This window comes from Gambusia affinis, linkage group LG19 (assembly GCF_019740435.1).
Source record: "Gambusia affinis linkage group LG19, SWU_Gaff_1.0, whole genome shotgun sequence".
Classification (NCBI taxonomy): domain Eukaryota; kingdom Metazoa; phylum Chordata; class Actinopteri; order Cyprinodontiformes; family Poeciliidae; genus Gambusia; species Gambusia affinis.
The window spans coordinates 16,254,257-16,830,972 of NC_057886.1; the positions used below are offsets into that span (position 1 = coordinate 16,254,257).

The window sequence follows — 576,716 nt, forward strand, 5'->3', positions numbered from 1 at the left end:
TCTTTCTTATATATTTTTTAGAAGCAAATTTGAAATACTTTTCTACAATAATGACAAAATAAGCAATAGTCTTTAGCAGCGAGCCATTATTATTTTTATATTTAATGCTAAAGGAAAACAAAATTAGTTTTTAATTCAGTTTATTTTGAATGCATGAGTTTTTTCAGTGTGGCTATTTTTACAGGCCTCATCTCAGACATTTCTGGAAAAAGATAACATGGTCATTTAATCTTTTCAGAATTTAATTAAATGATTGTTTAAACTATACTTACATAAAAACAAAAACATACTAAGTATGATACAGAAGTTGCCATTTCCCTCTGACAGTAGGTGCAAGCAGGCAAAACATTCCAGTGATGTTAGGTGCATGACAAAAAAAACAGCCTAAGATAAAAAAAATTTATAACTTTTAATGCAGATTTTATCTGCTTAATCATCAGAATAATAAATCAAGTAATCAATTACTAAAATAATCATTAGCTGTAGCCACATCTGTAACATTTGCAGCTCTATGGGATTTTTTATTTGGCTGTTCTGAGAGCAAAATGTCTCTTTAGGTAGTGAAGTTTCAAATCCTTCATATAGAATATTTTATGCTTTGCAAAATTAAATTCACAACTCACAAAAAGCTTCAGATTCATATTTTATGGGGGAATAATTCTAACTGAAATAAATCTATTAGAAAATGGAAGGAGTTGCTCTGATCAGATGATAAAAAATGTAGTCCTTGGGCCTACATGCAAATTGCAAAAAGATTGTTTTAAGGGGATTGAAAGCTGTGATGAGGCACAAACAGGAGTCTGAGAAAAAAAAAGACATTTTATTGAATCTGCAGAATCATAAGTACAATTTGAAGTGCTGTAACAGGGCAACAGGAGATGATATCAGGTCCTTAATCTGAGTATTTTGACTTTTCAATACACACGTGTATGACAATATGCATGAGATATCCTCTGTTTTTCCATTTAATATCAAAATCATACCAAAAACAAAAACAAGTTTAATATGGAATGCACAAAACTTGTCCAGGGTGCTAAACCTGCAACTGTGAATAAACATAATTTCACTCTGAGAAGTCTACAGTATATAACCAGTATGATAGACGAAGGCTGAAGGAAAGAGGCTCTGCAGCAGGAAAGGAGGAAAAAGAAAAAGTGGGAGGAGCGGCGTACGGATCAGTAGTGAAGTCAGGGTGCAGGAGAGGCATTTAGCTCAACTTGCCCTGCGCAACAAGCTGGGAGGAAGAGCGCGTCTGTCCCCCGTCAAAACCCCCAATGCTTCCATCATAACAACACTTTGCAAATTCAGCCTGAGCCACATTCAAACAACCCCGTCATCTAAACCGACAGTCGCATCCTGGGGACAAAACAAGCTGGACTCGATGTAATCAGCAAAGAAATGGAGAAATAACTGAGCAACTATTAGGCCTGAAATCATGTCCTCCATTTTTTCTTCAGTTGAGGAAAATTTGAGTTCAATCACATGATCTATAAACACGGTGAAGATGTTTTTATCTGATCCAGTGCTCGTTTTTCAGCAGACACGTCATGTCGCAGATTTGTGAAATCTCGAGGATGTTCGTCACTAACTAACTTTTCCATGAGTCGACTTTTAAAATCAAATTACTGCCTCACATTTGCAAAAAATATATATATAAACCATCTTCTCCTGCAGGCAAGCCACTTCCCAGAGCACTTTATGATGCATATACATTTATACAATGTCATCTAGCTACATAATGAAGTCGTTGATGTCAACAAAGCTGAACAAGTTTGACCCCTGACCCCTTCGCACCTGCCCCACTCTGATCGCTCGAATCTGTGATGCTCACAGTGCATCATGGGAGAGAAAAGGGGAAGCCAGACGCAAGCAAACATCTTTCTGTTAAAAGTTTGAGTGTGAAAGGCTCAAAATTGAGCTCATAAACAGAAAACCTTAATTATTTCATTCGTAGGCAGAAGATTTAAAAATAACATTTAAATAAAGTTTAGGATCGACCCGCAAGACAGAGCTGAAAAAGAACATTTAATCAAAAATATCACAACTCCAACACCTGATCCAATATCATGATAAACTCCATTGTTTTGGGTCCCAAAACCAATTCTTTACTTTATTTAAACACACCGACCGTTTCAATTAAAAAAACAAAACAAAAAATAAGACGAGCAAAAGAAGAACAGCAATGAGATAAACAACATTTAACACAGCAAAGGATTTTTCTCACATTAAATAGAAATAAATGACTGGAATGTTTTACATAAACGGAGAAAAATTAATTTAAGAGAATCACAATACAAAGTTGTGCTTGGCCCTCACTTTTATAAATTCATTTCTTTATTAGTGATTTTTCTAATATCGGGGGAAGTTTTCCTTCTTCTCTTAATAAACAGATAAATATGTGGAGCTCCAAAAACAGGAATAAGGGCAAATGCACAGTATAATCGCACTACGTTGAGGTGGATTTGAGAGGTTTTGTTCCCTAACTTGTCCCTGATCCCTCCTGTGTGTGAGCGGCAGGAGTGGCTCTTCAGTTGGAACCAATGTTCCAGTTTCACAGCAAACCTGATACGTTTAGGACCCAGCTACGTTAAAACCTCACTGTTCTGTGAGGCTGATTGGTGCCACAGAGCTTGAAGTTAAAGGAATGTACACAAGTCAAAAAAAAAAATAAAATAAAAGGAAAAAATATTCAAGCTTATAAACGAAAGACTGAGATAAAATACTGTTTCCAGTCTGGCAAAGATTGAGCTCTATAATTAAGACGAAAACATTTGTTTTTACAGGATATTTGAAGTTTGACTGACTGCTGGGAACTTTATTTTGCATTTTGTTCTGTATTTAAGCGCGTCAGGATTGGCAAGTGATGTGACCTGATGTTTTTTCTGTAAGTGACGAGTTTATCTCAATGTGAGCGGACAGAGAGGAAGCAGAGACTTCGGTACAGAGGGACAGACGTGAAGCAGGCTGGCGGACAGTGGGAGCAGAGCAGGGATGCAGAGCGGAGGAGGGTAAAGGTCGCAGGACAGGTTTTTTTTTTTTTTTTTTTTTTTAAGGAACCATTGTAAAATTAAGATAAAGCGGTGTTAAGATGAGATGGCACTGGGCTTTTCCTTTCCTTCTTTCCCTCCCTCCTTTTCTTTCTTTCTTTCTCTCCTCTCTTTTACTTTACTTCTTCCTCCCTGGTCATTCAACATTGATCCACGTAGTTGGAGGGCAGCATGCCCTGCTGGCCGGTGCGCTCCACGCGGCCGTACATCCAGCCTTCGTCTATCTGCTGCACATCTACGATTATGTCTCCGTCCAAGAAAGACACCTCGTCGTCATCGGCAGCATTGTAGTCGTACACTGCTCTGTATCGCTTCTGCAGGCAAAAAAAAATTAAATAAAAGTCAGTTTGCCGGAGAAGAAAATGTTCTTCATACGAAATTTGCAAATATGCCCGCAGCAATCTTTCACAAGAGAAATATGAAATGCTCACTTCCTGGTTCTAAGGGTTAACAGACTTGCAAATGTTTAAATAGAAATTAATAAAGGGGGGAAAAAACAGCTTTAACAAGCTAGTTGTGCAAGAAGGACGAATAACAACCAGAACTCTGCAGCATCAGTTAACGTAAAGGATGACACAAACGGAGCTCTCATATTTCACGCCAATCTCTAGCAAATAAAAAAGCAATACTTCCACTGTCTACACAATATGTAGACCAACTTTCTTAACTGAAAACTAACAGATAAAACATTTCAAATAAAAAAATAAAGCTGATTATTTTTAAAACTTGTACAGTAGTTCAGGCTGAGCCAGAGACTCCTTTCACATCTCAACAGGATTCACAAAAGATTTATTTTACTTAATCTATAAAGAACTGAAGTAGAGCTAAAAATGATTAATCAATAGTTAATTAGTTGAAATAATTCTCAACCAATTTAGTAATTGATTAACTGTTAACTGCAATACGCAGACATTAAAAAAAGACAATTTTTGACAATGACAACTTACTCAGGGCTGTAATCTGTAAAAAAAAACCTTCATCTATAAATATTTTCTACCAAGAACTCTTTTAGTTGCAGTTTTAGCTTCAACTGGTTCATGTTTTAAAAGAAATATCAAAAAAATCTCTTATTAAGCCCCTTTTGCTATCCAATTAATCAGAAAATAATCACCAGATCAGCCCCACACAGAGCATTGATGCTAGGTCAACCACTCAGCGTTTCACATATTGATGTTAAAAGTATTTTTTAGCTGCAGATGCATCCTTTGCTACAAATAATCATTAAAAGAATGCTTATTTCATTTTAAGCAATAACATTTTAGTTTTCTTTAAAAAAAGGTGTTTAGTTATTTGTTTACTTTCATCTTTTAATGTACTTCTACTTTTGCATAAAAAGGCTTAAATGGTAAAACGAAAAAAATCAGCAGAAAAAGCCAATTTGTATACAATTAATTGTCAGGATAACCGATAGATTAATTGATTAAAATAATCAGCTGCAGACCAAAGCAGAAATAAAACATTTTTAAATGAAATGTGTTAACTCTCTCACCCCAGAACTGGGAGGAGGAGCAGCAGCTGCCGCCTGGCGCACTGGTTCAGGAGTAGGCTCATAGTGGTGGTAGTTCTGGGAGGCTGCAGGCTGCTGGTAAGATCCTGATAAAAAGAAGAAGAAAGGTGAAGGAGGGCACATTAATGAGTTGTGAGCTAATTCCTGAGAGCTAAATCTGAAGCACAGCACCTGCTGGGAGCTGTGCAGGAATCTGCTGCGGTAGGAGGCTATAAATGTGCACATTCAAAGAAAAATACCTTCTAAATGTCTTTCAGTTTGGATGTACTGCTTCTTTTAGAGAACGATGGATCGAAAAAAAATAAAAAGACAGCAAGTCAAGGCAACCTGTTAACCTCCCTGTTGCTCACACAATACATCTCTGTTTGAATTTGCAAATCAAGCATGTAAAATAAACCAGCCGTCTGACTCATCGTGCTGGATCTTTTCCACTAAGCTGCTGCGGCTGCATTTTTTCTTTGGCGTTCTCCTGCAGTAAATTAGCAAATGCAGCCTGGTCTGTTTAGTATACAGCCATAGCGATAACAAATGCCAATTTAAAATTACACAGATGTTCACCTTTAAAAAGCCTCTGAAAATGCGTATTTACATTCTTAAGTCTTTGGTGCAGAAACTGGTTGAAAATCTATCTATTAAATTTGGGTTCTTGTTTGTTTGTGTAAAATGGAGATGAGATTGTGCATGAAAACGGACCTTCATTAACCATTTAGACTACCAACATGAAAAAGACACAATCAAAACTGTTTTCCCTCTTACAGACAAATTCTGTTTATGCCTGAAACATGACTGACCTGTTTTGCTTTTTGCACATAAGTTTGTGGCGCATTTGAAGATCTGACACTTCAGATATATCACAAATATAAATGTACACAGAAAAACTTTACAAAAATCTTATATTGCAGCAGAAAGACTTTTGGTATTCAAGTCGCTGCATGATTGAATGAGTACATTATTGTGTGGGAAATACAAAAATTTAACAGAGAAGAAACGTTGATTTTCTGCCAGATCCCTTAGGGGCTCCACAAATGAGTGATTGTGTCAGTATTTCTCATGTTTATTACCCCAGAGTTTCTAACTGAACACTTGCGCAATAAGAGTAAATGTTTAAACAATTTGAAGCGGTACTATGATTGCCGCCCGGACTGTGAAACGACTGCAGCAATGCAGTTATTTATAGCTGGGTGATGAACAAGTTACAACAAAAACCCCTGAGAGGGGAGAAGTGAGTGAATCCATCAAAAAAAAAAAAAAAAAAAAAAAAAAAAAAAAAAGCAGTAAATTACTCTCAAGCTATACTTCTGACTACTTGTCTGATTATTTATGTGTCAAGCTGCAGAATAAATACCTTGGTTGGGGGTGCTAGGCTGATATGGAGCATCTGCTCCAGTCTTCATCTTCTCAAAATCCTCATGGTATTTGATCTGAAATACACAAACGGTGAGTCAGCTCACATCAGGCATGGAATATGCACCGTCAAATTCCATCTTGCATGGAGTTTTTCCCCCTGCACAGCCTGTCAGTTCATTTTCCAGCCACCAGAGGGCTCCCACTTCCTGTGTTTTAGTTTCTCCCTCTGCTGATAGGTGGGGTGCTGCCACGGCTGGGGAAGCAGCTTGAGGCTTAGAGGAAATGACATCTCCACAGCCGGAAGTATTGTGAGGTCAGAGTTGCACGACAACCCACACACATCATGAAACAAAAGCACGCCAAAGAAAAAAAAAAGGTAGAAACTCAAAAATTCAGGGTGAGAAAATAAGGTTAAGTATGGGAAAATTAAAGATACACAAAGAACACGTCATTACATGTGCAGTGTCATGTAGCGGCTTACAAAACTCACAAATTTCAATGGATTTGATTGCAACTATATTCAGAAAACCAACATCTAGTGGAGCATGAGAGTAAAATGCAAGAATGAAGAGTTTTCATCCTTACGTCTTCTTCACAGATAAGACTTAATGTGGCAGGCAGCTTTGCACACCTGGGATGATTTTTAGGTAGATTGATCACATTTCAAGACTCATTTGGATTCTTTAATCAAACAAGGGGTTTTCAAAGGGCAGCCTGGGGGCCATTTGTGGCCGTTGGACTGAGCTTTTGTGTCCCAACCCCAACAAGAACAATGCACATTTGGTTATTAAACTTCTTATTTTAAATCGGGGTAAAATAATTACAGATATGGTTTTTGTGCAATGGAAAATGTGAAGTATTTGTCTTTTAATAACCAAACTTTGATAATAAGTACAACCATGTCTATCCTGAGACTTTTACTGAGAAGTCAACTTTTCTGCACCCAAATCAGCTTTAATTTAATTTATTAAACTTGGCTAACTATAGCAAGCATTATGAAAGAAAGTGGTCAAATAAATTGATCAAACTGGGCCTAAAAGAATTTTAAAATGACATCCCTCTCTTATAACACAGAAAATGTGCAACATTCTAGTCAAGTGTGGGTGTATGATATATAAAAAAATCTGTCTTATTTGTTGGATCTTATCTGTTTTTTATTTTCTTGGCCTGGAGGTAGTTTTCACCTGATGATTTTGGCCCAAAACGATTGGACAGTCCTGATCTAAACCAGTCTGTTTTGGAGTTTTTCCAGCTTCCATTTCGGTTTTCTTCCAGGGTTGCCTTTTTATTTATCTGTGGCTAAACTCACAACTCTCACCATATTTTATTTCCATGTGAAATAACATTTGCAAAGTCCTTGCTGTGGCTGCAAGCAGAACTTCATAGGGTTTTTATCTTACCGTTCCTCTATAAATATTAATACATGTACCATTGATTAAGCCTGTCACAATAATCAATTAATCACATGCCAAATTAAAACAAGATGGATAATTACCATTTGGATAATTGTTTTTCTTGTGTCTCTTTACCAATGATTGGATGAGAAAAGCTTTCAGTCTGGTCTCAACTAGTCCCTTTTTTAAAGAAAATTTTAGTTAATTTTTTTGAAAGGGAATTTTGTTCACAAAGCATTTTATTTGTTGTTTCTGCTGCGTTATTCATTTATTTTGAATAGTTAAAATGTCTTCCAGTGTCAGTGTTAAATTTTTGTTAAGAATTAAAGTGTATCTTTCTGATGGTGTACCTGCATTATTATGCCATTACTATGGCATAATAGTTTATTATATTAAAATGGTAACAAAACAATAATATTTATTGCAGTAAATTCTGGGAGAATTTATTGTCAGAGCTGCAGTTTCCAAGTTTCGGAGCTACTGCCTCACAGAGCAACCCTCTCTTGCAATCCCCATTCAGGTTGTTAGGCAGGAATTCACACATGATTTTATTTAATTGCTTCTGTGTAAAAGGCAGTAGAATAAAAATGCACAAGAGTAGTTTGGGGTTAAGTGTTAAAAAAAGAAAAGAAAATGCACAACTTTTTCTTGATTTATCCCTCAAAATCCCAATAAAAATGCATTGAAGTTTGTTTGCAGCGTTCTAGACTGCATTAATACTTCTACAAGTAAATAACAGATTAATATTGGCAACCTCTGCTTTGCATGATAAAAACACACTGGAGTGATGACACTGGGGCTGAATAACCCACCCCTCTTATTACCAGGCTGGTAACAGACTGACTCACAGTGTCTGGGTCAAGATTCAAACACCCACATCTCAAAGGGCCCACTGTGCTGCCGGCATGGCAGAGAGTGTATTCACAGCCTGGATGGGATGACAGTGTTTGTCCAAGAACAGTGTAGCTAGTGAGTGAGACAACACAGTCGCTGTTCTTGAGAGCAATATGCTAAGAGAGTGTGTGAGGGAGATTATTTTAGCTTATTTTGACAGAGCAGGTTGAACAGATGGCGTCTGTGTGGATTTAATGTGATAAGTAAAACTCCTCAGATATATAGTTCTCTGTTTAACAACCACTGAAGATGTGTTTCATGGAGGAAAAGAGAAAACTCCCCCGCTAAACAGCAGGAAAGTGTAACTCTTCCTTAATGATCAGCTGTAAATGACAGACTGATTACAAGCAGATGTCTGATCAGTTTTAACTAAAAGCGCTTCACTCAGAACCCCATCAGTGTTTCTGTTAAACAGATGTGGCTTGTGTGTGTACATCCATATATACATTTAATATATACGTGCATCGTTCCCACCCGTAAACACTTCCTTGATCTCAGACGAGCAGGATCTTTCATTGCATGAAAGCAGCAATTACCCATCACCCTCAACACTAATTATGTCATTAGTGAGGCCGGTGCAGAGCCGGTTGTGTGTAATGATGTGTTTTGTGTGAGAGTCTGTTTCACATGAAAATAAAAGCCTTTGTGGAGGATTTTGAGGAGAGACTGGGGAAAGGAAGTCAACATTTGATGCATTTCCTGTCCTGTTTTCACACAAAATTAGTAAATCAACAGTTTTAGGAAGAAAACAGGTGGGAGAAGGTACAACTTGTGAAAATGTCTACATTTTCATCTCTTGAAGCAGTTTTGAAAGTTCTGGAGTGCAATGGGTTCCCATCCATTTCTGGTTCAATAACTGCAGATTTTTCTGTGAAACCTGACTAAATTATTTGCAAAAAAATTGTCTTGTTGCCGTCTTTCTTTTGGAGAACATGTGTAAAATATGCTGAAATACTTGACATGATACTGGTTGGCGTTTACAAACTACCCAATTGAGGAGCATCATTTATTTTCCCTGTTGTTGATTGGCTGAGCAAAAATAAGAAACACAGTAAATATTAGCTTTTGAGGTAGTGCTAAATGGCATTTGCTATGAATGCATCTGGTGCATAAAACAAGTAAAATAAGCAAAATTAAGGATTTTTGGAGGATCTCTCAAGTATTCACTGATTTTTCAAGGGTCCACTGTAAATAAAATCTTGAAAAACAACAACAAATGTCTGCTTCTGTAGTTTCCTCTGATGACTCAAAGAAATAACACCTAACAAGCCTAATTTGACGGAAGGGCTACCCTGAGGTTAGAAAATGTAATAAAAGAAACTGGCAAGTTCATATTAGCTCAGTTTGAATGTATCAGTCATTAACCACAAATTGAATCTTCTATTTTGAATGAGAGAAACAAAATGATTCAGTTCATTGCACGTTGTCTTCAAACGAGTATAAAACCGTTTTCTCAAGTTGATAGCGATTTGTTGCTGTCAACACTTACATTGCTGATCTGGTCCTGCGTTTTCTTAATTCTCTGCAGCTCTGGCGTGTCGGCGACCACGCTGAAACCTTTGCCTTTATTCTTCTCAAAGTCCTCCTTGTAGTGAACCTGCGCGACAAGATGTCAGAAAGGAGGAAACGATTAAAAATCAGCAAGTGTGGAACATACGTTTTGGGGGGGGAATTGCTACAAATGGATGCTTGTGAGTCAACAAATACAGAGCAGATTATAATTTATGGATGCTTTGACCTAGATTCTTTTAGCATAAGAAATTTCCAACAGAAAGCAGATAGTTGGGATTAGCTTCCACCTCATAACCACTTGGTTCCAGTGTTTGTAATGGGTCAGTTCTGGGTTTTATTGTGCTAATAAAATACTTTTATAGATGTAGGAAAAATGTTCTCTGGCTGGATTTATTACAGCTTCACACCATTAGAAAACAGCAACAAGTTAAAATGTTACAAAGTGCAACACTTGGCACAATGCATAAACTAGCAGCTGTTTACAATGAACAAAGCAAACTATTCAAATTCTTAGCAGAACAAATATTACAAAATGTTTCTCCAAATTAAAACACAAAATCCTATCATCTTGGGGTTTTGTGGATGGCAGACATTTTTTAATCCCAACAGAGATTTTTCTAAGATTTCAAGTCCAGGACTTGTTCTGAAACAAAGCCTTAGTTGCCTTGGAGAGATTTCAGCTGGTGCGGTTCGCTTTCACACTGCACTGTGAGAAACAAACCAAACCCTTTGAAAAAGCCAATCCCCCTCCTAGCCTGTGGAGGCGCTGCACCATGAACCACTGTGAGAAACGACAAAAAAACTGAAGAAGAAGACATGAGCACAACTTCCTTCTTCATGAAATGGAAAATAAAATAGAGTAGATTTTTACATTTTAGCGGTTGTAGGATTTCTTTCTCGTCTTTAGTAAAACACAACAATCATTTCTCCAGCCTTTGTTTTGATTGCATTTACCCAGAATTCCCTGCGCTGTCATCCACTTCCTGCATTTGGCAGCATGTATTAATTTTAATTAATTAAACTGTCCTTGTGTAATTTCCTTAAAACACACATCCCTTAATAAATGTGAATTATGGTAATAAACCTAATTTGCAGTGGGGGTTTGAGTAATTTTAGATAAATTGAAATACTTGGATATTTACTAAACTAACACATTGATCTATGTTTTATCTTTGTCCTACATGTATCCATTTTTATGCATACTCTGTGTTTTTGTTCATTTTCTAAATGGTTGTAGATCAATACCTTTGTTTGTTAGTCTGTAATGTTTGTTTTGTATGCACTAATTGCTGTTTTAAAAAAACCAAACAAACAAAAATGCCCCACATTGTTACTATTATAGTTTGACATTAGAGTAAACGTGCTTATGACATTTCTATTAAACCAGGAAGTCGTGCTGCTCAAACAGCCACAATTTATGTTCGATATAAAACGCAGATAAGTCAGCTGTGTGTGCTTCATGTGTGCAATCAGAACAAGGTGGGTCCTGCGTGTATTGCTCAGTTTTTCTGTGATGACGTCAACTTCCTGTTTGCTTAGGAGTGTAGGCCTTCCATACAGGACATGTTGGCAACCATATATGGTCAAAACGAGAGGTAGTGAGTGACAAACGGTGTTTGAGTGAGCATTTCCAACCCCACCCTCCCGTTTCTGACCCTGAGGGCAAAGGAGGAAATGTCCAGCCAATGCAACTCAACCAGTAAGACAAACTGTTACTCCGCTCTGACTGCCTCAAAACGGAGAGCTCCAGCTGAAGATGAAACAGGAAGGCATTACCAGGTGCTATTTTTGAAGCACCCAGTCTCGGTCTAACCTCCCTGCATGAGATGGCTGCAGTTTGCAACCAGGAAACAAATACCTACCCCCCTCTCAGATGTCTAAATAATGTTTGACACAGCCTAATAGACTGCTGACCAATCCTCCTTTAATCTTTTGACGACTTGTGATGAGATGACACGGCTGTGATTCACATATAATCTGAGCGCGTACATGATTCAGCGTGATACTCCCATGCTACAGTCAGTCTTCTGTGACGTCCGGAACCACGAAAAAACACGAGGATATAACTAGAGCAGAAATTCAAACCCTGAAAAAGGGACACATTAGGTATAAAGCGGTCTTAACTCAGTCTTGTTTAATTTCCCAAATCCATCTCCTTTGTCATTTAGGGGCAACACCCCTACTCGCTCTGTGCCAATCGCATTTTTGCTTTCTTTCCCCACCCACAACTTTTCCTCTTTCATTCATTCATTCATTAATTCATATTTTAAAGCTTTAACAGCATCAGAATCTCCTCCTAGACATCAAAAGCTTTTATTTCCTCCTTCCATTTGCATTCCTCCAGCCTTCTTTTTCATGGGATTTTGCTTTTATTTCCTCCTTTGACCTTCACACCTCTTTTTTATTTTGCCTCGTTCATCGTTTCTTCGATTCATTCAGCCTGCTTTCTTCATTTCTCTCTTTCTGTGCCCTTTTTCTTTCAGTTTTTCCCCCGCAAAGTCTTGTAATGAGGTGTGACAAACCTCTACCCTGCTGCCATAGCAATAGGGTTCCTCTAGCAACACAGCACCATGAACGGCGGGGATGAGAAGCTGAATACAGTTACTGTTTTCTTCAGGTCTTTTCAACTTTCTTCCATTGATACAAAGGCAAGTTAAAATATTGTACGTAACAAACCTTTTGAATAAAAGAAAAGGGGTGTTGTTATTCTGATATTTTCATAGAAGCTCCACACCGACGAGGAAGATTTTCAAAAACAACCTTCACTTTTATTTTCAGAACAAATGTATTTTTGAAGCCTCAGCAGAAAAGGAAGTTCCTTCTTTTGAATGTTGGCACTGAAAACATTTCTAAGTACGGTATCTGTTTATGGAACACCAAACATTTAAAAACAAACAAAAAGAAAGCTTTCTTCATATAGTTGAAATCAGATTTTACATCCAATGAATAAGAACATACACACATCTTTTCTCACTGAAGTTAAATAAGAAAACTTTAAATGTAAATTTAAAAAAATATATTTTTAATTTTTGCAAATAGAAATAATTTTGGTAATTATAATTACGCTAAAACAATAAAGGTTTGGTCTGACTTAACATCAAACAATGAAAAAAATAATGTGTGCGTCTTCTTATTCAGTGTATGTAAATATCTGCTTTCAACTGTACATGCTTCCTATATGATGGGGGATGTTTAGATGTATGGCGCACATAGAAAAAACACCATCTGTCCCACAGTTTCCTAACTAACCCCCCTCTCCATATACCAATATCCCCACTCCACAGAACACCCTTCTTTCTCTCTCTCTCTCACACACACACACACACACACACACACCCCTTGTCTCATCTGTAGTGTCTGACAATGACATTTGGATTAGACCCATGCTTTGATAAGCCCTGCCCTCCTATCAGCACAACACTCTCTCTCTTCTCTGCTACACGCTGAGAAAACAAGCCTCCTTCACAGCTTCTTATACACCTTCTCCTGCTTCTCTCCATCTAGATTATTATAGCAATACTTCTTAAAGTTGAGCTTTTTTTGTCACTAGAGGAGGCATTTGTAGCTAGTTTGTGCACCTAAGTTTTCACAATCACAAACAAGTTCCTTGAATACCAAGGTTTGCAGTCAATTGCCACAGCACGAATAAGAGAAGTGAAACCCCAGATGGCAGCCTCAAAGGTTTTTGAGTGCCAAAATAGTTTGGCACCAGGTTTAATTAATTGGTTTTTAGGCACTTGAGGTGTGTCTGCTGGAGACAGACACCAATCCCCTGCAATAAAATCTGGATAATTAGCTTAAATTAGAAAGATATTTTGGTCTTTACGTTTGCTTTATTCCTCTCTAGTAGGCAGAATCCTACTACTGATAGTTTGATGCTGATGTGTTGAGAGAAAAACTTTCCTTATCTTTAACACCTATGGTTAAAGTATAACTTCACAAGATGCTCAACAGTCTTGTTTGTAATTTTTTTTTTTTTTTGCCATTTCTGGTGTTTGAATTCTAATAAAATTACAACTTTATTTACCTGTAATACTATGACTTTGTTCTAGTAAGCCTTGATGAACTGTTGGCCCTCTCATCCTCCTCTTGACAATACTCCACAGATTACATAGAAAAACCATGTAAGTAAAGCAGCAGAAATTGAAAATCATCCCAAACTGTGGAAATTTCACACTGGATTTCAAGCAATTTGGCTTGTGTTTTTCTCCACTTTTCCCCTAGAATCGGGGACTCTGATTTTCAAACCAGATTCTACTTCATCCTTTTTTTCTGGACCCAGGTAAGAATCTTTTGAAGTCTCTGGTTCGGGAGTGACTCAACACACCTTCAGATTCATTCCTAAATCTAAATTATGCTCACAATGATAGCTATTTTTGCTGTTTGTGCTTTTTCTACCACATTTTTCTTTCCACTCACTGTAAGGACGCGTAATGAATCTACAACGAAGGAAAGAACTTTTTAATCATTTTCCAATTTACTAAATTGGCAGCCCCTTTACTTGCTGACTGAATCCTTTTATAGACTTTTGAATTACTATATTTTTAGGTACCTCTCTTGATGTCAGAACAGACTGTAAAAACAGATTCTCCTTGGCCCTCTGATGTGCTACTACTAAAGCTGGGTGCAGTTGCCAAGGTGGGGGTGTGTTGAGTCTGTAAAAATGTTTATTTTGCAAGTATCAAAATAATAATAATTGTGATTCATGACAGGATAAAAGCTTTTGCAGCAGAACACAACCTTTGTACAGGAAGAGCAATGTTTATTGCGTTAACCCCTCATCATGGCTGATTTGAGTAGATAGGATAATTCCAATACGTTTGAGTAAAACACATTTATTTATTCAGTGGGAATGGATAAAAATAGACCTGATAGAGAATTTTCCCACAAGGCTTTTAGGCAATGCTAATTCATTGCAAATAGGGCACTGGGATGGAAAATTATACAGGGGGAAAAACTGCAGCAGTAAAATCAAAATTCATAAAAGCGTTGGGAAAGCGCAGAGTGATAGGTCAAACATTACGACTATGACACAGTAAAAGCAGTAATGGGTAAATCACCTCTACTTCATCCAGGTAATTCCCATGAAAATAAGCAACATTTATCTGACTGCTACTGTGTGGATGAGTCTTGATTAAAGGTAAGGCTAAACTACAACAACCAGATAAAAACCAGTGCTTTCTGCTAAGTTATTTTCAAACACTTGACACATAACATTAGCCTACAATTGTCCATGTTTTAGACTCCATAGTGTCTAAAAGCTGCAGATTTGTTCAAATGTACAGCAAGAAAAAAACTAGAAAATTCCTGAAGAAATTTAACTGGGGCCTGCCAAAGTGTGCCCGTCAGTTTGGACCCAGCGTTCTGATGCTAAGAATTAGCATCAATGCTAAAGAAAGCTGCAATGTAATCAATAGCATGTGAAGAATCACAAGAATGTTAAGTAAGCTGGACATGCAACATTCAGTATGATAAAGTAAGTGTATTAGCTAAAATGAGCAAATATGCTAATATAAGCATAAATACTGTCAGTAGCATGTGGGGTATCATTAGAATGTTTACTGTCATTTACTTACTCCATTAAGTATACTAAACATGGCTAATAAGTCTGAAAAATAGAAAATAGCTTATTTAAGCTAAAAGGCTAATGCTAATGAACTGCCTTGCGCAGCAAGGCAGTTCCCTAACCTCGGATAAACAGATAATGCACTGTCCAGAAGGGCATTTTGAGGCTTTTATTTTGAAATTTGCAGTAAGCTTCATATTAAATGCCCACACTAATCCAATGTGTAAGAGTGCTTTGGATAAACCAGTCACATAAAGCCAAAAAGAGCAATTACATGATGTAAAAATTCCCAAGGCTTTTATTTTGAAATTTTTGTTAAGCTTCATTTGAAAGGGTCAAAGTCATCCCATGTATCGCAAGTCAGTCACTGCTCTCCTTATGCATTGCTATGGGCAGGCCCCAATAAAATAAAAATCAGCCACTGTTTCTTGCTCTGTCGGGATAGAGGACTGACTCACCACGTCACGTTTGCACATCCACCGTTAATAATCACCCTACTCTTGCCAACTTTGTCGCTATATTTTGCGACAAAAAAGAAGATATATCGCCAAAATATAAAAAATAATGTCAGGCTTTGTAAAGGTTAGTGATTGGTCAGAAAACTACAAACAGTGAAGTCCTAGTTTGGATGATTTTTTTCCCCTTTGTCAAATGAATTTTTGTACCCAATATTTTAAATTTGCTTGATAATCTGAAACATTTAACTGTGACAAAAACAAAATTCAGGAAAGGGGGGCAACAATTTCTCAAAACAATGCAAGTTGTGGGATTGTTTAGCTTTTGTTTTAGAAGTTGAACATTTCCAAACTTTGTTAAGTCTCAACACTAAGACTGGGAATGAGAAATATCCAACAAAGCGTTATATCTTAGGACAGACGTGTGAAAACACCCGTGTAACTCGACCCAAACCAACCAGCAACTTGTAAATTCCTAAAAGGTGAGTGATAGGTCATTTGGTAAGTAATGAATACTTTGCTTGGCTATGTTCCAGGTTACCTGGCTCTGCATCTTGGTCTGTTGTTTGAGGCGGAGGTTCTCTGGAGTATCAGCCACACAGGTGAAGTTTGTCTTGGGGTAGTGTCTGTAAAACAAAACATGGAGGACACCAGTGAATATCAATGAAGTTAACAGCTTCCACTCTGACGCACAGCAAGGCTCAAACCTCGCCTGCTAAGAGAAAAACGGCATAAATCAAGCAGCGTGCAGACTGTGGCCCCAACGTGGAGGCATTTGTTATTCAAGGTGGTCCTGATGTTGAATTAGGAGCGCCTGTAGACAAAAAGCTTGTCAGCATTAACAATGGTTTGTCAGTGAGAGCCAAAGAAGCCTGAAAAAGCAGAAATACAAGGAAGGGGCTGAGATGGGGGGTGGAAATCTCAAGGTTTCAGAGTTTGGAGACAAGCCATAGCAGGTGTAGAAAAAGCTTTTCAGAAACACATAGTACAGGAATACACTCTCACACTTGTGGACACGGTGCTATGGGGATAACAGGAAGACAAACGGCATGCAGCAGACACAGCAACGAGGTCAAACAGACAGTGTGAATGATGCTGTGGGCCCCTCCCTTCAGTAGAGCATGAAGGAGACTTTTTTTTTTTAAACGATTTTAGATACATCTTCCTTTCATTCAGAGAAAATACTGTCTGAAACACACATGATTTAAGCAGTAGGTGCAGACTAGCTGCGTTTCCATTGACCATATAACAGTAAAATTTGACATTTCCAAAATAAATTTGCTTAATTGAAACACACCAATTAAAAAGAAACCTCTCTTCTCTCAGTATGTTTTCTTCTCTCAATGAGGTGATTTTTTTTTTGTCTGCATCAAAATTTTAAAATTTATTTCACAAAAATGCAATGGAAACACGAGTCACATGATCAACAGCAGGATGTTACTACTGGTGGAGACGATGAAGAAAAAGGAAGTAATTGGAGGAGGAGGATGGGACGGCATGTTCTTTAATGACTTATTGCCTGAACAAACGTATTCGCATGTGAATCTAATGGTGTTTCTTTTTTAATTGAAACAATTGCAAAATTGTATTTTTTTGACATTATCAGAATTTAGAAAAATATTTGCACACATTTGTAATAGTAACGCAGCTACTGACTGCTGTGGACAGAGGAAAAAATTTGGGATTTTTCCCTTAAGTTTCTTAAATAGGGAGTGGCTTGTGTTCAATGCAATTTGCCAGAGTACTTTTTATTTCCACTAGGCACATAAAGTATGTATTTACATTTAAAATAAAAAAACAATTCCAGTGAGTTGTATGTATTTACATTTAAAATAAAAAAACAATTCCAGTGAGTATAAAAAACGATTCTGTATGTTCTTTGAGTCACCATTCAGCTTTTGTTCTTCACTGGTCATAAACTGCCTGAACTCCCATTAGTATATGTGAGGCGTCAGACAGTGTTATTCTATAATGGAGGCTTTCAAGTAAGTGCAACCCTGGGTCAACAAGTAATGGTGCCTGCCAGCTCATTCAGTCCTAAAGGCAGAAAACCACACGGTGCACGTCTAGTGGGAGACGAAAACCCCCAAAAGTGGATCTAGCAGCTTCTCTGGACTTCATTTCCCAGACTGCCTCAGGATACTCGGTGTCCCTAAAAATCTTTAGATGCTACCAATGCCTCTGGGTGGCCCACTTTACCAATATGTTTATAATCTCATTGAAAATATACTCAACTAACTCAATGAGAGTTTTCTCAATGCAACAACCATATTTGATGAATTGCTAGCAAATAATTTGGGGAAAGTTTTACACAGAACTTAAGAATGAAAATACTTTAAACCCAGACATTTGAGCTTTCTCTGCACCCGTCTCTGCTCACGCTGGCCTTTTTATGGCAACCAGTTTAAATAAAGCAGCTGCTATCCGCTTAACCACTGCATCTGAATAGGTGTTCAGATGCAGTGGGTAGCAAAGCTAGTAGTTTCATTGTTCAAATATCTAATCATAGAAGCACAGACATTTTAGTACACAGTCACATCAGTATTTCACTTGATATGAAGTATTAATGTCATTTTGCAACTGTAATTGTTTGGATTATTCATTTAGATTTTTTGTGATTCCAACACAAAGCAGTGAATAACTATGAATTTGTTTTTATAATTATTTTATCCTCCACAAAAATGAAATCTGCAGAGTGACCTTGTATTCAACGTCCTTGAGTCAACCTACCCGTCATTGAAAATACAGTTTAGTTTTATAGAGCACGTCTCCAACAACTTTGTACATTTAGGGAGCCTTTATCTGTTTTTCAGTGGAGAGTGTCAACAAACTCTCTCTCTTTCTCTCTCTGAACTTTTATTTCATACCGTCAGAGTTGTGGAAACTGATACAGCTACAGGACAGCAATTGCACCAGCAACCTCAACCTCTGATCAGATCTGACAATTGTAATATCTGTTAAATTTTCTCTGAAGCTGGGTGGGTCTGATTTATGGTCAAAGGCTGCTTTTCATAAAGCGTCAGTCCCAAAAAATCCCCTTCTTGTCAGAGGTAGTGGGTGTGTAGCTGAGCTCATAATCAACATCAGTGTTTCTCCCACTTTTGATGCGTCTTTGGAGCCTCCCGTTGTACTTAGGGGCCAGTAACCTTACATCTGCAACATGCTTGGATATTAGAGTCATACCATCAGATCTTGTAGTATTTTTTCAGTGTGAACACTCATTTTTTGTTTTCACATCTGGTTAACGGTACAACCAAGTTACAAGACTACCTGCCAGGCAGGACACTGGGTTAATAAGCCGCACACAGGAAACTGGTGCGAGCACAAAGAGGAGTGATAAAAACAGAGGGGATGTGAGGATGGGGGAGGAGAAGGGGTTCATGCATGTGTAATCACAAACACAAGCGGCCTACTGTGCAGGAGGAGAGGCCTGTTTGCAGGGAGGAAACAGGAGATGATGCGGTCAGCTCGCCTCAGACCTGGAAAGGTTGTTACATGTCACTCAGCTGCAACATCTCATAACATTCAACTGGGTGGAAGAATGACGGGGAAGCAACACGGCAGAAAATGCAGAACTGGCTTTATCAGAGACACGGCTGCTACAAATTACAGGCAGGGCTGGGTGTTTTATGAACCTAAAGAGTACGCTTCATAATTCACAGACTGGACATTGACACTGAAAATGAAAAGCACCCACCAACAAAGACTTGAGAGTTGCAACAAAGTATGAGGAGCTGTTTATTAATAATTGACCACAATTGCTGTAATGTTGAGAACATAAAACCAAAAGCAATAAATCAACACATTAAACCAAAGTCTGACAAATGATTAACTGTGATTAATCGATTACTGTAATAATTGTCTACAAATTTAGTAATCAATTAATCATTAACTGAAGTAAAAAAATATATATATATTAAGAGCAGTAACTGTACAAAAAAATTACATTTATTTTGCATTTAAGATAAAAACACTATCTGTAAATATGTTCTACCCAGATCTTCTCAAATGTCTTCACTTGGTTCAGATTCACTAAGGAAATGCTGAGTTATTGCTTTTTTGGCAATAAAACTTTTATTTACTTATTTAAAAAGGAAGTAGTTTAAAAGAAAAAAATCTTTTTTCATCCAATCAATCATCAGAATAATTGATGAATCAATTACAAAAATAATTATTAGTTGAGGCCCTAAACTAAATTGATGCTCATCTTAATAGAGACTTTCAGTCATTAAGGTAATTTACAACCATCAGAGAGAATGAAGACCACGAGAATTTTTCTATCGCCTTTCTCCGTCTACCACAAGGCGACTGCATTATCTACCAAGGGAAGAAACTCTCAGGGAAGAGGGTGGGAATCCAGAAAAAAAACAAACAGCGCCTATATCAATTACCAAGGTCAAACATAATGGAGTAATGATAAAGTAGTTATCCCACAGGCGGACGGGAACAGAACCTAGCCTGCATTCCTTTCCTGGAGCTGCAGCCTCTTCAACTGATGATGTTTACTCTCACAAGGCTTATATTAAACAAACATAGGGAGGCATAATAAGCACACTCTGAAGGGCCTTGCAGACAGAGATCAGTGGAGGAAGGAGGAAAAGCAAAATGTGACAATTTCTTTTACTTTTGGATAAGTGTAGAGTAATTGACACCTGCTGGAATTTTACACTTTAATGTAAATCTTCAATTTTAAATGTCTGATTAGGCCATTATGGGTACGGCGCTGAAATTGACATATTTATGGCAACTACCTTATTAAAATATGCCAGCATAGCTTAGTTATGACTGAATTTTGTTTACCCAATTCAGTTTTATGATGTGTAAGCTCAGGATATGTGTATGCTAGACCAGTAACAGTTTCCAAGTAGAGTTTTCTCAAACGTACACCAGTTCTGACTGGGTAACATGCAAATGAAGACAAAATTAGCTCCTGGGGAAACCACAGAGTCATCTACCTTGGAAACAACTCTGGAAATTTATGGAAGGAGATTTTATTTGCTGGTTTGTTTTTAACTCTTTTTTTTCCCCCCTCTCCCTTCGACAGTATTGTTGGTGTATCTAAAAGTATGTGGTATGAAAATAGCACTTCCTGTTGTAAAAATGCAGAGCAAACTGAAGAACATCTATGTGATTCTCCAGGCAAATGGTTTACAGCCACAACTCTTTAACGTTTTTGCATACAGACGCTACATGAGTGCTACTCTGAATCGAAAGAATGCATTTTTAGAAATGGAAGTTTCTGTATTTATAAAACTCTTCAATTATCAGATAAGACACTCTTCCATTTCTTACATTTAAGACTTGCAGGCAGTTCTTCTGAAAGCTAACATTTTCTTAGGAAATATGACTCACTAATAAAAATACTACTATACAGAAGTAAGTGACTCATGAACTTGAAGTTTTTGAGTTTTACCCCGAATTAAAAAGCTTAATCAGCTTCTAAGCAGGTTCCTGAATTTAAAAGTCATCCCGTTGTGTTGTATCGACAGATCAAATTGAGCCTAAAACAGCATCTTCACACTCCTTGAACCTTTTCACATTTTGTTTCATATAGATAAACTGAATAATTACAAAACTGAAGAAAATTATACAGTTTTTAAAATGTTTTGCACATAAGAATCTGAAAATTTTGCAGAATGGATGGAGATAATCTGTAGTCATCAGATTTAAACTGTTTTGTTGCAGCTCTGACTGCATGTTTACAGTCGTTGGCCTTTTTTGGAAAGCTAAACATTAACTCTAGTTTTCATTCTTGTTTTTATCCGTGACTTCCCTGCATTTAGTGCCTTCAATCATCTGGTCTGCTATGACCAGCTTCTATGCCCTTGAGGAAGATTGCCATCCCTAAAGCACAATTTCTCTATACCATGCTTAAAGATTAATATGCAGTGTTAATCTTAAATGGGTTTTCTTTTATGGTTTCTTCTTAGCAGTGATTATCTTCCATTAAAGCCAGATTTCCAGAGCAGTGTCTGCAGCTCCTCCAGGGCCTCTTGGCTGCTTCCCTGAACAATGATCTCCTCGACCTGCCTGTTGGTAAAGGTGGGACGCCATGTTTTTGTAAACTAACCCTTTATTAGTGGAATTAAGACAATTGTTTGAAAACAAAATGCCTTATTTTCTTTTTATTTCATAATCATTTACTACTTTGTGTCACCAAAGACCACAGAAAATCATATTAAAACAATCGTCTTAATCGCAATTAATTGACTATTGAAATAATTGTCAGCTAATTTACTAATCAATAAATGATTAACTGGAGTACACAGACTCGAAAAAAGGGCAAACTCGGGGCAGTAATTAAGCCAAAACTGTTTAGAAATACATACATTCTGCATTAAGATGAAAAACTATTTTTTCTGTAAATATGTTCTACCCACAACTCATTAAGTACACTCTTCAAATTCTGGAAAAATATATTAACCTTTTCTCATTCAATTAAGCAAATTACACTATATAATGTTAAGTCAAGCAGAAAGGGTTGGGCGTTTCACATGTCGATATTAGAAGTATTTTTTTAGCTGCACATGTATCCTTTGCTAAAAATGACCAAGTGTTCACTAAAGGAGTGTTGGTTTTGCATTTTAAGCTGTACAATGTTTATATTCTTATTTAAAGATAAAATAAATATTTTCTTGCATTTATTATGTATTTTTGATATATAAAATAAAATTAAGAGTTCAAATGAAAAATCAGAAGAATGTGCCAATTAATTTATCTAATTAATCGCCAGAATAACTCAATTAATCACCAGAATGAATTGTTAGACGCAGCCCTAGAAAATACAATAAGCTTTTATGTTGTGACATGACAAAATACGAAAGAAAAAAAATAAATCGGTGGGTGCTAACAGATGTCACATGTCAAGATGTCGAACTTGCAGCTAATATTTGGTCTTGCACAAGAAGGAGAAAAAAAGCCTCAAACCTAATGTTTATCTCTGAAATTATTTATGACAGGAGAGAAGTCGCACATCCTACCACCAGCCACAAGCTAGCACCAAAACACGAATGTCTAATGGGGATCAAGCCGACAGTAAAAAGACAGCTCATTTATTCATTTCTCACTCAATAAAATGGCAGCTCAGCAAATGAGCTTGTCAGGATACGAAGCAACGCCCCTTTCCCTCGCTCCTTCTCTGAACGTGCACACACTCTCCTACTCTCACACACGAGCTCAAGAGGAGGAGGAAGTTATTATTCGCAACATGAGAGGGGAGGGGATTCCATGGATTCCTGCTGGAAACTTCAGCATGTACTGAAGCATGAGGGGACATGCTAGTTTCTAGAGTCCACCTCTGTCACTGTAGAGGAACTTTAGGAATTTCCTTTGTTGATACCCTTCTTCCCCATTGAGAAGGGGGAGGAAGGGAAGCACTTTCCCACACAGGCCTTCACTTTGAGGGGGGAGCTGGAATAGACACAGATAAATAAGGGAGGAGGAAGAGAGGGGCCGTAGTTGGGTTGCACCACTCACACAAACATTTAGTCCAATTTCTGAGCTACGTACAAATTAACTGGAGTCTTCAGGCTGAATCCCTTGAATGTAAAGCGTGTGACATTCCCCTTAACGTCCACAGAAAGATGATTTAGCTAGAAAACTTACGCATTGCAGTATGGTCTCTTGTCGAAGCCTTTGTAATTCTTCATGTTTAGAGTCATTTTGCAGGTCTCGCAGCTGAAGCATCCTTTATGCCAGTACTGTAAGAAAGACAACACAATGCGTGGAGTTTTTATTTGTAGGCAGGACTAAATTTATTACAGGCATGATTTTCTTGCAATGGAAAATGTACAACCATGTTTATCCAGAGATTTTAATTGAAAAGCCCATTTTGTAGCACCCAAATCAGCTTCTATTCAACTTATTAAACTTTACTAAATGTAGTAAGCATTTTGAAAGAAAGTGACCAAAATCCTGGTCTTATAACCAGATATAAATCTGCTCAGTTTAGTAGATGCCTTATTTTTATTATAGCAAATGTGCAAAATACATTTAATGTTATGGATCTACAATAACCAAACAACATATTTTTCTTTTGCTTTTCCTGAAAAAAAAAAAAAGTAAATGTAAATATTTTAGTTACTTTAATTTTTTTGGTCAGAGTACTTTTGACTTTTTGGCAACTTTTCCATGTGACAAGAAGTTTGGACAACCTTTTGTGAAAGGATTTAAACAGACGAGTGACTTTCTATCCCTATTTCAGAAAAATGAGCAACTTGAACTGGCATTGAAAACTTGTTAAGAAACCAACTTCCTCTTTTGTTGGCAACAAAAAGCTGGCTGCCAGTGGCGTGAGAATAGTTAAACTGTATTCGATGAGAACATATCACGATTTGCACATTAGAGTCACAACGTTCTGCATTTTTACTGTTAAAGTCTTGTGAATTATATCAAACATCTTCAATTCATCTTGATAGGAGCTTTTAACCAATATATACACTATAGAGTGTTTTCCTCATCCCCTCTTCCCACCCTCTCACCCATTTCCTGTTCTGGCATTAGCTTTATCTGTAGCCTGTGGTCTCAAAGGGAGATTGAAGGAGAGGGAATTGGACAAACTCAAAGAGGAGGAATGAGAGCATGAAAGTAAAGAGCTGGACAAAGCAAGAGGAAAGGCTGCAGCCAGCAGAGGGTGGGTGCAAGACAGGAAACGCCGGGGAGTGAAGCAATGATCTGATCCCGTTGTCATCGAAGTGAGGGAGGGAGGAGAGAAAGAATAGGGCAAAAAGAAAGGGAGTGCTTATTAACATGGCCTTAGGGCACCCTGCCATCCGTCCCATTCTTTCTCCCACTCTTTATCGCTTTCTATTGCCCACACACAAAACGAGAATCCTCCGAACAGAAAAAGGCGCAAAAAGATTAATCAAAACAGCAGAAACATGAGACTACGACAAACATTTCTGAATGTTTCTCATACGAGCCAGAGACATACCTAACATGCACAGATATTCATTTATAGTGTAGCATGTGTAAAAGGAATATAGCCAGAAAGACGACTTTTAGACTTAGGTAGACTTGAGGTATGAATCGAATCACAAACCAAGAAGAAAAGACTCAATGGGAACATTTTTGGACCACCCAGGATGGTCTCCACTGACAAATGGCAAGAGTGTGCATATGTTTGTAGCTGCAAGCAAGCAATATTGTACTGGGGCATAGAAGAGACAATGCTAACAGTGGAAACAAGGCCTTGGCTGTGATCTGGAGAGCTGTGATCCACAGCCAAACACACAGAGCCAAACCTTCAAGTCCAAACTCCTTAACCAACCACAACCCAGCTGGGCCGGAGGGAGTCGCAGATGGACTCCGTTTCTCTTTATTTGAAACAAATCGCTTTAAAAACAACAGGACGATTACATGCTGTCTGGATACAGTTGATCTGCATGGTCATTTTAATAAGCAAAACGACAAATGGGTCATTTGAGGGACAAATGCACAACCATGCTGGGTGAGCCTTTTCTCCCATGTTGGGAGAAAATGATTGAAACAGAACATTTACTGTTCTCAGGAGAGTCAAAGAGGCAGGCATGGACTTTGATATTCATGCTAGCCAGGTTAAACATTGACTTTAAGCCTAAATTAAAGCACAAATCTGAGGAAGTAAATTCTTTAGCAAACTATTTCTATGCCTTCCCTAACCTGCTAATCCACATTACAGGACAAGACTTGGCACCCTCCAACCAAGCATGACTTAGAAACAATTTTGCTCTCGGAGGACAGAAAAATGTTTCAACCTAGCCACAACTTCTGAATTAATCATTAGAGGGCATACCTGAAAAAACATGCTGTACTTGGAAGAGGCAAGGTGCTCCCATTTTCAAGTTGACAATTACAGGATTTTTTTTTTCACTTTTGGCTACAAACAATTGTAAAAAACAATGTAATGGCCCAACAAAAGGGCTATTACTTTTACTGACATAATTTTATTTACTTTAACAGTCTCCATTCCTCCTGGGACGGACTGGTTATTTTTGACTAGGAGTATCAGACAGCAATAGTAGCTTAGAGAGGATGTCTTCACATATTATCTGTAATATTATACTGTTACAACAGTGACAGATATGTAAAAAATATTCTTCAAATAAAGTTACATCATGCACCTTTAAGCTTGAGGCTCTGATTAATAGCTGTGGCTTAATCAGGGAGCCTGCTCACAGCGTTTTTTTCTAGTTTGGTTACAATTCAAAGCAGTTGGGAAAATATTCTGCATTACCTGAACGTAATCATGCTGACATGTCAGAACCCGCACAGGAATCAACATGTCAGACTATGTGAGCTCAATAAAATAAAATCCTTAGATAAGCTTCTGTCACACAGTTTGATGGAAGATGCCATTTTGCAGCAATAGTTGGTGCAGCAGAATCAAATCAAAAATATAAGATAGAAGTCCAGGACTTATTGGACAGCAGGTTGAAGGTGTTAAAGCTTTTCCAGACCCAAATTGTCAGAGTGTTTCTCACTTTTACACCAAATTTTTAATCTGAATTTATTACCCACATTTCTATAGAGGCAAGCTTCACAGAGTAGCTGGAGATTACTTTAACTACTTCACATACATTTCCAGATTCTTCCAAACTGCATAGAAATCCTGTTAGACACAGAAAAGAGAGACGATATAGCGGGAATATCAAAGTACTCATGACTGGGCAACATGGGAAGGAGTCACATTTTGGCACTGATAATTGTTGTATGTCATCTTTAGTTGTGAGAATGCTAAAATGGCAGACAAAGCATCTTGTCACATTGAATGACCACAGACTCTAGATCACAACTCATTTTCTCACGTATCATGTACAACAACAGATCTGGTCTGAGACAGCTGACCAGGTTCAGAAATTTAGGAACAATTCTCATAAAACACATAACATATTAATCCCCTGAGCTCCTATGTGAGTTAGCCACACCCCAGTAATGACTGTCTTATGAAGGGTGGAGAGATATGCTCATTTCAAGGGAGGTATGTACTGTTTAATGCTTCAACTGTTGATTGTGTATTCTATGAGTCTGTATTTTTTGTGTTTTTATGATGTAAAGCACCTTAAACTGCCTGATTGCTGAAATATGAGATACAAATAAACTTGACTTGACTTGACTTTGTAGTTTTGCAAGAAAAACATGCTGGGATGGTGTTGGATCAAGGTCCCACACAAATAATTTTTTGTCACTAATGCACATTTGATATGTTAAATGTTGTTTCAAAGCTAACTTGTGCAAAACATCCCAGTCTTCCTTAGTGATTTTTAAATGAGATATGCTTGCCTGTTTGGGTTTATACTGAACCTGCACGTTGATAATCCAAAGTGCTTCCCACTGAAACATCCAAGACGTGGATGTTTCACGCATGAACATGCGCCAATTCCAACCAATCCCCAGACACTCTGCATTATCTGTTAATGATGTGCTCATTGTGAGAGTTACACAAGAGGGGACAAACAAAGCTGTGGAAATAAATGTGTGTCAGAGGGGCCGTCCAGCTGTTAGCCTTGTCTGGTTCCCGGAAAACCTTGCTCTGTAGTGCCAAGGCAGGATCTGACAGTCAGCTGGAAAAATGAGGACACTGCAGAGATGGAGCCCTAGAAATGAAATACTCAAAAAACTGACATCTCTGTCTGCCTGCAGCTCAAGGGCAAATGTGTATGCACATAAAACATGCAATTGTACATGTGTGCAGGGCTGGATGTGGGTTAAATGTCGCAATGTGAGAGGTGCGTGTGTGTCAATGAGGGCCCTACCCTCCAGACAAAAGAAAATATTCACTCAGCATTGGTCAAGTCAAGTAGTTTAGGTGGAAGAATCTAAGATATACCAGTAAAAATAATAAAACAACACAAAGAGCTGGTTAGTGAACACCTAACTTAAAAATGGATTCAAAAGCATCGATTTCACATTATAATTTAAAAATTAGGAGTTAAATTTATGAATGTTCTCACTGTACAAACAAATCATTCTACTGTTTAGGACAGAATGTTTGGGCAAACTAATATGGCCTTTTAATCATCTTTATAACAGTTTAGGATTATATTCCAGTGGTCATAAATATAGCCAGAAGAACCATATTTTGAGAGATATGAGTGTCTTGCATGCCAAAAAAAATTTATTGCTCTCTTTTGGAAGAACAAATAGTCCAAGGTTTAGATGAGTGTCTAAACCTTGGGCACTTGGTCCAAGGTGTCCAAGCAAAAGTGCTTATTGTAGCAACTTTCCCCCTGGAAAGAACAACATACATACAGAAAGTAAAGTAAGAGAAATTTGAGATGATTAGGACTTCATTTTATTTGTCAAAAATAAATAAAATCATGGTTTTTTAAAAACTTTTGGAAACATGTACATTAAAGTCTGTATAAATAAATTAAAATTGTAGAAGGTATTATTGTGAGGCAGTTATCATGCTCTGAAAATCTCATGGAGTGACGTGTGAGGTTTCAGGCGTTAAGTGCGGCCCATCTTCTGGTGTTAACCACTTCCTGGGTCGCTGTGTGAAGCATAGTTTAATTTGAGAACCAGGCAGTGTTGTGCTGGTATGCCTAAAGCCTCACACATCTGGATACTGCTAAATAGGATAATAAAACAACTCATTACCAAATGCAAGTTAATTAAAACTCAATGCCACTTTTTTGTTTCAACCCATGGCATTGTGCCTCAGCTGCAGGCAGACAGTGATTTCCACAGATTTGCTGGAAATGAGGTGAAAATTTACTTTCCTAACTTTTCCTTCCAGATTTTAAAAGTGCAATAATGTTTGCATCCTTACACAACAGTAAAGATGTCCAAAGTATGTCCCAGCAGAAACATAAAAGAGGAACATAATTAAAGATTTTCCTTGTTATGTTGTAAATCAAGCACATAATAACCCTGCCATGGCAGCAAATATCTCTGCAATGTGAAACCATATTAGCGCTGGTATAAACTGTGCTGTAAACAAAACCCAACATGTAAAGTGGTTCCTTCTTCCTGATCATACACACCAGACCACTCAGTGAAGCCGATGCGACTGGAATTTCTGATGCGGTTGGAGACATCAGAGGAAGGTGACTGCAGGTTGCTAAAGACGCCGCACCTTTATGGCATTTAGACAACATGACTCAGCTCTCAAAATAACCCGACTAAACATAGGCTGCCATTCCTAAGACGAGGAACAAAACATTAGAGAATGCCTGATTTAGCTCTAGCATTGGCAGTTAAAACATAAATCAGATAATTTTTTTAGAGATTTTTTCATTTTTAATGCGTGCAAACATGAATAGGATGTAGGATATATTGTTTTTCAAACAGTAAAGACTGTACAAGATGAATATGCTATGACCTTTAACCCTTCCTTAGTGCAGTTTCCTGCGATTGAGCAGAAGCAACACAATAGATGCTCAAATCTTACAGGAAAATCCTACAGTAGCAACCAAACAAAGCAACCACATTGTTAAACAACCTAAAAATGGGTTAGCCATGAAATGGAAGATAGTATAGAGTATTATGTTGAGCCCTGAGCCATTTTATTGCTTCCCATATAGTAGCACTCCAGGCTCTCTGGAGGTATTTCAAGATATTAAACAACAAATATGAAAGGAGAACTAGTGTGTCCATACATTATTTCTTACTACAGAAATGCATTTTTACATAAGTCACTGTTACAAGATGATTTATGTAGATATCTCTATAAAAATAGAATAGATAACAGTCTGACTTGGATGATCTGCTGACAGTTTAAAAAAAAGATCCTCAGTGCTTATTGTAGTAAACCGCTTAGTGAGAAAATACGTTTTTCTGTCTAGCAATGCAACCTTTAGCCTGATGCAACAGAAAACAGAAACAGGTGCTGGTCATATTACTTGACTTGGACCCGTCAGGCACAGATCATTTTCTATTTCCCAAAATGATCATCTGATGCTTTAGAACAACTTTAATAAAGTATTTTTTATATATATCTACTGTTAAAAAAAATAAAAAAATCAAGATCAATTTGAGGTCAATTAGTTATTTTAGTTTGATTAGGGGTCCTAATCTCTCATACTTTTGAAGAGTGAGCTGACCCAAATGGAAATCAATTTTTTTTATATTTATTGGTATTCATGTGAAATTCAATGTTTAACAGTAACGAGGTGTGGCATAAAAACCATTTGGTTGCATTTATCCAAATAAATCATGAAAATACTTAATTACCAAGCAAACTAAAATGATATGCAACAATTAAGTACAAGAGTATGAAATTGTTTCAGGTCAGGTTTCAGGCGTTTAGAGTGCATTGTAAGAGCCAATGGGAAATCATTACCTAAAGGTTTAGAAATAAACAAACAGCATTTTAAATATTTCTTATTTGTTATATGTGTGGGGACAAAATTATAGTTTAGTTTATGTGCTGGACTGAATAACTCTGAATCAAAATAAGTAAAAAAAAAAATAAATAAAATAAAATTCTGTTTAAGTAGCAAAAAAGACATTCAAATCCAAACTTGGCTAACCTGAGGTTTTGGTTGACCATCTGACCTTGTAAAGTAGGTGATAAATAGTTGCATAAAAGCCAATCAGCAGTGCTGAAAATAAGATCTCTCAACTGTTGCAACAACTACCCAAAAGCCTAGAAACAGCAGCACACCTCTTTTGTAAGAAAATCTACATGAGGAAGGAAAGCACAAGTCAGTTTCACAAACTATTTATAGACCTTTGGAAGAGCAGCAGGTTAACCGTTCAAGAAGCGAGTAACCACCCAATGGCCTATATATCAAATTAGACTATTAATAAAACATGCAAAAAATCTGGAACAGAGTTGTGTAACCTGCAGGCCAGTTTAGGAAAATCTAAGACAATATGCAGTAACGGAATACACAGTAAGAGTGGAAGAAAAGCTTTGCACTAATGTTTTTGTTTAAAAAATATCTTTTAGTCCATTTTAGAAGTAGAAAACTGGGACACATCATTTTGCTCACACAGCAATTTCTTTGTTACACATCTCATTGGCTGGACTTCAAAGCCTTTTTGTGAAACAACGCCACAAAACTGACAGGCATGCTCTGGATAAATGAGCTAAATATGTTCTTAATAACTATGCAACAAGCTGGTATGTTAAGCCCCAAATGAAAGCAAAATGAGATGGAGAACCAGTTGTAAAGAAGAGCCCAGACTAAAGTTTACGTCCCGTCTCCCCTCCTGCTACAGAAGGTGAAAATGGTCAGAACCAAAGCACAAGTGGAAGAACATCAAGCTACTCCACATGTACACCTGAGGGGATGGAAAAATACTCAGATCAGCCTTGACTGCTTTAAAACAAAGATGGAAATGTGTGCAGTTTTGAGAAAAACTAAAAGTGGGGAGTCTTACATAGAATGGCAGAAAATGTAGACATACGGAAAGCTAGCTTGCTTTGCTGGGTTCAGAGCAGAGAGATGGCACTGCAGGCCTGGAGCGGAGCATGTTACATGGGAGTGTCTGTCTGCTGGAATGCACTCTGCTTCGGGACGGATTCCACAGCGCATTCAGGGTGCACTTGTAGCAATTTGATTTCCATCAATCCAAGCTTTGTAACAAACCAACATTACTTCTGTGGAGATGTCTGATCCGCCCTACAATATGGGATGGCTGTGGGTAAAGAGGGCTTCTGAGGTAAATCAATTCCAGTTGAAAGCACAATGGGAAAATACCATTCATGTCTGTTTTGCAGAAGAGTGATGCATCCAGTCTGGGAATGATGTTACTTTAGATAAACTGCTTTGTGAGCTTTTTCCACCACCTTTTTTTGTCTGTCAACCATGACATAAGTAGATTTCAACAGAGATTGATTTTCTCTAGACTTTGAAGCATCCATTGCACAAAATATTTATTTGGTCGACTAAAATATGCTTGCCACTTTACAGATTTCTCCTGTCTCTACTTATTTGTCACACCTAAATGCTTCTGAACAGATATTAATATCCAATTTGATTTTATCTAAAGGGGAAGTATTATGTAATAGACATTTTTTGAGCTTTAAATTTTGTTATGTTATTTTCTCATCAAAAAGACCTGGAGCGTTGCTTTAATTCAAGCCTGCTTAAGAAATACTTTTATCTCCATAGCAACCATTCAGCTGTGAAAAACATCTGGGTGGGCCAACTCCGCCTTTGAGACACAGCTCTTCACCCAAATGAGCTCCTTCAGACTAGCCAGCAGCAATTAGCAATCACCTGTTGGAACTGCAAGTCAGTTGAACTCATAAAAGCTATTTCTCAGTGCAACGTTGGAAAAAACGTTGTTAAAGGCTTAATAGCAGCACCATGTTGTGATGACTTAATGAAGGCGGAGTTTCAGAAAGAGAGGGGGTTTTTTAAAGAGAGAGACGCCCAATTTCAATGGTCTAAATTATGAAGTCAAATTTGATATATATAGCATTTTTATAACAACTGAAAGTTACAGATTCTTGATTAATTGTGCTATAAAATGATGCTAGATGCCTGGAAAAACATAATACTGTCCTTTAATAGGAGAAGTAATACTAACCAACTCTAGGTTTCTGTGAAATAATATTTTTCTTTATTTTTAAAATGAAATAATTGATTCACCACATTTTTTTAGAAAGTTCCACTTCACAAGCCAGACCCAGACATGATTACTGGGAGACATGTACAACCAGAAAATCCTTTTATTAGAAATTATGCTAAAACTAAAGAAATTCATCAACAGATGAGAAACAAAGACTTCCATCAGTCATAACTACAAATCCATTTCTAAGGTTTTTAGATCCCAGTTAACCACAATAAGACTCATCCAGAACAACCAACATCTAGAAAAGCACAGTAATCATATTGGACCACATTGGTTTTCAGAGCTTTAGTCATCATTTCAAATGTGCTTTATGTATTTATTCAGCTTACCTTTCTCCGATATTGGACTTTGTTTAATTTGAAACATTTAAGCATGAAAAAAAACACATTTTTTACAAGCAGTGAATGTGGTAAGGCTTATATTGGAAATTTTCTCAGTAATTGATAATCAGGTGAAGAGACCGAGAAACTAGTTAGTGATGTTATCAAAACCCAAAGTCAGTCCCATAAACACTAAAAAAAAAAGCAAAAAAAAAAAAAGCTGCATCATTCTATCAAGGAATCATTGACATCACTGTAATTATTATGTCCTGTTTAGCAGAATACTTGCACCAAATGTAACTTGAGTTGCGCTGATCAGGCTTTGAATGGCCAACCACGAATTACAGTTTTCCTTGAGGTCTGACCCACCGATTCAATTTCTGCTTTTAAGACTGTGACACATAGAGAAAACAAGAAGTGCTGCAAATGCTTTAACTTTTAGTTTTGAATTTAACAACAAAAAAATAATTGTTATTTTTTCTAAATCTCACTTGTTTCATAACCTGTCACGAACCTAAAATTGTGGCAATTGTTAATTTTGCATCAGTTAAGGAGCAACAATCTTAACCGACTGATGCATATCTAAATGTAACCGATGCATCTTATTTTATTTTAGGAGAAATATGTCTTTAAGACTACAAATTATATGTAATGGATAGATTCATGACAAACCACATTTTCACAATACAAGAACATATCTTGATTAAAAGAAAAGTTTAAGTCCTAATCCCCAAACCCTGTAAGAGAGATGTTGTAATTCATATTCAAAGCAAAGAGACCCCACCCAGATGAGTACAGTAGGGACTGAGTATGAGTGATTTCAGCGTCTTGTACAGTTAAATAGTTGCAAAACTCTTTAACAAACTTGAATTTTCAAGTTTTTTAGAAAAACAGTCTCTTAACTGTTTTTCTACGAGTTAAGAGAAAAAACAGGAACAAAATTTGCACCATTAACACTTCCTTTAGCTGTGCCACGACTGCCAATGACTGACCTCGACAGAGTCACGGTGGGTAAAATTGATGAGATTACCCCCTGATCTGAGATTAGCGGTGTGTTTTGCGTGAATCCGAACGAGTAAACTCATCAAATAATCCCCGATTTGAGATTAGCCTGTGAAATTGAGACAATCCACGCTAACTGGGAGGAGTTCAGGACACGGAAACAAACGTGTTCGGTCGTGGATAAAGTGCTGTATTGTTCAGAAACTGGATGGAAATATCTCCACCTGAGGGGATTTATGTGTGAGGGTAAAAACGTACAAAATAATAAATAAATACGCCCTGTTTGAAATCAGTGGTGTGTTTTGTCGTTTCGGGCCCAGACAAGGCTCGGTTGTCGGGAGCACATCGAAGCCTCCCTTGCGGGCAAATAAACACCTTAATCCAAATTAATACACAAAACCTACATAAAAGGAGAATATTTTTAACCAGGATGGGCACTATTTCCCTTTTCGACCACGTTGTGGTGCCACCGCATTCCCAGACGCTGGCTAGCTGCTAGCTTGCTAACGTCGACGTACCTGTTCCTCTGTTGGGCTCTTCAGTTCATTCACCGAAATATGTGAACGCTTTCGCTTTTAGCGAGGCAGAAACAAACCCACATAGGATCCAAAACAACTCAACCCGGTTTCTTTTATCGTCCCAAAATAAAAAAGAAGAAAATCAAAGATATTTTGAGCTCTTACCTTGTCCAGACAGTTCACTTTTTCCGTGGGGTAAACGACTTGATTACATCTGCCACACAACGGATTCATGTTGGAGGAAACGCTCTTCTCGCTAGTTAGCAGACAATCCGGCGATGATACGGGACAAAAGTGGCAGCGTGCTGTCGAGTGATCGCTTTGAAACACCAGCTATAGAAGTCGGTTGCGATCGGCGGCTGACCAAAACCAGAATCTTGTTGTATGTAGCAAAGGAGAATGTTGTTGTAGCCGCACAGCTGGCTGTCAGTCTACTAACCAGACACGGAAAGCACGCCCCCGACGCCCTCCTCTCCTTCCTTACAATGCGCGTGTCCGTGCAGAGAAGGGAGAAAAACGTACAATTTGGGCTTTTTTTCCCACCTAAATTTTCATTGGATGAGTATTTGCTCATCAGATGACTTAATGTGAAAATATATAATTTGAAAATATCCACCAACTACTGTAACAGATGTGTCAAAGTGCCGCAAATCAGTATTTAGTGATGTCTGATCGAGCTCCGTGCACCTCCTGTTTGTCCTATCCATGCTCCATCTGTTCTTGCATAGCAAACTAATGCAGTCATCTTGCAGATTTTGGGGTTCCACCAATTCAGTGCTCCTAAATCACATTTTACACATCTGCCACGTTCACTGCATGTCCTACTTCATGTCCAGGTGAAACGATTGCATAGGGCGACACCTGCTGGCAAACGCTATAATAAACAATTTCATCCATTCATCTATTTTCTATGCGCTGGACAGGCATAATCCCACGGTAAACACAGAAAAACACAATCATACCACAGGAAAATGTAGAAAAACAAACGAACCTGACGTGCCTGGTTAGTTTTTGGTCTCTACATTAGGAGTTTGGACCTATTTGTAACATTTTATTCAGCAAAACAGCATCGGTTTTTCTGTTTTAGCAAACTAAAAGGTAAACTCAATGACTCTGGGATTACATGTAATCCAAAATTGTATTTTTTTAACAGTGAGCTTTAGACTCTTTCTTACCCTTGTGTTCACATGGCTGTGAGCTAAAGGTGTAATAATTTGATGTGTTTACAATATTTATTATTACTGCAAATTCTTGCAGCAATTTTTTGATACATGAAGGATGAAACACTTCTTTCTTACTTGATTGCTATGTTCTTGTGTTTTTGCCATTTTGAAGCAGGCCTCTGTCACATAATATTGAGACCTCAGTGAAACAGGAAGTCACTGTTTATTATTTGGACATTTCCAGTCAACTTAATAAGACGAAGAAAAAATAAAAATAAAATTATCTTATTGTGAAACAGTTCTAGTAGGACAATATCAAACATCAAACAGAACAGAAGGTTAGAAAACATTTAGCAAAACCCAATTTTTTACTGTTCTTCTCTGGTCTTTTCAATTACAGTCATAAATTAAAACATATTTCATTCAGTTATTGCAGTGTATCATTTGGGAAATAATTTCCAACATTTTTCTGACCCGTCAAGAATTGTCATCGGTCTTCATGGAGTAATGTACCCTAACTAACCTTCACAGAACATCTCCTGAGATTAAATTACACACAAGAGAACTCTCTTTATTGATGTTAATGACTTGGTTTCAATAAACGTTTTATAGAGGAATCAGAATAAAATGAGGGTAATTACAAATGCACAGCACACTTCTCTCCCCTTTATCTGCAAAAACAAATAAAAACAAATCAAATTTGCACTCTACAAAATACTCAGGATTTTCTAAAAACATCCAGTTGAAAGCACAAGAAACTAAAACTTCCTTTTTTCAATTTCTTTATTGGATCAATGAAGGAGCGCTCACTTAAGTTTGTAACACTCTTTATGAGACATAGCTCTACTTGTGAACACCTTTCATGTGAAACTTAGTGTGCAAATACTGCCTAATTGTCACCAAATATAATGTAAAACTCAGCTACACTGTTCCAAAAATATTACACACGTTTATATTTTTTAGGGCAAAAAAGAAGTCGCAGTGCTTCAAAGTAAAACTTAAATTTAAAATGTAGATGGTTGCACAGATTTGCACATTTCAACATGGCCCAGCTTCAACGATGCTGTATTTTTCATGACCTTCTCCCTCCACTTCTGTGTATCCTGGCCGCTGATTTTGGAACTTCATGGATGGCCAGTAGCTTTTGCGTCTCTGTTTGGCAATATTTAATGGAAAATATGACGTGAACATAACAAGGATGTTAGAATTTATTTGAATTATATGTGTGGTGTACCTGGATGAGGTAGAGCGGTGATAAGCCGGTGGGATAGCAATGGATGCAAATGGCGACAAGTATCAAAGCCAAGAGAAAGACCAGAGCAGCTGCTATCCCCGCTATGATGCCAGTGTGAGACAGTTCTTTACTTTTGGTTGAAGACTCTGTTTTCACATCTGAAGCCAAGATAAACATCTGTGTTTTTTAATCCGAAACAATATTTTGTGAGCAATAACTTTTATTTGTGACTTACCACTGCCCATAATGAAAATCTCATCATCTGGAAGAAGTTAGTGTATTTAGCTTTTTAGTTCTGCTCCACAGTTCTGAAGTAATTGTGTTTACCAAATAAAATCATCTGGGAAAGATTACCTCTTGTACAGTCTCTTTGTTCTGGAATTAAAGGTGTTGTGTCCTCTGTTTTTGGTGCAACAGAAGTAGCCGTGAAACCATCCTCCTTCAAGTAATCATCACAAGTTGCGTCTTTGCTCTGACCACACACACAGTAATAAAACTCTGTTTCACTTAAAAAAAACTGTCAAATTAAAGCAAACATCTGTGCCCCAGTCCTACCTCCTCCGAACAAGAATAGTCCAACCATTCCTGCCTGTGACGGTCCATTCCATCTGAACACCTGAAAGACGATGTTTGAATAAAACAAAGAGTGACATTTTTATCTGAGTTGTTTAGCTGCTCACCTCTGGAGAACATTACACCAACTGCAACCAGACGTTTGGTTAGAGGAGAGGCAGCGCTCACAGCTGTCATGTAAGAGGCAAGCTGGAAAAAAAAAACAGTAAAATGAGATTTCATTGTTTTAAAGCTAATATAAAGATATGAAACATTCGTGAAAGATGAGATATTTCACTAACTGGGGAGTGGTGTGAGCTCTACAGCAGATGAATTGGTAATCTTTGTCATGTCGATTTCAACTCGATGGTACTCATAGATCGTTTGCTGAGCTCCATCTTGAAAAGGAGAAATAAAATGTAAACATAGTATTATCTAATGCTAATTACAGCATTGTTCACTTCTGTTGGTAAAAAAATAACCTTAAAGCTGGTGTATATAAGTTTTGTTACAACCCGTCTAGGGGTGGCCAGATCATAACATGAAGGATCCATCCTCTTCAGATTCCAAGCAGCCAACACACACAAAGTTGAACATTTATAATGTTATTTATTTTAAAAAGATGTATATTCGATTGAGATGTTACAAGTGGAGCATATGACTTCAGAGAGAGCTAATGCCGAAAACAACAAACAAAAGGAAACTATCTGAATATTAACCAACTTACCTAATTGAAAATAAATAAACCAAATGACAAAAAACTTACCTCCCTAACTAAGAAAACATGAGAAAACTAAGAAAACACAAACGGCAGCTCACTCCTACAAACTCCATAACTTTACATGGTGTTAAACAGTGTGGCCGGTTGGGATGAGCTGAGGATGGATGGGAGGAAGTCCGTGTCAGCAGCTTTTATATCTGTCACCTCTGGGAGGCCACCAATTGAACGTCTCCATCATTGTCTAGGAGCCAATCAGCGACAGGCACCTGTACACTCAAATTTACATAAGATGACAACGCCAGTCGTAACACTTTTAAAAATATATTTTTTTTACATATTTGTTGAAACTGTCACTATGTTGTGACAATATGTTATGAGATAAATAATCTGTGAAAAAATAGAGTTCCTTTGACTTTTCCCAGTGCTAACTAAAAGCAACCAATCAAAGCCAGGAGGAGGGTCTTAGCGTTGTTAATCACCCTCCTGCTATCCAACCTTGTTTTCTGCTTAGGAGTAGCTTCTTTCTGAGAGAAGAGACTATCGTGAATGCTCACTCTAGTTAGCATGGCCACTGATGGTGGCGGATAAACAGTTTCCCTAAAATAGTAAGCTGCAAGTAAGTAACTAAAACTTTATCACCTTTCAAGAAACAAAATAACAAATACACAAAACTAATTCAAGCAAAAGCAAATTTAAAAAGAGTTTGTCCGCCATTAGCACATTTAGAAATGAGTGCATGAGGTGATTGACAGTGCAAAGACACCTCCTCCTGCCTCTGATTGGTTGCTTTTGGTCAGGAGCAGTGAATTTCTTCAGATGGAAATAGCAGCTCATGGAAGACAAAGACAGGTAATCTTTCCAAAGATTCCACTACAAGATTCTTTTTACATGTTTTCTGAAAACCTATCTTTTTCCATTGCCATCTGTCCTAGCATGAGAGAGATCACTTTATTTCTCAAGTTGTGTATAACCTCCTTTGCTTGGTTGTTTTATGTTGGATGCTTTTATATGATGTTGGTCAGTTTTGCTTGCTATTATAAATAAAGTTGGGTTGAGTTGATGTTTTGAATTCATATCCAGCGGCAAAACCACATATCGATGTGCTTTTTAGTTTCCTGGCAGAAAACAACAGATTGTTGTACTACAAAATGTCCTGAAATTTAAACAACAGCAAAAACGCAATCTGTGATATCTAACACAGAGTTTGTGGATAAGCAACAGACCCTCAGCATCCACCTGACTTACAGTAGGCAGGATATGTTTATATATTTATCCTATTTCAACACAGACCCTCGAAATGTAACAAAAATGTTTACATTTTTCAGGGAAGGATAGAAAAAAAATAACTTCCCTAGCAAGAACTCCAAACCACCAGCTGGCATGTAGATAACAGTTGTTATGGAAACTTGCTTACCTGAAGATAGGTTTTATTTTTATTTTATTTTATTGTTTTTACATCCCTTATCACCCTCATAATTTTGCAAACTAAAATGCTAAATTTTGTTGCTCCTGTCATAGTTCAAGTTATTTTAAACCTCCAAAGAAGATGTGGGCAAGTTTAGGCAAATAGCTATTACTTGTAGACTGAACATACAGCACATCCACCTTAACTGATTGATATGTTTTCTTGTCTTTCCTATTTTGGTCAGTTTTCAATACCGATTAGCTTAAATATATATGTATTTAATGGAAACACAGCAACTGGCTCAAAACACAACTGGAGGATCATGGCTGGCATGTTTTTTAATGACTTATCATATGAAAAAACTTATTCTTTGATGATTTTAACTGCGTTCTTATTTAATGGAAACACAACAATTACCAAATTGTATTTTTGTTAAATTAGCAGAATATCAGCAGAGTTTTGCACAGATACTGTATGTAAGGAAAATGCAACTAATAACAATTGATGAGTTTATGTAGCACCCTTCACACTTATTGGCACCCCTGGTTAAAATGTGAAAACAAACAGTTTTGTTGCAGTTGCACTATTTTTTAACACCCTTATTTTTTTTTTTTATTGAATAAATATGACATCAGACATGATCCTCCAGTTGTGTTTTGTGCCAGTATTTGTGTTTTCATTACAAATGCGTGCAAAACTTTATGGACATTTTGCTAATGTCAAATAAAACACAATTTTTCAATTGTGGTGTTCCCATTAAATAAGAAATACAATAAGTTTGTTGATGCGGTAAGTCATTAAAAAAACTGTCATCCTCCTGTTGACATCTTTCTTCATCTTTTCCAAAAGCAGTAACATCCAGTGGTTGATCACATGACTCATGTGATGCAATAAAAGTGTTTCCATTGCAATTTTGGGAAATAAAGCAACTTCTATGTGGTCCAAAACCACTATGTCATCCAGCCAAAACCTTTTATCAAAACATGAGTGTTTTTTGGAAATTGGTGTGTTTCCATTAAGCAAATTCGTTTTCAAAATGTCAAATTGTGCAATTATGTGGATGAAATGCAGCTATTGACCTGGTGATTGTGACGTGGATGACATGACCATGAAGGCATCTGACAATCCGGCCTTCACTGGATGTTCGACCGATCCGATCACATCTAGTGTCAGAGGAATCTGTTCAGCAGAAAACAGAATATCAAAGCTGGTGAATTACGATTAAATATCTAGGAGTAGAGATGACAAATCCGTCTCACATCTCTGTAGCTGAAAGAGATTCTTCCTGTCTTATAAAGAGCAGCCTGAAACGTGAAGGCTCCAGCTGTCTCTTTGCCTGGAAGTCGAACCCTCTCCCACTGGACCACGAACACCTCTCCTACAGACAATAGGTTACTTTCAAACATCTGGGTGATATCTGGGTGCCAACATGTATGATGATGTCATACCATTATCCAGGTACTGAACAGTGGAGTCTTTAGAGTAGCTGGGGTCAAAATTAGCCATCAGAGGGGCGATGTACTGTGTGGTGGTAAGCATGCGGTGAATAACATCTCCAGTGAAGATGAATCCTTTATAAAAGACCAGATGGGACAATATGTTTAAAAAATCCCACTGTGAGCATATGTGGAAAGGAGGAAAGGTTACTGGAGCATCTGTAAGGCTACTGAGGTTTTACCTCCCGTTGCAATGGTAATCTGCCTCAAGAAGTGTCCGTAAAAAGGAAAGTCAAAAGACAAGGCGACTCTCTGCAAACAGAAAAGACACAAGTTGATATAATGACAAAGTAGCAGTCAGTAAGTGCAAAAACCTTCATTAATGGCAATCTCAGTTCTCAGACTTAAATATTACAGAAAACCTGCAGGATTAACCAATGTGTTTGAGAAAATGCTGCATATCTTTTTACCATGGAATAAAAACCTACTCTTGACTTAATGAATCAGAATTCATCTGCACAGAACAGAACTGTGGCACAACAGCAAAAGCAACAAATCAGTACTTTTAACATGTGGGGGTATAGCTCAGTGGTAGAGCATTTGACTGCAGATCAGGAGGTCCCCAGTTCAAATCTGGGTGCCCCCTATTTAATTTCTATCAGCAAAATTCCCAATAGATCACTGTCAGTAACAAATATGCTGAATTATCCGATTTTGTAAAATAGAGTACAATATATTCTACAAAGGCAAAACTTGATCTGCTTCAAATCCAGACTTAAAAACCTACATTATTGCCTACTAAGAAACATTTTCATGAATTTAAATTCTCAACAACCACTGTATAAATTCATAATATATTTCCCATCTTCAAACTGCGCATCACCTTGGCAAGTACAGCAGGAACGGATTTTGAAGTAATTATAGATGTAATGTTAACTAAAAAAACCAAAACCTGATTTCATACATTTGTTGACAAAATGGAAGGAATTTTGGGATTACAGACAAAACAATTACTAATTTATCAGATTTATCTAGTCATGGCAATTCTGAAAAATTCCTAATAGAGGATGCAACAATTTTCTGGATTTCAACAAATTCAAAGCTCATGTCTAAACATTTGTTGGATGCAAAATAAGATTTGCATGCATTGCAACTAGTTTTAACTCAAATTTAAGTTAAAACGTCCTGATCTGATGTAACAAATATTTTGATACCAGCCAATCAGTTCTGTTAAATTCTAAAGAACATCAAAACATTGCTGTTATTATTCTGGATACAGGGTTTTCAGATGTCAGCTTGCTAAATCTCTACAGCGTTACTTTGGAAAAAAAAAGTAATTTCAAGTATAACTAAATATTTTAAAATTAGGTTAAATAGCTTACACTTCAATATATCTATTACATATAAAAGACTAGAAGTCTGTTTAGTAAATATCTGAAGTCATCTTTATATATAACAATAAAAAGTGAACATATTGTGGGGGTATAGCTCAGTGGTAGAGCATTTGACTGCAGATCAAGAGGTCCCCAGTTCAAATCTGGGTGCCCCCTGTTACACCAAACATTTTCCTTGTTAATTCTTAATATGCAACTGTTTGTAAAAAGACAATCTGACTATGTGAAAAGTTTATTTCTGCAGACCTTGGTCTATAGAGACAGAGTAAACAGTGATTGAACTGCTTTACTCTCACTTTTAATGCTTCTTCATCTACCAGGATTTCAAATCAGTTCTAATTTAATCTATCACTATTTAATTTTGTCCAAATTATAGCTCTCCATGAACACTGCTAAAAGGATTAGAGCCAGTTTAAGATGGAATGCCACTAAACCTGAAGATTTCACCACAACTGGTGTTTGATTTAGAACAAAACCAGCAGTTTTCCACAAGGATTGTGTAAAATCTAACATTTTCAGTGAATATTTTGAAAAAGTCAAACTCTGAAAGGTCTGACCTGGCATATATGACTTCATTCCAACAATGCATTCAATGGAAGAAATTAAATATTGAGGGTAGTGCTTGTCACTGTTTTGGAAACAGACTCAATTGTGGTCTCGTCTGACCAGACCACCTCTTTTCCCATGATTGCTGTATCGCCCGCACAGCTTGGTGTGATTATGACAATTAAGTTTTACTTTGTGTTGCTGTCTCGCTTTATATCCCAACAAGACATCGAAATTAAACATTCAAAGAGTATGCATACTTTCACAAGTTATTGCAAACAAGAGTCTATTTCTAAAGAAGTTAAATAGAGAAGAATCAAACTAAGTGTTAACAGCAAAATAATGATGCAGGTGGGAGACTGGTGGAACAATTATATGGTTAGTGGGTTTATTTCTAATTTATTCAAATAAATATCAGTAAGTAAGACTCACCACAGCCTGTTTGTATGAATTTGACAGAATGTTGTGGACTCTAACTTGGCCATGTCGGACGTCTGTCATGTCAAACCACAGGTCCTGGGTTCGCTGGTCCTCAGGTCCAAACCTGCGCCACGTATAATACTTGCCAGAATCCTCCTTCAAGACAGAAACGATGTGGATCATAGGTCGCAAAAGACCACAGAAACATGTTTAAATATCATCATGTTTCATGCCGTTCCAAGCTTGTGTAGAGGAGTAAATATTTCTTTCCAAAAGAGGGCACTGTTTAACCTCAGTTAAAACAAATACATCAGGTTACAAACCTAAGTACTATTACATGCCTTAAATATTTACTGCGAGAAGAAACACTGTGGAGAAGCTCTCACCACTACATGTGTCATGTTGTTTGGCAACGTGTTGATTGTTAGTCCTCCACCCAGAACTGCCCGGCTTGTTCTCCCCAAAGAAGATCTCCGAACTCTGTAGCCAGCAGCTGACTCTTCACGCTGATGCGGGATCACACTGTACAAAACATCTGTCAGAAAGAGATAAGAAGCCATTTTATTTTTTATTTTTTATCATCTGGGTCTATATAATGCATTTAAAAAGAAAAGCAGCATTTCATCAAAAGGAAAAAAGAAAATCAGTTTTATTGCAACTCTAAAATGTGATGTTTACAGCTGTGGTTTTGTGTTCAGACAGTCAGTCTTGAGAGAAATTAAAACTTTTCCTTTGAATTTGTCTGCCTTGCCTTTGTTAGCAAACACCATTGTTGAATGACTGCAGAAACAATACAAAACAATAGAATATTTTTCTTTTGCTTTGAATGAGTTGTCAAACCATGCAATCAAATCTGACCATATCTAGTAAGCAAACTGGGGTAGGTAGGCTTTGGTTTCAACTTTGGGTGTTTTAATTGACAACTTGCCCCTATTTCAAACCACATCTTCTTGGCTTATGTTAAAAGTTTATTTTTGCAGTGTGCTGTGCTTTTCATGGCGTGTGGAAAATTCATGTTCTGCTGGTATATTTATCCTCATAATTTGATTTATACATGTAGACATTTTTGTCCTTACCCAACCTCAGCTTTATGTAGCTGTAAAAAAACGCCTCTTCAGAGGTGCAAATTGGCACTTTTGACAGGAATTATATAAAATAACCTATGGAAGGCTTTTAAGGAAGCTTTATAGGAAAAAAATAATTATGTAGAGGAAATTTAAAAAATGATAAAAAGAATCCATGTAGATTTTGATTTTGCTTCTGGGTGTTTACTTGTTCAGACTAAAAATAAAAAATAATTTTTAGCTGCTGCTGAAAGTATTTAATTCCAACCTTAAATGGGCAAAGAAACACAAGAGATTCCAGAAGGACACTATTTAATGAGAGCAAAGTTTTAGCAGCAAAAGATTTGCATAATCTCTTTCTGTGCAACATCGCTTTGTTGAGAAGTTCATTGAGGTTTGCAAGCATTCGTTTTATTCACTTTATTAACAGCTCTCTCAATGTCCTACAACATCTTGAAACCTATTGCCAATTATCCTGTAAATAATTGCCGATAAATTGAACAAGATTCAAGGTCGTGTGGCTGCAAACGGAGTCCAAATCATCACTTGTCTACTACCATGTTTGACAGTTTGCATGAGATGAGTTTTTTGCTGATATGTTGTGTTTTATTTTCTCTTAAATATCTGATTTGATCTCAACTGTCGTAAGGATTTGGCTACAGAAGTTCCAAAATTAATTGATGTGCATAAAGGAAAAGCTTTTTCCTCACAACCTTTTGAAATAATAAACACTTGTCCAGCCTTTTTCTCAGTAAATAAAATGCAGTTTTAAACAAACTAACTGCAGCTTTAGAATTTGAGATGGCGATGTGGGGGGGAGGGTACAATTTCTCAGTATTAAATTATGTAGGAAAGAAATAAAAATAAAAAAAAAGCAAATGGTGGACATATAAGTGTCACAATTGTGAAGGCTAGTCAGTGATAAAAAAATTTGCAGTCTCATTAATACTCATTTATGAGAACAGACAAACTGAGGTTGTTATAAATTCAACTGATGCTACTGGATACTGTTATACTTATATACTACATACAACATATATACAACATAGTATATACTATATATATAGTTGGTTTGAGAAGAAGTGATTATTTCTTTGACAATAATTGGTCAAAGACCATTATTGGTCTTTTAGCCCTATTATTTTTCTTTAGTAAAAAAGAAGGTTTGAGAAAAACTAAAGTTGTTTCTTTGACAACAATGCGGTTAAAAGACTAAAAACAGAGCAAGAGTATCCGTTGAATTTATAACATGAACTATTTATCCCTTCGATTTTCTCTATTCACTTTACCGGACACCGTAGTGACGTCACAAAGCAGCCTATATATGCCTATGGCAAGCGCTTAGTTTCCGCGGGGTGTCTGATCTAACCCTAAATGAGGGTCTCCTCCTGTACTAAGCGTTTGCTGTTTTCTTGTTCCTGGCTTTCAGTAGATTACAGGAGGAAGTTAGCAGGAGCGTTAACGGGGAAAAAAGCCAGGAAGTCACCCCGACGTGCTCAGCTTCCTCCCTGAAACCCCGGCAATGTTTGCCGTGGTCAGCCCGGCTGCCGCGAAGAGTTAGCCTCTGCTGCTCCGTGGGTTTTTGCTAGTGGAGGAGTTTCTGTGTCTGAGCAGATTAAAACTGAGTGAGGTGACCCTGCCGGACCTGCTGTGGTCTGGTGAGGAAACCTGTGCTCAAACATTCTTTAACAAGAGTCCGCCATTATTTGCATAAAAAAAAAAAAAAACATTTTACCGTTATCACTGCTGGCTCACAATGCTAGCTAAACGTTGCATAAAGCACGAAGGTGGGAAAATTGCCTCAAATATTTGGGTGCTGAAGTGATTGGAAACTAACGACTTAAAAAGAGATACCGAAGAAAAAAATATTTAGGAGGGCGTAAAATAATTTTTTAAGGAGTGCAGTGTCTCTCAAGATGTAGCCGGAATGCTTTAGTCAAAATAGAGAATGAAATCTAGATATAAACGGAGAAAAGTCGAACACTTGGCTTTAGAAAGCATTCTTTTACACAACAGAGTTCATTCTGATCGTGTCCAGCTTCCACAAAAATACTTGTCCAAATAATTTATGATAATCTTTTGATTTACCATGTCTCAAAAATACCATCACTAGACAAAAAAGGCATAAAAACAAAGGTGCTAAGTGGATAGCATTGCTAAAGTGTCGACTTACCCAATCAAACAATTGATTTTAGGTGTATTAATCACTTTTGTGGCCATAGTTGTGTTAAATCCGGCACCTGTGTATGCAGATTGCTTCTGCAAACATTTTTGAAAGAACTGGTTTCATGGTCAATTTTTGAAGCAAAGTGCAAGTGATTGGGAATAACAAAACCAGAATTTCTTGCAACTTTCAGATTCATCCCTGCTCCAGCACACCTAAACACCTGGTAATGAGAAATGTATTTGTTTAAGGTGTGTTAGAAAACATGACTTTTACTCTACTTTAGTACTCCTTTGTGTGCGGACACAACTCCCACACCCTCGTTTTACTTTTTAGATCAAATTATTGAGATAATTGCCTGAGAAATTCACTTACTTCAGTTTAGCTACAATCTACTTTTATCTGGAAGTAATTTAAATAAATTTCTCTAAACATGGAGCGGTAGCTTTTTGGCTGGTAAATGAAATTTTCCAGAAGGGTGCATGTCCAGACCTGATCCTCTCTTTTTGACCCCCCATCGCTATGCATGCAAACACCTTTCAACCTCACTCAGATGTACTTCTTAACTAGTTTAAGACCATATTTATTGACTTAGCTCTCTGTTAGCCTATGTTCTCCACCCTGTGTTGTGTGTCAGATCCTTTGTGGCTGCCAATTATATCACATTAAATCTAGATTTGTGATTGTTGAACAGCGGATCCACCCTGATGTGGCGTCTGTTGGGTAAAAGGAACGGTGACGTCTCATCATAATGGGGGGTAAATAAATTCTCATGGCTCATCTGTTTGAGTTACAATGCAGCTTTTGTCAAATTTAGAGGCATACATTTTAGAAACTTTGGAAAACTTTCTTTTTGTACAAGCTTTCCCAGATGAATTATTTATGGCACACGCCTTTCTTCTTGCTACAGATTGGCTTTAACACAAAATTTGAACTTTGCTATTTAGGATATTAACAACAAATTGCAACTTATTGTTAATATCTAATGCAAAGCAGATATAAAATATTTAAATAAAGTTTTTTGTGAATTAGGTGCTTGTTTTTTGGTTTTGAAAAGCTCACTTTAATGTCTACATCTCATCGACACTTAGAAAATCACAGACATTGGGATAAAACAACAAAATACCACTGTGGTGAGTCAGTGGCGAGATTCAATATGAACATCTGTTCTTCTTTTAGGGGATAGTACAGGAATTGGGTCTAATTTAGAGAACACAACTTTTTATTATTAGGCCCGAGCAGCAAAGCGCTGCGAAGGCCTATTGTTTTTTTTTTTTGTAATGGAATGAGATGAAATGGAAGATTTTAATGAACACGTTTTCAATACAGGTGATGACTTACTCATCAAAGATTATAGATATGTTCCTGGTATTTCAGGTATTAACATTATATGTATATTATTAATCAGCTGGTAACACTTGGTTATTTTCCCTGCAGTATATATTAGGTGAAGTGACTGCATATCTTGCTGATAACAGGTTTTGTGATTTCTATGTTTGTACATACCTTATGTTCCGTATCCTCTGCAAAGGATCCAACTTTATACATAATTAATTTATGTACCTAAAGGGAGTTTAGATACCTCTTCCTGGGCAAGAGCATCATATATCTTCTTGGGCCTTTGTTGATTTAATTGAACCGTTCTTGAAGGGTGGAAGCACTATAAAGCTACAGTGAAATAATTTTCCACAAATTGGCTTGCATAATTCTGAACTGATAAAAATGGTTGATTCTGTTCTGGCGAGCTTCTAGAGATGATTATGCAAAAATAATTTTTCATAAAATGAGGAACATTACGGATAAACAATGAGCATCTTCTTAATAGGATTGCTTTTATACTAACAGAGTGTCTTTAGTCAGACAGCCATCAGCACCCAACCACTCTCTGAAGAAAGTTAAATAATATGACTTACAACACCATTTAATTTTCCTTTGGAATAATTAGGTATTTTGGAACTGATTTAGAACAAATCTATCATAAATTCAAACTTGCACTCACAATTATTGTTTTTGAAAACAATTTCTACCCTGAAACATTTCACAAATATTAAAGTATTTACTCAACAATGCAATTGTAGAAAACTTGAATGTACTAAATGTTTTCAAAAATTATATCTTTTGATAAAAAACATGCAGTTGTTAAAGATAATAAGTGAGGTTTGAACTACAACATTTCTTTAAAAATGTTGAGGGTGTAGGATCACAAACTTATGGAAAAGTCCAGTGAGTTTAAAAACAGAGGGACTCATTTAAAGCAATAAAAAACCATATGCTTTGGCCTGAAAACTGACCCTTGCCTGTTCTTTTAGGAGCTAGCAAACCTCAACGTTTAGCTGCCTGTTTCTGTCCATGGTCAGAGAGGACACACCCTTCCTGAGCGGAGGCCGGAGGAGTTGGCATCAAGTCCCAAACATCCAGCCACAATAAACATTTACAGTACTTTCCAACAACTCCTGCGGAATTGCATTTCCACATTTCTTACATTGCTTTTCACCAAAATAGTTTTTACCTAAATTATGTCACTTTTTTCTGACATCTTTGGCTGCAGTTAGAGTACAGCTTTACTAAACCTTTCTACTCCAATTAAATCTTTAAGGCAGTGGTGGTGCTGCTGTCCTCTGTCTTCTGTGTAATTTTTGGACATCCTCCAATCTGCTGACACGCCACAGCAGAAATGGCCACATTTTAATGACTTTTAAGGAGACTCATTTGATAAATGACACCAAGAAATCTTGAAAAGAGCCAAATAACATTCATCACACTCTTCTTATTTAGACAAATCTTCTCAAGGAAGAAACAAGTGATATTCTCACTTATCTCTATCCAGCGCTCAGCGTGGAGAAGACAGCATATTCTGCTTTTCATTGTTCAATTAGAGAAACGAATGATTTCAGAGTGTTCAGCTCAAAACTATTTCTCAAACAAACACTGTTTCAAATTCTCTGATATATTTCACTGTTTTCACCCTTATCTCTTCCCGCCAAATCACATGTATGTTTCCCATAACAAGTCACACTGGATAAAACCAATTAAAGAAGCACAGATATTGGAATGAAAATCAATAACAATATCCTGAGTTTAGAGTTATAAAATCCCTCTATTTTTCATTACAGCCTTGTTCTAAAATGTTTGGATCCCTTTCAAACTTCTTGTTTAGCTAACTTACGAGCAGGACAAGAGACAGGAGGCCAAAAAACTGAGGTCATAACAGGGTGCACAATTTATCTTTTAGCTTGGCTCTCCTTGTTTTTACAGTCCGGTTAAGTTGGGGTCAACGACTCTCTTGGGATCCACGTTTTTACCAAGCAAAACTCTATAGAGTTGAATGGCACAGGAGATAGGGAAGAAATAAAGACAAACGTGGAATTCGATTGGGTCATTGTTGACATCTGACCTCTAATGTCACAAGGACCACCTGCAAACTCTCTATTTTCATTTCCAACAGATTTGCAGAAGAAGTGTCATGATCTCAGTCATAATTTATCTCATTGCCTTACAGCTGCAGCATGTAACTTTTGTAAACTATATTTTTTTAGATATGTTTTGAAACTGACAGTATGTCATGACAGTATGGTATGAGTCCGATAAAGTGTGAAAAAAGTCAACCTTCTCTGCCTTCTCCCAGTGCTAACTAAAAACAACCAATCAGAGCCAGAAGGGAGTTCTTAGCGCTGCCAATCAAGCCTGTGTTTGTGCCACTTGTTCTCTCCCCGTCCACAGAGTCTGTCATGAATGCTAAGTCTAGTTTTCCTGTAACAGTAAGTTGTTTCTTCACCATTAGCGTATTCATGAGGGTGATTTACAGCGCTAAGACGCTCCTCCTTGCTCTGATTGGTTGTTTCTGACCATTTCTTTACACAGCAATAGCAGCACAGGGAGGAAGTAGAGGAGCTTGACTTTTTCACAGATTATCTGTCTCATATTATAAAGTTACAACATGGTGATAGATTTAAGAAACATATAAAACATATACAGTTATTTTTAATAAAAGTTTTGTCCTACAGTTTAATTCTGTCTACAACACTTTGCCCTCATCACAGACAGCTTTTTCTTATCTGAAATCACTAATTTAATTAAAGCACAAGAGGGGGAAAAAAGGATTTATCTTCGCTCTGTTTCCTAACTTTTACACAAAACAAGACCTTTTGATCAAGATCAAGAAAAGCACCAAATGAGCTATTTTTCTCTTCTGCCAGACTGCAGCAGAGTGGCAAGAAGAAAAACAGGTCCAAATCTAATTTTAAACTTGCAACAGACTGCTTGCGGGTTGTTGCTTAGTCTCAGTTGCATGCTTGTGGGGAAGATTTTTTTTATATAGTGGCTTTTATTGTAAACTTGTTCATTCACTTTTGTGAGTAAAACAGAAAAAGTCATGGTATGCCCATTTGTTCCTTTATAAAGACTCCTACTGAAGTTCTGTGGTTTGGAGCACGTTTAAATAGAAAACACTTTCAATAGTGACGCAAACTTACACTTAAATTGAGAACTGATGAGATAAAGCTATGGTTTGCAATATTTAGAATTTCTATAATGAAACATTACATTATAAGAAGAATTGCATCTGCCTATATTGTTTTTGTTCTTATTATTTTTTCAAGTCTTTGACAAAGACCTGCAAAATTAGCCACCTGGCTATGATCTCATGTATTTACATACTAATCTGAATTAATTTGAGTTGTAAAAATTTTAGAAATAAACTAAGGGCATTAAACTAAATAGGACTTGAGTGACTAGAAGGTAAAACTATTCACAACTCACCTGTCTGCTGTTGATCCCAAACTTTGGCCAGTTCTGTTTGGGAGAGACAGAAAAACAGCATCACCCAACCGAACCACATGTTACACTCTGCAAAAACACAAAAATGCTGCCTCCACTCCTTTCTTTTCTCTACAAAAACAAATTTCAGCCTGCTTCCACCCGCTGCTGTCTCATCCGTCCCTCTGATTCTCACTCGCTTCTGACTCTACTAACTACACCCCTTTCTCTCCTCCTCAGTGATGTTTTTGGGATGTAGCAGAGAAAACAGTAATAAACCCATTCAACAAAACATAATGTTAACGTCATGAAAGGTGTTTCTTCCCTTTTTTTTTAGAATCATTTTTGCTGCCTTGGACCATTGAGATTTTCAGAGTAATAAAATTCTAAACGTGACAAGCAGCTGAATGATTCCTCACTCTTTCCAAACCAGCGGTGAATCCAGTAATAAATCTGACATCTATTGAGCATGAATGTTATGAAACCAACAAACTATGGTTTATAATAAGTGCTAAATATGACTTTGCATATTTCTTGTTATGTCAAAAAGATTGCTCAGGGTTTTTTTTTTTTTAACTCCAACTGAAAGGTCTTCTTGTTTCACTTTATTGTCTCATAAATGTGTAAAATGTTTTCTGTTCTGCTTTTAAAAGTGACTAAAAGCAAGCTTTATGACCACAGCGGCTTACCCAGACAACTAACAAGGAGTCTTTTGCATTATTTTGAAGGAATTTTGACCAGAACTTCCTTGTAGAGTTTTGTCACATTGGAGAGGTTTAAAGCACACATGGCCTGTTTAATGAGGTCATCCATGCACAGCATCTCAATCAGACTTAAGAAGGTTCATGGATCAGCATAAACAATGCTGATATTTTACAATTGATCTATCTGTCGGGTCGTAAAAAGAGAACCAAACTAAAAGCATTTTTGGATAGACTCCACAACACACATGCTATTAATGCTTTGGTGCAAAGATGCACCATGAGGAACTCAACATTACACAGGATGATATGGCTCCAGTGATGATAATATAGAACTTAAACATGTAAATTTTCATATACAAAATCAAATAACTCCATCAAAAACTAAAAATAACGTCAATATTAAACTAGATAGATATGGATTATTTGTGACACATTAAAGTAGTAGTTACAGTTTCAGCCACAAGATGTCAGTGATGGTTGTAGTCTCAGTTGAAGGACTGGTCTGCATAAAGTAGGTGGACAGCAACCAAAGTCTCAAAAAAATCTATAATGAAGAGATTATTTGGACTTGTCAGCTTCAGGCTGTTTTATTGTAATGCCAACTGATTCCCTTACTTACTGATGTCAGGCAACTTACACCTAAATGCAGTGAGGGTTTCTCCACTTTAAAGTTTAATGAGTAGGCTTCATCTGATTTCTTAGTTTTGACTGATGAAAAGCAGGTGCTTAGGTTTTACTGTGCTTTTTTAAAGCCAGCTGTAACTGTTACTTTGACTGTAATAAATTTTCTGGGTGTGGGCTTTCCTTTTGGACTTGTTAACTCTGCAACCTGCTGTTAAGTGGAAGACAATAGCTGGGTGAATGGACAAATTATATATTGCGTCTTAAAGATTCAACAGTCTAAAATAATAAAATTCACGCTGAAATTTTATTATTTTCAAACAAATCCCTTTCAAGCTGCCTTCTTCGGTGTATGCCATTAAATCTATTTACTTAAAACATATTAAAAAATCCTACACTCCGTTGAACATAACGTAGTCTATTTTTGAGAATTTTAGATTTTGAATTAAAACGGAGTAGATACAGTCCTAGTTTCTTAATGGTGGAATTGCAATTTTCTTAGCTAGCGTTTAAAGCTAGCCAGATAGCTAGCCGGGTATGTACTAGCTTAACTATTTGTTTAGCTCTCAGTTTAAAATTCCGTATCAAAATAAAATAATACATATTTACTTGCCAAGTGAACGTCGTTGTTGACATTTCACGTACAAATAAAATGATTCTGTAAACTGTAAATGTTAAAATCCCCAGCTAGCTACACGGAAGAACGGGCGGGGGTATAGCTCAGTGGTAGAGCATTTGACTGCAGATCAAGAGGTCTCCGGTTCAAATCCGGATGCCCCCTTCAGTAGCTTTTTCGTGTTGTTAAAGCACAGCGTCGTTTTTAATTGATTGTATAATCAAGCTGTAATAGAGCTTTCAAAAAGAGCAAGAAGTGTCATTTATCTGTACATGAATAACAGTACAGGAAAAGTACCTTTCTGGAGGATAGGTATTTATTATTGGGGCTATTTAAGAAAATACTAAATCTAGTACCGGTATATAGTTTAACGTGGATGCCCAACAGTAGTCCCCAAAACCCACACACAGCATTTTGAATGTTGCAATATTGTTATTTATTTAAAAAACAATTGACAAAATACAGTATTTACATTTTAAATATAACATATTCTCTTTAGCAGCCAGCTCATTTTTCCAACTAGAAAATAGTTTATTCTATAATGTACAGAATAAAACTAGAGAGCTTTGATACATATAAAAACACCTTCAGATGGAAACTGCTGGTATTAAGTGACATAAAATACAAAATTTACCTTTATAACTCAGAATTCAGATGTTTTTTTTATCAACATTGCAGAGTTACTGAGAAAGAAGAGGCCACAGGAATTCTTTATCACGTAAACATACATTAATTTCATTAGAGGCTAACTGTCATAGCAGTTAGGCATCTGCAGGCATCTGCTAAAATGTGCATGAAAAGTTGCTTTTAACATTGGAAAAGGCGAGTGCTTTATCTAGAAAAAAAAAATTAAATTCTAAAATGGAAAGAATGTAAACAACAACAAAAAAAATAACAGTCAAAGGTCAAAATGAGTTCATGATTGTCTACATTATAAATATAGACAAAAGCTGACAAATCTGATTTATTAGTTTGCTGTTCAAGTATAGATGTAAAACTTATTGGCACCAAGTTGTGAACTCTACAAAATAAATTCAGGGCAATTAGATTGCAGCTTAACAGTTAAGGCACCTCCACAATAAGCGGCTCTGCTAATAACAAAGGAGTTTTTAAAACAGTGAGCCACTTCTACCATCCTCTTGACTGGACGTGATGGTAGAATAATGTCAGGTCTAGTCACAGTTTCAGCTATTTTAAGCTTTGTGTTTAGGCAAGAAACTATTTTCTTGCAGCCATTTCCTTAATTATGATGATTGACAACCATCACCCTTACTTGAACTGGCATGTTTACTTGCTTTTCTAACTTTGCAGAGGATACAGAACTCTGTAGAGCTTCATTTGCATTTCCTTTACAGGAAATGTTGGGTGTGTCAGTAATTATAGCAAGAGACATTTTGTCTTACAGTGAGGCAAATTTTACTCACTGAATAAATATAATCAAATTGGATTTTTATGCAACTGCATTAATTAAAAATGTATTTAAAAGGCCTTTATGTACTTTTACTAGGGGCGACAAAAGAGTGCTGTTGTCTCACAACAACACTTGAGAAATTTCATGAATGCATAAAGGGATTGCATTATCACGTATCTTTCTAAGAAGATAAATAGTCATAGTTTTAGGTGGACATATTAAAATATAGCCCAATGGCAATGTCAACGTTCAACGACACAGATCTTCAATAATAACAATAAAAAACCAGCCCTGAAACCTTTTAGGTGTTTGTTCAATGTGATTCTAAAGGAATCGATACAGCTCTTTGCAGACTCCCACATGAAAACAAAGCATAAATAGCGAGTCGGCTCTGCCTCCCATGCTATTACACCGGCCCAAACACTGTAAATTATACTGACAATGCAGCCTCTGTAGCACAGGACGTTGGCTCAGTTTTTTTTCAGAGAAGCTTGATCCACCCCAGGGAGCATCATTTTGCCACAACGTGCGATTTCATCCAGTCCAGACTGGCAGGAAGACTGCAGGAGAAAGGAAAGAGGCGTTTAATAAGAGCTGCAAAACTAATCTGACTGGTATTACTAGCTTAAACTGAGATGTGTACTCACCCTTCTCCAGTCAGAGCGCAGCAGGCTTGGACATGCCAGGAGTGCGTTGTGATGGAATCGAGCGTGAGGCACTGGGATATCTCTGTTGCTGTCATCGAGCCCTTTATGTCTTGTTTATTAGCCAGAACGAGAATGGCAGCTTTTTGTAGGTCCTACATGAAAAAAACAAGAGAAGAACCAATGAGGAATGTTATCAAATTTTAACCCAAAAATATCAACGATAGCTGCATTTCAATTTACCAAAACAAAATTCGATTTTTGTGCTAGGATGGGGTGGTTTTCCAGCAGCATTGAAATAGATGTACAAAATTGCATTGGAAACACTTTTTTCACGTCACACAAGTCACATGATCAACAGTAGGATGTTACTACTGGTGAAAACAACAAAGACGATGACAGGAAGTAGTAGGACAATGGTTTGTTTTGGTTTTCTTGTATGTCTTTCGCTCTCACAGCATCACACAGTTTCTAAAAAGTTGTGTGTCAATCAAACGTGTCAAATCCAAAGCTCTTAAGGAAAATTATAGACTACAACTTCTCTGAAATGTGGCTCATGTAGACGCTCCCAAGTATATGGGGGTTTTCACTCAAACACCTGAGTAAAACGCAAACGTCTCCTCTGATGGCTGATAGATGATGGCTGAATAAAGTTACACGTGATATTCTTTATTCAGCACCATGGCTGAGTAAAGAATATCACGTGTAACTGTTTACAATACCGCATGACCAAGCTTATTCACATGTGACTTCAAATTCATTTGTTATTTAATGGGAACACCAAAATTGTGAAATTCTGTGGGGTTTTTTTTACATTGGCAAAATATTGACGAAGATTTGGACACGATTGTGGAAACGCAGCTACAGCAGCCAGCATTAAGCTGTCTCAGCGGAACATTTTAAGTCGCTGACTCAAACAGCCAAATAGGAAACTTCCTCATCACGTCGTGTCATGGGTTATCAAACTTGTTCTGTTTTCACAACACAATTACTCACTCACTGGAGGCGGGGGTGTGTTTCAAACGTGCGGCATAAACTCAAAGAATAAATAAAAGAGTTGTACGTCAAGGATTCAAGTACAAAGAAAATTTTTGATTTCTATGAAAGAAGTTATTTTAAAACACCTGCTATTAAGGCATTGTAGTGGAGCTATGTGAAGAAATAGGGCGTTATTTATTACATAGGTTTAAAGTAAAGTAATACCTCATGTGCAAGCATACGATGAAGCTCTTCTTTGGTCACAGTCAGCCTTTCACGATCAGTGCTGTCCACGACCAGAATGACAATCTGAAAAGGCAACCATTTATAGTACGTTACATCACAGATAAAAGAGCAATAAATTGTAAAGTAGGGCATCAGTCAGCTTTTGGTTTTTGTCCTATATGAGACTCAAGAGGTTAATTTTCAGCCTGTGAAACGCAGCAAAGCTGTACCTCTGTGTTGCAGTAGTACGAGTACCAGCTGGCCCTCAGACTCTCCTGCCCTCCGATGTCCCAAACCATAAAGTGAGTGTTGCGGACAAGGATCTCCTCAACGTTGCTGCCAATGGTGGGTGACGTGTGAACCGCCTCCTTCGTCAAGCTGAAATTGTAGACATTTCAAATAAGGCCCAGAAACAACTTTAAGAGCAGACTGTATCTGCACAAGCTACTGAGGTCACTTACAACTGGTAGAGGATTGTTGTTTTACCAGCATTATCCAAACCCACAATGATGACTTTGTGCTCTGTAGGAGAAAAACAAATGTAGTCAAATATGCTTCTGCAGTCTCAAACTGAATACGCTGCACAACATTTGCCAGTTCCAAGAATATATAGATCGAGATAAGATAAGGTACAGATGTGTCATATTATGTACTGTACTGGATGGTATCACAGTACAGCAGTAGTTTCAAATGTTTGGACTCACAAAATCAAACAAAATACATACACATACAAAAAACACGTACTATACCCAAAAACGTTTAATCACAACGAAATAACAAAGGGAAATTGTATCTGTTATATTATAATAGGTACGTAGATTATATGAATAGAAAAATGGAAACTGTTTTTACCTTTGTCTCCGAACACCGCCATCATCTTCGACAACAGGAACCCCATAATAGTATGTTTAGGAAGCGTATGAAGAGCTGAATACAAAACAAATTCTGAAGAAGAGCAACTTCAGTTTCAATCAACACCTGTCTGACTCACGAAGCTTTGCCTCGGCATCTTATACCGGTTTCTGCTTCGCTTTCTGCGATAGTGGGAGGCGCCTCTGAAAAACCCTCGGAGTTTCACTGAAGGGATGCATTAAATGACAGTGGGAAATATTAGTACAGAAACAGGTGAAGGACTAGATTGCTACATAAACGTGTACACAGCTCTGCCTTAAGCTTATAATATGATAAAAATGTTATTTAAATACACATGATTGATGATATGACTGGGTAGGTAACACCTAATGCAGACTTTAATTCAGTGTTGAAAAAATATGCAAGGGGCAATCTGCTTTTTCACAGCATGTTTAAGAATTTTACCTTTTTTTTCTTAAATACTTACTGTTTGAGAATGTCTAAATTTTATAAGTGACAGCCCTATAAGCTTTTAATTTCATTTAATTTACTCTAGCTATAAAGATGTAAGAAGCAGAATTGTAGATTTAAATTAACTGAAAACTTAATTTAAATCGAGATAAGTTCGAAAACTGTATGATTCAGTGACGTGCGGTGAGGTTCATAGCTGGTGAGGCACTGACGTCATCAGAATCAGATTTGCAAATAGATGCATAGATTGACAGCAGTTTACAGGTTATGTTTCACTTCTGCATCCTTACACATACAAACTGTAGCTCACAAAACACACATATTATCTCCTGCTTCGATTGAAAGTTCACTTGAGAAAACTTTTTTAGTGTTGTAATGTAGTCATCCATGTCGAAAGTCGGGATAAGCGAGAGGAAAAAAATCACTATCTCTATTATAATCTATCGCTGCACTTGACTTGCTTCCCGAATCGTTTAGCCTAGCTCGCTGTCACTTACTCGGCAGTTGAGGAGTGAACAAGACGAACGTCTGGGATCTTGAGCGCCCCCTGCCATGAGGCAAGAGAACTGCCTGCCTCACCTCGAACCTGTTCTCTGCCGTTTATAATCGCTCATTACACGAAACACGTTACACAAACACAGTTGGTGACAAACAGCACTGTACATTATATACATAAGCTAAATTATTGGAAATAAGTTCACATATTAAATTTGTTTAAACCATTTTATTGACGCCGTAAAGCAACATGCTCTCTCCGCTTAGCAGCCAGCGCAGAGCCAGGGGTTGCGCAATCCAAGGTGAGGCAGAGCTCGCTGCTGCCTCACCGGCATCGCTTCCAAGCATTTGAATGGGAAAATAAGAAAATTCAGCGATTTTGAACAAATAAAAATCGAAATTGGTGAAGCTACATGAAAAATAAATATTTTTTAGTACAAACCACCGGACGAATATAACAATTTAAATTACTTTATGATTATATATTTTCTTTCTTTTCATGATGGCTGGTGAGGCACTGCCTCACCTGCCTCCCCTGACCGCACGTCACTGGTATGATTGTGCTTGTCATTTAAATGCCTCCTCACTTTCTGAAGAAAACCTCATATGTGAGGTAGGGTTTTCAGAAAAAAACACCAAAGCATTTATAAACATCAACCTGTTATAAAAGGTTGCTGACCAACAAAGAAATATTCCCAAACAATAGTCGTTTTTAAACTTGACTAAAGTTTGCAGTTACCCACATTAAAATTTTGGTGGTCAGATGAGACAAAGATTGAAGTTCTTGACTTCAATAACAATCACTAAGTAGCTTTTTAAAATAATTTTCTTTAAAAATGTAGCTTCGAACACATCTTGATGTTTGAATTAAATAAAATTTACTAGCTTTATTGATTGTGAAATACCAAAACTAGATTTCAATACATTGTATTTGTAATTGGATTGTTTCTCTCTTGACATTTCTAAGCTAATATAATGTTTTTCAATACCAAAATAAAAGCTAACTATGCCAAAACACCCCCCAAAACACGCACTGTAACGCACCTGAACACTTTGTCGTGTAGTTAAAATATCTGAGCTTGGCCGTGGGTCTGTGGAGGCACCTTCACGTCTCTGCCGTTAAGCCGACGTAACCCATCGACGTAATGACAATTTCATCCCATATATGGAAAGTGTAAGTTTGTGAACCGTTTGTTCCCCGCCCTCCGGAGTTATTGAGGAACATTGGTAAACAGAAAGCAAAAACATATCAAAAAGAATTCCCCTAAAATTTTTGAACAGTCCTGGGATTTCCTTGAGCTTACTTACAGTTCCTTTAAGTGTTCTCCATAAAATGTTATCAAACAGATTATAAAGTTTTATTGTTTCCCACATTTACAACAAGCTAAATCAACTAAATATAAGTGTAGTTTACCTTCCTTTCTTAAAACTCCAAGGTAAAATTTCATTCCAGTCCAATTACCTGCTGTTGTATTTTTTAGGATTATGAGTGATTTCCAACAATCAAAATAAAATTAAAATGTTGTATTTATTGAATGATATGTGAAGTTTAAGATTTTTACTAACTTTTTCATGTTACCACCACAACTTTAGTGATTTTATTAGAGGGTTGTCTTAAAATTGTGATGTTAAAAGAACATGTGGCTTTCTTTTTTTTCCTTATTATTTGTTGTGGTATGCATTTACTGTATTTAATGCCTCCCGTCTTACCATAACTTTTCTGTCACTACATTAAGTAAAGTGTACCTACACACTGCCAGTAACGTTACATTTACCTTTACTTTAAAATTTCTTTGTAAGATTATTTTATTATCAAGGACCGCACAAAGGCACTTCGAGGTCCACAAATGGCCCCCAGGACACACTTTGGACATTCTTGCTCCAAGTATAACATAGCGCAACCAACAACAATAATAATACTAGTAATAATAATAGGTTGATTATTGTATTTTGTTAGAAAATTGTGTTTTATTTTGTATTTGTCCAGGTAAAAGGGAAATAAATTAGCAAATATGCAAATAATGCATTTGCTTTTCTATCTAGCACACTTTGCCATTTATAAAGAAAATAATCTTACAAATAAATATTTCCTGCTTTTTGGGGAAGAAAAGGTAATTTAAACGTGGGAGCGGGAACAAAAAGTGCATATTTCTAATTAATGTTTCATATATATATATTTTACTGTATTTCCATTTCAGAGTAATTCGGACCATAAACGTCCTCTGATTTTTAATCAAGATAAATTAAGTGCTCCCATTTGGTAAACTGGGTTAAATAAAGCAAAAATATTTTTCAAAGCATGAACAACCAATATCCCAATCTTCTTGCTAAGAATATGTATAAGCAATCCAGGCAAAAATAATAGAAAACAATCCGAATAGGATGTTGTTCAAATTTACATTTCAGGTGTATAATGATTTGCAGTTCCCTTTTCTACAGAAATCATACTTCTGTATTTTATTAGACAATAGATTTTTGTATATAGTTTTCCAGGTGAAAGGGAATTGTTTTGCAAAAAATTACTTTCAAATGATAGATTTACCACAGGTGGGGGAAAGTTGGATCTAAAAGTTGCGGGACACTGAAGCTCAAAACCTGGATTTGAAGCACCCGCTTCTAACATCCGAAGCGGGTGTTTGAAGACCTGTGCTTAAAATCTGAATAAAACACGATGGAGTTTGTTGTTGGAATGTGGTAAAAACAAAAACAACAATAAAGAAATACTTTCAATAAAGATATATAAAGAAAGAAGTTAACACCACAAAGATTCTGATTGCATTTCTGCTGTTCGGCTGCTTCGACTCAATGATGTAAAGGTAACGTTTGAATGTAAACCACAACTTTGTAATTTCCGTTCATGCTATGTAATCTGACTTCAGATGAGAAGAACACTCTACACAAACAAAAATACCACATCCTGCATTTTCTCACTCTGAATGTGCTTCTTATCTAAGTCTTGCCTGGTGTGGTGCCTAGTTTTTTTTTTTTTGGTTATTATCTCCCCTAAAAAGAAATGTGGAAATGATGATATCTGTATCCAGCAAAGCTCCATGACAAGTATGAGACCTTAGATCAGTTTGTTTTCCTTTCCAGCTTTAGTCTTTAGCTAAAACAGAGACAATACTACAAAATATGTAAAGAATCGCTGAGTTTACTTTTTTCCTCATTTTATTCACTATTACATTTATTTAACTGCCTCATACCTTCTGATTTTAGTTGGCAATGAGTTCTGCATGGAAAAGTTGATCAAGTAATATATTATGACTTTTTAAATCTGATCTTGCTAGGTAATTGTTTTATTTAATCTCCACAGTTTAGTTTTTTTGCAGCTAAATGTGAAGAAAGATGAGCATAACAAATAAAGCTTTCCTAAATATTTCCAATTTGGGTCAATAAAGGCTATTTTATTTTATTATCTTCTATCAGTTGTTTTAAATTACATTTTTAAAATGATTGAAAAGCAGATTATATTTATTTAAAAATGTATTGCATTCCTTTTCTTTCTCATCTTCCATGTAACTTTCTGACGCCCTGTTAGCGCCCCCTTGCGGCCATCAATTTGAAAAACAGTGGACTAAGACATTGTGACATTTTTAAATTAAATTTTTAATTAAAATACGAATTTATCCACAGATTAAAAATGAAAGGCAGAAAAAGCAAAATGTAGCTACAATCAGGCACCAATGATACATGTTATCTTATCATTTTAACAATTGCGATAACGCAACAATAACATTATTTACTGATCATTAATATTTATTTATTCAACCGAAGACAGAGGGGGGCTAAAGCAGCCCACCGAAGACAGTCATGGATTCTCAATTATAGATAACTCAGTAAAGACCAAAGTTGATCCTATCCCCTCCCTCCACACATCATGATACTCCTCCTACTACGTCACAGAAGCTGAAGATTTTTAAAAAACATCAAAATGTTCACAGGGAGAAAAAAAAACACTAATACAGACAGAAATCAGGAGTAAGAAGGGAGTGGAGTTTAATGTCAGACAAGGTCGCAATTTAAGTGGAAGCTGGGAGTGATTAACCTCACACGCAAAAACACTTTCTATGTGAGCAATAGCCCTGAAATGCAGACAGTGAGGCTGGTACGAACTAAACGAGATAATTGGGCTATGCTGCAGATTAGTCAGGAGACACACAGACAAAGACACGGTATGAAAACAAGAGTTACAAGAGTTAAGACATCCCACCCGCTGGTGGACATGGCTTGGCAAGACATTCCGGCACTTGTGATTGTAGGTTTCTTGAAATAAAGGTATTTTGGGGTGAGAGCGACTAAGGCAGGACACTTCATTCTCACAACTGTAAGTGTTGTTGCGCCGCAGGTGAATACTGAAAGCTGAACCAGCTCAGGGAAGAAGAAGAAGAAGTAAACATCTTTGTTGTGATCTAGCTGTCATGAGTGTAGCGACGATTTAAATTTGATTAAAATACGGCAACTCCTCTATCAGCTTTTTAAGGTCTGAGTGATAAGAAAGAGGCGGTGAAAGACTCACGACTTCTGGATCTCCAGTACGGGATAAAGTCCCGTAAGAGAAATGTTGTGAGTCGGAAAAATGTAGAGAAACCCCGACATGATACAGATGGGAACATTAGCTGCGTTTCCATTAAACACAAAATTGCGCAAAATGAAATTACGAAAATAAACACAGCAATTTCGAAAAAAACTAACGTTTTCCGATGAAAGGTTTTGGCGCTATGAGTCACGTGATCTACAGCCGGACGTTACTACTGGAGAAAACGTCAAAGAAGACGACAGAAAGGAGGTAGGAGGCATGGTTTGTTTTGTTTTCTTTTGTCGGCACACTTCATAAAAAAATTGTCATTCAAACGTGTTGAATCTCTTCTGCATATGTAATCGGAATTTGTCGCTCTAACGCCTTAATAAGACTCCAACCTCTCTTCCGTCATGGTTTTTTTATGACTTATCACTTGAATGAGCTTATTCACATGTGATTTTAATTTCATTTTTTATTTAACAGAAATGTCTCAATTGCAAATTTTTTTTTAAATTAGCAGAATATAGACAAAGATTTGCGCACATTTGTAATGGAAACGTGGCTAGTGACATTAGACCCTGTTTAAGACTGCAGAGGACAGACATGACAGACCACAGTCCTACCAGCCTTCACACTCTACAACTGAAGGAGAGATCAGGTCAGACAGATCACTTGTGCTGTCAGCATAGAAACCCATGATATTCATGCAGTATTGACAAAAGAAAATCAAAACAGATCTATACTTTTTCTTCTAAACATTAAATCAGTGGATTTGCAAGAAGAAATTTATGAGAATGGCATCCGGCAGGTGACGTATATCTTTACAGTTTACTGGGATGTAAACACAATTTTGTAAGCCTGACGGGTGTGGCCCCAAACCCACACTTCCGTTCCTTTACCACCAGAATCCTCCCCTCTCCCTCAGTCCTCAGTTTGCATCTTCCTAGCAAACACTCAGCGGATGTAAACATCCTTCCCCCAGTCGTCCTGGTTCTTGTTGCGGCTCATGTTGGACCCTGTGTCCACGGGGTCCTGGCAGTAACGCTCCCTCAGCTTGGCCCGTCCGTGCGGCTGCGTCTGGCTCGGCATCGAAGGGTGGTTGAGGTTTTCCTGATCCGGCTCGGCTCCTTCATCTTCCCAGGAGGCCTGTCGACCGTGATGCTGTGCCAGGTGAAGGCGGCTGCCTCCACCGCCTCGGTACGGGTCGGGTTCTTCGTAGGGGTCAGTCTCAATGTCCATGCAGGAGTCACCGGCCTCAGTGTAGGCTGAGTCTCGGCTGCCCTGGGTCTCCGAGTCGAAGGTGTCTTGCCGAGAAAGGCCTCTCCCGCTGACCCCTCGTAGCTGGCCGCGGGATGAGCGCAGGTAAGCCTGCTGCTGGTGCTGCTGCTGAGGCTTCGAACCCAAGTCTGTCTCGTAATCATGCAAGGTGCTGCTCCCACCGCTCTCTGTGACACCCCCTTCGCGCTTCTGCTCACCATGAACCAGGTACGGACCCTGCAGCCAGTCACACCCATGCAACCAAAAGAGGACATGCAGATGCACAAACAGCAAACCAAACTGTGAGTAGAGAACCAGCAGGGTTAGAAACATCAGCATACAAACAAAATCCTTTGTTTAGTGTCCTCACACATTTCACAATGACCTTGCAAAAATATACAAAAGGAGCCCATTAACAAAATTGACATTTTGAACTTCCATTTGGGTCTCAACTGCTTCTTAAACAGCCCAAGAGCTAAAAAACACACCCACACATTTTTGGGCAATAAGTAAATGTTTTTTTGTGTTTGGAAAAAATAAGTGTTTTGTTGTTGTCTTGCCTTCCAGAAACCACTTGCTACATTCCTGTCGGTTGTGAAGGAGGCTCTACTTCTCCTTTTCAAAGACATAAGATTCATCCTTAAGCATTTGTTTGCAGCAGCTTATTTTGATTTAAAGTGACAAGAGGCCTTTAAAACAGCTTAATCTGAAAGAATCTCAAAATAGACAAAACTGAGCAGATTAAAAATCAAAAAAATAATGTGCAAAAAATATAATGAACATGTCTAATATAGATCCGTAGATCTGTACTATCCAGTTTATGGAAGCATAGAAGAATAGTTGATGTTTTTATTAACATTTTGTCACTTTACAACCAAAACTTTGATGTATTAAATTGGAATTTAAAGTGGTAGACGAAGATAAAGTAGCCCATCTTTTTAAAGTGGAAGAAATATATTTCTCTTCCCGTTTTCATTACATAATGATGCCAGGTTGCTGAATACACCTTCTACCACACCTTTCAGATTTATAGATACATAAAAGGTTTCAACTCTTGCTTTACTTTAACTCAACATTGAGCTTTTGTAGCAAAGTGACAAATACAAATAATGCGGTATGAATACTTTTGCAAGGCACTGTCAGTTTGAAGTGCAAACATGTGTTACATTTACTCAGTTGTACATGTTAATTTTGTCCATTAGTCATGAAACTTACCTTTTTCAACCAGAACAGAATATACCAATGCATCAGTGCCACCTGCTGGCTGATTGATGTCATAGCAAAATGCCCACTAACACCTTCCTGATCTTATCCAGGCCAATTCTGCATCATCTTTATGTTCAATCTGATTTATGTAAATAAAAATATCTACTGGTAGTTTTTCTGACCTTTTCTCTCTTGTAAGTGTAGTTGTCTTATGTTCTATAAAAGAGATCTGCAAGGTGTTACATTATCATGCAGTAGCCAGGCTCCTACTCAGGCTGCAGGTTATTACGGTTAATGAGTAACCAGCAGTGATTAAAAGGAAACAAGAAAACCGATTACACAAATTACAGATCAATTGGACTGGCCAGAGCGTTAGACACGGCCTCCACCAAACCGAGCCCTTTCTATTTGAAGAGGCGGATATGACTTGCTGTTTTCAGGACCGGTACCATGGCAACACGGAGGAGGAGGACAGCAAAGTGGATTCTCCTCACAGACCAGGAGAAACGAAGCCACAGAGCTAACGGGGGGGCAAGGCTGGGGCAGCATTTATTATTTTACAATGGAAGGGGCCTCGAGGGCAGATGGATGTGGACCGGTCTTTTTCACAGTTTTGAGGAGACAACATTTTACTTCTAGGTGTTCTTAAAGGGGCAGTATTAAGTAAAATCAACGTTTTTCAGCTCTACATCATGTTATAATGTCATTCCCTCATCAAAGTGTTGCCTTGATTCATTTATGCATGTTTGAGAAATCCTTTAGTATCTATGGCAACCATTCAGCTGTGCAAAATGCTTGGGTGGACCTAGCTCCGCCTTCAAGGCAGCTCCATCTTCAAGTTTCCAAGCTTCCATTTCAAAGAACAGCCCTTCTAACAGCTCTACTGAAATCCTTCAGACTAGCTAGCAGGAATTAGCAAACACCTGGTGGAACTGCATATCTGCTGCGCTCATTATTCGAGCTACTTCTCAATGAAATGAAGTACATTGAGATACAAAGCTTGTTATGGGGTTAATAGAAGAGTGATGTTGTGATGACTTCCTGAAGGCAGAGTTTCAGAAAGAGCAAGAGTTTTTAAAGAAACAAAAGCCCAATTTCAAGGCATTAAATTGCAAAGTCCAATTTTGTTCAAGTCATATTGGATATATATATATATATATATTATTTTAAAACAACAAACAGTAACATAGTTACTTAGTTATGCTATAAAATGATGTTATATTGCTGGAAAATACATAATACTGCCTCTTTAAACTAGCTGTTTATATGTGAGAAATTTGCTCCATACGCTAACATTTGTACTTCACTTCTGTCCTGTGTTTTATGTACAGAATAAACAGGGTTTCATGGCTCTCCTCCTTCACGTTTACAGAGCTCAGGCAGGATTTGGGTCAAGTCACTGGAGTGCGCCCCTCCACAGCCCGCTCCTTGCTGCTGGACTTCAGACAGCATGCTCCTCCTCTTTCCCCTCGCCGTCCATGCCAGGCCACAAATCCATATTTCTGCGCAGAGAGGTGAGCACCTGTACCTGCAGGTTGGAGACAGGCTCAGGGGAGGAAGCTAGGGCCGCCGTGGCCATGGTGCGGTTCAGGAGAGGGTTGGGAGGGTTGCTGCTCGGCGGGTGTGTCGCCTTCCAGTAGGCCTCCAGGTAGTCTGCAAGGTGTTCACATGCGTCCTCCAGCTGGTTCTCGTCCAGGATGATGTCAAACAGCTCCTATAAAGTTGTTAATTTTAGAGAGTCAAAATCTACAGCAATCGTCACAAATTTACACAGTTTAGACGCACTGCAAATTATACACACAGGTAGCACTCATAATAGTAGTTACCAGATATAATTTTTGTTTTTGACGCTTTAGTGCTGTTGCTAACATTAGAAAAGGGTTATAGTATCTTTCTTTAAAGCTGTAGTATGTAAATGTTACTTTTTTTTTTAAAATGCTTTTTACATATTTGTTAAAATTCTCATTATGTTGGAAAAAAAAAATAAAAAAATAAAAATATATATGTGACAGCAAAATGAGAAAGTGGGAGGAACACAAAGAGGAACTCACAGGTGGACATTGAGCTAGCTTGTCAGCTGCCACCATCTGCACATTCAGATGTTTAGCCTGGGATTTCCCTCTGGATTTAATGAGCCTCTGGAGAACCTGCAGGGAATTGATAACACAGTTAAATGACGAAACAATTGCCACTTGCTCAACTTAGGTATCATGCATCAAAATTATAATAACACAGCCAAGATAAAAGGAAAGTCAACTGTGCAGCCACACGTCTCCATTTCATCTAAATGTAATAATAGTCTTGGAGATGACTTATTGTCCTTCTTGAAACAGATTAGGGAAGGCACACAGCCTAAACAAAACATGTCCATTACATCTTAGATAATGAGATTTTAGTCTGGTCAGGCCTGATTATGTTGAGCTCCTTTGCTCCAAAGCAGAACTGGAGCCACATGCACAACCAACAAGAATGCAGCAGTGGTTTCTAAATGGTAAGTTAACAACAAAACATTTGTCTTTTCTAGCAGCCATTGTAAACTGCATAAACCAGTAAAACCAGCTCATTAAATGTGCTAGAGCTTCAGTTGGGTTGGTAGGTAATGACACTACTGCAAGTAAGACACTTGTTGATCATAAACACTCCACATGATCGCTCTAATGAAAATTTAACATGAAATATAGTAAATAACATCTGCTCTTACCTTGGGTGAGGCTATTTTGATGTAAACAATAATGGGAGCCAGGGAGGTCTTGGCTAGCTGAGAGGGATGGTTGATGGTGTCTGCATCCAATGCAACAAGCTGGAGGGTTCGGGCCAACTCAAAGATACGTTCAATCTCACTCTGCACTTCAGCTGAAAGCCCAGGAAGCAAAAAAAACAACAAAAAAACAAAACAAAACAAAAAAATCATAAATAAGACAGATATGTTTTTTCTTTGAAGACAAGCATCTCTCCTTAACAAGACAGAGTTTCTCTAACTTGTGCACAAGTACATAACTGTGATGTTAGTAACTACTCATGCATGTTGAATTATTTGTGAAAAAAAAAGAAAAGAAAGAAAAACAAGCTTCCAGGCATGTAAATCGGTTTGGACCACAGTTAAAGTTCCATTTATGCCAAGCTAAATGGAGCGCTGCAGCATCCTCATTCATTTGCCCCCTTCAGATATTCTGAGGTTTTGTAAGTTGTTTTCATCATTGCTAATTCAAGGCTGCCATAGAAGGAGGCGCTTAGAAATGAGGTGCTTGAGGTGCTTTGAGGAGCTTGCAATAAGGCCACAATTTGTCACTAAAACAGAAACATGAAGAGAAAAATAAAAGCATGAAGCATAATTTTTCTAGGATGTATTCTGCCATGTGGACCATTCAAGTCTGTGGATTGCTTGTTCACGATGCTTTTATTGTTCCCCAGAGTGCTTTTGATTCGCTTTAATTGAAGTCTAGTTTGTTTGCCTACAAAGTCTGAACTCTGATGCGTACCAAAGAAAAGCTAACTTTGATCCAACTAAAAACCTAAATCTAGGTTTGTTGCGGTACAAATGCATATATGAATGCCAAGAGGCCCAGAAACCGCTCCAAAAACAGGAAGTGAACTACACTGCTGGGCATTCTGGGTAAATACAATCAAAACAAATGCATCGGTCTGGCACTAGCAGGAGAAATGGCTTGTTGTCTTTTGGTGGAAACAGAAAAGAAATCCTACAATTACTAAAATCTGATGCTACTCCATTTTTGTTTGCATTTAGTGCAGAGGTGTCAAACTCATTTTCATTCTGGGCCATATCAGAAATCTGAATGTTCTTAGTTTTTTCAAATAGTTTGGCTCTTTTGACAGTGCAGTGAGAAAGCGAAACGCACCTGCTAGAAATGTAACAAATGTGGTAATTTTGGCCCCCAAACAAACTGAGTCTATTGGAGTCTATCAGGAGTGAAAACAACCTTACAGAACTTAGCACTGCTTCTTTAATGGCCTGTTGAAGGGGAGAGATTAAAAACCGAAAACCTGAATAAACTCCTCGCCTGCTTGGTCAGAAGTCAGGGTGCTGCAAACCTAGTGGCAGAGGGAGATAACAAAGAGGCAAAGCGACGCCGCGCGCACACATTACAGTGGCTGAGTGATGGAAAACTACAGCTGGAGGCCAAACAGGGTCTCTGCATGTTGATAAGAAGTCTGAACTTTAGCTCGTATAAAGAAAGAGCAGGCAAAGCTTTCATTAACTTCAACAAAGACTGTGATTTCATACATTTGACTGCTGAGATAAACCTGCTCCCCTCCCATGAGTTAATAAAGGAAGATCCAGTGGTGTGATTGCAGACATATAAAATAGTTGTAGAATTACGGTTCAAAACTTAAGGTTAGGTGCGCCTTTTTATAGCTTTCCTCTGCTTCTGCTGGTCTCTTCCTGCTTGGGTTTTGTAATTCTTTCCCTGACTACAGGCTGTCACAAAAAAGTATGAGGAACAGAGAAACTGACAGGCAAGCAGACAGGCAGACAGGCGAAGATGAATATAAGCATATTATGAATATAGTTAGGAGAAAAAAAAGGCAGAGGGAGAGAGGCTTCATTGTTTTGTTGCGAGGGGAGCATACGTACCCAGTACGTCTGAATCAAAAAGACAGAGGAGGAGGAGGATGATGGGCGGTGGGAGAGGAGGATGGGCGAAGGGCAGAAAAGACAGGATGAAAAGAGAGAGGATGCTGGATCAGACTCAGTCAGAGCTGGAATAAAAGCTTCTAGGTCTTTAGATGACAAACAGTGATGCTTGAAGTCCATGCTCTGCTCATTTCTACCGTCTAACTGCATCTACAAACAGGAAGTTCTGGTCTGTGTCACATCAAACAGGAAGGAAAACATTCCCTGAAAAAAAATTTGCTTTTTTCGCTCACCTTGATGTTGGGTGATGAAATCTTTACAGAAGTATCAGAGCATTTCCCTCTAGTTTCTTACCCTACGCATCTCAAGAAATGTGTATTTTTTTAAGCCTCTCTTGTCCCACGGTATTCCTAAAGTGTTAATTCTATTTATTATATTCTTCTTTGTGTAAAAAATTCAATTCAAAATAGTTAAATTGTGACAACAAATACACTGATCAGGCTTTTACTAGTCTTATATTAAAGTTACACACAATAGATCTTAATCAAATTTGTTTGAAAAAATAAACAAACGCAACCAAAACCGGGTGTAAAAGATAAAATTAAAGCTTTGAAAATGTACACATTTAACAATTATCTCCATTTATGCATCCCTAATAATACAGTCCTCTTTTGCTGTATCTCTTGTGTAAAAATATTAACAATAAATGAGGTTATCATGGTTTAAAGGTTCATAAAATAGTGTTTTCATAAATGACTATTACAACAAACTAAGCTGTTGCTATTTTATAATTACTACATAATTATAACCATCATCATTATAACTTAGGTTTTAGATTATTTTGATTAACTACGATAACTGGCCACTTTATTAAATACCTCAGATTTTTATTGAATTGCTCGTTGACACAAATTAAGATTCAGCCAATCACAAGGCAGCAACTCCAATCATGTCTACATGCAGATACAAATGAGGATCATAGGTGAATGGATATAAATCAGTTTTTTTGGCAAATGTTGATCTCTCACACTAACCATAAATCCAGTGAAATTCAGCAGAAAACTTTGCACAGCATTGCACCACTCTTCTGTAGGCTGATCAAGTATGCCAGTTTGCAAACGGACGCAGGAGCCATGAAGTCTGACCGCTGAATTAAAGCTACCCTACAGTTCTAATAGCAACATCCCAGCGTATATTTCCAATAAAAACTGAAAATCAGACTGAAATTTTTCAAACGGCCTGAAGAGAATCCAGCGTGTAGCAGACAAATCACAGTGGCATAAAAAATAATTTATAACAATTAGCTGCTTATGTTTGTGCAACAGCTGCATGGTACGATCATATCAATTTACACCAAAATCTTTGAGAAATAATACATTCTTGAATCTATGCCATGATGAATTATAGCAAGGCCCAAGCAAGGTATACCTAATAAAATGGCCGAACAGAATATATGCTTCACTTCCTCATAGTTAGAGGAAATCTCTCATATGAAATAGTTATGCTAACCATTAGACAGCTAAGTCAAAATTTAAATGTTTTACCCCAGAATTATAAAATGCAGCCATCTCAAAATTATTCATACCCCTGTCAGATTTATGTTGGAGGGTTTAAGACTTTGATTACTGCAATATCAAAAAATGGAGGACAGCAAAATAATTTTCAACCTAGCATTTTTTTTTAACAACATTTAGAAAAAACTAACAGAATTTGTTTTACATTTTGGTTGAAATAAAACAATCTGTGACATGTGTGAAAGATGTTGAGCTTACCACCTTTTCTGCATTAATAAATGACGATCATAAGATAGAATCTTACTAATGCATGTAAGATATTGACTCCTTGTACTTATTTAAGAGAACCCACACTGCAGAAATCTTGAACAATCCCTTCAAAGTTCACAGTTTTCAACTAACATGCTGTTGTTCAGACCTGATCAAAGTAAAACTGGATGATTTAAAATGCTTTGTGGATAGAAATAAATTAAATCTGTTCATATTTTGAATTTTAACAAGCTCATCATCTGTGTTGTTTGAAAAGTTTAAAAAAACCAATTCACCAATACAATTTTACTTAAAGGTAATTTGGGTTTAATTTCGAATCAAAGATGGAATCCTTATCCTTTCTTAAAGAAAACATTTTCTATATAAATAAAAACACAGATGTAAACACAGATAGTGAAAGATGCCGAGCAACCAAACACAATGGATAGAAATATTCTGATATTTACTTTATGTTGTATCATTTCACCTTGAGAAAAAAATCCTACATTTTCCTAATAGTTTTTTTCCTCCTCTGATATAAAAAAGGCAGTCTTACCCAAACTGGAGCGGGTACTGGAGCGCTCGATGATGGTGTGTTTACTGGGGTTGTTGAGGACTGAGCGTTTGGCCAGAGAGATGTCCGCTGTCACACGTGTAATAGATATCCTAAAAAAAACAATACATCCTGATTTTATCTGAGTAGGGCCAACATTCGATTAATCTATCAATTATTCTCATGATTAATTGCTTAATCTGGTTAAAAAAATGGCCCAATCTGCTGATTATTCATTAAACTACTTAACTTCAACTTTATTTAGGAAGTTTCGGGTAAACTTTATTGACAAAGACGTTTGTCAGTATACTTTATTTTTAAAGTATATATAGATATTGATATATCTATATATATCTATACTTATGTACAGTTTTGGTTTAATTACCATTCTGAATATGTTTTTTTCGCCCCAACAAATAGTCTCTTTGTGAGACTATATACTTCAGTTAATGATTAACCAATTTGTAAATTAGTTGACGATTAAAAATTGGCACATTCGGGTGATTATTCTGCAGGCTTTATTACTGCTATGAACATGTTGGCCTCTTTTTGAGTCCAGTTAATGATTAATCAATTACTAAATTAGTTGGCAATAATTTTAATGATTCAATCATCACTATTAATCTGATCAATTGTTTCAGCCCTAAATAAGAGGGAGGTTTCTCATTGTTAATAATGGGTTTTGGATGTCTTACCTGCCCTCAAACTTGTGTTTCAGAAAGTCAAATAGTGCTTTCTGCATCATATCTGTCACCTAGGAAGCAAAATCAGACATGAAGAACATAGAAAAGAACTAAATTTAGGCTTAAATTAGCAGCTGTTGCTTCGTTTCCTTCCTTACCTCATAGCCTTTTAGTGAGGGTCCAACAAGGATGATGGGTCGCATGGAGGGAACCACGTCGTATGGAGGAACATGCTCCATCTTACCCAGGGAAAGAGAACATCAGAATTGGACAGAACCAAAGCTAACAGACTCACGCTCACACATAAATCTGCCCCTCCTTATGAGAGAGGTCGCAGTGATTGATGGCGAGTCTCAGACGATGGAGTCCATTTGTTTTATTAAGTGTCTGAGTGTTGAGAACTTATTGAACTCAGAGCGCTGTTCTATATTTCCTTGGCTCCATAATTAATGTGTTCATAATTAAACCAGACGCCAGTGTGAGTGTCAGGAGCTCTCGTGACCGCGCCGTGGCTCCAAACACAGACGTCAAACTTCACACTTCCCTCCTTCTGTTATAGATGGGAACAGTTGCAGCAGTCATATTACATTACTAATTGCTACTACAGTCGTGTAAAAAAATTAGGGCACCACATTAAATATTCAGCTCTCTATTAAGAAGTGTTCACACATTGATGTCTAATCTTATGTTTAATTTATCTCTGGAAAAGAAAGTTATTTAATTACTATTAAACAACAAAAAATAAGCCTTTTTTCTTACTCATTTAAGGTTGCTTATTATTCTTCCTTACATAAATTAAATTAAGGTTGGTCTATGGGCTATACAAAACATGTGTATTATATTTTTAACACAAAATAATTCTTAGACAATGCCTGTTTTGCGCTGTTTTAGGCCCCCCAACTCAACATTTACACTCACGTGAAAATGGCTGCAAACAGATGCAGAATTATGCAACTGTACAGATTTGAAAAGTAGAAGTGGAGCCTCCTGCACAACCAAAAATAATGCAGGAGATGGTTTCTGGACGTTAAATCAACAACAAAACATTTTTTTTCTCCAGCAGCGCATACAGCGGTAAAACTAGCTTCGCAAGCGTCCTGGCATTCTGCTTGGGTTGCTAGGAGACGGGCTGGGCTCGGCTCAGGTTTCTAGGTAACAATCAGGAGGTTTCTTGAAGTGGCTCATTTTCAAGACTCCAAAAGACATTAACTTATTGCCAAAAAAACATCTGAGTGTTTTTTTTCAAGTGCTTGGAATATTTTTAGAAGCAATAGAGACCCAAATGAAAGTATGAAACATGCAAAATGTGAATTTTGAATTATAAAACCAAATATCTAAATCTATATATCTTATGTATATCTATATATCCACACATTTCAATGAGATCAGAATCTGACCTTGGCTATACAAGCAGTCACAAGTGTTTTATACCTTTAATTTTTGGTAAAAGCAGACTATCTATCCTGTATTCTTTGATAACGATGAAACCGGATGAAATTTATTTCCCTTCGTGGATTTTTATTCCAAGTGTTCCCACTCCTCTGTGTGCTGCTACAACACTTCAGGCATCAGAAAGCACTAGAGCGACCTGTTCAAACATTACATTACATAAACCTGAACAACGGAAGATCGTTTCACCTCATTTCTATTCACCAGCCAAAAATACATGGTGTAAAAAAGTCCAAATGGTTCTTGCCAATAAAGAGGGCAAAGCAGGAGAGCTGAAAACATCAGCTCCACTGGTTGATCATGACTAAAGCAGGAATTTAGAGCTTTAGATCGACTGGTAGCTTACATCATACATGAATTAAAAAATAAATAAAATTTGGGAAGAAGGCCTACACCAATTCGACTCCAGTATAAAAACTTCTCATTACTCTGCTTAATTAGCTTTGTTTTTTTTTATTACAGTCCACATTCATAAATGTGTCTGGGACTTTACCCAATGACACTACTTTTGAGTTTTTCACAGCAACAAACACTCAAACAGCATTTTTTATGTTTTCTAATTATGGCCATATATTTATACAATGGATATTTTATACTCCGTTGTATAAAATATTTCAAGCTCTGGATTTTTAAAGCATTTTAGCAAATTAGATTTAATTTGAGATAATTCTTTTCCTATCATTTCCAAAGCAAACAAAAAAAATGCAACAAATTCAGAGAAAATTAAAAAATTCAAGAAAATCTGATGAGAATTTTATCAGGAGAGGGTTTGAAATCATTATTCAAACGAAACAAAATCAACTTTTATTTAATTTAACAATCATTGCCTCATTAAAAGTCTAAGTATAAAGAGCAGAAGTGTCTCTAATTTTAGCACACATGATGTAATAATGAAAAACATCCGTTATTCCTGCATCCACATCTTTACCAGGGGTGGAGGGCGCGTCGATGACAGCAAACATAAATGCAGCCCATTGCTCTCACAGCTAAAATAACCTCAGAAAAGCTTTTGATGGGCAGAAATTACACAGAGAAGCATGACTGACTGTCACGCACATCAGGTATCATAAATGGGAATGAAAGCATGTCAGGTTGCATTACAGCTGCACTCTGATTAACGAGGCCCTGCACCTGCACGCAGATGCCCGTGATACTGACTCAGGGGAAATGACAGAGGCGTCAACATGATTTAAAAGCCACTCCGTGGATTATTTTCCTCTTCTTTTTTTTGCATCAATAATTAGTTGGAAGCATAAACAGTTGAATAGCCGCTAAAGGCTTCTCCATGCAGAGGATAAATAACGACATAATTAGATGTTAGAGCAGGGGTGTCCAAACTTTTTGAGTCAAAAGTACTTGAGAGCCAAGACAATAAAAAAAGCTGAAATGAAGCAAGTTAAGTAGTCTGATTTTACTCATTTTGTAGGAAAGGGTTGTTATTCAATATAGATCCATAAATTAAATTAGATTTGCTGTATTAAAAGAAAGGCGCCTAGTTTTTACATTTTTTTGGCTCGATTGAACAAATTTATTCTCAAAATAAGAACAGGATTTGGGTTTATATCAAAACACTATGCCATATTCAGCCAAGTTTAATAAACTGAATAACAAAAATTCAATTGGGTTCTATGAAAGAACCCAATCTGCTTTTTTTTCTCACAAAAGTTTATAGTCTGAATTCTTCTTTTTCAGTGGTTCTGATCCTCTTGAGCAAAGTCGGATTTTTAGTAAAAGTCTTAATTATAATTTGTGTTGTACTTCACATTTTCCATTGCAAGAAAATTACGTAATAATTCCACCAAAGGGTCAAATTTCTATCATCCCTGCACTGCGGTTGGGAGCCTCACAAATTCAACTGAAGGGCCACAAATGGCCCCCAGTCCGCACTTTGGACACCCCCGAGTTAGATGTTAGTGTCAAGAACAAACACTCACCGACTTTTGTTTCTGTTTAGCCGGGCCACCTAGTGTCATTCCACACACAAGCAAAAAGAGACAAAAAAAAAGCACAAAAGCATGTTTAGTTAAAACAGGTTCAGATTAGAGAAACAACAGAGGAGGATAAGTTTTTATTATTAGAGAGTTTACACATTCTCAGCATACAGCCTTGAGAAGGAGCCTTTTAGGGCCAAACAGGGTCAGATTTGGGAGACAGAGTAGCAGCCGGGATGGTTAAAGTGCAAGCAGTTAGTGAAAAACAAGGAGCGGAGGTAGAGAGGTTAACTCCGGTTTCCTCTCAGAGGTCAAGTTCAGGAATGTTGGAGGAGGAAGGCAACAAGACATCCCTATCCAGTCTTCCTTAGTGTTACCTTCTTAAAGAAGGGCAGGCGGTGGGCGTTGGCCTGGGGGGAAGTTATGCTGCCAGAGATGCCCTTGGGGGAGCGAGGGTCACCCTGGGACTCAGGGGGCTCCTCGGCATCAAGGTCGAGAGGGTCAACGTCAAAGGCTGCTGTGGATGTGTCCACGGGAGCTATTGTTTGAGTGGACAGTTTGGACAGAGAAGGAGGAGAAAGCAGGATGAAGAAAAGCAAAGAAAAAGGAGAAAATAATAGAGAGACACTAGCTGTGTTTCCGTTAACCGTAGAATTGAGGAAGTTGAAATTCAGAAAATAATTAGCTTAATGGAAACATGCCAAATTTGGAAAAAAACAAACAAACATGTTTTTGATGGAAAAGGTTTTGTGCTGTGATGTGTTTTCTTTTCTCCAGCTGTATCAAAATAGATGTAGTTTGCAAAACTGGAATGAAAACAATTTTTTTGCATCACGATCCGCATGATCAACAGCCAGATGTTACAAAAAAGACGACAAGAAGTAGTAGGAGGATGATGGTCTTTTTTTTGTCTCACAGCATTGCACTATTTTTAAAGAAAGTTGTCATTCGAATCTTTTCTGTAAAATCACTGACTACAATTAGCCGCATACTTATACAGCGTTTTTTGTTTGACTGAATTATGCATATTTATCATAATCCATCATTTTTATTCACATGTGATTTTCATTCCATTTCTTATTCAATGGAAACACCACAACTTCAGAATTGTGTCTTTTCTACATTAACAGAATGTTGACAAATATTCACGCACATTTGTAATGGAAACGCAGCAAGTGAAAGGAGGAAAAAAGCATGAGAGGCATCAAGAGGGAGGCAGAAGATGACATAAGCTGTGACAGAAAAAAGGATTTTAACAAAAAAAAGAAAGAAAAAAGAACAATAGATCACCACAAAGCACGCTGCAGATGTCAGGTGTAATAGCGAGAACAGCAGAGAAGGTGAATTCAGTGTGAAAGTAGCTAAACTTGAAGTGTCGATGTGAAAGAAGTGGGAAAGAGGAGGAGCTGTGAAAGGAACTGAGAGAAAGTAAACTACAGAAGAGAAGAAATCAAGCTAAGCGATGGTGTCATGGTGGTGGGGGTTCTTGTTTTAGAGGGTCAACCTGGAATTTGGCAAGCTCTGTGAACTGAATGTTAATGTGCACCGTATTTATATAACATGCTGGAAATAAAGGAAACTGGAAATGTGAAATAATCCACTTGCTTAAGGTAGATTATGGGATGCAACAACTCTCTGTTTAGAACTTGAATAGATAACTTACAAAAATGCCAGACTTTACGTGATTTCATCATTTCAGGAGGGTTTAGTTGTTTGTTTGCATTTCAATAGTCATCCTTTCTCCAGTTTGCAATGATTATACAAAATACAAATAAGATTACTTCCCAAAAGCAACAGATTTTTTAATTTTTTGTTTGTATGTAACTCTATTTAAGATGAATATTCTATGCCACTGGTAGTTTTAAATAGCTGAGACCTGATTCTGCTTGTTGTGTTACCTTGGGTTGTGTTTAAGTTCCATGTAATTAATCTGCAGTGAATCGAGTGCATCACTGCAAAAGCATATAATTTTACCAAGTATTTTTGTTCTAGTTTCTAGTGAAAATATTTTGGTGCACTTCAAATCAGACAAAACTAACTTACAAGTAACTTTTCAGCAAGATATAGGAGTTTGTTTTAAAGTCAACAATTCCATAAATTATACTTCCATAAATTCTGTTCATACTGGAAGCCAACCAGTCTAAATTCACTCCAATTCTGCGAGGTTTAATCAAATACACTGAAAAAAGATAAATGGCTTCTACTAGTTAAGAGTGACTGAATTAAGTTTATCCAAATGAATATGTTCATTTGTCAAGTTGATTTGAATTGGAGCTGCATTCGCTAAAAAGACTAAAATCTCCTAATCTACAAGAAATTCATGCTACATGAGAAAATGTACTACAGTTTTAGAGGTATGAACCTCCATTTGACAAATACAGTTAAAGTCAACAACAATTGTTTGTGTTGATTTATTTTTGTGTCAGCTACAGAGACACAGGGACAAGCCAGACACACTTAACAGCTCTAATGAGCGTAGCTTGTTCTCGTTTCTATTTCAGTCGCATCCTGAGTGCTAATGAGTGACCTCCCAAGACCTCTTACACTTTCCTGAGGAATCCACTGAGACATGCCGTGATTCATTGTCATGCTTGAATAACTAGCCAATTATTAAAATCTTCATGTAAAGAATCAAGCAGCCGTCTCATTTGACTATTCCTTGATTCAGGATTGCAAACACAGCAGGTTGTTTGTTTGATCTTACCTGTTCCTGGCGGGGTAGGTCTGCGGGTTCCTACGGCAACATCCAGACTCGAACTTCCTCCAGATTTACTGTAAAAGTAAAAGGAAGTAAATTTAGGTGTGTTTTAAAGTTAACTATGTTTCCTTGAACAGGTTAGGATATGTCTATGGGCTATATGCAAAACGTGTTCATTGCATATTTTGCATAAAACTATTCTTAGATAATTAAAGCTTTCAGCTTTAGGGCATCTTATCACTTTAAATCCAAATAAACTGCTGCCCTACCTCAACGTTTACACTTTCAAGTGAAAATGGGTGAAAACAGATGCGTAATTATACAACTATACATCTTTGGAAAGCAGAAGTAGAGCGTTCAGAAGAACTTTCTGGATGGTAAATCAACAACAAATCACTTGCCTTTTCTAGCAAGTTTAAAACCAGCTAGCCAAGTGGCATGGAACTTGGAGCTTGGGTTGCTAGGTGACAGGCTGGGCTGGGGTTGCTAGGTGACGGGCTGGGCTTGGCTGGGGTTGCTAGGGGAGGGGCAGAGCCTTCTGATTTATGACGTTACATTCTGAAGGGTTTTGAAACATTTCAGTTTCCATACATCAAAAAGCATTAACTTACTGCCAGAAACAAGCTTGGTGGTTTTTTTTTTTTTTTTGTAAGCACTTGGCTGTTTGCAGAAGCAACATAAACCCAAATGGGAGTACAAAAATATGTAATGTGTGAGTTTTGCATGATACGTCTACTTTAAATTCATATTCTAAACAAACACAAATATTCCTAGCAAATGACGGCAACAAAAGAAGCCGGAGTGTGTGTGTGTGTACTGAAGAAGTTCAGAGTAATAAAGTGACTCACAGCTTTGCTTAGTGTCTATTTTGGTGTGTTTTACAGAACCTAGTGGATCAGGAGTGATTCATGTTTGACCCCTTTTTTGAAAAGCAGGGATGTTGTTTGCGCTGCTGGTAGTGCAGACACAGAGGACCTTTCGCCGTTACCTGGAGCTGAGCCGATTTTGTCTCATCCGCTGCTCCTGCAGCAGGCGGGTGTTCTCCAGCTTGACTGGGCTGGGAATGAAACCCACCTCACAGCCCTCCTTCACCAGGCGTCCGATCCACCAGTCGTTGTTGTATTTCTGCGCATACGGAAAACAGTGAGATATCAGCACACTATGATGGATAAAGCACAATATAGCTGTCAAAATTTAAAGGTGGCCTATTATAATTCCATGAACAGGTTAGAATATCTATGGCCTATGCAAAACATGTTAATTACATTTTTAGCACAAAATCATTCTTAGATAATAAGATTCTAGTCAGCTCACTTTTCCTATTTTGAGTTGTTTTAGGGTCTCTGTCACTTTAAATCCAGATAAGTTGCTGCTTGCCACGCCCCCTAACTCAGTGTTTACACTCCTACATAGTCCGGTCACAATAACAAATTTTGCTAGGCAATAAATTGTCCCCGAAGTTATTGTGATAAACGGTAATATTGTTGTTTTATACTAATATAACTAATGGCATAATAATGCAAGAATGCATTCTGAGAGATCAATAAACTTTAAATTCTAATGAACATTTAATACTGGAATTGGTAGATGTTTTAAATATGCAAAATACATAAACAAAACAACAGAAACAACAAATAAGATGAATTATGAAGTTTGTGTAAACAAAATTGTCCTTCAAAAAAAGCACCAGATTGAAGTCTTTTATTATCCACTTTTTGGTAAAAAGAGATTAAAAAGAAGATAAAATCGCTAAATCATGCAAATTAAAATTATTGTTTGTTGCTTGTTTTAATTCATCATGCGATTTATTGCTTATTACGACAGGCCTACTCCAATGTAAAGATGGCTGCAAACAGATGAGCAATTATATAACTATACACCTTGAAAAGCAGAAGTGGAGCCTCCTGCACAGACAAAAAGAATGCAGCAAGTGATTTCTGGATGGAAAGTCAACAACAAAATACTTATCTTTTTCAGCACAAACAGCAGTAAAAACAACTTATCAAGGGCGACTTTGTTTTCGCTTTATTTTGCTGTCATTTAATATGATCTTCAAGGTTTCTGACAACCTTCCAAAGTTGTTCTGTGAACTTTAGTTGCCTTTAGAGCATCTAAAATCCAGTCTTTTTTACTTTCCCATTTGGGAAGAATGTGATTAAATAAAAAATAAGAGAAATCTTAGTTATTGTCACTTCCACCTCTTCTTGTTTTTAACGGCGACAAAGAGTTCGTTAAACTGCTGGTGTATAGTCAGCTTTAATGTCGATTTTTTGAACTTGTTCTTCTTACAATTTCTCTTAGTCTCACTGACATACCACCACCGTCGAACTAAAATACAAAATAAATGTAAATGAGACGGTGTCAATAACGATAATAACGACATAAAAATTACATAAATACATAAAAACATACCTCGCTGGCTGACCCTTTCCTTCGAGGTAGAAATGAAATAATTCAATAAATTCTTAACTTAAATGACCCTTACAGCCACTTGTGAAAGTTACGCTTTCAGACAGCGTCTTGCTTTTCTTTGGTTTCCTAGCAACATGCTGGATTCCACTAATTTAACCTTTCAAAATAAAAGTTGTAATAACAAAAAATATAAATAATACAAATAAAACATGTTAATCAAAATAATGGCAGTAAAACTCCCACCAAATCACTAACCTATGGTGATTTACTTAAAACATATAATATTACAATTGGAATATATTTACATTTTAACATTTACTCTGCTTCCAGTAACAACACAGTTTTATGAACTGGTCTATCAAGATACACTGGCTTGACAGTCCTTTTTCCATCCTTGTCCAAGGTCGAGTCACTTAGCAACAGCTTCACCTTCCTGATCCTTCCATCTGCACTTGGATATACCTCTGTTACTCTTGCCAGTTTCCACTTGTTCCTTGGAGAACTGTCCTCTTGAAGAATAACAATGTCGTTCAGCTTTGCATTCCTTTTGTTTCTTTGCCAGATTTGTCTCTGTTGAAGATTAAGAAGATATTCTTTCTTCCACCTTGTCCAGAATTCATTGGCTAAAAACTGAACTTGGCGCCATCTCTTTCTCAGGTACAAGTCGTGACTCACAAATTCACCAGGAGGAGGTAGAATAACACTGGACTTCATCATGAGGATATGATTTGGTGTAAGAGGCTCTAAACTTGGATCACTTAGGTTTTCTACTGTTAACGGCCTGCTATTTACAATAGCCATCACCTCATACAGAAATGTTCTGAGGGAAGAACTATCAAGTCTCTTAGAAGTTTTATCCAGAATAGCAGTTAAAACGCTTCTAATGGTTCTAATCTGCCTCTCCCAAACACCTCCCATGTGGCTTGAGGATGGGGTGTTCAGAACAAACTCACATCCATATTGTTTCAACTGTTCTTTGTCACAGTCCTTCAGTGCATTCAGAAACTCTCCCTTAGCTCCAACAAAATTAGTCCCTTGGTCACACCTGATTTGTCTTACATGTCCACGAATAGAAATAAAACAACGCAATGCATTAATAAAGGCATCAGTAGTAAGGTCATCTAACATTTCAACATGTATTGCCCTGGAACACATACATGTAAACAAAAGACCATACTTTTTAAGTTCCTTTCTGCCTTCTTTTACATAAAAAGGTCCAAAACAGTCAACACCACAGTAAGAGAATGGGGGTGTTGTTTCCATTCTGTCCTCTGGTAGATCTGACATCTGTTGATCTTGGGTATGCCTCCTGTACTTTCTGCAGGTTGTGCACTTGTAGATGTGTGAAGCAACTGCACTGCTGCATCCTGTGATCCACAGTCCATTGGAACGCAGCTCGTTGACAGTAATTCCTCTTCCTTGATGCTGCACTTTTTCATGGAAGTGTTTAATCAGTAAAGATGACACATGACTTGATTTGGGGATAATGGCAGGATGTTTGATGTATGGGTGCAGGCTTGCTCTTGTTAAACGTCCTCCCACCCTGAGTACTCCTTGCTCATCAACAAATGGGTTTAAGCTATACAGCCTATGTGTTTTATCCTTGAGTTGGATATCCTTTCCTTGTGTTAAGTCCTTGATTTCTTTGCTGAAGGTGTTTTCTTGTGCAAGTTTTATTATGAACAGTTCTGCTTTTCGTCTGTCCTCTATACTTGTTTTTCCACCTTTGCTTTGTGTGTCTCCTTTAAAATCTCTCACAAATTTCCTTAGACGAGCAATAGCTTTAACAGCTCTTCTCCAGTCTGAAAATTTATTGAGACGATCAAGTATTGTTCTCCTTTCTTGTACTTCCGTTTTGAGCACATGTACTGTTTTTAGCTCTGGGTCATTCGAAATAACTTCAATAGCCTTGTCAGTTTCAATGGGTAGCTCACTTTGCCACAAAAACTCTGGTCCTTTAAACCAGTTAGATTTGAGTAGCTGTTGAACACTTAGTCCTCTTGACGCGTGGTCTGCAGGATTATTCTCAGATAGTACATGATGCCACTGTTGTGGGTCTGTCAGTGACTTTATCCTTTGAATCCTATTTGCCACAAACACATGAAATCTTTTGGCATCATTATTCACATATCCCAACACCACTTTGGAATCTGTCCAGAAATGTTCTTGAAGATTGCTGATCTCCAGTTCACTTTTTAGCATTACACTTGTTCTTGCTGCAACTACTGCAGCTGTTAACTCAAGTCTAGGGACAGTAGTGACTTTGGTTGGGGTAACACGTGCCTTCCCCATGACTAGTGCACAATGAACATCCCCTTTGGATGTGACTGTTCTTAAATAGCTACATTGTCCATAGCCTGTCATACTAGCGTCTGAAAAATGATGTAAATCACACTGAGTGATGTCTGTGTTTTCAGGTAGCATGCATCTTTGGATTCTCACCTTTGACAAGTTTTGAAGATCTAGGAGCCAAGATTCCCACTCTCTGTAGAGCTGATCAGAAAGAGGCTCGTCCCATCCGACTTTCTCTTGACATAACTGTTGCAGGATTTGTTTTCCTTTTAGGATGAAGGGTGCCACAAATCCCAGTGGATCATACACTGATGCTACTGTGCACAAGATCCCTCTTCTTGTCATTGGGTGCTCTTTGACTGTTATCCTGAATTGAAACTCATCGGAGGAAATGCACCACTGAACACCAAGTGCTCTTTCCATCAGTGGCTCTCCAAGTGCTAGATCCAAATCTTTAATACTGTCAGCACACTCTTCTCTGGGCAGCGACTTTAACACATTCTCACTGTTTGATACAAACTTGTGTAATCTTAGTTTACCTGTGTTACACAGCTCTCTTGCTTCTTTGACTAGTTTTATTGCTTCTGCTTCAGATGCAACACTTACAAGTCCATCATCTACATAAAAGTTTCTTTGAATGAACTTCACTGTGTTTGGAGAGAATCTTCCCTCTCCTTGTGTAGCTAGATGCTTTAAACCAAAATTGGCACAACCAGGTGAAGAGGCTGCACCAAACAGGTGAACCTTCATGCAGACTGAGAGGGAACACTTAGATCACCATGCTCCCACCATAGGAAGCGTAAATAATCCTGGTCTCGGGGTGTTACATGAAACTGGTGAAACATACGTTCCACGTCGCACATTACAGCCACTGAGCCCTTCCTGAACCTACAGAGTACTCCCACCAAAGTGTTTGTGAGGTCAGGCCCTGTAAGCAGGTGTTCATTTAGTGAAGTAGCTTGATATTGTGCAGAGCAGTCAAAAACTACACGGATCTTACCAGGCTTTTGAGGATGGTATACCCCATGGTGGGGAATATACCAGGCAGGGGAATTACAGAGTTCCTTCTCTGGTACTTTCTCTGCATCATTGTGTGCAATAATGTCCTCCATGAACTTTGTATAATCAGAGTAGTACTTTTGATCCCTTATGAATCTGCGTTTGAGACTGTTTAAGCGTTGCATTGCGCTTGACAGGTTGTTGGGAAGATTTGGTCTGTCATTTTTGAAAGGCAGGGGCATTTCATAGTGTCCATCCTGCTTTTGTTTGATTCCTTCTTGCAGCTTTCTTATGAAGCAGACATCTTCTTGTGAAATGCTTGTTTCTTCCACTGCTCTCTCTAAAATCTGATTCAAGTGCTTTGATTACATCTGGACCAGTTACTTCTTTTATTTGTGTCTTGCAGATGTAATGAACTTTATTCTTTAGCTTTGTGGTTGACTCAGTCTCTGGTATTACTTGCTTTACAGTGATGCGATGACTTACTCCAATTACATCACTACCTGCATCACATGAATCACAGTAACTTATGATGCTCCAGCCCAAATCTGTTTTTTGGGCATAAGGCTGGTTTTCTTCACCACATATAACTTCTCTGGGCATTAAGGCTTGTGTGCAGTTGTATCCCAACAGAAGTCCTATATCACAGTCTAATGGTGGAGCAATATGTTCAATGAGATGCTCCAAATGTGGCCATGACCTTGCTGTATCTGGAGTAGGAATATGGCTACGATTGGCAGGTATGAAATCACGTGTGTAAGCAACTGGCACAGTGAGTTTCTTTTTGGAAAACAATCCTCTTATTTGCAGAGCTTCAAGTTTTGTACATGGTACAGTTGTTTTCTTGGATGACATAAATCGATAATTTGAGTTTAACTTGGGTTTTAGCTGTGTCCAGATTGTTTGCTACTTCATTGAGAATAAAGGACGAATCACTCTGTGTGTCCAGCAGAGCATAGGTAAGTATTTCTTTGCTTGGCTCATTTTGCGTGGATACATACACAGGTACTATTGCAGATGTCTGTGTGTTTCTACTTTCATGAGTCACTCTGTTAGATGTACTTTCGTTAACTGTGTCTTGTGACTGTGTTACCTGTTGCTGGGTTTCCTTCCATTCAGCTACTTCTTGTTCTTTAGGTTGCTCTTTCTTTATCTCGTGTCTTTGTCTTTCTTCATGCAGACATGTGGGATGTTGTTTTGAGCATGTGTTGCATGTCATCCGGTTGCTGCAGTTCTTGGAGAAATGACCACTATTTAAGCAGCCGAAACATAGTTTTTCACCTTGAATGAACTTGACTCTCTCAGGAACTGGTTTCTCAGTGAACTTACGACATTTGTGTAAGCTGTGTCCTGCTCTTTTACAAAACACACAAGAAATTGTGCTTCTTTCTGCAGAGTTAGTTGTGAAGATTTTTGCTGTATCTTGCTTCTTATGAATGGGTGTAAGTTGAGGTTTTGTCTTTGGTTTGTCAAAGTCACTTTGTCTTATAGCTTGATATGATGTAATGGGATTACATGCAATACTTGCCTCCATTGACAGGAATGTTACAAAGTAACTGAAACGTGGGAACTGTCTGTGCTCTAACTGGTACTCTGTAGCCTTTCGGTTCCATCTGTTGCTCAACCAGTCTGGCAGTTTAGCAGCAAGTCTTTGATTCTCTATTCCATCATTAAGGATGTTCAGATTCTCATTGGTAATCATTGCAGATTCACAGCTTTGTAAGAAATCCACAAACTTTCTTAACTCTGCACCGTCTTTACCTTGGAGCTTTGGCCATGTGTGCAACTTGTCTCTAAAGGCCTTAGCAATGACAAAAGGCTCTCCATAACGTTCATTGAGAATATTCCATGCTGCCATATAGGAATCTTCAGAGCCAATCAGAAAATAGCCATCTAAGGCTTCTTTAACACACCCACCTACATACTTCTGTAAGAAAAATATCTTTTCTGCAATGGGTATGTTCTTTCTCTCTATTAGAGTCTGAAAAGATGCCTTCCAATGTTTAAACTTAAGTGGATCCCCACTAAATACTGAGGGCTCTGGAATCGGTAGCCTATTAGCTGACATAGCTTCTGCCAAAACCCTTACAAGCTCACCTGTGCTCTCGTGAACGACATTTAACTGTTGTGGTGGTTGCGTGGGTTGATTAACAGTGTTCTTGAACTTAGTTACCTGTATGTTTGCAGGATTTGGAGTGATGCTTTCTTGCTTTACTGAAAAGTAATCTTCTTCATAAACTTGTAATTTTGCCTTTGCTGCATTGAGTCCTTTCAGATTTTCCAGTCTTTCAATTTCCCTTTTTAAGTCCTCAACTGACCTTTTCCTTGCAGCACTTTCCTCTTGTTGTCTCTTTATCACAGCCGCCTTTTCCTTTTCTCTTTTTAACTTGCGTTCTGTTTCCTCTCTTTCCTCTTGATGGCGTTGTGACATCGCAGCAGCTTCCTGTTCTGCTGTTATGCGTTTGTCTTCTTCTTCTATGGTTTGCATTTTTTCTCTAAATTTCTCTTGTTCAGCCATTATCTTAAGCACAGCCTTTGTTGCTTCATACTCTGCTGCAGCTTCTTGTCTTTTGGCAGAAGAGCCATTAGAGTTAACTGTACTGGCTTTAAAATGACTATGAACTGAGACACTAGTTGAGCTAGAAGATGTAAATATAGAACTGGCATCAGGCCAAACAATTTCCTCCTTATTTGTTCCCTCAACATGGCATTGGATGTTTTGCAAAACTACCTTAGTCACTGATATACATTTGTCTAACTTGGAACGCATATCATGAGGTGGTCCATCTATTGCTCTGTATTGATCATAAATGTCATTAAGAGCGGCTAGTTCTATTTGCACAATGTCCAGGTGTCCTTCAAGAATGTCAACTGGATCTCCTTTAATAACAGATTTTTTAGCAACTTTAATTAATGCTTTCCATCTGTCATAAGTACTTTCAAAGTGACGTTGCAGCCCCTTTAGTTTTTCTTTATGGAATTCTCTTCCTTTTCCTGTTAGCATGCGAGGTCTTTCACTTCTACGCAGCTCTTCTTGCCCAGGTTGCACTAAAAAGGTTTCATCTACTTGATCTGCTTCGGCAGCTTGTTCTGCACCGGCAACTTCTATTCCTGTGTCATTTGTTTCTGACATTTTGTTTCACTTGAGACGTTACAGAATTCTTAACTGGTGAAATCTCCTTTTAACTTGACGTAAATCAACTCTGAGCTTTGTTACATTACTTCCCTTCTCGTTACCTTGTTGCGCTGTTGTTGTCAGGCTTCACACAGTTCCTTGTTGTTACTCCTTCCTTGTGTCACTTTCCAAACATGAACTTAAATGTCTGGTTTCTGGACGTCTTTATGAAGAAGCAACCGTTGAACGTGTGTCCGTTAACATTTGCAACCGTCGGATCTTCGGTGAAACGATGCGAGAATCATGTAGCTCCGAGTTCGACTGTCACTTCCACCTCTTCTTGTTCTTAACGGCGATAAAAAGTTTGTTAAACTGCTGGTGTATAGTCAGCTTTAATGTCGATTTTTTGAACTTGTTCTTCTTACAATTTCTCTTAGTCTCACTGACATACCACCACCGTCGAACTAAAATACAAAATAAATGTAAATGAGACGGTGTCAATAACGATAATAACGACATAAAAATTACATAAATACATAAAAACATACCTCGCTGGCTGACCCTTTCCTTCGAGGTAGAAATGAAATAATTCAATAAATTCTTAACTTAAATGACCCTTACAGCCACTTGTGAAAGTTACGCTTTCAGACAGCGTCTTGCTTTTCTTTGGTTTCCTAGCAACATGCTGGATTCCACTAATTTAACCTTTCAAAATAAAAGTTGTAATAACAAAAAATATAAATAATACAAATAAAACATGTTAATCAAAATAATGGCAGTAAAAGTTATTATATGATTGAGAACAACCATATAGGTGTTGAAATACTACATTATTTTTGTAAAATTGTGGAGGTATTTTTTTATTTAAATGAATAAATGAAAAGAACAATTATTTTATAAAGGGTTAAGTATGGAAAAAATGCTAAATTTAGGAGTCCTTTTTACTGCCTAGATGATTATTATGTCAGAGTTAAGTGACTTAGTAAATGTGAAAAAGCAACTTTTGTAAAGAAAACTTCAAAAGCCCTTCAGAAAGCATGAAGAGCTTTTCATTAAGACCACTTTAAAGTTTGAAAGTTTGGTTCCCTGGGTGGAAAATATGAAGAAAATATGACTCATTGGTAACTTGAGACTTATAAGCAGCACTATGCACCATATAAACATGAAATATGAGAATTTTGTGTAATTTTGTATTTTTTTATTTGTTTGCTCTGAACCTATTTCTTACTGCAATGCAGGCTGTGTTGCTACCAACACCCACTCATGGCCTGCCATGGTTTCAATGGAGCGTGGCTGTGCAGTGCGATGCAGCAAGCAGAAAACCTAATTGGCTTTCCACCCACCATCACTGCAAGTTGCTTTTGTGGCAGAGGAGCCTGAAGCCTTTCTGTGTGTCATCCAGGCTGCTCTGACACCACGGTTTACCTTCAGATTACAGTTGAGGACTCGGGAACAAAGACCACAGTTTTGTGGCCTTTTTGTGTTCTCTAGTGAATAGCGACTGTAGGCGATGTCCAAACCTCTTTAATGTGCAAGAAGTCTTTGGCTTCGAAGGAAATGGCCATGCCCTGCACAGGAACATCATCGTTAGGCCCTGGGTTGTAACCAACGTTTGTGCGCACAGCAAATGCCACTGGTTTGGTCTGGAATAACAACATCAGAAGCAGGTGTTAGACACTAGCATGCTGGGAGTTGTCCAGATTTCAAGGTTCACAGGTCAACCAGGGCCAAAACATCATCCTACTGTTGACTGACCTTTGCTTTCTCAAGTGTGGCAAGAGCCTGTCTGTCGGCCTCCTTCCTCAGAGCCTCGGGATCCTCCTCCAGGGACACGTCTGAGTCCGACGGCCGGCTGGTGTAGGAGTCTGCAGAGCCCTGAAATTCACAGTTAATTAAAAAATAGGTGAGAAAAACATATTTAGCAAGAAGACGATAACTGGGAATCACACCTTGTTAGCAAGAAAAACCAGACTAAGATAACATGTAAGCTTCTTTTCCTTCTATTTTCTCTTGTGATGTGCGTTTGGACTCGCTGCTTCAACATGTAATGGTGCTCCTGGTTGACATCCTTTCATTGCATTAGCATAAATCTCACATCCAAAAATACTAAGCCCACCCTTTAAATTAAAAATATTCATCGAGTGGTAAAAAATATGTATTAACATCAAGATATAACTTATATCTTGTTCCTGTTCAACACGAGTAAGAGATGAATTTGTTAAAGCGCAACACCAACACTATATTTAGCAGAAGCTAATACTAAAGCGCTAATTTTAATTCAAAATATATCTGCCCTTAAAAGATATTTATATGCTCTGTAATTTACATCTCGCTTTCTACTGTCTATGTTTTATTTATCACTGTTTATTTATGGTTTAAAGAAAAGTTAAGAGAGAGAACACAAGGAGAGGAAGTGACATAAACAGTCTTTAATCACTTCACAATAAGAGCATAAATATAAACGGCTACTTAATTCTTAATGGTTGATAACTACAACTTCAACAAAGATGTCAAACTATGTTAAACTAAAAGTTTACAAAACAACCATGTAAATTTTAGCGCTTTAGAATCAGAAAAATTAATATAGTGAAAGCTAATCAAAATTAGCAAACGCGCTAAATAAAAAAGAAACTAGCTTTACTGCTAGCGGATTAGCAGAGTTGTACCCACCACTGGGTACTTCTAACTGTGGCACTAGTGATTTTCTGAAAACAATTACTATTATTACTATGATATGAAAACAGTTGGGATGATATTAAAATATATTAAAAAATGTCCTCCAATAAATTAAACCTTAACGAAATATTCAATTTTTTCAAACGTTGCTGCTGCTTTAAAACATTTCAAGGTTTTATACCAAAAGTGCCATTAAATGCAGAAAGGACTGAAAACCTTCTTGTCCTGAACAGTAAAGCCGGCATACAGCAACACAAAGGACTCCTTCGTATTGCTTGTAAGCTGACTCTAATCAATCAGAGGTGGAAATGATGCATAACAAGTGAGTAACAGAGTACACAAGGTCTCAGACCTTCCTCCAAATGTACGAGGGATTCAATGTGTGGGTGCTTCAAGTACGGACAATACATGGACTGGGGAGTCTTTATTAGATCAGCTAGGATATAAAATTCTCATGAAGTGGCTAAAGTTTCCATCACATCTACCACTCATGCTCTGTAACTTGACTCTCTCCTGCTGACCCTGATCCAGACAAGCATGCCAGGATAAAAAGCTGCCTGGCCCCAACACACTCCTCAGCTTTTGAAGAGTTTGAGTGTTCAATTTATATAACTGTCCCACTTTTTTTTCCTTTTGTGTATTTTTTTTTTAGCTGACAGGCTGCTTGCCGCTTTGTAGGAGGTAGTGACAAGAATGCGGGACAGCTGAATGTACCAGGCAGAAGAAGTGACTCACTAGGTGTAGGCTTTTTAAAATAGTTCCGAGAATGCACATGGATGACATACGCCATATGCAATGTTGATAAAAAAAAAAAAAAAAAAAATCCTGCTCAAGTCTAGTCACACATCACACCCGTCAGGTCCAGCATCGGCTGTCGCCAGATATTCTTCTGGAGTTCGATTCAGAACAAATCCAATCTGTTTTTTGTTATTTGAAAATATTACAAAGTAATATTTGTCTTGAAAATGAAAATATTATATGATTGAAGTAAAAATATGAATTTTGCAGGCTTTGGAATGCGATCAGGAGGTGTATATGGGCAGAAATACACCTTGGATATTTTCATATCAAGAGAAAAAAAATTCTCAGGTCCTGATTAGAATAAAATGCATTTCTTTAACCTGAAATCTGGAGAAAAAATAAATAAATTCTAGAATAGTGGAACTTATTATGGAAATCTGTTATGTATGGACACTCACACTACTGCCTCAAGTGGCTCCATTCCGATTTTATTTATTTATTTTTGCCTTAGTGCGACCTGAATCTGATCTTTTATGAGAGTCTGAACAACACAGGTCAATTTTTTTTTCGAATGCGACCAAGGCCAGTTGAACGTCCGATACGTATCCGAACTTTTCAAATGTGACATGAATCCTAACGGCCAGGTCCGGAGCGTCATTGACACTCGACAAACGCCACTATTCTACGTCCTGATATGCGCAAGCGGGAAGAAAAACAACAATCATGGCGGACAATAATGAGGATTAAGTATTACTGTGCTGGCTCTGGCTCCGGTCGCACAACAACTTCAAAATGTATAAGATTCATTCCACCGTTAGCATCCATGTTTACTTCCGCAATTTCTGGCGGCTGGGAGAACTCTGAGCACCTATGTGTGACGTTATTGCGCCCTGCACTGCGCACGTGGGACACTTTCAGGCCGTTTGCAGTTCTCACTATGGAATACATAAAAATCGCATATATTTGGAAGTGTGAACGATCTCGGCAAAAAAGAAGAGAAAAAGTTGTGTTTCTGTATGATATTTAATCATGATCATATTTAAAGAGAAGCAGCAAAAGCAGTTGAGGTTGGTTAGCAGTGCTTGCCAACAACTGATAATGTAATTTAGGACATGTGACTGTGAAATATCATCTCTGCTGCCTCAAAATTGAGCTGTTAGCATGTCAGAGGCTTCTTCAGATTTGTTGCAAGACTGACAGATACTTCTTGTCTATGTCAATTTATTTGTATAGCACACAGGACCAACAGATGTTGACTAAAGTGCAGTACAATTCAATGAACTAAAGCAAGATATATTTAAAGGATAAAACCAAACAGAAAACAGAATAATAACTCATAAAAGAAACTCAAACTCTAATTAAATCAAACAGCAAAGAATAAAAGTGGAAAAGACTTAATAGGATGTTAACATGGCGACAGCCAAATACACAGAGATTCTTTGGAACAGATTTAATTTAATTTAATTGAGTTGCTCGTAACTCAGACTAGAGTGACGATCTGTCCTCCAGCTTAACAAAGACCAAAAGAACAAAACAGAGATAATGAAGGAGTTGCAATGTCATTGAGTGGCCCTTAAATTCAGTCAGACTTCTACGGAAAGTGATAGACCCCCTTAAAAAGGGTGTTCATCAAAGCTGACTCAGCTTTAGAACAAGTATGGCAAGCCATTAAAGGCATACTCATATCGGTGATTGTTGCCAAATAACTGAAACAAAGTATTTTTTAAAAATTACATATATTTTTTAATTTTGTATATAAGTTAGCTATATTATTTTAACTATTTGAAAGTGGCATCAGCTGATAAACACAAAATTTACAGTAAAATCAAGTAAACAAGTTTGATATCTTATATTTTCCCAAGAGTGGCAGCAGAAAAGTAGAAAGATATTTACTTATTATTTGTGTAACAATTATAAAAATAATATAATTTTTTTTGTTGTTTTTAAAAAGTGATTTTCAGACTGAAGCAATCTTTTCTGTTTGGACTGAAACGCTAACAGAAGAGTTGTTTATGCAAGTGTGATTTTACGTCACTGATGGCTACACAAGAAACTTGATTTCTATGCTCATATGTTTCGGATCATTGTCCAGTAGTTTACTGACAGAAGCCATCATTTTCATTTAAACACTCCTGACGTTTCAAGGAGTTCAAGCTCTTTAACAATAAAGTTACAAGCCCATAGCCTCACTAGTCCTCCACCGTACACAACAGTGAGAATTGGGTTTACATGAAACTCACTCTGAGCCTTTTTTTCTGAAAACTCAATCTTTGTCTCCTCCAGCTGTTTTTTTCTTTTATCGCTCTCTTTCTGAGATGACAAAACTTTTTGGTCTGGTACATTTGTCTCAACTTGCCCTTTTGTTGAAGGACAGTTTTGTTTACAGACTTCATAATTCATTTAATTTGTTATTTCTGTTTTTTTTTTGAATATTTAAAATGTTAAATAATTGTTAGAATTTAAATTTCACAGATCTTCGAGAATGTGTTCTTGCATTATTATTAGCATTATATTACTTGAAAATTATCTTAAAACAACAATATTATCTTTTACTGCAATAACTTCAGAGACAATTAACTGTGCAGCAAAATCTGTTATTCTGACAAGCCTATAAGTCACAAATAGTCACAGATTATCTGCCATTATATGGTAACAGTTTTAACAAATATGCATAAAACCTTTTTTATATATAAAAGTTAAATACTGCACCTTTAATGTTCCCAAATTGAATAAATAACATGATGTTTTTGTGCTTCTTTTTAAAGCAGACTTAAAGAGAATTATGTTTTTCCTAATATATGAAAGCTAGAAAACAGTACAGTTATTTGGCTGGAGTCAAATGTCTGTAAAAATAACAGTTATGGGTGCAACATCTTTGCTATGAGTCAATGTTTGCACATCTTTTTATGTGTGATTAACCTTGTCTTTGCTTCTGACGGCTGTCCATGTGTATCTGCAGGATTTGAAGTGAAATAGCAAACACTAATGTTGATTCTCACTCTGCCACCTGTTTCACTGAGGCGCTCTGTGACTTGGCAACAGCACAATGAGAGTGGGCACTCCCTGTTACCAGGGCGCTGGACGGCGGCCGCCACTTCCTGTTCCATTTATTGAAATGGTCAAAGTGGTGCGGTGGTAGCACTGTGAGTTCCAAGCAGCATCTAATGAGGACAATAACAGCAGTACCCCCACTTAGCAGGTCTGAGTCATCGTATGAGGCGTTCAGATTCATCCAAACACAAGGCAGTAATTAAGAAATACCTGATGAGGTTCCCACTGGAACATTTTAAAGAAAAAAAGAGGCAAGAGCATCATCTAACCCACCTACCGCAACAGGTTGGTGATGTAGCGAAGGCAGTAGGGGGGGAAAGCAATAAACTACGACTTTTTACATGTGGATGAGTGTCTGAGTCATCCGTTTATTTTATTAACATCACACAAAATCAAAAAGGAGAGAGAACACTCTTCATTTCCAACCCCCTTCATCACCCACTCCTCCTTTCCCGATGTCATTAGGTTGTGTCTCTAATTTAGCTGCTTGCTTCACTTCACAGACAGCTCCTGTTCAAAATAGAAACAGGCCACCTGATGGCAGAGCTGCCTTTCTATTGGCTGAGCCACGGCAGGGACCTCAGCAGTGTCATAGTAACCAGGGCGAGTCAGGGCTACACGAGCGATGAGAAGTGAGCGCCTACATGTAGGAATCGATTGTAAATAAATAAAAAAAGGTGAATAGAAAGCCAAGATGTTCCAGACGTTTCAGCTTTGGACCAACATTATAGCAGCATACATTCATTAGCAGTACACCGGTTAGTTAGTGAAACCAGAGGCATGATGACAATACCACTGAAAGGATTTGTAAGTCTCGAACTGCATCACTAAATGCCCACAAATACTTCTCGTAGATTTTACTGTGATGCTGTAGAAATAGACAAGCATGCAACTTTTGTTATAAATAGAAAGAGAAACTTTTCACTTCTTACATAATAAATCAGTCAGATAGGATTACCTAAATTATTTAGGTAATTTTAAAGTTGTTTATTTAACCCTTCCAGAGCGAACGTAGTGCTGATGATCCAGCCAAATTTGCAGTACCATCATTCTGCCACACATTGCGCTTTCTGCAAAATTCCAACGGTTCCTGAAAGGGGAGACGATACGTTTTCCAGCCAATATCAAGTTATTACGGTAATTTCACCCCTGCCGTAGCAGGAATTGAAATTAATCTGAGGGGCGCTCTTTAAATAGACTGTAGGTTGCAGAAATAACTTGCTAGATACTGAAAGTTTCAGTTGTTTTGGATAAATGGGCAAATATCTTTATTCCCAGAACATTTAATGTACTGCGAAAAATTAAAATAAGCAAAAATATCCAGGCGGAGATTTGAAACTTAGGTCAGTAAAAGGTTAACTAAGGGTTGCATGTCTTAAGGCATTTGGGAAAGCCCAGATGATACTACCATCATCATCTAATTCAGTGGGGAGGTATTTTAAGGCAACACCTCAGATGCACTGATTCCTTGTGTGAATACAAAAAAAAAGTGACCATTCAAGGGTACATTCACACCAACCCCATTTAGTCCACTTTAGCTGAACTCCAATTTGTTTGGCTGGAAACAAATTGGACCCTTCCAAACAAACTAAAAGTTTGGTTTGTTTGGGGAGTTGTGAATGTGCAATCGGACCAAAAACACAAACTCCAGTCAGTTTGGTTGAAATGAACTCTGGTGTGGTCCAAATTGTGAATGCAAGTGGACTGGGGAGACTGCTCAAAAAGCAGTAAGCGGACCGCACTGCAGGGCATTCTTGATCAATATAACCAAAACAAACAAGAGTTTAATGCTAACGCGAGAAATGGCTCAGGATAAAATCAAAATCCTACAAAAAAATGCATACTATTCCATTTATGTTTACATTTTGTGAAGAAGGAAGTTGCACTCCTGTCTTCTTCAGAGGTTTTCATGTAGTTTCCTTCAGTGGTTCTTGTTGCAGCGCCACCAGAGGCAAAGTGGGGTAAAATGTTTTTTCAAAGAGTTTAGTTTGTTTAACACAGTGCAGTGTGAAAACGAACTGAACCAGCTGAAAATGTAACAAATCTTTCAATTTTGGTTCCCAGTCTATCATGAAAATACCCTAACATATCAGGATGAGAAAATATCAAGTTGTGTAAATAGTATTCCAATATTCCAGTGCCTAGCCATCATACCATTCAAGAGGGGCACAAGTTCTGACTCCCACAACATGTTTGGTGGAAAAAGTATGTATGAAATGCAAAAAAAAAACAAAAAAAAAAAACATCCTGTGAAGATCCTGGCTGACGCTGGTTAGAGATTTCCATTATCTAAAGTGAAACAAATAATGACATGTGATGAAAGGCCACTCAGCTCAAAGAGACTGAGTTGGTTTGTTGATGTTTTGTTGCAGGAGAGACTGGTGAACTTTACAAAAGATATGGTACAATCATGAAAGAATTTGATAAGAAAACATTCAGGCAATATTCTAAAGCACCAGGAATAAAACTTGTAAAAACCAAAGTATTTCTAATGGGCAATGATCCTAAGAATAGTACTAAATTAATTACAAAGCGGCTTCAAGATGACCATATAAAAATTTTTAGGACACCATAACAAAACTAGAAAAGGATGAATAAAAAATTGCAACAAACTATTATAAGGAACTTGTGGAAGAAAATCCAAAACACTGAACCCAACTTTTATACATACATATTTTGTATTTGCAGTTATTTGAATAAGTGTGGGAGCAGCTTGTGACACAAAGCTTCAAACAAACTGAAGTCTGAAATCTTCTGATTCACAAGATGCCATAATTTGTCCAAGACATTTCTCATAACTTTGGTGTTTTCCTGAGAAAATTCAATTATCTGCTGCAAACTTTTCTCATTTGTTGCGTCATCAAGTTGCCAAACATGTTTCATTGCTGAAAATACCAAACGAAACACTAAATCAATACAGTTGGGAAAAGAGAGCAGCAGAATCGACGGGGTAATGGGAAAAGGAGAGCGGCTAAGAAAAATGACAAGTCCTGAAAAGCAGCAGCAAAAACGAAGAAGCAGATTTGTTTCTACAAGACTTTACAAATATTGACTTGGCATTAATGGTGTGATAATTTAGTAATCATTCATTCCTTTGTTTTATTTTCTTTAAAAAAAAACACACACACAGTAACTAATATTAACTGTACCGTTCTGTAATGATGCCAGAAAACAGCGCAGAGTTTAAAGATTTTAATCTGTTACTGCCACGAACAAACAGGAACATCGCAGCAGGTGTTGCAAGAATCCACAGTGGATGACTAAGAGGTGATTATCATCGGAGAGCTAACACGTACAGAGAACCCCGTACCCTGATAATTAAACAGATAAAAATATCTTCACACTTATCACACTGGATGATGTTATAATGAATAAAGGAAGAGGAAAAGTGAGAACATTAAATATCCTTTCTGGTTTATCTCTGAGGAAGACAACGTCTCCTTCCAAGGAAGGGAAACTGTAACACCAATCCTCAGCTCTGCATGCAATAAATTCATAAAGAGAGTGAGATTAGCTCCGTTTGAGGTGGAGAAAGGCAGATTAAGAGAAAAAAAACGAGTCCATGAGGACATAATCTCTAAACTGGGGGTTGTAACTGGCCTTTCTTTACATCTCTGGCTGGACTGTGTGGAAATGACCAGAAACATGAGTCACAAATGAACTCAACTGAACCGAAATACCCGCGCCTTCAGTCTAACTCAGTAAATTAATAATTTTAAAAAGGATTACATCTGTAAAAGATACCAAATGCAAGCCTGATTGGATCCTGTTTGATTTTAGATATTAATTCAGAAGCACAGTTTGCTTACAAGACTTTCACTTAAAAACACAAGGCATACTTTTTATTCTTTAGCCGGTCCAAAAAATAAAAAGCTCCGGAAAAAATTAAGAGACCACGTCAAACGACCAGTTTCTCTGATTTTACATTTTATATGTTTGAATAAAATGAACATTGTTCTTTTGTTCTATGAACTACTGACAACATGTCTCCAAAATTTCAAGCAAAAATTTTGTATATATTTTCAGAAAATGTTAAATGTTCAAAATAACGAAAAAGATGCAGCGCTCTCGGACCTCGAATAATACAAAGAAAACACATTCATTGAGAAACAACAACACTAAGGAAGAGATCAGAAATCAATAATTGGTGGAAAAACCATGAGGTTTTCAATGGGGTTCAGAGCAGTTAATGTTTTCCAGAGCTGTATATGCATTCAACTCTTACCATTTTTCAACCACATTTACAGTGCAGTGAAAAAGCATTTAACCCACGTAGATTTCTATTTCTGCGGATAACAACAAAAGGTTTGTTTTAACTCAGTGAAACTGCTGTCCGTCTGCCTGAAAAGCAACAAACTGATTCAAGAGCTGGTGAAACACAAATTTATTGACTTCATTCATTCATTTTTAAGGCTTTGAGACTCTAGAGAACCTCAGCGGGAGTCATGATCCACAAATAAAGGGAATATGAAAATGTGGCCAACCAAAATTACTACAAGACAATATCAATATCTGGTCCAGGTCGCCACGAAAACCCAGAACAAACTATAAATCAACCCAGGTCTCATTATTCGCAGTTAAAATCAGTGTTAATGATTCAACTAATCCAAACACCAATCTGATCTTAAACTTAAATTCACAATCCAAAGTCCGCACAGTGGCGCAGTTGGTAGAGCTGTTGCCTTGCAGCAAGAAGGTCCTGGGTTCGATTCCCGGCCGGGGAATCTTTCTGCATGGAGTTTGCATGTTCTCCCTGTGCATGCGTGGGTTCTCTCCGGGTTCTCCGGCTTCCTCCCACAGTCCAAAAACATGACTGTCAGGTTAATTGGTTTCTCTAAATTCTCCCTAGGTGTGAGTGTGTTGTTTGTCTTGTATGTCTTTGTGTTGCCCTGCGACAGACTGGCGACCTGTCCAGGGTGAACCCGCCTCTCGCCTGGGACGCAGCTGGAGATAGGCACCAGCAACCCTCCCAACCCCATTAGGGAAGAAGGGTGTTCAGATAATGGATGGATGGAAAGTCCACTCTGAAAAAAAAACTGTCTCAAAAAAAAAAAAAAAAAGAAAATCAAAATATTTTTGGATGGTCTAGTCAAACTCTTCACTTCAGATTGACTGAAATACAAAGTAAAAGTTTCATTTAGAGAAGCCATCAATGCTTGATGCCACTTGCTACCACCAAGAGTGGAACAGTTTTAGAGAAAATTAAATTTTCAAATGTAAACCAGTTTGGTTTGGGAAGTTTTTTTTAATTTAGCAAAACTGCATTTTGTATTCACTCATGTCTGGAAAAATGTCTGAAACTATTAATAGTATGAAACCATTAAGTGTGACAAAACCAGGTGAAAAGAGGAAAAAATCCTAAAGATAAAAAAACAATTTTTTCACAAAACTGCCAATATTGATGTCAATTTTTTCACCTTTGAACTTCAAGTGATATTAGTTTCTAACAGATTAGTCAAAAGACAACAAATATTCCATTTTGTTACATAGCAGTGGTTGATATATTAGCTAATGGATTTCCCCCTCTCTATTCCTCCCTGTTTGTATAAAGCAAAAATATCTAACTTGAGGGATGCTCACTGACTTTAGGGTTCAGAAAGAAAAAACAAAAAAGAAAGCAGGAATTGAGGGAAAATAACCAATCTGTGGACAAAACAATCCAAAAACCTAACAGCTACAGCAGCTGAAATGGCAGATAAATTTGGTTCTGATAGAAAGGTGTCAGAAAACACAATGCATCAGTGACTGTGGCATTCTGACATGTGGGAGCCCAGGCTGCCCGATCGAAGCAGATGGCCTTTTGCTTTTATGTCAGCTGGATCTTTGCTTTGTGTGTGCTGAATATGAGGAAAACACATTGGCTCAGGATGAAACATGGGAGAAACTCAAGCTGCTTAGGACAATGTAAGGTTTTTTTGGGCCTGGGAGATAAAGCGAACGATAAATAATAAACGAGTAGCACAATGACGTCATAAGATGTGCTTTTGGTTTGAATTTTTAAAACAAAAAGACAAAAAAAGAAGTTTAATAGTGATATTAGCTTTGAATCAGACAGAAAAAGACAGTATTTTGTTTGTTGAGGCATTCAAAAACCAAAGAAAAGAGTATAAATTCAGCTTTGATGCATTTGAAAACATTATTAGTATTTGATGTTTTATCAGTCACAGTATAAATATACAATTTCAAATTTGCTGGTTAGGTTGTAGATCGTAAATGATTACGAACAAAGTAAGATAAACGTGACCTAAACTGGACCGCTCAAATAAATTCACCAAATCCAACTCAAATAAAGCATCTAATGGATGTGATAAACATGCAAGTTGCACTTGAAAAAATAAAATAAAATAAATAATAATAAAAAAAAACTTCCAGTAGCCATGTTTCCACTCCAAATAGGCACAGAACTTATTCTAATGTGCAAAAAACACAATTTTGCAATTGCAGTATTTCTATTAAAGAAGAAACACAATTAAAACTACAGGTGACTAAGTTTGTTCCTGAAGTAAGTAACTTCGTAATGCTGCACCATCATCATCATCCTACCACTTCTTGTCGTCTTCTTTGTCATTTCCACCAGTAGTAACATCCAGTTGTTGGTCACATAACTTGTGTGATGCGAAAAAAGTGTTTCCATTGAAGTTACATCCAGAAAACCTCTTGGTCAACGTAAAAGCAGCCTCTGTCATCTTGGTAGCAACCCAGTCAGTATCAGGCAGTTGGTCATAATATTATAGCTAATCAACTTAATTACTCGATTTCTGCTCCGATCTCTTCAGTCAAAACAATGTGGAGAATCTTCAAGTGATTTTGTCAAGCAAACAAATATGGCAACTCTTTCTGGGAACCAGCTTCTCAGATGTGACTATTTTGGGGTTTATGGCAGTCAGAGAGAGAGCTGGAAGTCTGATCTTTAAGAGCTCAATCTTTTTAAATACATTGCTTGGAACATAAAACATATTATGAGATTGTAAAAATAAATGCATATATCTGCAATTTCTAATTTCAAGAAGTACAAAAACCCAGGCAGTTACAAGTTTACATTGAGGTTATACAGCTAGATAGACTGAACCTGGGCCTGTGGAGGAACATGGAGAAGCCCCCCTGAAACGGCGATGGTGCTGGGAAGACTGGTGCACCGACGCAGCCATTGCGACTGGAGGTCTAATTAAAAACACAGCGCCTTTTGAGCAGCTGTAACGCGGCCCAAAATGGAAACTCCTGGTTCAGTCAGAACATGGGAAGCAAAAAAAAATACAAACCAGGATGGCACAGAAAGATCCACTTAATCTGTCAAACGTCAACAGAAATATATCTGAAGTTTTAAAACTGTCCTTCCATTTCAGTCAGATGCGGCCAAACTTGTAAAGCTTTACTTCTTACCATTACGGACCTTGGAATCCGCTCAGTCCGCTCCATACCTCGTTTGCCACGCTCGCCGCACCCCGGCAAACCAAGGGGACAACGCCAGAGTCCACTCTATTCGAGTGTGTGTGTGTGTGTGTGTGTGTGTGTGAGAGAGAGACGTCTGTATGTCAATTTAACAAGTACATGAGTGTGTGTGGTGGTGTGTGATAAAGTAGACTGCCAGAAAAGTGTTTGAAACTAAGAGAGCGCACTCTTAACCTCCGGTCGCACACGCACACGCCCACCTTCACAACCCCCCGAGGAGCACGTACAGTGTCGAAGCTGGCTATAGGGGAAGCAGGGGGGGTCGGGTTGCAGGACTTGTGCTACATTTGCAATCTGGGTAAATATATTTAGCCCTGGCAGGACAGAAACAGGGACGTGAACGGACTGAGACCCAGAAGGAAGTTTGGTATGCAGTCGTCAGCCATTCAGAGGCCCAGCTGACCAGAGAGAGAGAGAGAGAGAGAGAGAAACAGAGAGAAAACTGGACAGTGGCAAGGATTTTGCACCGCCGTCCCCCCACTTCCACTTTTGTTTTCTTCTGAACTTTAGCTTCGACATCATTCTCCCCAACTTCTCACTTTGTAGATTGTCCCTTTGTGAATCTTTTGGATAGAGAGGAATCATCCGGGGGATTCGGGGAACTGAAGACATGAAGCTCAGTTTACTAGTTTACAGTGACTTACCCTACATCAGGCGTGTTGAACTCAATTTAATTTTCAGCCAAATCCAGATCATGAATGCTCTTAAAGGGCCAGTTCTGCCAGAATCTATTGCTAGAACTTATTAATGAACTGTTAAAATATGAATAAATTCTTAAAATTTAATAATTTTGAACTTCTTTTCAGTTCCTCCAGGATTTCACAATTGTTTTGGGGGGATTTTTTGCAATAAAAATCACAGTGTTTGTAGTACTAATTTTGAAATACTTGCATTTATGTATGATGGGAAATGCAACTTTTTCATTAGTTGCAGTATCATTAGGGATTACAAATCAAAATCAGCTGAGGAAGATGTTTAGCAGAAATAAGACCACCAGTCACTTGGAACCAATATTTTTCACCATTTTTGCCAAAAATCTGCAATAAATTCACAATTATGCATTTGTACAAAAAAATGCAGGGATTTGTTGATTTTGCATGAATTTCCACAAACACATGTCTCACATGATTGCAACCTTTGAAGTTTATTTTAACTGCCACAGATAAACATAGTTTTTTATTAGGGGTGCACCAATAAATTGGCCCCAATTTCCTTAATTTAGGGAAATTGGTAATCGGTCGATATTTACACGTGAAGCAGATCTTATCTGCTTCGGTAAAGATCTAAAAATCAACAACTGTCCCACCCACCAGATGTCTGGACAATTACAACGACTTTCTTCTAGGATTTCAGACAAAAAATATCAGTATCAGTAAAAATCTGAATTGGCAGATCAGGGTTTTTAAATATTGTAATCAGCCAGAAAACTGTAATCGGTGCACCTGGACTTTTATTTATACAGGTTGTCTCAAGACAGACCTGACTTAATAAAGCAAATACACAAACAAAATTACAAACACAACAACATGGCAAGCAATTAGAATTTTTTTCTATCTTAATTTATTTATTATTTCTTATCTTATCTAATTAATTTTTTTTATTAATTTCTCATTTATTTTATTAAGTACCACAATCCAATTAAATAAGTAGCTAAAATATGTATATTAAAATAAAATAAAAAACTCTAACAATTATAAAATATTGTAAATGTTTTTAATTATTTAAATGTGTCTTCTGGCCAGCCAAAACAATGCTAATGGACTTTAGAAAAAATAAAAGAGAAAAAAAAGAGGTAAGTATGCATTTATATTTTCATTTACGTCAAATTTTATTAAATGATGCATAATATTGTTTATGATTTTATTTCTTTACCGTTTTTGAAACTTGTGGTCCTCAGTATGAAGCAAGGCTTGACTCTGTCCACAAGAGGGCGACCTCTGACCCAACCAAGGTTGGTTTCTCAATGCCTAAACTCTTCCTCCCTTCCATTTGTATATAAGCAAAAAAAAAATAAAGAAATAAAAAAATCCAAAGCCTGTAGTTGTGAGTACAATGTTTTGAAATATTTAGGAGAAGCTTCCTCCATTTCTGCATTTGCGTTAATAATGAAATGCCCCGAAACCTTTAATTTTCATAACCATTTAATGAATCTGAGTTTTTTTTAAATGATTTGCTGTAAAGAGAAACATGAAATTATTATTATTATTATTATTATTATTATTATTATTATTATTATTATTATTATTATTATTATTATTATTATTATTATTATTTTCATTGACAATTTCCTCTGTCTCATTCAGAGCAGCAGGAAGCAACCGTCCAGGCAGACAGTAGTTTGCCTGTTTTTTTGAGTTTTTGTTCAACTTGTCGCACAAAACTGACGAGACGTGTGAGCGTGTAGGCCGCGCCCTCGCCTCACACCCAGAAGCAAGAAGAAGGACGCACACAGACGCACACACACACACACGCGCCCGTGCTAACACGAACCCGTCCAAACATCCTCTGCTTCATCTCCACATCCCACCGTTGCTCGCACACAGGGGGAGATTCAGCAACCCGGTTGCCATAGAAACCAGGCCGAGTGTACCAGCCGGCTCTGCCGTCGGTTGATTGTGGCTCCGGTGCGTTTATGTGTACGCGGCCGAGCGAACGTGCGCTGGCGTGGGCGTGTGTGAGACTGTAAAGCCTATACTGTGCTCTCAGTAGTTATGTGAGGCTATATTTACAAAATCCTATATGTTGCCTGAAAGGGTGTTGCTTTTTTTGTTTTGTTTTGTTTTTGTCTGGCAATTTTGAGCAAACTGAGTGTGTGTTAAAAAAAAACAAAAACGTGTCTTACATTTTGAAAATGCAAAGCGCAAATGCAATGCAGCAACATGAGAAATAGAGGATGTGCTGATTACACACATCATCTGCAGTATGTTTAATCATAGTAAGATAAATACTATCTTACTGCCGGGGTGTCGTCTTCTCTGCTCTGAGTTAATGAAGGACACGGCAGTGGGAAGGGCAGCGTGTGCAACCTTTAGAAACCACAGGAGACGTCAGCTCCCTGTGTTCACCAACAGTGATGGGATTTTTTTATTATTATTTTTTTAAACCAGTGCCAGAACCAAACAGTTAAATGTCATGCAGCACCGAGCACATCAGTTCCTCTCTGAAATGAAGAGGTCAGACAGAAAAAGAGTGGCTCGTTTAGCTATGACACCACACGGCTTTCAGAAATGTCATGTCCAGACACAGAAGGCTGCACGGGTCATGATGAGAGTGTGATGCCTTACTCCAGCCTTCCTGTGGTGGAAATCTATTACTGTTTACACATAACGCATTGATAGCAGAACCAAAACACCTGCATGCTGGGTCTGGATCAAACAGAAGGGATCATTCTGGATCAAATCCAGGATCTAATATCTAATATCTAAGTCAAAGGTGTCCAAAGAGCGGCCCAGACGCCATTTGTGGCCCTTGAAATGATTTTGGGTGACCCTTGATCAGAATTCAAGAATAGCCTAAATTTGGTTTGCCAGTTTGGACAGTGGATACAGATTTAAAACCGATGTTAGGATGCAGCCTTTTGAAAAAGACAGAAAATTTAAGATACTAAAATGAAAAATGTTTGCTTTTAATTTTATTTAATTTATTCTAAAAACAACCATTTTACTAAGATTCTACGGAAGAGGATTAGGGCCACCGAAAAAAAATAAATTCTGAGATTAAAGTCAGAATTCTTTTCTTTTTTTCTTTTCTCGGTGGCCCTAATCCTCTTCCGTAAAGATTCAGACGAGGGCATCGCTATTTAGTAAAATATTCAAAATAATGCAAGAGTGAGTCATTTACTGCTCTTGTTGCCAAAAAGACAAACAAAAAATGTAGAAAAATATGATCAACCTGAAAAAATTTGGATACCGTTTGTTTGTTTTTTATCTGGCAAACCTGCAAAGCATTTTGTTTTTTTTATACTTTGCCATCATGTTTAGTTTCATGTAAAAATAATGATTAAAAACCTGATACTTTGATAGACTCTGAACCAAAACTGCAAAATTTGTTACATTTTCAGCAGCTGTGGTTTACTACTGTCAAACTACCCAAATTATTTAAAAAAACACAACTGTTCCCCTCCTCACCTGTGGTGGCGCTGCAACAAGAACCACTCCAGGAAACAACATGAAAACCTCAGAAGGAGACACTGAACACAACTTCTTTCTTCACAAAATGTACACAAAAATGGATTTCTCTTTTGTCTTTTCTATTTCTAGTGTTTGTTTTGGTTATATTTACCCAGAATACAACCATGCAGGGACAAAACAATCAGCACATCACCCCAGTTTTAAACTTCTTACACTTCATGTAGTTCAGAGAACAGACTTTAAGATACTTCTGTTATTTTTATAATTTACTGAAGGGCTTAGCACCAAAATACATTCAAAATTTGATAAAGAACTCTTAAAACACAGCAGGAAAGACATGAAAGTTGCCCATATTTAAGTTAAATTGCTGATTTTTGGCGTTAGATGCCCCTACTTTAATTAAATTAAATTTAAGGCTTCCTAATTAAGGAGTAGTGCAGAGAGTAAGGAGATTATGTGTGAAATGTTACCTGTCGGACAAAGCTGTTAGAGGTGGTGTCAGAAGAGGTGCTCCCATCTGAGCGCTTAAATCGGCTCTTCCTCTTGGCGTACTTTCCCTGAAAAGATGGAGGAAAAAAAAAGAAAAAGTTGAGTCATCCATCAGTCTCATAATTAGCTCAACACATTTCTGAGAAACCCTCGTTTCCGGGGAGCTTGATGGCCATTAACATTTGGAAGAGCATTTGTAAAAGCCTCTGGAAACGATCAGGCAGTCAGATGGAGCCAAGAGATAAAGCGGCAAGAGTCCCAGACCACAGAGGAAGTCAACCAAAGAAAATGTGCCCACAGCCTTCATGACCGCCATCTATTACTCGCCATTTTTCATTTGATTCAAACTGAGATGCTGTAATCTGATTGGTAGACCTCTGGCAGATGGCCTTTCCGGGTTAGGCTGAGGACACACATTGCATTACGAGCCTCCCCAGCTCGCATTGTCATGGTTACACAATACAGACTAATCATATTTGTTGACAATTAGGGGGCCGCCTATTTAAGCATGAAAGGAGGACAGCTGGTGAAGAACAAACACAATGGATCAATACAACAGCATGCGCGCTTCATCCAGGTATGGCTTTATTTCCTCCCCAGTGGGCTCATGTTTCAGGGGGTATAGCTCAGTGGTAGAGCATTTGACTGCAGATCAAGAGGTCTCTGGTTCAAATCCGGATGCCCCCTGCCTTTCCAGCTCTGAGCCATAAGGTGCATTACACACAAAACAGCGTGACAGGAGTACATTTTATCTTGTTTACACAAATCTCCTGCACCTAAAATGAGTCATGCACAAATGTAATGCATTAAAATAACCAGCCTACAGTGCATTTTAACAGAAACTATTCATAACAGGGGCCTCGCATATTTTTTTCACAGGCAAATTCTTAACGTAAGCTTCGTTTGGTTTATTACTCACACCCTGAGAGGCAATTATATTCATGCACAACTGAATGCACACACTTTCTTACAGTAACCCAGTCATCCTTTCAAATCTCCTACACACATACATAACACACACAATGAGCAACTGCCTCAAAAGTCCCCTGTGCTTGACTTGCAGATTACACAGAAACAGATTAACAAGGAACCCGTAATAAGCGACCTGCGCCGGTGTTTTGTCATCACAGTCACACAGTGTCCAATGTGCATAAAGGAGGCTGTCGCAGCACCTTAAAGCAAACACACTGGGTCAGGAGGTTTTCACAGGGAGCAGATATGAGGGAAACACATTAACTGAATTCATCTCAAGCCTCCTGTTGAACTACAAATTATGTTTTTTATGTAGAAAAGATTAATCGAAAGCTGCTTATAAGGAATATCTCAGTAACTCCAACACGTTGCACACTTGTTCCAAAACCAATTTGATCGTTGCTTTTCTTTTCTCAAAAAGCTAAGTTTGGACATCTTTGTAAATAATATAAAAAATATTTTTTTTAAATACTTGAGGATGGAATTGCTGCCAAAGCAAAGGCTGTGAATACTTAAGAAAATGTGATTTTTCTAATTCCAATAAATTAGAAAAACCTCAATAACCTAGTTTAACATTCTAATAATGGGATATTTGCATGTAGGATTTTGAGGAAAGATATTCATTTAACACAATTTGGAATAAGGTGAAACATAAAATGTGGAAAAAGTGAAACGCTGTGAATATTTTCTGGATCATGATTTGGGTCAATGTGGGCTTATTGTTTTTATTCTTAAATAAAAGAATAAGCCCACTTTTGGTTAAAAATGACCAAAATAAACAAAACCTGCTGGTTTAAACCAGGGGTTTGCTTTTTCTGTCTAAGTGGATATATAAAGTGGACACACTCTTGTTAAAGTGCCAAGCTTTTGTGCAATATTCTTAAATATTATTGACCGGAAAATTTATATTTTCGAGGAATACATTAAGAAATTAAATGATTGTGCAAAGACCTAGTGGCATAAGTATTCACACTAAAACGAAAACCTTGTTGATGCACTTTTGGTTTTAATTACTACTTTCAGATATGAAAAAAGATTATAGGGTTGTGAATACTTTCTGGTAAATTTTAGGATAGACAGTATAAGATACATCGTCAAAATGCATGAGCAACTGTACTTTGTTTTGTTCAAGAGCAAAAATAGAGCATGATATCAGAGTCCACCTACACAGAGAATCTTCAACAATCCTGTTGTCCAACTTTTACAATGAATGAGAAAGTTAACGACAAGTCAATAATGGGTTTTTTTCCAGCTTTATTTTTAACCACCTGTCAGGACAGTGCATAGATTTATTGTGCAAGATGCAATCACCAAATTTCAAAACGCAGGAGCCACAAAATTCTAGGTGAGGGAAATTGTCATATTTGTTTGTAGGGAAACACTCGTGTTTTTCTTGATCTGTTGTTTTTTCATTTAAAAGAAAGTTCTTCCCTGTTTTCCCTTGCTTTTTATAAGAAAGTACCTCAATTTTTACTTTTTAGAAAATAATAAAACATATTCGATCAAGGTATAATGAAGCATATTGATTCAGAATCATTACAAAGTTAATATATATAAAATTATTATATATTATACATAATTTCTATAGCCTGTTTTGTGTTTAAAAATGTATATAGATGGTTGATTGAGGCTAAGTTGCTTATGTTATATCAAATTGATTTTTGAGAGAAGAATTAAAACATACAAGATTTTTTTCTTCCAACTACTTCTTTTCATTCAAAACTGTTATTTATGTCAAGATGTGGCAAGTAGATTTTAAACTGAACATTACATAAATCAAAAATAAAATCTATGTAAGCATTTTCATTCACCTTTGAACTTAATTGGAAAACATATCTTTACAGTGTAAGTGTACAAAAAGTACATTTTATACAGCGTAAACAGGACTGACTCAACGAGAAGTTACATTTTTAACATCATAAACGTGGATCTACTCAATTCATTTTTCTTTTAAACACTAAACAAGCTTCTATTCTCTATAAAAGTTTCATTTTTACAGCTATAGTCACGTCAGTTTCAGTCTGAACCCAACGTTCATTAAAATCAAGGCTGCAGTCGTTTTCTTAATGATTTGTTACCCATCTTTTGCCGTCCGCTAACCATCCATAAGATGTTAATAATTAAACAGATAATATTAGCTTGTGGTGGCTGACATGTTTGCTCCTGTAATTCTGCTGGAAGGGAAGATTTTACAGACTGTTTTACATCAAAACATCAAACAATGAGCATTTTTTGGTATCTTTAACAATCCTATCAAGCACATTTGAATCAGGATATTATTTTAGATTAAATTATTATTCTTTTCACCACTTTGTCATTTTTGCAACTTTTACATGTAAAACTCAGATACAAAATATTAGATTCTAGATTAATGTCTTGATATATTTTTAAAACATTACAAAGGTTTAATTCCTGCAGTCTCTAAAACGTTAGAGCAGGTTCAGTGTTGATGAAGCGCTGCTTCATCAGACACAAATGCAACAAAAGAAGACCGTAAGCTTTCGTTGCCTCCATTTTAGCTGTTGTTCAGCTTGTTAAGGGAAAAAGAAAGAGGTAGTGGGGGGTGAGTGTCACATTTCCATCAGTACCAATTACTGGAGCTGTTTAAATAACTGCAGTGGAGTCATTTAATCCTGGGCAGTGAAAGCTGCTTGTACGCTTTCACAAAAAGACAACAGTCGAATGTTTCCCCGTCTCAGTGTTTTCACTTTGAGGCTCATGTTTCCTGTGCTCCACTCTTTCCTAAATTACCTCAAACTTTTATTTTTGCTGACGCCGGTATCTCCACAGGTTTCAGTTTTGCCCTTCATTCATACCTTTCTTGATTTTTTGGCATGTAGACGTTTCAAAGTGCCGATAAGAAATAATTTTCTCCAACTGAAACCCTTTCCTGCACTTTTAGTGTAAGTGATAGGTGAAAACAAATATTCAGGTGTAAATTAAAAGTAATTTCTACAAGAGGATTCTTATTTTCCTTTTTTAATCAAAATTTTAGTTAAAGTTTGTGGTTTGTCTTGGATTTTTCCTATTTATGAAGCCTTTTCTGTCCGTTAGCCTGTGTTGTGTATTGTTGTTATACAATGTTTATTAGGAGTCTTACTAAATAACTTTCTATGATTTAATTAATGATGCAATAGATCTTAAAAGGAGATGAATGACAGAAAATCAACCTTTCCATAACATTTTATGCACTTTATGACCTTTTTTCACATTTTACAAAATAAAAATCAATAACTTCAACATATTTTATTTAGATTTAATATAATATTGCATCCAATGCTTTATTAGAAACTAAAATGTCTTACATTTGTATTCAAACCACAACTGAATGACTGTTTGTTCTAATTACAGCTGAAAAGCGAGTGTCTCTACCAGCTTTATAGAGCTCTAAAATTTAATTTCTGCATATTGTTCATAAAAAACACTCAAGGCTTTTGAAATTGGATGGAAAGTATTTGTGTACATCCATCTCCCAGTCTTGTCAAAATATCTCAGCGAGGTTTAGAGTGAGTGCATTATAATGGTAAGATTACTAAAGTAAAAAAAGGTGTAAATAAATGACAAACCTTGTAGTTTGCTCCAAATGATCAGCCACATAAATTGTCCTTTCAGATCTCATTGAAACTGCTGCTTGGCTCAGGCGCTGAATAAATAAATAACTAATCTTCAGTTCAGTTTTCACTGCTGCTTGCTTAGAAAGAGCGATAAATGCACCTCAGTTTTAAACATTTCACCAAAATTTTACATTTGCACAGTTAAAAAAGATGTTATTAGCATTGCCAAAATGAGATTTTGATTGCGTCAAGTAGAGTTGGTTGCAACGACCTATTAGTGTCTGAACGCCTGTCGAGCAGGAGATGATGCATTGCCACCAAATATATTAGCAATTAAGATGTTAGATGAAGCAATATCACAGCTGAAGGAGTCATTAGAGTTATGATCTGAGGGGGGAAAGAAGGGAGAAGCTAACTCATGCTTTGTTAGATGCTCAATATGGAGCGCAGATGATCTGTGAAAAGCTGCCGCAGCTGAACGTAGCTGTGTTCATGTCAGGAAAGGGCAGAGAAATGCCACAGGAAGTAGGGAGGGGAGGCTTCCTGTTGGTAAACATCCTCCCAGATTAGGAGTTTAATCAAGCAGGGTGTGAGAGACGGACAGGGTGGCAGGTGGTTTGGGAGCGCAACACCCGCATTGGTAAGAGTGCAGTGATAAACACAACCCGATTTTCTTAATTCTGGGAGATCAGCCGATATTTACATGTGAAACCGATCTTATTTATTAATCTTATCTACCTTGGAAAGGTCTAAAAATCAACTAGTGTGCTCTATTGTTCTGCTGTGAGAGAAGTTTGACTGACACGTCATGTCTGCATGTTTGCATTTAACAATAATCATCCCAATGTTGATTTTCTTGCTATAATGAAACAAAATTTTCAGACAAAAAAAATACTCCAAAATCAGAATCAGCAGATCATGGTTTTTAAAGATCTCTAATCGACAATCAGCCAGAAAATTGCACCCCTACTAACTGGTAAATGTCTTACAGCTGCAGTACGTAACTTTTATTTTAAAAAATATATATTTTTACATATTTATTGAAACTGTCTCTATGTTGTGATGGTATGGTATGAGAAAAAAAATCAAGCATGTGTACCTTTTCCCAAGAGCTCCCAATGCTAATTAGAAAAAAACCAATCAGAGCCAGGTGGGAGGTCTTGGAGCTGTCAATCATGCCCATGTGCGCAGTGCTCATACCCCCGTTGCTCAGACTAGTTCGAATAGCTTATAATGATGGAAGATAAACAGTTTTTTTGTCATTGTAAGTTGTTTCTTCACCAATAGAACATTTAATTACAGTAGATAAACAAGTTTCATGTAATGGTAAGTTGTTTCTCCATTAATATGAAATTTTGCAGCATGTTTATGAATTGATTGACAGCGCTAAACCTGCCTCCTGGCTCTGATTGGTTGTTTTTGACAGGGAGCAGTATATTTCTGTAGACGGCTACGGTTAGTAGTTCAGAGTGAACGTATAATCTGTCTCATATTTTACTGTCACAACATGATGAGAGGTTTAACAAATACTTAAAAAATAATTTTTAAAATAAAAGTTACATTCTCCAGCTTTATCTCTTTTATACACAATCCCTAATCCAATATTCTGCTCAGATCTACAACCGCAGATCTGCAGACACAATCTTTAATCTACGAAACCCTTCAGCTCTGAATTCGGATGAGTTCTGGACCCACAGTCCATCTCTCCAGAAGTACTGAGAAAATTCAGGATATTTCTCGTCTGCACGTCAACATGCGTTTTCCGTTTGATTGATAGGAGGAGCATACTTAAAACAACTAAAAGGACACCCTGCTGCCTGGACAAGAAGGTTGTCCATCTGTTTCTCGCCGCAGTCTCACTCCGCAGATAAGGATCAGATTTCTAAAAACAGACATGATGAGGTGAGGTGGTGATGTGATGGTGATAGTGGGACACTCGTAGGGATGAGCTGGAAGGAGCTGAGGGGGATGAGAGAGATGAGAGGGAGCTGGTAAGAGTGGGAGTAAAGTGGAGAGAGCAGGATTTGGCATGGTTTGAAGCGCTGGTTGTCTCTGATGAGGTGTTTTTTTTTTCTTCTCCTCTCTCTTCTCTAGAGAGACAATGACTGAGCTCAGCGTGGGTGTGTTTGTTCTAGATATTCTCATTTTTTCATCAATTTAAAGACTTATGACTAAACATGCCCACGTTACACACAAATCTTTAAAAACTGATATCTTGAAAAGGAAGGGAAACTAAAACAGTAGGAAATTGGATCAAGTTTTTATTCTAATAACACTGGATTTAATCTCCCTAAATTATGATTTAACAGGTTTAGAAGCTGAACATTTCTCTTTTAGTTCCCGATGCCAACATGTGTTTTCCATTTGATCAGATCAGCAGCTTGTTTGGGGTATAACAGATTAATTAAGCAAATGTGTGGTTTTCCTCAGAATCAGCCTCAAGCGTCACACCACGGTCTTACATCTCGAAGATAATTTACAAAACAAAACAGAGAAAACTCTAAAGATCTGACACCCTGTATAAAACCACCCGGATGTTATTGTTCCGTTAGTTATTTTTGATTCAATTGATGCTTAATGAGCGCGCAGGCAATTCAAGGGACCGGAGAGCGCCGAACAACCTGTTAATCTCCAGAAGTGAAACAGCTTTGTGCATTTAAAAAGCAGCTCATTCCTCGCTCCAAAATGTAAAAAAAAAAAAAAAAAAATCACAATTATTAGCTTTTTTGTCAGAAAATTGAATCATCTTTCCCCTCTCTCTTTCTGTGGTCTTACCTGCGTGTGCGCATGGTGGTCGATCATGCCCATTGGGATCTCCTGGTTTGGGGTCGAAGGCGTCCTGGACATACTACTACTTTTCTGTACCATTTGATTTCACTTTTTAAAGAATCTCTTTCAGTTGTCGTATGTTTATGATGGTGTGGACGAAGTCATCTTTCTCGATGTCCAGGGGAGGGGAGAACTCGGAGATGGATATGAGCTGGCTGGTTAAAATAATGGCAACAGCTGCCTCCCTCCAGCCTACAGCGTTACACACTGGCGCACTGAGCGCCGACACGGCTGTCAAGTGTGCGGAATGACGCACGGACGCATCCGGTTGGAGAAAAAAGAAGTTTTATATTAGCTATTTCTTTTTCTTTCTTTTTTTTTTATTAATCCACTCCAATAATAATAATAAGACCGATTATTATTATTAAGTGATTAATAATAGTTAGTGCCACGTATAGAAATAAACGAGTGGTAAATTTCCGCCCAAAATGTTTAGATCATTCTCAGAAATTTTCGAGGAAAAAAAACAAACAAAACAAAACAAAAAAAGCGTGGAAATTTCCGAGTTTTAAAATTCGAGAATTTACTAGAAGAAAATCTGAAATTTGGAAATTAATCTCATAAAACATCTAGAAAAACAAGGACATTTCTATGTTTGAATATTCGCATTTTTTCTTACAAGAACTCAGACATTTTTAGATCAATCTCAGCAGCTTTCTAGAAAAAAATAAATAAAAGTAATTTGGAAAAGTAATAAATAAATAAACAAATAAAACTCTTGTTCTGTAATGTTTGGTGTTCTGTTCACTATTCACTCCTTACAAAAAAAAAGCAACAAACAACATAATTGAACAAATAATTACAAAATAAATTCAAGCAGCCATATCCCAAATATTTTCCATGTTTAAAATAACATTTATAATGAATTCCAGATCCACTTATAATATAAATATAGAAAAATAAAGAAGTAATTTTCCATATTTTCCTAAATAAACTCTATACATTTGACGTGGATGTTTTGAACAAACTATATTAGATTAATAAAAAGCATATAGCTAAGTTAATAATATAATCTGAAAAAAATATACTGGAATACGAATTATTCAACATTGAATTAAATAGCTAAACTGGTTGCTGTAAAGAAAAAAAGTATCACAAGATTTCAGAATCATTTCTTTGTGGGAGCTTAAAACTTGTCTAACCTCCTGCAGCAACAAGCTGTGCTACACAAGTAAAGCTAGGTTATGAAATGCACTTTTTCCTGCTGCTGTTGTAATGTTTTTATTGTCTGACCACTTTAGTATGATAAGTCCTAAGGCTTTTATTTTGAAGGACGCATTCTCCAGCTACCGGCGTGTTTCTGTGTTTTTGTTCGCTTTTACATGGTTTGCGCTGCTTGTGAGAGATCAACAGACTCCAGCTGGAGGCTGTGGTCCACGCCCCGATGAAATGACTCCACCTTCACTGAGTGAATGATGAGCGAGCAGCAGAGCTCCGTGTAATGAAGGCCAGGCCACACAATTCCACAGACAAGAGGTCCTGCAGGGCTGTAATGATGCAGAAAATGTTCGTCTTCTCCTTTAGTTTTTGAAGTAGAGCAGGAAGCTATATGATCTGAGCGCATTGTTCTTTCCAGGGACACAGATGACCTGATGCTGACCTCACATGACAAAAGAAATCATTAAAGCGCTGTGAGGTGAGCATCATCTGAAAAATACTAAAACTGCTGGATTCGGTTTTTAATCATCTTCAACATATTTTCCACAAATTGTGACATCTGTCGACAAGAGTCCTACACCAGGAAGTATTTTGTGAGGTTCATTTTTGATTTCTATCAACAATTTTTATTTCCAACATGTCTGTTTTTTTGTTTCAGTTTTACTTTCTTTAAAGGATCAGCAGTATTATGTATTTTCCAAGCACATAGTACCAATAAAGTAACTATAATAGCTTCAGTTGCAAAATATGTCAAATATGATTTCAAAGAAATGTAACTATGTAATTTAATGCCTTGAAATTGGGCCTCTGTCTCTTTAAAAACTGTTGATTTTTCAGGAAGTCATTGAAACCGTGCTCTTGTATTAACCCTTTAACAACATTCAGTAGCTTGTATAATGAGAAGTGAAGTTCTACCCGGTGTTTGCTAATTGCATCTGGCTAGTCTGTAGGAGCTGAGTTGGGAAATGCTGTGGAGGCAGAAGCTAGGTCCACACAGAAATTTTGCACAGTTGAATGGTTGCCATGGAGATTCAAGGATTTCTCAAACATGCATGAAAGAATCAATGCAAGACTACATGTGTGTTTTTGACGAGAGAATAATGTTATATCAAGATGTAAAGGTTAAAAAAGTCATTTGTTCACAATATTACATTTATAAAAGCCACTTTGTGAAGAATATGCATTCTGAAATTGAGAAAAAAACTCAGAGAAATTTAATTGTAGAACCACAAAGCTGTCTAACAGTAATCAATGTGCTGCATACTCTAATAACGATGAATACTTATAAATGAGACTGTTTCTGGAGATGAATACTCTGCCCACATAACAGTATTGAAATAAAAATGTGTGCGATAGAGACACTTTTCCATCATGTAGTCGGTATCAGTGCTGATGGACCGAACACCCACAACGTTATATCTTCTGCTTGTGCAGATTGTGTGTCCGGCGAGCTGGTGGGAGGAAGCTTAAAACCAATTTTTCTCTTTTTAAAAGTATCAACAAATCCTCTTAAAGTGGTTTTGGAGGCAGATATCTCAGTGGCTTCCTGTGACTTTGCTTTCCTGCTCCTGGGGAAAGAGAAACAAAGTTCAAAGTGACATTTCTGGTAGTTTGTTGATATTCTTCTTAGAAGGTACTGTAAATTTTAATAATCCTGTTAATATTATTTATATAAATTATTACATGTCTTAAAATACCAACATTTTGGTCCATCTGATTATGTATTCTTAAATATTAAATGATTGATGTTCTGGTCAGTTACTCACTTAGTAGATTTTTTAACAAATACTTTTTTTTATTCTTGAGCAATTTCTTGTATGGTTACTTTTTACTTTTACTTGAAGTAGTGCTATACTTACTTGAGTAGAACCTTTGGGCACTCTGCCCAAAACTAGATGTAGATCTCATTATATTTCTGAACAGGAGTGCATTGAATTTTATTAATTTCAATTAAATAGGGCTCAAATTACATTTCTTGTTATTAAGCATTAAATGGATCAGTTTCTGTTAGTAGAAGTAAAATAGAAGCTGATTTTTGCTCTAATTTTGGTTGTATTATCAAAATTCAGAGAAATAAAATTCCTTCTTTTCGATGAAATGAATATTGCAAAAATGTGAATCAGTTAGCTGCATTCCACATCATTAATGGGAACTAAATGTGACCTTGAAGTGTAACTTTTCAACAACTGACTTTAAAATTGGACGCACCACAATCACTCTAAATTAAGAAAGTATTTTCAGATGCTTCCAAATATCCCAACTCAAAAAAGAGCTTTCTTCTGAACATAAAGCAGGTCATCATCACACAGTAAAGCATTTTAAAGCTTCTTGGTTCTGTTTTTCTGCTGCATTGGACATTGTTGATGAATCCTCTGTAAAGTTTAATTTGCTGCTCTCTGAGTTACATGAGGTGAAGACGTCACAGAGAGGTCCTTAAGCACCCACACTGTAAGCCTGCAGCCTCCATATGGTGACGGGATGGTGCTCCAGAAGGTTGAGGACAGAACGATAGCTAGTCAAATTGTGCTGTACCAGTTGGCTATTTTTACAAGAGTCTTCCTAAGTACCCACCCACTACACCAACACACTGTTCTCACTTCCTCCTCTTAATGGACGACACTTAAAAAATAAAATATATATTTTTTATTGCTCTCTTCAAATGCTCTGAATAGTTTAATATTTTCTGCTTATTTTAGACTTACGTGTGATTTTGGATGTCAACAATTTACTGTAATGCAATTTGCTTATTTATTCATTTTATTATAAGAATGAAAGCGTAAACTTAACAGTGCACCAGTCCAAACTCATGCATAAAGCATTATCATTTTTAAAGCCAATATGTCTGTTTTAATAACATTTCATAAATATGAAATAATAATCCAAAAGTCACAGCTTTTAAAATAATTACTCACGTCTGAACACACAGCGACAAAACATTAGAAAGTTTTATGCTTTTTTAGTCATTTAATGGTTAAAAAGTAAGAACACAAATTAAATTGTAATGTTTACCACATACTATTAGCATTTAGTCTTTTCTTTTTCCTATGATTTCAAAAATAGGACTTATAGTACATATATCCGTGTACATATACTTGTTGATTCTTGTTTCAATGGCGCCCTCTGATGTACATACAGAAGAATACATATGTGGTACAGATTGACCCATAATGCAATACGAACTCATTGGTTCGTACCAATATTTTGATGATACAGGGACGGGGGTCGCCAGTTAAACACAATTTTAACCTAGCTTTATTTTAGCTATATTTACATGTATTTGATCTTTAGATATATATAAGTTATGAGTTTTAAAATTTCCGTAGTAGTAACAGCTTGATTGTACTTTAATTAAAACGAAGTTACTTCGTGATAACAAATGGACGCTCCTCTAAAAATGGTATCTTCCGGTCTGCCTCTCAAACCTTCCTTTTTCTACTGAAGTAGCAGCCATGAGGTAGGACCGCTGCTGATAGCATGATAAAAGTCACAATTTAACTGTTTAAATACACACATAGATATCGTATTGGCAAAAATAAGAAATCCAAGTTTGTTCTTGACTCATATGTCTGTTTCAGTCATCATTCCAGGGTTATATTTGACATATTTTTGTCTTTTTCTGCAACACGATGTAGCGACAGGGAGGCCATGTTGGCAGCCTGCTAGCCACCGGGTAGTTGGAAGTTAGCTGTGTGGCTAGCATCTGGTGCTATTGTTGAATAGATAGATAAATAGACATGGAGAAATATTTGTACTGTAGTTATGATCTTCTGAATACGTGTTTTGTTTCAGCATGCTCAGGCTCCAGAAGAGGCTGGCCTCCAGCGTCCTCCGCTGCGGAAAGAAGAAAGTCTGGCTAGACCCCAACGAGACAAATGAGATCGCTAACGCCAACTCCCGTAATTTATTTTTTTATTTGTTTTTCTGCCGGATTCTTAGGAAGCAACTTTGCAGTTGCAGTAATCCTTATGTTTTTTCTTATATCTTAGTTGCAAATGGCTCAAAATGCGTGTACTGTTCCATTATCCTTAATTTGTTCCTCTAAATTTTTAATATTTGTCGTTATACTCCGCTTGAAAACTAAAGTCAAAATCCTGGTTTGTGCTCACAATAAATAAATCTTACTGCAAAGCTTTCCAGCAGCTTTTGACCTACTTGTTGAGGTTTCATGTTGAATAATGTAATTTAGTTCGCCACGGAAAAATGTAATGCTAGAATCATGGATGTCAATTTAAAAATAAGAGTGGGTTAGGTTTTTAAAAATTGAGATTCAAGTGTTATCCAAATCCAAACTTTATAAAAAATATCATGAAATTGTCATCAATGTTTTGCACTTCTCTCTTCTTACAATCAAGGTTGATTTGTTGCTGCGAATCCTGCCAGAAAGTCTGAATCATTAAGTTTGAAAACAGATCATTCTGCTTGAAATATTTTAAAGTAAAACCAGAAAGTTATGTCCAGAAATTAAATAACTGTACTTTCTTTGTTTTATTATTGTGTCTGAACTTGTCTGGGCATGTACTCGCATATCAAATCAGGTTGTCTTTAACATGGAGACAGTTAAACATTAACAACTCATTTGCTTGGTCCACTTAAAATCTGAATTTTGTTTTACCAACTCATCAGCGATAGGCCATGTGTTTGTCTTTACCAGTAATAAAAGAAATGAGCTTTTACTTTACATTAGCCTTGGAAATTGTTCAAACTACAATATTGTGAAAAAAAACTGCTTCAGAGAAGGATTAAATAAGGATCCTCTAGTTAAGCTACTGGTGATTAATTGAGTAAAATATCAGCTGCATCCAATAATTATTTTAGTAATTGAATATTCTGGTGATTAATTGAGCAATCCTTCATAGAGTCAAATTGTGAAAAAAAAAAATACTTAAAAATGTACAAAATGGAGCATTCAGGTAAACAACCCCTTGAATTAGTCTTTTTAAATAACCTTTTATTGCTTAAATCCAAACCTCCATTTCAGTTTCAACTCTGGTGTGACATGCTGATTAATTCCATCTACTATAAATAAGTAAAATATTCTCTCATAGTATCTCATTTAAGTTGAGACAAAATCACAGCAACAAATAAATGTTTAATCTCATCTGTTGGTGTGCTTTTATATTTGTTGCTCTTACAGTAAGAGCTGCATAGTTTGTTTTTTTTTCTTTTTCAAAACGTAGACTGTTACCTAATATCCTGCCAGGTGGCCACTACAATCAGTCATTACATGCAACCACAAGGTACCAGCTTGTGAATCTGCAACATGACAGATTATTACACATTTAGGTTAATGTATTATGCAAAGCGAACATGAATAATTTCCATCGGACACTGCAGACGTATGTGATGTATGCAGAGGATGTTTTCTGTTAGGGTGTTGCAACATCAGTCACACGCTTTTGTGGAAAGCTAGTTCTGCACAATGTTTGTCCTGTTTAATTTAAAATGTTTCCGCATTTTTGACTGTCATTTTCTTGGTGATTTGATTTGGTTCTTTCTGTCTCCTTCCATAGCTAAAAATAGCACCTACCATGCACATGTCAACATAGCAGGAGTTAGCGGAAGTAACACAAATTATCCAAGAAATCAATTCAGCTCTGATTGAGTTCAAATAATTTCTTGCATTTATTTAATGTAGGAGGATGTTGTGCTGTCTTTGGTATTGAGATACAAAAACTGAGGTAATTCGCAAACTTTAACCTCTGCTCAGCGTTTTTCAAAGTGGTGGCCACTAGGGGGGGCTAAAGGAGCCTCAGAATGCAGGAAGTGTGGTGTGGGGGAAAAGTAAAAACTTAATCTTATTTTTAAATATTTTAAAATCTACTCTATTTTTCAATCACTACTAAAAAAATATAAGTTAAAATAATTTATTGAAATGTTATTTACTTGTCTCACCAGGCTCATCTTTCTGATTGGCTGCCAGTCAAATTTATCAAGCTTCTTTCAAACAAGCAAGTGGGAAATGGAAAAGTTAGACAGTAAAAAAACCAAAGGAAGCATCCAGCAGCAGCTTCAAAAAACCTCTTCAAGTAAAATCAGAAGGAATGAGGCAGCATTTATGCTAAATTAATAAGTAATAACCATTGAATAGTGAATAAAAGTGAGAAAGCTATTTAAAAAATTTACTTGACATTTTGTAGTATTGGCTATAAATTTTCAAAGGGGGATTGTTGTGAATTATCTTTAATCTGATGCAATCCTAATTCACACTTCTAGTTTCCCAGTGTTCTGTTTTTGTTAAATGTTTTGTTTGTTTTCCAGGCCAGCAGATCCGCAAACTGGTCAAAGATGGTCTTATCATCAGGAAACCTGTGACGGTCCACTCCAGGGCGCGGTGCCGCAAGAACACGCTGGCACGCCGCAAGGGAAGGCACATGGGAACCGGTACGTTGAAGCTTTTTTTTTTTTTTTTTTTTTTTCCAGAAAATAGCTTAATAAAAGTTTCAAACAAAATTTTTGTGGTTAATTTTTGTAATCAGGTAAGAGAAAGGGAACAGCCAACGCCCGTATGCCGGAGAAGCTTTGCTGGATGCGTCGCATGAGGATCCTGCGTCGTCTGCTGCGTCGCTACAGGGAGGCCAAAAAAATCGACAGGCACATGTAGGTTTCCGGGACTTGGAGTCGTTTTCGCTTTTCTTCTCAAGCTGAGATATGAGCTTCTGAATTCTGATGCTTTTTATTTTTGAATTTTCTTCAGGTACCACAGCCTCTACTTGAGGGCCAAGGGAAACGTTTTCAAAAATAAGCGCATCCTAATGGAGCACATCCACAAGCTGAAGGCTGACAAGGCCCGCAAGAAGCTCCTGGCGTAAGTATTCATGCCCAAACTGGATTTACATGGAACAATATTATCATCTCTAACCAGTTTGTGGTATTTTTAAACACTTTTAATAGAAAAGAAATCAGTAAAATGATGGTGGTTCTAATCTTTGTGCAGCGATCAGGCCGAGGCTCGTCGTACCAAGACCAAGGAGGCTCGCAAGCGCAGAGAGGAGCGCCTCCAGGCCAAGAAGGAGGAGTTCATTAAGAGCCTGTCCAAGGAGGAGGAGACCAAGAAGTAGTCTGGTTCTTTTTGTTCCACCTGACTGTGCCAGCTGTCAAGTGCTGATAATAAAAGTGTACATAAAGACAGTTGCTGTTTTTTCTTCTTTATGATGCAATTGAGCAAACTGCTGGAAAGGTTGAAATTCATTAATTTAGTTGTCAAATAATCATTAATTGTGGTGATTTACTGAAAGAATTAACTAAAAGCTGTAATTAAGCAATAATTTTACGAAACATACATTTTTGCATTTTATATTGTCATTTTTTATTGCAAATATTTTATACCCCAAACTCAAATGTCAGTTTTAGCTCACGTGTGTGTTTCAAATCCTGTAAAAGTTTCCTATTAAGCATCTTTTGCTGTCCAATTATTAATCAGTTGATTGAAAAACTAGTCAACAGATCCTCTCTACACTATACTGATAGGTGAAGCAGAAAGGGCTTATTTAAGGGATTGTTTTTTCTTTAGCTGCAGATGTTTCCTGAAATGTTAACCAGAGCTGTTGTTTTTTTTTCAGCTAACGTGTTCAAAAGCAGCCCTATCTGGCAACATTAAGTGGGACCCAGAACAGATCTGTGATGTACCCCACAGGGCTGGTCAGCTGAATCAGACATTACCCCATTCAGAAAAACAGAAAGCAAGTCTGGAACTACTTTACTGTTTCAGTGTCTGAACTGAAACAGCGCTATCCATAATTACAGGAACAATAATACCTGATCTACCAGAGAATCCTGAAGTAAAATGTCCAGCCATGTTGCTGCATGTTTTCGTATTGATTCAATACCGAGTAAATACACCATCGCTGATACTGGCACATGATTTGTATCCATTTTTCCCCAAATAATAAAGTGCAAAATCAAAACAAAACCTCCAAACTTGTTTTGAGGTAGAACAGAACACTATGTAATGTGTTTTGAGGCAGTTGACCAAAATCCCGGACGATTTTGAAATTCCCCCCGGACATTTTTTTTAGGTCTGAAAAGTAGGACATGTCCGGGAAAAAGAGGACGTCTGGTCACCCTAGTTTAGAGTAAATATACATATACATCCGAGGAATCGAATGTCAATTGGAATGTAACATTCGATTCCGATCAAGTCTAACACAACATTTCTGCTTCTAATGGACATTTAGTTAAGGAAATTTTATAAACTTCAAAAGATACTGAGGCACATAAATTATTAGGTTACAACAGAAATGTGGATCTGTAAACTGCTGAATCAGAAGGGCTGAATAAAAATGTGCACCACATGTTTCAGATTTTGATCTGTCAAAGAATTAAATGCATTATTTTCTTTCCAATCCACAACTATGCCTTACTTTGTATTGGTCCTTCATAAAATCTCATTAACATACCTTGAGGTTTGGGGTTGCATAGTGACAAAATGAGATACTAACATTTGGGGTTTGTGCTTGCTTCTCTTCTCTTCACAGAAATGTAAGGTTATTTTTTTTTTTACATAAACTGTTTCATTAGAAATGCTTTTCTCAATTATTTTAAAACAATTTTTTTATGAGAAGTGGTGACGGGGTGTGGTTTAAGCTCTGTTTGAGAATGTGAGGTTCAGGGAACAGTGCCAGAAGAGAGACTGACAAACACAGCGAGGAAACTCTGTGGTATCATTCTTAAAAGCATGGAGTGGAGTAATCTGAAAAACGACCCAAACCAAAAAAAAAAAAAAAAAAAGCTTTTCACATTTTTAAAATCTTTCCAGGTCATGGTGATGTGCGAGTTTATTTTGACTGTATCATCTTTTGACTCTTGACTACAACTGATGAAAAAACACAAGATGGATTCCTTTTGTTTATTAAATAGTTTATCTTGGCGATTGATGCTTTAGCCAATTTCTTGACAAGAGGCAAATTCAATGAGAGGAACTTGGGTCATATCTTTTTTTATTGTTGTCAGTAAAAGGGAAATAAGCCCTTCTATCTGTTTGCTGGTGCTGACGCTTCCTTCCTTTGTTGATAGCAGTGTTGCTTCTATGCAGCTTTCACACAAATAGTAGACATGCAAATCATCTCAATGGCTGAAAACAAATTTTCCAAGAAAGAAGTGGCAGACCTGAAGGAACATCAGGAGACGGACATTGAATGCGCTAGAGAGGCAACAGTCTAGTGTTCCAGTATATGTGTTCATCCAAGCAATCCCAGAGGGCAGGGCGGTGGAAACATGGGAAATTACAGCAGGCGTGTCAAGAGGCAAACTTGTGAAACAGTCAGAGAAGGAGGCAGATCATGAAGGGGGCTGATGTGTGAGGTCAGTCGAAGATGGGAGGCTTGAGGGGGCAGCTATTCAGTTTGATGATCGGGCTCCTGTTTCTGGGGAGCCTGCTGACCACTTTCATGTGGTACATGCTGGACAACAAGTAAGTTGGCTTTGTATTTGCTGTGAATGGATTCTGCTTGATTTTGACAAAAGTGGCGCAAGATGCTTATAAGGATGATGCTTATCAAATCATCTTAATTTGCATACCTGATTTTTTAACCAGGTATGCATCAGATTTTCCTGATGCATACCAGGACTCAAATTGAACAGTCTCTCAAAGAAAAACATCTTATGCTATACTTTAGGCTACAGAACAAAAACTGAGTCCTGCTGTTGAAGGATAATTTGTTCTAAGTTTGCACAGTTTTTTAAAAATGTTTAAGTATTTTTCCACATTCTATCAATCTTTGTCGATTTAGCAATTTTAGCACAACTTAAACACAAAGCCTCTTACCAGAGTTAAAATGGAATTAAAAAAATACTGCATAAACCTGGAAGACATCCAAAATCACGCACAGTATAGGATGAAGTTAAAGCTGTAGTATATAACTTCTAAAAAAGTATGTTCTTTTCATTTTTGTTAAAACTGTCTCTGTGTTGTTAGTTTAATATGAGACATAATCTAAATAAATGCACTTCCCCTGGTCAAAAGTAGCCAATCAGGCCTTAGCGTTGTCAATCAATACTGCTCAATATACTAATGGTGGAGTAACAACTTACCATGTATATAAATAGCTGTTTCTGCAAGAATAACAAACAGTATCACTAAAAATGGTTGATTATTAATTAAGGTATCAATAATCAATACCTTTGTCAATTTTTGAATTTTTTTTTTAAAGTAAATTCTCAATGTTCTGACATTTAAAGCATCATGAAATCAGCTTTAAAAGGCAGCCTGGAAAAATATTAGAATGAGAAGGAGCAGAGGGGCTAAGAAAAAGAGAGGAGGGACAGCATTATTTTAAAACAGGTGATAAAAATACCACTTCATCAAGATCAAAATCAAAGATGCTGACCATTCATGGAGACAGAAATTTCAGACAGGCTTAAACTGAAGTGAATAACATTTCATTTCGACTGTGCTTTAAGGTTTGGTTTCTTCTCTAATCAGTGTTGAAACAGCCTACCTAGGAAAAACATTTGTTGAAGACTATGTTCGTCATTTGGTGTTTTTATTTTCTCTCATTGGTGTCCCAGAAATTTGAAAATTCGCCGACACCTGCCCAAAATGAAAATTGTCCCCCGGTCTACAGATTCCTGCAAAAACTGTGGGTAAGAACTGTGGGAGCCTTGTTTTGTTTTGTTCCATTCCTGCCCTATGTATACTTACGGAATCTCTTTATTCATTTGTTGCAGAGAGACTATAAAGAAAGCACTAGATATTTACTACAAAACCTGGAGAAAACAGGAGCAAAGTTTTAAAAATTTTAGGTAAAAACCTCTTTTGTTAAATTGTTTGGTTGATTTTAGATATTTCCTTTTCGTTGATTGTGAAAATAAGTTTACGAGTATGTGTGAGGTGAGGACTCAGTTATCGCTGCTGGTCTTACTCTCACTGCTTAAGCTTGTCTTTAAAAAGTATTTAGAGATATGTAGCAATGAAACAATCATTCTGCACAAAACATGTCATTTTTGAGGGCAATATATCTATTATTTTTGGAAAAAACTAATCAAAGATTTGTAATGGATCTTGGCATATTCGCGATTCAGCAGTCAGATTTTTCTGCAGAAGGTAAATCCAAAGTATCTGAATCTGAAGCTACTGACTCTCCAGTTGTCCTTAAGTAAAAGATGGGGCTGAGCAAACAACCTGTGCAGAGTGTGACTGTGGAGGAGGAAAGGAAGTTGATTTGGACATGCTGGGGACAGCTGGTTAAATAACTCCTGATCCACCAAAACAGTCTTACGCTTAGTTTACTTCTCTGACAACTTGTCAGGGTTGAGTGAAAAGCTGAGCTCTTTCCATCAATGATGCATGCAGACTATTCTTCAATATCATCCACTGCTGACCCTGATTTCTCCACGTCTTGTGAGAGCAAGCTTGATCGTTTTCTGCAGTGAGCCATCTGGACAAGGCAATGGACCAAGTGGATGACCCAAAGAGATTTCTATCTGCTTTCTGTATTTAGGTTGTGCTTTTTTTATTGTGTCATTGTGGGATGTGGGTGTTTTTAAGCCTTTTTCTAAATGTTCTCTTATGAGACTTCTCCATTCTGGTGAGCTTGTAGCAAGTCATTGCTTATAGTTGATTTAAAAAGATACATCTAAGTTTTTTTCCCCACTGTCTGAACAAGTTAATGCAAACCAAACTTTTCTTGTTTTACGTCAGTTAGAATTTTTGCTAAATTTCAGAAAACATAGCGAGAGTATTCTCTAGATATTTTTTTGTAACTTTCTCCAAATTCGAGAGTTTTCATATGAAATCATTTTATCTCTAAACATATAGTTGAAACCACACATGTGCATCCACTGAATAAAATGACCCCCATTTGCTTCAATGATGCATGCAGACTATTCTTCAGCATCATCAACTGCTGACTCTGTTTTCTCCAACTTTCTTGGTTGTTTTCTGGAGTGAGCCACCTGGACAAGGCAATGGACCTCTTGGATGACCCAAGACCTTTTTAATGTGAAGGTCTCTCATATTTAAATTATTATCATACACCCTAAGAGATTTCTATCTGCTTTCAAGACGGCAGTCCTGTTTTCTGCCTGTGTCTTAACATTTTGCTTATTCATTGTGCTATGAAACATGATTGTTGGTTAGCATTTTGACTCCAGTCAGGTTACTTACTTGATAATTGAAACCAGACATTTACATGCATACATGGAATAAAAAACACACATCTTTTTTGTTTAAGTCAGACCAAACCTCTCTTGTTTTAAGTTAGAATTAGCAAAATTATTTCTATTTGCCAAGTGCTAGAAAACACAGTGAGAACATTCTTTTTTGGAGATATTTTTTTGTAACGTTCCTTGAATTTAAATGTATACATTTGATCAGTATCAGGTATAATTGTCTTTTAAACTTTATGACTTGTGGAACTGGTGCAACTAATTCTGTTTCGTAGCTCGGCTCACTTGCACACACCAAAATGTTAACTTTGTTGTCCTTAAGTCACTTTGTAGCCACTTTGGCTGTATGCTTAGGGTTATTTTCCATTAGGAATACAAATCTCCACCCAAGTTTTAACATCCTGGCTGATGTTTTTAGATGTTGCTTCAATATTTCCACATATAGTTCTTTCTTCCAGATGGCATCTATTATATGAAGTCTATAATTTATTCTTGCAGCAAAACAGCCCTACAGCATGACGTACTTCACAGTTAGGATGGTACAAGCAACCATGTTTTTCTGCCAAACGTAAGGATGGTCATGATGACCAAACAGTTTCACTTTAGTTTCATCAGACCACAGGACATGTCTCCAAAGATTAAGATTTTCACCCAGGATCTACACAACATCTCTGGTGTCTCTGGTGTAATCTGCACATTCTGAACCAAAACACATTTTGTCTTTGGGACACAGAACCTGCCTCCTTCCTGAGCTGGCATGATGGACATTCCCATTGTGTCTATACTTGCTTATAATTGTTTGAACAGATGAATGCGACACCTTCGAGTATCTGTAAATTGTTCCCAAAGATAAACCAGACTTGTGCAGTTCTTCATCATCTCTTGGCTGATTTATTTTGACTTTCCAATCGTGTCAAGCAAGAAATCTGTGTGTTTAAAATACATCCACATGTGATTCCAATTAAATGAAATGTGACAGTCAGCCTGTCACATTTGAGGAATAAAGCCCAAAAGGTTTGACCCAACTTATACGTTTCAACTGACAATTATCCCTGATCCTTACCAAATGTAGACTGATGATGTCTGACTGATGTTGACTTAAAGTGTTTAGCTTTTCACCATAAGTTCTACAAAGGCATTGACCTCTGTCCTTCTCTGTCCTAGGCTTCTGTAGATTGTGATGTCTCACGCTTTCAGTGGACTCATTGTCTGTCATGTTCCTACGCTACCTTATGCTGAATTCTGTTTTTTTGAAGTGAGAGTATCTGGTTTTGGTTTCTCCTTATTTACACTCTTCTATTAGAATCTTGTCAGATGGATTGTGCCTTCCTAGCTAGACAGAAAACCCCGTCCTTGATTGAACAAGAGGATGATATAGCTTCAGTATATCATAAACCAAGCACCATGGAATGATGGCTCTGATTTCTGCAAGATCCATTTTCACGTGAGACATCCAGAAGGCAGAGAGGGAGCCATTGTATTCTCTGAGGTAGAGAATACACCAAATCGGCTCATGTTACGTTGTATGCTACGAAGCTTGAAGTGTGCTGCCCCCAGGGTTTCCTAAAACCTGGGCTGTGATACTTAGTCACACAGGCTGCCAATTTCTTCTGCCAAGTTCAAATAACTTACATTAACTAATAGCTATGCGACTCTAATAGAAATGATCTACTAAACTGAGTTTACTTAGTTATTTTCATCTTATTAGAATCATATCCTATAAACTAATCTGTAAATTAAATTATGATATTTGAGCACAATATCCTATTAAAATGACTAACTGCAAAAAATAAACTTATATGGAATGGTTTAAGTACATAGATCTTGTTCCTGAAAAACCCACAACTGCTTCACTTGTTCCTTTAAAAAAATTTAAAACTTCATTAAAAACATCCATCTTCCACTTGCTTTGAGCTAGCCTGCCTCCAGCAGCAGATGGAGTGGTATAGTCTGTCACTGGGCTCGTTAAAGGCAGATCAATTTACTTTACAACCAAAACAATGTGTTGTTTGACTTTACAATGTTTGATTTTCCATTCTACATGTAATAAATAAAGCCCTTGCTATTCCCCAGTCAGCAGCTGAGCAGGAAGTGCCATGGGTTAGATAAAGCCATCATTAGCCAAATGAACACTCCTCTGGGATCGAAGCTTGTTTATGATGGGGAAAAGAAGAGGACGGCTCAAATAAATGCAGAGCTCTTCAGCACCTTCCCAAAGGTGAGTTATTTCTGTTTCTTTAATGTTGTTAAAAAAACAAACAACATATATGTTGAGGAAAGCCTTCAATAGACTTTTCTAAACCAGTGTCGGCACACAGGCATTGATATATATTACTGGATTTGTCAATATACCAACAATTAATCAATAATTTAGTTTTACATAATTTCCGCTGTTAAAATTAGGGTAAGAAATTAACTTTACTATGGCTTCTATACTCTATGTATTTCATCCTATTTCATGATTGTTATGAATGTCGCTATGTTTTACAAACAAAGGAGGCAATTAGTCCAGTGTTTGTCATTTATTAAACTTTATTAAAATGACCGTCGCTCCAGTGTACCACAACAAAGGGAAAATAATGCTAATAAGCAGGTGTAAAACAACTTTAAATCACATGTATTCTGCTTTTTCTCACTCTCTTTGTCAACTTTAATCTACATGCAGCCCACAAATTAGAGATTAAATTCAAGTGCATCAAAACATCAACACCATGTTTCAGCATTTTTCACACAAAAAATACATAAAAACCCCAAACAGAACATTCAGTCTGTTACAGTTTCATATTTTACGATTATTTCAATTATATGAACAAATTTTCCCATTTTATAAGTGAAAAAAATCCTGCCAGTGGAAATAGTACTTTTTAAATTGATATTAATAAATTATTTGCTTAAAACAAACTCATATCTTGATGGAAAGTTATTTTAAAATTAGCTTTGTCTTAAAGTAAGTGTACTAAGATATTTGCACCAAAACTGGACCAGATATACTTGGTAAGATCTGGTATTTTAGCAATGTGGCTACAACAATGTACAAGTATGAATTATAAACATTCAATCAAAATTGATTTGAGTAAACAAAGAATCAGTGAAAGTACAAATATATACAAGTAAACATAGAGAAACAGAGTTTAGTTAAAACCAAGCTCAATGACAAAAACAACTAAAAATGAAAAATATCAACAAATACTTTCAACACTTCTTTCCATACAGCAATTTACATTTCCATATTATGATTTAATCTTTACATTTTGATTCCAGGTTAGTCCTTTCTCAAACAAAACAAGGGCTTCTTGTGCCGTTGTTGGGAACAGTGGCATCCTGGCAAACAGCCAATGTGGAAAAATGATTGATTCAGCTGAATTTGTCATCAGGTGAGAAAGATGTTTCAGTTGAGATGCTGTATAATTATGGTTATGCTGCATAATTTCCATTTAACAGCATCTGTGTTTATTTTACGTCTAAGGTGTAACCTACCTCCTGTGTCAGACGGATATGAGAAACATGTGGGTAGTAAGACAAACCTTGTGACAGTAAACCCGAGCATCCTCTTAGATAAGTGAGCGAGTTTATGAAATTAAGAGATCATTTATAACCCTTTTGTCATATACAACCACCTGTCTTCATATGCGTTTTATGTCTGTAGGTATGGGTCTCTGATGACACGCCGGCGTCCTTTTGTGGAGAAACTGCGTAACTATGGTGACTCCATGATGCTTCTTCCTGCCTTCTCCTTTGGTATGAACACTCCTGTGTCTCTGCGGGCTTTCTACACCATTGAGGACTTTAAAAGTCCCATCCGGCCTCTCTTCCTGAACCCACTGTACCTTGAGAGTCTGGCCGTCTTCTGGAAATCTCAGGGCGTGAAGGCGCTACGGCTCAGCAGTGGCATCATGATGATCAGCCTGGCGCTGGAAATTTGTGACAATGTGCATTTGTATGGATTCTGGCCCTTCAGTATTCACCCACACAACTTCCAAGACTTGAGTAACCATTATTATGATAATAAACTAGATAAAAAGAACATCCATGCCATGCCAACAGAGTTCAACCAACTGCTGAAACTGCACACCCAAGGTGTGTTACAACTACACTTGGGGGACTGTGAACCAGATGATTATTATTAGCCTTGGAGGAAAAAAGATCCATCTATCTAGACATATAATCCTCTTTTGAATGAAAGGTTTTTTATGATAAGATAGATGGCACACAGCCAGTGGAAATATAAGCTTTCTGTAATTTGTGTGAAAATCCACTGCCAAGACACAGTTTAGTTTCTTGAAGATTGGAAAACTCTGGATAATTTTAATATATGTAGATTCTATAATGACAAAAAAAACCCTGTCAATGTCTACTCAGGTTTGTGCCTTTAAAGGGGATGAATTATGAAAAATTTACGTTTTGCACATTTTTTGTACGTCCATATTGGTTTTTTACTGCTTTGAAAAATGTCCAAGCACTAAAAAAAATAAAAATAAATAAATCATCCCGCTGTTTTTTGGCAATAAGTTAATGTTTTTTGGTGTTTGAAACATAAGACGTTTCAAAAAACCTCCAGAATGTAAAGTAACAAATCAGCAGGAACAGTTACCTAGCAACCACTGCCCAGCCTGTTACCTAGCAACCCAAGCGGAACTCCTGCATGCTTGATCAACTGGTTTTATCTCTATATGTGCTGTTTTGTCTTTTCCAAAACACTTGGAAAAGACAAGTGTTTTGTTGTTGACTTATCATTCAGAAACCACTTGCTGTATTCTTGTTGGCTGTACATGAGGCTCTACTAATGCTTTTCAAAGATGTACAGTTGTATAACTGAGCGTCTGCTTGCATCCATTTTCATGTGAATGTGAACTTTGAGTTGGGAGATGTAGCTATTCTGAAAGGAGCTCAAAATATTTAGAACTGTCCAGACTGAAATCTCATTATCTAAAAATGACATTGTGCCAAAGAAAACATGCATTTATCATGTTTTGTGTAGTGCATAGACCTACTCTAACCTGTTTAAATGATAAACAGTTGCGGTTTCCACAAATAAAGTGCAATAATAATATTTCTATAAGTGCCTGACCTGTTTTTCCTATTATATCAAATTTTCACAGCACAGAGCTGGAGATTTAATAATTAATTTGAACAAGATATGATCACTATGAACTCAGAATCTCAGGGCAAAATTCAGAGGCGGGAATGAAGCTTTATTTTATGCAAAAGGTGCAACAAACTTTAAAAATGGTAGTTATTTTTAATCTACACCGGTAGGTGGTGCTATTTGCTGCTCAGAGAGATGGCTTGACATGGAGAGACTCAGAATATAGAAATTTAAGATTTAAGTATTAAGTAAAAAAAAAATGCTTGTAGTTTTTGATCATAAAGTTTCTCTGTTATTTATAAAACTTGTCTCAAATGTTTGTAGTCACACTTTGTGTTTAGACAAGTGTCAAAACTACACAGATCTATTTCAACAGCCGCTTTGAAGAGTCAGTGTTACGTGTGTACAATGAATTTGGGTATTTTTATACGGGTATTTTAAGCTCAGCTGACGCTCATCTTATTCATTTAAATGCTGCTAATTAACACAATGCAATTTCTCCAATATCATGGAATGATATGATATGTCTCAATTTATTAAAAAATAAACTTTGTCAAAACTTTTAAAGAATGACTCACTTACCCAAATAAGTTGCCAAAAAAAAAACAAACAAACCTAAAATGACTTCCAAACACTGTCAGGAAGAGAGGCGCTCATCGAGTCCAATCAGATATTGAGGAAATAGTTTGGAATGAGAAAAAGAAAACAAAATTCTTTATCTCATCTAATTGTTTCGTATTTAAATAATTTGGTCTTCTCATGGCTCTCAATTTTTTAAATTTAACATTAACTCTACGTAAAATGTACACCAGAGATTAAGCAATGACAATAGTTAAACATTAAACTGGAATGAAGCCTTTGTGGCTTTTTGCGTGCAGTTTTTCTGGGAGGAGGGGGAAGTTGCATGAAATTATCTGAGGTGTGACACCGCGTTCAGGAACAGCTTCAAAATTCTCCATTGCAGAAAAGCAAACGGATGGTAAGAGGACTATCTGGAAAAGTTAGCAGGAAGGAAAAGAAAGGATGAAGGGAAGAATTTTCATTTCAATCATCTTCATTGGGAGTTTGCTGATTCTGGTGTGCTACTTACAGGACATCAGGTAAGAAACTTTTAAAATTTTACAAGACAAAAACACATTTTTCTGTAATAAAAAATGCTTAGATTTTTTAACCGTATCCACACAAACAACAGTTGTTCTTTGAAGAGAAAAAAAACAAACATACTTCAAAAACATAAAAAAAAAGCAACTCTTTATTATCACTGTAATAATGCTACTGTAACGTTAACAAAATTACATTTTTTGTGGCAATTGCATAAAATTTAAAATTTTGACAGAAAATTGTTTCTGAACTACTTGAATAATGCAAACTAAATTGTTTACAAATAGGCTGTGGTGGACAAAGTACTCAGTTTCACTACTTGGATCAAAGTATTGATCCTGCTAGTCAAATATTAATCCAATAAAAGTAAAAGTACTGAATTATGAGTTTCGAAAAATACCCAAGTTTTGAAAGAGAATTGGAGAATTTTGAAGCTGTTCCTGAACGCGGTGTCACACCTCAGATAATTTCATGCAACTTCCCCCTCCTCCCAGAAAAACTGCTGTGAGAACGCAAAAAGCCACACAGGCTTCATTCCAGTTTAATGTTTAACTATTGTCATTGCTTAATTTCTGGTGTACATTTTACGTATAGTTAATGTCGTAAATCGTGAGCCATGAGAAGACCAAATTATTTAAATGTTTAGTTATTTAACAATGCATTTCACTTGAGGGTTGTTGAAAATATTTGTCTGTTAATAAATTGTCTGTTATATATTGGAAAGAATAGTACAGTAACTACAAATGTAAATAATAATAATAATAATAATAATAATAATAATAATAATCTGTAAACACTCAGACGCTTTACAATTTCATGCATTTTTTGTTCACTTCCTCACTAACAGTAAGTAGATGGAAGTGTGGTTCCAATTCTGCACCTACAATCACACCAACATATTTATTAATAAAGAAGTTAGGTTTAATGTTCTCCCTGGGACATAATTTTGGACTTGAATCAGCAGTGTTCTGGTTGCAGGATAAGTACCTAAAATGTTCCTAATCATATCTGTTTTACAAACTCAGCTACTTTCCATATAGCCTCTACTTAAAGGAAAAAAATAAGTGACTCACTCAGAAACTCTAAGTCGGGGAAGTTTGTCATGCTGAGCTTTAGTTGGTATTTGAAATTTGTGAACCAGTTCTTTTAAAAGAAAATAACATTTGCTACAGTAACCTAGACCCACTTTTGCACAAATACAATTCAACAAAGTGTACTTGGTAGAAATTCATCAATAGAATAAAGGGACTAAAGTCTTAAATGATATTAATCCATGTTAGAATCAGAAGCATTAATCAGGGAACACTTCTGTGAGTAAGTTTGTCTGCAGCAAAATGTCTTTTTATTTCAACCAATTCAAACATAGGTGGGTTGCATAAAGCTGTTTGTAATTGTGTAATGCTTTATTCAGTGAAATCTGCTAATAAAAGTAATTAGGCTATATTACCAAAAATGTTAGTACTCCAAGTCCTTAAAAGTTAGAAAACCCTCTCTGTAACTGTCAGAGCTAGTGAATGGAAAATAATATTTTTATATATATAACAGCTAAAAATCACAGAATTTCTGACAAATGAAATGTGTGTGTATGTGTTTATCATTTTGCTGATATTTTCTCTGCTTTTTCTCTTTTTGGGTATCACAGCAACGTGGAACGTAACCAAAACCAGCATAAGATGAGAGGCGCACCTAACACCATTAATTCTTGTAAAAACTGCGGGTGAGAAAAGAAACATCTGCAGCTATTTACTTTAGCAGTCTCTTTATCCATGTCAGAATCAGATCAAGATACGTTATCACCATGGAGAATAACAGCTTACTTTGTTGTTGAATGTATCTTTGTTTTCCAGAGAGAAAATTAAGCAGGCATTAGAGATATACTCTGAAACCTGGACAAAACAAGACTTCAACTGTGAAAAATTCAGGTGAGGACTTTTTCTGTCGCCTCATCATGTCATTGTAAATTAATGAACTTGGCTGTAGTTAAGAGAACGTTTAACATGGTTTTTTGTGATTTCACAGGTTGGACCTCAGAGTGAATGTCAATGGTTTTGATGAAGCCGTCATAACCCAGACGAACACTCCAGTGGGATCCAGGCTTGTTTATGACGGTGAGAGGAAGAGGATATTGAATGTGACCCAAGAGATTTACGACTTATTTCCAAAAGTAAGTTGTTTTCTTGCAACACATCAGGTCTTAAACATCATGGTTCTTTCGTTTTTCTTTAATATTCTTCCTTTATAAGAATATGGCTCTACCCAAAGAGGGTAGAGCCATCTCTACCCTCTTTGGTGACGTGGGAGAGATAACGGTTTAATGTGAATTTATTGGCACATTAAGTCTCCCAGATTTCTTGTTTTGTTGGTATGCCTTCTTCGTAATCTAGACTTAATCTACAAAGTCTAGATTGATTACAAAGTCCTAGCTTTCGCCCATATCAAAGATAAGATTTTGAGTTCAATAGTTTATAGAGCAAAAACCACACAGTCAACAAAACTATTCCTGACAAGTTCCCAGCATTCAGCAAGCTACAAGAAAAAAATTACTAACAACATGGCCGGGTCAAAGCTGTGAAAACCAAATATTTACGTCAGGTCTATTTCTCACCAGTAATACAAGATGATCCAATCACATAATCTCCCTCTAAGTTTTTTTATTTATTTATTTTTTTTAAAGATTATTTAGACAACGACAAAATAATAATTCAATCTGGATAGACTCACACAGAGAAGGAAAAGCAGTTAGCAGACTTAATGATACAGAAACTTTTGGCGCTCGAACCCAGCGGAAGACTTATGAGCTGAGGATTACCAGGCAGGTGATTGGTCCAGGTGCTCGGTGGTCTTCCCCAGGTCCGAATACTGGTGGTGGAACGGAGTCTTGAGACGAAGCAGCAGAAAGGGGCTAGGAAGATGTCCCTGGGTTGAAGATGGAGATGGGGAGGAGGCGGGTCAAAGCGCGGCTGATGAGCGAGAAGATCCGGGAAGGATTGTCCTTTGAAGGGATCCGTGAACAGCGATTGGCTGGAGCGGTGCGGCGCACCTGTCCTGATTGGCTGCGGCGGGGGCGTGATGAGCGTCTGATGTAGGACGGCTGTGTGTCGTCTCCCAGCTTGAATTTTCACTTAGGCTTCATTTTTCAGAAGAATTCTCGTAGCCTAATATTTAAGACAAACAAAAACAAAACTAAGACTAGAAACACATTATTTTGTGAGACATTTTGGCGGGGAAAAGATGGAAGGTAAAGATTAAAGTTGAGTATTTATGTTTATCTTTCACTTCAAAATACTGATACAGTTCCAGCGTGGGCAGCAGATCTAATGACTGACTTATTTGTATTTATAAGGGTCTAGTTCAATAGACTAGTCATTTCTAGTCTATTGAACTATAGACTATAAGGGTTTCTTTTATTGTAAAAGAAAAAAAGTTAATGAAAAAAATTATTTCTGGACTTAAAGTTATTGTTTATTTCGTCATACTTTGACATTTATCTTTTGTATTCAGTGTTTCTATCTGTTTACTGTTTATATTAGGTTGAGGTTTCTTTCCACCATTTTTCATTCTCTTTCTTTATCGTTCACATTCCCTCAGCTTTCATCCCTTCCCAGCTCCTCTGGTTTTCCTGTCATTTCATTAAGTCTTCATCGATATGTTTAGCTCCCTCTCTTCATTGCTCCTTGCTGGATCCTTCCTTTATCTTATCTCTACTCTTGTCTCCCACGCCCTTGTTTATTAGCACTATTTTGTTCAACATACGTTCCTTACCCATGTTTCCAAATACCATCCATATAACTGTCAATATAAAGAACGGCCTTGCCCTTAGTCTTTTCACTTGTTCCCTGCTCAAAGTCTAAGAAATAAGGTGTAAAACGTCCTACATACATTGCAGATTTAATGGAACAGTATTTTGTAAAATTAACTTTATTGAGCTTTACGTTATGTTATAATGTTATTCTCTCATTATAAATATTGTTTTTGTCACTTTATTTATGACTTCTACTTGTTTGAGTCGAGCTAATTTGTCTGTGAACGTAACACACCTGGTTGGTGGTATTTATAAAAGTTTGAAATAGCAAGCTTAGAAACCGACCCATACTTTCTCTGTTCTGAAGTGTTAATCAAATTCCCGACTTTGCTTGAATTCACACCACATGATTTATATCACTATGTCATAAACAGAGTTTGCTAACCAATTTTTTCCATACATGCTAGGCCACATGACAGTACAGCGTTGTCTCCTTATGTGTTTCTAATGGTTACATGCGTATCTACTACATAGTCGTTATGACTGACGGCTGTGGTCCATCGCCTCCTTATCTTTCCTCAATAAAAGTTATCTGTGCAGCTGACCACGCAGCACCATATCACGATTTATAAAGTGAATTCAACTAAACAGAAGCGATATTAGGTTACAGATGTAGACTACCTTTAAAGGAGAGCATTGGTTGTTTTGACGTCCATCATGGCGGAGTGGGCAGAGTTCTCGAGAGAGTTTCCAAGGTTGTCGGGCAACACTAGTATGAAAGCAATTGCTCATGTTAAGTTGTCATTAGGTGTAAGTACCTGTATGGTAGAATGCCTTTATGTGTCTCTGGTAATCGTGCGATAACTTACGTCTCATTTGCTGATCCCTGAACGCAACGTGATGTATTTTAAGATTTTCTGTTGTTAATGATTTCAGGGTCATCCTTTCTCAAATAAAAGATGGGACACATGTGCTGTTATTGGGAATGGTGGGATCGTGGCAAACAGCAGCTGTGGAAAAATGATCAATTCAGCTGATTTTGTCATCAGGTGAGAAAAATGTTGAAAAGAAAATCTGTCATATCTGAAAACTGCCATATCTAAATTCATGTTTGTTTTTCAGGTGTAACCTGCCTCCTTTGTCAGACGGATATGAGAAAGACGTTGGTACCAAGACAAACCTTGTAACGGCAAATCCAACCATTCTCTTAAAAAAGTGAGTAGATAAGCCACTAAGGTTATTTGTCATCTTAAAAACATCACTGATTGTTTTTTTTCACATCATATTTATATTTGTAGGTTTGAGTCTCTAGTAGGACGTCGAAGTCCACTAATGAAAAAGCTGAGTAGCTATGGCAACTCGATGCTGCTCCTTCCTGCCTTCTCCTTCGGTATGAATACAGCTGTTTGCATGCGAACTCTTTACACCATTCAGGACTTTGAATCTGCCATCCAACCTGCCTTCATCAACCCCGAATACCTCATTAAACTCTCTAAATTCTGGCGCGCACACGAGCTGAAAGAAGCACGGCTCAGCACCGGAGTCATGATGGCAAGCCTGGCATTGGAGCTCTGTGACGACGTGCATCTTTATGGATTTTGGCCATTTGGTATTCATCCATTCAACTTCAAAAACCTGACTAACCACTATTATGATGACATAAAACCAAACACTAATTTTCACTCCATGCCAGTTGAGTTCAGCATACTCCTCCAATTACACAAAAATGGTGTGCTGCGCCTACACCTTGAGGACTGTCAATAAGATGATAAGAAGTTACATGAAGGAGAACAAGTTCTTGTTTTGTAATGACAGGATGGCAATGATAGAGAGAAAGGATTGAATGTACAAAAGGTTTTTGGGAACTGTCTTCTCAGGTTATTTAAAATACAATAACACACTATCTATTCAAATAAGGTCAGCTCTGTTTATATTTATTATGGTAAATGACAAAAATGACATTGAAACAAACTGACCACTATTGAGAAAAAGGTGTCTTTTGTCATAACCTTTTGTGGAGAGTTGTCCTGCTGTGCTATTCAACCATTAGCAGCAGATAAAAATGTTGTGCTTGACAGCTATATGTATGCATGCATGAGTTATCTGGCTGGAATTTGTCTGCTGGTCAAAAATTTCAAATTTCAACAAAAGCAGACTGCACACAGATGATAATATAGATTTTTTATTTTGGTCAGAAAAGACTAAATTATGCCATTTTGTATAATAACGCATTGAAGAAAACTCTAACTTTTGCCTGAATTAAATTTTAAAGGATGTAAAAATATAATTGTACAATGTTGAGTTTCAATAAAGCATAAGTAGTGCAGTATAAAAGAAATATATATATGTTTGTTTGTTTTTTTTTGTGCTGAATACATTAGTTCATAGTTTGTTTGGTGATCCGTCACCATTCTTCTAACAAAACAACAAAAACACTTGGGGGGGTTTTCCCAGCATGGTTATTCTTGTACCAGTTGTAATTTTATTTCTTGTTTAATGAGAAACAATGAACTCTCAGTTAACATTCTCTCCAAAACTTTCCCTTTATGTCTGTGAACTCCAGGCATCTAGCATTCTAAACCATAGTACAATTTTCTGTTCGCAATTTTCAATTAAAATGTTATATCTGCAAGGTTGAATACTAGCAAAAAGCTTAAAAGGTTTGCCGCCGCCTAGTGGTTGAAGCTTGTATGAGAAAATTTTAAACTTTTTTTTTATCTGGGACGTGCATGGCGTCAATAGGTCAAACGGGCACAAGCTCCCAGGCCTCATGCTAAGCAGCTGAGGAATGCACAGGGATCAGCTGTTCCTCAGCCACATGACTCTCTTACTGCCCTCCTGAGGCTCATGTCTTCCAGCCCATCTCCTGTGAAACTATGAGAGGATTTACAAGGAAGAGTACAAGTGTGAACCCAACAGCTGCAGAATAAGAAAATATTCTGTTTGGGATCGCTAGTGTCGCTAGAGGCCTAGTAACTTCCAATGGCTGCCAATGCAGAAAAAAAGAAGCCTTTTAATTTAAAAATAACTACATATTCCCTTATTCAAATCTACTTCATTTTTTTCTTCTCATGTAAAGCTGCAGTATGTAACTTCTACATATATAAAACATTTTTTTTTTTTACATATTTCTTCTGTATGTCATGTTATGACAATATGGTATGAAACAGATAATCTGTGAAAAGATTGATCACCTCCACCTCCTTCCTGAGCTATTACTGCCATCTGAAGAAATGGCACTGCTCCCGACCAAAAACAACCAATCAGAGCGAGGAGAAAGGTCTGACAGCTGTTAATCAACCTTATTTATTCACCTTGTACAGTAAGCAGTATAACAAAATTAATAGTACAGTTCTGCATGGAAACATTGCACATTTGTCCATGATGCACCTTTTTCCGCCACATTCATAATGTACTCTAGCGAACTGAGATGTGGTGAGATTTGAGTTTTCTGACATAGTGCATTATCCACATTGAAGTCACATAAACTGTTATGTAACAGCATCAATCAAGCAGGCTGTTGTGTTAAAAAAAGGAGCACCATTTTGACAAATAAATCTTTCTCCAGACTGCCAGACCAAAAGATTGACATAGATTGTCTCCGATTGTCCAAACTTTTTGTCCTGGAGGTCAAAACTGGAAAATTGAAACTATTGGTGGGCCATAAAAAGTCACTAAATAAAAAATGAAAAGTAATGTCTATTTTGATTTTTACTTTTTTTTTTACTTTTACCTACTCAGTTATAAGATTTTTTATTGAAAACTTTATATCATTAAAAATCCAAACCATAAAAAGTGCTTCAGATTGTTGCTTTATTAAAAGCAAAACGGGCAATTTTTATATTTTTGGGGTAATCAACTGTTTTCTATTTTGTTGGCCAAAAGTTTACCATTCACAAGCCACAAACGGCCCCTGAACCACACTTTGAACACCTCTACAGTAAGCCAGTGGATTCATGCTTTCATTTAACACTATTCTCTAAACGGGGCACAGGAGCAGAACCACAGAGATATAAAAAATTACGGTGAACTAAAAATTATTGTAGACGTACATATTTTCCAAAACATATTTTCCATTTCTGCCTCTCATCTTGAAGTTTAAACTTCAGATTAAACTTAAGACTTATTTTAATGTATTTTCTGCATTTCTTTCACAACTCGCGTGCAGACAGACACTCAGACGGTGACAGGAAGATAGCAAACTGTTTCCCAACCAATTTTCAAATTCAATAATTATGTCTAAGTGTGTGACATAATTGATTTGGCTTATGTAACACCAGTGTGGCCAGGAACAAAGAAACAACAGAGTTCAGTCAGTCTGCTGGAAGGAAATGAATATTTGTCCTATTTTAAGACTCAGGAAAACTGGACAAAAAAGGACAATGAGCACCCAGTGTTTGCAACAAAAACAATGATAGAAAAAGATATTTACCCCTATACAGATTTCTTTCTGTATTTACGCTGACCTTTTCTGCCCATCTGCATAGCTAAAAAAGCTTTGTCTTGATGACACAGCAGTCTATTATTCCTTAAAACTTAGGCATCAGAGGGATTTCAACATGCAAGAGAGTTGGGCAATGCTGGGATGTCTGCTGCATTACGAGATTGTAAACATCATCATGAAAAATAGCTTCTTTGGATTTAATATTGTTAAAAAGCTAATGGGGTCATGAGATGGAAATGGCACTGTCTGGAAAACGCTAATCACTGACAGACTGTAATGAGTGGATATCAGATGTTAGATCTGGAAATTTGCATCAACAGACTGCCAATGCAGAACAAGTGTTCAGCAACTGTGGCTGTATTTGCCCAACCTTTCCATTGCATCAACATTTGCATGGCAGTTTTTTTTTCTTTTTGTTGACATTTCTGCCAGTGTTTTGTGTTACATGTCATGCAAATGTAGGTTGGCATGACCTATATTTGCATGATAGATCATGAAAATATGTGGATTTTCTTTCCACTGGCATTTCATTTTGTTCTTATACCCAATAATTTTGTTTGACTTCCACCCAGAAAGAAATAATTTTAGATCTCTGAATGTGGGATCTTGTAGTACCCAAATGCCAAAGTGAGAGGTTTTTGTTTTGCATACCCAAACAGAGTCCTAACTAAATCTGATCAGAATTAAACTTAGCCTTACTTAAACAGAACATATTTTCCTCTAGACCCATGTGCCTTTAAAGAAAACTTTCCATAGACTCCTTTGTTTTGGGTTGTGTGTGTGGTGAGACTATTTTAGCCTAGCTGTGCTTACTCAGAATGCAGGCACAAAGCATGATTCGTTTATTTCATTCAAAACAGCAAAGACGTGTGCTGTTAGAGCCAAAATCTAATGACATACAGATGCAGGGGGTCTTAGAAGTTCTGTTTTTTAGTGGGAGTTTATTGTGAAATGCAGTCCATGTGGGCGAGAGAAGAGTTAATTCCTTTTTCCAGAACAGCGAACAAAGCAACTGAAAAGTTAAAGCTTTCTCTTAATGATTTATTCGCTTAATGTTCTGCCAACATCACACCAAGTTAATTGGTAATCCACATCCTCTTCCAAAATAAAAAAAGTACTTTTTTTAAAATTCACAAAGCTGGTGCAGCTGGAGAAGCTTGCCATTTGAATAAAGGCGGCTTCTGGAAGTGTGGGTGAGATTTGGGGGGCATTAGGAGTACAAGAGGCAGACTGTGGTCTAATTCAGTACTGGGAAATCATGTTACTGCCCTACCTCCCCTTTGTGAAAATAGGAGAAGGGAGAGGGGGCTTAAGAGGAGTGGGCGGAGGACAGATGGGGCGGGAGGGGCAAGCAAAGGGAGAAGGCTGAGGCGATGGGGGCGGAGAACAGAAAAAGCTCTCCCTGTGGGACTCTGGTTGAAAGTAGGGCTGTTGGAGTTTGTCTCTGTGGGCAAATGTGGAAAGAAACAGAGACGGAAGACAAAAAACATCGACTGGACCAAAAAGAAATGAAAAGGATTAACAGATGAGGAAGATCGACAAAACAGCGCTTTCAACGAAGCTGAACTGAACCCAGGGGCGAGAGAAAGGAAAAGAAGAGCTGCAGAGACTTGTCTATACAACAGGAAGGGGGGGGGAGATGACTGAGCAGGCTTTGACTTCTACCTCCAATAGTTGAGAGGAAACAGTGATGACGATTCCCAGACAAGAAAATGAAGTGATTTGAAGAAAAGTGTTAGAAAACAGCTGAGAACTGCTGGGAAAGATTACATATGAGGCAGCAAACACAGAAAAGACAAAGAAATCTGGAATCATAGCAGCCGTGGCGGACAGCAGATAGAGTGAAGGAGAGGAGAAACAGAAGGAGAGAGGGGCTAACGGGTAAGGAAGGTATGAGGGGACAGATCTTGAAGCCCCTCCTCTCTTTGATGATCACTGTCCTCCTGCTGGCAAGCCTGCTGACCACTTTCATCTGGTACACGCTAGAGAACAAGTAAGTTCCTCTTAGACATGAAACAGAACCACATTTTGGTTAGGACATTAATCATGTGCAATGAAGGAAAAGTCACACTGCTGGGGTTTAACAATAGTAGTCAAAAAGGCTTTCAAGACAGAACAAGTAGAAGAAGTGATCCTATGGAAAGAAAAGTAACAGTTTCCAGAATACACATCTCATCATTCAATGTCTAAATCCCAAAGATAGTTTTACAGTGATATTACATAGGAACAATGTTGTTAGGTTGATCATCAGAAATATTACTAAACATTTTATTAACATGTTTTTCTGCAACAAAGAAACAAAAGAATCAGCAATTTTTACCTTCAAATTTAGAGCAGCAAAAACCAAAGTCTAGTTATGAAACATGTCACATTTACAAATACAAACTTACCTAAAACTGAAAGGTCACCATGTGGTTCAGACACACAAAACAGGAAGAGGAAGTCTTGAGAACACAAGACACTACCACAGAACGCAGGAAGTCCCCTGATGAGCTTGAATAGATGTCAATGCTGCTTGCATACGTGTTTGTAGATCGGTTGTTAACTTATAGTGTGCATGCAAAAGCATTTCATACCTCAAACTTTTCTAACCTTAAGACCACAAACTTCAGGATATTTTTATAGAAAGCGCATGTGATTAACTACACCACAGTAGTGTTGCACAGATTTGTAGTAAAAGTTGCAGAAGTAATACTTTGAAATAGTTTTTGGGGGTATTTTTACATTAGTTTGACATTTTTGCCCATACTTCAGTTCAGCCGGATTGGATGGACTTTGACTGGGCCATTTTAGCAGATAAATATGCAATGATCTAAACCCTAAAAGGTGCATCCTACCCAGTCTTGCAGATAAATAATGACACTAACCTTAATATGTAAAGTGTAATTTCTTAAATATTGACACCTGTCTTAAACATTCATAAAGACTCCACGTTCTCAACAGGTGTTACATCATGTTTATGACTTGTTTGATTGTGACGTTTGGACTCATACACATGGCAGCCAAGGTTAAATCCCAATCAAAAAGCTTCTAGACTGTCCTTCTTACACATTTCTGTTTCTTACACAAGCCTTGCTATAACTATCTTTTAACAATGGTATTCTTGTCACTCTGGATCAAAGCCAGATTTGTGGGGTGTACAACTAATAGTTGCAGTGTTGACGAATTCCCCTTCGTGAGATGTAGGTCTCCTTCAGTCTTCAAAGTTTCCTTCACCTCCTCCAGAGTCACCAGGAGCCTCTGATTACTGACCCATTGTCTAACCAGTAAATTTAGGTGGGTGTCAGGTCTGAGTAGGTTTGCAGTTGTAACATATATTTTCAAATCTCAGAGGATGAATTAAACATTGCCCTGTGAGACAATTAGAAGTTGGCATGTTGTCTTTGACCTAACTCTGCTTTTTATATCCAAGGTTATAAGGGTTAACTAACAAAATAACAAAAACTGAAATTGATATCATAATACAATACTTTGACCGTTTTGAAATCAGTACCTGAAAGCAAACTAAAGTATGAAAAAACTAAAACTAAAATTAGTAGTAAAACCTAAAGTGAAACTAATAGTCAACTAATAATAAGTAATAATAACTAGCAAACACACAATAAAAATGTATTAAAACTAATCTAATCAGACAAAAAGTCACAATGAAATAAAATTAAAAACAAATCTATCATCCTTGTTTTCTTGTCCATAACTTCAACCTTTTAGAGAACATCTGGATTTATACTGAGATTTTCTTACACACAAGTTGACTATATCTACCAATGGACAGACTTATTAAGGAAATAGCTCAAAAGGGGATTCTAGAAACAGACACCAGTGTCAGATAGTGTGCTCTTTTATTTTACTACTTTGGATGGACCTGTTATATGAAAACAATAAAAATGGTGATTGTAACAATACAACATGTAAGAATTTAAGAAGCATAAAGACTTCAGTGAGGCAGTGAATGTCTAAAGGTTTAGTCATAAAGACCTGATCACATGCAGGTCATTGTGTGATGATTGCAGCAAAAGAAACAGGAAACAAATGTGAACTTTCATTCTCATTCAAATTTATGTTTTTTTCTTCAGTAATGTGCAACCTAAGCGGTCACTTCCTCAGAAGAAAACTGCTCCTCAAACATCTGCTTTATGCAAAGACTGTAGGTGAGAACTACCTGACAAAGGTTTTCATTTACATGACTCGCCTTGTTTACACCATAATCATGTCTTGGCATGTTAAGAATACTGTGTTTAGAAATGTCATAATGCACCTGGATGTATTTATCCATTACAGAGAAAAAATAAACAAAGTCTTAGAACAGTACTCAGAAGCCTGGAAGAAACAAGAAGAGCATTACCAAAAGTTCAGGTAAGATTGAGTCCAATTAACTAAACTAAAAAATAATTTTTTTTTTAATTATTATTTTGGTATCAGCCTTTGCGAAATTTGTGAAATGTGACTTTAAAGGACGAATATCCTGTGAAATTGACTTTTGAGCTTTATGTTGTGGTCCTATAAACATTTGCTCTTCCAAATCACCACATATTTTCACAAAGCTCTTCCAGACTAGTGGCAGCAGCAGTTAGCAAACAACTGCATGTCTGCTGAGCTTATTATACTAAGTAAATGTCAGTCCAAATGCTCCTAAGAACTGTTCTAAATGGCATAATGGAGACGTTCAATTGTGATGAAATGTCAGAAAGAGCAGGAGCTTCTTAAAGAGACAGAAGCCAATTTTGAGATGTCAAATTCTTTTAAATTGTGTTTTATATATGCAGCATTTTCATAAAACTGAAAGTAACATACTTAAATGTGCAATAAAATGGCACTGTGTGCTTGGAAAAGACTTACTACTTCCCCTTTAAAGACGCAATGAGGAATAGATTTGCTTTTCATAAAAAAGAGGAACAAAAATCCCAAACCAGTGGAATTGAAGCACTTTATGAAATAGGAACTAGGGTCCATCTTCTATTTATACCCTTATAACTTCCTATAAGAGTAATTAAACAAATCATATGCATCAAGTGCTCCTGACAGCTTTATGCATTACTTTATAGAAGTGGTCCCCAACCCCCGGGCCACATACCGGTACCGGTCCGTGGACAATTGGTACCGGGCCGCACAAGAAATAATTAAATATTTCTGTTTTATGTATTACTTGAGTCTGGAGGATCTTTAATTTTGAAAATCCTTTAACCGGATTCTCTCTGTTATGTCTTGCGCGTCAACATTGAGCCCTCAAGCAGTAAAATGAGTAAGAAACATATTAGATGTCTTTGTAAAGTTTCCTTGCGAAGGGGAAAATGCCCAGAGATGAGACAGAACAATGGGTTTATCCCAGCAGGTGATTCCCACATTCCAAACTCGCTCTGCATGATATGGTGACCGGCTCGTTAATGAGGCAATGAAGCCTTCAAACTGCTTCGCTATGTAGAGACCAGGCACTCTGTGCTTAAGCAACACTTCGGGTGTCAATGTCTCTCATCACTCCCAGATGGGACCGTCTCGTTGCAGAGAAACAAGCTCAGGGCTCCCATTAATTGTTATTGTGAGTTAAAATGTTCACGAAAGTAAAATGATCGCTTTTGTGGCGCAGCTGTATCTTATTTTGAAGGGATATGTAAACGTTACCATAGCGACCAGAGTCAGCGAGCGTTAGGGCAGGGGTCAAGACAAGATGAGAGGAGTAGAGCTTGTGAGTTTTAGGTTTGGTTCACACGGCACGATTGTCGGCCGATTTTCCAAACTTTTGTGACCACAGAGCCGACAAAAGTAGGTTCGATCGGTTCGTGAGTCCAGCCACATGGCAGGAGCAACACATCACACATGAACCGATTCCACTCACGATCATCCCTATTCCAGAAGAAAATGCAGTAAAAACCCCAACATACATGAATCTAGAATGATCAAACAGTAGTGACAGTTTGTGGACTCATTTTAAGCGATTAACAAAAAGAAAAGGCGTTTGATAAAAGACGGCGGGAGCAGCCGCTCCATATGCTGCACTATAATTTGGAGGTGAGTTATTTTTTTGTAGTTAACATTTTTAACTGAATAAATGTTTATTAAGCACATGATAGTTTCCACATATCATCTCTGACTTCCACCGGACTCTCGGTTGCGCCATGTCAGCTTTTTGGGATTCCCCTCCGTGCTTACGTCACCGCGTTTTCTGATTGGCTACTTGTCATATTCAATGTTCAACAGGTTATGCTTTCGCTCCTAGTTAGGAAAGCCAGGGCAAAAAATTAAAAATTGTGCCATGTGAACTAGGCTTTAGCTTACACACCAACATACAGAAGCTTTATCTGACGATTCACCCCCCACCCCCTCGGGCCGCAGTAAAATAGCCAAGTCTTGACCGGTCCGCGGTGATAAAAAGGTTGGGGACCACTGCTTTAAAGAAATTAAAACATTTAATTATGCAGGAATCTACCAAATTTGACGCTTAGGTAAATGTTTCTGTCCAGGTGTATTTTATGTTGCACTGAGTCATCAGACTACTTGTGGCTCCCCAGATCACAGCTGAACACAAAGTGCCATGGTTTAGAGAAGGCTACAATTACCCAGTCAAACACTCCAGTGGGAACAAAGCTTGTTTATGATGGAGAGAAGAAGAGAACCCTTCAAGTGAACCCAGAGATTTTCAGCACCTTTTTTAAAGTAGGTCATTTTCAATTTACATTTGATACCAGATAATTGTTCCACCTTTTGATCTGCATCTGAATGTTGTCCTTGACTTATGAAGCTTTTTAAGAAGCTTTGTGAATCATTTCAGATAGTGAAACTCATATTAAGTAGATTAATCAGAGGAACATATTTCAGTATATATGTACTCTTGGTCAGGGCACCAGATGTAATCCTTCTGTTTTTGTTTCAGGTCCAGTAGGTTCACTTCATGACAGACACATTAAAGTTTATTATATTTATTCTAACAAAAGAGGAAATCAATGTGGTGGTTAACATCAGTCCAGCAGCTGCTGCCATACAGTGACAGGCAGAACAGAAGATAGAAAAAGGGGAGGAGCTGTCAGTTACTGGTTACTATGGTAACCACCAACTGTCAAAAGTAGTGTAACAGAACGTGAAAGTCTGGAGAAATAACCTGATGACTAAACAAAATAAATTAAAAGAATAAACAGATTTTGACAAACTTCATATCTATAATATTGAAAAAATTAAACACTGTCACATATAGATTTCACTACATTTATACTTTGGATTTAGATTCCTATAAACTTCCAAAAATTCAACAAGATTAAATGGAAACCATATGTGTTTCATAGTTTTCTGTTTCTACTCTATTCCAGGGGCATCCGTTCCCAAATAAAACCTGGCATACATGTGCTGTTGTCGGGAATGGTGGGATCCTAGCAAACAGTAGCTGTGGCAAAATGATTGATTCAGCTGAATTTGTTATCAGGTGAGAATATTTTCCAGGTTTTTCTACATTTTGAAACTCCATCCAACAATAGTTGTCCTTGTGTTACTTTGACAGGTGCAATCTGCCCCCTTTGTCAAATGGGTACGAGAAACATGTTGGCATCAAGACGGACCTGGTGACAGCAAATCCAAGCATCTTCATGGAAAAGTGAGTACTGTTCCCATTTTAAGGTGATTTTTGGAAGTAAAAATTATTGTCATCTGTTTGTAGCCTTCTGTTATACAGCTGGCTAGTACTGGAAAAGTAGTTTTAACATCAACTCAAGTCATTCCCATACGTCGATGCGAAACAACGCATTAACATTATATCCTGGAGATGTCTGTAAATTTCAGAAAAATTTCAAGCATTGGTTATCACATATGTGTACATAAATATCAGACTTTGGGGAGTAACTTATTTATTACAGAGGGTCTGGAGATAATGTGAATAGAGCTTTAAATTTTCTAACTTTGGTCTTTTTTCTTCACTGGTCACCTTGTTTCTAGGTTTGGGGCTCTAATGGGACGTCGACGTAAGTTTGTGGAAAGTCTGCGCAGCTATGGCGACTCCTTGCTGCTTCTTCCTGCCTTCTCCTTTGGCCACAACACTCCTGTATCTCTCCGAGCTTTTTACACACTTGAGGACTTTGAAAGCCCCGTTCGACCTATCTTCTTCAACCCGGGGTACCTCCATAACCTGGCCCTCTTCTGGCGCTCTCAGGGCCTGAGAACGATACGACTCAGCACCGGTATCATAATGACAAGCCTAGCTCTGGAACTCTGTGACAACGTACAGCTGTATGGATTCTGGCCCTTCGATTTTCACCCATACAGCTTTCAAACTCTGACTAACCACTATTATGATGACAGAAAAACCAAAACCAAGTTCCATGCCATGCCAGATGAGTTTAACCACTTGTTGCGGTTGCACAGTCAGGGTGTTCTCAAGTTACACCTTGGAGATTGCAAAGCAGAGCCAAATTAGACTCCTCAGGCAAAGAGCCAAGTGCCTTCTCAATTGCCTCAGGTGAACCCAACCATCAAGACTTTCTTTTAATCACAAGACTGTATGGACTGTATAGACTGACTAACTCCACAGACCAGGCCCTATCTGCATCCACAAAACTTGTACTGAGATCAAAATGCAACAAAAAGAGGACAATAACTAGTATGAATTTCATCTTGTTTCACAACTTTATCTGTTTTGTTCAGGTTGATGTCTGGAAGAGACTATGTGCCTTTGTGAGGCCATTATTGTTTAGTGCCACTGCCTTATGTTACATTGTTAGTGATGCGTTTTGAGTCAGGGTTACTATGTTTTAATGGAAATCAAATATCTCCTTTAGAAGAATATTGTAACTAAATAAAAACACCAGCAAAATGAATGTAATAGGTATTTTAATACATTTAACCACTTTGAAAGGTAATTTGTTTTAAATTAACAACATGAATGTGTTGGTACAGAACACTTTTTTCACTATGGCAGACTTAAAATGAAAGATTATGCCTGTCCTGCCTTAAACATAAAGATCATAATAGATAAAAAGAAAATGAAAATACAAATTGCACAATTCTTTACAGAAATTATAACACAGCTTAGGTGCTTTTGGATACATTTTGATCCAAAACACCTAAGTTGTTCAGTTACAAGTCTAGAAGAAATATTTCCTGCCACTTTGAGGCAGGAAAGTGTTGCAGCAGTTCAGTTGTTCTTTATCTGTTTATTGCCGATATTTCCCTATGTAGCAGCTCAACGCAGCTGCTGTAATTTCTGATTGTTCAATAAAATCAAAAACTGGACTAACTGCCCCGTTCGTTCATTGAACATCGCACAATTTTGTTCATCAAATAGAACAAAATTATTTCACAAAATATTTTTAAAAACTCTGGCTCCTACACCAGTAATTATGTAAAATGTCATTAATTGTCCAATGTCAAGATAAATGTGGCCAGACTTCTGGTAACAGACTCAAATGCACTTCTATCATTACCCTAAAATTAAACCAGATGTTACATGTTTTAGGTCAAACAAGTAATCATTACAGAGCAAAGACACATCTGACTTGAAGTTAAAAAAAATCACTGTGAGTCTGTGGTTTATTAGATATGAAATATTTAAAAAAATCACATCTTGATTTCAAACATTTCCTGGAGTAGTGTTATTCTTCTGCCGTCGTAGTTGTTCAACTTCCTTATTTTAACCACGTAATTCTGTGTACATGTATACAGAATGCAGAACGCAATTAAATATGTTTTTTCCCCTGTAATATTTGTAATACCTTTCAACAGTGGTCTATAAGTTAACATCATATCTAACCCATCCATCCATCCATTTTCTTAACATGAACCCCGCCTCCGGGCGAGAGGCTAACCCGATTATTAAAATTGCCTTTTAGCGTTAGGTCTTATGTCTTTTTTTTTTTCTTTTTTTTTTACAAGTGCAAACCTTTGGCTCTGTGTTACTGCCAGTTTTTTAATGTCGAAAATTTGTGTTGGTTTTGTTACTTTTCTTTTTAAAATCGGTCAAGTAATACGCGATTTCACTGACAAGATCTGCAAAAAAGAAAACTAAAACCGAAATATTTTTGATTTTGCCAGGGACTGTTGTAAAAGGTCATACCTTTAATTTCTGCCATTTTGTTTTGTTGCAGCTCAAGAAGAGGACTGTGATTGGTTGCAATACAGTGGAACGTGTCAAATTTGCTGGTTGTGATTGGCTGTTTTTCATCGAATTGAACGTAGTATTTGCAATGCCTGTCTGTGATTGGCTGGTAGTGTGGTTCATTTATATACAACTCACGTTGCGCAAGCGGGGACAGATCCGAAGTGAGCGGTGAGAGAGCCGTGCGAGCAAGTAGAGTCTTAGACTGAACCGACCAACCGAAAGAACAGAGAGATAGATCCGAGCGAGATGTGAAACAGTTTGCCAGTCAGAACACCACTGAGCGAGTATGTGTTTGATTTATATCCACAAGACAAATGTAAGATCAACAACAATCTTACAGATAAACAACTACAAAGTTGATCTTACAGATTGATCCCACCATAAGAGAGGGTACTAAGCAGGACGAGGTATGAAACGATCAGTTTTACGGTGTTTGCCTTCCCTCCTTTTGGTTATCCTCCTGACTACTTTTATCCACTTTAAACTTCACAATAAGTAAGTTTCTCTTTATTTATTAGCTAGTGCGGACATACTTTGTTGAGTTTTTTTTTTTTTTTGGTGTAAGGGTCGGGCTTCCTACACAGTCTTGCTACTGGAATATGAGGGGCAGTTTAATAACAGTTTTATTAAAGTAGGCTAATCAGTTATTTTTTGTATCTATTACCACACAGGGCGCCATTGCTATGCATTTAGACATGAATATCAGGGAAGAATCTGAAAAAGGGACACTGTTTTGCTATCAGTTGTCAACAGTACAAATGCTAGATAAGGGTATCACATTTAGCAAGTCAGGAAAAAGTTTTATTAAAAAGAAAATCAAGAAAGTGGGAAATAGGTCAGAGCTTGGGCTTCTGGAGCTGTTGGGTCTGCGTTTGTAGAATGAATCCGATTTTATCGCCGTCTTTTCCCCTTTGTTGTGGTGCACCGCAGCCGTTGTAATTTATAAAAGTTTAATAAACTACAAAAACTGGACCAATGTCAAGGTTTCAACTAGAAAATTTCAGAAGAAATTTCAAAGTGTCGGTTGGAACCCATGCGTTCTGATGCTATAAATTAGCATCAATGCTATAGAGTAAGCTGCAGTTTGGGGGATTTATTTTCCTATCATAATAATTGTTAATATTAGTAGTAGTAGCAAAGAGTCTGCTCCCCATTTCTGGATCTCACTCTTGCCAGACAATTGTAATATTGACTTTGTCTTCTTTTAGAACTCATTTGTTTACACAGGGGTCTCAAACTCCAGTCCTTGAGGGCCGCAGTCCTGCAGTTTTTAGATGTGCCACAGGTACAAAACACTGGAATGAAATGGCTTAATTACCTCCACCTTGTGTAGATCAGTTCTCCAGAGCCTTAATTATTCTATACAGGTGTGGTGCAGCAGAGGCACATCTAAAAGTTGCAGGACTGGGGCCTGGAGTTTGAGACCCCTGGTTACGACATCCCACTTTCTCTAATTTTATTCCATTGAGTATTGAGTATTGCACTCAGCATGTAAGGTATGTGTAGGAAAATTATCACCAAACTATGAAAAAATAAAAGATATGCAATATAAAAGGCCTATATGAGAAGTAAAGGAATTGCTGCCTACCTATCTACCCGTCTTTAAAAATTACCTTCTTTTTCTTGTTTCACAGCAAAGAGCAGTCTTTTAGCTCTTGTCAAGATGACAGGTGAGTTTAAGCTGCACCATCCCTGACTTTTGCCTTCAATTTGTTGTCATTGTCTTTGTTTTGGCCCAACAAATCAAGTCATTTATGGCATATTCCTAGATATTGCTGAGTATCTGCATGTGTTGATGTGCAACAGGGACAAAATTGATGAAATGCTGGAGACGTATTCACAACCCTGGATTAACAATGAAGAAAATTACAAAGAAATCAGGTACATTTATTATTAAAAGCCTGAAACTAGAAAATGAAACATTTAGCCTAATGTTTGTTATGTAGACATGTCTTATACTTAGATGGCTGATGGTGCCTATCTCCAGCGAAAGTTTCAGTCGAGAAGTGGGGTACACCCTGATCAAGTTGCCAGTCTGTCGCAGGGCAACACAGAGACAGACAGGACTCACAACCTTGCACGCACACACTCACACCTAAGGGGAATTGAGAGAGAGACCAATTAACCTATCAGTCATGCTTTTGGACTGTGGAAGGAAGCCGGAGTACCCAGAGAGAATCCACGCATGCACAGGGAGAACATGCATACTCCATGCAGAAAGATTCAGGGCCGGGTATCGAACCCAGGATCCTCTTGCTGTAAGGCAACATTGCTACCAACCTTTGGCCATATGCCAGCCAAGGTTAAATCCCAATCAAAAAGCTTCTAGACTGTCCTTCTTACACATTTCTGTTTCTTACAAAAGCCTTGCTATAACTATCTTTTAACAATGGTATTCTTGTCACTCTGGATCAAAGCCAGATTTGTGGGGTGTACAACTAATAGTTGCAGTGTTGACGAATTCCCCTTCGTGAGATGTAGGTCTCCTTCAGTCTTCAAAGTTTCCTTCACCTCCTCCAGAGTCACCAGGAGCCTCTGATTACTGACCCATTGTCTAACCAGTAAATTTAGGTGGGTGTCAGGTCTGAGTAGGTTTGCAGTTGTAACATATATTTTCAAATCTCAGAGGATGAATTAAACATTGCCCTGTGAGACAATTAGAAGTTGGCATGTTGTCTTTGACCTAACTCTGCTTTTTATATCCAAGGTTATAAGGGTTAACTAACAAAATAACAAAGACTGAAATTGATATACACAGTCATAATACAATACTAGCTTAGTAGTAAAAACTAAGGTGAAACTAAAAGTCAACTAATAATAAGTAAACTAATAGTCAACTAATAGTAAGTAATAATAACTAGCAAACACACAATAAAAATGTATTAAAACTAATCTAATCAGACAAAAAGTCACAATGAAATAAAATTAAAAACAAATCTATCATCCTTGTTTTCTTGTCCATAACTTCAACCTTTTAGAGAACATCTGGATTTATACTGAGATTTTCTTACACACAAGTAGACTATATCTACCAATGGACAGACTTATTAAGGAAATAGCTCAAAAGGGGATTCTAGAAACAGACACCAGTGTCAGATAGTGTGCTCTTTTATTTTACTACTTTGGATGGACCTGTTATATGAAAACAATAAAAATGGTGATTGTAACAATACAACATGTAAGAATTTACGAAGCATAAAGACTTCAGTGAGGCAGTGAATGTCTAAAGGTTTAGTCATAAAGACCTGATCACATGCAGGTCATTGTGTGATGATTGCAGCAAAAGAAACAGGAAACAAATGTGAACTTTCATTCTCATTCAAATTTATGTTTTTTTCTTCAGTAATGTGCAGCCTAAGCGGTCACTTCCTCAGAAGAAAGCTTCTCCTCAAACATCTGCTTTATGCAAAGACTGTAGGTGAGAACTACCTGACAAAGGTTTTCATTTACATGACTCGCCTTGTTTACACCATAATCATGTCTTGGCATGTTAAGAATACTGTGTTTAGAAATGTCATAATGCACCTGGATGTATTTATCCATTACAGAGAAAAAATAAACAAAGTCTTAGAACAGTACTCAGAAGCCTGGAAGAAACAAGAAGAGCATTACCAAAAGTTCAGGTAAGATTGAGTCAAATTAACTAAACTAAAATAACTTCTTTTTTAAAAATGTTGGTATCAGCCTTTAAGCAATATGTGAAATGTGACTTTAAAGGACGAATATTCTGTGAAATTGAGTTTTGAGCTTTATGTTGTGGTCCTAAACACTTGCTCTCCCAAATCACCACATATTTTCACAAAGCTCTTCCAGACTAGTGGCAGAAGCAGTTAGCAAACAACTGCATGTCTGCTAAGCTTATTATACTAAGTAGATGTCAGTCCAAATGCTCCTAAGAACTGTTTTAAATGGCATAATGGAGACGTTCAATTGTGATGAAATGTCAGAAAGAGCAGGAGCTTCTTAAAGAGACAGAAGCCAATTTTGAGATGTCAAATTCTTTTAAATTGTGTTTTATATATGCAGCATTTTTATAAAACTGAAAGTAACATACTTAAATGTGCAATAAAATGGCACTGTGTGCTTGGAAAATACTTACAACTGCCCCTTTAAAGATGCAATGAGGAATAGATTTGCTTTTTATAAAAAAGAAGAACAAAAATCCCAAACCAGTGGAATTGAAGCACTTTATGAAAGAGGAACTAGAGTCCATCATCTATTTATTATAGCTACCCTTACAACTTCCTATAAGAGTAATTAAACAAGTCATATACATCAAGTGCTCCTGACAGCTTTATGCATTACTTTAAAGAAATTAAAATTTTTAATTATGCAGGAATCTACCAAATTTGACGCCTAGGTAAATGTTTCTGTCCAGGTATACTTTATGTTGCACTGAGTCATCAGACTACTTGTGGCTCCCCAGATCCCAGCTGAACACAAAGTGCCATGGTTTAGAGAAGGCTACAATTACCCAGGCAAACACTCCAGTGGGAACAAAGCTAGTTTATGATGGAGAGAAGAAGAGTACCCTTCAAGTGAACCCAGAGATTTTCAGCACCTTCTTTAAAGTAGGTCATTTTCAATTTACATTTGATACCAGATAATTGTTCCACCTTTTGATCTGCATCTGAATGTTGTCCTTGACTTATGAAGCTTTTTAAGAAGCTTTGTGAATCATTTCAGATAGTGAAACTCATATTAAGTAGATTAGTTAGAGGAACATATTTCAGTATGTACTCTTGGTCAGGGCACCAGATGTAATCCTTCTGTTTTTGTCTCAGGTCCAGTAGGTTCACTTCATGACAGACACATTAAAGTTTATTATATTTATTCTAACAAAAGAGGAAATCAATGTGGTGGTTAACATCAGTCCAGCAGCTGCTGCCATACAGTGACAGACAGAACAGAAGATAGAAAAAGGGGAGGAGCTGTCAGTTACTGGTTACTATGGTAACCACCAACTGTCAAAAGCAGTGTAACAGAACGTGAAAGTCTGGAGAAATAACCTGATGACTAAACAAAATAAATTCAAAGAATAAACAGATTTTGACAAACTTCACATCTATAATATTGAAAAATTAAACCCTGTCACATATAGATTTTACTACATTTATACTTTGGATTTAGATTCCTATAAACTTCCAAAAATTTAACAAGATTAAATGGAAACCATATGTGTTTCAAGTTTTCTGTTTCTACTCTATTCCAGGGGCATCCTTTCCCAAATAAAACCTGGCATACATGTGCTGTTGTCGGGAATGGTGGGATCCTAGCAAACAGTAGCTGTGGCAAAATGATTGATTCAGCCGAGTTTGTTATCAGGTGAGAATATTTTCCAGGTTTTTCTACATTTTGAAACTCCATCCAACAATAGTTGTCCTTGTGTTACTTTGACAGGTGCAATCTGCCCCCTTTGTCAAATGGGTACGAGAAACATGTTGGCATCAAGACGGACCTGGTGACAGCAAATCCAAGCATCCTCATAGAAAAGTGAGTACTGTTCCCATTTTAAGGTGATTTTTGGAAGTAAAAATTACTGTCATCTGTTTGTAGCCTTCTATTATACAGCTGGCTAGTACTGGAAAAGTAGTTTTAACATCAGCTGAAGTCATTCCCATAAGTCGATGTGAAACAACGCATTAACATTATATCCTGGAGATGTCTGTAAATTTCAGCAAAATTTTAAGCATTGGTTATCACATATGTGTACATAAATATCAGACTTTGGGGAGTAACTTATTTATTACAGAGGGTCTGGAGATAATGCGAATAGAGCTATAAATATTCTAACTTTGGTCTTTTTTCTTCACTGGTCACCTTGTTTCTAGGTTTGGGGCTCTAATGGGACGTCGACGTAAGTTTGTGGAAAGTCTGCGCAGCTATGGCGACTCCTTGCTGCTTCTTCCTGCCTTCTCCTTCAGCATCAGCACTCCTGTATCTCTCCGAGCGTTTTACACACTTGAGGACTTTGAAAGCTCCGTTCGACCTATCTTCTTCAACCCGGGGTACCTCCATAACCTGGCCCTCTTCTGGGGCTCTCAGGGCCTGAGAACGATACGACTCAGCACCGGTATCATAATGACAAGCCTAGCTCTGGAACTCTGTGACAACATACAGCTGTATGGAATCTGGCCCTTCGATTTTCACCCATACAGCTTTCAAACTCTGACTAACCACTATTATGATGACAGAAAAACCCAAACCAAGTTCCATGCCATACCAGATGAGTTTAACCACTTGTTGCGGTTGCACAATCAGGGTGTTCTCAAGTTACACCTTGGAGATTGCAAAGCAGAGCCAAATTAGACTCCTCAGGCAAAGAGTGCCTTCTCAATTGCCTCAGGTGAACCCAACCATCAAGACTTTCTTTTAATCACAAGACTGTATGGACTGTATAGACTGACTAACTCCACAGACCAGGCCCTATCTGCATCCACAAAACTTGTACTGAGATCAAAATGCAACAAAAAGAGGACAATAACTAGTATGAATTTCATCTTGTTTCACAACTTTATTTATGTTTTGTTGTAATTGTCTCACTATAGTGTCTGGTACCAAAACTAACCATCAGCCAAACTCCTTTCACACGAGTCAGGATTAATTACGGTAGTTCTTCCTTTATTTCTGCGTAGAATGGAGTGAAGCTGCCAAAACACAAACAACTCAGGATGAGCTCACAGCAGCTAACACAAGTGTTTTACATACGGTTACATACATTAAAAGTACAACAATGCTACGTAACGGCCTAAAAAATCTCAACAGCCTACTAATTAGCAATGACATAACAAATAATCGAATCACCCACAGATATCTTCAGAACCAATTAAACATAAATTTAATAGACAACTGACTTAGTTTCTCATGTATTAACATAAACGCTCATTTTGAACTATAAGCTACTTACAGGCATTGCTTCGAAGAACTTGACCTGGAAAGCGGCGTTCATAACAGACTTGTCTGTTCATCTGTTCTGCTGTTGGTAAACAAAACGTACTAAATAACATAAAAGTAAAGCATTTCCCTAAAAGTCCAGCAGATGGGAGCAATGTGCCATTCAAAATAAAACACCCACAGTTTACAGCAGTGGTCCCCAACCACTGGGCCGCGGACCGATACCGGTCCGCGGACCAATTGGTACCGGGCCGCGCAAGAAATAATTGCAGAAGTTTTCATTTTGGAAATCCTAAACCGGATGCTGTCGGTTACGTTTTGCGCGCCAACATGCAGCAGAATGAGTAAGAAACAACGGCATCGGTCTCGATGAAAATCAGCACCCAGAAGAAACAACAGCAGGTTGTTGTCAGGTTGATGTCTGGGAGAGACTGTGTAACGTGTGCCTTTGTGTGGCCATCCTTGTTTAGTGCCTAGTGATGGACTTTGAGTCATTTTCCATTTTTATTCCACAAAATAATGGAAACAATGTTCCCATTATTTCGTTTTAATCGAAACCAAATACCTCCTTTAGAAGAATATTGTAACTCAATAGAAACATCAGCAAAGTGAATGTAATAGGTTTTTTAATACATTTAACCACTTTGAAAAGGTAATTTGCTTTAAATTAACAACATGAATGTGTTGGTACTGAACACTTTTTTCACTATGGCGGACTTAAAATGAAAGATTATGTCTGGCCTGCCTTAAATATAAAGATCATAATAGATTAAAAGAAAATGGAAATACAAATTGCACAATTCTTTACAGAAATTATAACACACCTTAGGTGCTTTTGGATACATTTTGATCCAAAAGCACCTAAGTTGTTCAGTTACAAGTCTAGAAGAAATATTATACTGCCACTTTGAGGCAGGAAAGTGTTGCTGCAAAGGATGAGTGAAAGAAGAATGAGTGGTTTTCAGTTGTTCTTTATCTGTTTATCGCCGATATTTCCCTATGTTGCAACTCAACGCAAGTGCTGTAATTTCTGATTGTTCAATAAAATCAAAAATTGGACTAACTGCTTCGTTTGTTCATTGAACATCACACCATCAAATAGAACAAAATTATTTCACAAAATATTTTTAAAAACTCTGGCTCCTACACCAGTAATTATGTAAAATGTCATTAATTGTCCAATGTCAAGATAAATGTGGCCAGACTTCTGGTAACAGACTCAAATGCACTTCTATCATTACCCTAAAATTAAACCAGATGTTACATGTTTTAGGTCAAACAAGTAATCATTACAGAGCAAAGACACATCTGACTTGAAGTCAAAAAACAAACAAACACTGTGAGTCTGTGGTTTATTAGATATGAAATATATTTAAAAATATCACTTTGAGATTTCAAACATTTCCTGGAGTAGTGTTATTCTTCTACCATCGTAGTTATTAACTTCCTTATTTTAATCAAGTAATTCTGTATACAGAATGCAGAACTTAATTAAATATGTTTTTTTTCCCCTGTAATATTTGTAATACCTTTCAACAGTGATCTATAACTAATAAGTTACCATCATATCTAACCCGATTATTAAAATAGCCTTTTAGTGTTATCCTTAGGTCTTTTTTTTACAAGTGCAAACCATTTTGCTCTGTTACTGCCAGTTTTATAATGTCGAAAATTTGTGTTGGTTTTGTTACTTTTCTTTTAAAATCGGTCAAGTAATACGCGATTTCACTGACAAGATCTGCAAAAAAGAAAACTAAAACCGAAATATTTTTAAGTTTGCCAGGGACTGTTGCAAAAAGTCATACCTTTAATATCTCCCATTTTTGTTTTGTTGCCGCTCAAGAAGAGGAGGACTGTGATTGGTTGCAATACAGCGGAACATGTCAAATTTGCTGGTTGTGATTGGCTGTTTTTCATCAAATTGAACGTAGTATTTGCAATGCCTGTCTGTGATTGGCTGGTAGTGTGGTTCATTTATATACGACTCACGTTGCGCAAGCGTGGGCCCTTTGTCAGTCAGAACACCACTGTGTGTGAGATTTATATCAACACAACTCTAAGATCAACAACAATTTACAAATCAACTACAAAGTTGTTGATCTTACAGGTTGATCCGGCCATAATAGAGGGTACTAAGCAGGATGAGGTATGAAACGACCGCTTTTACGGTGTTTGCCTTCCCTCCTTTTGGGTATCCTCCTGACTACTTTTATCCACTATATACTTCACAATAAGTAAGTTTATCTTTATTTATTAAGTATTGCGGACATACTTTGTTGAGTTATTTATTTATTTATTTTTAGCTTTTATTAGGTGTAAGGGTCGGTTTTCCTACACAGTCTTGCTACTGGAATATGAGAGGCAGTCAGGTAACAGTTTTTGAAAGTAGGCTAATCTGTTATTGCTATCTGTAAATCAAGAAAGTGGGAAATAGGTCAGCGCTTGGGCTTCTGGAGCTGTTGTCTGTCGTCGCTATAGCAACGGGTCTGCGTTTGTAGAATGAATCCGATTTTATCGCAGTCTTTCCCCCTTTGTTGTGGTGCACCGCAGCCGTTGTAATTTATAAAAGTTTAATAAACTATAAAAACTGGACCAATGTCAAGGTTTCAACTAGGAAATTTCAGAAGAAATTTCAAAGTGTCGGTTGGAACCCATGCGTTCTGATGCTATAAATTAACATCAATGCTTAGAGTAATCTACAGTTTGGGAGATTTATTTTACTATCATAATAATTGTTGATATTATTAGTAGTTGTAGCAACCAGTCTGTTCCCCATTTCTGGATCTCACTCTTGCCAGACATTTGTAATATTGACTTTGTCTTCTTTTAGAACTCATTTGTTTACGACATCCCACTTTCTCTAATTTTATTCCATTGAGTATTGAGTATTGCACTCAGCATGTAAGGTATGTGTAGGAAAATTATCACGAAACTATGGAAAAATAAAAGATATGCAAAATAAAAGGCCTATATGAGAAGTAAAGGAATTGCTACCTAGCTATCTACCGTTCTTTAAAAAATACCTTCTTTTTCTTGTTTCGCAGCAAAGAGCAGTCTTTTAGCTCTTGTCAAGATGACAGGTGAGTTTAAGTTGCACCATCCCTGACTTTTGCCTTCAATTTGTTGTCATTGTCTTTGTTTTGGCCCAACAAATCAAGTCACTTATGGCATATTCCTAGACATTACTGAGTATCTGCATGTATTGATGTGGAACAGGGAGAAAATTAATGAAATGCTGGTGAAGTATTCACAACCCTGGGTTAAAAACGAAGAAAAGCACAAAGAAATCAGGTAAGTTTATTATTAAAAGCCTCAAACTAGAATGAAACATTTAGCCTAATGTTTGCTATGTAGACATGTCTTATACTTAGAGATGCCATTTGTGAAAGTCTTTTGTTACTTTTACTACATCTTTAGCAACTTTTTAATGATAATATTAATCCTGTTGGCCTTTTAAAATAATGCTAATTTAATTACTATCACATATTACGTTTCAAGTTCAAATTAAAAAGGGACAGAGATACTGTGGTAAAAAGTTGTAGTAGGCAGCCATATTGCTTAATGAGACATTGAAAATAACCATGAAAATACATCGAGGAAAAATTGAAACATCCAGTAACCCTAGGAGTTTACCAATAAATTGGACCTGATTTTCTTAATTTTGGGAGATCGGTGATCGACCAATACTTACATGTGAAGCCGATCTTATCTCTCAATCTTATCTATCTAAAAATCCATTACTATCCTCTGTTGGTTGGCGGCAACATGATCTTTAAAGGTCAGCTGGCCATCAATCTTGATACCCAGATCCACAGCTATATTTTTATCAGAGCACGACAGAGCAGTTTAGATTTGGTGCAGATATTATGATGTATTTTTGCTCAACTTGGTTTATCAAGTTGTCTTTGGATTGTGTATCACTATGTCACACTTGCTCAAAAGTTGTGTTTACTGCCTTCTTGAATGCTCCCAACAATATGTTATTAACAAAATTAACATCTTTTCTAATTGAACATTGCATAAATAAAAAATATGACAGTTGATTAACCCTTTTTGTACAAACATTTACATTATGCTAACTACTGAGAGGGTGCTAATACATGATTTTGTGATTTCCCAGGACTGAGCTTAGCCTCAAGTGCAATGGTTTGGAGAATGCCATCATAACCCAGAAAAACACTCCATCCAGAACAAAGATCATCTTTGATGCAGAGAAGAAGCATAATGTCAAAGTCAACTCAGAATATTTTGCAGCATTTGTCAAAGTATGTAGTGCTTTATTTAGAATTACTGCCTGACTCTTTAAGAATGTGATTTCTGGTTGACTTTATTTCTTTGATATAATTTTTCTATCAGTATATGTTTTTTTACCTAAAGCATTTTGTGTTACACTTATACTTGGTATTGACATGTAGTTGTGAAAAGATGATCTTTCAACATTTTTACAAATTATTTGACTTTTCAACAATTAATTAATCTCTGCTGTCTCTGTGTTCATTTTCTGGTATTTGTTTTACAGCACATTTAAAAGTGTGCACAGGAGTACATTCCATGGCTACTATTAATTTATCATTATATAAATTCTCATGATAAGTTATCATTTGTAAAACAGACACTTGAATCTTCTCTAAAATCTTCTTTTAACAAACTGAAAAAAAAGTTTTATCAACCAGTGTTTCAAGAAATAAAATGTTGTTTAAAAGAAATTTTGACTTAGTTTTTGCAGGTCTATTGGAGTTTACCTATATATTTATGTAGTTATTGTAATATGTCTAATTTTTATATGTACAAAATATAGATTTTTCTTGACCATATCACCAACCTCTACTTTTATTTATAATAAACTTGATAGTGAAATCAAACATTTATTTTAAACCTTAGCTTATCTGTAGGTGTGGTGGTAAAATAACAATAGTTTGACTTTTGACCAAACCTGGTCTATTAAAAAAAAGCATACTTAGCAGACAACTCAAAGTTTCTCCTTCAAGATTTGGCAAATATTCTAGGATGAATTAAATATTATATTGTAAAATATTGTTGAATTTCCTGTTGATAATGATTGCAGAAGCATCCAGTCTTTAATAAAACATTGCATTCATGTGCTGTTGTTGGAAACGGTGGAATCCTGGCAAACAGCAAGTGTGGAAAAATGATTGATTCAGCTGAATTTGTGATCAGGTATAAACATTGTCAGGTGTAGGACATATCTTTTAAATTAAAATAAAACCAAATCAAATCAAACTGTTTATGTTACTTCATCAGGTGTAACATGGCTCCTTTGCTAAATGGATATGAAGAACATGTTGGGGTGAAAACAAACATTGTAACAGCAAACCCTAGCATTTTAGCTACAAGGTGGGGAAACAATTTAAACTGTATCACCTTAAGTTACAGTTTTTCTAACATTGTAACTCACAACTGTCTTATATTGCAGATATGGCTCACTTTTAGGACGTCGACGCAGGTTTGTGGAGAGTCTGGTCCAATATGGCAATGCCAAACTGTTGCTTCCTGCATTCTCCTATTCTGCAAACACAGCATTGTCTTTCCGGGTTTTCTACACCATTGAGGACTTTGAGTTGCCCATCCAGTCTGCCATTATAAACCCAAAGTACCTGGAGAGTCTGGAAGTGTTTTGGGGCTCTCACGGATTGAAGAAAAAATGTCACAGCTCGGGTTTTATGATGGTCAGTCTAGCGCTGGAGCTGTGTGACAACGTGGATCTGTTTGGATTTTGGCCCTTCAGTCTCCACCCAGAAAGCTTCCAAAACCTGACTCACCATTATTATGATGACATGAAAGCTAGAAACAAAATACACGTTATGTCAGATGAATTCAATTTTTTGTTGGAGTTGCACAGCCTAGGTGTGCTGAAACTGCACCTGAGGAAATGTGGACCTGATTAATAGACAACTTACCAGTAGATGCTTGAAAAATGTTTACACGTCGTGGAGTGATGGGTATTTCCACTCTTGAACATGATATTCTGCACAGCAGGGGACTGAAGACTTTCTCAGCTCTGAAAGGTAGTAGAAAAGTGAGAGCAAGCAGGCAGAAGCAACAGCAGGGAATGCAATGCAGAAGCTCACAACTTCTTTGCAACATCCAAATTGGTGATGTACATTTGATAAGTTCCTTGGGCTTTCAGTTCCTGAACCTGCATGCAGGTCACTTCATTAAGTCCAGCAAAGAATGATGTCTATTTTACTTATTATCAAGAAAAAGCCAAGAAAAAAAAAGCCAAACCAAAGAATGTTATCCTCACTATGCACCACATAACATCTAAAATTTTACTGATTTTTGCACTTTTGCAGTTTGTCACCAACTTAAGTTAGTGACAAACTGCAAAGTTAGTCAAAAATTAAAGGTAATAATATGGGTTATCTAGTCCACAAACTAAATATTTAGTTGGAAGCTAAATATTTAATTTGAAGATTAGTTTTTTTGTTTACAAACTAAATATCTAGTTTGAAGCAAAATATATAGCTAATATGCACATTAGTTAACCGATAACTGGAAGTGCACTATCATAATAAATGTTGAATCTGCAGATGTTGATGCATTTAGCTTAAAGGTAAATAAATTTTCCTTGTTAATTGAATATTGAATTTGACATTTTGCCATCTATAAATTAATAAAAAACATAATGAAAACACTACTGAAACATTATCCCTCATTTTTTTTCTATGCTGTGTTTCTGTAAGGATAGGTACAAAAATGACCTTTTATGGAGCGTGTTTATATTAAAAATTATTTGTAGTTTATTCTTTAGTTCTGAGGGTTAATGTTGGTTGCTTTTCTTTGTTTGATGGTTTGTCTTTTCTTCAAACAATAAAAAGATAAACAATCAAACATTTTGCTGGCAGAGAACTCAACCAAGTGAACAAACCAGGGTTTTTTTTTTAAATCTGTTTTCTCTTTAAGAAATGTATTTTTTGCAGAAGATATAGGACCTGTGAAAGCTTTAAAACTTTACGTTTGGACCGATCAAAGGGAGAAGATTGAGCTTTCTAATGTTCTTAGCAGAAATTAATTATTGAAACTGATTAAAAAAAAACAAAAAAACAAACAAACAAACAAAAAAAACGGTCTTACTAGCAGATATAGAACAAGCAAAATGAAGTTGAGTTGTAAAAAATCACATGAATGAGCAAAGTGTTATGCGCAGAGTAATGAACTTTGTCACAAAAAGTTTAAATAGTTTAAATAGGAAAAAAAACTTCTGTGATTTACCAATTACTAATTAAGATGTTTTTTGTTTAAGTGGAGGTTTTGGTTTGGCTAAGGATCTTATGTTGGAGACATACAAACTGTTTTTGAAAGGGAAACCAAACTAATGATTTCAACAATAGCCACATTAATTTATGCACCCGCTTCGGATGTTATCATCCCATAGAATGGCGATTATCAGTGGTTATCAGCCCCATTGAATGGCTTCAGTTGGTCCCTGCTCTGCCTGATATCAGGCTGTTATTAACCCACCCGCTTCGGATGTTGAATTTATTTCAGTTACGACAAGATAATAAGTTACATACAATTAAATGGAATGTCAATGTTACAAAGCTGATAAGTTACAAAAAATGTTGTTTTATTTTTTTGGGAGTGGCAACAGTCCCAACAGCCACTGGGAGTGGCAGCAGTTTTATTGTTTTAAGTAGTTAAAGCAATGTTTAACATGTAGAGATGTGGGTTCAGAGAGCAATCCTCGGAGCATGAGGTGGGCTCAGATTGCAGGAATTAACAACAGTGGATAATGATTGAAGGTTGTAAACAGCAAAACGTGGTAAGTGAGGTTAGCCTGAGGAGGAAAAGATGAAGGGACAGCTCTTACTGTACTTGAACCTTCTCATTTTGGGGAGCCTGATGACCATTTTCTTCTGGTATACATTCGACAACAAGTAAGTTCTGCTCGATTGATGCAAATAAGATTTAAAAATGTCTGAGTTTGTTTGGTGATAATGAAGACAAAAGCTTACCAGAGAAGAGCGGCATGATGTTGCTTTGCTGAAGTAATTGTTAATTTTTGAGATATCTGTCTTTTGCTAAACTAAAATAATAATAAAATAAAAGCACAACATTTTCCTGCAGGGTCTGCAAAAGCATTTGACACTATTTAACTTTTTTTTCTGTTGTCAATGAAAGAGAGTGAAACTGGAAATGTATTCTAGTGCTTTATTTCTTATGATTAGTCAACATTTTCTTCAATACAAACGTTGTGCGGTAGCGTTTTTTAATTTTTTTACAATTGAGTCACAAAATTATGCACAACCTGCAGCTCTTTCACAGTAAAAACTAAAGATAAAATGCTAACTTATAAAAACATCTTAGAAAGCTTTGCTGTTGGTAACTGGCACCAACAGCAAAGGCTTTCCCCCCCCACGCAGACCAAAACAAAGTTAAGATTTTCTTTTTAAAATTCAAACTCATAAAATATTTTTATAGTTTATTATAAATGTTTTTTGTTTTTACCTGCACATAAACTACATTTTAAATATGTTAATGAAACAAGCACATTTTCATTTTGGCAAGAAGGAATGAACGAATTATTGCTGTCATGTTCCGTGTTTTTCTGTGTGTTTATTTCGAGTTTTCTGTGTTTCTACGTCTCCGTGTTGTCCCGTCTCCCTTTGATTATTTCCCAGGTGTGTCTCGTCCCCTGATTACCTCATGTGTATTTAGTGTCACCTGTGTCTCTGTGTCCTTGTCGGATCCTCGTTGATTGTCGCGTCATCTCTGTCTGCCAGTTTTGTTTGCCACGCATCTTGCTACCGGTGTGAGCCCTGGCTTCCGCTCAGCAGTGCCGCCAGAATTTTGTGGACTGTTTTTGGAGCTGGAATTATTATTAAAATTGTCTTTTCATCCACTTACCTGTGTCTACGGCCTCTACCTCACCACCTACACCAAACCGTTTTATGATAATTGCAGATATAAAAAATAAAAAGGTTTCACACTTTTGCCTCAAAGAAAAATCAAAGGGTGAAGACTTTACATTTTTATTTACAGCTGGCGTTATTGGAGCTTAAAACTCCGACCACAAGTTCCTCAACTTAATAACACCGACTCATGTAAAGAATGCAGGTGGGAACAAAGTGTTAAAGGTCTTTGTTTCATGACATCTTAGTTCATTTTACAATCAGGGCCAAAATTATGTTGTTTACTTTGTGCGACAGGGAGAAAAATCACATACTAGAACTTTGCTCTGAGTCCTGGAGAAAAGAGAATCAAAGGTTACGGTAAGAAATCCCATCAAAATTTGTTTTAATAGTTTTACATTTTCTTTTCTTTCTAGAAAATGTTGTTTCAAAGCTTTTTCTCTGTCATTAGTCTGGACTGGTCAAATCTCCAACATGCTTTTCAGTTTTTACAGTGGTGCAACTAGACTTTTGTACAAGGAGAGGCCAGAAGAGGACCAACGTTTTATTAGGGGGTTCATAGCAAAGAAAAATATTCTGTTTCTCTAACCTGATACCTTTAGGAATATGCTTTCATGACATCTCTCTCACTTTACTTTGTATGGACATGTTCATCTTGTCTACTCTCAGTTATAGGCGTCCTTCTTTGCAATTTGATCCAAAATGGGCAAGAAAACTATTCTTATTTCTGGTGGTCAATTTCTTGACGTTGCAGTAGCACTTATTCAATAAATGCAGCTTTCATTTTCCTCAACTTAATTTTTTTCTTTTTAGAATTACAGCATGACAAACTAACCATAATTTGTTACTCCAAAGGCCATTTTTGTTTTTGCCTCAGGCATACTTGTGTTTTAAATTGTTCATATTTTGGCTAAACAGGCACTTGAGGCATAGCCTGTACCTTACCTTTCTTTCTCAAAATCCTTAGTTCATCTCTCAAAATTAAACGTCAAGTCCTTTTTTCATTGTGTAGGGATAAGAGATTCAAATTGATTAATTATGTTGTCACTCTAATAGTATTGTGGAGGGATATTTTGTTGTAAACCGTAGCTAAAGTTTTGATGACAAGTATTGTAAATTGTAATTGCGGCAGATTAATGGCAAAAGATTCACATTTATGCTTTTATGTAAAGGACAGGACTTCAAGCAAGGACATCAAGACTTTTTTCCTATTTTCAGAATCAGCCTTGGTCGCTCACCTTGGTTTTGCATTGCTCTCAATGAAGACATTTAAAATAGAAATAAATAAGGTAAAATATATTTCTATTGAAAAAAATAAAAAATCTACTGAAGGTAGAAGTCTAAGCACTTTGTACCCAGGATGTGTGGGGTCTGCAGATATGCTAGCCACACAGCTAACTGAGCTCAGTTAGCTTCTTAGAAGATATAAATCTTCAAAGAAGCCTGTCAAATCACTATGTCAAAACAGAAATTATTTTTCCCCTTAATGTCCACTACTACCTCCTTATCATAACATTTTAGAAAAATATGTTATAATTTCTTTCCATTGTGTTCCTAGAAATAAGTGATGCACTTCAGTAAACAACTAACAACCAACAAATTATCAGAGATTGAGTCTCGCAAATGAAGATGTCAGTCATTAAGTGCTTTCCACTTTTTTCCAAGACAGAAATGAACGTCAACAAAAGCCTAAAAATGAAGATGCTGCTGCTGCTTCCTCTGATTCATGTAAAGACTGCAGGTAAGAGTGAGCAGGTTCTTTTACGGCTCTTTGGTGCTTGTTTCTGCATTATCAAGTGAAATTTTATCAGGATTCATAAGTCTTAATGCATATTTACATGTGTTGATGTTCCACAGGGCGAAAATAAATAAATTGTTGGAGAATTACACTCAAGTTTGGAAGAAAAATGAAGACAATCATTTTGAATTCAGGTTATGATATTCTAATGAAACCTTCTTCATGTTTGTGATATATTCCATTAAATACAAAGAATTTCTACAACAATGTTGAAATATAGACGTCATAGAGGAAGACACACCTTTAATTTAAAACAGGTTATTTGCATCTGTTGCCTGTCCCTCCACCCGAGACCTGCAACAAAGGCAAACTAGGAGGAACAAATTGTCTTGAAGCAACCAACGGCAATTTGGTGTGTTAGAAACTCTCAGGCTGGAAATTGAATACAATTTTTATTCCAGAAGAATATTAAAACAACATGTAGTCCAAGATCCAGAAGGAAAAACAACTCAGAGCAAAATCCAAAGTTCATGAGGTGAAAGGGAAAGGGAACAAAGGAATACGGTAATCAAAGTAAAAAAGTCAATATGGCAAACTGTCACTACCTTAAAATCCAATAAATAACTTTCTTTAAGTGTGTCGGCACATACTCTGTCAACCTCTTATTTGAAGAACAAAACAAATAAAGTTGATAAATGAGAACCTTAGATACAGTCCTAATTATCTGGTAAGAACCCATTTCAACAACTTGCCTGAATTAATCATTCATAAGCAGGAAAAAATTAATAGTTTTTGTTTACAGTCAATGAAGTCAGAGGTTTATCTGGAGTTTATCTTTGAGTTATGTTTGTCCCAAGCAATGGTGCTTAAAACTGAAATATGTTACTTTTTTGTAATTTGTTTTTGATATTTGCTGAAACTGTCACCATGTCGTGACAATATTTTAACTAATCAGAAAATCTTTCTGTAACAAATCTTCAGTTATGGCAAACAAACCATAGGCTGTTTGTTTTCCCAGGACCCGGTTGAGCCTCATGTGCAGCGGTTTTGATAATGCAGTCATAACGCAGACAAACACTCCAGTTGGATCCAAACTTCCTTATGATGGGGAAAGAATGAGATTCCTTGAAGTTAAAGCAGAGCAGTTTAAAACATTTCTTCAAGTAAGTCAATTAAAACGTTAAAGTAGCAACAGATAATCCTTTCTTTCCTATTCTTCATTATCAGGTTTATAACCTAGATTTTCAGGGTTTTTTGTGTTCAATATGACTTTTGTTCATGAATCTGTACTGAACCTGATTCAGTATTTGTGGATTCACATTTTCACACATTTTTCTGTGAAACTTAAGCCCTAATGATTTGCAGAAAATTCCCCCATTCACTTTAAATTGATCTAAAAATATATTTTTTAAAAAACCAAATACATCTTGGGAAGTTGAAATACTATGGAGGAATTTTTCTGCCATAATTTGAGAGCACACATTTTCAGTTTGAAAGCAGGACTTCATGTCTTTCTTCTCAAAACTTGTATAAAAAGCACGAGGAGAAAGATCTGAGAAAGACTCAGCATGATAGTGTTTCCTTCATCCAGTTACTCATTTATGTTTCCTGTCTACACCTTTAATATCTTTCCAAAACCAAGTGCAGCCTCCAATCGCCTCTGCTGTCCCTTTTTGAGTCATCAAACATTTTCTGTAGCTCATAATCTCACCCTTCTTTCTGGGAAGGAGAAACTTGCAAATGGTTTACTTTTATTTTATTGTTGGATTAATAACTGCAGGGTCATCCTTTCTCAAATAAAACAAGGAAGACGTGTGCTGTTGTTGGAAACGGTGGGATTCTGACAAACAGCAGCTGTGGAAAAACGATCGATTCAGCTCAGTTTGTTATCAGGTGAGAATCTTTTCAAGCACAGAAAAGCAATAAATTAAAATAATTATGACAGAAACTGTTGATTCTGCTGTTTTAGGTGTAACTTGCCTCCTTTGTCAAACGGATATGAGAAAGATGTTGGCATGAAAACAGATGCTGTGACTGCAAACCCAAGTATATTCACACAAAAGTGAGCAAATCAATCATTCATTACCCTTAGGCAATACTTCATCAAGCAATTTTTCTCACAGATGTCCTATTATTGCAGGTATGGCTCTCTTTTAGAACACAGACGTACATTTGCAGAGAGTCTGTGCCAATATGGCAAAGCTATGCTGCTGCTTCCTGCCTTCTCCTATCGTATTAACACCGCATCTTCTCTGCGGGCGTCCTACACCATCGATGACTTTAGGATCCCCATTCAGTCTGTCTTTATCAACCCAAAGTACCTTCAAAGTCTTGCTCTTTTTTGGGGCTCTCTAGGATTGAAGGCAAGACGTCTCACCACCGGCATTATGATGGTCAGTCTGGCGCTGGAGCTGTGTGATAACGTGGATCTGTATGGATTCTGGCCTTTCGGTGTTCACCCACACAGCTTCCAATACCTGACTCACCATTATTATGATGACGGAAAAGTGAAGAAAGGTTTCCACTCCATGTCTGATGAGTTCAAGCTGTTGTTGCATTTGCACAACCAAGGTGTGCTGAAGCTGCACCTTGGGGAGTGTGAACCAGATGATTAGTAGTTACATTTGGCAACGACATTCTCAGTATACTGTAAGACATTTGAACCACATTCAGTTCTGTCTGTTATCTTCTACTGTATAAATCGAATATACTTAGCAAGTTTTAGATTTTACGTGTGTGAGGTTAGCACTTAAAAAAACTAAAGAAGAAAAGGAAAGGAGTATTTCCCAGAGCGCTTAGCAGCGTGTTTTTGTGTCCTAAAATGAAAGTGTGTTACATTGATCTGACTCTTGCGTTTTATTAAGGCAAATTTTTATTTTAATGCAACTGACAGTTTGCAAAACTTGAGGATCATGTCCTGTTCACACTAAATGCTTTTGAGCAGAATTCATTGTGATGTTTCAAAAATTGTATTTATGCAATTTGAAACAAGAACTTACATTATTCTAAATTTAAATAAGTATTTCTTTTAACTTTAACTAGGTGAGGGCAGTTTTTCTTGCATCTTCTGAAATAATTATTTGGCTTAAATTGCAGCAATATGCTAACACTCGCAAATCAAGATTAATGAACTTAAAACATAATTTTAAACTTGTCTCTTGTTAAATCAACTTTATGAAATTTAATTTTGAGTTAAAACCAAAATATTTTCTTTGTTGACTTAAATTGCAACTCCAAGTTAAACCACGTACAGATGTTTTACAGTGGAGCTTTAGCATTAAGCTTACCCAAAAGACACCTTATAGTTAAATATATGGATGGCTTTTTATATGTATTATATATGCAAAGTTTTTGGGTTGTATTTTGTTGTATATGATCGGTTCGTCACCTTTAAAATGTCAATGGGGGGACGGATCAGGGGAAAATGCTCTGCAGACATTTAGGAGAGTTTTCACAAATGATGGTCCAGTAGAATCGTTTGGTTCGCTTTCACACTGTCGAAAGAACCAAACCCTTTGAAAAACGTGTTCCCTCCAGTCGCCCGTTGGTGGCGCTGCACCAAGAAAACCACTAATGGGAGCGACACGAAACCCTCTGAAGAAGACATGAGCGAAACTTACTACTACACAAAATGTAAACAAAAATGGAGGGCTGTGAGATTTTAGCAGTTGTAGGATTTCTCTTTTTTCTGGTTTCGTTACAGTAAGAGTGTCAAAGTTAATTTTATTTCGAGGCACATCGAGAATTTAAATGTCCCTAAAGAATTTATTGATAAAACAAATTTTTTATTTTTTATTTTTATTTTTATTTTATTTTTTACATTTTTTAATATTAGAACTTTCTTTGCATTCAGTGAGGACTCCTCAGATTTTCACATTTATGTAATTTGGTAACATATCAATAAAAGCACATTTTATTTGAAAACTTAAGCTGACAACTGTTATCTTGAAGTTTCTGTTTATGTGGCCATGAAAAGTTATGATAGGCACTGAGTTCGACACATGTTTTATAGTGCCAGAGGCAAATATGTTCTTCAAAGATAATGATACAGTAGCTACCACTACATAAAAAGTATTAAATACATAAAAAATTCTAAAATAAAAGCAGCATGATTGTTGTAGCTGCAGTAATTGTCCAATTTCATACAAATAATCATGAGAATCTGACTCTTGATTTTTGGATCTGTCTCTAATGCATCTTTCAAATTAATTGTGGAGAAAGTATGCTTTTAAAGTTAGAAAACTAATAAAATTATGATTGCTTTTCTTTTTATTACAGGTGTGAGTGTCTAAGCACCATTGAAAATGGCCTAAAGTTCCGTTTGCTTTTTTCTTTAACATGTTTTAACGACTTTTAACGCATTTATTTACACTGTAAGTCGTTAAAACGACTTACAGTGGTTTTAATTACAGTGAAGCCGTGTAATTCCGTGGCTTCACTGCTTCTCACGGGTGGGATTATTTGTTATAGCATGCTCAAAAATATATATTTACTGTTGTACTGTTGGGAAATATACAAGACAATTAGTAAATTTTAGATTAGAAAATACATGTGAGATTGGCCATACTCAAATTTTTACACAACGCCTCAATAACATCTCCAATGCCAGTCTACCTAGAAAGATGGCCTTCCTGTAATCTTAATTTTACAATGTAGTTAAGTGTGAGCAATAAAAAGATGAGCAAACAAGAGATAGGCTGTAAAAGTATAAAACTCAGAAAACTGAGCAATGCAGAGGGTTAAGGGACACAAATGTTGCTGTGGTCACAAATAGTGGGTCATATAGATCTGTAATAATTAACTGTGAGGACAAATTCAAGTCATGTGCTATTTAACTTCGAAGTCATCATCTGATGCTTTTTGAAACATAAATTAATTGTTAGAGACAAAATTTGTCATACAATTATATCTACTCTTTTTTTTAAGCAGCATTCTGGCCCAGTTTGGAGAAAGAAAATGAATGACGTATTTTTAATACACATTATTGTTTTAACAACTGTACATTGTATTGACTTTACCCTGTTTTCTCTGTCTCTTTTTGTAAAAGAAAGAACCACATAAACATTGGTATTTATTTACAAGAAATACTGCAACACTTAGTCCTTGCAGATGACAATTTTTCTACCTGTAGAGGCTCCTTGCTCTGTTTTAGCAATATCTCTGAGGAATATATATATATATATATATATATATATATATATATATATATATATAAATATATATATATATATATAAATATATATATATATATATGACCCATAAGACAAGCCTTGTACCCTAGTGGTGTACAGCCCACATGGAAATATAAATAAAAGCAAAGTATCACTTTTTCTAATGACGGGGGTCTATTTAGGAGAAATTTCAAGTTGGAAAAAGATAGTTTAGAGTGTTTTTTCTACAGGTGAACATGGTAATGAGTCACTTTTGACCCGTAAGACAACACAAGGGTTAAGGTACAACACTGTGTCCAACAATAAAGAAATCTGTACCAACAGTGAATAATAATTTGTAAAAATTTTTTCTAAAATTCCTTCATGTTTTATTCCACAATAACTATGTGGACTAGACAACTCATGGAGTATGCATTTATAGTCCATAATAAGGTAGTTGGGTAGTTTTGCTTTTTATTACCCTGTTTTTTTAAAGTACATTATGGAGCTGGCCTGAAAACACAATGAGCATACGGTCAATGCATTCTGCCAATTAGGCCATTCATTAGAGGACTGTGTTTATTTTTTAAAGAATACATCCCGCCATCACGAGATGCCAGCTTAGACTCTTTTGTGCCAGTGACCTCCTCTTTGTACATCCAGCTGTAGCACTTTAGTCATTCCCGGTGGCGAGTTTCTTTGAGCTTTTACCATTTCAGAGAAACAAAAATGTCAGTTCCATTTCTATTTTTATTTTTTGTGACATACATTCTTAAGCAAGCTTAGTTGTAAGGTCACTGATGAGAAGAGATGCTGAACCAAATTGAAAACTCTGATGCGTTAATGGTTATGTTGGGTAAATTGTATTATTGGTATTATCAATTATTTGTTGTTCATGTAGCCTTATAATTATATCTTTATAATGTTTTTACTTATATGCTTTTACTTCATTTTAATCTTAGTATAAAGAATGTTTCTGTGTGTTGAATAACTTTGATTCCTTCCTGAGGCCTTCCTGGGAGAAAGCAGCGACAACCGTTTCCGTCTCCTTGACCTGTTAGATAGCAACAAAGCCGTCACCGTGAAGACATACAACTCGTTCTGCTCAACGCCGTGCCTGGAACCGAAGAATCTAGTGTGTAGATAACATATGTCTAGATAGTGATTGTCATTAGCGCTGCAACTATGTGAAGATTTGTTTTCCCCGCCCTTTGAGAGTTGTAGCGCCCAATGTGATAGGGATCCTAAATGCAATAAAAAGAGAGGAGCAGGTATATGTGATTTCAGAGCGGTAGGAGATTGTAACTGAAAGCACATCTCTGTCTGTTCTCCTCGCGAGTATTCAGAATCCATCTCTCTTGTCTTTCCTGTGTTTAATCAATTTTGTCTTTAATAGGTGTTTGAACCTGACAGGTTAAAAGAAGCTAGTTCAGTTATTAACATCAAAAAGTAATTTGACCTTGCAAAGCACTAATGTCATTTAAAGCCTTATGGATGTTAATGTTCTCGTAAAAAGTTGAAGTTTATCTGCCATTGATGTGCGAAACAACATGACATGACTGACACAAATTAAATTGGCATCACTTTGTTTTCTAAGTCAATGCTCCATTAACATGACATTAACTTCACAGAAAGGAATCTGATTGTCAAGACTCTAGCGAGTGAATGAAATTAACTGAAAAGCAAATATTTCCTTTGCTTTAAAAGATAGAAATATAGATTTTTAAAAAAGCATAATTTTGGCCCAGAAAATGCACCATTTATTAGTGGGCACAAATAAATTGCAGTGAAATTGCAGGAAAGACAAGTTGGTTTCTGCTCAGCACATCAATTAGGAAATTCTCCGTAAGTTAAACACAAAAAAGAAACAAAGAATGCCAAAATAAAAGTCATATCATATTGATATTTTGTAACAAACAAAAACTTAATATCAAAACTTCATGCAGGAGTAAAATAAGATAGACCTCATAGATGTAATCTATTTTTGTCTGTGTATCACTAAACAAATTTTAATGATACAAAAATTAATTTTCTAAATATTTTTCTGGTATGAAATAAAGTAATCCCTTGAATACGTTACTTGCATACCCAATCATTGACATTTGAAGCACACTTTAAGCAGAAAGATGATTTATTTGTGATTTCCTATTGGCTCTACAGAGTTTGGAAACACTGTTCCAAAGGACAGTGAGAAACTCATTCAGAAAGGAGGTGAGGTGAACAGTCTCTCAAAAATAAATAAAAAACAGGCTAAGCCAGATATGAACATAAATGTGCTGTGGGATTTATCCTCTGTGAGGATTTCTCTACTTCTTCATGCAAACAGAGTCTAGGCTAAAAAACCTAGAATAGTTTTGTAGATGTGGGGCTGAGCTGCCAGCCATGCAGGACTGAGCAGATGGAGTCCTTGAATGCCCTCATGGCATCCCTCCAGTTTGCCCGTTCTTCACTTTGTAAAGAGTCCTCTCCATTGACAGGAAGTTATCTTTTTCAGGGAGCAGCTGGATCAAACAGCCAAGAGTCAACAGCTGCCTTCAGTCAATGTAACCAATGTATCCTTCTTCAAACTGCAGCAAATACTTTGGCTGAAAACTTTAATGAGGGTGCATGTACCTTACAGGAAAAAGATTGTGACCTTTTAACATTGGGCCTGTGTCTGCAAATTTTTCATCAACAGGCATAAAGCTAGGGCACCCAATAGTTGCCTTTAAGGGCAATAATTCATCACTCCTGCTCAGAATCAACCTTTTCCTGTAATTCAAGCTCAAGAGAGCATCAAAACCCAGGACAGGGAGAGTCAAAGAACCGCTCTATATATGCTCCAACCTTTTGAAAAAGTAATTCAAAAACAAGTTCTATTAAAAAAAGTTTGCTGATTAACAATGATAATATTAAAAATAGAACTGTTTTCTCCTTTGAATAAGTTTAGTGAAATTAAAGTTTGGATTTTTGATTTTTCAATGAAGATAAGTATCTATTGAACAGGTCAATGTTTTTATCAGTTTTAATATTTCTAATGGACCATGGGCCAAAAATTAAGACCACAAAATGACAACCAAAGTAATCCAGGAATCAAAGGAAATTGGTCCACATGGGTGGACAAATCGGAATGATGAATTGGATAAGAATTGAGCACAATTACAGAATTTTTTTTTACATGTTTTCTTAGTATTGATAACTTCATCATGTCTTCTGTATGGAGAAACTGGTTTCATGCTCATTTGGGAATTTGGACCACTTATTCACTTCTTTCTGTGAACTCTAACCTTCAGTTTTTTTACAAAGACTTTTTACAGCGTACAAGTCAAATACAGCCATTTTCACAATTTTATTTTCTTTCTCTAAAGCTAAAGACGGCAGAGATTCTGGTTGTAATGGAATAAATTAACCCAGATATTTTATTTTGCCTTAAAAAATGTTCCTGGCCCACACATAATGATAGACTGAGATTATGAACTTTATTTTTTTTTAAATACAAACGAAAAATAAAATTCACATCACACCAAGGTAATGTTATGTAGTTCTGGTGTTTTACACTGTTGGTACAAAATCGCACCTCAGAACTTTGACCAGCTTCTCTGCTTATGCACGTGTGGGTTCTCCCTGAACCAAAAATAAAGGCTCAACAGATTTCAGGACAATGTTGAAAAAGGAGTAACACTGTTTATTAAAAGTCAGTCCAGAGGGTTGCTAAATACATGAAATACTGATACTGCACCACACAAGAAAACAAAGAACTTTTTTTCCCCTTCAGCCATTGTAGCTGACATATTATAAAAATATACTATGTCATATTTCACATTTTTACAGTTGGAAGGCAATTAAATCACAATATCCATAAATATCCACAAAGGTAATCATTGATCTTTTTTTTTCTTTTATCATACAAAAAAAGAGCTTCATTCCAAAAGCAAAATGTTTTCATACAAAACACTGGCTGTAACATTAAAATTGACTCCATTTTGGAGTTTTTCATTTCAAGTCCCAGTTCAAAAGAGCAATACACATATTGTAGTTTTAAAAAAAGGAGCTTTACAAAAAGGGTTGGTCTGACACAGAAGTAGTTCCACGGCTGGAGTAGCATGGCCAAAGTATTCCAAAGCTACAAACAACCAAGCTTCATAGCAGCCCAGTGTAAAATCTTGGCACTGACACTTGCATCACAGAGACAGTGTTTGGTCTCACTATATTAAAGTAATGGCTTTGAACTCTTTCCATTACGACGTGAAGACTTGTGCGTCCAACACTGAACATGAAGCACTGGGAAGACATAAGTGACACAAGTCTTGTCAATAGAAAAGGACCACTACAGCTGGTTAAGGTGTTGCTGGATATAGGTAGTATTTGCATCTACTTCATAGTAAGTGAAATGAGAGTAAATGCCCAGTACAAAATCACCACCAGGGGGCAGTCAGCCACAAGGCAAATGGATCAGCAGAGAAGCACTGTCTCCTCCAAAAACAGCCAAGAATACAACTAGGAACTTGAAGATTTAAGGTATAAAAGCTGAATTGCTTCTGCATCTTGTAAAAAATAAAAACAACTCTAAGGAGATGTAAGATCCACCAGCTGTACTCAGTGGCACCTGAGGAGCAGCTGGTTTAGCACTTTGATTAAAATTTCACATGAAACAAACACAGTTGGATTAAAGTGTAGAGCAAAAAACACTATGAGAAGATACTACAGAGGATGGAGGAAAAGAAGTCAAGTGACAGGACACAGCCGTTAGGTAGGTCATGTTCTCATTGTAGTAAACGGTCACTGCTTCAGGTGATGTCATATTTATGTACACTTTTATAATTTATCTTAATTATCATAACCTTAAGTCAAAGCTTTGGTTTGCTAGACATTGTACATAACAAGACATAGTGATGGTGCATAATTTTTTTGTCAGGAGGAGCCAAAATCCAGGATCAATCTCATTTCAACCTTTCAGGATCAAAGATTATATGAAGCTTGATTTCCTACAAAAAGGGCAGGGACTTTTTTCAGAACTGACTGGAACACGATATAGTTGATGTGATTCTTCAAGCTCAGGGGCGTCAAATTTATTTTCATTTTGGGCCATATCAAGATCATGAATGTCCTCAAGAGGCATATTGTGCCAGAACGGTTAGATAAAAAAAACAAAAAAAAACGGTTCAAATATTAATAAATATGTCTCTGCATTCCATAAGTACTTTTTAAACTTAAATAATATTTTATGTCTTTTCACATTGAACAGCTCTTCTATTATTTAACAATTGTTTGATTTTTTTTTCTTTTGCAATCAAAATTACAGGTTTTGTGATGCTAATTTAAAAATATCTGGAAGGAATTTTGCACCATATGATGTCAAATGTGACTTTTTCTTATTTGCCATGTCAATTTTGGACTATAACTTGATATCTAGTAAAGCTGAGGCAGCAATCTCAAAAGTAAGAAATACTGCCACCTGCAGGTGGGAGTTAGTATCACTTGAACCCAATGTTTTTGAACATTTTTGTGTAAAATTTGCAATAAACTCAGAGTTATCCATTAGCACAAACAAATGAGGGGATCTTCTGATTTTGGATACATTTTTGTGAAAAACTGGACTGATTTATGTAATTTGGAGTCAAGAAATCCACCTAAAAAGCTATGGTAGACTGGATTTGGCCTTGAGTTTTACTAAACAAATTGTCAGCTGCAACATTACACTTTTTTACCCAGATCTATAGAAAAACATTAGCCTCCAGCTTGCAGGATTCAATAAGGCATATGTGGTCTAATATCCAACACAGGTTGCAACAGCTCCCCACTCATTCAATATTATATACATGCTAACAAAAATGCCACTGTGGGTGGGCTTAAATCCATACTGAGGGCTTGCCCTCTCCTGATTTGCTGCTGCTGCTGTTGCTGCTGCTACCTCCTCCACTGCTGCCCCCCTTGCCATGCTTCACTCTGTGTTTGCGCTCTTTCTGAGGTTGAAGCTGGGGCTGCGGTTGGGCTTGGATGATGTTGCTCTGTGGCTTGTCATCCTGGTTGTCTCCTAGATGTTCCTCCGCCTGGTGCTGCTGACTGTAGGCTTGGATGGCTGCTTCCAGTTGCTCGTGAGCCTGCTGGATCATGTCTTTGTTGAGAGCCACACGGGCTTCTCCTCCAGTGGGGAAATTGTCCTCATTGCTGCCAAACTGCTGCTGTTCCTCCTGGGCAATGTTTGCCCTGTTCTGCTTGCATGCCATCTTAGCATTGCTAAGGTCCGTGTACGGCATCTGTTCTGGCTTTACAACAATGTTGTACCCCGGTGGAGCTGATGGGGTGTTCCATGAGAATGGATACCCAACATAATCTGCAGCACCATCTCCACCTACCCCACCCTCAGAACCGGCCTCGGGAGCTGTTCCTCCAACAGAGCCCTCGCCACCGCCATTAGTGCCCAGCAAGCCCAGTTGATACTCATCGTCCTGAGGTGGGCTTCGCCGGCGCCGCAGAATGTCGCAGATAGAACCGATGCCCAAATGGAGCATTTCCCAGACATTGAGAGAGAGGCAGAGGACAGTGACACCATACATGATACGGAGGAAAATGGTTTTCTCCGTAGGACGCGACACAAAGCAGTCGACACTGTGGGGGCAAGGTTTTCCCGAGCATACAAAAATCGGTTTCACACGGAAACCGTACAGCAAATACTGGCCTGCAAGGAAGCTTGCCTCCAGGACTGTTCGAGTCACCAGCTGCAAAACATAGACCCGCATCAGGCCCTCATCTCGGATGCGCTTACGCCCATCATGGCGGATTTTAGGTCTGGGTGTTGGCTGCAGTGGATCTCGAGGCCTTTTCGGTGGTTCAATCTCTGGCACCTCATAGATCATAGGATCATCCTCTTGATCTTCCTCAGTCTCCTCAATGCCTCTGTGCTGGCGGGCTCCAAAGCAAATTTTCCTAGGTTTTCTGTGGGTATAGCCCCCTCCTGCTGCTCTGATGCCTGCAGATCCAATGGTTCCTTTTGCTTCATCCAATCGTGCAATCTTATTGACAGCATACCCCATGTACATAAGAGAAGGCATTGCCACCAAAATGATCTGGAACACCCAGAAACGGACATGAGATAATGGGGCAAAGGCGTCATAGCACACATTCTCGCAGCCTGGCTGGCCCGAGTTGCACACAAACTTGCTCTGCTCGTCGTAGTAGATGGACTCTCCCCCAACGGCAGTGAGAACAATGCGGAAGACGATGAGCACGGTGAGCCACAGCTTCCCCACGAAGGTGGAGTGGTTGTGGATCTCCTCCAGCAGCCGTGTGAGGAAGCTCCAGCTCATGGTGTCACTGGACAGTGGGGCAGACAGTGTCCCTCTCTCACTTGCTCACAGACTCTGCAAAATGAGGGGACAGGGAGAGAGAAACAAGGTTATACAGGGTGAGTTCAAAGTAAAAGCAAAGATTTAGAGAAGTATCTCCAGTAAGACTTTAATCCTAGTGGAAACCGTATTAGTTTTGCAAGTTCAGCGGGAAGATGTGAAAGGGAGTGACACAATAATTACATTAATTAAAATTAACGTTTCTCTTTGAGCTCAGAAAATCAATGCATCCTTAATTGTCTCTATTGCTCCTTGCAACTCAGATACACAGACCTCTCTGTCACAAAGAGGTAGCTGTCAAGTTGGGACTTTTTAGGGAATTAGAAGCCCAAACAGACTGAAAAGAGGATATCGGTATTAAAAAATACCATCAAGCAGTACTGAGAAGGCGGAAAAATAATCCAAATAGGGAATTTGCTATCATCAAGTGCATGCGCATATATGTGCACGCCCATAGGCTTCATTTTATTTCACAGGCTATCTCTTTCAGAAGAAATAAATCCTCTTAGTGCAGCTGTCTTCTGTATGAGGTGGAGTTTTTAGGATTGCACTAACTTCTCTGAGTTGACTTGACTGGCTTGTTCTGGTTGAGACATAACTTGCATTGTTCTTACAGTGTCTATTTGTAGTTTCTGAGTAGGGGATGGGACATGTTGTCTATCTAGGTTAGTTCAGGGCTCCAGGCTGTCCATGCACACCAGCAGAATCAGCAGGTGGTACGCCACAAACCATTGGAGCGGGATTTCAAACAGCAGACCCACATTAGCTCAGGCAGTGGAGCTGAACCCAAACGCGGCTGTCCCTCAGGGCAGCTTTTGGGATGAAAATGACACCTCTAGAGAACTTTCCTCCTCCTGAAGGCGCAATAATACACGACTTATTGTCAGTTTGACTGAAAAGAAAATCCAGCCATGAATACTAGCTTAGGTCAGGGTTTAAAGGCCTTCTGGGGCTGATTTTGAGCTTTGAGCTGCAGGAAAACTGTGAAACCTCACTGAAGCAGAGAAGACACAGCTTCCAGTCCTCTGTTTTGTGTCTCCAGGGCTGAGAGGGTGGGAATGTTTTAAAGGGGGCCTACGATAAAACATGAATCGAGTAATGATCACTGTGACCATATACGGACATGCCTGAGACGCGGGAGACAGATGTCAGGAATCTTTTTAGGTATGCTCACTGGAAATGTGAGTTCAAAATAGACAAAAACAACGACTGTTTTTCCATCACAGTGTAAACTCTGAGCATCTGTGATCCAGTAAACAGTGAAAAGACCAAAGCAGAATGAGATGTCCCCCACCCGGAGTCCTTCCATTTCTGAGCTCAGTCCGTTTGACTTTCCTGCATTACATCACTGTATTTCTACACTTTCTGACTCTGCAGTAGGTCATAAATCCAGACTTACTCACAGAAACTCGCAGGCAGCTGCAAAGGTTAAACTGATTCACCATTGTCTCGGTTTTGTATTTTATATTCTTTTTCGGGTATAAAATTCAATATCCGGGATGTAATAGCTTTTTTGTTTTACTCATAATGTGGTCTTTTGACAATGACAAAACACCATGTCCTAATAAGGATTGTTCATATATGTTTCTCTTGTGATTTACTAAGCAGGGATGAATTTTTCAAATCTCAACCTTTAATATACAAATGTATATATATCGGAGGTTCAGCTATTTCTTGATAAGTAATATGACTGCTAACCATGTAATTTATTCACATTTCCTTTTAATTTTGAGTAAACGTTGAAGAAAGTTTTAATATTTAAGAAAATTTCCTTTACATAAAAACTTTGAACAGCATGGATGCACGCATTATAAGATTACTTTAAGTCATGATAAAATGTCTATCTGGTTTAAGCCATATGCTTATGTTATATGTTTGTGACATTGACAACAAAAAAGATCTTTGCCACACTTTTTTTGTTGTGCAGTGAAAAGTCACTAGTAAAAAAGCAAAAGCGAACAATATCCTGTTAGATAACCTGCAGCTGTAGAACTTTGATTCAAATGTTTGCTCATTTACAAAAGTAGGTGCTCCCCTCTTCTCAAATGTTTGGAAAATGCCCAGTTTAGGGAAATCCATTCGCATTGAGAATAATACCTTGTTAGGCTATGCAGTCTTCATCTATGATCTTTCTGTTTTTTCTGAAAACCTTTGCAAAAGTCATAAAAAAATCCTTTCTTGTTCAGTTTTGATGTGTGCAAGAAATGGTCCAGGTTCACTTTTACCATGAGAAATGATCACCCCCTGTCTCACATCTGTCCTGCATTTATTACACCTAATATTTCAACCACATTTGGCCAAGCCTTTTGCCTTCTCATCCAATTTATGTCTGCAGAACCTAGTGGAGCAGTAGGGGGCAAGAAGCTGACTCTGCGCATTAAGTTACCAGGGTGAGTCAGCCTCCTGAAGAGCCCCACACAGACACAAGAGGCAGACGTTTTATTTTTTACTTTGCTTTAAGAAACGATCTTCGAAGTGGCAGTGTGGTTGCCACAGAAAAAAACATTAAAAAACAAACCTTTAAAAACTCCTTCAGGTTTTTGTCTTTGCTAATTATCTTTGAAAGAGAGTCACATTCAATGTTACAGGCGATTTTTCTAAGTTCTCAAGGCTTATTGCCCTACTGGAACTGCATAAGGTGAAGCCAAGGGATGAAATCTACACATCAACATCTCACGCATTAATTTAAGCAGACAACACTCCAGTTACAGTCGGCAACACTTCGGGAATCCCCTCAGTTCCTGGCTCCCATCCCTCAGGACCTACGGAGATTTTCTGCCAGATGTAGTTTACAGACAGACTCCCAGATGGGCCGACACATTTACACACTCACACTCGCACGTGCAGGAGCCTCCGAAAGCATGAGGAGTAAAGTCACAGGGTCTCTGCATGTATGAGCTGAATGACTACACAGAGAGCCGCTCTGAGGTTAGTCGAGGTATTCCTTCTTCACTGTCGTGACTCAAGATGAAGACATGAGGCTGCAGACGCAGGGCCACGGGCGAACCGAGGAACACCAAAACTCAGCCAAAGGCAAGCAAAGATGGCTGGCGGGAAAGTTTGTGAAGATTAACCTCTAGAACCCGACGGACCCACCGGTGGGTCCAGCTGCCATGTGACCTCGGCTCGCTTAGGGTGTAAGAGGTTAACCTGGACTTTTGTTGTTAGTGCATGCATCATCGTGGTGGTGCTGTGCTGTAACATACAATGTGTCTGGTGGTAAATTTGTTCTGTTAAAGTTCAAAAGCACTATCAGTTTCCTCAGTGTGGGTTAATAAAATCTAGGTGGTGTGTTTAAATTATAAAGCATTACATTGTAGCAGGAGGTCCTTTGGGAAAAGTCTTAGAGATGAAGACTTGAGGCATTACTTTTTATTACTCTGCCTTCCAATGAAGAAAATATTCACATTTGTACTTATACAATTATGAATTTAGCTTTATTTTGCAGTGATATTGTGATAACAATAAAAAGTGACAGTAAGAGCTGTTTATTGCTTCTCTTTTGAGCAACTGTATGGTAGTGACCACATGACACAGCCCCAAAAACACAAATATTGGTCTTTAAAAACACACCAAAAGCAGTGTGATTTCTAAGACCAATTTTCACAGAATAACTGAGTATTCTGCTGTGTTCCCTGGTCTTCTTAATGCTGTTTGTTCTCCAGCATACTCTAACAAACCTTTTCAGTTGTTGTCAGAACAGTTGAATTCAAACAGAGATTAAATGACAAACATGTCAACTCAATTTACAAAGTAAATGCCATCTGAAGATAATTTATTGCACAGAAGTTTATCTCAGGGTATTAAAGTTGAGTGAATGAGCGATTCAAGCTATTACATTTTGACATGCTTTAAAGGTTACCTATAATGCTTCCTTGAACAGGCTAGGATTCATCTATGGGGCTATACAAAACGTGTTCATGACATGGATAATGTGCAAAATTATTCTTAAAAAAATGAGATTTTAGTCTGGTCAGTTATGACGGTTTGGTTCTCCTTTCAAAATGAGTTGTTGCTGACCACGTCCCCCAACTTAACGATTACTCTCACACATAGAAATGACTGCAAACAGAGGCACAATTATACAACTCTTCATCTTTGAAAAGCAGAGCTTCCTGCACAACAAACAAGAATGCAGCAAGTGGTTTTTGAACGGTAAGTTAATTACAAGATACTAATCTTTTCCAACAGCCATTGTACAGCCATTTGCTTAATGTTCTTTACTTTAAATTTAGACTTTAAATTTCTAATAAATTTATTCTTTTTAAATATGAAAAAGCTATATACACCTTCTCTCAAAATTTAATCGGGGGATGATTGATGAGTGATTAATGACACTAATTAATTGCTTTTAATTTCCAATCACATGATGCTCCCTACCCCCCAGGATGTCTCATGACCTCAGCATGCTTACATGGATTTAAGAAAACTTACATGATCTTACCACAATGAAGATTTAAGTAAAGAGTTCATATTCTGCTGTTTTCCAAAATCAATGTGCATAATGGTTTAATACACAGCCTTCTGCTATTTTGAAGAATTGATTTGCTGAAGACTTTATATTTCAGTTGACGAGTGGGTGATTGAACCCATGACCATGGCATTATAAGTACCCTACTCTGACCAGCTGTGCTAACCATCCACACATAATGGTGAGTTTTCATCAGTGTAAGAAAAACTTACATGATCTTGACAAAAGCAGTGAAATTCTAAAGTTTTTCAAAATCAACATGGTTCACAGTTTATTTTAAAGTCTCCAGCTATTTTGAAGAGTTCACCTTATGAAACACTTTATGTTTCCATTGGTCAATGTGGGGATTGAACCCCTGACCTTGGCATTCTTAGCACAAGGCTCTGACCAGTTGAGCTAACCAGCCATAGATAATGTTGAGTTTTCATCGATATAAGAAACACTTACATGATCTTACCACAATGAAGATTTGAGTAAAGAGCTTATATTCTAATGTTTTTCAAAATCAATGTACATAATGGTTAAATATACAGCCTCCTGCTATTTTGAAGAGTTGATTTTATATTTCAGTTGGCCAAAGGGGGATTGAACCCATGACCTTGGCATTATGAGTACCACGCTCTGACCAACTGAGCTAACCAGCCACACATAAACTTGAGTCTTTGTCAATATAAGAAAAACATACATGATCTTACTACATTGACGATTTCAAGAAATGCTGTTATGTTTTTCAAAATCAACATGCCTAAAGGTGTATTTTCCAGCAATATTTTATTTTGAAGTGTTGATTTTAATTTCCACCCTTTTTTATTTTGAAGTTTTTATTTTATTTTTCACCCTGTTTTATTTTCAAGTATTGATTTTATTTTCAACCTTTTTTATTTTGAAGTATTGATTTTATTTTCCAACCTTTTTTTATTTTTGAAGTGTTGATTTTATTTTCCAACCTTTTTTATTTTGAAGTGTTGATTTTATTTTCCACCCCTTTTTATTTTGAAGTATTGATTTTGTTTTCCAACCTTTTGTATTTTGAAGTATTGTTTGTCTGAAAGACTTTAGATTTCCATTGACCAGTATGGGGATTGAACCACTTACCTTAGAGTTATTAGCACCACACCTTGTCCAGCTGAGCTAACCCCAGCTGGACAGAGATTTCCTAAATACATGGTAACTCATAATGTTGAGTTTCCATGGATTTAAGAAAACTTACATGATCTTACCACAATGAAGATTTGAGTAAAGAGCTTATATTCTAATGTTTTTCAAAAATCAATGTGCATAATGGTTTAATATACAGCCTCCTGCTATAATGAAGAATTGTTTTCCTAAAAAATTTATATTTCAGTTGGCCAAAGGGGGGATTGAATCCATGACCTTGGCATTATGAGTACCATGCTCCAACCAACTGTGCTATCCAGCCACACATAAACATGCGTCTTCGTCAATATAAGAAAAACATACATGATCTGACTACAATGACGATTTCAAGAAATGCTGTTATTTTAAATTTTAGTTGGCCAGTGGGGGGATTGAACCCATGACCTTGGCATTATAAGCAACACACGCTGACCAGCTGAGCTACCCATCCACACAGAATGTTGAGTTTTCAGCAATGTCAGAAAAACCTAAGAATTTCAAGATCATGTAAGTTTTTCTGACATTGATAAAAACTCACCATTATGTGTGGCTGGTTAGCTCAGCTGGTCAGAGTAGGGTACTTATAAAGCCATGGTCATGGATTCAATCCCCACACCGGTCAACTGAAATATAAAGTCTTAATAAAATTAATTCTTCAAAATAGCAGAAGGCTGTGTATTAAACCATTATGCACATTGATTTTGGAAAACAGTAGAATATGAGCTCTTTACTCAAATCTTCATTGTGGTAAGATCATGTGAGTTTTCTTAAATCCATGTAAGCATGCTGAGGTCATGAGACATCCTGGGGGTCGGGGGCATCATGTGATTGGAAATTAAAAGCAATTAATTAGTGTCATTAATCACTCGTCAATCATCCCCCGATTAAATTTTGACAGAAGGGTGCCTATATAGTTTTTTAATATAATATCTAATATCTTTTGGAGCAAAGTTAATAGAAGGCACCTTGTCAAAAAATGTAATCCTGAATCTAATTCAGGCCTATGTCTATATTTAAGTTGTAACCTCATTAAACCTCTACTGTGTATCCATTATGAATTTAGTCTGGAATATCAAAATATTTTCTACATTATAAATATTTATACTTATTAATTGTTTTTTATGTCATAACTATACAAAAAGTGCCTAAAGATTAAAAATAAAGGTCATATCAGAGAGCAAGACAGATAAGTAAAGGAAAATTTAACATTATGATTTAAATATATAAAGTATAAAGTTCTGAAGTACTTTTAAAAGATAATGTAGAAGTTCATGAAACACTGATTTTGGGGTGAAATGGAATAATGTGTTAATCTTTAGATCTTTAAATAAATCCCAGATAAAAGGTGCTTATTAGCCAAACTGCAACTCATTATAGTTCATATAAACACAAACCTACTTTCCTTTGATATATTTCTGTGTAGCACATGCACAAAATGTAATTACGGCCTTATTCATAATAATACAAAGTGGAGGCCAAGGGCAATTTGAAAACTAAATGCAAGGAATGCAAAGAAATTGGCTCTAATGACAGCAGATATGGCTAATGGGTTTATTAGCCGCTGCTTTGGCTGTAATCTAGCCAACCATACTAATGTGTATATTCAGAGCTTTATTAATCAAAATTAAGTACCCCTCAACACTGTTATTGTATGCAACTCCAGGGATTATTTTTAGTGTTTTTGAAATCCTGATTATTTCCTATGATTAAAAGTAATTACATATATTTGTCTTTTTGTTTTCTCACGTTGTTCTTTTTCTCAGATAAAGTTGGAAACTATTTGCGTGAACGACTCTTTAATCTGCTTCATCATCAGGATAACGATCAGTTGGATTTATTTGTGGCAGTTATAATCACAAGATCATAAAATGGATCTGATCAGTTTCGTCTTCAGCCAATATTGATTCAGCTTCTTCAACCAACTTGCCTTTTAAAACACTTCTTCTCATTTTATCGTTCAATTTTATTTGACTGACGTCTTTTGCCGAATAGCCTTTATCGACATCTAGAAGAAGAAAGACGATTGAAATTTGTTAAAATGTCATGGACTTTTTTTGTTTTTATCAATTAATAACATTTCTGGACACATCCACTTAATAAAATAGCTTTAAATTTAGCCATTAAAGACTCATCGGGAAGACAAATAAATCTATGAAAGAAGATCCTACAAAAGTTGTCCTTTGCAGTTTAATTGAAAATTTTCTTTATCTAATCAAAACTTTTAACTATGCATTAAATAACAAACAGTCATAGAAATTTCTCTTTGAATCATTACTAAGAACTGACGTGTAGAAACTTTATTCTGCTTTAAAACTGGTACAAATTGTGGTTCTGTGAGCAAAAAAGCCAGATTAGAAAGCTCCAGTTGTGGTGGTTTATATTACCGGACCCATAAAGACAGAAAACCTTACTTATTTTTTTATTTGTTTGTTTGAAATGAGCAAATTTCATTCAAAAGGAAAAACGTAACTCTGCACTTTAAAGTAAGAGGCAGAATCGGTTGTTTTTCTCCTGTCGGTGAACAAAGTTCCTTCGTAAGAAAAAGGAAAGGCTTCATTAAAACAATAATGCTCAACAGAAATAGAGAAAAGTCAAGCTCATACTGTAGATATAAAGAAAAACAATGAATCAATTGCTCTGACGGTGTAAAATAACATTTTGAGGCTAAGTGTGGGGAATACTTTATAAGCTTACATTCCAAAACATTTCAAAAACATTTCACTTTCAACATTTACAAGAAACTATAACCTCATGCTTTCCCTTCACTGATTTAAATAAAATATAGAAGTTGAAGAAGTGAGAACTGGGGCTGTTTGAGGGTCTGTTCTGTTCTGCCGCCGGCTTCACTGATGCCTCTCTGCGCTCCCACCTTGTCCTCTGCAGACAGCACACACCAAACTAATCTGCTCACACAGGAGCTGGCCAAACATCTGTCCATTATAAGCCTCTGGATCGTCATTAGTGGGTAAAAATGGTTTTGGTGGTAAGAAACGGATGTGAGCAGATATAGCTGGTATAAAAAGCTCTTTCTTTAGACATGCAGATGAAGAGAAAAAAAATACGCAGCCCATCTAAAAATATCAGCTTTTTCTGGTTGTCTCTTTTCTTTATGAGGAGCAACTTTGTTCAGGAGAGTTCTTGAAGTGATTAAAGCCGTGCACGCCAAGAGGAGCTCTGCACCTCAAAAGGTTATCAAAGCATAACAAAGCGTGGTGCACGCAACAACATGTATAGCTAGATTTGTACATGCAAAATGTAAATAAATTCCAAAGAGCTGAGCGGACTGTGCACCCTGAGTTGGGCCTCTAACTCTTGGAACATGCTGCAGAAATCAAAAAGGAAGCAACACAAAACATTTAAAGAGTAATGGAGCGCAAATCCTAAGTAAGAACGGAAGTTTTGCTCTTGGTGATCATGTCTTTTTCTCTCTATGCATGAGGAAATAGAAAGAAAATTCCTCATTAATGGTGACCGAAGGGGAGAACTACAACTGCAAACGGGTTCCATATGTCAGAGGAAGAGTCTGAGGCAGGACTCTCTCTGTGCACATCTGTGCCTTTTTTTGTTTAAAAAAAAGTTCCTCAGAATATTCTTGGTAGGAATCAGTGCAAGGTACCCTAAAGATCACAAATTCACAATGTTTATATCCAAAAGCTGCAGTTAGATGATGAAGAAGAAGAAGTGACAAAGCAGCGTACTCACTCCTCTCCTCTCCCAGGTGCCAGATCCGCTGTCCTTCCTGAATGTGAGACCCCCCCATCTCTGTCTCCTCAGCTCTGGTCCTCTTTACATACTTGTAGCCTCAGCTGACATCTATTAGCTCTGACCTAAAACCAACATCGGCATCTCGGCGACAAAGACAAACTGGAAACAAAACGCAGAGAAGCTCAGCGGTGATTCTCTTATGGAGAGCCTCAGTGTGTGCTTATCCAAGTGTGAGCGCTTTTTTTTTTTTTCTTCCGAAAGGGAGAGAGGGAGGCAGAGCATCTTGCCTCTCTCCCTGTGGTACTCACAATGGTCCACACTTACACCCCTCATCCCCTGCAAACTGGGTCATGGTTGGGGGTGGTGATGGTGATGAAGAGGAGGTGGTGGGAGGTTTTAATACCCCCTCGGAGGGGTAAAGGGATGCGGAAGGATCCATTTTGTTTGAAGGTAAACAAAACTTAGACCTCGGGCCACCTGAGGCGAACATGAGACAAAGATTTCAGGACGGGTCAGGATGTAATTAGAAGTTTGTACTTTTAAAACACTACTTGAGCAAATCATAGATGCCAACTTAAAAGAAACGTGCCTCGAGGAATATTTTGGACTTAAAAGAAACTCAAAGAAAAGACCTTTGGTGTGTTTTTAAAGAAAGGACGTTTCTGAGAAGATTTTTAGTTGTGGTAAAAAAAACAAAAAAAAACATCATAAAGTGAGAGCTGCAGCTATGCAACCTAGTAAGTGAAAAGGGGGATAGAAAGAAGACTGGAAGTTTTGGGAGGCATTTTGGGAATGCAGCTTTAGACCTTGTGCAAAGTGAACATAGAAATAATAATTCAAACCCTTTGAAAATCATTTGATACAAATTTAAACACTATTTAAAACTGAACATGTCTTGCAAAAGATCTTGGAATAAATAGATCTTGGGCAATAAAGACGGTTGTATCTAACTTTTCTTCTAGCCAGACCAAAAGATTTTCTAATCTTGTTGATATATTTGGCTGCTCAACAGTTTTCAATCTGTCATGATTTAAGTTTCCCAGTCACACCTTTGAGTTAGAAAATGTTTTGTAAAAGGCAGTCTAGAGTCCCCAAATTCAAACATTGCAGATAAGCAGAATAAAAAAACATTTTACTCTATTAATGGATTGATCTAAACTTAATCGAGTTATTTTTGCAGAAGAAACTCAGACATCACTCCTCAGCTCATTCTGAGGCTCCAAAGTCAGACAGAAAGGGACACAAATGGTCTCCAGTGGGTTATGGGTAATTTTCCAATGTAAGATGCACCAGGAAAACCTTCAAAGAGACGCCCTGACCACCTGACTCATTTTGACACGTGTCCAGAAACTAGTTTTTTCTGACCATAGAAGGTCAGAACGTTAAAGGAGATCTTTATAAGCTACAACATATTCAATCAGTTAAAGATTTTTCCTTCTCTATTCACTTATCATATTAAAAATTTATTTTGTACTGAGGTGAAATTACACTTTCTGTGCTGGGAAAAAACCCAAAACATTGCAGAATTGTTTTATTTTTGTTTGGATAATTTTAAAGTCACTTTTAACTGGAGGGGGGTTTATTTTTCATTCTGCAGTAAAAATGATCCAATTAATTCCCAAGGTTTACATACATACTCAGTTAATTTCAATTGAAATTATTAAAACTAAAAAAATCTTGTTAAATGATGGGTTGCAAAAGTGGATAAAAACAAATTCCTAATGTTCTAATTATTTTACACTGCATTATCTCTAAATAATTGCTTAATTTTGATTTATTTATATGTTCAAAATAAAACAGAGCTGTTTCTTACTTATAATACTACTATGTTTAGTTAAAATGAAAAGGAAAGAAAATGACGTATGAAGCGCTGATAACTACCAGAAAATGTTAAGAATTTTATATAAAAGTACAAGAAACTTCAGACGTATTTAGCAGAATTTGTTTATAACAAAAGCAACATCCATGCACATGCATAATCACCCAAACAACAAAACATGTCTATCTGATATCTTTCAGCTCCTTATCTCAGCCTCCATTCTTACCTTTCTTCTTTAGGCAGAGAGAATGCTACAAGTCATCTAAACCCTTTTTAAATACGCAGCATATCACAAAGTTCGCAGATTCTTTCATCAGTGAATCCTTTAATACGCAGCAATCAAACCTTTTGACATAAAGGTGAAGCTGAAAAGTGATGAAATGTGTTTTCCACTGTGAAGAAAAGTGAAATGCTCAGATTTTATTTGATGCGCAGACATTCAAGAAATTTTCTTTAATGAAATCTGCTCTTAATGTTGGCAGCGAGGATATTAATTAGCAACCAAATCATAAGTTCGTGAACTTTGTGATTGCTGTGCAAGACTAAACTCTGCTTTATGTGACTGACATCACGCTTTATGGTATTTCCAATACTCAAACTTACTTGCAAGTAGTAAACTGTAAATCACAATAGTGGGGGAAGTCTTTGCAGACTCAGTCAGCAAAGAGGGAGAGATGATTTATTTCTTGAATCGTTTGCTGACTTAATGTGAGAGAAGCTCCTGTTATGGTCACTCTGTCTTACTGAGATGCATGTAGGTTACAGCGGCGCACTTAGCAGCAGATCAAAAGTGTCTCGGTTCAAATCTGAGCGAGCGATTTAAAAGAAGATTGTACAACATCAGCACTTGGTAGCCAGCCTTGCAGTAGAAACCTAATTTCTTTTATTGATTCATGAAAGAAACACTTTGAACCTGTAGTAGCAGTACAACTTATGAGTCCTGTGCTTTTAGTTTTCGTGGCATCCAAACATCTTTTGTTACAATCTGAAAAACCAAATAAATTATTCGGTCTGGTTTGTTGGATTAAGTGGTAGTTTTGCTTGGTGAAAGAGAGCAGTAACCTTTGCACAATGGGATGGAAACGCCTAAGCTGCAGCCAGATATTACAGGCTGAGCTGAAAACAGAGTCCTGAGCTGTTTATAATGACCTTCAGGATAACATTCATTGCTGTAAATAAGATGTGTTCATTTAATGGTTGAGGCATCTTAAAAATTTAGCAGGAATTTTTCCCCCACTTAGACCAACAATAGTGTGTTCATAAAAGTGCAAAGATATAAATATTTTTTAATTATTTATTTAGATTTTTTTAATCCCTTTTTGTCATAGCAACCCCCTATTTTATTTTTCTTAAGAGAAAAACAAAAGTATTTTCCAAAGTGTGACATTTTTTGATGAGTTTATCAAAACCTGGACTAAGTAATTCATTGGTTTATTTTGGTACAACGCATCAACTTTAGGACTCAAAACTTACTGATAGGAACCCTTTAGTAAGAACCCATACTCAACTGAAAGAACAAAATTATGCAATATTTTCTAAATGTACAATTTGATAGCAGGGTTAGTTAATCAGCCTTGATTATGTCAATAATTAATACCAGTGATTTTAATGGTATTATTTTGTTTGATGCCATTTTTTTCCAATTGCTCCACACTGTTCATGCTTAAAAATAGTCTGTGAACGTTTTTTTGTTTCTTTTAGGTTCAACACATTTATTGTTCTTTCACAAATTTCAGATTTAATCTTACATGTGGAGTTTTTTCTTTTGACATCCTGGTTATAATCTACTTTTAATGGTTTTATTCCCTTTTTTTCATTACAAGTTATGGCTTTTTTTTTTTTTGTCTATTTTGACTTTGGTAACATGAAGCCCTGTAATGTCCAGTTGTTTCATTGCTGTGCGTTTAGCGTACATTAAATGGAGAAACTCTGCTGCCCCTAGTGGTTTGGTGGGGCCATCACACCTGAAAGCTGATTTTCCTTCAATTTGTAGGTAGTTTAGATTTACTGGATATATAGAAACTAAATTATAACATGTGAGGATAACATTATATCAAATTATGTAGTTATACCAGCGTTCAGAGAGAAAATAAGCCTCCGAACTGACAGAAATAATGAAAATCAAAAAGCTAATTTTGAATAAATTAATTTATTGCTTAGTGGAAGACTAAATGTATGTTAAGACAACCATAGATTAAAGTGGTAACAACATGCAATGTCATCAATATCTTCAAAAAATAATTTCAAGATAATCTTACAAACAATCTTATCTTGAAATAGCTTACAAACAGACTAGTGGTTAACTTTTTTGTTCAGCTAATTGTGCATAAATTGTAAGCTAACAGAAACATGACATAAATGCAAACTGCGGAGACACTGTTTTTAAATATACAATTTATATGACCCCAAAGCAAAGGCGCCACAGTTTTTCCTGCTTGCTGCTGAAAGCAGCAGGGTTCCTACATTTTAAATCCTCAGCTCCTTCAGTAATCCTTCAGAAAATGTTTACTATTTATCAGTAAGCTATAAGTGACAGCAGATAGATGGACTGAGAAGATTGCAGCCACTAAACTCTCCTAATCCTTACAGGCTGCCTGGGAAATCAAACTAATTCAGTTAATTTCACAGAGCACTGTCCATGTAAACATCAAAGCACTTAAAAGGAGCCTGGAGTGATACATTTGGTCAGCTTCGTATTATTTCCCCAAAATGTTTCTGCTCAGGCCATTAAAGAAAATGCTGCAATATAGAGTTTTAGACTGACAAGTGGCTATTGATTTCTGCTAAGCCTGAGACAGCTGAGCCCTAATTTAATGGGACAAAGTGCATCTTTTAAGAAAATCATGGTGTGATGTTTTGGGCTTGTCAGCACATGAAGCCTGAATTTAAATACATTTTAAAGAAGCTGCGACTAAAAGGAACTAACAATTGTTAATCTAATATTAGACTCTGCATATAAACAAATTAATCCCAAATCAACATCCAGTGTTTTACAGTCAGACTGTCTTTGAAAACATCAGTTTCTCTTTAAAGTACCAGGACTTCATTGACTCTAAATTTCTAGATTTATAAAAAATAGAAACTTTAAATATTAGCCATGATGAAAAATAATGTAGACACTCTGCAAAATATGGAATAACAACTATGGAGGACGTTCCTTTAAGATTTTTTCCATTTTATCTTCATTTCCAGTCATCATTACATACTTTGCAGCTCTTATTTTGCTTTTATTAGAAGAAAGGTTTACTGAAAACAAAATTATTTAATCAGGAATGTATTGGTGAAATACCTTATCTCCTCTGACAGGTTTGTCACTGTAAATATGAGCAGCAAAATGTTTCATACAGAACTTCACACGCAGGTGCCTCTCGATAATTTGGAATAAATTAGAATATAACTGACAATTGAATTTAGAGTGACTATATTAAATTGCAGGAGTTGAGCTGTTTGGGAAGCTCAGATTACTTTAATAGCGGGATTTAGTTTGTCTCTCATTTCCAGCCATACAACACTCCACGGTTTCTCTATGGTGTTCAGGTCATTTCAGTTTTCTGCCCCATTAAGTACAGTAATACCATAAATATTGAAGCAAATATTGCTACTTTTGGCAGCGTAGATATGTGTTAAGTTCTTCTGAGGAATGAAATCAGCATCGGAATTGAATTACTGATACACTGGCAATAACTTTGGACGTAATAAAACCCACTGGACCATTAGCAGCAGATGACACAGCTGCCCAAATCATCACAGAGTCTGGGAATTATACTCTACGCCTCTAGCAACTTGGATTCTCACCATCTAAACTCTCTCTTCAAACTCTGGAACCTTGATTTAAAAATTAAATTTACATCTGAAAACAGGGCCGTAAGAAACTGAGCAACAACTCAATCTTTTTCTCTTTCTTTTCTGATGTTTGGGCAGCTTTTATCTTCGATACTTTTTCCTTTCACTCAATTTTCCAGAGCCGCTTAATGACTGTTTGCTGGACAACTGTTAAGTCAGCAGTTTCCTTTGTGATTGTAGGCCATAACAAATGTCTATTTTATTTCTATTTTTAGATAAACGTAGCATGTTTTTATGGTATGTGATCCAAATAATCTGTAAATTGTCTGAGGATAAATTTTGAATTTGAAATAATTGAATATTTAGTTAGTAATAACTCACATGCTTCGTTAACAGGGGCTCATTTGGTGAGAATGACCCAAATATTAAAGCAAACACTCGTGTGACTACATCCACCTAATTTCTAATTTACCTGCCTGGTTAATGTGATTGTTCTGACCACAGTTTACAAATCTGATACTTTCAACCATCTTCAGAACTGAGGAAACATTTTGGATTACATAAATTATCTTAATGAAACAGGAGAAGTCCACTTATTTTCACTTATACCTGAGATATTACATGATAGTCACTTTTATAAATAAGATTTTTAAATCTCAAGACATTTTATTATGAACATTTGAACTGATAATCTCTTGATTAGCAGTCAGCTGATCTACCATTAATACGTGCCACTCAAGTCAGGAAGTCAGGGTACCCAGAGAGAACCCGCACATGCACGCGGAGAACCTGCAACCTTGGTGTAGACAGAAACTTGGACTGGATTTAAACCCAGAATCTTCTTACTGAAAAGCACCACAGTAGCTCTGATTTATATTCCGCAAACTGAAAAAGGATCGTCATTGTTTGTATTTGAGAATTGCTTGAGGAGAGAACTGTGCTTCAGCAAGAGCAACAGGGGGCCCTTTATTTTCATATCCCTGCCAAAACAATTTTCATACTTCAGCAGTTTGATTTGAGTCCAAAGCTTCTCTGTGTTATTCACCTTTTCCCTGTATAGCAGAATTTTATTAAAAAACATTTTGTGTATGTTTTCTGCGATGGATTTTCAACCGGTGCAGGCTGAACCTCGACTCTCGGCCAATGGCTGCTGGAGATTGGCACAAGACCTTAAAAGTACTACCAATAAAAATTCAATAAGTAAATTTTACGGGAACACTCGCCAGCCATTTCATTATGTACACTTGATTAATTGCTTGCAAATTCAAATAGTAAATCAGCCAACCAGAAGGTACATTTAGGCATTTAGAAGAAGTAAAACCACATCCAGAAATTCAAAATAAGCATCAGAAATGGGAAAAAAACTGGGATTTTAAATTAAATTGACCAAGCAAAAGTATTTTTGAAAATGCAGAACTCCTGGGATTTTCTAACATCTCTGATATTTACAGAGAATAAGCCAAAAAAAGAAAAAATATATATCCATTCAATGGCGATTGTGTGGATAACTGATTTGAGATGATAGAAAAATAACAGTAGCTAAAAAAACAATCATCAGCAGAAGATGACACCGGGTGCCACTTCTGTCAGCTCAGAAAAACTGAGGCTACACATTTCACCAAAATGGGACAATAAGAGATTTGAAAATAGAAACAGTATGTTTTGGAAAGGGAACATTTCTGAGGAATGTGTCTGACTTCCTGTTAAATCTGCACCACAAATATTTAAGGCAGCTCAGATGGAAAAAAAAAGGTTTCAAGCTGGTACTAGCGAAGCATACTTGATAATAACTGATTGTTTTTATTGCAATTATTGATTGGCCCTTCTTTTGTTTTTCACAATCTCTTGAACTTTACATTCAAATCTCCTTTTGCTACATGATTACCTTTTGGAGAAAAGTAGTTGGATAAATAAATAGGGAATTGTTTGATTAATGGGTGCAGAGGGTAAAGAAAGTACTAAATATAAATAAATAAATCATAGAATATTTTCTCCAATCAGTTTATGGTCCCAAATTTGAATAGAGTCATTTATCAGGTTTAATTACAGTGGTTCTTACCCTGAAACCTATGATAATTCTGTTTGCTTAATGTTTTCTTCCTCCATTTATATATTTGCTTTGTAACTTCAATTATATGAAAAATAATTTATGCTTCTTGAAAGTCCAGTGGCTGATTAATGTATTCCCATGCCGTATGCGTGTAAATGATTAAAATCCTTTATTTCGGAAGTAACCAGAACTCGGCAGACCTTGATTATGTTTGTGTGCAACATGGAGCCGTTTAATAAACAGTGGGTAAGGGGAGACTACATGCACATGTTCATTATCATACTCAAACATGTGGCTTGGGCATGCAGTGAGCAAACATTTGGGCTGTTAAATATTTGTGGTTCAGAGGAAAGTTGCTTTCATTACTCAGGCAATCTGTTTGGGTCATATTAGAGATAAAGCTTCAGCTCACTGGTTGGGTTCTCTTTTTTTTTTTTTCTTTTTGCATCTCACATGTGATCATTATGAGTTCACACTTCCTGCCACATTTTCTCATAAAAAGGTCTCATTTAAGCTTTAGATTAGATTCTCATCTGCAATTAGTATGGAGGAGACAAGAGATGTGAGATGAATGGAAATGTGTGCAACTCTGTGTAGAGCCTGTGTCTGGATTCATAAACGGAAACACACACACACACGCACACACACCCACACGCACGCACCCCTACATGCACGTGGAAGCAATCTCCTCAGGCTGTCTCTCACCTGCAAGCTCAGACTCATTAGAGTGGGATGGAGGAGGAAGAGGAGGGTGAAGGAGCTGATGGATGAAGAGGTAAAACAACAGGAACTTTCAGCCTGAATGAAGACGAGTCCATCCGATTGATCAAATTAGCTGGAGCTACAATCCATGTCGTGTTAACCAAGCTGCTAGCATATATAACTTTATTGTTGTTCTGTAAATATATTTATATTTGCATATGTGTGTGAGTCAGGCTGAGTGACTCCCAGTTAGATGTTTCTTGTTGTTTCCTCAGGCATAGATGGAGTGTGTGTGCATGTGGGTTTGCTGTTGGTGACAGCTTTAGAGGGCTGAGGGAATATCTGGGTGCATGTGTGTGTGTGTGTGTGTGTGAAGTCCTACTGTATTTGTGTGTTTTTCTTATCCACTTATTTACGTTCTCCAGGGAAGTGGCCAGTCTTTCGTTGCAGCGCGTGTTCACTTGTTTGACGGATTCGTTCCTGAGGCGTCTGCTGCTGCTAAATATCGCACACCTGGATGAACAACGCCCGCCGCCTGTCTCGTCCGGCGTCTTCCGAGACCCCATTACCTCACTAATAATATCTAACAATTCACACAACACTTTCACCTTGATGAGTCTTCATCACAGAGCCTGGATTGAGGATGACTTCATTTACTGCAGCAAAATTTTGATGCATCAGGAGCAGAAAGATGAAGGATTACACTCCAAATATGTCATATGTTACAAGGGCGCTTTGCAAAAAATAAAAAATAAACAAAATTCCTGAGAAATGGGACATTAGATTAGATTTGTTTTGTTTTTTTCTAAGTGTATGTGTATAAATAGCAAATTAAATAATTCTGTGTGCATTTCAACAAGAATCAAAACTATTGCAAGATTAAAAAGTGCTTCCCTCTCAGACTTTTTCTGTTTTTGTTGTTTCATCACACTTAAATACTTCAGAACAAACATACTTTACTACTAGATCAAGATAACCTGCCAAATAAAAAATAATCAAAAGATTATTTAACTTATTAATGTGAAAAAAAACTTCCACTATCACCTCTCAATATTTAATCATTGAACTGTGATTGACAACATCTTTTGAAAGACGTTGAATTTTACGAGCCACATCTAGATCTCATTGTCTCCAAACCGGATTTTAGTGGACATCAACAGACTGCTATTTCACAATAGATGGAAAACAATGACCAAAGATTTAAAAGCTGTTCAGTTTTCATGACAGAGCTTAGGACAGCGGCTGCTGCTGAAACTGGAAGGTGATCAATTGTTTGGAGAGAGAAGAGTGATCTCAAGCAAACTGAATCAGAATAAAGAAGTTCATCTCCAAGTTATCCTTCAAGATTGCGATTTTTTAACAGCAGAGACATTAAACACGGGACAAAAAGCCATTTTGGCCTCAGATTCTTCGTCCGAAATTTGTGCAGCGAAACTCAGAGTCACCTCAAGTTTTGTTACAGGACTTGTACGATGTGTGTTAAACACACATAAAGTCTCTTTCCAACCAAAGAAGATGGACAGACGTGAAAATATCTAACCTATGTAATGCTTTGTGAGCATCACTCCATGTCCAGTAAAATATGTTTCAGTTTCATCCTATTATGAAGACACTAAATATCTTAATGTGAGCAGAGGACAAATTCATACTCTAATCGCAGAACAATCATGGCACAAAAGTAAACAAACGGCAAGTAAACGGAAATGCAAAACAATACAAAATAAACAAAGAAATCAGTTACCAAACAAAAAACAAGAAAGGAGGTGTTTATAATATTATGTTCTTATTAAAGCTAAAAAAAAAAATCTGCTGCTTGGAGAATTTTTAGAAATTATGTCTTTTAGTTGTAGGAAAATAAAACTATAACAAATAAAAGAAGCAACAGAATCATAAAAATTATGTAAATCTATTTTTTTATTTAGTAATGGAGAGTGACTCAATCTGCAGGTACTGAATAATTTACAGTCCTTATAAAAATGTGAAAATGTTATGCATACACAACAACTCTTATGATACTTGTAAGTGAACAACTTAGTGGAAAGTGCTTTGAAGAACCTGGACAAGGTCAAACTGCCGCATTAGGTAGGGCCCATTTCCATCTACATCACAGCTTTGCATCTTGTTAATTGCTGAGATATTCAACCACCATTAAAACCCTTTCATGGTCACATATGAACATTAACGGCAAAAGGATGCTTATCTTGGTAACATCCAAGTGATCCGCATAAATTTATGGTTTTTGTTTTAAAAATAGAGAAAGTCATCTCTTTTCTAAGTATGCTTACAATATTTTATTCATACTAATTGACGCTCAGATTTTACTTAAGAATTAAGTGTAGATTGTATTTTTCTTACAGTTAACTTAAGAAATATTCCCAGTTATTTTATCCATATTTTTCTGTTTTGATGTGGTGGTTTATGCATCTCTTCTTCTGCAGCTTTGAAACTAGTTTAGAGGCTTCATCTAACCATAATTCTATCAACAAAAAAACTGACAAAGGTTGAAATCTGCAAAGAAGCAAAGACATTATTCAAATACAAATCCTTATATGATTTGGCCCCTAAAATAGACCAAACAGTGAAAACACCATACAGGTGGATTGATGTTGTTGAGGTATGCAATAACATTCCTAACTGGAGTTCAAAAAACGTTGCCTTAAAATATGTCCTAATAAAATTTGACATTGTCCCTGCTTGCACCTAAACTCCATATGAAACGTGTTACATAAATATGTCAAAATTCCCATCTGTGTCCATTTTAAGGCAGCCATTTTCAGCAGGGACACACCATGTCATCATTCTGGAGGTGTGTGCATTTTGACATGATAATCAGCGATAACAAGGTGGAGTTCAAATTAATCTGGTTGCATGCAAAACAAAGTACAATGACAGCAGTCCTCACATGGCTGCATCCCTGACAGCTGCTTTAATTTATCTGCTATAAACAGTGATGTGAGGATACGTAAGGCTGGGTTGACATGCATAGACCCCACTGCATTTACTCTCCTCGGCTGCGTGCCAGTAAAGGACTTCGGTAGCCTGCTTATGCAGCTGGATTTGCATTGAGTGCATTGAAGCGAAAGATTTAAATGGCATCAGTCCTGCTATTAAAGCAAAGCAAAATTGTCAGACAAACAGGGAGAAGCGGCTCACTCCCTCTGTGTCTTTTTCTCTGAGTGTATAGAGGGACGCTCCATGCTGCTGCTTAGTGCGTGCAGCAGCTGCAACTTGGAGTCTCCTTTCACACTGTAGGGGCCATTCTGCTGTTTGAAAGACTGATGGATACCAAAAGCAGAATGGTGATGAGAGATGACAGAGAGGATTGCTATTTTTCAAACTCTCTTGTTCTTATTCTGTTGCACTTCTGCACTAGTGAGAAGGGTAAAACAAAAGCCATGCTTTTGGGTCAAGGATTGAAGCTTGCTTCTAAAATACAAACCCTCAAGGTCTGTTGGGGGATGAAGGGGAAACAAAGGTCTTATGAAAGTGTGCCGGAGTTTTGCAACTAGGAAAACGTCTTTTTTTTTTTATCAGCCGCAACCCGCGTCCTTCAACATAACAACATAAAACCATGGCATAAACCCAACTAAATGAACAACAAACATGATAAAACATCATCTATGGCTGCTGATAATCCACACATTAGCTGCAAAAGAAAATCTTTCAGAAATCAATCAGAACCTAAACATTTAAGGGTAAAAATACAAAGAGAGCTTTCCAATGTGGTAATATTCGAGAGTGCATGAATGGAGCTCCGTGTTTCTGCCCGTGGCACCAAGCAGAGACAAAGCACTCGTGCAACTTCCCATTCATAAACTGGGAACATGAGGGCAGAGAAATGGAGCCAGAACACAACATTACAGTGTTATAATAACTGGGAGGAGACCCCATCATTCACCATCCCCCCATCTTTCACCCTGACACTCCCTCAAATCCCCACACTCCCACTCTGTCTGCTGCCACTGTACTCATCTCCCATCCCCCTCAAGAAAACTTCTCTTTCTCTTCCCCATCATCCATGAACAACCATCAGGATTCTCTTTAATTCTGTAGCTAAACTAAACTCTGTAGTCTGTTAATTGAACAGCTAGGGAATATGCCAAGTCTAGTCTGAATCACCCCCTCGGGGTAGTCTAATATCTCGCTGTGATCTGACAAGGTGAAGCAGGGTAACACACACTCGTCACTTTTAACACAACACACTTCTTCAGCAAGAAAACCAGACAGTCTCACTATGTAGCTGTGGGCTGATTTCACTAAGGTCTGCTGACAGATTTCCTTTTTTTTTCAATTTTTTTTTCTTTTTTAAATAAACATCTAAATTTAAATGTTATCTTGCTGTTCTGCAGTACCTACTGCATCCATTTTGTTCTCAATATTTTAAACGGGTCATTAAGAAAAACCCATTAGAAGTTTAATTGTATTAAAAACTGATGACACATTGTTTTATTCACCATTAATCTGAGCAGTGGCAGTTCTGTGGATGGATGGATGGATGGATGGATGGATGGATGGATGGATGATGGATGGATGGATGGATGGATGGATGGATGGATGGATGGATGGATGGATGGATGGATGGATGGATGGATGATGGATGGATGGATGGATGGATGGATGGATGGATGGATGATGGATGGATGGATGGATGGATGGATGGATGGATGGATGGATGGATGGATGGATGGATGGATGGATGGATGATGGATGGATGATGGATGGATGGATGGATGGATGGATGGATGGATGGATGGATGGATGGATGGATGATGGATGGATGATGGATGGATGGATGGATGGATGGATGGATGGATGGATGGATGGATGGATGGATGATGGATGGATGGATGGACGGACGGACGGACGGAGGAATGGATGGATGGATGGATGGATGGATGGATGGATGGATGATGGATGGATGGATGGATGGATGATGGATGGATGATGGATGGATGATGGATGGATGGATGGACGGACGGACGGACGGAGGAATGGATGGATGGATGGATGGATGGATGGATGGATGGATGGATGGATGGATGGATGGATGGATGGATGGATGAACCTTTTAAACAAACTTCAAACAGAAATTTAACTCAGAAATATTCATTTGTTAAATATAATATTTTCATTAGCTCTTATACAACATAATAAGCAGAAATAAGGTTTGCAAACATTGTTTTGTAGGTAGATGACTATTAGCCAGATGTCAGGAGCTCAAAGTACACAGCAAATTTTATTTTTTTTAAAAGCAAAAAAAAACAGTGGTTAAAAATGTATTGGATGTATTACATTGTTTTGATGTTATCTGTCATCTGATCAGAGCCACGGACCCGATGAGAAAAATCCCTAAAAAGCTTCTGCTAAGCTTAATAGAGGAAAGGTGCAGATTTTCTTATCAAAAAAAGTTCCTGTGACTTCTAAGTTTGTTTTTTTTCAACGACATTATCAAACCAGCATCTTCTTACCTTGTGTTTTATATGGCAATATTTTCCTAACCTTACATATTTTCTTTACTATATTCCTTCATTACATATAGAATATTTGAAAATGCCATCTATCCATGGTGATAAAACCCAGAAGGAAACATGGACATCTCCTTCTGCATGATTTCGAGGTGCTTCTATTCGAGAACTGAGTCGTTCCAGTAGATTCAGTATCTGCTAAAAGGTCTCATCGTTTTGCAACATGCTCAAACCTTTAGTCCAGTCAAAATCAGAAACATACACCAGAATTTCCTCCGCTTGGTGTTTTAATTCAAAAAAGCACCATCTCTTCAACGAATAAGCCAGAAAGAAGCTGATTTAATCTGGTTTCGGTCAGCATCTCATTCTTTCAGTTATGGTGCCAAGAACATTAAAGAAGCTCAGGTTGGAACGGGACCAGTAAATTGGTCCTTCCTTTTTCAGCCCACTTCCTTCCTCCTTAAAGAGATCTAGAAGCACCAGTAATACCACTAATGAAACTCTGGCCAATTTGTTCGCATGAAGCTGCCATTCCTTGCAAGCAATGCACTGAGATCTTTGAACTCCTCTGAATTAGGTTCAAACCAACTTCAAATCCAGAAGGTACATTTAACCCACGTCTCAGGTCGGATTAAAAAGATTACAGCACCTCTCCAACAGAACAGAACTACAAAACTGCTCTTCTAAAACAAAGCAGGATCGTTCACATTCAGCTATTTTTCTTTTGTGTTTTAGCCGGTGAACTCCAGTGCAGCCCTCTCAACACAGGAATTTGTTATGCCTTCAGTGAGTCACAGTGCTGATGTGAAACAAGCCACTAACAAGCAGCAGAGGGCAGGAACAAACCCTCCACAGACCAAAAAGATTAACCGACTCCAACATGAGGGTCAGCTGCAACACGAAACGCACAATTCTTTCACATATCGATGAGGCTGATTTTCTCGCTCAGGGGAGCCTCCAAAAAGGAGCTGATTAGAGTTGGTATTTATGACGAAGCACGGATGAGAAGAGTTCAGCTGGACTGACTTTGGCAAAAAGATGAATGGTTTAAGGAGACGCGTGAGAGGAAATTAATCCAGAAGCCTTGATTCATCATAAAACCTTTAGTCTGAACAGGATTCAGCCTCGCTGCGTTGTTAGGTCTAACATTTACCACACTCTCAACAAACAGCCTGTGTGTTTGGTTTCAATAAAACATAAATCACAAACAGATCCCTGAGGATGTAATACAATGCAACACTAATGACTTATTGATTAACAGCTGCACCGTTAAAACCGCCTCCTTCTTGACACCTGATATTTCCCAATAAAATGCAGCTGGCGTGAAATTGGCACTTAGAGCATCATGATTTGTAAAGTCACAATACTTTACCTATAAAGGGCGTGACTATGAGTCAATCACTTAAAAACAGGCGTGACTTACTGCAGAAATTAATTATCACATAATAAGATGGTTTTTGTCCTGCGGCATGTTAAAACCAGTTTAAAACCAGACATGAACTTCAGAGCATTCTGATCTAAACTGGCACATTCTTAAGAATTTTTTATTCAATATCATTTAGAGATGCAAATAAACAAATAATTAAATTATGTTTTGACATAAGAAAAGAAACATTTTTGTTACATTTAATGTAATAAATTGTATTAATTTAGTAAATGCTTGAGCATTTGTAGCAAGGGATGCATCTGCTACTCTTCTGCTAACACTTCTGTTGAATCTAGAGATTGTATTTTGTAAAACAGATTAATAATTGGATAACAAAAAGTGCCTAATTATTACTTTTTTACAGAATTGGAACCAGGTGGAGCTAAAATTTTACAACTTGAGAAGTTTTGATTAAACATATTTACAGACATTTATTTTTACTTAAGTGCAAAATATATTTATTCTTTAGACAGTTTTGACTTAAAGAACAATCATTTGCTGTTCTTTCAGCAAATGAATTTACTAAATTAGTTGACAAATATTTCAATAATTGATTCATCACAATTAATCAGAATAATCTTGTCATCCTTAATGGATTTTAATGAGGAATGAGGATGAGAAGGATTCATTAAAAGGGAATAACGTGTCACAAAACGGGTGAATATGATAAAAACATGTTGGTAAAGGGGATAAGAGGTATGAAAATGAATGAGCAACTCAAATAACATAAATTATTTTGACCAAATGTTGAGCTATTATGTAAAATTTAACCATTTTAAAGATTAAAATGATGACTGATCTTTAGTTTAAGTGCGTTTTTATATGTGAAACAAAAACACAAGATCTCAGAGTTTCATGTGTCCTTCCTTTAAAAACAAAGTTGTTTGTTGCCTTGAGGAGATAATTCACCCTGGACAGAAATATCAGAGGTTAAATAACTTGCTCAAGGATATATCAAAGGATGCTTCCATTTGAGTGACTCTCAGACACAAAAACACAGAAATGTGACGGCAGACAGAGACCCTGACCCTCTTCTTCTGATAAATCCACGGGACATCGTTCATATTTATATGAGAGCCTTGACATTAACGGCACGGGACAAGGCTCTCCCAACCAATTATACTTTAATATCTGGGTAATAAATCTGTGTCAGCACAAACCATCCATCAGCGATTGTTCACTTTCATCTGACAGCACCATGGACACAATCCCTCCACTGTCGCTGATTTTGCCTTAAAGGAGCAAAGCAGAAAGACTGAACATCCTGACTGAGGGAGAGGAAAATGTTTGTCATAGTCAGTGGTCAAAGTTGAAACAGTTTGGTGTGAATAAGGGCCTCATGCGGCTTCAGTTTGCTATAAATATCTATAAATATCAAGGTTACAGCTGAGGGTGAGCATGTAAAGGCATAACAGCAGGTGGACGTAAATCAAACTTTAGTTTTTGGTCAGGTGATGACAGCCATGTTGTCAAGGACCAAAATATTTCTACAACTCCTGGATGGCTGGTAATCAAAGAAAAAAAATATACATAATTATCTCTTTTCATGTAAGCATGATGACTTTCAGTTTCTGTAAAATTAATGAGACTAGGTTTCAAAAGTTAACTACTAAAGTCCCAAATAAACCCATAAATTGGGTGGGAAATTGGAAAGCTGAACTGTTTAATGTATCTTTACAAACATCTGGTCTGACCTTTTTTTTTTTTTTTTTTGCTACTTTGAAAATATTCCAAAGTAAGGATGCCAAATTATTAATAATTGATTTAATTATGCGTTGCACTTAGCTTGAAGTTGAAATTGTGTTTGGTGAATAATTTCTTTATTGTTTTAGCCATATGTTTACGATCATTATCCTCCTAATGATCCATTTTCAATTTTACATCAAAAGCCAAAATATTTTTATTTTCAATCTCCTATTATTTCAATCCTTGCATGATGCCTGGGACTCTTTCAAATGTCCTTTAAAAAAAAGAGGAACAGGCCCACGGCATCACAGATCATCCTTTGGGCATGAGATACTTTTCTATTTTTTTTTTTTCATTGGATACAAATTTGCAATGTTTGTGACCAAAATCTGACCAAAAAACATCAGTGTCAAGTAAAATCTAAATATTTTAGCAAACTGCACATGTCCTCATTTGTGATGGTTGCTATGGAGACTTGGTGACCCCAAAATCCCAGTCTATTCATTTGCACTTTTTCCGTTTTTCTCAGAGTTTTTGGTGGTAAAATAAACTTGATTACTTATCCAACCAAATCTTTTTAAATTCTGATTTTTATTATTATTTGATGATATTTTTGTGGAACACATATCGACCTTCATTAAACTGCATGTTGTCTTATTTTTCTCATTTTAAAGAGTGGCCAAGTGAAGCCAACCTTCTGTTTCATGGATTACTAATGAAGAGTCCTAATTTACTCCAACTTTAAGTGTGAGATTATGCAGTTGTTTATATAGGATTAATCTGCAGAACCAAATGGTGTTGTAAAGAAATTCGCCACTGGTTCCAAAAGGTGTGGATGATACTTAAGAGAAATGTACATGACTGTTATTTCATCACCAGTTAATAAATATTTTCTTGAGTTTAATTCAAAAACTTGGGCATCATTTTTAGAGTTATACGTGGTTTAAACCCCAAATACGTTTGTTTTGACACTAATAACCAAAAACTACTGAATTCTTTTGACCTTTATTGAGATAACTAAACCATTTTCATACTTTTTAGAAGATACTGACTGGGTTTGATTACATTAAAAATCTGACAAACTTTTTCTGATAGTTTTGTTGACAAAACAAAACTTTTTAATGTACTTTTAACATACTTTCCACAGTCTGTTTATTACATTTAACGTTAATTTCTGTATTTTAAAATTGTATTTGCTTTATGTTTTGATACAACTAAAATAAGAACCATGCAACATAAACATAATTTTAAACTTGGGACATGCTGTGGTGACGTAGGGGACAGCGCCTTGAGTCCTCAACGCGGTCGTCGCGGGTTCGATTCCCGGACCCGACGACATTCACCGCATGTCTTTCCCCCTTTCCTGTCAGCCTTCTGTCATATAAGGGACACTAGAGCCCACAAAAGACCCCCTGGAGGGGAGAAAAAAAAACATAACTTTAAACTACCGACTATAAAATTGTCTATCATCCCCTTTAGAAAACATTACATTTAATTGATGAAAAACACAAGAAAACAGTTTCTAGTTCTGCATCATAAAACCTCGGGTTTCTTAGAGTTTCAGAAACTGAAGTAATGTATTTAAGTGTTTCAAGTGAAACATGCAGAAACAGAGAAAGTGGAAATGGAGACACAAAGTGAGAGAGAAAGAGAGCGAGCGAGAAGGCAAACGAATGCAAATCTGCCAAGTACATTAAGAATTGATTCAGAGCTGCGGCCAAATCCAGCAGATGGTGATTGAATGTAAACGGAAGCGAGCCATCAAATTTCCAACAAAACTCTTTAAGGGTGCAGGAGGGGGAGAGGCGGCTGGGTGATGGAAAGAATGTGCATGAAAAGAGCCGTAAAGCTGCAATATGTTCTTCCCTGCGGTTACGCTTGTTCCTGTGCAACTTTAATCATCCAATCAGGCTTGCCAAGTCCACTGACAGGTCTGATTGCACGGAAATATTTTCTGCTTGGACTTATGATGGATTTAAACCCCAAGATGAAAGAAACCAAAATCACTAAGTCATCATAGCAGTCTGGACTCTGCCCAACCACAACGGGCAAACAATCAAAAAGAGAAGAAACAAAAAAGAGAGAAGCGGTGATTTAGACAACTGTAGCGTCTTTGAGAGCATTTTTAGTCATAAAAAGAAATCTCAACTTTAGGGATTGGTTGAGATAAATTGTGAGTCCAAAAATACATTGTTGCCTTAAGGAGAATCTGTTGTACTGCTTCAGAGGCGAGACATCCAGTGTGCAACAACAACCTTTTGCGTTCTTCTACATCACACCAGGGACCACACAGCAGCATGTTTACATCTGCCAGCAACATGCAAACAGAGCAGAACCTCAGTTTTACACCAAACCTGAAATCTGTGACTCTCATTCAGTCAGACTAACCTAACTGTGCTAAAGCTGAAACTTTAAGGTTCTTGGTTGGACACAGCTGAGCAGCAGGACCACATTCTCTGACACTTTCTTTAAAATACGGTGGACGTTCAGCAATATATGCTGCTGGTTTTCTTCCTAATAAATTATCAAACACAAATGTATGTTTGGAGTCAGAATATTTCCTCATAACACATGCTCAACCAGCATCACGAAAACAGAAAAGAGGCTTTGTGCAGAAGAGGAAATAAATAAATAAATTTTGCTGGGAGATAATTATTCCAGTAATTATTGTGGTAAATGATAATATTGAGACCATGTTCAAGCAATAATGGCATAATAATGCAAGTTTGTCCTCTCAAAGTCCAAGAAACTTTAATTTTGTAAAGAACACTTGACATTGGAACTAGGAGGTATTTCAAGATATATCCAAAATAAAACATAATAACCAAAAAACAATAATTAAAACAAAAATAAAAAACACAAACAACCCAAACTATAAATAACATGAATTATGATGTCTTCCAAAAAAGTTGCTATTGAAAATATATTACTAATCGAAATGGAAATTTTGCATCCAATTAATTGATTTATTGTGACAGGCTTAATTCAGTGTTTGAATTTTATGCTTAGCTTTGCAAGAAAGGCAGAATAAATTAAAATAGAAGAATGAAAGTAGTGTTAAAAGCTGAACAAAATTAGATACAAAGAACATTAAAGTCTCAATTAAATAACTTAAATACAAGGTTTTAAAACTGTCATCATAAATATACAAAAAATGTTAATATGCAAATTTAAGGGATTAAGTTGAAATCAAACGAGGTGAAAATCCTGTAACAAAAGGCACCAAGATGCATATCATCATCATCATCATCATCATCATCATCATCATCATCATCATCATCATCATCTTTCTCTGAACAGACACGCTCATTCCAGTAAATCTTTACGTAAACTGTCTGTCCTTTGGCTTTGAAGGCTCAGTTCCCTCAACTCCTTGTTTGATTCAAGACAATTACGTGCGGCAGAAGCCCGAACCTAAAGCCCACAGAACAGTGGGGAAAAACAGAAACAGCACAGAGCTATTTAAAGTTAGGCCCTAAGCGCTTCTGTCAAGTGAATCTGTTCTTTTCTTTCCTATTTTTATTTCAGACGCAGAGTCTCAGAACATCAGGCTGGGAGGCTATCATCCAGGCTACACTGGAGTGCATATGTGCTCGCCTCTGGGCTTCTCCTGCCCATCGCAGCATGGCGGTCTGGGGCTCAGATCATCCTAAGGCCATGTGGTCATGGAAACCCACTCATGTATGAATGTTATTTTGCTTAAACACGACTCCAGGAGTAGAGACTGAGAGGGAAGGACAGCACAGGTCAGGGCAGTCCTGGGAGACACATCACGTGTCTGTGACGTAACAGGGAGGAAAAAGTGCACAGGACCTTTCTGTGTTTAGGTGTATAAATGTCACAGCATCCAGAGGATGCTCACAGGTTGGGGCTTTCCTCAGTCCAGTAGCAATGGCTACAGCATTGTTGTAGCATTTTTCTGTTTTTTTCTAGATATTTGGTGTATTTGTGAAGGTGTCAATGTGCAATCAAACTCTGATACAAACTCTGCTCTGCCTACAAACTCAGGTCTCAGGTCAGTTGACATAACCTTTGGTGCGGTTCGAATGCATACATGAATGCCAAGCAGATAAGACACCACTACACAAGCAAGAAGCGGACTATAATGCAGGGCATTCTGGGTAAATACAATGTAAACAAACATGCTACTCTGGCGCCAGCGGGAGAAATGACTCACCAACGACAAAAGAGAAACCCTACAACCGCTAAGATCTGATAGCCACTGTATTTTTGTATACATTTTGTGAAAAAGGAAGTTGCACTCATGTGTCTTTGAGGTTTTCATGTTGTCTCCTTCAGTGGCTCTTGGTGCAGCACCACCCCAGACAAGGAGGGGAACTGCTCTCCCAAATGGTTTGGTTTGCGAACCACACCAGCTGAAAATATAACAAATGCAGCAAATTTGGTTCCCAGTCAAAGTAATGGACTATCAGGTGTGAAAACATAAAAAAAACCCTAGTTATAATGTCAAAAAGGTAATTTAGTTCCAAGTCTGTGACTGGTTGAGTTAATCTAACAGATAGATAAATATCTTTTAGAAAACCCCTAACAATGGTTTAAGGCTAACTGTGCTAAAATGGCCAGTCTACCAGTTTTAGAGCCATAATACCCATGAATATGAAAATGTATGAAATGTAAATAAATCAAATTCAGCAAATGCATCATTTTAAAAGCCACAGCTCTTCTAAAAACAGGAAGAGATGTGGCTGACGGGTGATGACATGCAGTCTTTATGTACAGTGTTTGCTGTGCTGCAGTTGTACACAAGACACAAACTGTTTTCTTGATTAAAACAAGAAACATTGCAATGGAAATGTGTCAGATGACTGCGTGACCACTTACAGATGACACAGAGCAAAGATGCAGTGAGAACGTTATTATCTGTGCAGGGAACATGATGGAGATTAATTTCTTCCCACCCAGGAAAAACAGTCTCTCTGTTTCTTTCTCTGTTCCCCCAGGATTGTGCAGAAGCATCCCTAGAAAACGGACACTGTGGTGACCAGTTTGGGCCGGTAAACAAAAATGCAGCTGTTGTTTGTGAGCATAAAGTTTATTAGGTAGGCAATTTGCTCATTTTACTTTGGTATTAATTTTTAAATGTTTGGTGTTAAATCTACTAATCTCTGACAATCTTATGACTTTCTTCTAAACACTGGGCAAATCTTTGCTCAATGAACTCAAATTTGAGCTGAAGATTTTTCTATCATGGTTGGAGATTTTGTTAAGTCCAGCTTTATAAATCTATTATCTTCAATATTATTTGGCAACTTTTCCAACGCATCCTTGGTTGCTTTCCCCTTTTTTCTTTACCGTCGCTACATTTCAGACATGGGCATTAACAAAATTGAAGCAAATCTTATTTAAAAGGCTGAGCACACTGAAAGGTAAGTGCTGTGAACATAACATGTCTCTTAATATAACTTTGAACATGAAAGAATTGCAGAATTTTGCTCTAGTCTAAATCCAGACTCACATTCTCTTGTTTACAAAATAAACCCTGTTATCTTCATGGCTCCAGCTAAGCTGTAGGTACATGCACTCTGCAGGATGAAGTCAACTGAAGTCACCATAGGAAGCTGTGTAAACACCACTTTTGACCCTGGAGCATCTTTGTGTCTGGAGAACATGTTGTGTATAGAACAGTGGCTAAAAATAACCCCTGTTGGCTTGACTCTTCCTTGCTTTGTGGTAAAGTAAGCTCTTGCAGTTGATCACTTGGATAAAATTAATTGCTGAGGCAGTAAAAGAGCCTCCAATCTGGTTCAAAGCATTACACATTCAACAAAGTGACTCGTGCTGCGAGGAGATTCTATGTTCGAGGTGAATCATTAAATCCACCTCATGATGGGACGTTTTTGGCCACACAGCCAAGTGTTTATGGTGAGCTAAAGAAGAGACCCAGAAGTGGAGGATGAGGTGTTTGTGAGTGGAGCTGAAACAAGACATGACCTTCTAAAACAACCAAAATGAAGTAAAAAAAAAAACTTTCCCTGAAATTTATTCTGCTCCATAACCCAGCTTTCTTCACATTTCTGCACGTCACAGTATGTGTGTGTGTAGGTGTGTGTGTGCGCGTGTGTGTCTTCGCCCTTTTGTGCATAGCGGAGTGTGCCTGGCGAGGCGATGACAGGGTGTCGGCCCTAGTCTGTGAACCTGGCTGCTCCGCTCAGCTCCGCCTGTGACAGAGAGCGAGAGGGACATCACCCGGCCGTAGCCGCCCCAACTGGACCAATCAGGCGTGAGAGCTCGTGGTCATGTCGGCGCGTGCGTTCGGCCATGTGCAGCCCTGTGGCACAGATCTCCTTATGGAGACTCATCTGCTCTCGACAGCGTCTGCAGCAAATTGCAAGTCATTTGTATTTCTGCATTCAATGAAGAAAAAAGAATGCTATTTTTTTCTGGAAAGTACCTTCTGTACTTTCCAGAAAAAAATAGCATTAGTCTGAAAAAACATTGTGATGGAACCCTCAAAATTCTGCTTACTTATTAAACTTGTACAATTAAACAATTTCAAACAAAAGCTATCAAGCAGATGTAAGATGGAAAGTCAGTGTTATTGTAGCAATTATGGATTTATTGTCAATATTTACTCCATAAAACCAAGGTTATTTCTTAGGTTCCTTAAGTATTAAGATGCAATTAATTTAACCCTTTTATGTATGAATTATGATCCTTTGTGTCAGGATTTTTTTCCAATTTTTTAAAATTTTTCTCAAGGTATAAAAAAAGGTTGGAAAAATATTTTATAAAACTTGTTATTTTATTTTTATTTTTTTTTAGGTGATCAGTTGTAATTTTCTCCAAATATAAAGTTGTTATTTGAAAAATATATCAGTAGTGTTAGCCTTTAGGGGTTATCTGATGTCACAATATTTTTTTTTACCTGCAAGAGTCGTCTACAGTAGAAGGAGGGACAGAGATGGTTGGCGTGCTTTTTTGCCTGTCGGCCATATTGGATTTAACAAAAATGATTTCTTGTATTTGCAGCTGATGGTCAGCAGTTGATAGTGTATTTTATGATGCATTAGTGTCCACTTCAGTGGTCTGTGTGCATTTATAACATAAAAATCCACAAGACGCACAAGAAAATGGCTTTTAGATAACAGTCCACTGTAGTGACCACCATGAAAGGGTTAATTAAATCAAAATTTAGCTGAATGGAAATTGTGGATTAGAATCGAAATAGTTTTGCCACTCTTCCATATTCTGCAGATTTCTTTAAACACTACAAATTTATTGATGCTTTGCTTCCAAGGAGCAAAACTTTCTTTCTTTAATCGTTTAAATGATCTTAGACGATTGTTCTCCAGTTTTTCTGGAAGTACATTTATTGTCCAGCAAAGGTACCTAACTGTGAGAGTAGGTACATGAGTTTGTTTATTTGCTTGTTTGTTTGTTGTTATTTTTTTTTTCAAACATTTGGAGGATAAAATTAAAATCTGAATACTTAATAAATCCTTGGCTTCAGGAAAGGATGCTGTTATAGCTGATCAGTTTAGATGTGCATCTGAAAAACATAAAATGAAAATTCAAACCAATCTGGGAAAAATAATCAGAAAAGTAGATTAAACAAATTGAATAACAATTTATCAAGGATACTTGTCAAATGAAAGTGAGATTGATGAGCTCATTCATGTCCTACACACTGCTTCAATATGTTTTTCATTCACTGTTGCACTCTCACCCATGAAGAGTCTGCCTTATATGCAGCAGCGTCGCTAACACAGCAGAAATGTAGGAGCTGACGATTAACCTAAAAGTGATCCAGTTGGAGAAGCAGAACAAATGCAGCTCCATCTCTTCATGAACTGTGAGTGATCCCACTGATTCTTAAATTTTATCCTAATATCCATTTTAAAGCAAGAGGGGGAGGAGGGGAATCAAAATCCACACTCACTGTTTTTTACTGTAAAACAAAATAAGTTGGGATTTATAGAAATATTCACAACTTAAAACCAAGAATGATTTTGTTTCTATGTCAACAGAATATTGTCTCCAGAGCTTCTTCTATTGGCTGAACTAAAGATGCAGATGACATTAAATGAGCCGCAATCAAATAATTAGAACATGCATTTTTAAATTAGATGTAAGTTTTAAGATGACTTTGGATTTAAAATAGATTTTTATTTTGGGTATAAAAACTTTTTGGGTTTTTTGTTTTCATATTTATTTGCAGATATTTAAGTTTATTTTTTTTATCCATTCATTTTTGTTGTTTTTTTCTCTGATTAAATATGCTTTATTATTTTTGCTATATCAGATAAAGAATTACCTAATTTGATATTTAATAATAAAGCCTTGACCAAACAAATACTGATAGGCCAGCAGAAACAGAAACAAATTCCAGCAAAAACAAAAACAGTCAGCTGAACATAAAGTCAAATGTTACCTCATAACTGCTGACCCTAGTAAACTGGAGACAAGGAGGGAAAAAGCTGTGTCACCAGAGGTTGACGGTGAATGAAAGGCATCTCTCTGCCCCGATCTCTGTCACGTTGTGGCTCCGCCCCCCCACACTGACCCCGGGGCAACAGCATAAGACCTGTCACCCCAAATCAGGCCCCGGACCACGACAGCCGTGCTCGTATGTAAATGTGTCAGCACACGGAAACTCGTGAGCCTGACATATCGGTTTGAATATGCATGTGAGGCACTGGCTGCAGCGTAAACATGCCTGCGCACGCTGGCCGAGGTTCATCTGCATGTGTGTGTGTTGGCATGCATACACACACACACACACACTGCATTAGCCAGTCTGGGTGTGTAACAGTGACATTCCCGATGGGAAGGAGTCTCACGACTGCTTTCATTTGTCCGACTGTCTACATCTCTTCATGAGTAAAAGGCAGCAGAAAGAAACGTCTTATTTCAGCCGCACTCCACAGAGGAACGCCCTCTCTGCCCGCTTCTCCTCCACAGAAAGGCTTACTGCCTTCTTCTGATGATATGTTCAGCGGTGTATTAGGGCCATTGTGGATAGAAAATAAAGAAGTAAATTTCTGCCAAAGAAAACGTACAAATTTTCAGATTAATCTCAGAAATTTTCTAGAAAAAACAAGGAAATTTCTGAGTTTGAAAGGTCAGATATTTACTAGAAGAAACTCAGAAATTTTGAGATTAGTCTCAAGAATTTTGTAGAAAAAACATGAAATTTTCTGTTTCAAAGGTCTAAAATATTCAGCTTTTGAAAAGACAGAAATTTTCATGTTTGTTCTAGAAAGATTCTGAGATTTATCTCAAAATTTCTGACTTTTTCTAGCAATCTTTTTACTTTTTAAAATCAAAAATTTGCGAGTTCTTTTCTACAAAATTTCCAAAATTAATCTCAACATTCTGAGTTTTTTCTAGCAAATTTCCAACTTTTCAAACAAAGAAATTCTGAGTTTTTTGTTTTTTTTAAAAAAATGTCAGCGTTTTCTATCGGAAATTCATATCTCCTCTTTTCTATCCACAATGAGCTTAATATGACACCACATATATGCACAAGCATGTTCATATCTACAATTTTCATAGAAATGATTCAGTGGAGAAAATAGTACAAATAATCACTACAAAATGTAATGTACTATAACTAAACATTTTTATCATGGTAAATGATACATTATGGGTCTACCCCTTCAGTCAGGTGTTTATGCTTTATTTTGAAAATTTACCTGCTATCTTAAGCTAATGCAAAAGTTTTAGTTGATAATTAGCCTGAATAATTTACCCAAAGTAGTTCTTAAGTATAGAAAAAAAAAAAAGTTGGCATAAATCACTACTGCAAACACGTGTGTTGCACAACCATCGCATGCTGCAGAAATACCAGACAGATGCCATGAATCACAGGATTCCCTTTGTCAGACAAAGTCAGACTCTTCAGCCCCCTCCACATTTTTTACAGTTAAAGACCCTGAGATCTGCTGTGGCATCATGGCGACACGTGCGCCCAAATAAAATGCAACGGGCCCGTTTGTGAGGGGTCAGAGTCGACTGCAGGGCTCGTTTTCCCGGGGAGTCATCCTGAGTCACGGAAAGCACTCCTGTCATCTTCTAACATTTTTCTGCATTTGGTCTGCGCTAAAATATCAGACACTGGGTGCTCATCCAATCACCAAATTAGAGAAACATGAGAAGGTCAGAATTTTACATTTCACACTTTAAAGTTCACAAACTCAAAATTTATTACATTTTTTAATCCCCACTTTTTTCTGAAGACATTGGAGAACATCTCACTAGCCAATTAATTTTACATCAGTCATCCAGAACTAATTTTAGTATATTAATTTAATTACAATAGCAGAAAATTACCATTTGCTGACTCAAGCTCTAGTTCAGTCACATTTAAATCCATCATTTATGTCAGAGCTACTTTCAAGTGGCTCAGTCAGTGCAGCTGAAACTTTGCACAACACAAGTGGGTGCACACAAACGCGCACTGCTGCATCTCCCATTTCCAGCTGATGACCTCCAACAACCTTAATCACTTGGTAATTACATGGAAAGGGAGCAAAGCACCTTCCCTCTGCTGCTGCTGCTTCAAAGTGGCTTACAGGAACTGGCAAGTAGAAAAACGAAGAGCGGAGCGCACGGCGGCAAGCGGAGGGAATCCAGACTAGCTGATGGGGATAAATATACGGTTTTCCCTCAGAAAGCGACACACCGAGGATTAAGCCTGGCTACGCACTTCTGTCTGCTGAACAAGAAATAAGCATAACACCTTGATGTTTCACGTTAACCAGAGCCAGCTAAGACATGTTGCAGGAGCAACTGAATTGAGGATCTCAGTTCAGGTCCATGGGATTCTCACATCGCCTACATCACTGCTTTTTCTCTTTTTTTTTTTTTGCTTTTGTAAATCCGGGAGTTCTGATATATAGATTTTTTTATACATACACTGCAAAGCACCTGCTTCATTAATTTCGTTGCTAAAAGCATTCACCTCTTCCTATACGTGCTCCACCTAACACATTGTATGGAAAAAACCTGGAAAAAATTACTCCGTTTATCAGAAATTACTGCCTGCGAGCATAAAAGCGATTTAGACACATCCTGGAGACAATTTCCTCAACAAGTATAGATAATTGCAGATAACTGGGAGTGATTAACACAAAGTATTCTCATGAAAGTAAAATGGTGGATCATTGCACACCAAATGCACTCATCCTGGAGATTTTTAGAGATTAATTGTGTTTTATGGAGCTATGATTCGATGACTTTAAATTATCCCACTGAGCTATCAGGAAATAATGTTGCAGTAGGTAACACAATAAACAACATTTAGTTCAGGTAGAGGCATTATACATCTCAAGGTCATTATTCTTCTCTTTCATTCATTTTTTTACAACTTAAATTTTAATGTAACAGATAAACAAATTTGTGTCAAAATTGTAAATTAATTCAAATATTTGCATGTATCCCACTAATATTTGGGTGAATGTCTTTTAGCAAGTTGTGGCCATCAAAAAGATCCTTCTTAACAGAACAGGGAGAGATTCTTTCAATTTGCTGGTTTTGTTGCTTTTTTACATTTCGTATCAGCTTTAGTGTGTGATTTGTGTTTAGGAGCATTACTCTGATCAGAGTATCTCTCATCTACACACAACGTTAACCTCGAATGAGAGAAAATTTGCTAGACTCAACACTCAACTGACCACAGTGATGCTAGTTTTACACTAAATCTGAAGCCTTGCTGCTCAACGGACATGTACAGTTGCAGCTTGAAGTTAAATGAAACAAAGATAAAACCAATTTGGTAAAAAAACAGGAATTATAGTTGGATCATTTAAGATGAGGCTTTCAAATCTGAGAACACTGCAACAACTGCCAAGCGTGTTGGTGGCAGAATCGTGCTCTGGGGTTGATGGATGGGATACTGACGAAATGAACAGCTAGGTCAAAGGTCAAATTTATTTATAAAACATGCTTCCAACAACTCAAACTGCTGTACAAGGGAAAATAAGTCAAAAGGCGTAACAGTGAAGCGATGATGTTAGAAACTCGGACATAACTGGGTGTCCAACAGAGCAATCACCTTAAGTCACTGCTGTACAAACATTTTGCCAGAGGAATCAAAACTGATCAACCTATTTAATTTAATTTAAAAATAAAAGAATGAGTTTATTATGATTTTTCTCTTCTTTACTTTTGCCGCTTTGACAATAGACACATACAAAATCTTTAAAGATCCCAAAAATAAAAAAGGCTTCAGAGTGTTGCCTTATTAAAAGAAAAAATCATATTTAAAAATATTTCAAACATGCATTTGGCCACCAGACCTCACTTTGCACAATCTCTTTGACTTCAAATCTATTGAAAATCTATAAATTAAACTTAAACATTTCGAGCCATAAATGACGTCTCTTAATCCTGCCAAGAAAGAGAGAGAGATTGAAATGTGGGTGTATGCAAACATTTCAGCATGACTATCACAGGTGGGAATAGTATCCAAAATTTGTACTCAAGTAAGAGTAGCACTACTTTTTACTGAAGTAAACGTAAAAAAGAGTAAAAAAGTATTTCTCAAGCACTGAGTAACTGATCAAATTATTAATTGTTTAATATTTTAAAAAATACATAATCAGACAGACCCAAATAAAAAGTTATGTGAAAATTTGGACAAAATTTTAAGGACAAAATGACAATGACAGTAATAAAAAATATCAAAATTAGGCAAAATAAAATGTTTCCAAATCAGTTTCTTTCAATAATAAACTTATATAACTTTTACAAAAACTGCAAGTGAGTATCTGTGTCTGCTGAATGTTTGTTTTTCATTCAGTGGGTAAAAAATCCAGACATTTTACTCAAGTAAGAGCAGAAGTACTTTATAATCAAATTATTCTAGTAAAAGTAAAAAGCACCACATAGTAAAAATACTCCTGAAAGTATATTTAAAATAAAATTGAGTTAATGTAACTAGTACTCAACAATGTGTATACATATATTTGACCAAGCAGCTAAGATAAAAGTGATGGTGATAAGTGTTTTTCTTATCATTTCAGTTGCATCATCTGTGCACCTTGGGAAAAGAATATCTTGACAAAGTAAAAAAAAAAAACGATGGCATAAGCTCACATTCATGTCTGTGATGATTGGATGTAAACCAGAACAGTATATAGTGGTATCCACCGTGCTGCTTAGTGTTAAATTAAATTATAAAGCCCTTTATCTGATGCGCTCTTTCAAAAGTCCTTAAACGAGATCTAATGCATCTTCAGTTTAATGGACCATCACTAATCACAACCCCCACAGTGATTCCAGCTTTTAACTGCAAATTAAAAGCACAGTGCGCTAAGGCACTGTACAAAATGTATACCATTATCGATTTCCCATAGAAAACAGGTTGTTGGGATTTCAGCGTAAGGCAATTAGGGCAGAGTCAAAAGATCTGGTTGAGTTTTGCAGAGCTGGGATTTTTATCCAGTGTCTGCGTTCATAATAAAATAAAACATGAAGATTTTACTCTCTACAAAGTTGTCGTTTCTTTATGAGAAAAGCATATTTACATAATTGAAGACAGCTTTTTTATATAGTTTGTATTTTTATATATGTAAATATGTAAAGTACCTGGAGCCTAGAAAGTTATCTACGCTGCTCTCTTTTTATTTCTTTCTTAGACCGATACACGTGGTTCAATTTCTGAAGACTGCAAGTAAAAAACATATCAGTTTTTCTCTTTCACAGGAATATTGAATATAAATCAGCACAACAGACAACTAAGAGACTATGTATCATTTCTTTGGCTTTTCTAGGGCATCCTTTGATCATTTAATAAATATCCATGCACAATTTATCAGCCATATCTGCAAGGTCAGGATTTTATTTCATATTTGAGCCAAATGGAAGAGAAGATTAACCCACCAAAAAAAAACGCTGCATGGTAAATTAAAAGAGGAGCGTAGTTTGAGGTGAAGGGGTATTTCTCAGCTGCCAAACAGAATATGCTCCTCATCTCTCTCTCTGAGTGCTGCAGAGCAAAGGGGTTGACTTTTCCTCTTGTCTTCTATCACAGCGAGCGAAATAATGGTCTGTGTCACAAGTGCCGGGGATAACAAGCAGGGAGGAGAACCGGAGAAATGGACTGTCTCACTAAATACTTTCACATACTGAAAATGTTAATGAGGAATGCGAGGCTGTGAAATACCAAAACTGCTTTTCCTTGATGGAACCAGAAATAGAGTGGAGAAAACTGAGGTTGCAGCTTGCCAACAAAAAAAAAATAAAATTATGGAAAAAAAACAAACAAAAACACAAAGTTTGATACGGTTAGAGCGAGAATCACTCAGTAGCACTAAGAGCTTTCAGCGGCAAGGCTCCAAAATCCATCACAATGACTTCACATGTAGCAGGGATTTTCTCAAGCATAGAGGGAGAAACTCATTATGGTGGCTCATATTTGAGCTGTTGCTGCTGTGGCACTGACAAATTGCTCCACACTGAAACCAATGTGGCAAATTTCAAAAACAGCCCTCTCCTCATCACGGTGAACTACTCCAGGTGTTGGCTGGAAGTGTTGGGGAATGTTTCTCCTGATGTGCCGAGAAAATGACTGAAGATGTGTGCAGATGGAAGGACGGCCAGAGCCTTATTTGGTAAGCGCTACAGTGAGGCGAAAGGAAGTAAAAGGTAACAGTGGAGTAAGGATGGAGGAGACTATAATTACATAACACATTCGCCTAAAGGTGGAGCTTAAAAGGCTGATTAATCAATGTTAAAATCATGTTAATTAACTCTGTAACCTGCTGCTTTTGTATTTTGTTGAATACGTTGGTATTTCACGGCTCTTATTTTATCTAACTTGTTTCATTGAAGGGGCAAGGGATATTTAAAATTTTATTTTATTTATTTTATTTAGCCATTATCCTACCATGAAAATAACATCTCTACTGAGGAAGAGCTGGCAAAGAGGCAATAATTGTTTTGTGCAGCATAAAACAATATTTAAAAGGTACAGACAAGTCAAACATCATAAGTACAAAAAAATTAGAATTTAAAATATGACAAATTTGACAACAAAGGCTAATTTCAAACATGGACCAGTCAATTAGACATAGGATGGAAATGTCAGATTTTGCCTGACTTGCAGATCAAACTGTAAAAAGAAATGAAAATTTTGTTTTTTACTTAATGTTCATTAAATGCATCAAAAGGAAGAGCTCACAGTTTGGTGATGTAGAGAAGTCAATTAACTTACAGTACAGACTTTTTTTAAAAAAAAAAGGTTAGGGTCATGTGCTCATGCAAGAATCTGTTGCTAAATTTCTTTCTTTTATTTTAAAGTGAATTTTCCATCTAAATGAAAACATAATTTATGAAAATACAAAACTATTTATGAAACACCATTTTAAAAATGCTTCTTGAGTCTGTTGGAACGTGCTCCAAGTAGAATGTACATGTTTTCCATATTCATCAATATTCTCATTAAAATCCAAGGACATTACCTCTGTTGCTTTGTTGGGGAATGCTTCTGAGTGCTTGCCAGAGCATAAATTGTTAATTAAGAACATTAGTTTACATGTAAAGTCGTTATGAAGCCTGCTTGACATTTATGTAAACAGCTTCTGCAGGAAATAAATCCCTGCACCACCCATCTTTCTCCTTATTGTGAGATGAGTGAGAAGTTTGACTTTTAAGTGACTTTCAAAAAAGTGATGACCAAGAATTAGTATTTCAGATTCCTCCTTGTCTGTTTACATTTCCCCAAAGCCTTGTTGCGTCTACAGAGAAGTTATGTGTATCTTATTCCAAATAGAAGAATAGACAGAAAGGAAACGCTGATTCTGGTTTGATGAGGCTATGGTTTGTGCGTTCCGGTGCCATGCGGTGCGCCAGTGACCCTGATTTATCCGTTCATTTCCCACCGGATTAGTTTAGCGCCCAATTAGGATTTAAATGATCTTTCAATGATAAACGTGACTAAACAGACGCGTTCTTACCGCTATGCGAGTCTGTGAAGATGCTTTAAGGTGTAAGACGATCCTTTGTTTGGGGACGGAGGGAAGGTCGTTTTGGACTTGCTGAGGTTCCGCCGTTGATCCTTTCCTTGTGTTATTTCCCTCTCAGGGAGGAAAAAGCAGGACGTTTCTCTGACGGCTTGTCAATGGTCACCTCGCAGCATCACTACGAAGACGTGTGCAGGCACTCTTTGTCCATGTGTTCGCTCCTCAGTCGAGCTGAACGTCGATCAAACTATGTGGTCTGCTGCGTAAAACCGGTGCCAAGATTCCTGCGGGCCCGTTCCGTTGCAAAGATGCGAGACAATAGTCTGGTCATTTTGGCAGGGATCGAACCTCCTTTCAGCTGAATCGGTCGATTTAGAAGCGAATCTTGGGCGCTCGTCCCTTCACATCGCTCTGGCTGCCTGGCTCGGGAATTCAGCGATAAATATGTCAGTGGCTCACATGCCTGTTGGCTCCGGCGCTGTCTTTCGGGTCCCTCATCTTTGCTCTTCCTCGCAGGAGGAGTGGTGAACAGTTGCCGATCTGTTGATCACCTGAAGATCCGCCCGCAAGCAGCGTGTTTATCCGGGCCGCAGCGCTCCTTCCACGCAGCCCGAACCTTTACTGGCTAGTCGGGGGAGCTCGGTGAGTGACAGTCGGATCCTCTCAGTGGAAGCCCGTCGACCCTTCGTTTGCAGGGAGCGGTGTGTATGCGTGTGTGTGTGCGTGTGTGTGTGGTGTGTGTAAGAGGGGGGGGGGGAGACGAAAGGGGGAGAAAAAAAATGGGAAGATGTTGCGCGTACACGTGTTTTGGCGGTGCGCGCACCCGACAGGTCATACGTCTCGGGGGTCCATAAACATCTGCTTCAACATGAGAGCCAGCGTTAAACAAAGCTGCAGCCTGCCGGAGTATTTCTGAAACCGCCGTGTTGACACTATTTAGTAAGCAATGTGTTACATGGTAATAAATAATGTTGGCTAAAATTGGATTCATACATCCAGAAAGCTTTCATAGCCACATTTTGTCTCATTACAACTAACTTCAGTTTCAGAGAAATTTATAAATTTGATTTAACACAAAAGATTTGAAACGTGTGGTGTGCATGTTTTACCTTCTCGCAAATGAAATCTAGCATTTACACATAGTCTAAGCACCATACACTGGAATGTAGATCACGCAGCAAATCGATGTGTTAGAATGGCCCAAAGTTCAGAGCAAAATTTTATTGAGAACTTGTGGCAATACATGAAATGTTCTGTTCATAGATACTAATCCGGCTGAGCTGCAGCAGTTTTCTAAAGAATAGGCAAGAAAAATTCAGTCTCTAGATTTTTTTCAAAGCTGGTATAAACATACTTGCAGCTGCAATTGCAAAGAAAGTGAGACCACTGAGGTTTTATTGCGCCTTTTCAAAAATTAGGACCCAAAAAACAACTCATTTACACAAAGTGTTAATAGAAAAAAAAGGAAAATTCCAATGCACTCAATGTGCAAGTTTTGCAACAACTTCATAAAGATAATTTTGGTTTCTTGGGCCAGTAAAGCTGGATAAACAACTGATATGATGAGCTACAGTTTAGACTCTGTCTCTTTTTGACGCCTTCTAACGTCAAACAAGCATGTCTTTTGTCTCCTATGTTCCAAACATATGACATTAGTAATCACTTTTTAATTTTCTTCTATTTCTGTAATCATATTAAGACTCACTAATCACAGTGGGGTGCATTTGGTAAAAACTGCCTCAGTATATTTGATAGAAAATGATCCATTACAGAATTTCTCTATTTCAAAGCCTGAGACAAGCAGGAGCCTTCAGGATATGATGTCTGTGATACGATCAACATCATCTCCTGCTGAGAAACTAGCTGGACGACTCGGATCATTCCAAGGTGCTTAAGCGGCTCCGTCTGAGCGAGGCCCTTCATCCGGTCTAAATGTGCTTACGCCGAAGGCTTTGAGCGGCGGGACACACATGGCTCATTTGGCAAATTGAAACCGCTGGTTGTTTTGAGTTTGCTGCTTGATTGTTCTAAAGCACAAGTTCATCCGACCCCTCCGTCTGATTCTGCAGCCATCCATGCTTGTCCTCCCTAAATCAGTTTACAGGCTACATTCTGGGGAAAACTGTTATGCAATAACAAGCGATATGATTCAGTGTTGCAGCTCCTTCGGGTGACCAAGTGGGAAAAAGTCACACAGTCATATGGTTGTGCAACGTCTTTGCTAGCATGTGTGCGAGTGAAATTGCCTGCACACAAACGTCGACCTTGCCAGAGCCCAAATTGTGACAGACCTTCTGGAAGGAAGATAACAAAATGTTATGCAATGACTTTCTGTGAGAATACAAGGATGCACAAAGGGAAGGTTAAGGAACAGGTTGGGGGGGTCAAGATTACAGAACAATAAAAAAATTTTACATCACTTGCTCTTCTCAATTAAAGACCAAACTAAACATTTTAATTTGAGAAAAATGTTTGTTCTCATTAATATCTAACAGATTTCGCATTCGAATGAGTCAGATCATCAAACCCAGTTTAATGATGAATACAAACAATCAAAAGCAGTTGAAAATGATTTCATTTAACAAAGGGAAGAGCTACGTGAACCAAGTTGACCATATGTGAGATTGTTACACTTGGAGATAACTAAAAATGAACCTTTTAAATGGCTGCAAAAGGAATTTTGGGACTCAGAGTTGGACGCAACTTTTTCCAAATACCTTTTCTTGTTGCTGAATGAGGAAGACTGACCTTAACTGAGGCAAAGAAGACCTGCAGAACTTTATATGTTTTCCTGAGTTCCTTTGTAACTTTGTTTTTCTGAGAAGGATCATCACTGTTCCATGTATTTTCAATTTGTAGAGAAAACATGTGACTTAAAAGTCTGTACATACATAAATTCCAGTTTCAAGGCATTAAATTAGGGAGTAAACGTTTAAGTCATTTGAGTCTTGTTAGTGAAACTGGAGTTAAATTGGGTTAAACAAGGTGAATTAATAATCTAGCAAGAGAGATTATTTGTTCCACATGTAAGGCCAGATGGAATAGATAGCATTACCCCTAAAAATAACCTTTAAAATCCTACATTGAAAGCTGAATTTTGATATTTATTACTTTTATTAAAACTTAAACTCTGTAAAACCAAGATGAATAAAAAACCGAAATATGAGGATTTTGTATGACCTGAACAATATGAAACATGACAAAAATAAAATCTTTTGGGGTGTAAACTCCACTTTCGCCGCAATGTTCCTGCCGTTTGTCGCTCTATGTCATGGGTAGCCGGCACCTTTGACCTCTGATGCTCCACAAAAGGAGCAGGTTTAAAAGTGGCAGAAAATGAAACCGACTAAAACATCTTCTCAATTCCTGCTTGTGATTTATTCTGCGGTTGCTTCAGACATCATTTCATCCCTCCGCAGTTGGTGCAGTCGTGATATTGTTTGTCAGATGACTAAACATTAATCATCTCCACTAAGACTTTAGATCTATTAATGATTCCTGGCTGTTTCCCCCCACCCCTCTGCTTGTAGATGATTTGAATACAACCAAGCCTTCCTGAGCTGCCTACTGCTGGAGATTCCAGAGAAAAAGATTGGTTCATGATGCTAGCAGGATGAGACAAGTGTGACTGAGTCACTGACACACGGCAGAGCCACTGCGGTCCATAGTAGCAGAGAGACAGGCCAGAACACATGAACACAAGAAATGCAAATACACTGGAGGGAAAGGTGACAGATGAGGTGCTTAGGAGAAAGCTGCAAAGGAACAGGAGGAAATTGCCCCAAGCAGAGCCTGAACCAAAGTCTGCTTCGGTCTATATGTAGCACAAGAGCCACAGATTGTAACAAGTGCTCCGGGGCCCCGTGTTCAGCTGCCATATACATATCTGCAACCCAGGGCCTGGCACGATCCCGGCTCATCAAGAGCTGGAACAAACACGCTAACTGAAAACATGTGTAAAGTTCAAAACGCTCTAATGGAGCAGCTGTGTGTCGGGATGCAATCCCCGAAGAAGCCTTCACATGTCAATACCCCAATCAGAGCCGAGGCACAGCTTCACTCCTGCTCGTCTAGTTTGGGCTTTCACGGTCACAAATTCCTCGGCCTCAGCCGTTCTCTTTCCCCTCGGCGTTGGGAAAGGGCAGGACAGCCCCCTGTTTGCTGAAGAATAAATCACTTGTCTTGCTGGACAGGATTGACATTCAGTGCAAAATGTCAAAAGTCGCTCAAGTCATATTTGACTCTTCCCGTTTGTGCTCTAACCTTCGTCATCTACAACACCTCCAGTACTGCTGCCGGGATATTGTCAGCGGTGAGTGATGAGGGCCTGAGCTGTTCAGACAGCAGAGTCTTCTGAAGGTGTGACAAAGACTTAAATTGCGATCCATCCCGAAGTGTGCTAAAATGATGGTCGGAGGAGTGATTAAAGAGGCTGCCATCAATATATAGCAACTTTACTTTACTTTTACCCAACAGGGTCCATCTTTTTCAAGAAATATTGACTGTGGTCAGTTTCTGAGAGTGTAGTACCTCCAGTCCGGCATTAGTCACTTTTCCGCTGTGCAGTCCTTTGTCTTTGTTTTTGGCTGGAGTTTTACTTGGACGGTCAACTTTTAGCACAAAAACATGCTGAGCTGCAAGCAGCGTTTTCTGCTGATAGTCATAAAGTAACGGCTTTTATGTTTGGAGACCACCGGATAAATCTGCACTAGGAAACTCAATCCAACTTTATTACTGGAGCACTTTAAGGTAGTGGTGTCCTAACCTTTTACCATGAGGGCCAAAATCAATAACTTGTAGGCACTTGGAGTGGAAAAAACTTTTTATGACATTTTTGCCTTTTTAAATTTTATCTGTTCAATTATAATCAATGTAGATACAAAACATAAAAAGGTCTTCACACATTCCCACAGTTGGAACATTTTTTTAGTTAATTTACTTATTTGAGAAGTAAAATATGCTTTTGAGAACATAATAGGTCAATGTTTGTGGTTCTAGATAAATGCAAAAACTTTGTTAATAAATGCGAATCAAATTTTTTTTTACTTTTAATTTTTTCCCAGATGTTATTCATTTGGAAGAAATGTTGCCTTAAAAGGTGGAAAAAGAGTGTTTCTGCATCAAACACTCATGTTTGCAGGCCAGATTTGCTCCAGTTTAAAATTGAGGCCGCCCAAAAGCCTTCAGAGGGCCGTAAATGGCCCCTGCGCCACACATTGGACACTTGTGCTTTAAGGTAACCATGACAGGACCAATGAAAATAGGCTAAAAGCTAAAAATGTAAAGGTATTCAATAAAATAGAACACAATAAAAGCACATAATATAAACACAAAACTGCACAAAAATGATCTAAATACCAACATAAAACTCAGTTTGAACCATCTCACAAGGTGTCAAAGGTCACGGTGAAAATATGGGTTTCCAGAAGAAGTTTAAAAACCAGCAGAGAAGACGACTGTCTAATTCCAGAAGGCAGATTGTTCCACAATTTAGGAAAGTCAAAGCCAAACTGTTTTCATGCAACAAAGATGAAGTCAAAATGAAACGTTGTGTGAAGAATACCAACTATCCTCTTGTTGCTTCCAAATGCGTTGATTTATTAATTATCAGCAGGTCTGACCAGCGCTATAAAGCAGCAGCTTGTGTATCAACCTAGCACTGAAACGGAAAGACACAAATGGTAGTTTTCAACAATCTCTGAGTTCTAAGTCCATTTTCAGACAATTTGAAATCCATCATTCTGTAGTGAAATAAACTCAAACTTCCAGCAACAAAATGTCAGAGACCAGCAGAGATCTAGTGGCAGTGTTATAAGAGAAAGGCTGAAAAAGTAGGACGTGTTTCAAACAAATCACGGTTTGGAAAGATGTATCTGTGAAAAAAAACAAAAACAAACCAAAAAACACAAAATATCTGGAACAGTTTTCTCTGAATGGAGAAGCTCAAAGAGTAGCTGTCCGGTGAAACCCAAAGAGGGCGGACTGGCACAAACACAAGCAGAGGGCCGGGAACCTATTAGCTACTGAGTCACCAACTCCTCTGATTACCAAAGTACTCTACAATCAAATGTGAGGCCATCTGCCTGACAGCTGGTTTGGCCCAAACTGCCATCAACTGCAAATAGGAACACTGAAAAAGAAAAGAAATAAGATTATACTATCAGCCATGTTGAAAAACAAATTTTTTTAGTTTTCTCTCCATCCTTCTCATCTTATATTCACATTTCCCCTTAACTCTCTTCCAGTCTTTATCTCTCCTTATGCATAGCAACTGCAACAAGCCCAAGTGGAGCATTATAGCAAAAGCTGGAAAGCTTCATACATTCAATTAATGCAAAAATAAATGAATAAATGAATAAAAAATATGGGAGCCAAAATCCCTCAACAATGTGAGATTAAAAGAAGAAAAGCAAAAATGACTCCTTAAAAATTTGTGCATTTATTTTGTTCTATTTTTAAGAAACAACAAGAACTCATTAAGTGCCTTATTTGTGATTTAGATGTTTTAAATATTCACTACGAATTAGACAGTTTAGGGTATTTTGTCCAAACCTCTTTGTGTCTGAGAAACTGCTTCCAGCCTTGTCAACTTTTAGATTAAATCCTGTGTCAACACAGCTCATAATTAAACTGGAATAAATTAACGGGTTTTACATAAAAGATTTTAAAAAATATCCATGTTTTACCCACTTCCTTAAATGCAAAATATCTCAATTATACTTAGCCAACAATCCTAACCTGTCGCTTTGCTTGTGCCTCCATCCCACACCCTGCCAGTCAATCACCGCCCACAACGTCCCCAAAATGACTGATCGATCACGGTGAGCATCAGTAAAGTTTCTATTTGCTCTCTGATGGTCGACAGGCACACAACTCTGCCTGCTGCACTTTAAATTCAGCCACAATGGAGAGACTTTCTGGCACAAAACTGCCTGCTTAAGGTATTAAAACAGGCAATTTAAGTTGAGACTTTGACTTGGCCATTCCAGTTCCTTCATTTTGTTTTATGTTTTAAGAAGTGTACATCCTGGAATGTTTTGGGTTATTGCCTACAGCCCAAGAGTGCTTAAGTTTAAGCAGAATCTGTGGTTCCATAAATTCCAGCTTCAGAAATTTTCTTTTGTCAAAAACAGTTTCAAATGTTGTAGAATCTCTTTAGTTGAGATATTTTAGCCCACATCATGTCATCAGACAGCTTATATTAAGTGAATTCTTAGTTGTACAAGTTATAATCAGACCAGTGTAAAATTTAAACATTTTTTAAGCAAGGCTTTGTATAGCGCATGTTCAATAACACCGAGTAGAAGAACAATGAAAACAATAAAAACATTGAATTCCAGCAGGGAAAAAAAACAAACTATATCTTGTTCCAATTGTTATTAATGAATGGCAGCTTTGCTGGTTTAAAGAAACTCAGTATTTCAGCTGTTTTGCAGTTTTCTGGAAGTTTGTTGTAGATGAAAACTGAATGATTCTTCTACATGTTTGGTTGAGGTTCAGGGGATGCAGAGCAGAACCGGAACCAGAACCAGAACACAAAGACTTGAAAGGTCTGGAAGGCTGATACTGCAACAACAGGTCTTTAATGTATTTTAGTGCTACACCATTCAATAATTTATAAATTAACAAAAGTATTTTAAAGTCTGTTCTCTAAGCAATAGGGAACCAGAGTATGGAATATAAAAATGGGAGATGTGATATATTTTACTAGTTTCATGGAGGAAAAGTTTTAGTGGTGAATCGCAATTTATTCATGATTTAACAAGTGAAAATTACCTTTCCACATAAGACCAGTTTGATTTGGACAGCTTTTCCATTTTGTATTCACTCAGGTTCTCTTTGATATTAAAATTTGTTTCATCATCTGAAACAAGAAATCTGTATGGGCACCACAAAATACACAAAACATCTTTATTTGATTTAAAAACATTTTTATTCAAACATAATCAAGTCCACCTCTTTTCTCATTTATCTCCAAAGACAAATTGAGCTACAAAAAAAGCATTTTGTACAAGTAAAAAAATAAAAATACAACGAAAGATGAGAACAAAGAGACAGATCCAATGTTTAACAGCTACACCTGTTCTGTAGCTTAAAAAGTTTCCTCACATCGGATAATTAAGCACCACGTCCTGCTTCGCCAACTCCAACAACATGGGATCGTCGAAGAACTTGCTGATACTCACATCTTCGCTCAGACCCTGCAAAGCAACAAATATTATTAGTATCTTCTTTATTTAAGTGCTAAATTGGTGATAATATTTTAAACTCAAAGGGCAAGCAGGCGGGCAGCCGACTTGCCTTGCGTCTTCTGGTTTTGATCATGAACTCTCGGGCCAGGTGGGGGGCGGGTTGAGGCTCGAGGGGCCGGATCACGATGCTCTTGTCCAGCGGGTCACCGGGAACAATCTGAAACGAGCGTCGGAAGCAAAACAGACACTCGTTTACGTTCAACACATTTCCTAACAACACGCAAGACCTTCAACGCTAACAAGCTGAGTGAACATTTTTAACATTCTGTCCCGTTTTTCCTGACTCAGTACAGCAACCGTCATCGTAACAGAAAAAAAAACAAGATGTGAGTCGTGTCACTCCATCAAATGGGACCAATATGACAACAATGCAACGTTTGCAGGATGATTTAGAATGCATACGAGCTCCCGGACGTTTAAAATTATTCACTAAATCCGCTCTAAGCAGCCTGACCTTCCTGGGACGAATGGGATATTCATTGTCATTTGACGGGAGAGGAAGAGGAGGCTTGCAAAGGAATGGGATATGATAGAATAAATAAAGACTTTCTGAGCCTGAGGAGGAGATTTTGACTGGAGGAAAAGAGGAAAACATAATCAAAGGAGAAGCTGGAGCCCAATCAACAGATGGAAGGGAGCGGCTGAGGACAGAAACTCAACGCGACGCTGTTGGCAAGCCAGTAGATGATAAAACTAATGAGGGAGGCACAATATGGCCTCTTAAGGTTAATGGGCCAAACAAGGCAGTTCAGGGGCTTCTTTGTTCTCGTTATCTGGGGCAGCCGAATCAATATGTGTTCACAGGAATCAAATCTCTCAAACACAAACCGCAGAAAAGAGCCAGACTGTTGAGTGAGTTGGGAATGAATAATTTCAAAATGTGTGCTGACTAAGCATTTTGCAATAAGAAATGAATCAATTAGTCGCATGATAAATTAAAATGAGCTCAATAAATTCCATTTGCATGATTGATTGTTTTTCTCTTTTTCTACTGGATGATAAAGGTTTCCAGTCTGGTCTCTCCTACTCTGTTTTTCTTCACAGAGAGTTTAATATTCATCTTATTTGTTGTTTGGGTGTTTAGTTTGTTTGTTAAGGAAATTTAAAATCTCTTCCACTTCTAGTATCAAATATTTGATACTCAGCTTACATTACTATGTCATTTCCATGATATCACATGAAAATGGTCTAAAAATAACATCACAGTGACTTCTCAATAACAAGATTTGTTATTGTGACAGGCTTGGTGCTGATTGGTATTAAATCTCAAGAGACGTTTCTTAAAATAATGAAAATTTTTGCAAGAAATAAATTGTGAAAAACTGTTCCTGTCTGCTATTTAATAATCAGAATTATCTCATCAGAAACTGAAATGAAGAAAAACTTCTTAATAAAAAGAAATTTAAAGCAGAACCAAATCTGTCACGGCATTTTATTTTCTCATCTTCATATAATTTAAATAACAATGATGCAAATATTCTCCAGTGCATGCCTGACATAAATAATTCATGTCTAATGTCGCGTCAGATGCTTTCATTTTCACCTACGGGGGATGAAACATTAGTTCAGATGATGAAACATGAAATGTTTCCCACTCCCTTTTTGCTCACAGATTAATGACTGTGCACTGAAGTATTAATCTGGCCTAAGTGGAGGTAATTTTCACTGACACAGCTCTACGGAGTGCAGACGCAAACACATGTCGGAAAAGAGCAGGCGGACACAGACAGACGCATAAAAGTTGAAAAGTAATGAGTCGACACTCTGTTGTACTCGGGATCAAAAGCTGTTTAACCTGAGCGGCAGACGAACGCGCGACGTCGGGCACTTCGGAGCTGCAACACATGTTGGTCGGGACTCCCAGCATTCCCAGACATGTTCGCAAACGTACTTCCAAACTTGTCAAAGGTCTATTTTCAAAGCATGAAAAGTGAAGTTTAAACTTCACTTTAAACTACCTCAGGGTTGCCATTACGGCTGCAGCTAACAATTATTTTAGTAAATCAATTATTTTGAATTGGATATAAGAAATTCCAGCTCATTCACAAAGTTTTTCATCCTAACCATTTAAGTCTGTTTTATTCAATATTAAAAAAACACAAAAATGTAAACAATACAATACCTTTTTTGAATAAGAAAAATTTACATTTTATTGCCTAAGACACAATAACAGCATTCCTTTAGAGAATGCTTGATTAAATAATAAATATTTCTTGATCTGTTGATTATCTTTTGGACAAACTGATTAATGATTGGCTAACAAAAAGTGCTTAATATGAGGTTTTATTTTTGACAAAATGAAACTAAAACTATGCCACTATGTAGCTATGTAAATATTTTGCCTGAAAATATTTACAGACAAAATGGGTTTTCTTTCATCTTAAATGCAAAATCTTTTTTTTTTATATATAGCTTTGGCTTAATTCCTGCTCTGACTGTTGCTCTTTCAGAAAATTGCTTCTTTCAGCGTTTGTATACTTCAGTTTGCGATTATTCAATTACTAGATTAGCGATGACGATTACTTCAATAATCGATTCATCACGATTAAGCCGATTTGTTCTAGTTTTACTTTCGATTTTAACCTGTGAAAACTAAAGATGGATGAAAAACGTGCATGGATGTAAGAAAGTAGGATGGATCGATGTACTTACAGAGAGATGGGTGGAAAATGGATGAATGACAGATACTGTATACAATGAGGGAACGGATGAACGGATGGAAAAACATGAATATATAGATGAAGGGATGCATATTTGAAAGAATGGAAAAATGCATAGATAGATGGAGGCATGTAAGAAAGAAGGATAAATGGAGGGTTAAACATACGAGTGGATAAAAGTACCAGTAGGTAAAATGGATGGTTTAGACGGACAGACAGGTCGATGGACAAAAAGATGACTGAATGACTGCAGTAATGAAAAAGTAAATGGAAGGCTGTATATGTGGAGACAAAAAAAAGGTGATGGATGGATGGATGGATGAAGGGAAGGACAAACTAACAGAGAAATACAAACACAATCCCAGGATAGTTTTATAAAGTCATTTACATCTTTCAGATTAAAAACATATAGCATCAGCATCAGCCTGTATCTAGGAAACAGAAATTAATCTCACAACTTTTCAACATATTTTTACCTGCCAGGCTTTTATTTTTAGGAGACAAACGCCAAGTAATCCAATCCACTCCACCAAGAGGAAGGAGCTGACTGCATGTTAGTGTCCATAAATCTCACCTGCCAGTGGTGGAACACAGACAGCGCGAAGGCCTGACCCTGTGTGTGTGTGCGAAGGTCGGTCTCAAAGCCGAACGAGTCTATGGCTGGGATGAAAGCCTTGATGGTGTAGAGAGGAGAGCCGGGTATGGGTGCATCCTGGGTGACGTGACCTCTGATAGATGGCAAACAAAGATAATTTCAATAAGAAAATGAAAAAGGATGAGTGTGAAGCTTGATTTAGGAGGAAGGCAAACCTTCTTCTAGCCAGAACGGTGTAGACGGCAGATACACAGTCAGCTGGAGCCTGGACCTCCACAAAGTAATACGGCTCCATTAACCTTGGAGTGGCCTGAAACGAAAGGGTTACCACAGATTAAAGTAGGAAGAAAGGCCTAAAGAAAGACTGTAACATATTCATGAGAATCTAAAAACAGCATCACAGTTTAGTTAAACTCTTCTCTCTAATAGAGGTAATTAACAATTTAAAAATAAGAAGAAAAAAACAGCAAAAAAAAACAGGTTTCGAACACTTTTCAAGGTAAGTTTTCAAACTTTTCCAGCAGCACACTTTGGAGATTAAAAACAATATAAATGAACAAAACGACAGATTCAATTTACAATTATATGATATAATTTCTTACTGTTATTAACATATTTTGTGATAGTATTTTACATTCTACAGCAGGGACAATGTAAACTAAAATATAGCTAAATGTTGAATTCTAAAGGTCTCTTTCACACATCCTATATGCCTGAGAACAAAATACTAATTTAACAAAAAAAAATCAAAACAAATCATGCTAAGGTAAATAAAGATCCTGCTCAAATACAAACATTCAAAAAGTAATAAAAATCTCTAAAAACTGTTCTTGCAAAATCATTTTGGTCACTCTAACTGACCTGAAAAAAAAAAAAAACTTTAGACATTGAGGAAAAAAAACTATTTGTCTTTTTATTAGGTGTGTGAAAATGTACGGTTTCAACTGAAAAATCACAAAACTGTGCAGTTTGAATATCAAGCATTTTCATCAATCAATCCTTGAAAACACCTGATTGAAATTCAAGCATTTTAAGGGATCTGAAACACCTGTAGCAACCCTGTAAAAAAAAAAGATCAGAAAGGCTCTGACCATGAGAAAGGCGGAGTAGACAACCCTCCTGGCTGTGGGGATGACCTGACCTCCTCCTCTGTGGAGAGGCTCCTGAGCAATGACGGCATCCAGGATCTTAAACTTCACATTTCTAATAGCTGACAGGAGCAAAAACAGCAAAAACGTCAACAAAAACATGAATAAATCAGTCCACATTTCATTCAGATGAAGAGTTTAGGTTCTTACGCTCATCACACAGAGGTCCCTCCCTGGTGCCCCACTGGAAGCCCTGAACGATGCTGTCTTTGACTGAACCGAGCAAAGCTTTGTCCACCTGCAGGAAACACACAATGGCTCTGAGACTCTCTGGAAGAACACCATATTTTATTCATCAAAAACAAGCAAAAGGACTCATTTTAGGTTTTCTTAATAACCTACAGAACTAAAACATTTAATTTTATGCTTTTTCGCACTCAAATCTCTGGAGTTCTCCATCAATTTTTACCTTTTTTAAACCTATAAAGAAAAACATTCAGCATGAATTCGATGCAGATAACAGGAAACCGTAAAGCGTGAAGTTTTAGGCACACATTGGGGATCTGCTGGGATGCTGCTGAGAGATGTGGAGGCAGTATTGCAGATTCAATATGATTGAATGTATGAGGTGTGCATATACAATGAATTTTTGCTAAACAACCAAAACAACATAATTGAAAACACAATTTTTTCTTCCTGATCTTGACCTGGAAACCCTTTAAATTGAGTTTCAGATGGAGGAAAAATCTGCTTTTTGTACAAGACAAAAACAAGATCCATTTAATTAATTTATTGTGGCAAACGCTGGAAAGCAAAAACATGAAAAAATATAAATAAATATCTAAGAGTTGTGCATAAAATTTCTTGCCAATCGTTTTTCTGACTTGCCTCAGAAGGAAGCGTGTCATCCACGAGAATATTTGGCCCCGTTGTGTCTGGTCCAAAGGCCCAGATAGACCTGGCAGCCAGCAGATCCCAGTCGTACTTCGTCTGGAAGAACTCCCCCAGCTTCTTCCTGCCATGACAAAACAGGACAGTTACTGGTTGGGGGTGGGGAAGTGATGGGAAGTGCAGTGTGTCAACTGGAACATTAAAGAGATTGCTTTATTTGGGAGACCAACGGGGGGGTTAATGGAAGAGAGGTATGTGCTGTTATATGGTGCCACAACCAGGTCCAGATGGCCTCCCAGGATGTAATCAGGCCTGCTCTTCATACAGGAGGAACGGGGAAGTGCTTGCATGCTTTCAGTGCACAATTTAATTAGAGAGAGTGAATTAATCAATAAGCAAAAGTGAGGTAACATCGAGGGGCATTTCTGTGATGCACAGGCAGCTACTCGACAGCGAGCGCAAAATTATTGTCGAGCATCTATGGATTTAGCAACTTCCAATGTTTCACTTCTTAAATAAGTTTTTTCTCCACTGCCTTCTATGACGGCGTTTAATTGCACTACCTCGTTTTTCAATAACTGTTCATTAATCCCAGCAAAGGATGAAATGAGAATAAATGGTCAGGAAAGCGCGGAAATGTGGAGGAATTAAGCTGACATCAAAGCAAAACGAGCACGTCTGACATGAAAGGCACATTGTATCACCCGGTTAATAAAGCAGTCAATTAAAATGCAGCTGCAGCAGCAGCAGTGAGCAGGAGAGTCTTTAGCGGCGTACCTGTTCCACGTGATCTGCACCACTTCGTTCTCGATGTCCTCGGCGAGCCCCTTCTCCAGAGGCTCAGCGATCATGGTGATCTTATTCCTGGAAATCAAACCAATCTCAGTTTGTGTTGCTTTATCTGACTTATGTATTGGCCAGTCGAGCAGCTGTGATTATCTGAAGCGTCATCAGATTACACTCTTGCCATTGTGTTCGACTTGGATCTGATAAAATGAGGGTAAATACTCACTTTTTGTTGGGCGTCTCAGCAAAGCACTTAAGAGACGAAGTTTCAACCACCGTTTCACAAAAGGTCACAACGGGATCAGCGACCTGAAGAGAAAATGTTAAAAAGAGATTTGATTAAGAAAACCGTATCAACAAATGCATAAAAAAATACAAAAAAAATCACTTTTTAACTGCAATCATGACAATAATCCACACGTTTTTATTTGCGGTGCCATTTTGTTTGCATATAAAACACAGTCATGTGCTGCTGAAGTGAGTTGGTTGCAGGTTTCACAGGGTTACATATGTATACTCTGATAAATATTTAAAGGGGCAGTATTAAGTATTTTCCAGGTTATTTTATAGCACAATCAACTAAAGATGTCACTTTTAAGTTAGTATTAATATTATTTGTATATTAAAAATGACAAAATCAATTCGATTTTGTAATTTGACATCTTGAAATTGGGCCTCTGTCTCTTTAAGAAGCTTGTGAGCTTTTCGACACTCCTTCAGCACATCGATCAACAATGCTTCTCATTATGCTGTTTACAACCGTTCTTAGGAGAAATAGTTCTTAATGAACTCAGCTCAGTTCCACCAGGTGTTTGCCAATTGCTGCTGCTGCTAGTCTGAAGGAGTTGAGTGGGAGAGGAATTACAGTCTGAGTTTGACGTTAGTGCATTGGTCGCAGAAATTATTAGAAGTCCAAACAAACATCAATCAAAATGATACAGATGTATGAGTTTGTCTATGTGCTCAGGGCTCCTTTTGCATCAATTATTGCGTTATCACAGCAGGGCTACAAAGGTGCTAAAGAAGTCAAGTTCCTATAACATCAACATTGATATTGGTGACTCTGGTGTTTCAGCTTTCCTCAGGGCTTCTTAGCATCACTATGAGGTTCATGTCAGACCAGCCTGAAGGCCAGTCAGACTCAGTGACGTCATGGTCACTAAAGTAGGTGCTTTTGGCAGTGTGGGCAAAACTTCCCTGCAGAGTTCTGCAGGAAAGTAAAATAAGTATCTCCATAATAAGCACCACTACAGAGTGCTGTAAATTTTCCTGGTAGACGACAGTGATGACCTTGGACTTGGATCAAACGTGGCTGATTCACACCAACAGGTAACATGGTTGTCCAACTTATCATTCACTGTAGAAACTTCACGCGGCATCTTAACAGCTTTGATTCTGTGCAAAGACACAGAATCAAAGCTCCACACTATGGACATTGATCCATGTCCAGGGCACTTCTGTGTGGATGTGTCTTGAAGCACCACCTACAGTCGCAGCAACACTTTGGGAACTTAACCAGGACTCTTGATTGGGGCTTGCTATGCAAAAGGGATGATTATTTTCTCCTTCCATCAGTCTGTAACCTTCAGCATTTTGTGTAATGCCCTTTGTGTCCACTGTGAGCATCTGCTGCTATGAGTCTCTGTCCAGCTGGCTAAATGCTGCATTAGCATGTAAAATGAAAGTTCATAACATTTGGAATATATTAGGCAGCAATTATTGTACTCCAGACAGTCCTATGCGATATGAATTTTGAACACACCGCTATAGCAAAGACTATATATATTCGAGACATATTGTGCAGCCTCTGAAGGTTGCAGTTGTCTTTGTTTCTCATCACATTTTTCTCCTTAGATTTTTTTTCTTCCACTCAACATTCCATTAATATACATTCTGTAAACCATGTTTTTTTTAGCAACGACCTTCTACGGTTCATTTTGCTTGGTGTCAACAAGAACTCTTTCCTGTCTGAGGATCTCAGCCTCTTTCCGTCTGATTGTGAAAGTTATAACATTACAAGTTTATGTTATTATTGATTAAATTATCTGACTTTTTTTTTTCGCTCAGTTATAAGCTGACGTTGTCTTTGTGTTTGCTTTCTGAATTTAATTACCAAAATAAATAACCTCATCAGTGACAATCTATTATATTAAGATTCACCTGCAGTTTCTTCCTAACCAACCTAAAATGTTGTAGTTACATAATTATAGTGGACATTTTTACGTACTTTAATGTCAATTTCTGAGTACATCTTCCTCAGATCATGCATGACACAATCCAGGTAAAGCTCTCCTGTTCCTAAGATGACATGCTCTCCAGACTCTTCCACCTGAAACACAGTCAACACGTCAATCAGCTCCAACACACCAAAGTAAATAAAATGATTCGACATGGCGATGGTGCTCAGATTTACCTTTGTGGTTAGAGAAGGGTAGCTCTTGTTGACCTTCCTCAGTCCGTCCAACATCTTGGGAAGCTCGGACGGGTTTACGGGCTCCACGGCGATCTTGATGACTGAAGCCGTGTTAAACTTTAACGGCCTGAAAATCTGAGCCTGTTGGAGAAAGAGAAGTTTCTTTATTGTGGTTCATAGTTCTAAATATCTTTTTAAAAGTTTCTCAGTGATTCCCGACCTCTTCGTTCCCCCGTGGTTCTGTGATGGTGGCCGTCTTCACGATTGGCTGGTCACAGCCTTCGATCAGAACCCAGTTTCCTGCAGGAACTCTGTTCACTTCGATTTGGTATCTGAGATGGTGGAAGAGGCTGTAAGTCTACCAAGCAATCGCTGACTTTGGACCTTCATAGACGAGTGAAACCAGAAGGTTACCTGGCAACAGAGATCCAGAGGCGACCCACAGTGCAAATCTGCGAGTCTTCCTCATCATCCAGTGTGTAGTTCTCTCCCAGAACCTTGACCGGCTGACCTGCCTGAATGGTCCCGCTCAGAACCCTACCAAAGGCGTGGAACTGGACCCCATCCTCAGTGCTGTACATCTTAGTGGTGTGGCACATCAAGGGACCCTGAGGAGCATCAGGAAGTAAGAAGAGGAGTCTTGAAACTAAAATGTTTTGTTTTTATTTTGTTTAAAATATAAACTTTCTTGTAAAAAAAAATAAAAAAATTGCACTAAGCCATGAAATGACTCACATCAGGATCACATTCTGCCATGGCTTCTCCCAAGTCAGAGTCTAGACCTCCTGTGTAGGTGTGGTCTATCTTTATCTTAGCACCCTCTTGTGGTGAGGGGATGTGTTGCACGCACATGTCCACAAAACCTGCAAAGAAAAACCAAAAATTAGTGGTTTAATACAAAACCATTGATTTATTTATTTAGACAGATTTTTAAAGAATAAATACAAAAACTGGAGGATATCTCTACAGTGGTCAGATTTTAAAAATAAACCAGACAAAAATGACAGACTGTCAGGAGAGAAAAAGAGGGGAATAGATGGGATATGGAGGGAAGCAAAATGGATGGACGGACGGACGGATGAAACAAAGATAGATGGATGAAGAAAGGTCAGACAGAACTGAACTTTCCCAGATTGTAACAGCAAATAAAGTTTGAAAATATCCATATTTTCCCACAGTCCTTTCCATATCCATATTTATCACCACTAGGAGAAAAACTTCACTCAAATTACAAATGAAGCACAATCGTCAGACTCCGAGACGTACCGGTGAACTCTCCGAAGAAACGGTTACAGACCAGCCGGAGCAGAGGCCTGATGTTCAGCTTCAGCTCCTCCTTGGTCAGGTGGATCCCAAGTTCATCCAGAACCCGGGGCAGGGTGGTGTCCACATCCCCAACCACCTGGACACACACACACAAACAAACACACCATTTGGGTAAGGATCACACACAGGAGGTTTGAACAGAGAACGGAGCTGCTAATCTTCATGGAAACAAAAACAAACAAAGCGAGCCATTTCGAACCTGTGAGAGGATCTTGTAAAGAGGCTCCAGGACAAACTCCACAAAGCTGCGCTGGGAATTACTGGTGGGAGCTTTCTTTGTGAACTTACGACTAAACAGAGAACAAAGAAAAAAAACATGAAGGAAGGGAAGAGCTTCATAGATTTTGGCAGAGAGGCTGAGTGCTCACGTTTTGGGGTTGAAGTAAATGTCTCCCCAAAGCCGCTTTGCAAACTCGTTATAGTTGATATCACCTAGAAACAGAGGAAGGAGACAGGAGTGGGTTAGTGCTGTTTTCTATTATCCACAGTGATGGTAAATGTATTCACACCTTCATATTTTACTTTCTTACTTTTCAAGCATAAACAAATAAAAGCCCCTTTCTTTACAAACAATATACATTAATTTGTCTTAAAATGCAACAAGACAAAAAAAGCAACTAAATTAAAAGTTGCAGATTTTGTACTAACTCAGGATATTTTTGCCTAATATTCAAGCATGTAGGGTTATTTGAAACGTGTAAAACAGAACAAACAAAAAAAAACAGCATGTTTACTGATAAGTGGTCTCACCGTAGGTGTCTGAGTAGATCTTGGCAAAGGACCCCAGGGTGAAACAGATGCTGTACTGAGAGCTGGCGAAGCAAACATTCCCAAGGAGCGGAGACACCACCAAGTTCTCGTCTGTGGAGTACGTACTGAAAGACAGAAGAAACGTCACAAATACTGAGCCGGGGAAATCGCTTGAGTCTAAATTACTTTTATTTTGAAAATCACATGTTTTTTCATACTTTAAGGTTTTCAGTTTCCCTTGTTAATCGAACAAACCAGAATTACCTGAGCATACCGTTGACCTCATCCACTATGTGTCGAAGTTTATAATAAGCATCTGTTGGCGGCAGTTTGAGCTCAACAATGAGCCGGTCAACCTTGTTGATGCAGATGGTGATGGCCATGCGCTCCTGGACTGCATGTTTGATCAGGCGCTCCGTGTTCAGCATCACCTGGTCAAAGAACGACAGAAGATTTAATCACTTCTTCTAAAAAATTTTAATAAAAATAAAGGCTCTTCTTAAGAAACGGCAACTCACTCCTTCAGCTGCATCGATGAAGAGGACAACTCCATCTGAGATCCTCATGCTGGATGTGACCTCATCAGAGAAGTTCACATGGCCTTTTTAAGGAGACATACTGTCAATGTTTTGTTTATTTTTACAAAAACATCACAGATAAACTTCTTCATTGAGCCAATATACAAGACCTGGTGTATCCATGATGTTGAAAAGGTAAGATTTTCCTCTGGAGTCAGGCAGCACCATTGTGACTGGAGTGCTTTTGATGCCGACTCCTCGCTGATAAAAAAAAAAAAGCACCAGAAACAATGAAGAGACAACATGTTATGGTTCAGTAATAACCCAACAGATTTAAATAAATACTGTCTGGTTAATTAATGACTAATATGAATGAAGGGCTCACCTCCTGCTCAGTGAAAAGGATGTCCGTGTACCGGAGCTGGAAAAAGGAAAAAGTCAAAATCCACGTTGGGTCGCAGTTGATTTCAACACAATTTAAGTGAAATTGAAGCAGAGAAACTCACATCGACATCATCTCTCTTTCTGATTTCAGGATGAGTTTGCTCAATCAGGCAGTCCACAAAACACGTCTGAGAGGAATGAAAACATTAAGAGGGTAAAACTACATTGGATGTGATATTATTGTTTAATATCTCAATGATATTTATTTTTTTTCCTAACATTGTGACAAGCATGAATAACTTTCTCCCCTTAAGTGCTTCTCCAGGTTATATAGCAACATTCATTTAAACTTGTTTCTTGATCCAAATGCCAAGGACAATCCCCCAGCAAATAACAGAGCATGATGTGAGAGAGCCAGCAGAAGCTAGAGAGCTGCAGCTAACCTTGCCATGGTGGAGGTGACCACAGAGGGTGACGTTACGGATCAGCTCGGTACCGTCCATCAAATCTGCCAGAAACCTGCGCGGACACAAAGGATGAAAGAGACGCATGTCACTCTGCTGCATTCTGAATCATCAGCATTTTTATCTGAACTTAACGGGCTACCCGACTCACTCCATGTCATAAACAGTGGCAGGTAACTCCTGCTCCATCAATGTGAACTTCTTGTGCTTGACTGGCTTGATAATGGGCTCTGAAGGAAAGAGAAATAAGAAAAAACTCATGAGAATATCGTTTGTCTTGTTTTCAAAGACAGAATTCTGTTACCATGTTAAAGGAGGCACACATTAATTTCAGAGTAATTTTGATTGTACATAAATTATCTTCATATACATTTGATGTTTCAATAAAGGTAAAATCAAAATAAAAATGAATACAGTCTAAAAATAAGAACATCAAAATTACAGGGCAAGAAAAATGCATAATAAACATGAAAAATATGTGAGATCTCAGAGAAATTATATGTCTAAACCTTAGTTTTTGTGGTGTTTATAAAAGCAGAGTGATAAACTAGTTGTCAGACTGTAAGCTTTCACAAAGTGATAAATCAGCAAAAAATGTCACAAAACTAAAACAGCAGAACAAGATGAGTCTGGAAAACATACTTTACAAAATGTATGACATCTTTAGTGATATCTTTTTCTTTTGTCTATAGATACAAGCGAACAAAAATTTAATCAGACTTTAAATTTCCATCTCCAGAACAAATACTTGCACAAAACTGATTGTGCAAAGAGCAGTGTACAGAAAAAGAATGCAACTGGCAGATTAACAGGGAATACATTGACAAAAACGAGAACTGGTAAAAAGTTTTTCCAAGACAAAAAAGGCAACAAAGCAATTAGCTGAAAACTCACTGTGATATACTTTGACAAAAGAAAGTACACTTCAAGAGAAACAAAAAAATGGAAAGAAATAGGAGTTAGAGTTTGTGGCAGGACTGTTAAAAAGGATCAACTGAATGGCATGACCAACAAACAAGTATTCAATTGAGAAATAAAAACAGTATATGACAAAACCCCATCTGTCCAGCAGAAAATTACATAACAATGTTGATGAAGAATATTGTTTTTCAGTAGTAAAGTCAGTTTCTCAAACAACTCAAGCAGGAAGCAAAGTCTGGAGATGCAAACACTGGATTGATTTTTCCATTAAAAACAGTGTTTTAATTTTGTGATTATAAACCCCAACACACATGAAACTACATGTTCTTATTTTCATGTTTCCCCAGATAGATCTCATTTACACACATTTCTCAGTGCTTTTGTAAACAAATTCAGAATCTAATCAAAGGAAGCTCTGCAGGGTTACTAAAAGCAAGCTGTTCCAGATAACAAAATGCAACTCAAGCCTTGTAAAAAACATTCTTAAATCTCACCAGTAAGCGGTTGTGTGTCTTCTTCCTGGACGATAGTTTCCACTTCTGGCCCGTAAACCTCCTCCGCTGTGGGATAGTATTTCTTGTCCTCATGCAGGACCACCTCCATGCCAGGTACATTCTCATCCTCATTTGCAGGCTCATCTTCTTCATCTTCATCCCCCTGCAGGAAATAAACACCATGACGGGTTTTCCACTGAAATCTTAAGCAATTACAAGTAGTAGGAATTTGAAAGATACCTCGTCAATATCCCTGTCCTCTGCATCCAAATCATCGTCATCGTCATCCGAGTCCAGCTCTGGACCGATGTAATTACCAAACTCGTCATACAAATCAGCCTCCATCTTCTAGAAAACTGCAAAGGAAATCAAATATTTAGACTTGGGTTCGTGTTGAAGAGAACACAGCAGATCTGAGAAGATTAAACTTCCAAGTTTTTGAGACTGAAATGGAACATATATTTTGTAATGATAAAATGTAAGGGGTTAAAAAAATATTTAAAACGAAAAGCTGGAACAACCAGGTTGTGTAACTGCAGAAAACTGCAGAAGAACTTTTCTTTCTATAATTTTTTTGACAACTGACAATCTATCAGTTTGTAAAAATATGCACATGAATAAATCTTAGGAAAAAGCAAAAAGTACAAATGAGCTTTATTTCAGGTTAATTAATTCACTTATACTGAAGTGAGAGCACAGAAAATTCATGCATTCATGCTACATCATTTCATCTTAAATAAATTCTCCCATAATTGTAATTTCTTACTAAATATAAAACATATACAAATTTTAACTGGCATTTGTAATTCATACATTTACTGTTCTTCAAATGTGTGCAGATGTAATGGTTTTAAACATTTTCCGTGCAAAATAAGATTAATGAGTGGAAGTCTGGCTATAATAGAGATGATTAATCACAACAGCTAATGCTAACACTGATATTCTCGCGACGGTTTACAGAACCCGATGTTTAATTTACGGAAGTTCCTGACAGAAAATTAGCAAAAAGGTTGACCGGAAGAAATTCGGATCTTTTTCGGGTAATATTTTATCTAATAGCATATTGTCATGCTAACGAGCTAAAAGGGTAAAGATATGAACGAGCTGCAAGCTACGTAAGAGGTACGTTGCTGTTCAGAGTTAGCAAGCGATAGCATGCGGATCCCAACTAAATCACATATAATATAATAAATACGTACCTTTTCCGGATAAAAAGCGGAGGTTTAATATGAAATCCAAAACAATACGATGACTTTTATACACAGTATACAATTGCTCATTCAAATAGCGCCATGCGTATGAGATGAAACTGCCGTATATCCTCTTCTTCTGGTGTTTAATGGCGGATGGCATTTCTTTAAGTGCCAATACTGCCATCTACTGGACTTGAGTTTAGACGAGAAACGTACATAAGAAGTGCTTGGATTCGTTCTTCACCTTTTTCATAACTTTACATTTTATTTTATTTTATTTTATCAATCCCTCAAAAATACTTTCTATTGTACTGTTAATATTTAATCTGTTCGGTGCTTCTTTAAACTGTAACCTTTCTTGTTCATATTATGAAAACGCTAAACAGATTCAGGCAGATTAGAGTGATCACATATCTCTGCAATATGGTTTCCAATTATTTTGAGTTTTGTTGAGACCTGTATGACCTTTTCTGAGACATTTGAAAATGTATTCTGCTTTTTTCCCTGTTTTTCTTACATGCCCCAAACGTCTGCACAACTGCCTTCTCCTTTCCCCCAAGCTTTTAACAAAATTGTTATCAATTAACTTGTATTCAACTTTCCTCAATGGAATTTGAAACTCTTTTTTTTAATTATTGCCATTTAGTGTTTATTCTAGAAAGAGAACATTCTTGTACTGAGATGAGATTTGTAGTTATCCTCTGACACCACTAGATGGAATAAAATATTTGCCACCGCATGCCAACCAAAACAATTTTTTTATTGGTAAAATAAAACTATAACTAAATAAATAAATGATCGCATATTTACATTTAGTCAAAATACGATATAAAAGGTCAGATGTTATTTAAAGAATTTTTCTAGTGTTAAACTCTTCTGAAATATGTATATGTGTTTATTTATGTTTTTAGGACACATTTTCTTCAGGGAAGTATTTTAATTTTTTTAACAAAATCATGACTAAAACTTATTTTTTTTATGTCTGGCATCTGAGATACTACGTTACACAAAAGGCTATGCAAGATTGTTTGGAACTGTCAACATATTTATTATGATTTAATCAAGAGAGTTTAATCTAAGACTGAATATTCAATAAAAGACTCATTTTTATATTATGACTGCTACCTGTTAGAATCTGTAAAATAAAAAAATAAAAAGATTGAGACTCAAGCACTGTTTCAGGTTATGGCTTTATTCCTGCTGGTGGTATTTCATAGGCTGGGCCTATACACGGTACAGACAAAACAAGATAACAGACATATTACAGAGATAAAAAATTAAATTTAATTTACAATACAATGCATCTCTAAATTAGACAAACTCTTAAAATATTTGGTGATTAAAAAAGAATAATAAAAAACAGAATAAAAAGACAGTTTGGTCTGTATTAATGCCCATCACCATTAGGTGGCAGTGTTGTCAGGTTGACGCTATAATTTACAAAACCAAGGCATTTTCCAATTGAGCTGTTTAAAAAAAAAGCACAACTATAATATTGGGGAGAAAAAAAAGAATGACATTTAAAATATTTTAATCGTTCCACATGTAAACACAAACAACCCCTAAATTACCCCATATAGGCTAATTAATACATGAGCGGCAATATCGTATATCGTTGCATTTTATGCAAATACTTTTCCAAGCTCTGACGTTTTCTTTACTTGTAGAGATGGTATGCTTTATATTCTGATTTCATACACACTCTAATTTAAGTTTAGCTGAGGAGTTCACAGCCTGTTCTTGTTATAGGCTTTGGGGACCCTTAACTTTACTCAAAAAGGTTTCTTATTGCTATTAGAATTATATTTTTTAGAAGTTTCACCTGAGAGCGTGCCGTTAAATAGTCCATTTATTGTACTAATTAATTTTCTGCTCTCCCATCTCATTCTCTATTCTGCCACTAGTTTCCTCAATCGCGTAATCACATCTTCCCCGCTGACCCAAGGCACTGTGACCGCCTTGAACTCCCCGGGCATGGCTTCGTGGGTTTCTGTGATGAGCCGGTGCATGGGGAAGTCCCTGCGTGGGAAAGCCACGTCTCGAGGCCCGAGCGAGAGCGCAGGACAGAAGTCGTTGGCCCCATCCCCTACATAGAAGATCCTCTGGTAAGGGCGACCGCGCTCCTGTGTCCTGCGCGCCACGTAGTCCCTGACGACTACTTGCTTGCACATGTTGTCCGGGCACCGCTGGCACTCGTGGGAGTGGAAGGGCCGCAACACCAGCCGACCGTTCTTGTTGAAAGTGGCCGGGTTGGTGAAGATCCGGTGGAAGAGCTGGCGCACCCCGGCGCGTCGAAGCCAAGACTCGATGAAGAAGGTGTTGGCGTCAGACACCAGCACCACCTCAAAGTCATGCGCCGACCGGTTGCGCAGGAACTGGAAGAGGGTGAGCATACCGGGGGATGCGGGGATCTTCTCCATGATGCTGCGTAAGTCGCTCTCGGTGACGCCCTGCTCCGCCAGGTAAGCCAGTACTCGCTGCATGTACTCGTTGTAGCGGCCGGGCTGATAGGTGTCCTTCAGCCAGCCGGGCAGGTACTGACCCGGGGCGGCCTGCACCACCATGTCGTCGCTGGTTTCATCCACGATGGTTTCATCGAAGTCAAAGAAGATTATGAAGCGTTTGTCCGGGGAGATGGAAGCAGAATGGGAGGCCATGATGTCTGTATGCCTGAACCTGTGCTGCTCCTCTTCACCTGGGGGCTTAGGGGGGACATAACAGCAGTTGAAGACTGAATCCCCCATCACTGACCAGCTCCACTCCCCTATATCCCACAGATGAGAATAATTCATAACAAAAACAATAAGTAAATTATAACTATATAATATAAAACTTTTAAGAAATCAGGAAAGACTAAGCAGCGGGGATTATAGCACAACAACTGCAAATTGCAAATGCAAATGGTCTGAAGCAAATTCTTATGTATATTTTGTAAACATGCGAGCAAAGCGGTTAAACTAGGTTCCACTTGAAATTTTTATGACATGCATACCTTGAATTGCGCCCACGGCTCTCTTGACCTCAATCGCAGAGGCTTTCAAATTGTGCGGCTGGCCGAACCTGTGTGTGGGAAAAATTGAAGTATCGAGTTGCATTAAAAGGCAAAGAAAGAATGTATTACGTTATCAATTGGAACACCAAGAGGAACGAATTAATAAAATAAGTCAAAGGTTAACTGGAAATGAAATAATGACGTGCAAAATTGGCTGATATAAATTTTAAGATGGTCTAAATTATCTAAACGATTTTCGACCTATTCTCAGGCAAAATAAATAAACATTATTTCTTCAAAGTATAGGTACCAATCACTGCAGGCAATCTAAACGCTATTTGAAAAAAAATCTAATAAATCACAATAAGCTCTATTTTTTTTTTTCAAATATTTTAAAAGCATATTGAAATTATAATTTAAGTTAGAAGAAGAAGAAGGTTAAAGCCATAAATGCATCACCAGCACTGGTTCCGATCCCCCGTTGTCAGGTTCGATCCGGTCTCTTTGGTTACAGAAGGCAGAGTTACAGCAGCAGCCGACCCGCGGCTCACGCACTTTTATCTGCGGAGCCGCTGTGAGCGTGCCCGCGGATTCAAGTCCGCCCATTTAATAGCAGCCCACAGTGCGCGTTCACGGCACTTTCATGAGATGAGAGAGTATAGGCAAAGAAGAGAGGGGGGGAAGGAAAGCAGGAATATTCTGTTGGATGAGGGTTCTACATATTCAAAGAGCCACTTTTTTGTTTTCCAAGTGTCTAGTTACATGTAGCCTTTTATGTAATCTGTTTTTGTTCAGCAGATTATCAACTTTATCTCTTGGTGAAACATTTACAGTTCCTGGCAACAGTATTTTTTAACTTTTCCACATTTTGTCCCTCCGAGTCAAGTCTTAGAACTGTTATTGGAATCATGGCTTCATGTCTTTAAGGGTCCAGAACTATTTTGACATTTTACTTTGCAAAATTGTCCAAATTTAGATTGGAGTCTCTGAAACCATCAGTTTAAATATCCATTCATTTAAGGTTTGGAACTTTGAATGTTTTCATCAAAATCAAGTGAAAGGGCTGCTCTGCCCTTGTTTCAAGTCTTTTGCAGCCTCCAGCAGGTCAAATTCCAGGACTGCCCTGTACTTAAATCCACAACTCTGACCAGATGTCCAGACTCTACTGAAAAAGACCACCCAATCAGCATGTTTTAACATTGTGCCAGTCTGTTAATGGTGAAATGTTTTTGATGTTGGCCAACAGATTTCATTGTGATCACTTTTGTAGAGCACATTCCTCATATTTGTTGAATCAAACTTCAACCAAGGGCTCTCATAGCTTTATGCTTGCCACTCTTCAATAAAGATTACATTTGGTCAATTGAGCAACTAATTGTTTTACCTGAGCTGTGGACCATTTGTGTTCTTCCAGAGTAACTTCAAATAATAAATTCATTTAATTGTCAGTGCAGGCGGTTAGCCACATCTTAGAAGATCTGCAAAGGTGCCGTCTTCTTGCCTTTTTCTGATAATTGATTGAATAGCAAAGCAATGCCTGAGCTTCCTATTGGATAGTTACTCTATGGTCTACTGCCTCAACTGGCCACAAGTTATTTAACCCCAACTGAGACAATGAGTAGCTTCCAATTTCTTAAACAACCATGCAGAAAGACATCTTGTGGTTGTGGAAAAGATGTTAGTCTGTTTAAGAGGGGTCAAATTATTGGTGTCAAGCATAGAAAACATCTAAGGTGATTGCAGAAACTACAAAAACTGGGCTAACAGTTGTCTAAGAAGTGGTAAACATGTTCATAAGGATGTTTGTCACTTTTTTATACTGAGAAATGTACTATTATTCAAGTGTCTTCTGAAGACAGTTGGTTTCAATAGACTTTATTTAGGGTATTTCAGTAAAGGGGACTGGATACAAATGCTGACACCCCATACTTTATAAAATAAAAACAGTTATTTTATTTCCACTTGACAAGTATGTCAAATATGGAAAATGATGGGCAGTATAACTTTTGTTTGGGCGAGCACTAAATATAGATCAGATTTGCAGAAAAGTGTCCTGAAACAGAAAGCAGTTCCAGTTTGGAGGCTTGTAACCGAAGTAATAAAATATGTTCGGGTGTTATAAGAGCTAAAAATTTACATTGCTACTTTTAAATGTTGCTATAAAAAAAACCCCCAGTGATTTCAAAAATCAATCTTGGCCTCCTTATAGATGGCGGATCTGTATTTAGTTCAGTGGGGCCATTTTAATGGCAAAATGCCTCAAGTCTGCAAGTCCATATCTGTTGTGAAGGCAGGACAGGGATGGCTTTCGTTGTTGGGTTTCACATTTCAGGAGATGACTGGATAGAAATGATTTAAAAGTAATCAAAATCTGAAATAAGGTTATGTTTCCATTTACTAACTACAGAGAAGCATCAGTATCGCAGCAAGAGAGTGCATGTTTGCTGCTTGTTCCTCCTGATAAGACCCTGCAAGTATGCTGATTAATGAAGCACACAGAACGAACAAACGGCTGGGAAACACGACGTGAAGCCCTCTTCTCTTTATCTGCCTGCCGACAGACGCAGCCTCCTCCCTCCTCGACACCAGAAGGCGTAATGACTAACAGCTGGGGAGGCCGACTATTTTCAAACCCAAATGGGAATGGAGATGTACAGACGGCGTGTTATTATCTCCTCTGCTCGTGAAGTGAGCCCCGCTACCTGGCCACCCACTCACCGTCAGTGAGTCACACACACTTTTCTCTGCACCCATCGGCCTGTTCTGCTACCTATAGGATTGTGTGACTCATTAAACGCACCTGGTAAAGAGAAAGCAGGTATTCTTCCAGCAATAATGCATCCTAAAAGGAGGAAAACACTCCAAACCAATAAAACTTGAAGACTTTTTGGTACCTACGAAGATGATGACCTAAATTGTGGGACTATCCTGTTAATTTGCCCAAAATGGAAAGATTAGTAAAAGATTAAGAGTGTTATTAGTAGTAAAAACATGTCACAATTCTCAGATTCAGTGCAAAGAGTTGGTAAAATGCTACACCAAAATCGCAGTAAAACTAAAAAAAAAAAGCAGGAAAAGTCCAGCGCTGAAGCAAGAGCTGCATCAATCAGCAATGATCCATGCTGGAGCAAATCTCAGTTTGAAACATACTTAAACTAATTATGCCCCGATACCTGAAACCTTAAATTAAGCACCACTTTTGTCCAATATACTCTATATAGCAAGGATTTTAAGAAAAAAGGAAAAAAAGGATCCAAGGAAACAAATATCATGGCTACGAGTTTTTACTTTTCAAAGTTAGCAGTCAGTTAAATGTACATTATCAAAAAAAGGCCCAACTTTTTATCACTTATCCTCAATCTCCAGAAAACATACAAAAAGGACAAAACAGGACATTATAAAGCTGCACATTTTGTACCAGATACAATAATAAAATACACAATGCTACATTAAGTGGTTAAAAATACAAAGGGGAAAGAATATTGATTTTTTTTTAAAAACATCTTTAAAGAATATACAATGTTATTTTTTTAACTACTCAAGGATTTTAGTAGAAAGTGCATTCTATATAACAAAGAAAGGAGGAGGAGAATCATTCTGGAACAGAGAAAAAGAACACAATGGGAAAAAAATTAAATGACGAACATATTTCCAATAATACATGGAGGGGCGTGTGTGATGGCGCAAAAGCAGCAGGATCATCATTTGTACTTTGAAGGAAAGGTCCAAACTGAAGGCTATTTTTCTCAAAATGAAGTTAAGTACATAGATGTGTATATTAGCTATGGTCCCTTGCACACCGTCCACCTCCACCTCAGATTCTCCTCCTTTCCTTGCCTTAGAAAAAAAAATCCACTCAAAAGTAAATCGCCTCCATCCATTTCCCATACAGTCACAACTGCATTCTGCTCCACAATGCATTGTCACCTCCTCCCCTAACCCCGTTCCCTGCGCATCACCCACGCAGCAGTAAAGTGCAGAGAATAACAAAAGGCTTTAAAAATAAAAAAAATAAAAGGAACATTATAAGACTCAAAATACCCCTACTGCAAAATCCTGAATCCCAGCAGTGAGCCTACAGAGATTGAATGATAGCAAATAATATTGCAGCAGTATTAAGACGCACAGAGATGGCAGGCTAATTGCAGGTCTGGCGCTAAATTACTGAACTTAACCACTTCAGACTACCATCAGATTGACAGGAAGGGTTATTTTATTCCTATTGTCCGCCCCCTCCCCATTTACTCCTCTAACGACACATTATTGGGACACATTGTAAAAGCAGCTTTGGGTAAGGGATCCAAACTGAGACCAATGCATGCACAATACGCTCTCAATGTATTATTAGTCTGAGGTGGCAAGAACTGGGAAAATTCAGACCAAACAAGCCCTCGGCTTCTGCTCCTTAAAACACCTTGACACACACCTTTTAGCCAACGGAAGAACCCCAGTTTCATGACATTTTCTGACCACTGCCTCTTATCCTACATTTCCTATCATGTGCTGACAGTACATCAACAGTTGAAACCAGATGTTTACATACACAATATAAAAATTTGTTTATACCCTCTCACCTTTAGACATTAAATAAAACTAAGCTTCTACCATTTTAGGTCAGTAATGATGGATTTCTTTCATGTTTTGAGTTTTTTAAACATCAGAAGGTTTACATTAAAATGACTATCCTTTTAAACTATTCAGGGAACCCCAGATGCTTATTTAGAATCTGATTGGTCAACTCCCAACACTAGAGTTAAATGGAGGCTTGCCTGAGGATGCATTTTAAGGCAACCCCTCAAAAACACAGCTTCCTTTTATGACACTACAGAAAATTGAAAGAAATCAGGAAGAGAGTTGTGGAGCTCCACTTGAGTCACTTTCCAAACTCCCTAAAGTTAATCTGTTCAAACAGCTTTATGCTAGTATAAACACCATGGAAATGTTCTACCATCAAAGTGCTCAGAAGTCAGGTAGCTTCTATATACGACATGAGAATCAACCCAAGATTGTTGCTGAAACTGCTCAGAAATTAATCCATTTCTGAGCTAAAAGGCTACTCGGTGAAGAAGTCAAATTCCAAACATTTTTCAAAACCTGTCTTATTGTTTAATAAAACCAAAATTCTAGCCCCAAAATGATCTTTGAATCATTTTCCGAAAAAAAAGAAGCAAAATAATTAAGCTTGCTAACAAAAATAAAATACAATCTCAACTGTGAAGTTTGAGGGTGGCAGCATTATGTTGCACTTAACAAAATAAATGGCATCTAGAAGAAACATCATTATGTAAAAACATAGAGACGGCATTTAATGATAACTGGGAATTTAAAGGTTGGACTTAAATAGTTGTTCCAACTGGGTAATAATGATCGTCAGCATCCAAAACAGCAATTAAGTTGTTTAAGGAAGACAAATTGGGAGTTTTGGAGAGACCATTGTAAAGCCACAGAAAACCTGTGGGAAGAGCTGAAAAGGTGACCGAGTAACAACTTCTCTCGGCAAAATTCCTACAATTCCAAGTAGGAATTCCTACAATTCTCCTTAGTACTACGGAGAACTAAGCAGACATCTAAATTTAAAGAAATAAAAGAATCTCAAAGAATCCCCATTTCAGTTTTTTAGAACTTCTTACATAGAAATAATTTTTGTAATTTTAAATCTGATCTAAAAACAGGAAGTTTGTCAGAAGATGAGAAATAAAAATCATCCTTTTATTCAGTGTATGTAAAGATCTGCTGTTAACTGCGTGTGACGGCTGTTCATTAGCTTAAGAACTAAGTAAATAAATCTGAGAACATGAAACAAGAATGATCTATAAACCATCATTCGGCTTAGGCGACATTCAACAGGTTTACACATGCGCTGGCCTTTGTTGACCAAAGTTTGTCAGTACAGAAAGTAAAATAAAATAAAAGTCTAGCCTCTACATTACAACACCACCCCACACCAAACCGTGGAATACAGGCTGAGGAATAATGCATAATATACTGTTAAGAGCTTCAATGAAAAAGGTCCCAGTTGTGTATACCGTGTGTGTGTCAGGCGACCTTTAACATGGTAACCCGTATTGTTTGAACAGCAGCAAAGGGAGGTGTGGATAAAAAATAAAATAAAGTAGAGGACAAAAGCAGACGGGGCCACATGTCTGGCCCCTCACAGTGGCAGTATTATTTGACAGTCATTCATTTTCTAAAAGCAAACATTGACCAACAGTCCTGTAAGCTGAGGTTCTACTGGTCACTGTATGTAGATCAGTGACTGTGTGTATGCTTGAATGTGTATGAGGTGCGTGTATGTGTGTGTGCCTAGGACAGATCCTGTTTAATTAAAGTCATTTTGATCACAAAATATCAGGTCAAACATTAATTTCACTGCAGAAAAGCCAGGCTGAAAGAACACAAATTTTTTCCCCACACACACTTACACGCTAGATTAGGTGATGAAAATTGAATTAGAAAGCAAAATAAGGACTTTTTAAGTAATGGAATGGAAAGCACCATTTTTAAGGATATAAATCTGAGACTTTGTCTAGATTCAATTTAATTTACAAAGTAGTTAAAAACTAATCTCTCCCATCTCACTGTAACCTATGGCACTGCATTTTACTCTACCACTGTTTGCCCCCTAAATGACAGCCCTAAAGGGACAGTTCAAATGTTTTGAACTGAGGTTCTGTGAACTTATCAGTAATTGTTGCCTTAGCTGTAGCAGACAGATGTCATAGCAAAGTGAGTTTGCAAAATAGTGAAGAAATAATTAGAGCGAAGGAAAACTGCCAGACGAGGGGCTCTTTTAGTTGAAAGCAATTACATTTGCAAGAAAATTTAGATCCAATTGGCATTGTTTAAAATGTCAAATTGGACATTTAAAACAAACGAAACAAAAATATTGTAAATTTGTGGCTCTGATTTCACAAATGTGCAGTTTTACATAAATCCAAGTCTTAGTGTACCTTTCACACTGATCTTTACAGAAAATGAGACTCTATCTGGTGTCTGCATGCATGTCTAATATTAATCACTTAGCGGAGGGTCAACTCGTTCGGATCGACACCTGAGTGGGAAAGCCTGAGTGCAGGGCAATGCTAATCATTAGCAATTATAACATCCACAGAAATCAATTTCGCTTACGAGTCAGGAGAACAACTTTGTCCATTTTGTCCACACAAATTTAACTGGAACAATTTCTCATCATATATATGTAAGAGTGCTATGTGGGAGACAATTCCATTACTTATCAAATTTAGAAAATCTTAAGATAATAAACAGTTTTAGGGGGGGAAAAAAAGTCACTTTGTGAGCTAGTAAAATATTGCTCATCACTGGACGGTTACTTTAGAGTTGCAATATTGACCGATTGTGTTTAACTGATCACAAGTCAACTGAAAATAATTTCCAAACAGCTAACCAGTGATATATCTGCAAAACTGACAGTCTGATGCAAAACCAAAATACTTTGTTCTTGGCAGACTTGGAGCAGAACAGTCAGTTGGAGATGATGAGGCAGCTGGAGAGCCTCAAATAATGCAATTTTGCACTGTAACATGGATGTTTTTCAGTTAAAAGACACTGAAAAAAACTTTTTCAGTTTGTTTAAAAGAGCTAAAATCTGTGGACTCCTCTTTTTAGCAGTTAGCCTAACTGCCAATAAGTTAAGAAGAATGTTCATGTTTACACAAACTCATTTCAATATGGCATCTGTCTTCTACAGCTAGAGCACCTACCTGTAGTTTATAGCACAGAACATTGATATAAAAATCTCAACTGTCCCTTTAACATTGACCGCTGTACAGGAAAAAAATGCTCAGGTAGAACCAGTTTCAACATTCATTAAACATTTGTTTGCCCATGAGGTTTCTGCACTACAGCTTGGAGAATAAGAACAATATTGCTATGGGGATGAGCGGCACAGAAAGCTCATGTCCTGACTAATGTATGACCTTGAGTCAAATTAACAAAATAAAAAGAACAGGGAAGTTCAGTGAAACAGATCTTTGAGGATCCAGGGAGTCTAAGTATTATGGATTTTGAGTTCCATCAGCAGCTTTTATTTGTGATGAAAACCAGTTTCCACCCATTAAATGTGGAGAGAGATGTTCACACAGAGTCGTTTTCTGAAGAATAATTTCTAGCGATTGTAAAACCTTTTCCAGGTTGAACAGTTTTTATAGTGATGTCTCACTTAACGTGTGCACGGATGGTGCAGCAGTTTGAATCCTTAATGTTTGAGTTTAGATTAATTCTAGTCGAGCCACGTCTACGTAGGAAACCTGCATTGTCTGATGGAACATGTATGCTCCCATTTCATCTCATCCTGCTGTCTGCAACAAACTCCTCTCTGCAGACCCGGCTTCCGGTTCCTGCGATTGAGAAACTGAGGCGGAGCTTTAAGAAGACAAACAAGGTGTGGTTCGGTGCTGCACAGGTTCAGTGGTGCTGTGGCGCTCCGGGACCCTTGTCAAGGGGGGCCATGTGGTGCAGGTAGCTGCTGTCTTCATGCCCACAGTGGTTAAGCGGCTCGCTCTTGAAAAGAGCAGGAGGAGGTGGGAGGTGGGCGACAGGAGGGACCACCAGGTGGTGGTGGCTGTGAGGATTGGCCTGCTGCGGCGCGTTGGAGAGATGATGATGGGAGGGCGCTGAATGAAGCTGCACATGGGAGAACGTGTGTCCGACGGGGCCCTGTTGCGAAACGGACCCTCCGGTTGGGCCGATGCCCAGAGAAGCTGAGGTGGTGGCGGGGGTCTCCGCTGAGGGCCCAGGGACGGTAGTGGGAGAGGAAGAGGAGGAGGCAGCGGAAGAGAAGGCGTTGGCGAAGAGGCGGACAGGCACAGAGGAGCCGCTAGTCTGCAGGACCACGGGGCTGGTGACCCGGAAGCACTTCTCCTTGTGAGCTTTGAGCATGTTGGAGAATCGGAAGCGCTGGCCACAAACCTCGCAGGGGTACGGCTTCTCGCCGGTGTGCGTGCGGCGGTGGCGCTTCATGTTGGGCCGGCTGGTGAAGCTCTTCCCGCAGATCTCACAAATGAACGGCTTCTCTCCTGAAAGACAAACAGGCTGATTAATCAGAGTCAAATAATTTTAGGGCTGCAACTGACAACTATTTTAGTTATTGATTAATCTATCGATTATTGAAACTGCACATTCTATAGATATTGTTAATTTAAGCCTTTAGGTAATATTAGAAATGCATGAAAAGATGCACATAAAAACATTCTACAGATTTTTTTAAATAAATGAGAAAATCCTTTTATTTCCTAAAATGCAACATAGCATTACTTTAGTGTATGCTTGATTTTTTGTAGCAAAGATTGCATCTGCAGCTAAAAAAATACTTCTAACGCCAACATGTGAAAAGCTAAGCACTTTGAAGTAGGTGAAGGTATTTTTTGTACATTTTTGGCTTAATTACTCCTCTGAGAATGTTATTTTTTTCAGCAAGTGGTCTTTTTTGGAGCTCGTTTACTTCAGTTAATTAATCGAGGAGTAAATAAGATTATTTCAATAATTGATTCATCATCGCATCAGCCCTAAATCATCTGCTGTCAAATATGCTGGTTACAGACTTTCAAACAATTGAAGCTTTTCACACAAGGTTTCCTTTTCAACTTCAGCTCTGAGAATGCAAATAAGCCTCCATCTTGAATCGATGGTCTCTGCCGTCAACCCACCCACTCCCCAGGAAGCTATTACAATTCACACTTTGAGGACGAGAGATGTGAAAGTGAACAACAGCAGTCCCGTTAGAATGCTGCTCTCATTAACCTCCCTCCACGGAGCCACTAAATGTGCCTGTTACCACCCACACAGCCATCTATTAAGAGCCTGCTGAAGGGCTCTCCAAATGCCAGATTCTGGCACGTTCCACGCGAAGCTCCTCCACGCCAACTGAATATCAAAAGGTGACAGCTGATGCGCCAGCGTTCTGTACCTGTTACATTTAATCATGGGAATTTACAAAAAAAGAACCAAAGTTTGGTTTATTACAGAGTATGGCTGGGTGTGTCTCCTCCTGGATGAGGCTAAATTGGTCGGTAGCTGCAGGGATACGAGAGGGCAGCGTAATTACACATCACAAATATAACCTTGAGGGCCAACTGAGTGTGGCGTGTCCACCCACGGCTCAGGAAAAACAGCAGATGACGCTCAGGCATCAGTGCTCGGGCTGTTCTTAGAAAATTGGTGAAACATGAAAAAAAAAAAAGAGAAGGATGTACAGCTTCATATGTCTGGGTAGTCATTACAAGCCACAGTATATGCAGAGCTGTTCTTTGATGTAAAACAGCCTCTCTCATTGCAAGAAGGAAGCATAGAGGCAACACCCCATTTTGTTCCTTTTTATAGAGAGTTTATGGTGCCTGGCGGGCGGCGAGGAGGGAAGACAAGAGCTTGGAAAACTTTGTAAATAACTCTAGCTGCATTAAGCTTTGCAAAAAGAGAAAAATAGAATAAACTCTACAAATAATCTAAATATTTAAAGAAAAGACTAGCATAAAATAATTGAAAAAACTCAAATTTGACTTTGGTTACAGTTGAAACCCGATATTTACATACACTGTATATATATAAAAAAACCCTCTTCCTCACCATCGGACATCTCGTTTTAGATCAGTCAGAACGTATAATTTAATACCACTACTTTATATTCATCTGTTCAAGTGATTCTGTACAAATATAAAAGCTGTGGGAATGTGTGGTTCCAAAAAGAGAGAGAAAAATGTGTTTTGGTGTAAAATGTAGATGACTGAAGATTTGGTTTGGCTGAGGCTTGTAAGACAAGGAGATTATGAAAACAGACTCACTCGGTGAGAAAGATGCACAAGATGAAAAGGCAAATTAAAGTTTGCACACCATCACAGAACCCTGATCTCAGTCCTACAGAAAACCTGTGGGCTGAGCTAAGATGTGTGTGAAACCAGTGCCTCTGTTAAACTGCTTCGGTCAGTAGGAATGGGACAAAATTGGTATGGACACAAAATACTTTGGACCAAAGTTTTCAGCTGTGTGAAAATTTGATTTAACCTGCATTTACCTCAACAGCATTTAAAAGCCCCTTTCAGAAAATTTTGTTCAGTGATCTTAACATCTTCTTTGTGCATTGCAATCATCCTAGAGGTCAGCAGCACAGTGAACATGTGAGCTCTGGTTAAAGCAGTGTTTAAGGATTCATATCCATTAATACTAGACTTTTTTTTATTTGCAGCATTATAGTACTAAAAAAAGTAAATAAAAACAGGACATCTCCACGAATATTTACCACTGTTGCTGAATGTTTTTGGATGAAATGTTCTCCTGCTTGATGGAGTCAATATGTCTGCTTTGTTTATTGTAATTGTCGATAATTACAGCAAACAAAAGGTTTTGGTTCTGTTCAGATATTTGTTTACAGAACTGTGATGCGGAAAAAACTGTCATATTTTTTGTTTATCTGTGTGCAGCAAATTGTACCCAAAATGTTTTCTCAATTTTGAATGTGTTGCACTGCTCAGAGGTTTTGAGGGATATTTCTGTGTAAGAACATGAGTTCAGAAATGAAATACTTTTTGATTAATTGATCTGAATTCAGTTTTTAATCTCATCCTAAACTTTTCCACACAGAGGTAATCCCTAGTACTTTTACATTCTAATATATACAGCTCTGAAAAAAAGAGACCATTGCACTGAACCCATTGAAAACTTCATGGTTATTCCACCAAATATTGATTTCTCTTGAGTTAAAACATTAGTATTGTTGTTTCTAAGTGAATATGAACTTGTTTTCTTTGAAAGCACTGCATCTGTTTTGTTATTTTGACCATTTCTCATGTTCTGCAAATAGATACATTTCAAAGACATGTCAGTAGTTCATAGAATAAAAGAGCAATGTTCATTTTACTCAAACATAAACTAACAAAAAGTAAAATCAGAGAAACTGATCATTTTAAGTGATCTCTTAATTTTTTCCAGAGTTGTATGCGTGTGTCTGATACCCAGCGAGAGCCTCAGTTCTCACCTGTGTGTGTTTTCATGTGCTCGTCAAAGTACTGCTTCATGTTGAAGTCTTTGCCACACCATTGGCACATGAACTGCTTGTGTCCAATGTGAATACTCATATGGGAGCGCAGCTGGTACTTGTACTGGAACCGTTCGTCGCAGTGCTGCAAAGGAAAGAGAGAGGCTTTTTTAGACATGTACCCACTAGGTCAACGCATGCACACATTCTCAGAAAGCTAAACTGAACCCTTGTCACATGGTTCTGCAGTGGGGTTTTTTCCCTGTGGTAATGTGCAGCAGATTTCTGCTTACTTCAACATATTCAGCTTTCAGAACAAACTAATGTGAGAAGAGATTATCTCTCTTCCAAGAACTCAGTGGGCTCTGACTGGCCTCCTCAAATGGCCTGAGAAGAGACTTCCTACCATCCAACATCAGCTCAGGTGAGAAAATCCAAAAGAAAAAAAAAAAAAAAAAAAAGCAAAAGCCACATATGTTCAGTCACTAAAAATAACCCTTGGTTGCCACACTTGTTACACACAGTGCATAGTTGCACTGAGGGTTTCTTGGTTCGATTTTATTTCCTCAAAGGTTAGATATTTATACTCTATGCCACCACCTGACTAAATAAATGTCTTTGGTCAGAGGAAAAAATGTAAGAAAGAATATAACGCCTACACATTACATAGACCTAATAGGCATGTAATAGAAACCTTAGTGTCTGGGATAGCTTCTAACATCTAATTAGAACAACTCCACCCATGAAAATGTTTTAAGTGTGGATTAGTTAAAGGCCTAAGCTGCAAGTAAGGACGTCCTGTGAAGTATAAACAACCCTAGGAATACAGAGAGGGAAACTGACTGCATACTTTCCAAAGCAACAGAAGAAGTTTTGTCTTTTAGCTGGTCAACCATGAGCATCGGGGTTTATAATGTTTGACATGGTTTGAGTTCAACTCTGAGGACGCACCGCCTCATGAATGTTAATGTGTGGAGACGAAAGAAAATATTAAATTAGTCGACCATATGCCGAAAGGCCAGGGTGTCCAAAGTGTGAACCTGACCGCAGTTTAATATTTGTATAGTTTAATATATTTGGCCCAGCAGCTCAGGTGGTTGATGCAGATGGAAAGTTCATAATGATGAACTGAAAGTATCCTAACAGACAAGAATGAAAATTCTTCCAACTCCCTCCTCTGAAAGATTTGGAAACCTTTATTTTATTATGGTAAACCAACAAAACCCTGTTTATGTTCTGGATTTACAATAAATCACACATTCCTTACCCACAAAATTAACCATTTTATTTTGTTTCACTAAAATTGCATTTTTATTTTGTCGCTATATAATTCATTGCAGATAAATTCTATAATTTTTTTTTTTTATTATGTTGATAAGGCTCACAAACCTTTCTACAATTTCAGACCTTGTCATTAAAAGTTTGGAAACCACAGCATTAGGGGTGCGGACACACATGTTCTAAACTAGATTTAAATTTCAAATCATTACTCTAGTTTCTTATTGTTTTGTGCTCTTTGTAATGTGTTTATGTTTGCAATAATTCATGTTGTATGCAACTGTGTACCCTAGAACACACTATGAAAGACAGAAAAAAAACATTATGCAAAAAACATTATGCAAAAAGATTTCTTCACTAATAATGCCATATGGATTCTCACCCGTGAACTCAGATTTACTGCTATGAGTAGAAAACTAAATGAGAGCATCACAACGGGAAGAAATCAATAGCTCCCTCTTTGAAAGTTTAAAGGACTTTATATGGTTTATAAATATTTTGAAAGGTTGAATCTTACTACTACTGTGTCTTCAAGATGTAAAAAAGAAAATATTAAACAGAATGTAAAAAAACACTGATTGCATTAATTTTAAAGCAACAGCATTTAGCCATCAGTCATTTTTATAGCGATGCTCTTTGCAGTTTATTTCAGAAAACAGCAGAGAGCGCCATAATGCACGCGCAAGTGCAGCAAAAACGTATTTAAGTATTTACCGCCTATAGATTTATTTTGTTTTGCTTTTTGTTACACTTAAATGTTTTACATCATCAAATAACTGTTAATGTTAGATAATTTTTTTATTTACTGTATTAAGGCAAAAAAGCAATTCAAACAAATGTGACCCTATGTGGAAAAAAGTAAATGTCCCCTAAACCAAATAAGCAGCAACAACTATTGTGTTTTTTTTAGATCACTGATAAAACTTGCATCACTGTGGATGAGTAAATGGTCCAACATTCTTTGCGTAATTGCTCACATTAAAGGGTTTTGATAAATGCTATGTTACAAGTTCGGACCTTTACCGGGCCACTCAAAAATCTCACTTTTCCCCCAGCCAATCAAAGGTGGTTCCGAACTTGGTGGTTCGGATATGCCATGTGACGAGGATCTGAAGTGTGCTGGAATTTAAATTAGTGTTCAGAGATATTCCTCCTTTGGCATTTTATACAACAAAGCAGAATTCTTGGGTCAGCAAGACAGTCCAGACCATAACACTACATAACACTAAAATGTTCTTATTTCTGAAAGGTTGGGTTGTGTAACGGCAGAAGCAACAGAAGATTTGATATCGTCTCATCAAATCTTTTCAGTCATCACTTAGTCAACTGCAAGACAGGCTTTTTTGGTCAGCAGTGGGTTTTCACTTTGGGTGCCATAGCAACCCAGCCTTTTTTCTGGTGTTGAAGGCTGACCTTAATTAAGGCAAATGAGGCCTGCAGGTGTTTTGTGACCTCCTGGATTAGTTGTTAATGACTTGTTGGAGTAATTTCAGAAAGCTGGCCACTCTTAGGTAGGATCAGCACCACTTTGCGTTTTCCCCATTTGTGGATAACGGCTCTTACTGGTTGCCTGAGTCGTAAAACCTTTTGTGACCTGTTTTTCAGACTGAAACATGCGAGTGACTTTTCCCTCTAACAAAACTCTCTTCATACCGAAGCACGAAGTGTTGCTTTTTCCTACTTCATATTGCATGGAAGCTCTATTTAAGTGATTGATTGATTCTACAAATCAGGTAGAAATTGGGTTTTGCTATTGAGAAAGTCAAATAAACTCAGCTTTCCTGAAAATCTAGGAAATTAGAATTAAATCTGATTTAATAAGATTGGGGGGTTGGGAGGAAACAGACTGTGTAATGGGAGCAAATACCGTTTCACAGAATAGTGATATTTTCTGCAAACTAAGACTTTTCTTCAGTCTTTAAAGAAAGTTCTCTTCTTATCAAACATTCAGGATTTATCTGTAGGGCTGAGAAAAAGAAATGTTGCACAAAATAAAGAGATAGAACTCTTTGGAGTCGAAAAGTTTACTCAGCAAATGCATCATGACGCCATCTGTTGGAATATCTCTGAAAAGCAGGAGTATAATTTCTTCTGTGATGAAAAGGAGACGTTAATGTTGCAAGGCGTGACTGTCGCCACAAAAACATCACAGAAAGATCCCAGAGGACCGCAATTCAGAGACATGATAAAAGGGGAAATGGAGGTAATTGAAAGTCACACAGAGGACAGCTTGCATTCAGAAGCACTTTTGCCTGCTGTCATTTGCACTACAGAAAGATTTAATCACAAACTGCAAACATAACCTGCTCTTTATTACCCTGTCAAAGATAAGTTCAGACACAAATCTGGGCTTTAATATCTATTTTTTTCTCTGCTTTAAGGTTTCGGACACAAATATTGAGACGTGCTGCTTGTGTTGGAAAACATTTAATAATGTTTCCATGTTATTAAGAAGTTATTAGAACTGCATTTGTATCTTCTAATGAGTTTCTGCATTTACCATCAAGCATGTAATAAATTGTGTCTCTTATTACATGCAAACATGCAATAACCTGCAGAGTGTAATTCATGTAACCATAACTACAATAACCTGCTGGGCAGATATCTTTATGGTATTCCTATAACTCACCTAATTACAGTCTGTGCATTTCCTCATTCTGTATTTCTTGTGAACATAGCACATATGTACTGTACTTTTGGACCCAACTCTCCATTTATAAAGCACGAATTCCCCTCATTATGGAACAACAGTAAATATTAGAGACAATTAAATGCGTTTCTGTTTTACGGCAACGTTAAAGCAGCATCTTACCTCACAGCGGAAAGGTTTCTCCCCAGAGTGCTGGAGCGAGTGAACTTTTAAAGACATGCTGCGTTTAAACGATTTCCCACACGTCTCACAGGTGAAAGGCATGTCCTTAGTGTGAGCTGGAGATGAGGGGCGATAATTAAAGCTATTTTAGGGGTTCCAACAATATTGATAAACATGTTGCCAGAGCTGACCCCTTGAAACATTATGCAAATAATTACAAGGTCCAACTCACCAACCATGTGCTTCCGGACGTGGGCCATTGTGTAGAACTTCTTCTCACAGATTTCACATGAGAACTTCTTCTCTGCATAGCCGTGAACAATCTTAATGTGCTCATGCAGCGACCACAACTTCTTAAAAGACTTGTTGCAGGAGACACACTGTGGAAAACCAGAGCAGACATATTTATTAGGATGGAATAAAGTGTTGAGGTTTCTTCTCAGCAGGTACAACTTTCTGAAAGTCCATCAGCTCCCTCTACTGGGGAAAAAGTGTAACAGGATAAACGTCTGATTAATCTATGAAATTATTTCTATTTGAGGCCAGTGATTGCAACAATAAGCACTAATAAATGTCTAACTTGGTACACAATGTTGCATCTAAAAGCTAAAAATTTCCCAATTTGGTTACACATTGACAAATTCATATATTTGTTCAATTTCAACAGCATTAAATAATCATACAACTTAGTTTTACTTTTTATTCCCAATCTTGTTTTATAAGTGATTTTTCCCCATTATTTTCTAATTTTTTCATATCATGGAATATTATTATTTATATTATTAGGAAATATTATTCACATTTTGCCATTGTTTCCATATTCTGTATATGTGTAGTATTGTTTTAACCAATGTATGTTTTTTTTTAATCATACATTGATGTTTTCCTGGTAATATTTTCTCTTTTTCCCCTCTCCTATCTTCTCCTTTGTTTGTTTATTTACAGGGTTTTTATTTTCTTTATGTTTTCTTTTGATTTTCCTTCTGACTGTGAAATGTAAATTGAAAAAAGGACGGTGAGAGGAGAGGGATTGACAGCAGGACATGAGATTTGAAACTGGGTCATTTCAACCTTATGTGTAGAGGAGAAAATAAATTCCAACTTCTGCACTTAACGTCTGTTTTAAAACTTATAAATGGCATAAAATAATCAATTCACCCAAGGAAAAGACCGGGTTTGAATGACTCAAAAGTTAAAAAACTTTATGGCATTCATGTTAATCATGATATGTAGACATCTACAACTAATTTATTCAAAAATGTTATTTAGCCATAAAACAAAGCTGCTTCTCCAACAGCAGCCATCTTTGAGGCTGCAAAGCTTACCACAACATGCAGGAGAAATGTAAAAAAAAAAAAAAAAAAAGCTAATTAATGGTATGGCTTTGGTCTAATCAAAGTTACAGACTTCCTCAATTAATCTGAGGAGCTTTTAAAAGCCTTAATGTTATGTTGGCTTGAAAAGGGAGTTTTTTTTCTCCTCCTATAAAAAGGTGAGTTTTTCTTTTCTTCAGTAAAGCTGCTAAGGTTCATTGGAAACACTTGCGTGCAACAAATGATTTCCTCCCAGGCTTGATGCTATTTAGCTCCTTTTGAGCTCTGAAACTCCACTCACATGCACTTATGAAACACAGAAATGAGTTTATAAAATCTTTCCATTGAAGACGCACTAAAAATACCCAAACTAAAAAGTGTTTAAAACTAATTTGATGTATTTTGGTAACATTAACAGAAACTATGGAGGTTGAAAGAAATTAAACTTTAGAGATTTAAAGCTACAAACCTTTCTAGGGGGATGTATGTTTAGACCAGATGAGAAAAATCTTAAATACAACAGTTTCCTGCTTTAGAGAGAAATGACAGCAGTTTAATAAATGGTGCTTTTAAAGATAACTTTACATCCTCACAGCGTGGCATTGTTAGTAGAAATCTGAGCAGCTGTTCAGAGACCCTGTGGTCCAAAATAACTTGAAAATGCAAATGAAAGTCAGCAAAAATCGGGCGAATTCAAGCGATCAAAACAGCTGCGAGTCCCTCAGGAATTCAAAAGCTGAACCTCCCCGTTCAGTGTCAGGAAACTAAAGCCACAACAGAACAGCAGATAAGGATACAGGCTTACAGGAGCTGTGCTGCAAATATGCAAGCATGTGTTTTTAAACTATATCTGGACTCCAAGAGCACCAGATAATTGAAAGGTTTGCTACAGTAAAGCTACCAACGCATGTATAAATGTTTAATGCAGATGAGTCGAATTCACATCAGTCATTTAAACTTGGAGAAAGTGGACTACCTTCAGCTTTTGCACCTGTGCATACTGTATGTCCTATAAAAATCTAAAACCAACTACAAAACCTTCAGTCAAAAAAAAAATAAAACCTGATTCTCCTGCTAACAGACTGGTTTCGGCAGATTGTTGTATGATGACTGGAAGACCGAGGATCATAAATTACAGGATTTGTAAAACACCTAAAGCCAACTGAATACACTGAACTCTTGTCCCCCCTCATCTCCAACTCTGACGAGGGGAGAGTTTTGCCAGAGGGAGTCATTTGGCTCAAAGGAGCTTCAAAACCCACAAACAGAATTTATCAGCAAATAAAACAGGAACACTCATTTCGCCACAAAATTACTAATTTCACAATGAATAATTGTCAAGATTGTAATGAACAAATACTACCAAAGACGTCTTAATGATGCCAAACAAGCGAGGGAAAAAATTCTTGTTCTCTCAAATATTATCTAAGAGCATTTGGATTAAAGAGCAGATAATGTTCATGAAGCCTCTTGGTCAGGTTTTAATGTATTTATCTGGGAATGAAAAAGACATTCCAAGATAAAAGTTGAGGTTGATGTCCTATAAAAGTAAACTTCCTTCCAATAATTCTCGTTTGTGAGATTAAAAGCACCTTTTGAAAAGAACCTTTATACGGGTTTTAAATATACTTTTCATTAAAACCACATTTCAGCATTAAAAATGTTTTTTGATCTATTGTAATATTCTAGCCCTACATGTTGTGTTTTTGTCACCTGTAAGCAGAAAAACCAGCATAGCTAAAAGAAATAAAGCCTTGAAAACACCAGTTTGTGTGTTATTAAACTGCACAATGTTATAGTGGATTAATAATAATGATGGTTTCCTGGTATTCCTCCAGAAAGAACAGACCAACATCCAGTGCCAAAATTTATTTGAGATTCATTATTTTGCTCCTCCTGGCCCATTTGTCAAATATAAATATAGTCTACTACTATTATTATATCAATCAACCAAAACAATAAGCATTCATTTTTCAAGTCAAGAAATTCTAAACTACAAGAGAGAATTATGAAAGGATAACTGGCTGACTGCAACTGAGATTGAGTCAGTTCCTCTTACACTTGCCTCAACAGATTTTGGTGTCCCGATCTTGCCTAACGTCTTGGGTAAAATCTGGCAATAAAATAAATAAATAAAAATCATGTAGCAGCTTCTCTGCTTTAATGGAATGCAGCCTTTGTTTACAGTTTCAGGTAACTAAAGGCGGCTATGGTCTGAATTTAAAATGTGTACATTTGAAGAAATCCTAATGAAAAAGTTTTCTTGTTTCAGCAATTCTTTGCTTGTATTACAATACATACAGGAATGGAAAAGTAAGAAACATTAAAAAGTTGCAAATCAGCCACTTTGCTCTGTGACACAGAGAGCATCGGAAATCATGTAAAGAAAAAGAAACTTGTATTGTGTAAAAAAAAAAAAAAAAAAAAGAACAAAAGAAAACATGTAAGGTTCTTCAACAGTGGTTTAACAACAGATTACAGGTGTAGCCCATTGCTTTGATCCATCTGTGTTGTAGATCATAAGTCTCCCTCAAACTCTTGAATGGGTTCTGCTTCACCTGTTCTATTTTCACAACCACACTTTAATTTCCTCCCACTGAGCTTCCCATTATAATTCTAAAATACAGCAATTTGGGAACAGCCACATTCATTTGCAGTGACCTTTTGCGGCTTAACCTCCTTATGAAGAATGTTAATGACTTTCAGATGGACAGCAGCATGATTTCAATAGTCACAACTTATCATTCCTATTACTAAAATACATTTGTATTATTCTTATATCTTGTTAAAAGACTTAATTTTGGGTTAATATTATTTATTGTTATCATTTCAAACACCACACCTGCACCACCTCAATCTTTAATTGCAGACTAAATAAAAACTAATGAATGAAGTCAGATTTACCTGGATGTTCTTCTCGCAGTCAGTCTGCTGATGAAGTGCCAACTCGCTCTCCAGGACGAACTTCTTGCCGCATTTATCGCAGATCTGCATCCGCCTGTGTGTGACGTTCATGTGCTTCTCCAGGTACCAGCGTGTGTTGAACACCCGGGGACACTTCTCACACGCCAGCATCTCTTTCTCCTCCTCCATCTCTGCCTTCTCGCCTGTCCGCTCTGTACCTGCGGAGGACGAGGTCGACCTGCCCGACCTGCGCTTGTTTTTTGGAGGCTCCATACGCCTCCGCCGCCCCCTGGTGGTCATTCCAGCTGTGGCGGTGCTCAGGGCCGTTCGGAGGCTTTTCCTCTTTGGCGGGCTGGCTGATGAAGAACTTTGTCTGGTTCTTCTCGACCGCGTCGTTTGACTCTCTATCGCTTCGTCCTCTTCGTCTTCCTCCTCTTCCTCGTCATGGCTCTCCTCTTCGTCCTCCTCTTCTTCTTCCTCCTCATCATCATCCTCATCACTTCCTTCTCTTTCTGAGTCATCTGCTGCAGTTCCAGTTTTGTTGTCGCCCTTGGATACGTGAAGCGTCTGGTTGTTCAGATTCACCTCGACAATGATCTGCTCACGTTTGTAGCCCTCTTCACCTTCCTCCTCCTCCTCCTCTTCTTCTTCCTCATCATCTTCATCAACTTCAGTGTCATCAGAGGATTCCTGATTTCCCGTTTCGGACTCCTGCGACCCCGTCTCCTGCGCTCCCTCTCTGAAATACTGCTGATGCTGCTGTGAAGTCACATGCTGAGGCGGCGCCTGACCCATGTTTTGATCCGTCCCGGCCGTCTTGGCTGACATCTTGTTGTCTACCAGCACAGAATAAGGCTTTCCACTCACCTCCCTCCTGTGAACCTTTCCCGTCAGAACCAAATCCGGGTTATTAGAGTGATAATAGTTCTGGGACACAGGCGTCCTACGTGCCTCCTCCTGCGACATCCTGCCCAGGCTGGGGATGGAAACCTCCTCCTTCAGGCTCTGGCAGGATTTCATGAAGAAGTGATGATGGGATTATATCAGGTGTGAGCACAAGGTAATTTAAAAGAGAAAAGACTATATTGCAAAAAGAAGGCTAGCCTAACCTAGCCTAGCCTGCAAGGAAGGGCAGGGGGCCAATCCCCCACCCTCCTTCTTCTGAGGAGATAGGAAGGAGGGGACTAGGTGAGAGACGATCAACCTGATTCAAAAAGAGCGTCCATTCTGTCCGGAGAAGGACACGCAGTTGGTAAGACATTAAAACTGTCCCAAAGTTTGTTCCATATAGCTGGGAAACAAAATCTGATTGCAAAATCTCAGCGTCAGTTCTTCAAGGTCTGTCGGGTCCAAAGCAAGTGATGGTGAGCCGGAGACCGCTCACCTGTCAGCACCTCCACGTCTCACTCGAAGCTCCATTTAACTGCAAGACAGAGAAAAAGAACAAACAAAGAGGCTTACAGATGAGATTAAAGACGACGTTCTTCCGCTCGCTTTGAGAAAACGGTGAGATTGCGACCTGAAACTGCAGGCATGTCGAGCTTGAAGCGGCGAGTGTCACACTTACCCACAGACATTTGTCTTAGTGCCGAGTGTGGGAGCTGAAACCACAGGTTTCACAAATGACTGCGAGTAAAATTCAATTTCAAAACTGTGCAGCCGGAATGTCTCTCTCGACCACAACTGAAAGATCTCATCAATTTTAACGTACAGATACATTTCTAAAGTGACATGCAGCTAGAGAACCCGCTTAATTGAAAACAGAAACTTTATCCAAAATGTACAATGATAAACTTTATAACAAGGTTAAAAACCACAGAGCACACTGTAGCAGTAGTAAAGTAGAAAACCTCGAAACAACCCGAAGCGGAGCATGCAAAAGCAAGAATCCAACCACTGTCCTTTTGCTTTTATGTAAAGTTGGACTGCAATCAAAGTAAAAATCCATTCACAACAATCTAAATGTCTCCCACAAACAAGAAGCTCACCTGAAACGGCAAGAAATGCTGAAAAACGTCAAGGTGTTCCTTCGTCTTAAGCAGCACATGTAAATGCAGCTCCCATTGACTGCTAGAAAGCGTAGTGTAACCACACTGGAGCTTCTATTGCAAACACAACCACAGGAAATTGTATGTCAACCTGTCAGTGAAACTTATCTGCTACACTTGTAACCTAAAGTGTGATTATCTTGTTTATAAACAAGTCACACACTGAAAAAGATGTATATATTTTCATGTTTGTTTTAGGCTAGACTTTGAATCATGGATATACTAAAAGTTGGAAGGTTGCACATCCATACTAAGGTTGACAGTTGGGTGACCTCAAAAAGCCTTTACCAGTAATTCTGTGCATGCATCGAGGCGGGGTTATTTTGCTAGAAAACCTCCTATAGCACTATACACACAAATCAGCATTTCCTTTCTTGGAGGCAGCAAATATCGCCTCCATCTTCACAAACATCTTGCACTTATGCACTCTTGGCTTAAAATAAACACCCAACTGACTACAGAAGAAAAACAATGAAGTAATGCTGCCATATATACCATATATATATACACACATATAATGTGATTTGTATTTAATTTTAAATCAGATCTTGATATTACAGTTTGTAAAATGCCACAAAATTAACTCTGGTTGTGCAACAGTAAATTTGAAAAAGCATTTGCACCCTTGCACATTTCTTTGTCATCACATGTTTAACATTTAAATACTGAAAAAGAAAAAAAAAATGTTTTGAATTATGATTTTATTAATAAAGTGAAAATGCCATCCAATCTAACATCACCCCATATAAAAATAAATCTAATTGCCAACAAAATCTAACAAGTGTTTGTTATACCTAAAAACCAGTCTTGTACATCTCTGTGTGGGAATTTTAGCACACTGTTTATTGCAGAATTGTTTTTATTCAGCCATTTTGAATCGTTTTCAAGAATTGCAGCTAGATTTGACTAATTCACTCCGAAAAACTTTTGTTCTTTGATCCAATCAGAGGGGATCTCACTGGAATCCTAGGGATCATTGCCCTGCTCCATAAGCTTCCCAGACAGATTGTCCTTAAAGGATTTTGTACTGCAGAGCAGAATTCATGGATCCAAATGAAGGAAGTCATCCAGGTCGTGAAGCAGCAAATCAGCCTCAGATCTTCACATGGCAACGTTGTGTCAACGTAATGATCTTTTTATGAAATGCTCTGTTTGTTTTACGGCAGATGTAACAGGTTGTACTTCTTTGAAAATGTTCCTCTTTTGTCCACAGAAGATTTACTCAAAGGTCTGGGGGAGCATCAAGATATGTCGTGAAATATATAAAAGGCCTTTTTGTTATTTTATTGTTTGTTTGTTTTTTTAACTCTCCACTGGATGGCATTTTTTGCCCAGGCTTTTTCTTATTTACAAATCATGAACTCTGCTCTTAATTGAGGGAAGTAAAGTCTGCAGTGTTCAGTGTGTTATGCTAGTTTCTTCTGTTACCTCCTGGATGAATTGATAAGTCAAAGTTTCCTGTGTGCTCTGTGGTTTTGGGCCTCACCGACTCATTGAGTCCTCATTTCTAACCCTGTATTTGAGGATCATAACACTGACTTCTGCCTGTTGTGCTGGAAAAGGCTCTATTATAGACAAACTCACCGAATGCTTGAAGAGATAGTGAGCTTCCTTGGTGTAAGGAGACCTAATACTTTATAATTCATATTAAATAAAAATGGTCCGACATTCAAGTCTTGAGGAACCTACCTAATGTTTATTCCCTCAAATTTATAATCGCCAAATTATAAAAAGCATTGTTAATTTACCAATTATGATTCCATTAAATTAAAAAAACAAAATCTATACTACTTTCAAGTGTATCAGTCACAATGTTCAATTTATTTGGTTGACAAAAAAAGACATTTCTGAGCTAAGGAAATACCATCATAATCAAATATACATGTTCATTTACCCATATTTACTACATACTTTGCTTCCTTCAATAATCATTCTGCACTTCATTAGTAATACTTAGATGCAGTTTCATTTGCTTTGTTTTGTTTTTCTACTTGAATCTTACCAAATAATTAAAAATATATGATGAGAAATAGCAGAGGACATAAACTGCTAGAAAAAGTAACTACCTAAACCAGTTTAGCCAAACTTTGCAATTACAAACGTAAGCAACGCAGGAGCATAAGGCACACCTGCCTTCCTGTGCATGCCGACTCTGATCCCCTCCGAGAATCGGACAGCAGTTCTCAGAGCATTAAACTGCAGAGGGGAAGGGAGCTCAGCACTGACAGAGCAACTCGCCTCACATGGTCGACCCAGACACACAACCAAACAGATTATCCCGTGTCTACATGACAGAGAAGCATAAACTGCATGCAAAACGGCAGCCTGACATGCTTGACTTAATTTCCTTCTCTGTCAAGTGTATGTGGTTCGAAACAATAAATCAAGCTTATTTGATTTGGTACTAACTGCATAAAACTGGTGAAAACCCCAAAACAATAATCAAATGAATTTTTAAGTGCAAACAAACAAGCAGTAAACCTGAGAGGCTGCATAAAAGGCTTCCACTCAGTAATGATGAGTCATTTCTGAGTTTCACTCGCTGTGAAATACTGAAGTCCTTTGATGTGGGAATCATGAAGCATATAGAGCTCAATATTAACTGTGATTAGGTTACACAACCTGTCAGATCTTAAGATCCTACTTATGCAAATGACAAGTATAATAATAAGTGTTTTTCCCCCCAACTTTGACAATTTTCAAAACAAGTTTATTGGAAGGAAAGAAAATCAAGCATATTTGTATGCATCACTGACAGTTTTACTCATCCAAAGTACAGAGGAAGTGAAGTTTCTTTCTCTCTAAAAAGTAAAGTTAAAAGTTTTCCTCGATCAGCCATTGGGAGGCATTCTCAGAACCAAACAGAAAACTTTTTTGTGCATAGGTAAAGCCACAAAACCAGTCATATACCGGATAGATGCTACTGTGGCTAAAGATCTGTATGACACAGGATGGGAGTGTTACTGCAAAGCAACTGTACCAAACAAACAATAGTGCACATACTGAAAAGTGCTTAGCCAAAATGTCTGTGACACAGATGAGATCTCTGCAGTTCAAATATGCCACGCTTTACTCTCCAATGCAAAGCTGCTGAAATCCATGCACCCTCTCAAGTCTAGACTTTAATGAGCTTTCTCCTCTTGCAGCTTGTAAAGGTTCACATTCCTCACGCTGTCCAAACTCATAAGACCTTAACCAGCTCACTGTGCAGTGCACTGCAGGGATGCTTCATGCCTGTGTAGGTATGTGGCCATCAAACCCCAGAATCGGGTCATGGAGCAATGCTCTGATTTTGCAGTCTACTTCAAATCTTTTGGTTGAACTTAACGAAAAGTATAAATCTTAATGAAAAGAAGAAATCTCAGCTTTTGCTGCACAGACAGACATTTCCAAATTTGACAGAAATCAATTATGTCAGATCTTATCCCCAGTTAACTAATAAAATTGAACATGTATGGATTTTTTAAGATGAAAACTGTAAAGGCACAAAGGGTTAAAACCTAAAAGGCAACACTGCTCAGCGAATAGCAGAAACCCTGTACAGGCCTGGGCAACTTATGCTACTTAGCCCGCTAGCTAAAGTCTGCAGTTACTAACCTTACTAACCATGACAAGCTAACTTTGCTACATTAGCTGAAGATGCTCCTATTAGGTAAATGTATCTGCAGAATAATCTCAAAACCTACAGTTTTATCTCACGTTTTGCTTACATGCATTATCCCAAAACAAACACACGCACTTTCACTTTTTTTTAACCCCAAACCGCCCAGAATGTTGCTAGTTAGCTCAAAGCTAGCATCAACGTTAAAGTTTTTAGCACAAACGTTACACTTTATGTCTGTGTTGCATATTGAAGATAATAAATGGCAGCTATCGGGCCCGTGTCGAGCTAAAGCCAATGTCACGCTTTGTTTTCACAGTATCTCCCTCTCGTTGTAAGCTGGAGTCCTAACAAAAAAAAAAAAGCAGTGGCAAACCCACTCCACTCGACACTGTCACAAAGTCAGTGTTCATAGACAGTTTTTACCGTAGCTTCGGCCACCGGCTTCCGGAAACCCGTGTGCGCTTCCCCCGGCAGCTGTCCTGGATGTCAGTCCTGTAGGTGCTGTAAGTCCACTAAAACAGCGACATTTTGCGGTCGCTTCACTGGCTTACCTCCGTCTAAAGAGAGCGAGAGCGACCTCCTTCTTGCGTTCGTGCAATCAGAGCTGCACAGATTCAGCAGGGTTGCTTGCCCTCCCTCTATCTATGTATGTACATTCGCGGATGTGCACACAGAACGAGTAATGTCAGCTTCTGTTATGTGTGCAAAAAAGGCGGGAGGATATTTTTATTAATGTACGTTACACCGGTTGCGGGGATACCTGCGCACCGGAGTCCTCAGCCCCGCTACGTGGCCCCGGCAAAGCTCTTAGCTTACGGCGCCGCCGTCCTCCCGCGCTCATCCCAGGCATTCAGGCCGCTGTCTGGGCGCAGGCGCGCCGCTCGGTGTCTGGATTCTTTTGGTCTTCCCTGGAAGCTAGACACTGTTCAGGGCGCGCACACAATGGGAGAAATCATACAGGAATCTGTATTCTCCTTCTGGTTCTAAAAATGTACTATTTTGCTAATTTCACCTTATCTGCTCTCTGAGAGTTTATTTTAATAACACTATTCATATACAATTTAATTATCTCAAGGTACCTTGCAGGAAAACCAAGGAACAAATGTAAAGAAATGCATTTCTTTAAATCTAAGCACAAAAGAAATAAACGTTGAATTTTTTTTCCTGTGTATTTTCTCTTTCTTTATCGGCGAACTGCAGTGGCAATTTCAGTACTAATTTAAAAGAGAAAACTATTCTTCACATCACTGGTTTTCAGGAAGTTGTTCCAGGAACTGAAAAGATTAGAAACTGAAGACTTTGTCAACTAGTTTAACTCTAGTTAACTAGTTGACCAGCAACAAAATCTGAACACGAACCATATATGGCATAATCACTTGCGTTGTTCAAGGCTTTTGTTTATTTAAAAGTACAAATAATAGACCACAGTTGTGGGGGCTTGGTTACACATTTCCACACAAATTGTAAAATGCAGGATTAAATATGGTGTATTTTAATAACCATTAATCCAGTTCAGACCATTAGTAATGATGGTTGAAGACAAAAATCAATTCCAACCTAATAGAGAATTATCTAATCGGATCAGTTTTAGATAAAATGTTTGTAAGATATTTATCTGGTTCCATGAGATTTGATAAAAATAAAACACTCTTTCACCAAATACACCCACTACTAGGAGGTAGAAAGACATCTTTATTAACTTACGTCATTTCTGAGACATGGGGCTTTCTGACAATGTCAGTTAAACTAAAGAGAGCATACACTTTATTTTTAGATAGGCACATCCTAATTTGTACAAGATGGCAACATTATTTGTGGAAAAATACCCTTTAGGGTAAAATCAAAAGAAAGCCTTTCATTTGAGATCTGAAAACTGTTTTACAAATAAACTTTCAAGCAAAATAACATTTGCAATTTATCATTTCTTAAATCAGTTACCATTTTCCTTGATGCTTTAACGTTTCTTTCATGCAGTGCTCCAGTTCTGAGAGAAATCTGCAAGCCAAATTAACCGCACTAATGATCTTCCTCAAAGTTCTATGTTTAGAATAAAGGTGGAACAATTCTCCTCTTTATTTCCATACACAAAAGTGGACTTCATAAATGTATTCACAGACCTCTCACTCTATCCCCCACCATTCTGCAAACAGCAGAGCCAAGTCCAGTGGTAGTTTGAGAAAGAGTGGGACGAATGTATGTGAAGATGCAAGAAACACCTGCTGAATCATCAAACTGACCCCTCTGTGGCCCATGTCACAGCTAGTTAAGGTGGGAGGCTATCACTGGGGCAGCTGCAGCAACGTGCCCTGTCCTGACGGCAGGTAAGTGACATTGCGGGAGCGTGAGAGCTGGAAGGCGATATCTTCTGCTGCCTCCAGCTTACGGAGCTCCACCAAACCGTCACCGGCTTCCATCAGGGAGTTAGCAATAAGCAAGGCGGCCTGAGAATCCCCCTCTGCTGAAATGATGGCAGCCTGCTTCTGTTGCTCGGCCTAAGAAAATATAGAGAAAAATGTCAGATTTAGACTGCTGAGCATCCTCAAGGAGAATGCATATAAAGGTTTGCTGAACATGTATTTTGAGTTATACCTTTTCTACAACAAAACGAGCCCTCTCTGCGTCCTGCTGGGCCACCTGCTTCATCTCAACAGCCTCTGTGAATTCTTTACCAAAGGTCAAGTGTGTCTAAAAAGAGAATTGTGAATTAGATTGGAGTTGATACAAAAAACCGTGACACTGTTGAAAATTTTAGAAGCAGCTTCCTACCAGTGATACGTCATCCAAGATGAGTCCGAAGGTGGAAGCTCTTTCCATAAGATCCTCACTGACCTGGCGAGACACGAGCTCTCTCTGGGTGATGAGCTCCCCGGCATCAAACCGAGCCTGTAAAGAAAAACATGCTTGACTGAGTGATTATTCCAACAATATTAAAGAAATATATCCTTGCTTCCTGGCTTTTAAAGGCTCACCACAACAGCCTTTAAGACCTCTGTGGTGATGGACGGTAGCACCCTCTCATCATAATCCTCGCCGATGCTCATGAAGATGCGGGGCAGCTGATTCGTCACCGGCCGGAAGAGGATACGCAGTGTGATGTTAACATTCTGCAGATCTGCAGAATAAGTGGTTCAAAGTGATTTATAGAACATAACTTGACCGTGAGTTTAAGATACATAATGTCATGAGTACATTAGCTCTTCTTTTTTGTATAGTTTGAAAGAATTTGTAGAAACACACAGACTGCCAGTTTCATGTTAAATCTGAGAAAAACATTCAGTGCTTTTTTCGGGTCTGCTCCATCTTCCCAACCTCCTGTGGTCACAGTAAATAGCTGCCTTTAGTAAGTTCAGTTCTGAGGGAGGTTAAAGGGTTGTGGTTCCTTTCCACTGTCGTCACGTTTGTTAAGAAGAGACTTTTGCAAAGTCAAGGAGGCCTTCATAAAATTTCCTGAAGAGATATTTTTTACTCACCTGCATTATATTATTGGTAGGATTGAACTGGAAGGTATGTAATCGGATTTGATTCTACCTATATGGCTGTATTTATTATTCTAAACTAATTTTTATAATTAATTAAATTGAATTTATTTAAATAATACACCTTTGCTGCCAGTGATGACAGGCACGTTACGTGGACGGGATCGACAATCAAAGATGATGGGCTTCTGAACCCAAGGAATGATGAAGTGGGTTCCTTCACCAACGACTACATCCTGTACACCTCTGAACCTGTCAAATATTACAGCCCGATGTCCTGCATCAACTGTAAAGAGAAATATTGTTAGTCATACACATTATACAAATAAATTATGTATTACGTGCTTTCTAACTAACATAGCTGATTACTTTTCTTGAGGTAAAATAATTAGCTATAATCCCAAAGTGTCAAAAACTGATTACTTCAAAAGAACAATTGTTAAAAATGTAGAGATAGAGTATGCCATTACGGTCATTCCCTCATTGGAATGTTGATGTCTTGTAAAATTTATATTGGAGCATTTGTGTGAATCTGTTGACTCATTTTACCATTTATCCTTTTCACACTTCTTGCTTTGGTCACATACAAATTTTCTTTTCAGTTTACTCAACATGCATCAATTCTTACCAAGGGAAGTTTCATACCCACTTTGACAGATACTGATTTAGAGACGATCTGTAAATTTTTGCCTCAAGTTTTAGTGAGAAAGCAGCAATATGACCATTTTGATCATAATTATATCAAGTGATTCTTATACAATTGTCATATCTAATATAATTATGCATGTAGGAAAGAGGAAAAAAAGACAAACTAGTCAAATTAGTGGGCTGACAATTAAAAAGAAACAAGCTCAGATCATAATGACAATTACAGAATAGGTTCCATTACTACTGCACATAATTTTTAATGTACTATGTGCCAGACGTTCCCTTATCTAAATATTAAAGCTGTCCATGTGCAGCACTCACCGTTGAAGAGGGCTGAGTTCACAACACCTCCACCAATAGCAAGGGCGAGCCCCAACTTTCCGATAGACTCAAACAGCTTGGCCATGACCGCAGCAACCTGCAGGTGAAAACAAGGAACGTTTCGGTGACCCCGATTGCAAATTCACTTGTATGGCACGCAATGTAAACCAATTAAGTCTTTGTTGAAATCCTTAGAAAGCCACCGTTAATCCCTTCACTGTAGGACAAACAAACAGTGGCCTTGGTTGATGCCAACCACGGCTGTAGGGTAAAGCTAATTTAGCTCATCATTAGCAAACTTTAGCTTAGCGATTAGCAGCGCATTGAGAGCGCTAGCAAATTCATACCAGATTTAAACGTGTTGCCTCACCAAAGCAACTAAAACATCATTAAGTACAGTGTGCTGTTTGAAATGTATTAGTAAAATGTGTGCGGCTTAAATCTTAACAGAAAGCAGTTAGCTTACGCTGATGAAGATAAGACAGTGGAAACTCGTGTTCTTCTTACCCAACCCCCGGCCAGTCAAGGCAACCGTTTTACAACACAGTTAATGCAAAACAAAATTCAATTTAGGGTAATCATGACTGTTGCACTAAGGTTTAACTTAACAGTTTTGTAGTTTTTTTGTTCTGATTGCAATATGTGTCATAACTAACCTCAGTTTGCTCCAACGACTGTGACCTCCACCGGACACGACACACAACACATGAAATATTTCACTCACGGCGCTTGCGCACAGCGAGTGACAACCTGCCTTCTGATTGGATAAACCCCACACGGTTCTCTGCTTCGTCGAAAGCTGCGGAAGAAGACATTTAATGCACCATTGCAATACCGCTACCTAGTGGCTTTCCGTGTTAGGAAAATAAAAATAATAAAATGAATAATCAATTGATCAATGGCTGATGGATTCTTTTATTTTATGTATTCTTAAACAAAGTAACAAATGTTTTTATTCCTGCAGATGTGCACGGTATAATCCTGGAATAAAAAAAGCACTAAAGACAGAAAAATTATTTAGTGTTAACTTTTCTTTTAAGAAAGCTCATCAAGCTGGAGCTGTTGTTACGATTTACTATTAAAATAAGTCTTGCTTTTTGATTTAAAAAGATGATGGTGGAAACCGCATATTGTGGTCTGTGGAAAAACTATACATGTTGAACAGTCAGAAGCTCTGAGATTTCTAAATCATGGTGTTTTTCCTATTCTGCTCTACAAATGTAACCCTTCCCTGTATGTCCATGACGCAAACAAGAAAACCAGATTTTAAAATGTTCGTTCCAAGAGAAAGACCTGAACTGTGAAAAATTGTGGGTGGTTTTCAGGACCTTGTGCCAGGTGGGATCTTACCAAAATCGTCATCTACAAAGCTTACTATACTTGAAAGAATAGTAAGATGTCTAGGCTATTTGTGTGCAAGCCTTTGTTTTCTAAACTTATACACCGTTTACAGAATTGCAAAACTGTAATGTGATCAAATTAATTCAGTCCTTTTCTGTCTTACTTTCAATGCCGATTGGTATTTTGTTTAATAATAAAAAGAACCACTGACTGTCATTGTTTTGCGAAATACACATCATGCAATTGTTACCAACATGACCGTGGTATGATTTTATTTTCTTGTAGCAACAAAATTAGGACAATAAGAAACTTTCTGATCACATCATCTGCAAACTCTCTCCGTTTTCACTTAGTTTAAAATTTCTCTTCTTTATTTTAGTATAGACGATAAAACTGCTGATGTACCAACAAACATCTGGATGAAGCAGCTCTAACCTGCTCGCATACTCAGAGCAACGACCTTTGGTTGCCCCCTAGTGGGAAGAAATCTAACAAAATATACTTAGTTTCGCTTTTCCTCCTCTTCCCGTGAAGAGTGTCGATCTTCGAAAGTTGATTAAAGAGATATCAGCGTGTAACACATGCAAGGTCAGTAATGTTTACATTCGAACGAGATCCGCAGCGCTACGCCGAATAATTTAATCGTTTGTGTTGCGATCTGATTCAGCCGAGATGTGCCTGATTTATTTACTTCCTTGACACTCGCCTCTGAAATGTGGCCTGTTTTCTTGTTATGGGGAAATTACGCGCCTCTTACTGATTTCTGGAAGCAGATTTGACACCAAAACTCTGAAATCAATATAAGTAGAGACAGTACAAGCCTAAGCAGGTGGGATGTCTGAAAAGCTTCAGTGCGTGCAGCAAAGTAATGTTGAATTTAGTCAAAGCGCAGCAAACTAGTTTACAATCGGTTGGTGGGGAGGAAGAAGAAGAAAGGAGGGGGACATGGGCACGAGGGGTTAATAGCTTTGTGCATCTTTTTAACTGATTTCTATTCAAGTAAGCGTCAGTCAAGGGGGAATGGCTCTAAAGAGGAATAAATAACCAAACGTCACACATTTTGGCTTCATAAAATATATATTATACAATTGCCTTATAATCGCTTCAACTCTCCTTTAGAAGTAAAGAGGATTAAAAGCCCACCGATGTGAAGTTGATTGCCATTTTTTATTTGCAGATTTACACATATAACGTTGATTAGGATAGATTTTCTTTGTATATTGATGTAATGTCCTTGTAACCCCAGGAGAGGGCGATATAATCTGACATATCTTTATTTCTGTATATAAGGGTGGGGTTCACACATAGAAACCCCTATAATTAACAGAGGCGTCACACTTTTGTTTATTTTTATTTTTCACCATCAGCCGGATATTCACAATCAGCGTCTCTCCAGGAGAATGTATTTTTGATTGGTTGTGCTGTCTCATTCTCATGTAGAAAGTTTCTCCCACTCAGCAGTGACCGTGTTTCTTCCAGCAGATGGCAGAAGCGGGCAGGATTGTCAGGGTGAGCGGGCTGCCCACGGACCTAGAAGATGACAGGCTGAAAGACAAGTTACTCATTCACTTTCTCAGAGCCAGGAATGGAGGAGGGGAAATAGACCATGTCACGATTGTGAAACCAACGCCTTTATCTGCTCTCATTACCTTCGAGGACAGTGCAGGTCAGTCGATTGAAGTGTTTTTTTGAATAAACAAAAACAAACCAACAGCACCTTGCTTACTTCCATTTGGTTTCAGTGGGAAAGATGCTGCCAGCAAAATTTACTGAATAAGTATTCATCTGTATTTTTACCTGCATACAGTAAAAACAGAATTTTGCCCATTCAGCTGGTCAGCATAGGAAATAAATACATCATCAGTGGCCTTAAGAGGAGGACTTGTTGCTGCTCACCAATGTAAGAGGCATTTTAAGGCAATTTCCAAACAATTTGATGACTGTGACTCTAAAGTCAGTTTTTCAATACTTAGTGAAAGAACTGTACAGCCTTCGCTTCATTTCCCCAGCAGAAAGCCTCTTTTCTGTAAAATTAATATGGCAACACAATTTAGGTTTACAAAACTTGATCAGATTGAACCACAAAACTTCTCCAACAAAGTCCCTTGAACCAGTTTAGCAAGAATGGAGATTCTTGACCATACTGCATTGCTCCATGTTTGGAGAAAACCAAATACCTTACAAGTTGCGGAGGGATGATGATTTGGGTTAATTTTGCAGCCACAGACCCTGGATGCATTCTAGCCTTTGAAAAGACCATTTACTCCTCTACCAAACTATTGAGTCATGTTTGAGGCCAGGTAGGAAAAACATTCTCATAATCCCAAACCCAGCAGCATATCTATAAGATATAGACTGGAAACATTCAATGTTTTTCAATGGCCCAGTCCAAGTACAAGTATCTACATGATTGTGGTACTAGAGTGAGAGCTCAAGAGAGCTGTGCAGAAACAGTTATTCTCTATTCACAATGAATTTATCTACATTAATGTGAGAGACTGATAAATCTGGACAGAAAACAACTATTTCTATTGCTGCTAAAGGGGATTCTGAAATCCATTTAACCATTGGGATGCACTTACTTCTTCAATGACAGCTTTTCCACTTTAGCTTAGTCTTTGTTTAATAAATAATCACAGTATTGCATCTGTTGTGTGTTATTGTGCAATTGAAATTAGATTTAAATAATTGTAGATCCTAATAAAGATCATTTTTATTATTTCCTGACACATAAGACTCCACCCAAGTCTCTCAGCTTAACATAAATAATTTTCCATCTATCAAAATTTAGGCGCATCCATTTACATAGCATCGGTACAGCCTCTAGGCTGTCACGAGTGATTTAAACTGAGCTGAAATGCCTGTATGCAAGTCAGTGGAGCAGCCAATGGCAGAAACGCTTAGTCAGGATGCTTTTCAGACTCTGATTGATTTCCTTCCAATGACCCCTCTCACATAGTGGCACAGAGAATTGCTCAACAATCTCGGCACATTCTGGAAATAGATGGGAAGAAGTATGAACTCACTGCTTCAGAGAGCCCAGAAAGCTTGGACCCAGACCAGGTACAAAATATTACAATTTTGTACAATATGCCAAGTAATTCAGTAAGAAGGGTGAACTTAAATTGTTTTGCTTTGGGGTTTTTAGGTTGTCTTAAGCTTAACAGCAACGGTTGACTACAGCAGACTTCCTGGGGGAATCAAGGCACTAAAAAACCTTCATAAAAGTCATCAGGATGTCCAGATAAAGACCATTGCTACTGAGACGTGTTGCACACTGTTTGGCTCGTACTGTAAAGTGCAGGCTGCTTTGACCGAACTACTTGGTCCCAGATTCTCAGAGAGCAAAGACTCAGGTCCAAATGCCTCCAGCAGGACTTGGTCATTTCAGACATCACAGAAGGCTCAAGTGTCAGAAGATCAGAGCAGAGAACCAACCAGGCAAGAGGAACACAGAGAAGTCAAAGATGACGCTGATGTTTCAACAAAGGGGGAAAACTTTGCTTCAAACAGAAATCGTGCTTTTGGTGGTGATCACTGGGAAACTGCCAATCACACAGATAGCGCCGCTCAGCGCTCTCCAACTGCTTTCATAGAGGAGTCCTCTTTGATTGTGGATGCAGACGTGTTCCAGTATCTGGAGAAGCACTGCAAGAAGGAATACCAGCAAATCCTCAGTCAGTTTGGTGTTGAGGTGGTGAACGAAACAAATCAAGGCCTGACCACTCTGTTTTTGCAGATTGCTGATACAACAGCGTTGGAGGAGGGACAAGAGAGCATGAAACTAGCTAAACAGGCAATAAGTCGACTTTACCAGGAAAATGAGGCAAAGATCTGTCGAGACCAGCTCCCTAAAACTATAATTCGCCCCAGAGGAGGACTGCAAAAGGCACTGGAAAACACAAGTGTAAGATATCCAAAACTTCTTCTGAATGAAGATGAGCAGTATATTTACTTTATTGGTAGCAGCAAGGATGTAGCAGATGCCAAATACTCTCTTCTAATGGGCCAGGAAGAAATTAGAAATAAAAAGGAAGGTGTTGCCAGTCTTCTTAATTTTCCTTCATATAATTCTGGCTCATCACCTTTTCATGCTGATGAGGAGCAATTACCCCAGACTACTCCTCCTACTGAAGGACAGTTGAATGAAAGGATAGATCGGCTGCAGATATCTGAGGAAGATGAACTAAGAATTGATGGATCAAGAAGGTATAAGCTGGCTGCTCGGTTTAAAGACTCAGGACTTTCCGTTTTAGTCGGCTTTCCCTTCCGTCCAAATTCATCACCCAGCAGGCAAGCGCACCAGGAACCGATTCTGGGGCACGATGTGCTGTCCGGAACAACACAGATTTCTGGTGAAGGAGTTTCTAGAGCAGCAGCCCAAAATACTGGAGGGAACATATTGTTCAAAACCGCACACACATCTTCTCCGTCTTTATTCTCACCAATTAAAACCTCTTTAACTACAGATATTATAGATACCCGACCAAAAGATTTAGCAGCTCCATTTGCTTCAATTCCTTACAACTTTACAAAAAGCAGTACACTTCCACCGTCAGGGTCTGGATCCACTTTAAAGCGAGCCAATAGTTTCTCAGGAACACCTCAACAGAAAGCTCAAATTTTGGGCCAGCAGAACCAAGACGATTCCAGCAAACCTTCAGTTGGAGTCCGTGAGCGTTCTTCCAGCTTTAGTAGCCAGACAGTGAGGAATAAACAAGAAGTCCATCATGAAGAGATCTCAGTTTCCCAGGTTATATGGCAATACATAAAGGAGGCCTACAGCACCCGGGTGGAGGACCTCACGTCTGATCTCCAGATGAAAGAGAGCTCCTCTGAGGGCAATCAGAATTTGACTGTTATCTTAAGAGGGGCTGATTCGTCCAAAGTGATATTATGTCGGGAACGTCTACAGAAGCTTGTTGACTTAGTCAGTGGTGACTTCTCAGTTCAGGAGCTGCGCATGTCAGAGTTGGGGGTTTCTAGTACCAAAGACGAAACTTTACAGGCTTGTTGCTCTGAAGTGCGGAGCCGCTTCAAGAAGGTTGTTATCCACACGATGCAGAAAAACTTGTATCTCGTTGGTCCAGAAGAGCTGTGCTCCCAGGTTGCTGCTACGCTGAGGGAGGTATTGTCTAAAGAACCTGAACAGCATGACTTCTCCGACCAACTTTTACCATTGAATGCAACCCAAAGCAGAAAACGAGCCCCGGACAGTACATATAAAGTTCTACTATCCACCCAAGCTGGCATAGTTGATGGGAACAGCGAGAGTCAGCAATGGAAAACAACCTATGGTAGAGACTTTGGTGAGAAAGGACTTTTGAATGGATCAAATAGCCAATCATCACAGAAGAAAGAGAAAGTCTTCAAGGAAAAACAGGATGGAAACACAGTTGAAAAGAATCCTTTGAATGGTGAGAAAGAGAGAACATTACAGGCTAACCGACCATATACTACAGAGAATACACCTACAGAGACACAGAGTACCTCAGAGAAGTCCAGGTCAGGTCTGGACAAGCAGACCTGTTTTTGTGGGAAGGACAAGACAACATTGGTGAGGACCAAGTGTGGAGTCACATTGTGCCCAGAGTGCCTGGACACATTGCACTCTTACTGCAAAGTCTGCAATCAGGCAGAGCAGACATCCCAAGGCATCTGTGGTGAAATGAAGAAATCCAAACTGAGCATGAATTTACCAGGTCAACACAAGGATGGCGTTATCAAGATCACTTACCGCATTCCTAATGGTATCCAAGGGGTGAGTAGCTTACTTAGAATCTTTCGTCGCTGTTATCTGATAAAGAGCTTTTGTGTTATCTTTTAGAAAGCCTGATAGGGCTTTCACTGTTACCGAGAAAGCAACTAAGACAAGGATGCTACTCAAAACCTGCATTTTCAAAGTAAAAAAGACTTAAATTCCAAGATGAATATAGACTTCTTTCACAAGAAAAAAAGAACTTTAAATTTTTTGACAGTTTAGCATTGTAACTTTTCACAAGCTAAGTGCATAACCTCTGCAGTTATGGATACAATGGGAACAGCAAGGTTCCCAACTCTGTTAAAAAAAAAAGAAAAAGAAAAAGTTCTTTAAGTTTCTTCCTGTGTTGGTGTTTGAACATAACTTTATGCATTGGGACCCTTAAGAAACTCTCCCAAACCCCAGTGTCCTATTTACTTGACTTGCAGCCCACCCAACAGGATTGATTAGACTGTTTTGCGGTGGCATATTTTTGACTGCAAATCAAAATGTTTCATAAATAATTTGCAAACAGTTCAACTTGCACTTTCTTATGTGCTAATGCATATTAATTGACAAACATACAAGCTAGTACTGTTGTGCTGTGGTGTAACATTACACAATTTTAATAAAATGGATCCAGTCCATTTAATGGGGTTAGATAATTGTTATCGAAACAACCAGTGTCCAAGAACAGGAGATTCTTAAAGAGACAGGGACAAATATCAAGTTGTAAATCAAATTTCTTCTAAGTTATATTTGATATGTAAAGTATTTTTAATACAACCGATTACAACGTAGTAGCTTGATTGTGCTATAAAATGGGACTACTTGCCTCAAAAATACACTATACTGTCCCTTTATTTAAAGGTCTCAAGGCTTTTGCCAGAAAACAAAAAATTGGTCCATCTCTGGGTCTTTCAGTAGGTTAACTTTAAACCAAATCAACAGAAACATTGATTATACATTGATTAAGTTTATTATAAAAGTGATTTTTTCACAGGTTTATCCAAAGTGTCAGTGCCTGCAAATGGGTTATAGCTATTTCATTAATACTGTGCTATCAATTGTATATGTTAGCACTTTGGTTCTAATGTGATTTATCTTTGATCAGGAGGGCCATCCATCACCTGGAAAACCATTTAAGGGGGCGGTATTCGAAGCCTACCTCCCAGACAATGAAAATGCGAAGAAGCTGCTTCCCCGACTGGAAAAAGCCTTCAGGGGGGGCCTCACCTTCACAGTAGCAGGCAAAGGGACTGATGCCAAGGTCGTCTGGGACTGCATCCCACACAAAACCAGCTTATATGGAGGCAAATCTGAGTGAGTGAATGCAGTTTGAATCTTCAGGTCACTGCTATTTATTGACAAATCTGAGCTAATTTGTTCTTATTTTGTCTCTTGCAGGAAAGGGTACCCAGATCCCACCTACTTGACACGTTTGTCCACCATCTTGACTTCTAAAGGGATTGAGTAGGTCCAAATTGAAAAATTACAGAGAAAAAACTTATACATGCACGTTTTTAATATAATTTCAACTGTATTAGTCATCAGCCTTATTGTATTATGTTGTAAATGTCAGGCATTCCTTATTTATCTATGAATGTAAATAACAGAATTGAGAATGGAAATAATATGTATATATTTTTAGATTTTTTTTAAACTCATGGCTTTTTAAAGATTTTTTAAGAACGTGCTTGAATCTTTGAATGTTTAATGTCCCGACGTCACAGTTTGGATCATTTCGTACAACATTTCTGAACCTTTATTTTTTTTTACCATTTCAACTAACTCGTTTTTATACGAGTGTATTTCTATGGTATGATGTGCACATCTCTGTAAAGATAGGCACTTTGGAGCATTCTGTATAGATTTAACCACAATCCATCTAGCTATTTGCAAAATACTGGAGGGTATAAGTATAAATAAAAAGAGCACATTTCCTGACTTTTTTTGATGCTTTTTTTATTAGTCCTGGAAAACATGTAAGGCATATGGTAACATTACACACTGAAGCGTTACAAGCTCTAAAGGCCATGTGGACAGCATGGCACCACGCGGTAAACCCAGAGTCAAGCACAGAAGCAGCATCAGTTCAAAGGGTTTAAAAAACAAAGTCGGGACGAGGAGTGTGTTTTTCTGTTCTGCTTTTCTCTTTTTAACCCCAAAAACATCAGAGCGAAGGGAATGTGGAAGTCACCTGTTGGGTATCCACTGTAGAAAATGACCGGTGCTGACAAAGCTAACAAGAGGAGGGTTGTGAAGAGTTTTTCCAAAGCATTCCCAGAGATAGGTTAAGATGTCACACGGCTTTACCAGCTGGCCTTGGCAATGCCTGTGCTGAAGGTGAGAGCAGGGACTCTGCGGTGGACTGGAACTCTCCTCCTTCACACCACAATACTATGAAAACTGATGAGAAGCTACACACATGTGCTTTATTTTCTGGTTGACTAAACATGCATTCTAATACTGTACTGTACATGAAAAGCCATGGCAGATTGTGCTTTTTTTTTTAGCATCTCTGCAATGCATTACTCTTAGAAGAGACTGCGAAGAACTTAAGAGCTGCAGGCAGATGTTTGAATGAATATGAGCCACTGACTGATCCTTCTTTCACATTGGATGAGGTTGTGAAGGATAATCATGCAGTCGGAGTTTGTGTCATGAACATCGTGGAACTGCTGTGTGTGTATTTGTGGTGAGGAAAACTGCAGTTTGGAATGACCTGAGAAACCATATAAAACAAAATAAAATATTAAAAAACAAATCACCTCAAAGCTTGACAGCGACGTTTCTGCAAGGAACTTTAGTGACACAACAAGAGAGAAAGAAGATGAGGATTTGAAATACTGACCTCAATGCTTGTCTTCAGGGCCTAATTTACGGGTGTTAATTGGCGCCATCCCATCTAGGAAAATGACCACGCGTTGCCTATTTTTACATTGTAATGCTTTATTTTTCTCCCAAGCTGAACATCTCAGCGTTTCTTTTGCATAAGTGTCTGGAATGACTGGGAAACCACTTCAAGATGACATACAATCCGGCTTCACCATAGTGGAAGAGCTTCCAGACGGCAGACCAAAGTAGGAAGGGGGTGGGCCTGCTTTTAACCAAAAGATCCACTTGAGCTCAAACTCCAGACATGAAGCGCCGCCTCACTGATTAAGATCGTCTCAAAGACATTGGCTCCATTGAACCATTGGGGAAATGCTGGAAGAAAAAAACAAAAACTAATCTGTTTTCCACATGCAGATGGATGCGTGCAATATCAAATTCCAGATGTCAAAATGATGTTTTATTCTCTGTGAATGCGAGTGCAGAGGGAAAGGGGTTTATACCGGGAGGACTGTTGGCTGGCTGCAAAACTGCTGCACGGGCCAAGAAGCTCTGCAGATGCAGCGCAGCGAGAGAGAAATTACTTACAAACCTTCAGCGAACGGAGAGAGTGGCTGTAAAGCGGAAATGTTGCGTCTGGGGCAGGCCGGGGCTCATCAGCCAATAAGCTGGGGCCTTGTTGGGCTGTGTTACAGTGTCTGCATCACTGCACAGCTGTGTGAGAACATCTGTTTTCCTCACTTTGCTATACGGACCACTTGCAAGCACGCTGGCAGAAACGTATGCACAGAAGAATGTGGCGAAGCTTTGGATTTTGAGAAAATCTAGTGAAGTTTTGAGTCCTAATCTCTCCTTCCTTTTAGTTGTAGGATAATCTGATTTTTGTAGAGGTAACCTTTTTGAAAGGAGAGAAAACAGAAACAGACCTTAGTCTGAGCAACCAATTAAAACCCACAAACCTTTTGAAAAAAAGTCCCATTATTCCCTGATATACAAAACTGGTGCATATCTGCATTTTTTCCCCTTCTTCTGGGTTGATGGAATTGCACCCCAAGGCAGATTCTTTTTTAATATATTTTTATGCACTGTTAATATTCAAAGCATTGACAGAGGAATATACATACAATTTGGCACACATGGTTTGGACCAACAGAAAAAAAAAACTTTATCACATTTAAAAGGAGTGCAGGTTAGCAGGTCCCCACAGAGTACTGTATGAGCTTTGAACTTTAAACCCTTGGATAACAAAAAAATAATAATAATAGAAAAAAATAAAGATAAATCAAAATAACATAGTAAGTAAAACATTTTTCTTTCTTTCTTTTTTTTTGTTTTTAACTGAAGCAATTGTTTCTCACATGGCACTCGGAACAGAAGCACCGTCCACAGGTTCACAAAGGGAGCCCAGCAGATTAGAACAGAACACTAACCAGAGGCTGACAGAGCACAATCACTCCCCACACCAGTATGGCGGTCGCACTCCAGTCCATCTCACCCAGCTCCGCGTTTTGTTTCCCACAGTCAAGAAAGAATGAATGCATTTGAAAAGTTGGAGCACATGAGTGGAACCTTTAAACAACTGAATGCGTTTGTGCCACCTGTTCTGAAAGGATGAGAAACAGGCTGCAAATCTGGAGCAACAACAACAACAACAAAAAAAAAAAAAAATAGAAAAAAGAAAGAAGAAAACTCAAAGCCAGGCTGAGACTGGAGTGCCACCGCCATGCTTGCAAGTGCATTAAGACCAGCGAGCAGAGTGCAAAATACTAATACCAACTGTCCTCATAACACAGGCCTCTTATCAGACAGGAGGGAGAGATGGAGGAGGGTCAATGTGAAGCTACGTCGTTCTGTAGCAGAGTAGTGTGAGGTGGGAATGTGGCAGGGAGGGAGAGTGATTTTAAAACCTGACAAACGACCTGAGGACACACACGTCTTCACACACAATGGCACACCACACACAGCACATGAGGGAGGCCACTCATGCCAACACAAAAACTTTTTTTTTTTCTTTTTTGGAAACATTTCTTTTGTTTGTTTTTTACAAAGTCACTAGTCACCATCTGAGTCTGAACACTGAAGCTGGACCCAGAGGCAAGCAGGCAGACAGGTAATCAGGAAGGTGTCATGTTTAAAGATGATGACATGAGATGAAATTTTCAATGTCCATAAGTTGGGCAACAGTGTGCACATCTAGCAAGTAAAGGGCCACTGACACACACTGTTGGAATTAGAAACTGAACAGTGACTTTACATAAGCATTAGAACTGTGTAGCACAGCTAGTAGTTACAGGTAGAAAGAAAAGCTGCATTTTATCACGTGATTTATCATCTCCACCCTTTTGGCCGACACAGTGTCATGTAAAAGTGTTTCTCTTCTGTTTTTTCCCTATTGTTACACTTAGACGTTTCACATCATTAAACACATCCTATTATCAGGCTATGATAGCCTCATTAAATACATAATGCACTTTTTAAATACTGAATTATTAAGAATAAAAGGTATCCAAATCAATCTGACTGCATGTACAGAAGTAATAATCCAAAATGCAGAGTTTAGTTTCAGCCACTCTGTATTGATCAAAATGAAAAAATCTGATAAGAATGAAGAACATCACATCTCGACATAAACAAGTTCACCACCATTTCTGAGGCTTTGGGACTCCAGTGAACCACAGTGAGAGTTATTACTCACAAAAAGAGAAAACATGGAACAGTCGTAAACCTTCCAAAAAGTGTTGGTTCTACCGAAATGACTCCATGAGCGCACCAATGACTCACCCAGGACGTCACGAAGAACCCTGAACAACATTTAAAGCACTGGAGGCGTGACTTTCCTTAGTTAAGGTCAGTGTTCACGATTCAATAATAAGAAATTAGGCAAAAATAGCATCCAAGGGAGAGTGGACAAATAATAAGAATTAAAATAGTTCTGCAAAGACCAATGGTACAAAGTAAAAAAAACAACTTCATTTCCAGTTATTGCAAATGCGAGACGGCGGTATTTGTTGCCAAGGGTGGCATAACCAGTTATTAGACATAGGGTAATTAAATTTAGCAGACAATTGCTTCTTCACACAAGGCCAGACGGATTTGGATAGCTTTGTTCCCTTAATAAAATCATCGATTGAAAACTAGATGTTGTTATTTACTCTAATTATCTTTGATTTGCTTGACAAACTGTTCAATGTGGTTAAAAGAAAGAAAAAATAGAAGAAAATACTTCTTCACACTGGTGTAGTTGTTAAAATTTCAGTTATTTTTAGCATAGGAGTTTTTAATGTAGATGTAATATTAACCATTAACAGCCACAGTTACGAACCCAACTATCAATGTTACATGTTAGACTTTAGACAGGGTTGAAATAAGGCTAGCCGAGTGATATTAAATGCTTAAAAAACAGCCTTGCCTGCTGTTTTGATTCATATTACTAAAACATATTCAACCTGTTGAAGTACCGGCTGACAGCACCAACTGCTGGCAAACGCAGAGTCAGAAGAGCATGAAGAAGGAGACACAGAGAGAGGGAAGAAAAAAAAAGAAGAGAGAGAGACCACAGTGCCATCTCTGACGAGCCTGACGCCTGTTGCTATGCCGACCACAAAGAGGGAAACAGAAAGAGGAGGAAGAGGGAGGAGGTGGGGAGGCGAAGCACGGACAACAGCGCCGGCTGAATTCGCCTCTCCCGGGTCAGTGTGATCGAAAGGAAGCGAGGAATGCAATGAAATTCCTCTCGGAGGTTCAGGGACGAAAGAAAGTCCAGAGCAAAGGAAAACAAAAAAACTAAAGAAAAAAAACCCTTCACTCTCTTCACTTGCTCACTTCAAGCGCCTCACTGTCTTGGTGCGACAGCGGCTCTTTCATCGCATTTGGAGCGTGCATGTCTCTGTGTTTGCACAGAAACAATTTCTCTCTTAATTGGCACCCTGAACTTCTTGCCAACAGTTGGTCGGCTAGAAAAATCTGTAACTAAGGAGAAGGAAGCTGGAAAATAATATCAGCCAGGCTATTCAACAGAGCACAGAGAGGCTCATTATAAGAGGAAAAGCAAGGACATGAACTCGAATGGAATTTGATGGGAAAGCATTTCCATTGCTCCGACGCTCTAATAATTTTTTTTTTTCTACGTGGTTAAACATGATGAGCGAAAAAACTACAATGAATATATCCCCAGGGAAGGTGAGGAGCATCAGCCAATCAGAAGCATCTCTGACTCATCAGTAGTGACATAACTAAGCTCGACACAGAAAACAGGTGCCAGTGGGTGGGTGTGGTTCTCGGTTTATCTGCCTGCCTTCAGTGCCTGTCTGTGGGTCCGGCTCGTGGGTGAGTCGGGGTGGAGGTGGTGATGCTGTGGGAGATGTGTGTGTTGGTGAGGGGTTGGGGGGGGACTCAGCACAGTGAGGTGGGGGGAGGAAGAGGAGGCGGCAGGTGGAAGTCAGAGCAGAACAATTTAACACGGTGGGAGTCGAGATGCAGAGGGGGCACGGAGGGTCAAGGGTGGGGCCGGAGTGTGAAAGGAGATTAAGGTTGTCAGGGAGATGGTAATTTGCCTCCAGGCTCGGACCAAACCCACCATCCTCCACGGCTCTCCTGATGCTTTGATTCCCAATAGCAAAAATCGATTAATACTGTGAGGGGCAGAAGGTTGGAGATGAGATTAGAGCATTTAGGGGGTGTGAAGTATCAGATTTTAACTTTTTTTTAAAGAAGTAAATATGAGGAACAGAAGAGGAAACGGGAGGTGGGAGCAGCCATGCCTGAGTAAATCACCCAGTAGGTGAGGCAGAAGGGAGGTTAAAGACTGAGACTGGTGTGATAATTTCCAATTTATCCCAACTCCTTCCCATCTTTGCTACCACTTCACCCCCATCCCCCTGCAGCTCCCCCACCAAGCTCATCCCTGCCACCTCCCCTGCTCCCAGGACACAAACTCCCTGCTGCTGGTCTGCTTGACTATCCATCTTTCCCTCTCACTTCTCCTCCTTCTTGGCCTCTTCATTCTTCTCCTCCTCCTTCTTGGGCTCTTCCTTCTTCTCCTCTTTCTTAGGCTCCTCTTTCTTCTTGTCATCCTTCTTCTCCTCCTTCTTTCCATCGTCCTTCTTCTTGTCATCCTTCTTCTTATCATCTTTCTTCTTGTCCTCTTTCTTGTCCTCCTTCTTGGCCTCTTCCTTCTTCTCCTCCTCCGGCATGGGCTCGGTGGTGAGGATCACTTTGCCGATGTTGTTCCTCTCCTGCATCTTTCTCATGGCATCGCCAACCTGGAGGAAGAGAGTTGGACAATCAGAGAAAGCTGGGATACAGGACAAATAAAGCAAAGAGCACAAAGACATTTCTGAAACGTTCAACGAGAAGAAGAAGCCAGGTCGCTCTCAAACTAAACAAATCCAATGTATTATCTGCTGCTGTACAAGCCTGTTATCTCTAATCTCCTTATTTAATACAGCTATCTACAAAACCCACTCAGACTTGTATTCAAATATGAAGAATATGAGATTTTATAAATGTTTGAAAGGAAATTAAACTGTTATTGTCTGTTGCAACAAGCAAAATATGGCAGGACAATGACACACACAAAAAAAATAAAGCAAAAGAAAAAAAGAATCTAGAGATCAAACAAAAACAAACATTTCATTAGTACCTCAGTTCAACAGTTTTCGAAGCATTACAGTTTTTTTATTCAAGACATTGAACTCCTTTTTCTACTTTTAACCAAGTGGTTTAATCGTTCAGGTCACATGCAGTTATTAGAAAAAAACTAGGATTTTTGCTATTGAAACTCATGAAGTTAAAACTTACAAACTTATTTTCAGCATTAGCTGTTATTTCAATCAATCAATCAATCAATCAATCAGCTTTATTGTCAATTCCTCTTACATGTCCAGATATACAAGGGAATCGAAATGACGTTTCTCACTATCCCACAGTGATACAAAACAGGGCGTTACTAACATTGAGTAACAATAAAAGTCACAGTCTAACTAAAAATTATCCTAAGCAATTAATAAATAGATGTACAATAACTAGACATATAGCGTAAAAAGTTTTACAACTGAGAATGTATATATATATATATATATATAAAAGTATATAGAGGTATACAGATAAAAAAAAAAAAAAGTGGCGGAAGTGCAGAGTTTAAGTGCCGAATTTGCCCTCTGTGTTAGGAGGAAGGGCAGTTGTGCAAGGTTCTGGGTTTCTTCTTCATCTTCTTGGCCGCTTTGATGCTGAGGGGAGGGAGTTCAGCATCCTCACAGCCTGATGGATGAAACTGTTGGAGAGTCTGGTGGTGCGGGAGCAGAGGCTTCTATATCTTTTCCCGGAGGGCAGGACACTGAACAGTTTGTGGGCAGGATGGTTTACATCTCCCACAATCGTGACTGCTTTCTGGGTGAGTCGGGTGGTGTACAGGTCTTGCAGGGCGGGGAGTGGGGCACCAATGATCTTATTTCAATCTAAAGTTATGTAACTAATGATTACAAAGTGTGTGGTGGTTGTTTTTGTTTAAAAACAGTTTCTCCGAGGAGTTTAAAGGTCCAAGTTAATGCAACTTTTTTCAAAATTGAATGGCTGTACATTTTTAGAAAATGTGCCACATCTGATGAGACAGTAATATCTATAAGTTGCACAAACTTTTGGGCAGACACAATTAAAGTTGTTTTCAGTATATTTAAATTTGAAATTAAAAGAAACATTTAAGAAGCTATTTAAGAAGAAACATTTTCTAAGAGAGAGCAAGACTTTCTGAAGATAACAGGGAATAAATCAAACATGTCCTTTTTAAAAACGGTTGTTTTCATACTCGGTCTGTTATAGAGGACGTTAGATTTGAAAATGTTGGCAGCCCTTTTGAAATCTCGGAGTTGAAATAGCGAGCTACATTCTCGTTGGGGAATAAAGGCAAAGACTCCTGCTTACAGCTAGGGCAGCTAAAAAGACTAATCACTAACATAAGATTCAGAAACCACTTAAAATTTCACCTCTGCCGTGGTTTTTGTCTTTGTTTCAAAATGTTGGTGAAACCCTGTTTTACAACCACTCCACTCCCATGCATGTGGTGTGATGTTGACTCAGCTCCCAGTTGAAAGTTGCACTTCTATTTCTTTTATGAAAGTTCTTAAAGAGAAATACAAATTAATGGATATTGGTATTGGTAAATCAAAGCCTTAAATAAAACAAGAATAATCCTGATTGGTGCATCAATGCCTTTGAGTTTATTCACTATTGGCAAAAGCGAAAATTAAAAGCAAGAAAGTCCGTAAAGCCACTGAGACTCTTTTCAAATCTAACGTCCTCTTTTTAACGAGACCTATTTGGCAATTAGACTGTGGAAGTTCAAAATTTAGCATTTCAAGGCAGCACAGAAGACCACAACAAATGAATCAACAAATAAACCTACACTGAAATAGTCTTAAATCTATTTGCTGTCGGTGAGTTCATATTTTATCACGTCCTCATCCACAATTAAGTTTTACACGCATTCTTGTTGTAGAAGCAACAAACCCCAGTAATGAGAAGCTGAAGACACGTTAAAAAGACTTTGTCAACATATGTTTGTCTATGTTGGAGCTCTGCTTATAATTCTGACTGCTAAATAAACTAATTTAGACAAAATTTGGGAATAAAATCTCAAATTTTTAATCTACATAACATAAAAACTATCTGCAGCCCTTCTTATATGCTACAGAAAAAGTTCTTATTTTAAAAATAAATCTAAGTGCTTGCTCAGTTTTAAAAATTGGATTTTAAAATACGAATCAAATCAGGTTGAAAATCAGGTTGAAAAGGTAAAATAATACATGTCTACGTCTAATCTAGACACAATGATCCTCAGGGAAATGCACATTATTGCTATCAGACTACCAGCAGCACAAATGGTGCACAGATGGCCTTGTTAGTTCTATTTTAAGGCTTAAAGATGTGTACATATCGTTTAAAACTCGCCCATTCATCCTGACGAGACCAGATATACATGTTGGTGCGTGTTGCAGAAGATATTGCCAAATATTCCTTCAAAATGTCTTCCCCCAGAGTAAATAGTCTCCTCTAACAACTGCCCTCAAACCCCCACGCAGTGATAAATTGACTGAGTGGCTCTCCATCATAATGATGAGTGGAGGATCCCAGCCAAGATCTGCCCCACCCTCCTCCTCTTTTGACCACTGAGCTCTGTCCACTGTCTGTTCCCGTCTTCATCACACCCCCTCTTCCTCTTCCCTCCGATCCCCCACCCTATTTGTGCAAGGCAGACAGACCACCTAACGACCAATGCCAAGGCAACAGGGCCATCTCCTAGCAACGTAAAGCCTGGCTGAAACGTGGCTCTGACGACTTCGACACATGGGAACGGAGGGGGGCAGGAGAGGGAGTGTGGGAGTCTGGACGCGAAGGGAGGGGTTCGGCGCAACTGGTATCCTTCAGATGAAGACGAGGGATAAGTTCAGGAATTATAGAAATCATTTTCTATAACAGCGAAAGCAGCTGATGTTCTTTCAATCTACTCTCTAGAAAATCCAAACAGTTCTCCAAACCTCAGGTACACCACCTGTACATAAAACACCAAGTAGAGTACAGAAGTAGATGGATGTGTTTTCATTTCACTCTAATGCTCCTTATATTTAACTGTCAAACTTCTCTGAGTTGCTTATAGTTTCAGATGTTAAAATATTACATGGAGTTTCACTGAAAATTCTTCAGATAAACTCAAATTCCACCAAACATCTGAGATATCCGATTTAAATTAGACAAACTAGACAATTTAAAAAAGTGAAGTTTAGTGAAACATAATCAATGAAAAATTAAATCAACAATCTGATGTGCAACGATGGCAAAATGTAATGTTTCAATTGTTGACTGTGTGTTCCATGACTTTGTATTTTTGTGTTTTATGATGTAAAGAACTTTGAAATGCATTGGTGCTGAAAGGTGCTATACAAATAAAATTGGATTTGATTTTGAATGTAGAAACATTAAATCCAGCTTTTGTGGTGGAGAATTAACCATAACAACTAGCCTGAACTCACCAACTCTATGGTGAAACACAGTGGAAAGAACATAACACTGAGGAAAGAACATAACACTGAGGAGACACTTTCCATCTGCAGGTACAGAGAAGCAAACTAGTCAATGGGAGGATGCATATAGCTAAGTTCAGAAGAAAACCTGTTGGAAACCTAAAAAAACCCCCACAAATCTAATTCAGAGGCAGGTTCACTTTCCTGCAGGACAATTCTAAATATACAAAATGAAACTACAATCTAATGGTTTCCATCAAACCATATTCATGTTTAAGAACAACCTAGCCAAGCTAAAGTCCAGATCGGAATCCAACTGAGAGTTGGAGGCAAGACTTGAAAGTTGATGTTCACAGATGCTTTTTTTCTAATCTGACTGAGCTTTGCTGTCTTTCGAATCTAAATGGGAAAGAATTGAACTCTCTTCATGTGAAAATCTGGTAGAGACATCCACCAAAAGACTTGTAGAGGTAATTCCAGTAAGAAGTGGCTCCATTAAGTTTTGATTGAGGGTTGCTGGAGAGAAATGTATGCCAGACTGTTTTATTATCTTCCATAAAATATCATAAAGCTTGTAGTAGCAAGGTGATAAAGTGAAGTAGTTCAAAAGGCCCTTTAGCAAGGCACTGTTCTGTCACAAGTGGGACGTTTCTAGGTTACACTCTAAATGAAAGATCCAGGTTTAGAAATATTCGAACAGCTTGAAATGGCCAAATCTCTACGCAGCAGACTATAAAGTAAATACAAGGACATTTTTACAACTTGAGTTGTTTTTCAAATATTTGTCTCATCTATGAACAACTGCTGCATATCATTTATTGCTGGAGGAACGTTTATCACAGTGCATGGAGGGAAAGGCCCCAGGATTTCATACTGCAACACAGTTACCAGAAATTACTTGGTGTACTGCCCTGCATGTTGCTGGGACTCGTCAACTGGTGCAAGCCTTTGGAAGCAAATAGCTGTAATTGTGAACTGATTTGACATTCATACAGAAATCATCCGAACAAAAAACACCATAAGACAAATTCCTTCTTAATGAAAAAAGGAAGCAGTTATGTTACAGAACCTGTAAGAATAAAGATTAACAACTGCCTTTTAGTAAACAGCTCAATGTGGATTGGACTCAAACGATAGCATTGAATTGTTGCAAACTAAAATAAATCCCTGCACCAACATTATTTACAAGATATGAAAAGTCATTGCTCTTTATTAGCAGGTGTATTCTGCTTAGCATCTTTAGTGAATCAAACCCTTTCATAATCTCAGCCTATGTATGTTTATGGAAGTTGCATTAGAGACTTTCAGACATTTTTAATATAATTTAAATGAATGAAAAATTATCTTTAAAAAATAGGCTAAGCAATATAAAAGAACTATATTTATTAAAATACGTGTTTTTCAGCTCTAAAATCTTTAGCAAAATTATTATCTGTGCAAAAGATCACAGCAATAAAACTCTTCTTGCCTCCTTACAGATTTAGCATATTTCCCCCACGTAGCAAAGTTTGAAGTCAAACAAAATTTAGCATCAGACAAATTAAAACTGTGTAAAAGCAAAAATCTATTTTAGAAAAATAGGTGCCCACGACAACTCTATTTGAAAAAGTAATTGTACCTTAAGCCTAATAATTGTTTGCAAATTCTGCTCTCAATCGATTACCAACAGAGTCTTTTTTTTTACATCACTCTGGAGGAATTTTTGCCCAAACTGGAGATTTTCGACCATGAATAGCCTGTGTAAGGTCACAACAAAATGTCTCAACTGGAGTCTAGTCCAGACTTTGACTAGGCCACTCCAAAAACTGGCTGCTTAGCATTTGATCTTAAGGCAAGACATTCTCCTTGAGTTTCCTGCTGAAGAGCAAAATTAATGGCTCCAACAATTACAGCAGCACCAGCAAAGCAGCCCCAGTTCATGATACAGCCACCGCTATGTCTAGCTGTTTATTTGCGAGCTGTGTTAATTTTAAGCCAGATATAACAAACCAAACAAGATTTGATGACACTCGCATTCCAAAAAGTTCCACTTTTGCAAATGAGTCAACAGAATATTTTTCAAAAAAACCTTGTAGATTTTGGAGCAAATAGATGAGATTGGCCTTTTTTTCCATTGATCGGCAAGGCGATGCTTTTACCTTGGATCTGTGTGATGAATACCATTTTAGTCTCTTTTGTGTTGCTTAATCACAACTTTAACTGAGGTCTACAGTGTTTTTAATGTCGTCTTGGATTCCTTCCTGATAGTTAATAGAAACACTTAGAAATGGCTTTATAACTTTTTCCAGGTCAGTGAGTTTGTTATCTGTCTAATTTATTAAGATTGGATCATGATGTTTTGCCTTTTTAACTCTTATAACCTACTTCATGTAAGTCAGGCAGGTCGAACCAAAATAAAAGTGGTTAATCTTTTGATTTATGATTGAACATGGGATGGCAGTAACTTTTTCCACACTGATGATCTATTAATTAATGAAATCAGAATTTGAAAACTGACAAAAAGAAAGGCAAAAATGGAAGAAATATGAAAATACTTTTTCAGAGCATTGCAGCTTATGGATATGTAGGAGGAGACGGTCATGCTAATTTCTGAACGTTTTCTGGTTTACAGATTTCTCTCGTAAATCAAGTACAGACAAGGGGGAAGGGCTGTGATGAATGAGGTCAGGGTGTGGCATTTATATCCGGGTTAAGACAATTCATCCACTGCTCCCTCCCGGCAGCTTTTTGTCTTTGTGACACCTCGAACCAGAGTATTGGTGTCAGCAAACATAAACCTGCAAACTTTACACCAAAAGACATGACATCCACCTTTATCTCTTCTCTCTATCTCCACATCATGTCTTTTTTTTCCTTCCACGCATCAGAGCCCCTCCCTACGATAGACGCATACGCTGACTAAAGGATGTCACCATAGCAACAGGAGAGAAAGAGGAAAAAAAAGATACACAGTGAACAGGGAGAAAGCAGAGAATAAAGCCAGATAGTGAGAGAGACAGAGAGGGAGTCAATAACCTAAGCATGGCAAGAAACGAAGACTCAGTTATAAAGAGCAGACAGATGGAGAGGGAGAGAAAGAGCATCAGATGGCGGAGAAAGACAGCGGGTGTTTCTCTCTGGCCAACCAAAATACTGACCAGCTCCGATTTTGACAACAGAAGATGTCCTTATGATGCTCCCTTTTTTATCCATTCTCCTTCTCTATTCATATCTATTAGCACTGTTAATTCGTCTGCAACAATCAGAGCCTGTCGGCCCCAGTGACTTATGCTGCACGAGACACTGAGTGTCTTGTGGACAACTTTCTGTCTCTGAGTGTGAGCCTCAGGGCCACGCCCAGCTGCTGCTGCAGATCCTACCAACAAGCAGACAAAGACGCAAAATCTACCTGGCATTAATGTGTCTTTAGAGCGTTTCCACAATGTAAAAATGAATGTAATTCAGAAGTGACTGCAGTCAAGTCACATTAGATCAATTAGAGCAAGAAGAGGAGGGATGTATTCAATCAGATTAACATCTAGATCCAGATCTCTTTACGGAAATGCACTTCTGAGCACAAATTAGACTAATCAGAAACGGGTATAGATCCAAAAATAATGTTGTAATAATTAAGAAAAGACCTAAATTATAGTTTTAGCTCGGCTTAATCAAATATTCTTCAAAATAGCAAGTAGGAAGCTTCTTACATCACTAAATCTGTGTAGGTTAATGTGAGCTAAATGTCCACTGACAACTAAATTAGCATTAATATCTTTAAAAAGTTTTAAAAAAAAAGAAAGATTTTTTTAGTCATATTTTGTTTTTCATAATTATTTAATAATTTACAAACCTGTTTGCAAAATTTTTTTTTTTTTCTTATTTGTCAAGACCTCACTCATACAGTTCCAAATCCAGAGGCACTGAAACATAAAAATGATACTTTTGCACTATTTTAGAGATTAAAATAACTTAAAACAGTAGAAATGGTATGGCAGAAAATGTTTGTAGTTGTAAAACCATAATATCTTAAAACCTTGATATAAAGCTCTATTAAAAAACAAAACAAAAAAAAAAACAGTATAGCTGACCCTTTAGAGATTTTTCCCTACTTTTATTATTGGCCAAAGAAAACCTGAGTGAATACAAAAAGTTGTCAAATCATAATTTTATTTATTAAGTCTATAAAAATTATCTGACCTTAGTTGAAAATCCACCCTGCTCTCCTTGCTAAATCTTGAAACAACTGAGATTACTCACAATAAATCAATTTCACAAGCCACACTCCCCTGTTCACCGTCAGACCTGTAGAATCAACAAATCACTGAGAGCTTTCATCCTTCTGTTCAATCGTCAGATGCCAGCAGGTTGCAGATGTTTCAGCTGGTTTTCACTGTGAAAACAAGCTGAATTCTCTGATGTGAATGTAGAAAACAACCTGAAATCGATCAATTTGAGCTCAATACTTTCTCCTGTGACTATCTAAAAGCGACTCGGCGCAATCTGATGGGTTTCCTTGGATGGAAAACTTTTTTTTAATCCAATTTGAACATTAAACTGAACCCGACTGCATTGTTTGACAAATAGGATCAAATTAGAAAGCAGGGAATCAACCTGTATGATTTAATTTACTTTTTATTGTTGCAAATTAACACTGTATAAATAAATTGTTTTGAACTGATTTGAATTTAACTTTGTAGCTGATTTTTCTATTTACACAAAACTCTTTTATGCAGCACTTTGCCGTTCAGACGACTAATTTTCACACATTTAAAATTCTTGAATATTTTTATGTTTTTGTGAAAAAAAAATTATAGTGTAATTTCAGAAAATATTCTATTATTTTTTTTAAATTTGTCTTTGGAATGCCCGTTAAAAACATTAACTCTGAGTCAATGTATGAGTGGTGTGAAAAATCGAGATGTAAATAGCAAAAATCAACAACCTGCTCAAGATGCCAGGTGGAGTCGATGCGTGGTTTGACTTTGCCCTGCTTGTACAGATCCAGGATGGTGTTCATGGCCTGGGTGAGGAGCTCCACCTCCCCGTCCAGGTAGCCCAGGTGAAATCCACACACCGACTTGTTGCCTTGAATAAGGTTGAGCGTGTGGATGGAGAACTGGTGGTACCAGTTCTTAGCCACGGCGATCAGGTTCTTCCTCTGACCTGCCAACATATTGGCCGCACCTGAAGGGGACAAAGATCGAAGAACAGACACAATGTAAAACTTGACTCCATTAAGTTTACATATTGTGTTTTTAGTATTTGGTAGTAATATTGTGTTCAAAGGGGCAGTATTATGTGTTTTCGCATTTTAGAATAGTTTTTTTTGCACAACCAAGTAACTATGTTGTGATATACTTCTTAATTTGACTTCTTGAAATTGGGGCTATATTTCTTTAAGAAACTCTTGCTTTGATAATTCTCCTTCAGAAAGTAATCACAACATCCTTCGTCTGTTAACCTTTTTAGCAGCTTTACACTAAGAAGTAGTTCATACAATGAGCTCAGAAGTTACGCAGTTCTATAAGGTGTTTGCTAACTGTGGCTGACTAGTCTGAAGGAGCTGAGTGGAGCCCTGTTCTTTGTCCTTGATGGTGGGTTTTGGTCCCACCAAGAGTTTGGCACAGCTGAATAGTTGCCATGGCAAATTAAACATTTCAAACATAAGAAATCCTATTTTTTACATATCTTTGATGAGAGAATAACATTATAACATCAAGTAAAGCTTAAAAAAAGTCAATTTGACATAATAGTGGCTCTTTAAAAAAATCAAAAGTGGTGGTGTTGAAATGTCACATCTCACTTAGGCAATGAGAGCCATCCGCTGTTCTTTGTTTCACCTCTGTCTCTCGCCTATTCTCCACCCTCAAAATCCTCTTTAGCACTTCAGCAGCCATTGCCATCACATCCTCCTCCAGTCCCCCTCCTTACGGGTTCACTTAACGGTCTCTCTACTCTCAATCTTTGCGCTCCTTGGATTGGAGGAAAAGGGTGGGGGTGAGGGTGGTATGGACAAAGCGTGCTCTGAGAGAACCAAGGGACCCGGCCCGCCGTATTCACACACATTCCAGGTTTCATGCAGATAGAACACCCCATTGTTCCACCGTGCCTACTTCTGATAAGCTGGAGGAGAAGCAGCTCGGCGCAGAGGGACCGGAGAGGCTGAATGGTTGAGGTTGGAGGGCACCATGCTGGGTAGGGGCTTTCTGAGCAACACGCAAAAAAAGGCGAGGCCCTGTTCTCCATGGATGCCGACCCCGCCCACTCCATGCATGCATTCGGATTTGCATTGTAGCAGAGGGAGCGTAAAAGGGCTTCCCACGGATGACACACATCTCACTGAGGACATGGGCCTCCACAGAGAGGCCAATCCGCCCACTAGAAAGCAGCTTTTACTCTGCGGCAAGTGTGAAACCCACAACTATTCTATTTATTCACAGCCAGCCTGAAAGATCCCGGGAGAACGCATTTTTGAATTTTTTGGAAAAAGCAGCAACTAATTGTTCTTTATGCAGCTGCTACATAAAAGTCAAAAAATGTAATAGTGTGGATTCTTCAGGATGAATTCTAGCTATAGTCCAAAGGGATAAGAATGTAAAGAATTTGGTTTGATAATGTAGCTGATGTGTTGCAAGAAGGAATGCCCTGTTTGCAGACACTTCTCCTTAAAGACAAGAGAAAGTCTGCAGGTTACAACCAACTTTCATTTTAGGTAGCAGATTTTTATTGAATCCAAAATTGAAAAAGCAGATTAGCTCAAAACAAGAAGAAAAAATTGACCTCGGTAGATTTATAGATACTACCTAACGATGCATTTTTTTTTTTATTAACACATCAATAAAAACAAAATAAAAGGTGATGCAGGATGGATTTCTACTGCTGCATGTTTCAAAATTCTAAGATTTTTAACAAAATAAAAATAAAATGGATGTGCTTTTTGTGAGGACATCACAAGAGGCACAAGAAAAACTATGGTGAATGAGTGACTTTTGACAGATTTTAGCATTCAAGTTGCAACCTTATTGTCTTAGAAGCTGTGGCTTTATCTACAAGAACCGATAACAAATGGTGCTATCTTGAGTCACCTTTGAAACAACAACAAGCTGCAACAATTATCTTCTGGACATTAAGTGGTACAAATTGGTTTGTGCCCTTAAGCATAAAAAAATAGTTGTATGATGCAACAGGACACCCAACGCACCTGAAAGGCCAAGACAAACAAACCTAAAAACCAGAAAGAACTGACGGCTCTGGAATTGTCAAGTAAAGGTCCAACGTTGAAACTGTTTGGAGACACTGTGTTATGACCTTCTGCAGGCCAGCCGAGCTTTAAATCTGTCCAATGTGGGTAAATTTAAAACAGTTCAGCAAAATAAAGGGGGAAAAATGGGCTCAATTATACCAAGGGTGGTAGAAACAGTTGTTAGGTTTAGGAGGCATTTTAATTTTCAGCTTTCCCCCTCCCAACGGGATAAATCTGCAAACTTTTCCACAAAACTGCATATATCGGGGGGGAAAAAGTAATTACTGACTTTTGAGAATGAAATCTGGCCCTCCGTCTGTCACATATTTGATTGTTGCCAGTTTTTTCAGAAATCCGTGCAGTTTCGATATGAGGCTAAAACATTGTGCTGCAGCGATTCCAAATACAAGTAAACACATTTGAAGAAGTTATCTGATTAAACACTTTGAAGCAAAGAGGGAAAAAAAATGACAAGGAAAATACAAATGGTCAGATCTGTGTGCTGATTGGTTGTGATGTCATCAAAAGCATGCTTGCACAGAAACGGGGAAGTTCAGAGGTTAATTTGGTTTTAAAAAATAACTATTTGCATAGCAAATTAAACTGTAAGTTTAATTGGTTATACAGAAAAGTCTGGTTAATAACTGAATCAATCCATGTTTGAGATTTGGCACCAGCAAAACATGAATAACAACACTTTACGCCAAGCTGTGTTGTATTTGTGCAACACTGATTATCTTGCTACTGGATTTATTATTGCCACTTACCATAGGTGATGAGCTTTCCCATAGGCTTCAGCAGATTGTAGGCCTTGTGGGTGTCCGATCCTCCGAGTGGGTCGAGGATGATGTCCAGCCCTGAGGCACAGGAGGCAAACGGTGGAATTTATCTATGGTGTGAATTCAGCAAGAGCAGTCCGCCAGATCTCCTCTGGCAGGCTGCCCCTCTGCATGCCAAAGTTCAATAGGAGTAGTGAGTGTAGCCAAGCTGCTCCATGTTTACTCAAACCCATAAAGGAGGACAGGAGGAACGTAACAGAACCTTCCTTTATGACTGCTTTTTTCCATTCATGTCTCTTGTCTGACAAAAGAGATGAGATGTCTCCCTGTTGCTATCATTTCAGCATAACAATCTGCACAGATGGTAAAACCAGACAATGGAGGTTTCTCTGTGGCTTATTAACGTCCAGCCATGTAGGTTCTGCCTTAATGATGTTCCTTTGTGCCACAGGAAACTCCTTAAATTGGGCTACCCCTCTTTGCGCTGCTAAACCCCGGTCCTATTGATTGCAGGGGCTCGCAGCATGACTCTGCCTTGACCGGAGCACACATGAATTGACAGAGAGTCAAAGATAGAAGGATTGGTGGTGAGCACATTGATTCAGGCTTCTAATTAGATACATTCTGTGTAAAGTGTCAGCTCCTGCTTTCAACCTATCTGTCTCCGATGTCTGCCTGACTCAAAAATGAACAGAGAGAGGTTGGAGAGGTGCCAATGAGATGAGCTTTCTGGAAAACTATATTATATTTGAAACAGGAGCAGCATGACCTGGACTTTGTTTCATTTAGTTAATAAAGGAGGAAGGATTTTGGTTAATTTCCTAGAAGCAGTTCCAGCTACATATAACTTTTCTCGCTACTATGTTTGAGGTGGAGAGACTCAGTGTTTGGAGACAAAACTTTTGTTAGGTGGGAAACTGACTCCCTATTTGCTGCCACTCTGACAGCCAACTGTGAGAAACTGAGAAAAAGAAATGGCACAGCAATGTATCATCTCACCAAATCTAGAGTGGGAAAACAAAAATCTTGAAATATCCGATATCAAAATGCGTAATGCTGGAAACAGCGGTTTTGTTTTTTTGAATTGCATTCTCCTGTGTCCTCCAAAAAAATCCAAATTTAGACATTCAATCTTGGCGGATGCTGAGCTCTCGTTCACCTTTTGGACTGATCTTGCGAACTTCCTCCACATAGTCCTTGGTGCGATAGTCGATGGCATGCGTGACCCCACCCTGACTGATGGCCTCATGTTTGCTTGCTGACGCGGTGCCGAACACGGTCACATCTTTCACAGTCTTGCACAGCTGAGTGGCTGCAATGCCAACGCCACCTGAAGAGAGGGGAAAATAAATCAACGCTTAATACAGGGAAATGAATCTGTTGGTTTTGACCTTTCGTCTCCACAGACTCTCCTTACCCGGCTGGATTTTAGAGTTTAGTCGTCGGAGAGGCTTATTCAAAATGGTTTCCTCTTTCTGTTCTTGTTATAAACATTTGTATTTATGAAAACCAATATACAACAGAGCTGCACAAGTTGCATCTCAGATGCATTAAAGAAAGTCCAATTTTGGTAATACCATGTTTTCTCCCCCAGTCGACTGGTCACAGTAGCTACACCAAAACTCATTTCTAATTGGGTGATCAGTCCCTTGTGATGTCTCCTCTCCCTAAAGAGGCTGTTGTGTGTGAAGACAACAGCATTATTCATTTTCCCAGCACACAGCGGTATTTTATAGTACAATCAAGTAACTATTTTAACTAAGTTGATAAAAATGGAATACATATCAAACTATGATTTCATAATTTAACTCCTTGAAATTGGGCCTCTGTCCCTTTAAGAAACTTTCTGACACTCCTCCATCAGGAAGTCATCACAACATCACCCCTCTATTAACCCTTTAACATTTTACCAGTGTTGCACTGAGAAGTAACTCGCACAATGAGCTCAGCAGATCTACCAAGTGTTTGCTAATTCCTGCTAGCTAGTCTGAAGGAGCTCCAAGGAGGAGTTGCATCCTCAAAGATGGCACTAGACCAAACCAGAAAGAAAGTGTTTGTCACAGGACACCCGGACAGGACCCATTAACTAGACCTGATCAACTGTTGCAAAATCTGATTGCGATAAATGTTTTTTTTCCCCCTCATATATGCGAGTCCTACACATATCAGACAAGTCTTTAAATCTTAACTTTTGCAAAATATGTCATCCAGTTCCAGTTAGAAATTGAGGAGGCCAAAATCCAAGGATGAAGAAACACATTCGGCTGTTTTGTTCAACCTTGAACTGGTAACACAGCTGTTTGTTTCCAAAGAGATTTCATTCATGGCTGAGAAAACGTGCATATAAGGAAACCAAGACGCTTCTGGAAAGGGAGATGAACAACACACAGCTCCGGCCAAAACTAAAGCAGCTTTCACTCTCCTGTTGCTGGCAGTTTTAAACCGAAGCCTGGCAGATTAAGACAGTAGCTCCAAAACATTATTTTGTCTTTCTGATTTTAGGTTTTAAATCCGCTTTCTTTTTGCCTTGATTTATTCTTCCTCGATACATAAAGTACCTGAAAGCTGGAAATGGATGAATTGTAAAATAGGAGTTTAACCATCTTATTTTCTTTGGCTTTAGTTAATCAGAAGAGTTGAAACATTAATTGATTGTAATTAGTAAAGATGGTATCTAATGTAAGCTTAAGTAAGCTATTCACTTTCAATTTTGATTGTTTCATTAATAATGATTCCTAAGAAAAAGAGGTCTCATCTTCTATATAAGTGCAATTACTGAATCAATAAAAATTCATGCTTCAAAGGAAATAAATTTTACAACAATTTAGAAGATTAAGACAAACCTGCTTAAGATATGAACCTTTGTATCTCTTAAACTATTTTGAGCAAAATCCTCCACAAAATGGAGCTCAACAAGAATTCCCATTCAACGCATATTTTCGGGGCCAGGTAAATTTGATTTGCATTATTTATTGTGACAAACAACCAAGTCAATAACAGAGTGGATGTGTTTTCGCTCAGGGGTATGCATGAGGCATATTAAACACAATTACATTAACCCAGCCGGCCCAGGGAAAGTAAACACCCACACAAAAGACAAATACATCCAACTCTGGAGAAAGTAGCGCTTGTCACCCTGTGGTAAATCCAATTTTGCAGTTTGCATTCTCAAGACAAACTAAAGTACCAGAAAAACATATAAGTAGCTGTAAGAGAAAAAGAAAATCTCCCACATTGTCCAAGACTTTAAATACAAGTAGAGGTTTGGACTATTTGCATTTTTCTTTGCTGTGCTTGAATGCCGTAGCCGGTGTTTGCAGAAGGAACCGTTGCGAGAAGTAATAGGTTACAGATAAGCAAGTGGCTTGTTTGAAATGAAAGCTGACTGGAGGGGCCGGGGCTGCAAGGCATCCATAAAGGTCACTCATGCCTGACCAGGAAAGAGCACATCTTATCTGATACCAGAGAGAATAAAGAAGCACAGAGCAACAGCTGCATTCAATAACATTTACTTTAACTGGGATTAGACGGATGGTTGAGAAAATTAAATGTGGTGAGAAATATGCACACCAAGAAAATGAAGAAAAGATTTTCACTTTGAGTGTGTGCGTTCTGAGTGAAGAATATTGTGCTTATTTTAGGCATGCATGTCAGCTTTCAGGAGAGAATGTTGTGCACTGGATGATGCTGGTGCACCTCTTGTCCCTTCATCTGAACATAAATGTTTCTGAGCCAGTGAGCCTGTCTGATAGCACAACTTCTTCAACCAAACCCAGGCAGCTTCGCTCTGTGGCAGCATGGCTGCATAAAAACACAAAAGAAACAAAAGTACTGACATTTACTGATATCATTTGGATATATGTTCAAGATAAAGCTGTTCTCTGGTAGTGCGGGTCAACGGGTTCCCGTGAGATGAACAAGCTGGCTGCATCACTATAATCACGCCTGTTGATGGTGTTAATATAGCTGAAGAGAAAACAAAACTCAAGGCTGTTGCTCTTGGATGCGAGCGCTGTCGTGGCCGCGTTGTAACAGCAACCGTCTCTCCTCGCTCTCAGTGAGAAAACCGAGTTTGTGTTGCCAAGGTAACCTGAGCCAAATTGCCAGCAATGACAGAGCAAAGGGAACCATTTTGTCTCATTGACTGCTCTTCCTTCGGGCACGCAAGCGCAACAATCGCGAGTTTGTCAGCAGTTCGTTTTTGACAGCTACAGCTGTGTATTTGTCTTGAGAAGTCGCCTGAAAAGGCACCGTATTTCTAATGATTATAAAACACAAATATACAAATATGAGGAGACCTTTGTGTAATTTAAAAGAGAAGACAGAGAAAGATGTCAGTAACATCTCTGGACAGGTAAAAGGTGTCCAACAGAATCTTATATGCTCACATTTAAATATTTAACTATAGTAACTGCTATAAACTTTGTGATTTCCGTTCACTGGAGCTTTGTAGAGAAATGTATCAAAAATAAATGCAGAAATCACTTTCTTTTGTACAAAAAAGGAGAATTTGCTGCAGTGCCTTTCAAAAGAATCATTTGCATTTCTGTGTGACAAATACAAAGTAGTACATTATTGTGAAGTCGAACGTAATTATATAGAAATTTGATCATGGATGAAAATGTGAAAAGTAAAGCATATGTTTGCTTCAACACCCAGGGGTCAATATTTTATACAACAATCTTCTCCTACATTGAGAAACTAAAGTTTTTGACAATTCATCTCAGTCAAATTGGAGGGAAAGTGAAGAGCAGTTTAAAGGATTTAGGTCTGGACTTTGACTGGACCATTCCAACACAAGTATCTGAACTGATAGAGACCAGCGGTTCTGAATCCTAAACATATCCTCCAAACTTAAAAATGGGTTTGGTGGAGCAGAGACAAAAACAAACATGGAGGAAAGTGGGGATTCACTGGTGTTGTATTTCCTCCTGGAAAGTGCACCTCTGCTTCAGTCTCAGATCTTTTCACACCAATAGTTATTTTTCCCAGCATTACTCTGTTTTTAGCTCCATGTCCTTCCATCTTCCCAGCAAAAATGACCAAAATACTGCTGAAGAAAAGCCAGTATGATGAGACCACTGCCACATTTCATTTTATGGACGCTGCGTTTAAGGTGAGATGTAGAGCTAGTAAACCTCATTGTTTTACAAATGGCTCCTGTTTGACACTCTTTCATGAAAGAGACATTTGTGGAGTAGATGATAATTGTCCTCTTAACAAATCTCTATTCCTCTGATAAATGCTCCATTTATTCAGTTCAATTGGATGGTCATGTTTTGGTAGGTTTCCAGTGGTTTGCATGTTCAAATACCAGATTGAAAGGTGCTCTGTGATGTGTTCAAAGCTTGGACTATTCAAACATTTCCACAGGCCCTAACCCATCTGCTGTGTTTCTTGGTATTCATGATGATAGTGTAGAATCGATTTTATCGAACAAACCTCTGCTACACTTTCCAAAAACATGTAAATACATTTAAAACATGTCATTATCCTTCCACTTCTGAAATATGCACAACGTTTTGTCCACCAAATCCGCCCCCCCCCCCCACACACACATCAAAGCCTGTTGTTGTAATGTGATGTGGTGTGAATAAGCTTTATGAGGAACTGTACATTATTTTGTGACTGTTTTAGTCAGATTGTACCCGTTTCTGAATCCCATGGGAACAAACTCCCATGTGTCCAATCACAAGACTGCAGAACTGTGCCAAGAACCTCTCAGTCCCCTCACCTCCAATCAGACACGCACATACATACGCACATCGCAAAGGCAAGATAAGCTTCCTTCCCAGTTAGCTGCTGGTATCTGCTAATCTTCACAAATATGCAAGGATTAAAATATTAGCCTTCGGTTTCTGCATTTACTTGCTTTTCCCAGATTTCCAGTATTCCCAGCATGTACTTGGTGTCGAACCAGCTCTCTTCGGAGATTGCGGCTTAAAACTAGCAACGAGGAAGAAAAGGCTACCTAAACCGATACTTGCTGCTATTTGCAGTTGTTCTCCTCAAGATTCAATTTAAGTGTTTACACTCGAAAACAAGGACGACCCAAACATCCTCCACCTAAACGGAGCACAGAGGGGTTTTGTCTTCCCCCACAATCCTTACGTTCTTGCATTTTGGCACAAATTGTGGTCCACAACATGGCTGTTAGGAGCGAATTGGAATTTGCCCCAAAAAACACAGAAGGAATCCAGAATGAGACTGAGGCCACTATTATTGCTCCACACCCAGTGGTTCATCAGAATGAGGGAGGGTGGAATGGACAGAATGTGCTAAAATCAGTAATTCAAACAAGAAAAATTATATTCTTGTATTTATTTCCTGAAGAAATGTGATGATCACAGTTGTGGCGACGTGTATGAGGGCCGGCTGTGATGTCAGGTGTTGTCATATTGTTACTGTCAGCAGCAGAAGATGGCTGGCTCCTCATCACACTCCATTTTTCTTCTTTTTAGCATATTTTTTCAACATATTTGCACATTTCCTCCCAGACTTGTATCTTTTCTAACCTATCATTAGGTTGTGGTGGTGGCTTGCAGAAAGAATGAAATAAAAACATGGAGCAGAGCATCTCTTTTTTAGCCAAACTCCCAGTGGGAACATTACAACACGGACAAGCAAATAAATGACCGTTTTATTGCAGATGGAAAAGATTTAACACTGTTCAGATACTTGAGCTAGCATAATGAGAGAGCTACAGTTGGGTGTTTGTGAACGTGTACTTTTGAGGTATTACACTGCATTATGTAACCCTGTTGTTTTTCTTGGATGCGTGCGGGAGTGTGGGCTTGAAATGCAGTTCAGTGTTCTCTCTCTCTCTCTGAAGGTGATTTTCATAGAGGAAGTTCATTTTTAGTGACTGGGTGAGTGAAGGAGCCCCTTGTAATTTCCTCTGTTAGCATTCTCATATCATATGACAAATAAAACCATGAGCTACAGGAAACTAATATTACAGACTTGCATGCAGAAATAAACATGCACAAACTCCTTCCCCGTCTTCAACCCTGTTGCAAAAGCTGTTGCACACAAACAGGTGTCCTAACAAAGACTTTGCATCCACCTGTGATTATGTGGTGGCGGGTAGAGTGGGGGAAGATGGGGTCAATTGTCAAAAACTGTGGCACTGAAAACACGAAAGAGAAATGTGATTGGAGGGCTGGGTTGGAGGTTGCCCTGGTTTCCTTCCACTATCAGCGCAGCTGATCTGCCGCCGGCGATGGCAGGCCCAGGGAACGCAGAGACGGTTCAACCACACAGCCCAGACTCCTGCTCAGTGGTCAGAGTGGATTAACATTTGTTAAACTGGGGTAAGGAAATGATTCTCAGACACTTTTGTCACAGGTTAAGAGAAAACGTCATCCCTAGAGCAGCAAGTACAAATGAGCTGATGCTCAAGCAACATGAGACTGAATAATAAATGAGAATAATAACATATCAAAGACTCCAGGGAGGAAAAGTAACAAATAGATTGTTTAATTGAATTCCCAACAGGAAACGAAACAGAACTTTGAATCATTCAACCCTAAAAACATCTTTGACTTGTCATTTTTCCAACACATCTGCAGTCAGCCATGACGGAAGACAGATACGCCCGAGGCCCTGCCTGCAGGGTTGACAGCAGCCATGAATATCCACACCAGGCTGCAATTCTCATTTAGCAGAACCAAGACATCCAGCCACCTGTCATACCCACTTTACTTTAATTTGATGTATATGGTCGTATGATGGATGCATTTAAAGCAAACTCGCAACAATTACAGTGCTGAAGACATTTATTGGTACCTCTAAAGATGCATAAAAATATTTTGTATCAGAAGGATAATTTCCCACTGAGAAATTTAAGAGAAATCCAACCTTTGAGTCCATTTGTTAGATTTACTTGGCCTTGATTTATTCATTTTACACTTTTACTCTTGTTCAAAGACACATTAATTACACATTTTCAGTTCACTGTCAAAGTCTGCAGTTTTGAAATGTTAATGTTCAGGTAACATTAACATTACCTGAACATAACAAAGTTCAGCTGAAAGAGAAACAGGCCCATAGCATCACAGATTCACTACCATACTTATAGAAGAGGTATTTTGACACAAACTCACCCTTGGTTTCTAAAAAAGTACATTTTTACTCTCATGGGCAAAGAGCTAACAGTTCCAGTCAAAGTCCCAATAGCATATAAAAAACTCCAATAAGCATGTAGCTACTGTTTACCTGCCTACTGTTGCTATGGTGAGTCATTGAGCGTGAGTGAAAGAAATGGGATTCTAGGTCATATGATCTTTATCCTCCAGAAAAACAGAAAATTCTGGATTACTTACATCTAGGGTTGCGCAATAAATCAATTTGATCAATAAATAAATTTTTTTTCCACAACGGCACTACTTCGATTTCCATAGTTCAGAATGATGTTAGCCCACCTAAGACTACCATCTTTTTTTGATGAGGATGTTTTAGAGCTTCTATTTTTTACAACTTTGAATTCAGGTCAACTCACAGGAATAATTTAAATAAAAACCTTTTTTTATAATATTTTCTCTTCTTTAAGGAAAAAAGTGAGGGGAAAATGGGTTAAAATTGAGAATTTAAATCTGTATAAAAAATGCCGATTTTATTTTTAAGCCCTAGTTACATCTATTTTAATTGCATCGATTGTTGTTTTTTCTTTATCACACGAGATGCGTACTTAGAGCTCAGGCTTGAGGTTTTCCAAGGAAATGAGCCAGAAAATGAAAAAATTGTGTCCTTGTAAAAAGTTTACAACTTTAAAGATTCAAAACTACAAAAAATGGCAAGAATAAAAATTACTTTACATTAGCTCTGCAGATTAAAATTAGCAAGGACTTAAGTCATTTAGTTCTGACGATATGCAGTAGATGAAAGCCTCTCGCTTTAAAACCTGGAAGCTAATCCTCAGCGTAACCCAGTAACTCCATCCAAAACCTGAAGATTTCAACCAGAAGCAGCTGATTAGTGGAACTTATGAATGTCAAGTGTACAGATATGTTGGTGGATTTTACTGATAGCATTATTTAGCGAGCCAAAGCACCTTACATAACTTTGGCAATTTCGGAAGCCAAAATATTAAGAGGATGTACACTCCTAATCAAATTATGCATTTCCCATCTGCAGCACAACGGCACTTCATGTTGGGATGCATTTACTCCAGAGCTCATAAATTAAGCAGAACCGGACGTCATCTTTGTAAGCAGCGGGTCCCCATATGCATGCAGGAATGTGTAGTGTGGGTGTGGTGGCTTGGTTGGCGGGCTGGGCCTCATAAACATCAGGACTAGTTCAGGGAGAGGTCAGAGGAAAAACAGTTGGCCGTGTACAGTGGAAGACCCACGAGATACATCCAAATGTCGTCCAGCTTCCCCCTCCGCCCAAAAGCCCCCAGGGAAAAACAAAAGGGAAAACGTGCACACGTTCCCAGATGACGAGGACCACGGCACGGATATGGTCGAGGGTCACGAGGCGGGAGACGAGGTTACGAAGGGCTGGAGGGGTGTGGAGGCGGGCAGTGGAGGATGCAGATGTGCGGTGCGGTGGAGAGGAGAGGCACGATGGGAGGAAATACAAGAAGCTATTGTTTGGAAAGAAAAGATAGGAACGGAGCCACGAGAGAGGCAGCTGAGGATTATTCACCACAGACATACAGAACACCAGTCAGACATTCCCAACTAGTCACCTGATCGGGAAAGGTCACTATGCTTTTCAGGAAGGGATGCAGTTTATGTTGAGGTGACATTACCTGCAAACATAGAACAATGGAGAGGCTAAAAGCAACTGAAGGGCGAGGCATCATTCTTCTTGTAAACGTTTCCACTACAGAGTTCAACAGGGTGGAGATGCAAATAATACTTATCAATGAAAACGCAACCCACAAATTCCATGATTCTCAAACTGTAGTACAATGGCCACTGGAAGTACTTCTATTGTCCTTCATGGTAATTGGAAGAAAATTCTAAGTTCCATCTTTTAAAGCACATATGTCAGAGTCAAGTCCGGCCCGCGAGAAGATTTTCTACGGCCCCTGGGATGATCTTGATCTATTATTAGAACCGGCCCGCAGCAAGCCGGCACCCCGTCTGAAACCCCCCCCTTCGATCCTCTCAATTTACGAAGGGCCGGTCCGCTGCACTAGACCAAATGCGTCATTTAAAAAAATCTCAATGAACATTCGATCAGTCCGGCCCTCGGCTTGTAGCTAGATTTTTTATTTGGCCCTCCGTCCATTTGACTTTGACACCCCTGTTTTAAAGGAATCAAATTGCAATGTCAAGAAATGTCAAGAAAGAGTATTGATGTTCTGTTCCCTTTAATGGTCTGAGATTGTTGAACAAATTAAAGAGAAAAGAAAAGCTGATAACTCAAAGTTATTTTAATGGGAGACAAGAAGCGAGCGAAAATTTGTTTGAAAATTCTGAAGGCCACAGAAAACACAGACAGTGTGGAAACTAAATCTGCACTAAGTGTCATAATAAATTATCTTCTTAACTGAAAGCTTGAGGGACTTTGGGGATTGAAAGAAACCGGATTATTTCCCCAAAGCGATCACATCAGTAGATTAATTTGTTTCTAGAACAATCAGGTCAGTCATGAAACAGAAACAGGATGAACACCCACCTCCTCTACCCCCATTCCGCCTCCAGCGCTTACTAGAAAGCAGCGAGTTGGGAGTACGTGGCTGAAGCGATAAGAAGCTGTTGATCAAGGCCTTCAATGAAAAATCACACTGCATTAAATCACGATGATTACCACCGCACCCTGTGACTGCGGGTGAAAAAAAACAAATCACTGCCTGCCTCTCTCCGGCACTACTGTTACTCCTCATCTGTGCAAATCGTGCAGAAACAAGCTGATCTCATCCATGAGCTCAACATTTTATCTTTATTCAGCCGGAGAGGAAGATGTGTTCGGGAATGACAGACACATAAATCTGCTTCTCTTTAGTTGGATGTACAACTCGGGAAGTCTTGAAACAGCATCATGATGTGATGAAACCATTAGCCGCAGTGAGACAGCAGGTAGCGCCGCGCTCTGTTAGACAAGGTGTGTGCTGAATTTGTGGCCAGGTTGGAACTTTTTATGCCCTGATTATCTGTAATTATCGTTTCTCAAAAGTACAAAATATGAATGCATAAAGAGAAAAAAGCAAACTTCTTCTTGGAATGGTTGTTAAAGAGAAAATATATATATAAAAAACCAAACCAGGAATGTGTGGAAATGGGGAAATAGCGGTGGTGTTCCACAACATCATCATGTGATACTTCAGTCAAATAAATGTCAAATAAATATTCTTATGTAACTTCAAAGTACATGCAGGAAATAAGAGCACCATTATTAGGAAAGGTTATAGCACCAGAAGCTTTAAATGAGTGGGTGAGGAAAGCCCTATTGGGCCGAAAAATAAACAAGACTGCATATTACTGAGAGAGGTTGCGTTAGTCTGAAAAATTTAATTATTCTTTTTCAAGCAAAAACTAATTTATTTCACATTAAACGATGAGTTATACTGAAACTTATGAATGTATTTATCATGTTATAAATTAGAGACTACCACAAAATGAGACAGCAGTTTTCTGGGATCTATCTTGGATTGAAAAATGTTTAGCTGGATAAAACACAAGGAGATAAACCTGATGAATCGCGTGAAATAAGGAAAACAGGTCAGATTCTTTAACAGATTATGTCTGAAAGCTGCGTAGACAAGTAATGGTTCTGCTTTTAGCCTGATGGCAACAGTTCAAAACGTCCACAGAGAGGATGTGAAGAGTGTCTGACAACATTCAGAACCAAATTCAGATTCTGAAGGAGCGTAGAGACTCTAAAGATGTTCTCAGCTCCCCTCACAATCTGCTGCAGGACCATACTGTTGAAATTCAGTGTCAAAATCCCAACTACTGAGGATGCCTGACAAAACATAAATTAGGTTTTAGGAGTAAAATACAGACCATATATTATATTTTGATGTTGCTTATAATCCTAGTATTACTATATGAGGGTTTGCTGCCACAAGAGCTGAAGAAAAGCGTATGGAGTTCCATCTTTAAAAAAATGTTTTTAGTAATTGAATGAAGTTTACCAAACTTACTTTATTAATGTTTGTTTAACTTGAAACTTAGTAAATTTACTTTAAATGTAATTCCTTGTGACCGATTAATGAAGTTCACTTGTTCTCTTTCTTCAGTGTAGAGTTTTTTAAACTTTTTAAGCAGGCTTACTTTTAAAAACTTTCACATGAAAACAGATGTCAAACTTTGGTTTATTGGAATTTAGACTTAGGTGAGTTAATTTTAATTGTCTTAGATTAGTTTTGGTAATTTGCAATAAGAGATTTAACACTCAACTACTGATTCTGTACATTTTTTTACCTTCCCTCTGCCTAACTTTTTCTGGCTGCAACATAGATATAATATAGAGATAACTGTTTCTTTATATGATTCATGAAAATAACTGTCATATCGGGAATCCAGTTAAATTGAAATATGTCAAGAAATGTGACTTCTTTTGGTTTGAAAGACCTGGTTCAGAAATATAGCGAAGCCTGCCTGCCATTTCTTTTATATCATCACATGAAAGCTCAGCGCAGACAGGCCTACTGCCTCCCAGCCTCCTTCAGTCTCTGGCCCTGTCACAGCAGATACCTTTGATCTGTCTAATCAGTGAACATCAGGAACCATTTTGACAGAATCCTGGGTGGAACATCTTCTCCACACACAGACGCTCAGCATCCAGCTCCATGTGAACCCTAAGATGCTGGAAGCTGATGTTTAGACGGGAGCTGGGAAGGTGGGGTTCTTTCCCACATGAGGTATGAAGAAACCTTGGAAAAAGGACGTGCAAACAATCTAGGCATGTGTTTTTACAATGCTAATGTCTGTCCAGACAGCTGGAGAGCAAAGACTGGCAGTCTTCCCTGAGAAACAAGAGGTGATCCTCTGCCTAAGCCAGCAGGGAGAAGAGTGTTCAACCACATTTCCAGAGTGTTCCTCCTATAGGGAGCATATTCTACACAGAACGCTGCAGCATGTGTTCTCACAGGGGTGAATGACATCAACTGGATATGATAAACGCAAACATTTGGGATTCGTAAAACCACCGGTCCCACAGCTACAACGCTGTTAACTGTTGCTGTAAATTGCAGAATGCTATACTTACAAATGAATTCCTGTCAATGTAAAGGGACACACGCACCTGCACTGGCAGGCTCCCAAAGCTCTTTATCATTTTTTTGTTCTCCGTCGAGAAAAAGGCCAAATTTCATTATGTGCTCTGAGCCATTTACACCCACACATGCTGTCCCAAATCTAAACGCTCCATTCCTAGATCCTCCTGCACATAAAAAGTGGGAATGAGAGGCAAAGTGATAATTTAGAAAACAGGAACAATATCCTTTAACTAATAACCTCCTCATTCCAGCTGGCCTGACGATGTAAACACAAAAAAACCTAAAAGTTTTCAGGCTCATCACACCCCCAAACAGGTGCCTTCTCTCCCTCAGTCCCCATCTTTCTTCCATTCTGAACTTTGACCTGAAAGCACAGGTGACAGGTGTGCTTGCATTAGTGCAGTCATGCTCTGAGGAAAACGTTGAACTACATCTCACATTAGTGAACAGTGGAACCTTTTCCAACAGCTTTCAGATTATTGCAAAAACAAACGCAGGATGCAAAGCGGCCTCCAGACCTAAAAGGGTTTTAAGCTTAATGCAATTATGAGAGTTTAGTATTTTTTGATTTAAAACATATTTTTCATGGTATGACTTAATATTTAATATAGACTATTTTAGGAAATTTAGTGGTTCCAAAATGGGAAACAAGCTTTTAAGATTGTGCACTTTGTATTTTAGCATTGATTTTATATCTCCATGTAATTTTCGTGTTATTTATTCATATTTTTACACCAACCTGTAAAATGATTACAGAGACATTTTGTAAATTATTATGAAAACAAATTGTTGAGCATGTTAAAATGCCCATGCTCAACAAAGTGAAAACCCCCCAAAAACATTTAACTTTCAGTGTTTAAATTTCCATTTCATTGAATTCATACATTTTTAATTAATCCTTGCATGACTCTGTTAGCAACTGACGGAAAACATGTCTGAGGCGGTGCTGTACCTGCAGCAGCATGGACCAGGACGCTCTGGTTGGGCCGCAGGTTGCCAAAGTCAAACAGCATCAGGTAGGCAGTGATGTAGTTGACTGGGAGGGCAGCTGCCTCCTCAAAACTCATCCCGTCTGGGATGAGGAAGGTGTGGCTGGCTGGAACCACAGCCACCTCCTGCCACAGCCCAAAGCGGTTCAGCACCATCACCTTGTCACCAACCTAAAAAACAAGACAGCGAATGATGAAACGGACTCACTGAAAATCAGAAAACAAATGGTGCCAAGGAAACATTAATCGTCTTGGCTCGTAATTCCTGTGACTCACATCCTGGTAAATGAATAAAACAATCCCATAATTTTTAAAGCAGTGGTTCTCTGGAGTTTCAGCAGTTACTTTTCTAATTTCTTGCATGAGAAATTAGCAAAGCATTGTGTAGCAATGCTATTGCTAGCTTGAGCGTTAATAGAAACACCTTGCGGTGATTTGGGGCAATGTTATTTTAAGGCTATTTAGGTCCAAATCTTTTTTTATATACATTTTTAGTACATTTGATTAAAAAAAAATTGTCATTTGCTTCTGCTTATGTGTGGATCCCTGGAAGTTTGTCGTTACGTTTTTGCTCATTTTTCTGGGAAACTTACCTAGAGCACAGAGCATGTAATATTCAAAAGAAAAGTTAGCTTGGAAGCCGAAATACTTTGCCAGACGTTTGCAAAGCAGCCAGGAAAGTAGCATTCAAATCCTTTGGCACTGATTGATTTCACCCCCCAATAGTGGCAACAAGGAAACGATGGGGGCTTATGCTGAAGTGCCAAGATAGTTTAAACTATGCATATTCCACACTAATATTATATGACAATTGACAAAGATATTACTTTAAGGCTGTGGAAAAATAAGGAGCAAAATCTTGAAGTCATTGGTGTCCTGCCATGTGAACCTGAACTGCTTCTTTGATACATTTGTGAAAGACGCAAATTGCATGCAGGGCTAGTAAGAATGGGAAATATTGTTTGCTCAGACAAGGTCATTTGCTAAAAAAGAAACAGTAGGCATGCGAAGGCACAACCATTCGTAAAAAATAAAATAAAATTTGTATGGCTGAGAACATGGATGGCTCAAAAGTCATCAAGAAAAAAACATAACAGAAGAATAAAATACCCAAAACAACACAATTGTTTTTATAGAAATAAATGTGATTAGGGATAAAGATTAATCATGATGATTTGATTGTTGAATTATTGCCAACTAGTTTAATAATTAATTAATACAGACTGAAAAAGGTCATGTGATTAAAGAAACCAACATATTTGGGCCTGTAATGAAGCCAACACTGTACAAAGATTACATACATTTTGCATTGAAGATTAAAACACTTTTGCCTATAAACATGTTTTTTTCCCCCCAAAACTCCTAGAAAAAAGCTATAACACTTTTATTCTCCAATTCAAAAAAATGAATTGAATAATTTATTTTTATCTTTTAATGTATTTGTCTTACTGTAGAACAAAGGCTTAAGTGGTTAAATGAAAAATCTGCAGAACGTAATTTTTTTTTTTTTACCGTTTAATAACCAGAATAAATCAATAGAATAATCAAATACTGAATTAATTGTTAGTTACAGCCCTTAATGTAATTTTCACCAACAGTTTTGGTTCCTTTACATATTAAGAGCAACATGTAGCAACCTGTGCATTCCCATCTCCTCAGCACCCAACCTTTCCTTATCAAAGCAGGATCCTCAAATACACAACTGTCTCTTTCCAGTAGAATGAGCCATGATATAAACTTCCCCCCCAGCCCCAAAACCAGCCAATCAGGAGAGCTCACTCGAGGGACACAGGAAACAGAGACGACAGCGGCATTATAACTCTCTTCCTGTTTTCTTCCTCCCCCCTCTTATCCAGTCCTCCCAACACAGCCTTCCATCTCACCCCGTTTCCATTCTCCTCACTTTTTCTCTTCCCTTCTTTCTCTTTCACTTCCTGAGTCGTTTTCCTCTTACAACTTTAGAACGTCTTCCTTCCCCTTCTCCAGTTCCCCTCTGTCTCATCCTGTCTGTCCTGTGTGGCGCTCCTGCTTTCATCCCCAGCTCCTCGTTTTGTTGTCTTCTTTTTTTCTTCTTCTTCCCCCCCTTGTGAGGAGTGTCCCCCTTCCATCCCTTCTTCCTCATCAGAGTAACAGGACAATGGGGCCCATCTTCTCCCCTGGCTTCTCTCCACTCATCAGCCTCCCTGCCAGATTCTTCCTCATGGCTGAGCATAAGACAAGCTCTCTCCTCCTGGGAACAAACTCTCTCCACCCAGACTTCTCTAATGGTCTGGAGGGAGCCATGCGTCTCGCTGTCAATCCTCTCCAATTAAGAGAGATTCCCATCTCTTTCTTTCCGAGCCCTCGACTCACTGTCATTTGGTTTACTTTCTAAACTATATAGAATTTAATTTTGTTGCTGTCGCTTGGTTTCTTTTTTCTTTCTACATCTCCATCTTTTTTGTCAAGGCGTTGGAGTCTTCAAACTCATCAAGCTCACTGGATAATTGGGGTGCAGTGCGCTACAAAAATCGATATGCGGGGGAGTTCAGGCTTTTACAGAAAAAAAAAAAACATGACTCACTCAGTCAAAAGGATCTGCCACTACTCTTTCATGCCCATGCAAAGCATGTGAGTTACTGTCAGTCATACAGACACGTTGGTAGGAACATTCAAAGGCAAGCAAAAAGGCCTTGTGACACTTCTGTTTCAACATCTTCACAGCGTGACACAGAAACAAGCAGTCACTTCTTGCATTTCCTCTCAGCCTTCTTTCTGAGAAGTCTCAGTTGGGGTCAGGAGCGAGGGGGGAGGTCACCGAACAAAGACACTTCCAGTTAACTTTATATGAATAGACTTAATCAGATGGTGATTCAATTTTGGGGTATGCAGGCCCCCCGAGTCAGCTGGCTTTGTAGTTCGGAGCTTTGACAAGCTCAGCAAAAAATGTATAAGGGTGAACAGATTTTTTTGAGCCGGGTTTCTGAGTCAGGCAGAGGCAAAGAAAAAAAAGGTTAAATGCAATATTTATGGAGCTCACTCATCTGTGACTAAAGCCTGTGGGGAAACTGAACTTTAAGTGATACACTGCCTTAACACCTCTTACATGATGTTTGGATGAAGTCCATACCCAAAAATGAAATAATAAGAGTCTCGTTTTGCATCAATTCAAATATTTTGGGCCTCTTACTACTTTAGTTTAGATTTTTTTTGTATAAAGCTGCACAGATTAAATGTACTTTACTAACAAGATAAATTTTATACTGGTTTATTTGTACATTTTCAAACTTTTGACAGAAATATTGTGAAAAAAATTAATTGGTTGAGTCTGGCTCATGATACTACGGTTAAAGACGATGGATGAGCAGATTCTCACTGTAATGGATGACACCAGTTTTTTATATACTGTATGCCAAATTGACAGTTAGCCAGGATCAAACAGACGACTTATCGCAAATGATGTCATTGCAGTTTTCTACTATGTCACCACTGCAAGGTTTGTTAATATCATGCAGCGTTAATGTACTTAATATTTTGTATGAGCCAGAACTCCAGCAAGCCATTAGGCTGCAACATCTGCAGTCAGATTTTGTTTTAATTCTTGCCTACTTTCATATTTATGTATTATTTTGTGAATAAAACAAATCTGGATTTACCAAATGAGTGCATTTAATCCATTGCTGAGATGTCCCCAATGAAAAAGGGCTCCTATGATTACCTGTCCATCATGTGACTTGCTTTTTTAGCTTTTGTATAGGCAGAGCTGTGCAGAAAGCAGCTGAAACACTAGTCACTGATAATTATGATGTTCGAAGCAATTTTATGATGTATAAGAATAACTTTTTTGTTCAATTTTAACACAAGATTAACTTGAACCACACTGAGATATTATTTTACAAGTTGATCTATCAATGACTACATCAAAACAGAGAGTGAACATGTTAGTGTTAGCTTAGCATTTCAGTAACATTTGCCTCATGAAAACCCAACTGAAGCAAGATGTGTTTACTGAAGACTGAAGCCGTATGTAAGCTAGTAACTTTGAAGCTTCTCTTTTGCTATTCAAAAGAGAATAGAGCGCATCATCTCATCTCATTTTGCAACTGGACAAACAAAGTGAAAGTTTTCACCTTAGAAAATCAATACAATTTTACTGTTTGCTTTGTGTTGTTCTTTAAAAGTGAGCAACAAGTTGTCTTGCTTGTCATTAGAGGTATTCAGATATGATCAGTGGGTAAAGGGGTTTTCTCAAGATGACTTGAGACCAGATAGATAGGGAAAGGGGGATGGAGGAAATACCAGACTGACAATGTGGACCGGAGGGAGGTAATTGAGAACATATGGATCAGATCCTTCCAAAACTCGCCAATGGAGAGAGCCTCCGTGTTTTTTAAACAAGCCTGGATGAAGAGGGGGAAAAAAGTGCTCCTATTTGGCATCAGGAGTACTTTGGTGTGATTTGTGATATTTCCTCTCTCTCTCTTCGCTTACTCTAAATTACTCTCCCAACAATCCCTCTTAGGTCATGTCGGGTGAGCTCACTGCAGGCTCACTCAACATTACCGAGGATCTGAATGAGTGCTTATTTTGTAAAAGTTATAGAATTACAGCAAAATATAAAATCTGCAAGACAAAAGAAGTGGAATCAATCATCAAACGGATAAGTGAGCCAGGATAAAGTCTGCCAGGACATATCTAAGACATCCAACATAGATTACATTTCTATACGAAAGTTTATTTTCAATAGAGAAATCTAAATGTTTGCAATATTAATATCATAAATTCATATTAAACGTATTTTATGGTTCTGAGAGACAAACAAATTAGAGAGCGAGAAATGCCAGAAAGATGAAATAAAATCCCATTTGACTTGCTGCATATGTTACTTAATCTGTTTAAAAAGTATCATGTGTTTGGAGCTTTCTTAGGAGGAAACACTCAGACACACCCTTTATGTGTCTGTGTGTGTGTGTGTGTGTGTGTGTGTGTGAGATGGACAGAGCAGCAGAGAGTGAAGCTCCCTAAATAAAAGCTGCAACATCGTGGTCAGCAATTTCCCTCTGTGCTAGAAGTAAAAAAAAAACAAAAAACGGATCTCAGAGATCTCCAGTCATTAGAGGGATTGGCTCTTAATTCAATTAGCTAAAAAAAAAAAAGTCTGCCAGTGGACGTGGGAGTGTGATGACAAGCTGCATATGTGCGCACGAGTGTGTCGTTTGTGACCTTTAAACCCAATCAACATCACTAACAATGAAGAAAACAGCAATAAATTAATCTGGGCTGAACTTTCACCGTGCACCCCTGATTCCGCGTGCATCCTGAGCTGAGACGCACGCGCCACGCCCAGCCAGGTGAAGTCAGTCTGCTCGCGCTTGCAACACACATGTGCGAATCAGAGTGTTATCCGGAATATGATGCTCAAACAATGTGAATCATCACGCTGTGTGTTAGGTGAAATTGCCTTTCAGAGACGTTGCCGTGGTGATGCCATGCAGCCAGGAAAGAGCCACGAGCGACCGCTGGCCTGTGACTCATCACGAAACGCAAAAGACACTAAACCCCCACACTCAGCCAAACAATTCGCGCGTTTTATTACTTTTCTTATAGTAAGATTTGACATTTAATCATGATATAATTATTGCTGCACATATATTCGAGCTTGCAGCTGTGAGGACAAAGACGGTCCCACTGCTCACACCTGACGGTGTCTGTTCCTGCCGCGCCTCGCCCTTTTCCACTCTGCGCGTTTGTGCGCCACCGTCGCTCCCAGTAACAAAAGGCGTCGCTGACTCCGATCTCCTCCACCGGTGTCAAACCACATCAACCACTGTGAGCTCCTTCCGATGACTCTCCAAAATAAACTGCTGTCGCCACCAAAATCAAAGTCTTTGAATTCACAGTTGCCACTTACGCAGATTCTGGCACTTTACAGTGCACACGCCCCTCCCACTCCGTTTATGATTTTTTTTTTTAATTACGTTGCCCTGTTCATTCTAAGTATGTGTGATCAAAAACATATCCAATTCGCAACGGAGAGAGGAGAGCTTTAACTTTGAAAGCAAGAAACACCAATTTCCTGTATCGCCACTTGCCAGCTTAACGCAGCGCTCAGCACCGTGGCGCACATCAAAGCGCAGCAGCGTGGGTGCAGCGAGGATCGAAGGCATCTCGTGGATTTAAATGGTCTTATTTAGCTTTACGCTTACAACACACGCAGCGTGGACAGACAGAAACAACAGATTGCATCTTTGCAGCTTATAATGTAAGTTGGCTAAGTTGCAGTTTGAAAAATAATGAGACAGAAGGGGCGACGCCTGCTTCTGGCGGCATTACAACTTGTGTCATCACAACACTTCAAATGATTCCAGATCCGACAAATAAACCAATAAACTCAACTTTTATGCTCCTCGGTTATTCAGACATGAGAACTAACTGAATAAGTTGCATATTAACAGCCAATATAGCGCAATCAAAATGTGCAAACTGATTGTAATTATTGCTACATTTGATTAACAAAATACATCAATTTGAGCCTTGAAGCTTGAAGTTCATTACATTGTGCCACTGACACAATGAGGCTGCGCTGCCGTCTCCGAGCAGCGAGTGAAGCCTGACACGCCCATATATCCACAAAGCACCCCAAACCGAGCTGATATTAAACAATATTCATCACTTTCATATTAAAATAAACACAGAAACAAATATTCATCTGAATGCAAAGAATGCTAAAGGGATGTGCGCTTACTTTTCTGTCAGTCACTTCTTCCCCCACAGCCTCCACCACCCCGGAGCACTCCATTCCCGGGGTGACCGGCGGGGACGGCAGCCGGTCGTACAGACCCTGTCTGGCCATCAGGTCGGCGAAGTTGAGCCCGCAGACCTTGACCCGGACCAGCACCTCTCCGGCTTTGAGCGCCGGCTTGCCCTTCTTCACCTGCAGCTTTACTTTATCATAGCCTCCGTAGCCGGTGAGCACCAGAGCGCGGTAGGTGAACGTCTCCTCCTCGGGGGCCTTCTCGGTGGTCGCCGCCGGGGTGGCCGCTGCCTCCGCGGACTCCGTCTTGGGCGGCTCGGCTTTGGGCTCCTCGGCGGGCTTGGTCTCCTGCTTCTGGTCCACGGCGTTTTGCTGCTGAGCAGGTGCGTCCTCTCCAGACATTGTTGTGCAGAGACGGTGGGGGGATTCTAGAAAAAAATAACTTTAAAAGGTTTTCTTTTGTTTGCTTGTTTTTACTTCTTCCTCTCTTCTTTTTTTTTTTTTTTAGTGAATTCTGCAGCCGTTGACGGGTTCTCCCGGCGGGCAGTGCACGATTTGCTTTGCAAGAATAAAAAGAAAAAGTCAGTTTTTCTTTTCAGCAGTCTTGCATGGAGACACAAACCCCGACAAAGTGGGTTGATCAGTGGCTGTCAACGCCGCGCTCTGACTGAGAGTGTGAGTGGGGCGAGACGGAGGCAGACTGGAAAACACGGAAAAATTCAGGGATTGGCTTATGTGGCTGTCTGGGTTTGGCTGTTCGGATGGAGCAATAAATTAAGCCCATATAGCATTAAGCAGAGAGATCAGCTGGAGAAATAGTCACAAGGAAGCAAAGCCAAGCTTAATAAAGCTAAAACCTGCTTTAAAACTGCTGGCCAGACTATTCTATTAAAACAGTTCAACTGTAGATTATAAATGCTACTTATTTGGATATTTTCTTATAAGGCTCATTAAATAGAAAATCCACCCTCCTAAAACTGAGTCTCCCATATCTACATACATTACTCTTAATCCTTGAACAGTTTCATTTTTCTTCACATTACAACAAACTTTATAACAGACAAACCTTTAGAATCAGTGTGAACAGGATAAACAAAAATTAATCTTTAAATGATTACACAAATGCTATTCTGTGAAGACATTTCTAACAGGTTTTTTCCCCTGGTCCTGCTGAAGACACAAATTTCCACAGCATGATGCTGCCACCACCATGCTGCGGGCAGTATTGGTTTTCCGCTACACTCTCTGACCAGAGCGTCTTCTCCCACTTTTAATGGGAATTCTCATGACTTTCTCACCTTTCTTCCTGCCAATCCTGCTATGCTGCATTTTTCATATTTTAATTGGAAAAATCTTGTGAAACCTATTTATCATGTTCCTTTCACTTCAGTTATGCACTACTTTTTGTTAGTCTTTCATAACATTGGAATAAAATACACTGAAGTCTGTGATTATAATGTGATAAAACATGGACAAAAATTCAAGAGATTAAAAATTAAAGCTCTGTATTCCTGGTGATGTTTCTTGGGACCATCTATTGGAGATTTTTCTTTCTTTTTCTTCTTTATTTGCACGTTTTTAAGCATTTCTTCAAAGCTCTTCCCTTTTATTCTGCATTGATTCAGCAAAATGTTTGAGCCACACTTGAGATTTCAAGACAGTTTGGCTGCAATAAAATGTATGAAAGCATTGTGGTTACTAATGCCAGCTAATCAACTTGATTCATACACTTCCTGTTCATTTAATACATTTATTTTAATCTTGCAGTCTAGCTACCCAGCTTTGGTTTCTATCAGTGCATATTTGTTAGCGTTAGAGGTTTTGTTTAGCAATAAAAAAATAAAAAAGACAAAAGTCATTTCTTTTTCTGCTATTACTGACATTTTTTTCCCCTTTTGGTCTGATTGCCAGATAAATCACGAGCTCCACTGACACAGTTAAGGGATTTTAATTTATTGACACTTACATCTGCATTCTGTTTACTGCGGCAGAGAGGTTTTTGAAACACCAGGAATGGGAGGAAACGTCTGTTTATGCTGCCTATTCTACAGTAGGACTTGCAGGAACTTTGGACCTGCGTATGGCTCATTGTTGCTACTTCCCTGCACAGGCAGCTCAGAAAAATATGAGTTGGTGTTGAGGTCAGGCCAGTTTCTTGGTAAAATAATATTATCTGCTCTGTGCTGCTTGGCCAGGAGTGAGGGGGAATCCAGAGCTGGCAGGTGGGATGACCAATGAGCGATCGCAAGAGACATTCGCTGAATCAAATCAAATCACAGGAAAACTTCTTTGGGTAGGTAGAAAGAAGCATGTCTTTGACGGAACTAATTATCGCTGCAATTCACAATCGCCCCAAAATAAAATAGAGTAGATTTCAACGAACCGCATAAAAGTCTTGCCCAGTGTCCATCAGGGAGACTGACCACCAGAGGAGTGCAGAGACACCTTGTGGCTCTAAAGTGCCACTCAGCACTAAGTCAGTAGTGTCCCAATCAATACCCCACAGGGGCTTAATGATGTATAATGCAGGCATTATAGATCTGCTGCTTTGACACAGGCAAAATGTTACAAACCAATATGTTTTCTTTGTCTAACTGCTCTGTAAATACTGTGCAAGACTTGAGTGAAGCCTTTTTGTCTTCCCATTTTTCTGCCAAGGAGCCAGAGTCTAATCTTTCAAGCTTTTCATTGCTGTTTTGCAGAGCATGTTTCAGCATATGATGAGGGAACAGATATGTGCACACCTGATGTCATCTGGAAGCTTCTTGTTGAAGTAGGCTGCAGAAAGCATGATGCTGCTCAGCAGGATAATCAGCCTGGATAAACTTCTGTGTTCTGTTCCAGGCAAATAGATGGAGTCTGCAGGGAGTCTCTGAGGATGTGCTGTTTGAACTGTAAACACTGAAATCACATTGCAGTTCCATTAAGTTGAGCAAACACAGAGATTTCAAAGAGATCTATGAAGATAAATAAATAAGATTCAAATCTCCTAGATGGCTGCCTGCATGACTTATTGCTACATATTTAAAATGAATACCTTTTGTGTGACTTAAGTCACTTATCTGCTCATCAGTCAACTCATCATCGTGTTTCAATGACAAGTTTAACCTGTACACCTTCTTTTACCGTAAAACTGTAAAGCAAAATCTGAATAAACAGATTTTATTGCATATTTTTTTTTTAAAAACTAGACAAAAGCCTTCAAGCCTCAATAAGTCCAATCCAGTAACTCCATTTCACATAGTGCGATAAATGACAGCACTCTTTTTTTTTTTTTTTTACAATATTTATTTCTTTTTTTGTGTAAAATGTTGTAATTTTTGTTCTGCCATTTTGTTTTTTTTATATATTATTTTTATGACCCTATTTCTAATCCAAAAAGCAAAAATAGTCTTCCCTTTAACATAATAATTTTTTGTTTAAAGGATAGCAGAAAAAATATTTATTTTTCTGCGTTTTTTTCTTCCACATTCTTAAAAATACACACTTACTGAAACACTGATTTCCTTAAAATCAAGGCTTAAAACCAAGAGTTACTTTTGATTCACAACTGAAAAATTTATTACTATATTTGAGGGATTTTTGATGGTGATTATTGCTTTTGTTTTTGGTGATGGGATTTGACAAAATGTTTGTTGTTAGTATCATAATTGATTATTGTATTATGTTTTATCACATAAAGCACTTTGATCTCCTTGTCGCTGAAATGTGCTGTACAAATAAACTTGACTTTATTTGACTCCATCTTTTACCTCGACAGTAAGTTGATCTAAATCAATAAAAGAGTGGCATCATTAGAAGAAGATTAAAGTTTTTATACCGGTGGCCAGAACCCAGACCTGAACGTCTCTGAAAGTCTAAAGAGGGTTTTGCATCAGAATCTGACTTGGTTAGAGATTTTTTATTTTTCACAGAAGAGGAGGTAAATATTCCCATGTCAAGATGTCATGTTGATATACTGCTACCCAAAAAGATTGAGAACTGTGATAAAATCAAAAGGTGTTTCTCTCTTTTTGTTTGCTGCATTTCATTCGGGGGTGTTTTCTTTTTTGTTTGCTGCATTTCATTCGGGGGCGTCTTCTTTTTTGTTTGCGTCTCTCTTTTTGTTTGCTGCATTTCATTCGGGGGTGTCTTTTTTTTTTGTTTGCATGTTTATTCTTTTGCTGCGCATTTGCACCTGTCGGCCACCGTAGGATAGACCTTTTATGTGATGTACTATTACTTTTACATTAACTAGATCTTTGAGTCAGTTGCTCTGCTCTGTAAAGGAGTCAGTCATGTAAAATGTTCTTTACCAATTGTATTTAGATGGTTAAACAAATAAAAGTACAAATACTATTTAATCTTCACCTTACAGCATCATGGACAACGCAAAGCTTTTCAAAATAAATGCATTCACATATATTGATCGAATAAAAGTCATTGTTCTGTTTTATGTAGAACGTTTCTGTTTATGTTATATCAGGAATCTTTTAACACTCTTTTCCATTCCACACCTAAAAAAATAAGCCACTTGATTTTTGCAGCATGTGCACAATGCAACAGCATGCTGGGATTGTATTTATTTATCAAAGCTTGTGACTATTCTACGATGACCTTTGACTCCAGCACGTAAGCACAATTTAATTGAAAGAAGATCCTATGCTTTAACATTTTCGTAGCTCAGTACCAGTCTGTGCTGTAATGAATGAATACTGCCACCTTCTGTTTTATTGCTGCCAACATTCAAGAAGGTGGAGAGAGTTTTTACTACTACCTCTGGGTAGCAGTCCTTGGCAAAGACGTGCTTGCCACTGGAAAATTTCATTAGCTCTTTCAATAAAGTAGGATATTGTTGACAAGATAGCTATAACGTTTTTCCACAAACTAAAAAAATATATGATCACTATTCAATTTCTTCTAATTTTTGGCTTTCATTTGCTGTGTTTTTATTATATAGTGATTTCTTTGCATCTCATGTTTTGGTGTGTATTTATTTGCCTCATTCTGAGATCAACTTGCATAAAATCTATTTTTATTCATCATGGATTATTTTTCTTCTACTTGTAATTTCTTTAATTTAATTTGGTTATATTTTTGTATTATATAACTTTATTATTGACTATTTTAAGATGTGACATGCCACGTTTAGGATGCTTTCGTTGGTTTTGTATTGGTCATTCTCTATACTTGGTGGCAGTTCAGTGCCTCCTACTGGTCATCTTGAAGATATGGTTATGAATCATGCTCAGGTTGTTCGTAATCGACCTGTTTACACCCATTTATTTCAGTCTTTCTTCAAGTAGTTGAGTTTCGTAGAGCTTTGGTTAAATGCGACATTCGTAAACACATTTTTGAAGTGATTAATAAGATTAGTTATTCACTACTGAGTCAAAATTTTGAGGTCTTAGTAGTGAATTCTATATGGGTAATTATATCACATATTTTACTCAGAAGATGAACAACCTGATTCACCTTAAACGTAATTTTATTTTTGTTTCCGGGTCCTTTTTACCTTTTTGCACTGCAAAAGAGTTTAACTTTTTTAGGCTTTACGTCACCGTGTAATTCAACAAAAGATTCAGATAATTTTTTATAAATAAAACTCAAGGTTATTAGAAACCTTTTTGTTACTCGTTAGTAAAATAGTTTATCTTTACTTGCTGGAAAAAGAAGACCAAAATTAACTACTACAGATTTTGAAATTAATTATTCATTTCAAGAAGTTAGTATCCACAAGGGGGCGCTGTCGGCCTGTAGTGCCGAAAGAATGACTGAGCATCGGCGAAGAGGTGCTTCATTTTTCATTCAGAAAAACGCATCAATGTTTTTTTTTTTTTTTAACGTAGCCATTAACTTTAACTATCAATATAAATAGATTCTTTTGGTTTGTTGCAGTAATACTGCAATTAAAATGTCTTGCTGCCTGTAAATAAATTGACTTTTTAGCCATAGCCTATATTTAATATATACATAGGCTATAGCCTATATATACCCGGTACATATAAAGTCACTTAACTTTGCAGAGCGACCTAAGAACTGTTTATTTTCTTGCGTAAAAGTCGTTTATCAGTTTGGATTTAATCTTAGCTGAAAAAGTAAAAATAGTTGAGGGAGATAATAATAATAATAATAATAATAATAATAATAATAATAATAATAATAATAATAATAATAATAATAATAATAATAATAATAATAATAATAATAATAATAATAATAATAATAATAATAATGGCACTCAGCAGCAAAAAATATCACTCAGGTTACGTGGATTCTTATATATAAATTATATTTCCTTTCTACAAAACTAGAAAAACGCAATTTTTTAAAATACGGCGAGTGATTTTAGCACACATCACCAGAGGGGAGCAATCAGCTGTATTTTTTGCAACTCTATCAAAGTCATTTTTGATAACCCGGACTGATAAAAAAAAAAGTCAGAGCTTTAATTTATCCTTCGACCCCAAAATGCAACATCATGTGTGTCAGACGCCAATATTGGGAAGGCGTGGTCAGTCATTAAGTACCAGAGTTTCCAGTGGAGGCTGTGCGCGTCTTGTTTCTGGTTTCGGCACCTACCCGCTCAGACAGAGTCCGTCAGTGGAAATCAAAGGACTGCGCGCAGAAGACCACAGACTTTGGATTACAAGGCGCACCGGTCCTGCGCATGAATTTGCTCATTTTTATTCTCACTGTGCGACTCCTGTGCGCGTTTTATCGGAGGCTGGATGCAGGCGCTCGCAGTGTCAAGAATCCAGCTCTGACGGACTAACCATGGACAGCATAGGCAGCAGCCGCTGCAAGATCGTGGTGGTCGGGGATACCCAGTGCGGGAAAACGGCGCTCCTGCACGTCTTTGCCAAGGACTGCTACCCAGAGGTGGGTTTAGAGAAAACTCTCAACTTTAACTTTAGAATTTTTTTCTGCACTAATTGACATGGGGATGTAGAAAAAGCAGAGAGAAACATCAGGTCTGATTCAGCAGGTTACATCCACCTGCCCAACAGAGAGAGACAAAGAAGTGCAGATACAAAGGGGGGTTGTCAGAAAATCACAGAACAAACTGCCTGTGTCCTTACATGGTGCATCTATGTTTTATCCTTAAAATAATCTATTCATGGAGAACTTTAGTATTTGACTGGATTTGACTCTTGAATTATAAAAGCTGAATGGAGTCTGTGATTGTATTGTATTAGTATGGATTGAGAAGTTGAAAAGTATCAAAACATTTTCAAAGAGGCTTATCATGCTCCCCCTCACTGAAAGACATCTTCTGTTTTCAGAACTATGTGCCAACCGTGTTTGAAAACTACACTGCCAGTTTTGAGATCGACAAGCACCGGATTGAGCTGAATATGTGGGACACGTCAGGTAAGACAGCTTCATATCTCTGTGTGCGCCTGCTGCTGATATCAAACCTCGCCATGCTGCCTGTCTATCCCAGGCTAAGATCATGAGAGGTCTGCCTCCATCTCCCCCTCTCCAACTTTCACCCCCATCATCTTTGACAAATTGCTTTGACCTGTCAACTTTATGTTTCTTTTCTTTCTTCTTGTCTCCGCTTGGAGGCATTTGGATTTTATGATTGTTTTCTTTTCGAGGAGACTCTGGTGCCAGCCGTGCTTCTGTGCGCCTTGTGTTTGCATTCCTTCCTGGGCAGGCCGCTGTCTGTGGCTGACTCTTCCCATGCTCCGGTTCAGGGTCAGGCAACTCTGGGGGAGGAGACAAGAAAAGAGGGCGAAGGCATGGATAGTTCAGACAGGATGTGCCTGAAGGGACCAGTAATTGCTCTAACTGTTTAAATGTTTTCATCCTATTTAGATGAATGCAGTTTGGCCAGACGGTCGGGTCAGATATATGGTTTGTCGTTTGCAGTTTCACCGTATCTTGGAAAAGTATCCATACCCTTTAAGCCTGTGGGAAGAAAATCATACTTGGTTTTCAATGTTTTTCACAGATGTGTATTTAACTTTTCGGGTGTTTTCACATCTGCTAGTTTGGTAGACTTGGTACAGTTGAGGACAAAAATCACGTTTGTTACATTTTCAGTTGGTGTGGTGAACCGAACCCTTTGAGCAGCCTATTCACCTCCTTGCCTGTGGTGGCGCTGCACCAAAAACCACTGAAAGACATGACACAAAAATATCTGAACAAGACTCTGAGCGCAACTTCCTTCTTCAAAAATGGTGTGGTGTCAGATTTTAGCGAAGGAGTTTCAAGTTTATTTGTATCGCACATTTCAGCATCAAAGACCTTTATATAATAAAAACATCATACAGTCGGCAACCGTGAAAACAAACCATAAAAATTACGGTGGTTCTGCTCTGACTACAGATGTAGTTCAATGTTCAGATTCATTCATAACAGTTTCAACTGATGGTTTTAGTTACCTGATCTCGTTTTAAAACAGATGACCTGTTAAAATAACAACTGCCGATGACATCAGTGTGAAAGTACGGTGGAAACCCCAAGCAGCTGAATAGTTAAGGTTGAAGTAATCGGTTCTTGCTGAGGAAGTAGATTTCCCTGTCATGCAGCCCAGCAAGATGCACTGGTGAAACTCTATTTTGCTCTTGTCAGTGTGGATGGATTTACTGCTCTGAGCCACCCTGAGACTTTGCATGTCAAAGCAGTCTCGGCCCAAATCGGCTCCTGTCAACCAGGCTGGTGACATGGGTGAGCACTTCTACTGGATCCTCCCATGGGGAGTCCTTTTTTTTAAAACTTTTAACATCAACATTCCCTAACCTGAACTGAAGCCATATTCCAGGGGAGAAATGATGGGAGTATTTTTATGTCACATGATGAGTCATGAAGGAATGTTGTTTTTCCTTGAACCGAGCCTCGACCCAGAGAGTAAATCAGCTTGAGCTTGTCACTCAGGGGGTTGAAGTCCTCTGGGGCCTGGGGGCCACAGTTTAGAGTTGCTTATCTCTCAGCTGTAAGAAGTTAATGATGCAGTGGGAATATTGTGCTTCTGTCCATCCTTGAAACCCCCGCAAAGCACCTCGGGTGATTTCAGGCCTTAATCTTCAGTCAGGAGACACCTAATTGACTACAAACATGACGTCACCTAGCCCACAGGGCAAACGTGTGTGTGTGTGTTTCCCTGTGTGTTTGCCTCTGTGTTTCTGTGTGTGTGTGTGTTCTTGGAGGTCCTCACGCAGTGTGGGATTATTCACTGATTCATGGCAAACACAGATGTTCATATTTTCTCTCAACAGGAAGGAATAATTGGCTCACACTTTGATGAAAAAAGCTTTCAAGTAGAAAGTGGTCCGTCTTCTATCATTCCCCATTTAGACACCAATAAAAAAATGTTCAGTCCTTCCCCTTCTTACCTTTCACCTCCTTCTTGTTTAGATCATTTTCTTCTCTTAAGACACAATCACTACTAGTTCAGTTACGAGTTAATGACACCAGCATTTAGAGCAAAACATGTTTTATTTTTGTTGTTGATCAGTTGCAAAATACAGGACTCACTTGGAAAACAGGTAAACATTGCAGTTTGAATTTCATGGTCTTCATTTTTGTATAAAACTTGACTATACAGTTGGACCTCAAAAATAAAACACCAAAAAAATACTTTTGGGTTGTGTTAACAACACTCTTCAGTGTGAAAGTTACAACTGAGGGAACAATGCCTATTGTGAGCTAATTTCAATATCTGAGGGGCTTAAATACAAAGTTGGAGGAAGAAAAAGCTGTAGCTGTTTTTTATTGAGCCATGTTTTATTGCTAACTAGAGAGGTAAGAAAACAAAAAATACACAAGTAAAAATGTCCTGAAATGGACTAAAGTTTCATCTTGATGGGTAATATACAGTAAACTATAATATTTTCAGTTCTCATTTAAAGAAGCCACACTTCAGGTTTTCAGGGGGTTCGTCCAGAGTTGAGAAGCATCAAACCAAAATGCTGCTTCCTCTTGTTTAGTCTGTTCCTGGGAGTCGGATGACCTGAGAGGTTTATTACATCCATCATGGTTCTCTCATTGAGCAAGTCCAGTGATTTAAGGACTGTTGAGATACGCTTCGTTTTCCTGGTGTTAGTCTGAACTCTGCTGGAATTTCAGAAAAGCAACTTTCTGTTGAATCTTTTTGAGACACCATTGAAATAATCTAACTCTGAAGTCCCTCCAGTTTTTCAACAAATTAGCAAAACTCACTCAAAGTTCACACAAAATCTATAGATTTCCTCACTTTTTTTCAGATTTTTTACAAATTTTTCTTCAAATTGAAAATTTAACACACAAAAGTTCTTAAAGAACGGCTCTTTAAGAACAGTCAGATTTTTGATTTGGCCCAAAATGATGATGAGTTTGACACTCCGGATCTAGATGGTGGAGAACGTGGACACTGAATAAAAGTGTCCCATGAAGTATCCCACTTCTGATCTTTGTTTGTGGAGATTTACATTCTGCAAATAACATTAATTCCTCCTCTGCCAGGAAGCTCTAGCTAATTCCTAGAAACCCCCACTCGCCTATGCACTCTGTCAATTAGTAAGTTATCATTCAAACACTGGCATCCAGTCAAACCAGCATATAAGTTATAAGTGCTTTGCTGCTTGACTACAGTCATTTACAAATGCAGATTCACTTCTGTGGAGGGATCAAAACATTGATGAAGAGCTAAATATCATTTCTTCACAGTTTAGCATTTTTAGCAGTTTTGGGTGCTTCTTACGTCAATATTATAGGTTACCAAGTCTGTCTGTTTTTGAGCATGTTGGATTAGAGCTTTTCAGAAATTTCTTAGTTATTATAGAAGCTACACACTCTTGAACAATGGAGCCTGGGGCTAACCATTGCAAACTGTGCTAAATGGCACCAGTAGATGCTAAATACAGTTTAAAATACCTTGTTTTAATTAGTAAAACTGTGTTTTACAGTGACTGCTGTCTGAAACATGGTGAGATGTTTCCTGTGCTGCTAGCATAAATAATTAATGAGAGCTTGTAAGAGAATGGTTAGAAAGAAATATTTTGAATGCTGTTAATTATATAGAGAATGTAAATGGCTACAATTAATTTAGGGAGGTCAGAGCTTTACGAAAGCTTGAACTCTCTGATGATTTTCTACCTACTTTCTGTTTAGGGGTGCAGCTACAGTCCATTTGACATTTTTACGTTAACAAGAAGTTTGCTTCAATTTTCCACCTGCTACATCAAATACACACTTGGATCTGATTTCTTCTCCTCAGCCCTTACATGAAGAATTGTCTCCTCTTTAATTGCCTCCAAAGTCAGGCTTCTGCATTCTGGCTTTGTTCACAAAACATTATTGATCACTGCTTGAGGCCAGGCTATTGCGTTGCACCCGGCTCACATTTCTCTGGTGTGGTTATGTAGTATTACTGGTATTCATTGCTGCTGCATGGAAGTTAGCCATTGATTAGTTTGGTTTCATTAAATCTAACACTTCCTCGAGGTCAGAGCAGGAATGGTGAGCTTTGCATCGGAGAGAGGTTGATGTTTGTGCATGTCAACGGATCTGGGTTTTTGGAAGAATTTAAAGATTTAAGGTACTTTTTTTGTCTGTCCTGCAGCCTTTGACTGTCTGGAGAATTAAAGAGATGAAGCAGGTGTTACAGACTCATGCCGCAAAACATTGCTGAGCTGTCACACAGAGACGAACAGGAAAGTCTGTTTCACAAAGCACTTATCTATGTGTTTTTGATTAACTCTTTAAGTAACTCAAGCTGTCAACCAGTCAAAATGTCAATGCAGCTTGGTGATGACCTGTCTGAGACCCATTAGTGTTTTCTGTCAAGCGCTCCGGGGCCCCACTAGTAGCCAGCATGTCTGGGGTTTTACTGTGCCTGAGGTATTATTGCACTTATTTTCTTCCCAATATGCTAAGAGAGCCTGGGAAACAGTCTCTGTCGTCCTGTTGTGGGTTTGAAACCCCTCAAAGAGGTCGGCGTGTTGTCTCTAAAGCCTTGGCAGGCCAGACTCTGCTTATGTTTCTGCTGTATGCAGTATAACTCATGCATCTCTCAATTCACTTCCAGCTGCCTCATTTATGCCTAACATGATTCTCACTTGAAACTCTTGCGTTCTGTTTAGTCATGCGGGGCTGTGCTCTGAAGAAGCAATCTGCAAGAATCTTGCTTCTCTTTCTTCTTTTGAAAACATCTTTAGTGCTACTTTTCATATTAAACTTTAAAGATACGACTCTTCATCCAGACCGCGTGTCCATCACACCTTTCCACACAAAGTGGAAAATTACCCTAATTTTTCAGCCATGTACTTCTTGGAGTATAACATACCTGCTGTTTTAATTTGAGACATTTCCATTAATACCACAGTATTTCTTTGTGAATTCTATGTAATGGGTCCTCTGCTTTTGAAGTCATTTGGGAAAATTTTTTCACAAAATTTCCTTGCAATTATATTTGACTTATGAGGTAATAACAAGATAGTTACAATATGCTGTGCCGTTCCCAGCGCCCACTCTCTTATAATCAGCCTGGTCTGAAAGCGTCTTCTTCGTCTCGTGTCCGGCTTTCCAACATTCCTGGTGACTTTATGCTCCTAAAGCTCCACATTCTCAGCGCAGTGGACCATCAGTGCATCCAGCGGCCTATAAAAACACACTGAGGTCAGTGGGCTTTGCGATCCTCAACACTTTCCACTTGATTAATCTTTAATGGACAATGAGTGAACTAAACCCACAGTGCAGAAATAAAATCAACAGTCTCCTCTCCCCTCAAGCATGTGGCTCGCTGGAGCAGTGGGATGCTCGGGAAGTGCTCCAAGATCTGATATGATCTAAGTCACCACAATACTGAACACTGGAGTCTTCATTATCTTCCCTTAGTTTATACAGCAGCTCAGATCGGCTTCTTTGAACAACTACTGTCATGATAGATGTATGGTTGATGAGCAAGGACCAATATTTTCACGTATTCTTCTCAAAACCAGCTTGGTTAGGGTGTTTAAACCAGCAACATATAAACAGAGACAATAAACACACCTTTAGTTTTCTTTCTTCAGCATCCTGGAGGGATGGATGGTGAAATCCTTTCAACACTGGTTCAAAAGCCCAAACGTAAGCACCAAGCGTTGGCCTTAAAAGTTGTTGCTACTCTTTGCCGAACCTGCCTGGGGCAACAACTGCCTAAACAAAACCTGTTCTGATGATGAATGCAAGGGAGAAAAGACAGACACTCCCGTCTACAGAAGAAAAGTGTCTGCGAGACACATTCATCAGTAAACTAAAGCAGAAGATTGAGGCGAAACTAACATCACCATGTTTTTTTTTTCTCCTTTAATTTACAAATTTTATAACTGTGTAGGTTTTACTACACAGGTGATTGGCTTTAAAAGACTGCAAACACATAATATCTAAACAAGTAGTTTAGTTCTAGTTTATAGTGCAAATACATCAGTACACTTGAGATACGACAAAACTAAATGAGAAGCAACTTTTCAGCTTGTTTTATGTCAATAATTACTTAATATTGATTTTAAAAAAACACTACTACTTCCAATGGCATTTACAACAAAACATTTTCCCATGTTCTAAGTGAAATAATCTGCCAATGGAAGTAATACTTTAAAAAAGTCTATGTTAATGAGTTATTTACTAAAAACAAGCTCCTGTGGCTTGTTAAAAAGTACATAGAATTAGCTATACAATAGAATTGAAATATACAAAGCTTTTAAAAAATGTATATTTCCCTTCATCCAAGGGCTGATATGACCTGCTGCAGTGATCATTTCTTTTCTCTGGCCCAGACAGAGCAATTGCTCTCAAGAACCTTGAGGAAATGGGTGAATTATCTATGCATGTTTTTCCTTTTCTTTTTTTAAACCATACTTGTGTGGATTTTATAAATCTCAAATCAGAAAGGATCTGTCCTTAGTTTTTCTATTTAAAAACTGACAAAAAAATGTGAGCACTTGAAGTATCAGCACATTAGTGTTGACATTGAAGACTGAGCCTGGCAGCACAAAGGCTCCTTCACTGAGACAGAAATATGGCTGCAGATTTTATAAATAATGAAAATGCACATTGGGGGAAGAAACAACTCTACAACAGGGATAAATGCTTCTGTTCCCATCAGAAATGTTAACATAAGAGCAGCGGGAGCCAGTTCAGAAAACCGTTGCAGGATTTGTGTGTGCTCTGTTGGATGCTTAGTTATGAATGTGTAAAATTTACTTCATATTGTGGCCACTTTTAAAGCCACATATTTGAAATCTTGCAAAGATCTTTTTTGACAGAGGGATTACTGTTCTATCCTCTCAAAAATAAAGTTTTATATATATATATAAAATGCATTGTTCATTTTACTAGTCACTTTATTATGTACACCTGTTTAACTGTGAGCACATTTGAAATTCAGTCAATCACATAGTTGCTGCTCAGATATTGGGTGATGATTTGTGGGAGTTTAAACTGAGCCCAAAAAATTTGGTTAGTGCCAGATGGGTTGGTATGAGGATTTTATGTTTACAGAAGATGGAAATTATCCAGCTATGTCTTATTTCTGTCAGAGGACAATGTGGAGACTGGTTTCAGATGATAGAAAGGCAACAATAGCTGCGTTTCCATTACAAATGTGCAAAATAAAATGGTCAAAATAAAAATTTTGGAACTGTGGTCTTTCCATAAAATAAAAAAGGCAATTATAATCACATCTGAATAAGTTTGTTCACATGGTGAGTTATTAGCCATCATTCTCCTTCTACTTCCTGTTCACCATCTTTCTTTTCCACTAGTAGTAACATCCGGTTGTTTATCAAATCACTTGTGTAATGCGGAAAAAGTGTTTCCATTTCATTTTTGCGAAATACACTAATTTCAATTTACCCCCCCAAAAAACTTTTTTTTATAAAAAACCTGAGCTTTTCTGTATTTTTGTTATATTTCTATTTAGCAAATTTTTTATTGTAATTCCAATTTGCACAATTATATGGTCCACTTGTTATATTATGCAGAAAACTACCTGTGAACATGTTGAACTTTGGGGTGCTAAACCAGAGGATCACAGTAGGTGCCACCCCAATCAGCTAAAAACAACAAACTGATTCAAACAATTTGGTTGGTGCCAGATGGGTTGGTATCAATCAGCTATTGATTTTCAATAGCTGATTGAAAATCATTGACTGGTCTGATGAGTTTTGATTTTTACTGCTGAACTCGGATCAGATTCAGGTGAATCAGCAGCAGCTGTGTGACGCCAACATGTCAGTATGGTACAAAGTTCTTGAGGGACATTTCTAACATCTTGTTGAACCCAAGTCATGGAAAAGGCAGAATGGAGTCAAAATTAATACCGTTATCATTTTATTAGGCTCACCTAATAAAATGTCTGACGACTATTTGGCTCTTTGATTTAATCTTTCTGTCATCAGATTTAAAATAAGCTTGTTGTTTGTTGTGCCAAGCCTCATATCGTAATCCCAAAACCACATAAACAAAACATGTGAAAGAAACTGGAAACTGGAAATTTGCAATATTTTTGACATAACAGAGATCTCCATATTCGAAATAACTGCACAGTGATGTTGCTACATGTATTGTATGTGAATGTTTGTGCACACAAAAGAGCTGGACAACAGTTCTGGCTATGGGGATTACATTTTAGCTTGGAATTTTTGACTGAACTTTTCACTTTTCTTCCAGAAACCAAATGATTAGTTTGCTGCCGATCCATTTTTAGGATTTATTTTTATTTCCACCACTTGAGCCCAAAATCTGCTTCCAAAATCACCATTCCTACAGCAATACCAACTCTATGCTGGGCCAGAACAAAGAGCCAATTTAGTTTTCAGCCAAAGTGACCAAATCCTAAAATATTAAGAGGACCATGTTTAAAAAGTAAAAGAGTAAATGTACCTTATTAGTTAAATCAGCATTTTACTTGCCTGAGATTATAGTTTATTATTTTAACTGCATAGATAGCAGATTTCAATATTATTTTTATCTTGTTTGTAAGATCACCAGTTGATATTTCTAATTTAGATTAAAACCGTGCTTAACTCGTATTTGTGATGTCATCTAAGGTTAAAGTTCATCATTAAAAATCGTTTGCAGAGAATCATACTGGAGTTTTTCAAAAGAAAACCAGTTAAAAGCCCAATGAAACAATTTTGGAAGTTAAAAAAGTACAGTAATTGCTTCCTATATCTCTAAGGCTTTTTAAGATGAATGTGATAAAGTGAACTAAAACATGAAAGGCGGCACCGGAGGAGTTAAAGCTACTCATTTGAAGGTGAACTGTCAAGTATATCTTTTTTCTCGATTCATCCTCCACTCTTTCTTCTTCCCTGTCTGTGTTCTCCATCTCTGATAGCCCATTAGCGAGGATGGCGGCCACAGCATCGGGCTTAGGTCACTCGCAGTTAGCGATTGTACAGCAGTGGGTGGTGGGCAGATGTGTAATTACCGCCAAGAATAGGGTGCTCTCAGCGACACACTGAGGCACAAAAAACACACACTACCTCTGCTCATAATGTAGCACAGCTAGTTGCAAGAGCCCAAGAACTTTAAATGCATACCAAGGACTAAGTTGCCCACCTGCCCATACAAAATGAAACAAGCACATGTGGTAAACCCAAGAGGATGCAACTCCCCACTCATTTCGAACTCCTACTTAAGTCAGATGCTGCAAATGTCTCTATGGTTACAGCTACAGGTTGAATCTTTCTTCCACCTCATCAGAACCTGTAGCTACATTCGTCCTCATTGCTTAGCACCAGGGAAAAGTGTATAATCTGCTTAAAAAAGCACAGCTGAAAAGCACTGCACATGGCTGATAGGCTGCTTTCAGCTTTGACTTAATGTTCCTTTACAGAAGTCACAGCGATAAGTGGGTCGGGAGTGAACATTGATTGGACAGAATTAAAAGGAACTCCTTTGGTACATTGTGAAAAGAAAAGGATCACTTCAAGTTCTGATCGCTCGCTCTATCTCAAATTACAAGCACTTTCTTAAGCTTCATCATGGAGTGCTGTTGCCACAGAGCAGCTTTGGCTGTAACAATGACTTACAAAGTGTAGAAGGACAAAATCAAGACTTTTTATAATTTTATAGGCAAAGGAAAACAAAAGTGCATAGAGGGAAACATGAGAATGAAACAAAAGTACACTCATCTGTCCTTTGGCAGTTAAGCGCTTTAGCTTTAATAAAAATTTTTAATATTAATTATTGATTGTTGTAAATGGCGTGGTTGCTGTGTTTTACTGAAATGATTACATGCAAAAGATAACGGGGTGAGGAGTGAATATGCAGAACATCTCAGTTATTCTATAGCTTTAATGATTAAGAGACAAATTTCTATTTTTGATACATTGGTTAGATTTAAAATACTCTGATGTGAAAAGAGATGTAGAAATTGATAGATATCTGATTGATTGTTCTGTTTGTCATGAAATGCTTTTTGCTTATTTTGTACAAAGTTTAAATGAATTTGGTGTTATTTACACCTCTCCAGAACATGGAGGATTTAGTCCTAATCTTACATATTTAGTAAGCTGTTGTGACTCAACTGTTATGAATTGAAACGGCAATGAAAACTTAAGGTAGGCAGTCTTTTCTATCCGCTGTTTCTGGTGAAGCTGACCGATCACAAAGATTTTCCTGAGATTGATGTGACTCCATTTTAATTTTCAGATGTTTCCTCTTGGATCAAAGTCATGTTATTAATTAATAATTAATAATATCCCTCCATTATAGTTTTTAAGGGATAAGCTCTTGTATTTTTTTAGACATATTGATGCGTTCAGTGTTTGTTTTCAGGGTTTTGTTTATTTCTACAATCAAGAAATTGATTAGAACTAGTGTAGTTTTGATTTAAAATTTTTATTTTATGCATTTAAGTAGAAACTGTTTGAATGTTAATAAATGTGAGTATAAATTTTATTGGATTTCAAATGTTGCAAGATTTTGCATTTTAATTGTCATGTAAAATCAGCTTATTTTAAAAGAAACGGTGAATACTGGGAAATATACACATTGTACACACTCCACAGTTTCCTTTTGACAAGCTGAGTGATTAATTTATTAACATTATTATTCAATGTAATTAGAACTTAAATACACATCTGAGAACTAATTTTCGACACATATGCATGTAAAATATCTTTTCCACATCTTTAAAGATTTGGCTTTATCCTCCTCCTGCCCCCTTGAAAGTTTAAAAAAAACAAGACAAAAAAAACTAACTTTTTCTACATCTGTAAATGTTTTTTTTATTGTATTTCTTATATCAAGAAGTAAATTTAGATAATTATCACAATGATTTGCTGCTCCAACTAAAATGTAACAGTCTTGACAAAATCAGGTTTTCTTTGTTGGCAACCAGAGAAAAAAATTACTTAAACTGTTGATGTAAAGTCAGTTTAGTTGTTTCTCACATACCTTCAGATAACAAATGCCATTTTGCACTTTGGAATACAAACAATAGATGACGGATGTGTGTGACCACATGTACTTAATCATATGCATGATTGAGTGAGTTAGTGTGTGGAAATTTCTATAGCTCTGAGCTTTTGACCCTTCCTATTGTTGCAGAGCTGACCCAAGGCGTAACAGGGGTTGTTTAAGGGCTTTGGGGGGGAGCAGGAGGCACAATAAGGTCCAAAGTACAGCTGCTGCCCTGAGCAGTAGGCAAGAAGAGGTGGGGGAGTTATGACTTCAATATAATAAGTACAGAGGCGTTGAGTGTGTTGCCCTCAGAGCAGGATGTGCATGCAGCCAGTGTGCACTAGATTGAAAACTAGAAGGGATAACGGGGTGGAGAACAAGAGTACATCTGTGGTTTTCCCACTTCCATCCAACAGCCGACTGTCAGAGGCTTTGTGTTATGAGTGAAATTTGTTGGTTGCCCCCTGGAGACCTGACCTGCTCTGGTTCATAGAGAAACAGATGCCCAACAGCAAGCCGTGTCACATTTTAAACACGTGTGGCCTGTTGTTAGATGGTGAACTTTCAGCGGGATGTAGCAAAATGAAACCGTCCTACTTGGAGTTTAATGCACTCGTTTCGTGAAGGGTCTGTGTTTACAAGATGGGAAAGGACACCAGCAATAAACTTAGAGAAATATTTGCTACAGATTACCAATCTGGTAAGGGTGGAAAACCCAATCTGAGAATCTGCAGGCCTTAATTTACATGTTAAATTTTAAAGAGCAATTTAGAATGACTAGAAAAAGTCTGAACAAGGACTGGTTATTTGGAAGGATTATTAGGAGAAAGCGTCAATTTGAAAACAATATCCTTTGGACAGATGTTTTTACAGCACTAGACCAAACAGCAAAACAGGACAAACCAAATGGAGGAGTGATGATTTGTATCTCACCAGTAACTTCTCTGGATGTTTCTTGACGCCTGACAAGATGATGTTTCCAAACACTGTAGCATCAGAATGACTGTAAAAATAAAGGGTGAAGGGCTGAAACAATTAATCTAATAGAATATTGAAATAATCAACTAATTTAGTAATCAATTAATCAAAAACTGAAGTGTACAGATTTTAAAAAAGCCATTTGTTAAAAAAAACCATTCAGAGCAGCAATTAAGGCAAAACTGTACAAGCTAAATATACATTTAACATATAAGATAAAAACACCATTGTCTATCAATACTCCTCAAGTAGCATTTTATATTCACCCAGGTCAACTTCTCTAATGCTATGTTATTGTATTTTAGGCAATAAAATGTTTAATTTCTTAATTTAACAAAATTATTTACCATATTGTAGTAAAAAATCTGCAGAATATACTATTTATTTTGTCTGATTAATCGTCAGAATCATCAATAGGTTAATCAATTGCTAAAATAATCATTAGTTGCAGCCATATGTGTTACAGTGACTCCATTAAAGTCCAGACTTCAACTTAACTGAAACATTGAGAAATGTTGAGATGACAACTAGACAAAATAAGCTGAAGCAACATATTGTGATGAAGAGGATGTCATAATGCCTCAGTGCAGTCACCAACCTGCACCTGGCTCATATACTTCAAAGATCCTATCATTTATGAATGAGTTTATTTATAAACAAGGTCCAAAGCACTCACTTTCTCACTGCTGCTCCTGGTTTTTTGCACTTAAAGTGCCTCCCTGGCTCCCTGGTGGCCTTCTTTGGAGATTGCAGTGAGCTGGGGTATAGATGGCACCATGATAGGGATGTGTTTGGATGGTTATACACCAGAGGAAGTTGAGTTGATGGATTTTTTTTTTCTTCCCCCAATTCTCTTATATGTCTGAGCAGGAGCTGACTGGATATTCATTTTCCTTCTGTCATATCAGACAGACAGCTGTGGACAGAGGAGAAGCTGTCACAGTATTATTACAAGTTTAATGAAAACCTTCAAGTTGAGATACAAGTTTTGAAAGATGAATATGAGATTGATAGAGGAGCAGGAGTGAATGAAAAGGCTGTGATTGCCTTTTCCAGGAATGTACAGATTAAGTTAAAATTCTGCGGGTGTGGAGTGCTCTTTCTGCAAAGCCAGGAGTACTTTGAAGTGATGACAGTTCACTTGGTGAGCTCCCAAATAAAGTAGAACTCGTACTTCAAAATAAAACTTCTTGCAGCTTGTCTTAGTGTTTAGTAGTCTGTGTCATGGATGTCAAGTAGATGATTTGCAGAAAAAAGGGAAACGATTTCAAGAAAGCCATGTACTCCCTTATTTGCCATTTTTCACCTTGCATTTGAAGTATTTTCTAAAGTGTAAAGTAATTTTTAAAAGAGACTTCAAAGCTTTTTGCTGTTTTATGAGTCTTTCACTTATGGATGACCTTTAAAAAATAAAGGATGCCTTTGCAAAAATAATGTCCAGGTGCTAAGCTGCAAAAGGGAAGAGCAGAATTGATTGTTGGACATACGTCAGCTGGCAGTGAAGCATCCCTGCTTTTGATTTTGATGAGAAAAGAAAGATGGATGTGAAGGAAATTGGATTTTCATTTAGAATATCCTTGGGACAGAACAGGAGGATCTTAAAGTTCAAAGTTCTTAAAGTTCAGTCTGTTCAGGAAAGCAATATAAAGCATAAAACAAAATGGGTAACTAAGCTTCTTTAAAAAGCGCAAAGATGGGGCATTTAACTGTGTGTTGTGCTCACTTCAACTGTGTTTTTTTTGTTGTTGTTTTTTTTTTACCAATCATGTAACGGCAAGAGAGGAATGGCTTGGCAAAATTAAGTGTAGAAACCTTACATCCTTGCGTGCAGTTGGGAAGCAAATTTTGAATTACATGCCATCCTCCAAGTGTTGGAAGGTTAAAAAAGACGTATACTGTATCAATTTGTGTCATCAATTGATTTGATTGGATCATCAGCGGATGATGAGTCCATTAAGGTGTAGACTGTTAGTGTCATTTCAGATGCTGCACATCTGGTTTAGCTGATGTCAGTTTATTTACTTTCCAACAAGCTCAGGTTGAAGTGACAACTAATGTCAATCATAACTTCACCGTCGACACAGTCGGTCATTTCAGAAAACGGCAACTAATCCTTTACGGTAAGGCTCAGGATGGGCGAAAAGGCATCTTTACAAGGGATTGAAGGTGAAATACACTGATGACCAAAAATAACATAAACATACATTTCAAACAAACATCTTGCTGACTGCCAAGACTCTGACTGACTTTAGAAAATTTGCATACCATTACCTCTTGAGATAAAACAAACCGTATTTAAAAACAACAGAATGTCAAACCAACACTCTGACTGACTTGGGCTGATTTACTTCATCACTTCCTGGTCAACTTCCTGGTCAATGCTGAAGTACAACAATTGTACAAAGAAGATTGAATGTTTAATGTTCAAACCCAGTTTATACTGTTAGCAACTGGATTAAAATGTTATAAAGATTAATTAAAAATTAACTCCAACACCATTAAGTAGTAGAATTTGGCCCCTTTTCTAACCCAACATTTAAACCCAGTGTTATATTTAGTTTACATTTCCTTTTATTTCCTTTCGTTGCTTCATGGTACTTGGGTAGCAAAGTTAGATAGCTCTACTATTCAGTCTTCGGTTTGGCTCAACTTTTCTACATTATTTTGGGTTGATTTTTCTGTCTTGTAAACAAATTCTGTGTTGATTTGTTCAATGCCTTTGAAAGAGAAACAGTCCCACAGCATCACTGATCCTCCAACATACTAAACTATAGGCAAGAAAGAGTTTTACACACATTGCTTATATGTCTCATTCCAGCTGAAATGCCGTTAGCATTCTTAATTTATTTTATGGTTTTTAACTCTGCTTTCCCAGGGGGTTTGACTTTACTTTATATGAGTGCTAATGAAAGATCTTCCACACTCTAAAAGAGGAAGGTGATTAAATAAGCCACCTCTCTTATTACAGCTTATTGCAAGCAAACCTTATCCAGTCATCTTCCATGGCTGCTGGTAAATGTCATACTGAAGGCAGTAGGAGGAAGAGCAGGAATCAAATTATCTTACAGGTTTAGTTCTTAATTAATATCTAGTTTTTAATTGCACCCTGATTGATTATAGCAACTATTGCATTAAACTGGATTGTGGAACGTACGTTGCTGTGGGTCAGTTAAAATATTCTGACTTAACTTTTATAAAGTTATATGTAACATTCTTAAATGATAATTGGATTACCGTCTGTTTTCAAAAGATTGTACAGGGTACAAAAGTCAAATGATTCCTCGGTCAGTTGTGTGACTGTCTAACCGTGTTTATCTTTGATTCAATTTTGCTTCACTTTTATGTGTGCTCCTTTGAAGCTCTGTCTCCTCTGATCTGATTCGATCTGATTTGTACTGGATTGTGTAACATCTCTCCTTTCTTCACAGAATCAGCCCCAGTTTCTCCGAGGGCTCTTCTTACTTGACATGCTTGAGCCAAATGGACAAAACCGAAACAGTGTGTGTCTGAACCATGTCCACTCCAAAAACAAGATTTAATTCAATCGACTGTCATCAGAAATTGTAAAACTTACAGAACAGCAAGAATATAAAGCGGATACAACTCTTTTCTTCATACACATCCTGCACAACACAAACAATTATTTACAGTTACCTGCTTTTTCCAGTCAGTTGCCTGTGAGTGTTTGCAGTGCAATAACAAAGACGACGCATATCTCTGAGGAATAAAGGTTGTCACTGTTCAGGCTGCCACACATCTTTTCAGTTTCAAGCAGTTTGCAGGGGAATAAGTCAAGCAAAGCTAGAGAATGAGTGTGCATTTAGATAATCAGAAAACGTGTGTGTGACAAAGAAGCTCAGTGATCTTTGAAAGCAAAGCTCAGCATGAACCAGAGCCTGAGACAGACGCAGAGATCAGACAGCGACGGATGAAATGCGTAGCTGCTACTCTAGTGGGATGAGTGTGTGTGTGAAAATGAAGGAGATGATGGGGCTGAGGGAAACCGAGAGGAGACACTCTTCCATCTCTATTCCACTGAGGCGTCTGGGATGCAGATGGCCATGATGCTCTGTCTCCTACCTTAACGCTGTGAGTTCTACTCCATAAACCTACAACAGGACAACAGTCACGAGCATTAAATCAGCTTAGAACCATAAAAGGTGCTCGATGCCCTTCAAAGGCTGCACAGTCTACAAAGGAAAACTGCTGCTTTGATCAATATCTCTCATGCAAAGGCTGCAGACATGGAAGGTTAATGGACATTTAACCTCATGTCGCTTCCCCTGCCTAGTCTGCCTGCTAATGCTTTTGAAATGTTGAGACAGCCATAATCAACAGCTCAGCCTTTTTGCTCATGTGTGTGAGCAGAAACGTAGTGTGGGTGTGTGTGTGTGTGCGTGGGTGTGCGTGTGTGTGTGAGACTGGAAGAGAAATAAAGCATAAAAACTTTGGATCTCGGCCGAGGCCAGCTGAGGTAGCTTCATTACATGACTAATAAGGACTTACTTCTCTGAGCTGAGTTTATTTTCTGACAGCCTCAAGCTCCTAGTGTAAAACTGCAACAGTGTGTGTTAGTCAGAACTGTATGTCTCTTGCTCTTTAACAGACTGAATAAACTTTTGACATGTTCATTTCATGAACTCTGCAGCTTTGAAACAACCAGCGTTTAACTCTTCCTCTGATGAAATCCTATTTCACAGCCTTCTACGAACCGAAGCCATTTTCAGCTCAAGCAATTACAGTTAAATCCAGTTCCAAGCAATTAAAACACAATCACATCACAATGCAGCTGCAGCTCAGTCCAACTAACCTGCAAACATGATCTAGTTATTTTGCAATTCAGATGACTTATCAAACAATTCAAATTCAGTGCAAATAAAATTCAGTCAAGTTAATATGCATGTTTATCACGTGTAATGCAAATAAATTCAGTTCAATGTTAATGATGTCCCAAATTAGTCTTATTCTATTGCAATTGGCTGATTGGAATCCCGTTACAGTACAGATTGCAATGCAAATGTAACTCAGTCCAATTATAATACAATATTGGTAAATCTTACACTAAAAGGCCTGCTTGGAAATTTCATTTCTAATTTTAAAGTGCAGCTACAGTCACTTCCTTTTATAGAGAGGAAGTATTTTTGATTTCAACTCCAATTGCTACTTTGTGATGAACAATTTGCATCAATTAAAGGACAGATTTGCTTTCTAACTGCATGCAAGAAAAAGTTTATGCACATCTACCCAGGCGGGTTCTCCTTCACTCTGAAGTGTGAACTGACCATTTTTGTGCTGGTAATAAGGTCAGGGGCTTTTAAACTAAACAATATAGGTTTCTGGAGGTGGTGACATTGTAAGATAAAGTTTTGTGCAACCCATCTTTCACATAATGAAACACATGCTGGTATGTATTGGAAAGGGCTTGCAGCAGGTCAAAGTAAAGCCACCTCATCTCGAAAAGGTGCCTCAGCAAGTTTTGCCTCAAACTATTTACCTCAATTTGAGGCAAAACTTTTATGGGAAAAAAAGCCGCAGTGGTTCAGAACTTGTGAAAGAGAGGAGTAATGACTGAAGTCACTTCCTCTTTCAGAGCGTCCTCTAATCACCAAGGCAGTGGAGTACCACCAGAGCCCCGTCGCTTCTCCGCTCTCCTCCTCCTAACTTCCTTTTATTGCCTCACATTGAAACCATTTGCCTCCCTGCAGGTTGCTACGACACTCTACCAGCACAACTTGAAATGCCTCCCCTTAACTTTGAAGGTGGATTTTGAGAGGGATACAGCAGCGGTAGAAGAACAAAGATCAAGTGGCTTACTGTTGTCATTAGCACGAGCATTTTTCAGACATTTGGCAAGGGTTTTTAGAGGTTCTTGATGCCTTAATGAGGATTTCAGAAGCAGGAGCTCAACACAGGTTAAATGGTTTCCTTCTTTGTTACAAAGTGTTTGAAAAATATAAATTATGCTTTGAGGTTACAGAGTAATGCAGTGAGACGGGTGAGGCTTCATAAAGTAGCGACACACTCTGCCTCCCCAATCAAATGCCTCACTTCAGTTTTACCGTTTTGTTTGTTTTATTGTCTGTTCCTGTATAGCTAGAATATCCCTAGGGAGTTGTTCAACGAGCAGTTAGAGAGATGTCAAGTTTCAGACAGACTGTCCTTACGGAGGGAATCCATTTCTCAGGAGACAAAAAGCGTAAATGAACTCTTACTGCAAGCCATCAGGCCTTATTAAGGTACTATACTAAGTTCCAGTCCACCTCAGCATCCTACGCTTTATTCTCACTGTTTGGATGAAGCCCAACTGATGGGTGATGTTTTCCTCCCTCTTCTTTCACCTCCTCTCTGCAAATACATCTACAGTTTGACTCTTTCTGAAAGGGAGAGAAGATTGCATGCGTTAAATCAAGCAAACGCAGACTTTTTTTGAGAGATGTTTTATGCTTTCACTTGGCACACTATGGCAGGGTGCTCCCTCCTTGCCAGGCATGATGGTTTTTAATAGCCCCTGCCAGGGAGTTTGCTCCTTCCTCCTCGCCCTGCTCCTGCCACATCCATCTCAACCTGCCCGTGTCTTAAATTCAATTGACCTTTTGTTCCACCTCACATTAAATGGGCTCAAACCTGCTTCACCAAGACTACTATTTTTATGTATTCTGTCCTACTGAGACCAAAGCTTTCATTTTCTGTCCATGCAGCTGCTCATCCTTTCCTCTGCAGTGCTGTTCTCCTTTTTGCCTGGCCAGGGTCTCTTTTTGCTGCTTTCCTCTGTTGTTTGTTCCTTTGATTGTTACAGTGATTGCCGTACTTTATTTGCAACTCTTCAACTTGCTTCAAACACTGCAATTTGCTCATCTTGTCCCTCAGTGCGCTTCTGTGTTTTTTTTAATAAAGTGCTGACGTAGCCTTGCTGTCACTCAGGACAGAAATGAGCTCTGCATTGGTATGGCTTGACAGACCTTGTCAGGTGAATTACCTGCCAATCATTTTCAGCAAATTCACCCCAATGGGCTCAATTCAGGTTCTTATTACATGCTCATTTCAAACGAGTACAGTTGTCTCATCTTTGCTTCATTTGACATTTCCTCAACTTTCTCTGGATTCTGCTTTACCTCGATAGCTGCTTCCCTCGCTGTTGTCAGAGTCTTCAAATCTTTTTTACCTCATTCCACTCCAGGTACTCATTTTTTTTCTTCCCCAACTCTAACCTTAATAGAGGTCTGCAAGTGCGTGATACATATTAAAGACAAACTTGCACAGCTACAGCACTTCAAGTGTGACCGGCACCAATCAGGGCCTGCTGTCATACAATGTGGGGTTTGCTGACTGTTGGACTTTCATGCGATCGGTTTCTTTCGGCTGTTAGTCTGCAGTCTCAGCAGTACAGAAAAGAGGCAATCTTGAAGTAATGAGATCGAGAGTGGATTTCCTGATCCCCTCCTGTAATATTTGGTCCAACTCACTGTGAAAACAGTGTCTGTGTAGTTTTTAAAGGCATCTCTGTGAGAACATGAACATTTTTAAAAAGGTTTTATTTAGGGGTTTTTAAAAAGCATCAACAAATTAAAATGAGTTGTAAAAACAGTTTTAAAAAGGAAAATCAAGCATTCAACAATAGGGATGCAAGTTATTGATTAATGAGTTAATCTAAAGTTAACTGACTGATTTAAGATTAATTACTCTTGTATCAAGGGTGCCAACTAACCTATAGAGCAAAATATTTCATCATAGGCTACACTGTATAAAAAAACAGACATTATTAAATTTTAACATAATTTTTATGTCAATTTTACTAAGTACTGACTGAACAAGAAAAATGTGGTTTTATGCTGGATGTATAAAACAAAAAGTACAAACACATTAGATTGCTGAATAGAAAAATAAAAGATAAAAAGGATAAAATGTGAATAACACTTAATCCCCATTAATTAGCAGACATATATACACAGAAGTATTGTTTGTAGTTGCTCTCGGAGTAATAAAACTTGTCTCCGTGAAGTGCATGAACTCACAACAGCCCTCAAAATCAACTGTGCTTATTGGCATTATGTATTTTTTTCATCGCATTATAACTTTTTGCGTAACGCTGTCATCAGATCCTCACATCAGTAATTTTGATGCAGCTCAGCTGAATGTGCGCTATTAAGGTGAAACTTAAGAATCTCGTCCCAAAGCGGACTCTGTTTGAACCGTATGTTTCTCCTGTTCTGATATGGTTCCGCCATCTTGTGTCAACGGCTGTGCTTAAGGATTACCATCGGCGCCCTCTGCTGGATGGCGGCCAAAGTACAACACTAAAATAAGCTCTAAGCAGACTTTGTTAATCAATTTGGACAAATTTGTATCTAATTAATCATTAATAGACAATTAGTCGTAAGTGGATTAATTGCTTTCATCCTTAACTCACAATTAAAATAGTTCCGGCTGTAATCAGGAATTCAGCTATGTGGTTAAACGTAGTTATTTTGTGATTTAATTAAGCTTTTCACAAGGCCAGGTTGGCTTTTTAATCACCTTTTTCTGCAGTAAATAAAATCCTCATTTTGAAACAGTTTTTTCACTCAATTTTTGTGTTGTTGTTGTTGTTGTTGTATTTTAAATTGTTTAATAATCTGGACCATTTAAATGTGACACTAAAAAACCCCAACAAAAAACTTTTTCGCAGCACAACCCTTTTAACACAGAGTAGCATACTTTAATCCACAAAATGAAAAAAAACATTCTAAGTTATTATTGCTAACCGAAGTGTGCAGTAAACTAATGCCTTTTGGTATTCAGTACATTTAGCCCAAAATGACAAGGGTGCACTAAGGCGAGAAATGAATTCAGAATTAAACTGCGACTCTTATTTATTCATCAAGTGATTTTTGCAACTGATCCTCTGATGTACTGTCCAGCTGTCACTGCAGGACAGCTGCATAAATAATGAGGGGATGCAGGTCATGTGTAGCTTTTGTCATTGTGTCATTCCATTGCTGACAAAAAGGACCCAGCAATGCTGAAAACAACACTTTGTTTCTTTTGTGCAGACTCGATTTGCCTCACGAGACAGGCATGTAGCTGTTGAACAAGTGATTTCCTGCATTGTGCTAATCTTTCAGCCTAAATAACATTAGGGGAATAAATCTAGTAGTCAAGCTTTTCACCTTACTGACGTGGGCAAATATTTGATTTGATTTACTAATTTCCCTGCATTCCAAAGGGTGTAAAATAGGAACATTTGTAACAAACAACTGCTTCTTTGTGCCCTGAAGTGTAGTCGTGAACATCAAGCCCTTGTCAAGTCCTAATGGGGGGGAAGAGCGTGGAGGTTTCCCTTCATAGCCGCAGCCACATTCCTACGATTGCCCAGATATTTTTACAAGTCTTCTAATGAGAGCTGGGTCGCATAACCAAGAAGTCTGTGGCTGTACATGTGTCTTTAAATTTGATCAAGGCACAACAATAAAACTCAAGAGTACGGTAGGAAAATGCAGAAGTGGATTACACAAATTTATTAGAAACTGTGCGATTTGAAAGCATAAACAACCGTTTTTAGTGACTGATGAGCGTTTACTTCAACCTCTCAAAAGCCATTTTGAAATGAGTGTGGGTTAAGTCTCCAATCAGCCTCCTACAATTCAGTTTTGTGTGTATAATTCTCTGAGCTTCCCCTCTCATGTGATAAGAAGAGGTCACAGCTGTTTGGAAAAACCCAAGAGGAAACTACACAAAAATATGCACGCATAACTGTGAAGATCAGGGCTCATTTGCATCTGCAGAGTGTGTTTCAGCTGCAGTGTGACCGAGTGCATGGTACTGTGAATGCTATAATGTGTTTTGCATGTACTAACGACCTTTCAGTCACCTCTCAGGAAATTTTTCATTGATAAGTCATCTCACTGAGATTAGAAAAAAACAAAAAACCTTACAGGGTTAAACCTGGTTCAAAATAAATCCTTACAAGATTGTTTTCCAAATGCTCCATGATCTCATACTATGTGTTGATGTGTGTCCACAGGTTCCTCTTATTACGACAACGTCAGACCGCTGGCGTACCCCGATTCTGACGCTGTTCTCATCTGCTTTGATATCAGCCGACCAGAAACATTGGACAGTGTCATTAAAAAGGTCTGTTTTATTTCTGTTCTCAAACGCTTTACATCAGCACTTAATATGTGCTTATGGAGGAAAAGCAACCAGAAAATCCACCCGATCAGCATCTCATAATGACAGATTTCTGTGCCAGCAGCTTTTCATGCTCCAGTGGTTGATCAAATAAGAGGCTACAGCCTCCTGTTCTTTTCTTTCATCAAAATGTCCACGGATACTTGACCTGCATCGCCTTAAGAAATAAAAGGTCAGCATGAAGAACAAGAAGGGAGGCTTTGCAGCTGGGTGGCTTCTTCGAGAGATATATCTAAAATGCGAACTAGTCAACCATATCCAATGGGTTGCCTCAGAGAGCGCTACAACAAACTGAGCTTTTAGAATTTCAAATTTAAATGTAGTTAAACAGCTGTCCGGATGCGAGGGCTAAATGTCAAAATTCATTGCAGTGCCAGTGATAGAGGGGTGGCGTTCCCTCTTGTGGTTTGTGAACTTTTTGCAGCCAGTGGGCAAATAGTGAAATATCTGAGGTGTTTAAATTACCGACTTGATGAGTTTTCTGTGCTTGCATGTCTATCATGTGAACCAGGCTTTTTCTTTTTACTAGCTTCGCATCTTGAATCCATGTGAGTGTGTTCACCTTTAAATTACAGACTTTGCAGACTAAAGACTTTCCCACAGCTCCCCTGTTGACGTGTTCAGAGGTCTGTGGGGAGCTGGTAAAATTCCCTTGAAGTTTTTGCAGGTCTAACCCTTGATGGCGTATCTCGGTGGCCTCTTTCAACAACGTGGATGATTGCCTGCTTCTCGTTTTAACTTTTTTTCCCAGGAATTACTTCATGGGAGGGGCTGCCATGACCCCTGGCCCCTCGTTGTCACCCCAGTAATCCTTGAAACTCAGGGGGCGCATGGAAAACCTGTTGCACAATCCGCATCCCAAATTAGACTCTTGACCTGCAGAAGCGAGGAGGCCTTAGAGGTTGCTAGATGACAGCTGGGGGAGGAGAGAGGGTTAAACAATCAAAGCTTTTGACTGGGCTACATCAACAGAATAGGGACCCGTTTGGAAGGTTAAAGGTGGTGCTAAGCGTGAAGGATGAGCGGACACCGTGACATTTTGCACGCGGCAGGCGGTATAACTCTGAGCCTTCTTGTATTTAGGTCGCAGGGAAGAGAGACAGTGTTGGTTGAGCCGTGTCTCAGAGTGACATTTAATCTTGAAGTGAGTTTAGAAGAGAGACACCTAGACCTTTTTCTGAGGAGAACCTGAAATAGATCTGTTGACGGAGAATGCAAGAGGAATTTGTAATGTTTTCTAGGTAGAGTGGAAATCTGAGCTACACAAGATAACACATGGTTCGGCTCGTGCAGTGAAACATTGAACAGTGCTTCAGAGGCAGAAGGAAACTGATTTCAACAAATCATTTTTTCTTGCGGATATGACAAACATCAGTACAGCCTCTTGGTAAATATGGCAGCTGATAAAAGGAAAACAGCAAAACATTTTTCTCATCATAATCAGAGAAGTTGTTGTTTCTGAGTAAATTTTCAGTGTTTCCATTTCTGCAAAGTGGAAACGCTTAGCAAACAACATGTGAATGCCAAGCAGACCGGAGACCGCTCCAAAAGCAAGAAGTGAATCAGCTCAGAGGGTAGAGTCTCCATTTAGATTTGCAATAAAATAAAAAAGGAGAGGCTAACGTATTTTTTAGTAATAATTTACTAAGAATACTTTAATAATAAAGTATTGTTCATTACTTTGTTATATGTAGCATATTTCTTTATAGTGTTCAACTCCAGCATTTTGAATTCAGCTGGCAACGTTGCACCGAGCTACTTGGACAACCATCAAACGTAAATAAAATATTCAAACTCTAAAAAACAATTGCTAGATGTTTCCTTTTTGTAGTTGCATTTCTGGCTGATATTTTAAACACGTTCTGAGGGCTCTGCCTCTGAGAACAAACAGCCGACAAATCCTACCCTTCATCAACTGTATGGCAGCTTTCCTTCAATACAAGCCTGAGAGACAGAGGAACTGACAGTAACCCCGAGCCAGGCATTGTATGACATTTATTTCTTTTTTTAGGGTGATGATTTTCAAAGCTTTGTAAAAATAAATACTTGCCCTAATCATAGCCTGATTTTTAATTTGATAACAATTTTCAGTCTCTGGATTTTATAAAGATCTGGCCAACAAAAATCTATTTCCATGCTGATTTCCCTTTAAGAATAAATTTTCTGCTCGTTTTATTGTTAGTTGTCATTAGATTTATTTCAGGAACAGAGCCAAAGTCACATCATGCCGTCTTTGTAATACATGGGTTTACCATTTTAAATTAAATTATTGTACTACCAGTTGGTACACAGTCAGAATTAGTAACATATATTATGTTTGCATGCTTTCCCTAGAGGATGTAGATGCTTTCCTTAACTCAGAGATTTCCAAAAATCTGCAGGTGTATATCACTACTCCAGAATCATCAGTTCTTTGCATTAATAGCCCAGATTTGTTAAAGTGGAGTTCTGTGGGTTATTTCCAGAATTCACAATCTTATCGGTTGCAAACATCATTCAAGTTCACTCCATTTGTCAGACACTTTGTTTCACTCTGGGTTTGATCTGTTTGCCAGTCAGAGTGGAGCTGCTTCCAACGCAGATTTCTAATATTTTAGAGTAGCAGCATTTTAAGAAGGAACTTTTTGGTTCATGCCAATATTAAATTATCTAAAAACTGTAAATTTGGCAGTGGTAAAACAATGGTAAAATTCTGACAACTGATAACCCACACAACCCCACATCAAAAGATCCAGAATGTTTTCTCAGTTTAATCAAGACCTCTTGCAGTTCTGAATTTCACATTTTACGTTGATTATTATTCCCTAAATAATAAACTACTACTGCTGATTAATAATTCATTAGCAGACCATTTAAGCCCTTTGAGATATATTTTCATATTCACCTGTGCATGTTTGGGGATTGTTGGAACAAATTAAAAGGAAGCATCGTTGAAAAGACTTTTTATATATGAAATTAAAATCATGAATACTTTGAAAATGTGCAAACTTTTTGAAGGAAATGCCAAAAAGTATGCAATATAACAATGAAAAAGTAGTTTTGTTTAAATCCCAAAGAAGATAAAATCATTCACTTGGTTGTTTGAAGAAACATAACATAACTTTCAGGGTTTATGCAAAGTTTTACACAACTAAACAATTTTCATTACTCTCCAGCTCCTCTGCATGACCAAAAAAACAGCATAAATGCAGCATTAAACTCCATCTGGGAGCCAGAAGTTTCAAATGTACCTCACCTCAGCTTTTTTGTGTTTGTGTGTGATGGTGAATGTAGATATTTTTTTCCCTTTTGTCTCTGCAGTGGCAAGGAGAGACGCAAGAGTTTTGTCCCAACGCCAAAGTGGTGCTGGTGGGCTGTAAGCTTGACATGAGGACAGACGTCAACACCCTGAGGGAACTCTCCAAGCAGCGACTAATCCCTGTCACTCATGAGCAGGTAAGGATAAGCTGGAGATGGATATCTGAGATGAAGAGGGGGGTTGGAATAAATATACAGATGGGGTTTCCTCTAAGATGGCTTCCAGAGAGAATACTTGGAAGAAACACTTCTTGAAACATCAACTAAAGCAGAAGGGAAACCACCAGGGATATTCATTTGGTTTTGCATTCTTAACAATCAAATACTACAGGAGCACAAAAAGTGCAGTGTAAAAATCCCCTGAGGATGCTTTCTGTGGCTGGCACACTGACCAGAATGTGCTGATATGTAATTCAAGGCTGCTTTTCTCTCTCTCTCTCTTTAAAAAAAATAAAATAAAAAAATAAAAGGCTGCAGAAGAACAAGCGACGAGTGGAGTTTACATCTAAACCATGCAGATGTAGGTTTTTAAAAAAAAAAAAAATGCAGAATGGACATTGATAAATGGGCGAGTCCTTTTATCGCATTCAGCCTTGGCCTCTAAGCCAAGGACACGGGGGAGAAGAGGGCAGGAGGCTGATGATAAACTGTAAATCTGGGAATTTTTTAATCAGCTCTCATTGTGCTTTTGTTACTGTCCTTCTGTGTTCCATGTACAAGACAAGATTTTTCTCAAAAGCTCAGCCACATACAAAGATTAAATAAACAAAATCCTGATAAACAGAGGAGCAGATCGTATGCAGATCACAGGAAGCACTTGTTTTGGTTTCAAATTTGTTTCAGGGCAGCTGTGTATGAAGATACCCCCAAAAAACTGAATCTACCACCAGAGACCAGAGCTGCGCACACAAACATTTTGTTACTCTAATCCAATAGCTTGTGTTGTTATCCTGCTGTTGATCTCAAATTGATTTAGAGCAGAGCTGAAGAGTCGCCAGCGAGAGTGACCACTGGGTGAACTCCAGGTATTTCCACTTTAATCTGCTGGAGATGCCATCAGCTGGGCCTCCTCCAACCTGCCACAGCTGAGTCTAAAACTGTTTTTCCACCTGATGAAGGCTCCGCTGTTCATTACATGAACCTTGGAGCGTGCGCCGCGATAAAAATCAAACCACGTCAGCTGATGATGTAAGTGCCGTTTGGAGAGCATGTGGTTTAAGCTGCGTCCTGCATCCTACAACCTCTGCATGCGAATTAAAAGCCACTCGTGAAACGAGAGAGATCAGCCGAGTCTGAAGTGCATCGCTGAGTGGGGCCGAGGGATTTTAAAATTAAATTTGCTTCACTCGATCTTAAGCAAACAATTTGCAGTCTTAATTATCTCTGTATATTGTTACATTACTCAGGGGTAATCTTCAGAGCTGGATGAGTTCTGTTTGAGTTTAGTCTCTCTGAACGGCTTCACTGACAACATCAGGTGCTTCCTCCTCCTGAGAAACCAGCATCTGTGTTCTGCTCATCTTGTGACAACAGGCCTACTTTTATTCACCAATTCTTGCATTCTGCAACTTGAACTCTTTTTGTAAAAGTTGCATTTAGCAGTCTGAACTGTCCACACATTTAAAACTAAATGTGATTTCTTTGCTATGGAGCCACCAGAGTATTTTCTATAATCTTGAAGTAAACTTGACTCAGTGTTGCCTGGGTTTACACCTGTTTACTTCAATCTTGGCAGCAACCAGCAAGGAAGAATCAGATGGAAATTCAGGTGGATGAATGGATTTTTTTCATCCCTCCATTCATGTTTACAAATTTCATGTTTAAAATCTGATATTTTTGGAAATATGCTATCGAGTTATGAAAAGATTTGGGATTTTAGAGATTACTTTTGGTGTAATAGTCTAGAGTTTTAGAAATTTGTGCTTTGAAATGTTGGAGTGAAAAATTTTAATGAATCTTGTTCAATAAATTATGTCAATCTTTAAGTTACACAGGACCCAAGAGATTCACCCTCCTTCAGTACCTATTATTGCCTATTAGTATGTATTGCAAACTATTTGGTCCTAATCCTACTTTTTCTATGTCAAAATGTTTATTCTGCAGTATTTTTAGATCTAAATATAGAAACAAGACTAAAAAATGCCTTTGCGTCAGATTGTTGACAACAAAGTGCCTGAATGTGTGATTTAAAGTTGGTTTTTTGCCAAGTTGTCTGTTATGTATAAACACAACACTCATTTATTCATGAGCATTTCTATGATTTTTTTATGGATCAGATTTAGTGACTTATATAGCACAAAACACTAATCTGAAACAACCAAGTACTGGACTGCAAGTAGAAAACCTCTAATCAAAACAACTTTTAAAGATTACAACAAACATGAGGATGTCAGATTGTATTTGTTTGCAGTGTTTGTTTCCATGAGAATCAAGTAACAAAATGTAACTTACCTGTTGGTTGCACCTTCAGTAATTTACTCAAACGACATATTTATATTGTAAAACTGTAAAACAGCTGAAACGCTGACTTCCTTTAAATCTCAACTAAAAACCCACTTGTTTAGAGTTGTATTTGAAACGTAATCAGTTACAAATTTATTGACGGAATCTGACTTAATGTTCTGCTTTGATTGTTGATTCTATGTTGCATTATGTTTTTGTGTTTGATTTGATGTAAAGCACTTTGAAATGCCTTGCTGCTGAAATGTGCTATACAAATAACATTTGATTGATTGATTGATTGTGTTTATGCATGTGACGTCAATGGGGAAGTCAGTTCTGCCTGTTTCCTGTCAAGATTAGGAGTAGTATTTTACATGCTTGGTGCGAAGCTGCTCTGTATTTTATCCTACCAAAGAATTTAGATGTTTTTCTACAATACGAGTGTCAAAACAAGCTCTATAACGAGAGTGTAGCCTACGACCCTTCCATCAAAAATGTTTTTACGTTGTTTCTGTGGTTGGTAAGCTAATCTGTGCCGCTGTCTTAACTTCAGCTCCTCTCTTTCTTTGTTCCAGGGAAGCGCAATAGCCCGTCAGATGGGGGCAGTAGCCTATGTGGAGTGCACCTCCAAGGTTTCAGAGAACAGCGTCCGCGACGTGTTCCACATCACCACCTTAGCGTCGGTGCGGCAGCCGCATAAGCCTCAGTTAAAACGCAGCAGTTCCCGCAGAGGCCTGAAGAGGGTTTCACATCTGCCCCTGCCGCCTCTGTCGGGTCGGACTGAGCAAACGGACCCCGCCCCGGCCATCCAAAAGGACCGGGCCAAGAGCTGTTCACTAATGTAGAAAGCGCCAGCCTCAGTGATATGCAGTATATATGTAAATACACAAAGCAGAAATATATGAAAGAGAAAGTCTATTTATTATTTGAGAAGGTTTTTTTGCGCATTTTCTTTCTTTCTTTCTTTCTTTTTTCTTTTTTTTTTGCACTCTAGATGAGGGAGAAGAGAAAAACACCGCTCCGTGAAAACAAATGTTTTGGATTTTATTTCCTTTTTTGTGTGTGTGTGTGTGTGTGTGTGTGTGTGTGTGTGTGTGTGCGTGTGCATGTTTTAGAAGCTGTTTACTTCTTTGTGTCGTTTTGAAACCATGGCAAATTGGACTAACCCTCTGGAAATGCAGAAGCCGCGATAGTGGAAGTGGGGTCTCGTCTGAGGGAATTAAAGTGAAATTAATTTCCTGAGAAGGATGGAGCGGCGGGAAGTGGCCATGTGAGGGGAGCCGTGTTGGTTCAGGATATCAGCAAATGAAACTTGTTTTTCACGGAAGATGTTGCTCGGCTGCCTGAAGTTGCTTCTCCTGTTGCTAAATTTGGGAGGAAAACAAGCAAATCCATCATTTACGCTGAAAGTGGACTCTGGTGTTTATCTGAATGATGACGGTCTATTAAGAGAAGGTTATTGAAGGAGACAGAAATGTTGTTAATGGTTTGTGTGTGTGGGCGTGGGTGTGTGTGAGCACTATCACCAAAAGTGCGTCTTAGGAACAAAATATTGTATTTTCTTTAATTTTTTGCCTCCCAATTTAACACTATTTTTCTCATCTGCTCCATTTGTGCCAGTTTGATTCACTGGAATTAATGCTGTTAACACAATTTTAAAGATTTGTGGGAAAATAAAATGCTTAAAAACTGGGGCTATTTTGTGTAATTTTTGGTTAAACTGTATTTTATTGTTTTAATTATTTTTAATGGCATTGAACTTGCTGCAGATTGATTTATTCTGTTTTTGCTTCTCTTGTGAAAATTTAAAGGTTTAACTTAAAAGTTTAATAAAGTACATCTTGAATATCTGAGGAAACTAAAAAAACAGGTCTGAAATTATGATTTCAATAATTACAGAAATCTATCCAGAACGTTGCTGACTACTAAACCTAATTTGTTGTGCCATCCTTGGTGACAGCCGCTGACAAACATTATGACAACACTGGATGAGTTTTGGCATTGTCTTCTTTTCAAAACTGTTTTATTTCAGCCTTATTTGAGTTTTGGGGATCAACAATATATCATATCAACATCTTACTTGTGAGCCTTTTGACCACCAGCAGTAATCTAGTCTATTTCAGTTTGTTAGACAGGTTCAACTAAAGTGGTCTGTTGAGTTGTTGGCTAATAAAATTGCCCAAAAAATCTGGCTAACCACAATGAAATGATGATTTAACCAAGAGGTCAGTTAAATGACACAGAGCCATTTCCTTTGCCCAGTTTTCTTCCCTCTTAGTGAATGAAATCATCATTTGAGTTACACATCCTATATTTGATTAGCTTATCACTATCTAATAGGAAAATATATTTGATGACCTGAATATATTTGTGTGTCTTCAGGTCAAGTGTGACAAAAAAGCAACTAATTTTGCAATGGTGCATACACTACATCCATAACCAAATGTCTCATTATGCCCAATCTAATCTAGAAAATTCCCTCTATTAGGATTTGAAAATCTCTCTTTTCTTGTATTTTCTTGTTTCAGCACGACTGGAGTGAAACTGAACAGCTCTGTCGCTGCAGCACAACTAGATAGCAGCTCTGATTAAAACGACAGAATCCATCCTTGGTAAAAGATTTATTATCTTTACCTGACAAGAGTTTTACCTTTCAGCTGAATCCAAAACTGAAACTTAGTTTCTATCTCTAAAATGTTGATTTAGTCAATCTTACATTTGTAAGGCGTCGAATAAAAAATCTTGTTATATATTTGGAATACGAGTGCAAAAACATTGAGGAAGGATGTCAGTTTCGATAAACCTCCTTCCCCTCCATCATATCTTTCTCCTCTGCCGTTACATCATTCCCACTCCGTGTTTCAACGTCTGAGCTGATATAATCTCCAGGCCATTTAACAAGAGTGATGTCGCCACAACATGATCATTATGTGCGCTTGCATAATTAAACTGGCATTGCAGAACCATCAAGCAGCAGCCTGCCGGCCCCCTCCTTCCTGCTAGGTGAATATCTGCTTTGGCTTTTTGAGAGAAACACATTTCCACTAACGCGGGAAAGAGGAAACAGCAGGTCGCAGCAGATGCTCACTTCCCATAGACACCTGCTTCAACATTTTCATCTGATTGGGCCTCCTTGTTTACTTGCTCAGTCAGGTCAGTAGCATCACTACTGTTTGTTGGAAAAAAAGACAATTTTCAGTTGTAAAAATAGAGAGGTTTACCACTTTAAAAAATACTTCTGCGACAAATAAAAATGCTAATTTTCTCAAAGTAAATTTCCAGTGAATTTGATGACATCCTCATAACATCATGCGGAGATATTATCGCTGATAATATCACTGATGTTTGTCGCAAATGAAAGATTCTTCTTGCTTTAGTAAGGAGAACCAGAAAACCTCCTGCTGAGCAAAAAACTGATGTTTCTGAGTCGTCCTCTCAACTAAAATGAAAGCATCCAGCTGGTTCTTTATCAGCATGAATACATGATACACATACATAATCTCACCATTAGTGCTAATTAAAATAAACAAGTACAGCATTTATTACCACATGGATGTTTACCACAGCAAAACAAATTCCTCATTCATTGGTTCTGTGACGCTCCAGAAAAAAAAGAGAAACATTTTATATTTAAGAACTGAATAAAATAATTTAAACTCCTGGTTTCCCTATAAAACACTTCAACATCTGTAATCCTCGGCTCTGAGTTTCTTCTGAAGAGACAAGCTAAAGCAGCAGGGATAATGTGTTTTAACATAATGCTGCAACATTTTGAAATATCAAATTTTAGAATGTTTTGCACTTTTTTCCAGAACAGTTATAAATATCCACAGCATCTTTGAACTGTCAACCCACAGAATGGAAAAGCATTTCATCTCAGAGAATATTTTCAAAATCTTTAAAGTATGGGTTCTTCACTACTTATATCTAACATTATTCTTAGACTTAGTGTAGTTTTGTTTCTTTTTATATGATCCTTTATTTTACGCTTTGTGACCCACCAAAGACAGCAAATGAAGACTTTTCTGTCGTTTTCAAATAATAAAATACTGTTGATAGAAACCTTTTTCCAGGTTTTTGAAGACCCTAAAAACTTACTGCTGCTGGTGCTATGGTTGCACATTTAGGCCTCCGAGGTACAAGACTTTATCACGTTAGAAAAGCGGAGGTTCATCAATTCTACATAGATAAAGAGATCAGTGAGCTGTAAGACGGGGTTGGCCAGGGCTATAACAAAAAGCTTTGGAAAGGTGCGAGTCCTGCTGTGTCCCCACAGTTTAAATTGACACTTGAGAAGATTAGTCCAACACTGCCTGTGTTCTTCACAGAGGAAACATCATCTCAGCTGCTTTGTCTATGAAAGCAGTCATCCAGAAGTTGATTTAGAGGCGTCCTGTCAGGATAAATACAAATCAGCAGCTGCTTTGTTAGACGAATCAGATGGGCATCAGACATTATCTTGACAATCTACTCCCACTCACACCCAGGATTATTACTGCAGGATGTCTCGCCTCCCTTTCAGCAATCTAATCAGCCGCTTGCCCTTTTAACGCTGGGACCACACGGGAATCAGAAGTACCTTTGTGGATTCTCTCCTCTGGTTCTGCATTCTTTGGTTTCTCTGCTCTCCTCTGATGTTCCAAGCAAAAAGAGTTCAGTCAGCTTGTGCCTGACTGAGCAGAGTTGACGTCTTTCGCACATTAAACCTATCATTTTAGATGTTCCTGGCTAATTATGACAATTTGCAGACAGGGTCACGTCCCCACGGTGTTAAAAAAAAAGAAAAGAAAAAGGAGAGCAATGAAGAGGAGGAGGGAGTCGGCACTTCCTGCCTGCTGACAAAAAGGCTGCAGAGCATGACCACAAATTGCATACAGTCATGAGAGGATTTGTAATGAGCAGCAGTATGTGACCCAGCAGAACTCAAATGCATTTTTACCAGGAAGTCAGCAGAGGGTTTTGGCATTCTTCATTCATGGTGCTGGAATAAACCATCACTACTGCATAAGCAAGAACCTTGTAGAGTATATTAGTCTAACTGCGTCTCCTCTGACGCCTTTTAAAATGTTCCAACTTTATATTTCCATATTTGCCTGCAGTTAAATCCCAAAAGGTAGAGATGGGCCTGGACTCGTCTCTGAGGTGTTTAGGCAATGAAAACCTGGACCAGGGGGATTAATTAACCTAATCTTTAATGCTTTCTGCCATAAAGTCATGCTCATTAAAATATACAAGCCTGTGTTTATCTATATTTTCCCACATGTCTATATTAGCTCAACTTCTCAGCATGACTTTACATGGAATTACAGCACAATTTCAAATTGTTTTCTATGAACTGTGAAACAGGAAGAGTCTTTTGAACATGAGCTAACTTTATTTTGGATTATTTGGTTTAAAATGTCTGAATGTTTACGTGTGTGTGACCAAACTGTGCGAAAGTCGATCTGAACTCAAAAAAGTACTGAGATCAGTTTCCACCTGTTTAGATTTTGAAGACAAAGGGCAGAATTTCTGCCATGCCTCAGACCAAAAACTTTTAAGGTTGTTGCCGGGCAAATCAAACAAACTCCTTCTTGAAATGAACAAAAATCTTTTGACTTGATAAATTGTAATTGATTTCCACTTTGGTGTGAAAATTCGAAGCCCTATGTGAGCAAGAGAGAGGGGATTGTTCCAGCGCTCTGTTTATCTGAAAAAAAAAAAAAATCCCAAACACCCATGAGGTGTGGCAGATGAGTATCACCATACAAGAGGGGGAAAAAAAACACCTTTCTTGTGAAATATTTCAACATCTGCTGAACTAGTAGGAGCACGTCTCACTACAGAGGATGGTGGAGTTAATCATTTGTGATGAAAAGTAAAATTCTACGCAATGTATTTTACTAACTTTAAATAAATGACTTGCAGGCAATATGCTTAAGAAGTAATAGGTATTATAGATATAATTATTGCCAAACTATTGCAAAAAGCATTCTGTTATCTGCTCATAACATTGAAACCCAAGTCAAACTATTTCTTATATAAAGACACAGAATGGACTGCAGTGCTGTAGAGAAATTTAAAACTAAAATTACAAGAATAAATTACAAGAGTAGATCAAAAGACACAATTTGGAGCTTCTATTGCTTTCCCTGGCCAAAGATATGTAAGAGCAAACACCAAAGGCATGCAGACTACTGCTAGACAGATTTGTGAAAGAATAGGTGGCTCTCAAGAGCTCAGTAAATTCCAGTTTGGGGAATTATTTAAAAAACTAATCCTTTAAACTTCTTTCTCCACAGCTTCATCCCTGACTTGTCTGCCATGTTCCTTCGTCCTCATGATCTTGTTTCTTAATAATAATGTTCTCTAACAAACATCTGCGGTCTTCACACACCAGCTGGATTTATTTTGTTAGAGCAGTTGAGTTTAAATTATCCACAAGTGGAATTTATTTAGGAAATGTATGTTTTCAGATTTACATGGACTTTATTCACAGATGAAACAGTAAAATGGACTAAATACATGAGCAGTACACACTTCACATTTTTATTTGTACCATTCCTCCCTCCCTGTTAAAAATTATGCATTGCTTTGTGTTGTTCCATCACGTCCAATCTAAAAAAAAAAGATACAATCTGTTGTTTGGGTTGAAGTTTGAGATTAGGGTTGGTGAGAAGACGTGTGTGACTTGGAAAAGATTTCAGTTCTCAAATCCAAATGAAAGATTTTGTTTTTGTTGGTTTTCTTTCTCTCTTTATAGTTTTGACTTGATTGAGAGTTTTATTGTTCTTGCAGGAAATTGACAGCAAAGAGAACTTATGGAGAGACAGGTACATAAATCACATTGTCCCCATATAAAGCAGGAAATCTTTTTTCATTGAGCAAGAAAAATGTCAGAGAAAAAAAGAAATTCACAAAACAATCTCATAAAAATGAAACAGAAAAAACTCTAAACATTAATATCCTATTGAAAAAAAAAAGCTTATTAAATCCTACCACCGACTGTATAACCTAAATATGTTCCACATTATATACATTTACTCCATGTCACAATTTCTACTCTTTTCAAATTGCATCTGTAAAATTATTGTACTAAATTTCGATGCTATGTATCAGTAAATGTTATTAAAGTCAAATAATGTAACTTTCGGATTAAAATAAAAATTAAATCAATCAGCTCAAAAGCAAATAAATGTAAGAATGCTTACTATTTAAATGTATGTAGCTGATAAATATACAACTGTTCACCAGCAACATTTTACTGGCAAAAGCTTCTTGGCTGCATGAAGTCGATTTCCTAAGACCAGAAGAAATATTTTAAGTCTGCCTAATCAAGCTGCCACACACACCACCTGTCAGCAGATAATTACACAGAGAGCACAGCGAGATGTTGCTGTTTAGATCTGTTCTCACCCAGGAAACAGATGCTCGGTATTTTTGGATCATCAGCAGATTGCTTGGAATTAACATTTCAATGTTTCAAAGCTAGAGGTCACCTTTATACTGTCTATCGTCGCCATAGAAACTGAGTCAGCTAATGCAACTTCTGTATCTGAGCGTGGCAATTAAGGAGTATAAAACAGTAGCAAAGCTGTATTTTTACTGTACCTCGTGTGTCAGAATACTTTTAAATAATAAAAAAAAGATTGCCCAAAAATTTATTTCCTTGATTTTATAATACTTGTAGGGTGTTGTTTATCTGCACGTTCACACATTTGGGAGATGGCCTTTTAGCCGTTTGTTATTTGACCATCGAGCAGCTTGAGGTGAGTGGCTGGGGGTTCAGCGCATTGATGAGGACACATCACTGTCATCCCCCAAGAGACAGAAGAGCATTGTTTATTCATCTGTCTCAAAAGGGTAAGATCCCTTGAAACGCTGTGACCTTACCCTTTGCTCTGAGCTCCTAAGAAAACGAAAACATCAGTTTTGTAATTTAGAAGTTTGTGATTTTGAGTCAGCTGATCTTTGGTATAAAATTAGGCCATCAAAGTTAATCTGCAGCTGCAAACAGCGTGTTGGCGCCTTTAGAGGTGTGGTGTTGAAATGTGTCAAAACCAGAAATACTGCTGGGCAGCATTCAGAAAGAAAACATAATAGTTTTATGAGTAAAACCATTTATGAAAAAAATTGCAAATTTATAAGTACAGATAGGGAAAACCAGAATGACGTAAAAAAATAAGCATAATGTGAGGATCTGTAAAGAAACTGCCAAAGCAAAGGGGTAAAAAACATTGCTGGGGTGGTGATTACTAGAACGACTCAACAAACTACAGCAGGGTGATAAACACAAAATGAAAACACAATGGTCCAGGAAACTAACCACTAACTAAACTAATATCTTTTTCTCTGCACCCAAGAGGGTAACCACGCTTACTTTTAAACCATAAGCAAAAAACTCAACCAAATTTTATTAAGCTATGATTGTCAATGTGATCAGGATCAACATCCTGGTTCAAAGGTCAGTTGTCTTGTCTTCTCCGTCCCTCTTCACCAGTGCATTTTTTCAAGGTCTAATTTGTGCACTAAAGAGAAAATGTTAATTGAATTTACTGAGTGCTAACTTTGCAGAAAATATTACTTTTATAGAATATTATTCGACATGTATTCACATTCACAACTTTAAAAACAAAAAAAACATCTTTAATGTCAACCTGAAGGCATTTTTCAACTGTTCTAATTATAATAGTGGAGTGTTTACATATCAGTAGACATAAATGCGTTCAAGGTCAGGTATTTTGTGATTCTCGATGCTGCACTTATTATTATGGGATTGAAAAATAAGTGTACATTGAGCTTTTTGTAATGACAATACTTCAGTGGGTTAATCCAGTAAATGCACACAAGAAAGGAAAAGGAAAGGAAGCAGTGAACCTTGTGCACTTTAAAAGAAAAAAAAATCACAGAGGGAAAAAATATAGCACCAATAATTTTGACAAATAACAGCTTTTTCGGAGAGGAAAAGCGGTCAGCTTGTTCTCAAGCAGTGTCACTGTAGACTTATTTCCATAAAGTTCATTGGTAAAGGTGCATCGTATGATTCATTTCTAGTGTTTACCCTAAAACGAATGCTAGCAGGTAAAGCCACCCAACCCCTATATGCTTTTCTGTTTTGCTGCACTAATTTAATCTCCTCACGTCTTTCTGTGTTTGTTTCTGACACTGTGAGTGCCCAGAATAATGCTGCTCCTGTCTTCTGCTGTGGCTGGCTGTGATATGAGGAATCAATCAGGCATTCGTGTGCATACAGCACTGAGCAAACACATGAGTTGCATTTATCAATTAAAAGACAGCATCAGTGCTTAATATATGACCAGCAGTAACACCAGGGAGATAATTCAAGTTATCTTAAAATTAAGTAGATTACATCACATGCTGGTCAGTGGTGATGGCTTTGGCTCCGTTTCAATTTTTGGTACTTTATCCTCAAGGTTAATTTGGTGCCTTTATTAAAATAAATGAACACATTCAACCTTGAACCTCAAAAAACATATAAAACGGAATAAAGATCAATAATTTCCTAACAATGTTCTAATGCACCTTTTCAAACAATAAATTATCTACATTTTTTTACCAGCCACACCTAGGGGCTATTTCTGCCTGAGCTGTAAAATTGTGAAATACCTTAAGCAGAACGTATCTGACCACAAAAAGTTGGCTAAAATATTTTAAAACACATCATGTCCCAAGCTGAAGAAATTAAAGAACTGCTGAGGAGCTAAACCTCTGATATCTGGTTATTTCTTTGGTTTTGGAACTCCAGAAATTACAGTGAGAGCGATTATCCACAAATGTAGAAAACACGGAAAGGCGAATAACTTTCCCTGGAGTGACCAGCCTTCTCAAACAACTCATTTTACATTTGAGGAAACATACATTTTTTAGACTTGGAGCAAATAGGATTATTTTCTATCAGTAACTATCAGATAATTAAACCTTTTAGAACAATACAGTAATCAAAAAGCTTTGCATATTGAGTCTCTCTGCGTGACATTGAAAATGTAGTGGCTCATTCGATGTGTAGTCGAACAGGCACTTTAGAAAATTATAATGTCAGTGCACCTTGCAAGAACGAGAGACCTGCATCACCGATTCTTAATGTTAACGGGGAGACAGGGCCATCATTTGTCGTCTTTTAGGTTAGAAAGTGTGTCGGTCGCTTAGTAGGGGTGATTAAAGAGTATCAAAACCCATTTCTGAAGCTATAAAGCTCATGTTTTGCTCAAAAGAGACTGCAATGAACTGGAACTCTAGTTGAGGTAAATTAAACGCACACTAACGAGCTGTTTTGTCACTCCTCACTCCTGTTGGGTTTTTCAACTCCTATGCGTTCTCTGCAGGTGTTCCAGACTCTCAGGCTAGTTTTTATTGGTGCACAGCACAACAGCACCGATTATGAATTATGAGAGCAGGAAACAAGCAACAATTATTGAAAGAGTGTTTTCTGACAACCTGACGGTATGAATAGTAATACCACTGTGGCGCGAAGTGAATCTGACCCTTAATGGCTGTGTGAGTTTCCACAGAGACACTGACGTCACGGCACCTTTGATGAGGATGCACGTGCCTCAGAATGATAATAAACGCTCTCAGGTCCAAGATATGTTGTCAGTTACCTGACATTGGTGAGTCACTCCACATACGCAAACACAGCAGCAAAACAAAGCGAAAGTGCAGCACGTTGTTAGAGCTGGATGGACAAAAACAACACGAAGAGGAAATATGAGCATAGGCAGTCTATTGGTACGGGGGAAAAAAACAACTGAGTTACTTCTAATCAGGGCTGTGAAGCCTTCAGCACACAATCCAACATGACGCACAGCCTGCAGAGTGTTTAGCCCTCTGTCCACCTCCTCTCTTTGCATCCTGCGTGGTCTGCCTCTGCATTATTAAAGGTCACAGATGTTTTCCAACCTGTGACTCAGGACTCCGTCTATAAGAAAAAGTGCACAAACTTCGAGAATTGTATTTATTTCAGTAAGACTGGCATCAAAACTCTAAGCTGCACATAATGATTCTGAAACCAGATATTTTATTATGCTATATATAAAAAAAATGCAATAATCAGAATTCTGTCTGTGTTCAGCTGCTGCTGTTCATTTGTGGGTGTGGCCAGTCAGGCTGCAGTATTCACACCTGACTGCAACCTCCTCATTAGGCTGCAGGGAATAAAGGAAGCTGTTTGACATTCTCAGTGCTTCTAGACTCAAGTCCATTGTAAGACTTTCCTCCTGAGGTGGCTGATCTCTTAAGTCGTTACTGCCTCCCCCTATACAGTCCCTACTTTCCTATTTGCTGTTCACACTCTTCCTCTTTCTTCTACACCCAAACAGTTGGAGAAGCAAAGAAATCCTGCCACGTATATTCAGTTAGCAAAAGTTGTTTGTGCAAACAGCCTCTCCTAAACCAATAAGACAAATATTCACCTCTCTTTGACCTTTTTCTTCTCTCCTGTCTACTCCAACTCCAAGCTTGATCAGAACATCTTAAGTAAACGTTTTAGCTTCATTCAGTAACTGAGATAAACTACACATCTCCCTGATTAAATTATTGAATCAACATGAAAGTGCCTCATGCCTCATCCTGAAAATTTCGATCGTCGAAAACTAAATGTATTCGAAGATCAAACGCATTTAGTATTTGATATTTGAATACTAAATGTACACTTTTGATTTTGAAGGACGTAATAAAACCATTTCCCAAACCAACCTCTTATTTCTTTGCAACTACAAGTGATCTAAGCCTTTAGGGTAAAACATTTAGTGTGATTTAATGTCAGGCAGTGAAAATATGATTGTTTCATTTGTCTTTTTAAGCAGTGTACACATCTAGTTTCAAGCTGTATGCATCATAGCAAACCGTCCACAGTGCTTGTGAACATGGACCTGTGTTGCTCAGTGAGCTTGAAGGGTTTTTTATGGATGCTGTCCTGACCCAACTAAGCAATCGTGGCATATCACCAAGCCGGCAGGAGCTGCTTTCAGACTCAAAGGCCAGAACAGACTGGCACCTTGTTATGTGGACCGCTGTTACAGACTGTGGCGTTATGCTCTGTAGTTGAAATGGCAGCAGCATAAAAGCAAAAAACCCGGCTCTGACTTGCCGTCAGTAATTCAGTTAATGCTGTGCAGGAGAAATTTTGCATGTTATCATACAAAGAAAAAGAACAATGGTATGCTCTCTGAGCCATGCTCCATTTTTTAGAGAAACTGTTGTCTAGTAGTGTGTTCTTAGTGATATTACAAATATATGCCTCGTTATAAATAATTAGTTTTTCTTTGCATCAAACTGAAGGTTAACAACTGCGTTTGAATGCCCTTATATAGGCTTATGCACTTTATTTGTTATATCGAATGTGTGTGAGCTTCTTTTTGGATACACTTGCTTGACTGGGTGGTTTCTTGTTTATGTATGCAGTGTTGCAATTCATCCATTTCTATATGTGCAAAGACGAGAGCAAAGGAGGGGCGGGGGCGTCCAGGTAGAGTTGTTAAAACTTCTGCGGTACGCTAGCACGTTTTTCATTGTGATCTATAAACAATGGGCTGCTAAGTAAAATAATAGTAGGAAGGAGTGCAAGTTTGAAATAGGGGTAAGATGGCATCAGTTAGGGTTAATGACTTGAATGTAGTTCTCACTGTATTTTTCTTTTTTGGTGGATTTGAGGGCTGAATTTAGTCAATACGGCGACAGACTGGCGATCTGTCCAGGGTGTGCCCTGCCTCTCGCCCAGAACGTAGCTGGAGATTGGCACCAGCAACCCTCCTGACCCCATTAGGAACAGAAAATGGATGGATGGATGGAATTTAGTCAATAATTTAATCAGGGAGTTGAGTAGTTTACCTCAGTTACTGAATGACGTTCACTACCTGAGTTCAAGACGGGATTATAGAAGGAGAAACACATGATTAATCTCTGATTTTTTGTTTTTTTTTACCAAAGCAATAATATTCTAAAGGCTAAATAAAGACATGTCAAACTTAGAAATTGTGTAACTAAAAACTGATTTTAACCATGCTGTGCTAATCCTTTGTTCTGAATGTGCTGGGAGGGAGTGGAGGAGGAAATTAATTCTTCTTATCAGATTTACTGGGTTCAACAGCTGCAACTTGTGATTATATCAATGCAATCACTTCTGAAACTGAAATCACTTTTATCTCAGCACAAGTTTTTTTTTTAAAGGATCCAGATATCTTGGATCACAAACATATGTAGCAGCAGTTGCAGTCATTATTTAACAATTCAAACTTGTTAAATAATGCAGAAGTCTTGAGAGTTGTAATTGTTTTCATTTGTATCTTGGAATATAAACTGTTGAATTTTGCAACACTGGGTAGATCCAGAAAAGCATTATTTCTTTGCCCTCTGCAGACCCCCTCTCTAATTTTTGTAACCATTATTTCAACTAAGGTTTTTTTAATTTCTTGTTGTATTTAAATGTAATTGCTGTGAAAAACTAAAGTTTACTATGAATGACTGGCTTTCAATGTAGTATGTTAACCAAAGTGCCAATTATTTCTCTAGGATTTAAAGTTTAATGAAAATACAAACTTTAGAGAAGGTCAAACTGAGAACATTTTTTAACAACCATCCATTAGTTCAGTGTCTATCCAAATGGCTTGATTTGATTCTGGAAGAAGCATAAAGCAATGGCCATAAAAAAAACAAAAAAAAAAACACCCTTGTTCTTGGAAAAGGTTTCCTGCAGTAAAAACACACCTAAAGTTATTTCACTTTCACCGGGTTGTAAACTAAGGGAGAACAAAAATGTGATAAAAATTTGTAAAGGGGAAAAAATAAAGATGTTGCTGCCTGACAAATGAGCACCCAACAGGATTTTGCCACAGCAAAATTCAGAGGAAAATGGTGAAACAGTAAACATGAAGGAAAAAGGAGAGGGATCATGATAAACTTCACAGCCTGCCGAGACACTTAGAGCTTGTAATATAAAGGCAGAGCATAAAACAACAACAAATGGAAAAAATAATCATCCAGAGATTACAAAAGTTTAAAAAGACAAAAGATTGCCCCATTGTTTTGATTTTTTCTGTTCATATAAAGATGTCCTGCATTCCATTAAAAGAACCCATGAGTCTCTGTGTGAAAGTGAGGAAGTTTTAAATTAACAATAGTATACAAATGTAGCTTAGCTAATCATATTCTAAAAATATTTTTTTAGTTTCGAGTGGCTTTTATTAGTACTTAAGGAAAAGAGAGAAGGGGGAAAAAAATGCAGCAAAAGACTCGAGACAGAGAATCAAACCCAGGGACTGCAGCTTCCACGCGTCACTCTTAACAAGTACACAACTCAGCATCACAAGCTAATCCAATTTTAATGGATTCTTGATCAATAAGATAAGTTTTTGCCCATCCCTATTTGAAAAAGAAATCTACTGAATCATTGTTCCTCACCATGACTAAATATTGTGCCCTGTGTCCTAAGGAAAGAAAATATAAATAGAGGTCAAAATTAGAAAACAATAACTAATGGATGAGTAGTTTCCTATAACATGCTTTAATAATGACATTTTCAGACTGTTTGCAGATCATTTGATGTTACACCCCAACAAGTACAAACTTCTGGAGAGTCATTTGGTTCCGGCCCATGTCCCAGGTTTGTTCTGACTACCTCAGCAGGCAGAGGATCGCGTTGTGTGCCCACCAGTCTTCCTCATCAACAGGGAAAATGTATCATGAGGGGATTTCTTGCAGCAACACCAAAGCTCTGACAGTATTTAAAAAATGTGGATATTTAGCTGATTTAATAAAAAAACCGAAAAACAACTCATGACTTATTTAACTACGGCTTATTTCCCCAGCTGCTTGGCTGCTTACCATTTTCCATAAGATATTTGACTGTATATCACTTTCTTGCATGTTTAAACATATTTAGTAGGAAGTAGGAAAAAGTAGGAAAAATAATTAGTGCATTTATCACTTCGAATGAGATTGAACTAATTTCTTTTCATGAAATATAGATTCCAGCCACATCTGGCAGATTGTAGCTGTAAAGACAGAGAAAATCAATTGTAATATCTTTTTGTGCTCGAGCCGAAATGTATGGCCCAAGTGAGCATGGAGATCTTATAAACTGAGTGGATATTTGTGTTATACCTGAATTCAACCAGATAGCAGGGAGTTTAATGTTCTGAGAACAGATTCACTTGTTTTTAAAAAATCTATTATTAATTTTTCTATAATATTAGTATCATGCGGTCGGAGTCAAATGGAAACAGAGATAAAAAATAGAGCCTTTTTAGTCTGGTTTAGAAATTCTTTGTCAAAGAATTGGGAAATTTAAACAGTGTGTTGTCCATTTGAACAGAATCAGGAAGATTTTGGATGCAAACATCCTGCACTTGTATTAAAACACTCCATTTTGTTTTCCTCTGTCAAGTCTATCATCCTTCTTCTTTTGTCATCTCCTGTTTTGCGCTAATTCAGTCATTATCTTTTGCACACTGATTAGTTCTTCAGCTGCAGCAATGACAAAGACTCATCTCCAAACAGCCAGTTATCACAGGAGATGTGGCCAGAGTGGCTCAGCCGGGGGAAATTGTTTGTGATTCCATTTCAGATTTGTTGGCCTAATTGTGTTTGCATGAAACATTTTGAGACTGCCTGTACCAGCACTTGTGCAAAAATGATCAGTATGAAAAGGAAAACTGGATGATAGCGTCTGTGTGTGTGTGTGGCAACAACAATGGCACCAGCATCGCTATTTTGAGTTAGCACTGGGAAGAAAAACGACCTGAGCGACACTTTGAATGGAAGAGAAAGATGGCAGAAAAATGAAAAGCTGAGATTCATTGCAGGAGAGAATGTGCTATAGAACAGACAGGTCAGGTCACGCTCTTATACAAACACTTAAATCCATGAATCTTTCATAGTTGGTACTTTAAAGTAAGAGGAGACAATTTTTTTTTCCCCCAAAGTGCTATATGCAGGTAAAGAAAACCAACTCCCACACATCCTCTGGAGGACAGTTGCAATGCTTTCACCTGAGCTTTCTGATGAAGAAATGTTCCACTTGTGAGTGAACAAAAATAGATGTCCATTAGTTTTATTTAGAATTTATTTCCAATAGCAACTAGATTCAAAAATACAATCCTGCTTTCTCACAATTTGTTTCTCCTTATGTTGTTTTTGAGAGAAATTGAACAACAAGCTCACACAAGATCTTTGACCATGGACAATGGCAACTGAATTTTTTTCCAAGGTAAGTAAACATTTTTATCTTTACTGACAAAATCTCTTCTTTGATTATGAAACTCCAGTAGTTTTAAGTTTTGTCTGTTTGGATCATTAAAATAAGTTTATATCTATTAATTCTGCTAAAAATAACAAATTGAAATAAAGTTTTCTTTAGCCCCAAAGAGAAATTATAGTCTTTGGTTTTTATCTTTCTGTTAAAAGTTTCTTTAAAGAGCTTTTTTATGGTCTCTCTTTGTTCAAAACAATCATTTGTTGAAAGAGTTTGTGTATTTTGTCTACTGGTATTCTTTCGGTTCTGCGGTTTAATTTGAAAAGGAATTAAGCACAACTTTGTGACACTAAATAATTCTTGCTATGAACTTTTCTCAAGAAAATATAGACAGTCTGCATTTTCTGCAAACATCTTTATTTCCATTTCATTCAGGTTAATTCTGCTTAGTTCAGCCTAATTCAATTCAGTTTGATTAAGTTTAGCTCAGACTTGTCTGAACTCTCTTATTGAATTAAGTGAGGGTGGTAAGTGTCATATCCAGTTGTCATAAAGACAGATTAAACAACACAGACAAAATCAACAGTTTTGTACTGTACCAATAGACAATGCATGTGACCAGACAGCATTCTTACTGCAAGGCAATAGCACTACAAACTTAGTATCTGTGCAGCCTCAGTTCAGTTAATCTCAATTAAATTCAGTTCTGTCATGTTCATTTCAGTTTGTGCCTTTGGCAGCAGTTCACAACCAGTAACACACATGGCACTGTAATATAGAATGGCTGTAATGACACATATCGATTTACTATAAACTGCTGTTAAAGATTAATTTGAAGTATTAGTTCTAAAAGTTCAAGCTAAAATTCGAGTTTTGAATGGCAAATTTAAATGAAAATATATTTCCTCTGTCCCATTTACAGCACCTTTCAGTGCTTAAGATCTGATGCATTTGAAAGTGGTGACTTCTCTGTCAGAAACTGCAGACTTATGGCCAAAAGCACATCATGAACACTGCACACTTTCACAAATCAGTGAGAGCAAGAAACATGACCAAGCAGCAACAATACAAGTGAGCCTTGAGCTCAACATCAATATCTCTTATTGATTTCCCTTTTGTCCTGACAGAGAAAAATTAACAATCTTGCAACAATAGACTGTGCTATTTAGTCTTCTGTTCCCTCCTCTGCACTTATCTCTCTTCATTTTCCACTACAGACTTTCATTACTCAGGCTGAAAGTAATGACTTACTGGTAATAGCTGCAGTTTTTCTTTGCGAGGTGTAGATGAGAATCAGAGGCAGGTGGAGGTGGGAGGTTGCAGTTTCCCCTTGGTAATTGTATCTCCCTGGATCCGGATCCAACAGGGTCAGGGATCATTAAGGTTCAGGAAGAAAGGTCATGGAGAACTGTACAGGAGGAGACATGCCCTTTTGATGGTATTAGCTTTTAGTGGCAAATTGCATCAGAACGACTTAACTCTGCATTAGCAAAATAAGTCTACAAAGTCTTCAATAAACACAAATGTTAAGGAGAATTTAAAAGACCCATTTTCACAACCTTGCTCAACAGTTTTATAACATGTCTCACAATTTGTGGCCAACACATAATTGTACCACAGCTTTTATACAACCCCTTAGTGAAACATCACACTGGCTACATGTCTATGCTTCTTGGAACATGGCTCATCATTTTGCCTATTTATACCTTTAGTGAAATATACATATTAAACCCAAATGGAAATTATAGTAATTGATTTTAATTTTTCTGTTCAAAGTTTTTTTTTTTTTTTTTTTTTTTTACAGTTAAAGCTGCAAGATAAAAGAATCTCTTGAAGTCTGTGTTGCAGCAGACCCAAAGCAGCCTCTGACTGAAGACTCCAGATGGTTGTATTACCTGAAAGGGGGTTCTTAGGATAATCTATTATATTTTCTATTTTCAGGAATGTATCTTTGTAATATATATGGAGGATTCCTGTTCATCATTCCTGTATCATGATTCCTGTTCAGGTTGTTCATGTTTTAAAATAAAGTTCCCTGATGCCGTTATTCCAATAGTTGTTGGACTCTCCACCAAAAATTTGCAAGATCTTCAGGAAACACAAGAGAACCAAAGTGGAGAAAAATCCCTCAGCATTTTATCAAAGCATCCAAAGTTTCCCCGAAAATTTAAATGTTTTGTTTCGTTTTGCACCACCAAATGATAATCAAGATCAACTAGGTTCTACTCACATTTCTCATTTAAAAAACATCAAGTTTTAAGTAAAATTACATAAATTACAGATTAATTCCAGAGCATAATTAGTTAGTTAGTTGTTAGTATCAAGTTGATATTTCAGTCTGGTAAGAAACAGATGTTAACTGTAAAAGAAAAATGACAAATTCATCATAAGAAGATAAAATATTTTACCACAAGGCTTTGGTCTACTCTTTTGTAGACAAAGTGATGTACATTCCCTGTGCAATTGTAAACCATTCACTGAATGATACAAAAAAATATCAGCCTGTTTCTAAAGATAATCTTTGAACTGGTAGTAATATCAGATATTATACTCTATCAAACTATTTTAGTGCTTGAAAAACCAAAGAAATTACATGTAAAATAGCTTATTTCACTGCATGTTCATTACTTAATGTGGGTGTTTTATTTGTATCATAAGGGGAAAAGCACTAAATGACAAGAGAAGGGTTTAGAATTGAACTGAAATTGGCTCAAAAACAAAGAAGCTTCCGTCTAATGGCCGCCTCCTGCGCGGTGGGGGGCAGACTGTTAAAACCCCTCCCTCTGCCTCTCCTGAGATGGCGAGCTGGAGTTAAACAACCCATGTGGTCACAACACAAGCCAGCCAGAATGGAGGACTTCAAAGCAGCCCCACACAAACACCTCATACAGGGACCGTCTGAGGGACCTCCGGTCATGTGACTCCAGGCCAGGTGCACTCAGACCGGACCCTTGGCAGGACAGCGTACTCCCTACCCTTGTCAGTTTTGATAATCAGCCAATCAGAGGGCCTCCCCCCCTTTGAGGTTCCCATTTTGGGGGGCACGGGCCACCTCCCAGATTGGCTGAGCACCTGCTGCTCTCCAATATGCCCACCCGCTCCCTACAGTGTCTCAACAGGCCTCTCATTCACACTCCTTCAAGGCCCCACACCCCAACTACTCCCCCGCTTTCTCACTGCCTCTGCCAGGTGGGGCCAAACACATGCCCGCTGTCTCATAAACACAAAGACTTGCCAGCATTGCCCAGTTAGCAGCAAGGATTCCTGAGAGACAGACTTGTGTTGAGGGAGGAGCCCAAACAACAAAAAGAAGAAAAAAAAAATCCCACATCAACATCCAACCTCGGTAGCACAAAAAACAGATGACAGACAAGACACAAACACACACATTTAAAATTAATTAGACAATGCTGAGAACAAACAGAACAAAGGCTCAAAATGCTTCTGGGAGCTGCTGCCTACAAAATGATAAAATACCTCAAGAATGAAGAAACACACGACAAAGAAAGGAAGAATGGCTCAGATAGGGAACTGCCCTGTCTGGGGTTTCTTAAAATTCTCCAAAAAGGCAATTTTGTCAAATATGTCTGACCATCTAACCACACTGTTTTCCTTTTAACAGCCTTATATTGGAAAGCAGTGGCATTATGAGCTCCAAGAGTCAGTCAATAACTCGCCTGGTTCTCTGGTCTTTTTTACCTTTTCAACAACTGCCTGCTGTTCTTTCTTTATTCATCTGCATGTATGGCACTCTCTTCTTCTCCTATTAACCTGTCCCTCTCAGCAGACGATTTGCAGCAATCTCAGTCAGGCAAAGCCAATTCGACAGACAGTGTAAAGCTCTCCACTTTGCCTAAGCTCTGATTGGAGCTCTTGAACTGAAAATTATGTTTTCACAGCTTTCTAACACTGAATTAATGCCAATTATAATAGGCATCTGAGATGAGGAGACAGAGAAAACAGCTGCTGTATTTTAAGTCAAAGGAACATATTGTCAGAGCTAAATGATAATATGACATCCAGCTTCTGGCTGTTGTAATTTGCATTTAGAACATCAACGACACTTAAATATTTAATTTTTCAATTCCTTCCTCACTCTCGTCGTTTCTGTCTCTCTCCAGGTCTGCTCATCCCAGTGATGTATGTCTAAACAGAGTAACAAAGACAGCTTGTGGAAGTGGAGATCTGGAGAACAGGGATGTTATTCTCCTCTTGTACACATCTCAACACCATTAATCCAATAAACAGTGGATAACAACAAGGAATGCAGAACAAAATCTGAAATGAAAGGAGTGGTGAGAAATAAAGAAAATGTCAACAAAGGCGGATTTGTATGGTGAAAAGGAAAAGAGATAGTTGCAGAGAAAAATTAATGGCAAAGCAAATACTCTGTTCTTAAAAGGTCACTACTGCAACCTTTAAGTTGTGATGTATTTGTTCCCCTGTCCTTATCGCTTAGCTTTACTACTTACCTTTTTGCACAATTCACATCAAAGGCTATACAGTGTGACATACTAGTCAGGAGTTTCCATGCACTTGTAAAGAGTCAAATGCTCATTGAAGAGTTTTGACATATTTTAGCAGTTTTGCAGATATAAAGCAATAGTTTTTGGTGCTCATTTACAAGTTGCAACGAAACTAGCAACTCATTGCAATAAGATTCTGGCCGGATGTTTGACCTCTCTTCTTGGCAGTGTTGGTTGAAATCATTCACATTGTTTTTTGGCACAGACTTGACTTTTGATTAGACTACACAGATTTTCACTTATGGCGAGTTTGGAGCTTGTAGGAAGGCCACACAGAAGGGCTTTGGTTTTCTAAAAGCAGGTTTTTATTAATGTTTTGTGTCTTTGTCTTATTATAACAATATACTGCCCAGATTTTAATCCCTCAGATGCCAGGCATCACCTTTAGATGAACTGAAACGGATTAGGATGTTCAAGAACAACCTAAAACCCAACAAGGCTTGAGTCTTGCATGTCAGTATTAGCATACTAGGTCATAACTTACTTCTTTAGGTTAAAAATAGTTAACAAAACATTATTTTGTATTTATATGGCTCAGTTTGTTTGCTGTTCTTGAACCCCCTTTTGTTTTTTACGCTATAGTTACAGGATAAACATCTGTTTTTGTCTGTCTTCATCTGCCGCTCTCCATGTTTTCAAGTTGCAAGCTACTTTCTTGTGCCGAAGTGTGCTTGAAATTAAAGTTGAAATATTACATGCTCTGTGCAGGCAGAGCATCACAAGCGTAGTGTCATTCCCAGCGATGATCACACCTGTTCTGGCTCCATCTGGGTCTCCGACGTTGTTCTCTTGTATTCAGTGCTCGTGTTGATGCATCCCTCCATAGTCTTCACCTCGCTCGGTGGTTTGCGCTCTTTGATAAATCATTTATCAGCCAAGTCAGACAGGTCATGCATCAAAGCCTTTTCTGATGGGGAGATTCTGCACATTTCCTCTGGAAAATATCCGTCCTGTGTGTGCTGATTGGGTGGCAATGGAGCAGAAATGGAGATGATGCAGGTCGAAGGTTGCTATTATTGAAACATGAATTGTTTAAAAAAAAAAAAAACATATGCTGATTGACTCTCAGCTCTTTTTTTCCTCTAAAGAAAACAGATTTACAAAATAAATATGTCTACATTTAGCCAAATGAGATGAGCATTAGAAAATGCTGGAGAGAATTGGGCCTTATTCTGCAAAGGCTCATCTCTGGAGGCTGCGCCGTGGTTGTAAAACCTCATTAAAATGAGCAGAGATAATGGAAACAAGCTTGATTATCTAGCTAATGACATGTTGTCTCATAAAGGAACAGAGGAGCTACAGAGCAGGCATTAACTACTGTACATTACTGCGTAAAGGGCAAAACAGATCAGAATTATGACACTTTAGGCTAATGGCCGTGTTAATATGCAGTAAATGTAAACAGAAGTCAGGGTCAGAGCTGGTTTAAGTCACCTTTATTCAATAATGAGACACATTTTGCATTGATAGCACATCTACAGCCACATAGGCATTGAATTTGAAGTAGTTTCTGCTCTAACGACAAATTTCTAAAATGAATGCTACTCTTATGACCCTAATGAGTAGCACTTAGTTGGCCTTAGTCACAACTTTGGCAATTTTTGCACCAGCCTGCACACTGCCAGGTTTCTGCGGCAGGTTCCTGTTGCAGGAAGCACGACAAAGGTCTACTGAGCAAGAGAGGGAATGCAGTGGGTCTGTGGCTATCTGCCCAGGGAGCAGAGGGATTTTTGTGTGTGACTGAGTGTGTTTTTTTGGACTCCCATTCGTTTTTTTCCACTCACACAGGACCTCTGTTGTGATTTTTCTGGCTCTTTGTGGTAACATTTGACAGAGGGCTTCTGCCATTTCTCTGCAGGACTTTAAGAAAAACGACAAGTGAGAGACTACATCCTGAATTATCTTTCAGGGTGGTGATGTGGAGTTTTGAAATGTCAACTGATATGAAAGGGTCCTCCTTTCAGATTTGTTTCTGCCATTTACACATTTTACAAGCGTTCTGCATTTAAGTCCCATTAATGACTGGTCACTTGATGTAATTATAGACAAATTCTTATCTAAAAGCCAAAAAATGTCCTTTAAATGTCAGATTATGCGGTTCGTTTTAGAAAGGTAAAAGTATAAGGTCTCATTTTCATCGCTATTATATATTCATTGTGATATGCTGTTGACATTTGGGGTTTCTCAGCTGTCAGACGGATGTTTGGAGATCACCAACCTGCGGGATCAAATGTCAGCCCAGGTGACTACATCCCTCCTCCTCCCAGTTGATCATGCCTGTCCCTCCCCACGCCGGAGCCCTCCTCCCCTGTCAGTCATCCGCCTTCCAGCAGCGGGAGAGGCTGAGCGAGTCCAGTCACATCTGTTATTTTACAGGCAGCCTGCGTTCAGCCCCAGGGATCTCATTATTTCCCGAGCTGTCAAGGGAATCGTTCATGAACCACTCAGTCGCACGACGATACACACACACACACACACGCTCTAAAATTGGATGCTTTCAGACAAAAAATTTAGGCATTTCTTTCTTATGGTGGAATCTTGCTCAACTATACATACACAAAGACAAACAGAGCCAAATGAAGGATGGTGCAGAGAAAATCTGCAAGAAAAAAAAACCCCTCAATATTCAGGGCTTGTAGTCTGGCCCGTGGCTGTTTATATGGGATTAAACTTTGCCTACAAACAGATGCGCAAGGGGAGAAAATGTAGTCTTCAAAGTCAAAAAGGCTGCAGTCAGGAGGCAGGAAGGTGCAGACTTAAACGTCCAACTGCAGCTTCGATGCTTCTTGATGTTAGACAACAAATTTGCAACCCATTTCCGACTATCTTTGACATGGGAATATAGGCAAATACTTATTCCTGTATGCTTACAAAAGGATTAAGTGAGGCAAAAAAGGATGACCATGAGAAGTATGTTATATGTATCTTAATGCAACCAAATGGGTTGTTTTTTCAGGGATAGCCTGCATATTTACATCCCATGCTGTCATCCCATGCTGATACAAACCCAGACATGCTCACGCAAAGAAGTCTTCATCTTTGCTCGCATAAATTTCGGTTCTATTTCATTTTTCTGTCTGATGCCAACCACCTTACATCATACAATCAAGAGAAATCCTGAGTAAAAAGAAAAAGCTCATTTTTGGTACAAAGAAAACTTCTGCAGGGTCTGGCTGAGGGAGCCCCTTTGCTTCGACTCTTCACTTCGGAGAGTGATAACTGAGTAGATGAGAACTGACAATAAGAATACATATAACAAGTCGGTCTAACAAGTGACTGGAGATGTTACATCAGCAACTCTAGAGAGAGTGCAAGATGAAGTGAAAAGGAGGAATGAGGAAAATAAAAAAACTACAGAACCAGCAGCTGGGCCTATTCCTGCACAGAGGTTTTAATACCACCTGAGGCATCAGGGTTTATTAGGAACTTTAAGCTCCAAAATGAAAAAAGTAGCAGACTTCCTTTATTTGATATTTACTGACCTATCCCAACATCTGCTGCTTGTTAGAAAACTATATATAACATCTTTCCACCCATTTTTCTTTGATCACTCAAGCTCGGCTTACAGAATTTATCCAAGAGGGAACCTGAGATCCCTCTCATTAGACTGTTTAGACTATTATTAGACTGTCCAGTGATAAAAGCAAACATGGACGGATCTCTTCCAAATGAAATCCATCCATTTGTCATCTCAATTTGCAGAAATAACTTGACATCCCATTTGCCAGCAAGAACTTGCAGCTACTCAGTGCTTCTGATCCTGAGGTATTTGAACCATAGTAGAGATCTGCAAATCCTCCAGGTTTTTAGTTCATTGTGGGGTCTCCTCTTGGTATAAAATGTCTAGACAAAAGGGAGGTCACTGTGAAGCCTCCTGTTGATTTCTGAAGGCTCCCTTGAACAAAGTGAACTTCTCAACAAGTTTTAAGGATGAACCCATAAATCTCTTGACCATTGATTAGGGCTCTCTTCCATATACCAGTGAAACATCCTCATCATAGCATTGCAACAAAAGACGTCTTTCCATTTCTTGCCCCACTGCTCATCAACAGGATGTAAAATATTGATATTCTTGGGACAGAGACACTCCCAAATCAGAGAGCATTTTTTCTGTTCCATGCAGGTCAAAGCTTTAAAGCACCAACAGATCATCATAAAAATGGTACAGTTGTAGTCAAGAAGTTGCTTTCTTCTCTAAAGCTGTGTCTTGAAATATTGCCAATGGATGTAAATATCGAAAACCTAATTCTGAGACATTGAGAAGCTGACTTATACCAACCACTTGAAATACGGCAATAATACTTAAGTGCATTGAAGAACAAAGCTCAAAGACGGCAAAAGTTCGCCAGATTTATTGAGGTTGGTTTTTCTCTATCATGACATGTTGTCAGAATACACCACAAACAGAAGGCAGAGGCAATAGGCAGTAAAACTAAGTCAGGGGTGGGCACTCCTGGTCCTCGAGGATAATTTGTCCTGCAACTTTTAGATGTATCTCTACTTCAACACACCTGAGTCAAATAATGAGGTCATTAGTAGGACTCTGGAGAACCTGACTGTACTTGGGAGGTGATTCTGCTATTGGATTCAGGTGTGTTGGACCAGTGAGACATCTAAGAGTTGCAGGACACTGGCCCTAGAGGACCAGGAGTGCCCACCCCTTCTTTAAGTAAAAGCTTAATCTACAAGAGCCAACAAAATTCACTTGGGACATAATGTCTTGTACCACATACAACACTTATTCAACATGCTACCCCTAAACCAGATTTTGTAAAACATGTGGAAATGATTGCATACCTTCACCATGAGAACTTCCTGATATATCTAGAAAGATTAAGTATCTATCTTACATAGCCAACAAACCTGCAGCACATGTGATCTAAATTTTCTTTGAAATCTGACCTCTTCATTTTTCACCGCTCACTTTCAATGTCCATTCAATAATTCAGCACACACTTTGCCTTTAGAAAACATTTTGTGCTAGCATGCCTTTTGTGTTGGTGGGACACCATCAAGCTGCCAGGAAACCATGTCAGCATTTTTCTATCACTATCTAGTCTGGTCTAGTGGTTTAAGCTCAGAAGTGGACATTAAAATTCATAAAGGAAGGCTTTAAATCTAAAGGGATGTTAGAGAGCAAGGCGAGGAGATGAGAAGATAAACACAAGTCCTAGGTCAGCTTGGGCAGACATCAAGCCTCAGGCCAAAGCAAGGACTCTGTCATCTTGATTTACTTGCCTGGGGAAGCTGACACCTTTTATTTTTTCACAGACAAACTGAACTGTCTTGCAGGAAACTTTACAGAAGTACAGTACTTCACATAGCATTTTTGGGAATGACAGACTTGCTTTCTAGGAAATATATAGTCTGATGTCTACTCTGCTTCAGCTACAGCAGATTAACCTGCTTGTCCAACTGGAGAGGAACAGAAACTTTGAACAGACTCAAATCCTACTTTAAAAGAATTTTAATCCCCCAACTATCTTAATGGTGTACTAGCTGAAAAAAAAAATCCTTGATCTGATGCATTGCTGCGAGACAAGCTCCACCACAGTTTTATATTTATAATATAATCTCTTGCCGAGAGCTACACACCAGCTTAGACAATCTTTTTTAACCAGCGTCTTATCCAGCGCCTTGTCCACCCTGCGACAATCATTTAAATACTCTCTCCACATTCCTCTCAACAGAATATTTAAGATTATTTTCCATTTCCTTACTCCCTTGGGTGATAATATTTCATCACAGACAATACTGAGTCCCTTTTAAGGTAAATAGACAAATATAGTTATAAAATGCAATGTTTTGGACTAATGGACAAATAAATGCAGTAGGAAGCAGCTTGACTGATGCCTGTCAACAAAGGGCCGAGATGCATTTAGATATAGAACATTTAAATGGAAAATATTCTATTTATTTCAGTGTAGTAACATTTTTTTTTGTTTTTCATTAGAAAGCACAGCATCTATCTTTGCCTTTCCCCATATATCCTTCTTTTTTGCTCTTTGCTTTGAGACACTTTTGCAACACTCCAGTGAAGCTAATGGATTTTTGATTCTTTCACCAAACACATTACGCTCTCTAATCAAAAAGCCTAAAGAAAAGAAGAGAAAGGGATACAGTCTGAACTATTAAGCCTAAATATATGTACATCATGATGGTGGCTCTGCTGGTGCATGAGTGAACTTGTGCTGCTCTAGTATGACACCTAGTGGTACTCCACGATTTGGTTGGAGGTTGTGCAATTTAAAAAAAAAAAATCTTATCACTCTTTTTATAGTCGAAGCATTAATAAAAAAGATTAATGCTCCATTTGGTACCACATACAGCAATGGAGACTGTTGAACAAATTTCATTATTACAGAACTATATAATTTCTGCTATGTGAGATTGTGTAGCTGCAAAATCACTTTGACCTTTTACCAATAAATATGAAGGGAGACGTATCTGTGTTTATTCAAAGAGAATAAACTAAGCCTTGTCAACCAACTGGAAGTAAAATATACTAACCTCAGATTCACAACGGAGTCTTCATGTAAATGAAAATAAAAGGAATCAACCTATATTTTTTATAGTGAAGCATATATCCAAAATTTCTTAGTCAGACTGCACCAGGTGAGCCATGCTGCCGTTTTTTGTTTTTTTTTTAGCATCGCTCTTCTCTATTTTCAGATTCATGGCAGTGGGAGTGAATATTTTATGCTGATCTGTGAAGAGGACTCCTTGATCAATTTGATTCATTTTCACCTCCATATTTTAAAACTTTTTTTTTTTCCTGGAAGAATCTTCATTTCCTTTTCATGCAAGTGGTAAAAAGTATCTCTTCTGTACTCTGAAGGTTTTAATACCTCTTTAATTCCCTTTGAAATTGGGAAACAGGCAGAAAATGAGAATTTTGGAAACTAAGAAATAGGCTTTGTACTTTGGTAGCACATATATAACATTTATCAAGTCTAGAACAGCTCTATAGATTTTCTGCCACGTCTGCCATTATAATGAAGACAGCCAAAGTCAACACAGCCACTGTTTAATGATCAGATGTTCTGACAGCCTTTCTTTGAGTAATTCAAAGCAAAAAAGCAGCAATATTAGTTGAGACTGGCGCTTTTGAATTTTTTTATGCAAACAAAGAAACTGTTCAGCAATGAAATAATAATGAAATAGAGAACATTTTTTAGTTTTGGTCATACAACTCCATTTTTATCAATAAGTCTTCCCTATCTCGCACAGAATATAGTTTCATATTTTAGGCAAGTCAGTATTGGAAAATGCTTCAAATGTTCACAATGAACTTTAAATTTTGTTTTTTTTTTGCTTTAGAAATGATCTTCTCCTAAAAAACGATTGTTGAGGTGAGGGATCTAAATCTCTCGGCTGCAGCTTCTTTCCTCTGTTTTCTTCTGATAAATAGAGGTGGAAGGGATTTCTTTTAAAGTAGCCTCAGATAACACAAAATAGAAGATGAAATGACACTACTGGTTCAATTTATACACAGCAGAGATCAAGAGCCTCAGAAGTTCTGAAGCTTGCAGAGGCTTACAAAGTAATAAAGATGAATATGGTTTATTAAAGAAGGTGGGTGTTTATCATAATGTTCTGTGCACTGCACCACAGAACGTAAAGTCCAATGTAACAGCATGACTTAACTAACAAAAATAACTCAGATGTGACTTTTTTCGGTTTTGATTCTGATTCCTCAACTTTGTGGAGGAGGATTGATCCTTTTCTCCTTAAGAAAAGATATAATAAAGCAAAGAATGACACCAAAGGGCAAATGGTAATAGAAAGTCACAGAAAAAAAAGTAAACTGGAATGAAATTTGTAGCGACTTGCAGATATAAGCAAGCCTCAGATTTACACCTAAATCAACACCTTAAACATATGCTGCAGAACACACTCCAAACCAGGCAACATGTCCGTGCAATCCCAAATCGCTTTGATTCTTTACACATATCAAGGGCCATTTCTATGTAAATTTGCGGCTCTTCTCCATCCCTTGACATTGTCATTCAATGCTACTACAGCCCAAATTTTAAATCAGACTCTGACGTTGTTGAATACAAATGATGACAGAGCCTCAGCAAAGAGGCCTTTCACATGCACTCCTCTGCTGTGCCAGGCCGTTGCCTTGGAGGCACATGATGGTCAGATGAATAACACGTCTCCTCTGAAACCACTAAGAGACAATCAACAAAGGTAAGATCATTCACTGTGGACAAAGCTAATATATGTTTTTAAAAGTAGACTATTTATATTTGCAAATAATTACATGCAAACATAGGTGGAACTACAACTTCTGTCATTCTAAAGATTTTATTTTTAATTGGAAAAAAATAAATAATAATACAACCTTTGTTGTTCACAGCTCTGTTATTGTTTCGCTAGCTGGTGGAAAAGACCTAGCATTGCTAAAAATCACCAATTAAATCCAAATGACTCGCCGCTGATTTGATTTTCTGTGAGTTCCTGGACAGTCATAGATTCCAACAATGAGCATGAATGCCAGTATGAGTTAATCACTAAGGATTAAGATGAAAAATACATTCACAGTAAGACGTTATGTTGTGAGAAATCTCCATGTTTTCCATCTTGATGTGCAGAGAGCTGTGTCTTTTGGAAATGATGGGCAGTCTGTCTGTGAACTACAGGCAGTCGTCTCTGTTCTGTCTCAGCTTCTTTCCTTTGCTATTCATTTCCTCTGTAAGAGCAAAGCAGTGCTGCTCTTTTTATTGTTTCTGCGCTCTCTGTAGCTGTTTCCAGCTGGGCAGGAAAGATGCTTTTAAGGCTGTTCTTGATATGGTAAAGGGCTAAGCATTCATTTTTCCTATTGAGAGGTTGCAGACCCAGTGAGCATGTCTTTATTTAGCCTTTCAGACATATGAAGCAGGCGACCAAAACAAGGTTTCTGGTGAAAAAAAAATTCTCTGATGCAATTTTTTTCTGCATGCTTTAAAGCATGACTAAATTATCAGTTGCTTAGGCCTCAGGTAATAAATATTTGTGTATAAATAATGCATCATCAACAGTGTAAAAAAATGTTAAGTGTACATTTTATTCTAAATATTACCAATGGGCATTTAATGTATTTTGAGAATTAAACAAGACACAGCAGGAATCTGTAACTTGGCTCTGTCTTACGTCCGCTAATGTGTCTTTTAATAACTTTGGACAAAAAATGATAGTGAATAAACCTGTGGATTAAAATGTCAATGTAACAATTAAATGAATAAATAACATTACTGTTCTGTTTGTACAATAATAATGTAAGAAATACTTTAGTGAAGGTATATTTTGGTTTTCAGATTGAAAACTGTTTTTTTTAAGTCATTTTCTATAAAGCATGGATGTGCCATTTTAGAAAATGTAATCATTACTTTTCATGTAAAATATTATTTTGCAAAGTGGCCAAAAATTGTTTGTAGGGTAGTAAACGTTGCTAATTCTTCATACAGAACAGAATGTAGTTGACATTTGCAGAAATTACAGCAGCAAGTCTTTTAATCTGTGAAATTTTGATCCATTCTTTGGTGAAACTATCTCAAACTAATCATTTGTGTGCACAACTGCAAACAACGTCTGGATTCATACATCTCTATAGAAAAAACTGGGTCTGCTCATGGTTTCCCATATGAACCTTATTTTTATAAGCCCAAAGACACTGGGACTCTTTTTCTTTTGGATCTTAGATTGGTGGACTCTTAAATCTGCCTTTAATTTCCTGACCTTGTTTTCAATATACTGTTGGTGTTATGTTGTTGTGAGGCAGTTTTTGATTTTTATATGCCTCACCTCATGAGAGAATGTCACCTCATGAAGGGAGTGTATTGTCAGATCAAAGCTTTGTGCCTCTGTAAATACCTTGGCTACCTCTCGGTGAGCTAAGTCCACCTTCCATTACCAGCAACATGACTGGCATCACTGATTTCCTCATCTTCTCCTGCTCATTCTCCTCTCCACTTCATAGCCCAGCCCAGTCCTCACACTCAGACAGAGAAACTCATTATAGCTACGGATTAGATCGATCGGTATGGAGGGGGGGTTGCCCAGTGGAGAGGCAGCATGCATGGGCCAAGCAATTTATGCCAACAATGGAGCTCATCTCTGCATATCCTGACTGCAAATCACTCTCAAGCAAACCAGTGGGTGAAAACACACTTGCTCCTGCACAGAAAGACAATCATGGGTGCACCACACTCATTATTTTAAATTTTCTTTATACAGTAATGCACTCTTAAAATTTTGTTTTAAATGGGGCATCATGCTTTCTTAATATATTGTGTACCATCAGAGAATTCACTCTCTAAAAATGCCTTAATTTTTGCCATAAATGAATAAAAAAAATAAAAACACCCAATACCACAACAATATCTATCCCCTTACTGGAAAATCATCTACACACTCCCAGACTCCCAGCAGTGGACCATTATCCTTCCTAACATATCCTCAAAGCCCAAAAATCTCTCTTCTAAGTGGTTTTCTCTCTACAGGAGGGCCGAGCCTCCTTCCATCACCCTGGAAACTAGAGAAAGTAAACACAGCTGGGATTGAGTTGTTGCACCGCTGCCTGTCTTCACGGTAGCCTCATCTCGCTTCTTCAGGACCCTTGGCCCTATCTTTATTTCCCACTGGAGTATTATTACTTCCAGTACCTGGTTCACCTTACTCAGCCTTTGATGGTGGGTGTGCATGAGTGTATCCATGTGTGTGCACCCAGTGTTTTGAGGGGTTAATAACAGATTAGGCACCAAAGCCATAAGTAGAAAAGCTGATGTAGCTTTCCATAAATTACTCACCTTTGGTCTCAACTACAGCAGCTTATAGTCACAAATAAAAACAACACAGGCATCTCTTCACACCATTTTTGCATTGCCCTTTACGAATAAATTATTTAAATAAAATTTTTAAACAAAATTAAAATAAGTGTTTTACAGTAAATGTATTTAACAGTTTTAAGCATTTTGATCTGAATTATTTAAATGTTTTTACAGTACAGTCAAAACTAAATTTCTAAGCATGAAATACAAATATGTCCAATCTAAATGATGAAGAAAATTCATAATTTGTATTCACAATACTCAGAAATCATAAGCAGGCGGTGCATTACTCTTATTTAAACAAATCAAACTACCAGACTCCATAACGACGGCCTCCTGCCGTTAGCAATAGTGCTAAACTAGTTAGCTGAATTCTACTAGTAACCAAATACAAACACATACATATATACAGGGGTAGCACATGTTGACGCGTCATTCTCTTAATTATTTTTATACCATTAATTACCTTAATGAAGGGAAATAGTAAGAGAAATGATCACAGGATGGCTACACAGTGGCGCAGTTGGTAGAGCTGTTGCCTTGCAGCAAGAAGGTCCTGGGTTCGATTCCCAGGCCGGGGTCTTTCTGCATGGTTTGCATGTTCTCCCTGTGCATGCGTGGGTTCTCTCCAGCTTCCTCCCACAGTCCAAAAACATGACTGTCAGATTAATTGGTCTCTCTAAATTTTCCCTAGGTGTGTGTGTGAATGGTTGTGTGTCCTGTCTGTTTTCTGTGTTGCCCTGCGACAGACTGGCGACCTGTCCAGGATGAACCCCGCCTCTCGCCTGGAACATAGCTGGAGATTGGCACCAGCAACCCTCCTGACCCCATTAGGGACAAGGGTGAACAGAAAATGTGTTCTTCCACTCACTTGCTTGTATTTAGTGTGGGAAACGAGCACGCAAGCGCCCCTAGTAGTTCTTGTAAGTCATAGTGCTAAATTAATAAATTGTTTTTTTTTTTTGTTTTTTTTTTGTGTTGCTTTTTGTTTTTTCTTTTTGTCATTTCTGTAAATATGGAAGCAACCTAGGTTGGCTTCTTCAATTTTTACAGATTTGTGTACATCTGATGCCAATACCATGTTTGTTGCATATGATAATAAAATTGTATGGAAAAAAATAATTAATAAGGTAGTGAATTTGTAATGACTTCCTGATGGCGATTATGCCTCTCTTAAAGACAGAGGCCAAATTTCAAGATGTTAAGTTATAAAATAAAATTTTTTTCCAGTCATATTTGATATATACAGCATGTTTATGCCAACTTAAGGTAACATAGTGTTGTAAAATGGCACTAAGTGGCTGGAAAACACTTTATACTGCCCCTCTAAGCTATAAATAAGTTAAATTGAGACAATGCACTTGCAGAAGTTGGCTATTTAGAGTATTGCCTGAATGAAAGAAATTGAGTGATTGATCTGCCGATAACTAAATGAACTTGCACAAATTTGGCTCAAATTTGGCCAATTTTGATCACATGGTAAGCAGCTGACGCATTACTAATATGAAGGCAAGATGAACATTCTCCACAATTAGTGATTATTACAATGACCATATCGGTTTCTCTATGGAATCTCAGCTCACATATTGTTATATCATGAGCACATAAAAGGAGGTTGCTGCTGAATTTCGAGCAAACAATGTGATACCTAATTAGGGCAATTAAGGATGCTGATTACATACCTGAAAAATGGCCAACAAACAAAACAACTATCCTTTCCTTTCCCCAAGGACATGGACTGGAAACAATGTGCCCATAATCCCTCCCAGCACGTGGCCGCTGTCCTTGGCCTGAGAAGGAGCAGCATCCCACAGGCAAAAACATGTTCTCATCTGGACGGAGGAGATAACCGCACCTCACAGCCCTGAGCTGCCCCCCAACCCCCACCAACCTGTCTGTGCAGCACCCTCTTTCCTCAAGGCCTTGCAAGCTTTTTAGAAACAACTGTCCATCAGAGCAGAGCACACAAGCGAACCAAAGCCGCAGCACAAGGCCACAAACTCTCAGAGAAGATGAGAGGATGGAGGAAAAGGGGCTGCAGAGTGAGAGCAAAGCTTTGTGTTTTATTCTTTTTTTTCCCCTTTGCTCTTCTGTTGGCTCTTGTTGTGAGCTTCAGCCTTTGATTTGGACAAAGATTGGAGAGCATAATCCCCTCTCTAAGGGGGAAAGACACACAAGGCTTTTATTGGTGGCCATAAAATCAGTTTAATTTAAAATCAATGTCTGACTTCTCCATGGTGCAGCTACGAAGGGTTTCTCAGACAATACACTGGCTACAGAGATTATCATATTGACTCATTGGCAGGGACAAGTGGAAGAAGAGATGCCATACTGCATGAGGCCACAACGGCCCAGAGCACTTCACAGTATAGAGATCTGCAAAATAAAGCAGGTGCAGCTCAAGTGCATTCTAACTGCTTCCCTCTTAGCTGCTCAGATCACTTCTCTGTAGCTGCACCAACTTTGTTGTGAATATTTTAAGGAACGTTCGTTTTGTATGTACTTTAAAACACTACTGTTAGATTTCAGTTTATTTGGTGACTCTGATATTGCAGAATATTCTACTTTTTTGGAACTCCTTGGTTTGCTTCAAAGTATGTTTTGGGAGTTTTTTGTTGGTGTGTGCTGTTGTTGCTTACAAGTTTGGCACCATTTGAAAAACCTATTCATCTTGCCCACTTTAGATTTAAGATAAACGTAGAATTGAGTCACAGAGAGTGATATACAGTTTCAGTATGTTGATTTATAACTGGTCTGACTTACTTCTAGTTTGAGCGAATCACTCTGTATGTGTATTGTGGAGTACTACTCTGCAGAGATGACTCATCAGCTGGGTTAAATGAAACAACAGAAATAGAGTAAATAATGTTTTGTTCCTACGCTCTGCAACTCTGAACTCAATTCTTAAAAGAATGGGCTCTGCAGAAAACAACTACAAAATCTTACTGTATGCCTTCCATTTTCCAGTAAGGGTAGCCTTTACTACAATTTGCATAAATGCATTTTAGTGTAAATCTATTCTACTTTTCTATTTTAGTGTATGAATTTCCATGGAGTTTGAATGCTGCTATAAATACAGAAAAATGCTAAAGAACAAAAACACCATCAAAATATAATTGAATTGTTTCCAATAAAATAAATGATGGGTCCAAGTCATATCAAAGAACTCAATTATGAATACAAATTCTAAGTTAATGATTATATACGCATTCAAGTTTGGTCGTATTCACAATAAGCAATCAAGTTCAGTTTACAATACCCACTGGTAAAAGTCTAAGGAAACCCAGTCGGTTACATTTAGCAATTAATAATTAATTCCGCAATCCAACAACTTGAGCAACTCTAGAAGCTCCAGGATCTGGTTTAGTAAAAATTTTCTATCTTTTGTGGCTTATTGGAGATTGGAAGACCAAGTAAACATAAAAAAACATAGAAGCATTTATTCATGAGTACTTTCTACTTACATCTGCTGTCACACTGTTTCCTATCTAGCAAATCTATATAAATTGATGAAATGAAGATAGTTGCATAAAACAACAACTCCTGCCACGTCTTGATGAAGTATGTGTTTCATGTTCTCCCATTTTGAGTAGTGCATTTATGTTAGAATCAAGGGCGTGGTAAACCCTCCCGACCCCACTAAGGGACAAGGGTGAACAGAAAATGGATGGATGGATGGATGGAAGGGCGTGGTATTCCCAGTGTCCCACTGTGTCAGAATGGGTACGATACATTGACTCTATAATCCCCATGCTGTTTTATTTTTATATTTTATGAGTCCATATCAACTAACTGTCTGGGAATTCAATTTCACTGCTAAATGAGTGCTGATAAAGATAATTCTTCACTGAATTAATTACAAAGTAGCTTAGTTTCACTTTCAGATTTAAGCATCTGGCCTGCAGGGGATTGTGAAACTTTATCAGTGCAGACAACAGAGAATAGCATGGGGTAAAGAAATACTAATTATGTAGCGTAAATGTGAAGTATACACTGTGTGAGAGCTGTGGTGATCATATAGAGAAACTTTTCAGTGTGCAAAATCTGTGACATTACTGCTTTCTTGGTAATTAAGTTGTACATATTAGGGTTAAAAGCCTGTCACAAAAGGTTTCTCTCCAGTGGCCTTGTGTCGTTTAACATCACTGAAGCTAAGTTAGATACACAAAGGTGTGATGGGGGTGTTAACTAAATTAATCACACATATCTACAGGCAGCAGTGTTGGCTTAATCTCAGAGACAACTGAGTTTTTAATACATCAAGACAAAAACAAACAATTCCATCGGACTTACCTTGAGGGTGTTCCTCTGCTGCATTTTCTCTCAACTGTGTGTCATTGGAACATGTAATTAATCAAAAATAATTGCATGCAAAAGTGTTTTCTCAGCTATCACCAGATTTTGAGTGGCAGCACAGATTTTTATATGCAATTATTCCAAAACCCTTTGAATACCCATAATAAGCCCAAATTATCTGCTTGACTGGATACATCTACGACAGCAAATTAGTTCTGTTGGTGAAACTAACCTTCCGAAAAGAGTCGTCGTCTGAACTCTTTTTTTTTTTCTCTCTCCCTCTTTTGGTTGTGAAAAGTTGTTTTAGACCCAACTTATTCAACATCTTTCAGACCTTTCTCCAATTATTTTTGCAAAAATATTCAGTGGAACTCAAGTGCCTCTGATGATCCCAAAAGTGGCCAAAAAGGACAAATAATGCAGTGTGGAAAAAAGTTAGAAAAATCAATGAGCACAGAACAGCTACTGTTTGATTTAGCCATTATCTTGGTGAGTAAAATAAAAAATTATAAAGGGCTGCCATACTTTAAATTAAGGCTGATTGATTTTTAAAAAAGCACACAGCACCTTGGAGAGTCGAAAAAAAAACCCCATCTTTTTTTATATACTGGCACCTTCTCTTCTTCTGGTGGTTTTCACATTGATGGGAGCACGATTACGGTATGTTCATTCCTGCCTTTCTCTTCTCATTTTCTCAGTCTGTGTGCGTCTCCCTTCCACTGCCGCACCAACAGCTGCTTCTCCTTTGGCCGGTTTCCAAATGGAGGACGACTGAGGAGAGTGAATGGGATTTTAATTTCACTTGTTAATGCCGCTTCTCCTCATTCTTCCCCTCCCACAACCTTCAGCACCAACAATACAAGCATAAAAGTTCAGGAGGGAGGCAGAGGAAGGGGGGGGGATAAACAGCAGCTTGTGAGTGACATAAGAGTATGATCTGAACGTCAAGCTTGTAAATTAAGAGGATATTGATTAAGCATAAGTGAAGAGTTTCATTCTCCTTTCTTTTCTCTGTTGTTGGTTAATTAATTATGAAGTGGCTCAGAGGGGGTGAGGAGAAAAGAAGCAGAGACATTGTTCCCAGAACTCCGACAGCAAGATCCCTCTTTAAGCTAAAAAAAAACAATAAAAGAAACAACTGTTCTCTGTTTAAGGAATTAAACATGAAAAAAGTGTTCACAAACTGGGTAGGAGCTACCTTAAATATATGTGGTAAAACAGTCAAGTCAATTCCAAATGAGAGACAACAACTTTATACTCCAATTCAGCTGTTGCCAGGGAAACATTATTTAATTCTGTTTCTCTGATGATCTGCACATGTAATCTGCAGTATGAAGCACCTGGCAGGCCAAGATCAACAAAGTGCTCACGCATTATTGTGCAATGCGGTCAAAGAAAAATACAAGATGTCGTTTGATTTAATTCCTGTTGAAGATGCAGCAATTGAGTTTTATCTGGAACAAATCCATGCCTGAAGAAAAACATACTTAAGCTGGAAGAAAACATAAGCAGACATGTTTAAAAATGATGAGCGCCATTCTTGTGAAACTTAGAAATCTCAGCAAAAACCCTGAAGGCCTTGAGAGGCTGTGGTGCACCCGGGCGGGGGGTTGAGGGTGAGTTGTGACATCCATCCTAAGTGAGATGGATTACACAGAGCCAAGTGGATTTGAATAACAAGCAATTTACTGGCTCTGATGTGATGCTGCAGAGGTGCAAGTCTCCTGCAAGAGGAGACACTAAGCTCCCATCACACCAGGTGCTTCATTGAAACCATTCCCATGAATCCCAGTGAGCTGACCCGTTCCAACATGAGGCTGCATGACATGTAGACGCTCTGCTTTGTCTGATGCTGCAAATATCAGTTTCTGATTTAGGTAATTATGAACAGAACTCTAAAGCAAGTCAATAATCAAGGGCAGTAGGAATTAGTTGCAATTAAATGGGACAAATTAGCTACAAATTAAATAATTTAGCAGAAATCATAAAAAAGTTATGACTCTCCCTTGTGATTTGCACCAGAGTCTTTGCACCTATGCGGTGACCAATCGGAGCCAGCGGCAGATGGCCTCTCTGGAGAATCCATTAACCTCGGAGGTCACCAGACTGTGACCTCTCAGGGTCAAATCTAGCTCGGGAGAGCCAGTAATTGTCATTGAGTCAACATATAGGGTTTAATCTAAAATGGCCTTTGTTACCTGATAAAATGTATAGAAAAGATGGATGCGGTCATCAATTGATAGGAGGATGATGTAGATTCTATTCTTGAATAATGTTGATTAATGTTGATTCTATTCTTCTAGGGCTTTAAAATGTATTCAAAAAGGGAATCCACCTTCTGCATGAAACACTAAATTCAGTTGTTTTTATACCTATCATCAAGGTTTTATTAACTCAAATGATCCATTTGGAGAACCATATGTGTGACGCTTAAATGGAAAGAGGAGACACATGTTTAACTGGAGCCAGGTTACATTAATAAAGTGAAGAAAATAAGGTGGACTGATCATTCTACAAAAAACATGGACAGATTTAATTAATTATTTTTCATTCACATCAATTTCCTCATCATATTCTGTTTTTTAGCCAAAAGTTTTCCAGGTGTATTGGTATAGCATTCTGTACAGAACCTTTTGACCATTTTATATAAGAAGGGGCAAACTAATATGTCAATCAAATTTTTACGGTGCGTTAAATAATTTTTTCCCCTTTATCCACAAGCTTAACATGATTTTTTTTTTTTATTATGTAATTTTTTTATATTTTAGTTTTCCCATGTAGTCATTAAAGTAAATACAACAAAATTCAATTTAAAATTAAATATATTTTTTACTAATTTTTTATACTTTAATGAATACAACATGCCAGATGAACAAACTTTTGTTTTATTAAATCATGAACCATTCATATTTCTGGAATACAGCATTTTGCAGTCCTGCTCAAGTAAGAAACGGGGCTCCAAATTGTCTTTTTGCAGAATGAGCCAAAAAATTTGAAGCCTACATAGCTATTTTATATCTTTTCATTATGTTTCTAATTATCATTAAAGTTGTGAGTGCTCTGTTTTATTTTGTTTTGCTTTTTTTTTTGTCGTGGATTAGATTTATTTCTGCTTGTTTTAGATGTTTTCCTCTTCCAGCACATCTGTTTTCAATAATTGAACTTTGTGTTATTAAGCTCTGGCTTGGAAACAAGCTCCTCAGATAAATTAGATGGAACCTCAAATATGCAAAAAGCTGGAATTTAAAATTTGATGCTGCTGTTAAAGTCAGCTGCTGTTTTATTTCTTAAAACCTCCTCAATAACAACTGAGTAACATAAGACTCATCTGTAATGTCGTCCAATTGTACATAAACTGTACCTCATACCAGATTCCTCTTAAATTCAAACAATTTAGGCTGTAGACAATTTGATATGTATCTCAAACTTCCAAAATTGTTTGAAATATGGAAAAGTGCAGAATTTATGCAGTTTCTTGGCTCAGTAAGGTGGAAAATTATTTGCATTTCAAGATTTTATTCCCTGTCCCATGTGAAGCAAAAATAAACATCCATCCATATATCCAGTGCGTTTTTCTTTTGTTTTTCCTTTTATTTTGGATATTCCATACTTATGGATAAGTTACTGTGAAAACATTTGTAACTCATAGTGGTTATACTTCAACAGTTTGGTTAAAAACAGTAAAAACTTGAGTCTGGACATGTATAAAATTTTGACAAGGAAAATATTGTCAGCTTTTTTGTTTTGTTTTTTTTGTCAAAAAAAAAAAAGAATAAAAGAAAAATCACCACCTCTCTTTTGCCTAAAAATAATTTAGGCAAAAAAAAAAAAAAAAAAAAAAAAAAAGGCAACGATATGTAAGATTACTTCAGACTGGGATGGAAAACAGTAACCAGTGAGTTTAAATTCACTGGGTGAGGTGTTCCCTCTTGTGGAAACAGATCAACACTACAACACGTATTTTGTTTATTGAATATTCACTTAAATGTAGACTTACTTTTCTGAATGCATTTTATTCATGAGTAAATAAAAGGCGACGTGAACTCGGAGTCAGAGGACGTAAACTTTATTAATTTCTTATAAAAATGTCACAAAAATTCTTAAAAATTCCAACAGGTCCTTTGGGTTTATCCAGAGGGAGATCAGGCCTGTTTCATGGACAATGGAGAACAAAGCAAGCACACTATTGCATCATTATTAAATCCTCCCGGTTTGATCAGCTGCTGCGACCTGTACACGAATCCACCAGCAGAGGACATGCTGCCTCTGTTAAACTCCTCCTTTCCTCTACCTACATCCCTGACTCCTCCTTGCACTCCTCCATTTACTCCCTTTACTCCCCCATCCTGCTTTCTCCCATTTTTCTTAATTCCCTCCCCATTCTGACCCTTCGTGTCCCTAAGCTCTCCTTCTCTGATTGGTTCCAGACGTGCCACTGAGCTCTTCTTGCAGACTCAACATTCCACAGCTGGAGACCGGGTACGCACATCTCACACACATACACACACACGCGCACGCCCACACGCACACGCTCACTCACACCTCCTCCCTTCCCCCTCATTCTTGGTTTTTTCCCCCCTTTTTTTCACAGCAGCTTAGTGAAACACCAAAAGCCTCAGACTGAAATGGCTCCAAAGCATTTCTGCAAGCAGAGAGAGGGAGAGAAATGAGACAAGAGCAGGAGAAGGAGGTTACATTTTTGAAATTGTAACAAGATGTCAAAAACACACTAGAGATGGTAGGTTTCTGAATTTGGCTTTTAAAAACTCTTTGGCACTGAAATATGATTGAAGATGTTTTCTTTTGTGAGCAGTCAAAGAGTTCAAGTGTTGGCAAGTGTTGCAGACAAGTTAAACTGTTTCCAGGTAACAAAAATGTGCATCTTCAAAGCAAAAACTGAGCTGATGCAACAAACAGAAACGTGATGAAACACGAAGGATTAGACCACTTTGAAATGACAAACCTCTTTTTATAACACAATGACTGCGCTAAAAAAACCCTGCCGAATCAGCTCCAGATGGAGGCACAAAGAGCCAAGGCAAACAAAAGTTAAGAGTCACACAGCAGAAACTGCATGCCACAAAATGAATTTCAGGGCTTGGTGGCTCCAAATTCTTATCATGCATCAAAACAACCCCCCGGGGTGTGTGCTGCACTAAAAAAAGACAACATAGTCCATTTAAAGACCAGCTTTCAATGCAAAGTCCTACTTATGTGCACAATTATAGTGTTCGCCCTCAGATGGTTTGAGGATAGCAGCCCCCCCTTTTTTTTAACACTTTTAGCGTGTTCACATCTGCACTTCTTTCTTCCTCCTGTCCCTGACAGCCTTTGCTGACGTGTCAGGTCGGAGAAGAGGGAGAGAGGCAGGCTCATGAAAACCACACACACGCATCACGGCTTACGCTTCACTACAGCTGCACATGTAATGACAAATCCAATGAAACAAATAAAAAAACAACGCATTCAAGTCTGGGTTAATACTGACATGACAATAGAAAAGAAATCTTAAAGAGGAATGTGGTAGAGAATGGAAAAAAGTGGATTTTAGTCTTTTCAGTCCAAGAACAAGCAAGGCTGTAAAACTCTGTGTGGTAGAATTGACTTTGGAAAGAGGCAAGAAGTTATTTCATCAGACTGGTTTTGCGCTTAGCTGCAATAAAACTGTTCACAGTAGATCAATTGTGACCTGCCTACGCATTTTAGAAAAAGCAGATGGATGTATCTGATTTTGTAGCTTTTTAATTTTTTTTTTAAATTTTGATATTCAGTTTAAAAATGGAAACATCTGCTGTGCTCCACACAGCTTTTCGGCATTAAAAAAAAAAAGTTTTGGTTTGAAAAGGGTAAGGAAAGAATCTGAGTCTCTCCGGTGCTAGGTAGGGTCCAGTCCAGTCCAGGGTCGGTCCAGAGTTACTCCGGCTGCTCGTTCAGCTCCATGTCGGACACCAGGATGTTCTTCTCGGCTTGCTCGTCGAGGCCTGAGTTGGTGCGGCTGTAGCGTGCCCCCTCGAAGGAACCCCGAGATCCTGCGGTTCGCCGCCGGTACAGGTAGATCACAGTGGCTATCAGCAGAAGCAGCACCAAAGCTGTCACTATGACGACGATCAGAGTGGGCAGGTGGTCGACATCCACTGGGGAAAATGAAGCAATTTTTAGTACTGCGCAGAGTATAATCAAAGGAATCAAATAAATGAATAAATAAAAAACTATTTACATGTTGTGAAGGATGAGTCTGCATCTACAAATGGAAAAAGCACAAAATTAATAAGAAAACTGTTTCTGATGGCGTTTCAGTCCATGTATTTTATCTTGATTATAAATGACCAATAGAAGGTTTTGTTATAGCCTTGTACAGTATGTTATTTATTATTATTATTGTTAATCTTGTTTTTTATTAGCGGTTTTTAACAATTTTACAACCTTTTGTGTGAACCTACATGTCTGTTGCTCTTGCTACATCTGAATTTCCTCTTAGAAGTACAATAAAGGCTCTTTCTATTCTATTCTAAGGTAGAGCATAACTAAGAAATGGAAGGAAATGATACATAGCTTTCAAAACATTTCATGCTATTTAGTGTTTTCTGTTTATTTCATTCATGTAGAGTTTAAAATGAACATGCTCTATGCTGACATAAACAAAAGTTTTACATGAAAAGTAATTAATATGTAATTAATAATTTAAATCTACCCATTCTCTCCAAAGCCATTTTGACATAAACACAAAACAGGAAATGTGTATATGTAAAAATAATAATAGCAAAGAAAAAATATACTCATATTATAAAGATACAGCACTATACTGAATCAAAAGATTTCATTTTATGTTGATAAAATATTCCTTTTTATGATTTTCTTAAAAGTAAAAGTTGGTCTTCTCTGTTCGGTTTCTTTAGACAGATGTGTTTCCTAAACAGAAACACAATGTTCCATTTGTTTAGTTCTGACTTTAGATTTTTTTTTTTAATTATAAATGCTGACTCTTTTAATAAGTCTCTTTCAAATGTGCTGGTATGTATACTTTAAGCATAACTTTTTCAATACAATAGTTCACCCAGTCGTGAAATTGGGATGGAATAAAACTTTTGTGGTTCTAAACTGAAAGAAATGTGAAAAAGTTCAAAGGTTACAAGTACCTTTGCAATTTATTGCATGAACTGCAACTGTCCTGTGTTCATTGAGTGTACGTACTGCGAGGCCGTTTGCAGATCACCCCGTGTGTACGATTTCTGCAGGAGTCGGGCATCCACCGGCCGCTGTTGCTCTGGATCAAGAAGCAGGAATTGATGGAAAGCATGGAGAACGCCACCTTATGCGCTTCCCAGTTGGTGAACGACATCTCGGTGTCTTCGTTCCACACAAGGCGTCTCTCTGTGACAAGAGCATGAAGGGTGATAAGAGAAACTTGGGGGGCGGGGGGGAGAACACCTGTTGTACTGCGTTCTGCCTCAACTGTGCAGTTTTATTGGATTTAATCTCCTCGTTAACCAAGCTAAGTATATTTCATGCTCTTTTGCCCAATTTGCACTGATTGATAACAACACGTTTCAAATAAATGACACTTTACAGAATGGGTCACCTTACTTTATGGTAAGAGCTGCTCATCAGAATCCCTTAATAAAATATTAACTTAAAATTTAATCATATTCAATAAAGAAAATGATCTAAAATAATGAAAGTGGAATGAATAAGCCTGTATTTTTAAACTGTGAAGGAGGTGCTGCTGGACCTTTCATGCTGATGCCCAGCCAAGCTCCCTTTGCCTGTTCTGCATAACTCTGGATGTGCTCCCATATGAAGCTGTTCTCTGCCTCATCCAGGATGGACAGAAGCTCTGCTCCCACTGATGGAAAAGAGAATAAGACAAACACAGATGGATCAAAACTAAATCAAACAACAGGGCCACATGCTCAGTAAATCTATGAGGATATTGATGTCATGTTAATTAGGTTCACTATGGAGAGAGTCAGAGGTGGTAAGTTATGCATATGGGCTGTGTGGGAAAGTGGTGACGGTTCGGAGCTGCTTCTGTAAAGCTCACTTTTTTTGCAGGACGTGAGCGCGTCCTGCTGCAGTTTAAGAAGCTGCAGGTTGAAAGCGTAGCAGTGGTTCCTGAAGGGAACCCAGGCCCACTCTCCCACAGAGTGGGGACAAAGTCCAGGATAAATCCACTGATGGCTCACAGGCTCATCTGTAAGGATGAAAAAAAAAACTTAAGTGAACAAACAGCACAGTGTCCAAACACTTTACACCCATAACTATGTATTCGTACTTTGCTTAAAAGGACGCTAGACGTCTTATAATCTTTTTCAGTGGTGATAATCAACAGTTTAGTTTAATATTTTTCTTGCAGTACAATTTGTACTCTTTTAGTATGTTGCTTTTTTTAATTTAAACTTTAAAATTATATGCGTACCAGAACTCTTTCAAGCTCTTTCAGTTAATAATCAATGAGTTAAGACTCACTGTGGTTTCATTATAATATGACACAGAGACCTATATTTTCCTTTAAAACAGAAAGACACAAGAAAATGACAAATTAATCAAAGTTTATCAAAATGTATTTAGAAAGCATTGTCTAATGTCTCACATTGACTAAAGTGTAAAAAGAACTATTTAACTGCAGCATATGTGTACTAACAATCAGAACTCAGTTTACTATTAGAGCAATGTATAACCAATTTAAACATTTGAAATTGTGACAGAAAAGCCACTAGCTTATTTAGTATTGGCTGAGATACAAACCATTAATTTGACATATAGCAGCATCCAATTTTGCATCACAGGGAGTCATGGTCCACTGTCCTGTGGTGGTCATGTGTCCACATCCAGCCATCTGGTTTGGCTCTCCATCTTTCCAGTTGGAATATTTCACCTCTTCATTGCCTAACCACGTAAAGCTTCGTCCCTGAGCAGACATGATAAAGCAAGCGAGTTTGTTAGACTGCAAGAAAAACAAAGTCAAAGAAGTAGAATGAGAAGTCAGTGAGTTTGTGGGTTTACGCCATAGTTATAGAGAGAAATCCAGGCTGGCTGGTGCAGACTGTTGATAAGCAGCGTCAAGTAGGCCTGCTGGTGTGGATCCTTCACGACTGCTAGCGTCCCGTTCAAAGATTCACAGAGGTAGAGAGCGCCAGTCCAGTCAAGGCGCTTCTGCACAACCCGATACGTCACTTCTCCCAGCTCCACAGGCCCCGACAGGGAGGAGGGAATGAGGGCCGGAGCCGGAGGCAGGTTTCGATCTGAAGTCAGACATGATGATTAGGAAATGTTTGCTAACTCACTTTTCTGGTTGTTGCTGATCATCGCACCTGGCTGCTTTTGGCAGATGAATCCATTGTTCTCCAACGGCGTCATCTCACAGGCTCGGGAAGCCCACATCCCAGTTTTCCTCTCTGGGTTGCCGTGAATGATCACCACACAGTTTCCCTGAGGCAGCGGTGAGACGTCAGAACAGCAACAAAATGCAGACAAAGGCACAACCTGAATAGAGACCATTGGGAATACCGGCGTCTTGTTGTGATGGGGGCCGCTGTTGTCGACTGGCTCTCCTGGCGCCCAGTTGGTGTAGCTGAGCAGGCCAGTTTTGGACCACCGGAAGTGACTTTTGGAGTCTGAGGTCAGACCCACCCAGAGGTCAGTGCTGACGTTCTTTAACAAGGTGGTGATGAAAGCTGGGGAGGAGAGAATCAGCTGTATCATGTCCGCTTTGCATTGCTGATTGTGCCTTTAGTTACAATCGCACAACTTGTAGTCACCTTGATCTAAATGATTGGATACCAAAGCCAGTGAACCTCGCTGGCTTTCACATTTGAGCTTGGCTGCAGACCATGTGACCCGAGTTGACTCAAAAACTTTGAAACACTAAGACACCATAGATTTTATTTTAATAAAACTGCTCATATAATTTGATGTAATACATAAATTATCTTGAAATCGAGGTAGTATATTGATGCACCTTATGCTGAAAGGGGGACCACCCAGTAGGACAGCCAGAAGGTGGATGAGGGGACGATGGCGTCGGAGGAATAGTGCCGGTCTCCTTCACCTGCTTACAGATGTAAGGCAAGTCGGAGTGACACTTTTGATCCGCCCAGTCTCCTGTTTACATGTGGCAGAAACACAAGCTCACCTGTTGTACATCTGCTGGTTTAGTCTGATCAGATCTATTTCTGGCTGATTTTACCTTTGCTGGTTGACATGTAAATACACCTTTTGTCCCGGCTGACTGGTTGCGGCTTGCCGAGCGCCCAGGAAACGTAATTGAGCACAGAGTGGTCTGACCAACGGAAACGTCCGTCATTTTCGTAGGTGTGAAGCCCAAGCCACCAGCTCGGCTCAGACTTTTTCTGTGGGTGAGGTAGAAGACCTATGCTCAAAAATAGCTAAGGTGGGATGCAATTATGAATTTGCACATATCTGTTACACAGTATGGACAAATTGGCCCATAAATGATTGTGATAAATGATAATATTGTCATTTTGAGACCATTTGGAACTAATATTATGATAACGTCATAAAACTGGAAGATAAATTGCATCAGAAATTATTGCGATAAACAATATTATTGTTGTTATTTTCAAGTAATACACTGATAATGGCATAATATTGCAAGTTTGTCCCCTCAAAGATGAATAAACTTTCATTTTTAACAGCACACTCCACACTTTACATTTCCAAAATAAAACACCACTGAACAGCAACAAACAAAAAAGGAACAAAAATCCACTAACAATTGAAACCATGAATAAAATGGATTACGATGCCTCTGTAAACAAAATTGCACTTTGAAAAACATTTATCTGAATGGAAATTATTGTGCTCATTTTAATTTATCATGCAATTAATTTATCAATTTCTTATTGATACACCTAATTAATAGCCTCTCTGAAATAATTAGAAATATATAAAAAAAAAAAAACCCTGCAGAACCTTGCTTAAAGTGTTGGTCAGGAAAGCCTGCTCCTCAGCTGAGTGAACTGAAGCGAGCGAGGAGTCAAACCAGGAGCAGATCCTCTGGGCCTGATCCCAAGTAGTGCGATGGTCAAAAAACCTATACTGAGCCTCCTGGAAGGCGATCCACTCTGGAGAAGTATTTCCTAACAGATAAGAGAGAAGAGCAGGCAGATGTGACACATTTAAGGATCTAATTTCAGAGTGTGAAAATAAAAATTTAAACCAAATGGATAAGTTGGACAGACCTTCTGTCACTTCTGGTTCCAACTCAACACTTCCTGAAAAAGAGAAAGGACGAGGAATATAAATTAGATCTAAAATAAAGAGCAGATCTGTGCTATACACTAAAAATAAAAAGTTACAACAGAGAGAATTAATAGTTAAGAAAATTTTCCACATTTAAAGTAAGATACATATTCTGTACAACTCGCATGAAACAAAACCAAAAAAAAAACTGCAATAACCTGCATACAACATCAAACTAACACTTGAAAACCTTTCAGTCCAGTAGCCTTCACGTTCACACCTGCCCCTAATGACATTCGATCAGAAGTCCAGCTGCCTATGCTGTTTGCAAAGACGTTAAAAAAGATCAAGATCTTCTAATTGTAAAAAGGTACCAGTCAGGAAAAGAGTACAAAAAAATCCACAGCTTCAGCTTTGTACTTGTAACTTGAAAGGCTGATAGAAACTCTAAAAGTATTTCTCTTTATTACTGATTGTGTTCTAATTTTCTGTTCTCAATGGCTCTGGACCAAAGATCTTCACTAAATGACAAAAGCTTTTCTTTTTCAAAGAAAACATCCAAGGGTTTCACTTAAATCTCCTAGATCCTCGAGAGCAGATGTCTTACGGTCTGAAGAAGCCAAATTTGACCTACAAAAAATAGATTCGACAAAAGAACACCATGCCTAAGGTGAAATGTGACGAGAGTTTTCCCTCAGATTAAACCAAACTTTTTTTTTCTTTTTTTTCCCCCTCCTTTCCAGGGGGTCTTTTGTGGGTTCTAGTGTCCCTTATTTGAAAGCAGGCTGACAGGAAAGGGGGAAGACATGGGGTAAATGTCAACGGGTCTGGGAATCGAACCCGCATTGAGGACTCAAGGCCTTCAAACGTGGGTCGTGCTATCCCCTACGCCACCACAGCACGCCCAGATTAAACCAAACTTTTGGGGGATTTAATAATGAACAGGTCCAAATTTTTACCTTAACTTTATGAGAGCATGTACCTGTGCACCACAATACCCATTTTGGAAGTTTGAATCTCAAATGATGAACTTATAAATGAGCAAAAAGTAGAAGGTTTTAATTAAAAAGGTGTAGTGGTGTTATACCTCTGGGAATCTTGCAGATCCAGTCCAACTCAGAGTCACAGTGCATGGCCAGCCAGGTCATAGTGCCCAAGTCTGCCGCAGCACACTGCCGGATGTTGTAGTAGTAGCGCCCAAAGTTTCTGTATGTTAACTGAGGTAAGAGTCGAGATTAAGCAACATGTCCTTTAATCATTTATGTCCACTTCTTTTGGAAATGATGGATTTTTGGAGAACGTTTTCACCCACCGGAAGTCCATCGCTCCACTTCCAGCTGCCATTATCCATAGGGTTCCTGCGGTTCAGACCGATCCAAAACCAGTGCTGCTCATGCTCTTCTGACTCTCTGTGGGCGTTAACATGATCAAAATTATACTAAAAGTAGGTGTGTAGATCACAGTAGATACAGTGGTCCTCACAAGATAAAATTCTAAAAACAAAAACCATAAAATAAATCCACATTTTCTTCATATATTTTACATCACTATATGCTAAAAGACCCATCTGTGGCTCTTTTTTGTGGGCCTTTTTTTTGTCACAGCTACAGTTGTTTTTAACTTTTTAATTATTCTGACTATAGATGATGATATTATTTAGGTCATCAAAACAGATCTGATTAACTTTTCTGACATGTTCTCGTTTCTTTACCATTTTCATAAAGCAAATCTTGATGGTATTTTCTAGAAATTGGTTTGGGTGTCAATAATAGTGGTGCCAATAGTTCTGCCAAAGGATAAAATGATTTTAAGGCTTAATAAACATTACCATGTGTTCAAATGTTTGTTGCAGGTTCTGTAATAAAACAGATGCTAAATTAAAATTATTTACTGTTTTTAAATCCACACTCAAAGCAAAGTTTTCTAAGTTTATTACACCTTCTAGATCTTTTAAATTTATTTTCAGGCTGGATTTTTATATTATGTGATTAACATGTCTAATCCTAAACGAGCAAATATCAAAAGTATACAATAAGTAATAGAATATCCCAATGTAAAAAAAGTTATGGATCAAGAACAACAATGTAATACCCTTGTTAAATTTCCAGGATTTCTGATGAAAATGTTGAAAATGTCAAACGTTTTTTTCTCTTTTAATGTGGCATAAAATGGTGCAATCGTTTTGTTTTTTGCCAGTTTCAACATTTATTTTTATGTCACAGTCGATACCCACCCAAAATTCTCATGGAGGACCTGAAGGACGAACTGCTCCTCCTCAGGGCTGCTGATGCTCAGCAGGTTGGCTCCGTGTTTCCGGCAGAACAGGTGAGCATCCAGCCACTTCAGCTTCTGCTCCAGCTGGGAGGAGTGAAAGACCTGCACACAAACCTGATGTCAGTCCACTCATATATGTGACAAAAACTGTTTCCCCAACTAACAGTGAGGTGTTAATTCTTCATGCTGCGGCTGTGAAAGTGTGCAGGATGAACCTTGTAGCAGTAGCGCAGGTTGCTGTTGCTCTTCCAGTCCTTGGGACAGGCGCCGCTGAGGCTGGGGGTGGGCTGCGGAGCGGGGGGCTCGGGGCTCAGAGACGTGTCCTGGTTCTGGCGGCAGATGAACTTCGCCTTCGCCGAGGCGCACTCCTTCACCTCCCACAGACCCGTTGCGGAGCCGGTTGCCATCACAACACAGCCACCGCGGACGTTCGCTAAATCAGATGGGTGGAAGGGATATATGTGAAAATTCTGATTTCTTATGAGTGGAGAAGTGTTTGATCTTTTCTCAAAATGCACAAAGCACATCAGCACCGTCTGTGCGTGCTCTGCTGCTCTCATTTTTCAGAAAAAAAAAAAATGTGTTAATTCCTGATTGGCAGGCATCTAATACAATCAACCTGCTCTCTCTCACATGTGTTAAGATATCTCTTGATGTAAATTAATGCAAGGACTTTGCTGTCCATATAAATGTAGGTTACCAAGAAGGCTGTAAAAACTTAATGGAAAGATTTAGGATTCGATTAAAGAGGTTTTCAAAAACTCCCCTTTTATCAACAAAAGCACCAGGGCTTTAATCTAAGAGAAAGTCACTGAGTCCATATATTTTTTAATCGATCGATTCAACCATGCCTGTTTTATGAACACATCTCAAGGTTTTGTTTTAAAAATGTAAGATAAGATTAGGGGATGAGATGGGCTTCACATGTAAGTATCGACCAATGACGATGCCCCAAAATAATCAGCGCCCAGAAATCAACTGGTTGATAAATCAGTTGGCCAATAAATGCATCCTATATTATACATGTATATAATGTAAACAGCACCGCCAGAGATGCAGTAAGTTTATAGCAGGTGTGTGAATGAGCTAATGATCAGACTGCTGATTGCAGCCAGTCCTCATTGTTAGCAGAACTAGAGGGCCCCAAAACCACATTTCGCTTAGGGCCCCATGGAGGCTTGGGCCGGCCCTGTGTGGAGTTACAATTCTTATTTTGCTAAATAAATCCAAAATTGAGTCAAAGCGGAACCTTGAGTTTTGATGAACTGAAAATCTCAGAAAGTCGATTAGATTGAACTTTCATTATCCCCCCCAAGAAAGAAAACTAATCAATGAAAAACATTCAGGGAAATTAGAAAAGTGAAAAGAGAAAGAAAATACACTCATAGTGGTGTGATCGTTGCCTATTTTTCCATCTGATTGACCCACAGAAGGTGTCCATCCAAAGAAAGTCGTATCTGCCTGCAGAGCTGAATAGGACTTATTGATGGCGGTTGGTTCTCAGCGTTAGCGCTAAGTGTTTCTGCAGGTTGTAAACACGTGCCATATTAAGTGAAAGAAGCAACATCTATCATTAAAATTGAGATTTTTTCAGGCAGAGCAGTGTCAGCTATGCAATTTGTGTGAAAACAACTATTTCGAAAGTGAGACATGTAATTTTGCAACCTTTCAGAACTCTCAAACATCAGGCTACATAACCAAACAAAACTCATAGAGAGATGTTATTAAAGCTGATGTGTGTGACTAACTCGGCTGGTCTCGATTCCAGTGGGTGTAGGTCACTTCGTCTCCACTCAGCCAGTGGAATGACCCGTGAGTAGCCTGGTCATTGAGCCCGATCCAAAATGAATCTCCAGAGCGACCGAACACTAGGCTGCTGGCGAATGCCTGCTCGAATCTTTACGATAAAGCACAAATCATTTCAATCAGTGCAAAGAAGCTTTCCTGTGCATCTAACTCTGTGTGTGTGCTCCAGATCTACCTGTTTGTAATAGTAACTAGAGCAGCTTCCTGCACCTCACAGAATTTTCTGGCTTCATCGAAGGTGGACAAATCTTCTCCGACCCAGTAACAAGCTGGACTGTGCCACTTCCATCCCTGAGAAGACAGCCAAAGAAAGAGAGAGGAAAAATTTGCTTCTTTCATATCCAGGAAGCAACATCTGTCAGATATTGATAAAAACAAACAAACAGAGAATCTAATCAGTTATAGTAAAGTGAGTAACGGCAGAATGAAATGTTAAAGAAGATAGACACAGAGATAGCATTTTCTGCCCTAAATTTTTCCTGCCAGGTCATGCATTAAAGCCAAAGACCAGTCCAGACTGAGAGTTCTGCCAACAGGCAAAGTGAGGGGGAGATTCTGCATGAAAATTATAACTTTCAACGTTGTGAGAATAAACTCTTTTTTTTTTTTGTACAAACAAGTTAGGAAAACACTCAAGCTCTATTGTAGTCTGAACTAACAGCTCCCTCAGAGGACAGATCTGCTGAAACTAAAACTTCTCCTCCCTGTTTTACAATGACAAGTTGTTTTGATCAGAAGTGGAAAAGCCCTTGAACATTTTTACACTTTATCAGATGCCACGAATGCATTTTTTGGGGATTTTATGTACTTCACCAACACAATATAGTGCAATGAAAGGATACGTTTCGCAAATAAAAAGTCTGGAAAGAGAAACATGGGTTTGGATTTAGTGAAAGCTTTATAAAATTCACATTTTGCTCCAAGGAAAGCTGCAAGCCACTTGGGTGCATTTCTCTGCCAACTTTGCTGGCAGAGAAACTTTGCTGGTATATATATATATATATATATATATATATATATATATATATATATATATATATATATATATATATATATATATATATATATATATATTTATCTAAACAGCTCTATAATAACTCTGACTGTATTTTTAGAATTTTCCTACTGAAAGGTGAACCTCCAACTCAGGTTTAAGTTAAGTCTTTCCTCTTACTGTATATTTATTGCTTTATAAGCTAACTCTTCTTTGAAAGTAATAAAATTCAACTCCATGAAGTTTTGTTTGAAAACCTTTTAGGTAACTAAAAGGTTATCTACCAAAACCAAACCATTACTTTGGTTTTTGGCTTATTGAATTAAATTCCAATAACAAGAATTAAAGTTTACAGTTGTAAAATGAGAGAATGTGGAAATGTTCACTGATCTCTTAGCAAAATCAGAGCCTAAACCATGACTGATTAAATCATTTAGACAAAAAAATGCAAGTGGTGCAAACACAAAATTCAGATTTTTGTATTGTTTTAGAATCTGGTAGTCCTAAACTTTTTCCTCTAGGCTTTAACTTTGTGTTATACTCTCCCTTTATTTATCTACACATAAAGCACATAGGTTATCCTGAGAAAGAAAAACAACACGCTATCTCCAGAAGCAGGAGAAATTGATCTGCCAGACTGCTCCTCAGGGAGAGAGTTAAAACACTATCATTGATCTCTAGACATACTTTTGTTTAAAGCATTAATACTTTAAAGCTATCTGGGGTAAAAGCAGGCTACTAAAAACACACCGAGGACACACACATGGATTTCCTTTTACCACAATGACCATGCGTTTACATTTCTAAATACTATGAGCTTTGAAAGGCTCAAAGGAGGCGATAATTATTGGCTATAAAGTCACAAAAAGACTTTATAGTCTTGAAATGAGGTTAGCAAAACTGGTCCAGTTTGAATTGACTTTAGTTTTTCGTAGATTTTAAACTGAATGTTAAACAAACAGATCATGTTCTTTAGGTGGGTTTAGAATATTCATTTTACCTCAAAATAGGCAACAAAACAAACAGTGTAAAGTGTAAAGATATAATGTGTTTTAATGTGATTTAAAAGAAATAATTTCCAGCAGCAGATGCATTGGAAGAAAACGTTTAACACCTGTTTGCACTCTTGGTTTTGGGGCTTCCCGTCGCTCTTTGTTCCCAGCTTCTTGCAGATGAAGGGCAGAGATGTATTACAGGGGACGTCATCCCAACGGGCATTCTGCACACAGCGGCCGCTTCACGTATCAGAACGGATGACACTCACACCCAGCAGGGGGCGATTATCTGAGGTTACTCACAGGACCCCACATGGAGACGCAGTCTTCCTGGGTGTTGCGGAAGTTGTTGGGTTCATACGGGTGCCAGAAGGTGAAGATAACGGGGGTGTGGTCGGTCCACTGGAAGTCCATTTGCATTTCTCTGTCATGGAGCCCTATCCACACCTGGTCAAGGTCTGAAGACAGACAAAAAAAGTAATATTGAGCATCGTTTCAGATTTCTGAAATCGATTCGATTTGATTCACCGGGATCAGATTCGAGATTCAATTTGACTGATTTTTTTGATTCTGTCACCTTGGTGCATTAGTAAAAATATGAGTATTTACATTAAGCATTTAACCTAATGCAATTACATGACAAAACAAAAATGCAGTCATTTAAATGAGGTGCTCTCAATGCTTTTGCAATGTTTGAAAATATCTTGCATTATTCAAGAAGTCATGCAGAACTTTGGGGAAAATCATTTTAAGGTTTCTATTTATCTTTATTGGGCAGTTCAAAGGAAAATCAATTCAAATCAATATTTTTTTTTTTTATCCAGCCCTAATAAAATGCCAACAAGATGAAAAAAGATGACTTTGTGAAGAATGCCCAGTATTTAAATAATTTTCTTTTTTTTAAAGCAAACTTTTTGGATCATTTTGGCATAGTTTTCTAGAATGTACCAGTCAGAGTATCCATTACAGTCCTTGACTCCAGAAGCTGCTACAACACACAGGTTTGGGATACTGCAGGAAGAGAAAGAAGAGTGCTGTGCTATCACAGCAAATCACCTTTTTTTATGTTGCGAATGATGAACTCCATCTCTGGCAGAGTGTGGATGCTGACCAAGTTGGCATCCATCTTCTGGCATGTTTTCTGAGCCACATTCCAGTCACTCTTCTCTGATAAGAGCTTGTAGCATCCAGCCTGGAAGGACTGCCAGCCCACATCACACTCATATTTGTGATTATCTGTCCATGAATCTGTAGAATAAAACCATCAATTTACTGTAAAGGCTTTAGCCAAATGGAATCTGATTTATTTAACTGATGAAAGCTAAATTTATGGACCTGTAGTGAAGGGGTCCAGAGTGGCGTTGGGCCTCTTCTTGCAGGCGTACGGCAGAGCATCAGAACAGTCCCGGTTCTGCCAGCGTCCCGATGACTCAGATTGGACCACTGCACAGTTTTCGTCCTCGGCGTGAGTCGGATGCTCTGTAGTTCAGTAAAATACATAAAAAACTTTAGAAAAACAAAAAAAATATCACCAACTCACTGTGGGCGCTTTGTAAAACTCATAAATGAATCTTTGAGTAGAGAGCTCAGCTGTTTCTAAAACCAGACGGCATGCAGCCCTTTGTGGGAAATTTACAAAAACAAAGAGGTTGGGGTTGCTTTCCTAGTCTGACCTTTATCCCAGTTAAGATATTTAACTGGTGAAGAGTCGGACCACTGCCAGCCGCCATTGACGTCCAAGTCATTGAGGCCGATCCATAAAGAAGAGCTGTAAGCGTTCAGAATACCTATAAAGCAAAGGAAAAGTGTTTCTGAAATAACACAAGGTTCTATAAAACAAAATAACGCCTCTGTAATTTGCATAGCACATCAAAAATACAACAAATAAAGAAAAAATGATGTTAGATTCTACTTATAAATGGGAGAGGTCACCAGTTCATCAATCAGGAGAGATGCAAAAAATAAAATCACCAAATAGTCCAATAAAAACAGAATAAACAAATTTACAATTTGAAAGAATGTGCAAAATTATTTATAGTTGTAGAAGAGATTATTTATATAAGAGGCACTTTACACACACACACACACGCACACACACACACAAAAATAATCATCTCAGTTCAATCACACATACTTTCCATACTTAATTGACTTCATAGAAAACTCAGTCAATTATTCAAAGATATTAGAAATGTTTCTATCTCAGGGAAATATGGATTTCATCAAGGAATCTGATCTTGATCATGAGAAATTCAAGCTCTATTGTTTCCAGTTCATAATAAAACTGCATTGGATACATACAGTATATAGCTTTGTTTATTTATCTATATCGGTATTAAAGGGAATGAACTTAGCAGTGTTTAGATGGATCTGCTTCCTTTTTTCAATTTAGCACCCCAAATCAAATTAGGTGCTTCTTAAATTAACCTAATTGAGCTAAATTGAATAAATATTTCAAATAAAGACAGCATCATTAATATCAATAACTAATGCAACTATCCCCATTTTTTGTAGACATGTTCTCGTTAAATTGTCACAATAAAAGCATTATAGAGTTTAAGTTTGAAAAGGAGAGCATATAAAGTTAATCTATTTACCATTGATGTAGGTCTGCTCATGTAGCTTGCCGATGCTCAGCAGGTCTGCCCCCTGCTGTTTGCAACTGCGGTGAGCCTCGTCCCAAGACAGAGTGGCCTGGAAGTTAAACTGATAACAGCTGTCTGTCAGAGGGTCCGTATCCCAGAATGTCTCACAGCTGCTGCCTGAGAGTGAAACAAAGGTCTGAAATGTCAGCCAGACGATTCGGATCCGGCAAAGTTTCCCCACGAGTCTGGTTCTGAACACATCGGGTGAGAACTTACTCTTCACAGGACAGAACCCCCAGCGCTGGTCACGGTCGTAGTTAAAGGTGGTTCCGCACCAGAGGTGGCCGTCTTCACGGCCAATGCTTGTGCAGCTGTGAAACCACTGGCCCTCGTACATGAAGGGCAGGTAACAGGGTTGGCCGTAAGAATTCCCCTGGATGGTGTAGATCTCTGCACAGAAATCGTATGAGAGACTGTAAGTGCTTGTGTGGGGCTTTAAAAGTGAGGATCCTAAATGAGGCCATTGTTTTCTCAGGAGGCAAAAACAGTGGATGATCTTACAACAAAAACAGGAAGTCAAACAGTGGCGAATGGCTCCGGGTTCCTTTTTTTTTTCCCCCTTGCAAAACTAAACATCTTTTATCATGTAAGAATCATCAGTTATGAAAGAAGAGAAAGATTTTAGACATCAGTTGAAGGCGTTGTGGAATAGCACCAGTCTAGAAACACAATAAAACAAGAAGACAAAACAATAAAAGAAGAGGAGGAAGGGAGGAAGACGCTTTCTTTCCAAAACAAATCAGGTCAGTGGAGGGAGAGCAGCCATAAAACCAAAAAGAAAAAGCTTTCCCTCTCCCTGTCTTCCCTCCCCGCTTCAGGCTGACTGGCTGTATTGGACATGACTAAACCTAGAGGCATTTTTTCTGCACCAGTAGGAGTCTTTCACACAGAAACTTGCGAAGATCGCTGGCTGAAAGTGAAAGGCTCAAAGCATGCAGTTACCCTGCCACATGAAAGCAAAAAGAGAGGAGAGATGATGAAAAAAGTGGAGGGAGATGTTCTGGTTTTGGCTGCAGTCAAGCAGAACCTGTTAACTACAGACTAGACTTCGTTGAGGCTTGCAGTCATTTCTGAAAAACATTTAATATTTGCAGGAACAGTGCAGGCAGCAGGAAAAGAGGCTTAGCTAAGACCCACGATGGTTAGTTTTAATCTGAAATGAAAACTTTACATACAAGCAAATATTCTTGAGGCCAAGGAAAACGTTCTGTGTTTGATGGCAGTTTACAAACACTTGTGGGGCATTCACTGGTGGGCCACTCCGTTTCCTCAAACGGAGGAGAAAAGCAGCGTTCTCCTTTATCCGTTTGATGGGATACAGCTGTGGCATCCACAAACAGTAAGCCCATCTGCCGCACACAGGCGGACACACACAGGAGGGAGCTCCGGGTCACTGTGTGGCTGAGCATGTGTTTGGGGAAATGTTCGAGATGCGCTTGCATGTGTTATCCTTAATTTATGGTAACATAAATGATTTCCAGAGCAAAAAAAGGGGGAAACAATTCAATTCTGCCTTGTGAAATGGCTCAGTCAGGAAGCAAAGAGTCAAAGCCAGACAACCAGGGATTCCTCCGGCTCATTGTGCTAGTTTAGTGTAGCTTCTTGAATCGCAAGTTTTCGGTTTTTCAGTTCAGAAGAGGTTCAATAAGCTGTTTAAGGTAATTTACTTTGACCTTTAAAATAAAGACTAAATAAAAAAGGTAACTTTACAATTTCCAACCTCAGGAGCCAGAGTTCTGCATGTTTTATAGTGTTTTTTAAAAGTATTCATGGTGGTAAATCCTAAAACAATTAGTCAATTAATCACATGCTAATTTAAAAGGAGTTCAATAAATCAAATTTTTTTTAAAGAGAATTTTTTTTTACAGAGTCTTCTTTAGCCATTGCATTTATGGTTTCTGTTGTGTGTGGGTTTTATTTATTGTTTTTGGCTGTTTTGTTAAAAACATCTTCCAGTTCCAGTGTTACATATTCTTTACAAAATTAAAGCTTATTCATTTTTGAGATGGCCACCCTGCATTATTATTACTTGAAGATGGTCTCAAGAGAAAAATGTTATCATTTACCACAATAATTTCAGGAACAATTTATCGTCCAGCAACATTTGTTATAATGACAGGCCTAATATCTTACATTTTGTCACATTAAATCAGAAACTTTTCCAGATTTTTGTAAGTAAAAATCTGAAAAGTGTAACATACTATGTGTAGTACTGCTTTTTTAAGCCAATCATTTGTAATATATATATATATATATATATATATATATATATATATATATATATATATATATATATATATATATATATATATATATATATATACACAAATAAAATAAAAAATTTACGTTGCAAAATAGCTCAACCACATGAATCTGATTTGATCCAATATCCAATAATTAAACAGTTTAATTGTTGCTATGATTGTATGTTTACGGTTGTTATGAGAAGATGAACTTCTAAGCCAGTGTCTGGTCTATTGGGTTACCTTCCAGGTAACCCAATAGACCTAAACACCTTCCTGTGTTTAGGTCCATTCATCAACCTGCTTCACTGGCCCTCAAGAACAGCATCCCCACAGCATGATGCTGCTACCACCATTATTTATAATCAGGTGGGTTTAGGGCCGGGGTCTGCAACCTGCAACTCTGGAGCCACAAGTGACTCTTTAGAGCCTGCACTGTAGCTCCTATACTTTTGGTTAAGAAGAATTGAACAATGTTTTAAAATGTAGCAATACTATCATGATCCCCTATCATTACGGACTTTTGCTCCTGTTAATTTCTGGTATTTTATTTTCATCATTTTCCCCTCATTTCTTATGTAATTTTTTGATTATTTTGCTTTTAGTATTTATTTTATCTTCCTGTTCTGTTAGTTCAGTTGTTACTTACTGTGGAGCATTGGATATGTTTGTTAGATTTAATGTTTCTGTTATTGTCTTCTCATTCAGTTTGCCAGATTGCTAGTCATTTCCTCTTCAGTAATTTGCTGTTTTATTAAAATAAACTTTCATTATACACACTCTGAAACTTGAGCAGCTCCCTCAGAGTTACCATGGTGGTCTTGACTGTCTGATAAAAGCGAATCACCATGTTTTGGGAAGTTTGCAGCCACATTATGATTAAATGACATGTCTAAAGTGGGAGTGGAAGTGGAAGTTGTTTTCTAACCAAATTCTGGCTTACGTTTTTCCGAACCTTTATCCCTGACCTGTCTGGTGTCTTCAACTAACACACGTACTGAGATTGGTTTACACTACATTTACTAATTAGGTAAGCTTAAAGGCAATTGGTTTAGGGGTTTTATGGCAAAATGGGCCAAACATAGACGCGCGCCATGATATACAACTGCTATCAAAATCACCAAGTTATCTCTTAGTTTCATTAATAACTTTTGCTAACAAGGAAATAGACAAACAAGAGAAGAAATAGGGACACATGCCTCATCATGATACTCTATGAGAAGGTTCTCATAATTCTAAACAGAGTTGTGGTGAAAAATTATTTCAGAGACGAATCTTGATCTGTATGAATGTTCCTTTGGTTTGGGATTTTATAGTTTGATAATAACTTTAATTTTTTTTCATTGCTTTTTGTAGTTTTTTCAAAGATCTTGGATTGTAAAGGTTGTTGACCTCTGACCCGATCCTGCTGAAATTTGGACTCAGGTGGGTGTTTAAATAAGACTTTGTCACCAAACACATCAAAACTGGATTTGCAAAGACTAAGACCAGGAAACCAATGACTTTAGATGAACATGAAGAATTCTGCCAAAAACAATGGTCAACCATACGGCTGGTTAGGCTAAGAGACATTTACCCAAATACTGTGAGCGTGAGAATCTTGGGATTAAAAAAAATACACAGATAATTCCAACTGTCTTACTTCTTTTTGACATTACCTTTTTCAAATCATTATGTTCTGACTTTTTTTTTTGCATACTTAATTGTAATTTTGATTTCTATGACTTCAGATTAGATATTTATCACAAACCCAAACTTATCATTTATGCATCAGTAAAACTCCAGATAAGTAAAATTAAACATGTGATGCCTACCCTGATATATCTTGGAACAGATATCCTGGTCGTCACCATACAGTCTCCATTTGTTTGAAGCAAACTTGGTCGACCCATTGAATGTTGGGGACTGAAAGACGTTGCTGAGTTTTTCCAGCACCTCGTTGCAGTTCCACGTCCAGTCTACCCTGGGGGGCTCTCGATCACACTTGTATATGGTTATCGGAGGATACTGCGGGTCAAAACTGGAGTTCTTGTGGTTCAAACCTAGGCACAACGAGGAGCCCAGGTTGAACAGGCGCCCACGAGACACCCACTTCCATCTTTGGAGGGGCTCCTCACAGGACTGCGTCAGGCTCAGAGAGTCAATCATCACCCCGAGGCACATGTTGGTGCCCTCAAGGATGAAAGCAAAATCATCAGATTCCACTGGCGCTGTGCAAAGAGAAAATGAGAGAGACAGAAACGACAGCAGCGGTCAATAACAGGGATGAGAACAGAATTTTGTGTTAACAGCTAAGAGGTCAGGGACTGGATCGTTATCACCAACAATGGATGCCCAGTTGGGTTTGAACTAGTTTCAGTCCTGAATGTCAAGTAGTAACAATTCATCCTCTGGCAATCCTAAAGTACCTTCTAACATTCAATGTAAACATTATGTAACACAATCAGTTACGCATAACCATGTTAAAAGTTGAAGCACCAGTTGCTCGCCCGGTTCATATTGTGCAATTCTGACTTGTTTGACTGCTAGGAGAGCAACTGCTAGTGGTTTTGGAGGATGAATGCTTTTATTATTACTAGAATCTGCCGAATGAATTTGAAACCTTTTACCTGAGTCAGTGGTAATCTTACACTTGGTTCTCATAGAGGATACGGTTCGACACAGTGCGTAAAAACTTTTTTAGAAGAAATTTCTTTGAGTATCAAGTGGGAAACTCAAAGAGAGTTTTCCAAATAGAGAGAGACGTGGGAAAGAGACTCTTGAGAATAAAGCAAAAGACGTTTTCCTCCAATTACTTTAGTTTCATTTACAGGGACTGGTAATCAACAAATCAAGACCGTTAAGCAGATATGTGTGAGACACACACACACACAAGAATCTAAATTAAAACTGTTTAAAAGGAAAATTGCCAAAATAAACAGAACTCTCCACTCTTGTAGCTGATGTTGGGACAAAATAGAGGAGCATTCCTTCTCTGCAGGGAATGCTCTGCAGTGAGTTTGTGAAAGATCCCTGCGCTTTTATGTAAAAAAACGACTGATTGCTACCCCAGTCTTCACCCGGTCAAGAACAAATAACATCTTCTTCTGTTTTTATGCACACAGAGGCAATGGATCATCAAGCCTTGCATGTGAATCCCTGTAATTTGAAAGACAGGACTGACGCGTGTTCTTTTTTTTTTTTTTTTTTTTTTTAGCTCTTTACAGCCAGTGTATGCACATTTATTGGGTAAGGTGCAGGAAAATACTAATTACCACAAATATTTTTCTAACACCAAAAATATTACTTTGGCTGCATTTAAAAAAAAAATTTGTTTACAAATACTCCCCAAAAAACCTTGTGGCTTCATAACAAGGCTTTAGTTGTCGAGACAGAGATACGTCAGACTTGTTTACTTCCAATTTACTGCGTTCCCTCCACAAGCCTAAAATCAAACCAAATGTGTTGCCTTTAAGAGACAAAATAGCATTCCAGTTTCATTAAGGAGTTGGAGAAATAAAAAAGTTCCAATAAGAAAGTGATTTCATTAATTAAAAGAAATTTGATGCCTTAAATCAAGTAATATAAACCAGAACTGGGTCAAACTGGAGAAATGGAAGCAAAGACCACCAATAATATTAAAAATATTCTCAGTAGCTGCCATTTTTTAAATTAGCATTTTTCTGAAATCTTCTTATCTATGTATTCTCTTTTCAATACCACAATAAATAAATAAATAAATAAATAAATAAATAAATAAATAAATAAATAAATAAATAAATAAATAAATAAATAAATAAATAAATAAATAAATAAAGGGAAATGTTTGAATGGAGCCAATGCAACTCCTGGGGGTGGTTGGGGCAATAAAAGCATAGAATAAACAAGACAATGTGATTCATGGGTTCTCTGTGCTTTAGTATAATGGAAACAAGTTAAATAACAGCAAAATGTCACTTCTGTCTGCTGATTTTTTTAACATCATAATGAAAAACAATAGAATAATAGGAGAAAAAGTCTGTTGTTTCAATTTGCATCTACTCAAGCGGATAAACAACCCAGGAAGATCACAATATGTGGCCATAAATACAATAAACAATAAAACATCCATGTAGTTTCCTATAATGTTTTAATGTGTCATTATTTTTTATTACTGTTATTTATGGATAGGGTGTTACTTTTATTTACAACCTTTCTTGCCAATTTGGAAAAAAATATAGCTATATGTTGTATTTAATAATATGGCTCATTATACAGGGACATAGTACTGATCCATAAACTGTATGACTCTAGTCTGTTCTTGAATGCGATCGGCCGCAAAAATATTAAATCCCATGTTTGTTTGCATTGAGTCTGAGCAAAAGAGACTGACGTTTGTTTTGTCTTTGACCTGGTCATTCATAAATGAAACATCTAGGAAGTGTGCAAACGTTTTAGGAAGATAAAAACAATTAATTATTTCACTGAAGAAATTAGCAAAAAAATTGCGACGATGCTATACTTTTTTTTTTTCTCCCCACCAGGGGGTCTTTTTGTGGGCTCTAGTGTCCCTTATATGACAGTAGGTTGACAGGAAAGGGGGAGAAAGAGGGGGGAAGACATGCGGCAAATGTCGCCAGGTCCGGGAATCAAACCCACGACGGCCACGTCGAGGACTCAAGGCCTCCAAATGTGGGATGCGCTATCCCCTACACCACCACAGCACGCCCCAAGATGCTATACTTTTTAGTCACTATGTGGAGTTATTTGAATAGTAAAAGTAGTAAGAATGCTTTTAAACCAAGCAAGGTTTCAGGTTACTACCAAATACAAACATGTGAAGAAGAGAAATGAACAACCAAGGCCTCTAGGCTCTGCTGCTAATCATATTATATGACTTACTTAGAATATAAAATATTAAAGTATGGTGAAAATCTATGCTCTACATTCTCAAGAGCCAAAAAGACTTAATTGATCTGCTAACTTTCACTATGTTTCACTTTCTGCTTGAAGATTACCGTAAAAACCTTTAATTCAGGATTGATCTTCTTCAGTTCATCACTGCTTTGTGGAAACAATGATGATTGCCTTGACAACTGCACATAATTTAGTCTAAATTCACTCCCCTTCTCCACAACCTACACAACTCTTTTGTGCATATATGCACACACGGATCAGCCTTCAAACAGCACCATAACCTGAAGTCGAAGTTCAAGAAGTCAAGAAGAAAATTCCCACAGGAGCTTTAATCCACACTTGAGAGGACATGGCTGCATGTTTGATGTGAGGAAGCTCTTTGCAGATTAACCTTAAGCCGTCGAGGGCCGTGAAAGTGAAGCAACAACAGCTCTCCTGCTGTTGTCTCATCCTCCTCTTCTACCCCGCCGGCACCCAGATCGTCTTTTGCAACACTGACATCAGTTACCAAAAGAAGAAAAGGAGATGAAACGGGCATTCATGAGCAGCCAGCAATGTCTTCCAAAAGCGTCAGATATTCCCAGAATCACCGTCATTGAGGACATTACGCAACTTAACTGGCTGACTAAACAACTGCAAGTTTAAGCTTTGAATATTAAGTTTCTTTTAAAAAGAAGCATAGTAATGAACTCTTTATTATAGTTGGATATTGAATATAACCTTATGCTGATGCCAGATCATAAACTGTAAGACAGACCTTTATTTTCATTTATTTTTCTCAAACATTTTCTGTTCTTCAGGCTTATCCTAAATGTACGGTGGCCCTGAGGTGCAAACCACTACAACATTAAGGGCCACCGTATAAACGTACCTGGAATGCAAGGAAAACAAAAGATCATTTCTAGTCATTGTGACTAAATAGGAACTGGTATTCTCAAAACCTGTTTTGTCAGTGCTTTGTTTTCCAGAAGCATGAGAGAAAGAAAGAGACGAAGAGTGTTCAGGTTTTGAAGGAAGCATGAGAAAGTGGCACCTCAGAAGAAGGGTGTCAGATTTACAAACCAGAATAAGACGAGGAGAACGGAAACTTTCCATCACTGATTCACAGACATTCATCAAAGTGTTCATTTACGTTTTGGACTAAAATGAGGACATTTCCAGATATTTTCCAACAAATTCTCCCTGGATAAATTACAGACATTTTACTCCACATTGGGTAAATACTGAAGATCTGCCAAATAAAATAATTAAAACTCCCCATAAATCGTGCATCCTGCCAATGTGACAAAGCCTTTTCTCCACAATGAAATCAGAGAGAAGACACAACAAAGCAGAAAAAAACTTCCAAAAGAGCCCATGAAATGCCAACTGTGATAAATCCAAAAGTTTTTATTCAACAAACCAGATGATCTGCAGTTCCTTCAAGAGGAATATGGAAATTTAATCCTTCAAAAAGTCTGCTGTCAGTTTGGTTCCACATCATTTTTAAGCTTTTTGAGAAATTTCAAACTGATCTGATGAAATGGTCAAACCCTGTCAATGAGGTTCTTTTGGTTCCGGAGTGTCGTGGTGTCTGATCGGACTCTCTCTCTCTCTGTGTGTTAATTGCAGCCTGCAACAGTCAGGACGTAAAGGTCACATCCACCCGCAGGGAACCAAATGAAGCGTCACTTCACAGTCTGTGGCTTTGCGAATTCAACCTAAATTCCCACCAGGAACACGAAGCAAAACAAAAGCGATCGGGAGTCTAGATTCAAAGGAAACTGTAAAATACAGTTTTACCGAGCCCCCCCGTCCCCTGCTCCCCTCATTTGCCTCCACATCTGGTTCCACTCAAACCTCGGACTTTTAGATCGTAGCATTCCACAACACACACACGTACGTAAAAATCCCAAATATCATTTAGAATGCTGTTTTTTTTAAGCCAGGCGAGCAAATGAAAACAATAAGAGTCATCTAGGCTGAATATCTTCACAAACCCGCAACTTGTGTCGTCAAAAGCGTTTTTTTTTGTTGTTTTTGTTTTTTTTGTTTTTGTGGTTTTTGTTTCTCCTCACCCGTGTCGCTCCTCTTCAGTCCCAAACTAAAGATGAATAAATATAAAGTGCATTTGTAAAATATAAGTATCCCTTTCGTCCATGTCGGCGCAGCAATCTTGTTTCGGTGTCGCTCGGTGCTTTGCATGCTCACAGCCACAGGACGACAGACCCAACAAAAACAACTCAAACGAAGAGAGAAGAGAAGAGGAGGGGAAGCGAAGCCGGGGAGCAGCAACTGGCCGAGGGGGACGGCTGATGGAGAGGAGCTGCAGGAGAGTTTTGACCGCTAGAGCTCAGCCTGCCTCTGCCTCTCAGTCAGATGAGGCTGGAATGAATGGAGCAGTCAACAGTGGTTCCCAACATGAGGTCCGGGGGCCTTCAGGTCAGTGGAAGAACGTTTTTTTTTAATAGAGTTTGCACAGCCACCTACTGTCTGGTGTTCGGATTTTTCGATAGGTTATGTTTGTTCTTGATTTCTATATTGCTTTTAATTAATAAAGTTGCGTGACATACAAATATACAGTATATTCAGAGGTGGTCAGAGTGTGCAATAAATATATTGAGTGGTACTTCAATATATTTATACTCTAGTAAAAGTAGTCCTCCAAGAAATGACTCAAGTAAGAGTAGAAAAGTAAAAGTTCACTCAAGTACAGAGTAGCTGATCAAATTATTATTTAATATTTAAAAAGTACGCAGTCAAATATATCAAAATGTAAAGTTAAGTGGTAATTTTGGCATTTTAAAGTTGAAAATGATCATAATTCATATAAGTAACAAAAAAAACCCAAACAAACTAAAAAAGGCTAAAGAAAATTCACAAAGGATTTGTTGAATAAAAATCTCAAAGGAGAGCATCCACTTTTCAATTTGTAAGCTTAAATGCACTTGGGTTATGCAGCGAGATAATGACCCGAAGCACATTTCCACTTCTCAGTGACCCAAAAAAGTACAAAAGGAAAGTTTTGGAGTTATCTTGTCAAAGTCTAGAGTTAAAGCTGATTGAGGTGATGTGGCATGCACTCAAACTGTCTGTTTGAGTTTGAAAACCATAAAATGCGGCCGATTTAAAACAATTCAGCAAAGAAGAGATCAAACATCCTTGATAGCAACGTCAAAGTCTGATTGGCAGTTAGCCCAAGTGCTTGATGGTAGTTATTAAGGCTAAGTAACCAAAATATGTACTTTTTATATATATATGTTGGTTTGGATTGTTTTGTTATTTTTAGCTTTTGATAAACAAAATCTGTAGAACTGTTGTTTTTGTTTTATTTACTCAGATAACTGCTGATTTAAAAAATGAGTGTTGATCTGAAATATTCAACTCAGATGAAAAAATAAAACCCAAAATCCACAAGAGGGCAAACTTTTTATTTTTGGCAATGCAGGAAATTGATGGGCAGTCTGTGATAACGGAGTTAATTGTGATGGTTCAGTACTATTAGTTGGATAAAAAAAATAAAATAAAGGTTTTACAAGGTTTTAGAAACATTTCCTGTTTGGTATAGATTAATCCGATTTATATTTGACTCATCTAGATGTTTAAAACAATTCCAAACATTCTTTAATATCCTTTAAAAATGGAGCAATAGCCCTTTAATTTACTAGAACTCTGTATTAACTCCATTTACCACCACTGCATGCTTGGTTATATTTTGTCGGTGTCTCCACTGTGTTTGGGAGTACCAAACTCCCACGTGTCGGACATGAACATAATAAGCAACAGAAAACTCAGGGGAGTTGAAATTATTCAGGTCTGAACCTGACACAGAAAAGCTTCTTAGGTCCAAATTTAATGTTCTTTAGCTAGATGTATCTAAAGTGTTGGAAGAAGTTGCTCTTTTGATGTTCAGAATTACATGAAGGCCTCTTCCTTTGTATGAGAAGCAGCCACGCACATGGGTTGGACCAGGAAGCGTCAGTGCTGGCTCAAAACAGCCCTAAATTTTTCTCCTTTGGATAAATGATTTCCAGGATGTTCCAAACAATCGGAAAAAATGCGATCTCCTCTGCTGTACTCCGTCATTATTTTTGGTGCTTCTTTGTTGTCCTAAGCTTGTTTAAAATTCTGTGCCACAGCAGAAACAGATGCACTCACACCCACTTGTTTCCAGTGTTGAACAAGCTCTACAGCAGTGGCTACAGAAATAGATCGTTATGGCGCTTACATTCTTGGATTTTATTAGGCCTTCTTCACACCAGCTGAAAATACATCCCTCAAGTTTTTGAGGGAAAGCTGATCCTTCAGGTTCACTTCTTCACATTCAAAGCCATTTTGGTTGCAAAAAACTGTTTTTCCATAGCTAGCTATTGTTAACGCATAACAAGTCAATTAATTTTGACTGAAACTGTGGTTTCATTTTGATAATCAGAGCAACAATATAATGGAAGAGAGGTTTTGTTACCAATATTTTCTTTAAGATATAAAACAAAATATGCCAATTAGCACAAAAATAACCTGAAATAACCTAAACGATTTAAATGTTAATCACTTCCTGAGTTGTTCAAGTTTAAGGAACAACAGTCATATAATCTGAAAATATTTTTCTCTAAATCATCACTGTATTATTTCATTTTTCAACCCACTGTGGACTGAATGGATTTTTTCCTCTAGTATTACACAACATGATGATAAAAACTGAATTTCTACGCTGGCATAGACTGGTTACAACGAATCCAAGCTTTATTTCTTTACTAAGAGCTGGTTTATGAGCATACATAATAAAAATCACATGACTGAAATCCACAGCTACAACCTCCACTTTAAAGCTTTTCCACTAATTATGAAATTAAAACTCAAGTGAGGATTAGGATTTAGTATGCTGATCTTTAGATTCACACGCAGAAGGGTCAATATTTGCACCAGACTTATGTTCTCAACAGCCATTTGACTGCAAGATTATAGAAATTCAGTGATGAAAGCTTTAGTCCAACATGATTTATCATCTGAAAGGGATTTTTTTTATTTAAGCCTGTTTTGGTCCTGATGACTATATTACAATCATGAGAACCGAAGAGAAATAAGTGAATAAATAGAAACTGACAAAGAACAGAGAGGGAAACAAAACGACAAGCACAGTTTAACCAATAGTATTTAATGGTTTATGCAACTGTTTGCTAAGGCCCAATCTCCCCCCAACAGTACTACTAGATAAACCAGTCCCTTGCATTTTATTGGCCAAAAATAAATTCAAACATACCTAAATAAATATGTGTTTATGAGAAAAAAAGGGAGCACAGAGGCAGGGGGTTGTGGGTTGCCCAAAACAGTAACAATTCTAATTAAAGGCAACATGAAAACAACCGTTTTCTTCATGAACTAAATTACATGAACAGATCTTTTCTGTAAAAATTGGGTCAATCCTCAAGCAGCTTCTGCTCCATGCCAAGTAGCACAGCTCTAAAACCATTCATTATAAAAACAGGTGGAACACTGCCACCAGCTGGAAGTTAAAAGCTTTGGTCACAGGAGTTTGACTAGATGTGAGCGACAGCTTCGTCATCCCTCTTGGAGAAACTACATGGATCTGAATTCAAACAGATTCAGGCGACGCGGCGCCGTTAATGGTTCCAAACAGTAACGGCCCAGACTGGCTCGCTCGCTCTTTTAGCTTCAGGGAGATAAGAGCAAACAAAATGTTCATGTGTGTGAGGTTCTGACTACCTTGGACCAGAGAGGCTCATGCACAGATGTGTGTGTGTGTATGTGTGTGTGAGAGCATATGATTATGAGGCCTTCTGCAGTCCGTTCCACCTGGCCGAGCTGAAGCGGTTCAATAAGTGGTTTTATTTTCTCTTTTTAAGCAGAAAAAGGAACACCAGAAACACTAAACTCACTTTTCACCAACACAGTGCCGAAAACTCGACCCTTCGCAGCGCGAGTCATCCAGGGCTTTGACCCCCGGAACAATGCCAGGACGAGTGGGCTGGGGTGGATGGACATCGGAGGGCTGTGAGGGGGGCGACAGTTTCCGTTCCCAACCCCTCCTTGACTTCTTACCCACCCCATGCTGCCATCCGACCAGTTTCCCTCCAACTCTCCATGGCAAGGTGAGATGCTGTGAGAATGGGGGAACCGTCCCCCGTCCAATCGAATGATCTGGTCAGTCATTTAAGGGGCATGAGCTCAATTTGAGGCGCTGCTGTTGGAGGAACTGGATGTGGAGGCCATGGCTGTGCCGGAGCTGCCCGAGGAAGCCACTGATTTGCGGATGTGGGGCATTAGGAAGGGGTCACTGGCCAGCTGGTGAACATCAATGCGGTCCTCCTTACGGTAGACCAGACAGCGCCTTATAAAGGCCTGAAGAAAAACACCATAAGAAGTAGGGAATAATAATCAGATATGGGTGGACAATTTATATATATATAAAATCACAAGAGACCACATGATCAATATAAATAGATAGTACATCTGATCAGAGGTTAGTAGAGTACCCAAAAATTTTATTTCAGTAAGAGTAGCACCACTTCAACATATTTTTACCCAGGTAAAACTAAAAAGTAGCCATCCAAGAAATGACTCACATAAGAGTAAAAAAAGTATTTGGTAAGAAGTCTACTCAAGTACAGAGTAACTGATCACATGATCAATCATTTAATATTGAAAAATTACATCACCAGACAGACCAAAATATAAAATTAAATGGAAATTTTGATACTTTAGGAACCAAAATGAAAATAATTCATACAAGTAACAAAAAAATAACAAAATCAGGCAAAACCATATTATTCCAAATCAGTTTCATTTGATATAAAACGTTAACAAAAACTGCCGGTGTGTGAATTTTTGATCAAATTGAGTTGAATTGAGAACCCAGAAATTTTACTCAAATGAAAGTAGTGTTACTCCATAATCCATTTGCTCGAGTAAAAGTAAAATGTAGTAAAAATACTCTTAAAAGTACTTTTTCTCAAAAAAGTTACTCAAGTATTGAGTAAATGCAACCAGTTACTACTCAAGTCTGAGTCAAATAATTTCACTGAACTCCAAGCCAGAACCACAAAGCATTCTGGGGAATGTAGGCAGAGGAAAGGCTTTAGCTGACAAACCTCTCACAGCTAACTAAGCAAGGTTGGTGGAATCAACTAACTCACTTACTCTTTGGTTACCTAGCAACAATCTCTAGAGTAACTTGCGTAGCAGCAGTTATAAGTTTTGCCACTGTGCCTCATAACAACAATGGTAGTATTTCAGAATTTAAAACAAAATATAAAACAAATAATTATCAATATCGACCGATATGGAAATCTTAAAACGCAATATGATTTTTTAGCTAAAAATATCCCAAAATGTCTGAAATATATTTTAAAAAACATATTAAACTATAAAAAAAAGAAACTTGTTTGTGGCTTTGGTGACTCTATGAAAATAAATACCTTGGCTTCAGGTGAGACTACAGGTTTTGGGGGGAACTGAACTTCTGTGGCCTTCAGGATTGTGTTCTCCTGCAGGATGTCCTGCTGAGACTGGTTGTGACCAAAAGGCTATGGTGGAAAAGGTAGAACAAAGGTGTAGGTATAAAGTCAAAATCATAACCAAACTCAAAAACTGAACTCAACACCAACAGACTTCTTGTCTTACTGCGACTCTTACCTTACGGCCGTATAAACACTGGTAGAAAATGACACCCACGGACCAAACATCAACTTTATTGGAGATTTTTGGTGGCTCCTTGCCAACCACAAAACACTCCGGTGGTAGATACCTGGAGATAAAATAGGAATTCATTTCTATGTGCATAAATTTCACAAAACACATACCTGCAACCATTTCTCTATTTTCAAATACTTGTCGTGGCCACATTAAAAGTAAGAGTAAACGTCTACATGTGATTCTCGACAACTAAAATACAATAGAAAAGTTTATTTATTTATTTCAGTAACTGAATTTCATTCTGTTAATTTTGATGTCCAAGGTTCAAAACTAACACAAAATGGTGCTTTATTTTTTCTTTATGTAATCAGAATATCATGAGACCATTAAAAAAAATTTAAAACACAAATGTTTTAGTCTCAATAATCGCAGGAAGGACTGTGGACTTGAAAGTTCAGCAAATTTTAATAATGCTCCCAACTAGCAGGGTAAACCACAATTTGTCATTTCCACAGTGCTGTAATCAAAGAATAAAGCCGTAATCCAAGAGTTGAGTGGAAGGAAAAGTGTGGTAGAAAAGGCAAACAGTCACTGAGGAGTCGGTGACCCACAGTGTGTCGGTCAGGGAACCAGTCTTACCAGTATGTTCCCGCTCCCTGTGAGGTCAGTTCCATCCCGTCTACAGAGTTGTAGCTGTCGTCATCCATTATCTTCGACAGGCCGAAATCTGTTATCTTAATCTCACCACAGGCAGTGCCATTCACAAGCAGGATATTACCTAAGAAGGAGTAAAAAAAAAAAAAAAAAAAAAAACTGACATGAGTTGACATTTTTTTAACTTTGTCATCTCACTATAGACAATGCACTTAGGCGGGCCACGCTATTTAGCCTGGTCTCTTTAAGAAAAAGCCAGTGAAGGAGGTATGCTGTAATTAAACTTTAATTCATCTATATAGTTTGATTTTTTTTTGACTGATTTGATTTTGCAATACGTAAAAAAAAATTTTTTTTTTCCAAAAGTGATTTGAAGTGACATTTGTTGTACGTTTGCAATAAAAAATTTAATGAATCAACTAAGCTGAATTTTTTTTTTTTTTACAATCTGAACAGTTGGGTAATATTGAATCTTAAAAACAAATAAGGTCAAAAACTGCCTCAACATAAACAGACTTCTCATCTTAGTGCGACTCCTAGTAATTTAGTTTTATACACGTGCTTCTATTCCAAACATGTGCCTCAAAATTAAAACTAGAAGAAAAAGGTAACAAATGTGAAGACTGACCAGGTTTAAGGTCGTAGTGGATAATGGGAGGTCTAATTTCATTGAGGTACTTAAGGGCGTTGACGATCTGCATGATGATGGAGCGTCCTTCCTTCTCTGACATCAGCTTGTGCTGCTTCAGGTAGAAGTCCAGGTCGTTGCCCTCACAGTACTCCAGCACCGTGCAAAACCTGCTCAGACAGAGTCAGCGGGATTTCAGCAACTTTCATAGATGGACAAAATAAAAATTCAACAGTCGCACGCCTGTTCCAAAGACTTACGAGTCAGTGTCAAGTGAAAAGTAGTCGTAGAGTTTAACTATCCGTGGGTGATCCAGCTCTTTATGGATTCTATATTCTCTGCACGCATGTCTGGAAAAAAAACACAGCAAAAAACCCCAAAAAACCTTTATTAGTAACTAATAAAAAGGGTTATTAGACATTTTCATGTAAAAAAGATTCAATACACTTCAAAGCTAAACTTTCCAAAGCTGTTTTTTTTTTTACATTCATTGTTACCAATTTAAAGAAATACAATAAATTTGTAACCAGATACTTCTATATACGGCAGAATACATAAACTCAAAAAAAAGGAGGAAAGCAAGGAAGAAAGTGTAATGAAAAAAAATAAAGGAAACAAGAAAAGACATATAGCAGCAAAAACAGATTTAGACAAAATAAAGTTAAGAACTATAAATGTCTTTCCTACTCTTAATTTCCTTTTCCATACTTATCCAGATGTGAGAAACACTCAAATTCGCTTCACTACATTTCCATATTTTCCTAGTCTGCGTTGGTCCTCTGAATGCATGGTTTATTACCATGAAAAAAATGTTACAAGAATGATTCAAACACTCACTTGTGATAATTTTCCTTCTTCTCGTCCCTCCAGTTCTTGTTTAACTGGTGGATTTTAACTGCGACGTACCTCTGCTCTGTTAAATCAAAGGCCTGAATAAAAAAATTAAATAAAGTAAAAAAAATCTCCAGTTAGATAGAAAGTACATATGGCTTTGTTTTGCTTTAGCTGCACTAAGACTCTTGCCTCACGTTAAAATGGCAGCGTTCATTAATCATTTTAACTGTCCTGACAGCAGATTCCTAGAACCCTGCCATTTTGGCACAGTGATTAACCGCAAAACAGTAACTTCAACTAATGTAATACCAGCTAAAAATTGCACAGCACAGACACAGTTTAACATCACAATGTGAATTGCTCTGATTTTATAAAGCTGAATAGAACAAATGGGATCATTTTGTTAGTCTTTTAGTCTGTAAAAACTACTAAAATAAAGACAAAACAGTAACACAATGCAGTTAAACAACAGACTGGCTGACTTATTGTTCCTCTTGTAATTTAGGAAAAGAAATGTTTTGTCTCACCTTGTAAACTTCACTGAAACCTCCTCGCCCAAGCAAATGGAGTAGCAGGTATCTGTCATTTAGCGTAGGATGATCTTTGAATCTAGCAAGAGGAGGAAATGAAAGATGTAGCATAAACAAGATGAAGGAATTAAATTAATCTCAGTTTTAGAGGGGAAACACACTTAATCCATATAGCAACAACCAATTATTATTTCCTCAGGGTTTGGATATTTTTTTCCCTTAAAAAGTGAAATAATTATTTGAAAACTGCAGTTTGTAAAAAAATAAATAAATAAAAAATGTTGTAATCCATGTCTGAAAAAGGAACCTCACTGGGAATTATCTTCATTGTGGATCCTTTTGAGCTCACGTATGTGAAGGTTTCTCACTCGCTCCAACCTCTCCAGCTCTGCCTGGATCTCAGCTTCCTCCTGCAAATACAAACAAGAAATCCCCCCCAAAAAATTACCTCACAAGATAATTATTGAAATATCACAATAAAACTTGATGGGGTTAGGCCTGCCAGGATAACAAATTTTGCTTAACAATGAACTGTCCCAGAAATTATGGCGATAAATTATGATATTGTCATTTTGAAACAATTTTTAACCAATATGATAATAGCACAGTAATGCAAGCACACCCACTCCAAGATCAAAAAACCTTATATCTTTCAAAAAAAAAACCACTTAACTGGAACTGGAGAAATGTTTTAAATACTCCAAACAAAACAAATCAACCAAAACAACAATAATTAAAATGGATTATGAATATCTAGCCAACACTGCATTACAAAAAGTAACAATCATTCAGCCTAGAGAAAACAAGATAAAGTCGCAGGTAGTGCAAACAAAATGTTTCTCAAAATAGGGGCTTTTCAACAATTTTAAAGCATCTCCAACATCTTGTGCAAATGGAAATCATTTTAATTCATCATGTGATTAATTGATTTATTGCTTAATATAACAGGCTTAGAAGGAATTCAAAACAATACATCATGCGTTACCTTTTTAAGGTACCCTAATCTTAGTTTAAAGATTTCTTCTTGCTCGTGGTACTCCGCCTGCGATAACCTGGGAGAATACAGAACATACCTCAGCGCAACGTCAAACATGTCGACACGTTTAGAACAAGACAATGCTGACGTCGAGGAGAAGTAGAGCAAGAAAAAGTGCTGTACGTTTCACTTTCTGTCCCATTGGTCTTGCTTTTGCGTTTGTTTTGCTCCAGGCTCGGCGGCGGAGTCTGGGCCATGGAAGGCGGCTTGCGTTTGGCTAGGAGCTTTCTCTGCCTCTCGATGTCCTCCCGCTGAGAGTTGATCCTTTCTTGTTGTCTGGAATGCACGTCATTAAAAACTGCATCTTAATTCTCATAACTAAACACGCAATAGCAAATTTAAGAGTTAGTTTTGATTCTCTTTTCAAGTTAAAACAAAAACAAAAAAAAAGCAAAGTTTGTGTTTTTCTACTCACTTGATAAGGTTTTGGAACGCATATCCATCTGTCCACTGCTCAGTGAAGGATGCGCCGTGTCTTACTGTAGTGAAATGGCCCAGTCGAAGTCTATCCTGCATACTTTTATCCCGGCAAGCCATTTTCTCCTGCTTGGACTGAACGGCAGAGAAAAACACGAACCAAACATCACCAATCAACTTCTAGCGAGGAGCAACGTTTTCAGAAAAACGCCCCTAGCTCTCGTCAATTTCATACTTTTTCAATCAGCAGCTTCTTGGACATGGTCACACACTTGTTTAAGCGTTCCTTGTATCGCTCCAGCATCCTCTGCTGCTCATCGATTTGTCTTCTGAGTTCACAGTTTGCCTGGAACAAGAACAGAGGCGGGAAATAAGCAAGGTGAAAAGGATTATTACAGTTTGTCACATATGCAGAGAATCGACACGTGCATGAGTGGAAAACCTTCACAGAGAGCGAGCAAAGTGGCACGGAGGAAGTGTAATGAGATTAGTACCCGTAGCAAATCGTCTATCCGGCCCTCCTTCTTCTCCAGGTCAGAGTTCTTGCTGTTCTCCAGGGCTGTTAGTTTCTCTAAAGTAAGGTCGGACTAAGGAGCACAAAAGCCGTCGTTAATGGTGGGTTCATTCGGAGTAAGTGCATATGTTACAATTTATAGTTGTAATCCTTAATGTACAGCTCTTCCACATTTTGTTAATGACTTCAAGTACATTCGATTAGGTTACATTGCATGGATCAACATAAAATAGCTAGAATTGTGAAAATGTAGGAAATGATACATGGTTTTCAAAGTGTTTGGCCTGTAACTCAAAAGCCTGCATATCCATCCCCCTCAAATCAAGTGCGCTTAAATTAAATCTGCCTGCAAATTGCACCTGATTTGAGGCCTTAGCAGTTTGATTAAGGCTTCTAAGGTCAGCTGCAGAACATTAATGAAAAAATTTAATCATAAAGTCCAAGCAACACAGCAAACACGTCAGAGATGAAGTTTCCTGAAAAATTTAAAGCAGGGTTGGGTTATAAAATTATATCAAAGGTTTATTGGACACTGCATAGTCAAAGTCAAACCTAAGATATCTAAGACCTTTTAAATGCCACCTTGGATGAAATTTAACACCCCCCCCAAAAAAAATAAAAATAAAATATATATATATATATATATATATATATATATATATATATATATATATATATATACACATATATATATACATATATATATATATATATATACATATATATATATATATATATATATATGTATATTAGCAGCTAGTTAGCCTCAATCACCTCGAGTCACACCTCGAGTTTTTTTTTGAATATGTGACCGACCGACTAACTGAACAGCCAGGACAGCAGTAGGCAGAAAAACCACCAAGAAGCCCACAGTCACTATGGAGGAGCAGCAGACTTCTACAGCTCATCTGGGAGAATCAATAGCTATTAATCATCTACAAACCCCTAAAGCTAGAATGACAAGTGGTGAGCCTTTGAAAGTCATAAGCTGCATTCACGGTCTGCCACAAGCCATGCAGGGACAAAGCAAACATGTGAAAGGTAGGGGCTCTGGCCAGAAGTGACCAATGTAGCCATTTTTAGCCTATGAGCAAATCGCTATGTTTAGCAGAATGCCAAAGCTAAATGTCAAACACATTTTGCATATTGAAAAACCTGGTGGTGGCAGCATCATGCTTTAAGGAAGGTTTTCTATTCAGCATGGACAGCGGTTGAGGGGAATAAAGACGGAGTAAAACACTGGGGGGAAACCCCTTTAGGGATGGTAAAAGACATGAGATACAATTGAACTGAATTCAAAAATACCTGATTGATTCCAAAGAAAAAATAAATAAATAATTTGGGGTGACGGTTCATCTTTAAACAAGAAAAAAAAGTCAGAGCTCAAACAAATCTCCCATTTACACATATATTTTCCTAGATTGAACTGTTTCAATTTTACCCTCCAGACATTTGGGAACAAAATGTTCCCCAAGTTGGGATTTATAATCTTCATTGTCACAAATCCTGAGCCAAAGATCCTTAAAACCACTTTACTAAAATGTAAAAGATTTTGTAATCAGTTATATCATAATTTAAAAAAATCTTCCAAAATATGAATAATTTGTTGAGGAAACCACGCCGAACCCATTTGACCCCACCCTGGGACAAAGTTTTGATCAAATCAAATTCTTACAAAGGAACGGTTTTGCTAAAAAAAACCAAACAAAAATACAAACAAACAAACAAATCAACATTAAATATGACTTGGGTCAACCCCCCCCCCCCCCCCCCCAACAAAAAAAACAGTCTCCAGTTGTGGAAAGCTGATAGAGACATACTTCAACAAACTTGAACCTGCAGCTGCAGCAAAACATGCTTCTAGAAAGTACTGAGACAGGAAGAAGTATACAGATGCAAGCCACACTTATCAGATTTTCATTTTGGAAACATGAGATGAAAACCAAGTATAACTTCCCAGACTTCACAATTACGCATTATTTTATGAGATTCTGTCGCACAAGTTTCCAATAAATACATTGAGGTTTTGCTGTTGGGTGACAAAATGTGAAAAAAAATTTAGAGGCGAGTATATTCACTGTTTATGGCAACCATGCGACTTCTCATAAACTATAATCAAGGTAATTAGACAAAAAGGTAGTTAGCATCCAATTAGTGCATGATGTACCTGTGTAGTTTTGTGGAGCATGTGAAGAACGATGGGCTTCATTGCGCATGTGGAGAGCTCCGTGTTGACAGAACTGATGGACAAAGGGCTTCCTTGCTGCACCTGGTAGGAAGACACATTGTTCAATAAAGACGTTTTATTTTGCTGTGAAAGGAATGTACATAAAAAAAACACCTTCACTTTAATAATTTAACAGGATTTGGTGGAATATGTTACCACAAAGCATATCATAAGTATTTACCCCCCCGCTGTATTTTTTTTAATAGGAAATTTTAAATCAATTATCTACTAAATGACTACTAGAACACGTGAACACACATCTGATTCCTCTCACTTGTGAACAGACCTCACCCGCTGGTGTTAGTAACAAGCATGGAATAAAGAGAATGAAAAGAAAGAGCGTTGTGAAATAAAAAAGGCATGAAAAACACTGCTGAGCCAAACAACGCTCACCGTGACGGGAGGGTTGGACAGAGAGTGTTGTGGGGAAGAGCGGACCACTGGCGGAATTCCCCTAGCAGGGCTGGTACCAGGACCGCTACCTCCCGCAAACTGACACGGAAGGAAAAGAAGATAAATGGAAAGGCGAGTAAAGAAGGGGTTAGAAAGAAGTAACAAAAAGTTATACGGGTAAATCCATTGCGACAGGAGCACTCACCTCAAAATAATCGCTTATTTTAAGCCCCCTCGCTCCTGCTTTGCCTACAAAAGAGAAGAGGAGGGTTCAATAAAAGGGAACGTGTAAGAAATGATGAAAGGGTTGTAAGTGGGGATTATGGTACCTTGGCTGCTGTCAAAGTGGTCCGCTTTGCGTTTTCTGACTCTCTGCTCGTTCGCCTTTTTCTCTGGAGTCTGTAAAGAAAGCAGCATAAACACACCGTGTGTGTGAGGTGGCGTAAATAGAAGGGTCCACACAAATAAATCCAGTCAATATGCAAGAGAGACTAACCTCCAGCTCTTTGTCACTAAGTGAACCCAAGCTGCACAGACTTTGATTGGATGACTCATTCTGACTCTGACCTGAGCCCTGTTGTCAAAAAAAGAAGAAAAAAAATAGAGAGAAAAGGAAGGACTTAAAACACACACGAAAAATGTTAGACGTGTGTCCATTTGTTACTACTTTCAACATGTGGGAAAAGATGGACAAAAACATATGGTAAAAATGATGAGAGACAAGAACAGTGATGGAGAGGTTTGGCTACACGTAATCACCATAAAATAACGCCGGTTCCCTAGGTGATGCCTGTCAATCAAATGATTCACATCAGAATTCAGCAGGCGCTGTCCAATCAGAGCAAGACACTTAGTGATTCTGAGCACACTAGAGCTCCCTCGCTGAACCCTCCTAAAATGGCTGAACATTAGGCAAGCTGCTGGGGATCCATTCCTCGCTCCATCTGCCACCTTTACAAAATGTCATCCATTTTTCTACCTTCTCCTCCTCAACGCATTTTTAAATCACCCTATTTTTTTTACTATAAAAGCAACCACCAGGAAGATGCTTTTTAAATCTAAAAACAGAAAACTATTATGGTTGCCTGTTCATGCAGTTAGCAAATACTGTTCGCCACATCTGCCTGTTTATCAAAAGATGTTTAATCCCTTTGTCCTTAACTTTTCTGCTGACTCAGTGCTTTACACAAAGAACAGCAGCGCCATCGAGCTATTCAAGGTCGAGGAGGAAAAGATAAGCCACTCTGTGACACTGAAGAAGCCATCGGACCACCAAACCATACGTCTTCCCTCTCACCCATCTAGTAGAGGGCGACTGTGGCATGATGCCTTAGCAGGCGTCGCCATTTTCTCTGCGGCAGCAGCCATGCCATGCTCTGAGCTCAGCTCTGCCTATGGTTGGCACAGGGCCTGCTCTTGGCACCAACTCCAGCTCCCTAACTGTTCCAAGATCACCTTCTTCTAAGACTGACAGCTCCATCTACATAGCGAGGGTGTGGGGAGGAAAAGAAAAGAAAAAGAAGCCACTTCTCATTCTACCTGGTCAAAAACTATTTCCGCATTCTTCCTCTGCCCCCTGCCAACTCCGTCCTGTCTGTGGCCTTATTGGCAGAGGCAGTCACTCGCATATACAACCGCTACAAGCCAGGGAGCGATGCCATGTCAAAGCCGCCAAAAAATACAGACACGGCTCAAGCTTCTCCGGAGACAAAGAAAAGACAAGAGCCCAAGCTTGTTCAAGCTAAAAAACTAAATAAAAAAATCAGACGGATAATGGCGGTAAAGTAAAACAATAATGCATGCTTCTCTAGTCTAGTCATATAAATCTGTGACTAGAGAAGCATTTCCCCAGCTCAACCTTTGTGACATCTGGTGCATACGAACCTTACTCACTCCAACCCCCGTAAAGCGAGCCTCCAACAGCTCCTGTCGCCGGGGGTCCAGGCTGTGCAGTTCTTCCATCATGGCTGTGGAGACAAGAGCGCAAATTAAGGAAGGCATTCAAGAGCCTGGAATATTCAGATGGAAGAAGGATGACAGTTTCAAAAGACACTGGTTGAGATGAGTCATGGCTGTGTTTAGCTATATGGATGTGGAAAATTCCTGTTCTGAGTCATCAATAAGTTTGACAATGTTGATATTTATATCCATGAAGGAAAAGCCACTTAACAACTGCTGTTCAGCAAGACACCCAGAGTACGCAGAGCACAACTATAAACAAATACTGATATTTCACATGCATCACAGACGAAGCCCAGATGTGTAAAGTCACTGCCTGGAAATTTATGGAATCACTTGATAACGCTTTGACATGACAGGCCTAAGTTCCATGGCGCTGTTATAAAAGGTCAGCAATGGAGGGACTGCCAAGGAACACTCACAGCAATGGAGAAAAGGCCACAAAGGACAATAAGTGGCCAGTTTGCTGACCGGTGCGGAGGTTTAAAATTACACGCCCAGAACTGGTTGCTATGTATGTCTGTTACCTACAGTTTGCATCTATATTTACTAATATATTTAAGGTATGGATTCTATAAGTAAATAGTAAAATCTTTGTATACGTGCAACAAAATAAGTAAAGTATTAATTTTGAGCACAATTAGTGAAATATCGGTTAGCTAACTTTAGGTAAACGAGTCAAGAAGCTACCGATGCTGACCATCAGTTAGCAATCTAAGCGGCTAACAGTTAGCTAATGATGTTTAGATTGAATTTCTTTAAAAGGGTAAACCAAAAACAGAAAAGAATGTTTCGACAAATTCTCATCCAAGTATATTTAAAACACAAGGCTATTTTTCCCCTAAATACTGACCGTTAGGCGCTAGGTTTCCAATGGGCTAGGGTTATCCCTAAAATAAGCATCATCTGCCACGACATCTGGGCTCACTGGAGCAAAACATCCTTCAAACGAAATTCTTTTGTCTGAAAGCCCGTACAGATACTCACTGTAGTTAAGATTTTCTCAGTTTTTTGGGGGCTGTTGTCGCTGAAACCGTCTGCGTTGTCTCACCGGTGCTCGGCAGACCCTCCCAGACTAGGCCGCATCCAAAGCCACGTCCCTCGCGTGCTGGTTGTTGACGATCGAGACGCGGACGCCCGCTGAGCAGCTTCAGGTAGACCACGGAGGATTTCGGATGAGGCCTCGACAAAACTCCGGGTCTCCCAAACCCGCCTTTCTGCGCTCCTTAAGCGGGGATCCCCATCATGTCCCTCGTTCCGAGGGTCATACCGCACTGTGGTCTGGTGTATCTCGCTCCACACAATGGCGACCCTGGAGAATTTGCGCTTTTCGGCAGGTATAAATAATGTCTTTGAGCTAGTGTAGTTACCCCCTATATTTATCTCCCCCAGTGGTGCGGTGAATTTAGGGTCCTGGCTTTTCAGCTCGATCAAAACAAAGTTCGACACCAGTTTCCTTCCGAGCTGCAAAAAGGATCAAAACGACATCTGTTTTCGGAAGTTGTGCTTTTGGAAGCGTTTCAGCTGAATCCGGATCATTTCGGTTCGGATCTCACGTTTTTGCAATGTAAACAATAATCAGGAAAATCTCATATTTTCTCGTGAGATCGTTTAAGTAGTTTCACCTTCCTGCAGTCCACGCCTGCCCCAAAATCTGTTGTCCTGACCAATAACAAACCCCCTCCACACAATAAAATTTAGTAGTGCCCACCCCCACACTAGTGATAAATTAATCAGAAAGTTCCCATCCTAACCATGCTGCAGACATAATATGAAAATTATTATTTACATGTGCACGATTTTTTTTCAGTACTGGGTAAAACAGTTTTAATTTAGCATGTACAAAAATGTCAAATACAAAAAAGTCATGCAATGTATTTTGAAAAATTTGCAGATTAAAACCTGTATCTTTTTACAGTGTTTACCAGTTCTTTTTCACATTAGACAACTCATCAGGAGAAAAGTCATCAATCTGGTGACCAAGAGTATTTTTCCAGATGAACATGTAAATAAAAAATGTCTATCAGGGTTATGGCAACCAGTTCATGAAAAAAAAAGCAAAAAAACTTCCACTATCCCATTGTTCCATATGTCTTCTGGAAAAAGCTGTAATCTTTGGAGGATTTTTCCTCTCGTCTCGCCTTATTTCTCAACAAGGCTTGCGGTACTTGCATTGGATCCAAACCCTGTACATGGTGAGCTGTTTCCCTCTGTTCACCTGCAGCCGTCTGTCCACAAGGTTCTGCACTTTTTCAAGCCCAGCCTCTGCAAACAACTCATGAAGCTCATCTAAAACACAGAAAGACACAAAAATGTGATGTGATGTGAAAGAATGAATTAGTGAGGGATAATATTAATAAAAAAAACAAACTAAAACTTTATAAAGCCAGTCATTTATACCCTGAGTAAAGAAATACACTCGTGTTCCGTCCCCTCTGACGTAAAAGTTTTCTGACAGACATCTCCCTAAGAAAAAAAACAACAACCCACAAACAGTTATAAAGACGAAACAGTTAAGCAATAAACATTTCAAGGTTTGGTTGCAAGGATAAGCAGGTATAGGTATTGCTCAGAAAAGTCCTAAAGAGACCTAAAATGTAAAGGAATGAAGTGTTTTAAATGGGGAACAATCTGAAATATTTCTTCAAAAATAACCAGAGACCAAGAACATTTTTGAAACTGTTCTACTGATAAAAAAGGAAATAGATTCAATGTAAATAAAAAAAATAAAAAATTAACATCTGGGTCACTGTGAGACTGATGTTATACAGTAAAGTCAACTAATTGACTAAATAATCAGGAAATCTTTGCATGGTTCCCAACATAGAGAAAGCAGCTAAATCCTACTGAAGTATATATATATAAAAAAAGACAAATAGACATGCTTAGAAATACTCACTTTTATAAATTAAAGCCTTCTGACATCTCTGAGTGACAGCCAGAACATAGTTTGTTATAAAGGTATTTCTAATCCATTTGAATGTTTATCTATATCGGAGGAATTATATACCTTTTGATGTGGGAACCCCTTTTGTTTTCTTCAGAAAAGTGATGCCCAGGTTTTATAGACCTGCTAATCACATGGCTTCCCTAATAAGAGGAAGCCATGGATGAATTAAGAGTGGCATTTTGTGTTATTGATTGCTAACAGTTTATGACAAGAGTGTGACTGATTTTAAACAAATTCTTCCCAGTAGAAGAGAAATCTTTAGCAGTTCTAGACCTTTTGAACCTTGACACAACCTGACTGACCTTTCTTGAAACGCAGTTGTGCCATATCGTAGCGTCCATAATCCCTCAGCAGCATCACACCACCTGGTTTCAGCAGACTTGCTAATCTACTGATGGAGGCCTGCATCCTGAGATGGAGGGGAAATACTTACACAGTGTCTGCAATACCCTAAAGATGTACACAAAAATGAAAATACAAAACTAGGCAAAGCAATATCTGTCCATACTGGTCGGGATGAAGAGCCGACAGCACAAAGATCAGCACAATAACATCAAGGGATCCATCAGGGATGGGGAAACTGGCCTTGACATTGCTCAAGTCGTGAACAAAGGCAAAGCAGCGGTTCAAATCGTACTCTGGATTAGTCTGATGACAAGAGAAAATTTGAGTTAGTCACATACACTAAAGATCAGAAGAAACTGTTCCTTTGTGAGTCAAAACAGCTCACCTTCACTAATTCCACAGCAGTACTGGAGAAATCACAGCAGTAAACAAAAAGTCCTGGGTCACTGCAGAAGGCAAAGCTGCAGTTATATAGACTGCAGAAGGTGAGGAGTCGTCTTTTTCAGACATGATGCAACTATTCTTGTGTGTTCTTACTTGTTGGTCTTGAGTATTGGGAAAACTGTGTTGCCCACACCACAACCAACCTGTACAGAAATGATGTTATGTTTCAGGAGAATTAACCATTTCAAATTGAACAAATGTAATAATGGCAACAAAATGGGCTCTGTTTGAATGTGTGTGCTATTTGAATGTTTAGAGAATCTTATATTCAAAGAACAAGAAAAAAAAATAATATTTTCAATTTTCAATTGGATTACATTCATTTAGTGGGAGAAGTCTAATGTTTAAAAGGTTTTCACATATTTCAATGATATACTTGTTAGCTCTGCTTTTCAGACTTAATCTTAAAAGAACAACAACACAATTTTGACACTTCTGGGAAACATTTTACAAGACTGGAACATAGAGTGGAAAGGATCTTTGCACAATCTGTCTGGTTCCTTCCAGGTCCTGAGTCCTTCGCACTCTTCCTTCCCGCTCATCCAACAGGATTTGGGTTTAGGGGATTGAGATGGCCATGGCAGAAGGTGGATCTTGTATCCTTGGCCATATGTTTTGGATTATTATTCTGCCAAAACACCCACTAACAAAAAAAGTCATTTTTGTAGCAGTTGCAAATGATGGCATGCCCTCTAGTTTTCTGGAGCTCCTTTCAAATAATGTTTTCTCCCACTGAAAAACAGACTGAAATTAAAAGTAAGCTTTTCTACATTTTTGTAGTTCATGCAATAAAAGGTGGATGCAACTGTAGCAGCTACATACAGGTTATAACTGTCTTCCAAACGTTTTTTTGTGTGTCCTATGCATCACAAAATAGCTTTACTAAAACACACCTAGACTCTGTTTAAAGGGACATGGGTCTTATTATTCAAGCCCATTGTTTTAAGAATGTGTTTAAATCTACAGAACAGAACTGAAAAAAAAAAATCTGACAATATCCTGAACTAAATAAAACTATATTTAAAACATTTATACAGTTAAAATGGGACCAACTTGCTGCTAGAATGATCTCTAACCTCCAGGATGCGATATGTGGCAGAGGAGCCTGGAAAGTCACAGTTGTCACCAGACAAAGCTGCAAAATCCCTGCATTGTTTTTGTTCAAATCCGTCCTGATGGCTGCTGTCCACGCCCGAGTTGTTTGGTTGAGATTCGTGGTTCGGGTTACGCTGTGGGGCAAGCTCTGGAAACTCTGTGAAGAGCCAGTGACGGTCTTTAAAGAAGCGATTCTCGTGTATTGTGTAAAACTCATTCCAGTATTCACTGGCCCGGCTGTTGTACTCATCTAGAAGTAAAAGGCAGAAAGGCTAGTATTAAAATAATAAATAAAGCACACTTCCTACAACATAATACACGTCTGCTTCTCAAAGGCCAGTATAATAATAAAAAAAAATAATCATGATTTAATTCTGATATATAAACATAAAATATATAAATTTTCAAAAGTATAATCTAACCTTGTTTTTCTAGAGGCAAAGGCTGATTGTTTTCAGAAACTTTCTTCTTTGCAGCTTCTTCCTGTTCATCAGTCCACTCAACATTGTCCCTGGAGACCCCAAAACATTATTATTGTAACTTTGTGAATGAATAATAAAGTGACTGACCGTTAAAAAATTGTGTCTGATATTTTGATGTGTTTTATTAGGCTTAATTTATGTTTTTTTTATGTCTGGATGCAGATTTGACGGAGAATTTAAAAATTGTGTTAGTGGCATCAACAACTCAGTTAAAAGAGTAGTTTCGCCCGTACACAGTGCATTAAGGTAAAGTAGATAACGAATTCTCACACTGAACCCCAGTGACCTCATCTTCATAGATAATATATATATATATTGATCAAGGAATAAATTTGAAAATGTATTGGCTAACCATCAAATATGGCAACTTTATTACAGTCACCTTGATCTTTGGAGATATATGCAAAGTTGCTGATAATGATTTTCTGACATTTATTAATGTCTTATTTTTATGATCTTATTTTTTTAAATTCTATTTTAATTTCTAAAAATAATTTCTAAACAAAAATAATCTCTGCCCACTCTGATCGAGAGAACTTTTTTAAGGCCAACAGCGGGCAACCGTACTGCCCCTTTTACCGTAATGCACACAGTAGAGGGGGAAAGTAATTTTATGCGAAAACAGTCGTATTTTCTAAGTGTCGGCTTAATTGAACGCAGTAAAAAATTACAAAAATAAATAAACAAAAAACTGCAACGTTATAAAAGCTGAACTCAACGATCCAAAGCTAAAGATAATGCTGAAAAAGTCTCCTCCACTCAAAAGATACGCATGAAACCTTTCCATCCTATTTGGGTCTGTGGTACCGACCATGCGTTGTGCTGGAAGACCTGCCGCGGGTCTGTCAGGAAGCGTGTCCCGAACTGAGGCCTTTTGGTGTCCTCAGAGGAAGAATTTGAAAGTGTCAAGCTGATTTCAGTGTTTTCAGCCTCCATTCCGTCCACGGTGCGGGGCGCCGCCATGATGGATCTGACGCAGAAGGGAGTGACGCATTCAGGGACAAGCGGAAAAAATACTCAAGGGTTGAAACATGCTGGTAGTTCATATTAATCAGTTAAAAAAAGCACATTGTTTTTAACATTGCACAAGTCTTTAGAGTCATTTCAGTCAAAATTAAGAAAGTAAATAAATAAATAAATATGGAAATAAATAAACAAATAAATGTGGATTCTGTGAACATTCACTCTTCGAATTTGATTTTCAGATTAAATGAAAATTTTACTTTATTCTGAAAAGAGAAACTTGGACCACGGAGCAATAGTCCAGTCCACAAAGCAACCAAAAGACAAAGAGTTTGATTAACTCAGATAGGAATTTCATTAATTAGTATTCTTATAAATCAGTCAGTTGTCATATTAAAAAATATTGTCTGCGTAAATTGCTTCGTATCAAAAACTTCGCTTCTTTCTCATGTGACAGGTTTTTTATTGTTAATATAGTTTGTGTTTTTAATGTACTTCTATTGACATATGTTATTTTACTTTCCTGCAAAGCACTTTAAATTACCTTGAGTCTGAATGGTGCAATACAAATAAGCATCTTTGATTGCATTATTACTTTCTTACACGATAAGGAAAACTATAATGTGTGCATTAGCACTTTTTCTACAGTAGGGGGAGACACATACTGAAAATATTTCCAATGCCAGTTCTTTAATAACATTAACGAAGATAATTTTCTCTCTTCCGTGTTGAGAGAAGCGTCTCCAAAGTATCGGTTTGTGTTGGCAAGTATGGTCTGTCGTAATTCCAGAAAAAATATCTTGTTTTCCTCAGGAGATAATTTTGCAATTAAAACTTGGTGTACAATTTTGGAATAATTTCTGTGACATTATACTAAACATTAGTTATTAGTAGCATGAGTTATTTTGCAATGACTAAAAATGTACATATTCTTCTTAAACTTCAGTACTTTTAGGGTCTAGTTCAAAGAAATAACTTTCAACATGGTGTTTGAGAGAGTTTTAAAGATTTAAGTTTTGTTTACACAACAGATTAAAATACGCAAAAGGTATTCATAAAACAACCAATTATTAGAACTGATCCACAGTCGGCTTGATTATAAAACAAACTGCCCATTTTTATTGTGGCTGCACTTCCTTCCTGTCAAACATGACGTTGACAGTAATGTGAATTTTTAATTGAGGGGAAGTTTAATCAGTCTGTATCCGATTTATCAAGACAGTCCATGCATGCTATCGTCTAAGCAGAGGCTGACTATAGATCTTGCTCAAGAAAGCAGGAAACATTACAAAATGACAACAATTATGCAGCATGTTGAGAGAATGTTGTTGAAAATAGGCGTGTGTTAGACCACAAGAACAAAGTGAATGAATAAAGAAGAATCCATTTTCAGAATTCCCCAAAAACATTTATTGGTACGAAGTAAACAAAGAGAATCTGGCTACTTCTATTCTAAGATGCTGTGGATGACAAGTATAAATCTTAAAGATCATCTAGTGTTTGATCTTTAAAAGAAATCTTAGAAAGAACATCTTACAAATCACAAAAATGTATACGTTCCCCAAATGTAACAAAAAAACTTGTCAAACAGTGAAAATGCATCAGTGAGAAAGCAGTTTAAATTGTGCAAAAGACAGACATAAAACCAAAATGCATCAGAGTTTGTAGCATTATGTCCCATTTAAATTACCCAAAGGCTCTTTAAATATAAAATTTAAAAAATTTAAAATGTCCAAATACTAAATACAATATGAATTTATAATGCGCTGAGCAATGCATTTGTGCAAATGCAAAACATAAAAAGCAAAAAACTGTTCATGCATGAATGGTACACCACAACTGGTTTATATTTATAATACAAGCCATACCCCAGGCATCACTGTAAGCCTAATACATAAATGCAACAAAAACGAGGTTTAATAATTAAACATAGCAGCTTTACATTCAATTTGCCCAACAACAATTTTCCCAATAGAAGTACAAAAAACCCTCAACAACATTATTGTTGGAAGATAAAAACACCTTCCTAAAAATAAACACACATATTGGAAAATTTAAACAGCAGTTCACTTAAGTGCAACCTGAAAGCTTGAGTTTAACGTAGTTAATATAAGGCTTAAGGCTGAGAGCAAACAGCTTGTGACTCATATTAATTGTAAAATCAGCACATTGAACCGTTGACAGCAGTACATGAGTAGCCTAGCCGGTCTAATGACAGTGTAAAAGATCTTCCTCCCATTCCATCAAAGTCGCCAACCTCTGAATTATTTCCTTGCTGGATCCAGATGCTAGTTTCCTCTGTATGTTACATTGGTAAAAGTGGAAGTGGCTCCTTTGTACAAAGGATTGTTACCCTGGAACATGAAAAAAATTAATTAACTTGATTCAAAAGTGTGTTTGTCAGATGGAAGCAGGGGCGGATCTAGAAAAATATCTTTGGGGTGGTAACAGGGGTGGCAAGGCTCTCAGTTGGGGAGGCAACTGCCACCCCAGTAGATCCACCCTTGGTTGGGAGGTTTTACATGGTTTGGTATCTTTGATGCTTACCGTATCCCATTTGGCTTTGGATCTCTCCTCCTCAAACTTGGCATACTCTTTGCGATCATGGATGGTAATCAGCAGCTTCCAGATGAGCAAACCAACAAGACCCAAGAGCAGAATGGCTCCAGCCACCGCCAAGAGCACCACTAGGATGTCAGGACCCTCAGGACACTCTGAGAAACAGATACTTTCAGATTCCCATTTGTATTTTCTCATTACTGTGGCGCTGCACCGTCTAGCTGTGTAACTAACTCTGAGAGGTGTTCTTTATATAATAACACATTCCTAAACACACAAACTGTGCCTCGCCAGAGAGAAACAAGAACTAAATCTTTTGTCCCGATGTACCTAAATACCGTATTTTCTGGACTATAGAGCGCGTCATAGCATAAGCCGCACCTACAAATAAAAAAACCAAACAAATAAAACTGGAAACGTACAGTAGATTAAAGTATAGTTATCGGTTTTCCTAATAAACAGCCCTCTGTCTCCAACGCTGAACCATGGTTTCGTTCATGCTGAGTTTACATGCAGAGGCTCTATTTCCCTTCTGTACTGCCAGATCAATAGCCCTCAACTTAAAAGCTGCATCATATGAGTTTGAAAACATTTTTCCGTTGTACCTGCTGTTAGCATGCGCTTGTAATAAATAAAAATTAGCACTTTCTCCTTTGATTTCCAATTTTGACTTCCAATGATTCACTTCCTTCTAAAGAACCCCCTGGCGGTTGAAGAGAAATCCACAGAAAAGCCGCATCGGGCTATAAGCCGCATGGTTCAAAGCGTGGGAAAAAAGTAGCGGCTTATGGCCCGAAAAATAATAATTTTGATTATCTGACGGTTTAAAATGCTTATAAACACTCAAATTTTTCACAGTACCTGGCTCTTTCACCACATACAAGATAGATTTGCCAGTTTTCTCTTCATAATACTGGAAGTGCACAATGCAGTCGTTCTCGTCTTTGTAGGAGCAGTTCACCGCAGTGTGTTGTTGGATTTCTACCAGGAGAAAAAAAAGAGCAGGACCATTTAAGAATAACAACGTGAGACAAAGTTTTCATTAAAAACTGCGATTTGTGTAGGTCAGCAAGGTAGTTCAACCATAATCGGGTGAAATTCATGCAAAGTGAAGGAATGCTACAACACAACATGACCACCACACCGCGGGTCACGTAAAAAATGGGATCAGAGAGAGTTCTCAGCACTCACCCACATTCCCATCCATTTTCTTACTCAACTGGTCCACAATTTGAATTTCATTTTTGCAGATTCTGTTGCAGCTGTTGTCATTGATGTACTGTCCTCTTTTGAAGTGCTGACATTCAACACACTGTCTGCAAACAACAATAGGACACCTTCAGCTTTGTACAATACAGCCAGTTTAAACTTCAATGCTTTAGCTGCAGCATGTGGTAGTTTTACAAAGGAAATTCAAACTATCACAGAGTTATTAAAATGGCAACCGACAGTATGTTGTGCAATATGTTCTCGACATATAACAGTTCCATGTTGGGTGTTGAGAAATAAGTAAAAGATAAAAATGAATATGCATAGTAACCAAGTCAAAATCCAAAGAGCAATAATGCTGCGAAAGATAACCCAACAAGAAACAAGACAACACAAAGGCCACATATATAACTTATAGATTTAGAAATGTTATAGCAAAAACAGCGTAGAGTGTACTTACTTCTTTATTGTGCAGGCGTCAGGGCAGGTGGGGCACCTGTCACAGGTGTCTCCGAAGGCACCGGGTTGAGTGCACTGACAAACCCCGCACTCGCAGTTACCCCGGCCGCTGCACAGCAGCCCTGAGCTGGACACACAAGTGTCCGTGCGGGTGGTGCAGTTACAGTTGTCTCCTTTCCAGCCAGCGTCGCACTGGCAGAATCCACAGTTACATTTCCCGTGATCTGAGGGAAACAGAAACAGCTCAATTCATGTTGATGAGCTGAAATTATTTTAGCTAATTTGTCAAAAATAACAATATGTTTTGACATCATCTGCGAGTTTATTCTACTTTTGTGTAAACAGTGAAGACATCCTGCTTTTTCTTGGAAACTCTATTTAAAGGTAGATGCAGAGTTATCCACATTTACTTGTACCCTTGGTGAAAGTTTGTAAAAATTCTTTAAATACTTTGTTTATATAATAGTAGCATAACTTGTAGCAGTAGAGAAATAGCAGGTATGGTTTGCCTCCAATCTGTTGTAAACCTTAAATAGACCATTAATAATAAGGAACTCTGCAATCGTTCTGTATTAAAACAACTTGGCAAAGTTGAGTGGATCAAAATTCCTTCTCAGCAATGTAAAGACTCATTTCTAGCTAGCAAAAACATTTGATGTCAGTTGTTGCCCCGGAGGGTGGCTCAGCTCTGTTAGTATATTCATTCAGTGAAAATAAATATGAATTATATATACATACATATATAACATCTGTTGCTACACATTTTGACTCTTGAAATAGCTATAAAATAAAGTTAATTATTGCATTTTTATTTTATGTGTATGCATGTCTAGGATATTATAATAAAAAAAATATGGCTTTCTGTTCTCTGATCCATAAATACAATTTGACACAAATGCCAGAATCCACTTAAAATTAGGAGAAAGAATAGAACATGACATTAAATTACAGGAAACGTGTGTTCATCTTCAGGAAATGGCTGCTGCCGAGAAATAGCCAAATGTGTAGAAAAGATCCATATCTTGCCTCTGCACTCAGTGAGTCAGAATGAGGGAAAATTCTTCAAAACTCACTATTAGAAAATGGAAGCATTTTAGCATGTGTAGTTGTAATTCAAACAAACAATCCTTTATAATAAAGCTTTTCATTTATCTTCACAAGTTGTGCAGACTCTTATGTGTAGCACCGCCGGAGCTGTCACATATCGTGGTTTAAATGGAACATAAAAATAGCACGATATGGTTATTTACTTCCTGACTGATTTGTTTGCAATTTCACACATTAGTAGCAGTAAGTTCCATAGCTCTAGTAGTCTTAGCCCATTTTAAGTTTAAATCTCATGGGTGAGGCTAGACAAACAAACCTATGAAATACAAATTGCTTAATTGTAAAGTTAATCACAGACTCTCTTAAGTACCCTGTATTTAAGTGTGCTGGATTATGCATTGTTATATTTCTTAACACATTTGTGGCTCTAAGGAGGGCTGAGCCATCAAGAAATTAGGATTTCGTTACTGCAGTGTTCTCAGATGTCTGAGAGTGTAGTTTTATTGTTTCTGTGTTAATGAGCTTCTCTTCTGTGTGTCTTTGAAAACATGTTGCATGAGCAAATATGAAGACCAACGAACATTTTTAGTTGAATCTGTAATACTATAATCACCAATTAGTAACAAAGAGAACCTAACTGTTATTTCAGCCATGAAAGACAACAAAGATCCTGGTTGTAATTAATTAGTTCTTCCAAAAGCAAAGAAAAATCTGCATTTTAATGAGCTTCCTTTTATGTGTTTAAGAAGTTGCGGGCTAATTGTTTCCACTTGTAAAAAGACATGCTCATTAAATTCATTGGGTGGGTTTTTGTTGTTATTACTTATTCTAAGCTCGTTGTTGGGCAGGTAATCATATGAAATACACTCTCAGAGTGCAGAAGCATAGGAAGCACAAACTGTTGTTACAGCACGGCAACTATTTGCTGACAGAATCTGGTAGTCAGCTTTTCTTTATGGACAATGCAGACACTGCATCAGGATGTTAGGTAACCTCAGAAACAATGGCAGAGATCTGAAGGCTGTAAAATAGCCAAACAGGATTACTTTCTGGATAATGTGTGAGTCACAGTCCAGCTGGATCACAATGAGGGAAGTCACTGATCCTGGAAGGTTACACATAGTCCAAGGGTCTCTGATTCAACAGCTCAAAGAGAAACCATCTTATGCTATAAACTTAACAAAACAACAGTGTCTACACTCTATTTCCTGTAGACCAAGGGTCTCTGATTCAACAGCTCAAAGAGAAAGCATCCTATGCTGTAAACCTAACAAAACAACAGTGTTTACACTCTATTTCCTGTAGCTTCTTCTTCAGTGTTTTTTGATTCTCATGGTTACCTGTGGTAACTGGTTAACAGTTTCACATAGCTAAATAAAGCCACCATTTAAACTGTCATACTGTTTCCACATAGCAATTAAGAGATTAAATTGAATTGTCACCTGAAAAAGTTAATGCATGTTTTTGCACAAAACAGTGCTACACTTAATTAGAAGTTTAAAGGTTTTTTTTATCATGCTGAGAGTTTGAAGAAATTTAAGGAACAGGATTGCCACAGTAAAAAAAAAGAAAAAAAGACAAGAACAGGAAAGCAGACATGGCACCAAAACAGAGCCTCACTCTGCAGAAAGGGAGGAGAGGAGCTGCCAGCAACGGAATGCAAACTTTCCTGCTCTCTTTCCTAATATTTATGGGCCCCGGAGCAAGGCGTGTTTTCTCCTGTTCCGTCCCACTGCCTTCGGCAATGAAAAAATACACTGCCACAAAAAATATCTATGATGGGTTTTTTTCGCCCTGAGTCAAGAATTGAAGTGGTAACGAGGGACACCGGTTCTATAAAGGAAACATTATAATAACACTAAATAAATAAATGCATTGTTCCAAAGCACAGTGGATAGTTTTCCTCTGGTTGCAGCTTTGTGAGTGTAAATGAGCTGCACTAAAAGTCAGCTTACTAGTGGAGGCTCTTTAAAAGATGACATCATGTTTGAGGAAGACTCTCAGCTCACCAGAGACAAGAAATGTTCCTTTAAAGAGCTCTTTTTACAATATCACCTATCAACCCCCCCCCCCACCCCCCCTCCCACATATTTAAATTAGAAATAACTGAAGGGAATTGACAATCTTAATGCAGTCAAATGTGCAGGCATTCATTTAAGTGCACAGTGATTTTGACATAAAATCCAGACGTTTTTTTTACGGGGTGTCTAGATGGTGACCACTAAAAATTATTCTTAAATTTATTCTTGGAAATTTATTGAGGTGGCTCCTATGACTAAAAATATCCCTTTTAGCCACAATGACATGAATTAAGTTACTATTTCATGAGTAATAGGAATTGCAAAAAGCAATTGAGACATTAGGAAATCAGTCAAACTCATTTCATAATTTGGGCAATGCATATTTAATGAAAAGATGGTGATTATATAATTTTTTTATAAGTAATGTTTTTGAATGAGATCTGGAAAATAAAAAGGCCCAGTTGGCTTTAAAAACGTAAACCAGTGGCTAACATAGCATCATTAGCTTATTTCTAATTAAAATTAGCTGATGTTATGTATGTGTGAAATTGGTTTGGGGATTGTTTGGTTACAGGCTCATCTAAATGCTATTTATTGATTTTAAACTCCTTTTGTAAATCAAATAGCTACTCTATGCTTAACAATTTATGTTCTCAACATTAAAAAATATCAGCAAAACAATGCTGTTGTGAGAAGTCAAATAGGAAATTCCTGATTTGCTAATACTCAATCCATACACACCCAAATGCAACTTTTAAGTCTTCAGCTGAGTTACAGAGCAGTGAGCTGTGCAGACTTGTCATGGGACGTTAAAGCACAACATGAAGCTCTTTAGCAAGAGCACAGTCGTATTCTGGCAGCAGCAACTGACTATCCAAAACAAAACACTTAAAGTCTCACATAAACACTTCAGATTTCTGACAGAGAGTTGTGCTGTTTATGGTCATATACTCAATTACTGCAGGTATGTAATTATTTACAGGTATATGTAAACAAAGAAAGACTTCATATACCTTTAAAATGTGAACCCTTTGATCTTTCCAGCTAGGTAACAAGAAAAATGTAAACTCATCCAGATATGTTTACAGACCAGAGGGAAAAAGTTAAAATCTAAGGAGGCGGAAAAGGAAAGGAAGGGCAGCCAGATCTTTCCTGATCCACAAAACTCCCAAATGACTCACACAAAAAAGTCTCAGCAGTGTAATAACACTCTATTAAACAACATCTAAATTGTTGGTTAAGATACAACAAATCACCAGGCTATTTTCTACCATGTTCAAATATGAGTGAGGTTAGGGGGAGTGTGTTGTAATGCGTGTTACAGATTACAGAACAGAAAGAATCTCAGCTCAAATATGAGTAAATAAATCAGTGAGTTTTTTTCCATAAAGGTTTTTCCATAATTTTACTGAGTTAAAAGTAGAAACATTTAATCAGAACAAGCTATAAGTGTGTAAATATAGTAATGCTTTAAAGAACTTAGGGTCAGTTGGTAAAAAAATACGCTAATTATTTTCAGTCATTTTTCACCTCAGTTATCACGTTTAAATTCTCAGCTATTTCTGTTTTCTGTTTCAGTTGTTTCTCCCAGTGACTGAGTGAGTTTTTTACAGGTGGCTCTGCCCTCGTTAAAATATGAATGATAATTGAGTGGAACCTGCTGTGACTGTAGTGTCTTTTGACTTTGTTATAAACTAGGCAAGACAAGGATGCGTCAATCTGTTCATGGTGTATACCCATTTGTTCTTACAGTATGGACAGATCACAAGTCGATACAGAAACCCACAGGATAAACAACCATGCACAACCACACTCATCTCTAAACTCAATCAACAGATACACAAGGAAACATATAAACACTACGCAAGAACAACCCATACTGAGATTCAGTTTATTGCTGCAAAGCATTTGCATGTTCTCCCTTTCTCAAAGTAATCCAATTATTAGGGACTGTTAAATGTCCTTTGGTGTGGGTTTGTGCATGCATGATGTTTTGCAGCCCATTGGCGATCCAACAACATATCATATTTCCCTGGACCAGGCCCTGGTTGGAGTCTTTAGGACCATTCCAGGTTGTGGCAACAGCTCAGAAAACCTTTAAACTTCATCATGACCTTGCTAGGACCCTGAAAAGACCATTCATGTATGGTTGATTTCTTTAACTTATTCCAGTGTAAGGGTGATCCATGAGTCAACACTAGTCAGCTACGAGTAAATTAGACTCACTATTATCTGTCAAAAGACTGTCACCTGTATAAAAGGCAACCTCGTAAATTGTTAAAAACGTCAAGGACAACTCTTCCACTTTACTAAAACACTTAAAGAAAAACTTGTACATACTCACCAGAGCAAAGAGCTCCTTTGAAATGCAAACAGTTGAAATTGTCACATTCACAGTACTTTCCCCAGACCTGACCAAACCCAGTTGCATGGCAGGAGCACTGTCCACATAAGCAGTCTCCTCTTCCACTGCATACAGAGCTGTTAGAATTTGGGAGGCAATTGGCATTGTCGGACGGACGATATTCCTCCTGCGAGCACTCGCAGAGCGAGCCCAGTCGGCCCTGGTGACACTGGCAAATTCCACATTCATAGGTCCCGTTGCCATTGCTGCACACTGGACTGTTGGGTACTGCCTTGGCCTCACAGTCGCAGCCACAAGCAAAGTCTACTGTCACCTCCAGCGAATCCTTGAAGCCTAGAGGTTTGATGGTAAAAGTGCGCCTCTTCTCTTTGGGGCAGCTACGGAGCAGAGCATCCACAGTGAAAGACACCTAGGGAGAAAAATGCAATTAATAAAAGAAAAACAAATGCAGGTAAACTGATGCAACGTACTGTATATAGTCAAAAAATTGGAAATAATACATACTGTGTCCCCAATCTTCAAACCAGAGCAGGACTTGAGGCCACGATTCACCTCTCCATTGAGGCAAGAAGCATTGAATGAGAGATTCAACTCCCCTGGGACTCCCAAGAGCTCCAGCTCCATTTTCGAGCGAATTTTCTGCACATATAAGGATTTCCTGTTAGTTTATCATTATTGTGTGTGCAAAGTGTATTTGTTTCTAAATAAATTTAGGCATGAAGTACTGCTTTTAGGCATCTTTCAGAGAGCTTCATGCTGTCAGATTATTTAAGTGATTCCTTGAATTCACAAGACAGGCAGTAATCAGGCCTGGGTGTTGCTAATGAAACTCAGTTTTCCAGAAAATGCTATTATATACAGTTAATGACTGAGTTATTAATGGTTGCATTTTGCTTGTCATGTGGGGCCACATTGGCAATTTGCGTTTTTTAGATCTGAAATGCTGAAGTGTGACAAAAACGTCAAAGAGAAGAGAGGTGGGAATTTCTTGTTTTTACAGCACTTTGTTTATTGCAGTTGTAGCACAACCTCTGCCATGAAAATATATTTGTACCTCATAGGCCTCTTTAATCAGCTGAATGACATTCCCAGAGTCATCAGATAGCGTTCCCACAGTTGTGCCTGGAATCAGCTGACTGTATTCCTAAAATAACAATATATTGATTATACATAGTCTTTTTAAAGTTTCTTGTAATATTAAAATATTTGTACTTGTATTTTTCACCTGGTAAAGGGGTACAACATAACTGGTCACAGCAAAAATTAAATTGATGTTGTTTTCAGACATCTTATCTGTTATTAGGCCCAAGGAAGGATAGTCCTGAAAAACACAGAGGTTACAACAGTTCATTATATAATTTAATGTTCAACTTTTGTTTATTTTATTGTTTTGTTTATTCTTAAATACCAGCACAGTGGATTTGTTGAAATTATTGTTTTCGTCCAGGTGACACTCTCCGTCACTGGGCTGAACGATGCCAGCTATGCGTCCATCCAGGGCCAGGTGAGTTTTGGCATCAGTGGTCAACACCAGAAGATGGGAGGCATCTGGACGCCATCCGATCTTGTCCTAAGGCAGAAAAATATTGCACATGAAGCTGAATTAATGACAATTTTGACGTCTGAACAACAGTGTCTGAAGAGTATTTTTGTAATCTTACCTTGCACACCATTGCTTGCATGATAGCCTCAAATCCCCCCTCCGGACTATCCCTATTTCTGGACACCTTCTGTTTCTGCACCTCCTCAGTGAAGCGAGACACCTTCTCTGTCAGCGACAACACGTTCTTGAAACTAAACTGAGCCTGGCATTGGTCGTTAGTTCTGTTCATAGAGACACAGAACAGAAGTTAAAAAGTTCAAATTAAAGTTTTCAAACCACTACAAAAACCCAAATCTTACCAAGTATTTTTGGTCTAGTTTCTAGCTCTAATTTCTTAGTACACTTGACATAAGACAAAACTAACTCACAAGTAACGTTTTAGCTAGTGGTAGAAACTTGTTTTAAGTAAAAAATTCCTTAATATTGATGAAAACGTACTAGTTTCATTGGCAGATTATTTCACTTGTAACAAGACTTTTTTCCCCGTGTAATAAGTTAATTTATCTGCCAATGGAACAAACACTTTTTCATCAGTATTGAGAAATTATTTACTTAAAACAAGTCTTAAGTACATAAGAGGATTAGGACCAATGAGAAAAGAAAAAAATAGGATTCTGACTGATCTCAGAATTTAAATTTCTGTAAATCCAAACAAACATTGTTTAATTTAATCACATAACTTTTTCTTGTTTATTTTGTAAAACTGCACTTTATACACATCGAGAACCTGTTCGAAATTTGCTTGGTAAGTTTGAGTTGAGACCAGTTTTTCCTGGTGGTGCATAAGCAATTTAAATTCAACTCTGATTCTGAGTTTAAAGTTAGAATTCAGAGATTTAAGTCAATTTTATTTAATTTTATTTATTTATTTTTGGTGGCCCTAATCCTCTTCCATTGCCCACACTTATAGAGAGAAAGCGTAATGATTGCAACTCATCTCCTATGCAAACCACAAACACTCAATGATACCACATACCCAACACAAGGATTTTCAATTGCCCCTTTAGGGTAGGTAATGAGGTAAGGGTAAGTAGTCTTGTCCACAAATGCTCCAAATCCCATGTGCAGTTTACTAGTCGTTTTGCCCATTGTTTCAGCAAGCTTGTTGCCCAGGGTTTGCAACTTCAAAAGATCATCTTTCATTGAATATGAGAGATCCATCAAGTAGTAGAGGTCCACGGGGTAATCCTCCACCTGTTTCACACTCACTGTGAAACGCTTGGTGTCGCCTGGGTGAAAAATGAAAGTAGAGTAAGTTAGAGCTCCAGTGCATTTCTGAACATGTTTTATCATTTCTATGTGGCTTTTAAGACCAACATACCTATCCTTAATGTCAGGTGGAGTTTCTGAGGCTTAATTTGAGTTACATCAGCTGTAGACGAAGCCTTGTCACTGAGAGGATTGTTCTGCTGAATTTCCAACTCGCTGGTGGGAAACTCTATAGCTGCAGTGCTGCACCCTTCTTTAATTAGGTTTTCTTTGAGGTCACAGCGAGATAAACTGGATCTTCCCTTCCCAAACACCTGAAAAGCAGATGCATCCAATACGTGGTGTTGAGAGTCAAAAATAAAACAAGATGAAATGAAGCTGGGAAGTGTGACTTTTATTCTAACTCAACTGAGGGGATATCTATTTATGAGTTTTTAATATTCTTTTTGGTTACTGTAACCTGAAAGATGTTTCCAAAAGCCTTGTAACCAAGAAATAATCAATGATCCTGAACGTTCTCTTTTTCTTGTATTTCTTGCTGTTTAGCCCTGACTTTAACTCAAAGCTTATAAAGCATGCAGGATCCACATTAACGTTGTGTGTGTGCATTACTACAGACACCTGAGTGCTGATATCATGGACCAAGAGCTGATCCTTTGTGTGAGCAGTGACTGAGACAGATGGGAAGTTATACTGAGACTCACATGAGGAGCTGGAGCAGATGGGAAGATGGATCTAACTTTTAATTCCACCTATTTAATAATTTCATTTATAGTTTTTCCCATGCTCAGCTAATCAATCAGGTAATAATTAAACTATAATCTGGCCACACCTGTTACAGCCTCTACCTATCATGCTATCAACTCTCAAGTAATGCATTTCCACATCATGATGCTAAAACTTGCTAAAACTACCATGTTTCACTCTGTACATGGTGGATTAAGGTCACATGTTCAATGTAGCATTTTGCATATTTACAAGAAACCTCTTGCTTTATATTATTTGATTAGAGTGCCCCCTCAACTTTTTCCTCTGTCCTCAAACACAAAAGCTCTCCACACTTTTCAGATTTTTTTGATTAAAAGGCAATTCAGAATGAAAACATATGCTTTTCCATCTGCTCTATGGCCATGCACTACTTAGTTTTTCTCCGTCATACAAAACAGCAGAGTATAAATATTGTTGCAAGGTAATGTGTACATGTTTACCTCATCAGAGCACCATGCACAGCTAGGATGAACAACAAGACATTCTCGACAAGTGGTGACTCCACGAGATGTGCATATGTTGGAACCTGTGAAAGTAAAACCAAAGAAACATTTAAGTAATGAAATTATTTTACATTTAAAGTACAAACATCAATAAACTCATAAAGATCTGAAAAGGTTTGTTTTCTTCTCTTATTTATCAATTAATATAAATTTATTAAATGTGTGAGTATATGGGGAAAAAACATGCTGCTCTTTGAATCTTCAACATCAGCCTCTTTTTTTAAATTTAGGGACACCTACTGGGTTGGTTTGTGAAAAATTTGGAAGTCATATGAATACCTGAGACTCTGTCAAATACTTGGTTACAGCTACAGAGGTGAATTCATACCAAGTGATAGAAGCGACTGCACTTTAAGAATATTTAGAAATCTTCTGATAAAAATGAATGAGAAAGTAGAGGTTTTCAAACAGCTTTTTTAAAAAGTCAGACTCATCTGACAGTGTCCTTAGTATTTGGTCCATTTTTGTTTATGATGATGATATTTCAGTTTAGCATCTCAGTAAGCATATAGCCAAAGGTACTTGCTCTTCTGTATTCACAAATATGAAGATCCCATTTTTAATCCTTACAAAAGTGGTTTAGTTTGAGTTTGGCCAATATTTAGAACCATAACCACTTCAAATCATCTGGGAATTTCTTACAATGATTAGATGTATATCTATGACCATTTCTTCAGATGTGCATTTGTGTCTGAGTTTGGAAAAGAAAGACTGGGTCACAATTTCTGCTCTAAAGGAGGTAAAGACTCTGTGCAGGCCAGTCATACAATCCCCAAATTTTTTCCCACAAAGTTGAATAAATGTACTTGTCCATAATGTGTCTAAAAGCTGGCAATTGCTAAACACTAATTTATCATAAGATAGTTAGACAGACAGGCATAATTTGTACTCCATAATTTGTCTAATAGTGGCATGCTTAACCCTAATCCATCTCATGCTTTGAATTACACAAAAGCCCATTCCACAAATCTCTCTGTTCCTTAAGTCTTAGCAGTGTAATAACACTCTATTAAACAACATCTAAATTGTTACTAGTTATCTGTACCATTTCTCTCTTTCTGCAGATGTAGAAGCAGACTTCTAGGATGTTGTCTTATTTTCTCTTTGGCATTTTTTTCCTCAGGTGTTCTTATCTCTCTTCCTTTAGACTTTTTGCACCACCAATCTCACTCATTCACTTCCTTTTTTCATTTCTCTGTCTCTCTCTTTTCCTCTCTCTCTCTCTCTCTCTCTCTCTCTCTCTCTATATATATATATATATATATATATATATATATATATATATATATATATATATATATATATATATATATATATATATATATATATATATATAGCTGGACAGGACAGGCAAAAAGCAATTATAATAGCACAAGTTAGCATTTAGTAGAGTAACTAGAGTTGTGACATGACACAGGTGGCGTCCTGTCAAAGTCCAAGGCTGGAATGTGTAAAAGCATAAATTATAGGAGCTGGAGTTTTGTGATAATAAAGATCATCTGAAGCATTTAAATTAATTATTTAGAGGAGTGATCAAATACTTTTTGCCAATATGTGACATGAAATCAGTTTCCATGTTCCATGTTATCGCAATAAATAAATGAATAAATACAGCTGTTCACAAAGTTATGGAGAGTTACAGAGTCTAATCATTTAAAATCTATTTTCTCGACCCACAAAGTTTGATGTAACTTTGTTTCCCTGTTTTAATATCACAGACTCGAAATAAAACCAAAAAAGTTCTTTATAATATCCACTAAGTAAGTTTTTTTTTTTTTTTTTTTTTTTGTGGCGGCACTAATCGCAGATCACCTCGCCCTGGGAAGAGGTGATCCCGGCTGTTTTTACTCCCTTATATGGAAAAGTGAAGAGTTTAGGAGCATCGAACATTGTCGTCCTGTTTAAGTCATCCAAAATTCTCTCACCCTCCAACCCCCTTTAATATTCATTAAGAAAACAAAGTTTTATAACTGTACCCGCCAGCTACCGGGTTCCTTTAATTTAAATATTTACAAATTATAATAATTTGAAATTCGGAAAAGCACCAAGTCGTCTCAGCAGGTGAGAGCTTGAAAAGCTGTGGAAGAAATAATGTGCAGTAAAAAGAAAAATATCTTACCGCAAACGTTTGTCGCAAAGAGAAACAGATAGATTAAATAGGGTACTAAGGAACCCATGGCTGAAAGCGTTCAGATCCGCTGTTCCGGGTTCTCTTCTCAACTTTTGTTAAGAGTTGCGTCTGAAGATCTTCCCCCCATCAGAACCGCAGGAGGGGAACAGCAGCCTTTATGACATGCTCAGACGGAAATCAGAGCCACTTATTTGGCAACTTGTTATGAAATGATTCTAGACGTACATGGTTTTATTTATAGGCATTTTTATGAAAACTTCGATCATCTCTTTTCTCTTTCCTTGTACAATAAACTCAAAGGCTGCCGAGATCAGGGGTGAAAGTAGTTTTAAATTCTTGGCAGTAGGAGGTTCAAAAGAAATTTAAGAATTGTAACTATATATTATTGTTATCTTCACAATTATACGTGATAAAAATCAGTGTAAACATTAGTGTTCTCATGATAATGTAGTCAATAGCAACAGAAACATGTCTGGGACAAGGAGATAAACGTGAATCACTCTTCTCAGAAAATATAGAGACGCTCTTTCCATGTAAAAGTGCCTCGTCCCTTATTGCAAAAGTTGTCCTTTAATCCTATAGGTTGATATTACTGGAACATGATCACACCCTGATTATAGCCACTATTCTTTTCAATTCAATTGAGAATTAACCAAAACTCCTGATATGGTCTTAACACAACTAGATGGTGTTGGTTTAGAATGTGTAAAACTGACTTTCATTGATTTTACATGAGCTTCCGTATGTCTGCAGTCTGTCTGCTCTGCCCTCTACTGGACAGAAACACCTACAGCATGTGACCATTGTTAAGGAAAAACGAGTTAAAAAGTTTAGAAATTACATTTTGAATTTACTCTGGTTATCTTTGTCTGAAATAAATTTCTTTTGATAATCTGAAACTGCTAAGCACCCAAATTTAAAAGAAAAACAATAGAAGACTCCCAGAAAGCCTAAAGAACTCACTTTTCCTGAAAAATTTCCTGGAAGTTTCTCTAAAAGAAAACCAGAGATACTGGAGGATGGGGTAAAATTTTAAAAACGTTCCTTTTTTTACACTTATAGATATTTTCATGATTGTTGTAGATGACCCAAATGCAGAGACAAAGACCAGAGGAGGTGAGTGGAAATGATACTGTAAGGGACAGAATGGACTTTGAAATGGACAACAGGTGAATCTAACATTGTGTGACTGAAACTGAAGAGTATCTACGGAAAGAAGTTGATTACGGGATGCAACGCAGAAAGGTAAATATGCAAATAGAGATCAAATGTAAAATGCCAAATGATCAAGAACAGAGAAATTAATGAAACACAGATGGAACAAAAATAATCAACATAAACAAACTGAACTTATAATTCAATAGATTATGACTTTAGATGTGTGTCATCAGCTATTGCACACTTGATAATTAGTTATGTGGTTGTTTTTTCCTTTTCTCTGATACTTCTATAATAATGTGAAGAAGTAATCTAAAAGAGAAAATAGAGTTCATTTGCACGGCACATGTTTTAGATTTTTATTTGAGAAAAAAAAAAGAAGCACAAGCAATATATAACTTCTGTGTGGTGGTCTATCATTTAAAATTTCTAAATTTATGGTTGTAATGTTTACAAACTGCAAAAAGTTAAGTGTTTGTATATTATTTAAGATCTGTGGTGGAACGGGGACGAGGAGCACCCGATGTTTGATCCAAGTTTGATTTATTTGACGCTGTGGGGGAAAAAAAGACAGAAACTTGGATGAAATCTCAAATTGTTGCACAGAAATTAACTTAGGAGTTTGCATGCATGTGGCGGCGCTAACAGAGGCAGACAATGCTTCTTATCTCTGCACTTGTCCATTTATTGAATCTTTATCCATGAGCCTGCTCCTATTCTCCAGTCTGTTGCTAAGTTACTGCCACCCTTGTCCAAGAACTGCTGCAAAGAAGAAATGACAGGAATAGAGAAATAAGTAGGAAAGCTATAATGGTTAACTGTTCTGCTGGCATCAAGCTTTCAGTGTAGGTGGACGGGGATAATACACAGGTAGATAATACACTGTGAGCAATGAAAATCCCTCTTCAGTAATGACTGATTTGGATCTATTGGCTCCACAAGCCACCTGTAGCAAACACCCCCTCACATCAATGGCATTTTGGGAAGAGGTACTGTATGCTCTGCTTGTCCTGAATAAAAAAAGCTACAGAGTGGGTCAGATGGCAGCCAATTAAGACTGAACAAGAAGGAAGTAGGGGGAGGCATGTGGGGAGAATGGACGGGGTCCTGACCTGCATCACAGATCTATCTGGAGCCCTTTAAGCTTTTCACAAAGTCTGAAAAGCCAATATCGCAACAGGATCACTCTCAGACAAAAATCAGCGTTTGATTAACCACAGCCAGCTTATGCTTTTCCGCTTTGGCAAGTTCAAGGGTCAAGTGCAGGGTGATATGAGTTTTTTTTAAGATGATTTGTCTGTGGGGCTTATAAGAAGCGCTCAACCGTCGCTGATCCGAGACATTGTGTATTTGTGTTGTGACGCACTGCAATCTGATCTGCCTCCTTCTGCAGCCCCTCTCTGGATGTGAGGCTTACATTTCCTAATCCCAGGGGATGAAAGTTTATATGAGGAGAAAATAAATATTAATAAGTTAACATTTAGCTGGGAAGGAAATTAAGAAGGAGGGTTCTTCTATTCCTGATTAAACCTCAGGACTGTCCTCACATGCAACAGCACTGTGTGGATTCAGAGAAAGGACTTAAAGAGAAAAACTGGATGAAAGAGGGCGAACAAAGAGCCAGGGGAGAAAAATCTGTGATTTGAAGATGAGTCTAAATGGAAATGAGCGTTAATGGGTGCTGGCTCCGCATGCGGTGTGTCTGCGCCTGAGCAACAAAGAAAGAAAGAAAGAAAAAAAATCCTCAATTAGATTTGTGAATTCTGTAATCTGTTTCTCAAACAAACAGATTTTCATTTGAGCCTTTTGAAGCGGGCTGGCTGAAATAGAAGTGCAAATCTCTCTGCAGCGAAGTCATTATCTGCCTAAAGAAACTTTTTGACTGATGTCTGTTTGGTGCAGTGTCACAGAGTTTCCTTCCTTTAACACCTCATCTTAGTGTTGCTGGAACCAGGTAAAAATTATGACATTTTAAAAGATTGTGCATCCATTTTAGTCAGTGAGTGTTCAGGGTGTTGCAGTGCTCCGCACCTCCCCACAGCCATCCTGCAAAGTTAGAATGGATCCTAAATAAGACTCAAAATGCATTACAAGATTGAAAAAAAAGATGGTGGTAAATTTACTTTATTAGATAAAGTTGTCCTCCCTTCAGGGAATTATAATCATTTCTTCAGCAACAATCTGCTGTGGTGCCAGAGCAGTTCATATCAGACTAATTAATGGCTGCATTAACTCTATCTCATTAGGACACCCAGTGGTGGCAAAATCCTTAAGATCAAAAGTTGGCCTTTGACATTTTCTGTGGCTTCTAAAAAAAAATCCCCATCACAGTTCACTTTCTCTAATTTGCTTTGGCATTTAATTGCCCCCATATGTCTTCTTTAGCAGAAGAATGGGTCACAAAGAAACCTTTACAGTTCGGAGTTTTCTTTGATCAGCTAATGAAGGGCCATCGTGGGAAGAATCCCTGAACGAAAAGGAGATGCTTCGAAGAATGTCAGGTGAGCGTCACACAGGGCGTGCTTTCCAGAAATTTATTTGTGTGTAAGAAGCCGAGATGAGGAGCAGGGGGCGGGGTCAAACTGCTGCAAATGTCTCTGCTTGGTTTGTGTTGCTAGGCTGCCACTTGCCTCATGTTGAGTGGAAAATTTCCCCCTTCGCATCAACTTCAGAGGACAGAAGAACTGCTTGTTGGCCACCCCGGATCTGACAGGAAGAGCTGTGGTCTGACTGTAATAATGACACCTTCAGGGAGGACAACAGAGGGAAACAAATCATTTCTCCAAACAAATGTCTTTGCCTTGTCTTGGTCTTCATCTCAAAATCTAACTTTCTGACATATGTCTTCAGTAGTTTTTTTTTAATGTTTTTATTTAAAATAATTTAAATCCTCAATAGGAGTACCTCTAGAACAGGGGTGTCAAAGTCAAATGGACGGAGGGCCAAATAAAAAATTTAGCTACAAGCCGAGGGCCGGACTGATCGAATGTTCATTGAGATTTTTTTTAAGTTGTGAGGATCGAAGGGGGGCGTTGTGAGGATCGAACGGGGTGCGTGCGTTGTGAGGATCGGCGGTGGGGGGGTGCATCTCGCATTTTTTCAGACGGGGTGCCGGCTTGCTGCGGGCCGGTTCTAATATCATCCCAGGGGCCGTAGAAAGTCTTCTCGCGGGCCGGATGTGGCCCGCGGGCCTTGACTCTGACATATGTGCTCTAGAACAAGTGAAATATATGACTCAAATTGTGAACAGTGGGCTTTTAGCTTTGAGGAAAGCAAGTTGTGACGTACTAACAATTCAGAGTGAAAGTAGAAACACCTTTAACTGTTGAATTGGGTTTTTTTGGCTCATAGTTCCTGTCGTTGATGTCTATAGTGGGAAATCCGTATGAATATCATCAACATAGATACTAATTTGCTATTCCATATCAGCTGCTGCAGAAGATGTGTGGGGAAGGTGAATTTACAGATGTTGTGGTTTGAAAGCCTTCATAAATACTGTCTAATAAAACAAATAATGGCAACCTGACACAAGAGCTATGTGCTTGCATGAGTGTCACATTGGGAAGGGACTTCACATGCACAACTCATTTAGTGCTGTGACTCATTTTAGACGATAATGTACTAATAGGATTATGTTGCTTAAGCTTTTTTACAGCCATAAGACTTTGAAAACTAGCAGGATGACTCATAGCTGGAGGAAGTCTTATTGTAGTGACTACTAATTGCCAGTATTTTTGGTGATAACAGCACTAATACTGAATATAATTGTTAGAATAGTTAGCCACATAAGTCATCGACAGTGACAAATGTGAGCAGTTTGGCTTCTCTTTTACCTGCGGACTACTGCAAACAATCACCTCTCATGCTTATAATCATGCTGCAAACCCTTCTCTTTCTTTTGGAATTTCTTGTGCCACTCCCTTTTAGTCAATGTGTCTTGGAAACGTCATCTCTCCAAAGTAAAGGCATGTCATTGCTCCCTCCCTGTCTTTCTCCATTAAACTAAAATAACTTCCCCAACCATCTGTCACTGAGCTCACAGGTCTTCTGTTGCTAAGGAACAAGTCAGACACTTGTTCATGTATGCAGCCTCATATGATTTTTACAGTATCTACATATACATTTGCCCCAACAAACCATCAATAGTTATGTGAAAATCCGCAACTTTATTAGAGCCTGATGGTAAAATAATCACCAAGTGTTTGTGATATGAGTCATAGTAGGGTTCAGTTACAAATAATTTATATATTCTTAGGGGTTTTGGTTGTAAGTACAAGCAATAGTCTGTAATTACTACACAGTGAAGGATTGTTCACCCATTATTAACTTGATTTATGTCCTTCAAATAAATTTGCCAAAATGAATTAAAAGGATTGATTGACTGATTTAATTTCACCACAGACAAAAGCCACACTTTTTATTTTTTTCATCTACTTGCAGCCATCAATAAATTTATCTAACAACAATCCACCCCCAGGCTTAAGTAAGGTACTTGTGGAAGAAGCTAATCATTGTTTGTACACATGCTTGTCTGAAAGCTGCTTACGCAGACGTCAAGAGCACCCCAAATTAAGTTTCGTGGCCTTTTGTTTTTGAACAAACAGAAGATTAATCTGACAGAGCCAGCTAGTAGGTCATACTGGGGTATTTCAGAATGATTGACAGAGCTGTTTCTTTAAATATTGTAAACATGAACTTCAGATCAATTTATATTAACATAAAGTTCAGTTTGACATCTGTTTATGTTTTCCAACTGTTCCTGTTCCCTTATGTTTGTTTTAAAGACATAAATAAATTATAATTTAAGTTTTGTGTGGAGATTCAAAAACAGACATAATGAAATATATTGGTTTTAATTTGTACTTCAATTTGAAGTTTTTATGGGTAAAGACATTTATTTTTACTAACATTCCTGCTGTAGTTTTATGGTTGTATTGTACACTTATTTAATCAAAAAAGCTTCTCTTCCTCCATTTCCATATCTTCATCTCAAGACTGAAGAAAAAAGCAGAATAGCAGTTTTACAAAGTTTGATACTTGAACTCGTTCTTAAACAAGGTTGCCTCCAAGAAAGGCTTAGTCATCAATCAGAGTGTAGAGGCGATGTTGATGCAGTTAAGTCAGCAACTTTTCCTCTCCCAAAAACTTCAAGGAAAGAAGTTCAGCTGCTCCTCTCAAGGTTTCAATGTGTCCCAGAAAAGTCCAGTAAGGGTCAGGAGCATCTCTTAGCAAGGATTCATCAAACTGACTGGGTCTGAGTGCAGCATTGTTGGATGCTGAGCTGGTTTAAAACAGTTTAAGTTTTCTTTTCTTATGACGCTTCTTTCAAGCTGTTTTACGAGTTAGGGATCATGATTATTTATTTGTGGATTCATAGTTTGTAGATCAGATTGCAATAGGTAAACTTACCAAAACAATGTGATATCACAAAGTTCATGTGAAACCAAATCTGTGACAATCTGGCAAACCTTTGTAACTGTAACTGTGGCAACAAAGAAAATAAAAAATGTTTTTTACCACCTACAGTTTGGCAAATAGAATAAGCCTGTTTTGTTGTTTTTTTTCTTTTTGTTGCAGCAAATTTCTTCAGAAATTACACAAAACTTCATTCTGATTTAAAAGCATTTGATTTCAGCAAGTTCAATATAGCTATTTGGGATAATTCTTCTTTAAAACTACTGTTCTTTCAAATATAATAAGCAAAAGATAATGCTTTAAAGATAGCTAATTCAGCCTTTATATCATGATATGAAGCCATCATATAATAGAGCATCACTGCCCAAACTTTTCTCCATCACTGATGAAGAAAATGTATTAGCATCAAGCAGAGAAGTCCATTACTGATGATGACAATTGCATTACTTACACTACACGTTCATTTTTATTTCTGAAACTGTGTGGGTGTCATGACCGCTTGCAGAAACCTGCAGCACTTTATAGAGAAAGATATCTCTGAGTGATACTTTCCAAAAAGTAATTATGGAAATGTCTGCTGTTCAACAATTTAATTTCAGGCAGAAGCTTGGAAAGGAAAACAATTGGCACTGAAAAGGGAGAGGAGCTGTTATACATATTTGCTGTTCAGCAATATCTTATTATACAAGTCTTAACTGCTAAATTAAAGCTCGCAGTAATAATTTGTTTTGGATTCCAAGACATTCGTGAGATATAATGCGTGCAGGTTCTTAAATAATGAAGCCAAAAAACCAGAGTGGATCCTTATGATAAAGTTGAACGGTTTAAATTCAAAAATAAATTTAAATTTATTTTTGAATTTAAATTTCCACAAAAAATAACTAAGAGTAAACAAAAGAGATGAAAGAGAGGTCAAAAAACTGTGTGGCTCCAAGTTGGACTCACGCCCTAAAATCCTAACTGCAATTAGATATGCAAATTTACAAGAACACATTAGTCCAATATAACAAATTAGTATGCAACAGTAATCATTAATAGTAATCATTTTTAGTAATCATTTTATCCTAGCCCTGCAACAGTCTGGCGACCTGTCCAGGGTGTTCCCGGGCTCTCGCCCGGAACGTAGCTGGAGATCGGCACCAGCAACCCTCCTGACCCCACTAAGGGACAAGGGTGAACAGAAAATGAATGGATGGATGGATTTTATCATAATAATCTAGTACGTGTCAAAAGTAATAATTTTTAATTTAAATTTTATAATAATATTTTTTCTTTTCCTTGAATAATAATAATAATAATAATAATAATAATAATAATAATAATAATAATAATAATAATAATAATAATAATAATAATAATAATAATAATAATAATAATAATAATAATAATAATTTTTATCCTAATAAACAAATTATACAAATAAATATTTAAGATATTACTTCTACAATGCACCTCTTGGCTTCTTCTCTTACTAATCTTGTCAACCTGTTGTCAGGTTACAATGGCTTGGTTTGCAGACGTGCTATGGCACGTCTGCAAACCAAGAGTCTGCAACTCTTTCCACTATCAGATGATGGACTTAACAGAGTTCTGTAAGATGTTCAAAGCTTGAGATACCAACACGTGTTGGTTATAAAATAATTTCTTTGTAAATAAAGTTTAAATCATGTTAGATTGCCAATCCCCTCCACAATTTTTACTATTGCTTGTTGGCTTATCACATGCAGTCGTAATAAGATTCACTGAAGTCTTTGGTTTCAACTAGATGAAATACAAATAAAAAAAAGTTAAACTATTATAAATGCTCTTTCAAAATTAGTGACAAATATGTATCCATGTTTTTTCTTTCCTTTCTTTCTTTGTTGGTTTCTTTGTTTCTTCTTTTGCTTCTTTCTTTAGCTCTTTCTTTCACTTTCAAACGTGCACACACACACACACACACACACATGCCCACACACCCCCACAGACCTGATAGTCGGAGCCCACCTGTTTTCTCCCGCGGTGAGGGGTGGCTCCGCGGGGAGCTCATCATCACTTTAAAACGCACCACGGAGGGAGCGCTCTTAGTGAGCACAGGCGCACAGGGATTACCTTGTTACACCGGAGGGAAACGTGTCGATCTTCGTTCACAGTCTTGAAAACTCCTGTAACTTCTGAAAAAAACAAAAGCAAACACCCTCTGAGTTGAAAAAAAAAAACTTACTTTGTTCGAAGGTGATACGACTTTATCCGACTGTGGCAGGTTGGCGAGGTGGTTGCGGTCATTACGTACGAAAGCAGTAGCTGATCTCAATGTCTGACAAGAGAGTTGGAGCTCGAAAGCGTGTAGTTGTGTCTTCCTCTTGGTTTTTATTTGAAGATTCACATAAACCAACATCTTCACTGGACTCTAAGTTCTGTTCTCAGACCGCGCGCCACTGAAGTGGAGTCCAGTGTTTTCGCTGCTGATAACCCGCAAGGAAGCATGAATGTTTCTCTTTTCAACATGACCCAGGGCGTGCTGTTTAATGGGAGCCAGACCTTTGTCGGGGCTCTGGATACATATTCAAGTAACAGCTCAGAGACCGTGATGACCGATGATGGCGGAGGGTCGCTGGTGTTGCTGCAGGATGAGCGCAAACTCTTTGTCATGCGTGTGGTCCAGATCGCGGTGCTGTGCGTCCTCTCGCTCACCGTGATGTTTGGCATCTTTTTCCTCGGGTGCAACCTGATGATCAAGTCAGAAAGCATGATCAACTTCCTGGTAAAGGACCGGAGACCTTCCAAAGACGTGGAAACTGTCATGATTGGGCTCGGCTAGAGGACAGAGCTCAGGCGCTGTGGGAGACCCAGAATGGGGATCAGGTGCGGATTTTAGGATCTGCATCTGGACGCACCTGTCGTGGATGTTTGATGCGTGTCAAGATTAACGATATGCAAAGAACTTTACTTTTCCTTCCGACAAATGACAACAGGAAAGTATTCCTAAACGACCAATGTTTGTGCGTAAAGTTCGTGCGTAAACTCCAGGCAGTTGTTTACACGTTTACGATTCTTACATGTATGGAGTGGTTTTAATATTGCCAACTTGAACAAAGTAACAACAATGTTTACAAGCTGTTACCTCATGTTTCGCTTTGGTTCCCCCTTCTTTTAGAAGGATTTCTATTTGAGTCTGTCTGCAAGCATGATTGTTATTTCTATTCCTTCCACGCCTGAACTATAATCCGTGGACGTGATGTAGGTATGTTTTTTTTGTTTTGTTTTGTTTTTTTGAAGACAAAGTATTTTCTTCCTGGTCTCAATATTTTGTAGATTATTTTTGAAAAAAATGAAAATAAAAATGATCTCCGTGACAGCTTGATGGAAGTGATTGTAACTGTTTGGCATGCTCGCGGACTGATCTGTAAGGTGATTTTTGACACGTTTTGCACTTTTAAAAATGACAGAAGCTGCATGATATATTTTGTACCAAATTGTTGAAACTGCAGCATGCAATTAAATATGACAATTCACTTCTCCTGTCGTCATTACTGACTGATTCTTGTTTTTAAGCAGAACGTTTTTTTAAATAACTTCAAATTGTTATAAGTTTTCCTTTTGTGTTGTTTGGATATGCAGTTGTTTGTAATTTTAAGCCTCTTTCATAAATTACTCAGAACAATTTTTTTTTGAAAACTTTTTATACCACAAATATCACTCGGGTTTTTATAGAACGGTCCAAAAAGCAGAAAATATTGAGTGACCAGTAGATATGTTGATAAAAAAGTCAGACCTCTGACCTCAACAAGGATCTCTCCAACTGGACAATAACAAGAATTTGTAAAACGTTGTTAGGTTTTGACTGGTAGTGTTTGTTTTAGCTGCACCACTCAGATAGATGGGTTATAATTTGGCCTAAACAAAATGAAGCCACAGAATAATTATATCCTGTATTAATAGCTAACAAGCGGCAGAATGGTAGAGCAACATCATGAATGTACTGCCGACAAATCTGCAGTGACTCTGAGACGCTGCCATGTCAATATGGCTCTGATTTTTCCAACACTTGATTGAATCTACAGCACAATAAATTAGTTCTGAAGGAAAATGGGGGACCAACCCAGTTCTACTAAAATGTACCTGAGAGCAGTAATAAAAGTGCATTCTGTTTTACAGCTTATCTCAAAGCTGAGCGAGTGAGTGCTCATACCAGTTTTGTAATTATGTTTTATATTTAAGAGGTAAGTTGATTTGTTTTCCTTGACGGCATAAACTCACACAGGCTCCAAACCCATCATGGAGATAAATGTTCCACAGCAAACAAGAACAAAACAGTGGTTAGTCTTCATCACTTGCACATTAACTCCTCAAAAAGTGTGATAGACTCTATCAACTTTATGTCTTTGTTACATCGGCTTTTGTTTGGTCAAGGGCCTTTAAAAATGTCAATGAGTGAATATTGGTTGTTAGGGTAAGATTACTCCCCGATCTGACTTTCTGGCTTCATTTCTGCTCTGTGATCTCCCTCTTTCTTCTACTCCATCGGACACACCACACTGATGCAAACCAAAGTTCTCATTATTATTTCAGCACTTGTTAGGGGAGCTGGAGTGCATGAATACTCACAATACACCCATGCATTCACACACCTGCTCATTCATGCTTGTTCAGGGCGCTGGTGTTCAACGGACTGGCAATTTCTAAGAAAATAAATTTCCGCATCACGCAATAGACATGACAAAGAACCAAAATTATGATAATGGTGTTTAAAGTTCTGTCTTTTTTGAAAAGTGTGAAAGTTACAAGCCATTGTTTTAGTGGCGAGATCTTCGTTGAAAACAGATCATATGCGTCGGGTTTGTGCTCCCTTTGGGGAAGATTGAGCTAAAGTTTCTAGTTTCTGGTCCTGTGCCCGTGCACTAATGAATACTTCTTGGAAACAATAAAGCTGGCAGCCTTGAAGATAAATGCTTGCTGGAAACAGTGAAGCTTGGATGTTGTTTGAAAGCAAATATATTTTATCACAGCTCTAAACACTAAACCAGGCACTGAGACAATGCAGTCCCCTATGTGGGTTTAGTTATGAATGGGTGAAGGATTTGGAGGACTGACATACAGAGACTTGTGGTGCGATGCACACTGTTTTAGTGTTATCACTGGGCCTAAGGTCTCTAGTGTGAAACACAGAAGAAGTCAACCACAATCCAGACACACCGACACTGTAAGTCTGATTCAACATTTCTCAAGCTTCCAAAATGCTTGAGAAATTGCTTGAGAAATTTCTTGAGAAAGATGCTTGAGAAAACTTGATTTCTTAATCATAACAACAACTCAATGACAAAACCTACATAGGAACAGCATAATCATCCTATAATGTCATTTTACAGTTTTTGCACAAATATGCAATACAGTGGTCATGTTTAAATTTAATTAATGTACTCTGGTTGAAGTCTGAACAACTCAAAGGGGAAGAAAAAACTGACATATTACAGGAGGATTTGGGTAACTTCTTGTAATTTATTACAAAAAATGTTCATTTTCTAAACAAAAAGAAAAAAAAAGTGTTTTTATATTGAGAAAACTAATAAAATAAATGACTTAGATCTGATTGAGAGGTGGTAGCTGAGCGTCTCGTGCTCAAAAACACTGTGTGCTCAAATAAAACAATTCTCTTAGACAGAGTGCTCCTTTCTTTAATAATAAATCATTTGAAAAGATCCTCAGATGATCTTTGTTTGAAAATTCATAATTTCCTTGATGATTTGAAACATTTAAGACAGACAAAAAAGCTAATACAACTGAAATGAATATTTATGAAAACATTTTCGGCATGAATACCAACCTGCACTGTATGCTTGAATTATAAAATGATATAACATGGTTCATCGTACAAAGAAATAGCACTTCTCTGTGCAAGAGATTTCCTTGGAAACAGAGCTCAGGAGTCATCTAAGGTAAGAAAATATATATTTTTTTAAACATGGTGATGTGTTAGTATTATTTGAGCAAACAGAGATAATCCCTTAAAAATTACAAGAAACTAAAATATATGAGACCTGAAAACTTTAATTTAGTCAAAAAAGACTCACACACAGAGAAAATGCACTGACTCATAAACAAGAATCAATGCGACATTAGAACAAAAAAACTTCAGCTCCTGATGTAAAACGAGGGACAAAACCCAGGAGAAAAAGTTCAAGAAACAAAAAGATTTAAAGTAAATTTGAATAAAAGATGCCTCCATTACAAAATATAATATTGTGATGAAAGAACAGAAAGATCAGAGAAAACCAAAATCAAAGAGACCATAATTTAGGCTAATACAGCTACACTTACTGGACTTATCCTGTTGCACTTCAGTCCAAATTACATTCCCTTGACTTAAACTGATCTGCACATCTTAATTTTCATGAGATTGTCCCTCAGCGTGTTGCCTGACCTGACTATTTTTACAGGATCTTCAGTCTTTTTTCCAGAATAAAAACAAGCAAAGAAAGTCAGAAGATATTTCACTAAACAGGAAAGAGGTAAAAAAAAAAATAAAAATAAAAAATACAGAAATACAATTTAACATTACATCAATAAATAGTTTTATAAGATTTATCTCTGCATTTATCACACAAAATCTTAGCCCAACAGTCCACATTTATAGAGCAACAAGTTAACACATTCTGTAATTAGAATAGTTAATAACACTGTTAAATACTACTATGAGTTTAACAAAGACTGGATCATAATTTGGTGCTTCTTGGCATTTAGTGAATATAAGGTCACATTCTGAGCCAACATGGTTCTAAAATAAAGACACAACATTTTACATAAATGTTCAAATCTACATTGATATGCTAGAAGTGGTGATCTGCATATTAATAAATCCATTCGTTTCCAATATTAGTGGAGCCACTAATTTCCTGCATTTAGACAGGAGTATTGGAGAAAATGTGAACTATTTATGAATGCTCTGTGCAAGCATTTTCACTTTCTCACATAAATGTATCTTCTCTCAACTTAGCTGCATGCCTTTTAAAATATTCATACTCTTGTCTATATTTGAGACCTGCCTTTACCCAGGATGATTCAGATGTAAGTTAAGGAGACATGGAGCGCTATCCACAGGCTGTCACGCATATTCATCTGGATAGATCTTTTGGTAATCACTAATAAAGTAATTACAACTAATTGTAGTTTATGGAAGAGGATATGACCTCATGACAGGAAACAAACCATAATTTGCGGAGATGTTAATGATCGCCGCTGGAGCAGCGCATTACCATGTTGTTTACAACATCCATGCATTGTTTGCAGGTCTGCAGGGTTTCAGGATCTGACTCTTTACTGTAACTACTCTTGTCTGTAACGTTTCAACAAGCAGTGTCACCAGTGACCTTTTTACAGGCGAGCCCTGGCGGGAAATAATGAACAGCCATTAAATCATGAGCAAAATGAGGGTGATTAGAGCCGGAGTGGCATTTAGAAAAACAATGAAGACAGTTCTCTCTTGAAACCTTGTTTTTCCGTTTCCAAGGGACAACAATCCCTGAGAAATAGATTTTTTCAATGCTGTGTTTTATGCATCTTAATCATCCCTGCTATCAAATCAGGAAACACTTTGGACACAACCGTTTTTAATTCCCTCAGCATTTTTGATCAGACGCACAAAGGATCTCCTGTCTATGCTCAGGCAGCTCCCAAAAGAATGGAATGGCCTCTCTCAGCCCTATTCAATCTATTTCTAATGGGTTGCGCTGTATTCAAAGGAGGGAGCGATAACCATACACACAGCGAAGTTGGGGAGCGGAAACGGTATCTCATATCTCCCACAGGTGGCTTTAAACACTCCTTTATTCCTCCAGTATGCTCACAAAGACGTGTTAAAGAGAAGCATGACCCAGTAACTGGTGTCAGATGGATCAAATTCTAACTTTTACCACAGTGGAGGATTTCTGAAACCCTGACTGCACAGATGCAGCCAGGGTTGTTTAATTTTTTATTTTTTATTTTTCAATCTTCGTCCAAATCAGCGGCAAGCTCATGAAATTTTAAACAAATCCATTATGTTCTGGCAGAGGAGAAAACAAACAGCAAATTTTCTCTCATTCTTCCCACAGTATGGTGGCGTTGAAAAGTTGGCACTCATACACACACAAATCCTCACTCTAATTAACGTATTAAAACCAAAAAAGAAAAGGTAAAATCAACATAATTTCACTCCCAGAAATCCTGTGTCGTGCAACTGTTCATTGTAATACGGAGCTGTGCTATCAATAAGGATTATAGTGAGGACGTTTTCCAGTTTTGGCTTAATGTGATTAATGCTTTTGTGCCTTTTTTTTCCCTCTACCTACCCAGTTTCAAACTTCAGCTGTCAGTGAGTCAGTGCGGTCTCACTCCGGCGGTTCTGTCTCTTCCTCTCTTGGTGGCTTTTATCTGTTGGCTTTTTTCAGATTTTTCTTTGACAGCACAGGCTTGCAAAAGCCAGTAAATCCATTTTACCACCAGCTGCTATGTACTATGGGATTAAGTTAAATTATAATAGAGAACGAGATGAATTAATCAAATTGGACTTAAGAACACGAAAGGAAAAACAAATGCGTTGCAGTTAAAAGGAATTAATTATTTTCTTTCTTTTTAACTCCTGTTGCGTGTTCCTTTGAAAGTGACGTCGATAGCAGCCATCATCTCCAGTATAACTTCATATTTCTGAAATGGTTTACTTCAGATGTTACATCTTTCAGAAAGTTTCCATTTTGTCTGATAAGTCCAGAAAACATATTCCAAAAGGGAATTAAAAAAAAAGAAATGAATGGATCCAGTCAAACCAGTTAGCTCATTAAAAGTACATTAAAATATAAGATGTAATTTAAAACATGCAATTGTTTTTGTCAATAATTTCAGAAAGTATTACACACTAAATGAAAAATTTTCAAGACTTGTCATTTTGATGAATATGAATATGGCTTAAAGATAATGAAAACCCAGAAATCACAGTCTCGGAAAATGTTATCAGTCATTAGAAAAATAAAAAAAGCTGTTTTTTTGAGCAGATATAATAGGCTTATGAAAAGTATGTCTATTTCTATAAATTTCTTTTCTTCATAAATTTCTGCAGAGTGTTGTAGGAAACCAGGTTGCAGCCTTTTCTTTGTTGGTTCTGTTCTGCTCTCTCTCTTCTGCTAGACAAAACCTCACAGATTCTCTGAACTCATCACTGAAACCAAACATTATGTTATGTCTGATTCAGGAGCTTGACATGAGGAATGCAACATTTGCAGCTGATGTGTAGAATTTGTCTGTGCACAGTGGCTCTTGATGCAATAACTCCAGCGTCCGTCCACCTCTTGCTTCCCATGTTCTTGAATGGATTTTTTTTACATTCCTCTCAAGGCTGCAGTTCTCCCTGTTGCTTCTCCATCTTTTGCTTCTTCTTTTAAGCTTTCTATGAATATGCTTTCATACTGCACTCTCCAAACAGCCAGCTTCTTTAGCAACACAATCTGTAATTGTCCCCTGGACATCTTTCAAGTCAGCAGTCTTCTCGATGATTGAGTAGCTTACTGACCCTGACTGAAAGACCATTTAGAGGCTCAGGAAACCTTAGCAGGAGTTTTGAGTTAATTAGCTAATTAGGTTGTGACAGCACGAGTTTCCAGTATCTAACCTGTTCACAATACTCAACCTTTCTGATTGGTGGGCCCAATTACCATAGTCCTAAACAGCAGAATCACATGAAATAACAGTTTGAAACATTCCATGCTATTTGTAAAGATTCTTTATGCTAAATGGGTTTCATTTCCTAAAATTAGAGACAAAAACAAAAAAAATGAACTTTTTCACTTTATTCAGTTTTTCTGAGATGTAACTGTATATTGCTCTGGATTTATAAGACTGGCATATCATTTAACTAGACGACATGATACAAGCAGAATATGTTTTATTACAAAACATGCATAAAAATTACTCAGATGTAAAATGTCAGAAAGAAATATAAAAAAAAATCACATAATTTAAAATTTTCAAGAAGTTCATTATCCCTGTGACTGTTTGCTTCAGGTTGGGCAGCTGAGTCAGATTCTACCATGGCCTGTAGATCATCAGATATATTCTGACTCAAACAAAGCGAATGCTTCTGCTGTTTGATCTTTGTCATAATTATCTTAAGTTGAACATTTCATTGAATTTTTTTCTCAGAAATAAGGAACCTTGAAACTTACTTCTTTGTGCCAATTCTTGTTTGTTTATTGTACTTCTCATAATGTAGTCAATTCTTATGACTCCTTTTGACATAAAGTAGGAAAGTTGTTCATTTGTGGAAATGTTTTTTTTTATAAAGTATTTCTGTAAAATTCTGCATTGGAAATTCATTGTTTTTTTTTTCCTTTCATTATGTCTATTATTATTGCACAATTGTTGTGAAAAATGAATGCACCTGTAGCTATTTACTTTAAATCCCAATCATAGATCGTTTTGTATGAGTCATTACAAACAATATGCAAATGAAAACCTTGCTGTCTGCAGGTTTTGCTCGACAATGTGTATCCTTGTGAAAAGACTCTAATCATATTCTGGGTAAACAGATGCCCGCATTGAAACAAACAGGAGAGAAAAGCATTGCTACTGTGATCTCTAGCTGGATAGGTGACCAAACAATCACATTCTGTTGTGTTTGTGCTTTGACAGAAAGAGGAGGAACAACAGGCACATTGGACCGATCGCTGCAGAGAAAGACATCATCTTTCTTCCATGCCTCATTCCTCGCTGAGGAGATCATAAACTCTTCTGAATTAAATCATCAACTGAGCCTCCAACCTGGAGGAACCTTTCAAATGAAGCTTAATAAAGTTAGGGCTCTTTGTTTATGCAGACCTTCAGCAGTCAGGTTAAATCTAATTCTCAAAAGGAAGTTGAACATTACAGATCCTGCTTGGACCGGTCCTGCATCCTGTTGCCAAGTCAGATCCAGTTAAAGGGAACTCACATGTCCACCTGCGAGGGTGGGGAACGGATCAAAATAGAGAACGTGGACTCAAGAACAGGTTGTGTCTGATTAAGTCTGCCCCCTCGAGAGAGGAGGAGCCGATAAGATTGATGGGAAAGACACCAGCTTGGCTGCGTTAGATGGAGAAGATCATCTCGGGACTAATCAAACCCACAATAAACACAAAGTAAACACCCAGAAGAACTGGAGCTCATTCCATTTGAGGCGAATTGGATTAAAATGCTTTTCTGTAATGGCTAAGTCATCCCACAGGGACAGTGGATGTCTCATCTCATTGATTTCCACTGAAAATCAGATGGTGCGCCGTTTTACAGCATCATTACAAAGCCTTTTACTCGGCCCTAATGCTCCTCGTCAATCACTTGCACTTAGTTATTGCAAAAGAATAAATTCTGGTTGTGCACAGAGATGAGTTAATTAGTTGACTTGGTGGTAGGCAATAGACAGAAGGAAGTTAGCCCACAGCGATGGAAGGAAGTGGTGGAGGGTGTCAGTCAGTCTGTACTGCTCCTGCTGGAGATGAGGGAGAAAAAAAGGAGTCAGAGGAGACATTCTTAAACTCTTATCACCTATCACCTCTCTGTCTCCCTTTTTACACGGCAGACAGTGGATCACTAAGCACAAAGTAACATTCACCCTCTCTGCCCTGTCCTTCAGTCCATTTTGCTTTTGTAGTGTCACTCTTGTCAGCTCATCTCTTTTTATCTTTTTAACATTCAGCATCGCAGAACGTTTCTTGGGAGCGGGCTTCAGCCTTCTGCCTCCCGAAGGGGGGTTGCAGTGACATTAGATAGCTCCCGGTGAGAAAGCACAAAGACTTTCCAACTGTCTGCTCGTTCTAAACAGAGTGTTTGCTGCAGAGATCAATCAGAAATCGGACTGCAACATGTGTGTGATCTTTACCACAAACTTCTAACGTCCTCTGTGTAACCGTGTGTCTCATTAGCCTGCACACATTCATCAGTGACAGGTGGCGAATGGAAGGTGAGGACATTAAACCTTAAAAAAAAAATGGTGCTACTCTTCGGTGACATAATCTAAACAAACCCTAACTCTGCATGCACATGCACACACATGTGATCCAGAACACACACATACACACAGTGGTACCCCATATAAGGGCTACGGGGCTGTGTTGCCATAGGAACGAGAAAAGGTAATGGCCATGTTCTTGAGCGGATGCCGCAGGGGGTGAGGGGCAAAGGCGGGGAGTGTGGGGAGGGCTGGGATTGAGTCAGAGTTACATACAAATGTGAAGGGATTTAACTTATAATTTGCTGTCCTTCTGTCAACGATGGCTGACAAAAACAGATCCAGTGACAAGGACAAACAAAAGAAGTGCAACAAGTTGAAAAAAACATAGTGATGTCAGGCTGCTTGGTTTTCTGGAGGGGGGAAAAGTATAACTAGTTTGGTTAGAAGGAAAATAAGCTGCAGAGTGCATCTTTAATTTCACCACCCCTAGTGTGAGTGAATAAATGAACCTATGTGGAATGAGTTCATCTTGCGACCAACACTTTGTGCCTGTTTGTGCGACGTCTCAACACACTGCTGAGAAAAGCAAACAACATCATCATCAGCCTGATGGTAGACAGTTTAGGTCCCAGGTTTCAAATTTGATTTAGTAAAATAGAAGAATCTATGACAGATCTCCTGTTTAGATTTAATGTGAACACCATTGTTTTGTTTTTTCTTTGAAACTTCTTCTAATTTCTTTACGTTTTGTTTTTAAACCAGGCTGTTTGAAATGGCATTGACCCATTGTTCTAAATGTCTTTAACTTTACGTTTTTATCCAACCTAAACAGGAACAAATGGAAGAAAGAAGTTACACGTTGAAAAAAAATATTTCTGAAATAAATGACCAATATCTGAAAGTCTTGAGAACAAAGAAAAAAGATCACCTGAGATGCATAGTCTTTCTGCGATATGCAAAGTTTTCAAAGATGCTGCAGAATTGACTGCACATGTTTCCTGTAAAGCATCCAAAGTTTCACTAAAGAAGTTTGTTTTGATGGCTCATTATATATAGCAAGCTGTATTCTTTAAATAGCTGGTTTTCAGTTTTGATAAATTCCTTCTTTTTTGTCCATGCCTAAAGATTAGTAACTCTGGGGAAACTTTTGTGCTTTTTGCACTGTTTGAAGCTACACCTATAATCAAAAGAAGCTTAACTTGTGACATGAATGAGTGGGTCTTGAACACGCACCCAAAGGGAAATGGGTTTGTTCCACAGATTGGTGGCATGTGATTTAATTGGTTAACAACAGATGAGAAATCAAGATTGCTTGAATTGAAAACCAAAAACAGAGAGGAGAATTTATATCTCATATTATGAGTCTGTCATGATGGTCACCAGAAAATAAACTGTTGTAAGAACAGATCAGGCATTAGTTGAGGTTTTAGAAATAATAGTTGTATCACTTTGAAATAGGTTGAATCTCATCCAGATTTCTGCTTCCTTTGACCTCATTTTCAGCTTACCGACATAATTAATACGCTCTTTGCATCTTACAAATCTCAGAGCGAGCATCATTATACTCAAATTAAATTATATTTTTACCCTCAGAAGAATGTAGCTGCAAGACACCAGTTGAACCCACTGACAAAAGTCCAAGCTCACTTATGTATGCTGCTAAGATATTTCCCCCAAACTCTCTGTCTGTAGCCTCATTTCCTTCCCAACTTGGGGACATTTCAAACACACTTTGACAACCAGTGATTTTCCAATTTACGTTTTCCCTGGAGCTGTGTTGTGTAACTCCAGTAAACCAGCAACATTTTTTGTTTAGTGAGCAAAGTCTTAGAAATGTGAGAGCAGGACTCTTCATTAGACTACAATGTAGAAAAAAAAGGATGTTTGTGTACTAGTCTGAAAACTATTTTGTCTCTTATTTTTGTCCTTTGATATATTCTGTGGAAGATTTTATTTTTATTTCTCCAAAAATGTTTAAGTTTTTGAGTTTGATTTGTTTGCTTATCTTAACTTTTTTAATCTATGAAGCAAAATAAAGACAATATTCTTCTTCTATACCCTTGATTTAAGAAATTTTCTGACATTTTATAAATGACATTAAAACTAGTTGACCAAAGAGAAATAAACTCACAGGCAAAGGCTTAGGTACAAGATTAAAAGATGGTTTCCTTGCCAGCCTAAAATAAAAGACTAAAAAAAAAGGCAAAGTATGAAAGCAAGTTTAAGATTGGGGCATGAAGAACTTTGTAAAACATAATTAAAATGAAAAAAAATGAAGAATTATTTATCAGACTACTTACTGCATGGTTGAAAGTCATAAGTATATAAAAAGGAGGAAAAAAAACTTGCACGATACTGTGACTAAAATTATATAATTATCTGAAATCTTCATGAGCTGTATGGACAGCAATAGATAATAGGAGGAAAATTATTTTTAGGACAATCTGCCAATTACCGCAGTTTATCAGTTTTCTCATCTCACCGAGCCGGTGATCACCTGCCGCTGTGATGCTACTATCTTCCTCCCTTTCCTCCTCCTCCTCACTGCTCGATGCCTACTTTTGTGTCACTTTGCCCACACTGTGACAGGGGGGCTTTTAAAAATAGAGATGATCCACCCAGATTACAGAGTTTTAATTACAGAGCTGGAGATGCGATGGGAGTGTCTCAGGCCTTTTCCACTGACAGGGTGTAGGGAGAACTGAGATTGGCGAGGAAAGCTCAGACACGGAGGTATAGTAAATTTAAACTGTGTGCTAATTAGTGCCGTTTTATGTAGTTTTTCAGGCTGTAAAAGTTTATTATACATGTACGGCTTGGTGTGCTGTGCAGTGGAAATGAACATCTTGGGTACATAAGAGTTATTTTTATAGACCATCAGGAACATATGAGGTCAGCAGGAGGAAACATGGTCAATTAGCCGTTTAAGAAGAAAAATCACTTTAAATCAAAACAAATGAATCATGTTCACTTTCACTTGATGGCTTCTGTTTGTTCTCAAACTCAGAATGAACAATGTTGCACATTACTTGGAAACATCAGTAAAATTACATTCATAACTTAAGTTTTCTATCAAATGTGTAAAAATAAAATGCGGGGATTATGGGATGTTTGATGCAGCTGAATGAAATATCAACCTGCATCAAGAAAAACTATAAGCAGCAAAGAAAACTATATTTTTTTCCCTGAAAGCTCAATCACTAGGCTGGAAAAAACTATGAGGTTGCGCAATATTAAAAGTTGCTAGCAAATGCTATTGGTACAAAATGAAAAAGTTTGATTATTGATAAAATTTAAATTATTGAAAAAATGTGGCTGTCCTCACCCACCATGAGAGGTTATCTCCACCAGATTGGATTCGGGACAAATATTTTAGATTATTTTGAAAAACAAAATAGGCACTGTAGTAAAGCTCCCTAAAATCTGTCCCATTTTATTGATAAGCTGATACCACTGTAGCACAACTACCTGCTACAGGATGTAAGAAAGGTAGCAATTTAACCGTGAGTAACTGTTTCAGAAGTAATCCAAATACTTCTTAGATCCATGATTTATCTGTTCTAAAACTGCATGGTGTAGAAAAAAGCCACTTGTACTGGAACAAACAAAAATTAATCTATTTATGTCTTGTTTTAAATCCTTTATTTAACAAGAAAACATATTGAGGTTAGATATCTCTTTTGCAAGAGAGTCTTGGCAGCAACACAAAAAACCTTTTCCAAACATTTTCTGAGCATTTAACATTTAACAGTAAAGACACTTGAAACATAAAACCCAAAAGATAATAAATGAAGACTAAACACTGCATAAAGGTCCAAAAAGAAATGATACAGCAGCTATCAGATCGTGTATGCAAGACTATGTACAGCAAAACAAATCAAGCTGCGTTGGAGAATTATGAGTCCATACTTGTGGAAACTGATGTCTAAAAGCTCAATATTTTAAGATGTAGATGTTTTTCTAATCAGTTTACTTAGAAGATCACACAGGGTCAATGGTAAATTTAATGAAAAAATAAAGAACAAAACTTACAAAAATTTGGGAAGCCGGAATTTGAAGAAAAAGGAATCCAAGAGTAAAACGCTGCAGATATGAGGAGAATAAGGGGAAACCAGGGAGACAACGGTGAAGTGACAGGAGTAGACATGAGGAAACGGAGAGCAGTGACTGAGATAAAGGAGCTTAAATACTGGGGAGAGTGAATACTGAACAAAAGACCTGGGCTCATTAGCCAAATGATTACAGGTGTGAAGGGAGAGCAGATGGCTGAAAGAGAGAGATAAAGAGAGAGTACACAGGAAAACAGGAAATAAATCTAACAATAAAGAACAATTGGACTAAAAAGGCATAATGAAACTAGAGAAACAAAGACTGACTATAAACAAGAAATAAACTTATCTAGGAACACTAAGAAGAACTGCCCTAAAGAAAAACAGGAACAAGACAGATATAACCAAAGTAAGAACACAAAATAATAATGACATAGAAGGAAATCAAACTAAAACAACTCAACAACCCTGGATCTTAGCGTTGGAGCTGCTGCTGTTGCACATAGAGTGCTGATGCCTGTGAAAGGTGAGAACATGCAAAAATATTGTTACTGAATCTTTTCACAGTGGACCCTTGAAAAGTTGTCTCCCACCTTAACTTGGAGCAAATCTTTTGAGTAACTCGATGTAATCAAACACACTTTATTTCCATTAGCACAATAAAAAGTATTGGTTTCCTTAACTTGCCTACAAAGTAGCTACTAAAAAATTATTAAAACTTTTGGTTTGACCTGACTCTAATAGTATAAAATCTGGTAATTAGAACTGTTTGCTCATCCCAACCAGGTTGTTAGCGGCACATTATGACCTGAGGCAACTCTCACAGGCTATATTTGGTAGCAAACCCATTAAACTGCTGCAAGACAAACTTTCAACCGACCAAAGAAATTTCTGCTAGTTTCACTCAGCAGGAGTTGGCATCCTGCAGAGATCACATCGAGAGCGCAACAAGACGCCCTGAAGGAGGTGAAAACGAATCTGAAAGCGTCATTAAAACACCTGCAGACATCTGCAGACATCTGCTCACATCGCTCTGTTTTCCTACATGTCTCCATAGCGATGACAAAGCAATAACACCATGGAAGAATAATCTTGTTTAATTTAATTTCTAAAGTCACCTGGCATCTAATTTGTACTTGAAAACTCCAGACCACATGTTTTAAAGTTTAATGCATTTCTTTTTCAACTTTAATGCATCCCTCTTGACATTCATAAAATTTTCATCATCGGTATCGTGAAAAGCAAATTACACCCACTGTAATTCATAAAGCATTATGGAACTTTGTAGTGGGTTGATGTTTTCTATAGTTGTCATCTTGTCCATTTTTTGGCTCCCAAATTGAGTTTAATTAACAGTCGGTACAGAGGGTCAGCATAGTGATCACAGATGGAGGTAGAGTGTGTTTATTGTTGTGTGGGTGAATGCTTGCGCATATGTGCCTGCAGACTGTTTCTTATTTTTGGCACCTCGATTAGCAGCAACTGTGCGTGTTTCAGTACTTCAGAAAACAGGTTAGAATCACACCCTGAGTATCTCGTAAATAATTTTAGCTAAAGCTGGCACATATGGTGAGGATGGAAGATATTTATTCACATTTCAGGCTGTAAAAATCCTCAGGTGCTTTATTCAAATTTAGACTTGTCTGGAACAGAATTAAAACTCTCAATCCTTGTAATAGCTGTAAATCCAGCTTCCCATTAAGATGAGTTACGTTTTTAATACTCTGTATCTTTAGGTAGATGATTCTTCATTCGTTCCTTCTTTCCTGGAGTGAAAATTTACTTCTTATATGAAATGATTTTTACATTTTACCTTTACTCTCTGTGCGCCTGCAGGCAGAGAGCCTCATTACCGTCCGATAGCTCCTTTCCGGTTAGCCCATCACTGTCCTGCAACATCTCCCAGCGACCGTCATGATTCCCAGCTCTGCTACTTCAATTAGGGCCCAGTGGTCCCGTCAAGAGGAGAATGGCAAACTGTCACCGCGCACAAACTAAACCTCAGGATTTCACACTAACAGCATTTCCTGCCTGCCTGTCACACTGCCAGCATGTTTGCAAAGGCTCAGATATTTTATTAATGGTAAACTCAGAAGCACGGAGAACTATATAAAACATATGTGCTTGAGTTTTGTTTGGGTGAGTGTTTAATAAATCCTTGTTTAAGTTGTGTCTTGGTATTTTAAAGGCAGTGTTTAACTAAATGTCTTCACTGACTGCTAATGGGAGCAGTTCAAACTCTTTTTAAAAGTTTTAAGGAGGTCACAGCAAAGGATTTCTGCATCCTGAAGGATTTGTCAGCATTCCACGTACACATCACACCACCTCTCATCCCTGGGATGTGAAACTGGATGGATATGGGAAAAACTTTTCCATTCTTCCCATTTCATCTTTATAGATTCATTAAGGCAAATGTAAGGCTTTGTTATTGGAGAAATGAGAAAATTCTTCTTTTTCCTACATTTCTTTTGTATTTTCTACTTTAAACATCAATATTATCGCCACACTTGCTACCATGGCAACTCTGGCAACAATTCAGTTCGTTTGTTTTTTTCCCCTCATGGAGAAAATTAGCACTTCTAAACTTAGCTCTGATTCTTAGCTTAATGTCAGTGACAGTTTTGTTTTATGTATAAAAGAAGAAAAAAAAGGTTGAAATATACTTAGCTTTTCCCTAGCAAGCATAAAATAAACAAAGACAGATGGAATTAAATAACAATGGTTAGCTATATGTTTAAAATGAGTTTTTAAATGTCACCAGGAGTGCAGGGAGCGGATCAGACCGACCTATATCTGAGGCATGAAGCCTATTTATATTGCAGGGAAGGAGTTAAATTATTTAGCGATGTGAGTCACTGCCGAACAAACATTGAGTGACAGGGCGGTGAGAAAATTGATCTTGGCACCTCACAATGTCTACCTCCAGCAGACACAATGTCTGTTAATCACCTGGAGCTGCCCTAAGGGACGAGGTCAGAGTAGCAAGCTGATGACACGGATAAGACAATCAGACCAGCTGCACAGTTTGATAAATTTTTATTTGTGTACTTGTGAGTTCATTCTAAGGTTTAACAGGTATTCATTTGACCTCTTTTGATGGGACTCTTGCTTGTGCCTTGCTCCTGATCTCACCCAGTATCGGATAAGTTTTTAATTTAAAGTTGATTGCATACTTTTAACTGTAAATACTCAAATATTTCTTTGCAAAACATGTGGAGAAAATCACTGGAAAGAGAGTTTTAAATCTTGTTAAGTGCTTTTTTTTTAAATAATAGCACCAATCTCAGAGAACTCAATCCAAGGCACATGTGGCAAAACAAATGAACTAATGAACTAACACAAGGGAATAAATTAGAATAGGAAGATCAACGTAAATAAACAAGAAAGAATGATCAATGCTGAAACATATAAATGAAACCCAAAGCACAGATCATAACAAAACACAGCAGCAAATCTACCACAGATTTGTCGTCGGGGGAGAAAAAATAAAACAAGGAAGTTGCACTCATCCAATCAAAGAACACAGCCTGACTGTGCTGCTGCTCCCAGAAGCAAAATATCTGCAAACTTCAATGAACTCAACAATGTGAGATGAACAAAGTCAAACAGAAAACAAGTCGTTGAAGTTGTTCCTGCATCACTGTGTGGCATTGCTTTTTGTTGTTTTTGTATTCTACACAAAAGATTAATGTTTACAGTCTCCTTTTTAAAATATTTATTTATTCAGTTTAGACTCTAAACTCTACAACTAAATGTAGTCACACTCTAAACTTTAGAGTGTGACTACATTTAGTTGTACACATTTGGGATAAGATAAGGCAGGTTGACTCTAAAATGTAATTTTAAAACCTAAAGAGAAAAAAAGAAAACATAAAATTTAGATTTTTTTTCTTTTTTAGGCTGTAGTTGTCTTTATTGAGTAGAATCTGGAAAGACCGAGAATCGAAACCAGGCCAGCTGCATCAAGGACAACAGCCTCTGCACATGGGGTGTATGCTCTAATAATCGAGCTACCCAGCACCCAAGAAACAGGAAGTTTTATAGGATTTTCCTTCATTAAGTCAAGTCCTCACAGACCCACATGTCATTAAATACAATGATGGCTACCCACTAGTACATCAATATTTGAAGCCTGTCCTGCATGTGTCCAGTTCACCTGATTTCCTGCATTAAGCTACATCCATTATTAAAACGGTTACAATCCTGCCACTTCGCTGCAACGAAAACACAAACGGTCTGATCTGGAGCTTTTTTGTTACATTTCAAGTGACAACTCATTATGGTCGATGCAGTATTGGCTGTCAAATAAGTAAAAGGTCAAATCTGTTATTCTGAAATGGAAAAGAGGGGGGTGCATTTATTTTGTGGGAGATTTTTAAAAAAGTATGTAAGATTTAATTTTAAAACAGGAAATTAAAAGCTACTTTAAAATATTGGTGGAAAATGTTTACCACAATTGATATTTTTCTTTTCTTAAGTATATAATATTAATTCTGTGTATGAATGTGTGCATTGTTAAATGAATATATGACTGTCCACCTCAGTGCTTTGGACTGATGATGTGCTTTACAAATGCAGGCAAATTACCATTTACCAATGATTGCTGGAGTTTCAACAGAATGTTATTGAAGTGAATATCCTTGAAGCAGTATGGTTTATCAGATGTGTCATCTGCTAAATGGAAAAAAGGTTTCAAAAGATGTTTTTTGTAAACATTTTTTTTTTTTTTTGCATAAATGGTCAAATTAAAATAGTTTAGTTTTTAAGAAAGTAAGATTTTAATAAGGGTGACTCAAATCTGCCACATTTGCTTGCACAATAATCTAAGCCTTGGTTTTTCTGAGACTTTTAACTTTTGTTGAAGTAATATTTGCTACATCTGGTAGCATGTCATGCTATCAGACGAGAAAAACACTACAATAAAACACTTCCTGAATGTATTGTATTTGTCTAAACATATAAGATGTGCCTAATTATTTTTGCTTCAGCTTTTCTCTTCAAATGTTTTTCAGTAGAAAAGGTAATTGAGCACTAATGGGAAATGCATACATACAGCTAATCAATATAATAAACAAATGTTGCATTAAGTTTTGTGTTACATAAACAAAGATAAAATCCAAAATATGGTTTCTACTCATCCAAATTAATGGATTTTGAGAAAGGCATTTTTTATTCTTTGTGAGTCTGATGTTTCTACACTATGGCTGCAGTGAATCTCACCACACATCCACTTTCAGCCAAGTATCACCACAATTTAATGTTTTATTAAAGTATTTGCAGTAGCATTGTAAGATGGTTCAGTTCACTCCTAAATGTTGATCTTTTTAAACAGATAAAACAAGCAAATTATTTCCATTTTAGTTTTAGTTTTATGCATCCATATTTAATACCCAAACTATCCAGTAGGGGGCAGCAGCATATTTTGTAAACTGATCTGACACAAGATAGATTTAAACAGGGAGACGTGTTCCCAAAAACAACTTTTAGAGCCACAGTGATGTACCCAGTTGTTGCATTAACCAAGCCTCGGAATAAATGTGCATCAAAATGCACTTATGTCTTCAAATAATACCACAGTAAGCTAATATAATATTCCACATTAGTGCTATTAAAGATGATCTGTGTCTGTTGGGTCCCAATTAACTTGTAGCGACAGACATGATGAGTTTGCCGACGCAACGAGCTCGGTGCTGCTGGCATAGCAGCAGCATGTCAACTTGTCTGTGACAGAACAGCTGATCTCAATTCCAGCATTCCAAAGCATACACTGGAAATAGTTTCAGGGTTCATTTGCAGTTTGAAGACTGGATGGTATAGTGACAATACAGAGTAGGAAGAGCAGTATTTTAGCAGGCAGCAGAGTGGGAGGGTACATTTTAAAGATAGGGAATGAAGGCAGCGTGTCTGAATCTCTGATAAAACACTAGGATTAAGAGCTCTAGTGGGTGGATTCAGTCAACATGGCTGTCTCTAGGGCAGCTATTAATATCAAATCGAAACACCATACATTGTTCCTTGCAGAGAAACAACCGAGTGACAAAGGAGTGATGAGGCCCTTGAGACAGAAGAGATAAAATAGACAAATAAATATGTACAGAGGAGGGACTGAAAGTCAGCCAAAAGGCGCAGCTAATGATAAAAGCGCTGGTATTATCAGGCAGAGAAAAGTATCAAGTTCATATTAATTGATGTTTGTTTGATTCTCATATTTCACAGCAAGATTCTGTTTATGCGTCACTTATTTATTTAATACATACCTTTGTTTATTGTGGTTTATGAGACGGGCTGAGATACAATCTTTAGCAAAAATACCAGTTTCATGGTATCATGCTTTTAACACAATGATTTAAAACAATAAATGTGCATGACGTAATTATTTCTCTTTAAAACATAAAAGCTATTTCTGCTACATTTGAAATAGCAATACTTTATACTTATAAGTAGTTATTATGTGCTCAGGGTGGAAAATATTATTTTCCCCATTCTGCTCCTTAAAGAGAAACACAACTCTAACAAGTTTATATTGGCAGCTCAGTTGGCTGTTTGCTGTTGGCTCTTGCAGAGCCTGTGGTTGACAGCTTTGGAGACACACCACCTGCAGTTTTAGACAACTTTACCTAAGTAATAATAATAGTGAGTGGCACTCCTCAGTTTTCCTGACTGTCCATATGTTTAACAACCATATTTTTTCCTAAAGATCCACATTTGTATTTCTAAAAGGTGAAGGAGTTGTATTATTATTTATTTTATATGTAAACACCTCTGCTCAAGGGAGCTATGTTCAATGTTTTTCTTTTTTCCCTTTGTTACTATATCATAGGTGTTGTTGTAGGTCCGGTTTGAAATTGCTGGATGGAAAACACAAGAGGTAGCAAAGTATTTTAAAGTTTTATTTTTTCTGTGCATATAGAATAATAATAAACTTTAATTTTTTATATTAAAAATAATACATCTCCAAGAAAAAAAACACATTACACAAATTCAATATCATTCCCATGTCCAAACTTGCTCACTGCAAACTGTGGCTGATCATCTACTAAACATTTTAATGAGTTGTAAATCAGCAAAGAATGCGTCTCAGACAATAAAAGAATTACGATTTTCCTAGCTTATTTTGATTGAGTGTATCCACACACACACACAAACACACTCCTGTACAACAACAGTGTGCGACCATTCCAGTACATTCTTTTCTCTCCGCTCAGATCAAAGGTTGGCAGAAGCTTCTGGATTCCTGGAGGGCAACCAACTCTTGATGACATGTTTTCTCTCTCTCCTCACACCTCTTACCCTTTCTCTTTCCATCACATGTCCCCCTTCGTACATGAATATGTTTTCCACACATGAGTTTCTATCTTTTCTATCTGATAAAACAATCTTAATCCATTGATTTTTTTTCTATTAAATTTGCACTTTTCAAAACAAAAGTGCATAGTGCAAACATCACACTGAATATCAGTGATGCGGGTGTATATAGCTGGCCAGTAGAGGCAATGATAAACTCATGGTGCAGCTGATAACACCTCCTTCTCTATCACAATGCAAATCCCTTCACATAAACATGCAACTCCAGAGAACAGCTAACTCCACCTTTGATCAAATGTGGCATTAGTAGCACTAAAGGTTTAGGGTTACTTTCTCGATGTCACTAGCCTTGGGTCTATCTATTTACATCTTTGTCTAATCCTTTCTAACATGTTCTGCTGTGTGAAATCTCTAACCCATCTGTCTCTCCCTAACATCCCATCTTCTTGTTTTGTCTGTTTTCTTTCAGCCTCTTTGGGTTTCCTGGGACATGGAGCGACCGAGCGCTTTGGGTGCTTTGGCGAACTCCATGAGGGTCGGCTTGACGGGTGGGAGGTCTCTGGTGATCTCGTCCACGCTCCTCTTGGTGGGACAGACTCCGTCTGGTGCTGGGAAGGGCAGCAGGTCTTGCTCCGTGTGTGGGGCCCCGCGTCCCAGCCTGATGCCCAGCTCTGCGGGGGTAAAGATGGGCAAGGGGAGGGTGTTTCTCTTAGGCAGCAACTGGTGCTCCCTCACCCCTCTTTCCACAGTGCCCACCCTGAAGACTCCAGATGGGCAGGTCTGAATCAGAGAGCGACTCTGCCACTGTCGGGACATGGTCTCTCTGCGAGAGTCATCGATCATGTTCATGGTCTGACTGTAGGAGAAAAGTCTGGGTCAGAAACTACAGACTACAGAAGCACTCACTTGAGATACATGTGTCATTGGGCTGCTTGGTATGCCTTACCTGTCTTGAGGTTGAGTCTTGAGATGAACACTGTGCCAATCGGCGCTGTAGCTCTCCCTTTTTGCCTTGTTCTCCTCCCGAACACTGCAGGTCAGCTCACCTCCCATCACCATTCCGTTTCTTTTTTCCAGCACGCTACAGAAAGGCATCTTCTCTAGAGATTTTAGCTGATTTATTGCCTCCACTGGGTTGAGGATTGAATCTAGGATGCTTCAGCTGGATTTCTCTCCAAGCTTATTCGTCCTTTCGAATGTGTCTGTCTGGGCTCAGGTCTGGCCGCTGCTTTTATACCCACTCTGTTGCTATTTCCGATCCATGTTGTCAGTCTGCTTTGCAGCGCGTACTGACATCTGACACCAGTCCTCCGTGGCTCATTCCCGGAGACCCAGAGGCCAAGCTGAAAAGGTGTTTACGGTCATTGTACTGAAAATCCCCCTGATTTTCAGATTGTACTTTCAATCACTTGTTTAATCTCTTGGTCCAACTCTTTCCGCATCAGCTGTGATTGTAGAGAGGAAAATATAGACAGAGGTTAAACAAACTTCTGTCCTTGGGGACAGTAACAGTGACTCAGATACTTTTGAAGAATATTTTGGTCGTGTGAGTTGAAAATTGGTTGATTTAGAAAAGAAAGGTTTCAGGTACATATTCTTCTGGTTTATCCTCTTCCTAACAGACTTCATAAGGATCTTATGCAACAAATGGGCTTCATATCAACAGAACCCCCTCGCCATCTCGTTAGATGTTAGCGAAAGCTCCCCCGCCTGTGATTCATTATCACAGTGGCAGAAAACCACATAAGCTGTTATGAACTCAGGTTACAGGCTGTGAAATACGCACACATATCTACCACGACTCACCTCTGACAGTCATCTGCCGGTGTGAGGTTACTACCAGACTCTGACTCATTCACTCACATGTGGCTCTGAGCTCATCCCACTGCAGATATCACTTATTACACACACAGCATCAAGCATGCTCATCATCATAATAAATGTTGTTGTCAATCAATAAATTAGAAATAGATTTAATATGGATTTTTTTTCAAGTTTTAGACTTTTAGGACTTTAAAATATCAAAAGTTTTGCCGTAGTTTGTATAAATTCATCTTATTCGTTTGCAGTGCTTTGAACAATTAATGTCGCAGTTGAAACCAAGCTCCTTTTTGGTTTTTTATATTTTACCTGTCTCTTTGCAAGTTCTTTGTGAGCTGACACCATGTGTGCAAAACACTGGGGAATCCCCCTGGGCTCATATATTCAGTCGTAATGACACTCCAACATGCTTGACATTTTGGAAACCTGGTAAGCCGCCAAACAAGGTTATTCCATGTGGACATCATATATTTCACTGCAGTGACAGAAATCTTTAGTTGCTTTGATGTAAACCTTATAAGCAAAAGTGAACGTCTACTATTTATGTGCAGAAAGTGAATTAGCATTAAAATATCTAAGCATGAAAAGGACACAAACCTAGTGTCTAATTTTATTAATCATCAAGCAATATTTGTGGTAACTGTTCCCAGTAACTGGTTATTAGTGTGTGCTGTACATTGACTCACAGGAAATATGACAAATTCCTCAATGTCGGTGGGTTTCCTCAACTAGGTACTCGACTTCAGGTGAGGTGGAATAGGCAGGAATTGAAACTTTCTTCTATGACATCAGTGAGCAGTTTTGAATGTTTAGGTCTGGTGCTCAGTAAATGGAAAATTGGAAAAAGAATGTATCTGTTATTCTCAAACAATAAATGTTGTTGCTTGCTTTCCTTTGTACATAGCTGTGTGTTAAGTGACAGACCCAAGAATATTTGAACATTTCACATGGGTTTTTGGTTAGCTCTAACTTCACAGGACTTTACAGTCCTTATAGCTACTGTGTTATTGATATAAATCATGTGCCTTCTTATCTCTGAACCTATCAAGATCAATGACAAAATATAAATACAGTAAAATAAAATAGTGAAAGAGAGAAATAAAATCAGCAAATAATGAAAAATGTATTTAACACACACATTAAAATATGATATAAATTTAAAAAAAAAAAATTTTCTTAGCATTAACAATGGGTTACGTAAAGCATCTCAATTAAATTTGCATTCAGACTTTGATTATGTCAAGAAGTGCGGTTGTAGAGGTGGTGAAGAAAACATGGGGGATCCAGGTTGTAGAGTGAAAATGATGATTTAATAAACCAAAAATACAATAATCCAGGCAGCACAGATGAGCTAGAGGCAAATACTCACACTGGCAGCAACTGGCAACATCAAAAGCGACACGAAAAAACTAAAATACACAGAGGGTAATCACGGAACGACACATGCTTGGGAACAATCAAGGGGTAGACAGGACAACACGGAGACTCAAGACACAGAAATCCAAAATAAACACAGAAAAACTCAAATCAACACAGAGAAAACCCAATCCTGACAGTTTAAGCTATTAAAACATTTAAAATGTTCTCCCAAACCTTTCAGATTAATTTTCTGGTGTTCCCTAGATTATTAACTGACTTTATAACAAAAGTAGCTTGGCCTTTAAATTCATGAATTTATGACTGGAAATTTTCTCATAGAAATAAGAATTTCTCTCATCAATGAAGCTCTCCAGGTGAGTAATTTCTAGTCATTTATGGGTTTTAATCTTCCCATTAGTGTGACTTTGCCAATTTTTCTTTTTACTGAACCCTGAACAATTATGTGAGTCAATTGAGGCCTGCTGTGATTTGATGTTGTTCTGAATTATTTTCTGACCTTGTGGATCTATGATGCACTCTTGCAATAATTTTCTCACATGAAGCTTTTAGCAATCTTCATATTGTCAGGCAGGCAAAAAAAATATACATAAATAAAACATAAAACACAGTGATAGTGTAAAAAGGTTGGTGTGCTCAGTCTCTCTTTTGCTAAAGTCTGCACAAAGCAGTTTGTACATACTCAAACAGGGAACAGTCAACATGCCTAGTTTATGATCATAGTAACATAACACTAATGCTTGTCTGCAAATTTGGAGAGAATCACAGTAACATAACACTAATGCTTGTCTGCACATTTGGAGTGATTAGTAGGTTTGCAAAAATTAATTGATTTGTGAATGAACTGGTAGCTGAAAACTTTCATGTATACAACTACAATTGCCCTTGGAAATGTATTGATACTGTTTTTGTGATACAGACATATCACAACAATCTCAGATTTCCAACGGTATGTTTGCACCTAAATGCATCTCTTGCTTGCACAGCAAAGAGCTGTGGAAAACTACCCGGACTGCATTCATCTATAGTTCATCTATAGGTCCCATCTGAATTTTAAAGACTTAGAGACGACAGCTGTTACCAAACCCCTCATGACCCCTGACCCCTTAAGCCCCTTTGGCCTACCCTTCTCCTTTGCTGCTTCAACCACAAGCCCTGATCTATTGCCCCAAACCCTCGTGACCCTTTGTCACCACCTTTTAAAAATATCCAGAGTAAAGGGCAACAGCAAGTGTCTAACACAGATAAACAATGTTAGCTCTATTGTTGACTTCATTGCAGCATGTAAAACAGCCCTTTAGCATGAAATTCTCTAATGTGAGAAAGTGAGAACATGTTAAAAGCTCATCTGATAATTCTCAGAAAATCAGATGAAATGACAGTGGCTTAAACAAATGTTACTAACCTGAGGGCTCTCATTCTGTCTTCCTTTCTTTTGTAAAAATGACAATAAAAAGTTCTGAAAGAAACACAATTCCAAATGTTTCTTCTTAAAAGTTACATTTTTTTCATCTTCCATAGAGTAAGTAGTTCTGTGTTTAGTATAGCTATCTCAATTTTTTTTTTATTAGAATTCAGTTCAAATGATTCATCTTCTCATGTGTGAATTTATTTTTGTCCACTTATCTGAGGTCAGGTCATGGAGGTAACAGAACCAGGAGGGAAAATCCCACAGCCCTTCTCATCAGCAAGACTCTTCTGTGTCTCATATAACTGAATGAGGCCTCAAACCAGAAGAAAACTGTGATCTTTCCAGCAAGTTCTTGCTTGTCTCCTGGTTCTTTTCACGGCAGGGTGTGTCAAAAAAGCTTTTTGAAATGGTCCATGAAGGCATCTTAATCAGATGCATTGTCCAAGAGCCATGCCCATTTTCAAACTGAATTTTTCCCCTCAGGTTCGGGAAAAAACATTTTTGTTCCACCTGCAAATGTGTTTGGACAAGTTCAGTCTGGTTTTAAAAACATGTTAGTACAAACAATGAGATTTAAGTGAAAAGATTTCATTGCAGATTTAGGAAAATCTGCTATGTTAGTTCTTATGAACCTATAGGGTTTTTTTAAGCAATTGATTGCAGATTACTCTTGTCATAGTTTAAATAGCATCCAAGATATTTTTCTGTACACAACCTGGCTGCAAGATGTTAGAGTTAATATTTAGAAATCCAAATGCGCATAAACAATATTTTATCTGAGGTTCCTCTAGCTGTACTTTACATTTGTTATAAAATACTTTTGTTTTCTTTCCATGTAATCTGGAAATATTTGTCAAATCTGAAGTCCACAGTAGAATAAAATGGCAATGTTAAGCTTTAAAAACTCAGGTAAGTGTACCTTCATATAAAATTTCACAAAACTAGCCAACTATATAATTAAGTAGATTACCTACAAACTTTTGAGACTGATGATGTACATCATCTCAGAGCAGAAAATTTCAAACGTGCTAGCAAAAACAGTCTGTTAATTTGTGCTTTTTATTTTTGGTGAATGGCCACAGGCTAAATCTGCAGGACATCGGATGGCCTTTGTCTCTCTTGCATGAGTCATCCTACGCTAATGAAACAAGTGGTGTGGATCCTCTGTAAAAGTGAGTGAAAACAAAGTAAAACCTGTCACAGCCGTCAACCTCCCCACCCCCTGTGTCGTCCCAAAGATCCTCGCCCCTGCATCCACAGCAGTCTGGGCGCAGCGAGGGAGAACTTTGTGTTGTGTAACATTGCTGCCACTGCTTCTGCGAAGTGACATTCAAATGAGCCGTCACCGACAGAGACAGAGAGTGGGAGTGAGGAACAAGCTCAGGCCCGGGCAAAATATTGTGAGAGCACGTTAGATGTTGTTGTGACCGAGGAATGAGTTTGAGAGGACAGCCACCAGCCTCCATACCCTGACACAAAGTGCTGGGCTAATGGAGAGATAACTCTGTGGAAAGTTAACTTCACACTGATTCCTCCTCCCAATCGCTCCAGCTTTCTATCAGTGGCCATCAGGCTGCTGCTGTGATCAAACAGGTGCCTTCTCCGGAGTGTCCCTCTTACAAAACATCAAGCAGCTGATTAACAAAAACACTATCGTCGCCATGCAGATTGCAATTCAACCAGACCCCAGAGGGATGGTCACACGTCTGACAGACAACATCGAATCAGGGCAGAACAGAACCAGCCTAGAGAAGACAACAGCAGGGGCCACATGCGGCTGCAAGGAACTCAACCTTTCAAGTTCAAAGAAAAGCCTTTCAAAAGTGTTTATACCTCTTGCACCTTTTGACAATTTCCCACATTATTGGGATTTTCAGTGACTTTTGCAAAATGTCTCTCAAAACCTCTGAGGCTGAGACTAAACGCAGAAAGACTGTTTGATTTTATTTAGATATATTTGATTAAAGTGGATTGAAGAAGGGTTTTATAGGCTGTACTATCTTGTGTCGGTCTATGGCATAAAATCTTACCAAAACATGTTAGTCCTTGTGGTTCTAAAGTGATAAAATGTGAAAATGTTCAAGGTGTGTGAATGGCGGTATTGTAATGCTGCTCAAGGCAAAAATGACTAACGTCTAAAGTTAGGCCAACACAGTAACATGTGATTCTGCACAAACAAGAGGCTTTAGGCAGAAACATTTATTCAATCATGAACAAACACAAAGACTTACACATCTACTTAGATGTTTTTCACATTTTCCACAGCTTGTTGGAAGGAAAAATACTCTCCCACACATCACCAGAAGGCCATCTCAGTCGCACACATAATCACTTCATAAAGTTTAACATACAGTAATGACTTCGCAATTTTCATTTTCTTTTTCCAATTTAATCTGAAACCAAATGCAGACTTCAAACAAGTGCTGATGAAATTAACAGAAATAATCTATGTTAATTTTTTTTTTTTTTAATAATTGTGACATTAGATAGCTAGACTGTTTATAGAGTATTTGCACAAATCATGTGATTGACTGGAAGTGCTGATAATCACAGGACAAAAGACAAAGGGGCTCTGCTGAAAAAATCATTGCTACCCTGAAGGTTTTCAGCAAGTGAACAATGAACACGCTTTAAACTCTGTGGAAAGGAGAAAAATACTCTCACAGCGAATTAACGTTTAGAAAATTTGTAATCCTCCCTGCTTCATTTGGAAGAAAGAAAACAGAAATGATTTAACCCTTGAAGTTTGGGCAGAAGAAGAAGATATTCAGCCTGCAGCAGCTTCAGCCACCTAAAGGTAGTCAAGATTGATGGTTACTGCCCCCTGGCTGCTGTCTGTCATCACTGCAAGCCAGCAGACCTCATTGGATCAGTTTTTAATCATCTTTTTCACTGTCATCCTCTTCATCGTCGTCATTGCCACGTCCGTTCATGGCCTCGACCCTGGCCAGCAGAAGCGGCAGGTTTATGGCCAGGCCCGGCATTTCCTCGTCAGAGTCGTCCTTCGGAGGGTAAAACCGCTTCGCCTTGGCCAAGAAATCTTCACCGATGTCGAGGTAAAGGAGGCGATCCTGCAGAGGTGAAGACAGAGAAAGGTGAAATATTTGCTGCTGTAAGCTACCACATACAACAAGGGTATAATATAATATATTATATTTTTAATTTTAAAGGAACAGCTCAAATATCCAGAAGATAATTTCTGTTAAATCTTTATAAGGTAATATCTAACAGGATGTTGATAACTCAGGCTGAAGTTAATAAAAGGCCAAGAACAAAGTGAACCACTATCATCTTAAAATATTTCCAGTCTTAAAAACTTGTAGCAGTTTATGCAAAAGCTATTTTATGAGCCTTTGTTTGCAGAAAGAAGCTGATGATTATTGACACCAATGATCTTCGAGATTGAAATAAAGTGAGAATGGATCTTGTTATTTCAACTCCCAATAGATAAATGTAGAAATTAATAAAATAACATTCAGGTCAACCACTTTAATGTTGTTTTTTTCTGCATTTTACACAGTTACTATGACCAGAGATGCTTTATATTTTCCATTTCCATCCATTTCACCTGGGAAAATCACTGGTGGTGCATCATATCCTATATCCATTACCTGCTTGAAAAGATGTATATAATCAGCTTCTGTTTGATGAGCACAAAATTAAAAGTGACAAAAGGTTTGTAATGTATAAAGTAATGCCCACTCAAAACAATAAGGTGATTTTTGGATTCAAGCTCTATTACACAGGTAATAGAGCAACAAAACTTTGAGATGCTAAAGCTAACCAACTAAAATTAGATGCTTTAGACCCCCTGTTTTAACACAGAAGTGCAAAATTATTTTTTGGGCCCTTTCTCACAATGATGAACAGATATCTTTCTGGTGGGGCCTCCTTGGAGCTGAAGATGGAGGTCTCCGTGTGCAACGTGTGTAGCATGGCACGTGCTGCCGGGGCGTTACGCATGCGGTCAGCTGAGGCACCAGCAGATACTGTCAGCAGAGAGTCTGCCTCAGCCATAAAACCTGGAACAAAAAGATAAACAACCTCAACAAAGGCAGCTGTGTTCTGCTAATGGTGTTCCTCATATGTGTATCATTTAGTTTTACCCAGGTTCTCCAGGATGGTTTTCCATTTGTCTCTGACTTCTCTGCGTGTATCTCTCATGGCTTCAATGTCGACACTCAGGCGACGATAGCCCTGCAAGACAGGGTAAAAAAGGAAATATTTTTTTCTGTCCTGTTTAGGTTTGCTTTGATCAACATAGACTAATAAAATGTAGAAAGGACTATAAAAAAATTCTACCTCTTTGAAGATGTATTCTTTTTGCTCTTCTGTCACACTTACATATTTAAGTTTTTCAAACAAATTTTAATATCAAAGACAGCCCGAGTAGTTACAAATAGCAATTTTCAAATTGTGACATGAAACATTTGCAATAACTAGTTATGAGGTTTATACATGATTAAGGAAATAGGCTGCACTGTAACCTTCACTTTCTTTTGTTTAGCCCTGAATTTGCTGGTTTTGATCCTTTGCGCTGTTGCACAAACAGAAATGAAAAAGACTTTCAACTTCAGGAGTTTCTACAACAGAGCAGAATCCATGTTTTCGTCCAGCTCCAGGGCATCACACTATCACCACCATGCTTGCCTGTAAGGATGATGTTCTGGAGGCCAAGTGAAGCCTTCAGGATGTTAGATGTTGTTTTTGGTTCTGTTGTGTCCAATTGTATAAGTTCTTTAAGGAATCTTGAAGGGATGTTGGTAGGAAGCCACTCCTGGATGGATGTCAGTGATTTTGTTTGTAACATGTTCTTGAATTTCTTTAGATGAGGGAATAAAGTTTTGCTCTTTGAGAACTTTATAGCTATAGCATGGAGTTCTGAGACTTGGCCTCAAAATGTGAAGAATCACACTTTACAGATTTCTCCCCTTTGCTCTCGTGCTGATGCGCTGCAGCCCTCGCAGCCCTGAACACAACACAATTGGCAGTTTTCTTGTAACATTAGGTTGTTTCTCCATCATTAGTACATTAAATCTTGAACTTGAACAACGTGAGCCTGATGTTGCCTCTGCCTCTGATTGGTTGCTCCTGACTAGGAGCGGTGTGTTTCTGCAGATGGCAGTAAGATCACTGGAAAGAGTCGGAGAAGTTGATTTTTTTCACAGATTATCAGTGATTGTTTTAAAATGTAAAAATATATGTATGTTTTTTTAGAAAAGCTATCTATAAGCCTATTTCATGTTGTTTGACAGGTTCTGTTTAAAAGATTTCTTGATTCTGGGTGTGGATGGAGACTTACAGGTAATTCATGGTTTAAAAAGGAGGGAAATAATCTTTTCACATAGAATTAGGTAGTTTGTATAAATTCTTTCCCCGCTTTAACTATTTACTCAGGCTTTCTCGAAGATTAAAATGTGTTTGAAGCATTTAAGTGTAACAAAAACAAAAGATATCTGTAATCTGGAAAATGCTTTTACAGCACTATATTTATTTAACAAATAAAAACATGCATTAAAGCATAAGAATGTATCAGTTGTTTTTATTTGTTAGTGTTTTGTTGTTCCTTTTTCGATTCCTCTACATACCGTGGATCCAATGCGGGTTTTATTCCTGGCCTGAAGCAGGGTGTGAAGCGTTCGGTCATCATCTCTCTCTGAGTGGCTGGGGTCTCCGGGTTCACTCCACAGGTTGGTCTCCTCGTCTCGTCTCTTCTGGACTTCACGAGTAAAATAATCCAGTGGATCTGGACTGTGTTGTTGAGACACAGCAAAACTCATTCACTGGCATTAAGAAAGATTCCATGGTTTCTTTCAGCATCAATCAAATGGTTTTAGGATCAGCAGGAGTGGAAAATTATTTCTATTTTATTAAAACGCTGTCTTACGTTACAAGAGGTTGCTTTTCCTCCTCTTCGTCCTCGTCTTCAGCACAGCAGCAGCAGCAGAACTGCATGCAGAACCTCTTGAAAGCTGAACCCATCTAAAAGGAACAAGGAAGAACTGGTTGCAGGGCTGCACAATGCCACAAAGTCCAGATAGTTTTTTGTTTTTTTTTTACCTTGGTTAAAAGACGTTGCACCTTCTTCGCTCCTTCAAAACAACTAGTGGCACTTCTGCAGCTCCAAATCCCCGGTGGATGCTCTGAAGAAATGTTTTTGTTTCTTTTTATTTTTCCAAAAATGACTCAATTAGTGTGTAATATTTCAGAAAACAAAATGAAAACATTGGTAACAGAAAAATAGGCAGTTGCAACAACATTTATATTGTCCACTTTAGTGAATCTTGAAAATATGATATATTTTCAGATGTAAAACAGAGAGTAAATTCAAAGACATTGAAAATAACTTAAATTCTGTCTCTACCTGATTTTCAGCCTCCCATTTTCCACGATCTCTCCTCAGCTCCACAGTGACTCAGATACTTGTCTGGAAAAGCTCAGGGAGATGGCATCCCGACGACTGGTGTTTCTTATCAGACTCACATAGAGGACAATAAGAGCACTAAAGGGGTTTTGCTCTCATCGATAAGGAAAAAAAAAAACATTCACTCACCCATAACCTCAGAAGACAGTCACAGCACTATCATGTGAGCTGCTTCGTGTCCTGTCCTATGAATTCTGTTTTTGCCCCCGAGGACAACACATCTCTTTTCTACAGCAGTAAGACTAATTGTACATACTGTATGAAATCTACCACGGTACATTCAAGGTTTAATTTTATTACTCGCAGTTCCATAGATTGTAAATAAGGGCAGAAAAACTTTATAACTGTTTTCATTTCTTCTTTTTTTTTTCTTCTTTTCTTAAAAAGTAACCCGATTTCTACAAAGGTACAGTGAATACTGAGATCCAACATGAAATCATAGCATGTGCAATTAACTTCTGAAACCCACCCTGATTTGCTAATGTTGGTTTATGGTTGAAATGTAACCATAAAGCTGTAATACAAGGTTTCTTTGTTTCAATACCTAAACACCAGCAGGATGAGTAGCAGACAAATACTGTACTTCTCAATAAGACCAAGTCCATTGATATGAAGTGATTCTATATTTAGATCAAACATAATGCAATTTCTATATGTCTAAAACCGGTAATAGACATATAAAATTGAAATAAATGGTGATTTTGTTTTAGTATGAGCGTCAATTTTCAGTTGATTAATAAAAGATCACACATTCATTTTACAATTAAAGAGCCAGAATTATCACTGAGCTTGGAGATATTTTTACTTATTTGTTATTTTTCAGGCACATAGCATCATTTTATATGACAATCAAGCAGATATGTTTCCTTCAGTGGTTATAAAAGTGATGTACATATCGAACACAACCTAATAAATACTTGACTTCACAATTTGACACTTCGAAATTGGGTTGCGGTCAATTTAATCCTCCCGCAGTCCTACGACGACACCCAGTGAGCCTTGCGTGATCTTTTACAAGTCTTTCTTTTTTTTTTGGTTTTGGGAACTGACAGACTAATGGACACCCCCATCACTTCTCTGTTGTCCAACCGTGACATCTGCTTTTCTCTTCCTAAGCATTGCACTAAGATTGCGATGCTTGACTTAAAAAGTCAGAAAAAAGAAGCTCCTACTCTTTCCGACACTTCACCTTCAGCACAGCATCACAAAAATGTTCCTCTATTATCCTGTTTACGCTTCCTCAGAGCATTGGACTGAGATGTATTCCGCATGATAAGCTCAGCAGATGCGAGGTTCCACCAGGTGTTTGCTAATTGCTGCTCCCGCTATTCTGAAGGAGCACAGCTTTAAGGAAAAGCTTTGTGGAAATCAGCAGGGCTTTGTGAGAGCAATGCACAAAGTTATCTGGAAGCTCAGATAATGCTAACATACTCTGGTAACACGGTATGCCTGGTCTGAAACAAGCTGGAAGAGAACAGGATTCCCACTCTAAACCTAATATGTGGTGCTACAGGCCAGTTTCTCTTCCATATGTCCCTGTATTGTGATTAGAGGGATCTGTTTGATAGAACTGGGCGTTACTAGAAAATTTAATTACTGGTATTTTCAACATGCTGATGATTTAAACAACAAAACACTGAAAAAAAAACATAATATTCTGAAAGACACCAAGAGAAAAGGAAATCAAAGTGGTGGAATAACTAAAAAAAATTGTGGTGGAACCAGAAGTCCAAAAACTCAAAGTCCTTTAAATGCTTTCTGTTATTACATTTCACTAACTTTATCACCATCACCCTCCGCAAGGCAATGAAGAGTTAAGCGTGAAAAATTACAAAAAAAATATCTCACAACTAAGAGCTTTGTTGGAAGAAAGAAATTCATGAAAAATCATGCATAACTGGAGAAATAAGTTTATGAAAGCTGTTTATGACCAGAAATTTGTCAAACATTTGTGCTGTTTTGTAACAAAGTAGAAAAAAAGAAACAAGAACAAAACATTGGTCTCTGTTTGAATTATACCTGTATTTGTAAAAAAAGAAAAAACAAAAAAAACAAATCTCAAGATAGGTGTTGATGTTTTATTACACATAAGACACTTAAGATCCAGTAAAAACAGTTGGTCAGTAGTGATGGCTTTGAGTTAACATGTTTGATGTTAAAATGCAAACTAATGTTGAAATAAGTAAACATAAGCGCTCCAAGCAGGCTTCTCGTCCATCAACAGATCGTAATAGGAGCAGAAAATATACAAGTTTGAGTGAACAAAAAGCAATAACCTCAGTATATAATATTACTGCAATGAAGGCACGTTGTTTACATTTTTTTCACTTGAAATTCCTTTTTTTGGAACCATAAAAAGTCAGAACAAATACATTTGAGTATTGTTATTACCCAAATATTTCAGATGTCTTGCACAGCACTTTTTCCACCTATATTAATTGCAACTTCCAAAAAAAAAATTCCTCAAAGTCTAATCCACAAATTTATTCCTTTAGGAAAAATAACTGAAGTTTCTGTAAAACAAAGAAACAAAAAAAACAAAAACAGCTTTTTACCCACATTTCAGGACAATTACCTTTGAACCATGATGATTTTTGAGGAGCGTGGTACCACCAGTATGCAGACTAATAACACTAAGCTGAAGGGAAAGTTTTTCCATCATTACAATTCTTTACATTATGTAAAGAAATGAAAAGTTTGATAAATGTCTCACATGCATGACAAAATAAATTGCAACTTCAATTTATTTATAAATCATGTAATTACTCCAGCTCATTATTCTGCCCCCAACAAGGCCACATGAGGTGATTGGCACAAGAGACAGCAGTAGTAAGATGTCTGATCTACTTTTAAGTCGTCTGAACAATCGTTCCTTTGATCTGAAATTAGCTTTAAGATATCACTGTGAAAATCACAAAAACTGGTTAAAAACCCTGGAACAACAGATTTTACTGTTGTACTGCAGAAAAAACTGAGCCTTTTCCCAATCGACATTGGTCATGTCGCCCTCTAGCGGTGAGCAGGAAATAGCGCATCCTCTTCATCTATAACAGTATTTTTTTTAAATAATAAGAACATGGCTATCATATGAAGGCAGGAAGAAGTAAAGAAGGTGCAGAAAAATAAAGAATAGCACAAATTAATAAACGATAAACAACAATAGGTTTTGAGCTGCTTCTGTTCAGTGACAACAGTTTTCACAGATCCTCTCCTCATGAAAGAGAGAGTGCGCCTCACCTCAACTCAGAACAAATCCCATGTCCTAGTCGGAGTCAGAGTAACAGTCAAATGTAAAAAATAAAATAAAATAGTTTGAGGATAATCATTTGTTCTGTCCAAATCACTCTGTTTGATCTGAAATATGGCCTCCTATGCTTAGAGGTAAAGTCAGGTCAGTTGCGGCAGCTGGCCGTGCATCCCTTCAGCTCAGGAGCTCCACAGAATGACGCCTCCACTCCTCAGGTTAATGACTGGGGTCCAGGAGTTTTGCCTCCCAGGCTGCCTTTCTTTAGGCTTCATGGTTGTTGAGGACGAGGTAATTGGTAAAGGGAGGGATAACGGTCAGCAATGCGTTGCCGTAACTGGCCCACAAACTCAAACATGCCGGAAGGTAGTGCCTGGTGGATGAGATAGCGAGGCAGATGGCCCTGAAAAAAAGAACAACTGAAGGTTAGGTGTTTGGCTGAACATATTTACATACAATGTCAAAGAGATTTGAATCTGCTTTGAAATTTACCTACATGTTGCAAAACTTCCTTACCAACCTTAAAATGAGCAACAATCCTTCAGGCTTTATGCAGAAGTCCTTAAAGTATCACTGACAAAATAAAACCACTTACCACCAATTGATTTAAAAAGATTGACTACTGCGCTTTCTTTCTGTGTACACAAAATACTTTCATAAGTATTTTTCACAGACTACTATAAATTCCACGGCATTGTGAGTGTCGCATTTTTCATCTGTAGTAACTGGGTCAAAAGTAATAATGGTAAGTCAAAGCGTAAACAATTAAGCATGCAAACACTGGAAGTTGTGAGCAGTTTCAGCAAAGATCTGAGAAATATCTCTGCAGTTTTGGAGGAAGAAGCAAGATCAAGTGATGAAGAAGAAGGAAGGACTGCAACTCTATTTTTTTGCATGCAAAAAAAAAAAAAAAGAAAGATTTCTGTATTCATATTCCCCACCTTAAAATCTGTGTTGAGGACCCAGATGAATGTGCAGACGGACAGGTTACTGCGGCATTTCAGAACCACAAATCCTCCTGGGTGATTTTCTCCCCTAGAACAACCAATAAAAAGCAAACAGGAAGTAAAAAAGGTACAAATAGATTTTGATTCATTTATTTCAAACAAGTTTTTATTAGTAGGACAGAGAAAACATGTCCAAGAACAAGATTATTTGTTTACCACTACTTTTTTGTTTTTATAAGGAGTAGGAAGAAGTGAACATTTATGTAAAGTAATCCTACCCCTTATAGGGATCCACAATTAGTTATAAAAATAAACCTTATTTGAGAAATATTCATCTTAGATGTAAAAACAATACAGAAATAATACTGTAGGTTATTTAGTTTTTGTAAATTTTAATAAATATTGTCACAAATGTCGCCATGTTGTTCACACTGCACTGCATTCTGGGTAAATGACGTCAAATTGGTCCAACTGCCTGGCTCCTCCAGTCAAAATAGTGATGAGAAAGGTTATTAAGCCTTTTTAATTTGAACCGGAGTGCATTGAAATTGATCGGAACAAGAAATAACAAGAGATGATGGAAAACTATCCAGATTCGCCTGGCCTTGTTTTTCCTTTTTAAATTACAGCGAACAGGCACACAGTGTAGCATTATCTAAAATTACACCAGTCAAACGCAATATAATAAACAACAATTCAGGTAAAGTTACCCTTCCTGTGTTTACTCTGTAGATTCCAGTACAGAATGGACCTAATGACATCATCAACCCATCAGTGGAAAAATGGCGACCTCCATGGGTGAAAAATATAACAAAAGATGTTTATTCTGAAGTAATTATGAGTTTTGGCATTTCACAAATAGCAATATTTTAGTTTATAGGGAAACTGCATCATATTTAGGTCAACATGTTCAACTAGTGCTGGATCCTTTTAAAACAATTACTTGTTGAAAACAAGTTCTGGTTTACTTCAGTGATGACAGAAATCCGGGTGAAGGCATGAACTGACCTGACACAGCGATCAGTCGGCGGCTTGGCATCATGGGTGGTTGATACGCCAACACTAATGTAGCAGTCTTGTCTGCGTTCAATTCGTCTAACGTTGACATAGTCCCTTATAGGGATAAAAAAAACAAAAACAGAAAGCGCATAAATAAAATCAATTTACATTGTTTCAGACATAAAATCTGAAACAAAGTAACAAACAAATCCTTTCAGAAGGAAAAAAGTAAGAGATCTAAGGAAGCCCGATCTTTGCTGTGCTGATGTACCTGGAAGATACGAGGCCTCCCCCTACGCTAGCAGCAACGTCGTATGTCACCAAAGTGTTGGCGTCAACTCTCTGGAGGACCTGAGGCCAAAAGTACAGCGCATTATTAAGCTTTAGTTCTGCAAAACGTCTCAATGGAAAATGTTTGATCTAACAAAGAAGTGCATCACCTGGCTGGAAATAAGTGTTTTGGTCCACTCAACCATTTTCTCTGGTTGCAGCATCGTCTCCTGATAGACGAGCTCTGCGGGACACTGCAACATGGCCTGAGCAAATGAAATAAGGCAAAAAATCTGAGGAATAAAGTAAAGTAAATAAAGTATATTATGCTTCAGGAGATGATTTTATGATCAAAGCGCACTTACTGCTGAGTCATAAAAGAAAAGTGTGAACAAAGAGATTAACTGAGGAGGGAAACATTTGGTAAAGCCCAGTTCACACTACACAATTTTTTGCCCCGATTTCCCTCTTATGACAATCTTAGAACGTTCTGCATTCTAAGATTGTTGCTTGCGATAATCATAACCGATCATCCTGCAGTGTGTGGTGTGTTACGACTGATCGGGTCCAGTCGGTAGACCGCTCCCATCTGAAATCGGACATATTCAGCATATAACAGATAGTGAACTATTTAAAATAAATTCTCCAGATAAATTATTTATTGTAAATTATTTAGAGTGAATTTTTATATTAAAATTTATTGCAGATTGTTTATGGATGTTTGTCTGTTCTGATGGTGTTTACACTTTGTAATATTTGAGGGTTTTTTTGTGTTTTTTTTTTTTTTGTGTGTACCTCATGGGCTGCCGTGGTTAATGAGGGCAGGCCTTATAAGGCTGGTCTAATCATTCTGACAATGAAGGACTTGAATGGCCAAATTGTTTGGTAATGGAATCTACATTTGGCGTTCCCGGTGAAAGCAGCGAGATACGTTTTGTTTGTTTATTGTATTGTACGTTTGTGTTTGTATTCTAATGTTTGTATCTTTTAGTTTTCACGGTGACTGTGGCGACAAGGTGATTGTGTCCAGGTGATCACTTGAATCTGAATCACCTGCAAAAGGAAAATAAAAAAGAGGAAATTCACCCGTCGAGACTGGCTAACTAATTCAATAACTGGGGAGCTGCTATACAGCATATTGCTTCTACGTCGTCAGCCATGTTTGTTTACTCTAAGTTCACGTGTGGTAAAGTGGACTTTTCCTGTATTTTCGGTCTGGAATCTGAATGTCGGTGAGAAATCAGTTTGTGTATGGTGTGTTGCTCTTGCCGTGTGGCTGGATGAACACCACACACTGCACAATCGGGCCAATTGAATGCGTTATACCTACGATTTTGGTCGGCTAGCGTATGGTCACTCAGGTTTTGAAAATCGGCCGACAATTCTAAAATCGTGTAGTGTGAACTGGGCTTAACCCAATATTACGCTAATAGCACTTAGCATTCACAAGCAGCTCATTGAGGGAAGTGAGAGTGCTGGGGAACAAAAACACTTATCCGGTTGGAGCACAGTGGATTAAATATTAAAATACAGTTTAACAAAGTGTCGAGGGATTTTAGTAATCAAGGAACTCGAATAATTTGATTAATTGTTACAGCCCTATTTATAATCTTTCCCAATAAGCGAGGGAAATCTCCACTGACTCTCACCTATGAATTTAAGATATCACTGTATTTTAAATCCCAAAAATAAACTCTTCAAATATGAAACAAAAATAAATCACAACCAGTCTGTTCATTTTATGAAGGATATGTAAATTAGAAGGAAATCTTTTAAAACATAAGAAACAAATACAAACAATAGTTTACATTTTGATGTGGAAGCAGAAGTAAAACAGCTGATACTAAAGGTTCCCCTTTCACCAGAAATGGCTTCAAAATTCACTCCAGCTACTACCGCAAACGATGTATAGCCATTTTATTTCATTTCATATCTGATGCAGATGCATTAACTAAGAAATCCCTTCCAATTATACTATAAGATAAAATGGAATCTGATAATTCCATTTTATCAGATTTTTGGGTGAATTCACAAAAATGGATTCACAATATTTGGTAAATTCACAAAAGACAGCAGTAGAAAGATGTCTGATCTACTGTTAACTCATCTGAACAACCATCTCTTTTATCTGAAATTAGCTTTAAGATATCACTGTAGAAATCACAATTGTATTATTTCTTCCAAATGATTTTGGACGCTAATAGCACTTAGCAATCATTTCTTCCAAATGATTTTGGAAGAAATAATATAGTCTGATAAGATGTTTATGCTTGAATGATTTGTAAATAGTGATTCATCAATATAAAAAAAGAGACAGGGACAAAGAGTCTGAACTTTCATAGCTCCTTTGAAGCGCAAAAACACAAACCAAGATTAGATGTGATTGGTGGTTTTTTGGGCGGGGTTGTTGCATGACAATGAAGTACAATGTTTTACGTTTGCAGTACCTTCAGAATAAAGATTTTTCCGTAGCTGACAGTCTCCAGAGAGTAGACGCCGTCTCCTATGTCCTATCAAAATACAAAATCCTGTCAGCATGAGAAGGTTTTACTGGAATCTAAACAATTCCATATTTTATCTTTTTGTTTTTAGATTAGTTGTACTTTAAAATCTAGGAAGATACATAAATATATACATTAAATAAAACCTTTTAAGATTTACTCAAGTCAAAATATAACAAATTGCAGCTTGTTTATTAAATGCGAAAATGGACAAAATTGGACAAAAGGTTTAAGAAAGAAATGTGTGAAATGATTAACATGAAGTTAAGTTTTGCTGTGACAAACCAAAGGAATGTAATGAAGCTAAAAATTATAGTTTAAAAAAAGCATTTCTTGAAGAAATTAAAATTTGACTTTTTAGAGAGTGTAAGCAAAAAAAAAAATCACTTTTTCATACATGATAATGAAGCGAAAATTAAATTTCACACGTTTTCCACATTTAAGAGTCTGCGAAGAACATTTGAAATTCAGAATGGGGAAAATAAATCTGAGCTTTAAATAATGTCAACTCATCACTGCCAGAAAATGCTGCAAGACAGGAAGTGGGTTTCTCTTTCGGTTTGAAAAGCTACTATACTGTTTCCATCAAGCTTTACTACTTTACCCGATACTATGAACAATGAGGTGAAGGAAAATCTCTCATAAATGATTTTGATAATGACTTTTCTTTTATCATAAATTGAAAAACATTTTCAAAAATCTATGTTTTATTTGGATTAATTGACCAGTACGTTCATAAAAGATTGAATTTATTCCCAGCAATAACAGCTTGAGGGAAGAAATGGAGAGATGTCCTTACGTTGTTTTTCTCAAGCTTCCAGCTCTCCTCCTGGGCGAGGAACTGATCCAACACAGACATGGCCTCTTGACCCTGTTTGATGTACTTCTCCTGCAGTGAGATCCAGACATGGAGAAATTAACAAGAGGAGGAGGATCATTAAATGAAAAACAGTCAGCAGGCGCTGATGCAGGTACCTGCGAGGTTGTAGGTTTGGACCCGAGACCCTCCTCGTCCAAATACTCTTCTGAGTCTTCAGACAAAAAGATCAGTAAAAAAATGACTACTTGCAGAAATCAGGAGAGAAACAAGAATACACAGAAGATGAATGACAAATATTATAAGATCATCACCTGCAATGGATTCAGGTGGAGAGTAGAACTGTCCGTCAGAAACAGGGTGGGGGTAGAGCATAGGAGCTCTGTTAGCGTTCACTGCTGCTTGGTAAGCTGAGGTCAGAGGAGGAAATCAGTTAAAGAGGACGTAAACTTCTGTTGAGATGTGTTTGCACTTGTCACTTTTCTCTCACCTCGGTCATTTTCGGCTTCCTGAGTGAGAACCTTGAAGTCAAGGAACCAGGTTTCCAACCACGCCACCACAAACGAGGTGATGGGTAAAACATAACCAAAGGCATTTTTGGACAAGAGCTGCTGAGCACAATGAGAAAAAAGAAAGAAAGAAGGGTATACTTTCACTATTATTATGCATATGTAGGCAAGTCCTTACAGCACAAGATAAGAGGTTTATTACGCTATATCTATTTGGGAAAAGGGCTTGGTGCTTTAGATAGATGGAGTAGATAAGAATCATTATGCAAACACAAGCTGGGAATTTCAAAAAGCAGAAGTGAAAAAGATGAAGAGGTTTCAGCTGATGAACTTGCGCTGCTCAAACCGAACTGTGAACGTTCAGCAACAGGAAGGCACTCACTTCAGATACAATGACCTTCACCACGAGGAAGACGCTGGTCACTAGGGTTGAAATCTGCAGGAAATAACTGAGCTCTTATTCATGTCCAGGAGAAAAGTTAGGAGACTTTCGCTTGAATTTGAATAACTTTGTGTTTTGCTGTGTCTGAGCTGACTTACCGCGACAACCCACCAGTGTTTCAACCGAAACGCTGCATAGCCAATTTGTAGACAGAGGAAACGAAACAAGGCAAGGAGCTGACATGAAGAAGAAGAGAAGGGGAAGCAAATGATGTCACCAAGTGCTAAACTTTACAAATGCTTTCGACTGGAGGAAATGTACATCCAAGCTCCCCAAAAAAAAGAGTCAAGATCATAAAATTTAGATTCACACCAAAGCAATAAGAATTGGGCACTTACGACTATATCAAAGAAGGAAGTCTTGAACTTATATCTGATGACCTGATCTGCTAGATTATCCAAGATCGGACCGGTCACCTGAAGGACAGGAAGGGAGGAGTCCAAACGGTTACTGAATTCAATTGACGTTTTGTGTCTTAAACATGTCTATGAATAAACACGCATTTACATTTAGCTCTATAATCCACAGAAGTGTGATGAAGAGGAGGTCAAAGGTCACAAAGAGACAGAAGGTGCGCCGGACATCAGAGACAGCTTTGCGTGCCAGAGGTGGAAGCAGGAGGTATGAGGAAGGGAGGGTCAGTGACGTGGAGTAGGAGGAGTTCAGGGAGGCAATGCCAGGGAGACTGCCCCCGTCCTGCATCGCTTTTACCGCACTGCTACTTTTCTTCTGCAAAAATAATGAAAAAAATAAATAAATAAAAAATAGGGTTGATTCAATCTCGCTTCAGAGTACTGTATTTTCCAGACTATAAGTCACTTTTTCTCAGTTTGGGTGGTCTTGTGACTTCAGGTGTTTCCGCAACTGGTAGTCCGCTTTGTAACAACAAATGTTACACTTTTAGCTGCTGCAGTTCACTTTCACACTATGAAACAAACCAAACCCTTTGAGCAACCTGTTCACTCACTTGCCTGTGGTGGCGCTGCACCACGAATCACTGAAAGAAATGACACAAAAACCTTGGAAGAAGACTTTGAGCAAAACTTCCTTGTTCACAAAATGTAAACAAATGTAATGGCGTCTGACTTTAGGTGTTGCAGGATTTTGTTTGTGTCTTTGGGTAAAGACCACGAGCCATTTTCCCCACCAGCGCTAGATTAACGCGTTCATTTTGGTTGCAATTACCCAGAGCACCCTGCGCTATAGTCCACTTTCTGCTTTTGGAACTGTCTTTGGCATTCTCATATGTATTTAAATGGCATCGGAGTTCATTTCAATCAAACCAAGATCTAGTTTTTTTAGTCAAACCAGAGTTCACTTTTTTTTTGTCCGTATCAGAGTTTGATTTTGTATTCACACCTCCCCAAACAAATGATCTTTCTAGGCAAACAAATTAGAATTCCATTAAAACGGACTAAACAAGGCTGGTGTGAAACACCTATACAGTCCACAGCAACTTCTATATGTTTTTTTTAACTGATGTGTTAAATGTGATTCATACTGACAAACATGAGCGAGGGATGAAACATTATTGTCTGCAGCCTCGAGGGAAGCTAAACAAAGGCAGAAAAGAAGAAACCCAGAGCTGGGGGAACAAGCCCACAGCTCTGTGCTTAAAGAAACATGTTGTGAGGCATGAAAACAATGTCGATATGTGTCTGGTAGTTGTAAAGGAGGTGAATATAAATTAAACAAATGGTTTCAATGAATGCAGCCGACTCTCTATCAGCCTAGATTTATACTGCATGAGTCTCCGCAAGTTTTGTATAAAATTATTTATGCCATTTTCAATAATCAATAAAAAAGTGTTTATTGGCATTCAAATGTTTGTAAATCCCCACTTGCACTTCCGACAATTAATGTTTTTGCACTCTCAATTTTTGAGCTTGGAACTACATTAACCTTTAGTTCCACAGATTGTGAAATTTACGTCAGGACTATGGCTGGTCCTGTCCTAAACCATGATTTTAATTGCAGTCAGAGGAAAGTGTTTGGTAAAACTGAAAGATCATTTTAAATCTTAATCTGGCAAGACTTCAAAATGTTCAATAATTTTGAGCCTAATTGATAACTTCTAAGTATAAGTGGTAAATAAATTACCAAGCGAAAAATCCTTCTAGGTATTAGGCTTTTTTCAGACAACCAGGAGAAGTGAGATTAAGAGATGGGACCAATTACTTTGGCTTATGAAGTTAACATTTGCTTTCATTGTCCTTTTGCCATCCACCTGATCATGCTTCCCACAAATGTGACGTCTGTTTACACAGTACCAGACTTCCTCTTCTTTGGTTTATATGTTGCTTATGGTAAATTAAACCTGAAACATACACACAACTGCTATTAAAAACATCTGCGCCATTATTTAATTTGCAAGGAAATAGTTTCATTTTGATAATCGTTTTTTGGTTGAGTTAAACATGGTCTACTTAACGTAAAATATTCACTGAACTATTAAACATTACTTTGGTCTCCAACTGGCCTCATAAATTGTTTTAGCTGAACTTGCATTGCGATTAAACTATTTTAGCTATGCGCTTCAGTGTTCACAGCTTGTGATTTAAAATCACTCACGGGAAGGATGTTATTGTGATGAATCATTTTTAAATAAGAATAGTTGCTCTATGACATCGGGTTTTCGTAGAGCTGTAGAAGTATAACAGCCTGCTTGTTAGGCCAATGAACCGACAAACATTCAGACCCGAGTGCTTTCTAATTATCTCTGCAGCCATTTCTAAACACCCTTTGCCCTAGGATTGATAAATAACTCAAGGACTCTCCAACTACAGCGAAAACCGTTTACATCACAAGAAGTGCGGGTTATATTTGGTGTGAAATCCCATGACTTACGAGTCGTTACTCGAAGCTAAAAACATATAACCAACTGTGTGTGTTAGCAAACTGGCTACTAGTGTGAAACAAATAAGAAACATTGCCAGGTTATCAAGCTAAACCCAGACTAAATTAATTAAACATGCACAAATCAAGTTATATTTATCAAACTGACACTCACTGCCGCTAGCTTTTCCCTTGTTAGCTTCTCAAACCTTTTTCCTAACAAGTTTTACCAGGTAACAACTTCAAATGTATAATAATCATATTATATTTCCATGAGGTAACTATAGCGAATACTATCACAAATATAAGAGACACTGTTAGAAAAGGCTCATAAAGGAAATTTAAAGCAGTAAACTCACTTGATTTAGCACAACATCATCGACTAGCGACTCTTCCGGAGTTGCCAAAGATGAATTGTTGTACCAAGATGCATCACTACACTTCTCCGACAAATAGTGAGTCACGTGACAAATATCAAAAACTCATATTTCAACACGCTGGCTGTCACATACTGGACAAGAAGTATATCTGTCATAAATAGGGGTGAAAGTAGTTTTGAATTTTAGCCGGCATTATGACAAAAAGCGTCAATGGCTTATTATCTCTCGCTTCATGCGTTTACAAAAAAGTCCAAATCCAAGCTGATAAAACTTTTTTTGACTGTAATAACTGCTACCTGTATGGATAAGGTAGAAATTAGAAGCACTTGACAATGTGGACAACATCTGTATTTTAATTGGTAAGGCAGGATGTATGAATCATTGAGATTAGCTAGCTGCAGTTCAATCAAACTCTCAAAGTCAGTATGGATTTTTCTGGTCACATAATAGGTAGCCTATCACACATGGTAGCCTATTCTGATTAGCACATTATGTGGTAGGTGTTCTCAAATGCAGTGTCCTGACGGGTCGCGCTACTCACCCTCAGCCTCAGCTTGCCCCAAATCTTCTGCAGGTTGGATTCTGATTTTGAACTTTTCATCTTCGTTTTCCCGTACTTTTATTTTGAACAAGGAATTAATTGTCCTCTGCATTGTCAACTTTTGATTTCGTTTGAATTAAAAACTGTTCCATTGTGTTTGCACGGTTTTTATATAAAACTCTGTAGATGATGATAGATTTATTGTTCTTTTTATCTCAAGGCGAGCGGCGTATTTTAATGTCTGTACACCACTCGTGTAAAATGTCCCGGTTCATTAAATCAAATGCACCAATCCCCTTAGCAACCATCGTGTTTTGGAAGTTGACGTGCATCTTGCTAGCGAATTCTGACCTATAGTGCAGCCGTGACTGGTTCTGAATGAGGCCTTTACAGCAGACAGTCTTTCTCCTCTCTTCCTGGTAAGTACCAGCGCAGAATCTTTTGGTGCTACCGAAATTTACCGGCTTATTTCACCCTTGATTAGTGATTCTTGAGAAGAGGGACAAAACAGGTCCTATGGATAAAGCACAAAATTTGAATAAAATATACACTATATATATGACTAAACTAACCTGGGTCATGTCAGCAATGTATATTTTCCTGGTGTTTGCTGGATATATATATATATATTTTAATTTTATTGTAAAAAATAAATAAAAAAATCTGGCATTATTGTGGGGCATCAGAACTTCTGAGGACCCCATGACCTCTTCCTTGATCTTTCTTTGCTAAGAGGGCTAAGAAGCTCTAGTTAGCTTATGTTATTTTTTAGTTTTTTCTTCTGTTTTATTCCTAAGTTGTTCGTCACAACCATGATGTGTCAACACCATAACTGACAATTTACAAAATTTTGATGAAGTTTTGTAAAATAAATGCTTAATTTCAGTATACTGTAAGGATTTCATGGACCTGATGAGCTACAATATGGTCTGCGTCAACTCCGTCATGCACTGTCAACTCCGTCAGATGGACTTTATGTTGTTTTTTTGTTTTAAATAATATTTCTTTTGTTCCTGTAAAACTGAGTAAAAATATTACTGATAGGGTCATTAAAAAAATAATTTTATATTTATTGTTTAGACTTGAAATTCAACAGTTACTTCTGGTTTCGTCAGAGAACATAATTTATCCAAGATGTTGCAAGAGAAAAATTACATTTTCACTTATTTTCCAGAGGTAGTGAAAATAACTCGAGTTCACGTGATTTTTCCTCTTAATGCTGTATTAAATTTCAAAAAGATGTAGAGGTCTATCAAATTCAAAATGTTTTATCTCTTGGGATAAAAAAATAAACAATATTTTTTCTCATGCATAGATAAGAGAGGGATAGATGAGTGATACAAAAGAAGCACACACAAACTCACACCAAACACAGACTGAAGTAAAGTATGAGAAAAAAACGTCTTTATTTTGATACCATAGAGTTGTTCACTTTAAGACAACCACATCACATTATGAAACAAGAGTGGAAAACAAAAGAGAATTGAGGAGAAAATAAGCAAAAATATATTCATACAAGTTTTTACTTCTTTCTTTTCTTTAAAGTTGGGCCAAGAAAAGTAGGAGGGTCACAGAAAGCAAAGAGATGACTGCACACACAACCTACTGCTCATCCAGTCAGTTTGGTTAGAGGTTAAAAAAACGATTCCGTTTTATGTACAAACAGCAGCCCAGAGGGAACAAACAGCACAATGCAATCACCCTGTGGGACATTTGGAAACCTTTCCATGCATTACTACCACCAGTTAAAAAGAATTTGAATTAGACTGATTGTGACTTTATTTATTTAACATTTAGTTCAATAAAATATGGTTTTATCTACTGTAAAATACTGACGTAACATTTGTGTAAAGAGCACATTTGACTGATTTACAAAAAAAAAAGAAAAAAAAAAGCACAATGCCTAGTTTTAGGCACCTGGTGCTGCATGTCACATGCTTCAAAGCAGGCAGCTGAGCTCAGAAACTCCACTTCAGTCTAGAAAAATAGCTCTTACAGCATAAAATTATGTGGGAGCAATCCAAAATATAACATTATAAAAGAGTTAATACAAAAACCTGTATGAGATCTTAATTTTATTTCAATTAACAATAAGAAATTTAACTTTAACTAAAATATGGAGGCAGTAGATGTTTCGTCTTTTACTTTTTTTTTAAATTAGAGGTAGAATTGCCCTTTGTTTAAATGCCAAATCCTACAAAGTGAAAGAAATGAAGAAAACAAAACACATACACTCATTGAACCGATACCTTTTAGATAAAAGCATGCTTTAGATTTTTGAGAATGATTTGGTTTAATTAAATATAAAGAATTTAGCTAAAAAATAGCAAAAGCAATCTGCTTTTCTTTCAAGAGGACTTGGTATAATCATAAAATATTTCATATAGACATAATTAAAGGCAAAGTTATGAAAGGTCTAAAGTTAAATGTAAGAGACAAAATCAATACATCATTGATTATAATAAGTAAATTAGAAAAAAAGGGAGCTGCAGGTTGGAATTCATAACCCTGCCAAGCTTTTGTTCACCACAAGGTGGCAGCACACACTGAGGGCTAATTCGAACAATGCAAGCCTTGATTTCAAAATGAAGCAGAACACGTCATGTTTAAAGACCTCCAAGTGCTTTCACAGATGGTCATAAAAGAGCTACTTTGAGTCTTAAATTATACCCAAAATTTGTCTTATCTGTTCAACCTTTTATCCTTTTTAAAATAATGTTTAGCTCTGAGCTGAAGCATTAACAGTGAAGGGAGGACTTCCATTTGCAGAGCTTTTGGTCACACTGACCTTGGCCCATTCACGCTCATTATAAAAACGGATCAGTAGGGCCAAAGTGGCGTCAGGCAATGCTCTGTCAGTAGATCATTCCTCACCTGCTCATAAGATTTTTCACTTTGAATCCAGCAGACCCTTTAGAGGGCGAATAGTACAAAAGCTTTACTTACTCACGCACATGGATTTTTCTGTCATTCTCACATCTCACCAACAAGTGAGCCTCCACAATTAACCACTTCTTCATTTCTACAAGTTCTTCAGATTATAAACCATTTAACAACACCTATTCTTTCCCCAAATCGTCTCTCTAAAATATGTCCTCCTCTCTCCCCTCAGTTACACCCCCGACTGTTCTCAATCTTGTCCTTTTCTATATCTTCCTCCTCTTCATCTTCCTCCTGTGGTGTTTCTTTCTCCTTGGTCGTCTCTTTCACACTGGAAAAACGTTCAGTAGTTGCTGTGTCTTGATGATCTGAAGAAACAAAACAAATATCAAAAAGAGCAATAAAACTTTTTGTTTTCCTTTTGTTTATATCCATTGTGCACCAGAAGCTATATGTGTACCACAGGTTATTTCAGGTAAGGCAATTAATTACAAACTATCAAGGTTTTTTTGGTGTTTTATGTTTGTGACTTTGCAGAACTGCTTGTAATCAGCTGTTTTGTAAGTTTTGTTTCTTTATTGCACACAATATCTGTAAAGTTTTAATAAACAGTCCAGTTTTCCACATTTTGTTTTAACACAGTTTCAAGGCAACCAACAGTGGTTCATACAAGAATGGCTCTGAGGGCAAGTCCTTCTTTCTGATTCCTCACCAAACAACCAAAACGCAGAAATCTATCCAAGATTTCGAGGCAGGATAAAACACAGCCATTTTAAACACAGATTTGTAACCTGCTCTCCTTATTTTCAGTATCATGCAATGGGTGACACCTCAACACATACAGGAACTAACCTCTCATAAAACACTTGTTCAGTGTGCAAGTGAAAGATAGGTTATACTTTTTATCTGGTTCATGAATGCTCCTTTACTCTCTCCTCTACCCCTGTTTCATGTTGTGCCCTGCCTAACTAATGAAAGTGCTAGTGAAAGTGTCAGTGAGACAATCTGAGATTTGTGAGGGGAGTCAGTTAGTTGTGTGGGTAATCTGTATAGGGACAAATGACAAAATCTAGGAAGATGTAGTGGTTTCCAAAATCTCTTCATAAAATAAAGTTCTTTCAGTGTTTTTCCAGCCTAATTTGAAGAAACACAAATTGTGTCCATTAGTATGAATAAAATCTTATTTTTGTTTCAGGTCTGTTTGAGCAAAGTTAACTGATTTTTGACATAAATAATGTTTTTTTGGGGGGGGATCCCAGCCTGGACTGACTGTCTTTAAGTCACTTGCTAATGAACAGGGTAATGTAGTGTTGGTCATCTAAAAGTTAAATCCACTTTTAGTGAATGATGGATTTCATTTGGAAAGAGAAACCTGTTGAGTTCTTTGATGTATATTTCTTTCTGTAGAGATGAGACTCTTGTTTATCTTAACCTATTGGCTTCTGTAGAGTCAGATCTTTAATGACTAGCTATGGACCTAAAAGTCTTCAATTTTAAAAAAGATGGCTGTTGATATAGGTCATATAGGTAGATAGACCTGTCCAAAAGTAAATCTACTCACAACATAGTGAAGACAACTTCAAACTCTGAATCAAAATGGTGAAGGAAAGGAATTTAAATGACTGCATATAGTTGGTGCTACCAGATGGACTAGTGTGGGTATTTCAGAAACTGATGGTATTCAGGCACCATAATTTTTCTTGGTTACACATAGGCCCAGAAAGAGAACATATCCAGTGAGCAGCAGTTCTTAGATGAAAATGCCTCATTGATGGGGGAGGTTAGAGGAGAGTTGGTAGACTGATTCAAGATAATAGACAGGCAAAAGTAGCTCAAGTAATGACTCACTGTGGAAAATTATTGATGAATGTGCAACATGTCAAACCCTGAAGTGGACACTGCTGCTCCTGACAATGGATTTTGAGTTCAGATGTGGCATTTAGAGGGTTGTGTCAGAATTTGACATAAAAAGAACATTGAAGCACTGATGCGTCATGCCTTGTATGAAGGGTTCAGGCTGCTGCCTTGTAAATATATGGGGGATATTTTCTTGGCACACTTTTGCCCCTGAGACTTTCTATGTATTATTGGTGACCATTTAGTGATGGGCACGTCCAGCAGGCCAATGCACCAAGGTACAGAACTCAAAGCAGCACAAATTGGTTTCTAGAAAATAGAGAATTATTTTACTGTACTCCTGCAGCCTCCACAGCTACCAGACCTCAATCCAGTAGAGCACCTTTGGAAAGTAGTGGATCAAGAGCAGTGACTGCATTATACAGTCATGTCAATATGGACATATTATTGAATCTATGCCACCAGGAACTAAGGTCCATTATATTCAGTACCAGAAAGGTGTAGCTAATAAAATTGCCAGTGAGTCTAGATACCAATCAATGCCCAACATAAAACAAGGCTTCTAAACTTCTGGAGTAAGCAAGAAGCCTCAATGTCCTGATTTTTGGCAAACTGTCATCTGACCCCATTTAAAGCTGCCTCTTGGTTGCTGCTATTTATACTTTGCAGTATAAAACATATCAGGCCGCATCTGACTCAGCATACCATTAAACCCTCAATACAGGCCATCATTGCTTATCTCGGCTGCTTTAGGTAGGTCTAATGCAGCACAGTATCTGGGTTTTTGAGTCCCATGGACTCCCACTGGTCACTGGACTTATGTCACTCTTTCAGGACCAGAAAATATCCTTCCTGGAAACCTCTTTGTGTATTTAACAGAACACCTCAAGTCCTGTGACTCTTAGAAGTCTATATTTCCAACCTTAACAAACTTCCTGCCTCTCTGCTTGTGCCAGCTGTACAGACTTTGAGATTAATCTGCATGTTTTGGTTTCTTAGTGTACTCAAGCTTGAATGCTCTGCACTCACAAAGTGTTTTGGAACAAGGTGATGTGGGAATGTTTAAATGGAAAAGAAAATAGGACTTGTTTGTGTGTCAGTGTAAAGATCTGTTTCTTATGCATACTCTGTAAAACTGGTTAACCTTCAAGGAAAAATAACCTTGGAAGCACAGTTAACAGTAAGGTATACTTTATTATAGCAAGTGAGAAAAGTTCACCTTATTGAGAGATTTATGATACCAAACTCAGAATCAAACATTGTGAAGGCTTTTAAACTTCAAAATGACACCCTTTCTAACTTTTCAGGATAAATTTACTATTAAGACTGTTCCTTGAATCTGTGTTTAATCTGAACAGGCTTTTACAACACAAAGGGATTTACAGAGACAGTCTGTCATCTGGACAGAGCAATAATTCAGAACAAAATGCCACTGCTCCCCTGTGATGTAACAGAGATTACAAAGATAGAATATTACATTCTAAAACAAACCAAATCTATAAAAAGCTACAAATAAACTCAAAAGACCTGAGTGAACTCATAGTTTCTGTATTTGGAGATCAAGTGCTTATTAAATAGTGTTAGTTTAGAAAATGTATTTTTGAATAGAATGACTGATCATGAGCTGTTCTGAAGATAAATCCTTTCTGGTTCCTTCATACTTTCGTTTGGTTCAGGTGTCTGCCATAATTTGAGGTTAAATCCTAGAATAGTTGGTGTGAAACCATGTTAATTTTGTTAATTGCTAAGTAATATCTTATTATTAGCTCTAAATAAAAAAAATTCATTTGTTTTCCATCTCCTGCATTTTACAACAATATGAGTCACATTCAGTGCTATGACAACCTAATCAAAATGTGTTGGTAGATGTGTTGAAAAAATAGAGCTGCAAGTAGCCAAGAAAAAAAAAAAACATTCTGGAGGCTAGCTAACAAAAATAGAGACATAAAGTGAGCCAGTGTTTGAAAAACTATTACTGAAAATGGCAAAAGTGAATTTTCCAGTAGCTATACATGTAATTTTAAATCTTACAAGGCAAACAGATTCAAAGGTTTTAATGTGGTCAAGTTCTAAACGAGTTAAAATATAACTTCAAACCTGATAAACTGATTTATATAGAAACACTGGAGATAAAATAGTCTGCACAAACCTAGTAAAATGTCAGGGTCTGTCAAGTAACCTTAAGCAGGAAATATTTTCTGCACAATCAAACTGAGAAACGTTTTTATTTTGGCGGAGGACAAATGTAAACAAATAAAAAATTTAAAAAACTGCAAAAGCCTGGCTGCATAAGTGGACACAGCCATAAAAGATCACTTTAAGTGTCTTTTTTATTCCATCCTACTATTCAATTTATTTATTTACACATAACAGAAAATCTGTTTAATCTGAAACAAAATGATATATATTCCAATGCCAGCAGTATAAAGTATCTCAAGGTATATGTTCTTCTTCAGGAGTTGACATTGTCACAGTGTGGTTGCGTTCTGCAGGCGGTTGACAAATAGCCTCCCTCTCACCAGCAGCTTTGGCGGGAGATGCCTCGTCTCCCTCCTCTCCCTCCCAGTGGTCCTCATCCTCGTCCCCTTCACAAGGGTCTTCCAAAGGATAGACACCTAGTTTCTGCATTTGGGCTTCAGCCATCTTCTGCACAGCTACACACAGACACAGACACACAGGGAGATGGCCACACGAACACATGGACACGGACAAGGGGACAGAGGGATATGTTGTTTTGGTTTTACCACGCTTCAACAGTTTTTAGCCTCACAGTGGATTCTGAGTACAGGCCAGGCAGGCAGGGAGCACATGCACAGAGAGGCAGACCGATAGCCAAGAAAAAAGACTCCACACTGATTTTTTTTTTTAAATAACAAAGCTTTTTTTCCTGTTTTCTGCCACTTCTTCTAGCTCTTTTCCAAATCTTCCTTTGCTCTAGCAGAACGCTCTCCATTTCTGTGCTCTCATTGCCTATGATATTATCTCACCTACTTCTCACTCTTCCTTTAGGTCACCTTGGTTTTTCTTCATAGCATTCTTTCACACCCTCAAGTGCAGAACACAGCATCGAGGAAGGTCACTTTTTTAAAATATATTTTTACTAAGAAAGGTTACGCAACAAAAAATCTTCCTGAGTTTGCTCTGTGTGTCCCTCACTGTGCTGACGAAGGGCAGATATCTGGTGCAGGATTGAGTCTTCCTAACTCTATATCATCACTCGACCCGCACTGAAACGCATGTACTAAAGTCCCATGTGGAGAAAGCAACACAGCAAAATGCTTATTTTCCTTGCATGCAGCTAAGACAAAAGAAAATCATGCACAATTTAATGTTAGTGTGTTTGTGCCACAGCTGTATAAAAAACTGACTGTAATCCTGGATGATCCTGACTTTCCTAGACTTACACTCAGTGTCTCGCAGCTGTCACACTCTAATCTGTTTCTCTAGTATCTCTCTGCCTCTCATAAACACCCAAACTCTGTCTTCCAGTGTATTTCTAATGCAGTCTTTCAGAATCATGCAAATCACAAAGGTGTGTGCATAGAAATAAACCAGGAAGGCATTATTTCAATGCATTCCCAACATCTGCTCATGCATATTATTATTTTTATAGAAGGTAACACAAACGCAAGGAGGATAAGACCTGCAGCGAAGCAAGGTAAAACAGAAAAGGATATGAACATAAGGATAAATCACGGTTCACTCAACCACCACCTGCAGAATTAACGCTGTTTTGTACAAACCTTTGAGCGATGGAGGCTGATACACATTTTGATTCACACGTTTTGGTTTAAGCACGCCATTCTCCCCCACGACCCACTGTAAAGAAAGGGATAAGAAGATTAACACAGATTTTCTCCTTCACTTTCTTCAAAAACATCCTTTAAGCCTACACCAACTATTAGGTTGTACTTACTTTATGCATAGCTAAAATATTTTTGCTGACATCACTGTAGCTACACTACTGATCTATGTATTGCCAAAGCAAAATATCTGTCACAATTCCCATATCATTCTTTTCAATGGAAGACAAACTTAGTGCACTGACCCTGATCTTGACCAAGTAACTATTTTACCTTCTTACTCTTTATTGGAAATGATTTCTCAGTCTTATTTATACTTTTAAATTGTACGGCTGGCTGACCACACAAATCATACATCATTACTACATCACTCCCTTGACCCACAGACTCCCATACAGATCAGCTGATGCAGGCTTGTGACATAATTTTGAATTATGCCATGCTGCATAATTCAAAATTTACTACAGTTTTTCAAATTCCCCATTTTTCAGTACTATTCTAAATGCTTGTTCAAATTTATGATTCAGTTTGTTTCTTTTCTTTATTAAATAAACTGTATATAAATCATATTTAACCACATTTGTCACCTCCTTGAACAGATAATAACTCAACTTGGGTTTTTGATGATGAACAAACATCATAATTAAGTAGGATTAGATTACAAAGGACTTACATCACCTCACTGACACATGGGGGGAAAAACATGGAGTATAGAGGATAATCCACAAACACTTGAAGAGTAAAAAAAGGTTGAGACTTCACCTTTACCTGATGAGTGGACTGGTCATCCTCAGGAGATTGGTCGGCTACTCTGAAGAGTGTGGCAGGTGTGGGCCTCCTGCGTCTGATCTGTAAACAAACAGAAACAAAAAGGGCAGCCATGAATAAATGAATAGTCAAAGTGGCTGATGCTGTATTATTAATAACATTCAGCACACCTGCATATTAATCTAATGGGGAAAAATACGTTGACAGCGTTGACACCTCATGCCGGCTGAGGACACACTGGGCCCTCTGTGACTTCATTAGCAGAGTTCACTGATGAATGATGAACCGGCAACTTTTAGCACCCGATAACACACTGCAGTCAACGGAGCAGAACAGTCATTTAAATCTTTCTAGTCGAACAAACACACTTGGTAATGAGAATTAAACTCATGGTTTACATTAATAGGACTGCAGCTCTTTATTTAGAGTTTATATTAAGCATTTTTGCATTTGGTTCTCAAACTTAAAGCCAGAAGGGTCTTTATAATCTTCCTCTAGACTTATGGTTCTTCTAGGAAGCCAAAGTCAACTATATTATTAACTGAAGAGCGACGTAAGGCCCTGATGAACTAGAGGTTTGCCTTAAACCACTGGGACAAGCTAACTTAAACAATAGCATCTGAACTGCAGCTGCATCTGTTGCTCTTTTTCTGACTTGTTTATACCAGTATTTTTCATGGCTATAAATCAAATTACCTTTTTACAAATAAGCATCCCTATTTCATAGACATGTTTTCATTGTTAGTTCAGTATGTCTGTTTAATTATTGAGATGAGTTAAATGGCTCCAAAATGTTGCCAATGTGGGTATAAAACTGTGTGGTATGAAATATGCAAATATGCTGAAAAAGTACAAAAATAACTACAGTCTCAAACATAAGTAATAGCGAATAAGCGAGATGAGCTGCTCTTTGTCTGTGCCTGAGCTAAATGCAGGCGAAAATTTTGCTGCAATTGCAAACTGATGGTATAGCAGTATTTTATTTTGATTTCCAGTCACCACATGTGTATTATGAGACTGTGCTGACTTTCTTAATGCCAAACATGTTTTTTCTCAAAAAACTAACTGCAGATAGACACTTTTTTTGACCAACTGTGTTAGAATATTTTTACTGTCCTGCAGTTTTACTCTTAAGACTAAAACACAGATTGATCAAATATGTTGAAACAGCTGTTTGGTGGACTAGCTATACCTTGGAATGGTGCCAGCTACTTGAGTCTTAATTTCCATATTTACGGCACGACTGTGGTAGAGTAGTTGTCTTGCGATTTGAAGGATTTAGGTTCGATTCCAACTTGTTCCTGCCACATGTCGATGTGCCTCTGGGCAAGGCACTTAACCCCAAATTGCTTACCAATCTGCGTATCGGTGTATAAATGTGTGTGTGTTTGTGAGTGCGAATGGGTGAATGTGACTAGTGTAAAGTGCTTTGAGTGGTCAAAATGACTGGAAAAGCGCTAAATAAGTTCAGTTCATTTATAAACATCAGTCTTTGGCAATTTTCATTCATTCCTCAGCTTAGCAAAGTTTTTGGTTTCTACAAAGGGTAAAATATTTAACAAAACTCTTTCAGCATGCAGAAAACAACTATTTTCTTTAATAAGATTAGGTCAGAGTGGTGTTTTAACTTTACATATATGTTTTGTGCTTTTGAAGTAGAAAGGCTATTTACAACGGGAATTACTTGACGTGATGTTGTAAAGACGTGCAGAATTAATAGCGTCTATCTTCAGAAAGTAAAAGTAGTTAAGGTGAGTGGAGCTGGCACATGAAACAAGAACGTTATTGAAAGTGTCCTCTGTGGAAGAAGTCAACCTTGGCAATGACATGAGCCACTGACATGTACTGCTGTTTATGGCACCACACTGCATTGTAGGAAGGGAGTTATCTTGGCTCTATTTTGTGTAAAACGGCTCCACACGAAGACTCGTGTTTGTTTTCTTCTGTCCCATTCGGTGCGTCATCACAGTTAGGCGGTGTGTTGCCAAAGCAGCGGCTTTTTGAGCAGCACGCTGGACACTCGCCCCTGCCCCACTCAGCCAAACAAAGTAATCAGCAATGGATTTCAGCTGCGTTTGTGACACCAGACATGCGCTTTAATCTCATCATGCAACATCCAGCTTTCCCGTCTCCCCTGGTTGTCACACACTATCCGTCTCCCTCGTATTCTCCTCATTTCCATCACACTTGATCCTCTGCTTCCTCCATCCTGTTTACATCCACTACCATCCTTCATTCCTTGACAGTGACATTACCCTCATCTTCTTTGCGTCACACTGTAACTGCAATCATGTTATTTTCCCCTACACCCTGACACATCTGTTCTTATCTTTCTTCATTTTCCCTCTCCAGTGTCAGGGCACATCCATACAAGGCCTTATCCAACACTTCCGCCTTGGAGAGCTGTAGAGGCCTGGGGCATCTTGAAGCTAAAACACCTGCGAAGCACCTGCTTCCTGCCCCTGCGGTGCCCCAGAAGTGATAGTAGACACCAAATGTTGACACAACCAAGAATTAGAGCTTTTTACCTCGGAATAATCCAGGAGCAGTATTGGGTTGAAAGACTAGCAGCCACAAAGCAGACAGAGTTGAACAACGACGAACAAATAAGAGATTGCTATAGTATTTTTCAAGCTGATGTCTGTAACTTATGTTTCTAAACTGAATTGTCAATGCAGTCTTTCTTATGAAATGTCACACAGTAGGAATCATGATAACACCTGATTCTAAATTAATTTAATTGCATTTAACACCATTCACGGTTGTTTTCCCCTTAACTTAAGCTCAAATGATTTATTCCTGTAAACTGACGGAAATGATGTAAAATGAGGGCAGCCATTTATGCACATTTATGTGAAATAATAAAGTTGACAGATGCACTTGTGTTTTACAACAAGCATACACACACACACACCAATGTGTGCTGGTGATGACGTCTCCAATGCCAGATGACATAAACATTCAGACTCTAGTAATTTTCCAGCCTTAAAACCACCCCACTCTGCCTGAGTTACGTAACATATGTGACTTCCTCAGCTACGGCAACACTGGGACACAGCGTGTGGGATTACTCCAGCTATGCTTTATCCCTCCATACCCTCCCTCCTCTGCATCTCTTAATCCCTTGTTCCCAATCTCTCGACCCTTCCCGGCACCACAGACAGAAATGTTTTTGACTCTGTACCAGTTACTGCAAACACTCACAAGGCGGGCTGCAGCTGTGGCCTTTTAGCAGCGGTCCAGGTGAACGCCTCCAGGCAGCAGCATCTCGCTGGGATTCATGAGGAGCTTTGGTCTGCATAAAAGTATTGGCACGGGGATGATACCGTCCAAATGGCTTGCTTTGGTTTACTTAAAGCTAATGAGGATTTCATGTGGCACTTGTTGGAAATGAATGCAGCTTTTTAAGACACAAGTGTTTTATTTTTATCAGTGTTGGAGAAATGCCCAGCTTTTGAGCTGTCCCATTTTTTATTTTATTTTTTTATTTATTTTTTTAGTAGTAATGACTGGACTATCAGTTCTGCTGTGGAGGCTTTGTACCCTTTTGCTGACTGGTGGCTTTGAACAATAAGAACATTTTGACCCTGTGTAACCTGTTCTGACACAAGATCAAAATGCAGTCTGTGGTTTTAGCTGCAGGATGCACCTGAACTTTATTTTAGGTTAATCAGATTCACAACAGTTGATGTCAGGAGTTAACTTTAAAATGTTGTTGCAGAACATTTTAGCTGAAATGTTCTACAACAAAGTATTAGTTTAAAAATCTGCACATCCCTGCCACTAGGTTACTGCACTTTTTTCAATGTTTAATTAACCCCTAACAGATTTGCTTGCATTTTTCAGTTGAACTGTCTGGGACATATGTCCCAAAAAAATGTGTAAAAAGGTTTTAAAGGATTTATAATGACCTAATGTTCAAAACATAAAACCAGTCTTTTTGCAAGGATTGTACAACCTTTAAAAAGCACTGTAAATGAGAAACTCATAAAATTATTTTATTATTTACACATGTGTCAAGTTTAATATTGGGGAAAAGGTTGAGCAGCCAGGGCTCCGTGGCAGCGCTGTTTTGGGGTCATGAGTCACTGTTGACTGTGCATGTTTCTGAATACACTGTGTGTATGTTGGCAGAGGACCGTCTTGGTTAACAGGCCGGGTGCAGATTGGCTGATTTGGGTCTACTCCCCAGAGGCCGGGCTCGCTAAGCTGGTACGTTCAAGTCAGTCCTATAAAAAGCACGCTGCAGTAGGACGACATAAACTAGATCAGAGGTGCCTCTGGGGGTTCGGCAGGATGAGACAGAAAGCCTGTAAAACTCTGCAGCGGCGCTCGACAGCCAGTGTCTTCTGGGAAGAGTGACCTCGACGGAGGCAGTACGGAGCGAAACACGACTCAAATTTCTTTTCCCTGTTTGCTTCCCTCCCTTGTGTCCAATCGCACTAAATTACATCAGGTCATCTCATCAAGCAATCTGTGATACGTTCAGGGCATCAGTCAAGTAGATATGATGATGTATGAATTTGCTACATTCTCCTGGAATGAATCCATATCTGTTCTGATGGATAGATATAGATCTGTGAAATATTGACTAGTGCTTGCTGTGTGTGTCCACAGGCAGACTCTTAAATAAAACCATGACAATAAGAGCAGATTTTTTTTTTTCTTGTTTTTTTTTTTACTCAGAGCTACAATGTTAATGTTTTGAAAGAATTAGGACAAAACCCGGTCAATTCCATCCTTAAGTAAAAAACTTTAGCAGAAATTAAACAGACAAGCAGCAATTCAGTCAGCAGCACGTGTTGGATGACGATTGTCCGACTGAGTTGATCCATTTGCATTCCTTTTTTTTTCTTTTCAATTAAGTGTTTCTTATCATTTATTAAATTTGTTCTTGTTTTCTTGTTGCAGCAATACGTGTGGTTTAAATGGGAATACTGCGCCATTTTTGGATTTCTGGATAGACCGACAAAAATATGGAAGGATAAAATTTCATTTTTGAAGATTATAATCATATGACCCAGGTCGTTTTAAATGTTGTCAGAATATATCCTGCAGTAGCCACATTGTGTCTGCCAGCCAGACAAATTTAGAACATATTTAGTTATCCTCACCTTGTCTGTCCTGGAATGACAGCCTTTACCACTGCCAAAATATAACCACCGCAGGTTAAAGGAAACAAAAAATGATACATTTGAGTAGCTTTTTTCACTTCATGTACTACTTTGCCTTCATCTTTATCCTAAATCTGTTTGTCTTGCAACATCCTATTGTGTTGGGATGTTGCATGAGTTGATAAGGTGATATAAGCAACTTTTATGAGCAGATAACGAGCTTAAATACCAATCAAATTGACAAGTTCAAAGTCAATCTAAATAAAAATCTGAAAACGACTTTTAAATTTGTTATTGTTTTCTTCTGCTTTACTATGTACCACCATCAATCCTCTGATTCAAGCTTGGGCTAAAACAGGCTGACCATCGAGTTGTGTTGCTCACAGCACAAAACCAACAGATGAGATACAAATGATTGAGAATCTGTTTAAATTTGATCATCTACCAAAGTGGTTATGTCGGCTGTTACTCCACTGTATAATATCTGTCCTCTCGTTTGGGTTCAGCAAATTTCAGACGTAGTTTTTATAAAAAGTTGTACACATGATAGCGAAAGAAAACCACTAGGAAACAATTGCACCACCGGGTGAATTATGTTGACGTGTTCATGTAGACAATGTCCTTTTCTCTTTTCCTCAGGCTAACACACATCATGCTGTCTCCCCAGAAAAAAGCAAAGTCATCTTTGCTGTCATAATCACTCACTCTTGAAGCCTTACGGTTGTTTTGAAATTATACCAACAGAACAATGAGTCTGACACAACCAGCAACCTTAGCACCTGTTATTTTGTGCTGTTGTAGTTGCTGTAATTTATGTACTACAAACTCTGGGTGAGCAATTCCAGCCTCAATATCTCAAGTTTGGCCTGAAATATTTTTAATAAGTTTACTAGAGTGCCCAGTGTGGTCCAGCTTGGAGGAAGCCTCCAAAGATTTAAGACAGGATCAATGCTAGCCTGCTGACTATTGCTCTCTCATGAAACTCAATCTTTTAACCTATCTAATAAAAATCTTTCTCTCTGAGGTATTTGGCAAGTTTAAATGGTTTACTTAAAATGTTACTTAAGCTTAAAGGTGTTGGCTTTGGAGCAGGGGTGTTCTTTTTTCAGTCCATGTTAATGTGATACTGCTACTAGGTTGATCCTCAACTCTGTATCTAATTTCCATTTTTCTCAGAATTGGACCGCTTTGGTACAACATTAAAAACTTAGTAACAACTGGATATTTCAATTTCAATGGTGTGATGATACAAAACATATCAAAGCTGGGTTTGGAATAGAAACAACACTCTGACCTCAATTCTGTGGAAAAACATGTGGAAAACCAGGTAATTTAATATACTCTGCTGGAACAATTATCAAATGTCCAGCCTAAGTGATACCAAAAGCTTTTTGATTACTGCAGAATAAAATGTAATCAAGTTATTTGCAACTTGCTGAGGGATATTTAAGCAAAAGTTAGAGGAAGTGTATGTAGATGTGCATGTAAAATTTTGATCTTATGTGATTCAGGAAAAAGTCCAAAATAACTTGTGCACCTAATACTATTTTTTTTCTAGATCACTAGTGTTGCTTGTTTTCTTAAAATGGACAAAAGATGGTTCAAATGTAACACTTAAACTCTGATGAGCATATGCAAACTTCTGACCTGAGCTATAATTAGACTCCATGCTAAAAACTGATGCTTCCTCCACATTTTTTCTATCAATGTAACAATCAATCCTTCGGCTGTTTCCTTTGTATGAAATCAGATAAGTCTAATGAGCATGGAGTCCGTCATCCATTTCATCTCTTTGCGTTTCTCGGCTAAATGTGGTCTCCTGCAGTGTTATTTCATTTCCACTGCTGTGATCTTTAGCTGGGCTGAGCTCTGAAGAGCAACTCAATTAAAAAAAAAGGTCATCAAGTCAACCTTTTTTCTGTGAAACACACCCTGCCCCCAGCAAGCTTTTTAAAATGAGATGGCCAGGCCTCATGTGGTCCCCTCTGTAAATTCAATAAAACAGTACAGTGGGAAAGTAGCCCTATTTTGTAGTCATGGATCTGCAGTGGATGTAATATCACATGCCTTAGTTTATTCACTAGTTTAGAAATGCTTAAAATGTTTAAACGTTTTTTGTTTGTGAGGTTAAAAAATTTAATCTAAAAACCATTTTTATTATATTTAGATAGGGTGCTAACACATGGTTTTCAGCAACAAAGCAGTTCAAAGTGCTTTACATCATTAAAACACAAAATTGAAAAGTCATAGAAGGCACAGTTAACAATTGAAGCATTAGATTTTGTCAAGTGCCATTGATACAAAACAGAATGTTTCAAAAGCAACTCTAAACAGGTGGGTTTTTAGTCTAGATTTAAAGAAATTCAGTGTTTCGGCTGGTTTGCAGTTTTCTGGAAGTTTGATCCAGATTTGTGGTGCATAAAAGCTGGATGCTGCTTCACCATGTTTGGTTCTGGTTCTGGGGATGCAGAACAAACCAGAACCAGAAGATCTGAGTGGTCTGGAATATTGGACAGACTTTGGGCTTCTCTTTAAACTGAATTTCTGCCAACCTCCTCACAAAGCTGGCATCGAACGTTTCCATTCAGTAAACAGCCAAAGAGCAGCGATCAGACACATCATGTGTCCGGCCAGTCCTGTCAGACTGTCGGGCGGTTTTAACAAGGTTGTACTGAGTAACAAGCGCTCGTTGAGTTTACAGCTGCTTTTTACAAAGTTCAAGGACATTTCTCCACCAGTTGCAGCCAAAACAATAGATACTCATTCCTATTCAGGCACATTGTTTTATTGAATTCCCCCAAGTCAGAGAGGCTGCTGCATGTCGCTTCCTACCATTTACTGAGCACTTGGAGCGACCTTTTGCCCCCACTTCTGGCCAACTGAAAAAAACCAGATGGGCTGCAGATAATATCCAGAGGGGCTCTTCAATGACTCCTAAATAGGTATCATCATTATTCTGCAACCGTGGGCAGAATGAAAACATACTCAAACTCTCTTTTCTGTCCCCAGATCCCCCTCTAGTATTTATGTAATGTGCTGCTTGTCCTACTGTTTAAAAAGACTGGGTTTGCCAAAACCTTTGTGCACAGATGAGTGACAGGAAGCCACCTGGCAGACCCTTGTGCACAGCAGATGAGGTGCCAATCAAAGTTATTTCACAGATAGCAGCCCGGCTGTGACCCCCGTCACTGAGGTGATTCTGTTCCTCTTGTTCATGCAAATAGATTGAGTCGTAATGCTGTGTGTGGTTCCAGAGGTCAATAGCCAGCACAAACAGAAGATAGACCAGCTGGAGTTACTCATCTGCAATAATCTATTTACTCACATTAAAAAACGATAAAATAAGTGTTTATGCTCATGGTTGCAACATATACGAGAATTATCGCCGAAATTACTGGCGACCCTGCTAGAGAAGCATAAAATTTTTAATATTTTTTTTTTATTGTTGTAGCATAATTTAACTGAAATAATGAGAGGACTGCATGAGGGTAGGATTAGTGTTGTTAGTGCTGCTGCCTTTTAGCAAAGTCTGTCGTCTTTTTGCATTCAGTCTGCATGTTCTCCCAGTGCATATGTGGGTTCTTTTCAGGTAATGTCCAATGATCAAAAAATACATGTTACATTAGTTGCCCTCTCTAAATTTCTCATAGCAGTTATTTTTTGTGCTTATGCTTATTTGTCCTGTGTCTGTCAGTGTTGCCCAGATATAAACTCGTGACCTCTCTAGGGTGTGCGCATCTTGCCCAATGACCACTGGAGATCGCTACCGGCCCCCCAGTGATCCTTCAAGAATGAGCAGATAGAGACAACAGGGCAGATCCCTGTTCAGAGTAATCAGCCCTTTAAATTGAACATATTTATACAGCAGGGGAAGAATTCTCCAAAAGCAATTTGTTTTTAGTAACCCAAAATCAATTAGTACTACTTTTCTATACTTTTCTATACTTTTCTATAAGATGAAGTGCATTTTTATTTATATTTTACTATTTAATGTTCCAAATCTTCGAAACTGAATGAGAAAAGTTATAACTGCTTTACTTAGTACAGGCATTATGGCTTATTTTTAAAACTGCTGGAAATTAACACAAAATAATTTCCCAGTCCTACAAAACCCTCCCAAGAAACAAACGCTCCAAGTGGGTCTGGCATAAATCAAAGCCTGAAAAAACACCTCACAGCCACTGCTAAGTTACATTGTCTTCCAAAAGTCCTCGGAAACGTGCTAGAGTGGAGTGTCTGTCATCATGACATAAAATCTGGTGGTCTCTGCCTGAAACCTAAAAGTGGGCCATCCTTGGGATAATGATAATCCAAACATATGGCTAAATCAGCACATGGTTCATGGGACACCAAATCAACTTTCTTCCTTGGCCATGTCAATCAGCATGCCTGAATCATATAGATAATGGACTGAGCTAAGGAAACGAATGCATGAGTATTAAGTTACAACCAATTTTTTCTCATGGGTCAACAAAACTATATGCGTCAGTGTTAAATTTGAAGCATCCCTATGCGGCCTCAGCTAAACAGCCAAAAAAATCCCAATTACAGCAATGCATTTCAGAGATTACAAGTCATAGCAGCAATAACATAATTCTCTCTCCTCAGCCTTGATAAAACAGGAGTTGAGACCAATCCTATTTGTTGCGAGTCAGCGCTCTCCTCGAAATGCCCTCATCTGCCTCAGCATCCCCACAGCCTTTAGCCAGTCGAAAGGGGCCCAACTGTGCAGACACAGCTGAAGAATACAGGTCAGAGTCCAAATCTTGATATCTGACAGCATCTGGTGACAGGTCGGCTCCTGATGAGCTAAAGATCTTATGCACCCAACCCCATTTTTATCCCAGTTTCTAATCCTCTTCATCTCATCACAAATATTGTGATTATTTTTTGGGTGAAGGTCAAAAGTAGAAACACTTCCATTGCGATGTGATTTCAGCGCCATTAAAAGACGCAGACAAAACAGAATGACTTTCATTTCTTCACATCCTGAATGCAGCCCAAGTTGATCTGACCTGAATTTGGGTACTAAGTGGGAAAACCTCTATAAACCAAGTACAAACCATTGGACCAAAGGCTCAGAGGTCGTGCTGCAGCTTTGGAGGCCTCCTGTCAGGTTTTTGTCGTTTTCTCTCACAAGTACAAGTAAAGAGGGTATTATGGTGGATTTGCAGCTCATTGTGTACAGTGTAATCAGAAGACTTTCTCTCAATATTTATGTTTTTTAGCTGTTTGCACTTTACATTTCAAGGCAAAGCAGCCAAGACAATGGTCATTATCTTGAAGAGGGCATGCTTATTGAAGCGACTTACAAAAGTTGCTTTTCACAGAAGCCACACTCCTTAATTAAAATGGAAAAAGAACATGGAAGGAAAGTTTCACATCAGCCACTGGCATGTTCTTAATTCAGAGTCATTAAGAAATCAAAATGCCAGAACTGTCAAAAACTAGAAGGGACAAAAACAAATGTAAACCGCAGCAAAACAGAGCGTTATTGATTGTGTCCAAATAATAATTACAAAGTGTGATTTATTAACTTTCATGCCAATTAGTTTTTGCCACTACAAACATCTACAAACTGTTTTCGGGCAAAGGAAAATTCACCAGGAACATAAATAATAGCAGCTCATAAATTCAACAGATCACATCATTGGGCAAACTTGAGTCAGGCCACTACAGCAACATTCCCGCCAGCCTGCTTGTAAGAAAAGATCGCAGCTTGAAGCGTGCTGTTCTTTCTGGGATTTTTTGTTGATAGTCCCCCACACTGCTAATGCTTACCCACAAATACTCACCGCATCAAAGGTCATTGTTTGATGTTTAACCCAGAGTGACGTAAAACTTCACTCTGAGTGAAGTGGTCTGTTTTCTGAGGGGCATGAGGGATTTTATCACCGGACTTGGAGGACCAGGCCTCCATAAAACGTCCAGGGTGATATGAGGTTTTTGTTGGGAGCTTTTTGGTCTAATGCCCTTTTCTGTCCTTTGATAATCTCTCTTTTATTCTGAGTTTTATGTCAGTTACGAGGCCAGATGGAGTCAAAGGAGGAAAAGCATGTCCACATGAAGGTAGTATTGTCAGTGCCACGATCCTAATCTCTGTCCATTATGCACATTACTTTGTAGTGATAAGCATGCAGTATTAACATGTTTGTGATGAAAAATGGGATTTTGGTTTTCTTTATCCATAACGTTCCAGACAATAAAAACGTTTCTCCTGATCTCTAAATGTAATGAATTCTGTCTATCTGAGAGGATTTCAAGAAGAAGTTCAGATGGTAGACAGGATACCAACGATGGCACTAAAAAATAAGGATTATGCAAGTGAGCATGACACTGTTTAAAAACATATAGCAAAACAGAAGTTGTGTCTGCGAGTTTGTGTGCATCTGTGTGTGTGTGTGCATCTGTGTGTGTGTGTGCATCTGTGTGCGTGTGTTCGTGTATGTTTCTGCTTGGGCATAGAAATAAACCAAGGCTTAATGTAATCACACATTTTTCCTGTCCCTTACACCTAAATTGATCTGCTTAAGAGCTCTTTGCCATCCACTCATTGCATTTAAATTACATTTCACCACTCAATAAACTTTAACTTTGTCATAAAATTGCACTGTGAAGGGTGCAGTTGTTATAACCACTTTAAATTAGCTAATGTGCTAATTCCTCCCTATTTACACTGCCAGGGATTACGGCAATGCTGATTAAAGTCCTTCAGCTTATGTATGCTAATATTTTCTCTCAAAGGTAAGCACCTGGTGATCAACATATCTGTCTCTGTGGGAAGCCATTATTGAAAACGCATGCCTCTCCTCTTGTTTTAAACATAATGATATAAGCAGAACAATCACAACATTCTGGTGTCTCTTTGTGGGAGCCGGCTGTTGGCAGGGAGTGACTCTGGCTATGTGTTTACAACACAGAAAAGGCTGACTGAACTGGTTTAAAAAATGCAAACAGTCAAAAAAGAGAGAAAGGTTTATCTAAGAAAAATGCCAGGAAAAATGCTTAATCACTATGCTAACTGCTGCATGACATAGAGTCCAAACCTTTATTTCACAATAATAATTATGAATGAACATAGAAGAGCTAATGTTGGGACTAACTAATTATTTCAGAATGTTTGAAATAATTAAAGATTAATTTATTTAGTGTTGACCTATTTAAACTGAACTCAGAACTACTTCTTGTTAAATGGGAACTTGCACAACATTTCTCAGAAATATCTCTGAACAGCCCAGCCACCACACAAAGACATACAGCCATGAATGCACAGTCTGTCCCATAAATGCGATTTAGATTGACCTGTTAGCCTAGCATGCATGATTTGGGCAGCGGAAGGAATTAAACGCCAGTGTAAACAGTGGAAAAACATGCCAAATCAACACAGAGAGCCTGGTGGCCTCTAAACACCACCAGCAGACAAGGAAGGTGAAGTTTCTTGCCAGAACAAACTCCCATCGCAAAACACAGATGAGCAAGTTTGGTGTGGAAGAAACTGACCGCTCTGCACCCAGATCTTAATCTAATAGAACACCTTTGGGATGAATTAGAGCAGAAACTGCAATCCAGGCCTTCTTGTCCGACATGAGTGTCTGACCTCTGGAATGCACTTCAAAGGGAAAAGCCAAAAATTCCCGCAAAGACACTTTTAGACCTTGTGGAAAGCCTTGCCTGAAGTTCTGAAGTGATAGTAGTTTAAAGGTTGGGTAAACATAATTTTAAACGATATGGATTAAAAATGGGATGTTCATATGAAAGCAAACTAGCAGCTGCTTTTCAATCTCATGCACTCTTGACCTATCTGTGTACTGAAACATGATTGGGTAGGATTGGTTACGTTTTATTAGATCCTCACACAATTTTAGTCAAATATAACTTTATTTTATCAGGTTAAGCTGGTAATAGTAACTAAACTGTCACGAACAGACAGAAAATAGAACAAAACACAATTTTCTCTGTTTTGACTAAGTTCTGAAGTATTTTATTCCAAGAAATGTGCAGCTCAGCTCAGCTTCACTGAAACCAATCTGGACTTCAAGGCTGCTCTGGGAGTCCCAGTTGACACAAGTAAGATAACCTCTAATTATAAAAAGTGAGTTTAAACAATGATATTATCTGACAACTGTTTGAATGAGTCAGTCCAGAGAGGTAAGATTGCTTCAGTATTAATAAAAAGACATCCAGAAATTTGGGCAGGATGATTTGCTCAGAGCTGTTGCTTTCTCCCACATTTCACTGAGTGGGAGGTACGGAAGCGTCTCTCTCCAAGCGTTCACGCCTAACATATCCAAAATATTGCATTGTTGTAAACAAGCTTTTTTCACCCCCAACAGATAGATCTGTCCATTAAAGTTGACCTTTTACATCCCGGCTGCGGGGGAGCGTTCTGTGACATAGTTGCACTGGCTGTCTCTATAGTAACAAGAGCAATTCAGTCGATTGTGGTTTTGCGATTTAAATGCCATCGGAAAGAACAGTGAGGGGCTGCTTGTTGTGAAACAAGTTGCTACTCAGTAGCGAAATGAGGACCTGTAAGGGACAGTAATTGCAATGGGAGGGGAAGGGAATGAAATGAGTGCTGTTGACAGTCGCTCCCTGCCGACCCAAACATCCCTGGAGAATCCCGTAAAACTCAAGTAGATGCTATCGGCTTTTAAACATGCGTAAACACATGCTCTCCTAAATGCCCCTTCTGTTTCCTGTACTCCCCAGACAGCAAACTTGTTGCAAGAATCTGAATTTTAGTTCCTAACAGATGCACACACCTGAACACGACTTCTAAAACAGTCCAGGGCCGATCCGCAAGGCTAGATATTAGTGGTCAATCATGTAGAGATTAAGCAAGGAGAGTGTAGAAGTGAGTCCATCTTTGAAAAAAGAAAGAAAGAAAAAAACACAGTGGTACATATGGTATCTTGATGTCCTGTGGTTATTTGGAAGTGGTGGCACAGATCAGAGTGCTTGAATGTGTGAGTGGAAGTCTCATGAGGCGTTGCAAAGATGCTCTGTTTTTGCAGGGCTTCTGCATTTTTTGTGAGAATTTTTTTATCAGTGCAGAACACATAGCATGAAACAGGCATATAAAAAACAAAGACAGAGTGTGCTCACAGGTCAGGCTTGCTCATTAAGAGCCTCTTTTATGCAAACAGGGAATCAGGGACAGTCGATAAGGGAGTCGACTCCACAGATAGATGAACCCACAGGTCGCCTTTGCTTCCTCACCTTCTGTCACAAAACACATCTCCCTCTTATTATCCCACCTTATCTTTCTTCAAACATTCATGGGGAGTGAACCACTGGCCTCAATTTTCCAGACCACTTTGGCCTACTTATCTCTGATCTATAATAAAAGTATCCAGCATTACAGCTGAATCAGAGATCAGAGACATACTATCTAACAAGCTACAACAAAAAAAGTGTGTTGTTTTTCATGTGTCAATGGATTTACCGGAAAAGCACAGGTTAAAAGGTTTGACAGAAAACTAAAAACCATGACAGTCAAGTGTTAAAATGTCAGAGGGTTGTTACAGAAGAGCCGGATGATGACTTTCACATTAATGTCACATTGTGAAAGGGGTCAAAATAAGAAGAGACAGCAAAGCATTAATCTTATAAGGAAGTGAAGGGAGGGAAATGTCATCATAGGTTTTCAACAGAGAGGAAAACTCAAAGCTTAAAACTCAGTTCAGTGGAAAAAAAAAAACAAATAACGTGTTTGTATTTCAAAAGGCTGAGAGCAGCTGGATTTAGGTTTAGTTTTTAAACACTCGGACAATTTAACAGCTTATGCTGATCTGTCCTCATGGATCAAAACGTAATCTGCGCACTGCCAGCTCACCATCTCCACTTGCCGAGGGTCCAGGTTGGTGGGAGCGGAGGCCGGCACAGCAAACTGGATCTTTTTCCTCTCCTTGTGCTCTCCCTCGACCTCAGTTGACATGGAGGGCTCCATGTTTCTGGATCTCGGAGCTCAGACTCCCAGTGGAGGCCAAAAGATCTCTGCACCCTCTCTGGAGGAACCTCCCACAGCTGGGTAGTCCCACTCCTGGCAGCCTCTTGCTCCTGCCTCACCTCTGCAGACTTTCTTTAGAAAAAAAAAAAAAGCACAACTGCATGTACTTCTTCCTGCTTCTTGTCCACTTTCCCACTGCTGCTGTTCTTTTCTAACACTGATGTTTAATTCTGCCTGTGCCTGTGTGCTCTCGCTTAAAACCTGTGATGCAAGAGTGACTGAGGCATGTCCTCAGATCTGGCTGTGTTGCAGGGAGGTAAGAGGTGGGTAAGAGGAGGAGGATGGGAGGAGCCAGTAGCTGAAAAAAGGTGGAGACATCAGGAGAGGGAGTGGTCAGAATTAATAGGAGGGAGGAGAGAAAAGAGGGAAAGGAGGAGGTACAGTGAAATTGAATTTTATACGTTTACTGTATATATTAATGTATAAAATCTCATTCCCCATTTGTTTGTGAATGAGAGATTTATGCATAGAGGGGGAGGAGACAGAGAGAAAAACAAACAGAGGGATTCAGAAGAAGTAAACATCCAGCAGCGAAACTTGCTGAGATTTCAACATATTTGTAACGAGGCGTCGCACTGAATGAGAGAAAAGCAGCTTATTTAAAAAAAAAGGAACATAATACAATTCTAGCAAAGCAAAAATAATACAATGCATTCCAAAAGCACTCAGTGTTACCCATTTTGTCACATTTCAACAACAATGTATTTCATCAGGATTTCATTTAAAACAAAGTTGCGCAGAAAGGACCTAATATTTCGTCTTTTACAATTTGTGTCTCTTCTAACTTTGCACATCTACAGGCTGAAAGGTTCGACCCATTAACTGTCGTAAAATAAATCAGATTTGATGAAGAGCTTCTATGAGATCAGTTTTCATGTCTTTCTATAGATATCATTGAGTTTCGTTGATTACTAGCTTCACTGATGCAGAAAAGCTCCCCCACAGCATGATGCTGCCCATACCACGTCACCGTAGGTACAGCATGTTCCTACAATGTGCAACGTTTGTCTTCTACCACTAGTAGCATTTTGCATGCAGGCCAAAAAGTTTAAGTTTGGTTTGGTCCACTGCATAGATTATGTTTAGAGCTGAGGATTTCTGGAGACTTTTCATCGACCTCCGATTTATGATTTTTTCCTTGCGTGGCCTGCCACTTTAAATGAGCAGCTACTTCTGGCTACTACAACTGCTGGATGCAACCAGATTTCATTTATGGTAGAAGAAAAGTTGACCAAAGTGTACCCTGCATTTCTTCCCATGGATGTTTTTCCCTAAAATATTTGAAAATGTTTCCATTTTCTTTCACTTCACACATATCCATTTGGTTTTAGACTATCTGGATCAATTCCGAGGGTAGGAAAACTTTAGCAAGGCACTGCACACACAGCAGCCAACACGTGTTGATGTTAGAAAAGCCGGGCTGTGTCAAAGAAAACAAATGTCTGTAAACAAAGCAAAAGTGCAAAAAGAAACAGCAAGTTTTCGCATTTAAAACAAGATGATACAGTTTTAATGTTTGTATGGAGAGCAGATATTTCACCTCTTAAGTAGAGAAAAGAGGCATTTCATCGCTACTTTCAGGGACTGAAAGCTAGCTATTATTTCACTCACATGGCAGAGGGATTTAGACAGTGCAGAGTGGTGGATTTGGCCCGGGGGCAGATTTGAGCTTTGACATGGACTGGAATGAAGGAGATGGCTTTGGTGATGGTAGAGGAGGAGGCTGAGGTGGATGAGGGATGGTATAGGAGGCTAGAGGGGCTTTGTGGGCAGAATATAGAAGGTCAAGGTAGATTTGGTGCACTGGGAGTGTTCCAGCATCTACAGAGTACAGAGTTTAGACTGAAGAATAATCTGAATGTTTATCCCGCTGGTGAGAGCATTATTTATTCATTATTTTAATCTCTTTTCTTTTCTTTTTTTTTTGAAGCAGGGTTTGTGTCAACAAAGCTCATCCCTTTCAAAGATGAAACCTAATTTCTGTGGCTTGTTTATGCAAAGTTTGACACATCCCTCACGCAGTTCAAAAACAAATGAATCTTTCCCAGTCGCAGCGGTTGCATAACTTGTAGTGTGATCGGCAAGAATTGTGCAATTTTTCAAGGGGAATGAGTAATAGGGCTCTGTGCAAGAGTCCAGCCCTCTACAAGCCGCACCAGCATTCTAGTTTCTAATCAAACTAAAGATTGAGTCATTTTTGGCAAATGATAAGGGAATGACTAACTAGAGCATGCTTGCTATTTGAAAACTGCATGCGAGGAAAAGCCTTTTTTAATAATTAGACCTAAAAAGGCATTTTTAAGCTATCTTTCTGGATGAAATGTGCATATTATTATAGGTTTAGTCATTTCATACATAAAATGTTTCTGCTAAACCATGAAACATTGATTATCTAGACTTATCTCAATATTGGGTACCATACCAAACAATGTTTGCTTTGCAAAATTACCTTCATCAATAGTTCTTCGCATTTTATGAAAGACTTTCCAGGTTTTGGGGTTTTTTTTACATCACGGCTGCTTTTTCCGTTCTCTTTATGTTGACCATGAAATCTTAAACTGCAGGATAAACTGGCGGAAAAATTTACAAAAGTAGGATGGAAGAACCATAAAAACTGTGTCAATGAACAAAGGATGAAACCCTGACTGTGAGGAACAGGAAGAACAAGTCCAGCAAAGACCCACTGCAAACCCAGAGAGATTCATTATCCTTCAACCAGTTGTCTCCTGTGTAAATGAATCATAGCTCAGAATTATGTGGCCTAATAAACAAAGTTTCCTCTTAAATTGAGCAGGAAAATCAGAAAAAGTCAGCTAAAAAGTTTTAAAAACTTTCCTAAATGTCTGGAGAAATTTTATAAAAGGAGAACATTAAAAAATGTTAACAGCAAAACAAAAAAAAGACTCAAACAACGCATCAGGTAGGATGTCATATTATTGAAAGGTTTAGTTTAATAGATTATTTAAACACGCAAAATATGTTCAACTCCTACTTAATGGCTGTTATTTTCAAATGATACTTTTAAACTGGCAAAAGAATTAAAACATGTATTGTTATTGACTGAGTTTGACTCTAAATGATAATCAGTGTTGTCATATTTCCTTGATGCAGGGAATTCCTGTATAATTCACAAATTTTTACTTTTTCTCTTAGTTTTCAATTTCTGAAATGTTTTGAGATTTGCATTTATTTTTGTTTTATGATAATAAATTTAATAAACTGTTTCAACTGCATTCATGTCACAAAAACTGTGACATTGTTTTTTTTTTTTTATTATGAGTAAAAGCAGTGAAACATGTACAATATAATTATAAAAAAATGCAATTAAACCACTTTACAACTGTAAAAAGTTGTAAAGTCAATCCAAAATTGCTAAAATAGAAACATTGTTTAATCTAAATGACAATCATGTTTCTGACTCAAACCTCAATCCAGAAAATCTGATTTTTATAAAATATATTAAATGACAAATTTCCAGCAACATCTACTATAGTGAGCTTCTGTGCACAATTACTTTGACGTCATCGCTGCAGTTTACTGACCACAGCGCTGCACAGAGGCAACAAACCGTGAAAAAGTATCGAATGTTACAAACATCCTTCTGCCCCCACACTGACTGAATGAATTACAAGACAGAAAAGGTGTCAGGTAGGCTTTCAAATCTATTACACAAACTTTCCAGAGCAGCCAGCCATTGTAAAATCCCCACTCCATTTGTCAAATTAACAAAATTACAACCCACTGCTGACAAGGACAAAAAAAAAAAAAAAAAATAGAAATCAAACTAATTTTCTTTAGCATATAAAAGGTTTTTCCAGTTGATTTATTACTATTCACTTTGTTATTTTTAGAAAACTCGGTTATGTAAAACCTGCTGGTCCACCTGCACTGTGTTTGTGTGTCTGAATGCTCCCGGGGGAATGTTTGTTTCTGTCTCCAATTAAGTTATGTCACATTTGCCCATGCAAAGCTAGCTTTTCACGCACATTATTAGTGTCTGAGCTCATCTGCTTGCAGACCTCCATGGCTTCCACCTCTATTTCTACTGAGCTCTGTGTATGTTTACACATTTTGTTGCAGGGGCACTATTAAATCACTGGTCTGGCAGTACGGAGGGAAAAACCTGCTGAAGATAGATCGTACTTGCAGCCACAGAAGTGACAGCTCCAACAGCGTGCAGGAACGAGATGTGCGCAATGTTTGAAATGTGTAGTGTAGAGTAACACAAATGCACGCCCATACACAAACACACACACTTACAGAGATGTTGGAGACATCCCAAGTGAGTTCTAAAGGCAGATGGAAAAGGAGGTAACTCTATCTTCTCCTGAACAAGACATCTTGGACCATGTGACATCCATTGGAGCTGCAGAACACAAAAACTTCCCTGTTATCAAAATAATTCAGACCTCCATCAGATGATATCTGAGCTACTATAAGGCACAAATGCATTCTGGGTAGGGATTGAGTAAAATATAATTTGCTTTTTTGTGTTTTTACTCTAATCTTATGCTCTCCACATTTTGCTCTTGTTGAAATAACAAGCTGTTACATTTACAAAAGACTTTAAGGGAAAACATTAATAAATCCATTATTTGGTTTCACAAAGAGGCTTTGTATCAGTGTAACAGGCAGTGATTCTGCAGGGAGAGCTCATCAGTCAACACCCGACTGGACTCGTCACTCATCCCCCTTTCATCCTGTTGTAAAAGAAACCACACAATAAACAGGTTGTATTCACAGGCCTCACTCAGGCTCACCTGGGATGGCTGCACATCAGCAGATTCAGCACGACTGCGACGGCTCCGCTTATCTGAAAAAGGAAGGAACCAGCACCATCTACTGGTGGATGCTTATAATTACATGTTCCAAAGTGAAGGTATTTTGTTTATTCAGTTTTTCTGTCTTTCTAAAGGTTTTACAAGCCAATGGGGTGTATAGCACGTCTGAAAAACAAGCAGACACTCACAGGAGTCCTCTAAAGGCACTCAAATTGTCACACAAGGTAGGTTTATAAGAGCATCCAACGTCAACTCCTGCTTATCCTTTGTCAGGACAAAAGGCGGAGCTGCGCTTGATGGAGAGGTCAGTGGGTGAGTGGAGTGATAAACTCTGAACAGGGTCAAAAGGTGCAAACTGAAAATTATTCACAAACATTATTCAGAACCTCCAGGTAACATAATATCCTTTTTTTTTTTCTAAACTGAATTAGAAAATAAAGTGAATCAATGTTGATACACTGGGCCTCTTCAAAATAAAAAATAATATTTTTTATTATATTAAAAAATCTGTAATAAAAAATAAATTATTTCCTGTTAGATGAAATAAGTTGATAAAATAAAAATATTAAATAAAACAGAAATCTGCTAGGGGTAAAATATCAAATTCAACTCAAGTCACAAGTTCCTGAGAATTAACCAGTAGTTCTCCTCAATAATCAAATTAGCTCCTATTTGCAATACAAGTCAATGGAAAATTATTTCTCTTCATTTTGAGATCCTGAAGGAACGTGTTCACTTCAGGAACGTGTTCACTTCAGGAACGTGTTCACTTCAGGAACGTGTTCACTTCAGGAACGTGTTCACTTCAGGAACGTCTTCACTTCAGGAACGTCTTCACTTCAGGAACGTCTTCACTTCAGGAACGTCTTCACTTCAGGAACGTCTTCACTTCAGGAACGTCTTCACTTCAGGGTGAATAGAGGATGTACTTGTGTATTCGTGTACAGACAAAAGTCAATGAGATACAAACTACCAAAACTGAAAAATAAAACGTTTATTGGTGCAGTTTTTACCACACTTAAATCATGCGGCAGCCGTACAGTTTTTTGTGGGTTTTTTTTAAGCTTACAGTTTAGTGAGGAAACCATGTTTGAATTTTGAATTTAGGGGATATTAGTATTGTTGTTTCCACCATAGAATTTGTAGGTTTGATAGGTAAGAATTTTATTATTTTTTACTTATTTGTTTGGGGCAGCAAATGATTTTAAAAATAGACTCATCTTAGTATAAAATCCTTTAACAAGTTATAATTGCTCGGAAAACTGAGGGACTCTATTCTGAAAAGTTTGTTAACCACTAGGTACCACTAGATGGCATCCTTTTCCTACATTTTCCCTTTAAAAAGCTAATCCCATGTCCTAAAATTATTTAAACAAAGGTTTTTAATTTCATTTGAAATGAAAACAATTTATACTTTTCCATCATTTAGAGACATTTAACAAAAGGAATGATTCCTTCAAAGAGGCGTCCTCTAAACAAATGGAATAATTTCCTAAACTGTGATTGTAAGGGTAAAGAAAATGAGAAGTTCTAAGGGAATGCGAGAAAATGTGGGCATTATCAAACAATTTTTAAACTTTCTTGTGAATATACTGAAAATAACAACAGAGGAAAAGTCATATGTTTGTCTGTGATCGAGACATATAAAGTAAGAGATGTAGCAGGTGGAAGACACGGTGGAAGAGACAGAGGAGGACATGGCAGTAGGGCAGTGATTTAATTAGCACCCTATACCCCCTCCAGCCCTTCACTCATAGCATCAATAATGCATGGCCCCTTGTTTCTACTGCCATAATTAATCCTCTCTTACTATAATTAAAAGCTAAAACTCCCACAAGATGGTTCAGCTTGGCCAGGCAAGGGGTAGGGTTGGCACAGGAACTAATGAAACACTCACCCTGTGGACGGACACATTGACAGGATGAGACGAGTTGACAGACAGATCAACAGTCCAAACTGAACTCTATCACAGATATGGAGGATGGGATGAGCAGAAAAGCTGAAACTTGAGAAAAAAGACAGACAAATTACATAAAAACAAATTACATTCACCATAAGAGAGAAACGTGTTCCTGGAGCTGTTGCATGTTGGATTTTTGAATGAGTGACATTAGAAAGAAGGACAGATCCACAACTGCATAAACCCACACTGAGGCGTGCACACAGTTACTTACAGAGGCATGCTGCTCCCCCATGAGATCCGTCTCTGCTGCAGCCAAGTCTTGACAAGAGGAAGAGGTGGAGCTTTCTGATGCTGCAATTAGGACCACACTGTCTGGGCAAGCAAACTGAAATGAATATTTCAATCCGGAGAGCTCCATGGGTACCTATCTGTGGCGGGGGCCTGGCATACTTTCAGGCACACATTCAGACACCCCTACACACACCAATGAATACAAAAACTACCCGGGATTCCAGAATAATTCATCTACCTTCCAATCACAAATGCCAGAATTATCAAATCTGTCTCTCAGCTCCCTTTCAATGGATTATTGTACAAGATTCACTCCATAAGGATAGATTTGCATTGGAATAGGCAGAGTTTTGTGTGGCTGATGCTTTTATCTTTGTGAAAATGGGTGCAGGGAGTGTGCAGGTCTGGCCACATGCCAGGAAACAGCACAGTAGGGGGAGCAGAGGTCGCTTTTCAGCCTTAATGTCTTCTCCTGAGTCCCTGCTTCTCTCGCAACAGAGAGCACTCACCTGACTCAGTCACCTGTCCAGCATTTTTAACCAACGTCTGACTTCAGGAGCTCTGGACCTTGCAGGAACTTCTCACAACACCTCACCACTGTAAGCGCACTCCCTTCGGTCTCCCTCCTGCCCCGCCAGCCTCGGCCCCATCTCTACTTGATTTATCGCCCTAAAATACCACTGCACTAATTAGTCAAGTAATTAATTAATAGGCATTTGCATTTGTGCATATGCAATTAGGAGGCTGACGAGAAGAGAGTGCAGCTGGGGTCCGGGAGTCTGCTGGGGGGAGGTGGGGAGGATAGTCCCTGTGTGTGTTGTATGTGAGCATGTTTTTCTACGCGTGTAGAAGTTTGCACTTCTTACAGAAAGACAACTGAAGAGCAGGTCATCACCTCACACGTCTGCAAGAGATGAGGCGGATGGGGGGAGGAAAGGATGAAGATGCAGGAGGTGTTTACTGACAGCTTTGAGATGCAAGTTGACGTCATTTGACTATTGAGAATCTGATATCTTAAAGAGAAGGAGCTTAATTTTCTGCATTTTGATTGCATGCAATGAAAAGCACAGCAGGTGATCCTTACTTAGACTAATCCGCCTTCAAAACGGACGCAAAGTGATTCTAAAATGCCACAAATCCGAACAATCTCTCCTCGGGCGTTTTAATATCAGATCAAAGTCTCCAAGATTGGTGCTGCTTTAAGCCCACTTCTGGCTAAACTCGAGCTGTTGACATTTACCATTTATTTTGGCAAGGTGACCCAAAGGTTGTTTGGAACTTGTTATGTATAAATCCCATCCCCTACTTTTCTCAATTGACCGCTGTTATCCCTTCCCCCACATCCCCACACGGCACAGCTGAGGAATGATAGGGCATCCGTTTGGCTGGTAGTGGCGCTTGATGCCCCTATACACACTTGCAAGCTGACACAATCACACCAATGTGGTCTGGGGTAGTGCCAGGTTATCATCCTGGCTAATCCCATAAGGGAGGAGACATATTAGTGAGTCCGCAGGGCCACTACGCTCACGCCACAGCTGCCGTGCTGCTGGTGACCCCACAGATGACCCCTGCAACCTCCGAAAGGCCCCTGAGTTGTGCCTGCAGAGGTCCAAGCCCAAGGACATGATAAGCTTCCATCAGCTATTTCTCATCCACCAGGTCCCCACTCGCCCAGCCCAGTGGGTCTACTCATGCCAACTTGGACTTTGTGGTCATCAAGCTCATTTCTAGCACATTAACTTCAATAATACCTCCTTAATAGAGAGATCTCAGAGCTGGGAAGGACGCAATGCCACAAACCAGACACACTGAAGGGAAGCAGGAATTCTTGCATCTCCTCCGTTCATGTGCCAACATGCCTCCTCCTCATTCTCGGGCACCTCTGCCAGCTCCAACCGGCATCAATTCCTTGTCATCCTCCACTGCTCCCCCTCTCCCTCCTCATTTTTCATACATCCCTCGTGGATATGCACACCTGGGTCTCCCGCTCTCGCTGTGTATGCCTCCCCGCTGCTGGCAGCCCTCACTCAGCACTGCAGAAATCACAAGCTCTCCGACAGCAGCTACCCATAGACGTCCGCCTGTCTACGCAGCGTCACACGTTTTAATATGATTTCATCGGAGACTCTGGCAAGTGGGTCGGCCTCAGCCGGAGCCAGGCCCAGAAGAGTCAGAACAAATCACAATTGGTTTTGGTTGCCGTTCCTCTGAATTTCATGAAGGTATAATTTGATCCAATTAGGTAAATAAATAAACAATATGCCTGCTGTTCCATGCCCTTAATGCACTTATAATTCATCCCCATCCCCCTCCCCCTGCTCCCACTCAGGCATGAAGGAACCAAATATGTGTTGTAGGGTGAATCAAAACTAAATCCAGCTTATACAGTGTTGATTTGGTAAAGAGTTTTATAATAGGCTTAATGAAGCATTGTTTTTCATCTTTTCAAACTGAGAACTTTTACATGAGTATAATTAATTGCTTGGTTAGTGGGTTTTGTAGCTGCACTTGTTTCTGATTAAGATGGGGTCAAGGCTTATTTACTGTACTGTCACTTAAGCATATTTCACACATGAAACTGAGGCTGATCTTGCCATATTATACGTCGACCTCACCACACTCACATGTCTGTATTTATAGCTTTTAGTAGCTTCTCCCTTGTGGTGATTGCAGCATCCCACTCACTTATTGGCCATTAACAGTGAGTTTGGCAGGTGGATGAGAAATGTGGATTTTAAAAAGTGGCCTACATGTCTGGAGGCAGCAGCTCAGGTCAGAAATGATGAGTTTTGTTGTTCCTTCATTTTATTTTCTCCCTTTCTCTTCTGTTTTTCCTCTCTTTTTTGCTGGCTGTGTGAGCGCTGCCGCGGTGACAGATGGCGAAGCCCTCCTCCTCCTCCTCTTCCTCCACCACCACCACCACCATCTCCATGTCCTCCTCCTCTCTCTCTCCTTTCCTTCTTTCTCTCTGTGAGTCTCTCTTCCCCCGGGAGGGCAAATCTCTCCGAATGCGGGCGCATGTCAATCACCGGGCTCTCATGTGATGGCTCTTGCCGGTGACGTGCCAGCCATATGGGCGCTGGCATCGCAGCCTTAGCTGGTATGTAACCCATTCCCTGGTAGCTCACGGTTGCCATACGTGCACTGACACACACACACACACGCACGCACGCACGCACACGCACACTATATCCCTCTCTCTCTCTCTCGATCTCAGTCACTCTCTCTATCTCTCTCTCTCACACACACACACTCGCACACGCGCGCGTTTACATCCATGCATGCATGCCCTCACGCATGCACACGCAGACACGCCAGGACGCCGGGACAGGAGGACGCACCGAGCGACCCATCAGCGACAGGAAACGACAGCCGCGCGCCTCCCGCACCTGCACGCTGAAGGAGAGCGGTGCTTCGCTCGCTCGTGCGTTCCCGAAGATGGTTTGAAATCGAAGCGCGTGTTTTTGTCCCATCCTCTCTGTTTTCGCCTCCTCTCTGCCGCGAAAAGCGAAAGCAAAGGTAAGTCACGTCATTTTTTATTTATTTATCTAAATAAGTAAATGAAATGATCAAATCTGGGATGCTAAATCCAAAATGGTCGAGATAAATGTATGAGACAAACAGATTTTTACGCATGCACGTCGCTTGTAATTTGCAGGCTCTTTTGGCACGGATCCACATGGACATCTAATCATCTAATTGTTCTAGCAGGTTTGCATCCATCCAGCGCAATGCGAGCGATGTAAGAACAAAATATCACGCTGACGGCACAAGCCTGGTCAGGCTCGGCAATAATGTGGCTCTGCCAGCTTTGTCCTTCAACTTTTGACACCAGAAGCTACCTGGATGATAAAAGCTATTATAGCCGGCCTGTGCCAGTTTCACCCCCTCTTGGATCGTTTTTCAGGGAATCAGTCCTGAGGATTGGAGTAGTCTGTGATAGCAGTAGATCATGCTGGACACTGATTTGCTGTTGAGATTCCTGCGCTCGGACGGTGATGATCTGATAAACAAAAGACAAGGAGAGAGACAAATAAGATCTTTTTTTTTTCATTTTTTATCAGCTTTGAAACAAGGAGGTCAACGACAGCTTATTGGGAGAACTACTGATGATTTCTATTTCTTTTTTCCCTTCTACTCCTTTTTTACGATTTGTACGGTCAGGCTCGAAGCAAATGAAAGGGTGGGACAAATGACCATAACAGGCTTGATTTACCTCCACTTGTCCACTTTTTTTCTCTCTCGAGTCATTACTTAAAAACACTCAAAGGTTTTGTGTGTGTGTGTGTGTGTGTGTGCGTGTGTGTGTGTGTGCGTGTGTGTGTGTGTGTGTGTGTGTGTGTTTAACGAAAGCTAAAAGGATACAAGCGATATCCATTTGTAAAATCTGAAATCACGCACTCGTGCATATTGAATTAAGTGTGAAATCCATTTCGTGCAAGATGCATGTTCTGTTAATTAAATGTTGCTGCGTTTTTCCCCTCTAATTGTAGAAACCTCCCGAGCCTGAGATTTAAAAACTAGATTTTGCCCCTGGCACAGCCCCCGAGATAATTAAGCAAGCATCAGAGCCCACCTTACTGCTGCAGCATAAATGTAACATGGAAGGAAGGAAAAGAGTATATATATATATATATATATATATATGTGTGTAGGGTTTTTTTTTCTCCAACAGAAACAATCGTAAAATCTGTATTTATCAAGATATGGCCGATTAATTTTGTTAAATATTTACCAGATGCTTCCGTATTAAATCCCTTCTCGAGGCAATTAAAAAGAATCTTCTTGTGGATGAATAGTGCTGGAATGCAGCCAGAAGTATATATGGGCGTCAGGAGGAGTGAAAGCGGGGGCCCCCGTGGGACCTGTAATGTGGCCCCTGCCGCTGGGACCCGCTGCGAGAGGACGCGACAGGGCAAACCAGTGACAGCAGGGAATTAAATGGGGAACCGTCCAGCTGTAAACCAGTGGAAAGCCTCAAAACTGTCTTTCTCGAAATCCCTCACTCTTAAGATGTTTCCTTCGGTCCTTTGTGACAAATTTGACCTTTTATCTTACATTGTTGATTTAATGTACAGTAAAAATAAACACTATTATAATGCAAGACTAGTCTGTGTAAGGAGAATTGTTTTTTTTTCTTTTCGTTTTTTTCTTTTCTGAGAAGCAAGATTGTGCGACTGGTTTTCTTTCACACTGTGCTTGTTCTATCCCTCTGAGAATTTTTTTCCCCCCATTTCCCTACAGATTCACGATGTTGACGAGGCTTTTCAGTGATCCTTCGTTGCTTCCCGACGTGCAAAAATACTCCGCCTGGGCGGAAGACAGCGATGGAGAGGACAACAAAATCAAAGACGAAGACCAGGACGCTCAGGACGACATGGAGGCCTCTGACATGATGGGAGACAGTCGGACGCATTCAGAGCACGCCGGGGACGACGACGAGGATGACGAGGTGGAAGAAGACGAGGACGGTGAGGATACTGAGGGTGACAGACCCAAGAAAAGGGGCCCCAAAAAGCGCAAAATGACCCAGGCTCGGATTGAGCGCTCCAAGATGCGGAGGATAAAGGCCAACGCCAGAGAGCGGACCCGGATGCACGATCTGAACTCTGCGCTTGACAATCTGCGTAAAGTTGTGCCCTGCTACTCCAAAACGCAAAAACTGTCCAAAATCGAGACGCTCCGACTGGCAAAAAACTATATCTGGGCCTTGTCGGAGATACTGCGCTCTGGGAAGAGGCCTGATCTTGTTTCTTACGTCCAGACGCTGTGCAAGGGTCTCTCCCAGCCCACTACCAACCTGGTAGCGGGATGCCTGCAGCTGAACTCCCGCAACTTCCTCACCGAGCAGCAGTGTCAGGACGGGAGTAGGTATGGCTCCGGCTCCTTCTCCATGCACTCCTACCCGTATCAGTGCGCGCGTCTGTCCAGCCCCCACTGCCAGCCGGGCTCGAACTCGCATCCGCTGAGGACGCACGGTTATTGCTCGGCGTACGACTCCCTGTACGGTGGGAGCGGGTCACCGGAGTACAACAGCCCCGAGTATGAGGGCCCTCTGAGCCCGCCCCTGTGCGTGAACGGCAACTTTTCCCTCAAGCACCAAGGCTCTGCGTCCCCGGAGAACGAGAAGGGGTACCACTACTCTATGCATTACTCTGGCCTGCCTGGCTCCAGAGCGGCTGGGCCCCACAATCTGGTGTTTGGCTCCTCAGGGGCCCGGAGCGGCATTCACTCTGAAAACGTCCTGCCTTACCACGACATGCACTTACACCACGAGCGGGCCCCAGTCTATGATGAACTGAACGCGTTTTTTCACAATTAAGAAGTGAAGCTCATCATGCGTCCTCTTGTTGTCAAAACCAACCACGGCACACTTTCGGACTATAAGCCCGCCAGGATCCAGACAGTATCCTGGATATAATAATAATAATAATAATAATAATAATAATAATAATAATAATAATAATAATAATAATAATAATAATAATAATAATAATAATAATAATAATAATAATAATAAAATCTCTCACTCATTGTTTTCATTGGTGTTCTTTACCTGTCAACATCCAGTCTGTTTTTGCTATAGTCAGGGATGTAGTGGAAGAAAACCTTAACTACAATCTCATTTTGCGCAATAAAAGCTTCCCATCCTTTGAAAGTGACATGCATTTCAAGAGGACTTCGTAAACAAACCACGTTAGAAGACAACAAACGGATTCGAAATAATATTTATCACGTGTGATTTGTGTTTGTATTGGTGATTGTTTGCATTTTGGTGGAAGGATGTCCTACTACACCTCCTCACATTTTTTTTCCTTTCCCCATATACCACTACATCGCTGGCTATTTAGCAACACTCACCTAAAATTGGTGGTTATGTTATAAAGGAACAATAAAAAAATCACCTGCAAGGGACGAAATGAAAAAAAGTCTAACAGGAGGGCAAAAACAAACGCTGAGCTGTTAAAAAATATAAGATGTGTTGGTTGGGCTGTTTTTGAAATTATTTGTATATTTTTTTCCGCCAGGAAATCAGTTGTTTGGCATCTATGCAAAACCATATGAGAGCACGAAGCGAGGCAGACAAAGGCCCAGAAAGACACTGATCCAATGACAGCACTTTTGCTGCACACATTCTCTCTCCCACACACACCCGTAAGCATTCATAAAACACAAACATACACACACACACACACGCACGCACACGCACACACACACACACACACACACACACACGCACACACACTGGAATCACACTTATGAAACCTGACAAACATGCTCTGGCCAAAATCTTCAACTGAAGTCAACAGTCTGATATACACTGGAACTGACAATGGAAGATATTTATGACATTATTAATTTATTTATATCGTTTTGTCAGCCAACAGGGCTATTCAACTGGAGTTTTTATTTATTGTCAATGTTTTTTATTATTATTATTATTATTATTATTATTATTATTATTATTATTATTATTATTATTATTATTATTATTATTATTATTGAACAGGTTTTATTATTTATTTTGTAATTATTGTTAATAGTCAATGGAAATGAAGGGAACCCTATATTGCTGGCCAATTTTTTGTTTTTTTGTTTTGTTTGTTTTGCTTTTCATAGAAACTCAAATCTTTCAACTTTGTATTCAACCAACTGTGTGGTAAAATAAAATAACAACAAATGAGACTGTGGAATTGGATTATTTCGTATGCATATATGCGCACCTACCAATCATGCAACACATAGTTTATGCTATAAATCAAATGTTTCTGCAAATAAGGTTGGGAGAGGGACACCGACAGAGTTTGGTGAGCCGCAACCAGCAGAAGGTGCTTTGAACTTTGGGGCCTTTAATGTTAATAAAAAAAAGGAAAGGAAAGAGCGAAATTGTATTTTATTCATTCTTAATAAATGAAATAAATGATGACAGATATATTTTTATTTCACACAACAACACAATATTGTGGCAGTCTTGACTTCATTTGAGTTGACCTCAGAAGAGATCAGCAGGTGTAAAACACAGATTCGATCATGTCAGGTCACTTTAAGAGCATTCCAATGGCAACTAGAAGCGTTTCAACCAATAAAGTCACAGTATAGACACAAAATGTTTTTCTTTTCAGCACCACGGAGAGCTCATGTTATTTTGCATTACTTTTTAAAAAAAATTTTGGAAGGAAGGTAACGCATTCTAACTATTATATTTCAGAAATACAAACGTAATCAAATTAAACGAAATCAGTTCTATTTGTGCATAGTCTTCAAATAACTTAAATTTAAAAGAAATACTACTAAGATCAAACGTATGGATTTAATAAAATCTGAAAAGTTATTTCTATAGCAAGTTAGTAACTTAGTAATTTACCCGGAGATTAAATTCATTTAGTTGTTATTTATTTGCCAGAAGTGGTCAATTTCGCTGCGGTATATAAAAAAAAACAACTGTACCTTTATTTTTTATATGTATAATATTTTCACTAATTCGTTTTAATAAAAACAATCGTCTTCTCAGATATAATATTGTTATGATTATTATATTTAAAATGTGTAAAATCGCTAACATCCGCAGCAGAGGAAAAGTTTTGCGCTGTAAGTACGCACTAATCCACACACACGGCCCCAGTCACAGGAGTGCAGAGGGCAGCCGTTGTCACCCCGGCTGGGTTTGGAGCGCTGCCCCAAGACCCATATGTTCTCCCCAAAATGTCCCGAGTGCTGCGCGCAGTAAGAGCACAGACTTTTGTTCACTGGTGTTGATCATCAGTACAAACACTCTCATAATATTTATGAGTGCAAATGCTTACATGTTTTTCATCTATTCAAAAATGATGAGAAAACGCTATGCAACCTTTTTTTTTTTACATAGAAATAAATCACATGAATATTTTTTTTTCTGTTTGTTGATATCAATTGTTTGTTTTTATTTGTCAACGTCCACCGGTTATCATAATGCAGTCTATTCGGTTCTCTTTTGAATAACAAAAACACTTTTAAAATTAGCGTTGGTTAAAAACGGGTTTAACATGAAAATGGATCAAGTCGTAAATCACAAAAACAAGAAAAAATAAGAGAGAGTAAAAATAAAGTATGACAAAAGAAAGCACAGTTAACCTAGGTTTCCAAAAATTACACTTCTGAAATAATTGTAACAACATTTATTTATTTATTTATTTATTTATTTATTTATTTATTTATTTATTTATTTATTTATTTATTTATTTATTTATTTATTTATGCAACAGGATTTCTTTAAAGACTTCTGGAACGTTCTGGAGATTAAGAGCCGTTTGGCTGACTCACTGAACAGTATTAACTCCTTGTATTTAATGTTGTAGGTTAATCGGTGTCTTTTGTAACACCGTTTCCAACCTGTTCTATTTGGCAGATATTTACACCTGTGGGACTCCCTGCAGGGAACCAAACCAGTAACCCCGCGGGGTTTCTTCAGGTTTGCTTAAAACGCCAAAAGAGGCTGTTAGGCCGTCTCTCTGCCTGTATATATATATTGTTCTACTTTTATGTAACTTTTAGGCCGCTGTTTCTTTGAATTCATCAGAAAAGAGGAGAGGGAGGAACGCTGCAGGAGTTGGTCCAAAAGTGAAACGAGCCAGCAATGGAGAGGGCATCTATCAAAAAATACCTCCCGAATGCGCCACTATTACCACCAGCACCACCTCCTCTTCCTCCACAGAAGTCCGGTGAGAGTGAGGAAGAGAGAAGGCTGGCAGGCTGGCGGAGGAGAGTCGTGCCAAGTCCCTTAATGTTCCCCAGCAGCAGCACCAAGAGCTCCGGGGAGGACAGCCTGGCGTGCGCCAGTGCGCCGCGGTTCACCGGGCCAAAGTGGCGCTGCTGGGAGGAGTAGATGTTTCTTTCCTAATTTTTGCAGCATCTGTTCATTATCCAGGATGCTGAAAAACCGAGAAAGAGAGATAGAGAGAGGGCTCATCCTGGGTAGCCCTTTGAAACACACATTCTCATAAACATATAGTAGTAAGACATATTTTTTTGTGAGAGGCTGTTCCATAAATATGCATATCTCTCTCTAACGCTGTGTCGTACATGAGCTCATGCATTGAAATTAGCGGGTGTTGCATTCTTGGAATTTGACTGTTGACATGCTTTAACCTTGCAACAAATTAGTCTGGTACCACGCGTGCAAAGACAAATGTGACGGCTAAATTGCCGCAAAAAAGGGGGGAAAAAAAGCAAAAAGAAGTACATAACAAAAGCAAGCACTAGATTTTAAAGATTCCTATATATATAAAAGCTTTGAAAAAGTGAAAACGGAAGAAACAATTCCCAGAGCGTTAGATTTTGTCACATCACAGAAAAATGAACTAATGTCGAAAACACTTCGAAATCATCATGCGGTTATAAAAGGACAAAATAAACGATTCATAAATATTCAGATGAGATATTTACGCAAACATGTAAACAATTCTAAGTGTTCATGCAATTTCACATAGCTGAAAAGTGTTGCGTTCACATGAAATTAGGTTAAAGGAGAAAAACAAAATTAAGAAACTTCCAGTGACACTCTGTGCTCCACTCAGGATGAAAAGTGAGTGAATGAATCTCGCTGTTTAAATTATCATGTTCATGCCCACTCATTTTCTCACTCAACTTGGTAAGAAGGGGAAAAAATCAGGAGTGTTTGTCCGACATAACAGTCAAAAGTGCGATTATCAAAATGTCACAAGTACTACGGTGTGAACTCCAATTAACGTCGAGTTAAAATAATAAGGGAATATTTTTTTCCCCCTGCAAAATAAAATGAAGGAAAAGTATGAAAAATTTGATTATTCAGTGCAGTGAAGTGGAATGTAATCGGGTCAGGAGATGGCGAGGACTTGCAATCTGTTAGGGGTAACAAGATGGCTGCGGCTTAAACATGCCTCTCTCACGTAGATAAAACATGTATTCAAATATTTAATATTATGAAAGAGGACGAAATGTAACAAAGGGTAAATTGTTAACTTCTCTGGCACTTACAGAAAACAACAAAATGCGCCACATGTGCAGAGAGAAAACTTAGCGTGTGCACTTTGGCCAACCTCTTTACCAGAGCCAGACAAGGGGAGCAGTCCATTCACAAGAAATTCCACAACATCTGTTTGGTGTCACACAATAAGGGCGCGGTGGAGTGTATAGGCAGGCCAGCTGAACTAGTGCTGGAGGTTCCGCCAGGGGACAGGCTCCTGGTACGGAAAAGGAGGAGGGCGGGGAGGAAAAGGAGCAGGAGAGCAAAGAGAGAAAAGGCAGAGGTGGAGATTCGGGTGAGCGCCAGGTAGGTTTGAGGCCCTTTGGAGAGTGGCCAGGTAGGTTTGTGTGCTTCCAGATGTTCAGGAAGAGAACCTCCGCGACAGTTTCCCGTCATGCCCCCGGAAGTCCAGCTGCGTTGTGCACCGGAGGGTCCGGAGCCGGAGTGTGGCTGGCCCAATGTTTAGGAGGTTAAGTAGGAACGCCACTGGATCAGATATGGAGGATGAAGGTGTGGGGGTCGTTACTGGTCTGCACAGATGGCATGAACGCGCGCGTGTAAAGGCGTGTGCGTGCGTGTGTTATGATAGGGTTGGATGATGCCCTGGTCACATGGGCAGCAGTAATTGGCCTCCATATTGACCAGTTTGCGGCGCTGGGGGGCGGACGGTCTCCCAGCTGGACCTGTCAGATGGCATCGCATCCACCTCACTGATCACTCCTCCACGGACGACCTCCGAGCCTCTACCCCTTTTCCCCCTTTCATCTTTCTTCTCCTTTCCTTCATCCTTCTATCTCCACCACCTTTAATCTCGCCGTGCCCGCCTCTCCTGTCATCACAGCCATCTTCATTTCAGAGCTCCTTTACACTTTTAGCAAGAACTCTACAGGAGCGCCAAAGGAGAGGCAAGGAAGTACATACCTTTTTTTTTATCATAGATAATTAAAATTTTATATTCAGAACTTTAATTATAGATCCCCAGTGTTTGGCAACATTTTTACTGCATCCCCTGTATCAACTAATTGGGGTCTCACAGTAGGTTTTAGGAAGTTTGGACTGTGCAAATTTTCACAACTGAAGAAACTCCGGAACAGTTTTTTATCCTTTAGTAACATGTAGCAAAATTTTAGCTAATTCTAAGAGTCATTGTCCACTTGGGTCCAGTCTTTAACTTTATGGATAATAACTTGACAATTCCACACAACATGATACTGCCACCATCATTCTTCACGGTTTTGAATGGCGTTCCCACGTTTAAAAGCTTCAGAAATTGTGATGGGATTTTTTAGTGTTTTCATGATACATCAACATTAAGGATGGTATTTGCTGATATTAGTTGTTGCTTAACATATTAATATTCACCCTATAAGTAAAATTGTGTTAATGTAAAATGCAAGCATATTTTGTCATTGTATTAAAATGGTTGGGAAATTAGGTCATACTGGTTTATATTGTTATTGGACAGGACAGCAAATTTAATATTGCAAACCAATTTTGACCCAAAATCTTCATATCGGTGCATCTACAAGGCTGGTATTCTGTCATTCTCGAATGCGTCTCTGCTTCAACACACCTGAGTCAAATAATGAGGAGGTAATTCAACTGTTTGATTCAGGTGTTTTGGACCAGGGACACATCATAAAGTTGCAGGACCATGTATGGCCTCTTCCTTCGGGAATGGCTTTTTTTTTTAGCTGATGCCAATTGCAGAACTCATTACTGTAGATAATGACATTCTTCCTGACCTGCTTTTGCCAGCATCTTTACAATGATACATGGATTTTACTACTAGATACTTGTTAGAGTTAAAGCGCTAAGAAAGTATAAAAGAAGAAAATATTTTATTTTATTTGCGGAATTTTCTTTAGTGTCACTGCTTCGACAGTCACCAGCTGGTTGCATTATTTCAGGTGAAACGAATCCTTTAATTTCAATTTGCATTCACTTAAGGATATAAATAACTTTCACTACCTATCAAAATTCAAACTATCTCATGTAAATAAGAATTAATCAAACCTGTAATCTGACTTGCTTCTGAAGTGCATTCGCAGTCTTTTTGTGTGGGAGCTCAAATTAAAACTAATTTTAAAGCTGAAGGCTGTAAAGATTTGGCATGCAAAACACTTTTTATGAATCAGATTAAAAATAGTAAGCCGTGTAGGAAAGTGTAAAAATCACAAACTGGCACAGGAATGGTTTAATTTAGCCAATTAGCAAGCAAACAGGGAACATTTTATATTTTTAGAAAACATTAACGTTTAATTGCTGAACACTTTGAAGTATTTAGTTTAAGCTAATTTGCATTGATAGTGTGGGACAGCTTAAAATATGTTTTGGGTTTGGTTTTTTTGCAACAAGGGCAAGTCCAAGGTGGGATGGGGCCATAAATAGACTTTAATCTGAAGCCCAACTGCTACACTAGACCGAATAAATGAAGGAGAATGGGCTTTTTCACAAACTTGCTCATTTATGCTTGCAGTCAATTCATATAGTTTGTCAAAACAAACTCAAAATAGCTTGAAAGAAGGACCCAAGTTCAACTACTGCAGAAACTTTTTAATCATGCATGGAATTTAAATTGAAATTTGAAATTGTTTTAAATCAATTATGTGCAATCATAATTCCCCAGTAGAGACATGCTTTTTAAAAATATGGCTAAATGTGACAACATGCAAGAGCAAAACAAGTTGTGAGACTTATAGTGAATTCGGTTTGTCTCAGAAATCCCAACTTAGATGTTAGAATATCAAAAGTTTTTTTTAAATTATTATTATAATATTTTTTTAATTGAACAAACTCTATACATAGACTTGATGAGGTACAAGAACATTGCAACATAGGTAGAAAATTAAACAAAAACAAGGGGCTGAGACTAAAGACAAGCAAATAAAACAGTAAGGCAAGTGAATAAGAATAGAGCAGGATTTTAAAACAAAAGAAAAGTAGAGATGCTGGCAGTTACTTTTCTTGCAGAAACAGATTACAAATGTTTCAGTGAGGTGTAATAAAGTTTAAATTGGTTAAGAAAAAAATCAAAACAAGGAGTAGAACCTCTCCATTTACAGCAGTGTATATGATATTTAACAAGCAAAAAGATAATATTAACCATGTCAGATATTTTACTATCAAGGCCATCAACATAATATAAAATGTGGGTGATGGTTATCTCAGGAATGTCATCAATTTTAAGGGTGTTAGAATATCAAATGGATGTACCGCGAGTAAGAAACCCAGAGGGATTTGTTAGTACTACTGCACTTATGGGTTCCACTGACAGCATTTTCTTCATGTTATTTATCCAGACTCTGCACATGTTTACATCCTGTATTATTGGTTTACAAACATACAAATGGATAGGAGTGCAAATAAATAGTATATACCATAACTTTGTATGTGTTTTATATTCACAACAGCCATAAATGTAATAAATGAAGAGGTGCTATAGCCACAGTTGACATCTCAAGACTTTCTTCTTGGACCTCAAAAAATTTGACTTGGTTCAACACGTTGATATGTTGCATGACAACTCTAGCCCTCTTGGGGGCGCCCTGCTGCCCTTGGGACCTAATGCAGCAACTTAGTTTTCTTATGCCTCTGGCCGGCTCTGTTTGCAACAGATCTCTGCATGTCTAAGTGACTTTTGTACCCTAGTATCACCCTCCCACCCACTGCAGCAGCAGTGTGTGTGTGTGTGTGAGTGTGTGCGTGATTTGTTGTGAGACGCCCGGCTGTGAGGAGTTTGCACTAAAGAAAGGATTTTCATCCCAATCTTGGCAGGGGAGGGTCTCTGGGTAGGTAGAGAACAATCGTCTCTCCTTCACTGCTGTCAGCCAGAAAACACAGAGAGCTGGCACACGCTCAGTGAGAAGAAGAAAAAAAGGAGCGGGAGTGACAACAGGGATCGACACACACACACGCACACACACTTGTACACCCCGGCCCATTCTTTGCTCGCAAAACGATGATGCCGTCGGGGATTGTGGATGACAGGCTGGTTCTGCGATGTGGATGGGAGGACCTCCATGAAAATAGTCCACAAAATGACCACAGTGTCCGCCTGCTGTCAGACTAACGGATATACACAGCAACAGAGAAGACGAGAGGGAAGAAAATAGAGACAGAGAGAAGAAAGTAGCACAATGTCTGCCATGCATGAATTTCTGCCACAGAGCGCTCACTGGGGGGGGACATGTTTAAAAGGTCCCGCACCCCGATCTGAACAGGAGGTATCTGCTCCTCTGGTTTTTTCTCCTGACATGCAGGAGTGTAACATACATGTGTGCTTTTTTGCATGAACAAAAAAAAAAAAAGAAGAGGAGGATGATGAAGTGTGTTTGTGTGTGAGGAGGAGGAGAACTAGAGAAGGAGGAGGAGGGGTGCATGCTTAAATTCTGTGACATCTGTTCATTACAACTAGAGTGTGTTTATTTTTATACAGCCAGCCACAAGCAGAGAACTCGACTGGCACCACTGGTTAATGTACCAACCTGCTAATACGGTAGGGCAAATGAAATATTAACAGAGGAGACAGAGAGGATGAGGAGAGGAGTGAGGACAAATGAGAAGAAAGAGGGGAAATGATAAGAAAATATGTGACATAAATGCACATCCACACACACATTGTCTCCATAAAAGTCCCCTTTCTGGTCTCGTTAAGAAGACATGCACCATCAAAACACATCAACAGGGGGTGGGGGGACCCCACTGCTAAAAACAGATAATGTGCTGCAGTGAAACATTAGGCACATAAAATTAGTTCAGATCAGTGATAAAACAGCACAAATACAAATCTGTAAAATTTCAACAGAAAATGTATAAAGAGAGAAAGTTTAAAACACACAAGTAATTTTATGTATTTAGCAACTGATGTACAATTTCCAAATGTTTAAAATGTTTTGTATCCATTTAAAATTTTTTAACCTGTTTCTCATCTGTTTCAAATCATCCAGAGCTGCTTATGATACATACATTAAAGTCTTAGTCATTATTTCTTCAAGATCTCTTAACGTTTTTACCATTTTTTTGTTTGTTTTTTTACAAGATGTGTCCACCGCCTTGGCTGCTGATAGTGGTCATTCTGTCCCAGGGTTGCTATGGCTACAATGTTTCCACCATCAGCATGAATCTGTATGAATGGTTGAATGATTGAATGTAATGTAAAGCATAATGGAGCCCTTGATTTCTATAAAATGTTTAACAAATGCAGGTCTTAAACAATAACTACATTCATCACCCTTACCTCTTACAACCTTAAAAAAAATTGAATTCAATCAATTTTGTTCTAACTTCCACTATAATTATATTAAAAAATAGTGTACTTGTGTATGTAACTGTGGCCTATAGCTAACACTACAGTTTCATTTTCATAAAACATGGTGATGGCAGCATAATCCAAGATCCATTTTTTCCCTAAGGAAAGGGAAACTAGTCAAAGTTAATGTGACAGTGAAAGGAGAGAAAAAGGCAGCAATGTACTGTAAAAACACAGAAGTGTAGCAAGTACATTAGTACTTTTTTATCAACATTAAGGAACTAATCAAGCTCCTAAATCTTGCTGAAAAGCTACTTGTTAGTTTTTTGTACTAAAATATTTGCACCAGAAACTAGATAAACGTTCTTGGTACGACTGTGTCTTTGCAGTGATCTGGGGAAAAAAACAAAAACATGAAAGAGGTGACAAATGTTTTGAGTAGATCAATCACAGTAAAACATGGCAGAATGGTCCAGTCAAAGTTCAAACCCAAATCCAAGTGCCAATAGTTTTCAAACAAGATCTGAAAACCTGTTCTCTGCATTGAGTCTGAATGAGCTTGAGTTATTTCACAAAGAAGGATGGTCAAAATGTAGGTGCGGAAAGCTGGTCACAGGAGAAGCAGTGGCAGTCGCTGCTTGTTTGCAACCTGCTGCAGCAACACTTCATGAAGAGCGTGAGCAGCAGCTTCTAGTTATCCATCCAGGCCTTTGCATCAACAAGCCCTTTCCACTGCTTCCCCCCCTTCCTTCTCCCCTTCAACTGGCCCCACTTCCACCTCTGCCCAGGCCCATCTCTCTCTCGCTCTCCCCAGGGACGGCCTGCTCTGGAATGGCGCTCATGGGGAAGAATCTGGCTGCAGGCGGGCAATATGTCACATGTTTCCCAAAGACGGAGACTGGGAGCCAAACAGAGGTGTGACAGGTATGTGCTGTTTTTGTTTTTGTTGTTGTTGTTGTTTTTGCAAGGCAGTGGCAGGTTGATTGGGTCTGTGCCTGCATGTTTGTGTTGTGCATGTGTGCAACAGATTCCCGGATTGAAGGTTTAAGGGGTGCAGATTAACAGGCTGAGGACAGAGAGCCTCCCTCAGAGCTGAAGGGGAATTAAGATGGCATTAACGTCTCTTCTGCACCGGCACATTAGCCTTTCATTACCGTGTGGTTGCACAATCCGTACCAGGCAATTCCCCACATTCATGACAACGTTGACATGTTTGGGAGCTTTGTTATTCATATGCCTTTATCAGAGGTATAATCTAATCGTCGAGCAACCCCACTTCTGCTGTATTTACATATTTTGATCTTCGAATAATTGGCTCTAGTTGTGATCATTGTGAATCAGTGAATTAAAATATATGCATTCAAATAGAGAAATCTGGGATTTATTTGTGTTGTCATTTTATATGTGCTTGTATTCAAACTCAAATTAGTCTGGATAAGCTTGGACTGGGTTACACACAGAACCTGTGACAAGAATGGGAAAACTCATAATTGTTCAATTTATTTACAGTGTTTCTCTAACAAATGAATTCTTATTCCTATTGGTCTTTTCATTTCAGCAGTAAATCTTCATCTGAGCTCAATATCAAATGGAAAGCAAATGCTCAATTAACAAAAATAAAGCCAGTGCACTGTAAAACATCTGAGTTGTACAGCTGGTAGTTAATTTTCTGAGGTTTCTTTCTTATTCATTTGTTTTTATTCAAACGTTCCCCCCTGTTTAAAACATAACACTTTCTGCAAAAGACACCCAAAATTTGGGTGAATCCCACAATAAAACCAAAGCTTCCTGAAGCCAGAGTCTGGGAGCTTTTCTCTTTCAGTCGGATGTAGTTTTAATGTTTGTTTTATGGCTCCCATCCGCGTTTCTAGCTGCCAGAACAGCCAGCTGTTCACTTAGAAAACTCACTGACCTACCTGCCTACAGACACAGCTAGAGTACCCATAGGGGAGTTAAGAAGCAACAGTTTTGAAAAGTTTCTGACGATTATTCAGAGAATTTGATACAGGAAGTGATTCTTTTTCATTTTGAAATAGAAGTAGATTCTCTGCCCTAGAAGTAAATAGGCTGCATTTGTATAGCACTTCATGAAGTATGAGGACTGCAAAGTGCTTTAAACTACAATCTGTCATTCATAAATTTGTATCTGATGGGTGTCAGGTACAGAGTGGCCACAGATGCCATGGCAAAATTATGATTGCCACAGGCAATAAGGTGGAAAAAAAATGGCATCCATCCCCATTATGATATTAAAATAAACATAAAAGTTGCTGCATTTATTTTTAGAAAACAGGAGCAAACATTTACCAACTAATGTAGAATATTAGGCTCTAATTTGCTAAAATGCCTTAAAGCTCTTAACTGCCAACTTTTTGCTGTTTTCCTGTTTGGCTGCATGCGCCAAGAGAGACGTGAAGACGTGGATTGACACACCATGTCTTCCTCCAGAGCCTCCCTCCTCAGCACCACCAGATTAACGGATTAGCAGGCAAGGCGAGCACTAAAGCTGGCTAATTCTCACCCAAGCACATAGAGCTAAAGCTACTCAGAGCCCCGCAGAGCCCCTCTCTGCTCAGAGCAGCTGTGTGGTGGAAGGAGGGATGGAGCTTCTTCCCTCTGAGCCGTGAGGAAAAACGGAGGATTCACAGTGTCATTGATTGGCTTGTTTTGTGCACCAATGATTATTTTTAGTACACCATAGTGTACTGTTTTGACAAAACACAACTTTTGTGATTTAAGATAAAAATATTACATGGATTTATGTTTTAAATATTCTGATTTTAAATCAAATTTATTCATATAAACTGAATTCTGTGTGTAATTTCAGATAAAGTAGTGCTAAAAGTTTCTGATTATTTTATCTCTCGGCGGCCTGTATCCTTTTCTTTAGTCTGGTAGTTCCTCTCTGTCAGCCTCAAATGATTTGTTTGACATCATTTATTGGTTGGACCAATGCTAGGAACACTAGGAATTTAAGTATATTTAAAAACCTAAGAAGAAGAAATTCAGATATATAAAATATGACAAAGTCTTTTGTAGCTATTTATCTTTGAAAGACCAGCCACTTAGCAAATTGCTACACTCTTTCTGAAGAACAGCAGATCTACTTTATATCTCAACAGCGCCCCCTAAACTTAGCCTCTCACACCAGTTTCATCTGGATATTTTATAGTCGGTATTTAGATGCATAGACCAAAAAGGTCTCTTGAAAATGTGCCATAAAGTCACAAAAAAGTCTAACATTTTGTTCAAACTTGTCAGAATTTACACCATTTGGATTTGAATAAACTACTCCAAGAAATTTTGAAGTATTGACTTCATATTCAGTCAGCACCGTCTCAAGGCACCAGGGTTTAAAAGTTAAAATGCTGGAGCCCAAACTTTGCCATCTCTCCATGACACAAAATGCTATATTTGTTCAGATAGAAACTGAGAATTACACCAAACCTGGCATAATTGATGCACATCCAAAACACAATAATACTGCATGGTCATATCCTGAGGTCTGTGAAGCTCCAACCATTGAACCATGTTTTACTGGTTCTCCTCCAATATTTAACCTCTTGACTTAAACCCCTTCAAACTGTGCCAGATATTAAGTTTCTAAATGAAACAAAGTGTTATTTAAACACATATTTTTGGTGTTAAGTACAACTACTTATCTTTTGATCGGAATATATTCAATTCTGTAGGCAGGCAGATGAAGAGACATAATCCTAAATATTTAAACTTTCCTTCAACAGCAAGATGACTGAAAGTTGGATACAGTGATCCCAAACACTCAAAGGTACTGGATTTGAAATTGATAAAACAGGCTGAAATTAAGCTGCTGGAATGGCCTAGTCAAAGCCATGACTTAAAGACTGTTGAATGTTTAAAGTCTCTGCTTTAAAAAGGCAGCTTGTGGGAGACAAGCCTGCTAAAAAGATACAATCTTTGAAGGGGAAGTGAATGTTCTCAGTTAAATACATTTGTTATGGTGATTACTTGTCATGTGTGGAAAAAAAGCTGTTTAAAAGAAAAAAAAAGAAGAAAAAAACACTGTTAAAGAACCACAAAACCTGTGGCACCAATCCAAGGAAAATGATCAAAATGTATTGTATTTAAACAAAAGTACATAAATAAACTATGTGTGTGAAAATGATGCACACATCTTCCCCCATTCTTGCACCACAAATAGTTATCTTCTAAAGTATAATAAGCAAAATTATTATAAGAAAATGAGATGTAATATAATCTTGTATACTGCATAGTGTTAAAAAAAAAGGAAAACCATTTTTTGGGGGCTTGCAGTAGACAGATTTGGATGTTTATTTATGCTAAATAGAAATAGACTGACACATGATTTTGAGGATTAACCCTTTAGGGAATAATTAAAACCACAATCTTTCAGGACAGCTGTACATATAAACCCCTAAGAGCAACCAGAATACTTCCATTAGGATGGGTAAACAGAATAACAACCCATAATTATCAAAAGTTCAACAGGATCTCACCTTTACACAGTCAATAAAAGGCAAAACCTCTCTGTGATATATAAGGTCTAATCATAGATCAATTTAAGGGTAAGTATTTTTTTCTTGAACGTTCATAACATGTACATGTTTTATCTTGAAACCTTTTCAGTTTTTGCTTTATTAGCCCAGTAGCTGCTGTAAGTGGGAAGTAACAATAAACCAACACTGAGGTAAACCAAAATAAATAAATAAATAAATGCAAAGCTGCTCAGCTGTCGAGCAACATCATTATGAGAAAGGCTGTTGCTTGCAAATTGAAGTTTGGGTGTAAATGTTAGATTTTACCAGGATGAGATCCAAACTGTCAAATATCAATGCCAACACCTTACCACAATATTTACTACTTCAAGCTTCACGAAGGTCGGAAAGTTGGCGGGACTAGAAAACACAGACAATGAGGCACGGGAACACGGCTTCCCAAAAGCGTTTCATCACGCAAGCACACAACCTCATTCATCTTGACTTTCGGTGCACTTTGGAGACCTAAAGCAAGCAAACGACATCCATCTCAGTTCGGGTTCGGTAAACAAGAGGAGAGGCGGTGAGAGGGTCCGCGGTTTGGGCACGTGCTCTCCAGCGGGCTGAGGACAATGCAACGCTGGCAGAGCCGCAGTCTCGTGCCAGAGGGAATGGAGTGCCACATGGTGCCCCTTTTGAGTGGGGCCAGCCCGCAGGGGGATGTGGACCACAATGTATGCACACATGTGTGTTTGTGTCTCCTTTTGTGCATGCACTTATGCGTAAATGTGTAAGCTATGCGTGACCATCCGTACATACCGTATCGAAAGAGACAAGGCAGATCATACATTTATTGGTTATACATGTAGGGTTTTTGTGTGTGTGTTAGAGTGTAAAGCAGGTTGTGTGCGTGTATATGTAAGGGGTGGGGGCAAGCTAAGGTGGAGCACAGGGTGTGCGTGCGCGTGTGTGTGCAGAGGTGGGGAGGGGGAGTCCCAGTTCCCCTTTGCATCTTAAATTCCTCAACATCTGTTCAGCCCTTCTCTGTGCTAGCAGCAGCGGGTTGTGATTTCGATGTGTACGTGTTTGTACATGTTTGTGTACGTAGATGCTTCTGAGTATGTCTGTTGCTGTGTTTGTGTCTGCCTGCATATGTGCATGCTCTGCTGAAGGTGCTGGTTGTTACCCACACCTTAATTAGGGTGAAAGAGGGAGATTCATTTTCAACAGTACTTGGAGGTATTGTGAGGTATCCTCACAGTGAATACAAAGGGAGAGCCGTTCACCTGCAACGCCCCAGTGATGCATTGGATTGTGACCTAAATTACAACTCAAGTTCAAAGCTTCTGATCAAAAATCACAATGCATGTCACCCAATTAAGCCCAAAACTGCTACTATGTGTTCTAAAGTAAAGCAAAAGAGGGGGGAACCTGCAAACCAACCACATCTCCATTAATTTAAGACTCCTAAAAAGAAAATTAATTACAAGATGTGGGTTAGCGTTACCATGCAATGTGCATGTGTGAGCACGAAACGACAGAAGATTTTTTGAATGAAATATTTACGTCCTGTGTGCCATCTCCTGAGTGAGAATTTCAAAGCGTCAACAGCTTTGAGGTCAGTAAACAGGAGTGGAAAGTACATTTTCTGAAAGACTGTGAACGGAATCCCTCTTTAGCATTTATATTTCATGATTCTTGACTTCATTTGAGATGAAACAGATTTAATTCAGTGTCATGCAAAAGTATATACCTTTTCACATTTTGCCACATTACATCCACAAATGTCAATATATGTTTTAGAGGGATTTTGCGTGGCAGTACAACACAAAGTAGTTCATTAATGTGAAGTGCGATAAAAAAGAGATATGGCTTTCAATTTTTTTTATATAAAAATTTTAAAAGTGCAACAGAAATTTAGACTCGAGACCTCTAACAGATTAAGTGCACTCAATTGCTTTCAGAAGTCACCATATTGATAAAGTCCAAATGTGTCTAATCACAATGAAAATACTCCTCTATATTTATAAAGGTTCATTAGAGAACATTATTAAACAAACAGCATCAAACACATTGGATATATGGGGTAGAAACAATGAGCCAGCATTTCATGCGGCATTAGAGAGAGAACACAACGAAAAGCAGAAGTTTCATTCATTGTGTTTTTTCATGCAGGTAGACGTCAGCCTCCATGAAATGCTTCAAGCATAAACAGATGTTAAAAATGAATAGATGTTCTCTCATTGGTCAAATTAATATCGGTTGGGACCAATTTTACTCCATTATTGTTGTGTGAGGACATTTTTTTATTTGACATAAAATACAACATTAATGCCTTTTACTATTCATCTAAGACAAGTTAAGGTTTAATGTCCTCTGTATCTTAGATTTTTAAACCTTGATATGAGTAAACATTCTCTAAAGTAGCATTACCTTTACTTAATTGCTTTTTTATGCCTCTGCTTGCAAATGTAGCAACAGAAAAAGAAGAAATAACACTACCTAATAAATATTTCTTGTTTGATATTCCTTTCATTTGGCAACCGGCTCTACCACTGAGAAGTATTTCTGAAAAGTTTAGAACTAGGGATCATGGAAAGACGTTTCTCAGCCTGGCCTCCCTGTGTCATAGAAAGTTATGTGAAGCTCACAAGTCAAACTGCAGTAACAGTAACCTCTCTGACAGACACTAACCATTCGGCACCCCTCACTAACCCGCCGCCAGTCTTGTGCCACCTTGATGCCAAGTCTGCCAAACTTGTGTCACATCCGAACAGACCCCGTGTCAACTCGTCACAGTACATATGCCAAGTCGATGCCCTCCACATGCCAACCTGACGCTACAGCCGTGGCAATCCTGAGACAACAATGTGCCAGTCGGGGACCTCTGTTTGGCCCGCTGTGTGAATCCCTCGGCACTGTGTGCTGGGGCGACACTGTGTGGAAGCGGAAAAGGTCAAAAGTCGCTAGCAAATTAGGGTTCAATGACAAATCTGTTGATTTGGTTCTTCTTCAGTGGATGCAATTAGCAATGAAATCCAGCTCCCAAGCCCTGCTTTAACTCTAATCTCAGAATTTGTGGGTTCCCTCCAGCACGCCTGTCTACCAGCCTGTCTCCACCAAAGCCCCTCACCTCTGTCTCTCTCTCCTGATGCCTGCTGGCACTTTGGGAGCAGTGCCCCTCCAATCCCCGTACCATCCCCTCCCTCCATCTTCATCTTTCCCCCCAACCGCCCCGTCGTCCCCTCCCTCGCTCTTCCTCTGGATGCCAGCCGACGGCCCTCACAGTGTGGCACGCCATCTGCTGCCTCCCACCCCGGCAACCCATCCACCCCTCTTCTCAACGCTAACTCTGCCACCCCACCACCACCCCTGCAGACAGCAGCTACCCACAATCCCCTTCTTCCTCAGCCGTGCGGCGCATAGAACAGGAGGCTTTCGCACAGATCACTTCACCCCCTGATGCCCCTGCCATAAAGGAAGAAGCCGGGAAAAAGCTTGCATGTATGAGTGTGTGTGTTGTGGAGGAGGTGGGGGCCTCTTAGACAAAGTAGACAAGGTTTTCTTTTCTGCATGTGATTTAAAACAATGTTTGCTTTTGTGCATGAATGTGTTGAGGCCCACTGCAAAACACTTGGTGCTTCATATTTTAGTAACATGCAGATTCACCAGTTACCAAACATAAACTTTCGTTTTGAAGTGTTTGTCTTGCATTCTTCATGCATCAGAAAAAAATGTGTTTGCAAATCTTTAAATAACAGGATCTTCTTTTGTTTCACGCTTTATTTTTCTCTCTGCCGTATTTTATAATTCTTGAACACAAGTCAAATTAGAGGGGGGAAAAAAAGATGAAGATTGGATAACAAATCATGAAACCTGTTTTTGGTTAAACTGCCACAGCCTTTTGGGATCTGACGGCGTCTCTTGTGGCAAAGCTCTCTGATCAGTGTTTAGCTTTGGAGAAGTGAGCTAAAAAAGATTAGACATCAAACTCTAGGAGGCAGCGAGAAGGAGCGGCGCTCCATCCATCTTGTGTGAGCATGGAGCCTCATTCCTGGCACTCTATCCATCAATGAGCGCAACATTAACTCTCTGGATCAGAACCAACATCTCCATGTCTCTCTCCGTCTCTCCTCCCCTTCGCCTTGCTCTGCTGAACACACACCAGCGTTCAGAATTGGTGTTCACCAACATTCTAAATTCAACCCAAAATCTCCCACTTTGCTGTTAAAAATAATCTACATTTTGGACGGCTGCTTATTTTTCCTCCTCCTTTAAGCACATCTAACGATAATCTCATCTTGGTTCAACTTCTCTTTTCTCCTCTCTGCCGAGCCACCCGATCTGCTCCTCTCTTTGTCTCCCTCCCAGTTGGTGTTAATAATTTAACTACAGAGCTGCTGCAGAGCTGGCACAGATCCAGGCCTCCGATTGGCACTGTCTGTCTATTTATGACACTGTGTGGTGGCATACATGTGTGGGATGTGCAAGAGAAAGAGGAGGCCAGTGTGTGTACAGGTTAAGATGTGTGAGCTATTTTTCTTTCAGACTTCAACCAAGAGGAAATTACCTTCCGAAGCCACAAGAATGTCACTTAAACTTCCCACAAGTGGACAAAAAAACAGATTTTTACTGTTAGACTGGTTCACTAAATTAGCTATTAGTCAGTCAAAGACTATATATTTTTCCTGAATATCTTCTGGGCTTTAGTGTGTGGCAACAGTTGTGGGTGTCATGTTATTTTTGGGAGCAGACAATCCAGAAGGATTCTGCAAATGCTTTGCATTTTGCACATTAGGCTTCAACAATTGTGTGATCATTTTAAGATGAGATTGTTTTTCTTTAATTTAGGATTCCATAAAGGTTATTCTCTGTATAGCTGTCGACCTGCTAGATAAAAACTTAAGAAGGTATTCTAAAAGATGACACTTGTGGGAAAGAAATAAAACGTTTAGCACCAGAAACTGTAGCAAGGAAAAATAGCAAAGATGCATGTTAAATGTACTGCAATTTTTTAAATTTCATTGATTTAAAAAAAAAAAACATCCACTCAGGGTTTATATAAAAACAGTTACAGCAAAAAAGCAGAGATATTTTTATCATGTCTCAAAAGGTACAGTAAATATTCTGTAATAAGAAAATGTGGTCAAAGAAAAGACTTGGTTAAAATATAAAGACTTTTTGTGCATATTATTAATTAAAACGCTAAGATGTCTCACTCATAACAAATAAGAATAAATATATAACCAAGTTAATAATAAAATCTGGCATTAATATTTGTATCTCACATAGATTAAAGTACCTCAACATTAAGTTCTAAGTTTTCATGTAACCTGCACATTTCAGTTGAAGTTTTGGATGGTCTTGGTTTTTTACATGCTTTAACTTTGATTTAGTAGTATCTGTTTTGTTTTCAACACTTAAAACAGAATTATATATATTTATCAATAAAAATCTGAAAAGGTAAATCTGAAGTCAACAGTTTGCACCACAGCTTTTCTCTGCAGTTATAAGTCTTTAGAGAACATCTACCAGCTTTGTGAATCAACAGTTAGATGTTTTTCCTATATCTTTGCAAAATAACTTGTACTCTGTCTTGCTACGTATTTTCTACTTGATTTAGGCCAGACCTTTGACTAGACCCTTCTAGCACATGATTATGCATTGATTTAAACTGTCTAAATGTGCCTGTGGCTGCATGTTTGTGGTAGAACATGGATTCATGCCGTGCCTCAGTCTGAAGTCTTTTACATACTCTTAACAGTTTTTCTGAAGATAAACTGTTTCTATAAAGAAAATCATCTTTATAGCAACATGCCACCACTATCATGTTTTACCTAGGAAATGGTGGGATCAGGTTGATGTGCAATATAGGTTTTCAGCTAAAAACACTCGGCGAATTGTCTAAAATGCAAACAAAGATTTATTTTTCTGTTTAACAATGTTTTTCTTCTTGTCAGTCATCCATCACAGCAGGGGTTTTTTTAAATTGTTGTGTAGGCCTGTCTATGGATGGCCAGGTCGCAGCGTGACA

At 38.1% G+C, this 576,716-nt stretch overlaps 30 protein-coding genes, 1 long non-coding RNA gene and 5 other non-coding genes across 72 annotated transcripts; 15 read left to right on the forward strand and 21 right to left on the reverse strand.

Moving 5' to 3' along the window:
* Positions 1-799: 799 nt before the first annotated feature.
* Positions 800-34,567, reverse strand: lasp1 (LIM and SH3 protein 1). Its single transcript, XM_044099916.1, has 7 exons — positions 34,237-34,567; positions 23,328-23,422; positions 16,264-16,348; positions 9,679-9,786; positions 5,900-5,975; positions 4,537-4,640; positions 800-3,361 (listed from the first exon to the last, which is right to left on the reverse strand). The coding sequence occupies exons 1-7, from the start codon at positions 34,303-34,305 to the stop codon at positions 3,188-3,190; spliced, it is 711 nt and encodes a 236-aa protein (XP_043955851.1). The 5' UTR covers positions 34,306-34,567; the 3' UTR covers positions 800-3,187.
* An 871-nt stretch (positions 34,568-35,438) lies between these two features.
* Positions 35,439-51,108, reverse strand: LOC122821739 (plexin domain-containing protein 1-like). 3 transcript variants are annotated; one of them, XM_044099919.1, is made up of 14 exons: positions 50,929-51,108; positions 43,329-43,477; positions 42,955-43,098; positions 40,825-40,894; positions 40,595-40,717; positions 40,406-40,524; positions 40,226-40,325; positions 37,323-37,418; positions 37,149-37,230; positions 37,024-37,084; positions 36,823-36,907; positions 36,704-36,730; positions 36,469-36,626; positions 35,439-36,386 (listed from the first exon to the last, which is right to left on the reverse strand). In XM_044099919.1, the coding sequence occupies exons 1-14, from the start codon at positions 51,005-51,007 to the stop codon at positions 36,273-36,275; spliced, it is 1,407 nt and encodes a 468-aa protein (XP_043955854.1). In that variant the 5' UTR covers positions 51,008-51,108; the 3' UTR covers positions 35,439-36,272. The 3 variants fall into 3 exon arrangements, with proteins under 3 accessions (XP_043955854.1, XP_043955852.1, XP_043955853.1); XM_044099917.1 differs by having other exon boundaries at positions 36,823-36,940; XM_044099918.1 differs by lacking the exon at positions 36,704-36,730 and having other exon boundaries at positions 36,823-36,940.
* Positions 41,157-41,228, forward strand: trnac-gca. The gene has a single exon. It is a non-coding gene; the product is annotated as a tRNA-Cys (tRNA).
* On the forward strand, positions 42,061-42,132 carry trnac-gca. Its single transcript has one exon. It is a non-coding gene; the product is annotated as a tRNA-Cys (tRNA).
* Positions 51,109-52,959: 1,851 nt separating the features above from the next.
* Positions 52,960-53,031, forward strand: trnac-gca. Its single transcript has one exon. It is a non-coding gene; the product is annotated as a tRNA-Cys (tRNA).
* Positions 53,032-53,278: 247 nt separating this feature from the next.
* arl5c (ADP-ribosylation factor-like 5C) lies at positions 53,279-57,183 on the reverse strand. Its single transcript, XM_044099920.1, has 6 exons — positions 56,977-57,183; positions 56,586-56,646; positions 56,355-56,502; positions 56,125-56,208; positions 54,925-55,076; positions 53,279-54,837 (listed from the first exon to the last, which is right to left on the reverse strand). Exons 1-6 carry the CDS (start codon positions 57,020-57,022, stop codon positions 54,789-54,791), a joined length of 540 nt encoding a protein of 179 aa, XP_043955855.1. The 5' UTR covers positions 57,023-57,183; the 3' UTR covers positions 53,279-54,788.
* A 4,347-nt stretch (positions 57,184-61,530) lies between these two features.
* cacnb1 (calcium channel, voltage-dependent, beta 1 subunit) lies at positions 61,531-113,503 on the reverse strand. 7 transcript variants are annotated; one of them, XM_044099925.1, is made up of 15 exons: positions 113,251-113,502; positions 105,931-106,017; positions 89,169-89,288; positions 88,934-89,056; positions 79,584-79,720; positions 78,602-78,669; positions 75,901-75,929; positions 72,676-72,756; positions 72,530-72,588; positions 71,838-71,947; positions 69,519-69,527; positions 67,626-67,777; positions 66,976-67,071; positions 66,453-66,638; positions 61,531-63,955 (listed from the first exon to the last, which is right to left on the reverse strand). In XM_044099925.1, the coding sequence occupies exons 1-15, from the start codon at positions 113,341-113,343 to the stop codon at positions 63,416-63,418; spliced, it is 1,890 nt and encodes a 629-aa protein (XP_043955860.1). In that variant the 5' UTR covers positions 113,344-113,502; the 3' UTR covers positions 61,531-63,415. The 7 variants fall into 7 exon arrangements, with proteins under 7 accessions (XP_043955860.1, XP_043955858.1, XP_043955861.1 ...); XM_044099923.1 differs by lacking the exon at positions 75,901-75,929 and adding an exon at positions 76,275-76,435 and having other exon boundaries at positions 113,251-113,501; XM_044099926.1 differs by lacking the exon at positions 69,519-69,527 and having other exon boundaries at positions 113,251-113,503.
* Positions 80,656-84,044, reverse strand: LOC122821742. The gene is made up of 2 exons (XM_044099922.1): positions 81,008-84,044; positions 80,656-80,923 (listed from the first exon to the last, which is right to left on the reverse strand). The coding sequence occupies exon 1, from the start codon at positions 83,720-83,722 to the stop codon at positions 81,323-81,325; it is 2,400 nt and encodes a 799-aa protein (XP_043955857.1). The 5' UTR covers positions 83,723-84,044; the 3' UTR covers positions 80,656-80,923; positions 81,008-81,322.
* trnac-gca lies at positions 106,565-106,636 on the forward strand. The gene has a single exon. It is a non-coding gene; the product is annotated as a tRNA-Cys (tRNA).
* A 4,323-nt stretch (positions 113,504-117,826) lies between the features above and the next one.
* On the forward strand, positions 117,827-121,590 carry rpl19 (ribosomal protein L19). Its single transcript, XM_044101299.1, has 6 exons — positions 117,827-117,916; positions 118,252-118,358; positions 120,721-120,843; positions 120,939-121,059; positions 121,157-121,267; positions 121,397-121,590. Exons 1-6 carry the CDS (start codon positions 117,912-117,914, stop codon positions 121,518-121,520), a joined length of 591 nt encoding a protein of 196 aa, XP_043957234.1. The 5' UTR covers positions 117,827-117,911; the 3' UTR covers positions 121,521-121,590.
* Positions 121,591-123,533: 1,943 nt separating this feature from the next.
* LOC122822538 (alpha-2,8-sialyltransferase 8F-like) lies at positions 123,534-132,364 on the forward strand. The gene is made up of 7 exons (XM_044101296.1): positions 123,534-123,871; positions 124,969-125,043; positions 125,128-125,202; positions 128,641-128,785; positions 129,829-129,941; positions 130,034-130,126; positions 130,214-132,364. The coding sequence occupies exons 1-7, from the start codon at positions 123,774-123,776 to the stop codon at positions 130,692-130,694; spliced, it is 1,080 nt and encodes a 359-aa protein (XP_043957231.1). The 5' UTR covers positions 123,534-123,773; the 3' UTR covers positions 130,695-132,364.
* Positions 130,363-137,525, reverse strand: LOC122822541. Of its 2 annotated transcripts, XR_006369161.1 has the most exons (4): positions 137,366-137,525; positions 137,178-137,265; positions 135,564-135,909; positions 130,363-130,478 (listed from the first exon to the last, which is right to left on the reverse strand). It is a non-coding gene; the product is annotated as an uncharacterized LOC122822541 (long non-coding RNA). The 2 variants fall into 2 exon arrangements; XR_006369160.1 differs by lacking the exon at positions 130,363-130,478 and having other exon boundaries at positions 134,992-135,909.
* LOC122822539 (alpha-2,8-sialyltransferase 8E-like) lies at positions 132,588-139,397 on the forward strand. Its single transcript, XM_044101298.1, has 7 exons — positions 132,588-132,753; positions 134,397-134,471; positions 134,602-134,676; positions 134,774-134,918; positions 137,433-137,545; positions 137,619-137,711; positions 137,795-139,397. Exons 1-7 carry the CDS (start codon positions 132,677-132,679, stop codon positions 138,258-138,260), a joined length of 1,044 nt encoding a protein of 347 aa, XP_043957233.1. The 5' UTR covers positions 132,588-132,676; the 3' UTR covers positions 138,261-139,397.
* Positions 139,398-142,313: 2,916 nt separating this feature from the next.
* LOC122822542 (alpha-2,8-sialyltransferase 8F-like) lies at positions 142,314-150,415 on the forward strand. Of its 2 annotated transcripts, none has more exons than XM_044101300.1 (7): positions 142,314-142,933; positions 145,014-145,088; positions 145,219-145,293; positions 147,396-147,588; positions 148,236-148,348; positions 148,424-148,516; positions 148,855-150,415. In XM_044101300.1, exons 1-7 carry the CDS (start codon positions 142,833-142,835, stop codon positions 149,330-149,332), a joined length of 1,128 nt encoding a protein of 375 aa, XP_043957235.1. In that variant the 5' UTR covers positions 142,314-142,832; the 3' UTR covers positions 149,333-150,415. The 2 variants fall into 2 exon arrangements, with proteins under 2 accessions (XP_043957235.1, XP_043957236.1); XM_044101301.1 differs by having other exon boundaries at positions 142,316-142,933; positions 147,444-147,588.
* Positions 150,416-150,496: 81 nt separating this feature from the next.
* LOC122822543 (alpha-2,8-sialyltransferase 8F-like) lies at positions 150,497-158,919 on the forward strand. 10 transcript variants are annotated; one of them, XM_044101303.1, is made up of 10 exons: positions 150,497-151,296; positions 151,381-151,507; positions 152,647-152,682; positions 152,819-152,893; positions 154,356-154,430; positions 154,561-154,635; positions 155,391-155,583; positions 156,225-156,337; positions 156,413-156,505; positions 156,844-158,919. In XM_044101303.1, the coding sequence occupies exons 2-10, from the start codon at positions 151,422-151,424 to the stop codon at positions 157,319-157,321; spliced, it is 1,224 nt and encodes a 407-aa protein (XP_043957238.1). In that variant the 5' UTR covers positions 150,497-151,296; positions 151,381-151,421; the 3' UTR covers positions 157,322-158,919. The 10 variants fall into 10 exon arrangements, with proteins under 10 accessions (XP_043957238.1, XP_043957241.1, XP_043957237.1 ...); XM_044101306.1 differs by having other exon boundaries at positions 151,381-151,419; positions 152,782-152,893; XM_044101302.1 differs by having other exon boundaries at positions 150,497-151,507.
* Positions 158,920-159,900: 981 nt separating this feature from the next.
* On the forward strand, positions 159,901-164,564 carry LOC122822544 (alpha-2,8-sialyltransferase 8F-like). Of its 8 annotated transcripts, none has more exons than XM_044101318.1 (8): positions 159,901-160,052; positions 160,737-160,812; positions 160,951-160,986; positions 161,123-161,197; positions 162,027-162,171; positions 162,972-163,084; positions 163,169-163,261; positions 163,341-164,564. In XM_044101318.1, the coding sequence occupies exons 4-8, from the start codon at positions 161,139-161,141 to the stop codon at positions 163,810-163,812; spliced, it is 882 nt and encodes a 293-aa protein (XP_043957253.1). In that variant the 5' UTR covers positions 159,901-160,052; positions 160,737-160,812; positions 160,951-160,986; positions 161,123-161,138; the 3' UTR covers positions 163,813-164,564. The 8 variants fall into 8 exon arrangements, with proteins under 8 accessions (XP_043957253.1, XP_043957248.1, XP_043957251.1 ...); XM_044101315.1 differs by lacking the exons at positions 159,901-160,052; positions 160,737-160,812 and adding exons at positions 160,058-160,140; positions 160,210-160,275 and having other exon boundaries at positions 161,086-161,197; XM_044101319.1 differs by lacking the exons at positions 159,901-160,052; positions 160,737-160,812 and adding exons at positions 160,058-160,140; positions 160,210-160,275.
* An 871-nt stretch (positions 164,565-165,435) lies between these two features.
* Positions 165,436-171,398, forward strand: LOC122822546 (alpha-2,8-sialyltransferase 8F-like). Its single transcript, XM_044101322.1, has 9 exons — positions 165,436-165,804; positions 166,910-166,984; positions 167,077-167,139; positions 168,449-168,520; positions 168,637-168,711; positions 169,536-169,680; positions 170,298-170,410; positions 170,487-170,579; positions 170,658-171,398. The coding sequence occupies exons 1-9, from the start codon at positions 165,719-165,721 to the stop codon at positions 171,130-171,132; spliced, it is 1,197 nt and encodes a 398-aa protein (XP_043957257.1). The 5' UTR covers positions 165,436-165,718; the 3' UTR covers positions 171,133-171,398.
* Positions 171,399-177,336: 5,938 nt separating this feature from the next.
* Positions 177,337-223,920, reverse strand: gjc1 (gap junction protein gamma 1). 2 transcript variants are annotated; one of them, XM_044101323.1, is made up of 2 exons: positions 223,157-223,920; positions 177,337-181,007 (listed from the first exon to the last, which is right to left on the reverse strand). In XM_044101323.1, the coding sequence occupies exon 2, from the start codon at positions 180,951-180,953 to the stop codon at positions 179,496-179,498; it is 1,458 nt and encodes a 485-aa protein (XP_043957258.1). In that variant the 5' UTR covers positions 180,954-181,007; positions 223,157-223,920; the 3' UTR covers positions 177,337-179,495. The 2 variants fall into 2 exon arrangements, with proteins under 2 accessions (XP_043957258.1, XP_043957259.1); XM_044101324.1 differs by lacking the exon at positions 223,157-223,920 and adding an exon at positions 190,303-190,630.
* On the reverse strand, positions 186,034-186,108 carry trnam-cau. Its single transcript has one exon. It is a non-coding gene; the product is annotated as a tRNA-Met (tRNA).
* A 7,156-nt stretch (positions 223,921-231,076) lies between the features above and the next one.
* eftud2 (elongation factor Tu GTP binding domain containing 2) lies at positions 231,077-246,047 on the reverse strand. The gene is made up of 28 exons (XM_044101325.1): positions 245,904-246,047; positions 244,945-245,060; positions 244,705-244,867; positions 243,441-243,519; positions 243,269-243,344; positions 242,948-243,013; positions 242,827-242,862; positions 242,612-242,702; positions 242,442-242,524; positions 242,188-242,354; positions 241,924-242,048; positions 241,542-241,605; positions 241,373-241,463; positions 241,114-241,249; positions 240,583-240,710; positions 240,262-240,455; positions 240,068-240,179; positions 239,848-239,988; positions 239,662-239,763; positions 237,661-237,743; positions 237,426-237,512; positions 236,646-236,772; positions 235,968-236,055; positions 235,761-235,879; positions 234,885-234,979; positions 234,649-234,802; positions 231,464-231,571; positions 231,077-231,363 (listed from the first exon to the last, which is right to left on the reverse strand). Exons 2-28 carry the CDS (start codon positions 245,047-245,049, stop codon positions 231,268-231,270), a joined length of 2,916 nt encoding a protein of 971 aa, XP_043957260.1. The 5' UTR covers positions 245,050-245,060; positions 245,904-246,047; the 3' UTR covers positions 231,077-231,267.
* A 1,021-nt stretch (positions 246,048-247,068) lies between these two features.
* On the reverse strand, positions 247,069-249,549 carry phospho1 (phosphoethanolamine/phosphocholine phosphatase 1). 2 transcript variants are annotated; one of them, XM_044101326.1, is made up of 3 exons: positions 249,349-249,549; positions 248,890-248,957; positions 247,069-248,661 (listed from the first exon to the last, which is right to left on the reverse strand). In XM_044101326.1, the coding sequence occupies exon 3, from the start codon at positions 248,639-248,641 to the stop codon at positions 247,787-247,789; it is 855 nt and encodes a 284-aa protein (XP_043957261.1). In that variant the 5' UTR covers positions 248,642-248,661; positions 248,890-248,957; positions 249,349-249,549; the 3' UTR covers positions 247,069-247,786. The 2 variants fall into 2 exon arrangements, with proteins under 2 accessions (XP_043957261.1, XP_043957262.1); XM_044101327.1 differs by having other exon boundaries at positions 247,069-248,599; positions 249,349-249,538.
* A 2,608-nt stretch (positions 249,550-252,157) lies between these two features.
* znf652 (zinc finger protein 652) lies at positions 252,158-275,752 on the reverse strand. 3 transcript variants are annotated; one of them, XM_044100162.1, is made up of 6 exons: positions 275,595-275,752; positions 269,183-270,605; positions 265,198-265,345; positions 264,966-265,081; positions 260,876-261,020; positions 252,158-257,924 (listed from the first exon to the last, which is right to left on the reverse strand). In XM_044100162.1, exons 2-6 carry the CDS (start codon positions 270,200-270,202, stop codon positions 257,314-257,316), a joined length of 2,040 nt encoding a protein of 679 aa, XP_043956097.1. In that variant the 5' UTR covers positions 270,203-270,605; positions 275,595-275,752; the 3' UTR covers positions 252,158-257,313. The 3 variants fall into 3 exon arrangements, with proteins under 3 accessions (XP_043956097.1, XP_043956096.1, XP_043956095.1); XM_044100161.1 differs by having other exon boundaries at positions 275,386-275,752; XM_044100160.1 differs by lacking the exon at positions 275,595-275,752 and adding an exon at positions 275,258-275,565.
* Positions 275,753-276,506: 754 nt separating this feature from the next.
* Positions 276,507-280,070, reverse strand: phb (prohibitin). 2 transcript variants are annotated; one of them, XM_044101386.1, is made up of 7 exons: positions 279,936-280,070; positions 279,280-279,376; positions 278,435-278,596; positions 277,804-277,946; positions 277,601-277,717; positions 277,424-277,519; positions 276,507-277,326 (listed from the first exon to the last, which is right to left on the reverse strand). In XM_044101386.1, exons 2-7 carry the CDS (start codon positions 279,362-279,364, stop codon positions 277,114-277,116), a joined length of 816 nt encoding a protein of 271 aa, XP_043957321.1. In that variant the 5' UTR covers positions 279,365-279,376; positions 279,936-280,070; the 3' UTR covers positions 276,507-277,113. The 2 variants fall into 2 exon arrangements, with proteins under 2 accessions (XP_043957321.1, XP_043957320.1); XM_044101385.1 differs by having other exon boundaries at positions 279,746-279,992.
* Positions 280,071-281,041: 971 nt separating this feature from the next.
* On the forward strand, positions 281,042-290,879 carry si:busm1-163l24.3. Its single transcript, XM_044101245.1, has 6 exons — positions 281,042-281,208; positions 282,103-282,286; positions 283,580-283,683; positions 283,769-286,381; positions 287,475-287,683; positions 287,768-290,879. The coding sequence occupies exons 2-6, from the start codon at positions 282,103-282,105 to the stop codon at positions 287,835-287,837; spliced, it is 3,180 nt and encodes a 1,059-aa protein (XP_043957180.1). The 5' UTR covers positions 281,042-281,208; the 3' UTR covers positions 287,838-290,879.
* vat1 (vesicle amine transport 1) lies at positions 290,256-327,806 on the reverse strand. Its single transcript, XM_044101246.1, has 6 exons — positions 327,101-327,806; positions 320,340-320,547; positions 307,370-307,540; positions 306,199-306,288; positions 303,131-303,372; positions 290,256-294,456 (listed from the first exon to the last, which is right to left on the reverse strand). Exons 1-6 carry the CDS (start codon positions 327,509-327,511, stop codon positions 294,169-294,171), a joined length of 1,410 nt encoding a protein of 469 aa, XP_043957181.1. The 5' UTR covers positions 327,512-327,806; the 3' UTR covers positions 290,256-294,168.
* Positions 327,807-333,595: 5,789 nt separating this feature from the next.
* Positions 333,596-364,047, forward strand: rnd2 (Rho family GTPase 2). The gene is made up of 5 exons (XM_044101247.1): positions 333,596-333,970; positions 334,375-334,462; positions 356,448-356,557; positions 359,915-360,049; positions 362,929-364,047. The coding sequence occupies exons 1-5, from the start codon at positions 333,866-333,868 to the stop codon at positions 363,196-363,198; spliced, it is 708 nt and encodes a 235-aa protein (XP_043957182.1). The 5' UTR covers positions 333,596-333,865; the 3' UTR covers positions 363,199-364,047.
* A 38,172-nt stretch (positions 364,048-402,219) lies between these two features.
* mrc2 (mannose receptor, C type 2) lies at positions 402,220-427,547 on the reverse strand. Its single transcript, XM_044100225.1, has 29 exons — positions 427,267-427,547; positions 422,149-422,544; positions 418,308-418,481; positions 418,044-418,208; positions 417,120-417,233; positions 416,782-416,925; positions 416,503-416,694; positions 415,750-415,904; positions 415,566-415,670; positions 413,633-413,748; positions 413,400-413,548; positions 411,867-412,084; positions 411,611-411,753; positions 410,690-410,786; positions 410,465-410,594; positions 409,377-409,409; positions 409,108-409,274; positions 408,362-408,524; positions 408,134-408,276; positions 407,934-408,039; positions 407,683-407,849; positions 407,487-407,604; positions 407,179-407,417; positions 406,921-407,083; positions 406,217-406,366; positions 405,905-406,018; positions 405,367-405,546; positions 404,393-404,416; positions 402,220-404,309 (listed from the first exon to the last, which is right to left on the reverse strand). The coding sequence occupies exons 1-29, from the start codon at positions 427,391-427,393 to the stop codon at positions 404,089-404,091; spliced, it is 4,413 nt and encodes a 1,470-aa protein (XP_043956160.1). The 5' UTR covers positions 427,394-427,547; the 3' UTR covers positions 402,220-404,088.
* A 2,775-nt stretch (positions 427,548-430,322) lies between these two features.
* On the reverse strand, positions 430,323-443,692 carry tlk2 (tousled-like kinase 2). 2 transcript variants are annotated; one of them, XM_044100226.1, is made up of 21 exons: positions 443,021-443,643; positions 441,959-442,041; positions 440,571-440,648; positions 440,404-440,473; positions 440,280-440,323; positions 440,075-440,173; positions 439,622-439,723; positions 437,435-437,527; positions 437,176-437,286; positions 436,939-437,075; positions 436,647-436,799; positions 436,473-436,539; positions 435,800-435,897; positions 435,485-435,566; positions 434,961-435,052; positions 434,384-434,473; positions 434,124-434,293; positions 433,481-433,619; positions 432,842-432,953; positions 432,625-432,732; positions 430,323-431,548 (listed from the first exon to the last, which is right to left on the reverse strand). In XM_044100226.1, exons 2-21 carry the CDS (start codon positions 442,037-442,039, stop codon positions 431,375-431,377), a joined length of 2,100 nt encoding a protein of 699 aa, XP_043956161.1. In that variant the 5' UTR covers positions 442,040-442,041; positions 443,021-443,643; the 3' UTR covers positions 430,323-431,374. The 2 variants fall into 2 exon arrangements, with proteins under 2 accessions (XP_043956161.1, XP_043956162.1); XM_044100227.1 differs by lacking the exon at positions 440,075-440,173 and having other exon boundaries at positions 443,021-443,692.
* Positions 443,693-443,762: 70 nt separating this feature from the next.
* Positions 443,763-448,375, reverse strand: mettl2a (methyltransferase 2A, methylcytidine). The gene is made up of 9 exons (XM_044100228.1): positions 448,161-448,375; positions 447,290-447,378; positions 446,849-447,117; positions 445,866-445,915; positions 445,714-445,774; positions 445,492-445,631; positions 445,286-445,392; positions 444,434-444,499; positions 443,763-444,322 (listed from the first exon to the last, which is right to left on the reverse strand). The coding sequence occupies exons 1-9, from the start codon at positions 448,310-448,312 to the stop codon at positions 444,183-444,185; spliced, it is 1,074 nt and encodes a 357-aa protein (XP_043956163.1). The 5' UTR covers positions 448,313-448,375; the 3' UTR covers positions 443,763-444,182.
* A 1,323-nt stretch (positions 448,376-449,698) lies between these two features.
* On the reverse strand, positions 449,699-464,325 carry LOC122821917 (integrin beta-3-like). Its single transcript, XM_044100229.1, has 15 exons — positions 464,175-464,325; positions 461,993-462,078; positions 460,897-461,098; positions 460,552-460,804; positions 459,634-459,796; positions 459,381-459,542; positions 459,198-459,293; positions 459,027-459,116; positions 458,477-458,611; positions 457,952-458,381; positions 452,541-452,763; positions 452,063-452,187; positions 451,733-451,852; positions 450,860-451,026; positions 449,699-450,666 (listed from the first exon to the last, which is right to left on the reverse strand). Exons 1-15 carry the CDS (start codon positions 464,230-464,232, stop codon positions 450,601-450,603), a joined length of 2,376 nt encoding a protein of 791 aa, XP_043956164.1. The 5' UTR covers positions 464,233-464,325; the 3' UTR covers positions 449,699-450,600.
* Positions 464,326-472,814: 8,489 nt separating this feature from the next.
* Positions 472,815-474,253, forward strand: rprml (reprimo-like). The gene has a single exon (XM_044100230.1). It carries the CDS (start codon positions 473,224-473,226, stop codon positions 473,557-473,559), a length of 336 nt encoding a protein of 111 aa, XP_043956165.1. The 5' UTR covers positions 472,815-473,223; the 3' UTR covers positions 473,560-474,253.
* Positions 474,254-493,616: 19,363 nt separating this feature from the next.
* LOC122821919 (titin-cap (telethonin)) lies at positions 493,617-495,259 on the reverse strand. The gene is made up of 2 exons (XM_044100232.1): positions 494,992-495,259; positions 493,617-494,901 (listed from the first exon to the last, which is right to left on the reverse strand). Exons 1-2 carry the CDS (start codon positions 495,138-495,140, stop codon positions 494,511-494,513), a joined length of 540 nt encoding a protein of 179 aa, XP_043956167.1. The 5' UTR covers positions 495,141-495,259; the 3' UTR covers positions 493,617-494,510.
* A 5,579-nt stretch (positions 495,260-500,838) lies between these two features.
* mreg (melanoregulin) lies at positions 500,839-505,128 on the reverse strand. The gene is made up of 7 exons (XM_044100233.1): positions 505,019-505,128; positions 504,715-504,797; positions 504,542-504,636; positions 504,243-504,405; positions 502,761-502,851; positions 502,513-502,676; positions 500,839-501,725 (listed from the first exon to the last, which is right to left on the reverse strand). Exons 3-7 carry the CDS (start codon positions 504,634-504,636, stop codon positions 501,531-501,533), a joined length of 708 nt encoding a protein of 235 aa, XP_043956168.1. The 5' UTR covers positions 504,715-504,797; positions 505,019-505,128; the 3' UTR covers positions 500,839-501,530.
* Positions 505,129-507,142: 2,014 nt separating this feature from the next.
* stard3 (StAR-related lipid transfer (START) domain containing 3) lies at positions 507,143-518,991 on the reverse strand. Of its 4 annotated transcripts, none has more exons than XM_044100235.1 (15): positions 518,564-518,991; positions 515,315-515,536; positions 515,146-515,223; positions 514,906-514,983; positions 514,748-514,801; positions 514,347-514,464; positions 514,171-514,266; positions 514,015-514,070; positions 513,839-513,928; positions 512,986-513,048; positions 510,709-510,804; positions 510,540-510,619; positions 510,278-510,382; positions 509,264-509,357; positions 507,143-508,725 (listed from the first exon to the last, which is right to left on the reverse strand). In XM_044100235.1, exons 1-15 carry the CDS (start codon positions 518,621-518,623, stop codon positions 508,594-508,596), a joined length of 1,422 nt encoding a protein of 473 aa, XP_043956170.1. In that variant the 5' UTR covers positions 518,624-518,991; the 3' UTR covers positions 507,143-508,593. The 4 variants fall into 4 exon arrangements, with proteins under 4 accessions (XP_043956170.1, XP_043956169.1, XP_043956172.1 ...); XM_044100234.1 differs by having other exon boundaries at positions 514,347-514,467; positions 518,564-518,939; XM_044100237.1 differs by lacking the exon at positions 518,564-518,991 and adding an exon at positions 518,002-518,082.
* A 954-nt stretch (positions 518,992-519,945) lies between these two features.
* Positions 519,946-543,243, reverse strand: ppp1r1b (protein phosphatase 1, regulatory (inhibitor) subunit 1B). 2 transcript variants are annotated; one of them, XM_044100239.1, is made up of 5 exons: positions 542,824-543,243; positions 527,872-527,952; positions 527,044-527,119; positions 525,820-525,954; positions 519,946-521,811 (listed from the first exon to the last, which is right to left on the reverse strand). In XM_044100239.1, exons 1-5 carry the CDS (start codon positions 542,935-542,937, stop codon positions 521,672-521,674), a joined length of 546 nt encoding a protein of 181 aa, XP_043956174.1. In that variant the 5' UTR covers positions 542,938-543,243; the 3' UTR covers positions 519,946-521,671. The 2 variants fall into 2 exon arrangements, with proteins under 2 accessions (XP_043956174.1, XP_043956173.1); XM_044100238.1 differs by having other exon boundaries at positions 527,866-527,952; positions 542,824-543,242.
* Positions 543,244-553,008: 9,765 nt separating this feature from the next.
* neurod2 (neuronal differentiation 2) lies at positions 553,009-557,758 on the forward strand. The gene is made up of 2 exons (XM_044100241.1): positions 553,009-553,494; positions 555,220-557,758. Exon 2 carries the CDS (start codon positions 555,227-555,229, stop codon positions 556,295-556,297), a length of 1,071 nt encoding a protein of 356 aa, XP_043956176.1. The 5' UTR covers positions 553,009-553,494; positions 555,220-555,226; the 3' UTR covers positions 556,298-557,758.
* Positions 557,759-576,716: the final 18,958 nt, after the last annotated feature.

Excerpts from the sequence above, each read along its gene's own strand:
- lasp1 (XM_044099916.1), bottom strand. The coding sequence starts at position 34,305 with ATGAATCCGTTGTGTGGCAGATGTAATCAAGTCGTTTACCCCACGGAA. Across the intron at positions 23,423-34,236 it reads AAGTGAACTGTCTGGACAAG|TACTGGCATAAAGGATGCTT; the intron begins GTAAGAGCTCAA and ends TCTTTCTTACAG. Across the intron at positions 16,349-23,327 it reads AAGAGACCATACTGCAATGC|ACACTACCCCAAGACAAACT; the intron begins GTAAGTTTTCTA and ends TTTGTTTTACAG.
- LOC122821739 (XM_044099917.1), bottom strand. The coding sequence starts at position 51,007 with ATGTGGTTCGGTTGGGTGATGCTGTTTTTCTGTCTCTCCCAAACAGAA. Across the intron at positions 43,099-43,328 it reads ACAACATGACACATGTAGTG|GAGGATTCTGGCAAGTATTA; the intron begins GTGAGAGCTTCT and ends TCTGTCTTGAAG. Across the intron at positions 40,718-40,824 it reads GATTACCATTGCAACGGGAG|GATTCATCTTCACTGGAGAT; the intron begins GTAAAACCTCAG and ends TCTTTTATAAAG.
- arl5c (XM_044099920.1), bottom strand. The coding sequence starts at position 57,022 with ATGGGGTTCCTGTTGTCGAAGATGATGGCGGTGTTCGGAGACAAAG. Across the intron at positions 55,077-56,124 it reads ATCGTATGCTTGCACATGAG|GACCTACAAAAAGCTGCCAT; the intron begins GTATTACTTTAC and ends TTTTTCATGTAG. Across the intron at positions 54,838-54,924 it reads TGCGCTCTGACTGGAGAAGG|TCTTCCTGCCAGTCTGGACT; the intron begins GTGAGTACACAT and ends TTTCTCCTGCAG.
- LOC122821742 (XM_044099922.1), bottom strand. The coding sequence starts at position 83,722 with ATGGAAAGAGCACTTGGTGTTCAGTGGTGCATTTCCTCCGATGAGTTT.
- cacnb1 (XM_044099923.1), bottom strand. The coding sequence starts at position 113,343 with ATGGTACAGAAAAGTAGTAGTATGTCCAGGACGCCTTCGACCCCAAAC. Across the intron at positions 89,289-105,930 it reads CTAACAGCTTTGTCCGACAG|GGCTCTGCAGACTCCTACAC; the intron begins GTAACATTTCAC and ends TGTGAATTTCAG. Across the intron at positions 71,948-72,529 it reads AAACACAAGTTTGAGGGCAG|GATATCTATTACACGTGTGA; the intron begins GTAAGACATCCA and ends TGTTTTTTTTAG.
- rpl19 (XM_044101299.1), top strand. Across the intron at positions 118,359-120,720 it reads GATCGCTAACGCCAACTCCC|GCCAGCAGATCCGCAAACTG; the intron begins GTAATTTATTTT and ends TTTGTTTTCCAG. Across the intron at positions 121,268-121,396 it reads GCCCGCAAGAAGCTCCTGGC|CGATCAGGCCGAGGCTCGTC; the intron begins GTAAGTATTCAT and ends ATCTTTGTGCAG.
- LOC122822538 (XM_044101296.1), top strand. The coding sequence starts at position 123,774 with ATGGGAGGCTTGAGGGGGCAGCTATTCAGTTTGATGATCGGGCTCCTG. Across the intron at positions 125,044-125,127 it reads GATTCCTGCAAAAACTGTGG|AGAGACTATAAAGAAAGCAC; the intron begins GTAAGAACTGTG and ends CATTTGTTGCAG. Across the intron at positions 125,203-128,640 it reads CAAAGTTTTAAAAATTTTAG|TCAGCAGCTGAGCAGGAAGT; the intron begins GTAAAAACCTCT and ends GCTATTCCCCAG.
- LOC122822539 (XM_044101298.1), top strand. The coding sequence starts at position 132,677 with ATGAAGGGAAGAATTTTCATTTCAATCATCTTCATTGGGAGTTTGCTG. Across the intron at positions 132,754-134,396 it reads TGCTACTTACAGGACATCAG|CAACGTGGAACGTAACCAAA; the intron begins GTAAGAAACTTT and ends TGGGTATCACAG. Across the intron at positions 137,546-137,618 it reads TCAGCTGATTTTGTCATCAG|GTGTAACCTGCCTCCTTTGT; the intron begins GTGAGAAAAATG and ends TTTGTTTTTCAG.
- LOC122822542 (XM_044101300.1), top strand. The coding sequence starts at position 142,833 with ATGAGGGGACAGATCTTGAAGCCCCTCCTCTCTTTGATGATCACTGTC. Across the intron at positions 147,589-148,235 it reads TTTTCAGCACCTTTTTTAAA|GGGCATCCGTTCCCAAATAA; the intron begins GTAGGTCATTTT and ends ACTCTATTCCAG. Across the intron at positions 148,349-148,423 it reads TCAGCTGAATTTGTTATCAG|GTGCAATCTGCCCCCTTTGT; the intron begins GTGAGAATATTT and ends TTACTTTGACAG.
- LOC122822543 (XM_044101302.1), top strand. The coding sequence starts at position 151,422 with ATGAAACGATCAGTTTTACGGTGTTTGCCTTCCCTCCTTTTGGTTATC. Across the intron at positions 155,584-156,224 it reads TTTTCAGCACCTTCTTTAAA|GGGCATCCTTTCCCAAATAA; the intron begins GTAGGTCATTTT and ends ACTCTATTCCAG. Across the intron at positions 156,338-156,412 it reads TCAGCCGAGTTTGTTATCAG|GTGCAATCTGCCCCCTTTGT; the intron begins GTGAGAATATTT and ends TTACTTTGACAG.
- LOC122822544 (XM_044101313.1), top strand. The coding sequence starts at position 160,055 with ATGAAACGACCGCTTTTACGGTGTTTGCCTTCCCTCCTTTTGGGTATC. Across the intron at positions 160,987-161,122 it reads AGCTCTTGTCAAGATGACAG|GGAGAAAATTAATGAAATGC; the intron begins GTGAGTTTAAGT and ends GATGTGGAACAG. Across the intron at positions 163,262-163,340 it reads CCTAGCATTTTAGCTACAAG|ATATGGCTCACTTTTAGGAC; the intron begins GTGGGGAAACAA and ends CTTATATTGCAG.
- LOC122822546 (XM_044101322.1), top strand. The coding sequence starts at position 165,719 with ATGAAGGGACAGCTCTTACTGTACTTGAACCTTCTCATTTTGGGGAGC. Across the intron at positions 166,985-167,076 it reads GACTCATGTAAAGAATGCAG|GGAGAAAAATCACATACTAG; the intron begins GTGGGAACAAAG and ends TTTGTGCGACAG. Across the intron at positions 167,140-168,448 it reads AAAGAGAATCAAAGGTTACG|AAATGAACGTCAACAAAAGC; the intron begins GTAAGAAATCCC and ends TTTCCAAGACAG.
- gjc1 (XM_044101323.1), bottom strand. The coding sequence starts at position 180,953 with ATGAGCTGGAGCTTCCTCACACGGCTGCTGGAGGAGATCCACAACCAC.
- eftud2 (XM_044101325.1), bottom strand. The coding sequence starts at position 245,049 with ATGGAGGCTGATTTGTATGACGAGTTTGGTAATTACATCGGTCCAGAG. Across the intron at positions 236,773-237,425 it reads GTGCAGATCACGTGGAACAG|GAAGAAGCTGGGGGAGTTCT; the intron begins GTACGCCGCTAA and ends TTGTCATGGCAG. Across the intron at positions 234,803-234,884 it reads ACCGTTCTGGCTAGAAGAAG|AGGTCACGTCACCCAGGATG; the intron begins GTTTGCCTTCCT and ends GCCATCTATCAG.
- phospho1 (XM_044101326.1), bottom strand. The coding sequence starts at position 248,641 with ATGGGGGATTCAGTCTTCAACTGCTGTTATGTCCCCCCTAAGCCCCCA.
- znf652 (XM_044100162.1), bottom strand. The coding sequence starts at position 270,202 with ATGAAATCCTGCCAGAGCCTGAAGGAGGAGGTTTCCATCCCCAGCCTG. Across the intron at positions 265,346-269,182 it reads ACTGCGAGAAGAACATCCAG|TGTGTCTCCTGCAACAAGTC; the intron begins GTAAATCTGACT and ends GGTTTTCCACAG. Across the intron at positions 261,021-264,965 it reads AGAAACCTTTCCGCTGTGAG|CACTGCGACGAACGGTTCCA; the intron begins GTAAGATGCTGC and ends TTTCCTTTGCAG.
- phb (XM_044101386.1), bottom strand. The coding sequence starts at position 279,364 with ATGGCCAAGCTGTTTGAGTCTATCGGAAAGTTGGGGCTCGCCCTTGCT. Across the intron at positions 277,718-277,803 it reads AGGTCTTAAAGGCTGTTGTG|GCTCGGTTTGATGCCGGGGA; the intron begins GTGAGCCTTTAA and ends TTTTCTTTACAG. Across the intron at positions 277,327-277,423 it reads CTCGTTTTGTTGTAGAAAAG|GCCGAGCAACAGAAGCAGGC; the intron begins GTATAACTCAAA and ends ATATTTTCTTAG.
- si:busm1-163l24.3 (XM_044101245.1), top strand. The coding sequence starts at position 282,103 with ATGGCAGAAGCGGGCAGGATTGTCAGGGTGAGCGGGCTGCCCACGGAC. Across the intron at positions 282,287-283,579 it reads TACCTTCGAGGACAGTGCAG|TGGCACAGAGAATTGCTCAA; the intron begins GTCAGTCGATTG and ends CCTCTCACATAG. Across the intron at positions 286,382-287,474 it reads TTCCTAATGGTATCCAAGGG|GAGGGCCATCCATCACCTGG; the intron begins GTGAGTAGCTTA and ends ATCTTTGATCAG.
- vat1 (XM_044101246.1), bottom strand. The coding sequence starts at position 327,511 with ATGTCTGGAGAGGACGCACCTGCTCAGCAGCAAAACGCCGTGGACCAG. Across the intron at positions 320,548-327,100 it reads AAGAAGTGACTGACAGAAAA|GTTGGTGACAAGGTGATGGT; the intron begins GTAAGCGCACAT and ends CTTGTTTTTTAG. Across the intron at positions 303,373-306,198 it reads GGGAAAGCTCATCACCTATG|GTGCGGCCAATATGTTGGCA; the intron begins GTAAGTGGCAAT and ends TGTCCCCTTCAG.
- rnd2 (XM_044101247.1), top strand. The coding sequence starts at position 333,866 with ATGGACAGCATAGGCAGCAGCCGCTGCAAGATCGTGGTGGTCGGGGAT. Across the intron at positions 334,463-356,447 it reads GAATATGTGGGACACGTCAG|GTTCCTCTTATTACGACAAC; the intron begins GTAAGACAGCTT and ends GTGTGTCCACAG. Across the intron at positions 356,558-359,914 it reads TGGACAGTGTCATTAAAAAG|TGGCAAGGAGAGACGCAAGA; the intron begins GTCTGTTTTATT and ends TTGTCTCTGCAG.
- mrc2 (XM_044100225.1), bottom strand. The coding sequence starts at position 427,393 with ATGCAAAGCACCGAGCGACACCGAAACAAGATTGCTGCGCCGACATGG. Across the intron at positions 413,749-415,565 it reads AAAACCAAGAGTGCAAACAG|GGATGGAAGTGGCACAGTCC; the intron begins GTGTTAAACGTT and ends CTGTCTTCTCAG. Across the intron at positions 407,850-407,933 it reads ATCCAATCATTTAGATCAAG|CTTTCATCACCACCTTGTTA; the intron begins GTGACTACAAGT and ends TCTCCTCCCCAG.
- tlk2 (XM_044100226.1), bottom strand. The coding sequence starts at position 442,039 with ATGATGGAAGAACTGCACAGCCTGGACCCCCGGCGACAGGAGCTGTTG. Across the intron at positions 439,724-440,074 it reads TGTCCAACCCTCCCGTCACG|GTGCAGCAAGGAAGCCCTTT; the intron begins GTGAGCGTTGTT and ends TCTTCCTACCAG. Across the intron at positions 436,800-436,938 it reads GCGTTCCAAAACCTTATCAA|ACAACAAGAAAGGATCAACT; the intron begins GTGAGTAGAAAA and ends CGTGCATTCCAG.
- mettl2a (XM_044100228.1), bottom strand. The coding sequence starts at position 448,312 with ATGGCGGCGCCCCGCACCGTGGACGGAATGGAGGCTGAAAACACTGAA. Across the intron at positions 445,775-445,865 it reads CCAATACTCAAGACCAACAA|TGACCCAGGACTTTTTGTTT; the intron begins GTAAGAACACAC and ends TGCCTTCTGCAG. Across the intron at positions 445,393-445,491 it reads TCGGCTCTTCATCCCGACCA|GATGCAGGCCTCCATCAGTA; the intron begins GTATGGACAGAT and ends CCTCCATCTCAG.
- LOC122821917 (XM_044100229.1), bottom strand. The coding sequence starts at position 464,232 with ATGGGTTCCTTAGTACCCTATTTAATCTATCTGTTTCTCTTTGCGACA. Across the intron at positions 459,294-459,380 it reads TCAACAAATCCACTGTGCTG|GACTATCCTTCCTTGGGCCT; the intron begins GTATTTAAGAAT and ends TGTGTTTTTCAG. Across the intron at positions 451,027-451,732 it reads GTATGTGGTGAAAGAGCCAG|AGTGTCCTGAGGGTCCTGAC; the intron begins GTACTGTGAAAA and ends TCTGTTTCTCAG.
- rprml (XM_044100230.1), top strand. The coding sequence starts at position 473,224 with ATGAATGTTTCTCTTTTCAACATGACCCAGGGCGTGCTGTTTAATGGG.
- LOC122821919 (XM_044100232.1), bottom strand. The coding sequence starts at position 495,140 with ATGCCTTTCTGTAGCGTGCTGGAAAAAAGAAACGGAATGGTGATGGGA. Across the intron at positions 494,902-494,991 it reads AAGACTCAACCTCAAGACAG|TCAGACCATGAACATGATCG; the intron begins GTAAGGCATACC and ends TTTCTCCTACAG.
- mreg (XM_044100233.1), bottom strand. The coding sequence starts at position 504,636 with ATGGGTTCAGCTTTCAAGAGGTTCTGCATGCAGTTCTGCTGCTGCTGC. Across the intron at positions 502,852-504,242 it reads AAACCCGCATTGGATCCACG|GGCTATCGTCGCCTGAGTGT; the intron begins GTATGTAGAGGA and ends CCTGTCTTGCAG. Across the intron at positions 502,677-502,760 it reads AACCATCCTGGAGAACCTGG|GTTTTATGGCTGAGGCAGAC; the intron begins GTAAAACTAAAT and ends TTTTTGTTCCAG.
- stard3 (XM_044100234.1), bottom strand. The coding sequence starts at position 518,623 with ATGAAAAGTTCAAAATCAGAATCCAACCTGCAGAAGATTTGGGGCAAG. Across the intron at positions 514,267-514,346 it reads GGAAGCCGAAAATGACCGAG|CTTACCAAGCAGCAGTGAAC; the intron begins GTGAGAGAAAAG and ends CTCTGACCTCAG. Across the intron at positions 508,726-509,263 it reads TCCTCAACACAGATTTTAAG|GGCCATCTGCCTCGCTATCT; the intron begins GTGGGGAATATG and ends TCTTTTTTTCAG.
- ppp1r1b (XM_044100238.1), bottom strand. The coding sequence starts at position 542,937 with ATGGAGCCCTCCATGTCAACTGAGGTCGAGGGAGAGCACAAGGAGAGG. Across the intron at positions 527,953-542,823 it reads ACCCTCGGCAAGTGGAGATG|ATCAGACGCAGGAGGCCCAC; the intron begins GTGAGCTGGCAG and ends GTTTGTTTACAG. Across the intron at positions 527,120-527,865 it reads AGTCCACTCATCAGGTAAAG|TGGGTCGTGGGGGAGAATGG; the intron begins GTGAAGTCTCAA and ends CTTTCTTTACAG.
- neurod2 (XM_044100241.1), top strand. The coding sequence starts at position 555,227 with ATGTTGACGAGGCTTTTCAGTGATCCTTCGTTGCTTCCCGACGTGCAA.